The sequence below is a fragment of the Plecotus auritus genome, assembly GCF_963455305.1.
Source record: "Plecotus auritus genome assembly, chromosome: 7".
In the NCBI taxonomy this organism is placed as follows: domain Eukaryota; kingdom Metazoa; phylum Chordata; class Mammalia; order Chiroptera; family Vespertilionidae; genus Plecotus; species Plecotus auritus.
The window spans coordinates 22128204-22649570 of NC_137774.1; the positions used below are offsets into that span (position 1 = coordinate 22128204).

Genomic DNA, 521367 nt, shown 5'->3' on the forward strand with positions numbered 1-521367 from the left:
AAGAGGAAGCATAGGAAAGAAGAGCTCATCTGGGAATTTCCAGCATGCCAACCTGCACACCTGCAGGCCCAGGGGCAGCCCGCAGCTGTAGGGTGGGCTAAGCAAGGTACTGTCCCCAAGGACCTCGATGGTGGCCAGTTATTGGCTCGTTGTTTCCAGGGTTTTGGTTCCACCCTTACGATTCCTTTAGGGTGTCACCTCCCCAAAGCTGCCCTCTCAAGGTTTAGAGTCAACAGGCCTGCCTGCGCAGGGTCCCTGGTTTTGGAGGAGGGGAACGGGGCAAGATTCCTCCCTCCATTCTGATCCTCTAGAGACGGTGACTATGTTTGTGCTTTCTGAAAATGCTTGGAACCAGAGACACTGAGCAGGAAAATAGATATCGAGATGGGGACTTTCCGAACAGACATCGTAGGCGGGGAAATGAGGCAAAAGAAGGGACTCTGGCTTTCCCACCTGACAGGCTCCCGACAGCCCGCCGAGACCTACATCTCCTCCACGCCATGCGAAAATATCATGACGAGGCCCGGCTCCTGCACCATGTCATCGCCCATGTGCTGGTTCTCACAGGCCATCACGACAACAGCCTGCTTGCCAGGGATGCGCTTGGCCACGTAGTTCTTATAGCACCGCCGGTTCATCTGTCTCGTCTCCAGCGTGGCCAGACCCTGGGGCCAGCTGCGCTCGTGGGCGTTTTCTATCAGCTCGCTGACAAGGGAGGCAGGGCAGCCACTGGCCAGCAGGGAGCGCTCGATGACAGCCTGGAGGCCAGCATCCGGGGTGGAGATCATCCCTCCCCAGCGGGTCACTCTCGCTGGCTGCAGAGAGGTCACCCACTGTAGGACCTCATTGTCCTCACGGGGCTCCTCCAGGCGCTGCAGGTCGGGGTTGGCACTGTGCGCTGCAGCCAGGTGCGCCTTCAGCTGCTGGATGGCCCGCTTCTGCTCCGCCAGCTGGTGTGCGTGGTGGGCCGAGGTCTTCTCCAGCTCCGCGAGGCGCGCCTGCTGCTGCTGTACCACTGCGCGCAGGTGCGTGATGCAGTGGTGGTTTGGCAGCTCCTCCTTGGGCATCTCCAGGCCGTCGCCCTGCTCGCAGGTCACAGGCCGCCTTGGGTTGTGCTCACAGTCGCTGAGGTGAGACATGAGGTTGTCAAGCCGGACAACAGCACTGCAGCCGAAGACAGCGTTGTCGCAGGTGATCTGCAGCTTGGACAGCATGTTCTGCACGATCCGAGGCACTGGGCTCAGCTGGGCAACCGTCACTGCGCTGCGGTCCACCGGGCACGTCTGCTGCTGGGAGAACCACTGGGTGATGCAGGCACTGCAGAAGGCATGCTCACAGTGAGGGGCCTGCACTGGTTCCTCCAAGACGCCGCTGCAAATCGGACAGATCAGATCTTCGTCAACATCCCCCTGGAAGCGGGTTACATCGTAGCCCATGTCTCCTCACGGACACGCAGGCCCTTCCAAGCGTTGGGGGGGCAGGTTCCCTGTTCACAAGGCTCCAGCCCCCTAATGCCTCCACTCAGTGCCACTCAGGAGACGCTTCCAGGAACCGATCTTGTTACCTATTCTCCATCTGAAGTCTTCCTTCTCAGTCTTTAGCTCCATCGCCAAGGGGACGCATGTGATGTCACAATCAGGAGCGCTCCCCTAGAAGCAGTCTGGGCTCTCTGTACCCCAGCCCCGCTGGAGCAGAGGCCGTAGCACTGATGCTCGTTGTAGTTATTTACTTATTTTTTCATTACTCCTTCTCATTTCACTTGGGATTGCCCCAGAATGCAAACTTCTCAACATGATTTGTGTGTGTGTATGTGTTAGTCCTCACCCGAGGATATTTTTTCCATTGATCTTTTTAGAGAGAGTGGAAGGGAGAGAGGGAGGTGAGGAGGGGGAGAGAGAGAGAAACATCGGTATGAGAGAGACACATCAATTGGTTCCCTCCTGCATGTGCCCCAACCAGGGCTGGGGATGTGCCCTTGACTGGGAATCAAACCCTCAACCCTAAGCACACTGGTAGGTTGTGAGATTAGCTTTGAACTCAGAATAAATAAGTAGAGTGAGGGGAGGAGAAAAGTGTTTTTCTTTAGTGATCTCAAAACCATCTAGCCAGACCCTCTCCAAACTCCTCTTGGTGGCTGATTGTATCTTTTAAGTTAATCAACTCGGTGCAAGTTGAAGCTACTTCCTCCTCCTTCGATGCAAGATTGTCTCTGATCGTATTCCAGCCCCACACTTTGCTTGTCTCATTGCTATTTATTTATGCACCCCATGCAATATGGTATAGACTTTGACAGCAAAGTCTATATAGTTCAGCATTACATTCCCCAAAATACCTAGCACAGTGCCTGTCACTGAGTAAGCACATACAATTATTTGCTGAACTAAATATTTTATTTTGTATTGCCACAGGTACTTTTTGGACCAACTTATCTGACCCCTTGAAGTTCCTAAATCACAAATGTGTATTTAGTTTAGCCTGGTTTAAACTATATTCATGCATGCACTGATATTTTTTTTAAAGTAATCTGGTTTTGGACAAGTTTGCCTAATCTTTCTGAGCCTCAGTGTATAGCATGTAGGAATCAAAATTCTTGTTTGACAGTACTTAATGGTGCAGGAATTTTAAAAAGAACATACATCAACTAGTATAGGACCAGACATACGGTAGTATTTAATAAATTGATGGTCATCCATCAAGAAATTAGGAATTTTCAAGGTTAATTGAAAACCACGTTATTTCATTAAGTAAAAAAAAAAATGTGCTAGTTATTTGTTAACAGCATTTGTTATTAGTTATTTCCTGTAGGGAAACCATGATATTATAAGATACTTTCTTTAATCAGCTTTCTTGAGGTAATCCTATATAATAAAAGGCCAGGGACCATAAGCGTAATGACCGGAATGACTGCTCGACCAGTCACCATGAGGTGCATTGACCACCTCTCGGTCCCTCCCCTCCCTCACCCCCCTACCCACAGGTGAACGGAGAACCACAGGGAAGCAGGTGGGTGGCAGCGGGGCGGGACTGGGGACCAGTGAGCGGGTGGACTGGCTGACCTCTTGGTCCCTCCCCCTGGCCCGCAGGCTTCGATGGAGCAGCGATGGTGAATGGGGGAACCGGGGTGGGTGACGGGAGGACCGGGCTGGCTGTCAGGCCATTGGGATCACCAGCTCATCCCCGGCTGCTTAGATGCTCAGGCCCGCGGGAAAGCAGGCGCTGGTGACTTCACCTCCATGTGCGTGAGTTGGGCCAGCTGCTGATGGATCGCGCTGCCCACTCAGGGCAACTCACACGGGCACTGCTGCCGCCACTGTTGCTGCTGCTGCTGCTGCTACTGGAGCTTGCAGCACTGACAGAAGCTATGGGGCGTGCCCGAGACCTACCTGCCCTGGCAGCAGAGACAGCGTTCAGCCTTGGGGCTGGTGAACAGGCAGAAGATGGCCCTGATCGCAGGCTAGGCCTAGGGACCCTACCTGCACGATTTCGTGCATTGGGCCTCTAGTTTACATATAATAAAGTGGATCAATTTTCAGTGATAAATACATACAGCTGTGTGTGTAATCACCACCACAAACTGTAGAATATTAACAGCACTGTAAAAAGTTCTCTGACACCACTTCTGCAGGCAATTCCATCCTTCCACCCCAAGACCTGGCAACTACCAATTTGTTTTCTTCAAAAGATACTTTTTATTTATTAAGCAAATATTTATGAGGGTCTTCTATTTGGAAGTCCTTGAAATAGATACTTCATAGAATACAAAGATAAGTAAGGCAGCTTGTGTCCTTAAATACTTAAAATCTAGCCGAAACCGGTTTGGCTCAGTGGATAGAGCGTCGGCCTGCGAACTGAGGGGTCCTGGGTTCGATTCCGGTCAGGGGCATGTACCTTGGTTGCGGGCACATCCCCAGTGGGAGGTGTGCAGGAGGCAGCTGATCGATGTTTCTCTCTCATCAATGTTTCTAGCTTTCTATCCCTCTCCTTTCCTCTCTGTGAAATATCAATAAAATATATTTTAAAAAAATACCTAAAATCTAGCCTGATTTTATGTAATAATATGGGACTGAATTTCAATACGATTATGTCTTCCAAAGAGGAATAGGAAGAAGATATATTGCAAATGCTTCCCTAACTTTTAGAACACAGAACAAAATCATGTACCTTCACGAATGCAACTAATTATGATTTCTTTTAAAAGGCACAAATTTATGATTGCTTGAAGTTCCAGGTAATTATTACAAAGTAAACATTAACATTAAGTAACATAACTATAGGAAACAGTGCAGAAATCATAAGTGCCCAGCTTGATCTTTCTAGGTTATTTAATGTGGACCTAGACCAGCTCTTTTGAGCAATACAGTAAAAAAAAAAAAAAAAAAAAAAAAAAGGCAACATCCTAAAGCCTTTTGGTTTAGATTGAATAATTACATCCTTGAAAGAAAGAAAGAGATAAGAGAATAATGTTCTGCAAAGGCGGCTCACACAGAATTGTGGGGATAAGTTGTGAGAAAATGGATGGGACATTAAAATTCATGAGGAAATGTGAATAACATAGCGATTATTATGCAGGATCAGGTTTTGGTGGTTCCCCCCCCCCCCCCCCCGCATCATTACAGAAAGACAAAATCATTATCATGATCTGCCATGAGTTTTTCTTTTGTTATTAGGTACTGGGACTGGCCTATGAAATGTTTTGTGTTACCCAGGGGAATGGTCACAGTGGTGAGGAATGATGGTCGGGGTGCACGTGGCTACCTGTGGTCCTAATTCTTTAGACCAGAGAAAAGGAACAAATTAAAAAGCAAGACAGAACGGCTGGGGTGCATTTTCTTGTGACTACAAAGAACTCGGTCTATTCTTCCCCTAACTGGCCCATGCTTCATGTTTTACACCTGCCAATTCCGGAATAAACAAAAGTGGTATTTGCATTTGGAGCCTCCCTGTTCATTACAATGGGGACTACAGTTAATTTCAAAAGGGGTAAAACATAGGACTTTAGGAAGGTATTAACACCAGCAGAAAAAGCAACCTGAAAATAATAATCCTTTACAAATTTGTAAAGTGGGGTCAAAAATGTACCACACTACATAATTCTAATATACAAAGAAAATATTGGAATGATTTTCTCTTGATTTGTTTAAACTGTTCAAAGTTTTTAATTTCAGTGGATATATGTTTTTATTTTAAAATGTTTAATTTTATTATTTAAGAAAATCTGCTTTCATAATGTTTTCTTGTGATTTCTATTATCTTTTTAATTTAAAATGCACTGATAGCCCCTTTTAGAGTTCCCTGATATTTCTAGTTCTTGGGGTCCAGTTTTCCTGTTTGTTGGGGTTCCTGATCTTTCTCATGATGGCTTATTTCCTCATGGAATATGTAATTATTTTGTTGTTGTGAGCTCATCTTCAGTAGAGGATGTCTATTCTATGGAAACTAGGGGCCCAGTGCACGAATTCGTGCACCTTGAAAAAAACTATGGTGGGCACAGGGCGGGTGTTGGCCCATCCTCCGCACCCCTGCCTGGCCCCTCCCGCCACAGCCCCCGGTCCCCTGTCTGCCAGCAGCCCCACTCCCACCACCTCTGCTCCCATGCACTGGTGGTGCCGAACCCACCTGCACCCGCTGATGGCATGGAGCGATTGGGGCCTGTGCTAACAGCAGGTGCGAGAGGTGGCTGCTGCCCTGATGCCCCTCAGGAGCAGGGGGAGGTGGAGAAGCCCTCAGGGGCAATTGGGGCCAGCAGCTGCCACTCACACCTGCTGACGGCGCCAAGCAATCAGGGCCAGCGCTGGGCGCCAGCAGCAGATGCGAGCAGCAGCTCCAGCACCGGCAGTAGGAGCGAGCGCTGGGTGGAATCACGGTGCATGGGAGCAAAGAATTTTCAGTAACTACCAGAGGCTCACACTGATGACAGCAACTGGTGCCCTGCCTTGGTCTGGCGGGCCCACTCACCTGCCCCACCATCCCACCACAGTCAATGCCCACCATGTTCCATGCTCTGTTGCCTGCTGCCGACGCCCACAATGTTCTGCATGTGCCCTCTGATGGTTCCGCATGTGCCCCCTGATTGTTCGGTTGTTCTGCTGTTCGGTCTATTTGCATATTAGGGTTTTATATATATAGCTTTCTTGCACCCTGACAGTGTCCTCACAGGAGTCTGTCCCCACAGAACAGTTCTTTATTTTCCTGTAGATTTGCATTGCCTATTTGTTTCTGGCATCTAGATATTTCTATTTCTTATATTTTATCAAGAGTATGTTTTTTTTGTGTGTAAGGCAAAACTCGATTTAATTCATTCAGGTTGCTAAAAGTTCCATGAGGTAAAAAGAGCAATTTGTTTGCCTAATTTACAATTAAATGAAAAGAGATGTAGCTCATTTAAAGTAAAAATGATAGCACATGTGAAAAGTCTTAGAATTATCAACTACAATCTCAGTATTTTAGTAATCACTAGATTACTGAGACCAATAACGCCTAGACTTGTTTTCTCTGTCTACATAATATTTCCTTTCTGTGTGTGTATTTACTTTTTGATGAGAATTGTCAACGCAGTGGCGTTAGGTAAAACTTAGAGGTATTTTGTAAAAATTGGGTTTAATTTTGCTCAGTCAAATTTCATGTACCAGATGGAAAAGCACTGAAAATGAAATTTTAGATAAAAGCCTACTGATGCAACAAATATCCATATTTAAAACATAGAAATAAAGTTAGTGACACATTCAATAAGGAGGCCACAAACAGCTGGTGGAAAGAGCAGTGGCCTCGACATTTGGAAAGCTGTACCTTTTCTCTGCCTTTGTCTAGATGCATGGCCTGGGCAAGTCACTGAAGATCTTGAAGTCTCAATCTCCTCATCTCTCAGATGAGACTGGCATGCTCTACAGTTTAACATTCCATCATTCTAGTTACAGTAGTGCAGAGAGAGTGCCATTAGAAAATGCCTCGAAATCCCGACACGGTTGAGTGAAATAAAATGAGAGAGAGAAGAACCAAGATACAAATTGCTTTTTTTTTTAAATACTTGGGTGTAATATTTGAAAAATAAATATTTGGATTTTTTAAAAAATCTAGAAAGTTGAAAAAACTCTCAAACACTCAAAAGATGTATCACAGATTTTAACTGTATAATTAAAGTGTATGTCACTTCCTTTGCTAAATTTTTCCCCTGTGAAGAAATGCTGCTGGAATAATTGCATATATATAACTTTAACCCATACCAAAAAAAAAAAAAAAAGTCAGTTCAAAATGGGTTAAAATCTAAATGTAAACCTAACACTGAAAACTCTAAAAGGACTTCTTTGTGACCTTGGATGAGGCAAAAGCACAATCAAAGGGAAAATACTGATAACTTGGACGTCATCAAAACTAAGGGTTTCTTCTCTTGGAAAGACACAATTAAGAAAATTAAAAGACAACAGATGTAAGGGGCTGGCAGCACCAGCTGCTTCGGTCTCAGGGCGTGGGCAATGGAGGCACGCGCTCTCCCCGCACATCGCCATGAGTTTCCTAATAGACTCCAGCATCATGATTACCTCCCAGATACTTTTCTTTGGATTTGGGTGGCTTTTCTTCATGCGCCAACTGTTTAAGGACTACGAGGTACATCAGTATGTCGTGCAGGTGATCTTCTCCGTGACTTTTGCATTTTCTTGCACCATGTTTGAGCTCATCATCTTTGAAATCTTAGGAGTGCTGAATAGCAGAAATCTACTTAAAACTCTAAAAAAAATAAAAGAATGACTGGAAACAAGATTGAAAATAAAGGTGGAATGTTTCTTGCTGCAAAGAAAATTAAAAGACAAGCTATAGACTAGGCCAAAATATTAGCAAAGCATGTATCTGATAAAGGACTTGAATCCAGAATGTATAAGGAACTCTCACAACTCAATAATACTGGTAAGAAAATAAACAAACCTTTTCTCCCACGCACAAGTCGTCAAAAGATTTGAAAGGATACTTCACCAAAGATATATGGGCGGCAAATAATTACCTAAAAAGATGTTTAATGTCAGCGTCACAGGTAATGCAAATTAAAATCATAATGACATATCACCACTACCTAATAAAAAGGGTTAGAGTGACAGACAAACAAATGGACAACACCAAGTTTTAGGAAGGATGTGGAGCCACTGGGATTCTCATACATGGCTGGTAGAAGTGCACAGAGAAGTCCAGTCTCTTTGGAAAGACGGTTTGGCAGTTTCTTATAAATATACATTTATCACTCAAACCACCAATTCTACTTCTAGAGAAATGAAAATGTATGATCACCTAAAATGTATGATTCACCTGTGTGTGAATATTTATAGTGACTTTATGCATAATCACCAAAAACTCGAAACAATATGAATGTCCTTCAGCTAAGGAATTGATAAATTGTGGTACATTCATATAATGGAATATTATTCAGTAATAAAAAGGGTTAAATAATTGATACTACAACTATGTTCAAATATAGATGAATCTCGAAGAAACTATGCTGAATGAAGGAAACCAGACCAAAAAAGAGTACATATATGATTCCACTCATATGACATTTTGGAAGAGGTCAAACTATACAGACAGAAACAGCTCAGTGATTGTCAGGGTCTAGAAGTGAAGGAAGGGCTTGTCCACAAGGCAGCATAAAGGAATTTGTTAGAGTGATAAAATTGTTTTATATCTTTATAACAGTGGTGATTATAAAGCATATATACTTGTCAAAATTTATAAAACTCACAACTATCTACTAAAATTACTATTTGGAAGTTACTCCTCAGTAAACCTAAACACACCCCAATAGACTTATAAACAATGCTTAGCACAGATTTTAATAATAACTTAAAAGTATAAGCTCCTTTTTCTCTAAAGAAAACATTGTATCATAACTGAGAAATCAATAAGGACAATAAAATAACTATTAAAATGAAAAATATTTTAATATAAAATCTACGTGCCTTAAAATAAGTAGTACTAAATAGGCACATTATTTAAATGATTGTGATAGTAATTTTTAATCTTTTCCACTTTTTGATTTTATGAGATAAATGTCAATGAAAGTGTGTGTGTGTGTGTGTGTGTGTGTGTGTGTGTGTGTATTTTTTTTCCAGAGAAGCAGTAGTTTTATTTTTCAGATAATGTTGGTGCTGAAGTTTCACAAATAAACCCAGCTTGCCACCTTCAGGTAACTGAGAGATTTACAGAGATAGAACATTAATTTTGAGATTTCTCCATAATCCATACTTAACAGTATTTTCATCACATGCTTTTGTGAGATTTCCTCGGTCCAGAATTTTTCCCTGACGTTTTTTGGAATTTTCCCAACTTTCAAAGCTCAGGTCAAATGCCACTAACTCCAAGAAGACTTCCCTGATCACTCTAGTTTTTCCTCCTCTAAATATTTTATCTTCTTGAATATATGTAATGCCATGGAAAGTAGTGATCATTTCTTACTCATATTTTCATGCTTCTGTATGGCTATTAAAAAGGGTACATATAAGAATTGTGCATTCTAATACTGAAAGAATACATGAATGAATAAATGAATCATTAAGTGAATGAATGAATGAATAGGAAGTTAGAGTAATTGTTGAACCTTAATTGAAAGAGGCCTTATTTTACTAATAGAATGATGGGAATCCCACACATTTATTCAAGATCATATGCATATCTGTAAAGCATGAATTTTCATTAACAATGGCTAGAATTGTCTCAATCTTTACTAAACTCTCAAATTATGTCATTGATGAATGAAATGATTGCTTGGTGACTGACTGGTCCTGTGATACTAACTCAAATCTTAATATCTGGACCCCTGAAATATAATATTAAAAAGAAGGAAAAGAGCCTGGTCGGCGTAGGTCAGTGGTTGAACGTCAACCTATGAACCAGGAGGTCACGGTTCCATTCCCAGTCAGGGCACATGCCCAAGTTGCAGGTTAGATCCCCAGTGTGGGTCGTGCAAGAGGCAGCCAATCAATGATTCTCTCTCATCATTGATGTTTCTATCTCTCTCTTCCTTTCCATTCCTCTCTGAAATCAATAAAAATATATATATTTTTTAAAAGAGAGAAAGTATGGAGACGATGATGTGTTGCTTTTGGATTGAAAGGAGGATACTTCTCTAAGTTCTACTATGTGACCATCTATTCATTTTCCTCCAGATTTCCAAGTTGCTAACATCCCATAGGCATGTTAACAGAATATATAACAGTGGCACGTGGTCCACTACCACTTCATTCAGGAAAAATTCCCAGTTGTTTTTGTCTAGTTCTACCTGGTTAGGTACTGAGGTTCTTCGGCATGCTCCTGTTCCCTCCAGAATGTTCAAGCTCTCCTTCCTCTCTTTCCAGGCCTACAGGTATTCAGGAGTGTTAAATGACAAATGGGTCGTAGGTTTGTTTGTTTTTAAAATTTTTTTAAAGGGTGAGTGTCCACACTTGAGGTTGGCTCATCTTCTTGAAATTTTCCCAAGAACTTTCTAACGAAAAATTCTCTTTCTCCTGGCCACATTGAGGGCTCTTTGTTCCTTCTATCCGTTCTTCCTTTATCACTATATTAGAGGGTGGTGCACAACATTCGTGAACTGGGCAGGGGGGGTGGGGAGAGGGAGAGGAAAGGGCCCTCAGCCCAGCCTGCACCCTTTTGCAGTCCTGGAGCTCTCAGGGGATGTCCAGCTGATGGCTTAGGCCCGCTCCCCGCAGTTGGACATCCTTAGCGCTGCTGCGGAGGTGGGAGAGGCTCCCACCACTGCCGCTGTGCTCACCAGCTGTGAGTTCAGCTTCTGGCTGAGCAGCACTTCCCCTGTGGGAACACACTGACCACCAGGGGGCAGCTCCTGCATTGAGAGTCTGCCCCCTGGTGGTCACTGCATATCATAGCGACCGGTTGTTCTGCTGTTTGGTCGATTTGCATATTACCCTTTTCTCTAATCTCTCTCTAGGCACACTTTTTTTAAAAAATATATGTTTTTATTGATTTTTTTTACAGAGAGGAAGGGAGAGGTATAGAGTTAGAAACATTGATCAGCTGCCTCCTGCACACCCCCTACTGGGGATATGTCCACAACCAAGGTACATGCCCTTGACCGGAATCGAACCTGGGACCCTTCAGTCCACAGGCTGACGCTCTATCCACTGAGCCAAACCGGTTAGGGCTCTAGGCACACTCTTATCCACCTTAGTGAATAACCAGTTCTTCAAGCACGCACAGAAGGATCTGGGCTTAGCCCATAGGTCAGCAGTGTCCCCGGATCTTTGTATCTGTTCTGGTGAAGGCTGGAGGGGGAGAGAGGCCCTTGGTTTACTAGTAAGATAAAAATAGGGGAGGGAAATATAAAGAAACATTCAGATTCTATTTTGAAACACAAATCTGCCACAAATGTGTACTTAAAATACCTATAGGGACTAAAAGTGTTTTCTCTCCTCTAGTCCTGCAACCTTTCTGAAAATGAAAACTTGCTTTTCCCTCTCATCAGTACCTCCGTGTTTCTACTCTCCTAAACACACCTTCGAACTGTACCCTAATAACCTCATTGACCAAGTCTTTTTAAATCATCATACATATACTATAGCAGTGGTATCTTTTTCTGGCTATTCTTTTCTCTCCCTTTCATTTACCTGGTTCTAACCAGGCATCTCCAAATGCATTAGGTACATTTTCTGTTTGCTTTCTGATTTTCTTCTCATCCATATACAATCAGCTTCTCTTTACAAAACAACTATAATTTTGGACAAATTCATTAATTAAAAAAATCCATGTACTTCGATACCATTAGTTACTCTCCTTCTGTGACTTCCTGTTGTAATTAACTTTCTAAATATCACCATTTTTCCTATCCATTTTTACCAGAGGACAATTACCTTTCTAGTTTTTTCTTTATTTTTTTTTTTAAGGATAATCTTTTTTTTAAAAAAACAAACAAACATTTTATTGATTTTTTTTTTTTTTACAGAGAGGGAGGAGAGGGATAGAGAGTTAGAAACTCAATGAGAGAGGGACATGGATCAGCTGCCTCCTGCACACCACCTACTGGGGCTTTGTCCATAACCAAGGTACATGCCCTTGACTGGAATTAATCTGGGACCCTTCAGTCCGCAGGCCGACGCTCTATCCTCTGAGCCAAACCGGTCAGGGCTAGTTTTTTCTTTATCAGCTTCTAAATTCTCACCTGTACCAAATGCACCCAAATATACCTAAAGTATGCTTTTTATTCGAAGAAAATGACAAAGATGTAAGATATTTGTAGAGTACTTCATGTAGACAGGATGAGATCCCTCTGATCAATACCCTCATCAGCTTTAGACTTCATACAATTTCAATCAAGTGCATCAGTTAATGGCTATCAAACAGTTTCAATAAAAAATGTCAGCCAAGGGGTATTGAGCCTTAAAAAATACAATCTAGTGCATTGTTTTGCAATTTATTTTCTATGTACTATGGGATCTAGTCATCTGATATTAAACTCAGAGAAGTCAAAGAAAAAAAAATATCACCATTTTTAACTTTCTGGATTTTATTGTCTTAAAAAATCTTTGATAATTTTCCTTTCACTCCAGTGATTTTTCTTAAATTATAACAGTGGCTCTATACACTCCTTTCTTTCCTGAAGATGATTTAAAAATTTGTTTCCATTTTTGTAAATCTTTAATATTGAGTCTCCTTGCTGTCTATTAGGTGCTCAGAAACAGATTACTTCGGCTCAAGATCATTTTGAAAGACTGATTATGAAGCAGTAGCAGCAGGGTGGAATTCATATTTCTCACACTTCTTTAAATATAATTTCTTTCAGGTTTTTGTTATTACCCAAAGAAAACAGGAAATAAATTCAATGTTGGTTGTTGGGAACACTGACCTTTCTTCTCATATTAAACCCCCATATATTTTCTATTTTCACTCTATATTTGTTTCTTGTTTGCCTTTGTAATTTGTAAGCTCGCTGGGCAGGAAATAATTGTTGATCTTTCAGTTTGAAATAGCCTGGAGCACATGGTTATTAATGGTAACATGTCTTAAATGCCCTTGCTTTTAAAATCAACAATGTTAAATAACGTTTACGGTTTTAATGTTTACTTTTCTTCATTCTTGGTTTGCAGGTTTTATTCTGGATACTCTCATTAGGTGGTTCTCAAACAAGAATAGTTATTCTATAATAGTTTATTAACAAACATTGGAATAAAATACTACGTTAGGCATCAAGCTTTAGATAATCCCATTACATTGAAGTGGTTATTAGTGTGGTTTGAATCCTGGTCCTGTTACCTCTTTGTTTTGTTGTCTTGGACATGTATGTGAGCCTTGATTTTCACATGTGAAAATTAGGAATAACAACAACCTACCTTTCTGGTTCTTTGTAAAGAATAAATGAAAAATGTACATTCAATGTTTGACTACTAAGTGCTCAATAAATGGTAACTATCATTGGTCTGATATGATTCTGCTCATTTTCTTAAAAAGTAACTTTATGCCCTGACCGGTTTGGCTCAGTGGATAGAGCATCGGCCTGCAGACTCAGGGGTCCCAGGTTTGATTCTGGTCAAGGGCATGTGCCTTGGTTGCGGGCACATCCCCAGTGGGGGGTGTGCAGGAGGCAGCTGATTGATGTTTCTCTCTCATTGATGTTTCTGACTCTCTCTCCCTCTCCCTCCTCTCTGTAAAAAATCAATAAAATATATTTTAAAAAAAGTAACTTTACTATGTCACTGATATAGCTGCCCTGTACTGAAATACTTTGCCCTGTACTCACCAATACCTTGCTTGTACTACAAATGTATTTTTGTTTTTTCTGAATTGTAATATTTTGAATTTCTAACATACTCCAGAAGGTTGGGAGATTCCCTTAATGGATGAGAGAAATCTGGGGTGTTCTCTTATTACCAGATTTATTCCTGTAGCACGTAAGTTTTGAATATATATAGTTGTGAGAAAGCTGTACTTCATTTGGTATCATTCAAAATTTGATGAACTTGCATTTTAGATGTTAATTAGTCCCTTTAAAAATGCTCACCTGACAATATGTTTTATTGATTTGAGAGAGAGAGAGAGAGAGAGAGAGAGAGAAAGAAACATCAATGTAAGAAACATTCATCGGTTGCCTCCCATATGCCCCTGAGGGGGGATCAAACCCACACCTATGTTTGTGCCCTGACTGGGAATCAAACCCACAAACTTCTGATGCAGGGGACAATGCTCCAACCGAGTCACCCAGCGGGGGCAATTAGTCCCTTTTTAAAACCTCTGTAAATATAGTTTATTGAAACATACATCATTCATTTATGTACTGTTTTTGCAAAGACTTTAACATGATTTTATTTTTTCCATCACCATTTATACCCTCTATGCCCTCTTCCACCTCCACTCCCCCACCCTACCCCCACCTCCACCCCCGCAATCCTCACACTGTTGTCCATGTCCATGAGTTCTCGCTTTCTTTTTTCTTTTTTGTTCAATCCCTAGATGCCCCCTCCCCCCCGCAGAGGCTTTTTTATTAAAAATTTTTCAATTACGATTGACATTCAATAGTATATTGTTTTGGGTGCATTTTCCCTTTTGGGCGTATGCCCAAGCCTTTCCCGTCTTCTTCTTCCTACCAAGGCGCACCTAAGCACTAACCACTGAAAACACCACCCAGGGTTCCAAGGACAGCTTTTGAAACCTGGTCAGAGAGGAGAATAGTGGCCTGTAGTTAATGAAGTGACAACTTTTGAGTTGTGTTGGTTAATCCTTTATATATATATACATATATACATATATATACATATATATACATATATATATGTATATATATATGTATATATATATAAATTGATTTTAGAGAGGAAAGGAGATAGGGAGAGATATAAACATGAATGATGAGAGGGAATCCTTGATTGGCTGCCTCCTGCATGCCCCGAACTGGATCCAGCCCACAACCCGGGCATATTCCCTGACCAGTTATAACCATGACCTCCTGGTTCATAGGTCGATGCTCAATCTTTGAGCCACCCAGCTGGTCTGTGTTGGTTAATTCTAACAGCAGAAACAGTTGACAAGCCCAAGAAACAATCTTCTTGTGTTGATTTTATGACATTGACACTATTTACAAAATTGTAAAGTTCTGTAACAGAAAAGATCTCCCCCAAGTACCTTTTCTGAAAAGTAGTCCTGTCTCTGTTTAACTTTTCAGATTTTGTGGTTCCCAAGGAATCCACACCGAATTGAAAGTGAGCTTAATTCCTCTGGAAACCAATCATTCATTCACCCATCCAGCATATCCAACAAATATGGACGACCCACTTTGAATGGCTTTGCTGGGCTCGGCGTGTATTATGGTTATCTAAAGTTCCTCGTGTCTACTTGGAGGAAAGGGAAGAGAATAAACGTGTAAATACATTCAAATGCATTTTATGAACAGCGTAGGGGACCTAAGTTTTGGACACAACAAAACTAGAAGCTCTGCAACTCGGAGCCTTGAACAGCTTATTTCGGGACGAGCTAGGCGCGAATGGATCGCGGAGCGCGGCACTCTAGGAAGGTCCCAGCTCCCGGCAAAGGGTCACATTGCATCAGGTGCGTGAAGGCAGAGGGCGCGCAGTGACCGCCGTGCCTGGGAAAAGGGTGTCGCCTGGCTCCTCTGCGCACACGAGGACAGGAGGAGGCCTTGCAGACCTTGGGGATGGATGGCTTCGCACCCAAGGAGCAGCGCACACCGGCAGGCGGCGGAGGCCACGCGGCCGCGGGGGGGAGGAGCTTTCCCGCCTCTCGAGACACGTCATCGAGCAGCTCCCCTGCCGGTGCTCCCAGTCGCACGCGCGGAAGTAAACACCGCTACGTCATCAGGGTGCGCCTGCGCCTTCCCCTCCGGTCTCCCGGCTTCGGTGGACGTGCTCAGCTCCGCTCGGGGCCAGGTCTATGTCCCGGTTTCCCACCGTCGCGGGCAGGGCGCCAAGGCGGCAAGAGGAGGGAGAGCGGTCCAGAGATCCCCAGGAAGAGCGGCCTTCGGCTGTTTCCTTCGCGGATAGAGGTGCGATTCTCGGGACGTTGCCCTGGCCAGCGAGAGTTACGGCTGGGGTTTTCGGGGGGCATAAAAGTCTGCCTGGGGCAGGTAGAGAAGAGTGGGTGGGAGGCCGCAGCCTGCTGCTCGCCCTCCAAGCCAGAAGCGAACTTTGCGTCCAGTGGGAGCACTTTGGTCTAGAGGGGGGCGGTCCCAGACCCAAGTTGAGTGAAAACCCTCTGGGGGCCAAAAAAGTGAACCCCGAAGCCCAGACGCGCTCTCCTGTTAACCAGACGCATAAAGCCTTTGTTCTCTACCCATCTACCCCCCCTCTGCCTTCGTCGGGTCGCCAGCCTGCCTTTGGGTACTGTATAGAGAGGGAGCCAGTTTCCATGGTTACCCACCACTTGGCCTTCTGGGATATGTCACTCTGAACAGGGACCTAACTTGAACCATGAATCAGAAGCAGACACAGGTGGCTCTTAATTCAGCTGACAGTTTTCTACTGGGTTCCAGTTTTTGTTCTATTGTTTAATAAAATTGGGTTTTGTATAGGTATGCTTGCATATACGTTGCCTTGTACTAGGCTAACTTTGAGTCATGCATTAGCAAATGCTCAACTTGTTAGATTTCGCTAAAAAGTTGTTCTGGGCTTATAAACCTTCTCTTACAAATTAGACTTAGGTGATTTAATTGATGAGTCATTGGTTAATGTTTTCCAACCCACAAATTTTATTGTTTTTTTCTTTTCAGTTCTGGAAAATTGAGTCAAAGATATCTTTACAGACTTTTTAATTGCACAGTTGTTTTTCTCTCATTACAGAAGACAAAGGATGCACATCACAGGAGGGAGGAACTACTCCAACTTTTCCTATTCAAAAACAAAGAAAAAAGCTTATTCAAGCTGTGAGGGACAATTCGTTCCTTATTGTTACTGGAAATACAGGAAGTGGTAAAACAACTCAACTTCCAAAATACCTATATGAAGCAGGTAATGATATTCTGGGATAATTTGGGGAGGTTTAAAAAAATACCCTCTTGCCCTAGCCGATTTGGCTCAGTGGATAGAGCATCGGCTTGCAGACTGAAGGGTCCGGGGTTCGATTTCGGTCAAGGGCATATGCCCAGGTTGTGGGCTCCATCCCCAGTGGGGGGCATACAGGAAGCAGCCGATCAGTGATTCTCTTTCATCATCGATGCTTCTATCTTCTCTCCCTTCCTCTCTGAAATCAATAAAAATATATTTGTAAAAATCCTCTATACCACAAATGCCCACTATTGGTTTTACAGACCCAATTCTTCTCTTGGTCTGTCCCTACATCTTCCATGCTTCTCTGTGGTTTTATTTCAGATTCAGAGATTAGTTGAGATGGCAATTTTTCCATTTTTAATTACCATAATAATCCTAAGTAAAATTATAGGTATATGCTGATTCTCTGCCATAGAATAAGGTTGTCTTGCAGTAGACTATTAACCATTGGGTACTGAAATCATTTTCAGGGAGAGGGATATATTAATATCTGTTGCTGACATTAGTATTTCTTGGTTCTTTCTCCAGAGCATTATCAGGTATTTATTTCCTGACTGTGCTAACACCAGCTAACAAATTACCCTTAAAGTGTGTTTCACTTTATTATGCTAAAACTTCCTAGCATAAGGTTAATAGAGAATAAAATTATATTGGATATTATTCATATAAACAAATAAAAACTTCTTAGCTTATATATTAACTTACTCTTATGCATCAAACTTAAGATGCCTTTGATTAAGACATACCACTATTTTTTACTATTAACTATTAATGGAGGAAAACTCATCAATTGTCAGATGCATCTCCTTTTCAAAGATATTTTAAATGGTAAAAAAAAAAGTGCCTATAGAATCTATATAAAGTGATATATTTAAACTTCTGTGACAAAGATAAATCTACTTTAGGAAGTGTGTGGAATTTTATGGATTCCTAGAGATTAAAAATGTTTGGCTTATTTTTTAAAAGATGTTTTTATTGATTTCAGAGTGGAAGGTAGAGGGAGAGAGAGATCAGCTGCCTCCTGCACATCCTTCACTGGGATCAAGCCTGCAGTGCCCTGACCGGGAATTGAACCGTGACCTCCTGGTTCATAGGTAGATGCTCAACCACTGAGCCACACACTGGGCTTTGCTTACTCTTTAGAGTAAATCTTTATATTGGATTTTTAAAAAAAATTGATTTCAGTGAGGAAGGGGGAGATAGAAACATCAATGATGAGAGAAAATCATTGATTGGCTGCCTCCTGCCTCCCCCTACTGGGGATTGAGCCTGCAACATAGGCATGTGCCCTTGACCAGAATCAACCCGGGACACTTCAGTCCACAGGCCGATGCTCTATCCACTGAGCCACATCAGCTAGGGCTTTATATTGGATTTTAAAAAATCAGGCCTAATTAATATATGTACATTTTGAATGATTATTAATATGTATTCTTATTTTTAATAAATTTCCATGATGCAAATGTAATACTATAGTATTATTAATTTGCAGAGTTTGGGAAATACTTGAATAGTTTGTATTGATTGACCAGAAACAATTTAGCTCTAATAAGAAGCAACTGTTGACATTATTGTGTTTTTTACTCTGGTTTTGATAGGGTTTTCACAACATGGTATGATCGGTGTGACTCAACCACGAAAAGTAGCTGCCATATCAGTTGCTCAGAGGGTTGCTGAAGAAATGAAATGCACTTTGGGATCCAAAGTAGGATACCAAGTTCGTTTTGATGATTGCAGCTCTAAGGTACAAAAGTTTTGTTGGTATTTGTTTAACCTGTAAACTTATAGAAAGAGTGAAGAAACTTATAGAAAGAGTAAAGGAAATTATGAAAAATTTTAACTTGAAATTCTATTTATATTTTTAATGAAACAAAATCTCAGATTAGAATTAATTTTTGTTGCCCATTGTTTTTTTTTTTTTTGTTTTTTTAAATATATTTTATTGATATTTCACAGAGAGGAAGGGAGAGGGATAGAGAGCTAGAAACAATGAGAGAGAAACATCGATCAGCTGCCTCCTGCACATCTCCCACTGGGGATGTGCCCGCAACCAAGGTACATGCCCTTGACCGGAATCGAACCCGGGACCTTTCAGTCCGCAGGCCGACGCTCTATCCACTGAGCCAAACCAGTTTCGGCTCTTGCCCATTGTTAATGCTTTGGAATGTCTGTTTAATCCATTTTCTCCGTTCTCAATTGGTTTCTAAGTGACAGTTATGTTTCTTTTTTCTAAATATATTTTTATTGATTTCAGAGAGGAAGGGAGAGGGAGAGAGAGATAGAAACATCAGTGATGAGAGAGATCATTGATTGTCTGCCTCCTGCATGTCCCCTATTGGGGATCGAACCCACAAAACCGGCATGTGCCCTTGACCAGAATCGAACCTGGGACTCTTCAGTCCGCAGGCTGACGCTCTATCCACTGAGCCAAACCTACTAGGGCATGTTTCTTTTTCTTATAATTCTCTTACTTTATTTTATTTTTTAGCTGCAAGGATCCTACATGTAACTTAAATTTGTATTCTTTAAAAATGTTTTATTGTAAAATATACATAACATAAGAATTTACCATTTTAAACATTTTTAGTGTGCCATTCACTGGCATTAAGTACTTTTACAATGTGTCACCATCACCATTCTTCAAAACTTTGTCATTATCCCAGTAGAAATTCTGTTTCTGTTAAATAGTAACCCCCATCCCCTCTTCTCCCTAGCCCCTGGTAACTACTATTTTACTTTCTGTTCCTATGCATTTGCTTATCTCATAAATGGAATCATACAATATTTTGTCCCTTGTGTTTGGCTTATTTCATTTGGCCTAATGTTTTTAAGGTTCATCCATGTTGTATGCTTGTATTCTTGAAGTCAATGAAAAACTGACAACTAAATTTACAAAGTCAGGAAGTATTTTGTACTGAGCATCTTCTATATTCATGGCACTAACAAGTTTAAAATTGTTTTCTTTTTAATAGTTAATAGTTACAATTTACATTCACTTGGGATTTCTTAATTTTATACCAGATACAAAATTATCCCTGATTTACATATGGTTCCTAATAGGAATGGTCATCAATTATGGCACAGAGTGACTCTCTAAAATACTGTCTTTGCCTTCCTAGTAGCCACTGCTACTGTCTTTCTTTTCCCTTCCATTGTTTTATGTATATCACTACTGTTAATTCCTAGCTGTGTTTAAAACTTTGTGTTTTAAACATTAGGAAACAGCAATCAAATATATGACTGATGGATGTTTATTGAAACATATTCTGGGAGATCCAAATCTTACCAAATTCAGTGTCATTATTTTGGATGAAGCCCATGAGAGAACTCTAACTACAGTGAGTATTTTAATATATTGGTTATCTGTTAGTTTACTTTGGGGTAGCTTTTTACTGTATAGAGGATTACCTCTTATATTTTAATCGATTGAAATAGAGATTCTTTTGTTAGGAAAACAAAATATTTAAAAAGAGGTTGTTATGTATACTTGTGACTTATTAGAAATTTACTTTTCTTTCAGGACATCTTGTTTGGTTTATTGAAGAAGCTATTTCAGGAGAAATCTCCTAGCAGGAAGGAGCATTTAAAGGTCGTGGTGATGTCAGCAACTATGGAATTAGCCAAGCTCTCTGCATTCTTTGGAAATTGTCCAATATTTGATATACCTGGAAGGCTTTATCCAGTCAGAGAAAAATTCTGCAATTTGATCGGCCCACGAGACAGAGAAAATACTGCATATATTCAAGCGGTATTACTTTGCATCTTTTTTATATCTGTGATTCTAGTTGATTGTATAGTTTGATAATTTATTTGTTCCCCATTATTATCATTTTAAAATATATATATTTTTTTATTGACTTCAGAGAGGAAGGGAGAGAGATAGAAACGTCAGTGATGAGAGAGAATCATTAATCAGCTGCCTTCTGCACACCCCACACTGGGGATCGAGCCTGCAACCTGGGCATGTGCCCTGACCAGGAATCGAACCATGATTTCCTGGTTCATAGGTCAGTGCTCAACCACTGAGCCATGCTGGCCGGGCTGTTATTATTTTTTATTGATTTTTAGAGAGAGGGAAATCAAGAGAGAGCAACGTGGATGTGAGAGGGAAACACCTGCCTCCTGACTGGGAATTGGACCCCCAGTCTTTTGGTGTGTGGGACAGTGCTCCAACCAACCGAGCCGCCTGGCCAGGCAGTTCCCTGTTATTCTAATGGCCTCTCCTAAGACTTTGGAGAACCAAATTTAATTTTTCTGTGGAACAAGGGGACGTGGGGATAGAGAGCTGTATTTCCACTAGTATGTTATGCTTGTGTTTCTTGCTTTAGATTGTGAAAGTGACCATGGATATCCATTTGAATGAAATGGCTGGCGACATCTTGGTGTTTCTGACTGGTGAGCATTCAGTATCAGGTTTAAGATTACTGTTTATGAGAGGGCACATGGCTCCACGATAAAGTGCTGTCTTTGCTGGGAAATCTGGGTACTGCTCATGTTGCTGCAGCTTTTTATGACAATTAAATAGTTATAGTTTTTATATCTTATGTAAGATAATTCTACACTGCCGTTAAAAATGCCAGTCTCATTAGTGAACATGTAAAACACACTGACCTTTTAGTAGAAAGATATTAAATGGTAAAGTATTAATATTTTTATTAGTCTATCTCATATAGAAGTATTACCACACTAAACAGTCCTGAATCTGAATGATTAATTTCATTATTTCAAAAGATATCCTACCAGCTCCTTTCTCCTTTGAGTGGCTGGGTGATACTGTATGATAGCAGTATATAAGGTGTGGAATCCATGTCTCATAGATAAGCCTCTTTTGTAGGACAAAAATCCCAGATTAACGTGATTCTTCAAGTAATAGCATCCTGTTAATGGAAATGAGTCATTTCATCACTCGCCTCCCACTTTGCCTTGTACTGATGTCAGAAGTGAGACATTGCAACAATCACTTTGCCATTTTAAGATTACTTAAGTATTTTGAAACACACCTAAATGCAGTATCTCCTGGACTAGAATCCCTTATGTTAATGATTAACCTTACTGAATCTTCCTCAAAAACCATGTTAAAACAATATGAAAGGCTAGAAGATTATAAACATTTTTATTTCTTTAGAGAGTTAAATTCCTTGGAAACTGGTGTTTCTTCTATTTTTTATTTTACTGTTGAGATTTGGTACAACTTATGTGTTCATCTCCTTTAGATCAAATGAGAAATTTAAAATAACTATTATGCAAAACTGATTTTAATTTAGAAGACTTTTTTTTCACTCTTAAATTAATTTTGCTATTCAGTTGCTGATCGTGTTTTCTCCCCTCATTTCAGGTCAACTTGAAATAGAAAAAAGTTGTGAATTACTTTTTCAGATGGCAGAGTCTGTTGATTATGATTATGATGTTCAAGATACCACTCTAGATGGCTTATTAATATTGCCATGTTATGGATCTATGACAACAGGTAATTCTTCATTAGCATAGAACATTTGACTGATTTTTAAAAAACATTTTATTGAAAAATCACATATGTGCAGAAAAGTGCACACACAAGCCCTAAGTGTTTATTTTCAGGTCAATGAATTTCACAAACTGCACTCACCTTTGTAACTAACACCCAGAACATGAAACAGAACATTAAGAGAACCAGCATCCCTTGAGAGAAGTGATTTTTTTCTTGAAGTCTTTTCCAAGGGTCTTCCACATGCCCCTTAGCATTATTAAGAGTGACCTACGTCTTCTCCCACTTGAACAAAAATACTGTTGGTAATTTTTTGAAATAAGGACTATAATTTCTTGATAGTAGCACCATAAGTCAAGCCTGATTTGCCACGGCCACAGAGCTTCTACAAATCTTATGTATCCAGATATATCTGAGACTAAACACAGTGTGGGTTTTTATTTTTTATTTTTACTTTTTTTAGAGAGAAACATTGATTTGTTGTTCCACTTATTCATCCCTTCATTGGTTGATACTTGTATGTGCCATGACCAGGGATTGAACCAGCAACCTTGGTGATGATGCTCTAACTAACTGAGCTACCTGGCCAGGGCAACACTGGATTTTTTAAGTATTCACATATTAACTTACTTTTCAAGAATGATGTAAATTCAAAGGGCATATGCAAACTCTTATTCTGATATTTGTTCATGATAAATGTTGTTAAATGAGGGTTAGAGTTTTTGTGTTAAACTATTTTATCAGAGATTTGATTTGTAAAACTGAAGGGAAATTAACTGTAGCGGCCTAGGGTTTGATTGGGATTAGCATTTACTAGTAACGTAATGTAAAAAACATTCATATTTTTTTTTATGTGTATTTTTGTTTTTATTGAGTAGGTGATTTTTCTCATATTAATAAAAAAAGTTCAGGAATATATGTGTTGGTAAGTATCCATAGACCACATGCTATTATGGAAATTTCTTTTGTGATGATATTAGGCCCTTGCTCTCGATATTGAAATCTACTTTTAGATTTTTACATCTTAAAAGGGAATTCTTAAGGTCATTATTATATATTTAAGGTTCTTATTGTGTTCTGGGGATTTGATCTAATGACTCTTAAAATTTGCTTTGAAACTGATAAGGTAATTAAAAACAATTATGGTTGCTTTATTAACCATTAACTATTTTTTCATATAAAGTAAATATATTCTTTTTAAAAAATATATTTTTGTTGATTTCAGGGAGAGTAAGGGAGAGGGAGAGAGATCAAAACATCAATGATGAAAGAGAATCATTGATTGGCTGCCTCCTGCACACCCCCTTCCTGGGAACGAGCCCCCAACCTGGGCATGTGCCCTTGATTGGAATCGAACCTGGGACCCTTCAGTCCGCAGGCCAACACTCTATCCACTGAGCCAAACCAGCTAAGGCTATTCTTTCCTTCTTATTACCACATTGAAAATTACGTTCTATATCTGCTCTTGCTTCTTGTTTAGCATCCTGAAATCCAGTTTTTATACTGTTAAAGGTTGCCAGTGACTTATTTCTCAAATCTCATGGCCATGATGTATTTTGACTTTGTGAGGACAATAATAGGTCTTTGAAATGCTATCTTTTGGGATACTATTTAATTATCTAGTTCTCCTGACCAATCTTTCTCTAAGGCTTCTGCTTTCCCACTTTCTCCAGCCTTTGTTCCCTTCTAAATGTGACTACTTTCTAGTTTCATTCTTAGCTTGCTGTTTTCTTAAAAATGTGTTTTGGTGAAATTGGATCCTAGGATTCACCTGTGACTTCTCTGTGGACGATTCCTGAAAGCTCTCTAGCTCACATCCACTCCTGCGACCTAGACCTCCTGGGCTTCTTTACTTGGCTTTCTGGTCTTGTGCATCGTTATTATCTAGATCGTTCAGTCCAAACAGGTGGCCGCTCCTGCAGGTTTCTTTACCCTTGTCTTATCCAGGTCTTTCATTCTTCTTCATTATCACTGTTAGCATTGGGATCCTTAGTTTGCCTTTCTGAGTCGTTACCATAGCCTGCTAACCGGTTTTCCCTGATTTTATTGGCCATCCTACGTGCAGTCAGCGCAGCTCTGATTGTGTCAGTCTCCTGTTGAGTACCTTCAGGTCTTATTCCCGACTGAATTAAAGTGCCAACTTATTAACTTGCCATTCAGTAACCTTCCAGCATGACTGCAACCTGCTTTCAGCCTTAATTCCCAGTGCATGTGCACATGTGGGGCTGGGTGTGAGTAGAACCTTTACTGAAGGATTGTATTTATTTTAGTTTCCTTTCTGGTTCCAAGGGCACTATAAGGGCAAGCTATTGGTGATCCATTATGAGCATAATAGGTTTTTTTAAAAAATATATTTTTATTGATTTCAGAGAAGAAGGGAGAGGGAGAGATAGAAACATCAATGATGAAAGAGAATCATTGATTGCGTCCTGCACGCCCCTCACTGGGGATTGAGCCACGCCCAGGCATGTGCCCTTGACTGGAATTGAACCTAGGACCCTTGAGTCTGCAGGCCAATGCTCTATCCACTGAACCAAACCAGGTAGGGCGAGCATAATAGTTTTAATTACAGTAGTTAGTAACAGTGCAAAGTAGCATTCGTTGGAGCTGATGAGGCACTAAGTAATGGGCGAGGTGGAGTTAGACAAGGTAGGGAGAGTTCAGGTTCCTGGGACCTTCAGCTTTCTCTTTAAACTTGCTTAATACATACAGCACTTTTTTTCCCTTTATTATTGCTATTTCGGATGGTGGGGAAAGACATTTATCATGTTATTTCCTTTATTTCAGGAACAGAAAATTTGAACTTGGGAGTGAGGAGAGGGAAGAAGGGTTTCCTGCTTGTAGCCTGTAGGAAGGGGGTTCAAAAATGACCCATATCTAAGTTTAGTGAATCAGTAAAAATTATAATGTGGGTATTTTATACTTGCTTATTTCTGGACTAGTCATGAGGGTGGCTGAGTGTTTAAAGAGACATCTTAAAGTATGTTGTTAACTGGCATAAAAAACTCATCTGTCAAGTATGAAGAAGTGCTGTGGTGTCCTTTCTACTGCCGAGTTTACACGATCCTGCTCCCTGGGCTGAACTCCCCAACCCCACCCTTTGTGACATTCTCTGAAGCTAGAAGTGCTGGTTGTCCTTTTGAATCCTTTTCCTCCCACATCTTTTTTGGTGACTTGTTTGCTGTTCTCTTAACTTGAACGTCTCCTTTCTCTCTTATTCTCTCCTCTAACTGGCTGAAATCCTGCTATTTTGTTTCACCAACTCCATAAAATTTTTTCCCAATTTCCCTCCTCACAACTGGCTGTGATCTCTTCTTCATTTTGAACCTCATGCTTTGCTGTACCTCTTGTGGCACTTAACACATTCTACCTCATGTTGTGGTTGTCTTATCCTCTCGAAGAGGTTGTGAACCTCTTGAAGGCAAGCACAATATTTTGAAAAAGTCCTGATTAAATACTTGTTGGACTGAGTTCCAGATTGTTTACTTTCTGTGGGACTTTCAACAAATGCTATGACTAGAATCTTTTTCTTGTTTCTCTCAGACCTCTTTGCTCTTCTGACTTCCTTCTTTGGTTCAAGGTATCGCAGTTTCTCAGGTTTGTCATGCATCTAGGGAAAGCTGAACCCCACAAGAAGGTATGAACTGAAATATACCTATTTCTACCTAAGTGACACATATTTGCATGGAATTAGACAATTTTAGCACTCAAAGTAATGATCGAATTCAGTGCTTAGTCTCTTTTAGAGGGTAGGGTCTCCGATTCTTTTAAAAATGTAATGAAAGTCATGGCTTGTTTCTCTAGAAAAATACACACACACACACACACACACACACACACACACACACACACACTCTCACAGACATATATGTGGTCTTGCATAATCAGATTTCTTTATTTTACAGTAGAGGCTAAGTGATGTCCCTGACGTCACATGGTACATCTGTATTTGATTACTGGTTATTTATTCAGTAGTGGGTGATAAAACGGAATATGTTTCCAGAATACACGAAGAAAAGGAAAGGAGTTTTACCTTGAATTATTGTACAACATTTTAAAAGAGGAAAACTGCTTGCTTAGATTATTACATAAATCCCCAAATAGTTTTCTTCCTGCAAAACAAAGACATTACCTCAATATGGTAGGTAACTAGAATTTGCTTTGTTTATAATAGTTTCTTTAAATGTTAAGATTAAAGGTATGGGGGAATAAGATTAGTGAGCTTCACATAAAAACTTCTATTCTGTGTGGAACTTCCCCAAATGATTACTTAAACTTAGATCTCACCAACATGGTTAAGTACTAATCACTATTAACATTTTGAGATATATTGTTCTGGACTTTTTCTTTATACATTTAAATATATTTTTATTGTTTTTTATTTTTATTTATCCTCACCCAAGGATATTTTTCCATTGATTTTTAGGGAGAGTGGGAGAGGGAAAGATGAGAGAAACATTGATGTGAGAGAAACACATCGATTGGTTGCCTCCAACCAGGGCTAGGGCCCGAGGAACCTGCAACCAAGGTACGTGCCCTTGACTGGGATCGAACCCGGGACCCTTTGGTCTGCAGTCCGACGCTCTATCCATTGAGCCAAACCGGCTAAGGCTATTTTTATTGTTTTTTTAAACAAAAAATGGGATTATGTTACATGTGCTCTTTTATGTTTTTCTTTTTTGTCCTTTGTAGAAATTTTAAAACTATAGAAAAGTACAAAAAAATTTAATTTCCCCTTATCTAGAATTAGTACATTGTTAGTGTCTTAGCATATTTGCATCAGTTTTCTTTAAAGAAAAATGACTCAATTGAGGAAAAATTATACAGTTTCATTATAATGAATTTAAGCAGTGTACAGAATTACAAAGGTAAAGGTAAAGAAATAGCTTCAAATATCTTCATCCAGAAATAATTATCTTTAATGTTAGGAAAACCATTTTTCAGGTGTGTGTGTGTATATGTGTGTGTATGTGTGTTGTGTACACATATAGAAGGATAACTAAATAGGTAGGTAGGTTAATGGAAATGGTTTTTAAAAGTGAGATTGTACTATTTTTAATTTTTTATTGATTTAAAAAATATTTTTTTATTGATTTCATAGAGGAATGGAGAGGGAGAGAAGATAGAAATATCAATGATGAGAGAGAATCATTGATCAGCTGCCTCCTGCATGGCCCCCCTACTGGGGATGGAGCCCAAAACCCGGGAATGTGTTCTTGACTGGAATCGAACCCAGGACCCTTCAGTCCGCAGGCTGACGCTCTATCCACTGAGCCAAACCAGCTAGGGCTATTTATTGATTTTTTTATAGAGAGAGGAAGGGAGAGAGAGAGAAAAAACCATCCATTTGTTGTTCCACTTATTTATGCATTCATTGGTTGATTCTTGTATGTGCCCTGACTAGGGATCAAACCTGTAGCTGTGGCATATTGGGAGGATGTTCTTACCAACTAAGCTACTCTGCCAGAGCACTATTTTTTAAAAATATATTTAATTTTACTTGAATTTACTTGAAGAAATTATTAAACTTCAAGTTAATCTTTACCACATGAGATATTTTATAAAAGTTTGCTTTAAAGTTTAGCAAGATGAAAAATACTAAGCTGAAGTTAATATTTTCTTTCAGAACATATTTGATTGGAGATCTTATCTGTTTACTTATCTGACGAGGACTTAAATACTTTTACTCTTCTATATCCTCTTCTAATTTTTGTTATTATATTATTTAGATGTATGTAGTGTTTACCATCAATTTTTTTTTTATATTTTATTGATATTTTACAGAGAGGAAGGGAGAGGGATAGAGAGTTAGAAACATCGATGAGAGAGAAACATCGATCAGCTGCCTCCTGCACACCCCCCACTGGGGATGTGCCTGCAACCAGGGTACATGCCCTTGACCGGAATCGAACCTGGGACCTTTCAGTCCGCAGGCCGACGCTCTATCCACTGAGCCAAACCGGTTTCGGCACCATCAATTTTTTTAAACTGTTTTTTTTTTTTTTTTTTTTTTTATTCCTACGTTACTTTTGGTTAACTTTAGATTGGCTTACTTTTGTTAATTTTTTTAAAATAGAAGGGCTCTTGAGTGTTATTATTTTTTTAAATAATTATTTTTCTTTCAGGGAGGAAGGGAGAAGGAGAGGTATAGAAACATCAGTGATGAGAGAAAAATCATTAATTGGCTGCCTCCTGCACACCCCACACTGGGGATCGAGCCCACAACCTGGGCATGTGCTCTGACTGGAAATTGAACTGTGACCTCCTGGTTCATAGTTCAGTGCTCAACCACTGAGCCATGCCAGCTGGGCTTGAGTACTATTTTTTGTTGCTCTTTTATGTTTGAGAATGTCCAGCTTTTGCCTTTATACTTGAAATACATCTTGGCTGGGTTTTATGTTCTTGGGTCACACTTTCTTTTCCTTAGAAATTGGTAGACGTTGTCCAGTTGTCTACTGGCATTGAACGTTGCTGTGGAGGCGTCTAAGGCCAGCCTGATTTTTTCCCCCTTCCTTGTAAGTGATTTGCTTTTTCTGTTTGATTGCCTGAAAATTTTAATTTTTATCCTTAAAGGCCAAATTCATCTTTCTATTTAATTTACACCCAGGCCTCTTAAAGCCTGGGAAGTGCCAGAAACTCAGAAATACTCTCTTGTCAACTCTCAAGTCTGATTAATTTTCCCTCTCTTTAGACTAGATTTCTCTCCTTCACTTTCATTAGTGATTTTCCTATGGCAATTTTATTTTTCCTCTTTGCAAGAGACTAGCCCAGGAGTGGGCAAACTTTTTGACTTGAGGGCCACAATGGGTTCTTAAACTGGACCGGAGGGCCGGAACAAAAGCATGGATGGAGTGTTTGTGTGAACTAATATAAATTCAAAGTAAACATCATTACATAAAAGGGTAGGGTCTTTTTTTTTTTTATTTCAATAGTTTTATTCATTTCAAACATTTTAACACCAGCGTTGATGCTAATGTGCAGTGGTGCATGTTAACACAAATCCCTGTAGCACGCATTTTTACAGGCGCAAGGGGGAGAAGCAAACACAGCGCAAAATGCATTTGTTTTGCCACTAACACATGCGGTTAGTGGCCATGGTAGCGTTACTGATACCGCATCCGTATCAGCAAAAAAATGCAGCCGCAGCATGGCTAGTGTGACATGTCCTCTGTGTGTCTTTTTCCCTGCTGCGTGCGTCCGCAGTGGGAAAAAAAACTGCAGTGGATACAAGCCCTAAAAGCTGAAAGTCTTTGTTGTTTTATTAACAAGTCATTGTGATGTACAGAATGTGGGAACAGGAAAAAATTGTGTTTGAGTAGAGCTCTTAATCTTACCTCAGAAAGGCTCTGATACTGTGCTCTCCAGGGGCGTGTCTCCCTACATCACCATGATAACGTGTCTACGCATTCCCAGGGTGATGTCGGGAGACGTGTCCGCGGGCATTACAAGGAGCCTCTGGAAGATTGAGAGGTTGTTCCTTCTACTGAATTGGCGGATATAAATCCGCCCACTCAGAAGAAGGAGCTGCGGCCGTGTTTCCCGACATTGCCATGTTAACACTGCTGCTGGTGAAGGAGCGGAGGGGAGAGCAAGAGAACCCTCCGCTCTTTCGGCTCCGCGGGCTGGATAGAACCCGGCCCGCGGGCCGTAGTTTGCCCACGGCTGGACTAGCCTAATCAAATTGAGCGTCTCTTGGACCTTCTTCCAAATTCATAGGAGAATCAGATTGGCCCAACTCGGGGGAGATGTTTATCCTTGGTGCCATAAATCAGAGCAAGTACCATTCTATAAGCATTGCTGCTGGGGCTCACCCTTCAGAATGTGTGGGTAGTGGAAATGAGTGTGGTGTTACTTGTTTAGAGAGGTAGTCATAAGTTGGGTAGACACTGAAAAAGTAAGAACTACTTAGCTAATCAATCTTTAAGGCAGAGAGAGGTCCTTAATCTGTAGCCCTTGGATGGGAATTGTTTGAATTTTTTTTGTGTGTGTACGTATGTGTCTTTTAATGGAGAAGAGGTACACTGTTTTAAAATATTCTCAAAGGGAGCTATGACCTACATAAAGATGTCTGCTGTAGGGTTTATTTTAGCAATAATAAACTGTGAGTTCATGGATCTAGAAACCTTACCAGTGAAAGGTGAGGAAAAATAGTTTTGCTATTATATTTTGAATTCAAGATAATTAAAGAGGTGAAGAGAATATAACTTTTAATGCAAAGAAGTTACTTTTTCAAAGCTTGAGTTTGACAAATGCATGTTATAAATTAGTATTTTCCTTTTACATATGTTTTAGATCAACAGAGGAGAATATTTTTGCCACCTCCACCTGGAATTAGAAAATGTGTCATATCCACTAATATTTCTGCAACATCTTTGACAATAGATGGAATCAGGTACAACTTTAAAAAATCCTTTTAAAGCCAAGAAAGCCACTTAGCTAATCATAAAACACTGAGTTTGCTTCTCCGTGCCCTCCACTAATTCCCTTCTCACCTGCTTAACTTGTAGTCACCTATCATTTTTGTAATTACTGATTGCAATAAATAGGGAAATGGAGGAGGAAGTGCATATAATATTCTGTTCACTCTTTTTTTTCTTAAGTATATTTTTTATTGATTTCAGAAAGGAAGGGAGAGGGAGAGAGAAATAGAAGCATCAATAATGAGAGAGAATCATTGATCAGCTGCCTCATGCACATCCCTTTCTAGGGATCAAGCCCACATGTGCCCCAGGCATGTGCCCCAACTGGGAATCGAACCATGACCTCCTGGTTCATGGGTTGATGCTAACCACTAAACCACAGCAGCTGGGCTCAAATTTGTATAACATAAAATTAACATTTAACACTGAACAATTAAATAGTATTTAGTACATTTACAACACTATGCAACCACCAACTATATAGTTTTTAAAAAAATACATTTTATTATATATTTTTGAAAATCATTATATTATTGATTTCAGAGAGGAAGGGAGAGGGAGAGATAGAAACATCATTGACAAGAGAGAATCATTGATCAGCTGATTAATGATGAGAGAGAATCATTGATTGGCTGCCTCCTGCATGCCACCCACTGGGATCGAGCCCAAACCCGGGCATGTGCCCTTGACTGGAATCGAACCCAGGACCCTTCAGTCTGCAGGCCGACGCTCTATCCACTGAGGCAAACCAGCTAGGGCAACTCTGTCTAGTTTTAAAACATTTTTATCACCCCAAATAAAACCCTGTACCCTTTAAGCAGTAGCTCAGAATATGGTATATATGCCATTATATGTATACTAGAGGCCCGGTGCACGGATTCATGCACTGGTGTGTTCCCTCAGCCTGGCCTGTGCCACTCACAATCTGGGACCCCTTGGGAGATGTTGGACTGCCAGTTTCGGCCCAATCCCCGCAGGCCAGGCTGAGGGATCCCAGTGGTGCACGGGTCCGTGCACCAGGCCTCTAGTATGCATATAAGATCTTTGGTTAATTTCTTCCCATCCTCCCCCCTTCCCTCTGAGATTCATCAGTCTGTTCCATGTTTCCATTCCTGTGCGTTGAGTTTCTGCCCCCTGGTGGTAAGTGCACATCATAACTACCAGTCGAATGGTAGCTTAGGCTTTTATATATATAGATATCATAATTTATGCATCTGTTCATCTCTTAATGGGCCATGGACAATTAGGTTGTTTCTACCTTTTGGTTCTTACAAATAGTGCTGCTGTGAGCATACATCTACAAGTATGTTTTGAGTCCTGTTTTCAGTTCTTTGGGGTGCTTACTTAGGAATGGATTTCTGGGTCATATGGTAATTCTGTGTTTAACATTTTGAGGAACCTTCAAATCTTTTTCCACATTACATTGGCTGAACCATTTTACATTTCCAGCAGGAATGTATGAAGCTCCAATTTCTTGACTTCCAAGTTTTACAGTTAACATTAAAGTAATCATGTAGTTGTTAGTTTGGTGGAAAAGGAGAATCCATAGTGATTGAAAATTAACAACTCTTTCCTTATTTTCTAGAAACTTAACTTGTTTTCATTTTTCTTAGATATGTGGTAGATGGTGGCTTTGTGAAGCAGTTAAATCACAATCCCAGATTAGGGTTGGACATCCTGGAGGTGGTTCCAATTTCAAAGTAAGTCGCTATGTCACCCCTTTTTGTTCAAAGAACAGTGGGTTAGATAATTTCTAGTTGGTTCAGGGTGGGAGGTGAATTGCTTAGGAAACACAGAACATTTTTTTTAAATCTTTATTGTTGAAAGTATTACATGTGTCCCCCATCTTTCCCCCATTGTCTCCTTCTAGCCCAGGGGTGGGCAAACTTTTTGACTCGAGGGCCACAATGGGTTCTTAAACTGGACCGGAGGGCCGGAACAAAAGCATGGATGGAGTGTTTGTGTGAACTAATATAAATTCAAAGTAAAGGAGCGGAGGGGAGAGCAAGAGAACCCTCCGCTCTTTTGGCTCCGCGGGCCAGATAGAACAGCCGAACGGGCCGGATCCAGCCCGAGGGCCGTAGTTTGCCCACGGCTGTTCTAGCCTGCCCCTACCCTCCACACCTGGCCTTCACCACCCTATTGTCTGTGTCCATATGCATACAAGTTCTTTGGTTGATCTCTTCCCACCCACCTACCTCCGCCTTCCCTCTGAGATTTGACAGTCTGTTCCATACTTCCATATCTCTGGATCTATTTTGTTCATCAGTTTATTTTGTTCATTAGATTCCACATGAGTAAGATCATGTGATAGTTGTCTTTCTCTAACTGGCTTATTTTGCTTAGCATAATACTCTCCAGGTTCCTCCATGCTGAACATTTTGGGGACTTTTGTTTTTCTTTCTTCTAAAGGAGTGAGGCATTACAGCGAAGTGGTCGAGCTGGTAGGACTTCCTCAGGAAAATGCTTTCGGATCTATAGTAAAGATTTTTGGAACCAGTGTATGCCTGACCATGTGATCCCTGAGATTAAGAGAACTAGTTTGACATCTGTAGTTCTGACCTTAAAGTGCCTTGCCATACATGATGTTATAAGGTATGTAGACAGCTTTTTAAAAAAGGAAAATGTGTTGGAGTGGAGCCTGGTTATTTCTCAAGTTCTTTTGAAGTATTTGGCTCAGATACCCTATATCTCAAGGTTCAAGTAAACCCATACAAAAGGCTTCTTTATGATGCTTTACTAGAATTTGACCCCTTACTCATATTTGTTTTAAAATATGTTTTAATTGATTTCAGACAGGACGGGAGAGGGAGTGAGAGATAGAAACATCAATGATGAGAGAGAATTATTGATCGGCTGCCTTCTGCACACCACCTACTGGGGATCAAACATGCAACCCAGGCATGTGCTCTAACTGGAATCAAACCATGACCTCCTTGTTTATAGCTCCACATTCAACCACTGAGCCATGCCAGGCAGGTCCTTGCTCATATTTTAACCTTGGTTTAATGGTGTGCCTCATGCTGATATTATTTGGGTCATTTAGTGACCACTGTTTATCTGTTATGAAAGGTATATAATGATCATAATCCCAGATAAAATGGTGGGGTTTTTTGTAGCATCTTTGGTAGAGCCAGCTTTGTGTACTATGCATTGTGAGAAATGGTAATACTCGAGTAGTTTTTTGCTTTCACTAAGCTTAAGTTACTTTGGAGAAACAAAGATTGGTATAATCAAGTAACTATTGCTCCTGTTTAAAAGTATGTACACACGCACATATATATATATTCATGCTTGGTTATATGCCACTGTTATCCTTTGTAAATATTATTAATTCTCCTATGTTTATTAATGGTATTGTGGTTATGTAAGAGAATGTCCTTATTTTCAGGGGATGCATGCTGAGTATTTTGGGGATGAATAAGCATTGTATTTGCAACTTGCCTTAAGAGTTCAGGAGAAATTAAGTAATTGGTACATACAGATACATAAAGCAAATATGGTAAAATTAATTGAATATACTTGCCTTTTTTATCAAAAGCCATTTTGAAGTACTATTAAACATTTTGTAATTTTTGGCTACTTTCAATGAATTTTTCTCCATTGTTTTATAAGCTTGTAATAAAATTATGGACTACAGAACAGAATAGTGTTGACATTGGGCTGTGAAGAATGGGGCAGGATTCAGATAAGTAAAGAGCAATGGCAAGAGTGTTCCAGCTAAGGAGAACAAAAAGAGGTGCTTATTGACTTAATAAAAGACTATGATTCAGAAAAACTTATTTCCTCTTTTGCTGAATCATGATCATAGAATGCCTTAGAAGAAGAGAGAGAGTATTTGAAAAATAGGAGCGCTAAGACCTTTTAAAGGAAGTTTGAAGTCTGTATGAAATCTTACTGTGTTCAAGAAATAGGATCTCATTTTATATCTCATGTAAACACACAGGTTTCCTTATTTGGATCCACCTAATGAGAGACTTATTTTGGAAGCCCTTAAACAACTTTATCAGTGTGATGCTATTGACAGGTAAAAAGACAACCAAACAAAACCCCTCCCCCAAAACCCGACCACAACAGATGTTAATTTCTTTTTAAGATAGGGTTCTTAATACTTTCCTTATAGGTATAAAATAATTTGTTTGAATTGAGTGGATCGTTTTACCTGAAATTAGAAATTGTCCTCAGCCTTTTTTCACCACAATTCTGTCGTTACAAATTATACCGTAAAACGAATTTTGTTCAACATTGGTACTATTTAACAAGTAATTTCTGAATACTCTTTCAGTGCCAGGCATTATGCTGGGTATATCAAAATGATAGGAGAACCTAAGTCATTGTTCTCATGATTGTGTGGTGGGGAAGGATTTGGTAATTATCACTCTTTCATTACTTCCATTACTTCAAGGACATCCTCTGTGTTTCCACAGCATTTTGTGTCTTTTATTACACTACTTTATTCTGCATCATTGTTTAGGATTTTGAATGTACTGGCCCTTGACAACAAGGAATTTATTATCTTGATGTTTTTCTTACCTATGACTACAGTGTATCATGTTTCTTAAATTGAATTGAATTTATGGGGGTGATTGAAAGTAATCTAAATTATATCTGATTTATTCTGAATGATGAGCATTTCATTTGTACTCTCCCAAGGTAGAAAGACATAAGAACTTTTTTTTTCTATTAAGGAATGGCCATGTGACCAGGTTGGGTTTGTCTATGGTAGAATTTCCTCTCCCTCCACATCTGACATGTGCAGTAATAAAGGCTGCTTCTCTGGACTGTGAAGATCTACTACTTCCAATAGCAGCAATGTTGTCTGTGGAAAATGTCTTCATTAGACCTGGTAAGAAGTTTATTGAAGAGGTTTACTTTTAATTAATAGACTTTAACCCTGGCCGAGTACTCAGTTGGTTAGAGTGTTGTCCCAATACACCAAGGTTTGATCCCCAGTCAAGGCACATATAAGAATTGACCAATTAATGCATAAATAAGTGAAACAACAAATCTATGTTTCTCTCTCTCCCCCTCTCCCTCTTCTTCCCTCCCTCCCTCCCTCTCTCCCTTCCTCTCCTTCCTTCTCTTCTTTCTCTCTAAAAATAAAAGAAAAATTAATAGACTTTATTTTTTAGAACAGTTTTAGGTTTATAGAAAAATTGAAGGAAAGTACAGATACACACACAGTTTCTCCTATTATTATCATCTTTCATTATTCTGGTGCATTTGTTACAATTGATGAGCCAATATTGATACATTATTATTAATTAAAGGGATCACTGTGCTGTATGGTCTGTGTGTTTTGACAAATCTGTAATGACACCTACCCACCATTACAGTATTATACAGAATAGTTTCATTGCCCTAGACATTTCCTGTGCTCCACCTATTCATCCCTACATCCCTTCCCCAAACCCCTTACAACCATGAATGTTTTTACTGTCTCTTTAACTTGGCTTCTTTAACTTAGCAATGTACATTTAAGGTTTCTCCATGTCTTTTTGTGGCATGAGAACTCATTTCTTTTTATTGTTGAATAATATTCCATTGTATGGAATTTGTTTATCCATTCACCTATTGCAGGGCATCTTGGTTGCTTTCAATTATGAGTAAAACTGCTATAAACATCTATGTGCAGGTTTTTGTGTAGACATAGGTTTTCAATTCATTGCTGAATAGTATAAGAATATGTTTACATTTGTAAGAAACTGCCAAACTGTTTTCCAGACCTTCTAAAGGTCTGCACTATTTTGCATTCCTACCAGCAATGAGTCTGAGAATTCCTGTTGCTCCACCACTTCACCAGTATTTGATGTTACCGGTGTTTTGGATTTTGACCATCTTAATGATCTTAATAGGTGTGTAGTGGTATCTCACTGTTGTTTTAATTTGTTGCCCCCTGGTGACATGATGTTAACCATCTTTTTATATGCTTACTAGAGGCCCGGTGCACGAATTCGTGCATGGGTGGAGTCCCTCTGAGTGGCCTGCAGGGATCGGGCCAAAACTCGTAGTCCAGTGTGGCCTGTAGCTCCTACTTGCCGCTCCCGCCGTGGGCTCGTGCCCAATCAGTCCTGATCAGGAGAGGCTTGCATTGCCGCAGCAGCACTCACCAGCCATGAGCCCTGCGTCTGGTGCCCTCCCAAGGCCGGGATAGGGCTGAAACCGGCTCTCCAACATCCCCCAAGGGGTCCTGGATTGAGAGAGGGTGCAGGCCAGGCTGAGGGACCCCACCGGTGCACTATCGGGCTGGGGAGGGACTGTGGGAGGGCTCCAGGGTGTGTCCGGCCCATCTTGCTCAGTCCCAATCGGCCGGACCCCAGCAGCAAGCTAACCTACCGGTCAGAGCATCTGCCCCCTGGTGGTCAGTGCACATCATAGTGATTGGTCAACCAGTAGACTGCCCCCTGGTGGTCAGTGCATGTCATAGCGAGCAGTTGAGCAGCCTTAGCATATCATTAGCATATTATGCCTTGATTGGTTGTTGTGCCGTTCGGTCTATTTGTATATTACCCTTTTATTATGTAGGATTTGCCATGTATAGTCTTCTTTGGTGTCTGTTCTGGTCTTTTTAAATTGGGTTGTTTGTTCTCTTATTGTTGAGGCTTTAAAAAATGTTTATTTATTGATTTTAGAGAGAGAAAGAAGAGGGAGAGAGAGAAAGAAAACATTGATTTGTTGTCCCACTTATTTGTGTATTCATTGGTTGATTCATGTATGTGCCCTGACCAGGGATCAAACCCACAACGTTGGTGTATCAGGCTGACGCTCTAACCAACTGAGCTACCTGGCCAGGGTGCCTATTATTGTTGAGTTTTATATTTGTATATTTTGGAGAACCGTACTTTATCAGATATGTTTTTTGCAAATATTTCTCCCAGTCTGTGGCTTGTCATCTTGTTTTCTTGACATTATCTTTTGCAGAGCAGAATTTTTTAATATTAATGATATTCAGCTGACAAATTATTTCTTGCATGGGTCATGCCTTTGGTGTTTTATCTAAAAAGTCATCACCATACCTAAGGTCATCTAGAGTTTCTCCTATGTTATCTTCTGGGAGTTGGAAGGCCATTTGTTCCAGCTTCATTTGTTCAAAAGACTGTCTTTTTTCCCTTGAAATGCTTCTGCTCCTTTGTTAAAGATCATTTGATTGTATTTGTGTGGGTCAGTTTCTGACTTTACTATTTCCCTGTTTTGGCTATTCTGAGTCTTTTTCCTTTGTATATAAACTTTAAAATCAGGTTGTTGATATTCACAAAATAACTTGCTAGGACTTTAATTGGGATGTATTGAATCTATAGATCAAGTTGGAAAAAACTGACATCTTGACAGTATTGTCTCCCTATTCATGTACATGGAATATTTCTCCATTTATTTAGATCTCCAGTATTTCAGAGCATTTATTTATTTTTATTATTATTTAAAAATTTATATTGCATTTATAGAGGTGACTTTGGTTAATAAAATTATATGAGTTTCAAGTGTACAGTTCTATAATACATCATCTCTTTATTGTATTGTGTGTTTACTGTCACTGAAAAAAGGCTTTTATTGATTTTAGAGAGAAAGGAAGGGAGAGGGAGAGATAGAGATAGAAACATCAATGACAGAGGAACATTGATTGGCTACCTCCTGTACTCCCCCCTACTGGGGATTGTGTCTGCAACCCAGGCACGAGCTCTGACCAGAATCGAACCAAAGACTTCTTGGTGTATGAGTCAACGCTCAACCACTGAGCCACATCGGCTGGGCTCACTGACCATTTTTTGATTGCCATATACCTAGCCCTGTCAGACGTGAAACTGAAGACAAACGGTTTTTTCATTTTGTTATCCTTTTAACTTAGTTGTTTAAAATAGGGAGTATGTGATGTTCCTGGTGGGGAGAGTTAATTTCCTTTCACTGGTAAGGGAAGATAGTATGGTTAACCTTTGCCCTGTTGTATAATACATTAGTAATATATTAACCTTTTTTCCCCCAAGCATCAAAAGAAAAGGTAGTTTAGCCCTTGTACCCTCAGAGGATTGTTTTGAGGTTTTCATGTCTTTAAACTTCTGCTTGTTTCTTTTCTTGTTGTGTCATCATGGGATACAGCTTAGTATGTCACATGTCAGCTTTACTTTCTTCTGGTGGGGTCACAGTATTTCATTTGTAAAACCAGGGGCTGGATTAAGGTGATCCAATTCTAATAGTCTTGTAAGGCCAGAAAAAGGAAATGTTCTTCCTTGTTGGAATATCCTATATAATAAAAGCCTAATATGCAATTTGTCCCCTCCACCTTGAGTTTGACGTGCTCACTATGACGTGTGCTGACCACCAGGGGGCAGCGAGGAACATGGCGGATGTCAGCGACATGCTGCAACCACTCGCCTGCTACCTGGAGGCAGGGGTGACAGAGACAGAGGTGCGGTGAGAATGCGGTGTGTCCACCAAGCTCACTCTCACTCCCCCTGCTAACCTCCTCCAGGATAACAGGGCTCACACACTGGGTAAGCCCCATGCTCAGGTGCTGGGTGCCTGTGAGGAGCCTGCCCTGCACCCGTGCAGCGCAGCATCTTCTGGGTGAGCCGGGCCACAGCCGCTGGGACCACAGGGGCAGGTTGGGCTTCCTGTGGGTTCGCACAGTAGCTGATCTGCGAGGCCGGCCGGGAGAGAGAGTGCTGCCCGCCTGGCTTCATGCGGTGCCGCTGGGCGGCCCAGAGGCCCACACTGTGCCCTGGCCCGTGGCGTCTGGCCATGCTCTCCACATCTCCATGTGGGGACTCTGGTGCCGTGACTCAGGTGGAGGGGGGTGCGCAGGGGCCCAGGGACCCAGGTGCTGCCCAGGTCCCAGAGGTCAGCTGGGACCTGCCCTTCCACACCAGACACTCGCACTTCGATCACTGGCCAGGCCTAGGGACCACACCCGTGCATGAATTTCGTGCATCAGGCCTCGAGTTTAAATAGATGAAACCAGTCTGGTATTAGCCTTCTTTTTGGGGGGTAACATTTTGTAATACAATTTTGAACTTACAGAACTGTTGAAGGAATATGACAGGCCTTGGCCTGATAACTCAGTTGGTTAGAGCATTAGCCTGATACACCAAGGTTGTGGGTTTGATCTGTGGTCAGGGCACATACAAGAATCAATCAATGAATGCATAAGTAAGTGGAACAACAAATTGATGTATCTCTCTCTCACTCTTCCTCTTTCTCTAAAAAAAAATCAATTAAAAAAAAAGAATATGAAATAAACTCCTTTATACCTTTTATCTAATTTCAGCAGTTTTTAATACTTTGCTGCATTTGCTAATTATTCTATGTATATGCATATATCCTATCTAATAAAAGAGTAATATGCAAATTGACATCACTCCAACACACAAGATGGCTGCCCCCATGTGGTCAAAGATGGCTGCCACAAGATGGCCAGCAGGGGAGGGTAGTTGGGGGGGACCAAGCCTGCAAGGGAGGGAAGTTGGGGGCGACTGGGCCTGCAGGGAAGGGCAGTTGGGGGGGACCCAGACCTGCAGGGGAGGGCAGTTAGGGTCAAAGAGGCTGGCAGGGGAACAGGTAGGCATCAATCAGGCTGGCAGGGGAGTGGTTAGGGAGTGATCCGGCTGGCAGGCAGGCGAGCAGTTGGGAGCCAGCAGTCCTGGATTGTGAGAGGGATGTCCGACTGCCCGTTTAGGCCTGATCCTACTGGGATCGGGCCTAAACGGGCAGTCGGACATCCCTTGAGGGGTCCCAGATTGGAGAGGGTACAGGCTGGGCTGAGGGACACACATCCCCATGCACGAATTTTGTGCACTGGGCTTCTAGTACATATATATTTATAAATATACATTTTCTTATTCTGAATCATTTGAAAGTAAATTGGAAAGATTGTGCTCTCTTACCACAAAATATTTACTTGTATATTTACTAAGAACAAAGGTAATACCTTATTTAACCAAAGTCAAATTATCAAAGTTAGGAAATTTAACATCGATACAGTGCTGTTATCTAGTCCAGAGTCCATAATTAATTTTTCCATTGTCCTTAGAATATACAAAAGTAGTTTCAGAACTAAGCTATACCATTGTGAAAGGCCACCCTATATAACTAGAGTTTAGTATTTACTTACAGGTTTTTGGGGGGTGGGGGGAACCTGCTCTTCACCATCTACCCTGCCTGGATCCTCCTCATAGAGCAGAAGCTTGGGGTGGGAGGTGGTGGGAAATTCTGTTACCACTCAGTACAAAGGCTAGCAAGATGGGATCTGTGGACACACTGGTTGCCAAAAAAACTTTTTAATTCTAAAATACCTGAACAGCTTTAGGAAACTGGGAGTTGTGGGAGCTACCACTCAGCCACTGAACTCACTGGAACAGATCTTCTACACTACAGAGCTGTAAGGAAATGGGGGGGCTGCACTGGTTTTAGCTGTTACCCTGTTCATTAGCTGTTCAGCCTGATCCTCTGTATAGAGGAGGAACGGGGGTGAGAGAAATGATACCACTTTAAGGCTGCCAAGCCCTCAGAATTCGTTCTTCACACAAAGTTGTGGGGGGCTGACTATATTAGGTATTCGAATGCGATACTTCCTACTGTTCTTGCTGAATTCCACAGATTCAGTCAGTCTCCAGAGACTTGGATAATTTGACTAGTTTAATTGATGTTTCTCTGGGAGGGAGGTTCTGCCTAACTCTTCACACCACCATTTCCAATATATTGTATAGTTAAAAGTTCAAACACTACAAAAGAAATTAAGTGAAAAGTAAATCTTCCCCTCCTAAACATGTTCCCAGGTCTGATTCTTAGAGGCAACGACTACTACCAGTTTTTTATTCAAACTTATAGAAATGTACACATATATGACCTAGACTTAATTTTTAAACCTGAAATTTCAAGATCTTCAGCTGCTGCAGAAAGCATCTTCAGTTTTTGAGTATGTGACTGGCTGACTCTTGTTATATCCAAAGTGTGTATTGCCTTTCCAGCTGCTTCTAAGAGCATTTATAGTCTTAAAAGGTTAAGCAACCGTTTCTGGCTTGGTTCTTAGTCATCATAGATTACCTAATTTATTACATACTTATTGGTAAAATTGGCTAGTATTCTTAGATCTAACATTGAATAAAGATTTTAAATATCAAAATGATGATATTGTCAACATTTTTTAGTGACGTTTCTTTTTGCTGTATTACAGTGTCTGCTGTTATATATATTGCTTTAGAAATCAGACAATGGAGAGAGGGGCTTTTAGGTGGTGAATAGCTGTTAGGTGGTTAACAACTTAGCCTTAAAATAGAACAAATTTAAAATAACATTGGGTTGGTTTTGAAGTTTTTATTTTAATTGTGATATTTTTAGAAATAAAGGGTTCTTTATTTGGATGTGATACTTACAGCCTTATTTCCCCACTTCATCTCTGAGGATTGTTGTTGAAACCCTTTCTGTGTAATGGTTTTGTTTTCTGATTTATAGCTATATACAAAAATATTGCATTATCTTCCCAAAGGGAGTTTTGCTGATACAGCCTTATTTTGCTGCTTTAGCTTTTTATTTATAATTTCTGCCTCAATAGCATCTACCTATTTGCACGAGATAAAACTGATCATAGAATTCTATCTGGGGAAAGAAAATAAAGAAAATGACAAGTCTACTGGTTAATTAAAGATGGATAGTCAAACTTTTGTGTAGTAGGAGGATAAACTTACTGAGACTCTACAAACTGTGTGTGATACGGACTCTAACTTCACTATATCTTCTCTCCTGTTGTTTCTAGCTGCTTTCTTCAGTTGCTACCTAGGTAACAGGTAGAAGCTACATAAAGCCTGGGATGGAAGACTTTATTTACATATATATGTATATTTTGTTGTTGTTGTTAATCCTCACCTGAGGATATTTTTTCCATTGATTTTTAGAGAGAGTGGAAGGGAGGAGGGATGTGGGAGATAGAGATAGAGATAGGGAGAGAGAGGATGAGAGAGAGAGTGGCGGAGAGAGAAAACATCTGTGTGAGAGAGACACATCAATTGGTTGCCTCCTGCACGTGCCCTGACTGGTGATCCAACTTGAGGCCCTTTGGTATGTAGGCCAGTATGCTAACCACTGAGAACACTGGCCAGGGCAGAATGGAAGACTTTATATCTTCCTGAGCATTTTCTTTAGTCAGATCGCTTTCCTCCTAATTCCAGGAACTGCTATGGAGATTCATAGTGTAGTCTATACAAGTGCTGCTTCCCAGAACCAGGCAGCATGGTGCCTCTGGTAAATGCAGTTGTGATGGGTGTACTGAAGGAATAGGAATTGTGGTATGATGCGGCACAATGAAGGAAGAATCCTTGGGAAATTTGAAAAATTGAACTCTGAAGGAAAATTAGCCTGGGTGAAGTGTTATGTGGGGAACTTGGGCAGTGAGAGAGCACATCAGTCCCTAGTGCGATCCAGTCAGTCAATAACAGATAAGTCTCAAAAACGAAATGTTGAGCAAAAGAAACAAGACACATAAATAAAGTATATTTATACAAAGTTTAAAAACAGGCCAAACCCTTTTTTGGGGTTAGAAGTCAGGACTTTTGTGGAGGAGTACAGGTTGTTATTAGAAAAAGGGCAAAAAGTGGGCTTATGGGGTGTTGGTGATTCTGTATGTTGATAGAGGTATTGAGTACATAAGTATGGTATGTTTGTGAACATTCATTGAGCTGTACACTTATGACCTATGTAGTTTTCTGAATGCATGTCATACCTCAATATGAAGTTAAAAAGAAAAAAAGTTTGTAGTAGTTTAGTGCTGCATATTTGGCCTGTCTAATTGTCCATAATTGTGAATTGAATAAATAAGGACTGGTTAAATTTTGTTATGTTTCTTATATTCCTGGAGAATACAAGGTGGCTATTTTTGAGAATGAATAATTCCATCTGTACTGACATGAAGCCATTATTAAATAAATAAAGTTTCCAAACATATATCCTATTTATGTTAAAATAAATCACTAAATGCATATCCTTGTATATGCATAGAAAATATCTTGAAGGACACACATTAAATAATTAACAGTGGTTAGCCTTGAGGATTGATTTGTGGGTAATGTGACAAAATGGAGAACATTGAACTTTTATATAATTTTTTTTTACTGTGAGCATGGGTTACTCATGATAAAAGTGAATTAAAAAATAAATACATGTATTAAATACTATTTTAAAGGCAAATGGATTGGGAGAAGTAATGTTGCTATATCTGATAACATCTCCAAAGTGTGGTTAAAAGAGAAAAAGAAGTTGTAGGAGTAATTAGAGCCCCCTTGAAAAGGTAATATAGTTCTACCTTACTCCACCCCAGAGGGTGAGACAGATTTTAATGAGCTTGAATAAACAAAGTGAATGTGGACACTTGATATAAAGTAGAACTAAATTGCGTCTGCAACTGTCTTTTAGTTGATCCAGAGTACCAGAAGGAAGCAGAACAGAGACATCGAGAATTGGCAGCTAAAGCTGGAGGATTTAATGACTTTGCAACTTTAGCTGTCATTTTTGAGCAGTGCAAATCAAGGTATGTGAGTTGTCTGTACTGGAAATTGTCAGTTTGAAATATAGCTCCAATATGTATTACTATGTGACTTTAGACAGTTGTTTGGTCAGGATGATATTAACCTTCAGGTATTTTTGTGAACATTAGTGAGATTCTTCTATGTCAGGTGACTGTTACTTAGTAAGCATTTATTATATAACTAGAGGCCCAGTGCACTCAGGGGGATCCCTCAGCCCGGCCTATGCCCTCCCGCTGTCTGGGACCCCTCAGGGGATGTCCACCTGCTGGCTTAGGCCTGCTCCCCGGGGGATCGGGCCTAAGCTGGCAGTCAGACATCCTTCTGGCAGCCCGGGAACCCTCCGGGGAGCGGGCCTCAGCCGTTAGGTCGGACATCCTTAGCGCTGTTGCAGAGGCAGGAGAGGCTCCCACCACCGCCACTGCACTGGCCAGCCATGAGCCGGCTTCTGGCTGAGCAGCGCTCCCCCTGTGGAAGCGCACTGACCACCAGGAGGCAGCTCCTGTGTTGAGTGTCTTCCCCCTGGTAGTCAGTGCATGTCATAGCAACCGGTCGTTCCAGGTCATTCTGCCGTTAGGGTCAATTTGCATATTTCCCTTTTATTATATAGGATATTAGTGTTTTTCTTTCTCTCCCTGAACCTTTCCTGAAAATGACCTTATAGAATTTTGATTCTATATAAGTACCTTAGATGAGAAAATGATTGCCCTAACTGGTTTGGCTCAGTGGATAGAGCGTCAGCCTGCAGACTAAAGGGTCCCAGGTTCGATTCCGGTCAAGGGCATGTACCTTGGTTGCAGGCACATACCCAGTAGGGAGTGTGCAGGAGGCAGCTGATCAATGTTTCTCTCTCATCGATGTTTCTAACTCTCTATCCCTCTCCCTTCCTCTCTGTAAAAAATCAATAAAATATATTTAAAAAAAAAAAGAAAATGATTGGCTGTTTGTTAAAGCATATGTGTATAAAATATCCATTTACAAATAATTTTTAATTCACTCAGAGGTATCCACATTTAATTGTTTTTTCAAATTCCTTAAAATGCTTTTTCTTTCCTTTTTTTTATTTTAGAAAAAGAGGGAGGGAGAGAGGGGGAGAGAGATAGAAACATCAATGAGAGAGGAACATCATCGATTGGCTGCCTCCTACACAGCCCACACTGGGGATTGAGCCTACAACCAAGGTACATGCCCTTGACCAGAATTGAAGCCAGGACCCTTCAGTCCACAGGCTGACGCTCTATCCACTGAGCAAAACTGGCTAGGGCTAAAATGCTTTTTCAGTAATTGGATAGACCTCATAAAAGAGCTGAGAGTTGCTTTTGAGTTTCTAGTTTTGTAATACAAATGAGGATGTTAGACTGTCTTTCACTTATAGAAGATACTTTCAAGATACCGTTATTTCTGTTTTTCAGTGGAGCTCCAGCTTCCTGGTGCCAAAAACACTGGATTCATTGGAGGTGCTTATTTTCTGCATTTCGTGTTGAAGCTCAACTTCGAGACCTAATCAGGAAGCTTAAACAGGTGATTGCTTTTGTCCTGAGTAGCATTTGGACAAGACCCTCGGAGTTAACCAAAACCATATAAATTATGAGATGTTCTAGTCTGGCTTGTTAATAACCCGCCATTCCTAACCCTGTGTGAGCACCAAGCATTGTAACCGCTTATCCTTCTAGGAGGTCCTTTACCTGGCCTTGGTCAGTTTTCTTACATTCATGTGTTAATCAATACTCAGCTGAACACAGATCTCTGGAGTTCTCTATAAAGGTCTCTTCTCTCCTGAACTCTGCCTGTGAACTCCAGTCATTTTGGTCTTCCTGTATTCTCAGCTCTGTCTCTTTAACTAAGGGAGTTTTCAGGATTCCACTTGGGTTTTTCCTTCTCTGCACCTTGATCCAGAATCTCTTTCAAGGTGGACTATGCTGGGGTGGTTGTTGGGTTTACTTCATTTATTTCCCTTTATTTTATTTTTAATGATTTATTGGGGTGACATTGGTTAGTAAAATTATATCTTGTTGTATTGCTCCCTTTATCATTATGAACTATCCTTTTTTGTCTCTTACTATAACCTTCGTTTTAAAGTCTATTTTGTCACATATTAAGTATTGCTATCCCAGTGTTGTTTTTTTCATTTTCATTTGCAAGGAATATCTTTTACCATCCTTTTACTTTTACTCTGTGTATATTTTGTTCTGAGGTGGGTCTCTTGTAGACAGCATATATAGGTCTTGTTTTCTTATACATTCAGCTACCCTATGTCCTGTGTGTGTGTGTGTGTGTGTGTGTGTGTGTTTTGATTTTAGAGAGAGGAAGGGAGAGAGAGAGAAACCTTAATGTGAGAGAGAAACATCAATCAGTTGCCTCCTGTATATACCCCAACCTGGGATCAAATTCAAAACCTAAGTATGTGCCCTGACTGGGAATCAATTTGCAACCTTGTGGCATATGGGACAATGCTCCAACCAACCGAGCCACCCAGCCAGAGCCTTTTAACATTTCTTCTAATACTGGTTTGGTGGTAACGAATTCTTTTAGCTTTGGTTTGTTTGTTTCTTTTTTGGTCTGGGAAGCTCTTTATCCTTCAATTTTAAATGATAACCTTGTTGGGAAAAATAGTCTTAGTTGTAGGCCCTTGCTTTTCATCACTTTGAATATTTCATGCCAGTCCTTTCTGGCCTGAAATGTTTCTGTTGAGAAATTAACTGACAGTCTTATGGGAGCTCCCTTGTAGGTAACTGACTTGCTCTTGCTGCTTTTAAGATTCTCTCTTTGTCTTTAACCTTTGCTATTTTAATTATGATGTGTCTTGGTGTGGGCCTATTTGGGTTCATCTTTTTGGGGACTCTTCCTTTATTTCTTGGAGACCATTATTCCTCATCACTTGGTATATGTACAGTATTTTGAAAGTCCATATTTAGGTTGTTTCAAGCAGAAGGGTAAATCTGGTCCCTCTTACTCTGTATTGGCCAGAAACAGAATTTTTAGAAATGTGGATTTTTCAAAATAAAAGAATATTTTAAATTATTCTGTGAGATTTACCATTGTGTGTGTGTGTATATGTATACATACATACATATATTATATATATATATATATATATTCTATATTCTTTCTATAGCAAAGTGATTTTCCAAGAGAGACCTTTGAAGGCCCTAAACATGAAGTACTACGAAGATGTCTTTGCGCAGGCTATTTCAAAAATGTAGCTCGAAGGTAAGCAATATGAGCTTGGGAGATGGGTAAAGAAGTGCTAGTATATTTTACTACAATATTGAACTATTTAATATTAAAGATTGATGATTTGATTTAAGCTCTGTGATTATGATCAGCTGTTACAGTGACCCTTTTCATAATGGTGACTTGTGCAGGGAAAGCTGCAGTGGTTCAGAGTGGGATATTGGAACTCAAGTGGGCAGTAGGGGAGTCTGAAGGACAGCTGTCCAGCATGGGTATCAGTGCCTTAGCAGAGTGACAAGGCTTTTTTTTACAGAGGGGTTGCTCTGTGTGCAGTGTGAAAGCCAAAAGTTTGAGGATGACATCCCTAAAGGAATGGGTTGGTGTGGAGTGCCAGGGCTTGAGCAGGATGGAGAAAGCACTCACATGGGAATTTTTCAGTATTGAGTATTAGAGTGAGGAGGGCATTTTTGTAAGGAAAGGGATAACAGTGTTGGTGATGGGAGATTCATTTTATACAGAGGAATCGAGCACATAAATATATTAATAATGGTGAAAGGAGTTGGAAGTACTGAAAGGGAGAAAATGAGAACGAGCTCTGTGGTGTTGGGTTGGAACTTCAGGGTATCATTGTGAACTTATGTTTTTTAAAACAGATGGATAGATAGGGAAATAAAAATGGATGTTACTGTAAATATATATAAAACATGTATTTGTATGTGTGTAAATATTTATATACATATGTGCCCTATCTCTGAGATGGACTGGGAGCAATGACACCATAATGCCCAGATCTTGACTTGGAAAAATCATCTGCTACATGAAGGAATCACGCCTCTATGGAGAAATAGGGCTGGGAAAGTACAAGATGAGCCTAAAACATCTTATTTTGCCAGTGAGCAAAGAAGTGATGAGCGAAGGCTGAGGCCATGTCAGAAGTACACAGGCGCCAGCTTGAATTGGCTCCAACTGGTCACATGTGGGACATTTTGAGCATCAAAATAAATGAAAGTAATGGGTGATATAACCCACTGAATAAAATGTGAAGTCATGGGTCTATAGTCATATAAATTAGTAAATTAATAAATTAAAAGTTTAATGACAAATAGAATTATTTGCAGCATCTCTCTATAAAATTCTTATTAATTACAAAGGAAAAAGTAACTTTTCACTGGAAAGGCCTGGCAGATACTACCTAAGTCAAACAATCAAAGTGAACATTATTTATGAAACAAATCAAAATCATGTTTTTCCTGATAGAATATAATGAAAACATAGCGTCACTTTTGTGATATTCCTGCCAAAGATGCATAACCTGAATCTAATCATCCTGAAACAGACAAACTCACATTGATTATAACTAACCTGTAATCTTTAAAGATGTCAGGATTATGAAGGTCAGAGAAAGACTGGGGAAGTATTCCAGAATGAAGGAGACTAAGGGGACATTAAAAGTAAAAGCAATACATGATTTCTGAACTAGATCCTTTTGCTATAAATGATATTATTACAACATTTGATAAAACTTCAATGGGGGCTGAGGATTAAATGTTAGGAATATATTAGTGTTAATTCCCTGATTTTGTTGGATGTATTATGATTATGTAAAAGAATGTCCTTGGTTATAGGGAATGTAAACTCAGGTATTTGGGAATGATGGGGCATAAAGTTGGCAACTAATTCTCAAAATGGTTCAAGTAAAAAATGTATAAATATACACTGTATTATACAGATATATAAACAATTATAATGCTGTCTGATCTGGGTTATAATAGGAATACATATAACGTAGTATAGGAAATCAGTTGTAATGACAATTGACCTAGTGCTGTTAATTGAAAAGTTTTGGGAATAACATTTATGTAAGAAAGTGTAGAAGAGGATAAGAATTTGAAATTAAGAACATGAATTAGAAAAATTCATGAGATGTTCTAATTATCAGATTTTAGAATACTGAAAATAATTTATATCTTTAAAAAGTGATATAAATAACACTGTGTTTAAGTCAGAAAACCTATGATTGGGACTTGCTTTTACCATACATTAGCTCTGTGACCTCTAATTTAGAAGGCTAACATTTTTTGAAATCTCACTTTTGACCTTAAAGTGATTGGCTCTCAAAACTCAGGTTGTTTTGAGCCTTTATTATGAAAGTATTTTGGAAAATCTAAAGCACAAATACAATATTATTGCCCAGCCTGTTTGGCTCAGTGATTGAGCGTCGAGCTATGAACCAGGGGGTCCCAGTTTGATGCCCTGTTGGCACATGCTTGGGTTTCAGGCTAGATCCCCAGTGGGGGGCGTGGAGGAGGCAGCCAATCAAAGATTCTCATCACTGATGTCTCTGTCTCTCTCTCCCTCTCCCATCCTCTCTGAAATAAATAAAAAATGTATTTAAAAAATACACAAGTAAAATTTTATTGTTAATATTACTACTTGTTAACCAAAAGTGTTTATACTTAAATGACTCAGTTATATCATTCATAGTTTAAGATGAATTGGTAGAGAAGTAATAGTGACAGTTGAATAAACTTAAACCTCTGTTTATGATACTCTTTGTAGCAGAACATATAACTATTCATTTAGTGCTCTACTGATGTCTTTGTTGTAGTATCAGTGTCTTTATCCTTTCTTTTTGTTTTTAGATCTGTTGGGAGAACATTTTGCACAATGGATGGGCGTGGAAGCCCAGTTCACATTCATCCTTCCTCAGCAGTAAGTACCTTATCCTATATAATAAAAAGCTAATATGCAAATCAACCAAATGGCGGAATGACTGGTTGCTATGACGCACACTGACCACCAGGGGGCAGACACTCAACGCAGGAGCTGCCCCCTGGTGGTCAGTTCCCTCCCACAGGGAGAGCGCCACTCAGCCAGAAGCCAGGCTCACAGCTGGCGAGCACAGCAGCGGTGGCAGGAGCCACTCCCACTTCCGAGGCAGTGCTAAGGATGTCCGACTGTGCAGGCCAGGCTGAGGGACCCCCCTCCCTCGAGTGCACGAATTTCATGCACTGGGCCTCTAGTTTTTAATAAAGAGAAGAAATTTGTAAAGTTGTAGGATTAAGTGATATATAGATGTCTTCTACTTTTTGCTTTGAGGTTAAGTTTTTTTGTTTGTTTGTTTGTAAATATATTTTTATTGATTTTTTACAGAGAGGAAGGGAGAGGGATAGAGTGTTAGAAACATCAATGAGAGAGAAACATCGATAAGCTGCCTCCTGCACACCCCCTATTGGGGATGTGCCCACAACCAAGGTACATGCCCTTGACCGGAATCGAACCTGGGACCTTTCATTCCGCAGGCCAATGCTCTATCCACTGAGCCAAACAGGATAGGGCTGAGGTTAAGTTTATAACTATCCTAATATATAAAAAGCCAGGGGCCATCATGACCAAAACAACCGAACATACAACTGAACAATAGGCTGCGTGGGGTGCCAAGGCTGGCAGAGTGGTTAGTGAGGGATGACCAAACCACTGAACAGTAGGCTGCGTGGGGTGACCAGGCCGGCAGGGGTGTTAGTGAGGAACTACCAAACCACTGAACAGCAGGCTGTGTGGGGTGACCAGGCCGGCAGGGGTGGGGCAGTTGGGAGCAACCAGGCCGGTGGGGGGGGGCGGGCAGTTGGGGGCGACCAGGCTGGCAGTGGGGGGCAGTTAGGGGCGACCAGGCTGGCATGGGGGGCAGTTAGGGGCAACTAGGCTGGCAGGGGGGGCAGATGAGGGAGACCAGGCCGGCAGGGGGGGGCAGTTGGGGGAGACCAGGCCGGCAGAGGGAACACTAAGGGGCGACCAGGCCGGTGGGGGTGGGGGCAGTTAGGGGTGATCAGGCTGGCAGGCAGAGGCGGTTAGGGGTGATCAGGCTGGCAGGGGGGGCAGTTAGGGGTGATCAGACAGGCAGGCATGTGAGCAGTTAGGAGCCAGCGGTCCCGGATTGTGAGAGGGATGTCCGACTGCTGGTTTTGGCCTGATCCCTGGGATCGGGCTGAAACTGGCAGTTGGACATCCCCCCGAGGGGTCCCGGATCAGAGAGGGTCCAGGCTGCGCTGAGGGGACCCCCTCCCCCTGTGCACAAATTTTGTGTACCGGGCCTCTAGTATTACATAAAGCTGTAAAGGTATTGAGTTGGTCTCTGTATCCTGATTGAAGCATATAGGAATTCAGAAGAGTTTGGGCTAATAGTATTTGGTTAGTCTAACGTGGAATAAGGCAGTTTATTGAGTTATCATCCCTAAGTGAGTTCTTTTGTACAGCTTCACGAACAGGAAACCAAACTTGAATGGATTATTTTTCATGAGGTATTAGTTACCACCAAAGTCTACGCAAGAATTGTGTGTCCAATTCGCTATGAATGGGTGAGAGACTTGTTACCCAAGTTGCATGAATTTAATGCACATGACTTGAGCAGTGTGGCCCGACGTGAAGCAAGAGAAGATGCAAGAAGGAGATGGACAAATAAGGAAAATGTAAAACATCTAAAGGGTGAGTATATCACTTCTTTTGGTAATATAGTCCAGGAAACATAAATGTCCAAATTCTTATGTAATCACAGAAATATTGTTACAGGACTTAGATTCTGGCTCTATCTACTCAGAAAGCAAAGAATTATCATGAGTCTCATACTTCGTTATTTTGACTTCCTTCTTTCCTTACAGTTAATCTTGTTTTTTTAACCCCTCTGTCCAATAGCATTGTTAATAAGTATATTGAGTTTTTATCATATACTGAAAGCTTGCATTACCCCACTGGGGAATTTTCATAATAAACTATAAGGTAAGTACATATTCCCACTTTATATATGAAGAAGTACTTAGCAGTGTACAATACTTTGCTAAAAATCGCATAGCTCATAATTGGTGAATCTGGATTCTGAATCAAGTAACCTGATTCTATGGTCCTTACTCTTAGCTATTATGTCATACTGCTTCCCAGTAGTACTTTACTATTTTTATTTGGTTTATAAAATTTTGTGATTTATTTCCTCAGAACATCTCTTTTTTATTTTTCTGTGAAATGTTAGGTTCCTAATTGGGAGGCATAAACAGTGTGGTACTGAACTAGGACAGAAAGCTTAATTCTTAGTTCACACATACAAAAAGCTTTTCATTTCAGTAAAGCTTTCTGAGGCTGATTGATGGAACAAGTTATATTATCCTTATTTAACATGACTGAGAAATGAAATGGTGAGGAATTTGCCCAAGATGATAGAATAGTCTTTTTAGTAACATTAGACACTAGACATTTTGTTGCAGTGTATAACTGTAGTGTATAAATGCTTGAATAGCGTCAGTTTTTCTGACTGCTTCGGCCTCCATGCTCTTGTTTTTTAGCCATAGACTATATCATTTTTTTTTTTGAAAGGGCAGAATTTAATTTTACCTAAACATTGAAAAATCAGGACATCTCTTTCTCTTAACCTTTCTAGCACTGAATTTCAAAATTTAAGTTTTACTGGATTTATCTGTAACATTTTCAGATGGAATATCAAAAGAAGTCCTAAAGAAAATGCAAAGGAGAAATGACGATAAATCCATATCAGATGCCCGTGCTCGTTTCCTTGAGAGAAAGCAGCAGAGGTCCCAGGATCACAGTGACACACTGAAGGGAACAGCCTAATCAGTGATCCCTCCAATTCAGGAAGTAGGAAAAGCAGCCATGAAATGTGCTTCTACTTTACCATTTATGTAAGACGGCACTACCAAGAGGAAGTGGTCAGCAGTTGTTTTTAGCATATGGGCTAAAAGCACATCAAACTCATTAATACCAATGGATGGAATTTTCAGAGAAGATTGGGTTGCCATAGTCATAGGCAATGATATATGAAACCAATGAAAGACAATACATGTGATATTTTTCTCACTTCAATTTTGCTGGCCTTAACTGGTATCAAATGCTGTTGTTGGGATATTTTCAAAGAACATTGAATTTTATGTAATCAGTGTGTATTCCATTTGCATTGAAGCATTAAAAATTATTTTCCTTAAATATCTTTAAGGCCTTCTTTTGCTATTAGAATAGTATTATATCAGGCTATCAGGTATGTGACCATTTCCTTCAGAAGGCTGAACATTAGAGGTTTTTATTCAGCAATATTTAGATGTCTGTTTAATTGCTAAAGAGCTTTATAGATATTTAGAGAAAAGAGTTAACTAGTAAATAAGAAAATTGCCTATGGCAGTATTCTTTGTTGAATTAATATTAATCCTTAAATTGATTTTTCTGGGATTATATAAATTCCTTTTTATATAAAAGTATATTATTTAAAACAGTAGCTATAGCCATTAACCAAAGGACAGATGATATATATATATATATATATATATATATATATATATATATGTTCTTTTTGTAGCTGTCTCTACATACTTGTATCAGCATCATGTATGTAGTTGTGACAGTGTTTTCAAACAGCTCTTCTACCTGGCCTACTCTCTTGCCTCCAGCTGCTTGGGTAGGACCATTTAAACATCTGTTATGCTGTCTTGAAATGGGATTTTCAAAGCAGCCAACAATACATCACCAGTGTTTCAAATTGGAACCTTGAGGCTAATTAATATCACACTCAGGCCATATTCAACACTTGCCCACTCTATTGTTTACTGTCTTGTATTCTAGTTGTTTGCGTATTTGTCTTTCTCCCACTAGATTATATGCTCTTTGTGGGCAGCAACTATGTCTCTTTCATCTTTGTATCTTTCACGGCACTTAGCACAGTGCGTTGCACATAGTAGTTGCTCAATGTTCGTTAAATAAAGCTATTAGTGTATTTAAAATTCAAAAGGCAGTATAATGTGTGTTTTTAGGATTTTTGGTAAAAACTAAGAATCTAAATTGTTTATTGGTAACTAACACTTCTGCAGTTAAATAGTTTTCTGTCAATATTAGAGACTTGGAAATCTTTATTGAAAAATCACATGAGGACCCAAATCCATGTGTTTGTTCTTGAAGTAAGGTGAGTGGTGACAGTTTCTATGAACATTCCCTGCATTGTTAATTTATTTTCATCTTAAGTGCTCTCTAGTGTTTCAGCATGTTAGTCCTATCAGTTCCCCTTGTCAGGTACATGTATTGGTGCATTCCTTTGATGTGATAGGGGTGTATGTGGATTCTTAGAATAAAAGCTCTTTTATTTCTGTAAATTAAGCACACATTCAATAAGTTAAGCACACGTTCTAAATCTATAGTCCATTCTCAAATTTCATTAGTTCTCCTAATAATGTCCTTTATGTTTTCCCAAATTCAGGATTTAGTCAAGAATCAAGTATTATATTTAATCTCTTTTAACCTGGAAAAGGTCTGGAAAAGGTCCTTAGTCTTTGTCTTTTACATATATCAATTTTTTTTCTTTCGTTGCATTGTACCTTTTCAAATAACATTTTGACATTTTAAAATAATACAGACTAGTTATTTTATAGAATGTTCTCAATTTGCGTTTCTCTGAAGGCATCAAATTTGGAGGCACATGGTATTTGCCCCTTATTGATATTAATTTTGATTACTTGGTTAGGGTTTTTATTTCTTCAATAAGTAATTTGGAGGAGGGATACTTTGAAATAGCCTATTCCTCATAAATTATCACCCTTTGGATTTATCATAAACTGATGATTCTTGCCTGAATCAGTTTTATTATTTTTATGGTTACAAAATGGTGATTCCCCCCTAATTCTTTGCTATATTTGTTATATTGTAAGGAAGAGCTTTCCTTGAAGAAGAATGTCTGATAAACAGATGGGTGCTAGAGAGGATAGCTCAGGACAGAGAATTAGAAAGCTAAGGGGATATTTGAGAGAGATGGCAAATAGTCCAGTTTGGTGCAGAGTATATATAGGAGGTATAGGCTGAAAATGTTGGTCAAGGACAGATTATGGAAGGCTTTGAAAGCCACACTAAGGAATTTAGACATTTTTGTGCTATATATGAATTTATTGGAGGGGAGTGACATCATTACAGCTTTAAGGTGTATTTGTGGCAGTGGTGTCCATAAGAGGAATTTACAGTATTTCTTTGAGAGGAATAATACTGGATCTAGTTGAGAAGGTGGAAGGAGCCTTGGAGGAAACGTAGTGGTTATGAAGAAGTTTGTTTTTAAAAGAATATAGAGGATTCACCTTTAAATTACTAAATGAAACAAAACAAAAAGAAACAAATGAAGACAAATGTTATCACAGAAAATTGGGCAAAGGATCTGGCCTGTCATTTCATAAAAGAAGAAACATGAATGGTCAATAAATAAGATCTTGAATCTTCCTAGTAATTAGGGAAATATAGTTGAAAATAACAGATGCCACTCGTTTTCATCAGATTGGCAACAACAATAGGCTTGAAAAGTGTTGACATAGAATAAATTGTTATTTTTTTAGAGAACAATTTTGGTAATACGTAGTAAAATTGAAGATGTGCTTAACACGTTAAGCGCCCAGTCAGTCACCAGTGACTGACACTATACTTTCTGTCCGGAAGACAAAACAGGCTGGGCGCTTAATGTGTTAACCTGTGACCCAGCAAACCCACCTTTAGATTTATATCCTAGGAACTCAGAGATTATATAAAATACTCTGTTCCTCATAAAATGTAACTCCCATAGATTTAACATCAGTTGATTTATAAAAATGTTATGTGTACCATTGTTCCTAATAATAAAATATTGAACAGTGCATATAGCTATAAATAGGAAAATGGTTGAATAAATTGTTATGTTCTTATGGTTGAATTCTTTACAGCGTGCATGAAAGTGATCTTTGAGACTCCTGATGCCTGTTCCTAAACTGCTTTGCAGAATAGAATAACCAGTTTACATTCCTAACAGCAATGTAATGAAGTGCCTGTCTTATTGTAGCCTTGTAGTTCCTGATATTCTTTTATTGATAGACCAAAACTGGTGCCTCATTATTATGTTATCTTACATATTTAAATATTCTAAGTCTTTCCTTATATTCAAATTGTGTACAGGAAATAAAATAGACTCATTTGAATTTGATAAGGCCAGATAGTAAATATTTTAAGCTTTCGGGCCATACAGTCTTTGTTGCAACTACTCTGTTGTTGTAGTATAAAAGAAGTCATGGATAATACATAAACAAATGGCTATCTCTGTTGTGTTCTAATAAAACTTTATTTATGGACAATGAAATTTTAATTTCATATAATTTTCACATCAGGAAATAGTCTATTTTTATTTTTTTAACCACTTGCACTCTGATCCCGGGGAGCAACTTTTCACATACCTATTCTAATTAAAATGATTTCTTTGAAAGAAAATATTTCAATTACAATTTGCAAGAAAAGATCTTAATTTCGTGAAATATCTGAGATGCTTCTGGTTTTTACTTTTTCTTCAAAGCAGAGCTGATGGGATTGAGCATAATGTAAATCAGTAGGTTAAAATGTATTCTCCCAAAGATTTTCAAAATAATCTGTATTACTTGTTAGTTGTTTCTTTAACCTTAAAATATGAATAATACAAAAATCTCTTGTGAAGCTTTTGAAAAATTTTCAAAGAAAATCTTATTACTTGTTCAGATAAAATCTTTGTATGTTTCTTAACCTGATTTTACGTGGTTCTCAGCTAAAATGTAGGAAATGTGATGGGTTAACCCCATGGTCGGCAAACTGCGGCTCGCAAGCCACATGCGGCTCTTTGGCCCCTTGAGTGTAGCTCTTCCATAAAATACCATAGCCTGGGCGAGTCTATTTTGAAGAAGTGGTGTTAGAAGAAGTTTAAAAAAATTGGCTCTCAAAAGAAATTTCAATCGTTTTACTGTTGATATTTGGCTCTGTTGACTAATGAGTTTGCCGACCACTGGGTTAAACCAAAGTATAACCTGGCACCCAGTTTGGTGCTTTTTGTATATACTGGTATTTATAAATGATTGTTGTGCTCATTCCAGGTGTGATTGTTAACAACATAAGTTAGTCTAGGCTTCAAAATAAATAGGTGGTACAGTCATTAAATGTTACTAGCTTAAGAAGTAGGGTTAATAGATTTTAAACTGAGTTTTTAAGGAAAAGTAGGACTTGGACTACAACAAAAAGGAGACAATTTTTGTGGCTGGGAAAAGAAATCAAATGGAAAGATTGTCACCTGGAGAAGGGCTTTTTTTTTTTTTTTTTGAAGGATTTTGCAGTTTCTAGTCAGTAACCTGGGATAACACTAAGTAGGTCAAATGAAGAATAATTTGAGTGCCACTCATTCTTGCAGATAGAAAAATATGAAAGTCAGCTTGGACTGGGATTATCCTTTTATAGTGTGCAGCACTTAGAATCTGCCATTGTGTGCCCATTCTGCTACTCTATTTAGTCCCTCTGTTCCTCAAGAAATCGGAGTTTTTAAGCCCTCAATGAGGAGTGTAACCTCACCTATACATTAACTAGACTACAGGCCCGGTGCACGAAATTCACGGGGGCCGGGGGGTCCCTCAGCCTGGCCTGCACCCTCTCCAATCCAGGACCCCTTGGGGGATGTCCAACTGCCTCTCGAATCTGGGACCACTGGCTCCTAACTGCTCACCTGCCTGCCTTCCTTATCACCCCTAACCACCTCTGCCTGCCTGCCTGATTGCCCCTAACTGCTCCCCTACTGACCTGATCTCCCCTAACTGCTCCCCTCCTGGCCTGATTGCCCCTAACCGCCTCTGCCTTGCCCTGTACCTGAGACCCAGGAGTCCCTCCTCCGGGTGGTCACAGGCACCCAGGACCTAGGCTTCCCTCCCTCTGGCTGGCCGCAGGCACCCAGGACCCGGGCCAGCTTTGCCCTGGCCACAGCCGCAGGCGCGTGGGACCACGGGGCGGGCCGCTTGTCCTTCTCCCAGGCCGCAGCCTGGCTGGTCCCCATTCCTCTCTCCCAAGCTCATTTGTGCCTGGCTGGTGCCCATTCCTCCCTCCCGAGCTCATTTGTGCCTGGCTGGTGCCCATTCCTCCCTCCCGAGCTCATTTGTGCCTGGCTGGTGCCCATTCCTCCCTCCCGAGCTCATTTGTGCCTGGCTGGTGCCCATTCCTCCCTCCCGAGCTCATTTGTGCCTGGCTGGTGCCCATTCCTCCCTCCCGAGCTCATTTGTGCCTGGCTGGTGTCCATTCCTCCCTCCCGAGCTCATTTGTGCCTGGCTGGTGCCCATTCCTCTCTCCCAAGCTAATTTGTGCCTGGCTGGTGCCCATTTCTCCCTCCCGAGCTCATTTGTGCCTGGCTGGTGCCCATTCCTCTCTCCCCAGTGTTGAGTGAGCCCTTAAGGCATGATGACCATTTGCATATTATCTCTTTATTATATAGGATAGCCTGAAAATACAGAGATGGTTAAGGGCTGCCTTTATCAGGTTTTTATTGTCACCCTATGAAAGCTTTGAGTGGCTGGCATATCTAACTTGAAGAGATTAGGTGCTAACAATATTGGCTCAGGAAAGAAAAATAAAATTTAAAACAATAAATATGAGGTAGGCTCATGAATGCTATATATTTTTCATTACTGTAGTGTTATGGACGGAATAGTAGCTGTACGGTTGTATATTGTACAACATTAAAGTCACAATTATTTGGAATAAGAGCAACCAGGAAAAAGAAATAACCAGGTTTTTGGTTCATTTTACATAATCCACTTTTATCACATGACACATTGAGGTAAGGCATTAAAAAAAAAAAGCAATTTCTAGTGTGTCCTAAATTTGGCTACATTTGCAGAACTATACAAAAACTACACAGTGATGAACCTGAGCCCCCCACCCCCTTTTAAAAATGCTCACCCAAAGGTATGTTTTCATTGATTTGAGAAACATCGATATGAGAAAAACATTGATTGGTTGCCTCCCATAGGTGCTTGAAACGCTGTTATTATTGAATTAACCAAAATTTTGTTTACCAAATCAGTCCTTAACCATTCTGTTCTGAGGAAGAGTTTACTATGGTAACAAGTCTGTATGTACATTGCTACTGGTAGAACTATCCCTGTATTTTAAGATTGCTGAGAGAACATGTTTATGGGTCATGCCTTGCTTTGGATTGGAGACAGTAAAAACTCTAGGAAGTGACAAGAGACAGTTCTACATATTTAGAAAGGAGAAAAAATTAGCCCATAGCAATCATTCTCACACCTTTGACCCTCTCTTTGCCCCTCAGTTTCAAGCTTCTTTCAATTTTTTTTTGGATATGAAAAGGATGTTGTGATGTGGCATGACTATTTATTGTTCAGCAGGGTTATAAGAGGAATTTTTCTGAATGCCCTGTGTATCACTATATTTGAACCAACTTTCTTGAGATGACTTTAAGGTACTGTTTTGGGCCACTTCATTCCTTTGCGGGGATCTGATTTAACCTTTAGAAAACATGGGAGGGGAATATATAATATGACTGGAAACCAGATATTCCCACAGGGCTGTTCACTTGGAACATGCTCAATCCTGACACAGAATAAAGATTCACTGGATCTTATTGCCATCCAAGATACATTATAAAATTTGTATAAATTTGGTTTAGGACAAGCCTGAATGATTATTAAGTAAAAGTTCAGATCCATTTCATCCTAAAAAACACCATGAAAAAAATTTTTTTTCTTGCCTTGTTTCTTTTTGGGTGAGTTTTGCCTATAATCAGTGCTTTGTACAGGCCCAGAATAAAATGGGCACTGTCTGTTGAGTAATACCTGAGCCACTTACTGGGCGTTTGATGTGTGCTGCTCTTTATTTAATCCTGCTGGGATTCTTAGCAGCAGCCCTAGGGGGGTCGAGATGTTTCAAAGCTGCTGTTTAAAGGTCAAAACCAGTTATCTTACTTGGGTAAAGCTAAAGTATATCCTGTTTGGTTTCATTAAAATCTGAATTTTAAATATTTGTTAGGTATAGTGGGTTAGGTTTAAAGTCTGCTTTAAACTCTCAATGTTTGAGAACTGCCTTTGTGGCTGGCTTTTGCAATGCAACTAGCTCACGCTGTTTTTAAAAGGTCAAGTTAATTCTTGGGGCTGCTTGAAAATGAACAACAGAGGAATTTTCTATAGTAAGTTTTTCTGAGGTGTCATTCCTTTTCTTTTTAAATATATTTTTATTGATTTCAGAGAGGAAGGGAGAGGAGAGAGAGAGAGAAACATTAATGATGAGAATCATTGATCACCTGCATCCTGCATGAACCCTTACTTTGGATCAAGCCCGCAATTCTGGCATGTGCCCTTGACCAGAATCGAACCTGGGACTTTTCAGTCCGTAGGCTGAAGCTCTATCCACTGAGCCAAACCGTCTTGGGCTGAGGTGTCATTCTTGATGGTGATATTCATGTATATATCATAGTTACTGGCATAAAATATATAATAGGGGCACAGTAAAGGTTTCTTGTATAGGTGTTGAGAAACTAGCACTCCTCAAAATAGCATATGACCAATGCAGTTTTTGCTAATGGTACTTGCTGTCACCCTACTATTGAATATTCTGCTAAAAAATAGCTTCAAATGGAAAGAACTTGACCACTTATTTTATAAACACAGCTACCTTACTAAAATATTTTCTGAAACCAAAAGCCAGGATGATACACATTTATAGCACTAGTCTTATTAAGACTTTATCAGAGTGAAAAAATAAACCCAGCATTTGTTTCCTGATTTATTAGGTTATCTTCTCTAACTTAAGGTAGTGCCTTAAAACAGTAATTCAGTTACTGCTCAGGTAACTGTTAACAGTGACTCAGCCTTAGGGGGCTTCAATCTAAACCAAGGATTGACAGTCTCCGCCCCCTCCCCCTGCTTCTTTGCCCTTAGCAAAAGCATACTGCCATAAAAAGCTCTCATCATCTCAGCCAAAATTACTGATCTTCAAAAGCCAGAGGTTTGGTTTAATTTTTATCATCTGGACCAATTTTCAAAAATGTTTTTTATTCGTTTTTAGAGTAACATCAATGAGAGAAACATTGATTGGCTGCCTCCTGCACACTCCCTACAGGGGATCGACTTATCGAACGGGCGACCTACTGGTACATGAGTTGATGCTCAACCACTGAGCAACATCAGCGGGCTGGACCAAATTTATCTGCCACAGTATTTTGAATTTAAGTTAAAAAAGTTCACCGCTTGCATCTATAGATGCTTATGGCATACAAATAAATGGTTAAAAATTTTGAATTTATTGATTTGAAGGATATACTGTTCAAAATGAGCTGGTATATTGTAATCTATTTTTCTTCTCTCCAAATGATTTCTGAGAAAAATGTATTCATTAGGTTTCTGTGTACGATGACACAGCAAGTCCCTTTTAACAGAACCTCAGCACACTTTTAGTTAGATATTCCACACCAAATATCCAAGCCAAAATCAGCTGCTTTAGGGATTCTGAATGTACTTAAAATTATAGGTCTGTATGAAAATGCAAGACAGTTATTAATAAAATTTCCGTGGCTTGTTCATGATAGAACTCTTGTATCCCAGATTCTGAGATTGGAAAATGTTATTTAATTAAGCTAGTGCTTTTACTGTAACAAGACATTAACATTCCTTTTGATTTTAAATTTAGATTTTGTCTACTTCCAGAAAGGCGTGAAAGCAGCTACTATTAAACATGGTATTAGAAAGGTCATTTCAAATGTTGCAGAATACAGAACATCTTCAAGTATTTGGTTTAACAAAACGAGATTTTGCCAAACATAAATATTCACTTTTATGACATGGTGGCAAGTCTTTTCTTTGCAGAACATTCTCTCTACTTTCTTACGTGCCAAAGAGTCTTCTCTCATCCTTAGTGTGTACTATATATTTTGGAAAAAACGTTAAAAGCAATTAAATGATTAAGCAAACTTTCCAGGCGAAACTGCTTAACAAACAAAATTACTGTATACCCAAAAGGGCTTTATGTTTAACTGGAAAGGACACTAAAAATAATCAATGTATAGTTGAGTTTTTCCTCAAGACCTTTTTTTGTTGGGGGGAGGAATAATCACCTCTTATAAGTGAAAAGCACAGAACTAAAATCTTTTGTCTTCTATTGTATTTGTGCTATTATGACATATTACAGCTCACATTTTAGCAAGAAAGTACTGGGGAGGTTATTAACCGATCATGAATACCTGAGATACATTAATGCTGTTAAAAGGCACGACAGACACCCCAGCTTTTAAACGCTTAGGTTCCCAAACATTGCTAATTGACAAGCAAAGTGGAGGTGGTCCCACCAGTAGTTAATCCCTTTCTCCAAGAGTGTACATTAGTCACACCCAGAACCTTAAGATTTTACAAACCACCCTTAACCTAATTATCTCAATCTGACTCATTAATGACTTGCTGGGGCAAAAAAAAAAAAAAAAAAAAAATCCTCCGGCTGCAATTTTGGTCCAATTCTTTCGCGTACTTATGGTATTCAAATCCTTTACCATCAGACACATTTATTACTAAGCTAGACCGACATACATGTCCGCCAAAATGTCTGCAGAAACGTTTAGAAAAGCTACCACAAGGCCAGCTCGAGATACCTCAGAAATGGCCTTCGCTGTCCGGCGAGCCAATTATTTAGGTAACCCCCGGAGAGACTGCTGGTTCTAGTCAGAATCCAAGCGTCAGCTTTCCGACCGTCAGAAGGGCGCTCCTAAGGGCAGGGAGGACTTTAAAGGCCCATTGGTTCGCCCCTCCCTGGGATGTAAGAAAACACCCACTATATGAAACTAGGCGGGGGAGGAGTGCCGCAGCTGCCAGCGGAGCGCGCTGCAGGGAGGCCGTTTCCCTGAGTCACCGAGAGGGCGGGAGGCTGGGCCCATCCGCCCACGCTACGTCCTCTTCCTGAGGGAGTCGGTTTAAATAAGTAGGGCCCACAGGGGAAGGGAGCGGTACCCCCAATCCTCAAGGCGGCCCAACAGACACCGCACTCCCAGGAGACCCCACATTCCCCTAGAACCCGTCCCGTATTCTGAGCAACCAGCCGACCTTCCCGACCAGCATCACGTGCACCCGGAAGTACGTGGGTGGGACCTACAGTGCCAACGGAAGTGGCGTCGTCCGCCCCTAGTCGCATGATGTGGCAAAATGCAAAAAAAAAATGGTGGGGGGGGGAGGAGGAGGGAGGAAAAAGCAGCAGGAGACTGGGGAAAGTGATGAGACCAAAAAAGTAGTCCCTCCGCTTTCCCTAGTTACTCTCCTGTCGCAGCGATAAGCGAGGCCTGGAACGCACTGCGTCCCGAATTCCTGCGCCCGTTGCACCGCGGCGCTCCGTGGAGGGGTACATAAGACGGAGGGGGTGAGGTGACTTGGGCGGAGTTCTGTCGCCGGGATCCATCCGCAGGGCTCAGCCGTTTCCGGAGTCTGCGCTGCGCCCGGTTCCGCCATTGCGGCTCTCCCGGACCCTGGAGCCTCCGCCCCCGACCCGAGCTCTCGTCTGTCTGCCAGTTTCCTTCGTCCCCGGAGAGTATCTTGCTGAGCCCAGCCTACCCCCTCCCCTTTCTCCTCCTCTCCCTTGGAGAGTCCGGGCAGCCACTGCCCCGCAGCCCCAGTGACAGGAGGAGACCATACCCCCGACAGCGCCATGGCCCAGATTCTGCCAATTCGTTTTCAGGAGCATCTCCAGGTGCGGCTCGGCCGGGGCTGGTGAGGGCTGTGGAGAGGGTGGTCAGAAGGGAAAAGCTAGGTTCTGGGCCCAAGCAGAAAGCACTATCGGAGGTGTGGTGGTGGTTGGGGGGGGGGGTATTGGTGTCTGAGGTAGATGGAGGATGGGGGCGCTATCTTGGGAAGAAAGGGTTAAATGGTGAGAGGTTTGGATGGGAATGGTGAGAGTCGGGGTGCGAAGGGCAGCGAAGCCAGTCCTGGGTTCGAGGGCCTTTCTATTTTCTCTTCCTGGGTGGCAAGAACTGCGCATACTAACTGCACCCCCTTCCCAGTTTTGTTCAGTTCATTCATTTGGGTAGGGTGGAGGTGGAAGAATTCTCCCGCGTTTCTTCCGGAGCTAAGATCTCTTCGCCTAGGCCAGTGTAGGGCTGTCACCTCCCATTGCTTTTCTCTTCCCTTTCCCCCATCGTGTCTGCACCCAGGAGTTGTGGGGCGGGTGGGTTGGGGAGGAGCAGCCTTTTTTCTTCCTCCCTTTGCGGCTCTCAACTGAGAAAGACACCTTCTCCGGGGGGGTGGGGAGGAATGGCGGTGGCTGGCCTCTTGCTTTCCCCGAGGCAGGAGGAACAGAAGGTCACTCTGAAGGAACTGAAGGAGGATAGAATGGGGGAACGTGGTTCTTACTTAGGGCGGTGTCAATCTCAGCGTGCGTGGGGTCAAGGTCCCTAGGGGAACTCGCATTTTCCCCCCTTTTCTTCATTTCTTTGGGATGGTGTGGCTCTGATCCCCTTTGGTTCTAGTTATTCAGAGGTTATCTTGGAGTCTGCTGGAGTTTAGCAGGTGCTTGTGGGCGTGAGTACCTCCCTCCCTCAGGATTGCGTGGAATTGAACACAGCCCTGGGGGATAGAACTCACCTACTCTTGAGATATGCAAAGTTATTTGGTCTGTAATTGGTTTCCTTTTAGTAGGTTCTAGAATTCTCCCCCATGGTGCATTATCCTGTAGGCAACATACTGTCTTATCTGGCAGCATGCCCATCGAGGGCCCAGGCAGGTGATCATTGGAGGGCTTGACTGAATTAAGCCTTTTCTGAGCTTCTTCCTGGTTCACCAATCCTGGTTTCACTTTGGCTGAAATAATACATTCATATTAATTTTCTTCCCAAATATCCCTTAAAGAGGCCTGCCTCAGCTCAGCCTTCTGAAGAGCTAATTTCATAATGAATGATGCCATGGTTTGACATAACACTAATATTAGTGACCTTTTGGACACTTTTACCATTGAAGGCTAATTTTATTTACTTTCTCCCATTGTTATTATGTACATAAAGGATTATCGTTAATAAAAAGGTTTAATATCCAGGCTATCAGTAACATAATTTTATACTTCTTTACAGGTATTATCACCTTTGCTTACACCAGCAATAAATTATTTTCCTTTAAGTCTTCAAATGTAATGAATAATCTTTTAAAGATATTTTTTATTAATTGATTTGAGAGAGAGAGAGGCAGAGAGAGAGAAACATCGATTGTTTCACTTGTTTATTCATTCATTGGTTGATTTTTGTGTGTACCCTGTCTGGGGATCGAACCTGCAACCTTGGCATATCGGGATGCTGCGCTAACCAACTGAGCAGCCCAGCCAGGGCAATAATCTTTACTCAAAAAAATGAGTTAAGTAAAGCACTTTCTTCAGTCATCTGTGGTTTTCAGATCACTCATTTGAAGTAATGGAACATTATTTTATAATAGGTTAAAATGTTAAGTGACAAAATAGATACAAAGAAGTTATGCTCAATCTAAGTTTTAATTACTATGGTTATTTCTGTTACAGTGACATGTAAGTGAATGTGAAGGATTAGGAAAACAATGTTCTTGGGTGTGCAGGAAAACACAGGCTCCTTACACTATAGTGCATCTGATGCATACATAATTATTTTGCAGACAAATATTTGTAAAATCATACACGGAGAAGCAGGTACAATTGCTGTTTATAAGGCAGAGGGTATAGCCCACTATTAAATCTCATTTCTTAAAAATAAAGTTTTATTGATTTATAGAGGAGGGGAAAGAAACATCGATATGAGAATGCAACATTGATTGGTCCCCCCAGCACGCCCCCCCCCCCTTTCCCCAGGGATCAAGCATACTCCCCAACCAGGAATTGAACCAGCAACCCTTCTTTATGCAGGACTATGTCCAACCAACTGAGCCAAAACAAATCTCATTTCTTGACTAGTGGTGGTTTGGGCAATTGTTTTTCATTTCTATTAATGAGGAAATAAAAATTGTTAAATAAACCCAAAGATTGGAATCCAACCTTGTCACTAATTGAAAACAGATTTAATATGGGCCTGATTTCTAAGGGAATCAGAATTTATGCAAATACTTGAGTGAAGCCATTTCCTTTTCAAATAATTTGAAGTTTTGAATGTAAAGCAGCTTTTCAGTTACACTTGAAGATTTCACTCATTCATTTTTTTTTTTTTTTGGAGTAACATGCCATGTCTAAACTTAAGCTTGCTATTGTGACTGTATTCTTCAGCTGATAATGATTAATTGCGCAGAGCCCCCCAGTCATTAGCCAACCTCTTCCAGGATATATATCTCCTGACTTCTCATTTTTATCTCTTCCCTTTTAAAAAATTAATGAAGATTATTTTAATTGGCATTTTAGGTCTGACATCTGAGTCCCTGCCAGTTTGCCAAGTAGCAGAAAACACTCTGAAATACTTAGGATAAGAATTAGGAACAAGAATTGAGGAACTTGAATGTAGAGTTAGCTTGTGAAAGCTTTAAAATGTGAACTGTAAATGAATTTATTTTTGTAACATGTAAATACTTTGGCCAGCTGAAGGATCTGTCATTAGAGCTTGGAGCTATACAGCAAATAAATGTTAATATTGTAAGTTATGAAGAGTTTTTTTTTTTTCCTTTTTCTTTTTTAGGATATTTAGTCAATAGATGAATGCCCAATTGAGCAAGACATTGTTAGAGTTGCAGATTCTGGGGGAAAAAAGCCTAAGTTATACATATAAAATGGTGCTTGCAGTTCTCAATTCTTGGCACATTAAGTATGTTTATTGCAACTGACACATCCCACTGTGTCCCAGGTTCCTTGAGTCTGCAATTAAAAAATCTCCCAACCCTGTACTTTTCCCTTTAATCCATACATGCAGAACTGGAAGGTGGTGTGCGTTGAATGGTAGAAGTTCTTGCTGTGGTTATTTTGGTTTGCTAAGAAAAAACAAATACTTATTGCTGGGATGTGCCATATGCTTTACTGTACTCCCTGAAAGAGGCAACTGCCTGGAATTATGCTGCAGTCCACCCTGGGAATAGCTTCCAGGTTTAAGATGTATCATGTTTTTCAGAATTTTTCTAATGGTCAATTTACTCAGCTTAAAGGGGGAGTGGCTAATTCTTGTAATTGTGCTTTCACTCACTAGGAAATAATTTAAGACATGGGACTGTGTGTGTAACCTCAATCATTTTCATTTTAGTGTGCAGTAAAATACATGATTTCAGAAACCTCAACCTATATTACCTGAGTTACATTTCACAAGATGGTTTTTTTCTGTCACTGTTACTGATACAATTTTTGCTTTTTGAGAGTTACTGTCCAGTAGAACTTTCTTCCATGATGAAAAATTTGTACTATCTACATAGGGATATGAGCACTTGAGTTAAGTTTTACTTTTATTTAATTAAATGTAAATAGCCACAAGAGGCTATTGACTATGACATTTGATGCACAATTATAGGCCATACTGATGTGCTTTGTGAGAGTGAAGATTTATCTGACCACCCATATTTATTTGTAGAACATTTTGTTAACTAAAATTAAAACATTATTTGAAAGTGTTAGTTGAATACTGTCTCTTGGGTAAGTGGTGTTGATGAACAATGACTAATGAATGGAGGGAAAAGCAGACTTGTGAGAGCCTCTTGTATCTTATGAATGTGGCTGGGTCCTTTCAGGTCTTCACTTAATCTCCCACATCTTTCTTAAACAGTTGAAGAAAGTGAGATTCAAACACAATGTCAACCTAGGTCTTCTCACAAACTATTCCAAAGAAGTAGGATGGTTGGCCTTAAGAGAAGTTATACAGCCCTGGCCGTAATTAGAGGTGATTAGACTGTTCTTCCGATATGCCAAGGTTTTGGGTATGATTTTCAGTCAAGGCACATACAAGAATCAACCAATGGCCCTGGCTGGTTTGTCTTTGTGGATGGAGCATCGGCCTGTGGACTGAAGGGTCCCAGGTTCAGTTCCAGTCAAGGGCACATGCCCGGATTGCAGCTTGATCCCCAGTGGGGGGCATGCAGAGGGCAGTCCATCGAGGATTCTCATTATCGATCGAGGATTCTCATTATCGACGTTTCTATCTCCCTCTCCCTTCCTCTCTGAAATCTATAAAAATATATTTTAAAAAAAGAATCAACCAATGAATGCATGACTAAGTGGAACAACAAATCTTTCCCTTCCTCTCTCTAAAAATCAGTTTTTTGTTTTTAAAGAGAAGTTATGCAGTATCCTGGTATGCTTTTTTTGTTGTTGGACTTTGCCCCAAAAATGATTTCTCTACTGGTTTAAAATGTATTTAATGATGTGGTATAGTAGACAGATTAGGGATTTGGAGGTTGTCAAGACCACTACTATCCAATAGAAAAATAGTAAGAGCAATATATGTAATTTTACATTTTCCAGTGACTATATTAAAAAAAAAGGTAAAATTAATTTTAGTATGTTTATGTAACTCAGTATATCCCAAATGTTACAATTTCAACCTGCAATCAGTATAAAATTTTCAAATGAGATACTTTACATTCCTTTTTATGGGGGTACTGAATTTTCAAAATCTGATTGTATTTTACACTTAGAGCATATCTCAGTCATACCCTATTTTCATTGGAAATGTTTGATCTTATTTAGCTTGCATAAAATTTGCAATTGGAAAAGTAGATTTGCATACCTAGATTATTACAAGCATACTTAAGTTTCCGTAAATAATCTATCATTGGTAACTATTTAATTTTAAAATAAATTCAGTCACAATAATGACATTTCAAGTGATCAGTACCACTTATGGCTTGTGAAATGTGGTTGCAGTATTGGAGAACACAGGTTAAGACTAACGTCTTGCTTCATCTTTGTAAAACAGGCATAACTGCCTTACAAAGTTACTGTGAAGGTCTGAGATCATGGTGTGAAAAGTACTTGGTGTAGCACTTTCAGAGCATTAATTGGTAGATATATAATTTGTGTCCAGTACCTTTTTTCAGATATCTTTGAACGTTTAATTTGCATACCTAGATTTTTATGGTTAGTAAATATTTGATATCCACCTAAGATTTGAGCACTTACCCCATTATCAGCAACTATGTTAGCCTAAGGACAAAATGGTGAACAAGACTGACTGCAGCTTGCATTCATGCTTTCATTGATTAGTTTACAAAGATGGTCCACACATAATTGCAACCATGGATGTTATCTAATGTTTGATATTGTGCAGAATTTAATACATACATTAATTATACAAAATTGATCACTAATACTGCTCTAAAACTGCCCAAAAGAAGGAATTTTAAAATATTTCATTAATATACCATGAGCACTCATTGTGTACCATTGGTACACTTTTAATTACTGTTCCTTGGTCAGAAATATTTGAAAGACCTAAATCATGTCTGAAATATCCACGTTGAATATGTTGTTTTATATGTCCTGTAAGATGGAAGAATTGAAGTAAATGTTCTCATTTAGATGGGAAGTGAGTTCATTGCTGATAGATATTTTAGTCCTATATTATTAGAATGAGACTATTTCTCTAATTGATTTACATACACAACACACTATAGCTACTTCATAATACCAATTTGTAAATCATAACAAAGTTTACAGCTCTATGTATTGCCCGCCACCCCCCACCCCCCACCCCCTTTGGCCAAGTGCCTGTGGCTAATGCTCTTAACTCAATGGGATGGCAGGAGGTTTGGATCTGGATGTATTATGCAAAACCCATCTGTCAGACTTGGATTTTGTGTCTCTTTTGTATTGTGAAAGACATAATTTAAGATGTTTTGTCCTAGTCTAGAGGACATAACTATCCATCAAATCTTAATTGCTCTGAAATCTACATGATCAAAATAAATAGCTATTTGAGTACCTACTGTGTGCTAAGAACTCTATTAAATAGTTTATGTTCATGATCTCATTTTATTAGCAAGACAGTCCCTTCAGATAGGGTTAGACTTATTTTGTAGATGGAGAAACAAATTTATAGCTGTTAACTTGTAGAGTCACACAGCTAATGATGGGTGGTCAGACCAATACTTGCTCTTCTTTTAGTGTGATACATTGCCTCATCTGTACAATTTAAACTGCAAAATATACCAGTTTGTATGTATACTGTGGTGTTCTTCAATGTACTTACACATCCTACTGGTTTTATATTTGAAAGTAGAGGCCAGTGAACCAACATTTGATTTTTTTTTTTTTTATGCCTTAAACAGATGTTTTTAAAGGGCTTTATCCAAGTTTCCACTAGAAAATTGTGCAGAATGATTGGGGATCAGATTGACTTCTAACCACGATTATCAAAGCCCTCTCATAAGCCTGAACTTCTTAAACTTTTCTAGAGACATTTCCTTGATGACAAGAGGATGAATGTGTCCCAGTCTGAAGCCATTAGTGAAAGCAGGAAGCTTCTGCTTTCTGTCTTACTATATTATGCATTCTTTTGTGCTTAGACTAGTGTAAAAGTTGAATAGAACTGTAGGAAGATGATTGTGCTTGGGGAAGAGCAAAGTAGGAGTAGAACATGCTTGCTCAGTTTAACTAGTATAACCATAGAGGGGTAAGTGATTACAAACTGGTAGGATTGTGCTTGGAAAGCAGAACTTCCAAGTAATATTAGTACTTCCTGTTCTGAATGATTGGGTGAATAAAGACATTTCTTTAAATAAAGATGATTTTAAAGCTTCTTCCGAATGAATAAAAAATGAGTCCATTAAAACTATTTCATCACATTAAAAAATTAAAATTCTGCAGTGTCCAATTGTGGAAAATATCTCAAGATATTTAACCCAAGCTTTGTCTTTTTAGCTTTTCTTAACTACCTCATTTATTAAATTAAAACAATACTTTCTGTGCTGGAGGGGAGTCTCCCTTTATCCAGCTGAGGTGAACATATGTGCCATGCTAAAGGAAAAAACCATCATCTACCTAGTTACAGAAGTCAAGATCTTAAAGTTACATACCACTCTTTTCCTGCTTATTATTTTCTGTATTTAGTCCATTTCTGGAGTAGGGTAGGGAAGAACTCATAGTGATGCATACTGGGGGTCCTGGGCATTGCAGTTTTTGATGACCTCCATCAATTGAATCTGTGGGAATCTTAGTAGATGAAAAATGGGACTTGCTTTCATCTATTTCTGACCAGCTGCTCATCTAAGAGAGAGGGCTTTAAAACCACCAAAGGGGCCCTGGCCCGGGAGCTCAGTTGGTTAGAGCATCATCCCCATATGCCAAGGGTGAGAGTTTGATCCCTGGTCAGGACACATACAAGAATCAACCAATGGATGCATAAAGAAGCGGAGCAAGAAATCAGTGTTTCTCTCCCCCTTCCTCTCTCTCTAAAATCAATAAAAAATTTTAATTAAAAAGAAAAGAGAACCAACCAGTGAATGTGTGATTGGAACAGCAAATCAGTGTTTCTCTATCTTCCTCTCTCTCTCTCACTCCCTCTCTCTCTCTCTCCTCAAAATCAATTAAAAAAACAACCACCAAAGTGGGCAGAGTAAAGCCAGAGACTGTTCATATACACTCATCTTGGCAAAGAGCTGACTTTGAATATTCTTCAAAAAGCAATCCCTTAGGGGTATATTCCTGGAGATCATAATCCAAGCAAGTGAAAATGACTCTCATAATATGCAAATAGAAATTCAAGGCATGTTATAAAATTCAATGATTGCACCATAATGGATTAAAAAAAAAGCTTTGATGGAATGGGGATGACTTTCCAGCGCTAATGAAGACACCGATGTAAAAAATGCCTGTGAAGAGTTTAAATAAAATGGTTTCTGAAATGTGAAGAGTAGAAAACTATTTCCAAGTTAATTATTTTATAATTTTTTAAAAATACTTTTATTGATTTCAGAGAGTGAAGGGGAGAGAGAGAGAGAAACATCAATGATGAGAGAATCATTGATCAATGGCCTCCTGTATATTCCGTACTAGGGGTTGAGCCCACAACTCAGGCACCCTTGACCAGAATCCAACCAGGACCGCTCAGTCCACAGGCCAACACTCTACCCACTGAGCCAAACCAACTAGGGCTGATGTTTCTTTCTCTTCCTCTCTGAAATAGAAAAAAAGAGGGGGCGGAATCTGTAAGCGTCCAGGGCACACCCTTTTCCTGATAAAAAAATCACACCAGTCTTGTTTTTTTTTCTTCTTTAAAAATTTTTATTTATTTATGGATTTTAGAGAGAGAGAGGAAGGGAGAGACAGACAGACAGACATTGATTTGTTGTCTCACTTATTTATGCATTCATTGGTTGATTCTTGTATGTGCCCTGATGGTGAATCAATCCCACAAGTTTGGTATATCAGGCCAATGCTCTAAACAACTGAGCTACCTGGCCAGAGCCAGTCTTAAAGTTTTTAAATTTTCTAGTAAGTAGTTGGCTACAAGTAAGAAAAATTCTCGGTGATTCTCTTAATAGTTTACCAAAGCTAATAGTCTTCAGTTCCTGACTCCAACTGTGACAATTTGGCCCTGGCCAGGTAGCTTAGTTGGTTAGAGGGCTGCCCTATATACCAAGATTGCAGGTTCAATCCCCAGTCAGGACACATACAAGAATCAACCAATGAATGCATAAATAAGTGGAACAATAATCAGTGTTTCTTTCTCCCGTCTTCCCTCTCTCAAATTAGTAATAACAATAGTAATAATAAAAAGAATAAAACAATTTGGAGTGAGTGACCAACGTTAAGATTTCTCCTGAGAGACAGTAATTGTCTCAGAGGTTAACAGAGTATAAACAAATCTATAGAATTAAAGGCATTTTTATTTGTTGCTTGAAATGTGGAGCACACAAAAAACAATGGCTGGTATCCTGTTGATAGAAGAACTAAAGGAATGCTGCATTTTCAGCATTTTTCTTTATTTCCTGTAGAAGACAGCAACTGCAATTTTTATGTGACATTCTGCTAGCTTCCTGGAAGGGCTTACTGAAATAGCTTCTGTCAGCATATTTTTTCACTGTGGTGGATACTAGTGAAGGTAGAGGGTGTTTGGAACTTTTAAAGGAAATTATGCTGAGTGAAATACTTGGAATAGGAAGTTAACCAAATCTTTAAGTGCTTAACTTAAAAATACCTGTATTGAGTTACATCTAGGTATCAGCAGGTCTCTAAAATTGTTGACTTCTTAACTCTAGTGATAACACCTATCAAATCTTTATCAAGATACAAAATTCATTTACATAAGTAACTGAAATAGGACTATATGTAGAGCACTTACAGAATAGTTTCATCTGAAATACAGTAGCTCATACATACTTCCTTTTCATCCTAACTATTCAGATGAAATAAGGAGGAAGGATCTGTAAAGTGTAAAGCCAAGCACTAATTGTGAAACATAAGTTCTTAGTAATGCTGGCATAAACACAAGTTTTAATGTATTTTGATTTTCAGCTGATACAGCTGGTAAATGAGTTCTGTGCTGCATTTACTAGTCATTCATTAGGAGGCAAACTGCCCAGATATGCTTATAAAAAAAGCCTGTTTCCAATGAGTATTCCTATCTGATCAAATGTAAGAACTGCTGGATGAAATTAGGCTCAAAGCAAACCTAATACTCCTTTAATTATGTGATGTTTGTAGGCATAAACACAATTGTCATTGATTGTTGAGATAGAGACTGTGTTAACGGAGAGTCTTTAATCAAAATATATTATTATTTGGGTTAAATATATTCTAATAGTTCAGCCTGGCCAGTGTGACTCAGTGGTTGAGCGTGAACTTATGAACCAGGTCATCACAGTTCAATTCCTGGTCAGGGCATATTGCCCAGGTTGTGGGCTCAGTCCCCATTATGGGGTGTGCAGGAGGTAGCTGATCAATGATTCTTTTTTTTTTTTTGATCAGTGATTCTTGCTCATCATTGATGTTTCTCTCTTGCCCTCTCATTTCCTCTCTGAAATTAATAAAAAATAAATAAAAAATTTATAAAGTTATATTTAAAAAATACATATATCCTATGTAATAAAAGGCTAATATGCAAATCTACCAAACGGTGGAATGACTGGTCGCTATGGCGCGCACTGACCACCAGGGGGCAGACGCTCAACGCAGGAGCAGTCCTGGAGGTCAGTGCGCTCCCACAGGGGCAGCTCTGCTCAGCCAGAAGCCAGGCTCAGCAGCAGCAGCGCTAAGGACCCCTCAGGGGATGTCTGACTTCTTAACTCTGTAGTGATAGCACCTATCAAGTCTTTACCAAGATACAAGATTCATTTACATAAGTAACTGAAATAGGACTATATGTAGAGCACTTACAGAACAGTTTCATTTGAAATACCTAAGCCAGCAGTTGGACATCCCCTGAGGGGTCCCAGGCTGCAAGAGGGTGCAGGCCGGGACCTCCCCCACCACTCAGTGCACAAATGTCATGCACCGGGCCTCTAGCCTCTTTTAGAATAGGATATGTCAAAATACCATAGTCTCAGAGCTAGATAACTATAAAAGGACAGAAGTCCCTAAAATACAGAGTACTTATGTGACCCACACTGTTCTAAGTGCTTGCTGTGTGTTGAATCACTTTCATGCAGCACCTAGGCGTTCCTTGCTCCTCCTCAAGCATGGATGGATGCTTTATCTTTTGTGTTTGCCATTTTGACAAATCAAGTATAGTTCCAAAACCAAGACAGGAAAGATAAAGCTTAAACCATTAAAAACTGATGAGTGTTTAACGCAGATTTCTGATTCTAATATTGCTGAAGGTAACAATTTTTACCATATTTCTTTGATCTTAATACAGTCTCTTTCATACTAACCATTTTTTGAAATAGGGGATTCATCTTACAGTTGTATACCCTTTTCCCCAAAACTTTATGATATTGATGAACATCTTAGAAGAAATTGAGGCAGTTGTAGTGCACCAAGCACAGTCAAGCCTCTCTTTTTCTCATGTTCTTTGAAGAAATTGCATTTTAATATATCTGCACATTCTCAGTCTGGCTCAGTCCTTGGACCTCTGATATTTGAATATTTAGTGATTTCTTGAGAGGAAAGAGACACTCATACTGAGTTTTTCCTTGGGCACTTTTGCTAGCATTGAACTTTGCAGATTTACGCCCTCCCTCCACTCTGTAGTCTTCTGCAAATAACTGGACTCTGAAATCTGAAAGTTCAATATTTTTTTGTTTCTTCCTGTCTTGTCTGAAATTGTGTATAACATGACTGTGTCTCTCTACCAATTATTCTTCATATTTCGCCAGAGTTTAATGTTAAAGTTTTTCTTTTCTTCTTGTTGGACTCCCAGGAAAAACTTCTGAAAACAGTGCTCTCTAATAAAACTGTACATTGAGGAAATGTTCTGTATTCTGGGCCCTCCAGTATGGTAGTCTCATGTGGCTGTTGAGTACTTGAAATGTGACCAGTGTGACTGAGGGACTAAATTTAAATTTTATTAACAAAATTAAATACCTGCGTGTAACCACTGGTTCCATATTGGACAGAGTAGCAAACCTCCCAGTGTACAGCTCCCTTACAGAGCTTGAGTTATTTCATGCTTTGACTAATTTTCTTGTTTACCTTTTGAAGTTGTAGTCTTCCTTCCTGCCCTACAGGTAAATTGCCTAATAAAAGTCATTCTTACAATTGAATCTCAAGTTCTGCACCTATAGAAGAATAAAGATTACTCTTTTTTAAAAAAATGTAAAAATATAAATTTCCAAGCTTTCATAAAACTGAGGAGAGTCATGTATCATATAACAAATTATCTAGACTTTTAAAGAAATTCAGGCCATGGTGACATTTCACCTCTAAATACCCCACCATGCATCATTAGAAAATAAGGAAATTTTTTTCCATAATCATGGTATCATTAAAGCCTCCTTATATAATAATCCCTCAATATCTAAAAATCAGTCCAAATTCAGATTTGTCTGATTGTCTTCAAATGTTAACTGCTATGTCTAAATCAGGATCCAAGCAAGATCTGCATATTGCTTTCAGTTATGTCTCTTAAGATTCTTTTAAAAAGAATTTTTTACAGAGTTTCAGATTTACAGAAAAGTTAGAATGGTATAAAGAATTCCCATATACATCCTTTACCCAGATTCTTTAATTCTTAACATTTTTTTACTACATGTGATTTATCCTCTTTTGTCTCTATACATAATAACTATTGAACTAAATTGCTTGAAAGTACTTTGTAGATGTGATACCTCTTTACCATTACATACTCTATTGTATATTTAGTAAGAATAACAAAATGGTCTTATAGAGACACTAAAATGATCGAACAGAGGCAATTGACTTTGACAGAATACTGTTATCTAATCTCAGGCTTAATTCAGATTTCATCATTTGTTCTGATAATATTCTCTCTCTTTTTTTATGAGAGAGAGAGAGAGAAACAGAAACATTGATTTGTTTTCCACTTATTTATGTATTCATTAGTTGATTCTTGTATGTGCCCTGACTGGGGATCCAGCCCCCAACCTTGGTGTATCTGAGCTATCTGGCCAGGGCTGGAAATGTTGTTCTTGTGTGTAAGAAGATTCTGACTTCAATAACCTTAGTTAGGCAATATTAAATAGCATAGATGGAAGCAGTTTTCATGCTTTGATGGTTACATTTTTTAAAAATATTTTTTTATTGATTTCAGAGAGGGAGGAAGAGGAATAGAGAGATGAAACATCAATGATGAGAATCATTGATCAGCTGCCTTCTGCATGCCCCCACGGGTTCAAGCCGGCAACCCGGACATGTGCCCTTGACTGGAATCGAACCTGGGACCCTTCAGTCCACAGGCCAATGCTCTATCCACTGAGCCAAACCAGCTAGGGTGGTTTTCATTCTTTAGGCAAGTTCTTTTACTTGAGCTTAAAGTTTAGTTGCATAAATTGACCTGGAATTTTGGTCCATGGGCAGATTAGGAAATACTGGGAAAGTTTGGTTTTGGAAAGGTATGGTATAGGAATGTTTGAGAGAGAGAGAGAGACTGTGTCTTTGAACCAGGTGGTTTCAACTCTTCTGCACATTGAGAGAAATGTGTGCCTACTTTCCATTGTACTTTCTGTTTCTCTTTAGGGTAAAGAGAATTTTTGATGATACTGACCATATAACATCTGTTTGTCTTAGCTATCCCAGCTTGCTCACTCAGCGAACTGTTAACATGTTTGTCAGGTTTGTTAGAAAGCTTTAGCAATATTGTTGTGTCCATAATGCCCCTAAAAATAGGAATGAAAATAGGGTTACTTAGGATCACATGGTATTGAAGATTCTGGTCTCTACCTACTTTAGTTAGGCAAATTAAAGAGCAGAATTGGAAGTTTTTAAGTGTAATTCCTTTGTCAAAAAAGGGCATTTCAATATCGGAGTAAGTCAAGCACTCAGAGACCACTTATCTATTATCAGTAGTAAAAAGAAATTCACACCCAGAGTTTCAGCCAACGTTTAGGACAGCTGAATTAAGCAGATAATAACATGAAAATACAAAAAAAAATCTAACCTTGAGATGTGTTGCTTGTACTAATGGTATCTATTGAGCCTTTACTATGTGTCAGGCATTGTTCTAAGTACTTCATATTAAATCCTACAGCTCTGGGATAGCTGCTATCACTTCAGATGTTTCAGATGAGGAAATATATACAGAGATAACCGATTTGCCTGTGCCATATTAAGTGGCAAAACTGGGACCTAACCTAGATATTTTAGCTCTGATGCAACCCACAGAACCAGTTAATTCTGTATGGCACTTGTATTTTATAATCAAAGTTACACATTTAAACAGTAATTGTTTTCCTGAATGAAGAACCTTCTTTGTTGTCTAGATTACGGGGAATCTGAAATGATATTTCTAACTAAAAACTAAGACTGCAGTTAATGTCTTACTTTTATCCCCAGGCATGTTAATCTAAATGGGGGGAGGGGAAGAGGGAAAAGGAAATACTTTTATCATTTATAACCTGTAACTCTTAAGGCACTTTAGAGTTTTGGGTTGATTGATTAATAATAAATCTGTACTTGCTTTTTGGAATCTAAACTCAGCATAAGTGTTCAGTCCTAAAGTTGTGCCACTTGTAGGCCCCTGTCAAAATCTAGTCTGGAAACCAAATGAGTTACAATGTTTGGGTGGTTTTCTTGAACAAGGGAGGAATTGATAATTTGTATACTTTCGTGCATGTGCCTTTAGTGTTTTTGTTTGTTTGTTTTTAAGGGAGGATGGAAATATGCATAGGTTATCTCTTAGATGGAAAAGTATCTAATTGCTGGGAGAGGGAGGTACAACTAGAAACATGGAATGGGTGACTTTTCATAGTATACCAGTATTCCCTTTTGAACAGTTTGAATAATTTGCTGTATCCAGGTAATAACTATTAAAAATAAGTAATCACTTTTTTAAAAATATATTTTATTGATTTTTTACAGAGAGGAAGGGAGAGGGATAGAGAGTTAGAAACATCGGATGAGAGAGAAACATCGATCAGCTGCCTCCTGCACACCCCCCACCGGGGATGTGCCCGCAACCAAGGTACATGCCCTTGACCTGAATTGAACCCGGGACCCTTCAGTCTACAGGCTGACGCTCTATCCACTGAGCCAAACTGGTTAGGGCAGTAATCACTTTTTTTAACCTAAATTTATTGACTCCATATTCTTCTTATTTTGTACCAGCAAAATAAAAGTTCTTTGAAGTTAAAAACAGTTTTATCATAGAAACTTCCAAGCACATCTCAAAATAGAGTACCTCCAGGATCAGCAAGAGCAACATTTTGCCAATTGAGAGGATAAAATGTGGCCGTGTTTGGATATTATTATTGTATTCTCTGAAAATAGCTGCAGGTTCAGAAACTCTTATATGTCCTCTGAATTTATTTGTGGTTCGACCCAGAGTCTGTAATTCAGGGAACTATTTTACTTGTTCTCAAACACTAGGGCTTCAGCTGTGACAGTTGAAGCTCAAAATTGCCTTAGGTAGTGACAGAAACACAGAATTCTTATTTTACAGAGTAGTTTAGAATATAACATGTTGCTTTGACAAATGTATTTATAGGAGGTTTATGAAGTACTGGAATGTTTTCTCCAGTTATTGGGAAGGAAACTATCGATTAAACTTGGAAAAGTTTGAGGGCGCTCTACTTAGAAAATTATATGTATACACCTCTCCTAAAACAAGACAGACACCCACACAGTCCCTTTGTATGTATCGGGATATCACTTATTGGTTTATCTTCCTCCGTTAGTTTTTTAAACTAAAGGTCACTAAAACTAGACTCAAGAAAAAATGAAAATTAATAACTCATAAAGTCTTATTGTAACCAAATTCATTTTAAGTTACATATCTCACAGCTTGTATACTTGCCATGCATGGCAGCATATACTTGAGCTTGTAAAGCTAGTTAATGTTCTACTTTGTTACCATGCTTGTATTAATAGTTAGACAAATGCTTGACTCCTTGCCCTGGTGTTCAGTAACTGAGTTGTGCCTGCAGTCTCTGAGGTATAGGAGGGTAGTGAAAGTAAAATGCAGTCTCTTAATCTTAGGTTGTATCTTATTCAGATCCCAGTCTGGTTATAATTAAGCATTATAGCAGAAGAATTTGACAAAAGAATTTAGATGGAATACAGTTAACTTGTCTTAGCCAATCCAGAGAGAGTAGGGACCGCAGTGGTCTCTGGGGAGGGAAATTGGTATCTGGGGGCAATGGAAGAAGAAAGACTTGATTTTTTTCCCCCTGTGATTTTTTTTGTTTTGTTTGTATTTTGTTCCATGTGAATTTATTATCTATTGGGCGGAGGTCGGGGGAGAGACTAGTCTGGCTAAGGCTAATAAAGTCTTTAGGCAGCCTTTTAGTGGGACTTAATCTGTTACACTACATTTAGACACCCAGAGTGTTAATGACCTACTCTGGTAGAGCTCTCCTTCTAACAGGTGCCCTTTGTTTTTATACTCTTAATTGGGTTTTAAAGACCTACCATCCTTAGATCCTCTATATTTGTTTAGCAAATACTTGAATATCTTCTGAGTACACACAGCAGATCTCATTCCATTATTTTCCTTGTTAAAACCTTTAAGTAGCTACCTTTCCCTAAAAAATAAATTCAGAATTCTTTGTGGGGTACGGTTAGTTTATCAATCTGGCCCTTGCTTATCTTTATAGCCTTAATTTATTACCGCGTTCATAGTCTATACTTCCAGTGTTACAAAAGTACTTTGTCGTACCCTTAGCAGACCATACTTTCACATCGCTGGGTTTTAGCATTTGTTCTTCTGTCCAGCATTCTCTAGTCTCCCTTGAACACATTCCCTTAGCTGTGGGTCTTTGACAAGGTCCCTCTTACACTTGTTTTGGCACTTTGTAAAATATTGTAACTTTGTTTACTTGTCTGTCTGCTTTTGCTAATCTAAGTTCCCTTAGATCAAAAACTGTGAAATTTTAAATTTCTTTCTTTTTATTCTGTGACTTAATGATTTTGAAGTTTAATGTAAGTGAACAAGTAATTACTAAATGTTAAAGGGAGAAAGAGAGGACAGTTGAAAGATCTTAAACTAAGAAACATTAATGACCGCAAATCTCTTAAGCCATAGAGGCTAGCTAGGTATAATTCTTTCCTTTACTGTTTATTCTGCCTCTTAGTTTTAACCACAAGGTTATACATCTCTAGTTATAACTAAAAGGTTATAGCAAAATAATCGAATACCACATTTGTTGAAAGAACAGATGGTCCATTATTTGGCTATCAATTGCCTCACTTGAATCAATGTAATGGATTTTCACTGTTGACCTTAAAGCATTACTGGTTAAATGAGGATTTGTAGTGATGATAATACAAGTCTGTCTAATTCACTTTGTATCATGGTTTATTAATGTTTGTTTTTTTCTCCTCTAGCTCCAGAACCTGGGTATAAACCCAGCAAACATTGGCTTTAGTACCCTGACTATGGAGTCAGACAAATTCATCTGCATTAGAGAGAAAGTAGGAGAGCAAGCTCAAGTGGTAATCATTGATATGAATGACCCAAGTAATCCAATTCGAAGACCAATTTCAGCAGACAGCGCCATCATGAATCCAGCTAGCAAAGTAATTGCCTTGAAAGGTATAAAAGATTGTGGGTTTCTTTTTCTTAAAACTCTTCCTATGTATAATTTACTCAAATACAATAATTAGGATCTCTTTTAGTATTTTGATTTGGTTAAATAAAGCTACAAAGTTAAAGCTATTACTGAATTTGATTTTAACTATTTTCATGGCTTTTACTTGGCATGTTTCTATAAAATGTCTTACTTTCTGTTCAGCATAGATCTTGGAAAAAAGTAAATGAATTTACAATTTATGCCTACAGTGTGATAAGACTGTGCTTTGAAAAGAATAACACCGCATATTTTGCTAATATTAGCACTTAAACATTATAGAACTTTGTTACAATTATAAATTTGCAGTTTGTGCTGTGCCCTTTATATTTGTCTTGTACTTAAGTTATCGAGTTTTAAAAATGGCTTGAATTTACAAGTGTGTCTATATATAGGTGGGTATTAAAGCTTTGAAATCACGGTGTTAGAGTTTATTTATACTAATTTTTGAGTTGTCATCACAGGGAACTGTACAATCTATTAGTTTAAACAGAGTTCAGAGAACCTCATATGGGCTGGTAGCCTATATTTTTTTCCTTTGAGCTATAGAGTGAGAATGTAATTGACTCTTAAAACAGAAGTTTCTGAGAGGGCTTGGTGACAAACTGGATGACTGAAAAAGGCATTTAACTGCCTATTCTTTGCCTTTTTTTTTTTTTTTTTTTTTTTTGGTGTAGTAGAAAGAGTTCAGTTTCTAGTAATATTATACCAGATATTTTAAGTCTTTGGAGCATATATGTAACTTTTATGAAGATTACTTTAATCTTATGGCATAAATACAATTATCTTTATATAAGGAAACAGACCTTGCTTAAAGTTACATAGCTGTCACCACAATAAGATTAATTAAACAATTTAAAAATCACATAGCTAATGATTGGGGACCTAAGTCTATAGATAGAGCCATTCAGTGCTAAATAGTGTGTTACCTAAGTGGTGTACAAGCACTGCTTCCAACCCCATCTCCAGCAGTCTGACTTTGGATAAGACATAGAAATATGCGGGAAGTCTACTTTTTATTCATTTGTAAAGTGAGAGGATTAGGTTGGGTAGTTTTCCAGTTCTTTTTGGCTCAGAATCCTAGTAATTTCTGGATGAGTTGTTAAAAGTGCTGAAGTTTTGAAACGGACTTCTTTTTACATGATTAGTAGTAATACTTGTTGGAGATTAAATGGGGGGAGGGAGAGGGCCAGGCATATTCAAACAGATGTCACCATTCCATGTCTAAGATTAGAGTTGATCTCACCCCAAGGAAAGATTACCCATCCAGCTTTCAACTAGGCCCACATGTTTTTCGGTAGTGAGCTTTTTGCTTCTATTAAACAATACATATTATACTTTAGTATATTAATTTCCCTTCAGCCTCTTTGAAGAATTTAAATTCAACTGCTTAATAGCTCTCACACTTTTATTAAAAGGCCATCATTTAAATTTTCTCAAAATTCTTTTCTATTTTTAATGTTGTTGTTATCTTATCACATTTCTTAATGCTTTCTTATGTGTGCAGATGGTGAGTTATCTTAAATTAGATTGTATTAGTTATTGTCCTGTTTTATAAAAAGAATAAATTAAAAAGATTTCCAGAGCATTGTACAATAATAGCATTATAGATTTGTGCCCATATGTGTACACTGTAGAGTTAAACTAGTCATCCCTTGCCCTTTTCCCCAAATCTCTTAAATAACATATACTCCAACTGCTTTTATGTAAAAAAAAAAAAAGAATAAAAGTCTAACTAGGGGTTGGGGAAGGCAGCAAAGGAAAGTAATTTCCAAATACAGCAGGTCCTCGAATAACGTCATTTGGTTGTAAGGTTGATGAGATGCCATAGGAATTTAACTTAAATCAGTTACCCTGTGGTAAAATTGGTTTCCTTATTTGCTGTTTTCCTTAAAGTCACAGAACCTATCAAGGCTTTACTGTACTTACTTCCTTTTGAAGGCAGTTTTAAACCTTGGTTTCTTTTTATAAACAGGACTATAACTTTCACAATTGTTCAAGTCTGGTTGTGTTTTATATATTGTGTTTTATGGAAGAAGTTCTTACACATGTGGTAAGAAGGATCATGGTACAAAGCCGTATGTTTTGTGTCCTGTCCCATCTCCTCTCCCTCCCCACCCCCATACTCTCATAATTTTTGTTCTTTAGGATCCACATTCTCTGTGGCTCAGGAATGGAGTTTTCCTTATTCTCTAAGGACTAATCCGATTAGATAGCCTAGTGATATCTGTGGGCTTTGACCTCTATTAATTTAAACCAAATCACTTTTTGGACCGTGTTGGAATTCAAATTATAAATACCAGTCTTTGCATTTGATTCAGTGAACTCTTAACACTCAAATTTCATTCTTCTTTTCCTAAATGTTTGCTGTCTTCATTGGATGGAGCTTGAACTTTGTTCCTATCTGTAGTATATTAACAGCATTTGAAACTGTCCTCCTTTGTCTCCCTCTCCTTTCCTCTAGCACCTCTACTACCTTTTCCTTTGTATCTTAAACCAATTAAATGTAGCATGCACTTCTCTTACGCTCTCGTGGTGAAGGCAGAGTTGAAGTAGGTCCTCTTTCAAAAAGCAGTTGCCACAAGATTTAGTTGAATGGGGGATGACTGCCTTTTAAAAAGCAGTCATTTTTTCCATGTGTTTGTATCAGATTTGCTTTGTTCTATGTACCTACAACTAACTTAATGTGTAAACATCCTTAATTATAAATAATATTTCAACCTTGTTTTCCACCATTGTTAAGCAAGCTGTTCTTTAGACTCGTTTTTAGTTGGAGTTTAGAATTCTATAGAATTTTATGCTATCTGTTTAAAATGTCTTTAATAGAGGTAATATAGTTTTCGCTTCAGACGTAGATGTAGATTGTTTGCCCAGCCTCAGCTATCTTTTCAATGCTTGCTGCTCTATCAACTTGACTTCTGTAGTTGGTTACTGAATAGTCTCCTGATAGAACCATTTGTTTGGAAGTTACGGATCTTGTTACAGAGCTAGTCTAGCTAGATATTTATCCTGAGCGTGGCTTTCTTTAGTGATTCATAATTCTTAATTTTTGTTTCAGCTGGGAAAACTCTTCAGATATTTAACATTGAAATGAAAAGTAAAATGAAGGCCCATACCATGACAGATGATGTAACCTTCTGGAAATGGATCTCTTTGAATACGGTTGCTCTTGTTACGGATAATGCAGTTTACCATTGGAGTATGGAAGGAGAGTCTCAGCCAGTAAAAATGTTTGATCGCCATTCTAGCCTTGCAGGTTGCCAGATTATCAATTATCGTACAGATGCAAAGCAAAAGTGGTTACTTCTGACTGGCATATCTGCACAGGTAACATTTTTTCCTAGTGTTTAATAAAGAAAGGTCTAGAGAACTAATATGCCCAGAATGCAGTTTATTTTAAAATTAGGTCTTCTATGCTCAGTTATGTAATATCTGACTTATTTGGAAGACCTTTTTTCTTTTTTAAGAAATAAAGAGAGCTGGCTTAATGCCTTTATACTGACATAGTTTCAGAGTGTGCCCCTCTCAAATGTTTTTAGGTCTTACTTGCAGGTTAAGTGGATATATTGAGTTTCTGTATGAATGATTTGGAATTTATTATGGACATTTACTGCAGAATGAGTACTCCTACACATATATTTTTTTAAGATAGCATAAATAGATGGTTGTATATGGGCCACATTTTAAACATTCATGTTAAGCTTTAATAAGATAATCTTTGGAGCTAAATCATAAGTGAAAAGGTATCAAATCTACATTGAGAGACTAAAAAAGAATTGTAAGTCCTTTTAAAGGTGATAAAGCAATTCTAATTATTTTCACTAGTTGATGAATCTGGGTTATTGGTTCATTGGGTCCCCAAACTTTATTCTCTTTGATCTGTTGTAGCAAAATCGTGTGGTGGGAGCTATGCAGTTGTATTCTGTAGATAGGAAAGTGTCTCAGCCCATTGAAGGACATGCAGCTAGCTTCGCACAATTTAAGATGGAAGGAAATGCAGAAGAATCAACGTTATTTTGTTTTGCAGTACGGGGTCAAGCTGGAGGGAAGGTAAGTTTTGGCTTTGGAAATTATTTTAGAATTTCTTTGTCTTTATGCTACTAATTAGTCATCTAATTTCAAAATAGTCTTCTTCCTTATTAATTTGCTTCTAACATTCAGATTTGTGATGACTATTTCAATTCTGCTTCTAGTGATACTTGTCTAAAATAAATAAATGTTCTTTAACAGCTTTTTTGTATCAGCTGTAAGACTATTTTGATTGCCTTTATAAGGACTTAATTCTAAGTTTTCAGCCTACTGTGCATAAGATTCATTAGGGTTGCTAATGTATACATTAGAGCAACTTATCTCTAGGGAGTCTGATTCAGTAGAGGGAGCTCATACTCTGCATTTAAATACTTACTCTACATGACTAGGTAGAATGTGGCCCATTTGAGTAACATTGCTCTAAGTCAGAGCTTGTTACCTCAGCTCTACATTGGAATCACCTGGACAAATTGAAGTACTTTGTTATGATTCTTAGTTGCAAACAGTAGAAACAGATCTGGTTGATTTGAGCATAGAAAATTTACTGAAAGGATAATGGATAGTTTATAATAGCTTGGAATGTTTAGGACCAAGCTTGGAAGATGAGGAATCAGGGAAAATGGGCAGTCGCCAGAACCGCAGCCGAAAGCCCTGCCACAGAACCCTGAGAACTTGGCTGCTACTCTAACTGCAGTGTTGGATGACACAGCACTGCAGCCCTCACTGCCAGACTAGACTCCTCCAGTCTTCATATTTTGCATGGTAACTACTTAAAAACATTAAGATAGCGATTGCTTAAATTATGATAATCAGACATCTTAAACCAAAATGTTTTCATCCAGTTTATGAGGTCTATGTGATTAGAGTGACCGCTCACTCAGCTTATGTGCATACTTTCCTTCTGTGTTAGAGTAGATATACAGGCTGAAAAGAATTTAACAATTAGTTCTCTATTTGGGAACCCAAATGCTAAGTTATAATAGAAAACCATGAGAAAGCACCTTTTGTGGGTTATATATTACCATTTTATGCCATTAATTTAAGCTAGATTGTGGTGTGATTGTTTCAGCTATTCAGCTGACTTTAAAGTTTTTATCTTGAAATAATACACATTCATAGGAAACTGTAAAGACAGTACAAGTGTTCTTTACCTAGTTTCCCTCAACGGTTATGTCTTAAATGCTATATGTCTTATGGTATATAAGGAAACAATAAATTAACATTAGTATAATTGTATAATTCTGTGTCACAAGATACATACTATTCTGTTACCTCAAGGATTTCCCTCATGCTTTTTCTTTATAGGTACTCCCACTCCCTTACCATCTCTAACCCTTGACAACCACTAAATTACTTTCCATTTCTATAATTTTGTCACTCAAGATGCTGTATAAATAGAATCATATAGTATGTGACCTTTTGAGATTGGCTTTCCACCCCATGCAGCATAATGTCCATGAGAGTTCTTTTTATTACTATTAACCTTCCATGGAAATATTAATGGTGAATATTAAACCTATTGGAGGACATTTTGATTGTTTCCAGTTTGGGGCAACAAATAAAGCTACTATGATAACTACTAAAAGATCCAAGTTTCTATAAATTTTATTTTCTTTTGAACAGTTGCATATCATTGAAGTTGGCACCCCACCTACAGGGAACCAGCCCTTTCCAAAGAAGGCTGTGGATGTTTTCTTTCCTCCAGAAGCACAAAATGACTTTCCTGTTGCAATGCAGGTATTTTAAACAAAGCAAAGGGACTTTTGAAATCTCTCCTCTTAACAAAATTAATTCAAAAACTATTATTCAGTCAATATGATTTAAGTGGAGCTTAAAAGAATAACTTATTTTAAAATAAAATTTATTAGAGAAACCTGATAAAGTAATACTCTAATATGTAAACTGGGTTATCCTAAATCATTCAAAATTGTTTTCTTTTTTTACACATTTTATTCATATTCTTATGTTTTATGTAAGACCCTTATTTGTGCCATATTTAAATGTTCTGTAAGAATGAGGAAACCATTAATAATAGCTTTTAATTTGTAATGTAAATCTCTTGTCAAAGTTCTAGAATTTCACAATCTCTAAAATGGAATTGGTCTAAATTTTCTTTTTGTGGATTCATTATTTTACTTAACTGTTGATTTTCTTTATATAGATCAGTGAAAAGCATGATGTAGTATTCTTGATTACTAAGTATGGTTATATCCACCTATATGACCTTGAGACTGGTACCTGCATCTACATGAATAGAATCAGTGGAGAAACAATCTTTGTTACTGCACCTCATGAAGCCACAGCTGGAATAATTGGAGTAAACAGAAAGGGACAAGTAAGGAAACCTTGAGACTTAAATTAAGCTACAAAATAATACTTATTGCCATTAACATTTTTTTTAAAGTAAATGATAACTTTAGATGTCTGAAAACAATATATACCTAAAAATACGAAGCATAGGATACAAAGGCTTTCTCTTTAATCCTGTCTCAAAGAGAGAAACTGGCATATAGCCACCTAGGATTGTGTCTTTATTGTCAAAGAAGTGACTCTTTTTCAAAGAAACTATTAGGGCCACATTTGACAGACTATATACTTTTCATAGGAGTTTTCTTTCTATGACTTCTAAGATAAATCATTAACTACAAGGAAAAGAATTTTTCCTACATCACTATTCCTAACTGTTAGTAAATATTTAATGTGGGAAGGTGATATGTTACAGTAGCTATTGTGGGGTACCTGGCAAACTATCCAGTTAGATGGGGAAAATATTAGCTGATCTGAGTCTGTCATGATTGGCAAACCTTTTCATACCGTTAACAAGTGATCCCTTTTCTGTATTTTTTAAGTATTTTAACGTAATTAAAATATTCTACTCCAGGAGTATCTTATTTTCTAAAAAATTATTAGAATTTCGAAAACAATACTATTATTGGTTTTGACTTAGTTTTCCTCCAAATTAGTATTTTTCCCAGGTAGTAAGCAGAGGAAGTTAATTAGTAGGTTTTTTCTCCTTTATTCTGTTAATTTCCAAGAAATGGGGTGTATATGAAGAGGCAAATACTCTGTCCCTACTTGTCCATCCCCTACCTCAACTCTACAACTGCTTTATGTCCCTACAACTTATGTAGCCGCCCTCTTCATAGCACTTATCACAATGAATTATAATTGCTTGCTTAACTGCGTTAGTCACTGTTCTTCTTTAGGAAAGGGGCTTTTCTTTGTTTAATCGTATTTCTACACCAGTCCTTGTCTGGCACAAAGGTGACTTTAAAAATTCAGTAGCTTTCATTTATTCAGTTGCATGTGTCTCTCCTGGAAAATATCAAGAATGAATTGCCTTTTGGTGAACTAGGTTAATGACAATTTAATAATCATGAAGTTGATAAGCCAGAGATCTTTTTCTTTCCACTGCTGTGCTGATGTTTTTAAGATAATGCTTAAACTAAATTTCTTGAATAATTTTACTAATATATTTGATATTTATAACTTTGATTCTGGGAACTTAATTGTTTTCCTCCCCTTCCCCTACAATTTTCTGTGCCAATCTAACAACAACAACAAAAATGTATAATTTTGATTCATCCACACCAGATGGCTAGTGTTGTGTTAGCTGTTGTCTTTTTTTTTATTTGACAATCTAAGGGAAAAAGGTTAGTCAGGCATTACATGTTTAAAAAATTCTTGTGGCACACTAGTTGAAAATCACTGCCCTAAAGGAATGAGTGTGTGATTTCTGTTGGTTGAAAATCAAAAGCCATCAAAATGACATTATTACCTTTATTAAGCACTTGTTGTATACCTTGCATTATACAGTAGGATTCAGGGATTCTTTCCCCTCACTGAATATATAATCTGGCTTGTGGGGATGTAATTAAAGAAAATTACTGTAAAAATCCTTATTTAAAAAATTTAAATTTTTAAAATAAGGATTTTTTTGATTCAAAGTATAATTTTGATTCATCTGGTGTGGATGAATCAAAATTACACTTTTTTGTTGTTGTTGTTAGATTGGCACAGAAAATTGTAGGGGAAGGGGAGGAAAACAATTAAGTTCCCAGAATCAAAGTTATAAATATCAAATATAATTAATTTAAATGTAAATGTAATTAAAGAAAATTACTGAAAAATCCTTATTTAAAAAATCCTAGAGTTAAAAGGAATAAACCTTAAACTACTTCCAGGCAAGCCTTAGATTTTGTAGCTTCTTTAGTCACGTTCTGTAGGTTTTCAAGATTGCTTTCCTCAAGAATCTATAAATCATAGTGAATTGTCTTACAGAGCTTATTTAAATGGATGGTAGCAAAGCAATTAGAGTTCGGACAGTATGAAATAGGGAGCTATTTATATTACAGAATGGCCATATTTTAGGCACTCCAAATGGGGGTTAGCACCCTCAGTTTTCTCGTTTATGGCCTCTTTTTTTTCTTTTTAATTTTTTATGACAAAAAAAAAGGAGCTGTCACAATTTTAATACCTTTGTGACTCAGTAGTAATCATCTCTAAGAAGATTTAGTATCATTGATATCCAAATGAACACATTTCAACTATTCATTAATCTTTAAATTGCAGGTTCTATCAGTATGTGTGGAAGAAGAAAACATAATTCCTTATATCACCAATGTCCTACAAAATCCTGATTTGGCTCTGAGAATGGCTGTACGTAACAACTTAGCTGGTGCTGAAGAACTCTTTGCCCGGAAATTTAATGCTCTTTTTGCCCAGGGAAATTACTCAGAGGCAGCAAAGGTGGCTGCTAATGCACCCAAGGTAAATAGCCATGAAAATGAAGTTGCCATGATTGGATTAATGTTCATATGCTTTATTTCTACTGTTAGAAATGGAGCCAGCTCTCCATGGAGAAACTAGTCTTCTTTAGGTTGCATTCTTTCTGTGGTAGATTGAGTTCCTTGTTGGTGCCTTTAGATTTGGTTAATTATTCTTCTGTACTCTAGTTTTGGTTAGCTTTTTAAAACTAAGAATGTTAGAAAGATAGGTAGATCTAGCAAGCTATGGTTTATGTAGATGTAATGATGTTTAGTTACTTAGTTGTAATACTGTTTGACCTTGACAGTGATAGTTACCAATTTTTTTCCCTTGTGTAAAGCTTTGTTTCCATTTGGTCCACAGCTTGGGAGAGGGCTTTCAGGGTGGTTAAAAAGCTGCCTAGAGCTTCAGGGGGAGGCTCAGGCAGAAGCCCTGATACCACGGGGATGCCAGGGGGTCCCTCAGAGGCCACTGGGCTGCAGAGGCTCCTAGTCATGCTTAGCTCAGTTTAGGGGCCGGCCAGCTTTCAGAGGTTAGTCAGGTGGTCATCCATCTTGATGAATTTCACCTCCTCATCTAGGAAGTGGCTCTATAAGAAGTCACCAAGATATGGGTGTCTGTGTGGGCCGAATCCAGGGCATGCAGATCCAATAGGGCCTGGTTCAGGTCCTTCTCCAGGACCATGGTTTTACCACACTCATCCTGTGACATCTCTTACGTGTCCTGGAAGGAGGCATGGGCACTGTGCTGGCTTTGCATCTTCAAGAGACACTTGGTGCCCTCCACTTCTCAGCCAACTCATGGAAAAAGTGGCCCATGCCTTCCAGAGCCACATCTTCACATTTGAAATAGAAGCCCAGAAGAGAGGTAGGTGTGGGAGGCTCGCAGATGAAGGTTAACCAGGCGATTGACAGTGGCTTCCATCTCTGTGGAACAATTTTGACAAATCTTGGAGCTCATGGTTTATCAACAATAAGGAGCTAAGCTCAAAAAAAGGTGTTGGCTGGTCCTGGAGGCAGAGGATGGCTGAGAAGATGGTTCCAAAGGTTGCAGCTGGAAAAGAGGTTAGAGCGTGGTTGGGGCTGGAAGAAGGGGTGTCCATGGGTCTGTTCTGTTCAAACATTGTTGAAACAAGAGATGGGTCCACAGGGCACACGGTCTGGTAGTACTGATTTTATTTCCTGAAGTTGAAGGATTGAACAGATCCTATTACATTTATGGTAAAAAGAGTTGTCTGAAATTGAGCTGAGTTTCTTCTCATCACCTTTGTATTATGTTGAATTAATACTTTATATCCTGATCACTATTAGGAAATTTGCACTTAACATGAACCTGGAATAATAGCTGGCTGTAACTACTTTATACTTACTCTGTTAGACATTGGCATTGTAATTAGGTTGGTATGTTTCTGATTCTGAATAACCTTATCACACCTGGCCAGGGGTGTGAACAGATGTTGACTGAATCATTATTACTCAACATATTGAAGATTTGGAATTTGGTCTTAGTAGGTGGAATCATGCTTTTATGATTGACTTAAGAGACCCATGGAGTTATTAGTGTGATGTTGGATCTCCTTTAAACGGAGTCTACCATTTCTGTTTCTTAAAGGGAATCCTCCGTACCCCAGACACTATTCGTCGATTCCAGAGTGTCCCAGCCCAGCCGGGTCAAACTTCTCCTCTACTTCAATATTTTGGCATACTTTTGGACCAAGGCCAGCTAAACAAATATGAATCCTTAGAACTGTGTAGGCCTGTACTTCAACAAGGACGGAAACAGCTTTTGGAAAAATGGTTAAAAGAAGATAAGGTATATTAACTTCTGTTAACATACTTTTGCTTTGATTGTCTTAAATATATTTCTTTATTGATTTCAGAGAGGAAGGGAGAGGGATAGAGAGATAGAAACATCAATGATGAGAGAGAATCATTGATCGGCTGCCTCCTGCACGCCCCCTACTGGGGATCGAGCTCACACCCGGGCATGTGCCTTTGGCCCGAATTGAACCTGGGACCCCTGAGTCCGCAGGCAGATGCTCTATCCACTGAGCCAAACCGGCCAGGGCTGCTTTGATTGTCTTAAAATACCAGGTTAGCAAGTTATAAACATCTAGGCTGCCCAAAAATATCTGTATCTATTGTTAATGCTTGTAGGAATAGAATAAGAGCAGACATTGTTTAGAGATGCATAAACTTACTTTTATAACATGTGGAGGTAGGATATCTTTGTTTAGTATTTTAAATGGAATCCAGAATTTGTGCTGGATGGTTAGAACCACTAACCTGGAAGCAAATTGCTATCCTTTTGCTTCAGGAAAAGCTTAGTGTGAGACACTTGAGTATGTGTTCATATTTGTCAACATATGTAACATTCATTTGGATATAAGAATATATTCTTGTCTCTCACATCCCACATTTAATATGCACAGTAGTTTCAATCATACAAATATATCTTTTCTTTGAGAAATTCCTAAGTATCATCACAATGGTGGTATTTGCTACTAATAACTATGTTTGGGTGTGAGAAGGAAACATGTTATATAAAATGTTGGACCATAGATATGTTAATAAGACAGCAAGGGCTAATTAGCAGTGATAAAAATTCCCAGAGAGATTTCACAGTATGTAAATTAGCATTACATGGGAAAATATTTAACTCAGTTTCTTGAAATTTATTTAAATATGAACCTTTAAAAAATGTTAACCAGCTTTCTTTACTCTGCAGGATTTCTCTGTGCTTTTTATATTCATTCATACTTAACTGATTTCTTTTCACATATTGTATCTAATAGCATTTTGTTTTCTAGAGCACATTATGGAAAATGTTGCTTATTTGCAAGGCAATTAACAAGTTTGAACAATCCATCAGTGTTTTTATTCCTTTCATAAAAACATAAAAAAGCCTTTCTCGATAAAGTGGCAATATTGAATTGCCATTTCTTATGCTATTGTCAAGAATGAGGTGGTACTATTTAAAGCACTCTGAGTAGTGAATAACTTAATGTTGTTATACCTTTCAGTGTTAGTGTATGTTGGTAGTATTTTTACATGACTAATTCTAAGTCCTTGTTTCTTAACTCAGCATCTGGCAGTCTTATAGGATACTGGAGAATAGTACTTCAGAGTTGGGATGCTTGGATAGGAGCTTCTGCTGAAGAATAGTTAATAGCCACAATAGCGAGTATTTGAGGTCCATCTGAATTGTTTAAGATAAGGGAGGATGGTGATAGCCAAGGTAACTGAGTTGACCTATATAACAGTGTGAAAGCTTTCTGGATATTATTACCTTTTTTTGTGAATGGTCATATGGGATCTATTTGTAGTAAAAGGGATACTGGTCAACTCTTCATTAATTAGCATGTTTAGTTAAGAGATATACTTCAATACAACTTCTTCTCCATACTGAAGATCAATGATAAAGGCTATTCTCTGACATAACTACATAGCCATTAAAAGTAGAAAATCAACTCTAATATGTAAAGCAAAACTCTTTTAGGGAAACTGCTTTCCAGACTGGGCTGCTGACTAAGGCAGGTTGAATGTATAGAGAAGGGAATCTACTTGTCTACCACCTAAAAACTCAAAGTTTTTTATCTGTTTGACCTTGTGAAATTAGAGTGTCCTGCTTTATAACCTTAAATCCAAAAGTCAAGAAGATAATGGAGCTTAGGTTCTTCAGACATACAAATCATACCCTAATTTTAATAATGGTCTTTATGGTAAGCCTCAACTGCTAACTTAGTATCAACTTTTCATTTGATAACATTACATTTAAAGTTACATTATTTTTAAAAAATTGGGCCATGTGGGTCAGATATCTGAATATTCTTAATAGTACAAGATTCTGCTTTTTAAGTATTTACATTTCTAACAAGGCATTTGGTAATATCTATATGTATGAAATCTTATTGGGCTTTTTTTCTTTAAGTAGGATGTGTGAAAATTCTACTGAGACATTGCTGTGAATACATAATCAAGAGTCTTTACTAACCACAACCCCTGAATACTTGTAATATATTCTGGGACAATTGAGTAACTAAGTGTTATCATATTATTTATAGTGAAAATAGTGTCAACTGCTCATTTATAAAACAACTTATGGATTACTAACCAATCTCCTTTTCCTTTGGACAGCTGGAATGTTCTGAAGAACTAGGTGACCTTGTGAAATCTGTGGACCCTACATTGGCACTTAGTGTGTACCTAAGGGCTAATGTCCCAAATAAAGTCATTCAGTGCTTTGCAGAAACTGGTCAAGTTCAGAAGATTGTTTTGTATGCTAAAAAAGTGAGTTCAATGAAACAAATTCTCAACAAAAAATTCATTAAAACATTAAAGAGAAATTAGCCTGTAGAAACTCTAAGTGACTTTAATAGTGAATTTCCTTAAATTTTTAGTTACTGGAAAAAGTATAAAAGCTCTATTTTAGTCCCACATATGGAATTACACTTATTAAAAAATGGAGAGTTACTCTTATACAGCTTACTAGAATTTAAAATGTCGGGCATGCTTAATCTGTTAGAACAAACTTTTTGAAATAGTCATTCATCAAAAATGAAGAAGCCAATTATAAAAATTTACAGCTATTTAATCAGATGTTACCACTAAGGCATCTATTTGCCTAATATAAACCAAGGTCAAACTGAACATCTTAAATTAAAACTGAATTTGTACTTTCATCAATAGTTCTATATTAGTAAGATTCTGTTGTAGAAAAAAAATCTTAAATTATATAAAAAGGAAACTTTGTGGTAGGGTTTAAATTTTTATCTATTTGTAGGTTGGATACACTCCAGATTGGATCTTTCTGCTGAGAAATGTCATGCGTATCAGTCCAGATCAGGGACAGCAGTTTGCTCAAATGTTAGTTCAGGATGAAGAACCTCTTGCTGATATCACACAGGTAAAGAAATGAAAACGTATTAGTAGAAGTTGATTTAAATAGAGAATGGGGGGATTTGAGTTTAAACAATTTGGAGAAGAATGGGTTAACCATTTAATTTCTAGAAATTAGAGCTTTGTCTTATCTACATAGACAAAAAAAGCAAGTTGCAGAAGAATGGACAGTATGGTACCATCTATATACAGTTGGTTTTTTTAATCCTCACCAGAGGATATGCTTTCATTGATTTGAGAGAGAGAGAGAAACATCAATGTGAGAAACACTGATTGGTTGCCTCCCATATGCACCCTGACTGGGGATCGAACCCACAACCCAGGCATGTTCCCTGACTGGGAATCAAACCTGTAACCCTTTTGGTGCTCGGGATGACGTTCCAACCAACTGAGCCACCTGGCCAGGGCTATATAGACAGTTTAAAAACAAACAAAATGGACTTCTTGTTTAGAGATGTTTCTGTAAATATATAAAAAATGTACGGGAATAATAGTTGTTTTTACTAGAACTAAAAGTAACTCCACAAGACAAAAATAGTTCTTATCTTTTTTAACCCTCACCCAAGGATATTTTTTCCATTGCTTTTCAGAGAAAATGGAAGGCAGGGGGTGGGGAGGGGGGAGAGAAACATTGATGTCACAGAGACACATATACTGATTGCCTCCCACACTCGCCCCAACAGGGTGGGGAGCAAACCCGCAACCCAGGTACATGCTCTTGACCGGGAATCAAACCTGTGACCGACATTCTAACCACTGAACACACAGGCCACAGCTTTCTTTTTAAAAAAATTGATTTGAGAGAGAGACAGAAACAGAGAGACATCGATTTGTTCGACTTACTATGCGTTCATTGGCTGATTCATATATGTGCCCCGACCAGGGATCAAACCCACAACCTTGGCATATCAGGATGATGCTCTAACCCAGGGGTGGGCAAACTTTTTGACTCGAGGGCTACAATGGGTTCTTAAACTGGACCGGAGGGCCGGAACAAAAGCATGGATGGAGTGTTTGTGTGAACTAATATAAATTCAAAGTAAAGGAGCGGAGGGGAGAGGAAGAGAACCGGATAGAACAGCCGGATCCGGCCCGCGGGCCGTAGTTTGCCCATGGCTGCTGAGCTATCTGGCCAGGGCCAAAAATTTATTTTTTAAAAGGGAGAGAGAGAGAGAGAGAGAGAGAGAGAGAGAGACATCAATGATAAGAATCATTGATTGGCCACCTCCTGCACACGCCCCACTGGGGATCAAGCACACAACCCAGGCATGTGCCCCTGACCAGAAATTGAACCAGGGACCCTTCAGTCTGCAGGCTGATGTTCTATCCACTGAGCCAAACTGGCTAGGGCCCAGAAATTTGTTTTTAAATTACGAAGTTATGCTGTCCAAATAACATTTTTTAAGTCCGGGGTTGGTTTGGTCTGGCAATTTTTTATATGTAAAACAAATGAGATAATGTTTAATTTCCTTTCATTTACCTATTATCAACAGTATCATAAAGCCATTTTTAAACATCTCAAACAATATTCTTTAAATCTTTTTGCAGATTGTGGATGTCTTTATGGAATACAATCTAATTCAGCAGTGTACTGCATTCTTGCTTGATGCCCTGAAGAATAATCGCCCATCTGAAGGTCCTTTACAGACTAGGTTGCTTGAGATGAACCTTATGCACGCACCTCAGGTATATGCGTTCATACTTTTAAGGTGTTTTCAACACTGTTTTAGTAGTTACTCAGAGCTTCGTAGATTGTTATTCGAAGCAACTGAGATGACTATTCTTGTAAGAAAATTTAGTTAACATTCCTTTGTATTTTCTCCTCTTTATCAATTAGATATTGGATCTTTATATGTAATCTGGATATAGAATTAATGATATAAATGGGCTGGTAAAAGAAACTATCCTGTTTGTGGTTTTATAGGTTGCAGATGCTATTCTAGGGAATCAGATGTTCACGCATTATGACCGGGCTCATATTGCTCAGCTGTGTGAAAAGGCTGGCCTACTGCAACGTGCATTAGAACACTTCACTGATTTATATGATATTAAGCGTGCAGTTGTTCACACCCATCTTCTTAACCCTGAGGTATTTCATTTTCTTACCTAACAGGTGGTCTTAGATATGATTAAATGGTGTACTGAAAATATGTTTGTGGTACTGAATGATGATAATTTCATATCACCATTAGGTTCAGTTTTATTTCATTTATGTACTTGCTTATTCATTTATTTTGTCCTCTAGTGGTTAGTGAATTACTTTGGATCCTTATCAGTAGAAGACTCCCTAGAATGCCTCAGGGCCATGCTGTCTGCCAATATTCGCCAAAATCTGCAGATCTGTGTTCAAGTGGCTTCTAAGTATCATGAACAACTGTCAACTCAGTCTCTGATTGAACTGTTTGAATCTTTCAAAAGTTTTGAAGGTAATTAGGAATTTCTGAGTTGTTTTTTAATTAAGATAACTAAGAGGGGTATTATTATGTTCACAGGCTATTAGAGATTCTGTCTCCACCAGCTTAATTTTATGGGACAATTTTAAGTTTTATCTTGCAATAAATGTTGTCGAGCATCTTTTATGTTAGATTATAGTGATATGCAGTGAACAAGATTGCTTGGATATTTTATAGGTGAAATAAAAGCAGATTTTTAAGATACAAATATATATATTGTGGCTTTGTAATAATTGTGTAAGACGAAAATACTAGTGACTAGTGATCAGGTATAATAAATTTTCATGCTATGTTGTCTGACTCTTATAATGGCAAATGTTTCTAACCGAGGATATTTTGTGACTTGTCATTATATACAGCTGGTTTGCGTAACTTCAGCACCTCAGACCTTTTGGGCTGGATAACTTGTTGGTGGGCGGGGTGTATGCAGGATTCTTAGCAACATCTCTGGCTTCTACTCACTAGGTGCCAGTGTGGTTCAGCGCCACCAGTTGTGACACAAAAATGTCTCCAGACATTGCCAAATGTCTCCTGGGAAGAAAATCACCCCCAGTTGAAAACCACTGCTGTACTGAGTACTAATGTAATCACTGTTGGGTGGCTCTTGGGTTCATTAGCTAAACTTCTGGTCCCAGTTACCTTTTCTTCCTCTTTTTGTAGTATTGCTCTAGACAGAAGGAATAAGATTTCTACTAGTTTTCTGTTTCTGTATGTTAGCTATGCACTAAATTTATACTATTTCATTCAGTACAGTAACCACTAGCCACATACAGCTATTTAAATTTGAAGTAATTAAAACTGAATATAATTAAAAATGTAGTTCTTCAGTCACACTAGCCACATTTCAAGTGCTTGGTAGCCACATGTGGTTAGTGGCTACTGTATTGACAGCACTGCATTAAATTCTCTTCAAACTACTTTTGTATGTTTCCTATTAACTGCATATGGAAAAACACCTGCTATAAGGGTCTTTGTTTAAAACTTGGCATATGGAATATGATGTGATAATTAGTTTGGTATTAAATAGCTGCCTCCTATTTCTCTATTATTAGAAAACATTGGGTTGAATTTTCTGTGGTTTTTTCATTTATTTTTATTGATTTCAGAAAGGAAAGGAAAGGAAAAGAAAAGGAGAAAGAGATAGAAACATCAATGATGAGAGAGATCAAGCCCATAGCCTGGGCATGTACCCTAACCAGAAATCAAACCATTACCTCCTGGTTCATAGGTTGACGCTAAACCACTGAGCCATGCTGGCCAAGCTGAATTTTCTGTTTTTTTTGTGTGTTTTTTTGTTTTTTTGTTTTAAGATTAAAGTGCAAATCCCTTTATTGAACCTAATTACTAGATTAATTCGTATTCTTATGGAGTTTTTTGAACAACCAGTTATTATTTGGGAGTATTGAGTATGTGTTTTTTATTTTTTGTAAAATTGAAGTATAATTGAAATAACATGTTTTTTAATTGCTTAAATATTATACAGTTCTGTTATTCTCAAAAGTGCACCTGTACTTAATTTCAATTATCTGTTTTTTAAGGTCTCTTTTATTTTCTGGGATCCATTGTTAACTTTAGTCAGGACCCAGATGTGCACTTTAAATATATTCAGGCAGCTTGCAAGACGGGACAGATCAAAGAAGTAGAAAGAATCTGCCGAGAAAGCAACTGCTATGATCCTGAACGAGTCAAGAATTTTCTCAAGGTAAGTGATTTTGAGTAATGCAGTTTCTGGTTGGGTTGAAGATCAGCAGTTCTGCAAGGGTTTGGTTAGTTAAAAAAAAAAGTTCCCCTAAATGTAAAATTCTTAACATTCTGAAATTGTGTGCTGAATTATTTCTTCCAAATTTAATACTTTGTGGTTTCCTTTGAAATAGGGAAGGAAATTGGTAAGTAATACTTAAGAATGATCCCATCTATTTAAAAGAAGAAAAAAATTGCACTATCTTAAAGAAATGTTCTTTCTTTCACTTTGAAAATGGTTTTAGATGTTCAGTGTCATTTTAGAATATCATTTAGTCTTCTTTTGAATATTAAAATCATTTTGCCTTCAGTGTCATTTTAAGGAGTCTCTACTGCATGCATAACAGGTTTATTTCTGTCATCAAATTAGCCTGACTCTGGAAACTAAATATTAATCATGTGTAATTCATAAATTGAGAGTAAGAGTAAACAAAAAATCCTCAGATTTGTGACACAGGAATTTAGTTCTAGAGAAGTAAGAACTGCCTATGTTGAAGTGAAGAGTAATGGTTTAAAGATTGTTAGCTCTTTAAAATATACCTAAGGGCAGTTAATTTTGTTCAAAGTTTAACTTAACTTTACCTTTATTCTCATTCCTACTAGTTACTTTTACAGGAAAATAAAACTTAAAAATTGTTAGTTGCCTCTAAAATTCAGGAAAACTGTAGAACATTCAGTTTATCCCCCTAAACATTTATTTATATATATGAAATGACTCCAGAACTGAATATAAAGTTCTTAAACATTTTTTTGGTCTTTTGGAAGAATTTTAGATTGAAACTAAAACCAAAATGTTTAATGTATAATTCAGTAGAAAAAATAGGCTTTTCCTACGCCTATACTGTCATCATTTTTAATCTACAGCTGTATTAGCTGATTGGGCTCTAGATTAAATAACCACAAACCTTAGGGGTTTCAGTGTACTGAGATAGTCAAAGTGCTGAAGTAACCCTGTATTATAGATTAAAAAATAAACTTTCCCAAAAATATATAGCTTTATAATTTAATATCTTGACCATTATAAATAGTCTGAGTGGCCTGGCTAGTATGATGTGTTTGAACTCAAGACTTTCTGGTGTCAAAAAAACTCCAAATAAAGATTGATGCTTTATGCTTGGCTAGTGTACCCCTAACACTGGTTCAGTTCCTCATTTGATTGTCAGTACTGTTTCCTTTTTTAAAAATACTACCAGGTTCTTAAACTGATTTCTCTTTGTTTTTATTAAGCTCACAGCTTTTATGTTGCAGTCGTAATTTCTTTAGCATTGGGTATTAATATTTGACTTATGAAATATATATATATATATATATATATATATATATATATATATATATATATATATATATATATAAAGCAGGACTGAATTATTTTGTTCTTAAACTTCAAAAAACTTATCTGGATATTAGGATGGTGCAGCCTTAAGTTGCTTAGCCCATGAGATCTAATTAGACGAGGATTCCCATTCCACATTTGTAAATTGGGTGCAAGCCTGATAGAGTAGGGGCATGGATATGGATATTACAGGCTTTTGAAGCAGTCAAATCTGGTTCAAATTCCATTTCTTTCTGTTATTAACTATATTATTTGTTCATTCAGTATATGTCGACCTGTTACCTCAAGCAAATTAACTCAGCCTTGGTTTCTTCAACCACAAGTTGTTTTTCTCAACTACCTTCGTAGGCCATAAGTGTTCAGGTTATAATAGTTGTAAATAAGCTGTGTTGGTGGGCCTTGGAAACAAGGTAGTGTCAGCCTACATGTGAAATACAATAATTCAAGTTTTGTTTCTTTTTGGTTTTGAGTTATTCCTGACTCCCTGAAGGAATTTTAATTCCAGTCTGAGTTAGAGGTAAACCTGGTGTCTTATCTTTAAATAATCTGAGATAGGAACTCAATACTAAGATGCTACTATTATATCCAGCCTTTCATTCCAGTAGTGAGAATGAACATACTAAAGCATTTTACTCCCTTTCCTTATTGACCAGAAGTATGGTAGCTGCAATGCTACATCTCACCATCACTGTTATTAAGCTTTGGAGGTACTAGCTATATGATAATTGACTGGTGTTGTATGTAAACTCTGTGGTAATAAGAAAAATACTTCCCTGAATCTGATCTTGAACATTCCAATGCCAATTATATGCTAGACACCAGAAATACAAAGATTGATAGAATATGGCTTCCCATGTACAGTAACCTGTTAGCAGGAAGAAATGATGATATTAGCATCATTTGGCTCATGCCCTAAGTTTTTGTGGAATTAGAGATCTCCATAAAGAGCATGGAACTCTTCTCCAAATCCATGATCTGCTTCTTGCTACCTTTAATCTTCTATCAATTTTCCTTTCCTGGTTTTGCTTGACCTACACTGACCTGCTTGCTATTTCTGGAACTCCCTAAGCCCTCTCCTGCCCCAGGGTCTTTGCTTGTACCCCTTTCCACTTTTCTCTGACCTTCATGACCTAAGTCCTCACGTTCTTTAAGATTTCTCATCAGATGTCATGAGAAAGGATGTCTCAGATGACCCTAACCCTGTGGTTGGCAAACTGCGGCCCGCGAGCCACATGCGGCTCTTTGGCCCCTTGAGTGTGGCTCTTCCACAAAATACCATGGCCTGGGCGAGTCTATTTTGAAGAAGTGGCATTAGAAGAAGTTTAAGTTTAAAAAATTTGGCTCTCAAAAGAAATTTCAATCGTTGTACTGTTGATGTTTGGCTCTGTTGACTAATGAGTTTGCCGACCACTGCCCTAGCCTATCCTTACCTCCCCCATATTCTGCTTTTTTTAAAATAACACTTAACAGTATTGTCTCTTCCCACTACAATGTAAGTCCTTTGAGGGAATGCTTACTTTGTTCCCTGCTATATCTCCAGTGCATAAGTACAGTGTCTGGTACCTGGGTACTCAGTAAATATTAGTTAAATGAATAACTTCATGTTTATGACAACCTCTGAATGTTTATATAATTTTAATTTTTATCTTAAAATCTTTGACCATAATAGCTAGAGGGTAAACTTTTAAATAATTTAAAATATTAATAGCATTACTTACATGTATAAAATCATGTGCAAATTTAGGCAATCAAGAAAGTATCCATTCTAGATTTTTGCCTATTTTTTCCAATCTTAAGTTTTTTGGGGGGTGGGGGGGTGCGTAGATAAAGTATGTTTGTCTTTGCCAGCAGAAAATTTAAACACGCATGAGAATAGAATACCTAAGTAATCTTAGATTACTTGCAAGTGTGTTTTCTCCCTAAATGATAAAATAAAAGTACATAATATTTTATATTTATATTAAACAGGATAAAGAAGATTAGTATGACCCACTAACTTTTTGATGTTTATTTAATAGGAAAAACTTGGCTTATTGAAATCTTTACATAAGTAGATCAAACACTCTTTCTAGAGATGCTTATAGCAGCTGTTTAGTAGTTTCCATGCTGCTAAATACTTGCTTTAGACCAGGGGTGAGGAACCTTTTTTCTGCCAAGGGCCATTTGGATATTTATAACATCATTCAAGGGCCATACAAAATTATCAACTTAAAATTAGCCTGCTATACTATATTTGGTCGAACATTTAATTAATTCACCCCTATTGCCTTGGCAGGGCCAGACCAAATGATTTCTCAGGCCTTATATGGCCCAAGACCCGGATGTTCCCCACCCCTGCTTTAGACTTTCCTTAATGTGTGAAAAATCTGCAGCTGACTTCCACTTCAGATTTATAGCCTTTCCTTCCTGCCCCCCTCCCCCGGCCCCCCACCCTTCACTGTGTAAACTGCTTCAGTGCCTGCAGCCTACGGGCAGAAGCCAGGCAATGATTCAAGGCCACAGTTTGCTCTGGCATGGGGCACTATGAAAGACCCAGGGGTACAGGCCTATCATAAATCCAAACCCATGCATGCCTTTTTGATCTTTTATTCAGGATTTCTCATGACTCCCAGATTTAGTTTTGTGTTCTTTGAACACTTCGTAGACTAATCTTCAAATTATTTATAACTAGTAGCCCTGCACACAAATCCGCGCGCCAGTAGGTCGCTGCCGCCCTCCTGTAGCTCCCCCCGCCCCCCCATAGTTTGCTGCCCTGCCACCTCCTGTAGCTCTTTGCAGCCCCCTTGTAGTTCGCTGCCCCACCCTCCTGCAGATCCGTGATCTGGTCCTTACACTGGCGGAATAATTAGCATATTCCTCTCTTATTATATAGGATTGGATGACTGATACGTTCTAGACTTAGGTACTATTTTGTTCTAACCTTGCAAATAATGTTCTTAGTGGCTGTCATTGGGGAAAGTCCTGTCCTACTTAGTTCTACTTCCTTAGCAGGTTTTCATAGATCATATATTGAGCAATGTTTCACTGTGTGTAAATGAATTCCTGATGGAAACTGTTGTTTTTTGTGCTTTACCTTATGTCTGTGGAATGTAACAGGACATGTTTCAGGTAAATGCCCAATACAGGTTTTACCTCCTGTCTGTAACATCTATGTCAATCTATAAAGTAGGATTATAGCTTGGTTTTTGTAATGGTAAAAGCAGTAGGCAATTTAAAGATGTCTTTCTTTACATGCTTTCTTTTTCTTAACTTTTTTCTTATAGCAACATGTGGTGTGTTTAATTCATGGCTGTCACCATCATGCTGCTCCTTGTAGGCTTTATTGTAACAGAATGTTAGAGGCTGGCCATATAGAATGGAATTAGGGAGGGGTAGAAAAAAATCATTAGTTTGAAACAAGTACAAGCCATTTATGTCATCATTTTGACAATGTGACTATTGGTCTTAAATAACTCAATTCTATTTTATTAATTAATGAAAGTCCTACTGTGATGATTTTATATCCTGAATGCCAGTGGTGGCTCATTAATCTTAATTTGTTACTTTTTTTGGTCAAGGGTGTTTGTGGGAAGGACCTGGTATTTTGCTATGGATCTGAGTATTGATTAATAAAAAATTACTGAAAATGGTACGCTCTCTCCAGCAATTGGGTATTTCTTTAGGAGAACAGCCAAGTTTATATGATCCTCTCCCACCAGTATAAAACAGAGATTCTCATATTTTACATAGATTTGATATCTCACAGAAGGAGAAAATTAAGGTTTCTTTTCGTTCTTTTTCCCCCCCAGGAAGCGAAGCTAACAGATCAATTACCACTCATCATTGTGTGTGATCGATTTGACTTTGTCCATGATTTGGTGCTGTACTTATATAGAAATAATCTTCAAAAGTATATAGAGATATATGTACAAAAGGTAAGTAATACTTAGATAACTTAAAAATTAAATCTTATTGTAGATTTTATATTTCACTCTGGAAATCTTCATCCTTTTGAAACTGTGGTCTGCTACAGTGGCTCTCAGAATGTTTTCCTGCCCAGATCCTTCTTTGATTAAAATTTTACTTGCATGCCAAGTATATAAAACAGATCAGAATTGCTGTAGTTTGAAAAAGTTGGATGGCCAATGCCCTACTTACTTGGTAGCACCTGAAGTATCTGTGTAGAGGCCATAGACTCCAAAGCACAGTTTTAAAAGCATCTTAAATATAGATATAAAAAACTGTACCTTCTAACTCTAAAAACAGAAAGACAGTTTTGCTATAGTGGACTTAATGTATGAAAAATTCTGTGACTTATAGCATTTTTGGACTTATTTATCCTTTGGAATAATGCTGAGATAATTAACCAAGCCAGACTTCCTGCTAAATTCCTCGGTCTAGTTGCAAAGTTAGACTGTTTATTATTGAATTTTAAAACTGAACTTAAAAGAGGGGGAAATGTTTTATTTTTTAAAGCTCATTTTCGTTTATCATATTAATAGACATTCTTCAAATTTTTTTAACCCTTAGGTGAATCCAAGTCGACTTCCTGTGGTTATTGGAGGATTACTTGATGTTGATTGCTCTGAAGATGTCATTAAAAACTTGATTCTTGTTGTAAGAGGTCAATTTTCTACTGATGAGCTTGTTGCTGAGGTTGAAAAAAGAAACAGGTGTAGTACCATTTAACCTTCATAACTGGGATAAATAAGTCTCTCTCAGCCTGGTAATGGATAAAAATATAACCTGTCAGCTGTTGAAAAGCTACTCAGAAATAAATGGACCGTTATTCCCTGGAAACAACCAATTTAGAAGTGATAGGCTAACTGTAGCGTTGATTTAAAGAAAAACTGTTTTCTGAAACATTGCAGCTATCATACAAAAAATCTTTTAACCTGGCTAATCACTTGTTTTGCATATTTATAATTAGAGCTACATGGGTTAACTTGGTATATGCTTTTAATGTAAACTATGTGAAAAGCCTCTTTTTAGTTAGGTGTGACACTCTATTTGCTAACGAGTTCTTAAATAAATTATTCTCAAGAGTAATGAGAAAAGAGTTCCCTATTAACTCTGGGTTAAATTGTTTGTTTTTTTATTTGAATCTTAATATTAGTTATGAGGAGGACATGGTAATGTAAGTATTTACATGAATTTGATAGCCAAAATAATGGCCTACTGGGTGCTTTTGATATTTAATCCATTGAAACATAAACTATAGCTTAGTGAAACCATGACCTCTGGTGGAGTGATCATACAACTGCTTGAATTATTAAGTCCATAGCTTCTAAAGATACTATATTTTGTTCCTAGTGTGCATTTAGGATGCTGCCTCCTCTGGCTGTAGGTAATGTATGTTAATTGTGTTAAAATTGAAAGAAACCTCAGATAATCTGGCCTATTTTCTCATACCACATCACAGCCCACTCCTAAACAAAATTTATCCAATGTCTAGATATTTTGTCCAGTATAAAAAAGAACAGTTTAGCCCTAGCCGATTTGGCTCGGTGGATAGAGCATTGGCCTGCAGACTAAAGGGTCCCAGGTTCAATTCCAGTCAAGGGCACATGCCTGGGTTGCGGGCTCGATCTCCAGTGGGGGGGCGTGCAAGAGGTAGCCAATCAATGATTCTCTCTCATCATAGATGTTTCTATCTTTCCCTCTTCCTTCCTCTCTGAAATCAATAAAAATATATTTTAAAAAAACAGTTTACGAATCTATAATCTCTTCTTTCTATATCCTATCTAGATATATCTTTCTATATCCTATCTAGATATATAACAGGTAAGTTTGGGAGAGTATAAAGATAGTCTTATATACCTTCTGTGTAATCTTGGGCAAATCATTTAACCACCTCTAAGTCTTATTTCCCAATTTATAATAGGGTTGTTGAGAATACAAAATAATGTATGAGAAAGCACATTATTTAAATAGTTAGCCTGTCAAGAGTTTGTTATTTATAATACAATGTGTGCATGTGTCATTTTTTGGTTTGTTTGTTTTTATTAGGTTGAAACTGCTTCTGCCTTGGCTAGAGGCCAGGATTCATGAGGGCTGTGAGGAGCCTGCTACTCACAATGCGTTAGCCAAAATCTACATAGACAGTAATAACAACCCAGAGAGATTTCTTCGTGAAAATCCTTATTATGACAGTCGTGTTGTTGGAAAATATTGTGAGAAGAGAGATCCACATCTGGCCTGTGTTGCTTATGAGCGTGGCCAGTGTGACCTGGAACTTATTAATGTGAGTACTGCTAGCTGAATGTGTAGAAGGAAGGCTGCATTTTATTTATTTATTTTTTATTTATTTACTTTAACAAGGTAGGTTTTATTAAGAAGGCTGGATTAAAAAATCCTATATAATAAAACCTTAATATGCAAATTGACTGAATGGCTGGTCGCCATGGCACTCACTGACCATCAGGGGGCAGACTGTCAACACAGGAGCTTCCCCCTGGTTGTCCGTGCACTCCCACAGGGGGAGTGCTGCTCAGCCAGAAGCCAGGCTCATGGCTGGTGAGTGCAGTGGTGGTGGCCGGAGCCTCTCCTGCCTGGAGGCGGGCGGTAAGGAGTGAGGGGTCCCGGACTGCAAGAGGTATGTCTTGAGTGCCGGCTGGTGGACATCCCCTGAGGGGTCCCAGACTGCGAGAAGGTGCAGGCCAGGCTGAGGGATACCCCTGTCCCCTCAGTGCACGAATGTTGTGCACCAGGCCTCTAGTGTGTTATATAATGTTAGGTTAGTGAATTTTGAGAGTTTCAGAGTAGTTTTAAGTAGTTAAGACAGCATTTTTGGAAGACGTGATTTTAAAAATTTTTGTTTGCCAATAATTGTGAATTTAAAGTGGCCAAAATGGTAGATCAAATCTGTTTTCACTTATTAACATGTTAACTGCACTAGTTTTATCACTTGTGTTCTTATATAGTCTCATACACATACACAGAATGCATACATCGCACCCCCCCCCCCCCCGCCCCTTGGTAAAAATTTTTTAAATTTATCTCTGTTATTGAGAGTGTTACAGATGTCCCCCATTTTCCCCCCATTATTCCCTCTCCATCTGGTTTCCATACCACTGCAGGCATTCACCACACCATTGTTTGTGTCTGTGGTTTATGCACATGCATACATCCTTTAAACAAATGATAAAGTTGCATGCATCGTGGCCTTGTATCTCTGCAGAGTGTATTTCCTAAGAATAAGGATGTTCTCTTTCATAAACACATTATAGAAACCAACTTCAGTCAATTTGATTGACAGAATATTTCTTAAAATTTATGCCAGTTTTGTCAATTGACCAAGTAATGTTTCTTACAACAGTTTTTTCTTCCAGTCTAGGATTACATAGTGCATATAGTTGTCATATCTTTAGTCTCTTTTAATATGAGATTATTCTTCAGCCTTTCTTTGTCTTTTTTAATACATCATTATAAACGTAGTCTTTTTTCTACTTGTAAGTTTTTACTGCAGTGAAATTTACATAATGTTAATCATTTGAAAGTGAAAAATTCAGTGGCAATTTGTATATTCACAGTGTAAGAGAATCTTACTCATTTTGAGTTTCTCTGATGGCTCCTCATAATTAGCTTTAGATTGTATATTTTCCATCCAGAATATTGCTTAAGTGATGTTTTGTCTTTGTCATGCTATTATATGCAGAAGCACTTGGCATTCTTTTGTCCTTCATTGTTGGAGGCACTTTTTATTGTTATCAATTTCTTTACTGTATAATTATTATATTTCCTCTTGCACATCTTAAGTCAGCAAGGAAACACTTAAAACCATGCAAATGTTGTGTGCCCCTCTTCTATGCCCATTTAGAATCTATTGATTCTTCTTAAACCATTCTTAATTTGTTGGTTGCAAAAGGACAATTTTCCAAGTCTAGCACATTCTCCGCATTTATTAGCACTCATATTTCCATGTACTCATGACTCCCTGTTTGATTCAATAGATTATAATCCACCACTGTTGTTTTGATGCTCAAAATGTCCCAGTTTTGGCTGATAAAAGCCTCTGCAGCCTGCCTCCTGGGGCTTTGTCTTATGGTCTCACCATTCTTCGAGCACGTCCTTATTTTTTAGCACAACAAGTTACATCACACTCATTTTGTACCCTCACAGCCCTGGAATCTGCCATTTTCCCAGGGAACTCAACATCCTTTTTAGTGTGGAATGCTATTCAGAACTCAGATCTGGCCTTGGCTGGTGTGGCTCAGTTGTTTGAGTGTTGACCTATGCACCAAAAGGTTGCCGCTTGGATTCCTGGTCAGGGCACATACCTGGGTTGTGGTTGATCCCTGGTCGGGCACATACAGAAGGCAACCAATTTATGTTTCTCCCTCTTTCAACTCTCACCCCCCCAGTCTCTCTCCTCTGCCTCTCTCTAAGTATGTCCTTGGGTGAGGATTAAAAAACTCAGATCTGGGCTGTTAGGTGTATTTGTATTTGCTTCTATGATCTTTCAGTGGTCAGAGCTAGGAAAATGCATCTATGTACATACATCCATTCATATACACGTGAACATATATGTATGCATGTACACATGGAAAAATAAACACAAGAATAGCTAGTAAAACACTGAAAAGAAAGCTATAAAGGTGAACTAGGCCTACCAGATATTAAAGCACATTACAAAGCCTCTATAATTAAAACATGCAGTACTGGTGCATAAATAGACCAGTAGAGTAGAATACTTGCTTGTAACCTCTTCAAGATTATATGTAAAAATAGTGGATTTTTTTATCCTAGAAAACAATAATCAGGGTATAAATGATAGGAAATAACTTTTAAAAGTAAAGTCAGTTATAAAAAGCCTTTACTTCTTACCTTGAAATTAATCTTTAATATCTTATTTAGGTTTGCAATGAGAATTCCCTCTTCAAAAGTCTTTCCCGCTATCTGGTACGCCGGAAGGATCCAGAACTGTGGGGCAGTGTGCTGCTGGAAAGCAATCCTTATAGGAGACCTCTAATTGACCAGGTAAAGTTGACAAATGAGATTAAGGCTCATCTTTTAACTATAAGTAAAACCTTTTCTTTTCCCACATCATACACATGGACCATATTTAACTATGAGAGAAGGCAGTAAAAAGAAACATTTAAAACATTTAATTATTTTAAAATATACATATCATAAATGTTAACAAAAAGAGAATACATCCCAAAAGTGATTATTTAATTATATAAAACTCTCAATTTATTATAGTTAAAAGGAAAATAGCAAATTAAACATTTAATAAAATAAGAATTGCTGTTATTAATAACTGAGAAGTGACTAAGTTGATTTAAGACAATGTAAGAATGAGAATTGATAGTAGAGAAAATACAAAAGACCAATTGGGGTAAATGTTAAATCTCTCCCTAGTAAGCATAAAACTGAAAGAGAGATGTGGGGTTATAACCATATAATATTGAAAAAATTTTAAAACGCTAAAAATTAAAGATTGTTATAATGGTTCTTAAATTCTCCTTGTGGAAGTATAAATATGGAAGAGAATGCAAGCTATTATTTTTTTCATTCCTCTTTTAGGAAGCATTTCTAAGGAAAATTTTTAAGTACAAATCTTCCCAGAAAAAAAATACTGCAGCATCTGGGAACCGTGCAAATAGCCAAAAACAGAGGAATTATTGAGTGTATAATGCTGCTATATCTATGTAGTTGAATTATATGTAGCCATTAAAGTGATAATGGGGAGTGGTTATTATGAGTAATGTTTTTAATGGGGGAAAAGATTGAAATTATACAATTAGGGTAATTTTTCAGGAGAATGGAAGTACATATGATATAGTTATACATGAATTTGTGTATGAAGACCTTTGGGTGGTAAAGTTAAAGGTATTTTTCCTCCATTTTTTTTTTTACTGACTATTTCAAGTTTTCTACTGAAAAGCCAACTTAGTTTTATTAGATCATATCTTCAAAAATCACTTTGATTCTCAGAACTTATTATCTGTATATCCTCTGAAGGTTGTGCAGACAGCCTTGTCTGAGACTCAGGACCCTGAAGAAGTGTCAGTAACTGTCAAGGCTTTTATGACTGCAGACCTTCCTAATGAACTTATTGAACTGCTGGAGAAAATTGTTCTTGATAACTCCGTATTCAGTGAACACAGGTATGCTCTGAGAGGGTTCCATTGGCTATTTATATTTAGTCTTTCATTATGGCCTGTCAGTTTTGGGAAGGAATAGAGAGACAAAGATTTGAGTATATTGTCTAAATTCTCACTCTTTAATATCCTCCTCTTCTCACCCTACCTCCTGAGACAAAAGACTCTACTAGTATAGCCACAGTGCTTATTCTTTAGAACTAATGAGCTATTAAAATATTGTGTTTAAGTCTTTCTTTATCTTAAAGGAATCTGCAAAACCTCCTAATCCTCACTGCAATCAAGGCTGATCGGACCCGTGTTATGGAGTATATTAACCGCCTGGATAATTATGATGCTCCAGATATTGCCAATATCGCCATCAGCAATGAGCTTTTTGAAGAAGCATTTGCCATTTTCCGGAAATTTGATGTCAATACTTCAGCAGTGCAGGTAAATAAACTTTCAGGTTACCTAAGTTTATATACTAAATGTAATGATTTCTCATGATTCAATATATGTATTATCCTTTGAGGATGAGCATAACCAAGTGCTATGGCATAGGAGAGCAATAAAATCCTAGCCATTTCAGTGTAATTGCTGTGTGGTAAGATTTATTTTACTGTAACACTAATTCAAAAATTGGTTGCTTAGGTTTTAATTGAACATATTGGAAACTTGGATCGGGCATATGAATTTGCTGAACGCTGCAATGAACCTGCGGTCTGGAGTCAGCTTGCAAAAGCCCAGTTGCAGAAAGGAATGGTGAAAGAAGCCATTGACTCTTACATCAAAGCAGATGATCCTTCATCTTACATGGAAGTTGTTCAGGCTGCCAATACTAGTGGTGTGACTTCTTAACTATTCTGTATTTGTGACCTCAGAAAATGTATCTAAGCTCTGATTAAGCTAAGCATTAAGATAAATTGTGTACTCTGAATTAAGTAGGAATTAGATACTTCAGGGTTACTTTTGAAAACATGTAGCCCTCCCATTTTAGTCCAGATAAAGAGAAGCTGCATTTTGTGAACTTGCAAGGTTCATGGGAAAGATTAATTTTCTGTTTTAAATTTTCATAAAATTCTGATTGAGCTCTAACCTTACAGCTCTAAGGGAAAGGGGATGTCCACTATTCATTTCATTAATGATAATACAGAAGTATAATAGAAGTTTTATTAAAATCCTAGCCATTTCAGTGTAATTGCTGTGTGGTAAGATTCATTTTACTGTAACACTAATTCAGAAATTGGTTGCTTAGGTTTTAATTGAACATATTGGAATAATTGGCTATTATAGATGTATTTCACTGTTTATATTTGTTATTGTCTATAATGTTTTCCTTAAAGGGAAATTAATAGTAGTTCTCATTTACTTGGGTGAAAAGATAAACAGTGTTTGTATTACTTGTCATACAAAAACACCAATTCTGCCCAAAGATGAGCTTGTTCTGCAGCTCTTAGCACCTATGTAAGAAAGATTTAATAGATATTAAAAGATGTCAGTGCTTGTATTACTTTTGTCTTTTCCTATACCTAGGAAACTGGGAAGAACTGGTAAAGTACTTGCAGATGGCCCGTAAGAAGGCTCGTGAGTCCTATGTGGAGACAGAATTGATATTCGCACTGGCTAAAACAAACCGCCTTGCAGAGTTAGAAGAGTTCATCAATGGGCCAAATAATGCTCATATCCAACAAGTAGGTTTCTTATTCATATTTTTTTTAAGAATGTTAAAATAAGTAGTTGAGCAACGTCATTAGCTTAGTAGGATCAACACATCACAGCTGAAGATTTCCAAGGAAGCCCTAACCGGTTTGGCTCAGTGGACAGAGCGCCGGCCTGTGGACTGAAAGGTCCCAGGTTCGATTCCGGTCAAGGGCATGTACCTTGGTTGCGGGCACATCCCCAGTAGGGGGTGTGCAGAAGGCAGCTGATTAATGTTTCTCATCGATGTTTCTAACTCTCTATCCCTTTCCCTTCCTCTCTGTAAAAAATCAATAAAATATATCAAAAAAAAAAAAAAAAGATTTCCAAGGAAAAAATATCTTACAGGAAAAATATTGTTTTTCACTATTACATTGAGTTGCAACTTTGGAGAAAGGATTGAGTTTAGGCTCGCTGAAAATGGATTGTCCTTATTTTTTTCAGGTTGGTGACCGTTGTTATGATGAAAAAATGTATGATGCTGCTAAGTTGTTGTACAATAATGTTTCCAATTTTGGACGCTTGGCATCGACCCTGGTTCACCTGGGTGAATATCAGGCAGCTGTTGATGGAGCTAGGAAAGCAAACAGTACCCGAACATGGAAAGAGGTAATCTCAACACCTGTTTGAGTGAAGAATTAAGATGCTATTTAGAAATGCTCTTTAAACTGTGAATTGAATTAACCAGCCATGTTTACATTTGAGTTCACATATTTGAAATTTTTATTGTAGGTCTGCTTTGCCTGTGTAGATGGGAAAGAATTCCGTCTTGCTCAGATGTGTGGGCTCCATATTGTAGTACATGCAGATGAATTAGAGGAACTTATTAACTACTATCAGGTAATGAACAGGAGTCTTTCATATTAATTGAGATCTTTTGCCACAGATAGTCCTATCTTTAATTTACTATCTTCCTTATTCAGGATCGTGGATATTTTGAAGAATTGATAACGATGTTGGAAGCAGCTCTGGGACTTGAGCGAGCTCATATGGGGATGTTCACCGAATTAGCCATTCTATATTCTAAATTTAAGCCACAGAAAATGAGGGAGCACTTGGAGCTGTTCTGGTCCAGAGTGAATATACCTAAGGTAACCAGCCTTTGACATTGGGAGGCAATTCTATCGCTAAAACTAATATTTTAAAATATCCCTTTTTGGAGTACTAGGTAGAATTAAAGACTCATATCTAAAGCAATTAAATCTTTCTTACATAGGTGCTAAGAGCTGCAGAACAAGCTCATCTTTGGGCAGAATTGGTGTTTTTGTATGACAAGTATGAAGAATATGATAATGCCATAATTACCATGATGAATCATCCCACTGATGCATGGAAAGAAGGGCAGTTCAAAGATATCATTACCAAGGTATGTACCTTCTTCAGAAGACAAAACAAAGGCTTCAGAATGAGTAAGCTCATTAGGAAGTAACTCTGACTTAGGTATGGATTTTTCTTGTTTTAGGTTGCCAATGTGGAATTATACTACAGAGCAATACAGTTCTACTTAGAATTCAAGCCTCTGTTGTTAAATGATTTGCTGATGGTGCTGTCTCCACGGTTGGATCATACTCGTGCAGTCAATTATTTCAGCAAGGTATTTTTAAAACTTCAAAATATTATAACAAAGATCTAAGACACACTTGAATAACTTTTGTCCATGGAACTTTAACCATGTGCTACATTTGTAACGAACTCTATATTTTAAAGGTTAAACAGCTACCACTGGTGAAACCATATTTGCGTTCAGTTCAGAACCACAACAATAAATCTGTGAATGAATCACTGAACAACCTCTTTATTACAGAAGAAGATTATCAGGTAAAACGTTTTGATTCTTGCATATATTCTCAAAACTTGGGTTATAATTAGGTTGTAAAATTGGTATGTTTTGCAGTTAAAAAACAAAAAGAGGCCATTATCCTTAAAATTTTAAACAGTAGGTATTTGTATGCCTACGATTTAAATTTAATGAGGTGTTCAGGATTGATAAATTTGACTTCCTCCTAATGAAGTGCCAAGTTTGCAGAATTTTGCTTATATCTTATCTTTAGAAAAAATTATAGTTACTTTATCCCTAAACATCTAGATTATAGATAGGGTTGAAAAGTCTTTGATCTCTTAACTAATCCTTAAAACTTACTTGGTATTAAATATATTCACTGCTTTTCTTGCCCAATACTATATTAGATTTTGTTTAATAAACTTACCTCTGTGAAGGGCTTCACAAGAACAAAATTAACTAAGAGTTAAGATTCAGCCGAAACCGGTTTGGCTCAGTGGATAGAGCGTCGGCCTGCGGACTGAAGGGTCCCGGGTTCGATTCGGGTCAAGGGCATGTACCTTGGTTGCGGGCACATCCTCAGTGGAAGGTGTGCAGGAGGCAGCTGATCGATGTTTCTCTCTCATCGATGTTTCTAGCTCTCTATACCTCTCCCTTCCTCTCTGTGAAATATCAATAAAATATATTTAAAAAAAAAAAAGAGAGTTAAGATTCAGTGGGCTCTTTTTTCTTTTAGGCTCAGATCCCATGCCCCTCTATATGACTGACTATCATGTTGAGTTGTATCAGGAGTTTCCTCAGAGCATGAAATCTTACCCTTCAAATTACAAATTTTCCAAATTTCATAACCATTAATGTTAGTCCTTGATATAAAAAACCTTGGAGAAAATTGCACCTTTAGAAATTTTACAGTATCTTCGAGATCTTTGTTACATAATTATATTGAAAAACCTTGATGCTTGTTTATTAGATTACAACTTCGTGGTTTGATGCTTGAGTCTAGGCTGTCATATTTTAATAATGATGCACTGGTCATCATCATACATACATGTCATACATTGATCATGTTATATACAATCAGTTATGTACATAATGGCTCATTGATGAAGAATGATGGAACATAAACTTAAAACTAGAATGGAACACTGATTTGAAATTTGGATGGCTTTTCTTTTTTTAAGGCTCTGCGAACATCAATAGACGCTTACGACAACTTTGACAATATCTCACTTGCTCAGCGTTTGGAAAAACATGAACTCATTGAGTTCAGAAGAATTGCTGCTTATCTCTTCAAAGGCAACAATCGCTGGAAACAGAGTGTAGAGCTGTGCAAGAAAGATAGCCTGTACAAGGTGGATGAAGTTGGTGGGGACAGGGCCATTAAACCAACTACTGGATGATCTGTGTTAACCCTAACGTGGTATACTACAAATGATTATGGTCTTTAAAAGTATTAGCTTATGAATATGAAAATTACCTTTAAGCCCCCATTTGAGAATATCATAGTTAAGTGAATTTCTTTATTCTAGGACTATCTTATTTTTATTTCAAAGCTCTCAAAAAGAAACACAAAAATAAGAATGCTTTATCTGTCTATTTTCTTTCAACAAGTTTTTAATTTAAATTATATAACTGGTACTCTCCCCCCCCCCCATTGTATTGCTTGATTTACCAGTTTCAGTATATTTGAATTTAATGTTTGACTTTCATCCGTTTGAATAGGATGCAATGCAGTATGCCTCTGAATCTAAAGATACTGAGTTGGCTGAAGAACTCCTACAGTGGTTTTTGCAGGAAGAAAAAAGAGAGTGCTTTGGAGCTTGTCTCTTTACCTGCTATGATCTTTTAAGGCCAGATGTTGTCCTGGAAACTGCCTGGAGGCACAATATCATGGATTTTGCCATGCCCTATTTCATCCAGGTCATGAAGGAATATTTGACAAAGGTAATGGCACCTCTGGGTATATTCAGAACTAATTATCTTGAATATATAAAACTCCATGTGCAGACTTATTTTTTTCCCAATGTTTTTTCTCTAGTAAAATAAGTTATGTAGTTGATTCAAAAATATTCCTGTTCTCCATAAATTTTTAATTTTTGACAAATGACATTGCATGGAAAAGGAAACTCAAATCATAACTTGCCAGAATGTTTATCCTCAATGTATTTCTGAGGATGAATAGTATTACTTCTACATTGTATGTTAGTTTTTTTTAAACATTTGATTAAAAAATTTTTTTCAAACTATCTTCCTTAGATCAGTTCTTACAATTCAGATATCTAGAAATAGTAGTATAGATTCCCTTTATTTGGTTGGTTCTTGACTTTAATATGTATGCCCGTTTCCCCTGGGGAAGCTACACCTATATTCTTAACATCCTGTTAATCTTCTCAATATTTTGATAGTTTAACCCCTAATTTTAAAATATCATAAGGAGGTTAACAAGTAATGATACGTTTCCTAAAAGCGCATTAAACAAGCTGGGGATATAATCTTATAAAAGTCACTTATTCGTCTTAGTGTCCCGTTTTGATGTTAGATATTTTTGTTCACCCTATCTTCAACAGTTACTAGCTTTTTTGCTGTCGAACATTTAAAAATGATCCTAAAGGATCCATTTCATTAGAGAAAACATGCTTATTAAAATCCATTTCCACCTGATCTCTTCAGCATGCCTTTTTAATGGGGGAAAAATAGTACTACTAACAGCCCCCAGTATTCTGAGTATGGTCTTAGGCTACCATCTAAGTAGATACCATTGTGTTCAGTAATAATATTTTAAGAATTAACACTTTCTGTATTTAAGTCCAGGGTATCTTAGCCATAGATGAGAATTCTTTTCTTATGCATAATGCCAACTTGTGAGACCTGGCTCTAAGCTGCTGTTAACCGAAGTGCTATAAATTTTACTAGCGATTAAGCTGCTTTCTTTCACACTGACTCTAGCATAAATTCTTCTGCAGTAAGCTCTGAAGTTAAAAATATATATAAATTCTAAATTTTGCTTACAGTATGCCCTTTATTTTCACTTTTCTCATACCTTTTTTAGTGGTTAGATGTTTCTCCCCTAAACCTTTGTTGCTGATTCTACCTTTTTATGCTCAATATGGAATTTGATTTTTTTCTAAGCTGCACCTTCTGAATTCCTTTGCAGGTTGATGCAATAAAGGAAAAGGTGAAAGTTGATTCTTTTCCATCTTTAAGTCTGGAGGACTAAGTCTAAGGAATTTGCATGATTTTTTCCTTCCTTTTCTACACTGCTGCTGCTGCTTTTTCCCCCCAATAAATTTTCACTAAAGCCTCTGCAAGTCCCTTGAAACATAACTATAATAGAGTTGTAGGACGTTAGTAGATGTTTGGTACTAATCAGCTAATAGGCTTTAGGAAGGGCAGGAGGCTAATCAGTAGTTGGTTCACAGTCTCTCTTAAATATATTATTAAAAACTGAGCATGGTGAGTTTCCATATTAATTTCAAAGTTTCAGGAAATTTCTCTTCCCTGTCAGGGTATCTGGACCATAATAGGATTTTCTTAATACTCTAAATAAATTTAAACAGCCTCTGGTTTTATTTTGTGAGCTTGCCTGACAGTCGCTGAATTTATATCTGTATATACATGCCCTAAAAGGCTTTTTGGGATTTTTTTTGGTATTGAAGGACTGTGATCCAGTTTCTGATCTCTTGATTCTTACTAATTTTTTGCTGAAAGTAGATACAAGAGATACTAGCTGCTTCCGAAGAGACTTTCCTCATGTTTCTCCAGGTGTCCAGTTCTTATGGTGCTAGTCTATTTTCAAGAGGACTCAAAACTTTTTTAATTATGAGAGTAGCTTGCTCTAATTGCTGCTAAGCAACATGGATTATTTCTATATATAACAAAGCAATATTAACTTCTACGTTTTGTAATAAGACACACCTCTGAAGCCACCTCAAGTTTGCTCATTTATTCATCTGTTGGCTTATCCATGGTAAATTTAGGCACCTTTTGGTTGCTGCTTCCTTAATTGGCTTGTCACCATCCCAGTATAAATGAAACCAATTAACAAACTTATGTCTCATATCAAATTGTGGTAAGAAAAGGGTGGGAAGATAAAAGAGAGTTGAAACAAATTTGAACGAATTTGGGTGGGGGACAATGCCTTGGAATTTTGTTGAACCAAACTGGAGTCACCATTGGAACTTAGGGCAAACCTGAGTAAAATGCATTGTGTGAGGCCCTTCAGCAGCTAGTAAGCAAGGCAGTTAGAAAGCGTGTGTGTGAAAAACAGGTAATTGAACTGCAGTGTTATGCATTGTTTTAAATCAAGCATGTACAACAGTCATTGCAATTACATCATACTACTTTTGAAACTCTTAAAGCATTGCTGTGGGCTGTGTGTGTTTCTTGAGAGCCTGTATAGCAACAGTCATCTTCAGATCTCACTTCTTGCTTCAGTACTTTTGCCTTTTTTTCATGCACACATACACCAAAATAACTGACTGCATGTTAACTTTCCTCTGCAGCATATTGCAGTCTCTGTGGAAAAGCCTTTTACATTACAGTGAATTTTCAATAGTACAGGTGGAACTCAGTGACATGCTTACCTGAAATTTTTCTTTTTAAATCCAAGGATCAGAAACTTTTGTTACAGCTCTTAACAAAAGCTTGTGTTCGTAACAGCCTTCTCTGCTTTTTCTTTTTTGAGCAATCTAAATTGGGTCTATGGAATAAAAAATTGGATGTTGCTGTGCCAGAGGCTGTCCTATTATATAGAAAAATCAAAATTTTTTTGCTTAGCTTGGTGCTATTCTTTCAGAGTTCTTATTTTTTTGTGTTTTTCCCCCCTATGCCCAGCCTGCCTATGTCTGTGCCTGGGCATTGTGATATTGCTAGTTCTTCTAAGTCTTACATGTACTTCTGTAATAGGTCTCTGTTTCCAACATCTGACTCAGACATTAACTTTTAAACATGTGTTCACTTTAGATTCTTTTCCTTGAAAGTCTGGAAATGTATTATTCAGTGGTGGGTTTTTTGTTGTTTAATTTTTCTTCTTTTTAGTAGTTATTAATGTACACTCATCCATGTATTTTTTTGTACAACCTCTTTAGCTTGGATACTGTTTAGGTTAGCAGAACCCCATCTGACCCTTGGTGGCACATACCATACTTTAAAGTATACAGCTGTAATAATTTTTGTTGTAAGTTTGAATACCAAACTGTGGGTATTTTTCATGGTACTTACACTCGATAGTGGTCTTTAATTTGACATTGGGTAATTTATAACAGATGAACACTTAGGGTATAAAAAGGAAAATGTATGCAAAAGCAAATTAACCCAACTTCCTAGGGTGGGGAAACCACATTTTATCTAAAGGTGTCTAGAGTCTGCCTCAGCTTACTTTTCTCATATTTTGTTCCTTGATGTAGGATGGATTAGACCCACATTTATGATATTTAATATTAAAAAATTAGTACACATATGAAATACTATCCTAATCTTAGTGGCCTATCTGAAGACTCCAAGACACCATTTTAAATAATTTCAAAAAGAAATCAGGGGCTGCTCTAACCTTTTTAGCAGTCTTTATAGCTTTTTCACTGATGTTCGCATGTCTTTTTTTGTGAGTGATTTTTTTTTCACTATTTGCCTTTTTGAGGAACATTTAATAAAAAGTTTCTTCCTGAACTCTGCCCCCATCTCACTGCACATTTATGACTTTGAAAACTACTGGTAGCAATAACTTTGAGATTTGAAGTGTAGTTTTACTTTAAGTATAATGTAGTTATATGCTTTGGTTGAGATACTGACTTTTAAATATAGTTTAAAAGACAAATATAGTATATAGTACAAAAGGCAAGTGAAAGTTGTGCAGTGGAGATTCCCTAATCCTAGTGTCCTGATGACTTCTTCCTAATTCTTCACAGAATTACAGAATCAAATCATGTTAGTCCTAGAAGGCACTTTACAGATTATCTCGTTCAACTGTCTCATATAGACAAGGACATTTTTTGAGGGTCAGTGCAGTGGTTTGCCAAGGTCACACAGCTAGTTAGTGGAAGGACCTATGTATTCTACCTCCTTTCATTAATACATATGGACTCCTCTACAGTCTTATTTCTGTCAGATAGTATCTACATTTATTTAGAGTAGCTAACATATAATAGTCATTTACTGTGGCTTAATTAAAAGCAAAAAAACTCTTAAAGGGCTACTTCTTAGAAAATAGAGCATAAAAACATGCAGCCTGTCTTTATATTAAAATAATCAAATATGGAGCCACTTGAGTCTTAAACTTCGGTTTGTACCTATAACCAGTATCAGCAGAAACTGTGCACACTGGGCAAAAGGTAGCTTATTCTGCATAAGTATTTGTCCAGTCATTAGACTCATTTTACTTTTTTTGAGTACCATTTCCTTTGGGGAGGAAGTCTTGCCAAGTCTTGAGTTCATTATTATCTTTGGTAGGCTTTAATCTTCATTTGTAAAAGTGGTTCCTTCTCATTATCTCCCTCCCTCAGGCTGGCTGCAACCTAGCATGCCCAGTTTTAGCCTGGCGTGCGCTTTAATGGCATTTATAAATCCCTCCTTCCGGAGGGTTTATAATGACAGTGCTGAAAATCACCTTGACTGAAGTATGAACATTGCCATTGAATTTGAGGGGGCCTGAGAATGTTCTTTCTAGTCTTTTTATTTTGACAAAATTTAATAAACTAAGGCTTTTCCACTTTCTGCCATAAACCTAGGTTTATAATACTTTTGAGGTGCTAATTAACATTACCTGTTTTTCTCCAGGTGGACAAATTAGATGCTTCAGAATCACTGAGAAAAGAAGAAGAACAAGCTACAGAGACGCAACCTATTGTTTATGGTAATCTCTATCTCTTTTTAACTTTACAGAAATAATAGTAGATATAAATGTTTCATTCTTTAGGGATTCTACCTCAAAATAGAAATATAAGCTTCTAAAGTGCAAAAGGCTCACTGAGTAAAGAAATAATTCTCTCTACTGTTATTCCACCCCACCCCCCAAACAGTCTCAAAGCAGGCATTAATTTTATCCCCTCAGGTAATCTTAAATGCAAAGACAATCTCCAAAATCTTAAGATCATAACCTCAGTTTTTCTATTGCCTGGTCACTGGTTGATTGCTTATTCATAAATTACTGAAGAAGAATTATTGGTGAATTCAGTTTTCAGAAGTGCCAAGGCTGTCTTTAGAATGCTTTATAATCAGGCATAGGGAACCATTTTTCTGCCAGGGTCATTTGGGTATTTGTAACATCATTTGTTTAATATAATTCACTTAATATAAATTTGTGTTGCTATGAAAAAAGCTCCTAGATTTATTGAATTTCTAGTCTTGCCTGTAATTGCCTTGGTAGGGCCAGACTAAATTATTTCAAGGGCCTATATGGCCCAGGAGCCAGACATTCCCTACCCCTTCTTTACATAAAGAATACAACCTCTATTTAAATTCTAACTGGGGCAGAGAACCTGAATAGAGATTCCATTTGAGAACTTTCTAGAGAGAGAGGATCTTCAAACTCTCAGTTAATATTTAAGGGAATTTAGTTTCTTCTTACACCTTTACGTCTCAACTACCTTTTCCATTTCACTCTTGGTGAACAGATTCATTTGAACAATGAATTTGAAGAGTATAGGTTACAGTGTCCTTTAGATAAAAAATTATAACCATTGTATCTCATCCTGCTAAAGGAAATGATAATATTCAAATCTATTATGACATTGCCTCATTTATATTATAAATAAAAAGGACTTTGGGGATTTAGAGGATCAGGGTAACTTTGACAAAGTTGGAAAAGATAAACTTTAAATAGATTATTAGAGATGGGAGCAAGATATTTCACATATTTGAGATAGGAAACACAGTAGGAACCAAAACAAAATGAGTGTAATAATTTGGGGGGCACCTACTCAATTTGGTTTGCCTTTAGGGTATTTAAATGGATAGGCCTTATAGGCAGTTGACAGTTGGGGTTGAAATTTCAAGACAAATGTCAATATCAAGGTTAGAAGTGATTTTTAGACACTGCTAGTTTCCAAAAAGAATTTGCTCACTAAAGACAATTTTGTTGGTTATTCACAAAAAGGGGAGATACGAGGTCGCTTGTGCTGGGAGAAATCTTGCTCTAGGATTTCGTTCTAGTGGGAGTTTGAGTCCTTTTGTGGCAGTTGGGAAGAGGTGTTACATGTCTTTTCCCTCTAAATAAGCCAGCTTCTCTATGGATCATTTTCTGTATGTGGTCAACAACTATTTAAACTTCCTAAAAGGGGCAACAGAATATATAAACGAGGTTGTATGCGCTAATGTATTTCATACCTAATATATATTTAAATATGCCTTGCTATTTTTAATTGCTTTCTCTAAATTAGTACTAGATTCTTTGCTCAAAATGCATTAGGTTTCATTATCATGTAGATGTGCTTAAATCAGAAATTTCAATAACTTTAAAATTTCAGTTATGTTAAAACCATGTCTGTTAAACAATTGTTTTCCCGTGCTAATTATATTGTCATCAAATATAATGTGCAAACACCATGTTGTAAAAAGGCTTATTAAGTAGATGTCTTGCCTGATGTCAAGCATGCATGTGCATATTGCTTTAGGTGATATGAAGTAACATAATTACTGTCACAGTTCTGACCCTTTGCTCTGCACTGTTTGTTGGCTTTATAGGCAGGACCCTTCTTAGGGTGACTGTCAGTGCCAAAATTGTGCAGTCATAAGTGCTCCCCAAAACTCAAAGTTGTGATTATGCTACTAGAGGAGGGGAGATTGGAGTGTGATAGTCCTACAATGCTAACAATTTTTACTGCCTCCTTGCCCCGCCCCTGCTCCTTTTTGTTTTCCATCTTTAGGTCAGCCCCAGTTGATGCTGACAGCAGGACCCAGTGTTGCAGTCCCTCCCCAGGCACCTTTTGGCTATGGTTATACTGCACCACCCTATGGGCAGCCACAGCCTGGCTTTGGGTACAGCATGTGAAACGGAAAGCTGATCCTGTAGTCGCCTATTTTCGTACTGAAACATCGTCTCTACCCACTTCTCAGTTTATAACAGAGGAAAACAGGCACATGTTCTTGTAACCTTTATTTCATGAAGGACTGCGTTTTATTTCTAACTATAAACTTGGATCACCTATGTTAAAAGCTTATTTCACATTCCGCATCATTTTAGAATTTATTTTCAAAGGGGAATAGTTTCAATGTTTTATTCATCTGGGCTTTTTTTCTTCCCTTTTGTTCTTTGAAGAACTGCCTAATATTCAATCTGTTGTGAAGAACCTGATTTGCACTCTGTAGTGTTTAAAGAAAAACTCTAATATTGAAGCTCTTAAATTTAGTGTATGTAAACAGCTTACAATATGTATTGTCTAAATGCATTTAAATCTCTTTTATTCAAAGAAAAGCTAAAGCAAAAATATTGGTATGTGACCATACGAGACTGTCAATGCAACAAAGACAACACTAATCATAATCAGCACATCCTACACTGGACTACAGTGCTCTCCAAAGTATTGGGAAAATGCATTACAGACAACTTGCCTGACTTTTCAATGAGCATAAGAGGCCCTCTAACCTATGCAGGTTTCCTGATTACGCATATAGAAAATGCTAGTGTGTTTTTGCTCACTCCATATGTAACAGGTGCCCTTATGTTGTGCTGTATCCTGTGCTTTTTCTGTGGGACCATTCCATTCAAGAACAAAGAGCACCATGATTCCAATCTGTGTGTATTTACTAACCCTTCCCTGAGGTTTGTGTATGTTGGATATTGTGGTGTTTTAGATCACTGAGTGTACAGAAGAGAGAATTCAAACAAAATATTGCTGTTCTTCAGTTTTGTTTGTGGAATTTGAAAATACTCAAATTTAAAATAAATTACTGGACTGTGGAAATAACATGTAGAATGGCAGTTTTAATTAAATACCTCTCAAACTTAAACCAAAGGAACCATGGTTTTGGTAGTTCCATATTGAATTCCAAGGGTAGGGAAGTATGAGAGCAGAAATGGAATAAGGATCGGGACATGTGAAAACACATATCACATTATAACATAAGGCACACTATAGTGGGCTACATTTCAGCTATCTCCATCATATTAACCAAGTGGCACTTTTAAGTTTTATCTAAGCATTTTACTTCAATGAACAAGGTCATGGATGTGAAATTATATTAACTTGATATAAATATATAGAAACATGTAGTTCATGCTGTTCCTCACCATGAAATTGTAAGGGTCCCCAAATTATGGGTAGTTTAAGGCGATTTTTTTTTAAACCAGTGTTTGAATCCAACTCTTGGCTGATGGCTAAGAATGTTACTTTAAGTTCATTTCACTATTAATCATCAGTAGAGTTAGAGAGACCTCTGCCTAGCCTTGTATTGCCACAGAAGGGTCTTTTTTTTTTTTTTTTTAAGTTAGAACCTCTTTTCGTTCCCTATCTTTAATTCCCACCTAATTTTCCTATAGAAAATTACATATTAGCTGGAAAATCACCCTTTTTTGTTTGTCCTAGTGAAGACATCTTGCTGTTCAGGATCTGGCTGAACTTGTGTTTCTGCTGGATCTCGGCTCCCTTTTTTCATCATTATGAAAATTAAGAGGGAGAATAGTCATGGTCCTAGTGAGCCTATTCTTTTCAGACTCATCATGTGTTCTAGACCTCTATTCTCTCTTTTCCTTCCCTTCTCTAATAGAAACAAAATACTTCAGTTAAGGTTTCCTTATAGCATACTTTAAACTTTTTTTAAGAACAGCAAAAAAGTCTTATGCTATAATACTGAGTTGCCACTTAAGCCATCTATAATGGGTTATAGTAGAAAGAGAAACTGCTTTGACTTGGGTTCAAATCCTGAACAAGATGAACTTCTGAGCTTGTTCCCTGAGTAATTTTCAGAATTCTTTGCAGGACTGTGTTTAAATCACAAAATGCCTAGCTCAAGACTAGACAATAGTAAGTGTTGTACAATAAGTAGTAGAATGAATTGGTAATGAACTGTATTTTAAGGGATTTCCTAACATGACTCTGAATGATGGTCTTGGAGAAGGGATTAAAAACAATTAACCATGGGTATTAAGAGTCCTTAGCACTTTCGATGTAACTGAAACAGGATAGAGGAAGGGGAGACATTACTGGGAAACTTTTCAGAAGGTAAGCATGCTTTCAGTGATCTTCCCTAATATCCAAATACAGCCTTTGTACAAAACCTGTGATATTTGTTGACAACTATTTCAACATAGGCAGTATAATAGCAGGAGACGAACTGGTGATCTCTGAGTAGGGCTGCTTAACTTTGCTGTAAATTGATTTAGTCATGCAGACATTCTCACTCTAGTGGTTCTCAAACTTTTTTTTAGGATCCTTTTATATTCTTAAATCATTGAAGGTCCCAAAGTTTATATGGGGTTGCATTTATTGATATTTACTGTATTAGTAGTTAAAACAAATTTTAAAAATTATTAATCCATTTAAATGTAATAGTGATAAACTCATTCCATGTTAACATAAAGAATTATAAATTAACTGTATTTCCCAAAACAAAGATCAGGTGATAAGAGTGGCTGCCATTGTACTATTTTTTATAACTTTCTTCAGAGTTTGTCTTAAAAGAAGACTGCTGGATTCTCATCTGCTTCTATATTCAATCTGTTATATGTTGTTTTTGTTGAAGTACATGAAGAAAGTCTGGTCTCACAGATTTGTAACTGGGAAAGTATTTTAATAGCCTTTTTAAGTTACTTGGGGTTAGTTGAAATGTGGAATCTAAAATTATAAAAGTGAACTTTTTATACTGTTATATTAAAATCCATTGGTCTGTCTTTACTTTGAATGGATCTTTTACCCATGCATGATTTGTACCCTCATGCATTGGTTATGTGGAAGACAGATTTACTACGTTATATAGTTCTTCTAAATGTTGACACATTATACATTGTAAGATATTTGTGAGAAACACTGATCTTACCAGAAAATTCTTAAGTTTGGAGAAGCTTGGATGAGAGGCAAATATAAGTTTTCCTACATCCTGTCAATTGTTATTTATGAGGAGATTCCTACCAAACATTCAGATCTGGATAACCAGTTTGTCGGTGGTTCTTGCCAATAAAAATTTTCCATGATAAAAGCAGCTAGTTCGGCTCACCACTCAGCCTCACAAGTATTTTTGTCATATTTCGATGTGCACCAGAAGTGTTTAATGCTACACAGAATATTAAGATAAGTAGTTAAGGGTCAAATTTAATAATACTGTTAATGCTTCATCAAGGGCATTAAGTGAAACTTTTTTTTTTTTTTTTATTGTGGGGAGGGCAGTGAAAATTACTTGTACAGATAGGTGCCACTGCCTTAATTTGTGAAAGGTGCCAGCAGTTTTGCCCACGGTGTAAAAGAAAAATAATGTGTTAATATTATAAAAATAGTTTTAACCCCCTGAAAGTGTGTTAGAGAACCCATGGGCTCTGCCCATACTTTAAGACCTGTAAGATTATGAATCCTATTAAATAAATACTAAGTACAGGTGAACTAGAGAACAAAATGTATCACCAGAATTTGCATACAATTCATCCTAGTAGATATGCCATGACTTATTACAATTACTTGAATCAGCCACAGCAGGCCATTCTGTGGGGAATGCAGTTCTTTGAACGTGGAACCAACAGTCTGAGGCAAGCCTCAGAAATTACCTGAGCCAGAACCATGCATTTAGGATTGAGTTCTCTTCAAATCAATTACACTTTGTTGCATCACTTTTGAATCTAGTAGTATAAACATTCTCTTTAGAAACAGTTGCTACTGTGGCATCATTCACAGTTGCAATTTCTCCTGTGCTGTAATATGCCAGTGTAAATGGTATAAAACTGACCAAATGTTGTAACTTTTAAGGCTGCCTGCAAACTCCTTTGAACTTACACCTTAGTTGTGCTATCATGCTGCTTATGTTGAAGTTAACTGCTAATTAATACTAATTTTTCAAGTTAACATGGAGAGTTGGAGCCACTTAACATGCGCCTGTTATCAAAATTCTCCCTGGCATCGTAATTCTTAGGGATATACTAAATTTAGAAATACTGCCAGGATCCTCCTAAAAGGCTCTCATAAAAAGGGCTTTTTGCAAGAATACATTGCAAAAAGGTTAGAAGCTATATAGCTTTGGGAGCTGAGAAGCTGGTATAGTGATACTGGAATTATGTCATGTTAATTGTATAAAGATCAAAAGGGAAATAAAGATGCCCATAAATAATTGAATTATCTAATTCCTTAAGTTCTAGGTAAACAATGAGATGTTGTGATGATGCACTACTTTCACTTCACAGTGACCATAAATTCCTACATGTGCCCATTACCACCTTTAAGGTCCATACAAATCACTTCACAAGTTTCAATGCCTTCACTGTTAGGAAAGGGGAAGTAAAGCAGTTTTTATAGGCTATGATGTAGAGCCACTGCTGAGAACCTCTGGCCACAGGGGGTCTGAGAAATGATCATGAAACACTGCACAGGTGGGTTATATCAATGCTATTAAACCTCAACTTTGAGACATAAATTTTAAAAATCCAGCAGGTTACAGTCTAAAGCTTTTTGTGGGTGGCTATACATCTATTAATAAAGGAGGTGCTCAGTCATCCAGAAAGTTACAGTAGGAAAGAACTTGCATCCAATGGGACTACCCTTGAACCCCTGATCCTCTCTAATGGTGACAGCAACAGTCTTGGGGAAGAAGAGCTATTAACATGCAGAGGGACCTAACCATGCATAGGAAATGCTGTTACCCCACTTGTAATCCAATTTTGTTGTGACCTGTTTCTCTTAAATATTTTTTGTTTCAGGACTTAAACAACTAGGACAATTTAACCAACTTCTTTTTTCTTTTTAGCCCAAGATAACTGTGTAACTGTGCCAAGTACATGACAGAAGAACATGGGAACAGATTTTCACCTCAAGAACACTTAAATTGGGGGAAGAAACTCAGCTTTTATTGTTAGAATTTGACAGTTTCAAACACTTGTGGTGAGACAATCATGATACAAAATTCTGTCTAGTAAAGTTTTAGGTGACCAGTGACTTTGTCAATTAGGTCTGCTGGTCCTGGCCCAATTCCCAGGACAGTTTGAGAACCTGGTGCAATCTGAGTACGTCCAGCATCTTGGATTAAACTTACAGTCAGTCCCAGCATCTTCGCATGGGTCAGTAATGCAATCAGAGTTTCTTCATCAGGGGCTTTGACCACCACTTTGGGCTGGCCACAGTATTCCCATTGTTTGAGCAATTCGGGGTTTTTCCTTTGAATTTGCTTGTAGGCAGAAACAGCAGCATGAGAACACTGGGCAGCCACTTTCCCTTTTCCCATCTTTAAGTCATTTCGAACCACAAGAATCATTTTGTACTCCCCACTCTCTCCTAAGATGCTTGCTTCAGTTCTGGTTTCTGTGTTTGTCTCATTCACTGAGCTTTTGGGGATCATCCCAAAACGTACACGAAGGCCCCAGCCCAGGCACATGCCACAAGCTACTCCAGCAGCCACACTGAGTGCACCAGGATGAGCCAAATATTCCATTACCAAGGATTTGGAGAGCATCTTAAAGGAAAGGAAAAAGGTTATCACTACACAGCAGTGAAAAGTTATAGGCTTATCAAATACCTTGATAGTATATAAGCAACAATATTTTTAAAACTATGAGGTCACCCAGAAAAAAGGCACAATATATTTTGGATCTTATGTGTGTACCACTTTTTCAACAAAATTTCAACAATACAGATGAAGCAATTTAAGTCATTTTGAATCTCCATATAAGAAGTCTCTCTCTTGTTCTTGGCTACAACAAAGCTCTGTTCCTCAGTCTGTTTACCAAGATGCCCAAAGGGTCTAAAGAAACCAAGAATAACTCCCCCACCCCCTTTTCTGGAATATAGTGCTTATTAAATAGTGTCTTCATAATGCAGTGTGGGATCATACCAGCCCCTCAGACAAGTTCCTGGTTGTCTATGTAATGGGTCTGGAGTGAAGTGCCTTGCTAACGTTTAATAGACCTGAGCATAGAATGCTGTAAGTCTTACAAGTGAAGATTTGTACCATTGGACATTATAAGTGCAAAACTGAATACACAAAACGAACCCAATTTCATTTTACATACAAACAAAATATTTTTTGCATTTAATATACAGTGAATTTACCAGAGTGCATTATATAAAAACAAAGGGAGATTATCCTTTATCCTTTTTTATCTTAAAAGTTAATTCTTGTTACCCTAGCAAAGCTGTTCATGGTATTTGAGTCACCAATAAAACATACCAGTCTACATTTGAGGTTATTGGATTCATATGATTCTGTGGCACAAATCCTGGAAATACATATTTTATCATAAATTTTCTTTTTATTCTCATGTTAAAATTTGGACATTGATGCTTCAAAATTTATATGGTAAATTATATACAGTTTTACCAAATATTTTAATAAAAGGATAGTGCAGGGGGAGGGGATGTTAAACCTTATGAGATATAATTCATGTACTACAAAATTAACTTTTAACATGTACAATTCATGTTTGAAAGTAAAGATACTGAAATCAGTTTTAAATTGTATATTACATTTCGTTTGACCAAAAGACATCCTGGTCAGAGATGTCTAGCAAATAAAAAAGATAGAGGTATCTCCCACATTTTGAAAATTCATGTTACATCACTCGCTTTTGTGAAAAACGTACATTAGTACCTGTTTTCAGTAACAAAAAGAAATCCGAAGGAGATTTTCCAGTTTACAAAAAAAAAGGCAGAAAGCAAAAATTGTTCACTGTTTTTCAGCAATTCAATATAGAGGCAGCATGCACCCAGAGAAGTAAGAGTGGCACTGCTTTTACTATGCAAGTATTATTTTAGGTTTCTTGTATTATTTAGTATGATTTGGTAGGTTATTTTCTGGGGCCTGGGAACACTCAAATTTTTCCATATAAATTAACAGGAATTGCTTCTTCACTTTATACCATCCATTTCTACTTACAAAAGATTTCATAGGAGTTCTCTTCCTTTCAGATAGCCTATATGTACATTTTAGTGGTCAGAAGATAAGCCCAGGCTAGAAATACAGATTTAAGAGAACTTAACATACAACTGAGGTAATCAAAGTGATGAAAGTGGATGAGGCCACTGGGAAAAGTAGAATGAAGAAAGGGCTAAAACAAAATCCTGAGGAAACAAACATTTAGGGTTCAAAAGAGAGTTAGTGATGGAGTGGCTAGAGGTCAAAGGATCACACATGGTTTCAGTCCTCTTTAACTGGTGTGCCTAATAAAGTAACAGGGCTGTGCAGACATAGGACTGTATGACGCTAGATGTCTTTGCAGCCAGAAAAAAATTATTAGAACCCACATTGGGACTTCTCCCTGATAATCTAACAACCAGACTCTAAACTGAACAATTAGATTCCCTGCTCTAATTTATAGGTTGCAAAGTAACCAACTATCTTATATATCAAAATCAGGTACTATCCGGAGAAAGTAGGTTTACAGTTGTGAATACACAAAACAGTTTATTCTTGTATTATTTATTAATTATTGTATTCTTTTCCATATGACCAACTGTAAACCTACTTTTGTCCCACCCTGTACAGAAAAAAGACCTATTATATGTTGAATAACATGCTAAACCTTTTACTTCCATTACTGTTGCTATGAAAATAAAAGGAAAATATTAGCCTCATTTTAAAGATAAGAATCAGAGAAGCTGCTTATCCACAGTAACATAACTAATAAGAGCAGTATTACAATGTACTCAATATCAAGGTCATGATACAAAGCTCATCTTCAAAGCTTTATTCCCAAATCATCCTATGCTGAAGACCCCTAAAGCCTTTCTTGAGCTCCAAACTTGAATTTCCAGCTTCTGCTAGATTTCACCACTTAGATGTCTATGAAGTACTCTAAACTGAACTCAGTATCTTCCCTTCCCTCTCAAACTTCCTTTTTCTGTATTCTTCATTTCTAAGTAACTCTGGACTTTTTCTCTTCTGTCCTACCAACCAGTCACCAAAACTTGTTGAATTGATCTGTCTTAAACCATCTCCTTATTAAGTAGTGCCCCAATTATCTCTTGGCCAAAAGCCTCTAAAATTAACTTCACTACCTCTAATCTTTCCACATTTGCTTCACTCGTGCCCTAGTTCATCCTAGTCCATCTGCCAGTATAATTATGCTCCTAAAACACAAACCTGAGTCTAACTTCCCTGCTCAAAAATCATTGGATAAACGCTTAAAGAATAAAACATAAATCCATTTGCACGAATTTACAGCGCTACCCAATTTGGTTACAACCTACCTTATCCTTCTAACCTACGATCCTGCTTACTGTACTATCCAGCCACACTAAATTACTAGGTCCCTTCAAGCAGCAATCTTTCCCTGCAATTATTTTTCTTCACTTAATAAACACACAAACAAAAACATCTTTTTACTCCTTAAGGCGCAGTTCAAATGCCTGTCTCTAAAATATTTATCAACCCCAGTCTTAACTATTTATTCTTCCCAGCTGTTGTAGCACTTATACATAACTCCGCCTGTGGATAATAGTCTCTGGCGTCTACTTTAATATTTTAAAGAAATATTTCTCTAGCCATTATGTCTAGGAACCAAATTTTCGATCATATTCTTAGAAACCTTTTTTTTTTTCCTTCGTAGGGCTCAACAACTCGATACGATGGGGGTATTCAATAAAAACTCAGCAGAGTGCGAGGCCTGCTCGGTATTTTCTCACATTCGGAGCGAGCACATCGATGCTGCCTGAATGGAGGCTTTGTCTGGGAAGTGAAAATTCTGGGCCCTCCCCCTCCCTAGCATCTTGGTCCCTTCTTTCAAAGAATGGCTAGCAGAACAGGAACAGTAGTGGCTGCAGCAGCTATTGGGCGGAAGGCAATTTACGAAGATGGAAAGGTGGGGGTGCGGTTACGGAAAGAGATGGGAAGAAACATCCCAACTGGAGAGTGGGACATCCTCTCCTTCGCCGAGTGAGGGGCCGACCTACCTAGAGAGCTTCTCCTCGCCTCGCTCGCGTCTTTAGGCTCTTCACTTTTGAGGAGCGAGCACGCTTCGATCGGACGAGGTACCTCTTCCGCGGTTCCTTGACAACAAGTTCCGGATCAGGAGCCGCGAAGAGAACAGTCATTCTTCCTCGCTCCGCCCACAGGTCCCGAACCGAAATCCTGCGACCGTCAGCCCAGGTTGCGGAAAGGAGGTGGGAACGTTTCTCTTCAGGAGACGGTCTCCCGGGGGAACACGGACCGGATGTGACGTAACCGAGTTCCGGTTTTGCCGGAGCCCAGCGGCGGGTGTGAGAGTCGGTCAGGTGCCGCTTTTAGGATCCTGAGATCCGGAGAAGCCGGGGTCAGAGCGGGTAGGTAAACGAGTCCGGGGAATTGGGGACGGAAGCCCGAGACTTTCCTCAGAGCTCAGCTTCTTCCGGAGCTCTCCCACTTACACCGTGCAGACCTGGGGCACCGTGATTTCGACTTCAAGCAGTGTTTTCGGGTGCTCCTGACTCTGGATGTCTGTCTGGCGGTAGCCAGGTTATCTGGGACACCTCTCCATGGTTGGCCACCGGTACACTGAATCCACACACTGGACTCCCGACCATTTGCCTTGAGAGCCACTGATTTGCAAGCCGTTCTAAGCTTCTGTAGAGTACCCATCTCTTCTTCCTTCCCCGGTTTCTAGGACTTTAGAGTAAATGGAGATCTTCCCTGCTGATGACCAAGCTGTTTAGAAGCATACGCTTTTAAACAAAATTCAGACGTGTTGTTTAATGTATAGCTTGTTCTTATTTTTTATTTAGAAAATTTTTTCACACCTGTCTGAAACGAGGTGACAAGGTTGTTGAGATGTGGAATTACATAAATTAGAGGTTATCATTAGTTTTAATAGCTAGTACATTTGCGTATTGACTTTATAACTACCAAACACTGATCTTATATTTTTTCTTTTTTTTAAAATTGATTTTAGAGAGAGAAAGTGAGAGAGAGAGAAAGAAACATCGGATGTGATAGAGAAACTTCAAATGCCTCCCATACATACCCCCACGGGACATGGAGCCCAAAACCTGTGTATGGGTGTTCAGGAGGACGCTCCAACCAAACCGGCCAGGGCTGGTCTCATATTCTTTTTGTTCAGTTCAGTTATCGAGGAACTGATTACCCAAATTTTCTCACTTTCCATCTTCTTCCTGCCTTTGGCTTGAATAACCACTTTTTAGAATTGTAAAATATCATCAAACTTTTAAGTCAAAGACCTGGATTGAAGTCTGGGCTCCAACATTTATTGAGTGAAAGTTGACAGATTACCTAACTTTCTGAGCTGGTTGGTAAAAGTGCTGCTCATTTTATTTCATAGGAATGTCACAATGATTGAGATAGTAAATGTGAAATCACTATGTAAGTGAAAATATGGTGATATTGACCTTTTACTCTGAAATCTGGACATATCTAGTGCAGAATTCTGTTCCTTTGCATCTTTTCAAAATTTGGTGTGTTACGTTGTGTAGTATTTATCAGAAACTATTATCATACATTTCTCTGAGATGATCTTTGCCCTACTTTTGAACACAATAAAAGCTAGCCAGGAATAATTAGATACTGTAATCCATTGAGTTAGTCACCTTAATTAATAAGTAGGTGACCGGAAAATGAGTATAGCTTTGTATTTGAGAGTCTAAGTCTGATCTTTTTTGGTCATTATGTATTATTACTTAAGAATTTACAAGTGCAGAGGAAGCTGAGGTTTTTGGTGCTTATATATATAATTAAATACCTATTGAATGCAGTATTTAGAAGTAGAAGCAATCTCTGTGAACATATAGTTAGATTTTTCTCATTTAATAGGAGAAAATTGAGGCCCAGAAACAGTCAGTATTGGCTCGCGTAAGGTCCTATGGCTTAGGTAGTGCCAGAACCTGAACTGGAAATGAGATCCCAAGTGTTCTTTCTGTTCTGCTCAGGTTGTCTCTAGACATCTTTATATGGTTTAGTAGTATTTCCTGGTTTGCATGAAAATGATTTATGTAGTAAAGAGATATATATGTGTGTATACATCCCTCCTTCCCCCTTTAATCTTGTAAATTCCATGAAAACAAAAACACTGCGGTTGGCAAGATTTGCAGTGGAATGTTATAAAGAAAGAAAATTAGTTCTATTCTTCAGAACAGTTATTCTGAGTTCATGCTTTGTTAGTATCAGGTATCAAGGTGTCTTCTTTCTGGCAAGTGGAAAAGACAGGATCTTTGTAACACATGTCTCACTCACTGAATGTTGCTAATACATATGAGAAGCTGTATTAATTACTTTGCTCCTGCTAAAAAAATTTCTCCAAGCTGTTTGTAATTTCATTATTCTGTTATACTACAGGCCTGGTGCATGAAACCTGTGCACGGGTAGGGTCCCTAGACCTGGCCAGAGCCAATTGGGGCCTTCCAGCTGCCGGCCGGGGCCTTCCTTCCCAGGCTGCCAAGTGCCAGCTGGGGCCTCCCTTCCCTGGCTGCCGGCTGCTGGCCAGGGCCTCCCTTCCCTGGCTACTTGGCTGCTGGCTGGGGCCTCTCTTCCCTGGCTGCCGGCTGGGGTCTTCCTTCATTCCGCGCCGCCCACTGGTGGTCAGAGCACGTCATAGCAAGGGATCAAACTCCAGGTCTCCCAGTCGAACTCCCAAGGGGACACTTTGCATATTAGCCTTATATATATATAGACTAGTGGCCTGGTGCACAAAATTGTGCATGGGGGGAGGTGTCCCTCAGCCAGACCTGCCCCCCCATTCTGGCCTGATCACCCCTAAACTGCCTGCCCCTGCTGGACTGATTGCCCCCAACTGCCCTCCCCCCCCCATCGGCCTGATTGCCCCCAACTGCCCCCGCCGGCCTGCTCCTCCCCAATGCCCCCCCTCCCGCCGACCTCACCCCCAACTGCCCCCCCCCCACCGGCCTGCTCATCCCCAACTTCCCCTCCCCCCCCCCCCGCTGGTCTGCTCGCCCCCCAACTGCTCCTCTCCCCACCACCACCCCCGCCGCCGGCCTGATGGTCCCTAACCGCCTCTGCCTCAGCCCCGCCACCATGGCTTTGTCTGGAAGGACATCCAGAAGGTCTCCTGATCTAATTAGCATATTACTCTTTTATTAGTATAGATTATTTCTTAATCTGTGGAGTCATTTCTGTAATTATTTCATTCTGGATAAATAGCCACTGAAGAAGAGTTAATTCTTTGTCTTGTTGGAAACTCTTTTTGCTTCCATTGATTGCACAAAACCTGTTTAGTCTCTCCCCTTTCTTGGAGATTGTAGGGCCAGGAACGTATTATCACTGCTGTTTTTTGCCCACATGCTCTTTGTTGGTCTCGCTTAAACTCCAGATTAGAGACGCAAACAAACTGAATGAATTGAATTGATAACTTGTTTGTTGTGTTAGTTAAAAATCTGTTTCCACAGAGACTTGCAAATATTTTGGAAGTAAACTTTTAAGGAGTTTATTGCTTGAAGAAACTCCTTATTTTGTCTGTGATAGCAACTTTTTGTAGAGTGTGCTGAATTGATATTATGTGTTATGTAAACCTTTATTTAAACTCATTTAAAAATATGCTTCTTGAAGGTTTTGGAACTTTGAATGGGTGATACTGTTCTGTGTTAGATAAAAGATGATACTTAAAGCTTAAGGTATTTTTAAGTTAAGCAAGAGCAACCTATTGAGTAATCCTGTATCAGCTGGTGTAACTATAATTGCTATGGAGTTTGTCAGTAGTATTCCAGAAATACATATCTTTGTGGTATTTTCTCTTGTTCTTCAGGTTCATTAATAATAATAACCTTGGTCTTTACAAATTTTTCTAAAAAGACCGGGTGGATAGTGATAAGAGTCAAGGCTATGAAGCTAAATTGCTTTGGTTCAAATTCCAGCTCTACTACTGTGCAACCCTTGGGCTAGTTACTTAGCCTCTTGCAATCTCAATTTCCTCCTTGACAGTGTAGTCAGTACCTTTCTTGTTAGGGTTAAATAAATAGATTTAAGTAAAGCATTAGAATAGTGCCTGGCATTTAGTTACCCATGATTATTATCATCAGCGTCATCATCATGTAGCCTACTGGGCAGTTGCTAAGAACCCTTTCCCAACCCTCTTCTGAAAGCAGGTCCTTATGTTGCTGCTTACTTGATTATTGTTTGCTTATTATTAATGAAGTGTCAGTAAATAAATGTATTTACGTAATTTCATTTTGTGAATGTTTTACAACATGTGGGATTCTTAACAAAATGAGGCATTCTTGTAGGTCATTTTCTGAACCTTTTTGTATTATTGTTAACAGTTTACATTGTAGGGATTCATAATGAGTCACTGCAAGGTGTGCCTTTGTGGTATGCAGATTATTTTCAGCTAAAGGTAACTGAGACCCTGCAGGATCGAGAAACTTCTGCCACCTTGTCCCACTTAACTCCCCAGAAGAATTTTAATTAGAGGCCTTGCCCATAATAGGAGATTATCAGAAATGTACATGGCAGGGCAAACTACCAATTACTGAATATCTGCTGTAACCGCCTTGCAGGTGACACTCAAGCCCCAAGATGCCTTACTTACCTCATCTTAAGCTCAGAATTTCATATATACCTCATTTTCCCTTTCTGTCTCTGAACCTGTTATGTATGTGGGGACTCTGACTCTCTGATGTATATGGGCTTTCTGTGCCCATGAAATTAAATTTGATTTTTCTCTTGTAAGTCTGTCTAGTGTTAATTTGATTATTCAGTCAGCCAAAAAGAACCAAAGGAAGGAAGGGAGAATTTTTCCCTTTCGCCACATTATCTGTGTAAGCCATAACATGGAATTTGAGAATTGAAATTTGGGGATTTGATGTTTAAGAATGTCTTCCAGCACTTACTTTCTTTGCATGGAAAGATCATGTTACAGTGACATCTGTTGCCATATCTGTTCATTCATCCAATCTGTGAACAAAATACTTTGTGTCCCAGGTTCTGGGGAAAACAGTGGGAAACAAAGACAAACAGATACTTTATTCGGGTGCCTGATAGAGAAAAACATAAATACAGAAGTGAAAGAATAAACAGTGTAATAAAACATTTTTAAATTTTATTTTAGAGAGAGAGAAACATTGACTTGTTGTTCTACCCATTCATGCACTCCTTGGCTGATTTCTGTATGTGCCCTGACTGGGGATGGAACCTGCAACCTTTTGGTAGGACAACCCTCCAACCAACTGAGTCCACCGGGCCAGGGCTATTCAGAATTCTTTTAAGAAATGTTCAGCTCTGTCAAATGCTGCTTGCTCTGTGGTCTAGAAGAAGACAGAATAAAGACAAATAAAGTTGAATTGGTTGATCTGACTAGCCACTTCTTCACTTATTGTTGAGTCTGTTTTCTTCCAGAACCTTTCAAGTCTCCACATTGCAAAAGCCATGTAATCAAGAGAGTATACAAGGTTCTCCTGCCCCTTTTAAGTTTTGGAGATCTACTGAGTAGATTTTAGCACTGCTTCTGTGTGCACAGGAATATTATTTAATTTATACTAAACTAGTGTCCTGGTGCATGGATTCGTGCACATTGAAAGGAAAATAATTAGAAGAAATATTTTAATTATTCGCCCTTTCTCTATAATAGAAGTGTCAACCAAATTCACGAGTGACAATGACAGATGGAAACATATGCGTGCGATTGGCGCCAGCGAGAGCTTTATATGTATTGCGCATGCGAGAGTCAATTTAGCCTTTTATACATGTAGATAAACTTGCTTAATTAGACCTGTTTTCTGATTTTCCAGCCCAGTGAAGCACCTCAACTTCTCTTTCAGGTAATTGTCAGCAACACAGCAGTAAATATCAACACAAAGCAGATTATTATTGTAGATCACACAGGGAGAACAAAAGGTAAAATATTTTAACTGTAGCAGTGTTTGACTATATTCTGCACAGTGAGAAAACCTGAAGTCATTTTCTTTCTTTCTTTTTTTCAGTGTTTTCTTTATTTTAAGAAAAAATTTTTAAATATAATAATGTTACATACAATAAACATTAATGTCTCAAAAAATACTTTTAAATAAGATGTTGCAATAAACACCAATTATTCAAGAAAAATGATCTTACATATAATAATATTACATGCAATAAATATTAATATTATAAGAATAAAAGGATTTTGCCAAAACTGGTTTGGCTCAGTGGATAGAGCGTCGGCCTGCGGACTGAAAGGTCCCGGGTTCGATTCCGGTCAAGGGCATGTACCTTGGTTGCGGGCACATCCCCAGTGGGAGGTGTGCAGGAGGCAGCTGATCGATGTTTCTCTCTCATCGATGTTTCTAGCTTTCTATCCCTCTCCCTTCCTCTCTGCGAAATATCAATAAAATATATTTTAAAAAAAAAAGAATCAAAGGATTTTAAGTATAATAATATTACCAAAACTGTACTAACATAGTAGGCTATCACAAAAGTTGTAGGAAATATTAAAAATCTGTAAATAACAGGATTACTTCTATTATATTCTAGTATATATTTTTTTCCCTCTGGCTCTATTTTTGTTCGTCAGTTTATGTTGTTCATTATATAACACAAATGAGTGAGATCATATGATATTTATCTTTCTCCGACTGGGTTATTTCGCTTAGCATGATGCTTTTAAAGTCTATTTTGGTGGATATGAGTATATTGCTACTCCAGCTTTTTTTTCCCCATTTGCATGGAAAATTTTTTTCCATTCCTTCACTTTCATCCTGTGTGTGTCTTTTGTTTTGAGGTGGGTCTCTTGTAGACAGCATATAGTTGGGTCATGTTTTTGTATCCATTCAACTACCCTACACCTTTTGATTGGAACATTTAATCCATTTACATTTAGGGTCATTATTGAACTATTTTAATTCTGTATGGCTAGGTTTCTCTTTCTGTTTCTTCTTAGCAATCCCTTTAGGATTTCTTGTAATGCTGGCTTGGTGGTGATAAACTCCATTAGCCTTTTTTTTTTTTTTTTTTTGCTGGGAAGCTCTTTATTTGACCGTCTATTTTGAATGATAGTCTTGCTGGATATAGTAATCTTGGTCTCAGATCCTTGCTCGCCATTACCTTGAGACTTCATGCCATTCCCTTCTGGCTTGTAGAGTTTCTGATGAAAAGCAGGTGTCAGCCTTATGGGAACTCCTTTGTAGGTAACAGTTTTCTCTTGCTGCCTATAAGATTCTCTCTTTCTCTTTAATTTTTAGCATTTTAATTATGATGTGTCTGGGCATGGGTCTGTTTGGGTTCTTCTTGTTTGGGGTTCTCTGTGCCTCCTGAACTTGTGTGACTTTTTCCTTTACCAGGTTAGGGAAGTTTTCTACCATTATTTCTTCAAACACCTTCCCTATTACTTTCTCCCTCTTTTGGCACACCTACTATTCTAATATTGTTACGTTTCACCTTGTCCCACAGCTCCCTTAAGCTGTCCTCCTGTTTTTTAATTGTTTTTTTCTTTTTGGTTCTCTGAGTGATATTTTCAACTCTGTCTTCTAATTCACTGATTGGATCCTCAGCTTCCCCTAATCTGCTGTGTATTCCTTCCAATGTGTTCTTTATTTGTGCTATGTCATTCTTTATCTCAGACTGTTCTTTTTTCATAGTTACTATATTTTTTTCATACTGTTGAGCATTTTTAACAGCATTACTCTGAACTCTGTTTCAGGTAAATTTCTTATCTCTGCTTCATTTATCTCTTCTTCTGGGGAATTCTCTCGTTCTTTCATATGGGGGTTGTTTCTTTGTCTCCTCATTTTGATTGTCTGTTTGGGTTTGTGACTATGTATTAGGTAGATCCTCTACACCTGTCTGATCTTTAGTGCAGGACAGTGTTAAAGGCTGTTTCTGACTAATTGGGTCAGGCAAAGACTCGAAGCCTCCAGAGAGTGCCTCTGTCTACAGACTAATAGGATTCTGGGTAATTGCCCCCAGGCAATCATCCTCAGGTGTGGTGAGAGTTTTTCAACAGGGTGGGGCAGTTGCTTCTGCCTGGAGCTAATTGTTACTTTTAATCTCTTAAATGGCCTCAGGGCAAGGTGTTTTCCAATAGGGTATGTCGACTGTCTTCCCCCCCAGGCAAGGCAGATGTCTGTGTGGGAAAGATGTCCTCAGCTGTGTGAGGGAATGACTCAGCCCAGGAAACTTAGGGTGTCTGCCTTCTGAGTTCTATCCCCTGAGACCCCAGTCCTGGGTTCTGCTCTCACAGCTCCAGTCCACTTCACCCTCCCTCTGCCAGTGCCCAAGGTATATAGGGCTCCACAGGGAATTTTTGTGTGTTGGCCCTTCAAGAGGGTGCTCAAACTTTCAACTGTAACTCCCTGGAAGGCAGCACTCCACTGTTTTTCACAGCTAGATGTTATGTGGGTACCCTCCTCAGTTTGGTGCTCTCCGCTGGAGAACCCAGCTTCAGGATTAGATCCCAGAGTTCTCTGTGGCACCGCCCGCCCCCCCCCCCCCCCCCCCCCGACATACACACACAGCTGAGATATCTCTCTGGGACTTCAGTTACCATCTGTGGGTGCCTGGCCAGCCCTTTCGTGCTTCTGCCCCTCCTACCAGTCTCTGTGGCCTCCACCTTCAATCCTTGGGTATCGGGTTCTCTCCTGTGAGTTTTCCGTTGATTATTCAGGAAGCCTTTCCGTATTTCAGTTGTAATTCCAGCTTGTTCCTGGGAGCATGTCCGTGCAGCATCCTCCTACTCTGCCGCCATTTTTAATCTCCTCTGAAGTCATTTTCCAAGTTCCACCATTTCTTACTTCTTTTCAGTTGGGTCAAGTTTCTAAACTTCCTAAATCTCCGTTTTCTGGCTAATGAAAAGAAAATAGGATTCTACCAAGTCTCCTATTTACCTACTCCAGGACTTCTGTGAGGATCAAATGAAATGAGGCACGTGAAAAGGCTTCACAAACATTTGGTTAAATTGTAAAATGTTTGCACCTGGCTATAAAGCAATTCGGGTTCCTGGGCTGACGAAACTCCAAGGAGGCTAGTCACTAGAGAGAGGAAGCCGGGCGTTGCTACATGACATCATTACCCAGTGCCCACAGCGACCGTTTCCAGGCTGGGCTGGGCTGTGGGGCGCATTTGCACCATGGGGTCTTGGCAGCATTGGCTGCGATTTGGTGGGGTGTCGCTCCATGGTGGTCGTGGGGCCTGTGTCCCACTTGGGGGAAGCTGAGTATTGGTCAGCGCCAGGTCTGTGGTGCCATTTATTTTTAAATGGCCAGTGTGTGTCATGCCCATATTTTTTTATGGCTCTTCTCTAATGTCAAATTCTCAGAGAAAGCTTCTTTATCCACCTTGTTAAAAATTGTACACACACACAGATACATTTGAACACATATCAAACTTCTTTATTATTCACTATAGCACTTATCTCTATCTGATATGTTTGACTTTTTTCTGTTCACTGATGTTTCTGGTATCTTAAACTATGCCTGGCACACAGTATATATTTGATAAATGAGTAAATGAAAAATTTATTTTCACTGCTGTATACTATTTCATTATGTAACACTAGCCCAATTTATCTGTTTTCCTTGCAATGGACATTTGAATTATTTATAACTTTTGCTTTTAAGACAGTGTTGCTAAAAATATCATTGTACATGTGATATTTCACATTTGCAAGAGGTTCTATTGGCTATATACCTAGGTATAAAATTGCTAGCAAGAGTATGCCAATATTCAACTCTACAAGTTGTTTTTCATACATTGCTATTGTTACTCTTCCTAACTTTTGCCAAGGAATGCATGTAAAGAATACAGTGATGGATTGTAAAATTGAGTGTTAGAATACAAAATCATCACAAATTCTTCTCACTGTATGCTTACCCCTTTGCAAGATGATTTTACTTCTAGTCTGTTATTCAACCCCTCGACTCTGTATTTGGCTATGAGGCTTGCTTTGGCCAAGGGGATATTAGCAAGTGTGGCACAAACAGAGGCTTTGCTACATAAAATTTCTCCACCAGAAAGACCAGAGAAAAAGGCTGACAACTCCATCATTACATTAAGAATTTATTAAGAAAACTTACATACCAGTGGTGTCTTGGGTGGCAGCAAGATGACATGGATATCCTCCGTGCCTTCCACCTCCCAGACTCTATTTTCTAGCTAAAAGTAGTGAGTCTCTAGCAGCAGGAAAAGGAATGTGTTTAAGCTAAAGGAAGGGGAACTACCAGGTGCCAAGAGGCGCTGGCGCCAGAGTTGGTTAAGAGACAGATAACCAAGGGCTTCTGGTTCCAGAGACATAGCCCAGAGTTCTTGTGTAGATAGATGGCAGATTAGCTTCAGTTAAAGTCAGCTATGTAGCACAGACTTGAAAAACACTTGCACGTTGGGACCTGTCTTCTCTTACTGCTCTTTGGAACTTTCAGCCCTTGTGAAAAAAGCCCAGGTTAATCTAATGAAGCAGAGGGGACCATGTGGAGCAAAGACAAGGCGTCCCAGCTGAAACCTGTCTAGCTGCAAAGCCAAGCTAGCCCAGACCAAACTGCTCATCCTAATTCACAGAATCATGAGAAATATTACATGATTCTTTTAAACCACAAAATTTTGGAGCAAAATATAATGGATAAAATAAATAAATAAATAAATACGTATATCCCCAGGTGAGGATTAAAAAATACAACTTGCCATCTTTTTATTTATTTACTTTTAAATAGGTAAATAAAAATCAATAAAACATATCCTCTGGTGAGGATTAAAAAATACAACTTGCAATCTTTTATTTATTTATTTTTAAATATGTTTTTATTTATTTCAGAGAGGGTGGGAGAGGAAGAGAGAGGTAGAAACATCAATGATGAGAGAGCATCATTGATCAGCTGCCTCCTGCACATCACCTGGTTTGTGGGGATAGAGCCCACAACCCAGGCATGTGCCCTGACCAGGAATTGAACCGTGACGTCCTGGTTCTTAGGTAGACACTCAACCTTTGAGCAACACTGGCCGGGCTGGGATATTTTTAAAGTGACAAATTTAATCTGTTTATGTTTGTTTTGATTATTGGTGTATATAGTCTATTTGGACTTATTTTTGTCATGTATTCTTTTGATGCTCCCCAACTTTAGAAAACTTTAATCTTTCTCTTCCTGATTTGTATACTATTGTCCAAATATCACTTTTTAAAAAAATATTGTCACAAATTAGATACTCTTCTTATTTTATACATTATTTGTTTTTATTTTCCTTTATATTTACCATTTTATTTTTTTACATTTCTTTATCTCAGCCAATTTGGGGGATCATTGCTTTCTTCTTAAAGAATATTCTTTAGAATTTTTTTTCTCTAGCATTTAGATTTGGTAGTAAACTCATTTATTGCTTACTATTAATTCTACTAGGTGTACTGGTTAATAATGCGGATTTTGTAATCAAGGAAAACACGATAATTTCAAGAGAAACATCGAAAGTGCTTTATTCAAAGTAATGTCCATCGCTAGCTACACATTTCCCCCATCTTTCAGGTAATTTGTGGATACCGTCCCAATAGAACTTTTCTTGTTTTGAGTCAAACCATTCAGAGACCCAATTTTCCACTTCTTACGTTTTGAAGTGCTGCTCAGAAAGTACTTGTGCTATTGGTCGCAACAAGTAGTAATCTGAAGGAGCAAGGTCTGCTGAATACAGTGGATGGGTTAATACTTCCCAGGCAAGATCTTTTAATGTGTCTTTAACTGGTTTTGAAGTGTGTGATGGTGCATTATCATGAAGCAAAATTACTTTGCCGTGTCTTCTGGCCCATTCTGGTTGTTTTACGATCAAAGCGTGGTTCAAATTGATTATTTGTTGTCAGTAGTGATCAGTATTAACGGTTTCACCTGGTTTTATTTATTTATTTGTTTATTTATTTATTTATTTTTAAATATATGTATTGATTTCAGAGAGGAAGGGAGAGGGAGAGAGAGATAGAAACATCAATGATGAGAGAGAATCACCGATTGGCTGCCTCCTGCATGCCCCCCGCTGGGAATAGAGCCTGCAACCAAGGCATGTGCCCTGACTGGGAACCAAACCATGACCTCTTGGCCCATAGGTCGATGCCCAACCACTGAGCCATGCTATCCGGGCTCACCTGGTTTTAGAAGTTCATAATACACCACACCTTCCTGATCCCACCAAACGAAGAGCATTGTCTTCTTTCCGAAGCAGTTTGACCTGGATCAACCCATGATTTTGTGCGTTTGGGATTCTCAAAACAAATCCACTTTTCATCGCCAGTCACAATTCGATGCAAAAAAGACTTTCTTTCGTGCCGTTGAAGCAACATTTTACTGATGACTTTTCGGTTTTCCATTTGTCTTTCGTTCAGTTGATGTGGCACCCATTTTCTGCCTTTAAAATCTTTCCCATTGCTTGTAAACGATCAGAAATTGTTTGCTGAGCAACATTTAATCTTCCTGCATGTTGTTTTTGAGTTTGACATGCATCTTCATCCAATAATGCTTGTAATTGTTGGTCTTCAAACTTTTTCGGTTGACATAGACGTTCTTTGTCTTTCATATCGAAATCATCACTTTTAAAGCATTTAAACCAGCGTTCACAAGTATCTTGAGATAGAGCATGTTCACTATAAGCTTCACAAAGTATACAGTAACTTTCAGCAGCACTTTTCTTCAAAGTAAAGTAATGAATTAAAACTTCCCGCAAATGCTCTTTTTTTGGCACGAAATTCGACATTTTTAAGCATAAAAATATCTGTGATGTTAACACCTTCAGAAAATTTGACATATGAAGTTTTGAAGCTTGCTGTCAATACAACAAAATACCATACGTATCAAATCGCATATATATCAACAAATGTGTAACTCCATCTATTGAAAAAATCCTCATTATTAACCAGTACACCTGGTAAATTGGCTATTTATCTCAAATTCTAATTCTTGACCTTACTCTTACTCCTCCCCCATTTCTTTAGTGACAGTGTTTTTGCTTAGCTTGCATTGGTTATGAATAACTGAATGAACATTTAGAAGTATACTGAGAGAAAATGAGAAGTGGAATTTTTCAAGCGGTACTTTTACAAGTTATTCTTTTCCCCCATGAAAACAAAATATATTTTTACACAAAGGAACACAAAATGATATTTTACATATTGAAGGTGAGAGATGAAGAAACCTTCCCCTAAATCTATCAGACTCTCAAAAATGGAGTCTCTAAAATGTCTTCCAGGTTGTATCTTTTAAAAATTTGGGTGTTTACTTAAAATGTTACCTAGTTAAAAATTAGATCTGGAGCAGTGGCCATTTTCAACGAGTAGAAGACTGTGATGAGTTTAATGTACTTTACACTTCACAATTAAGTTGAGGAACAGTCTAGGCCAGAAATGTATACCATTATAAGCTGCTAAGCCATTATTAGGAGATTTACTTAGACTTTGAATGCTTTTAAATTATATCCTAACTTGGAGTTTTAATTTGTCGAATTCCCCAAGACTTTGAAAGTTCAAAAAGATTCAAAGAATTTTTTCATATATTCTCCTTCAAATAATGAATTTTCCCAAGAACACATTCTTAAAACTGTAACAACCATGTGCTAGATCTATCTGGCTCTCAGAGTCAGATGATCTGATAATCACTCTGATGTTGTGCAGGGTGATTGAATTATCTTTGGCTTTATATCCCTGCACAGGTGGCATGCTCTATCAAAGCCTCACTAGTCAAGATTTATTACTCTTCACCTACATTATTTGTTAAGTTTCCAAGAATAAATTGAAATTTCTTAATCTTAATAGTTTTAGGAAATCTACAGCTTATTTTGGAGTTGTCTGTGACTGAATGTACTAAGTAAGCCAGTTAAGGATACACACTTCCGAAAGCAAGAGAGGTATAATATTCAAGTTGGCTGCCTTTTATGAAAAACAGTGTTTTTTATTGAGAAAGCTACCTTAATATGCTTGTGAGAAAATAGAGTCATTTGGATAGATTATTTTCTTAAGAGGAAGTATGTTCATTTTATTTTAGAACACTGGCGAAGAAAATTAGAATCTGGAGTTTCACTCATCTTACTTGCTTTTCCTTTTCGTCTTATTAAATTCTCCAGTAATTCTTATATTACTGGGGGAATTGCTGTTTTCATTTTACTTTTAAATAGTTTTTGTGTTGCTTTGCGGAACTCAGTAATTTAGTTTCACATTGTTTTTGCATTACAAATGTAGCTAATGTTTAAAATGAATGGAGTATTATAGTCTTAGCACTGGACATACAGCCTACAAAGAACCTTTGTTAGCTGATTTTAGCACTATTTTCTAAGGATTTCTTCCAGAAACAAACAACCCCCCATGCATATTTTAATATCAACCTTTTCTTTTGAATGCTTCAGCTGTGTTTAAAATCTGCAAGTTACAGCCTTTTAAAGCATTTCTTTTATCTAGATATATCTTCACAATGAAAATGATATTTAATGTTTGAGTTATGCTTCTTTCCTATTTCTGTCTTCTGATCCCATCTACAGACCTATAGAGTTTATTTCAACAACTTAATCTCAGTACATGCCATTAAAATTAATATTATAACACTGTCAGTGCAAAGTAAACTCCACTGATATCAGGAAGATATGCTAGATTCCTGTTTGAAGATATTTCATTCCTTTAAACAGGCTAGGAATACTTTGGATTTATTCCCACATACAGGAGTCTGACTGATAATTGTTTTTTTTCAGATTTCCAAAATGGATGCTACTGCATTCAGCTGGGAAAAGTGGCTCTCCTTGAAAATGATGCTTCATCTTACCCTAGCTACATAGATAGGCTAGAGCCCTTTTACCCCATAATAATTTTTTAACAAATTGTCCTTTTAGTACTTTTCAAAATGTTTGGATTGATGCTAAATAATTCATTTTTGTTATCTAACATAACAAACTAAGGTTTTTCTGATTCTGTGGAAACCAGTTATGTGGCTCATGTACTGTGTGGAAATATGGAAAATTGTGACATTCATTAAAAGAACGTGGATAAACTCACATTAAGTGCCTGTTATGTGCCATTCACTGTGCAGGACAATTATATATAATTTCTCTAGAAGTAGATAACTAAATTACTGAGAGTCCTCCAAATCAAAACACACACACACACACACACACACACACACACACACACACACACCATTTAAGAATGACATGAACATTTTACAAATGAAGTCAAATGCAAAGGCTTAAACTACTTCCCCAAGTCATGCAGGTAGTATGTACATGATGGTGATAGGATTCTTTTTAGCTCCAAGAAATAAAACTACTTTCAGTTGAGAAGGAGAACGGAATTAGAATAGGGTAGAAGGCATTCGGTCCTAGTATGTGGAATACAGATGAAGTACCTAGTCCAAAGATTGCTTGCCCTGCTATGGCCTCAAATCAACCAAGACATATTTGCAGCTTTGTGGAACCAAGTTTTTCTGTTTCCCTATAACAGTGGTCGGCAAATTCATTAGTCAACAAAGCCAAATATCAACAGTACAACGATTGAAATTTCTTTTGAGAGCCAAATTTTTTAAACTTAAACTTCTTCTAACGCCACTTCAAAATAGACTCGCCCAGGCCGTGGTATTTTGTGGAAGAGCCACACTCAAGGGGCCAAAGAGCCGCATGTGGCTCGCGAGCCGTGGTTTGCCAACCACTGGCCTATAAAATTGGTCCTTTTATGATGATGAAAATGATAATGGGTAAGATGAACATAACCTGTAGTCACTGTTGCCGTTTGAAGACACATGTAGTAAAGTACTTTAGGGTGTTTCCTGGATAAAAGATAGTCTGGCTTACACAGTCAAGTGTAGTCCAGCAGATCTGGGTATAGATCCCACATTTCAGTGTCTGATTCTCAGCTTTTTAGCTTATAAATATGAAGCAATAAGCATATATCTCAGTGGATTCCAGAGGATGGAATTATTCTAACCAAATTCACAAACCAGAATACCAATTTATTAATATTACCAAGAAAAATATTACTCTCCTGTGATCTGGTTCCCCTTGTTTGTACTAATCAGCATTGTATTAATCTGCTAGGGCTATCATTAGAGAATACCATCGACTAGTTGAATTAAACAACAGAAATTTATTTTCCCAGAGTTCTGAAGTCTGGAGGTCCAAAATTGAGGTACTGACAGGGTTGGTTTCTGATGAGGCCTTTCTTTCTGGCTTGTAGACAGCTGTTTTCTGTGTACTCACATGGCCTTTCCTCTGTGTGCATGCAGAGAGGTATCTGGTGTCTTTTCACCTCTTTATATTTATTGATTGATTTTTTTTTGAGAGAGAGAAATATTGATCTGTGTTCTACTTATTTATGCATTCATTGATCGATTCCTGTATGTGCTCTGAGTGGGGATGGAACCCACAACCTTGGTGTATCAGGATGATGCTCTTATAAATTAACCAGTACTATTTGATTAGGGCCCCAACCGTGTGATCTCATTTAACTTTACCCCAAGTACAAAGCCAGTAAGCACGTTCAGATAGCATGTGTGGTGTTACTCCCATGTTTCTGTATTCAGTTTTATTTAGTCATAGGAGCAAAGCAGAATTATGTCATGTATCACTGGATTTTATTTTGCTTTATTAGCTCCTCAAGAGTTATTGATCTATGAAATGGCAGAGAATGGAAAAAATTGTGACCAGAGACGTGTAGCAATGAACAAGGAACAATATAATGGAAACTTCACAGGTAAAGTATGGTGGTTTGGAGGAAGATGATCTACAGGTTTAAGTAATATTCTTTTCATTAGAATAAAATAGAAATAAATCTATTACCTTGTTAATAAAATTATATTCTATATAATAATGCAAGGTTCTTATATACCTTATATAAGATTAATTATATGTTTTTTACTCTTCATAGTAATTATGGGTCAAGGCCTATGAAGTGATGCTAAATTGCCCTTCATAGAAGTGGGATAATTTCGTATTCCAGTACAAAAGAGAAACTTGTATCCTGATAATAATTGCATAGAGCAGAAACACCTAGCCCATTGTCACAGTGTGAACCACATTGGTTTTTTTAGGTTTATATGCAGTCCTTCAAATGTGGGATGAATTTTGAAAGTGATTGGAAAAAGCAAGCATTTTGTTTAATTTCTGCACTCATGTTTTTCAGACCCCTCCTCAGTGAATGAAAAGAAGAAGAGGGAGCGGGAAGAAAGGCAGAATATTGTCCTGTGGAGACAGCCACTCATTACCTTGCAGTATTTTTCTCTGGAAATCCTAGTAATCTTGAAGGACTGGACCTCAAAGTAAAGAGTCTTCCATTACCTTTTACATAAACCTTACTTAGTAATTTTAGAAATCTTCAGCAATCTCCTACTCCTTGCCACCTGCTGTAACAAGGGAATTAATTAAATTTAGAATGTTATGGGAACGTGTTTATTTTCCTTTCTATAGTTTGAAGAAAAATAGGTTAAGAGAACATACTGCTATTTGCTCACTGGATTATTTACAGTTAACCACTGTCTCATGTTGAATCTTTTATGCAAAGCAGAATCCTGAAAAGGAGATTTTTTTTCTTCTTCTGGCTTTACCTTCAGAAGAAAGGCCTATGTACATTGGATACACTTACTCTGTAGTAGGACAAGGTTCAGGATACGTGGCACTGTTACTGATAGTTTGAGCCAATGAGAAAGGAAATGTATTCTATCTATAAATTTAGTGCGTCTAAGCCCTATTTCAGATATCATAAAGAGCAAGTTGAACTTTTACATGCCTTATCACTTTTTGGCTTGCCTTTTCAAGTTATTATCTGTAATATTATCCTACATTTTTATTGTACTTAGAGTTTATAAAACATTTTATAACATTTTTTAGTTCATTTGAACCTTAAAGCAACTCCATAAAGAAGGTAAAACAAGTATATGATTATTATTATTTTTAAAATGAGAAACAGAATTAGATTGGTTAAGTGTCTTACTCAAAGTGCAATATTTAAGGGAATTGAGACTCTGATCCAAGTCTTCTGACTTGAAGGCCAATACTCTTCCCATTATATTATAACTAGGGGCCCAGTACACAAATTTGTGCACCTTGAAAGGAACTGTGGGCCACAAGGTTGTGGTGGGCACAGGGGCAGGTCTCGGCCCATCCTCCACACCCCCGCCCGGCCCCTCCTGCCAAGGGCCCCAGTCCCCGGTCTGCCGGCAGACCTGCTCCCACCACCGCCGCTCCCACACGCTGACAACACCAGCCCTGCTCGCACCTGCTGCTGGCACTGGCCCCAATCACTCTGCACTGTAAGCAGGTGCGAGCGGAGCAGGGGGAGGTGGAGAAGCCCTGAGAGGCGATCATGGCTGGCAGCCGCCGCTCACACCCGCTGATGTTGCCGAGCGATTGGGGCCGGTGCTGGGCACCAGCAGCGGGTTCGAGCTGTGGCTCTAGTGCTGGCAGCGGGTGTAAGCGCCGGGCAGGACCATGGCACATGGGAACAAAGAATTTTCAGTAACCACCAGAGGCTCGCCCCAATGACAGCGACTGACGCCCTGCCTTGGTCTGGCACCCTCGCTTACCTGCTCCACCATCCTGCTGTGGCCGACGCCCACCATGTTCCGTGCTCTAAAGACTACTGCCAACGTCCACCATGTTCCGCATGCGCCCCTGGTGGTCAGCGCACGTCATAGGGACCAGTTGTTTGGTTGTTCTGCCTTTCGGTCTATTTGCATGTTAGCCTTTTATTATAGAGGATGCTTCTCCCAATTAGAAGGCTTCTGTAAACAAGATCAGTATTTGGATAAAGGAAAGAAATTGAGTTCTGTATCCATGAATCTTCCCTTGACCTCCTTCTGTACCCCAAGAGACCATAGTGTTTAACAAAAGAGCTTATCACAGAAAGAATTGATTCTGTAGGTGAGCTAAATAACCTGAGTGCTTCAACAAGAAATTATCTTGAGAATGCTGAAACTTGAAAATGAAACTGAGATATTTTATTTTTTTAAATATGTTTTTAAGATTATGGCATCGTCAAAACATTGTGGTGTCTTGTTTACTGCTGCTTGCTGTGCTTATAGCTACGTATTATGTGGAAGGAGCACATCAACAGGTAAGAGATTCAGCAACTCTGCTTCTCTTCTTGAACCTTTGCTAATCCCAAACAGTTTCAGAGTGGGATTGTTGTGGATTTCATAGAATTTCTACCCTTAACATTAGATTTGTTTGTTTTTATCTCATAATTGGTTTCTTAATATACTTTTAAGACCACATATTTAAAATACTCTTGTGGCAGTTCATGGCCGCTCAGCATTTACATTTGGCATATATCATCTCTTTTTAGCTTCAAGGTTTTAAAAGTAATTTTCCTGACGGTATTTATTCAAAGCAGCATGAATCCTTTACTCACTATCAAAGTCTTATATTTTCTTTAACACATTCCTGTGATCCACCCAAACAGATATATTCATCCTAGGTTGAGGTTTAGGGGAGATATATATATATATATATATGGAAGTTCATTTGCCTGTAGTAAAGTACAATAATGACTGAAGAAAAAGTAGGACATTTTGTTAATAACTTTTGTTAAAAAGCAAAACATTAATGTATTGGAATAGGATATGGTTCTAAAATGATATTTCATATTTTAAAGCAGTTTACCTTTAATCTCAGAAAAGTTTTTATAATTTTAAATACATTAAAAAATATTTTACAGAAATCTGTGTGCTATTAGAATTTGCAGGGAACTAGCTTGATGAATTTATTTGCCAGTGTGAGAATCTAGACTATATTTTGGCATTCTTCCAACAAATCCATCCATATCCCAGGGGACTTCATTTTGCTCCTGTTTGAAAAGCATCTTGATCTTAAATATACAAAATATATTTTATTCTCATTTTTTTACTTGGGTAAATAAGAATATAGTATTCTATTCATTAATATTATGTAAATAACTGCCCCTCTCTTACCACTGTATATTATCATGCTTTCTTAAAGTTTTTGTAACTTCTAAATATCTTGAAAATTTTTATTCTTATAGTTATCTTATTCATAACTAGCATTTTTCCTATATTACTGCAATAGTAGGATTTGAAGGGTCTAGAAACGAGTTTTATTCCAATAAGATGGATTTTTTTTGTCATCTCTGCTATCATATATTAAAGGAATTAGTTCCCTTCAAAGGGTTTTTTTAATATTAATAGTTTCTTTCAGTTGGAAACCTATTTAGTTGGTTTATCTTATTTTGATTGTAGTTAATAAATACCACATTTCTGTTCACAAATTCTGGTTTTGGTTTTTCACCTTGACCCTTTTGTTTTTCAGTATGTGCAGCGTATAGAGAAGCAGTTTCTTTTGTATGCCTACTGGATAGGCTTAGGAATTTTGTCTTCTGTTGGGCTTGGAACAGGACTGCATACCTTTCTGCTTTATCTGGTAAGAATAACTTTTAATAAGCAAGATTAGAAGAGATTATATTTTTATTGGTATTTTTACTTCAGACATTAAAATTCCAAGATTTTAACTTAATTATCTTTGTGTCTTATAAATATTCTAATCCTCAAATCAGGGCTTTGAGTTTTATTTAGAATTCTGTTTTGTATTTCCTTTTGGGTTGAGGGTTTAAAAATAGAAGGGGGAATAAAAAAGAGAAGGGGGGAAACCTCTCTTTGGTGTTCTTATGCAAATGCTACTGTTTCCTTAAATTTATTTAGCCAGGAAATGTTTTTTGCTTTCCAGATTTTGGAATAATGGTTCTTTTAGTTATGCAATTATCGTTTTAAGAATTGAAGTTATTTAAATCCACAAAATTCCATGTAAGGCTTAGGATTAATTTGCACAGTTTACTTTCTCTGTTAATCAGCCAGTGAGAAACAGTGTCTTCTCTCACACCCTCAAACACTATGTATACACCTGAATCGATATTTTGACATTCTTATTGAATGTAGTTGATGAAGCATTACATATGTATTACTAAATGCTTTCTTAAATCCTTTTAAACCTGAGTATAAAATGAGCCCCTCCTAAAAAATATTTTTTTTTACTTAGTTGAAATTAGAGAGATAAAAAATGGGTTTTTCTTTGAACATTGACAGATAAACTGGAATAATAGCAGAGCCAGGACCAGAGGGTGACGAGCAAGACATCTAGGGCGCAGAATTTAATAGGCACTTTCCGGGCATGTCTAAGTGTGGGTTGATGAGTGAGTGCCTCATTAAATTTTGTGCCCTGGATGCCTCTCTTGTTTCACTCTATTCTTGGCCTTGGATACATTCACAGCAATTCCACATTTGAAAACAGCTTGATCTTGATTGGGGGGAAACAGGTGGAAGTTGTCACAGCGGTACTGACTGCTGAAAAGTGTTAAATGCTCAAACGCTTCCAGTCTCTATGCTTCATGGATTCATTTCTGAAGCAGGCATGAAAAGTATTAAGGGATTATTGTTCTGAAGGCTGCTGAGTTAATGGTCTGAAGAATTATTTGAGAATTAATCTGTAATTCATAACTTCTTCAAGTTATGGGAGTTTAAAACCTGGAATTTTAGATTTCTGTTCATGATTGCTTGCTGATTTTATTCCAAATAGAGCTATAAATCCTAGGGAAGTAACCCATATGAGTGTTTCATTAATACTACATTTTTAGAAGTATAATGCTACTCTAGAGGTCAAGACAGAGGAAAAAAAGGAAGGAATTACAGGATACAAGTTACCTTTCTATTCTTTTCTAGACCTGCCCTCTGAGTTTCCTGGGGTAACCCAGATTAAGGAACTCATTTATAGCATTTGGTAATTTGAAAGTATCTAAAAAGTAACCCAGATAGCAGATTCTGCTATACCTTAAAGGATTTTAATGAAGCTTATAAAGTGTACAATAAGTTGGAATAAATATCCATGAGAAACAAAACCTTTATAAAATAACATATTCTTGTTCAGTAAGTATGAAGATACAGTCAAGGAACACCTGAAACTGTGTTGTATTCTAATAAAGCTATATAAAAGCTTTGTACATTATCTCTGCTGATAATTAACTGGGGTCCAGGGTCGATCAGTCCACTTTTTTCACTTTAGGTAAATTTGATTTTTGTTTTGAGTAAATAGAGTTATTTAGAATTACTTTAAATGTCCTAAAATTAAATATAAGTAAAATAACCAGACCTGCATTTTATGAATATATAATTCTGGCATTATATTGGTAGGAGAGAAGATGAATAGTTACAGTAATCCTTCTGAGAGACACAGGCTTCCATGGATGTGGCAAAAAGTATGGCGAGGAAGGGGTATTTCCAAAAAAGAATTTTCAGAGAGAACTCAAGCTGAATGAAAATAAAAGAGGGCATAAAACTTTTACTGTTTCAAGAGTAGTTGGAATGACAGTGGCATTGTAATGAAATAGGTCAAATCTTAGAGAAATTTTATTGGTATAGAGATGTCATGCTTTAGTATGGGGGAAGAAGGAGTCAAAGATAAGTTGTTGTTTTTTTACCTAACTAAGTAGATATTGTTATTATTAATTAAGTAGAAAGAGTTATGTGTTCAGTTGTTTATTAAGTGCCTATTATAAGTATCTGAAAAGTGAAATTTAAAGGGATATTGTAATTATATTTCGAGGTAAATTAAATCTTCACCTGATCCAGGTGGGTTGCTGGTGCCAGTGGTTGGATAGAGCAAAAAGGAAAGTTTGTAAAGGACTAAGAACACTTTTTTTTTTTTTTTTTTAATGAATAGACTTTATTCTATTGGAGCAGTTTTAGGTTTAGAGAAAAATTGAGCAGAAAGGACAGAGAGTTCCCATATACTTTTATACACACACACATACACACACACACACACACACACACACACACAAAGTTTTCCCTATTTTTCAAATTTCTATTTTTTTTTAATATTTTAATTGATTTCAGAGAGGAAAGGAAGAGTGAGAGATAGAAACATTAATGATGAGAGTGAGTCCCTGATTGGCTGCCTCCTGCATGGCCCCCACTGGGGATCAAGCCCACAACCTGGGCATGTGCCCTGACCAGGAATTGAACCATGACCTCCTGATTCATAGGTCGAGGTTCAAGTCACTGAGCCACACCAGCTTGGCCCAAATTTCTTTTTAAAAAATTGCAGTACAATTAACATAATATTAGTTTCAGGTGTACAACCTAATGGTAGTTTCCCCTGTTATTCACATCTTGCTTTAGTGTGGTACCTTTATTACAATTGAGGAATGAATATTGACACATTATTAACTAAAGCCCATTGTTTACATTAGCATTCACTCTGTATTTTAAAGTTCTATGGGTTTTGACAAATGCATAATGTTACATGTATAACAGCCATTTCAGTACCATACAGAATAGTTTCACTGCCCTAAAAATACCCTGTGCTCCACATATTTATTCCTACTCTATTCCTGCCCCCTCACCCATGAACCCTTAGCAACTATTCTTCCTTTTACTGGTAAATTTTGGCTTTTCCAGAATGTCATAGTTGGAATTATTCAGTATGTATCTTTTTCTGCCTTATTTCTCTCACTTAACAATTTACATTTAAAGCTCCACTATTTCTTTTCATGGCTTGATACCTGACCTTTTTTTAATGTTTTTATTGATTTCAGAGAAGAAGGAAGAGGGAGAGAGATAGAAACATCGCTGATGAGAGAGAATCATTGATTGGCTGCCTCCTGCATGCCCCCCACTGGGGATCGAGCCCACAACCCAAGCATGTGCCCTGACGAAGAATTGAACTGTGACCTCCTGGTTCATAGGTCGATGCCCAACCACTGAGTCACACCGGCTGGGCCCTGATTTATTTATTTTTTAATCGCTGAATAATATTCCATTTTCTGGGTTTGCCACCACCGTTTATTTATCCACTAGAGGCCCGGTGCACGAAATTCGTGCACGCGGTGGGGGGGGTGGTGTCCCTCAGCCCAGCCTGCACCCTCTCCAATCTGGGACCCCGGTGGGATCGGGCCTAAACGGGCAGTCGGACATCCCTCTCACAATCCAGGACTGCTGGCTCCCAACTGCTCGCCTGCCTGCCTTCCTGATTGCCCCTAACCGCTTCTGCCTGCCAGCCTGATCACCCCCTAACCACTCCCCTGCCAGCCTGATTGATCCCTAACTGCTCCCCTGCCAGCCTGTTTGCCCCTAACTGCCCTCCCCTGCAGGCCTGGTCACCCCTAACTGCCCTCCCCTGCAGCCCTGGTCCCCCCCAACTGCTCTCCCCTGAAGGCCTGGGTCCCTCCCAACTGCCTTTCCCTGCAGGCCTGGTTGCCCCCAACTTCCCTCCTCTGCCAGCCGGGTCACCCCTAACTGCCCTTCCCTGCATGCCTGGTCGCCCCAACTTCCCTCCTCTGCCGGCTTGGTCACCCCTAACTGTCCTCTCTTGGAGACCTGGTCCCTCCCAACTACCCTCCCCTGCTGGCCATCTTGTGGTGGCCATCTTGTGTCCACCTGGGGGCAGGATCTTTGACCACATGGGGGCAGCCATCTTGTGTGTTGGAGTGATGGTCAATCTGCATATTACTCTTTTATTATATAGGATAGAGGCCTGGTGCACGGGTGGGGGCCAGCTGGTTTGCCCTGAAGGGTGTCCCGGATCAGGGTGGGGGTTCCCTTGGGGCGTGGGGCAGCCTGGGCCAGGGGCCTGTGGTGGTTTGCAGGCTGGCCACGCCCCCTGGCGACCCAAGTGGAGGCCCTGGGATCTGGGGTTTATTTATCTTCTACAATTGAAACTTTGTAGCCTGGAGCGGAGCCAAGCCTTCTGCTTGCTCCGTGGCGGCAGCCATTTCTATTGGGGTTTATGTATCTTCTATAATTGAAACTTTGTAGCCTTAAGCGGAGGCCTTGGCCAGCCAGAGCTGCAGAAGCTTGGCTTCCTCCATCGCCGCGGGCAACCCTAGCCACCTGCTCTTTCCAGCTCTGTGGCTGCCGCCATTTCTGTTCGGTTTTATGTATCTTCTATCATTGAAACTTCGTAGCCTTGAGTGGAGGCCTAGGCCGGCAAGGGCAGGCAGAAAGCTTGGCTTCCTCCATTGCCGGGGAAACCCATGCCTCCCTCCTGCTCTCTGTGGCGGTAGCCATCTTGGTTGGGTTTATTTGCATATTCGCTCCTGATTGGCTGGTGGGTGTGGCTTGATGGTGTAGCAGAGTGATGGTTAATTTGCATATTACTCTTTTATTAGATAGGATAATAATAATAATAAAAAAACACTTTCTTGATGATAGAAGGTCAACATTTTGTCAAATATACACTGAGTGGCCAGATTATTATGACCACCCCATCAGTACTTCATTGGGCCACCTTTTGCCTTCAATACTGCGGTGATCTTTCTTGGCATTGACTCCACGAGATGTTGAAAGGTGATGCGAGGAATCTGACACCATGCCTGATGATACCATGCACTGTCCAGTTCTTTGAGATTTGATGGTTGTGGAACCAGCTGCCTGATGGCTCTTTTAACTTTGTCCCACAAATGCTCAATTGGATTGAGATCTGGTGATTGTGGGGGCCACCTAAGCAAGGTAAAGTCTCCCTCATGTTCTTGAAACCACTCCTGCACATTACGAGCACCGTGGCATGGCTCATTGTCTTGTTGGAAGAAGCCATCTCCATTGGGATACACCATGGTCAGCAAACTCATTAGTCAACAGAGCGGCAAACCGCGGCCCATGAGCCGCAGTTTGCCAGCCACTGGGATACACCATCAACATGATAGGATGAACTTGATCAGCAATGATTCTTAGGTATGTTGTGCTATTCAGACGTTGTTCCACACGAATTGAAGGGCCCAAATCTTGCCAGGAAAACATGCCCTAAACCATAACACTGCCCCCACCAGCTTGAAGGGTTGTACTCATGCATGTGGGGTGCATGCTTTCATGCTGTTTCCGTGAAATTCTCACTCTGCCACCTGCATGATGCAACTGGAAACGTGATTCATCGGACCACATGACTTTTTTCCAATGCTCGACTGTCCAATCCTCGTGTTCCTGTGCGAATTGGAGATGTTTTATCTTGGTAACTGCAGACAGCAAAGGTGTTCGAATAGGCCTTCGGCTTCCTTATCCCATACGATGCAGTATACTGCTAATGTACCTACAAACGTCAGGTGGTCATAATAATATGGCCACTCAGTGTATATTTATTGATTTCAGAGAGGAAAGGGGAAAGAGAGAGGGAGAGAGAAACATCAATAATGAGAGAGAACCATTGATTAGCTGCCTCCTGCACGTCCCCCACTGGGATCTGAGCCCGCAACCCAGGCCTATGCCCTGACCGGGAATCAAACTGTGACCTCCAGGTTCATAGGTCAACACTCAACCACTGAGCCGCACCAGCTGGGCAACCACTCCTTTTGTTTTATATTTGTGAAATGTGATTGTGTTTGGAAAGTTCTAATTACAGACAGTCCTCGGGTTACATCGGACTCGACATAGTAGTTTCATGGTTGCGTCACCATCTCCCATTTATTTATAAAAAAAAAAGTTCCGTCATTTCAACATATGTACCTATGTGCTTTATGTTTTTTATTATTTATTTACCACAAGTAAAGGTCAGGAATTGTTATCTTTTAAATTTTTTTACTGTTTCACTTCATTACTGCTGTGTATGTGCTCCATGTGCGTGACGTAGGTGCTTATGTAGGTGGGTTCCGACTTACAGTGAAAATCGCATTACGTCACGTGCCGTAGGAATGAATCTCCATTGTAACCTGATGACCTACTGTGTACCTTCTTTCATTTATGAGGCATTACATAATCCTCACTTAGGGAGATGTGATGTTAACATTCTCATGTTATACATTTTTGAGTTTAAGTTCCAGTCAAAAAAAAACAAGTGACCATGCCGAAACCGGTTTGGCTCAGTGGATAGAGCGTCGGCCTGCGGACTGAAAGGTCCCAGGTTCAATTCCGGTCAAGGGCATGTACCTTGGTTGCGGGCACGTCCCCAGTAGGGGGTGTGCAAGAGGCAGCTGATCGATGTTTCTCTCTCATCGATGTTTCTAACTCTCTATTCCTCTCCCTTCCTCTCTGTAAAAAAAAATCAATAAAATATATTAAAAAAAAAAAAAGTGACCATGTTAGGAGAATACAACTAAATGCTGATCTGAAAGTGTTACTTTATTTCCTAAAATATTAGATACCTATATATCTGCCTTTCAAATGGGAAGTTTGTCTTGATTTTTAAGTTTATCAATAAACAATTTTATTTATTCTGTATTAGTTTCAGGTGTGCAGTATAGTGGTTAGACAGTCATATACTTTACAAAGTGGTACCCCCAGTATTTTAAGTACCCACCTGTCCCCATACATAGTTATGATAATATTGACTGTATTCCCTATGCTGTAATTTATATCCCTCTGATTATTCTATAACTACAATTTGTACTTCTTTATCCCTTCACCTTTTTCATCCAGACCTCCAAACTCTTTCCTCTGGCAACCATCAGTCTGTTCTCTGTTATCTATGAGTCTATTTCTATTTTATTTTGTTCTTTAGATTCCACATACAAGTGAAATCATATGGTATTTGTCTTTCTCTGTTTGATTTAACTTCACTTAGCATAATACCCTCTAGGTCCTTTTATGCTGTTACCATAGGTAAGATTTCATTATTTTTTATGGCCAAATACTATATACCACAACTTTTTTCCCCCATTTGTTTGCTGATGGATACTCGGATTGCTTCCATATTTTGGCTATCCTATCTAATAAAATGGTAATACGCAAATTAACCATCACTCCATCACAAAGATGGTGGCACCCAGTCCTCTGAGCCCCGCCGGAGTCCCCCAGTCCCGGGCAGCGGGGGGGCGGCCGCTGAGAGCGGGCAGCTTGAGCGGCCTGGCGGAATGCTTGCTTCATTGCCGCGGCAACGAGGCAAGCGTTCCACCCCGGCTGCGGAGGGCCTCTGGGCAGCGGGCATGGAGTGGCTGGGGTAGGGGGAACACTTGCATTGTCACCCCAACGACGAGGCAAGCGTTCCGCGCCTGGCCATGGATGGGCCTCTGGGCCGTGGAGAGCCTCTGGGCAGCAGGCACGGAGCGGCCAGGCCCTGCAGAGAGCTACTGGTGCACGGATTTGTGCACAGGGCTACTAGTTGGAAATAAGCTGCAATGAACATGGGGGTGCATATATTCTTTTAAATTAGTTTTAATGGTCAGCAAATGGACTTCAGGAGGTCTTTTAACTCCCTAAAATACTGTAAATACTGCTATGTGTCTTTGCAAACATGCATCTTTCTGGCAAAAAGGACATATAGTCTCTCTAACCCATAAAAGGTTAAGAACCTTTTAGAACATTTTTTCTAAGTTGTCTATATTTGGCTACCACTAGGTGGCATTGCTCATACAACCAACACACTACTATATTTGCAGGTTCTATTCTGGATGAAGATGAAACCCTTCAAAAACTCATACTAGAGGGATATTCTATTTATCTCTATTTATGCCTATGTAATACCAGTTAATGCATGTGAGTGAAAGTAATTTTCTTAATAGTTTTCCATATGCATAAATTACTTTAACAGCAGTCAGCCTTTCTTTTCATTTTGACATGTTTACTTGTAGGACATACTCTCAAGGCATGCCCAGTTTCAAATATAATGCCATAATTCCATCTTTTTCTTTAATATTTAAGAATGTGCAGGATATTGAAGGTGATCTTGTTATGGGACTAAAATCTTTCATTCCTGTCATGGGAGGTAAATAGGGTATATTCAGAGTTAAACAACTGTGTTTGAATGCCTAGCCAAATTATTTCTAACTAGAGGCCCAGTGCATAAATTCGTGCACGGGGTGGGGGGTGACCACGGGAAGTTGGCGAGCCAGGGAAGGGACTGTGGGAGATTGGCCGCCGGCCCCGAGGAGGGCTCTGGCCCTCGGCCCCCATGGGAAAGGGGCCGCATCCGCCACCACTCATCTCCGGTTCCCCATCCCAGCCTGGGCCCACCACCATGTAGTTCCCTGCCTCCGCCCCCCCTTCCCTTGCCACCACCGCAGCAGGCGGGCGGCCCCCAGGGAAGGGATAAGATGGGAGCAAGACAAACCCTTGTGTTGAGGGCTGACTTTCAATAGATCGCAGCAAGGGAGCTGCTATACTATGTACAAAACCCCAACCCAGAAGCAAGGGCTGATGGGGGCCAGCTGGCCGGGGGGAGGGGCCATGGGAGGTTGGCTGTGAAAGCGCACTGACCACCAGGGGGCAGCTCCTGCATTGAGTGTCTGCCCCCTGGTGGTCAGTGTGCGTCATAGCGACTGGTCGACTGGTCATTCCAGTCGTTTAGTGCTAACGGTCGCATAGACATTTATATATATAAATGGTGATATTTGGCGAATTTATTAATTTTTAAACCTCATTTTATTCAATTTTAAATGGAATAATAATACCTATTAAAAGATGTTTTGAGGATTAAATGAAATAACAGATGTATGCACTTTTCAGCTCAGTGGCTAGTGTATGTAAGATACTCAATAAATTGTAGTTGCTATTATTATATTATCATTATTTTTACTCTGATTTTGTTTTTAAAAAGCAACCATTTTTAATTTACATGCTTTAGCTGTTATTCTTAAGAAATTATAAGTGCCCTGACCAGTGTGGCTCAGCTGGTTGAGCGTTATCCTGTGCACCAAGAGGTCGCTGGTGCGATTCCCCATCAAGGCAAATGCCTGGGTTTTTGGCTCAATCCCTGGTATGGATCCTGCAGGAGGCAGCCTCTCAATTTTTCTCTCTTTCTCATTGATTTTTCACTCTCTCCTTGCTTCCTCTATAAAAAAATCAATAAAAACATTTTAAAAATAAAGAAATTATAAGCAACATTTCCCACAGTTCATTTTAATGTAGCAGTATGCCATAGCATAGTTGAAAATCACTGATCATTTTCATTTCCAGTGATGATAGACTAGGCAATTTGGATCAACTCTCTTGTGAAAGTATCGTAAAAAGGTTGGTAAAATTTAAAAATATCTGTTTAAAGACATTATAGAGATGAGAAAAGAGCAAATAATGACAAGGTTAATATCTTGTTAAAGAGAAAACCCAGAAAAGTGAGACTGGCCAAAGATATATCCTGGTAAACCCGCAGGCTTTGGATGAGAACCCTAAGGCACCACACATTAAATATAAGGGTGCACTATATATAAATCAGTCCTATGAGGACAGGAGCTGGGGCTTAAGTCTTAAATCTGGAGGAAAATAAAAACATCCTACCTTTGTCCCACCCTGTATATTGTATAGAGTATCCTCTTTTAAAAATCTGTATTTTTTTTATTGATTTCAGAGAGAAAGGAAGAGAGAGAGACATAGAAACATCTATGATGAGAGAGAATCATTGATCAACTGCCTCCTGCATGCCCCTCACTGGGGATCAAGCCCGCAGCCTAGACATGTGTCCTGACTAGCAGTTGGACCCTGACTTCCTGGTTCATAGGTTGGTGCTCAACCATCAAGTCAGCCAGGAGGGCTAACATCCTCTTTTGAATTTTCCCAGCAAATAAAACTATATCTACTCCTGGTGTAATAAACAGTATTTTAATATGCCCTTTGCTTTCAATTTACGTTAATTTGGATAAACAAGTACAAGGAATGGTTTAAAATGTGATTTGTATTTTTTATTTAATGTATAGCAACATGCTTATGATTTCCAGTGTATCTGTAAAGTGTGTTATATTTTGATATAAGGAAGGACTCCTTATTAAATAACAAATTAGAATACTTGGCATAGGAGACAGGTTGAAAGGGCAGCTGACTCTCAAGGGAGAGGTGCCTGTGTAAATCACTGACACACTGAGGCTGTCTTCTTTGGGCCTGCTGGAAGAATAGGTATTGCTTAGGAGCTAGGCTGGACGGAGGAGCCGGGGGAGCAGTGCAGGAGGGAGGTTCTCTGCTCTGTTCGGGTCTCTGCTCTGCTCTTAGGGGCTAGGGAGGCCCTGCCCTTCCGGACTGGTTTTGGATGTTCGGGTCTGGGCTAGGCTCTTCAGGGCCAAGCTCCCAGCTTCATGACTGGGTTCGGCTGTTCATTCCGGGCTGGGCTCTTTGCGCCAGGCTTCTCCCTCCGGGACTGGGTTCTTCTGTTCGGACTGGGATTGGTTCTTCGGGGGCTAGACTCCATCCTTCGGGACTGGGTTTGCTGCTGGGGTGGGGGTGGTTTGGGGAGATGTAAAATTAAATAACAAATTAGAAATGAAGTAGCATTTGTAAACTGCTTTTCATCTTTTGAATTTATTTTTTATGCAGTCATCTTTTTGTTTCTTTGATGTCTATTTCATGAGCAAATCTTATCTAGCCAGTAGACCAAGTTACTGATTTCATTCATTTACTTATATGTTTTATAAGTTGATCAGATGCAAAAGAAGGCTTCTGTGGTTGACAGATTTTTTAAGATTGTACCTTCTAAGCACTCTTCTTGGATATAATTTCTAGAAATCTATTAAGAATTTTATTTTAGTCTTAGCAACTATGGTAGTAGGTTTTCTCTCAGAAGATTCAGAACACAAGTGATCTAGGAATGCTTATTTACTAGAGGAACTTATGCTCAGAGTAAAAACAATAAGTTAATGAAGGAAAATGGCTACTGTTTTCCTCAATGCATCTCTCTGTTTGAATGAGTCAAAATTTCCACCTTAATAATGGTCTGACCCAGAGCTAGAAAGCCCAGGGGCAGCACATTTTCTGTTAAGGACCAGATAATAAATATCTTAGGCTTTGCAGGCCATGCAGTCTCTCTCACAACTCCTCAGATCTGTCAATGTAATGAGAAAGCATCCAAAAACCGTGTGTAATGGAATGTGACCATTTTCAGGTCAACCTATAGTCACAAAAACGGAGGCAGACTGGGCTTGATCTGCAAGCTGTAGTTTGCGAATCCTCTTTCCTTTGTGGGACCACAGTAGTACACCAGAAGAAGCATGTTGAGCTTGGGAGTCAGTGAACTAGCCACTTTCCGAGGACTTACTAGTATACATGGCACGTGCATTAGATCTGCTCATTACTCTTCTCTGAGTAATAATGTTAGACTTAACATGATGTTTTAGAAGAGACTATAGTTTTAGAAAAGACTACTGCAGGTACTTGCATGGTATAGAAAACCATCAAGGGAAAGAAACACTTTACATGAAAAGTAAATTGGAAGAATTTTTCCAAATGAGCTGCCTGATAGCAAGATTTAGTTATAATTTTATGGGGTTTTTTTCTTTATTTTTATTGTTGACACTTTTACAGTTGTCCCCATTTTGCCCATCTCTACTCAGACACCCCCCCCCCCCCAGATATGTGTTTTAACCATTATTATGTGCATTTATTACATACTGGTTTTTATAACATTGCAATCCTTTTGAGAAATAATTTATGAATTAAGTTTAGATTGTTATAAATAGTTGGGAGAAGTAATGGGATTATTTCAGCATTCACCTTAGAATTATTTTTAGTACTAGAAAAACATGACTCATAATTCTGTAAACAACCAGGTTAACAAAAAAGACAGGAACTTTAGTACTTGATAATGGGAAATGTATCTCAGACATTCTCCCTATAGGCGTGTATATTATTCATCAAATTACAAGACAAGCGGACAATTAAAGAGCCATTTGTAAGCTCTATGTGTGATTGATGATTTATAAAGTTTCTTCCATCCTATCTAATAAAGAGGGAATATGCCAATTGACCATCACTCCATCACAAAGATGGCTGCACCCACAGCTAAAGCCAAGTTCCCATAAGGAGCCTTAACGAGCAATCAGCAGGAACCTGAGGCTACGCCCTCCCCTGCCCCCATAGGGCTTGACAGGGGACCTCAGGCCGCATTCCCCACCTGGCAGGGCTTGACAGGGGACCTCAGGATGCACACCCCGCCCTGGTGTCAGGCTGGGGGACCTCAGGCCATGCCCCCTGCCTGGCGGGGCTTGACAGCAGACCTCAAGGTGCGCTTCCCATCCTGGTGCTGGGCTAGGTGACCTCAGGCTGCTCCCCCCGCCCCAGCGCCAGGCTGGGGGACCTCAGGCTGCGCCCCCCCCACCAGGTGGGGCTTGACAGGGCACTTCAGGCCACACCCCCACCCTGGCACCAGTCCGGGGGACCTCAGACTGCACCCCCTGCTCAGTGGGTCTTAACGGGGGACCTCAGGCCGCGCCCTCCACCCCAGCATCAGGCCAGGGGATTTGAGGCTGCACCCCCCTTCCTGGCTGGGCTTGACAGGGGACCTCAGGCCGTGACCCCCACCCAGTGGGGCTTGACAGAGGACCTCAAGGTGCACCCCCAGTGCTGGGTTGGGGGAACTCAAGCCGAGCCCTTCACCCCAGCACCAGGCTGGGGAACCTCAGACCGCACCCCCCACCCGGCGGGGCTTGACGGGGAACCTCAGGCTGTGCCCCCCGCCCCAGCACCGGGCCAGGGGACCTGAGGCTGCACCCCCCACCTGGCAGGGCTTGACAGGGGACCTCAGGCCATGCCCCTTGCCCATTGGGGCTTGATGGGGCACCTCAAGGTGCGCTTCCCATCCTGGTGCTGGGCTAGGGGACCTCAGGCTGCTCCCCCGCCCCAGCAACAGGCTGGGGGACTTCAGGCCGCGCCCCCCTCACCCCGGAACCAGGCCGGGGGACCTCAGGCCACACACCCCCACCCCAGCACCGGGCCAGGGGACCTGAGGCTGCGCCCTCTGCCTGACGGGGCTTGACAGGGGACCTCAGGCCGTGCTCCCCACCCAGCGGGGCTTGACAGGGGACCTCAAGGTGCACCCCCAGTGCTGGGTCAGGGGAACTCAGGCCGCACCCCCTGCCCAGCGGGGCTTGATGAGGGACCTGAGGCTGCACCCCCTTGCCAGTGGGGCTTGACAGGGGACCTGAGGCTGTGCCCCCCTCCCAGTGCTGGGCCAGGGTACCTGAGCCTGCATCCCGCTGCCTGGTGGGGCTTGACGGGGGACCTCAGGCCATGCCCCCCACCCAGCAGGGCTTGATAGGGGATCTCAGGCCATGTCCCCCACCTGGCGGGGCTTGACGGGGGACCTCAAGGCACGCCCCACGCCTTGGTCTGGGCTGGGGGACCTCAGGCCACGCCCCCCTGTCCTGACATTGGGCCAGGGGACCTGAGGCTACATCCCCTGCCCGGTGGGGCTTGACAAGGGTGGGACTGGCCAGATCTGGATCTAGCCCAATGGGGGCGGGGGCCAGTCAGGTCTGGGTCTCACGCGATTTTGAGGCGCATGTGGGTGGGCAGGGACTTGATTCTGGGTCCTGTGGTGCACCCCAGACTCTAACAGGAGGAAGGTTTTCATATACATTTTACTAATTTTCTTTCATCTCTGACACTTCTATTATAGAGAAAGGGCAAATAGCAATATTAAATTATTTCCTCTAACTAATCCCCTTTTAATGTGCACGAATTCCGTGCACCAGGCCACTAGTTTAATAATAACAAAGAGAATGAATTCCACAAGCATTGACAAGTCCCAAATAATGTGATGTATGAACAGTTTTTGACACCAGGTGGAGCAGTTTCCTGAAGAAAGGCTTAACAAAGCCTATATTTCTTTCAAAAAGGCCAGCTCCCAGACAAAGAACTCTAAGAACAAAAAGTGTCAACAATCATTTTATAATTTTAAAAGGCACCCAAATATTAAGCTATAGATAGAAGGTTGAATATATTTTACAGGTAACTTTTGTCTTTGACTTCTACTTGAACCATTTGGGAATCGAAAGGGAGATATTTCAAAGTATAGAGTTGTCCTATCTTCATGCATTTGGGGTATAGCAGAGTATTAGGACTATTTAATTACATTGTAGAATAGATCCATTTTTCTTAGCAGCTGTAACATGAAGGCATTATTTGAATGATACAGGTCATTTGTTCAATATGACCCTTTTATTTATTTATTTATTTTTAAATATATTTTATTGGTTTATTACAGAGAGGAAGGGAGAGGGATAGAGAGTTAGAAACATCGATGAGAGAGAAACATCCATCAGCTGCCTCCTGCACACCCACTACTGGGGATGTGCCCGCAACCAAGGTACATGCCCTTGACTGGAATCGAACCTGGGACCCTTCAGTCCGCAGGCCGATGCTCTATCCACTGAGCCAAACCGGTCAGGGCTCAATATGACCCTTTTAATAGAAAACATTTTTGGCTCTTTGTTATAAAATAAATACAAAGAAAGTTGTGAGATATTTTCCCTTGTGTAAGACTCAGAGGCAGTTTCTGCTTAAGTTTAGGATTATTTCATTACTAAACTATGTGGTAAAAATTGTACATTTAAAAAATCTGACATCTTGATTGCTATCGAATATTTATAGAGCACCCTGTTTCTTTACTCTATAGTATGGATATAATACTTTATACACTACTAGAGGCCCAGTGCATGAAATTCGTGCTCTTGCGGGGGTGGGGTGGGAGGGTGTCTCTCAGCCCAGCCTGCACCCTCTCACAGTCCGGGATCCGTCAGTCAGACATCCTTTGCGCTGCTGCGGAGGCAGGAGAGGCTCCTGCCACCACCACTGCGCTTGCCAGCCATGAGCCCAGCTTCTGGCTGAGTGTTGCTTTCCCTATGGGAGTGCACTGACCACCAGGGGGCAGCTCCTGTGTTAAGCGTCTGCCCCATGGTGGTCAGTGCACATCATGAGAACCAGTCATTTTGCTGTTCGGTCAATTTGCATATTAGCCTTTATTATATTATCCTATATAATAAAAGGCTAATATGCTAAGTGTCTGACCATTTGTTCAACCATTCGACCAGTCACTATGATTCACACTGACCACAGGGGGCAGACACTCAGACCGGTAGGTTAGCTTACTGCTGGGGTCCAGCTGATCAGGACTGGGTGAGATGGGCTGGACACACCCTGGGGCCCTCCCTCGGCCCCTCCTCGACCTCGATTATGCACCGGTGGGGTCCCTCGGCCTGGTCTGTGCCCTCTTGCAATCCAGGACCCCTCAGGGGATGTCGGAGAGCCAGTTTCGGCCGATCCCCGCAGGCCAGGCCGAGGGACCCCACCGGTGCATGAATCCGTGCACCAGGCCTCTAGTAGAGGATTATAAAGCTGTTTTTTTCTTATGTATAGACATTTACTATACTTTTCGACTCATGGCTATTGACTGCCTAAATTGTTATTTGGAAAATACATATCTATAAATTGAAATGAAAGTGTAGTAGTTTAAGTAAGAAATATTGTAGTTGTTTAATGCCACTAGGTGATGTAAACTTTTTTTTTTTTTAATTGTTAGCCAACCTCTTTACCTCTTTTTCTGCTTGACTTCTGATTGTTGCTTTATTGTTCAACTGTCTGTGCCTCTGTAGGACACAAAAGGGAAGAGATTGCCAAAAGTAAGGTTCTGGTATGACTTGATATTGCTCTGTAGAGGTATAATGACTCTGTCTGTAAGCAGGCAGTGACTCAGGGCTCTTCCTGGAAGGCCAACAGGCCCTTCTTAGAAAAGGTTTGTTTGCCCTTTTTTGATGAGTGCATGATCTGCTCTTCACCCTGTCTTTTCCCAAGGAATGACTCATGTATTAACTCTTATGAGCATCACCACATCAAAGAAGAAACCAAGGTCTCCAGGACGTGGGGCTGGGTTTTCACCAAACAAAGGGGGTATGCACAGACTGGATAACTTCCTGCCCTTAAGTCACTATTTATTAATGTGTGCTTAAATCAAAGCTAAAAAGATACAGTTTAGCTAAAACCTGTTTTGTTGGGTATATATTTTAAACAACATATAGCCTTTTTAAAAACTCTGATGTAAGTATGTAGTCCATTTCTCCTGAACACTTAAATCAACTTTATGATCAAAAGTTGCTTAGGTTGCCCTGGCTGGTTTGGCTCAGTGGATAGAGCGTCAGTCTGTGGACTGAATGGTACTAGGTTCGATTCCTGTCAAGGGCACATGCCTGGGTTGCGGGCTTGATCCCCAGTAGAGGGTGTGCAGGAGGCAGCTGATCAGTGATTCTCTCTTATCATTGATGTTTCTATCTCTCCCTCTTCCTTCCTCTCTGAATTGCCGCCCCCCTCCAAAAAAATGGCTTATGTTTAGAAAAGAAAAGTGAAACATCTTTATTTATGGATTGATTCATATAATAAAAATGACTTCAAAGACAGGTCCTTATAACTTAGAGCATGAATGATTTTTGTTTTGATTAGCAATTTGATATTTATCATAATACTTTTACTATGTAATATCATGGATTCTTGCCCTGTTATCTGGGTTGTGCAGGCATTATAATCACAATTATTATTATTAGACTTCTGATCAAATGAGGAATGTGAGAAGAAGTCAGATTACATATAGTAAGTTACTAACAGCTTCAGAAAACGAAAACCCACATTAGCTAATGCCCAGATTACTGCTTTGACATACTGTACTGCATTTTATAGAGAGGGACTACAGGCTTAATTTGTAAATTTGAAACTTTTTTTCACAACAAGAATATAAACACTAGTTGAACTTCTTAGAGCCCATTTGGAGTCAATAGTTTATTCTCTAGCCTTCTAGAATTTGCTGTACATCATAACTTTAGGTAAGTTTTCTGACTATAATGAGAAAAGCAAAAATTAAGAGAATTCGAGTAGAATTCCTGTTTGTAAAAGCATTTCTAAAGTAGGACTTAAAGAAAACAAAGGTTTTGCAAGTCATGCACATAACCATTTGTCATCTTTCATTTATCACCAAGATATTCCTAATGAATCACATTCCAGACTAACCACTGACTCCTTTTGTTCCTTCAGTGAAGGAGTGTGGCAAACAAATGTTTTCCCAGTGAATCAGCACAGGATTCTTGATGTTATTACCTCTGCCCTAAACTTTCCAGACAAAACTAATTGGAAATTTTGCCTTTGGGATCTCACTTGACTTCTCTGTATGGATGATGGATTAGGTTATAAATTGACATTACAGATGTTATGCAAACAACTTCAGTTTTTAGGAATGTTTTATCAGTTCTGAGAGCTGCCTAGGGTAGAAGAATGTCTGTCTGTCTGTCTGTCTGCCTACCTGCTCATCTTCCTTACAAAAACTCACACATACACATGCTATACTCTTAATGTGATATTATATTCTTCATCTTGATTGATAATGAGGTTTGAGTAAATTAGGCTCCTAATGAACTGATATGACCATTTTAAGTTTTTAATGTTAAGAAATGTCTCTGGAAGAAAGGGCCCTACAGTAAAGTTCAAAAGACAGAAAACACTTATTTTTTTGTGAAGCAGCAATGCACATACTAATTTGTCATTTTACTGAATATAATTCTTTTCAAGTTAAAATACTTTTTTTCACCAATACCTATATCTGCTCTTATTAGAAATCTTATCCCTGGTCTAACTATGGATTTGCTCTCACCCAGACATAGTCTTGCCTGGCCAAGCACTACATCTTTTATCCTGGACAGGCAGAATTATTCCATTATGAAAACTTTGGAAAATATAATGTAATACAGCTCATGAGACTGGATACATAAGGCTTTGAACTGAAATAAAACCAGATGTTCGATATGTCACAAATAACTGAAACAATCTTGTTGAGTTGACTTCATTTAGAATGACTATACTGAATTACTCCCCACTCCCAATATGGGCCCTAAAACCTGTCACTCTGATGAGAGTATAATATCTCATCACAATCATAAAGTTCAACCTCCTTATCACTACTAGTAAAGGAAACCTCCATTGACAGTAATTAGGAACTCTCAGGAGCTCTGTGCAATCAGTGAATGTTACTTGTGACCTTGTTGCTAGCTAGGGAATTTATAGAGTTTCCTGTGCTGGGGAATAACAGTCTGGGCTGTATATAGCTGTTTGACTTCCTTTTATTACCACCACAAAGATGAAAGGACATAGTCCTTAAATGAAAAAATTAATCTTTGAGGACCTCTATTTTCATTTTTCCTTAAGTACTCCTTGTATTGATGTTTACCTTGCCACATGACACATTCTTTTAAATGAGCTGAGACTCATTTTACACCCCAGCATATGGTCTATTCTTGCTGAAAAGAATATGTATTTGGCTATTGCTGAGTGGAGTGTTTTATATTGTTCAAGTCTTTCATATTCATACTGGTTGTCAGTTTACTTGTTCTATCAACTAAAAAGAGAAGGATGTTGAAATTCCCAATTATAATTGTAGGATTGTTTATTTCTCCTTTCAGTTTTGTCAGTTTTTGCTTAATATATTTTGATAGTCTGTTAAAGGGTACCTCCACATTTGGAATTGTTTTGTTTTCCTGAGAATTAGCCTTTTATCATTATGAAATGTCTTTATTCATCTCTAGGAATTCCCTATCCTGAAGTCTACTTTAACTGATATTAATGTAGTCACTCTGTCTTTTTTGTGATTATTTTAAAGAAGTTTATCTTTTTCATTTATTTAGTGTACTTTTGGGTCTAGGTGTTTAACATTACTTATATACAGCTTGTACTGGGGTCTTGATTTTTAATCCAGTCTAACACACTGCTTTTTATTTGTGCGTTTGGTACATTTATAGTTAATGTAGTTATCAGTATGGATGGGTTTAAGTCTACCCTCAGAATGTTTCTCCCACCTATTTTTTATTCTTCTTTTCCTACCTTCTTTGGATTGAGCATTTTTAAAGTATATATAATGTAACCACCTTGCAATAGTATACTTTTATCTGTCCCATACTTTATGCTCTTGTCATATATTTTACTTTTACACATGTCATCTTTTTTGCTCTAAACAACTAGTTATTTTTAAAGAGATTTTAAAATGAGGAAGGGTCTTCTATATTTTCAGTGCTCTTCACTCCTTTTTGTACATTAAAGTTTCCATCTGGTATCACTTTTCTTCTGAGAATTTCTTTTAACATATATTATACTACAGATCTACTGGAACAAATTCTTTTGCTTTTTTTTTTGTCTGAAAATGTTTTTATTTCATCTTTGTTTTTGAAATATATTTTCCATGGATTCTAAATTGACAGGTGTTTTTTTCCTTTAAATATTTTAGAGAAATTTTCCCATTGTATTTTGGTTTGAATTATGTCTGTAAGTCTTATCTATATTTTCCTATAGTGTGTTATTTTTATCCCCTCTGATTGCTTTAAGATTTTCTTGTTATTACTGAGTTCTAGCAATTTAATATGATATGATCATGATTTTCAGCAATTTGATATGTTTTATTTTCTTTCTCTTGATCCTGACTAATTGGTTGAGTTATTTTAGATCAGTGAGCTGATGAATTGAAGTTTTTCATCAAATCTTGAAAACAGTTGACTATTTCTTCAAGTTGTTTTTTTGTGTGCATATAACTCTCCCACACAAACACACACCTTTTCCTCTCTAGGATTTCAGTCACATGTATGTTAGACTGTTTGGTGTTATTTAATAGTTTATAGAGGTTAATTTCTTTCATAGCCTTCATTCTCTGTTTGAATACTTTCTATTTCACTGTCTTCAAGTTCTTTATATTTTCTTCTGCAGTTGATGCTCTGTCTAATGAATTTTTCTATTCGGATATTATACTTTTAGCTCTAGAAGTTCCATTTTGTTCTTTTTTGTATACTAGAAGCCCGATGCACAAAATTTGTGCAAGGGGCTCAGCACTCACAGCCGGGGCCCTCGCAGCCCCAGCTGCCTCCACCCTCGCAGCCCCTGCTTCATCCGGAAGGTCGTCTGATGGGCGTTCTGCTGTTCGGTCTAATTAGTATATTACCTCTTTATTATATAGGATTCAATTGCCTTCCTCATCTTAGCAAGACCACCATGCTGTGCATGGGCTCCTTCTCTTTGGACTGTAGATTTTACTGTCAAGGTGTGTCTACAAATCAAGAGCCAGAGTCATCATAGCTTATCCTCATTTGTATCCCTTCTCTCAGCAGTCAGAAGTCCTGTGGTGCAGTGTCTAAAAAGAAGTGTTCCATATATTTTTGTCCAGTTTTCTAGTTGTTTGCTGTAGGAATGAAAGTCTGTACCAGTTACTTCATAATCTGAGGTGGAAAACCCTCAGCCACAGCCCAGGATCTATAGCCAATACATACGAATACCTGCATGCTCCCATAAAAACTGTAACATTGTGTTATTTTTATGATGGTTCTGTCCAGGTAGTCTTTTCTTCTTACACTATAGCTGTTTGTTTGTTCCAATGTTTCTCCTAGTATGGTTAAAATGTGATTCTTTCATATTTGATACATAGTAATAGGACTTGTAGGTTTTAGAAAATACACTTAAAAGGTAGTTTGAATATGTATTACTTTTTAAATGCTTCTAATAAAAAAGATTTTTTCTTTTTTAGTTTTCGTTTTTTTCATGTAACTAATATTTCAGTCAAGTCAGTTATATTTAGGAACTAAAATGTCAGGTATAGGCTAAATGGACTCTTGAGAATGAACAAAAGACAAGAAGCTAATTTATTTGTGTTCATTTTGTCTGGGAACCACCACATCTGCCTCTAAGGCTGAGTAATCATGACTTACTAGTGTGGTTATGGAAAGTATATATCAGTTTAGTTGTGTGAATGAACTGTCCTTTCTTTAGGGAAAAAAATTCTCATCAGATTGCTGAAAATTTCCCTTTTTAGACGCAGAAATCTCATTATTTTATCTCCTAGAAAAGTTTAATTTTTGTTCATTTCTAGCACTCAGAGGTAGACTGTTCCTGCAATCTACAGGGGACAGTTGTATAGAGATATCATGAACAAACTTGAATTTTTTCTGTTTTACTTATATAACATTTCTCTTTTGTGTTTTCAAACAATAAAGGTGAAAGTTACAATTTTTCCTTAAATTATATCTAATGCTTAGCTATAAGTGTACAGTGAGAATTTTTTTTTACTGATTATTCAGTGATTCTGAATTCCCCAAACTTTAAACTTGGTATGTTATTTTTTAGGCTTATAAAATAGTCTTTTTCTTCCCCATTTGTGAAATCTCTTATGCACATAGTATTCATAGGAGCAGTTGTAGATTTCATGGCTAATAACATGTGTTAAGACCTGAATACTCAAAAGCATTCTTTTAAAAAACATACTATAACTACTTTTAAAACTTAAATATTACTATTTATGGATTTCTAGGAATTAAAACTCAAGAAAAAGAGGAACCAACTAAAGAATTCTTCACATAGGTTCAGAAAAACATAATAACTAATTGATTCAGTGCTAAGAGTAGAACTTCATTTCTTAGATTTTATTTGAACAAAAATACCCATTTCGTTTAGGGAGAAATGTAGCTTAGATTTATGAATATCTTTTTTCACATTAACATGCAACAAAAATTTTTGTTTTATATAACCTTTTATCTTGATAGCAGTAGTTCTTTAGTATCTTATTTTTTCACTGGATCTTATGCAGTCTTTGAACCACAAATTCTTTCGTTATGAGATTTTAAAAGACACTTATATACAGAGACCCCTTATTGTATGTATACTTATATATACATACACGTGTATATGTATATATAATTCTGCAAATACAGTATTGTTCTTCATAACACCTAATGGCTGGTACTTTTTGAGGGTTTACTATATGCCCATCCCTGTTCTAGGATGAACACTTTATATGAATTGACTAATTTAAATTCTACATCCCCAGAATGTAGATCCTGAGGTATTTTATTATTCCCATTTTATAGATGAGGAAAGCAAGACTCAGAAGGTACATGGCAGAGGCCAGAGCCTAAACCAGAACATCTGGCTCTAAAGTTATTCTTATGCTTTAAAGTGAATACTTTTACCATGGGTGTTAGAGCAACATGTTAAGAATGTGCAACTATTAGGTTTTAATACTTCATGAGAACTTTGGAAATTAGCATTGGATTTTATTAACATATTTGATTATATTTGAAGTTTTTGGAGCTGAATAAAACCATAAAATGAGTCTAATTCTCTTGCCTTGCAGAAGAGTAAACTGAAGCCTAGGAAGTTAAGTGACTAGTCCGACATTGCTTATTTTCTAAGCCTTAATTTACTATTTTCCCAATGATTCCTAAACCTAGCCTATTAGAACATAACCTGTTTAAAACTCTAAAGGAACTTCATTATTAGCATACAGGTTCCCACTCCTACCTATTGTTTCGTTTTTGTTTGTTTGTGTGTTTTTTTAATTGATTTCAGAGAGGAAGGGAGAGGGAGAGAGAAATAGAATCATCAATGATGAGAGAAAATCATTGATTGGTTGCCTCCTGCACACCCTCTACTGGGGATCAAGCATACTAGCATGCCCTGACCAGGAATCGAGTCATGACCTCCTGGTCCATAGGTTGACATTCAACCACTGAACTATGCCAGCCAAACAGGAAGTTATATTTTTAACAAACTCCCTAGTTGATTCTTATGCAGAAACCTCACCTCGGCATACGTGTGTATTTGGGAACCCTTGTTTAAGGCTTTATTGCATTATTAACCCATTTCACTCTATATGATTAAAATGTAAGTGAGGTAGTTACTTCACCAACTGTTTATAAGGACATAAAGTGATATTCTCAAATTATGCCTGAAAGAATAACAGCACAGGAAGTTTTTATCAAAGGGAATGTAACCTACAAATGAAAATACGGATAAACAAAATCAGAACCAAGCCAGGAATGATATGGTTTCCAGGGGCTAGTGTTGGGGGAGGGAGATTGACTACAAAAGGGCACAAAGGAACTTTTTGCAATGATGGAAATGTTTTATATCTTGATTCGTTATTGTACAGCTGAATATATTTGTCAAAACTCATGTAATATAGACCCAGAAAAGTGACTTACTATATGTACATTATCAATAAATCTGATTTTTTTTTAAAGCAAGCCAGGAGGAACTTTTGGGAAGGAGTTTTTCAAATTACCATCTTGTATCATTAAATATTTAGTTAAATAGATTCTTGATCTTTTAAAGCTAAGGTTTTTCTATTAATATATAGCAATTAAAGTACTGTTAAAAGAGCATGTTTATTGATGATTCCCTTTTCATTAATATTTCTAACTAGTTTTCTCGTATTTGTTTTACAGGGTCCACATATAGCTTCAGTTACATTAGCTGCTTACGAATGCAATTCAGTTAATTTCCCTGAACCACCCTATCCTGATCAGATTATTTGTCCAGATGAAGAGGGTATTGAAGGATCCGTTTCTTTGTGGAGCATCATCTCAAAAGTTAGGATTGAGGCCTGCATGTGGGTAAGATACCTGTTCTTATATTTGTCTAAAGTTAACCTGCCTGTATAGTTTGTTGCACCTCTTTGAAATTAAATCCAAACATATACCAAGTCAGTAGATAACTAATTCATGAAGTCATCAGCTGCCTACTTCCAAGTAAAACAAATCCTTTAGAGCCTTTTCTATTCATTAATGACATTCAGAAAGAAGGCATGAAGCCATAGGTACCATGAAGCAATTGACGCCAAGTAGACGTAGACAATAGCAGGGTCAAGGAGTATGGATAATGCAACTATACTACTTTGTAAAATTTCACCCATGTTTATATATTTGATAAACACACATCAGGTGCTTATATATTAGTCTCAGATTGGTAAATGTTATGTCTGTCTCCTAAATTTAAATACTTGGTGTTTATTCTTAGAGGACTCATTTTATTCTCTGAATTGTTATAATACTGAAGTAGGGTGAAACATTTCTTCGTAAACCAAACGTTACTGTAGTGGAGGCATCAGACTCTATGGTTGTATATTGTGATCTTACTTTCAGCTGTACTGATGTTTTCTTTTTTATTATTTGCTTCAGTATATTTTGGGAAGTTTTTGGACTACATGTTCAGTGGCAAAATGTATTTTAACCCATACAAAACACTCTTTTTATGTGCTTAAATTCAAGTGTCTATCATTGAGGAATAGTTCATTTGCTCAAAACTTCCTATTAGTGCCCAAACCGATTTGGCTCAGTGGATAGAGCGTCGGCCTGTGGACTGAGGGGTCCCAGGTTCAATTCTGGTCAAGGGTGTGTACTCTGGTTGCGGGCACATCCCCAGTAGGGGGTGTGCAGGAGGCAGCTGATCGATGTGTCTCTCTCATCGATGATTCTAACTCTCTATCCCTCTCCCTCCCTCTCTGTAAAAAGTCAATAAAGAATATTTAAAAACAACAAACTTCTTGTTACTATTTCAATTATTTTTAATTCATCATTTGCATTTATTAAGTTATATATTACCTATAACTTTTCCCTAACAGTTTCTTATCAAATAAAAATTGTGGAACAGATCACTTAAAAATCTTAACTAAAGAGTAATATGAATACTATGCCCACAGAAGAGGCAGAGTTTTCAAAGACATTTATGTGGTAGGAATTATGTTGTATTTTTAAAGAATTATAAGGGAAATGCCATACATTGAACTTGCTGAATATGAAAGACAGGAAAAATTGTCATGTTTCCTGTTACTTTTTCATAAACACTGGAAACAGATTCATTGTACTAGTTGCCTGTGTTTTTTAAATTTGACCACAGTAGTCTTTTGATGAAACATTTTTATTAAAATAACAGGAGATACTTGGAACATGCTAGAAAGGGGCTATATATATAGACTTTAGTTTTCTACTTTTCTTTTGTTCTTTCAAAAATGATTTATGTAGCTGGATTGACACCAATGCCAATAAAGAAAAGCTTCCATCCCAACTGACGGTGGTAACTGTCTCCTACAAACTCCCACAGTGCACATTGTCTGAAGTGCTCATTTGGCCTGGCTTTTCATTCATGCCTTAAATTAGTCAATTTGGTTCGTACAGTGGCTTATTTCCCCAAATAAAATTTTTAAGCTCCTAAAAAATACAGACTGTACATTACATTTATTACCCCTACAGCACTCAGCATTAGACTTTGCACATATACAAGAATGTGAATAGAGAGGAAAAGATGGCTGCCGACGGGAAGGCAGACTGCAAGATAGTGTGTGACTGAGAAAACAAAGGGAGAGTGTGTGGTCGCATGGGGAGTGTTTGTTGGTGAGTTGAGGGAAAGCTATACTCCAGGAGAGTGTGGGGGACTGCTAGATGGGGCTCCCCTGACCAGGCAGCCCCCACTGCAGCTGGGTTCCCTCCCGGAGCAACCAGCTTGGACGCGGAGACCACACCATCTTGAAGGGGAAAGTGGATGTTATCGGATGCCTGAAAAGCCCGGGGAATCTACAAATACGGCACCCACCGCACAGCTGCAAACCCGAGAACACCGGTCCCCAATTGGCACAAGCACGCAGATTCAGAGGAGCTCTACACTCCACCAAGGAAAGGTCAGATTTCGCCTGGGATAAGGAGAGAGAGCACTACATAACCAGACACCCAGAGAAGAGAGACCATGGGGAGACAAAGTAACAGCCCACATATGAAAGAAAAGCAGGCATCACCAGAAAAGGAAGTAAACGAAATGGAAGCAAGCAACCTGTCAGAGAAAGAATTCAGAGAAATGGTCATAAGGTGGCTGAAAAGAATGGAAGACAAATTTGACAATATGTGTAAGAACCAAGAGGAAATGAAGAAGAACCATGAAGAAATGAAAAATGACATCGCTGCTGTAAAGAACTCAATAGAAAGCATCAAGAATAGACTAGAAGAAGCAGAGGACCGCATCAGTGAGCTAGAAGACAAGGTAGGAAAAAAGACCCAAGTAGAGCAGCTTCTAGAAAAAAAATTAAAAAGCAGGAGGAGAGCCTAAGGGAACTTTGGGACAACACGAAACAAAACAACATCTGCATAATAGGGGTTCCAGAAGGAAAGGAAACTGAGCAAGGAATAGAAAACCTGTTTGAAGAAATAATGACACAAAACTTCCCTGATATAGGGAAGAAAAAACCCACAAAAATCCAAAAAGCTCACAGAGTCCCAAGCAAAATGAACCCCAAAAGACCGGCACCAAGGCACATTATAATTAAGTTGGCAAACAACAACGACAAAGTAAGAATCTTAAAAGGGGCCAGAGAGAGACAAAAAGTTACCTACAAAGGAACCCCCATCAGACTAGTGACTGATTTCTCAACAGAAACTCATCAGGCCAGAAGGGAATGGAATGAAATATACAAAGTCATGCAAAGGAAGGGTCTGAATCCAAGAATACTGTACCCAGAAAGGCTATCAATCAAGATTAAAGGTGAAATCAGGAGCTTCACAGACAAAAAAGGACTAAGGGAATTTATTACCACCAAACCAGCAATGCAAGAAATGCAAAAGGGTCTGCTATAAAAAAAAGAAATAGAAAGTGAAAAAGGAACACAGGGGTAAAGAATAAAAATGGCGACAAATAAGCACCTATCAATAATAACTTTAAATGTAAATGGATTAAATGCCCCAATCAAAAGACATAGGGTAACAGATTGGATAAGAAAACATGACCCATATATCTGCTGTCTATAAGAAACCCACCTCAGACAAAAATACGCACACAGACTGAGGGTGAAGGGATGGAAAAAGATTTTTCAGGTGAATGGAAATGAAAAAATACCTGGGATAGCAATACTTATATCTGACACATTAGATCTCAAAGTGAAGGACATAACAAGAGATAAGGAAGGCCACTTCATAATACTAAAGGGAGCAATCCAACAAGAAGAAATAACTCTGATAAACATATACGCACCCAATACAGGAGCACCCAAATACATAAAAAAACTCCTGGAGGATATCAAGGGAGAGATTGACAGCAATACAAACATAGTAGGAGACTTCAATACCCCACTATCACCATTGGACAAATCCTCTAAACAAAAAATCAGCAAAGAAACATCAATCCTAAATGACTCACTAGACCAGATGGAATTAATTGACATCTTCAGAACATTTCACCCCAAAGCCACAGAATATACATTCTTCTCAAGTGCACATGTGTCATTTTCAAAGATAGACCATATATTGGGTCACAGACAAAGTCTCTTCAAATTCAAGAAGATAGAAATCATATCAAGCATCTTCTCAGATCACAGTGGCATAAAACTGGAAATCAACTACAATAAAAACAATCCAAAAAAATCAAACACATGGAGACTCAGCAGCATGCTATTAAACAATGACTGGGTTACCAGAGAGATCAAAGAAGAAATAAAAAACATCATGGCAACAAATGACAATGAAAACACAACAACCCAAAATCTATGGGACACAGCGAAACCAGTCTTGAGAGGGAAGTTCATAGCTCTACAAGCCTACTGCCAAAAATAAGAAACAATGGTAATAAATTACCTAACCCTACAACTCCAAGAGTTAGAAAGAGAGCAACAAGAAAAGCCCAGTGTAAGCAGAAGGAAGGAAATAATAAAGATCAGAGCGGAGATAAACGACATAGAGACCAAATAATAGAGATCAACAAAACCAAGAGCTGGTTCTTTGAAAGGATAAACAAGATTGATGAACCTCTAGCCAGGCTTACCAAGAAGCAAAGAGAGAGGACCCAAATAAACAAAATGAGAAAAGAAAGAGGGGAAATAACAAGAGACCCCACAGAAATACAAAGGATTGTTAAAAAATACTATGAGCAACTCTATTCCAACAAACTGGACAACCTGGAGGAAATGGACATATTGCTAGAAAAATAAAACCTTCCAAAACTCATTCAGGAAGAATCTAAACATCTCAATAGGCCTATAACTATGGAAGAAATCGAAGCAGTCATAATAAAGCTTCCAGCAACGAAAAGCCCGGGGCCACATAGCTTCACAGGGGAGTTTTACCAAATATTCAAGGAAGAACTAAAACCTGTCCTCCTCATGCCGAAACCGGTTTGGCTCAGTGGATAGAGCGTCGGCCTGCGGACTGAAGGGTTCCGGGTTCGATTCCGGTCAAGGGCATGTACCTTGGTTGCGGGCACATGGAGGTGTGCAGGAGGCAACTGATCGATGTTTCTCTCTCATCGATGTTTCTAGCTCTCTATCCCTCTCCCTTCCTCTCTGTAAAATATCAATAAAATATATTAAAAATAAATAAATAAATAAAAAATAAATAAAACCTGTCCTCCTCAGACTATTCCAAAAAATTCAAGAGGAAGGAACGCTTCCAAGCTCATTCTATGAAGCCAGCATCACCCTCATACCAAAACCAGATAAAGACAACACAATAAAAGAGAATTACAAGCCAACATCCCTCATGAACATAGATGACAAAATCCTCAACAAAATTCTAGCAAATCAGATCCAGCAGTACATCAGAAAGATCATACACTAAGACCAAGTAGGATTTAACCCGGGGATGCAAGGATGGTACAATATCCAGAAATCAATAAACATGATACATCACATAAACAAATTGAGAGATTAAAATCACATAGTCATATCAATTGATGCAGAAAAAGCATTTGACAAAATCCAACACCCTTTCATGATAAAAACTCTCAACAAGGTGGGAATAGAAGGATCATACCTCAACATAATTAAAGCCATATATGATAAACCTACAGCTAACATCATACTCAATGGGCAGAAACTAAAACCATTTCCCCTAAGAACAGGAACAAGACAGGGATGCCCACTCTCACCACTCCTGTTCGACATAGTACTGGAAGTATTAGCCATTGCTATCAGACAAGAAGAAGAAATAAAAGGCATCCAAATTGGAAAAGAAGAAGTAAAGCTGTCCTTATTTGCAGATGACATGATATTGTACATAAAAAACCCGAAAGACTCCATCAAAAAACTATTATACTTAATAAATGAATTCGGCAATATCGCAGGATACAAAATTAACGCCAAGAAATCTATGGCATTTCTATACAAATAGTGAACTTACAGAAAGAGAGACTAAAAAAGCAATCCCATTTACCATTGCACAAAAAAAATTAAGATACCTAGGAATAAACTTAACTAAGGAGATAAAAGACCTATATGCGGAAAAGTACAGGACACTGAAAGAAAAGATAGCGGAAGACGGAAACAGATGGAAGAACATACCATGTTCATGGATTGGAAGAATCAACATCATTAAAATGTCCATACTACCCAAAGCAATCTATAGATTCAATGCACTCCCTATTAAAATACCAACAGCATATTTCACAGACCTAGAAAGAACTCTCCAAAAATTCATCTAGAATTAAAAAAGACCCCGAATAGCCACAGCCATCCTGAGAAAGAAGAACAAAGTAGGTGGGATCTCAATACCAGATTTCAAGCTGTATTACAAAGCCACTGTTCTCAAAACAACCTGATACTGGCACAAGAACAGACATATAGACCAATGGAATAGAATAGAGAATCCAGATATCGAGCCAAACCACTATGTGCAATTAATATTTGACAAAGGAGGCATGAACATACAATGGAGTCAAGACAGTCTCTTCAATAAATGGTGTTGGGAAAATTGGACAGATACATGCAAAAAAAATGAAACTAGACCACCAACTTACACCATACACAAATATTAACTCAAAATGGATACAGGACTTAAACATAAGACAGGAAACCATAAAAATACTAGAGGAATCCACAGGCAGAGAAATCTCAGACTTATGCCGAAGCAATTTCTTCACCGATACTGCTCCTAGAGCAATGGAAACTAAAGAGAAAATAAACAAATGGGAATACATCAAAATAAAAAGCTTTTGTACAGCAAAGGAAACCATCAACAAAACAACAAGCCCACTGTGTGGGAGAACATATTTGCAAATGTTATCACTGATAAAGTTTTAATCTCCAACATCTACAGGGAATTTAACTTAATAAAAGGAAGATAAATGATCCAATAAAAAAAAGGAGCAACGGAACTAAATAGAATCTTTTTGAAAGAAGACAGAAGGAAGACCAAGAGACATATGAAAACATGCTCAAAGTCACTAATTATTTAAGAGATGCAAATCAAAATGACAATGCAGTACCATCTCACACCTGTCAGAATGACAGTCATCAACAAATGACAAGTGCTGGTGAGGATGCAGAGAAAAAGGAATCCTTGTGCACTGCTGGTGGGAATGCAGACTGGTGCAGCCACTGTGGAGAACATTATGGAGTTTCCTCAAAAAACTAAAAATGGAGCTCCCATTTGACCCAGTAATCCCACTTCTAGGAATATATCCCAAGAAACTAGAAACACTAATCAGAAAGGATATATGCACCCCTATGTTCATAGCAGCACAATTCACCATAGCTAAGATTTGGAAACAGCCCAAATGCCCATGAGCAGATGAGTGGATTAGAAAACTATGGTACATCTAAACAATGGAATACTATGCTGCTATAAAAAAGAAGGAATTCTTACCATTTGCAGCAGCATGGATGGACCTGGAGAGCATTATGTTAAGTGAAATAAGCCAGGCAATGAAAGAAAAATACCACATGATCTCACTCATTTATGGAAAATAAAGAACATTATAACCTGATGAACAAAAAGATAGATACAGAGGCAGTAAAGCACCGAACAGACTGTCAATTTACAGCGGGAAGGCTAGGGAGTGTTGGGGAGGGGAGGGGAAAGAGATCAACCAAAGTACTTGTATGCATGCATATAAGCACACCAATGGACACAAGACACTGGGGGGTGGGATGAGGGCATGCGACGGGGTAGGAGAGGCTGGGGAAAGTCAATGGCGGGGGGGAAAAGGAGCTATATGTACTACTACATGTAATACTTTAAACAATAAAAAAAAATGCCCGCAAAAAAAAAAAAAAAAGAATGTGAATAAATACTGACTGCCCTGGACAGTGTGGCTCAGTTACTGGCTGTCATCCTGTGCACCAAAAAGTTGCTGGTTCAATTCCTGGTCAGGACACTTGCCCTGGTTGAGGGCTCAATCCCCAGTGTGGGTCTCCAAGAGGCAGCTGATCGATGCTCCACTCTCACATCGATGTTTCTCTCTCTCCCTTTCCCTTCCTCTCTCTCTAAAAATTAATGAAAAAAGTATTTTAAAAAATAATAAATACTGACTAATTGGCTGAATGTTTGTTTGCTTTTCATATTTCCTTTTTGGACAACTGTCTTGGGTCATGTAAAAAATGTAGCACATATCAAGTTGTCTAAATTTGTTCCCTTTGTTCTCAATGTTTATAAGGACAGTCCTTTCAACAAAGGGTGCTGGGAAAATTGAATATCCACGTGCAAAAGAATGAAGTTGGACCATTACCTTACACCATATACAAAAATTAACTCAAAATGCATCATATACATAAACTTAAGAGCTAAAATTATAAAACGCTTTGAAGAAAATATAGAGAAAAATCTGGATGGTTTTGAATTTGGCAATCATTTCTTTTTTTAAAATATGTTTTTTATTGATTTCAGAGAGAAACGGAGAAGGAGAGAGAGAAACATCAATCAATGATGAGAATCACTGATTGGCTGCCTCCTGCACCCCCCACACTGGGGATCGAGCTTACAACCGTGACCTCTGGGTTCCTAGGTCGACACTCAACCACTGAGACATGCCGACCAGGATGGCAATCATTTCATAAATGTAACACCAAAAGGTTAGGTAACAACAGGAAAATTGATTAATTGAACTTTACTAACATTTAAACTTTGTGCATCGAGGTCACTATCAAGAGAGTGAGTCTAGCTGAGGTGGCTTAGTGGTTGAGTGTTGACCCATGAACCAAGATGTCACCAGTTGATTCCCATTCTGGGCACATGCCCAGGTTACAGGCTCAATCCCCAGGAGGGGGCGTGCAGGAGGCCGCGGATCAATGATTCTCTCTCATCATTGATGTTTCTATCTCTCTCTCCCTCTCACTTCCCCTCTCCGAAATCAATAAAAACACATTTTTTTAAATGTGTATGTGTGTGTGTGTAATGTGTGGTCAATTAAGTATAAGACATGTAGCTCTTTATTTCATTTCAATTGATTATTACTTTTTAACTTTAAGGAAACTTGTCATGAGTTTGAGTCATCTGATTGCTTTCAGAACAATTTAACATTTGACTTAAATTTTAGGAGTTCATGTTTTAAATAAAATATGACAGTTAACTTTTCTTTCTACGTTTCGTTATGGAAAAAAATTTAAGTGCATAGAATTACATTATTAAATACACATACTGTTCCCCAACTTCAGCTAATACTAACTCCTGGCTAATACTGTTTTATATATACCCTTCCTCATTCTGTTCTCGGTTAGCTTGAAGCATATCCTAGATAACATGTCACATTTTATCTGTAAATATATCAACTATAGAACTTTAAAAAAACACCTAAGAGAAATTAGGAATAGTCTCTTCAAATTAGTTGAACAGTTAGTATTCAGATTTTTTTTGGTTGTGTTTATTTCTTTTATTTTATTTTCAAATTTATTTGTTATTGAAACTGGATTGTTTGTCAAGTGTAGTTTCCCACAGCCCTGATTTTACTGATTGTATTCCAGTTGGTATAATTTAAGTATGTTTCTGTTTCCTATATTTCCTATGAGTTGGTAGGTATATTGAGAGGCTTGAAAAAATTTTCTTTCTGGCAAGAATATACTTCAGAACCTTGTGTATTTCTGTCACGAGGTACAGTAGTGTCTGGTTGTCTTTTTTGTGTGTGATATTAGCACTATTACTATATGTTCATTATTTTATTAGGGGTTATAAAATAGAGGTACCCCAATTATATCATTTTTTCTTTAGTTATTACTGAAATACTTTATAAAGAGAAACTTCTCCTTATCAGCAATTTAATTTCCCTGAGGTATCTTTCATATAGGTAAGACAGGATAAATAGTTGATCTTTCTCTTTGTTACCAGTTTTTTAAATAGTAAGTTGGTCTACTAACACATTCCAAAGTTGACTAACTTTTCCTGTTTGATAAAGTATGGTTTGTTTTGTTCCTTTATCCTTCTCTATATATGTCTCTTCTCCCTTCTCTCTGTTTTTTAACTAACTATAGCCTTATTCTTCCTTCAGAACTCTTTATTCACATGTGGGTAATGCAGTTTCACTTGGATCATTGATTCTGCACATTGAAATGTAGCACTGTGAACACAAAATTTTTGAATCTGATTATGTACCTTGGGGATTCTTTTCAAGGCATATATAGGCAGAGCCATAGGACAGAGCAAACAGAAAGGCCTAAAGTTGCTTCTTAGAACTAGCACATGCATTTTTCATTCACTCTGACTCAGGACAGAGAAGGATGGCTCAAAGTTGAGAATCTTCCTGGAAGCTATATGCATCTTGCAGTATATGCTGTATTTAAGCCATGTAAGTTCAAACCAAGTTCCTGATTCTTTTACCTTTTTTTTTTATCCTTATATGTTGAGTTGGTTGGGAAAAAAAATTATCTTCAAAAACAAGAATCTACAAAGAGACTAAAACATGAGTCACTCAATGTCCTAAGGAAATATAAACATTTTTCCTGTGGTTAAAATTTATCCATCCTAATGTTGTTTTCAAGGGGCTTTCTGACCACAGTTTGTTAAAAATTTTAACTCTGAACTAAAAAGTTCTGTTGGGATTAAAGCAACATTCTAAATATCAGATTTCCTAGAAAATATTTGTCTAATAGCTGTATCAGTGAATGCTCATTACCAAATCATTTGAACATTTTAAAAGGGGGAGAAATGACAAAAAGAATAGAGTATAAGTAGAGCTCAGGCTGGGTGGCTCAGTTGGTTGGAGCCTTATCCCATACACCAAAAAGTTGTTACGGATGTCATCCCTGTTTGAGGAACTTAATGGGAGGCAACTGATGATGTTTCTCTCTCTCTCTCTTTCTCTCTCTCTCTTTCCCCCACTTCCTTTCTCTGTCTAAAAATCAATTAAAAAACATATCCTTCTGTGAGGATTATAAAAAATAGAATATAAGTAGATATGCAAGAGAACTAACATTAATTTTGTGTCTGTAATACACCAGGATTGTCTGACGGTTTTATGTATAGCATCTTGCCTAGCATTGCTTTGGTCAGTATGGGGGCCAGGATTCCTCCTAGTTATGTACTAGTATATGCTTTTCTCACTTATGCCTACATCTTAATATGCTTTTGGTGATATCAAAAAATATAGATTTGATGTGTTTAGTGTCACTGTGTTGAAAACAGAATCTTATGTGATTGTTTTGGTTTTTGACATAGGGTGTCGGTACAGCAATTGGAGAGTTGCCTCCGTATTTCATGGCCAGAGCAGCTCGACTCTCAGGTGCTGAACCAGATGATGAAGAGTATCAGGAATTCGAAGAGATGCTGGAGCATGCAGAGGCTGCGCAAGTAAGAACAGTGAGCAGTGGGGAGGGGGAATAAATAGAATACTTTAATTATCCCTAAAGAGTTTATGATTAAGGTGAAATTGTTAATAGTTTCTTTGAAGAAGACTGCCAGAGTGAAAACAAAATTATACATGGTTTGGGATAGAACATTCAGAAAAGATGAAATATACAAGTGTTTATCATCTTGATTTTAGAAAAGGGAAATATAGAAAGCGTCAACAAGACAACTCAGACTCAGCTGAAACACCTTGCCAGAAAATCAGGGTAATTTCATGTTCAGTGAGGTTAAGGAGTTGAAATATTCTTTGTTATGTGTTTATAAGTATAGTAAGTTCTCATTTAACATGGTCATTAGGTCTGCAACTTTAACAAAATGACAAATAATGAAACAATTTTGAGGGAAACAATATTATTCAAGGACCTGCTGTTTTACTAAGCAGACCATTAAATAAATAAGGGGGTCAAAGAGGCTGAGTCCAAAATAGTAGAACTTCCGAATTAATATTTTGAAAGTAAGATCAATATAGTTTACCATGTTTACATGAAATTATTTGGAATCTCCCAATAAGAAAGAACAATTCAGCCCTAGCCGGTTTGGCTCAGTGAATAGAGCGAAGGCCTGCGGACTGAAGGGTCCCGGGTTCGATTCTGGTCAAGGGCATGTACCTTGGTTGCGGGCACATCCCCAGTGGGAGGTGTGCAGGAGGCAGCTGATCGATGTTTCTCTCTCATCGATGTTTCTAGCTCTCTATCCCTCTCCCTTCCTCTCTGTAAAATATCAATAAAAAATATATTTATAAAAAAAAAAAGAATATTATTAACTGAGTCTCCATCTTAGGGATGACAGCAGAAATCAAAATAGATGTAAATAAAAGGACATAAAAGAAAGATATTTGAAAGACTGTATATAAAATACATCGCTCTCTTCAGATTTGTTCATTAATCTCTGAAGTTGTTTGAAAAATTGTTTTGTTGTCATGTGTTTTTAAGTATGTATGTCCACGTAAGTGCACAGGTAGTTTTTTGAGGAGGAATGAGTTCATATTTTCTTCTCAGTGAAATCTGAGATCCAAGAAACCATTGCCATGAGGGGTGGAAACCTATTTTAATGACAGGTGGACTTTTTTTAAAAAGTTTTAAGTGGAAAATCAACCAAGAAGAGTTACAGTTTTTAAGTGAAAACAAATTTTCAAATATGACTATAGAATCTATATATATAAAAGCCTAAGCAACCAGTTAACTGGTCGCTATGACGTGCACTGACCACCAGGGGGAAGATGCTCAACGCAGGAGCGCCAGACACAGGGCTCACAGCTGTTGTGCACCACAGTGACACGAGCCTCTCCTGATCAGGACTGACTGGGCGCGAGCCCGGGGCAGATGCATTAGGGCCGGGATGAGTGGGAGCAGCAGGCAGGTGCAGCAGGTGGCGTTGGACTGCCAGTTTCAGCTCAATCCCCACAAGCCACGCCGAGAGACCCCACCTAGTATCTAAATATAAAGCAAATTAATCAGAGCTATGAACATCTGCTCTGTGTGGTAAAGTGTCCTGGTATCTGCTTTACCTTATCTGTCAAAACGTATTCTGCTTCTCTCACATCATGATGCTTCTATTAAGGCTAAAAATTATTTCTAATCCAGACAACTTTTAAGTATTTTTAATGCTTTTTGAATTCTAGATTTGACCCTGTGTTTACTCTGAAGTAGTATGGAAAATGTACCCTTTTAATTTTATAGAAAACTGCAAATCTGGAAGATGTTACCTCCCTATTTTTACGTGCTTAGAAGTAGAGTTAGAACCAGAACTCAGAAGCTTTCCTCAAAGCCTGGTGATTCTTGTTCTTTGGCTTCTATGTAAGGATAAGGCACATAAAAGCTGAATGGAAGCTGTGTGGAGGCAAGGAGTAGGAGGGTCAGGCTTCCTTATTTATTAAAACCTCCATGTATTAGTGCCTGTAGATCTTTCCTTTGGGTATTCTTGCAGCTGACATTCTGAAGTGAGGCTGTGGAATGGGAGTTAGAGTCCTCCATTTACGGGACTATGGCAGTTTTCACTTACCCTGCTTTGTGATCATTCTGTGGATGCCTGCACACACATGTCCTGAGCCCAGAACCTTTGGTTCACTTTGTCTAGAGACTATACCTTATCTCTAGATATTACTTGATGTCTTCCATGGGGCTAGGGGAGGAAGTTGTCTGTGCTAAGTAGGAATGGAAAATGTACTCCTAGGAGTCTGGTTTTTATACAGTCTCCTTGTTTCCAGCCTTATCCCCAGTCTCTTCTGCAGTTCTGCTGAAGATCTTTTTGGAGTTCAGTATTACAAATCACTTTGCTTCTCTTCCATATCTTCCACTGCAGGTTCTCAGATATAATTAATGCTAGTTTCATCAAAGAGACATTTCATGTTTCTATTTTCTATATTTTGAGGAAAAATAGTAGAGGAGGGGACTGTTGCCAGTTTTCCATATTAAAAATGATCTCAGAGAATACTAATGTTTTAATTCTCTATTCAAAGTAGAGTTCCTTGCTATGGCTTGACAAAATAAGCTTTTTGGTTTTATTTGCTCTTGCTAACATTGTGGACTATTACTATATCCAAACAAGATCTATTATACTTCAGCTGCTTTTGTTTTTTTAAATATATTTTATTGATTTTTACAGACAGGAAGGGAGAGGGATAGAAAGCTAGAAACATCGATGAGAGAGAAACATCGATCAGCTGCCCCCTGCACACCCCCCACTGGGGATGTGCCCGCAACCAAGGTACATGCCCTTGACTGGAATCGAACCTGGGACCCCTGAGTCCGCAGGCCGACGCTCTATCCACTGAGCCAAACCAGCTAGAGCTACTTCAGCTGTTTTGATACACTGCAGTGATAAATTTTTTGTTTTGTTTTTAAGGTTTTCACAATGTAAATCTATATATATAAAAGGCTAATATGCAAAGTGTCCCCGCAGGAGTTTGACCAGGAGACAGGAGTTCTATTGCTTGCTGTGACATATGCTGACCACCAGGGGGTTGCATGGAACGAAGGAAGGCCCCTATTGGCCCTGATCGCTGGCCAGGTCTAGGGACTCTACCCATGCATGAATGTCCTGCACCAGGCCTCTTGTAAATGTATAACAGTTTAAGAGAATTTTTTGTAATTTTCTTCTTAAATCAGGTATCGTTAAAAAAAATTTTAATCTTAGGCTCTTTGCTTCTGTTATATTTTCCAGATTTTCATCTTTTAAATTACTTAAGTGTTTGTATTAATAAGATTGAAGCATTCTAGAAGTATTAAAAGTGAAAACCCACATACCTAATCCCCAAAGTAGGATAATGATTCTCTAATTCTAAGCTGTTTTCTTTGCATTTATAACTTTTAAAAATAAAAACTAGGATCATACCATACATATTAGGCTCAAGTTTGTCCCCCACATATAATAGACATTTGATACTGATTTTTAAGATTGTGCTCTTATTATGAAGTGACACAGCTCATTGTAGACAACTGTAAATATATCTACTTAAAATTAATCCCTTCATTCTTCAGTCTTTTTCTCTATAAATATTTATAACAGTGAGTCATATTCTATTTATTGTTCTGTGACTTGTTTTAAATATAAAGTCATACTGTAAACATTTTTCAGTGCCATCAAATATTTTCTATATCTTTGCTTTTTATTACAAAGTATGTTTCTTGTATAAAATGTTGAAAATACAGATAAACAAAAAAAGAAAAAACTTTAACTGGTTCATTTATCAATTTTTTATATTTAGTATATTTTTCATTTTCTTATTAATTGACATTTTTAAGGAGATATCTTTTGTCATATGCTGTCAACATTTTCCTCATGTTATTTATTGTGCTTTGTTTTATTTTTAGAATAGAGAAATTTACATTTTTTAATATCAATATCTTAGACTTTTTCTTTTAGAATAATCCCTAAAATTATCTTCCTGAACCCTTACAATTATGTAGTAAATATTTAGCTCTACTTTCTTTTAGTATTTTTATGACTTAATTATTTTACTAGAGGCTCGGTGCATGAATTTGTGCATGGGTGGGGTCCGGTGGCCCCTATCGGAGCCGGGCTGGAAGGGTTGAGGGGACGCGTGAGGTTGGCCGGCCAGCTCCACTCCCTATCGGGGTGGGGGTACCAATCGGGGGCAGTTGGCTGCCACAGTACACATCATAACGAGCAGTCATTCCGTCATTCCAATTTCTTGGCTTTTATATATATAGATTGTTAAATCTTTAATCTATTACAATATTTTACCTACCATATAATGTAGGGACCTAACTTTCTCTTTTTCAATTAATTAGCTATTTGTATATTCCATCATTGTTTTCCCAGTGATTTAATTTAGTTTTGACTTTTATTGTTATAAATTGCATATTATACCTTTATAAATAGTTATTGATCGTATTTTTAAAGCTATTAGGTATTTATTTATTTATTTATTTATTTATTTATTTATTTATTTATTTTTAACTTAAACAAAAGGGTATTTATTGGTTCACAAAACTGAAAAATCCAGAGGATATACTAGCTTCAGGCACGGATGGATCTGGGAGCACAAACATTGTCATCAGGAGTCAAGTCTCTCCATCATTTGGCTCCACTTCCCTCTGCACTGGCTTCATTCTCTGACTGGCTCATTTTATATGGTGGACCCTGCGGTTTTTATTTATTTATAAGCTATAATTTTATTGACATCTTTTTAAAAAATATTTTTTTATTCATTTCAGAGAAGAAGGGAGAGGGAGAGAGAGAAACATCAACGAGGAGAGAGAATCACTGATTGGCTGCCTCCTGCACGCCCCACACTGGGGATCGAGCCCACAACCCAGCATGTGCCCTGACCCCGGGAATTGAACCATGACCTCCTGGCTCATAGATTGGTGCTCAACCACTGAGCCATGCTGGCCAGGCTTACTGACATCTTTTTAGTTATATATTATTGATTGTGATTTAAAAGTTCTTACAGTCAATAAAAAATAAAAATTAAATAAATAAATAAATAAATAAAAGTTCTTACAGTAATCAGTTTTCACAAAGACCCAAAAGTTAATCTAACTTTGGTGTTGGAATTTCCTCATAGATACATGTATTCTGTAAACCCCCAATTTGATGGGAGCAATAAAATATAGAGAAGGTGGCTGAAACCGGTTTGGCTCAGTGGATAGAGCATCGGCCTGTGGACTGAAAGGTCCCAGGTTCAATTCCGGTCAAGGGCATGTACCATGGTTGCGGGCACATCCCCAGTGGGAGGTGTGCAGGAGGCTGCTGATCGATGTTTCTCTCTCATCGATGTTTCTAACTCTCTATCCCTCTCCCTTCCTCTCTGTAAAAAATCAACAAAATATATTTAAAAAAATATATAGAGAGAGAAGGTAGCAGTAACTAAAACAGCAAAGTAAGTAAAATGATGAATTATGAATGGGTATTTGAATTTTAAGATCGCCTGAGACTTAGGTAGAAAATGTGTTATTTATTCCTTTGGTAGAATAAGTTTTTCAGCAGGAAGAGTGAAAAAAATACTTGGTTCTCATTGCTTTACCATGTGCTCTTCAACTAGAATAAAGGGTGTATGCTTTTACTAGGAAGTTTTTCAAAGCTAAGTATTTGCTTAAATTCTAGTGTTGACTGATAGTTGGATTTTGTACTATAGATATTTTGAGGCAGGGGGAGATTAATACATTTATTTGAATTCTGATTCCTTTTGCTACCTAATTTATTATCATGAGTTCAGTATTGAGATTAGGCAGTATTTTTCCACCAAGCTGACGTCCTTTTGCTCTTGGCTTTCTGTCGTGTTTTCACTAGATGTCTGTGGGAGGTAGACATGAATGAATGTAGTTTCCTATGACCTTCAGCAATTCTAACATCATTTGTAAAAGTTAGATCATCTGACTCCCTCCTTACCTCCCTTATCTAGTCATTCTTTTTATTTTTTAATCCTCATCCAAGGATATGTTTTTATTGATTTTAGAAAGAGAGGAAGTGGGGGAGAGAGAGAGAGAAAGAAACATGGATGTGAAATGTCTTCTTTCTCTTCCCACTCCTGGTTCAGACCTTAATTACTAGGTCCCTAAACATTTCCAGTGACTTCCTTATAAGTCTCCTCTTAACTAGTCTTTTTCTTTTTTCTTTCTTTTTTTTCTGAAAACTACCTCTGGTCATAGAACTTGGCTGCTCAAAAGTCTTCCCAACCCCTGGAAATTGTCTCTTGCTTTATCTTTCTTGTGTACTTATCACTTGCTACCTTATTTTAAAACTATGAACTTTTCTTATCTCTCTCAGGAGTCTGTAAGCTCTTTAAGGGGAGGCCGAAAAAATGTGTGCATTTTCAACAATGCCTGCCTGGTCTTGCACACACTACCCATGAGGTAGATACTTGGAATAAATTAAGAAATATCAAGTAAGAGGGAAAATGTAGCATTACATGAAATATGCTCACCTCATATATTACTCTACTGCAAAATAAAATGTAAAAGTGTAGTGAACATAGAAATTATTGAGATTTCAAATCATTAAGAAGAAAGATTGGGTGGAAGGGGTCAGTGGGGGGAAAAAAACAAAGGGGACATCGCTAAGACTTTCAACAATAAAGATTAATTTAAAAACCAAGAAGCCCTGGCTGGTTTGGGTCAGTGGATAGAGTGTCCGCCTGTGGAATGAAGGGTCCTGGGTTCGATTCCAGTCAAGGTCATATGCCTGGGTTGCTGGCTTGATCTCCAGTGGGGGCATGCAGGAGGCAGCCAATCAATGATTCTCTCTCATCATTGATGTTTCTCTTTCCCTTTCCCTTCCTTTCTAAAATCAATTTAAAAAAATTTTTTTAAAGAAGAAAGATTGAGCTGTTTGCATCTTTTAGTTTAATAGTCATCTTAGAGCAAGCATTAAAGATAAATTAGAAGACATTATACACAAATGAAATAATTTTTAATTCACATCCAGTAAAACAACATTGGTAAAATTCTATACTTTAGAAACAAATGAAGGTTCCTATGATAACTTGTTTATTCTTTAAGCTGCATAACCAAAGGAAAGGAAAAATTAAAGGCATTAGGAACAAAAGAGTTTGAAAAATAAAGTAATTTATTTGCTTGATGTATCCTAAAAGATTAGGGCAGCCAGTATTGAAGTAATAGGGAATGGGATCATGGAGGTGACTGTGGTTTTTTGTGTTTAAAGCTTACACAATAGAGTAAGAATGTCGTACATATTTACTTGGAAGAATATGGTTTGAATAAGTGTGCTTTCCTAAATGCTCTCTGTCCAAGTGACCTCGCTACTTGGATTCTTTTTTTACAAAATGGTAGGTTGCTGACTGTGTGAAACTGTTTCTTACTATTCCTATCAATATAGGAAATTAAGAATTAAGTCAAATAAGAAATTGAGCCCTGCCCAGATGGCTCAGTTGGTTGGAGTGTCGTCCTGTACCTCCAACTTGGTACACAGGTTTTGGGTTCCATTCTGGTCAGGGCACATACCTAGGTTTCGGTTTGATTCCCTGTTGGGGTCACATATGGGAGTCAACTGACCGATGTCTCAGGTGAGGATAAAATATTTTTTTTTGAAAAGTTTAGAAAATCCAAGTTGTTCCTCTATATTTGTATTGACTAATTTGTCTTTCTTTTGAGTATAATTCATGAGGCTGTTAAGTATTTCCTCAAAGGCTGTTTTATAGTTTCTGGATTTTTTTATTGAATTTATTGAGTTGACATTGGTTAATAAAATTATATAGGTTTCAGGTGTATAATTCTATGATATATCATCTGTATATTCTATTGTGTGTTCACCACCCCAAGTCAGATCTCCTTCCATCATCATTTATTCCTCCTTTACCCTCTTCTAACTCCTCCACTTATCTTTCCCTCTGGTAATCACCATATTGTTGTCTGTGCCTATGAGTTTGTTTTTTGTTAATCCCTTCACCCTTTTCAACCAGCCCCCCCCAACCCTCCTCCCCTCTGACAGCTCTCAGTCTGTTTCTATTTTGTTTGTTAGTTTGTTTTGTTCATTAGATTCCATATATACCAGTAAGTGAAGTCACATGATATTTGTCTTTCTCTGACTGACTTATTTCACATAGCATAATACTCTCCAGGTCATCCATGCTGTCATAAAAAGTAAGATTTCAGAGAAACCAAGATGGCGGCATAGGTAAACACCTAAACTGCTGCCTCGCACAACAATTTCAAAACTACAACTAAAAGACAAAACAGACATCATCCAGAACCACAGGAAAGCTGGCTGAGTGGAAATTCTACAACTAGAAGGAAAGAGAAAGGCACGCGGACACTCAGAGGAGCTGCAGAAGGCTGAGGTACAGAGACACGCGTGTGGAGAGGACGGGCGGCTGAGTGCCTGGCTGGCTTTCTCTAGTGGGAGGGAGATGAAAGCTCCCGACTGCACTGAACCCCAGTTCCGACTGCACTGAACCCCAATTCTGGGCGAGAACCTGGGGACCCAGGCTCATACGGGGGGAATCTGGACTGTCAGGAAAAGAGAAAAGCACAAGGAAACTCAGGGGAGCCGCGAAAGGCAGAAGTCTAGAGGCGCACGTGTGAGTGCGCGCAGGGAGGACTGACAGCTGAGTGTGCCGCTGGCTTTCTCTAGCGGGAGGGAGACAGAAGCTCCCAACTGCGCTGAACTCCAGTTCCAGGCGAGAATCTGGGAATCCAGATTCATTGGGGGACAAACTGGACTGTCTGGCAGCAGGCGAAACTCGAGGGCAGCTTTCTCTCAGAGGTGCTTGCAGCGATTACCGAGGGACACTGAGACCCAGGGGCCTCATAGGGCAGGGCTGACGGGAAGCCAAGGCTGTCTGCTCAGCCCTGAGACTCCGCCCGATCCAAGCTGAGCACAGAGGCTTTTGCAATTTTGCAAGTCTTCTCTCATAAGGCTGTCTCCAGCACAGAAGTTCTTCTGGCGTAGACACAGCTGATTCTCACAGCCAATTGGCCTGGAGGTCAGTTCCTCCCAGTGATACCAACAACAATCAAGACTTAACTACAACAAGGCTGTACACACAGTCCACAAAGGGGTGCACCAAGAATGTCCACCTCAGGTAACTGAGGAAGCTGAGCCACTGGGCCATATAGGACACCTAGCACACAAAGCTACTCTACCAACTCAGGGAAGCAACGAAAATGTGGAGACAAAGAAACAGAAAGAAATGGAGGAAAGCAAACGACTAGATATAGAGTTCAAAACCACGGTTATAAGGTTTTTCAAGAATTTTCTAGAAAAGGCCGATAAATTTAGCGAGACCCTCAAGGATATGAAAAAGGACCAACTAGAAATTAAACATACACTGACTGAAATTAAAGACATTATACAGAGATTTAACAGCAGACTAGAGGAACGCAAGAATCAAGTCAAAGATTTGAAATACAAAGAAGCAAAAAACACTCAACTGGAAAAGCAAAAAGAAAAAAGAATCCAAAAATTTGAAGATAGTGTAAGGAGCCTCTGGAACAACTTCAAGCATACCAACATCAGAATTATGGGGGTGCCAGAAGAAGAGAGAGAGCAAGATACTGAAAAGCTATTCAAAGACATAATGACCGAAAACTTCCCCCACCTGGTGAAAGAAATAGACTTACAAGTCCAGGAAGCGCACAAAACCCCAAACAAAAGGAATCCAAATAGGACCACACCAAGACACATCATAATTAAAATGCCAAGAGCAAAAGACAAAGAGAGAATATTAAAAGCAGCAAGAGAAAAACAGTTAGTTACCTACAAGGGAGCACCCATACTATTGTCAGCTGATTTCTCAGCTGAAACTATGCAGGCCAGACGGGAGTGGCAAGAAATATTCAAAGTGATGAATAGCAAGAACCTATAACCAAGATTACTCTACCCAGCAAAGCTATCATTCAGAATTGAAGGGCAGATAAAGAGCTTCACAGATAAGAAAAAGCTAAAGGAGTTCATCAACACCAAACCAGTATTATATGAAATGCTGAAAGGTATTCTTTAAGAAGAGGAAGAAGAAGAAAAAGGTAAAGATAAAAATTATGAACTACAAATACATATCTATCAACAAGTGAATATAAAAATCAAGTGAATAAAAAAATCTGATGAACAGAATAAACTGGTGAATATAATAGAATCAGGGGCATAGAAAGGGAGTGGACTGACAATTCTCAGGGGGAAAGTGGTGTGGGGGGTGCTGGAAGAGACTGGACAATAATCGTACACCTATGGATGAGGATAGTGGGGGGGAGGTAAGGGCAGAGGGTGGGGTGGGAACCGGGTGGAGGGGAGCTATGGGGGGGGGGGAAAGAGGAACAATTGTAATAATCTGAACAATAAAGATTTATTAAATTTTTTTTTAAAAAATTTTTAAGTAAGATTTCCTTCTTTTTTACAGCCAGGTAGTATACCATTGTATAAATATACCACAGCTTTTTTATCCACTCATCTACTGATGGGCACTTGGGCTGCTTCCAAATCTTGGCTATTGTAAATAATGCTGCAGTTAACATAGGCATGCATGTATTCTTTCAAATTAGTGTTTCTGGTTTCTCTGGATATTCCCAGAAGTGGAATCACTGGGCCCAAGGCAGTTCCATTTTAATTTTTTTGAGGTAACTCCATACTGCTTTCCTCATTGGCTCCACCTCTTTTCATTACCACCAACAGTGCAGGAGGGTCCCCTTTTCTCCACATCCTTGCCAGCACTTGTTTGCTGATTTATTGATGATGGCCATTCTGAGGAGTGTGAAGTGATCTCATTGTGGTTTTAATTTGCATCTCTCTGATGATTAGAGATGTTGAGCATTTTTTTTTCCCATATGTCTCTTGGCCTCTTTGGAGAAGTGTCTATTTAGGTCCTTGCCCATTTTTTAAATTGGATTGTTTGTTTCAGTCTTGAGTTTTATAAGTTCCTTGTACTAGTAAATTTTGGATATTAACCCCTTATCATATGTATCATTGGTGAATATGTTCTCCCGGGAGCACGCCTGCCCTTTTCTTTTTCCTCTTCCCCTCTTCTTCCCCCACAGGCATATATCTCCTAAACTCTAAGGGACCCTGCAAGGCTTACAACCAGGGCAGCAATGGGCAGTGTCAGGTTGTCCTGGGCAAAACCCCTGATCCTATCCCCAACACCCCCTTTTCTCTTACTTTTAGTGAGCCAAAGCAGACCAGCCTAGGCTGATTTCACCAGCCCTTTGTTGTTCCACTGTCCCCAGCTTTAATAAGCATCCTCTAAAATTCATCTGGGCTCGTGATGTGAAGTTTTTGTTGCATGAACTCAAGAACCCACACACTACCAGCTGGCCCTAGGCAGACCCGCTAAGGGCCAGATCCCCTTTCTGGTGACAGTACCATGCCGTTTTTAATATTTTTAAAAATTATTTTTAGAACGAGAAGAAGGGAGAAGGAGAGAAATAATCGGCTGCCTCCTGCACCCCCTCTACCAGGATAGAACCAGGCAACCTGGGCATGTGAATAAAACCTAAATGGGAATCAAACCATTGACCTTTTGTGCATGGGAGGATGCTCAACCAACTGAGCCACACTGGCCAGGGCCAATGCCATTTTGATTAATATTATTCCTATCAATATAGAAAATTGAGAATTAAGTCAGAAATTAAAATTTCTTAAAACTTTATTTTTTAAAAGAATGCAATTTTTTCCCTCCACATTTGTATTTTGACTTGCTAGTCTTTCTCTTGAGTATATATAATTCATGAGTCTGTTAAGTATTTCCTCAAAGGCTATTTTATAGTTTCTGAATTTAATCTTATTTTAAGGGAACATTTTTTAGCTTTTGTTTAGGGCTGCGGTATTTAAATTAATTAAAACTTGTTCCCTGCAGTTGATTGGAGCATCGTTCCATACACAAAAGGTTGCAGGTTCGATTTCCCATCAGGGCACATATCGAGGTTACAGGTTTGATTCCCACTGGGGGCACGTACAGGAAGTAACCAATGTATGTTTCTCACATTGACATTTCTCTCTCTCTCTAAAAATTAATAAAAACATACCCTCAGCCCTAGCCAGTTTGGCTCATTGGGTAGATTGTTGGCCTGCGGACTGAAGGGTACCTACCCTGTTCGATTCCGGTCAGGGGCACATGCCTGTGTTGTGGGCTCGATCCTCAGTAGGGGGCATGCAGGAGACAGCTGATCAATGATCCTCTCTCATCATTGATGTTTCTGTCTCTCTCCCTCTCCCTTTCTCTCTGAAATCAATAAAAATATATTTTTAAAAAAACAACCTCAGGTGAGCGTTAAAAAATAATAATTAAAACTTGCCACTTGTCTGATTTATTGAAGCTAAATCCCAATTAAGTTTAAATACTAATAACTTTGCGCTTACTAATTTGTGTTAAACATATTTAAGGCCACAAAACTTTTATTAGCTTAGTAGAATTTTTATCCTGTTCAGAAATTTCAAGTTATTTACATTCTTTTATTAATGAAAACACATAACACCAAAATAAAGTTTGTTCATTGCAATGGTAGTTCTCATTCTTATGGCCAGTGCATTTTCTTTTTATGCGTTACCCAGTGAATATCCCCCTCATACATGGGGATAATTAAAGGTTCTTTTGACATTCTTTTGATGATAGAATATCTGTTTGATCATTTGAGTTTAGAGACTATGGGAAAGCATTTTAATAATGATTATTTATACACTCACTTAAGTGCTTTAACGTTCCTTTGATGCTATTCTCTGTTAAGCACATTTTCCTATGAAGTGTTTGTAGCTGCCCACACCATGTCAGTGCCTGCTGGTTTTTCCCCTTGTGAAGTTTCTGTTCCTTTACATACAGAGATTTATGAAAGAGTCCCTGGTGTGGATGATCTGAAACCTACCAGGACTCATTCTCATATAATTTAGGGCCATTTGAACACTCTGGGTGTCAGTTGTTGCTGGGACCTGTTTTTGACTCTGTTGAACCTTTGCTGGCTGTGGTTTGTGTGGCCATCACATGACTTCTCTGAAAATTCCCCCTCCCCTTCATTTCCAGTAAACTATTTGAGTAGGAGTGAGTCAGAGTGAAACCAGCTTCCCTGTAACCACAGGGCTTGTTAAAGAATTTGTCAACGTGGACTCTAGAGGGTTTGCATTAAGCTTTGCTATGGTTTGTGTTGTGTCAGGAGTTCCACAGAAAAGCTTCCTGCTCTCATGATCTCTTGCTTGTTTGCAAAGGGTTAACTGATAAACGTTGCCTTAATGAGCATCAGAGACACCTTAAACACATTTTTTTTTATCATTTAAAGGCCAAGGCTTATTGTAGTTTCTCTTTTCAAAATCATCCAACCACACCCAACAACATTTAGTTTTTGAAAAGGCAGGCCTTTTCTTCTTTTGAGCTGGCTCATGATTTTACCACAAAGTACCATCAAGATTAAGCAATTTTCAGTGGTCTCTCTTGAAGGATTCTGTTGCAGGATATTGCGACTGACTAGCCGAGTTGCTTTGGTACATGAAAGTCACTTACTTGCATTTGGTTTCACAAGAAAAGGTAGCATTTAAAGTAATTCTGTAGTTGTAGTCCATAAAAGAAGCCATAGGCATGCGTCTGCAGGAGCTGAACAGGGCTGTCTGCTAAGGACAGGACATTGTGGATGTCACTCATTCATAGGGTCGCCAGGAGTCGGAGTGCTCTCTGTCACACATAACACACACTTGTAATCTCTAAACACACTTAGCATGATTTATGGTGGAATTCTTAATGCCTCATTTTATTTGCTTTCTCAGGAAACTTTTACTTTATTTAAACTCTTTTCCCTGGCCGGGTGGCTCAACTGGTTACAGCATCATTCCCATACACCAAGGTTGCGGATTCAATCTCCGGTCTGGGCACATACAAGAATCAACCAATGAATGCATAAATAAGTGGAACAACAAATTTCCCTCTCTCCCTCTCCTTCTCCCTCTCCCACTTGTTCTCCTTTCCTCTCCCTCTCTCTCTCTCTCAAATCAGTAATTTTTTAAAAAAATAAAATAAACTCTTTTCGCCACCCCTCTCCCAGACTTTTTATCTTTCTTTGTTTTCTGGCTCTTCTCTATTTCTTTAACCCATTCTTATAATAGTAACTAACTGAACAGGACAGAGAGCTATAACTTGATGCAAGCTATTGAATGGTTTCTAGGAAATTATCTGTTCATTGTACATTTCTGAATCCATTTGTTTTTAGTTGTGCATTTCTGTATTCATCTCGGCAGACTTTTATTTAAATAATTAATTTAATGGCTCGGCTGGCCTGGCTCAGCATTGACCTATGAACCAGGAGGTCACTGTTCGATTCCTGGTCAGGGCATATGCCTGGGTGGCAGGCTCAATCCCCAGTAGGGGGCGTGCAGGAGGCAGCCGATCAGTGATTCTATCTCATCATTGATGTTTCTAGCTCTCTCTCCCTCTCCCTTCCTTTCTGAAGTCAATAAAAATATTTTTTAAAAAATAAATTTAATGAATACTTTTAAATCCAACCTCCTAAAAATAATTTTTTTCTAAAAATAATTTTTATTTGCCTAATTTTTTTGTAACAAAATAAATTTAGATGAAAGAACATGGGGAAATTTTTGATTTAATTATTTCTCACAGGAAAGAATACAAAGTAATGGAAGCTTAACGTTGTTTATATTCTAGCAATGCTCACTAACTCTCAATGCTCAAATTAAAATAGAAAAAATTATTTCGATGAAGTTATTCTAATTGAAATTAGATGATTTTAAGATAAAGGGAAAAAAAGAGGTTAATATAGCTTGGCCTTTAACAAAGCTCAGTAAATAATAAATGTTTGTTTTTCTTATTAGTTTGCTTTGGTATTGGGTAGAATATAGTTTTTCGTTTATGTCTGTTTTTTCTTTTCATTTGCACACCTGCTTACAGATATGGGAAAAAATAAGCAGGGGGGTAAGGATTAGGTTACCTTTGTTAAACTAATTTAAAGATTTTTTTTTCAGGTTTATGTTTCAAACACCTTTTGTAAAATGCCTTTAGAAAGGGCTCTTCCATTGAAACTTGGACCAACAGACATGTATGCTGTGATTTTGCTCATGAGTTTGCAAATCAGTTAACACACTAAATATAAACCCACATTCTCTTATAACTGCTGAGTGCTCCCGGGGTCCTGGCCCCAAGACCAGAATTTCTCATAAGACATGGATGTCAGGATTACCATTATGCTCATTTCATATTACAGAAGTTTTTGTTTCTAATTAGATAGAAATTAGTGTGTGGTTTGTAATAATAGATCTGTAGTTCTCTTGCTGAATATTTAAGGAAATTTCTCTTGGTAGAGTGTTCTTCCCATTTTTCTGTCTTGGTCCTCACAAGGTGAAAACATAACCTGTCATGTTTTTGTTTGTTTTCTTTTGTTGTTGTTTGTCTTTACTGGAGGATATTTTTCCCATTGATTTGGGGTAGGGGGTTGGAGAGAGAAAGAAACAGCAATATGAAAGAGACACATTGATTAGTTGCCTCCCATCAGGGCGGGGATCAAACCTGCAACCCAGGTACCTGTCCTTGACTAGGAATCGAACTTGAGATCCTTCAGTGCTCTGGCCCATGCTCTAACCACTGAATTACGCCAGGGCGAGCTGTCATGCTTTTAAACTAAAGCACTATGTAGTGGATCAGGAAGTGGGCATGATAATTAATCCAGTGCTCCCCTCAAAAGCAGACATATATTCTAGATTCCTTGTCCCTTTCCCCCGATATAAATCTGCATCAATTTATCTAAACTTGTAAACATTTGTATTTTTACTACTTCTTGAGATAACAACTTCATAAAATTCATAGCCTATTATTTAAAGTAGTGTTTCCATTTGCTTAAATTTGTCTCTCATTCTTGTAAGATTTTTTAACAGTTCCCCTCTCCTCTTTTTATAACTCTACAGATTTCAGTTAATTGCCTTTTACCCACTCTAGAGAATGTGACCATTTACTTTTTATATCTAACAGCCCCCAAACACTTAGAGTACTTTAATATTTTTTTCAGAAATGTTTATCTAATTCTTCTATATCTTTCCTACCATGAAGTTATCAAAACTGCACATCATTTTCAAGGGCAGCTACTATATTCATGTTTTTCACATTTCTACAACTACAGTTCTGATTTGCTAATGTTTTTAATAAGTTGTTTACTTCAATAAGCTGTTTACTTAGGAGACTGCTTCCATTTCCCTTTGCTTTGTTCATATCTCAAAACTTTTATAACTCATTTTATATTTAAATACATTTTCCCTAAATGTGTTATCTTACTCTTGTCCACATTGAAATTTACCTGCCAATTTATTGTCATAAATTTGGCACTTCTCATTTCAACTGTAGATTTGGAACTTAAACTCTCTGCTCCTTTTTCCAGGGCTATTTATAAATCTATTAAGTAGAACTGGTTCTGTCCTGGGAAAGAAGTCCACTACTCACATTTCTCATAATAGAGAAGATCCCATTTATCTTTAGCCTTTGTTTTCAGTCTCTTAAGTTTCCTGTCCCTGACAGTTTTATAAATTCCATACTGACTTAGTTTACAAAGCTTTGGACTATTTTTGTTGTGTTACATACACAGCAGCTTATCATATGCTTTTTGTTTTTTAGATTCCAGTCTGAATCTGGAAATAAATGTTATTTATTACTTACTTGTAACCAAAATACAATCTGTTATAAAGTGCTAAAAATTGGAGTTGATTTCCCTTCCTCTCCCCACCCCCAGCATCAACTGAGATTTTGGTAAAAGCCCTTTCTGGTGAGACATGAGCAGATCACATGAGGAGATAACTGACTTCAGACAGGAAAAAGAGAAGAAAAGAAAATTTTATTACTTGTATGTGTCATTTCTAATAAATCTTGCATACTCAGACATTTTCCCTGAGTGTCTAGAGCACTGTTGTTCTTGGGCTACAGAGTCATCTCATTTTCAAGTAGCGGCTAGGCAGGCACTGATAGGAGTAGATGCCTGCCTGCCCAAGAATTACTGTTAGGTTTCTTTCCAATGGGGAGAGAGATGGACAGAGGAAAAGGAAGCAGCAGATACTGGCCAATTTTAATGCTGGTTACTTGGCCTTTAATTTTAATTTGGTTGGACTATGAAAAGGAGGAAGAAAGTACTGTATGCTTATCTGAACTTCCAAATATACTTCTCTATTTTTTTTTTAATCTGAAAATGTTAACAAATACTGATGGTCAGCCCCGAAAAGGCCTCTGAAAACCTTACTTCTTCCATATCTTCTTTCTTTCTAGACTACCCAAGAGATATTTTATGTTTAATAGGTTATTCGTGAGTTTTAAGATTAGTAGTGAGATAACCATTACAGGTCTAAATAACTAAAAAATTTCCTCTTTCTGGAGACAGGAATATGTTAAGAACTAGAATTCGGGAACACTTTGTAAAGTATGATTATCTGACCATGATGCTGTATACCTGAATCTAATACAAAATAGTATTGAATGTAAACTGTGATTGAAATATAAAATTAGAAAGAACTAGCATTCAAGTGTAGTAATCTCAGCTATTTCTCTCTACCTTCTTGTGATGGAGGGTTTAATAAACCAGTTGGTACTACAAGGCAGATTTGATAAATTTTTCATTCTTTTTTTTAAAATATATTTTATTGATTTTTTACAGAGAGGAAGGGAGAGAGATAGCTAGAAACATCGATGAGAGAGAAACATCGATCAGCTGCCTCCTGCACACCTCCTACTGGAGATGTGCCCGCAACCAAGGTACATGCCCTTGACCAGAATCGAACCCAGGACCCCTCAATCGGCAGGCCGATGCTCCATCCACTGAGCCAAACCAGTTTCGGCTAAATTTTTCATTCTTAATGCATTTCCTTTCTTCCCTTCTTCCTGCTTCCTTCTCAATATTAAAATGTTGCTATTTTTATATTAAAAACAAACAAAAACCTATCATCCCCCGAGTTGTGAGATTGCATTAAAACTGAGCTCATCATGTCTGATCAGGAATTCTGACAAGACACTTTATTCCATTGGCTCTCAGGCTTTTTCATCATTGACAGTTAGTAATATAACTTCACTCTAAACAAATTTGTCCCATAATCAGTTTTGTCTCTTACTGGTCATGGTGATAGGTATTATTATCACCATCTTTTTTTTTTTTTAATATATTTTATTGCTTTTTTACAGAGAGGAAGGGAGAGGGATAGAGAGCTAGAAACATCGATGAGAGAGAAACATTGATCAGCTGCCTCCTGCACACCTCCTACTGGGGATGTGCCCGCAACCAAGGTACATGCTCTTGACCGGAATCGAACCTGGGACCTTTCAGTCCGCAAGCCGACGCTCTATCCACTGAGCCAAACCGGTTAGGGCTTATCACCATCTTATAAAAAAGATAAGAAACTGGCTCAGAGAAGTTTGAAGACAGTGCAGTCGGTACTCTATCATTTTGATATCCAAGAACTCTGTAGATTGGTGTTTGTATTTTATCTGTAAGAACGTTTCGTCTTTTTTGTTTTTCATTTTCTCCCTTGCATTGTAGGTTTCATGAGTTGTTCATCATCTCTTTCCGCTTCTCTTTAACAGTTGCAACCCACCACCCATATACACACCATGGATTATTTATTTCTCAATGAAATAAACTTGCTGGAACTCGCTTTCACTAAATTCTTAGCCTGGCTTATTCCCTCACCTCCTTTGGGATTTTGATCAAATGTCACCTTTTCTGTCAGGCCTTATGTGACCATCTTATTTAAAATTACACCATCTCTGCCCCTCCATTCTATAGATTTTTCTCACCTTCCACTAAAATGTGAGCTGTGTGAGGGTCCAGGTTGTTATCAGTTTGACTCAGTGTTGTACTCCCTGCTCCTATGGTAGTGTTTGGCATGTATAAACTCTTGATAAACATTTGTTGAATGAACGATTGGACTACTGTGTCCTTATCTTTGTATTTTTATTACCTTGCATGTAGTGGTTTACCAGCTTTATTTGGTTGAATTTAATAGCTTTTAAATAAGAATTCTGGTTTGGGGAAAAGATTCTAATTTTGTCTTCTATGATTCTGTGAACAAAATATATATATATATAGTTTTGTCATAACTCAGCATTTAAAATACTTAAAGCTTTGCTTTTCCTCTTCTTTTTTTTTTCTTTTTTTTTTTTTAAATATATTTTATTGATATTTTACAGAGAGGAAGGGAGAGGGATAGAGAGTCAGAAACATCGATGAGAGAGAAACATCGATCAGCTGCCTCCTGCACACCTCCCAGTGGGGATGTGCCTGCAACCAAGGTACGTGCCCTTGACCGGAATCGAACCTGTGACCCCTCAGTCCGCAGGCCGACGCTCTATCCACTGAGCCAAACCGGTTTCGGCACCTCTTCTTTATATGTTTGGATTTATTTAATCTTCATTTGAATTATCAGAACTGCTGTTTACCACAAACACAATCATTAGAACCATCTGTAGCAAAGGAAAATCCTTTAGATTTTTTTTTTCAATTGAGATTATTAATTGTCAACATGGAAGCACTATTAAGAGTAATCTATGTTACAACCACTTTTGATAAATGTTTGGAACTATCTACTAAAGTTAAACATACACATACCCTATGATACAGCAATTCCATTTGAAAATTTATGTGCAACAGGAAGATGTGCCAAAAGACTTGTACAAGAATTTCATAGCAGCATTATTCATAATAGCCCCAAAGTCGAAACAGCCCTAATGTTCACCAAAAGTAAATAAAGTGTGGTATATTCATACAATGGAATACTATACAGCAACAGCGAGAAATTCATAATTGCTACATGTAATCACATGGACATAATGTAGAGCTACAGAAGCCAGACATAAAAGAAGACGTACTGTTTAATTCCATTTATGTAAAGTTCAAAAATAGGCAAGCTACATCTGTGTAATACAAGTCAATGATAGTGTTTATTTTGGGGTAAGGAGTAATTACTAGGAGTGCCACCAGTGGGGTTTCTGGAGTTCTGGTAATGTTCTATATCTGGATCTTGGTGGTAGTTACATGGGTGTGTTCATTGAAAGTTTCATCAAGATGTATATTTTAGATATGTGTACCTTACTGTATATCCGTCATGCCTCAGTTAAAAGAATACTTTCACTCCCTTATCCCTCCAGAGTAAATTTGATAACTAATAGTACATCAGTACATGCAGACATCCATTTAATCCTGATTTTGACCCAGATATAGCTGATAGCTTCATATTTTGAGCACAACTCTCTGAAATGTGTGTTGTTCCCAGATTATATATTCCTTATGTATAGTTTTATGTGAAAAATCTTACTGATCATTATTACATGGTTTTTGAAAGGGTTAATGTGGAGGAGGTGCCATAGAACCTGCTACAGGCACAATCGCCTTTAGGTTAATGACTTTGAGGCCTTTATTTTTTCTGTACCCCACAGAAAAGAAAATCATAGTCTTTTAGAGAAAGAGAAACATCAGTTTGTTGTTCCACTTATTTATGCATTCATTGGTTGTTTCTTGTATGTGCCCTGACTGGGGATCAAACCCACAACCAAGGTGTATCAAGATGAGACTCTTAACTAACTGAACTGCACAGCCAGGGCCTACAATCATTATCTTGAACTCTAAAAAGTTAGTGTACTGGCTGGGGTCTGAAAAAGACAGATCAACTTTTGCTTATTACACATTGGAGTATACAGATTTCTCATATTTGATTTTTGCCACATCTGTGAACCAGTTGTACCTTTAGTTTCTTGTGTTTTTTTAACTGCTAAATTTTAAAAATTTAGATATAACTGACATAGAACATTGTATCAGTTTTAGATGTGCAACATAATGATTTGACATACATATGAATTGCAAAATAATTACCATGATAAGTTTTGTTAACGTCCATAACCACACAGTTATAATTTTTCTTGTGATGAGAACTTTTAAGATCTACTCTCTTAGCAACTTGCAAATATACAATATAGTATTGTTAACTGTAGTCAACATATTATACATTACATCTCCAAAACTTATTTGTCTTATAACTGGAAGTGTGTACATTTTTACCAACTTTGCCTGTTTTGCCCATCCCTCACCCCCTGCCACTGGCAACCAACGATCTGTTCTCTGTGTCTATTACTTGGGGTTTGGATGTTTTTAAGGTTCCATATACTAGTTTAAGTGAGATTATGTATTTGTCTTTCTCTTTCTGGCTTATTTCACTTATCATAATACCCTCAAGGTTCATCCATGTTATTGCAAATGTCAGGATTCTCTTTTTTTATAGTTGAATATTATTACTCTGTGTGTGTGTTATATCACTGTATCCCACATTTTCTTTATCCATTTCTCCATTGAGGACACTTAGGTTGTTTCTATGTCTTGGCTATTGTAAATAATGCTGCAGTAAACTTGGGACATGTGTAATTTTTTTTTTTTTTTAGATTGTTTTGTTTCCTTTGGATCAATACCCAGAAATGGAATGGCTGGATCATATGGTGGTTGTATTTTATATTTTTGCCAACAGTGCACAGAGGTTCTCCTTTCTTCACATACTCACCAACACTTATTATCTCTTGTCTTTTTAATGATAGCTTTTCTAACAATTGTGAGGTGATATCTCATTGTATTTTAACTGTTCATTACTGATGGTGAGTACTTTCTGTGTACCTGTTGGCCACATGTATGTCTCTTCTTTGCAAAAATACCTACTTAGATCCTCTGCCCATTTTAAAAATTATATTTACTGGGGTGACATTGGTTAATAGGGTCAGATAGGATTCAGGTACGGATTTCTATGTTATAAGATCCATATATTGCACTGTGTGCCCACAACCCAAAGTCTTGTATGTGCCCTGACCAGGGATGGAACCTTGACATAAGGGGATGACGCTCTAACCAACTGAGACAACCATCCAAGGCCAAATGCATTATAAATCTCTACATTTTAAATATATATTTTTTTATTGATTTTAGAGAGGAAGGGATAGGGAGAGAGAAAGAAATTAATCAATGATGAGAGAGAATCATTGATCAGCTGCCTCCTGCATGCACCACACTGGGGATCCTGGGGATCAAGCCTATAATCTGGGCATCTGCCCTGACTGGGAATTGAACCGTGACCTCCTGGTTCATAGGTCAACGCTCAACCACTGAGCCATACTGGACTCTACTTTTTTTCTTTTTAATCTCTACATTTTTATGTTTTGGGTCATAATTTACATCTTTTTATCTTGTGTATTCATTAACAAATTATTGTGGTTATAACTATTTTTACTTCTTTTGTCTTTTACACTTCATACTTGCTTTATAAGTGATTAACTTGCCACCTTCACAACATTAGATTGTCCTGACTTTAACTATATATTTACCTTTACCATTGAGGTTTTTTCTTTAATGTTTTCTTTATTTTTTTAATAAATCGTTATTGTTCAGATTATTACAGTTGTTCCTCTTCCCCCCCCCCCCCCGCATAGCTCCCCTCCACCCGGTTTCTACTCCACCCTCTGCCCGAACCCCCCACACCCCTTTCCCCCTGAGAATTGTCAATCCACTCCCTTTCTATGCCCCTGATTCTATTATATTCACCAGTTTATTCTGTTCCTCAGATTTTTTATTCACTTGATTTTTAGATTCACTTGTTGATAGATATGTATTTGTTGTTCATAATTTTTATCTTTACCTTTTTCTTCTTCTTCCTCTTCTTAAAGAATACCTTTCAGCATTTTATATAATACTGGTTTGGCAGTGATGAACTCCTTTAGCTTTTTCTAATCTGTGAAGCTCTTTATCTGCCCTTCAATTCTGAATGATTGCTTTGCTGGTTGTAGGTTCTTGCTATTCATCTCCTTGAATATTTCTTGCCACTCCCATCTGGCCTGCATAGTTTCTGTTGAGAAATCAGCTGACAATCGTATGGGTGCTCCCTTGAAGGTAACTAACTGTTTTTCTCTTGCTGCTTTTAATATTCTCTCTTTGTCTTTTGCTTTTGGCATTTTAATTATGATGTGTCTTGGTGTGGTCCTCTTTGGATTCCTTTTGTTTGGGGTTCTGTGCGCTTCCTGGACTTGTAAGTCTATTTCTTTCACCGGGTGGGGGAAGTTTTCGGTCATTATTTCTTTGAATAGGTTTTCAGTATCTTGCTCTCTCTCTTCTTCTGGCACCCCCATAATTTGGATGTTGGTACGCTTGAAGTTGTCCCAGAGGCTCCTTACACTATCTTCATATTTTAGAATTCTTTTTTCTTTTTGCTTTTCCAGTTGGGTGTTTTTTGCTTCTTTGTATTTCAAATCTTTGACTTGATTCTTGGGATCCTCTAGTCTGCTGTTGGATCTCTATATATTATTCTTTATTTCAGTCAGTGTATGTTTAATTTCTAGTTGGTCCTTTTTCATATCCTCGAGGGTCTCGCTAAATTTATCGGCCTTTTCTAGAAAATTCTTGAAAAACCTTATAACCGTGGTTTTGAACTCTATATCCAGTCATTTGCTTTCCTCCATTTCTTTCATTTGTGACCTGTTTCTTTGTCTCCACATTTTGGCTGCTTCCCTGAGTTGATGGAGTGGCTTTGTGCGAGGTGTCCTATAGGGCCCAGTGGCTCAGCCTCCCCAGTTACCTGAGGTGGACACTCTTGGTGCACCCCTTTGTGGGCTGTGTGCACAGTCTTGTTGTAGTTAAGCCTTGATTGTTGGTATCACTGGGAGGAATTGACCTCCAGGCCAATTGGCTGTGATGATCAGCTGTGTCTACAATGGGAGAACTTCTGTGCTGGAGACACCCTTATGAGACAAGACTTGCTTCAGTGGGGCTTTGGTGCTCACTGAGTCTGACCCCTGAGTGTGTCACTTATGGATCTGAGGAGTTGTAATCTGATGGTCCCACTCTGACGCCTGGGTACACTGGCTCTTGGATCTCTAAGGAGGTGCTAATTTAGCCTCTGCCTGAGGCCACCCAGCAGGAGCTACGGAGAGATCTGCAGATTCCTCTTCTTTGTTTGAGTTTTGGAGGTGCCCAGATGAGGCCCAGCTGTGAAGCAATGCAAGCTGCTGCAGGGCCTTGGGCCTTCTTTCGGATGTTCTGGGTCTCGCGAACTCAGCTGCAGTTTGTTAGGTAAGTTTAGAATTCAAAGGACCAGGCCATTCCTATGCAAAAGCCTCTGGCTCAGCTTGGATGGGGTGGAGTCTCAGGGCGGAGCAAACAGCAATGGCTTCCATCAGCCCTGCCCTAAGAGGCCCCTGGGTCTCAGTGTCCCATGGTAATTGCTGCAAGCACCTCTGAAAGAAAGCCGCCCTTGAGTTTCACCCACTGCCAGACAGTCCAGTTTCTCCCTGTATGAGTCTGGGTCCCCAGAGTCTTGCCCAGAACTGGAGTTCAGAGCAGTCGGGAGCTTTTGTCTCCCTCCTGATTGAGAAAGCCAGCTGCGTACTCAGTTGCCAGCCCTCTCCACGCGCGCATGCCTCCTTACTTCTGCCTTCCGCAGCTCCTGTGAGTCTCAGTGTGCTTTTCTCTTTCCTTCTAGTTGTAGAATTTCCACTCAGCCAGCCTTCCTGTGGTTCTGGATGATGTCGGTTTTGTCTTTTAGTTGTAGTTTTGAAATTGTGCGAGGCAGCAGTTTAGGTGTTTACCTATACCGCCATCTTGGTTTCTCCTTTAATATGTTTTCATATTACTAATTACTGCCCTTTTGTTTCAGCTTTAACATTTCTTGTAAGGCTGGTCTAGTGGTACTAAACTCCTTCAGATTTTGCTTATCTGGAAAACTATTTCTCCTTTGATTCTGAAAGACAACTTTGCTGGATAGAGTATTTTTGGTTGGAAGTTATTTTCTGTCAGTACTTTGAATATATTTGTGCCACTCCCTCCTGGCTCTCAAAATTTCTGTTGAAAAATGTGCTTATCGTCTTATGGGGTTCCCTTATATGTAGCATCGTAACATGCTGTTTTTCTTGCTGCCTTTGAGATTCTCTCTTTGTCTTTAACTTTTGCAATTTAATAATAATGTGTCTTGCTGTGGGTCTCTTTAGATTCAACTTTTTTGGAATTTCAAGCTTCCCAAATCTGGATGTCTATTTTCTTCATCAGGATATGGGAGTTTTTAGCCATTATTTCTTCAAATAACTTTTATTTCCCATACTCTCTCTTTTTTTCTGGGATTCCTATAATGTAAATATATATTCCTTTGATGTCCCATAAGTCTCTTAAGCTATCTTCACTCATTTTCATTCTTTCTTGTTTTTGCTCCTCTGATGGGGGGATTTATACTTCCCTGTCTTCATGTTTGCTGATTCTTTCTTCTGCTTTAGGTAGTCTGTTGTTGAACTCCTCTTTTGAGTTTTTTAGTTCAATTATTGTAGTCTTCACCTCAGTGACTTCTGTATGGGACTTTATTATATTTTCTACTAGAAGCCCGATGCACGAAGATTCGTGTCAGAATGGGCCTTCCTTTCCCTGGCTGCCTGCACTGCCTTCGCTCTGGCCAGAGCTGCCTTTCCGCCTTCCTACACTGCTCAGAGGCCTGGCTGCTCAGCACCCACATATGCAAATTAACCTGTCGTCTTTGTTGGGTTGATTTGCATACTCCTTATTGGCTGGTGGGTATCACGAAGGGAAGGTCAATTAGCATGTTACTCTTTTATTGGGTAGATCTTTGTTGAAATTCTCACTCTTTATGCTTTGTTCTCCTGACCTCAGTGAGCATGTTTGTGACCATTATTTTGAACTCTAAGATAAATCACTTATCTTCATTTCATTAAGGTCTTTATCTGTGGCTCGATCTTGTTTTTCCTTTGGAACTTATTCCTTTGTTTCTTCATTTTCCATTTGCCATGACTCACTCTCTGTGTTGGTTTCTATGCATTAGATAAAACAGCCACCTCTCCCACTCTTAAGGAGTGACCTCCTGTAGGAGATGAGCCTTATCCTTCAACTCTGCCCTAGCTCTTTAGTTGTCTCTCAGTCCTTTGCCATTGTCTTTTGTCTATTGTCTTTGTTTTTAGTGTCTCCCAGTTGTTGAGGGTGTGCTGAGACCTTTCAGTGTCCCAAAGGGGAGTAGATTACTCCGCATCTAGATACAGTCTTCAGGCAGCACATTTTAAAGTATGCAAATATACTCCTGTGAGGGGAAGATTGGAATATGGGCATTTCTGTTTGCTCGCTCTGCACTGAACCCTGTATGAATAGCTAGCTAAGAACTGTTTCTGTGTTTGCTACCATCCCTTGAACCTATGAACACAAGCCCCACAGGCTATCAGGGATATGTCCTCAGGGGCAGCCACAAAAAGCCAGGGAATAAGACTAGAAATCACTCGGCTAGTTTCTGGATTTCTTTCAGAGGTTGCAGCTGTATATTCTGTTTGTGGGAGGAAGTGAGTTCATAATCCTCCTATGTCACCATCTTGATTCAGAACTCTAGAATCTCTTCTTAAAATTTCTAAATCTCTTAGTTTCAGAATAAAATTTCTTTGCTTTGCTTTATGGAAATGTGTTTATGTGATGTATTCTATTTATACTATTTTAGAATTTTACCCTAATTTTTACTTTATTTAAATTCCAGTGATCATCTCTGATTTAATAATGTAAATTCCATAAATTGGACATCAAAACATTTCATTTTCAGAAAAAGTTACACAATACTGTCCTGATTACTATTTTCTGGTAAATGTGTGTGCATTTTGTAATCCAGCATCTTAAATTTATTAACTACTTCCTACTGTCATAATAATTTATCTTATCAAGTTAATATCCCTATTTTTTCTTGTTATCCTAGAGTTTATTTCCTTCACTTCATGAGTATGTTTGAGTCCATTATAATTCAAAGAACAGAATGGATGGTGTGTAACTCTTTTCAAAATATACTTCAAAAGTATTTTTTTTTACTGAATTGAACAATTGAATTGAGTGAATTAATGCTCTACATTTTTATATGAAAATCACTCATAAAGAGCTCCAGTTGCAATTAAGACACCTTTTAGTCTGTTTTTAAGAGGAGAAAGACTTAAAGATGATGAATTATGATTCATTGTACTTTCCATGAAGATTAGAATTATTATACCCTTTCATTTGTTATTTACTATGTGGACTATGATAACATTGTAGAAAATAATTACATGGTTATTGGGATCTTAATAACAAGTTAATATTTCAGAGAGAGTGTCAACGATGCTGAAACAGCTTACAACATTGTCATTATTACTATGTAGCCCCATTTCTGGTTAATAGAGTTTAACTTGCTTGCCACAACACAATTGACTAGGACATATTAACATGTTTTAGATGGCAAAAGAACTTCACAAATACAATATGTTTTAATATAAATTTCCCTTTTACACAAGGAATTATTATTGCAACATTTGCTCTGTGGTTTTTAATATTGGCTGTGGAACTGCTTTTAATACCAACCCCGAGAAGAGCATTTCAGCACTTTTAAAAATCATGGGGTAAGCCCTAACCAGTTTGGCTCAGTGGATAGAGCGTCAGCCTGCGGACTCAAGGGTCCCAGGTTTGATTCCCATCAAGGGCATGTGCCTTGTTGTGGGCACATCCCCAGTAGAGGGTGTGCAGGAGGCAGCTGATTGATGTTTCTCTCTCATGTTTCTAACTCTCTATGCCTCTCCCTTCCTCTCTGTAAAAAATCAATAAAATACACATTTTTTTAAAAATCATGGGTTAAGAAGACAGTTAATTCATAAAATTTACCATTACATTAATGATAACAGGTCAACTCTAACATCAACTATTAACCAAATCATATTTATCTATGATAATATTACAGTCATTTAACATGTATAGGAATTTACTGTCACTTTTTAAAGAGATCTTGAAATTTCATGTGACCACTTATGAAAATGAAATAGATGACTGTTGCCATTTGAAGTATTTAGCTCTAATCTGACATCTTTAGATTCAAAGACTAATATTTTATAAGCTTATTATGCTTAGCAATATAGTTTCTCTTCTCCCTTAATCATAAATGTATTTCTTAGGGAAAAGAAATGTGAAGCAAAAGTAATGCAGAATATTTATATTTGAAGTTTTTGTGTGGTGTATTATTAATATTATTAATCCATTAAATCTCAGTGATAAGGATTTAACTTTTCTTCATCTGTCTTCTTGTAGTCAATGGTAAATATTCATAGTGTCTCTCATTCTTCCTTTCAGAAGCATAAATATCAGTGGGAGTAGGGAAGATAATTTTATTTATTTGTATTTTGTTTATTTTTTAAAAATGGAAAGTGATATGTGATAACTAATTATAAATGCATGCTATTTATTTAAGTAGAGCGAGAGAATGAAACTTGCTTCTCAGGCACTTAAATTGTGAAATAGGTAAATATTGTGAAATGTGAATCCAGAGAAATGAAACTATTTAAAGGAATTTGGTTTTAGTTGTACAGATTTTTTAAAATGAAGAATAACAATTGAGGAAGTAATCAAATTAAACTTACTACATTGTTCCCATAAATACTCTAAAACCATTAAAATGAAATACTAATTTTCTTTTACATTTTATTTGAATATTGAGTACCTAACATACTAATTTGTTAAACTTTTTATTTAAGATATTATTGTTTATTATTGGTGCATATTTTTCCTTGCCTTATATATCTTATTTGATGGCCTAAAAAGAATAGCAAATTTGGTTTGAAATGGTTCTTTTAAACTTTAGTAAAAGAGGAAATTTTTGATGGTTTGTGATGTGTGTGTGTTTACTAGTATTTGGGTTTATTGTCAAATCATATACCCACAGCACAGTTCTTTCTATTTTAAAGCAGGGGGAAATATAAATATTTTAATGCCTAGATAATATTACTTTAAAATCAACATGTTAAGAAAGAGCTGTCAAATTATGCAAATAATGAAAAAGTACCAAGTTATTTTTTAAAAATAAAGAAGTTTTAAACTACAGTGCAACAAACAGGAAAGTAGAACTACATGTAGAATATTTTAGACAGTAAAAGAATGATATTTTCCATAAAAATATATTAATAAACCTCTAGAGCCATATCAGTAACTTTTGAATATATGGCTTTAAAGTAAAATAAATTTAAAATAAAAACAAAATATGCTGTGTCTATGAAATCTATACATGAGTTCTTTTACTATTGTAAAATATTTTAGATTTGTTGTAAATACTAATACAATGATCCCCTGAGTTTACTTGAATTATACAGGCAAGGAAAAACATTAATTTAAATAAATATGTATGGGTGGTTGAAAGTATAATTTTAATTCTGAGAATATTGTGAAAGACCTGGAAAATAAATTATAGGAACTGAAAGTAGCATGGTCACTGTGTGTGTGTTTTAAGCACATAATGAGATTTATGAAATCCATTTTCAGTACATGACTTTCAGACTTTTTAAAAAGTAAAAACTCCCCATTAAAAAGGCACTTAATTTGTTTTCCTTGTAAAATGTGCCAGCTAAAAATTAATTTTAAAAAAGAAAATGGTTAAGGGAGGTTTCTACTTCATTTATTTGGATAGAGTAACTCTTCCCTCAAACAAAAATTCTTGAAACACTGTTAAGAATAATTGATGATGGGCACCCAGGCATCTGAAAGAACAAGGAGTCTATTTTCCTTTGTTCTTGTCTGATTTCTGTTGAGTACAGAGATTCTGCCTCAAAGGGATAAAATGTCTCCTTACTTTCAGGATGTTTTTAAAAACATGATTCCTTGAACTTCTATAGGCTTAAATATTTTTATTATTTTGTATATCAAGTGATCTGTATAATGTTTAATCATTTTTATATAAACCAATTGGTATAATTATACTATTTTTAAATTTAAATGTGTATGTGTGTGTATTTCTAGTAGAAAAACACCATCAGTTTAACATAGTCACCTGGTTTAAATAAATAATAAGATTCTAAAGCCTTGAAATTAAGATAAAAAGAAAAGAGACACCTAAAATATTGTATGTCAACTGTAATCGGGAAAAAAAAAAAAAACTTTTTTAAAGAAAACAGGGCACCAAACCTTCTAAATACTGTTGACCTTGTTTATACCATTTTATGCAAAAATCTAATTTTCTGTAATTTTACATATTGAAGAGTATATAAATTCTTTGATAGAAAAATGTTCCCACATATGTCTGACTTGGAAAATATATTTATACATATGTTGTCTTTAAAATAAAAATTGTATATATTATTTCTTTTTTTTTTTCCCCACTGACCTCCCCCCAGCCTCCCCTTCTTTTTTTTTTTTTTTTTACTTTTGCTTAGCAATTGAATACCATCTTGACTCATGTTCGAGTGGATTTGTTGTGAAGATATTAAGGGCTATAAAAGAAGGCATTTTCCTGAATTTATATTTTAACTCGCAGGCTATATTAATGACAGTTTTATAACTCATTCGTAATCTAATAGGATTGTTTGATATTTTAAAAACCCAAAACATTTATTTTCATTATGCCTTACTAGTTTTTGTTTAGTACTTCTTATAAATGACATATTTAGTAATTTGGATTGTACAAATTATTTGAAAGAAAAAGAAGTATAATTTGTTTTAAAATATGTTATTTTGGAAAGCTGATTTTATTATATTTTTAAGAGTTTTTAAATTAATATTTCACTCATAATGCAATAGTTGTTTATTTAAGGGGGAAAAATAAATCTGAATGAAAATGGAAAGTGCCCTTTACTGCAGTCATTCAGTTGTTTAAAAATATTAAATCTGATAAAATGACTTACTGAAAAAATAAGGCTAATTCCCAAAAGAAAAATTCTCTCTTTGGAAATAAATTGTAAAATTATAAAAGTTGCATTGTAGAATTTAGTTAATGATTAACTTTGAGAGCCAATATACTTGAAAGTGGTTATATTAATCTTTTAAAATACGTATACATTATTGATTTAATTCCTTTGACTTTCTCACCATCCTCAATAAGTAAGTAGGAGGAAGGTAGTATTATTTTTAAATTTTTAATATTTAATGTTGTAATTTGCTAGGGTTATTCTACATATTTGTTAAAGGCTTTTTGTTGTGTGTGTGTGTGTGTGTGTGTGTGTGTGTGTGTGTGTGTGTTTAAGTAGAAATACACAACTTATGTTGTGAATTAGAGAAGTGCTTTAAATCCTGTTTCTATTCTATGAAGGAACCTTCTATTTTTTTATGTTCTGACCTTTCTATAAGATTGTTGCGTATTAGAGCATTGAACCAAAGAGAGAGGAAGATATTCTATGATGTGAACACTGTTTAAGAAGACATTTACACATTAATATTTTTATCGTATCATTTATTTTCCATTGAAATTTTGATTGGAGTATATGCCATTTCAAAATCAGAAAAGAATTATAATCAAATATCAGAATGGTATTTTTAAGAAAAATATATCCTGGCCAAAACCGGTTTGGCTCAGTGGATAGAGCGTCAGCCTGCGGACTGAAGGGTCCCGGGTTCGATTCCGGTCAAGGGCATGTAACTTGGTTGCGGGCACATCCCCAGTGGGAGGTGTGCAGGAGGCAGCTGATCGATGTTTCTCTCTCATCGATGTTTCTGACTATCTATCCCTCTTCCTTCCTCTCTGTAAAAAACCAATAAAATATATTTAAAAAAAAAAAAAGAAAAATATATCCTATATAATAAAAGCATAGTCTACAAATTGTCCCCTCGACTGGGAGTTGTCTGGGAGTTTGACCAGGGTGTGGGGCTGGCCGGGGGAAGGGAGGGAGGCCCCCGCCAGCAGCTGTTGGGACCCTACCAGTGCATGCACTGGGCCTCTAGTACATGTATATAATTGTAGCATCAATATGCTGGAAGAAGAAAATTGTGGAAATAAATTAGCCAGCCAAATGTATGTTTCAGCATCACAAATGGCAATAGAGGGGGGAAAAAACTCACTGATTTCAGAGTCTGAAGAATCTGCCCTATTTATATCCTGGGATTATTGAAAGACTCAAGTAAAATGTTTGCAAAAACATTTTATAAAAACTAGCACAGCCGAAACCGGTTTGGCTCAGTGGATGGAGCGTCAGCCTGCGGACTCAAGGGTCCCGGGTTCGATTCCGGTCAAGGGCATGTACCTTGGTTGCGGGCACATCCCCGGTAGGAGGTGTGCAGGAGGCAGCTGATCGATGTTTCTCTCTCATCGATGTTTCTAGCTCTCTATCCCTCTCCCTTCCTCTCTGTAAAATATCAATAAAATATATTTTAAAAAAAATGTACTCACCTGAGTACTTTTTAAAAAAAAAAAAAAAAAAAAAAACTAGCACAGGCTGTGCAAATGTAGAATGTTTGCTTTTGGGTGTAATGAATGCTTAGTTATTGCCACATAACTGTTTTTCCATCTTCTGGCTAGTGATCAGCCCCAGTGCCTTCACACTGGCTATCTTGAAAAATCCTATGATTTCTTACCTTGGTATTAATCTAGGAGTAAGTCTGGTGAGTTACAGATGGAAAGAGAAATAGATGTGGTAGGCCAGTATTCCCAAAAAAAATGAGTTGGTTCATGGTTAGTTTATAGCATTTTGTTCACCTCTAGGTAATCCATAGGGGATCCAACAACTAAAGTCACAATGTTTTAGCTTAGTCTTGAAATCTGGTACAAGTTTATCATTAAGGATGTAATTAATGTTCTATCAAGATTCTATTTGCACCCTAACCAGTTTGGTTCAGTGGATGGAGCATCGGCCTGCAGACTGAGGGGGTCCCGGGTTCAATTCCGGTCAGGGGCATGTGCTTTGGTTGCGGGCACATTCCCACTAGGAGGTGTGCAGGAGGCAGCTGATCGATGTTTCTCTCTCATCGGTGTTTCTAGCTCTCTATCTCTCTCCCTTCCTCTCTGTAAAAAAATCAATAAAATTTATTTTTTTTAAAAAGATTCTAGCCAAAACCGGTTTGGCTCAGTGGATAGAGCGTCGGCCTGCGGACTGAAGGGTCCCAGGTTCAATTCCGGTCAGGGGCATGTACCTTGGTTGCGGGCACGTCCCCAGTAGGGGGTGTGCAGGAGGCAGCTGCTCGATGTTTCTCTCTCATCGATGTTTCTAGCTCTCTATCCCTCTCCCTTCCTCTCTGTGAAAAATCAATAAAATATTTTTTTTTAAAAAAAAGATTCTATTTGCATGTTTTCCTGTGCAGCCTGTAATTTTTAAAATAATTCATCTTATTAAATGAATCAATGCTTTCAGATCATGAGGCATTTAATATTATAAACTCTATAAACAGTATTTTTCCTTATTCCTTGTACTTTTCATTAATGTTTTGATATCCTTCTTTTATATAGGACTTTGCCTCCCGGGCTAAGCTGGCAGTACAAAACCTAGTACAGAAGGTTGGATTTTTTGGAATTTTGGCCTGTGCTTCAGTAAGTAAATTGTATTAAAAGTGAGAAATTCCAATAAATGCTAGATTTATATTTTGATCCAGTTTGTTTTTAAAAGATACATGCCTGAATGAACAATAATGCTATCACTCTTAACGGGTATGTAATTTTATTAATCATTCATCTTACTCATCAAATGAGCTGTTTTCTGGTGAATATGTTCATATTTTGTTTATTGACTTTTAAGCATTTCATCACGCCATGATGACTTCAGACCTAAATGGCTTGATTCAGTAAGAACAAAAGAGAGAAAATCCATCCTTCCCATGGATGGATTGGTTCAGTGGATGAATTTATAATGAAGTGCATTTAACCAAATAACAATGATTTCATTCTTTCCAGAGTTATAGATAAGTCATCTTTTCCCAAAGTTTCAAGCATTAACTATAAAGAAAATGTGTATAAAACCTGCCTTAAGTGACGCTAACACCTAGTAAGGTAATTGGAACGTCTGTGGCAAAGTTAAGGGCTACAGTGAACTAAGACGCTCTTAATGTCAAACATTTAATGTCTCCACTATGTTGTACCTGATTAATACAAAATAATATTGATTGTAAACTGTAAATTTAAAAATTTTTGTTTTACTTAATGTCTCAAATTACAGATATGTGAAACTGATGTTCTTTGATGGGTGTTTTATCCTGGTCCTTTTCTGTATAATAGAAATAACTACATTTGAAATGGAGCATTTTGATCCAAGTTTTCTTTGGTCACCTGTACACAATTGGTAGTTCAGTGGTGGATTTGACCAGAATAACTAGGTGCACCTGGCTGATAATGATAAAAGCTGCCATTAAAAGTAAAATTCACAAAATTATTTTCTGGTGACACCAACTATTTTATCCATTAAGTACAAGAACAATAATACATCTTTGAGAACCCCCTTTCCAGCCTTAGCAAAGCAAATGGACAAAAAGGGGATCATTTGGTGCCAAAATTTCTAATCCGTTATCAACATTTTAGGGCTATTCTAAAGCATATCTGTGCCTGAATTACTATCTTTTGAACTTGGCAATACTAGAAATTTTCATAATCGAACTTTTTTCTTTTTAATGTAGAAGCTTTTTATCACAATATTGACCTTAACTATTTGAGCAGTTTATAGGTATTTTGTAGTGTGATATTGTAGAAAGAATTGGCTTTAGAGTCAGGCTTACTTAGGTTCCTAAACCAGTTTTGACTTTTACTAGCTCTGTAGCCTCAATCAAGTTACTCTCTTTGAAACCCTAGGTTTTAATTTTCAAAATGGGGCAATACGACATTCATTGCAAAGGCTCATGTGAGGATTTAAGATTATATATGTGGATCCTCAGGCTCATGTGTGAGGTGGAGCCTGATAAAAAAGGAAAACTATTCAAATTGTAATTCACAGAGTTGTGAGGGTCACATGAGAAATTTTAAGAAATGACAGATGTGAGACTGTGAAATGATGCTGTTATTACATGGTTGTAAGTCAGATGAAATTGCATAAAGGCTTTGAATTTAAAAACAAAACTGAGTCATTGAATCCAAGTGTTACTAACAAAAAAATACTTGAATTCTAATTTAGTCATGGCACTGTTTTTAAAAGGACATATGTGACAAATATAACTAGACTTTTCTTTGAAAGTTAAAAAATGAAATGATATAAATTAATTGATTTATAAATGGTTTGACCAACAGCCACAAGGACAGAGTACTTCTATGGGAGAAAAATGGATGAAGCACTCAAAATAGCTTGTGGTCTCTTTGCATTTTTATATGAAATTGTCTTTCAGCATTCTTGAAATGTGGGAATGTTTAGAAAAGGTATTAGTTGTGAATCACTTCTTTGTCTGGGACTGAATATTCAAAATATCTGAATCACTGCTCTTGTATTTCCACTTGACTTTCTTTCTAAAATAGATCACACAATCCATGGCCTTGGGCTCTCATAAAATAAAATATAAATAATGAATGTTTTATGTTGAGAAATAAGAGCACATCCACCTAAAAATATATTTGTGAATTTACAACAATGTTTGGTATATATAGGTGTGAGCACTTTCTAGATAATATTCTTATTTCAGGCTAAAGATTTTCAAACCTAGCAACTACTAAAATAATCTAAGGCTTTTTCTCATTTATATCTCACCTTAGAAAACAGCTACCAAATAGCCAACCAATCTACTGAATGGTGTTAAATTCCTGGGGAATTTATCTAATTCTAATGTGATAGAAAAAAAGTATATTTATGAGACATTAGCCATAAGTAATACAAGCAAAAGAATAGCTGATTTGCTTTGAACAGATTGAACAACAGCCTAAGATGAATGTGAGACCCAGTTTATGGACACATTAGAATACTTGCCTCACCTGAACAGTCTAGTGCTGATCAAGGGACTTGCCTCTTTGCAGTGTGAGTAAGGATTTACTTACAGGTGGTAAAATGAAACTGTTCTTTGGATTATATGTTGGAAGTTCCATTTTATTTATTTATTTATTTATTTATTTATTTATTTATTTATTTATTTATTTATTTATTTATTTACAGATTCCAAATCCTCTATTTGATCTGGCTGGAATAACATGTGGACACTTTCTTGTACCTTTTTGGACTTTCTTTGGTGCAACCTTGATTGGAAAAGCAATAATTAAGATGCATATTCAGGTAATTGTATCTTCTTATTCCCTACCTAATGATGAAGAGACCATTAAAAGGCATATTTCTCTTGCTCATTCCAAGGTGAATTGTTAAGATTTTGGTTGTTTCTTTTGGTTGATAGCTTGTTTCCGTGTTCAGCCATGTCATTTAGAGGTTAGTGAATTTTGTGCAGGTTTTCCCTGTCCTTGTAGGAAAGTTGTGTCCCTTTATTATCTTTCTCCTTGTTTCTTTTCCTTCTTTCCTTCTACCTTTCTTTCTTCATCTCTTTGTTTATTTTACTTTTTGCCTTGTGAAACTATTTATGCAAGACTTACCAAACAAAAACAGTGTTCCCATGTAGGAAAATGCATATCATTTTCACATACATGGTCCAAAAAATGTTTCTTTACTGACCATGAGCTGAGATAATATTGCCTTTCACTAATTCTACTTTTCTTTCACACACTGTATGTAACACTTCCTCTCAAGATACCAGTGTTCTTTACAGAAAAGCAGATACATGTTAGTGTTGGGGAGAATGGGGAAGAAAGGGGTCTCCGAAGAGGCAGAAAGATGTGGGTTGTGGTTAGAGAAGTGAAAATCAGCAAGCCTTCAAAGACACATTTAACAAAATGTTTAGTGTATACTATATGAATAAAGGACTGAAAAGAGACTAAAAAAACTTAAATGAGAGGAAATGAATATGTGCTTCTAGGACTGTGATATGAACTGTTTCCTTCTAAGGGCAAATCTCACCAGAATAAACTAAAATTAACCTGGAAAGAATTCCTTAATCAATGAGGTTTGCAACAAAGAAGCATTCACCAAAGGAAAGGCAAGAACAGTGAGTAATGTCTGTGCCCTGGCATGATTCCTTAATAATTAAAAACACGTCCATCCCCCATGCTTCTTCTTAACACCTCTCCACCTCTAGTTCTTAGAAGAAGAGAATGAAACAGAAAAATTTCAACTGCTTCTACTGCCCAGTCTCTGATACTAGATTTTGGCATTGGAGATGAGTTATTGAACTTGTCCTGCCATGATAATTGCTCAGAATTTCAAGGATATGTTTTTCCTCCTTCAAGGAGTATTTCCCCCCACTTATATTAAGTACATTGTTCAATGAGTATGGGTTCTGTAATATTGGAATGCTAGTTTCTTTAGTAAAGATTTAAAATACCATAACAGGATTTTTCAAGTAATAAAATATTGTGGTAATAAATGATTTTGCAGTGTACGTGAAGATAATGTTTTTTTGTAATCTTTTCAGTTCTTTCTGGGGAAAGAAAGAAGCTAGCATTTAGCTGTAAGGAGTCCTTTGAAAGTAACAACAGATTTAATTCCCTTTATAACAGCAGTTCCTCTAGGGATCTATAAACTTACACATCCTACTTCATGTAATAATCTAAAAATTATAGTAAAGTGTATTATGCTGACAGTACCCTATAGTGGTAGGATATGCATCTAATCAGAGCTGTCATTACAGAATAGTCCAAAATAGTTTATTTTTAGAACATTTTTTTTCAAGTTATGATAATGCTTATTTTTTATGTAGTGTTTCACACTTTAAAGCACTTAGTATATGTCATCTGATTTAATTATTCTAATCCTGGGAGGAAGAAATTATTGCCCCCGTTTTATAATTATCAAACTTACAGAGGTTAATAAGTAATAGGTACCTAAGAGAGTGAGTAACAGCTGGAATTTGAACTCCTAGTCTTTTGGCTTCAGGTTCAGTGTTTTTTTCCAGTCTTTTGCATTGTCTTCTTAACTATAAATTACTTATGTGATTAAGGAAACTGAATTGTTTGATGCCTGGGATTTATTAGGACCTATACCAGGCAGTTGGCATTGATTATCTCAGAACAATCCTGTGAGGTAGTTATTATCCATATTTCATTGATGGGGGAACTGGCTTTAGAGAAGATAAAATACTTGCCTAAGGCCCAGGAATTCAAACCAAATTCTATAAAGTTAAAGCTCATTCACTGTTTCTGAGTGGAAGGAAAAAAAAGAAGCTAAAATCCTTTCATGTTTCTGAAAGGAAAGAATCTGAGTTCCTTCACTAAACTGAGAACATGGGGTATGTTTGCTATGTTTCATTGTATCAAAGAGATGTACTTTCTAAAGGCATGTCACTTAATGTACATCCAGATATAGCTCAGGGCAACAGACATTTCTCATTTTTTGGGTAAGAATACTAACAAGTAATATAAACATTATAACTATTTCTGAAACACAGATTTTTCTGTAATCTAATAATAAACCTATCTCCTCTTCTGATTCTCTTCTGTCTCTCGGCTTAAACTAGACAACTTTCCTTGATAAATATTGTTATTTTTATTGATATTTTGTCATCTGTTAAACCTCCCCTAAAAATTTCAAATCAGCCCACCTAATAGTGTTAAATCAGGATTTCCCCTTCCACTACATAAGTTGAAGTCCTCTGGCTGTAGAAGGATCCTTAGAAACAAATAATGAAGAAGCTGAGAAGTGAGCATGCTCACATATAATACTTCATGTACCATACAATTTATTTAGCATGTGTATTGTTTATTCCCTCGCTACCTTCCCACCCACCACTGCACACACTTATACTGGAATATAGGCTCCATGAAGGCAGAGATTTCTGTCTCTTGGCTCACTGAGGTATTCTGCCTAAATAGCATCTGGCATGTAGTAGGTACTTAATAAATATTTAATAAATGAATCTATCTACAATTCTTCTTACCATTGAAGGACCCTTCTTTTACAGATAGGTTCTTTTTTGTACATTCTGACACCAGTAGTTCCTATACCCATATCTTTTTTTCTTCCTAATCTCCCCTTCCCCTTGTTTCTTCTTTGCACATGGTCGAGAGGATTGGTTAGTGATCTGTGCCTTTTGTTTACTTGGTAGAATCCCCCACTCAGACACATTTTTTTCTTGGCCAGAACAGTGAATTTTCAAGCTGTTACATATTTTTTTAAAAGTTATGATTTGTTCTTAAGCAATTAAATTGTGCAATTATCTGGGCATTGGCTTATTCTGAATGTTAGAAAATGATAGTAGGGAAAGCTTATTATGTTGGTGAGATCACTGAGAGAGAAGACCATTAGCTCTGTTTCTTAATAAAACATTTATAGTTCCAAGTAACTGGCTTTTAGTATGGATACTAGAAGGACCCCCATATATTAAGGCTTTTCTCCTAAATGATCTATCATAGTCTTATTAGTTTTATAATCTTCATACGCCATTTGTATAACATTGTTTATAAAATCATTATCCCCCAGTAGGGGGTGTGCAGGAGGCTGCTGATCAATGTTTCTCTCTCATCGATGTTTCTAACTCTCTATCCCTCTCCCTTCCTCTCTGTGAAAAATCAATAAAATATATTTAAAAAAAAAGAAAAGAAAAGAAAAATAAATAAATAAAATAAAATCATCATCCATCTTGTACCTGATTGACCTCTCTGTGTGCTTGCTTTTTCCATAAGATAGGTATCTTTTTTCCATTTAACAGATGCATAAACAAACACTAAAAAGGACTATGAACTTTTTTTATTCTCATTTCCTTACACATATCCTTACACTGTGCAGCTGCCAATACTAGGACATTAAGTAAAATATCATTGCTTTATTGTCTAAAATAATAAGCTTTCATCTAAAATAGGCACTTTCCTGAGATTTATAATGAATAGATTTTTTAAATACATTTTTATTTATTTCAGAGAGGAATTAGGAGTGGGGGGGAGAGAGGAGAGAGAGAGAAACATCAATGATGAGAGAGAATCACTGATCAGCTGCCTCCTGCATGCCCCACACTGGGGATCCAGCCTGCAACCCGGGCATTTGCCCTGACCAGGAATCGAATCGTGACCTCCTGGTTCACTGGTTGATGCTCAACCTCTGAGCCATGCTGGCTGGGCTAGATTTTTTTTAATGATTGTTTTTATTTGCCTTCTCTCCCTTTTGGTTACATAAGCTATATTATTTAACAAAAAACAACAAAGCACTAAAGGGTTTTTTTAAATCAGGAATTTGGAGAGAGAATCTAGAATTACTCACATTTAATCAGTTATCACTCCATTAAAGCTAAACTTTAATATCACCTTCTTGAAGTTAATTAACTGTACTTATGTGACCTTTCCTTTCTCTAAATTTTTTTTTTTAATCCTTACCCAGGGATATTTTTCCATTAATTTTTAGAAAGTGGAAGAGAGAGGGAAAGTGAGAGAAATATCAATGTGAAACAAACACATTAATTGCTTGCCTCCTGCACACATCCCACCAGGGCCCAGGACAGAGAGGAGTCTGCAACCAAGGTACATGCCCTTTACCGGAATTGAACCCGGAACCCTTTGGTCCACAGTCCGATGTTCTATCCACTGAGCCAGACCTCCTAGGGCCCTTTCTCTGAACTTTGATATCGCATTGCTTTTACCACCAATGGCATTTATAGTTTTATCTTTAGATATACATATACCTATACATAGAACTTACCATCTTTCTACTGTGTATAGAAAAATTTATAAGTATCTTTAGGGCTTGAAGTATTCTTATCTTTCTGTTCCCTAAAATCTCTTAATAATGCCTTATATTATCCATAGTAAGTACATTTTGTAACATTTATTGAATTGAAAATATTTATTACACATTAGCCCTAAAGGCATCTTTACTTGTGAAGTAAGTTATCAACATTTTTAATTAATGGAGACTACCTCAATAACACCAAATTGAAAATGACCCAGGTCTGGTACAAATCCTCAATAATCTGTTGATGCCTTTGTTTGTACCCTAATCCTGAACAGCCAAGCTCCTTCAGGATCTGAGAATGGAACTTGCATGATAAAAACTTTCCGTGAAGGATGGGCAGTCTTTTCAAGAAGCTGTGGATTAGATTTAGCCTACAACCCTATCGTCAGACTGGTCAGCCTTCATTTCAGTGGGGGGGCCATGTGGGAACCCATGACTTCAGTTGTATACACCATTCTAAGATACATAAACATGTGGAATGTCTACCCAGCCTTCGGTTTCATGACTCACATTTTTCCCTCAGACATGGTCACATATCCTAATAAGACTAGAACTGTGTTTAGGAAAAAACATCTTTAAAATACAAAGTAGGTAGCAAATGGTATTTTTTATAAAGAATTTAAAAAATTGCATTTAGGGGCAGCACCTCACCTTTTTTAGACTGTTAGTCAGAATTGTGAATTTATATTGGTGTTTTTTGATGAAATATTTAATATTTTATTAATACTAAATAACTATTTTAATATTAAAATTGGTGTTTTCTTTACAGAAAATCTTTGTTATAATAACGTTCAGCAAACACATTGTGGAACAGATGGTGGCTTTCATTGGGTGAGTAATTTTTTAAGGACTAATATTAGTATCACTGTTGGAATTAGAGGAAATGTATAAAAAGACTTTATTGGGATAGAATTGTTGTGATAGCTCTTCAGTTTTTGAGGAAATATCTTTTGCCCTATTATTAGTTAAATTGAAGAAGACTTTCTTGAACTGCAGCATGGAAGGATGAGGCTCAGATTAAACCAAACATGTAGTAAGTCATGCACTTCTTGATTTAAAAGAAGTTTTGGAGATTGAGACTGTAGCCCCTCTAAAGAAATAACAAATTCTCTTTACATAAAGACATGTGTTTCGTTACAGTTTAATAATGCTTTAATACAATGCCATGTCTTTTAGCCAGATACACAGGTGCATTTAATTTAAATACAGACCTTATATAAAATAATATTTCATAGTGTAAGACATGATAAGATGGCATAATATTACCAAAATATGTCAGTTATGAACCTATTGCTTCACTAGAGAAAAATTGGGCCATTTTTAAAGGCTTCTATCCAAAGCTTGTTACTTTCATGTGTACAGAAGTAAGACTAGTTTTAACATATGATTTAAATGGTAATGTTACAAATTTGGGTAGTTCACGTTGATAAAACAGTAAAGAAAAACTCATTTTGTTTGGTTAATCAAATTAGCTGTTAACTGGAATGTGAGTACTGTCAGATATTAAATGAAACTTTTTAAATATGTGAATTTTTATTCAGTGTTTACGGGAGAGAGGTTTTCTTTCATTTAATAGCATTACTGACCCATGGTGGGAAAGGGTTACCTTGAAGTGTCCCTTATGTAGTTTTAGCATAAAGTTTTATCTTAAAAGCCATTTATGAAACAAAACATTTAGGAAAACTTCTGCTATTTAAAAAAATGGCCACTTTGAGGTGAATTCATGAGTGTTAGTTTTATTACTATTTAAACTATACATGGTATATTATATTTTCTCTTTTCTGTATATGGTATATCTTATCAAAATAGTTTTTAGTATTTTCTATTTAGTTTTTAATATAAAATTGAGGAAAAACATATTCTTGAGAACATACTCAGTGGAGCCAGTCATTGGTTCTGATTTTAAATGTGGATTGTAGTTTGTACATTAAAATTTAATTACTCCAGTTTTTTGTTGCTTGAATCCTTAAAAATAAAGTGGTTTAAAAGTAACCATTTGTCACATTCAAAAAGAAAGAAGGAATACCCTTCTTTCTTAGTTTTAAATACTATGAAGGCATTTCCTCTGTTCATAGCGAGCAGTGTTCCACCTTGAGAAAATTCTGAAGGACACATACCTAGCTAACTACTACATAAACCCACATTGTAGGAGTGACTGTGCTCACAGCACCCTCCATTCTTCCTGTCTTCTTTTCCCATACTGAATATGTATAGAAGGAAGTTTCTTGGCTACTTTTACATCCTCACCACTACCACATTTTGTTTCTCCAGCCTTTGGAGTTTCTAAAGAATTAGATTAGTTAGCTCCCTATCTCATCTACCCACATTCGGTTTCATTCCCTTCTAATCTGATCATCATACTGCAGTTAGTAACTTTAAAAAAAATCTTGCCCAGCCATTCGTGACTCAGTGGTTGTGTCAGCCTATGAACCAGGAGGTCACGGTTCAATTCCCGATCAGGGCACATGCCTGGGTTGTGGGCTCAGTCCCCAGTGGAAAAATATCCTCTGGTGAGGATTAACAAAAAAAAATAAAATTAGCCCTAACTGGTTTGGCTCAGTGGATAGAGCGTCGGCCTGCAGACTGAAAGGTCCCGGGTTCGATTCCAGTCAAGGGCATGTACCTTGGTTGCGGGCACATCCCCTGTGGAAGGTGTGCAGGAGGCAGCTGATCGATGTTTCTAACTCTCTATCCCTCTCCCTTTCTCTCTGTAAAAAATCAATAAAATATATTTAAAAAATAAAATTAAAAATCAATGAATAAACATATCCTTGGGTGAGGTTAAGAAAATAATAAGTAGCCCTAGCTGGTTTGGCTCAGTGGATAGAGCGTCGGCCTGCGGACACAAGGGTCCCAGGTTCGATTCCGGTCAAGGGCATGTACCTTGGTTGCGGGCACGTCCCCAGCGGGGGGCGTGCAGGAGGCAGCTGATCGATGTTTCTCTCTCATCGATGTTTCTGACTCTCTCTTCCTCTCCCTTCCTCTCTGTGAAAAATCAATAAAATATATATATATATAAAAAATAATAATAATAATAATATATATATTTTTTAAAAAAAGAAAATAATAAGTAGCTTAGTTGTATATTTTAGAAAAGGGAAGGAAGACGGTCAAAGTGATTCCCTAGACCCATTGTTGAGTTGAACTCAAAATACTGCCTTTAGCTTGCTGTAGAACCATTCTCCTTTGATTATTAGTTATCCGTCTTCACACTGTTAAAACTAAATGGTATAACAAATAATCAAACTAAACTAGGAAAGTTTGGAATACAGCCTTTTTAAGGATATTTTAAAACTGTGTACCCATAATTAAGAAAGTGATGAATTGCCGTGGTAGAGAAAAAAATCAAAAGACAAAAAGTCAGTAACAGTTCAAATTTACAATAAAATTATGAGATACCAAGCAAGGAAGAATGAAAAATGAATCTCAAGAGTAAGGACAGCTATGGAGTGGAAGATGAAAAGAACACACGGGCTTTGGACAAAACAAATCCATATTTGAATGTGAACTCTGCCACAGTTATTTAATTCCGTGTCCACTGTTCTTTCAAGCAACATGAGTTGAGTAGCATTTTTTTGAGTAGAATTTCTTTTTCCAGTTTAGGAGGCTACTGATACCCTTTCCAACTTCCAGTCAAAATGTTAAATGTCCTATATCAAAATATTATATAGTTTAGTTGAAACAAACTCATGTCAGTGATTTGACATTTCAAGGCATGTTTTTTAATTTTTTGATTTATCTTTATTGTTGAAAGTATTACAGATACCCCCCTTTTTTTCTCCATTGACCCCCTCCACCCTGTACTTGCACCCACCCCCAGGCCTTCACCACACTATTGTCTGTGTCCATGGGTTATGCATATAAGTTCTTTGGTTGGGCATGTGGATTTTTTTTTTTTTTTTAATGATTAAGGTATTACACGTGTCCTTATCGCCCCATTGTTCCCCCCACCCTCCCACTCATGCCCTCGCCCCCCTGGTGTCTGTGCCCATTGGTTAGGCTTGTATGCGTGATGGTTGATCTCTCCCCCTTACCCCCACCCTCCCCTACCTTCCCTCTGAGGTTTGATGGTCTGATGGATGCTTCTCTGTCTCTGGATCTGTTTTTGTTCATCAGTTTATGTTGTTCATTATATTCCATAAATGAGTGAGATCATGTGATATTTATCTTTCTCTGACTGGCTTATTTCACTTAGCATAATGCTCTCCAGTTCCATCCATGCTGTTGCAAATGGTAAGAATTCCTTCTTTTTTACCGCAGCGTAGTATTCCATTGTGTAGATGTACCACAGTTTTTTAATCCACTCATCTGCTGATAGGCACTTAGGCTGTTGCCAAATCTTAGCTATGGTAAATTGTGCCACTATAAACATAGAGGTGCATATATCCTTTCTGATTGGTGTTTCTAGTTTCTTGGGATATAGTCCTAGAAGTGAGATCACTGGGTCAAATGGGAGCTCCATTTTTAGTTTTTTGAGGAAACTCCATACTGTTCTCCACAGTGGCTGCACTAGTCTGCATTCCCACCAGCAGTGCACGAGGGTTCCTTTTTCTCTGCATCCTCGCCAGCACTTGTCTTTTGTTGACTTGTTGATGATTGCCATTCTGACAGGTGTGAGATGGTACTGCATTGTCGTTTTGATTTGCATCTCTCAGATGATTAGTGACTTTGAGCATGTTTTCATATGCCTCTTGGCCTTCCTTCTGTCTTCTTTCGAAAAGATTCTATTTAGGTCCATTTTTTGATTGACTTGTTTATCTTCCTTTTGTTAAGTTGTATGAGTTTCCTGTAAATGTTGGGACACATTGGATTTTTAAAATGCCTTTCCTCTTGCCCTAGCCGGTTTGGCTCAGTGGATAGAGCATCGGCCTGCAGATTGAAGGGTCCTGGGTTCGATCCCCAGTGTGGGGTGTTCAGGAGGCAGCCAATCAATGATTCTCTTTCATCATTGATGTTTCTATCTATCTCTCCCTCTCCCTTCCTCTCTGAAATCAATAAAAATATATATAATAAAAATTAAAATAAAATAAAATGTCTTTCCTCTTAAGTTTTATGTTACCTGTGTTCTCAATGACTCATTTTCAAAAATTTCTACTGACTGGATAGAAAGGTAGACTACTAAGTGACTATTTTGTGTGCTCTGAGGAAAGATTGAGGAAGGCCTACTTCTCCTTAAAGAAAGTACCCATTTCTTTTCTTTCTTCTCTGATTCATAAAATGCCTTTAACCAGGACAAAGTTTTTATCAAAGATTACATAAATAATTCTTGAAGGTACTATTTTTTAACATACTCTGAGCATTCTACATACAATTATTATTATTATTGTTTACTTCTAATTGCAGCCATGTATGATGCGTATTTATCTCCCTTTTATTAAGGAAATGAGCTGTGAGTGGTTAAAAAAAATTCACTTATATAATTGTTTATTTTAGTGGTTTTTTTAATTCATAAAAAGAGGCTCATACCATATGTAATCTTTTGGAACTTTTCACTTATTATATTGCTAATATCATTGTGTGATGCTGAAAATTATTTATTTTGACTGTTATATGTTCCATTGGGTAATTATTCATCCACTCTCTCTTGATAGATACTTCAAGTGTTTTCATGTTTTTTTCTGTTTTGAACAAATATGAGCACTTCTTAGCATAAGATAGGTGGGCACATAGTAAGGAGCCTAAGGGTCTGATGAAAACACAGAAGGATAAGGTAAGTCAAAGAGAGATTGGACATAAAAGCAAGGTAACCCTTAGTTTCGATAAGTTAAAATAACTTAGTTTTGTCTAGGACCAAATTTGGGCAAAATCTCACTACTGGTGTGCCTGTGGCCTGCCAGGCCAAGGCTACTCACCTCCCCCTGGGTGGCAGGGAAAGTGTTAGTGCTGACCAGTTACATCTGTAGCAGTGAGTTTTAGTATTAATTTTATACAGGTTTGAATGCTACACTGATGACGAAAGGAAATATTCCTTCCCCAAAGGGCTCCTGGTCTCACTGTAACTATGGCGTGCCAGCTGAATATGTTACCCTAAGTATGCTTTTGGCTTCTGGTATTTTTAGTACAGTGTGTCTTTGTGCAGTAGTCCTAAGGTCCCAGAGAGAATGTAAGTCCTACTTTCAAAATTTACTGTAATTTTATTTTATTTCATTTCAATTTTTATAAGAATGTATTTAAGCCAAACTGATGACATATGCCTAGGGACAAGATCTCAAATGCTCTGGAGAATAACAGTTTTGCAGCTTCTTTTATGCATTTGAAGTTCCAAACATTACTGTAATTTTAAATGTAAATTATTCTCCTCAGAAATAATAATTAGCCGATTTATTTCTTGGACAGTTCTGGAAAATAATTGCCAGTGTCATTAGGTTTAGGGAAAGGTATTATCCATTCCTAAATCAGAGGGTTTGTCTAGTTATGTATGAGAATCTGAACAGATGTAACGAACCAGTTAGATATTCTGAGAGAGGCTAGAATACAAATAACAGCCTTGAGAAAAAGCTTTTTGGTTTATGGTATGTTTGGCAGGAGGACAGAAAGAAGGCTCTGAAAAAAAGATGAGACATGTAGTGGAGTTTTTCACTCTTTGGTATCCTGGGTTGAAATAAGTCAAGGGACAGAACCAAGAACCAGGGAACTTTAGAGCTTCAAAGGCATTATATTTTTTGCTGTCTTCTTTTTTTTCATTAAGATTTAAACTGATTTTTATTTAGACTTTCTCTTATGAGAAAGACCTAGATATGTTTCTTAAAGAGAACCAAGTGTAACTTTAAAATCATGATTAAGATGACATGTCCAGTATTCTCACTAAAGAGAGATGAGAATTTCCAGAAAATAACATTAAGCGTATGACCCGTAACAAACCATATGCAGAACATTGGCTCATTGTCAGGTTGCCAGTGTCTTATTAGAAGACAAAGTCCCCAGTTTTACCACACAAGAAAGTTTCCATAACTCAATCATTGAACTTGCAGGGGGGCGGGGTGGGGTCGCTGAAGCAGGGACTTTTTACCAGATACAGAATGTTCCATGCTCTTCTTTGCTGTCTCCTATTTCTGAGTTAACTTAATGTTTGACCTCGGAGTCGGACTTGCCTGTGGCAAGAGAGATCATTTTAACCGAGGAGTAATTAATGTTTGAATCTTAATGCTGTTTCTTGCTCCTCACTCTATAACAAGTGGTCAGAATGACCTATTTTGGCCTGGACATTTTTCTCTACAGAAAGAAAATCTGTCCTTTCATTTTAAAATATAAAATGGTTCATGTACTTGATTCTCTTTTACTTTGATCATTGTAGAATAATCAGGAAAAGTTTTGGGAGTGTGGAACACAAATATTTGTATTAACTGAAAAAGGATACATGGACCCCATTTAAGACCCAGCTGCTGAGATTGTTATACACACTGATTTCATGATAATCCTCTGTGATTTAGATCATGTTCAACAAAACAGACAACAGGCCTAAAATGGAGTCACTTGTGTTAACTCCACGATACAAACTGAGACTTAATACCTAACTTAATTACAGTTTCAACCTCTCCAAAGAGTGGAATCTTAAACCAGTCGATCTGTAATTACCTGGTCAGCCTGATGGACCCCTGCTGTCCCCCAAAGGAGGGTGACCTTACGCTCTTTGCTGGTAGCATCCTTTCCTCTTCCTTCTGCCTATAAGAGACTTCTTTCATTTTATACAGCTCTTCAGAGCTCCATTCTATCTGCTGATGGGATGCTGTCTGACCCATGCCTTGTAGAATAAAGCCAGTAAGATCTTTAAAATTTACTCAATTGAATTTTGTTTCATAACAGTAGAAAACTCTTTCCTTTTCATGTCCTCTTCATATAGTTTATCTTCTCTTTTGACTCTAACTCTTCTATATTTGTGTTGCTGATATTGGGAGGCAGCATAGTTAAAGGTTAAAGAGGAATTCTGGAGTTAAACTGTTTAAATGAGAAATTGGCATTGTATTAGGAGGTTACTATTAACCATAATTAGAGCATTTCTGTAGAATGTTGAAAACTCAAACTCAGTTAAGTGTTCTGTAAATATTTGTTGGCTTCATTAATTCATTCTTTCATTATTATGAGAGACCTCTTTGTATTATAGGCTGAGGGAAAGACTAGTGAAAAGCTAGAGATGGAAAATACAAATGAAAAAAAGGAAGGGTTGCCCTGGCCAGTGTGGCTCAATGGTAGAGCATCGACCCATGAACCAGGAGATTGTGGTTCGATTCCTGGTCAGGGCACATGCCCAGGTTACGGACTCGATCACCCTAGAGGGCGTGCAGGAGGCAGCTGATTGATCTTTCTCTCTTATCGTTGATGTTCCCTTCTCCCTTCCTCTCTCTGAAATCAATAAAAAAATTTTTAAACAATAAAACATTTTTTTAAAAGGGAGGGTGTGGGTAGGAAATTTGCATTTAGTGAGCACCCACTGTTCCAGAGGTAGAGAAAGAGGTAATCTGCTTGAAGTTGAAAATTTGGACACGAGTGTCAGTTTCAAATAGCTGCTTTGTAAATTTAATAGGGAGTCAGCATGAATTCTTTCTGTCCACGCTCCTCTCATTCATTCGTGTGTGTTCCTGACACAACTGAAACTGGTTACTACTCATGTTACTTTCAGTGAGAAACCTACTGGTTTTGTATTGTGGGTATAAATATTTCTTTTTCTCTCATCATCCTACTAGATTAAGTTCTTTGAGGGCAGAACTCATTACTTTTTTTTCTTAGTTATCTACTACATATAGTGATTTTTAGCCTAAGTAATAATAATTGAAATAATTGGATTGTTCTTAAATGACATTGAGTTCCAATCAATACTATCACTTTTTTATCCACTCATCATCACACCGCTTTGAATTCTCTAAAAGACATGTCACCTTAAATTTAAAATTCTGCAAACTATTCTTGACCTTTAGCAGTCCCTAGTGCTGATTTTATTCTTAAAATTCAGTGGGTCTTCAAGCCAGCCACAGAGTGATTTGTCACCATATAAAGCTTCCTCTAACCTGTCATTTTCTATAACTAAAATCAGTTGATTTTTTTTCTGGAATATAAAGCTCTTTTTATTAAAGTATAGTTGACATATACAGTATTATTCATTTCAGGTGTATAACACAGTAAGATTTCATTTATACACCTTACAAAGTAATCACCACAGAAAATCCACTACCCATCTGTCACTGTACAAAGTTATTGTAATATTATTGACTGTATTCCCTATGTTGTACTTTAGGGACTTAGTTATGTTATAAGTATGTACCTCTTCACCTTTTTGCCCATAAGCCCACCGCCCAACCCTCTATTTGTTTTTCTGTGTATGAGTCTGTTTGTTTTGTTTGTTCATTTGTTTAGTATTTTAGATTCCACACATAAATGAAATGATAAAAGTATTTGTCTCTCTGACTATTTCACTTAGCATAATACCCTCTAGGTCTCTCCATGTTGTCACAAATAGCAAGACTTCATTCTTTTTTTTTTTTTCAAATATATATTTTATTGATATTTTACAGAGAGGAAGGGAGAGGGATAGAGAGTTACAAACATCAATAAAGAGAGGAACATCAATCAGCTGCCTCCTGCACACCCCCTACTGGGGATGTGCCCGCAACCCAGGTACATGCCCTTGACCGGAATCGAACCTGGGACCCTTCAGTCCGCAGGCCGACGCTCTATCCACTGAGCCAAACCGGGTTTTGGCAAGACTTCATTCTTGTTCATGACTGAGTAATATTCCTCTGTGTGTGTATGTGTGATATATATATGTATATATGTGTGTGTGTGTATGTATGTATTCACTTCTCCTTTATCCATTCACCTATTGAATAACACCTAAGTTGCTTCCATGTCTTGGCTATTGTAAATAATACTTCAGTGAACATAGAGGTGCATATATCTTTTTTAATTCGTGTTTCATTTTCTTCAAAAAAGTACCCAGAAGTAGAATTGCTGGATCTTTCTTTGTCTCTTGTTATAGCCTTTGTTTTATTGATTTATTTATTTTATGAATTTTTTTTTAATCTTTATTCAGATTATTACAATTGTTTCTCCTTTTTCCCCCCATAGCTCCCCTCCACCCGGTTCCCACCCCACCTTCTGCCCTTACCTCCCCCCCACTGTCCTCGTCCATAGGTGTATGATTTTTGTCCAGTCTCTTCCTGAACTCCCCCATACCCCTTTCCCCCTGAGAATTATCAGTCCACTCCCTTTCTATGCCCCTGATTCTATTATATTCACCAGATTATTCTGTTCCTCAGGTTTTTAATTCACTTGATTTTTAGGTTCACTTGTTGATAGATATGTATTTGTTATTCATAATTTTTATCTTTACTTTTTTCTTCTTCCTCTTCTTTAAGAATACCTTTCAGCATTTCATATAATACTGGTTTGGTGGTGATGAACTCCTTTAGCTTTTTCTTATATGTGAAGCTCTTTATCTGCCGTTCAATTCTGAATGATAGCTTTGCTGGGTAGAGTAATCTTGGTTGTAGGTTTTTGCTTTTCATCACTTTGAATATTTCTTGCCACTCCCGTCTGGCCTGCATAGTTTCTGTTGAGAAATCAGCTGACAGTCGTATGGGTGCTGCCTTGTAGGTAATTAACTGTTTTTCTCTTGCTGCTTTTATTTATTTATTTTTAATATATTTTATTGATTTTTTACAGAGAGGAAGGGAAAAGGATAGAGAGTTAGAAACATCGATGAGAGAGAAACATCGATCAGCTGCCTCCTGCACACTCCCCACAGGGGATGTGCCCGCAACCAAGGTACATGCCCTTGACCGGAATCGAACCTGGGACCCTTAAGTCAGCAGGCTGACGCTCTATCCACTGAGCCAAACCAGCTAGGGCTCTCTTGCTGCTTTTAATATTCTCTCTTTGTCTTTTGCCCTTGGCATTTTAATTATGATGTGTCTTGGTGTGGTCCTCTTTGGATTCCTCTTGTTTGGGGTTCTGTGCGCTTCCTGGACTTGTAAGTCTATTTCTTTCACCAGGTGGGGGAAGTTTTCAGTCATTATTTCTTCACATAGGTTTTCAGTATCTTGCTCTCTCTCTTCTTCTGGCACCCCCATAATTCTGATGTTGGTACGCTTGAAGTTGTCCCAGAGGCTTCTTACACTATCTTCAACTTTTTGGATTTTTTTTTGCTTTTTGCTTTTTCGGTTGAGTGTTTTTTTGCTTCTTTGTATTTCAGTTCTTTGACTTGATTCTTGTGTTCCTCTAGTCTGTTGTTGGGTCTCTGTATAATATTTTTTATTGCAAGTCAGTGTATGTTTAATTTCTAGTTGGTCCTTTTTCATATCTTCGAGGGTCTCGTTATATTTATCGGCCTTTTCTAGGATATTCTTGAAAAGCCTTATAACCGTGGTTTTGAATTCTGTATCCAGTCGTTTGTTTTCCTCCATTTCTTTTGTTTGTGATCTGTTTCTTCGCCTCCCCATTTTTCACTGCTTCCCTGAGTTGGTAGAGTAGCTTTGTGTGCTAGGTTTCCTATATGGCCCAGTGGGTCGGCCTCCCCAGTTAACCTGAGGTGGATACTCTTGGTGCACCCCTTTGTGGACTGTGTGTACAGCCTTGTTGTAGTTAAGTCTTGATTGTTTTTGGTATCACTGGGAGGAATTGACCTACACGCCAGTTGGCTGTGAGGATCAGCTGTGTCTACGCTGGGAGAAGTTCGGTGCTGGAGACAGCCTTATAGGATTAGACTTGCCAAATTGCAAAAGCCTCTGTGCTCAGCTTGGATGGGGTGGAATCTCAGGGCAGAGCAGACAGTCTTGGCTTCCCGTCAACCTTGCTTTTGCGCACGCGCGCGCCTCTAAACCTCTTCCTGCCCCAGCTCCTGAGTCTCCGCCCGAGAGTCCAGATTCCCCCCACAAGAGCGTGGGTCCCCAGGGGCTCACCTGGAACTGGGGTTCAGTGGAGTCAGAACTGGGCTCAGTGCAGTCAGGAGCTTCTGACTCCCTTCCACTAGGGAAAGCCTGTGGCAACCTCCACAGTCTTTGTGCACACTGGCACATGCGCCTCCAGACCTCTGCCTTCCCCGGCTCCCGAGCCTCCGCCCGAGAGTCCAGATTCCCCCCCTGTAAGAGCGTGGGTCCCCAGGGGCTCGCCTGGAACTGGGGTTCAGTGCAGTCAGGAGCTTCCGACTCCCTTCTGCTAGGGAAAGCCTGTGGCAACCTCCGCAGTCTTTGTGCACACTGGCACGCGCACCTCCAGACCCCTGCCCGCCGGGGCTCCCCCGGGTCTCCAAGTCTCCGGGTGCCTTTCTCTCTACCTGACAGTCCAGATTCTCCCTGTATGAGCGTGGGTCCACAGGGTTCGCCTGGAACTGGGGTTCAGTGCAGTCGGAACTGGGGTTCAGTGCAGTCGGGGGCTTCCTTCCCCCTCCCGCCAGAGAAAGTCAGCCAGGCTCTCAGCCGCCCTTCCTCTCTGCGCGCACAAGGACCCTTTGCCGTACCTCCAATTCTCTGTGAGCTTTTCTCTTTCCTTCTAGTTGTAGAATTTCCACTCAGCCAGCTTTCCTGTGGTTCTGGATGGTGTCCGTTCTGTCTCTTAGTTGTAGTTTTGAAATTGTTGTGCGAGGCAGCAGTTTAGGTGCTTACCTATGCCGCCATCTTGGTTTCTCCCCTATAGCCTTTGTTTTAAAGTTTATTTTGTCTGATATTTTAACACATTTTGTTTTGACAGCCAATCACTTTTACTTGATTCTTCTAGACCACTCCTTTAGCTCTGACCTCATTCATTAACATAAATGCCTGCTTGTCTCCTGCTCAAGTGTAAATTCTGAAATGAGGTTTTGTTTCCAAAAGCTTCCCTTTAATGATAGCATATTTCACAGAGTAGCTGCTAATTATAAGGAAGTCTTCCTTTCATTCTGACTCTTACAGAAAACAATTCCAAATGTTCAAAAGCAAGGACAATTACAAATCCTTTTTTTGAAAGATGCCTATAATAGGAACATGTTGTAAGGCAGTAGCAACAATACACCTGATGTTTCTATGTAAAGCAGTGGTCTTCCTTCTGCACAGGCACTAAGAAAGGGAAGGTGTCATGTGTTTATAATACTACTTTAGCACACAATGGACTTTAGCACACAATGGACTAACTTGAGTACAAAAGAGGTTCAGTCATTTGAAAGGGACACAGATGTGAATGAAATTCAAGACGTTTTAATTTCAAATCCTGAAGTTGAATCACAACGTATTTTAAATGGTGCTGGAGGCTATCAACCCAAACTTATATAGATGAGAAAGCCGTAGGTTGTTTATTTATTGCATAGGTTTTATTCTGAATTTATTTTATTGAGGCAAGATCCTGAGATACAAAGGAACTTGGTTTGGGCAGGCTACTGCATTTCAGATCCAAATGCAAGTAGAATACACCAGTTACCAATTTTTGTTATCAGCCTCAAAAATTTAAATTCCCCATTCAATTAAATGCGAAAATTAATAACTCTTTCATTCAAGTCACAAAGGAGTATTGGATCCCATTTTTACTAGGTTAAATATAAGTTGATTTTTAGGTAGCACCAGTTCATTTACTTGTCATAATCCTGGGTTTATTAGATATCAGTTTGTTTCTCTTTTTTTCCTGTTTTCTTTCTCTAATCTCTGAGGACTAAAAGGCTATAATCATTCATGGAAATCAGCCTGATGGCCTTTGGCTTCTTCAGATTGCATCATAAATTCCCCCTCCCCTCTCTCCAGAGCCTTCTACCTTAGGAGGAAAGTTTCATTTTCAGGGCAATCTATCATTGTTGAACCAGGCCAGGAGTCTGAGATCCATTCTGAGTCACCATGAATAGAACTCTAGTATTGGTTGGGCCCCAGGGAAACTGGTGGTTAAATACTCTGAGAATCTTTATCAGACAGGAAATGACAACTCATTAAAATACTAACCGTTAAGCCTGTTTAGATCACTGCCTAAGGGGGTAGGGAGAAAAATTTAACTCTGTAGAGTTTGTCTAAAATGTGTACATTTCTGAAAACAGAATTATTTATAAGACTGTTATCAAGAAAGAAAATTTCTAGTCCATCATGTTGCTGAAGTTCTGCCAAACTATCATTGCCTCTTTTATACAAAAGATGTAGTGGGGGTGGGAAGAGAAGGGGCTTTTTATTTCATCCCTGAAAGTATATCCTAGAGGCACCATAATTGTACAATTTAGTCTCTTTAGGAGAAGAGTCATCTGTTGGCTTTTCTATTTAGGGCTCTCCTTCTGTGTTCCTGAGCCAAATCTCAATTGATAGAAGATTTCTCTGGAGTCAGAGCGTAAATTTAATGTTTTGATAGACTGTAATAATCCTTAATCAATCAAGAAAATTCTAAAGATCCTGATATTCCTTTGAAAAATAGGTTTTAACTATGGGCACAGTCCCTTGAGGTTTGGCTTTCCATATTCTTTTTTTTTTTTTTTTCCTTTTTTTCAGAGAGGGAGAGAGATAGAAACATCAATGATGAGAGAGAATCATCGACTGGGGAGTGAGCCTGCAATCCAGGCAGATGCCCTTGTACAGAATCGAACCCGGGACCCTTCAGTCCGAAGGCTGACGCTCTACCTGCCAAACCAGTTAGGGCACGTTCCAGATTCTTAAAGGCCCTCTTCATAGTGGCCTATTAGAAGAATGAGTGAAAAAGAGACAGTTCACATCTTTGTAGAAATACATCTTTTATTTCCTCTAATATGTTACCTAACAATCCTGCATTGAGTTGGTCTTCTAATTAAGCCTTAAAATATTTTTTACCTGCCCTAACCGGTTTGGCTCAGTGGATAGAGCGTCGGCCTGCGGACTAAGAGGTCCCAGGTTCGATTCCAGTCAAGGGCATGTGCCTGGGTTGTGGGCACATTCCCAGTGGGAGGTGTGCAGGAGGCAGCTAATCCATGTTTCTCTCTCATCAATGTTTCTAACTCCCTATCTCTCTCCCTTCCTCTCTGTAAAAAACCAATAAAATATAATATATATATATTTTTTTTATTTATTTATTTATTTTTTTTTTTTTACCTTTTGGGAGCAAAGTGTAATATTTGTACCCATTACAGTTTAGCTTCATGGTAATTATAGTACTTCTATTTATATTTATTTTGATCTTTGTTATTTTCTTTGTGCGTATTTTTGTAACATATATAACATTGTTATGGTAGCACATATATATAAAATTTATATATATATGGAAGAGTAGAAAGTCCACAATACAAAGGGGGCTTACAATAAGCATGTTACAATTTATTATGTTTTTTCTATCTCCATTAATCAGATTCATAGCTTGTAATTCCTAGTCTTAACTAAACTAACCCTCACAAATAGGCAATGGATTAAAGAGTTTCCTATAAATAAACAGTAGAAGGAAGATAATACTAATAATGAACTCACAAGAGACAGCAAAAAAAGTTGCAGCATTGATATTTCACCTACTTCTAGTATATGTCTATAGAAATCAGCCAAAACAATCTTAATAAAGGACAAGTGTATAATATGCCTTGAATAGTCACTAATGATAGCATGAAAGCCATCATAATTAGCAATACATTTAAAGTAATGTTTAGCTTTGGCTGGTGTGGCTCACTGTCCCAATTATGCCCCAATTAATTGATTACCTGTCTAGACTTAGTGGGACAAGCGCAGGTGACCAGGAGTCAGCAATAACGGCCTATCCCCTGGTACTTCAATGTCTAGACAGCTGAGCCGAACCGGAACACATGACACACAAGACAGAGTTAGTATGCAATCACACAGGGTTTATGTACCTATTCCTAGTGGGTCCTAGGCTCCAGCAAAGGCCACCCGGCGATTCACACTGAAGGACAGACGACAAAAACAGAGACAGGCAGGTGGCTGCAGTTGGTTCAGGCTCACACAGCAGAGCAATCAGGGGCTTGTCTCTTGGAGCGACGTGGAGTCCTCCTCTTATCGGGCAGGAGACCTCAACTGAAGACGGTCTCAGGGTTATATAGACCGTGGTAAACAACTTGTGTCCTTATCAGTGTGGGCCAGACAGTGTGCCTTATGCTGGGAGCAGGGTGTTTACACTTTAAGGGCTCAGAGCTTTTACATCAAGATAGTGGGGTGTTCATTAATTTTGGAAGTTACAGAGTATTGGGGGTTTCCATACAGCAAACATTTCATACAATAATTATTTCATACATTAGAGGGGTTACATTATTATAACACTCAGTTAGTTGGAGCATCTTCCAAATGTACCAAAAGATCCCCGGTTCGATTCTCAGTCAGGGCACGTACTTAGGTTGTGGATTCGATCCCCAGTCAGGGCAAGTACAACCAGTGTTTCTCTTTCACATCCATGTTTCTCTCTCTCCCCTTCTCCCTTCCTTTATTACTTAAAAATAATAAAGTAATAATTTATAGAAGCGGGGAGAGGGGAGGAAAATGGTGATGGAAGGAGATTTGACTGGGGGTGGTGAACACAAAGCAACATATAGCCCGGCCGGTATGGTTCAATGGTTGAGTGTCAATCTATGAACCAAGAGGTCACAGTTCTATTCCCAGTTAAGGCATATGCCCAGGTTGAGGGCTCATTCCCCAATAGAGGGCATGCAGGAGGTAGCTGATCATTGATTCTCTCTCATCATTGATGTTTCTATCTCTCCCTTCCTCTCTGAAATCAATAAAAAAATATATTTTTAAAAACAAAACAAAAAATATATATAGATAATGCATTATAGAATTGTACATCTGAAACCTATATAATTTTATTAACCAATGTCACCCCAATAAATTCAATAAATTTTTTAAAATAAAGTAATAATTTAAAATTTTTTCAACTTTATTGTATATTTTAAATTTGTTTTTGTGCACTTTACTGTTTACGTAAGTATTATATACATACATCAAAAATGTTTTTAGACCATTGATCTAGGCTCCTTTGCTATTTAAAGCCACTATCAAAAAGTACCAATCATCATTGGTAGTCTACTTCAAAAGATCTCTGTTATGCTTTCTGAATTATAGCAGCAGGAGAATTGATTAAATCCTCTCCTTTTTTTTATACTATTCCTGCCTTGAATCTTATTTTAAAAGCATTTTCTTATATATTTAAGTTTTCAAAGGTTTAATCACACCCGAGACCAGCGATTTTCAACCTTTTTTCATCTCATGGCACACATAAACTAATTACTAAAATTCTGCAGCACACCAAAAAATATTTTTTTTTCAGTGGTGGGAGCATTGACAGTTGGACTGAAGGGTCCCAGGTTCAATTCCCATCAAGGGCACATACTTCAGTTGCAGGCTCAATTCCCAGCCCGGTGGGTCGGGGCACAGGTGGGAGGCAACCAATCCATGTGCCTCTCTCACATCAGTGTCTGTCTCTCTCTCTCTCTGTCTCTGTCTCTCGCTCTCTCTCTCTCTCTCTCTCTCTCCCTCTCCCTCTCTCCCTCTCTCCCTCTCTCCCTCTCTCCCTCTCTCCCTCTCTCTCCCTCTCTCTCCCTCCCTCCCTCCCTTCCTCCCTCCCTCTCGTCTGTTTCTAAATATCAATGGGAAAATGTCCTCCAATGAGGATTAATGACAACCAAAAAATAGATATAATTTTGACTCATTCACACTGGACAGCTATTGATGTGTTGATTGTTGTCATTTTTTTATTTGACAATCTAAGGGTTTAAAAGAGGTCAGTGCCCCTGACTGACTAGTCATGTACTGCATGTTTTAAAAATTCTTGCAGCACACCGGTTGAAAATCACTGCCCTAGCCTAGACAATATGATTCATCATCAGAGGTATGTTACATAAATTAGCCTCAAAGTATTCCTCAGTGAACCAAAGGTAAATAACCATTGTGCTCATACTTTCTTCTAAGAGAGAGAAAGGCTCATTACCCTACAACCTTACTAGGAACCCATGTCAGACAGTATGTTTTCTGGAAAGCCAGTGAAACGTACATGATCACATTAATGCTAAAATCTTCAAAAAATGGTTAAGAAAGGAACAAAGCCTTAGGCATTTCAACTGCTTAACTTTTATATGGGCCCTGTGTAAATAGAGCTAAACCGTAAGACAAATCAATTTTTTGGAGATCATGTTATTTCAATGTTTTAAGCACTGTGCCCAGTTTTATGATGACACATAATAACAAAATACACACCTGGCTGGAAAAATCCAAACAGAATCAGAATCAGGGACAGGAAAATTTCAGGTCTTCCAATAGCAAGTTCCAATTTGATGGCTATCTCTACGATGAAAAAGAGATTCAAAGTAAATCACATGGTGTGTTGCTTACTAGTATATCTGGTGAACCAGTTTGAGAGTTACACAATTTAAAAGGAGTCTCTTGAAAACAGGAGGAATAATGAATTTTTGGAATGGGTGTGTGCTTAGGACTAACCAACAAATGAAAATTTAAGCTTTGTGGAAAAACTAGAGTAATCACACCACCCACTCTCTGTGCAGCCTCTGCCGATTGTGATATTCCTCTGGAAGTTTTTCTGAGTTTTGTGAGTACAGAGAATAATGCAGACCTTCCTAATGGACCAATATGGGGAGAATTAAAAATACAGGTTTCTGCCCAGCTGGTGTGGCTCAGTGGTTGAGCACCAACCTATGCACTAGGAGTTTGTGGTTCAATTCCCAGTCAGGGCACATGCCAGATTTTGGGCTTGATCCCCAGTGTGGGGCGTGCAGGAGGCAGCTGATCAATGATTCTCTCTCATTATTGATGTTTCTATCTCTCTCCCTCTCCTTTCCTTTCTGAAATCAATAAAAATATATATTTCAAAAAATACAGATTTCTTATCGGATAAGTGATTTCCAGAAGCAGAGTCACATATGTATTAAAAACTGCAAAAATAATAGCTTTTGTTTGCATGTTCAGTCAGGGCCCTTGACAGAATTTTGTGAAGAAGTTTGTCTTATTTCTGTTTTAACACATCCTTAGGTATGTAAAGCACAGCAAAATACTGTTCCCACTAAGCCAATTCTGAGCTCTGGGTGGGTTTGGACTTCTGTGGTTTTTTCCTTTACTTTTTTCCTGGGCTTTTGTTTGCATTTTATTCGTTTTTTTGTTTTTTGGGGTTTTTTTTACTTTTCCTTTATTAAAATCCATTTCAAAAGTTCAAAAACTGCCATCAGATTAATTTGTTGGAAATTTGGTTTTTAATGAGTTATATTATCTGAAAAATGTGTATGCCAGGAATACAAATTTCCAAGATATTACTATCACAAAGCTTTTCTACCCACCATGTTGAAGGTCTACAACAAGAATAAGCAGATGAGATCAATTTCTGTGTTTCTTTTCTTTTTATGTTATTTACAGCTTCCTCACAGAGAGAAATTGGCTATTTACAAGGCTAAGTGAAGCATATTTTAGTCCAACAGTTGACTATAAAATAGGTCTGTGTGTTGGTTCTCCTTCTATTATATATTCTTCTGAATCACAAAACTGTAAGAACTTTGAATTTACTCAGCACACAAAGGACTTCCCCACTCACTGTGGGCTGAGATGAGAGTTTCCAGCCAGGTGCACAGGGTCTCTGAGTTTAACAGCTTTCAGAGAGTGGTATCTAAGCTATTTCCTAAGCCAACTACAAAAACCACCCAACTGTGGTGCAAGTTACTCCTCAGCTGCCGCCCCACTCCCATATATGCCTTAAATCAACCTTTAACCTTAAATGTCAGAATGGACTCTCACTTTTGTCTGCTGCTTGACTATAACTGGAAAGATGAAGCTGTAGGCTGACATTAATATTTGTCTTAAATGCATGTTAATAGTGACAGCTGTGGTTTCAATTTTTATCTAGTCCATTACTAAAATAGTTGTAGTGTTAAGAAGAGTCTAGTATAAGAGTGCTTTGTATAAGCTGAGGCATCTGCTCTATGCCATGGTTTGTAGAGATAGAGAAATGAAAATAAAACTAAAATTTTGATTAATATATAAAATGAATTAAGAGGAATCTGATAATTGTTTATATAACACTTAAAACCAAAATATGTTAACTTTTTTTAGGTTTATTCAGATCATGTGGTATCTGTTCATGATAATATTGATTAATATGTTGCCATGAAAACTTCTAATTTCTCTATTTTCAACTATTTTCCTAGTCTCTTATGAGAAACTGCAGCCCCCATCCCACCACCAAAAACTCTCCAAAGCATTGTAATACCATAGCAACTTGAAAAATTAATTTCAGCATTAGCCCAAGATAATTCTTTGAAAGTTGCCTATCATGTAAATATATAAAGACTTAATATTCTCTATCAGCTAAAGTGGATTTCCAATGGCAAATCATTTATCTTTTCAAGTTCTTTTGAAGGGGGTCTAGAATGATTGCCAGGCCCTCCCTCATTTTCCTCAGCAACAAAAACAAATAGCATTTGGGTCTTGGTTCTTAATTTTCTCTGTAAATAATTACTTGACCCTGGAGCCCAAGTATGATTTGAGGCAAATTGTAAACCATATTTGTGCTCACTTCCATTCTGAAGGTAGAGGTCTGAAAAAAGACCAAGGCACATGTAATGGCCCAGCCGGTGTGGGTCAGTGGTTGAGTGTCATAGGTTCGATTCTTGGTCAGGGCACATGCCCAGTGGGGGTGTGGTGGGGGGGAGGCAACTGATGTTTCTATTTCTCTGTCCCTCTCCCCTCTCCCTCTCTCTCTAAGATCAATAAGATTATACTAAAAATAATTTTGTAAAAAAGACACATGTAATGGAATCCAGCACCTGGAGGACATAAAGGGAATTTTCAAGCCATTTCTTATACACTCTAGCTGTTTAATAAATTAGCATACAATCATTTCAGCCTTTCTAAATGAAAGAGTTGTTTTTCACATTTTAAAAAATTAATGGCTTGACTATGCTATCCTTGGGAATTTAAAATAATGACATACGCCCTGGCTGGTTTGGCTCAGTGGATAGAGCATCAGCCTGCGGGCTGGGGGGTCCCAGGTTCGATTCCAGTCAAGGGCACATGCCCGGGTTGCGGGCTCAATCCCCAGTGGGGGGTGTGCAGGAAGCAGCCGATCAATGATTCTCTCTCATCATTGATGTTTCTCTCTCCCTCTCCCTTCCTCTCTGAAATCAATAAAAATATATTTTAAAATAAAATAAAATAAAATAATGACATAGGTATTAAGTGTGAATGATTCGATTTCTGAAGGAAATGTCTTGTAAACCTGCAGTCCTCAAAGCCAGTCTTTGTGTATTTCACTAGAATTGTTCTCTTTTATATTCATGTGGTTTGTTTCAAGTGTAAATGGTGAGGTATTTGCATTCCCTTATGCATTATATAAAGAATTACCCAAGGAAAATCTCTCTTTTAAAGAGAAAGTTTGTAGTACTATTGTTGCCCCGTTCTAGTCAGAATCAGCAGTAATAAGCATGAACATAGCTCAGACTCAGCTCTTCTGGTTTATCCCACTAGTGCAAGGCCACTTGAAAGTCAATGAGAGTGGACACATGATACAATATACAGACGCTGTAGTATAGAATCATATCCCTTAAACCTATGTAATTTTAATAACCAGTGTCACCCCAATAAATTCAGCTTTTAAAACGTCAGTGAGAGAGAGACTGGGACTGTGGGTTGGGAGACTTCGCCCTTCTCCATCTCAGTGTAGGTTTCCTGGTCTAATCAGTGCAGCCGGAGCTTCTACTGCATATGTCCTTTCAGGGTTTATTTGCCCATCCTTCAGTATTCGCAAAGGACAGCTTCACCCCCACACCAATCGCTCTCCTTCCAGTTCCTTTGGAATATGTCTCTGCACCCCAAAAAATTAAGTATTGATTTGTGAATTCTTTTGTTCCCAAATCAGTGTGTGTGTGTGTGTGTGTGTGTGTGTGTGTGTGTGTGTGTGTGTGTTGAATCCCCATAATGATTTTAAGTCTCTTGTGGGCATGGACTACTTCTCCCCCCCAACCCCCCCACCCCATAGCACCGATTACAGTGTTGGACACAAATAAGGACTTCATTAAGTGTTTGGTGGTTTATAATTAAAAGGATTAAAGAAAAGTGTCAGCCAGAAGTTATATTATTTGTTACCTTCCGGTAAATATAATAGCAAAAAATTTCTCTTCCTTTATTCCTCTGCTTTTTATTACAGAAAGCAGCAACTGAATTGTTCTAGAAATTAGGTGAAGTTAATCTAATAGTTGCTGAAAAGGGAGAGCATTAGGCACATGTTGAAATACCTTTTGCTGGCCTGGGAAAGAGATTGGGTGCGTTTACCTTTTAGCCTATTAGACTGATGGGAAAATAAAGGGGACAGAAAACAGAGATGTTTGGTTTTCTAAGTTGCCCCAAGTTACCATTTTAAAACCCGCCTGCAAGCATTTCTAAAACGGGAGTCCGGTAGTTACAGTCACCAAACCGGTTTAACTACACTGCCTCCCCTTATTCTGGGTGAGAGGGAGCTCCGAGTACATAAACTTATCAGAGATCACTACCCCAATCATCTGAGAACAAGCTGTTTAGTAATGTGCCGCCGTTTCTGTGCAAACCATCTCCCATAAACCATGAAGTGATTCAAGGTTCATAGTCCTTCTTTGTTCCTTTGTTAATCACTGACTTCTGACTAGTGGGAGGTGCCTCCCAAATTTGCTAATGCATTCTTTTTGGGAAGGGATGACGCACAGATTGTCCTAATAAGGACTTAGATTGAGAAAGTACCGCCCCCTCTGAGAAGATGGGACAAGTCAGAGAGAGGGCGGGCAGTTTCTTTTTCAACTAGGGATGACACAAGCATAAGTCATTTCCTTATTAATCGGTTCAAACCAGTTCTTACAGGAACTGGTGGTGATAAATGTGGGACTTCTCAGAAGTCATTCATTTTACTCTTTGTGCCACACCAGTGAGCAGCCTAGCTGAGCTGGCCTCACTCTGAGGATGAACTCTTCTGCTAGAAGCAAGGAGCTGAGCTCCTACTCTCCCAGACATGTTGGTGGGAGAGATTTTTCTCCTTTATGGGGTTGTTAAAGAGTTCTCAAGACTTCACCAGCTCTGCTGATAGTTTCACTTTTTTTTTTCTTTCTACCAATCCCTGCTTTTTGAATCCAGGCGGTAAGTGGATTTTTCCTTAACATTTTTCCTTCTTTTCTTCCCAAATGTATCTTTTTCCTTGGGGTATTGTCCCTGCCTCCAGTGCTGTCCCCGGCATAGGTCCATCTCTGCAGAAGCCATTCCAGGAATACCTGGAGGCCCAGCGGCAGAAGCTTCACCACAGAAGTGAAATGGGCACACCACAGGTGAGACCCCCCCTCTCTTCCCCACCGTGTTGGGCTGGAATCACACTCACGGGGCTCACTGCATAGGCACAAACAGAGTGAGGTTTGTTTGCAAGTCTTCCCTCACAGATGTTGAGACTCCGTGGACTCTACTGGGAAATTTGTCTAAATCGGAACATATAACTTCTGTTTTGTACATATCCCAAAGTCAAGGGTAGGGCTAGTGGAAAATAATAGATCTGTTATGTAGAATGAGTTATTGCCTTGATCTCAAATTATTTATTAGCAAGTATATTTTCTGAATGGATTTAAAAGTTGACATTTATAGCTTAACAAAACTGAGGTCACTGGAACATCTCCCTTCATTTTTGCACTATTTTTCTTTTCAGAGGTGGGAAAATAATCATTTTTTAATAAACCAAGGCTCTTACTATTGCAGAACATAAAAACTTTAATTTAAACTAGGCCTTTTCTGTGAGTAGTTCTGTGACAAAGGGAAACGACTAGAAGAAGATGAGTAAGCGCAGCCTGCGGTGGGAAACTTGAAGGAAGCATAGCTGGGTTGTTTTGGTTGGTTGGTTTTTGGGTGGCTTATACTTTTTATGCGATCCTGTGCTGCCCTCAGTTGATCAAACATGATTTCAGAAACAGATAACATTTATGTTTTAAAAGCTGCTCCCAATCCTGGAACAAGAATATATAACTCTTTTGACACTGCCCTGTACAAGTGTCTGCAGACTTTATTCTTATGTAGTAAGAGATAAGGGATGGCCTCACAGCCGCCCCATTCTGAACCATATGCATCAACATGGACTTTATAGCCAACAGAGTGAAATCTTAATAACTGGATGTAAAAGGGCCCAAATGTCTATTTCAGGGTAGCTAGAGACATGAGATTTTTTTCATCTTTAATTGTTTAGAATTTCTAGGTTATAGGCTCCCACGGTCTCATTATTTTTCCTAAAACATTGTAGATGACCCCTGTTTTACTACTGAAATGATGAAGTGTTTCTTGTGGCTTATTCTGCATTTCTTCCTACAGGGAGAAAACTGGTTGTCCTGGATGTTCGAGAAGTTGGTGATTGCAATGGTGTGTTACTTCATCCTGTCCATCATTAACTCCATGGCACAAAGTTATGCCAAAAGAATCCAGCAGCGGATAAAATCAGAGGAGAAAACTAAATAAGCAGGAAAAGTTTTTAACAGCAGGAACTAGAATGGATGGGTTCTGCCTTAATTGGGAGGACTCCAAACCAGGAAAAAAACTTCCCTTTTCCATCCTGTTTCGATTTAACTTTTTTCCCCCCGAGAACAGTTTAGTCCATATTTTGCACTGACATACTTTTCCTTTGTGTGTTAAGGTAAGGTGTCCACCCTCAATTCAAGTCAAGTTGTATTTTATGAGGGTGGAATGGGATGTTCAGCAGCAAACTTAACAGAAACTGGCCTTCTATTTGTTACTTTCAAAAGGCCCACATAGTACAATTAAAGAATTCCAGACACCACCAAAAAAGTTCCTAAGTATGTTAAGTATGTCAAGCTTTTTAAGCTTCTCACAAATGACTGCTTTGTTTTTCTAAATCATCAAAATGTATATAAATATTAGATGGGATAACAGTCTTGCATGTCTATCATGGTACAATTTAATATGCCATCCTGCCCAGCCCTTCCTCTCCCACCTACCAAAAAAAAGGCCATTTTATGATGCGTTGCACACCCTGTTGGGAAATTGATCTTTAAAATTTTGAAACAGTATAAGGAAAATCTGGTTGGTGTCTCATGAATGAGCTGACACCATTTTTTATTCTGTATATTTAGAATGAAGTCATGAAAAATCTTTATAAAGACCTCTTTGATCATTCCAAAATTGTGTTCGTTTTCTTGAGCGTTTTGATTTTTTACTTCCTAGTAGCTTCTACCAACTGAATGGCAGCCTTGCCAAATCCACCTACAACCGTAATTTCTTAAGCCTTTGTTTATTTGCATGAAAAGAGACAGCACCAATTTTTGTTGCTGGAATTGGACAGCTAGCTGTACCCCGGTGAGATGGTGCCGTGAGGACGGGTGTCATGAGGGGATTTCTTGGATTGTGAAAGCAGTAGAGATGGTAGTATGCAAATCAAAGAACACGGGAGAGAGAAATAACTCATTAAAAAAAAACTACACTTTTCTCGTGTGTTAATTTTAGCTCGGCATGTACTGTTTTAACAGAAATTTTCTTTTATATGTAACTTAATTTTATTGTCCTTTTCAGTTTTATTCTTATGTGTTTTTCCTTTGGGATGTTTCAAGTTGAACTTGATCTTTTTGTTTTGCTTGAGAGGGAAATAAACAATTTCACTTTCTTCCTTTAGGAAAATTGGTACTGACATTATGTTGAGAATAGAATTGGGTTTAAATCTCAACAGGCCAGAAATGCCTGATTTGTTTGATCAAATCCTGCCTGAATGTCTGCTTGTTTTGCCTCCCGTCGTGACATCTCCATGGCCGTACCACCTTGTCGGGTAGCTTATCAGACTGATGTTGACTGTTGAATCTCATGGCAACAGCAGTCGATGGGCTGTCTGACATTTTGGTATCTTTCATCTGACCATCCATATCAAATGTTCCCATTCAAACATTACCCAAAATCATGGTTACTGATAAAAAACAAAAACCTCTGTCCTTATGTTTAGTGGCACTTTGAGTCTTTTATGCCATGGTATTGCATAGTCAGAAGGATTTTATGGGAAAATTGGGATAGTGACCACAGCTAAGTAAATAAAGCATAAGCAACCTGCCTTGTGGGTTTTGAAAAGGTTATTGATCATTTTTTTCCATCCAGGGACTTCTAGCAGTGTGACTGTTACCTTACTTAAAGAGCAAAGAGCAGTGCCCAAAGGCTTTATTTTAAACAGATTCACATTAAAATCATAATTTTTAGATTCTTTAGGGTTAGTGTAAGTTTCTAAGTCAGCTTCTGGTTGTTTCATCTGTTTCACCTGCATTTTACTTGGTGTTTGTCTAAAGAGAGAAAAGAGGAAAGCAAATATGAATGGTGCCACTTGTACTAAATCTTTGGGCTTTATTGGTCGATTTATTTCAGGGTAGGGTATAAGAAAAAGGTGGTGTCTTAGGCTGAAGGTCTGACTTAAGGGTGACAGTTTGTTCACTCTCGAATAAAGAGCAACACTCCTTTCCTCACTGTGCTCAGGTGTGGCGCCCCCGAGGGTCCTGCTGGCCTTGTGTTCCATGTGTGTGTGTTCCTTTCTTAGATCAAAAGTGGATGCAAACAACTACATGATCCCAGAGACATACTAGTTAATTCCAGCTGGTGGGAGACCAGAAACGTTGTAAATGGATGTTTGATATTACTGCAAATAAAGAAAAAGGGCCTGGGCATTCTGATTCCATCTCTATTTTGTTTAAGCCTCGTTTTATGCCTTAAATATCTACAATGTTAAATCACTTCTCAACTCAGTGACTGTCAAGGAGTACAATACAACCCGATGCCAAGCATCAGCAGTTCACACTGAGGAGCACCTCCCTGCAGACCTCACGCGGTGCTTTCTGTATCCTCTCTGAGAACATCCTCTGGAGTGTGGGGCTTGAAAGCAGGGGAGAGTTTTACTTTCATTTGTATAATGGCCACTCTTCCCATTCTCTAGAAATCCAGGAAAAGACGGTGCTGGGGGAAGTTTCTGGAATGCACTGGTTAATTCAGTGTCTGTAGCAGCAAGTGCTCCTGTACAAACAAGCTCAACCCATGTGCTGTCCCTGTAGCTTCGATGGGACAGCGTGAGCCTCATCTACTTTAAGAAAGTTTTTAGCCCTAGCCGGTTTGGCTCAGTGGATAGAGCGTCGGCCCGCGGACTGAAGGGTCCCAGGTTCGATTCCGGCCAAGGGCACATGCCCGGGTTGTGGGCTCGATCCCCAGTGGGGGGCATGCAGGAGGCAGCCGATCAATGATTCTCTCTCATCATTGATGTTTCCATCTCTCTATCCCTCTCCCTTCCTCTCTGAAATCAATAAATATATTTTTTAAAAAAAAGTTTTTAACTCAGCCTAGATTTCATCTATTAAAAAATATATAGGTAGTCAGGTTGTCTGAAGGATTAAATTGTATAAAATGTAAAATACTGCATAAATGTATGTCCCCAATTTTCAATTTATCAAAGATAGTATTTGATACACATGCAAGAATTTTACAACATTCCACTTACTCCAAAAACTTTTTTAAATGTTTTCAGTATATGCACCCTTGTTTTGGAGTAGATATACTCTGTCTAAAGAAGTTAAATCCAAGGTACAGATTAAAGAGAAAAACACAAATTAGTGAAATAATGACTTGATTAACAAGACAAAAACCTTTTAAAATCTGAAAATAGGCCCCCAGCTAGCCTAGATAAGGTACAAAGCACCAATACACAAATATACTGTGAAATCATTGAAAATAACTTTCCTAACCCTCCTGCCTTATAAGTAAATGTTGAAAGCTTATTTATTTTTATTATAAAGATAGTTAATCCTAATAAATCTGGAAGTTAGGGGGGGAGGAGTACCAGCTTTTAGTTTCTTGTTAGAAACTCCACCTAAATTAACGAGATTTGATGGGTATAAATAGGTTTTAAACAGGGTTTTTTAAAATTTGGCTCTGTGGCAGGCGAGATCTTCCTCGATAGGCCTCAAAGTCTCATTTCTGGTAGAAAACACAAAAATTTTATTCATTAATAATTAGTTACTAATGTGCTCACAAAAGGAGCACATTAATCAGGAGTTGAATAGCCATCTTTTAAAACCAAGTAACTTTCCATCTCTAACTCGCATTGATCAGAGCTTTTCCGCCTTTCACAAAACGCAGTAAATGAAATGCTGCACCAAACTGGCATCCGAAGTGTTTTGTTCCTTTATTGTCGAAGGCAACAAGAAAGCACATAATGTACTTTAAAATTCTAGAAGCAGCTGACTCATTAGTGTCTGGTCGTCAGGGGCTTGGGTTCCTGTCCCTCCCTTCCCAACAAGGCCAAGAGTTCACCTGAGGTAACGTGTTTGCCTTGGGGGTGAGGCCTTGGATTGCAGCAAATAAGCTACATGTATTTGCATATTCGCCCTGTGCTCACGAGAGGGATTGTAACAAAAACCTGTTCTGGGCAGATGCTTACTCATGGCCTTTAGAATTGCTTGGTGCTGGGATAGGCAGGTGCCAACTGTTTGCTCATTCCCTTTGACCGACTGGCCTTGCAGTTTGCTGTGTGGGTGTTGATACTACTAAATTAAACACACACGCAGAATGGTTTTAGATGGCCCCCGCTCTCCACCCAAACACCCTGGATTCATTTGAGATCTGAGATTCTAATTCTGTAGTTGGGAGACCGGCCCAAACTGTGGCCCAGAGGGAGTGAGTCAGTTGTGAGTGGCTCGCTGACTGTGTGGGAACAGAAACGAATGCAGGGTAGAGGGTTCTCAGCCAAATCCACAAATGTGTGGCTTTGTGAAACATTGGACATCTGCTCCTCCTCATTCAAAACAAACCTGAAAAAGCACAAGGTTGCTTGGCTCCTGTTTCTTGGTGTCCGCAGCAGTTACCGCTCTCACTTGGAAAGCCTGGAACCGAGGTTAGAAAACTTGGAATCTTCAGGGCACACTTCAGAGAGGGTGGGACTGAGCGGCCTCGGAAAGGGAAGAGATGGTTTTACAATACACGGTGTGGAAATCCCCTTCGGGGGTAATCAGCCCAGGTGTTCAACCCGTTTGTTAACCATTTCCAAATGACTCAAAGAACACGAGGGAGGGTTTGGACACACGCCAGCACTATTTCTACAATGCGGTCTTTATTGGCCTTGGAGACCTCATTCCTGACATCTCCACAGCAAGGCTCTAGTCTATCCTGGGCATCTAAGAGGGACCCCTCAGCCACCTACCTAAGCTGACAGCCTTCTCTTGAGGGTTTCCCGGGAGGAGCATCGACAGCTTGCTTTGATGGCCTTCCACCCAAAGCTCTTTGAGGAAAAGCCTTGTTCCTTCAGAGAGGCCTCTGTAGGCCGCTTTTCCCTCCCCCCATCTAATGCCAAATACGGCATTTCCCTGTGTTGCCATCTGTCCCCTCTGGGCAACAGCGTGAGCAGCGTTTACCTTCAGGCCACTTTCAACTGACCCAGCCGCACTGTATTGTTAATTGTGTCCCAGGTGGCTTCCTATGGGAAATGCCTTTGTGGAGGGAGGCGGTTTGGGGAAGGGATGGTTCTGTCTTTCCCTGGAGGTGGGAAATGACTGGTCCAGTCACTGTTGTCTCGCTTGACTTCTCACCAGGTTGTGTTGGAAACGGAGTACCTTGGGTTCACTCCTCCTGTCACCGAGAACATGCGCTCAACCTGTTTTCATTAGTTACAAAGATGAAAGCCCGAAATAATGAGAGGAGGCCTTTCTCTGTTTCATTTTTCAGTGCGGCTCAGCCTCCTAGTCACTCTCACCTGAATGAGGTCCTAAGTAAACCTCTGAAAACAGCCAACCTCTCTCTACCTAACCTCACATTGTTCGGCCGGCCATACTCAGGCTCTTCAGACACCTCTGCCTCATCCTGCCCATTGCACCAGCCCCTACCCATTTCCATGTCCCCTGTATGGTATTTTCTTTGTGCACAACCAGCAATCAAGATTAGCTCCCCAGGCCCTGGCTGGGTAGCTCAGTTGGTTAGGGCATTGTCCTGATACACTAAGGTTGAGGCGTCAATCCTCCTCGGGGCACATATAAGGAGCAACCAATGAATGCATAAATAAGTGGGACAACAGAGCAATCTCTCTCTCTTCCTCTCTCTCTCTCTCTCTCTCTTTCTCTCTCTCTCATCAACAAAGAAAAAAAGCTTAGCTCCCAGAGGAACCTCCTTCGACGCCCTGTACCAGGAAGTGGAGTGGACACTATAACTTGATGATTGTTTGCTTACGTTGTACCGGGCATTGTTTCAGTGCTGTCTTACGTGTATTGTATTTAATCACTAAATCCTTATAAACAACCCCATGAGGAAATAAATTAAAACAGAGAGATTCAGTAATTTGCTGGAGGAAGCAAGGAAGTAGCAGAGTTAGAACTCACACCGAGGTGTGCTGGCTCCTGGCCACTCAGTTCTGCAAAAAAGTCCTGGCTTCTGCGTTACTTGTTTTATCTTGTGACCACAAATAGGCAACGTAGAAAGGGAGACAACACAAAGTCGGGGCCACAGCCTACAAAGTTGCTGTTTAAATGATGAGCGGCCTTTGTCTTTCCCTGGGCCGAGGGTTGGCAACGCCAGCTCCTGTGTGGGCAGGTTCCCAGTGTGGTGCTCACTGTAATTATGATTACAAAGCCATTTCTATTTGTATAGACCTTCTTTCCTTTTTTTCAAAGCACTTTCACATCTTCAGTGTTATTTGATCTTCATAATAACCCTATGAAATGGTTAGGGCCAGTAGTGGCATTAGCCCCACTCGGGGAGAGGGGATTAATTCACTTTTTAAATCTCTTCTGTGTTAAGGCACTGTGGGGAAGAGACAAAGGTGTTAAAAAATGATATTCCTCCACGAGCTTCCAGTCTTCCTGGGGGTATTAGGCATATATGCAGATTACTGTGTAGAGCGAGGTCAATGCCAGAAGAAAAGAATTACTGAGTAGGAAGGATCCATCCCAAAAGGTTTCCTGAGGATGTGGCATTTGAGTTGCCAGGTAGGAGTGGAGAGAGGGAAGGTATTCTTATTAGAGAAAGCCCTGTGAGAGGCACTGGGAAGGAGCAGGTGGGGGCCATGTGAGGGGAGGGGGTAGGTAGAATAGAAGAGATAAGACCAGTGAGTCATCTACCTCCTGTTATTCTTGGCCTTAGCCCCGTTTTGTTTCCTTTAAAGTAACTGCATAACTCATAACTGTTGTCTATTTTCTTGTGTTTGCTCTGTTTCCTCCACTGGAACATAAAAGCCCCATAAAGGCGGACACTATTGTGTTGTCCTTTGCCCAGAGCCAGGCGCAGGGCCTGGCACTCGGGATGCTCCCAGCGAGTTTTTGCCGAACGAATGTTGCAATAGTTCAGATGGAGCAACTGTGGAGATTCAGAGGCAGGCAGGAGGTGCTACCTGAGTAGGACCCAGGGTAGTCGGCAAAGACGGAGTAAAAGAGGTGGAGTACGGGTGGAGGAGGAACCAGAGCCCCGGCTGGCGGCTCAGTGGTTGGAGCATCATCCCGTACACCAACAAGGTTGCAGGTTCCATTCCCCGTCAGGTCAGAGCACATACCTAGGTTGCAGGTTCAATCCCCAGTTGAGGTGGGTCCAGGAGGCAGCCAGTCGATGTTTCTCTCTCCCTTGCTCTCTCTCTAAAAATCAATGAAAACACATCCGTGGGTGAGGATTCAAAAAAGAAGAAGAAGAGCCGAAACCGGTTTGGCTCAGTGGATAGAGCGTTGGCCTGCGGACTGAAGGGTACCAGGTTCGATTCCGGTCAAGGGCATGTACCTTGGTTGCGGGCACATCCCCAGTAGGGGGCGTGCAGGAGGCAGCTGATCGATGTTTCTCTCTCATCGATGTTTCTAGCTCTTTATCCCTCTCCCTTCCTCTCTGTGAAATATCAATAAAATATATTTTTTAAAAAAAAGAAGAAGAAGGAACCAGAGAGCCCTGAGAATGCCGGTGGATCATATTAGCCAGGAACATAGGAGGAGGAGCAAGTTTGAGCGAGAGAGACAGTTGTGTTTTGAACATTCTGAGGGGAGATACTGAGCAACAGAACAAACGGGGGAAGAGGGGGCTTCCTATGGGTCTGTATCTCGGGTTTCCTCATTTCTAAACTCCTAGTGAATGTGCTGTCCACTAGACCGCTGTCACGTCTCCCTGTCAGACAAGAAACTGGACTTCTCTGGAGAATCCTCTAGAGCAGTGGTCGGCAAACTCATTAGTCCACAGAGCCAAATATCAACAGTACAACGATTGAAATTTCTTTTGAGAGCCAATTTTTTTAAACTTAAACTTCTTCTAACGCCACTTCTTCAAAATAGACTCACCCAGGCCGTGGTATTTTGTGGAAGAGCCATACTCAAAGGGCCAAAGAGCCACATGTGGCTCACGAGCCGCAGTTTGCCGACCACGGCTTTAGAGTAATAGGTCCTCTGTACTTTCTCAGCGTTAGGGGTGGGGCACATGCAGCTCATGGGCCATATGAGGCCCACAAATCGTTTGGGCTGCCTTGCCAAGGCATTAGGATTAAGTTAATAAAATGCGCAAACAGAGCAGGCTAATTTTTAAGTTGATCATTGTGTATGGCCCACGAATGATGTTATAAGTATCCAAATGGCCTTTACAGAAAAAAGGTTCATAAGTGATCATCTAAGCCTTAACGGGTTCTTATGCCCCACTGTTCATGAAGAGATGGCCCCGGGGCTGGACCTTGGGCCGGAGGAAACTGCTCTAAATTTCCTCTCCTCCGCTGTATCCTGCTTACTCAACTGGACAGATTGTCTGTCTTTATAAGGAGAAAAGTTTGTCAGAGTGATTTCCTGTATATTTCTGCTCGAGTCCAAGATTCCGGTAGTGCCAGCCTAGACAGTAGGGGCTGTCACCTAGGACCCAGATGTCATAGGTATTTCCAAGTACATACGAGGGCCTGCTCCCAGCCGCCTCTGCCAAGCCAAAAGGCAAAATTGCAGTTTTATTGCACCTTCTAGAGCATGTGGTCAAGGCGGCTTTCCAGCTGGCTGCTTTCGTGCTGGGGTTGTTTACATGTTTCAGTAACTGAGTTATCCTTATTGAAGTTGGCTGGATAGGAGTTCAGAATAGATGACAGATGAACAGAATTATACCACTCACCAGGAGCACCAGAGGTCAGGAAAAAAGAGATTTACTTGTGCAATAATCCTCTGGTGGAAAGGAGGTACAAAACTTGAGTATTCCACTCTGGGGTAGGTGCAGTTTTCGAAGCCTGGGGTGTCACTATTCCTGGTTTTCTTTTTTTTTTTTTTTTAATATATTTTATTGATGTTTTACAGAGAGGAAGGGAGAGGGATAGAGAGAAACATCGATGAGAGAGAAACATCGATCAGCTGCCTCCTGCACACCTCCCACTGGGGATGTGCCCGCAACCAAGGTACATGACCTTGACCGGAATCGAACCCGGGACCCTTCAGTCCGCAGGCCGACGCTCTATCCACTGAGCCAAACCGGTTTCGGCTATTCCTGGTTTTCTGATACAATCATGCCTGTCTGATAAAAGCATGTGTAGGGGAGTGCTTTGCACAAGTTAGGGGAATAAAATGAGGCTGAAAAATAGTGCTTTTAGGAAAATACAGATTTCAAAGAAATTTCCAGAATTTCAGCATTTTCTTCAAACATAAAGAAGCTGAGCATAAAACACATCCCCGGTCTCTGCAAGGAGGAAGTACAAAGTTCTTTCATACACAGAAGCTTTCCTACTGCACACACTTCTTTTCAGGCTGCTCCCAGACTCGTGTGTGTGATACTGACTAGTCTTGTCTGTAGTGGGCAATGTTCATCATTAGAAGAACATGTTGAGATAATAGGGACCACAGAGTTATTCTTTAATGTCTCCCTCCTTTGCCCCCCAATGAACCTGGAGCATCCGGTAGTTCCTACAACCTTCTTATGTGACAGTTTATAGAACAGTGATGCTCTTTACTACTCCAACCCTTGTTCCTGCCTTTTGATTCATTTGAATTCTTCTTCCATGCCTCAGTCTGCCTCCCGGTGTTAATATTCCTTTAAAAATCAGTTATTCTATCTCTGTATTGTTTTTAATGCTTTGTTTGTTTTTTTAACTGCAAGCAAAAGAAATGCATAATACAAAAAAGAAGTAAATCCCCTGAGAAAGACACTCCCCAAAGAAAAGACTGAAATCTGGTATGTACCCTGTCAGCCCTGCTCAAAAATGCCCAGAGCCTCCTCTTCTTGGTCTTAGGGGCCTGGCAGGGGGGGTTGAAGGGGGCACCCAGGGACAGACAGGACCACTGAGGCTTGTCTCCCATCTATATCTTCAGGTTAGTGATAGATGGCCCATCCCTGTCCTTACTGAACAACATAAAACATTATCATATAGACCAATCCATGTGTTTTTTCGTAATAGCAGTTAATGGCCATTTCTGTCTGCCTCAGCTACTATAGTACATGTAACAGGAACGGAGGAGACAGGGAGTGGCCAAACTTTAGAAAGCTTGGAATTCCAGAACAAGGAATTTAGGTTTTAGGTAGGGATTTCAAAACAAAGGCACTTCTTCTCTCTCTCTCCTCTTTCTCTCTTTTAAAAAATGTTTTTATTGATTTCAGAGAGGAAAGGAGAAGGAGAGAGAGATAGAAACATCAATGATGAGAGAGAATCGTTGGTCAGCTGCCCCTGCACGCTGAGCCCGCAACCAGGGCATGTGCCCTTGACTGGAATTGAACCTAGTGCCCTTGACTGGAGTAGAACCTGGGACCCTTCAGCCTGCAGGCCCACACTCTTATCCACTGGGCCAAACCGGCTAGGGCTCTTCTTTCTCTTAATACAGTGTTTGGATTTATGTTGTCTTAAGATGCTTTTAATTATATAAGAGGGCTTCAGAGACAAAATATTTTTAATTATATTTCTACGTCCAGGCCCTTAGTTTCATCTAATAGTTGTGAGATCTGTTGTTAATATGGGAGCTTTCAAGGGCTTCCCTGTGCCTTTAGTTTTGCAGCTTTCCGTCTCCTCCACTGTTTCTTAGACAGTGAATATGGATGGAGTCTCTACCACGAGCCAGGTATCTGCTTTGCAGCAAAGAATATATGAAATGGTGAACCCATGGACAGGGGCCAGGTTTAACTCATTTGTAAAATCTGCCTATGTGGTTTTCCTTGTAGGTGTTCAATGGACGTTTGTTGAATTAAGCTCTCACATCCTGACTCATACTGTTCATGTGAGCCCAGCTTAAGCAAAAGCCTCTTTTTTTCAAAAAGGAAACACCCATCTTTTGCATTATGTCATGATTCTTACTATCATGTGCCTATGAACCTCTGTCATCTAGTAAGGACAAGCTTTGTTTAAGTCGTTTCTGTAATTCCTAGGACTTTGCTCCTGAAATGTTGGATAGAAATACAATAGAAATACAATGCAAGCCATATATCTCATTTTAAAATTTTTAGTAGCTACATTTTAAAATCTAAAAAGAAACAGGTATACCAATTTGTATAATTTATTTAACCTTAATTTGTCATTATTTCAACAACAACATTTCAACAATTAATTTAAAATATTGTTATTTTACATTTTTTTATTCGTATTATCTTCAAAACCCATGTGTATTTAAACAGCACTAACCACACGTGGCTAGTGGCTACCTTATTGGACAGCATGGGTATAGAATCTGAGTTTTTGTGTACTCACCATGTAAATAATTAAATTCCAGTAGGACAAGAGAGCCACCTCATTGGCTGCATCATTGGCAAAGGAGATAAATTTAGATAAGATAGAATTACTTGCTAAGGGACACATAATTTAGCTTACTGTTTCTTTTTATTTATATATTATTTTTATTTTTTTTAAATATATTTTATTGATATTTTACAGAGAGGAAGGGAGAAGGATAGAGAGTTAGAAACATCGATGGGAGAGAAACATCGATTAGCTGCCTCCTGCACACCTCCCACTGGGGATGTGCCCACAACCAAGGTACATGCCCTTGACTGGAATCGAACCTGGGACCCTTCAGTCCACAGGCTGACGCTCTATCCACTGAGCAAAACTGGTTAGGGCTATATATTATTTTTTTAATACTTATTAATTTCAGAGAGGAAGGGAGAAGGCGAGATAGAAACATCAATGAGAGAGAATCATTGATCAGCTGCCTCCTGCACACTCCCCACTGAGGCATGTGCCCTTAACTGGAATTGAACCAGGACCCTTCAGTCTGCATGCAGGCTGACGCTCTATCCACTGAGCCAAACTGGCCAGGGCTTACTGTTTCTTTTAAACTGTTATTATAAGTTATTAGATTTTTCATCATTAGGTGAAGTCCATAATTCAAAAACCATCAAGTCTTTTTTTTTTTTTTTTTTTTTTGGAAATGCTTCTAAGCTATTATGAGATATTTGGGGGCATCATCAGCTCTCCCACCCTCCTTTTCATCTCCTGCTACACTGGCTCCCTAGCACCTAAATGATCGTCTGTCTTTTTCCACCTCTCCCTGAATAGCATATCTTCTCCCACACTGGGCTCCCCCAAAACTTGAACTATTTACATTGTTTATCTTAACTTCATGTGGAAGCATTCCTGCTAGTGGAAATGGAATTCTATTTATTCATAAGGCTGACAGTGCATCGTCTGAGACAGGGATAGGAAATCACTTAGTTAAAGATGTAAAGCCAGATTTTTTAGTTCACATTCCTAAAACTTATAGGAAACAATGTGATTGAACAGATAAGCAAATATCGCTTAAATAACTGGTTAGTTGCCAAAAATGACCAGGTAGTGGGTAAAGCCGTAATGGGTAGGTAGAAGAACAAGAAGGGGTTGACTGCCGAACCTTGGGCTCATGGAGAGAGAATAGTGGGATAGGAACATATGGAGCATGTTTTTGAATTTTTTGGACAGAATTTCAAGTGTGATAAACATGGTGGTCAGCAGAAGAATCACTGGTATGTACACTGGGGAGGAGATTCTGCAGAGCCAGTGAGGAGGCATTTCAGACAAACTGAAAGCCTAGACTAGAGCTCCGGCTTCATTGTCCTTGCCCATGTACCACATCCTTCCTGTAAAAAAGTTGACGTGGGCATGGGCAAGACACAAAGCAGTAATAAGGAAGCTAGAATTGTAGCACCAGACATCCGAAGGAAAGTAACTACATTGTAAGCATCTTCATCTGGTCTATGTGGAATTGGTCTCTGTTTCTTAACATCCTGTTCAATGCCTGACACTGAACTGGTTGAATGACTGACAGAACAGTGAATGGTGAGCACACATACTGAGTTCTAAGAGATGGTTTTGTGCTTTGTTTTTTAATATTTTTATTGATTTCAGAGAGGGAGGGAGAGAGAGAGAGAGAAACATCAATGATGAGAGAGATTCATTGATTGGCTGCTGGGGATCGAGCCTGCAACCCAGGCATGTCCCCTTGACTGGAATTGAACCCGGGACCCTTTAGTCCACAAGCCAACGCTCTATCCACTGAGCCAAACCAGCCAGAGCTAAGTGATGGTTTACATAAAGGAGAAAGATGTTGCAGATTGACTGGATAGTATTGGGTGGGGAGCACCCAAAGATCCCCAGAAGCAAGAGGAAATGGATGGGAAGAAACAGGTTTTACAATCTGAAGAGCTCTCGGAGAAAAGCATAAATGGGGGAGAGTGAAAAGGGTTGAGAACAAAGAGCAGTTGGAAACACACTGTGCTCGCTGCCTATAGGGGTGCATCCTGGCCCTATGGGATGCTGAGTGAAAACAGTACTCCAGGGGCCACCAAAGAAGCTACGTGTCCAAAGCTGCTGTATCTGTATGCCCAGGAAGTTACTAGTCTGTGGTCCTAGCTGATTGGCCATTTTGTGCACACAAAGTATATTTGCAATGCCACCCCTTATCTTGAAGTTTGGGATCAGCTTCTTTGTGTTAATTTTTGAGTCAAAATCCTAACCCTAATAGTAAATAGACAAAAAAAATTTCTGTGTAAATGTTTAAAACAAGTTTGCAAATAGTTAGGTCCACATGAGTGAGTGGACTCAGAGGTCTGTCTAATTGGGGTTTACTTTTTTTAAAAAATGTTTTTAAAATTGATATTAGAGAGAGAGGAAGGGAGAGGGAGAGACAGAAACATCCATCGGCTGCCTCTTGCACACCCCACACTGGGGATTGAGCCAGCAACCTGGGCATGTGCCCTGATCGGGAATCAAACCGGTGACCTCTCGGTGCATGGCAAGATGCCCAACTTACTAAGCCACAACTAACTGAGCCACCCTGGCCAGGCAGGGTTTACTTTTAATATTCGCCTGCCATTGATTCCATGAGTTGCCAAATTAGTAATATACTTGTCCCTATGGTACCTTTCTTAAATATAAAATGATTTCAACTTAAGACTTTCTTTAAGCTAAACTTTAAGCAAGTTTCTTCAGAATCAGCTTACCCCTGGTGAGATCATTCAGTTACAGATATTTACTAATGCTGGTTTAGTTTGGAAAATTGATTTAGTCTTAGGATCTCTTCAGTCCAAACAATTACTTTTAATATTATTTTGTAAAAATTATGATGTAATTATTTTTCAAGTATACTTGGGTTAACAAAATGCAGCGGTGGGGCGTGCCCTTTAGCAACTGAACAGACAGATAGACCACTTTATACATTCCTTAGAAATAAGATATGGTTCAGTATTTTAAATCATAGCAACAGTTGATAAGAAAAACAGCAAAAAGGTAATCATTTCCATATGGAAAGAAAAGGAAGAGCCAGTGAAGCTGTGAACTGTCATTTTCCAAATAAAAATAAATCGCCACTGATAGATTTGGCAGAAAGGGCAAATGTTCCTATTTCCCATTTTACATTTGTTAATACATCACATGTGATGGGTTTTATTGAAGTACACCTCTCCCCCCCCGCCCCCTCAAACTCAGTTGCCAACTTTCAATTGTGTTTTGTCCTGAGTGAAACCAACACCTCTGGATGTGCCAATTTTATCAAGCACAGTATTTCCTTGGTGATAGTTTTCTCAACTTAGTGAAATTTTGGTGCAAGTTCTTACCCCTTTTACTGAAAAGCATATGACCATCTTCTAAATACCTATAATAATTTAAAAGCACTAGTTGGAATAAAATCAGTTTCTGCCCTGGCATTCCAAAATCTAAAAGAAAAACCAACCCAATTTTCTGACAACCAAAAAGGTTAAGAAAAGAACACAAAATAACCATTTACTTATTTACCTTCGTATTTAAGCATGATGTATATTTATTAACAAAATCCTGGCTTTATTTTATTTTATTTATTTATATTTTATTGCTTTTTTACAGAGAGGAAGGGAGAGGGATAGAGAGAGAAACATCGATCAGCTGCCTCCTGCACACCTCCCACTGGGGATGTGCCCGCAACCAAGGTACATGCCCTTGACGGGAATCGAACCCGGGACCCCTCAGTCCACAGGCTGATGCTCCATCCACTGAGCCAAACCAGCCAGGGCCTGGCTTTATTTTAAATAGCTGCTTAAGGTAGAAAATCTTACCTGTTCTAGAATAAAATATACAAGATGTTCACCCTGTAATATTTAACAACAGCTCCCTCTTGTGGTTCAGAACATTCATTTCAAAGATAAATACATTTAAATACAGAATTACAATTTAACTTAAAATTGTGCTGCGAATGTTTAGCACATATTTAATGAATCCTTTTTGAAATGAAGAGGGAAGAGTTAGGCATATAGGGACAAAACAGAATATTCCCCTTTTTGGATAGTTCCAGAGTTCCAACATCTCAGGAAAGTGTTTCCAAAATTCTTGCACCATTTTTTTTGTGTCTTACAAATGAAAATACCAAGTAGATGTTTTCATTGAAAAGATGATATTCTCTATTTAAAAGGTTCTTCTCCTAGTCTGTGGGCATAGTATGCAGAAGAAATAAGCATTTGACTTGGCTGGCTTTAAAAGATCAGAATTTGAAAACATACAGTGAAAATGGTATTGAAAATATTTTAGTCCAAAAATGATGTAAGGCATTTTTCCCCTTGAACCCTTTGTTCAGGATCAGAGATTGCGGTAACTGGCAACAACCTGTTCTAACAATGTGAAACTGTCCAAAAAATCCTCTTCTTCAATTCCAAACTTTGTGTACTGATGAATGTAGGCTCTGGCAAAAAAAACAGAAAATGTAAAATGAAAAATACCAGAGAGATAAATAACTCTTTTTTTTTTAAATATTTTTTATTGATTTCAGAAAGGAAGGGAGAGAGAGAGAGAGAGATAGAAACATCAATGATGAGAGAGAATCATTGATTGGCTGCCTCCTGCACGTCCCCCACTTGGGGGGGAATCGAGCCCGCAACCCGGGCATGTGCCCCTGTCCGGAATCGAACCCGGGGCCCTTCAGTCCGCAGGCCGATGCTCTATCCACTGAGCCAGACCGGGCAGGGCAAAATAACTCTTAAAATCAAGCAATAAATAGACCTTTCCCAACTCATGAACATTTAAAGATGGTAGGCTATCTTAAAAGTCTTCCTTTTGCTTCAATGTTGGCTCCAAAGTTTAGCAAACTTTCAAAGTTTATGCAGGCTCCCTGCCTTTTTAGTGTCCAAGAGAGTGACAATAAACTTGAGAATCCTAGTTAATCAAAGTGGAGGCCTTGTCCAATCATTTGAGGAATTTTTCTTTGACAGCTGGTCACTGTGGCAGAGGTCAGGAAACCTGATAACACATTTCTTAATATGAAGTAGACATTCCTAAGTATCAAGTGGAGTTGCACTTGCAATATTTCTGAGCAAGGTAAGGATCTCTTCTATTACTTCAAGGGTCTTATTTATTTTTTAATATATTTTTATTGATTTTAGAGAGGAAGGGAGAGGGAGAGAGATACATCAATGATGAAAAAGAATTATTGATTGGTTGCCTCCAACATGCCCCCTACTGGGGATTAAGCCCGAAACCCAGGCATGTGCCCTTGACAGGAATCGAACCCAGGACCCTTCAGTCTGCAGGCCCATGCTCTATCCACTGAGCAAAACTGGCTAGGGCTCAAGGATCTTATTTTAGAAAACTATCTTATTGTCCCTGTCTTATAATGAAATTTCTGCTTTAATTTCATTTCAGGTAGGAACTAATTTAGTTAACAGCAATAATAATAATAAACAATGACTGAGCATTTACTAGTCAGGCACTGCACTAGATGTTTTTACATGATATCTCACTTAATCCTCACCACACGTCTTCTCAGTTTGGACCCATTATACAGATAAGGAAATGAAGCCTAGAGTAACATGCCTAAAGTTTCACACCTACAAAGTGGTAGCCATGCTTACTCGACGCTGTGGATTGAACGTTTGTGTCCGCCAAGGTGATGGTATTAGGAAGTGAGGCCTTTGGGAGGTGATTAGGTCATGAGGGTGGAGCCCTCAAGACTAGGATTAGTGCCCTCACAAAAGAGGCCCGTGAAAGTGCCTTTACGTGTCCTGACACAGAGAAAAGATACCACCTGTGAACCAGAAAGTGCATTTTCACCAGACATCCAATCTGCCATCACCTTAAACCTGGACTTCCCAGCCTCCAGAACTGTGAGAAACAAATACTGATTCTTTATAGGCTACCCATCCCATGCTATTTTTGTCAAAGCAGCCCAAAAAGGCTAAGATGTTATAGATCCTGCCTTGAGTTTTAACATTATATTATCTGCCTAAGTTTAGGAAGGTTTGTAGACTTATCTTTTACTTACTTTGAAGCAAACATATTCCATGCTTTGCCCACAATCATATCAAGTGGTTTTACTAAGAACTGGCTGTTGCTGACCAATGCTGCAGACTTCTCATATTTGTTAAAGGCTCTCTGGGTTTTCCACATATTGAAAGCATTATCAGGTTCTAACCAGGAAGTATAGAGGGCTGGATCTTTAAATCCCCCTAGAGTAAAACAACATAAACCATTGTTCACATTGTAAATCATTAATTTTGAAAACAAATAATAAAGGAATATTTTCTTATCCACTTCACCAAATACCTTTTGTTTTGCCTTTTAAAACTAGCCTTACATTTAAAAGTAAATTTTTAAAAATTAAAAACTAGCTTTACATTGCTTTTGATAAATGTTTATACTCATCATAACAGAGAAAGAGAGAAATATCAATGTGAGAGAGACACATTGATCAGTTGCCTCCTGCACATGCCCCGACCAGGGCTGGGGACCAAGCCTGCAACCGAGGTACACGCCCTTGACCGGAATTGAACCAAGGATCCTTCAGTCCACTGGCCAACGCTCTATCCACTGAGTCAAACGGGTTGGGGTGAAATGTTCTCTTTTTAATTGTTACTATTTATCTAAGGGGTAGTACAAGAACTAGATTGTTTAGTGTTCTTTATATCACAGCTAGAAGCAGCCAGTTGGACACTGCTGAAACCATCAAATAAGGATAATATAAATCTAGAGACATGCCATAGAAACACAAAACTAACAAGAGAACTGCTCTTTCAACTTCTTGAAATTTTTGTAACAAAATGCTTGGCACAGAGACCACTAGCTGTCCCACAAGACCTGTTTTCTCTCTTTAGTAACAAAACCCCCAAATTTTAACTGTGCTCATGGTGACCTTGCAGCTAAGTGTGGCATGTGATTCAGTCCCAGTCAAATGGATATAGACACAAGTGTGGTGTGTAACTCTAGGAGGAGGAGGGGTGCCCCTCTTTGCTCCTTTCTATGTGAGCTGGTGGCTGAACTCTAACAGATGTCTTAGAAGGAAGAAGCCATAAGGTAAAGACAATAGAACAACCAGATTCAGGAAGAAAGAATTAAATTTGTATCTTGTTTAAACCACCCCTATTTTGGTGTTCAGTCACATACTAACTGATAAAATGGTTTCATTTTGCTATAAAAACACATAATTATCATTTTCCTCTCTCTAAGAATAAATTCAGGGTCTTTATTTTTAAACCATGTGTACCATATGCATGTGCAAAAAGCACATCTTAATTTTCACCTTAACCCCTGCTTACCCAGATCCGCACTGTGCACCTCTTTTCCACGAAGGATGACCAAGTTAGCCAGGGACGTGTTAAAGTCAAGGTTCTTGTTGACAGACATTTTACCAAGAGTAGGAGCTCCTGATAAAGGAGGCCGTACCTGCCAATCAATACCTACCAAAAGAAAAAAGCAAAAGCAGGAGATTTTATGAATGGCTTTGAACAGGAAGAGAAAAATGTATTCCAGAATTTATGTATGTTACATACATTTTTATTTGATAACTAAAAGTTTTTTGCTGCTAAGAGAGGGTGGTAGCCAGCCTCCAAGATGAACCCCAGTGACTCTTGCCTCCTGGAATTCAGGTCCTTGTGTGGTCCCTTCCCACATGGGATGGGGCTGACCTTACGCACCAAAAGGGTGGTGCAGAAACGATGGTGTGTGACTCCCAAGGCCAGGTCATAAAAGACACTGTAACTGCCGCCTGGCTCCATCTTGGATCACTCATTCCTCCTGTTGCTGGGACATGTGGAAACAGATACACTGCCGATGGCAATATCAGCGGGGTCAGCCTTTATATAGAGCAGTCTGATAACAAATGAAGAGTTTTAAAACTGTATTCTTCAACCTTGTTAGTGTTGTATATATATTTATCCATATATTTATATACACGAATATTTATATGTTCAAAGCTCTATTATAGAATTGTACACCTGAAACTTAGATAATTTTATTAACCAATGTCACCCCAATAAATTCAATTTTTTAAAAAAGTTCTATCTGTAACTGTGAAAAAAATAAAGTTAACACCCTAAAGTCCCTCATAGGAAAATGACTAAGCAAATTGTAGTTTATTGACCTAAGCTCAGCACAGCACATCTTACACTACCCTTAGGAACACAGTGTTCCTTCCTTGAGATGTTAACAGGTTTTGCTAGAAAAACAGGTATATACTGTGGCCCAAAAAATTCGGGAAGCATTATTTTAAGATGTGAACTATCCACTTATCTCCAAACCTCAAGCACTATAATCTAAAATCCCTAAGGAATTACAATTAAATGTAGAAGAAATCCACTTTCATAGTATTGAAACCTAAATTATTGTGATTTGTGGTAAAATATACACTACAAAGATAATACTTAGTAGTGATTTCCAGTTAAACATGACAGATTGAATAAACAAGTTTACTGCCACTCTCTCCCCAAATCTCACTAACAAGATAATACAAGGATTTTTTTTTTTTTTAAGGCATAAGCAAGAAAAAAGGCAGAGGAGATAATGGCAGCAAAATGTTGGAAGCTGGAAAGCAAATGAGGGAGTGGTTACTATTTAGCAACCAGGGAAAGCTGAAACTCCTGCGCCCAATGGAGGTCCTGGAGGCATGCCTGGCACGTCTAAGAGAGAAAGAAACTGGAGGATTAGCTAAAAAACTGGCTGAGAAGACCTGAGAGCCCCAGACCCGTCCCACTCTCTGCAGCAGGGGGAGTACAGCCCTCCATTAGGAAGAGCGAAGCCACTGAGGCTCTGGCCTGAGGGACACTATTGTTGGGCCACTGTTTCAGGCTCTGAAGATATAGCAGAGAACAAAATAGATTTTTTTAAAAAAACCTTTATGTTCTACTAAGATAAACCAAAAGGTCCACATTAAGGAATTTCAAAATGCTGAAGACAGAGAAAATCCTAAAAGATTCAAGAGAGAACAAAACAGGATTAGGAATCAGATCCACTTCTCAACAGTAGCACTGGAAGCTGGAAGATGATAGAGCAATGCATTCGAAATACTGAATAAAAATGATTCCCAACCTCGAATCCTGTACCTGGCCAAACTATCAATGTCCTGAAAGGGCAGAATAATGATAGTACATGGCTCAACTATGAGTATTTACATAGCAAAAGTAATTCAGACATTGAAAACTGATCTAGTCAAAAAGTGTGTGTGTGTGTGTGTGTGTGTGTGTGTGTAGAGGCGTGTAAGAAGGTTTTATCCATTTTTACATTAGGGAGGCAACTGAAAATATCTAAATGTGGAAAACAACGTAAGTAACAGTATAAGCAAGATATTTAGAAATATGGAGGCAAATTCCAGAAGCAGTAGCTAAAAACATGGAAAGTAAGGCATCAGCTGGGCAGTGGGGGAAGTGTAGGACAGGGCACTGCTCTTTTTCTCATTATAAATTCATGCAGGACAATTACTTGGCTTTTTAAAAAAGATTGAGATATAATATACATACACTGCAATGTATGTAAACAAAATCCATAAATATTTTATGTTTATAATACAAATCTGTAAGTATTAAAATGGAGTTAAGTATACACTTGAGTTTTAACTACTTGCTTTTTTTAAATTTTGTTAATATATTTTTTTGTTGATTTCAGAGAGGAAGAGAGAGGGAGAGAGAGAGAAACATCAATGATGAGAGAGAATCATCGATTGGCTGCCTCCTGCACACCCCCACTGGGCATCGAGCCCGCAACCCGGGCATGTGCCCTTGACCAGAATTGAACTGACCCTTCAGTCCACACGCTGATGTTCTATCCACTGAGTCAAACTGGCTAGGGCTTAATTACTTGTTTTTAAAAACTCTGTTCATATATTACTTTGATAAAAATAAAATGTAAATAAAAATAAATGTCACACTTATCTGAAATTATTTTGGGAAATGACACTGTGAGGTGATTAGGAGGAAGCCCTCCCGGGATGTCCTGGTGAGTCAGGCTCCTCCCTGGCCAGAAGAAGCGGCCATTATTTTTCAACTGGCCCAAGCCAGTTTATATTGAGAACCCCAGGCATTCTTCCCAGCTTTTGGGCGACATATTTTTAAAATATCCTTTACCTTCTTCCATTTTCGCATTAGAAATGAGCATCTGTCTCAAATGCTTGAGGAGGCCAGCCCAAGTAAACGTGCTGTATGCCAGGGAGTGCTCAGACATCTGGGGAATGCTACGAACACCCAGCATCTTGAATTCAGGATGGGGAACTAAATTCTCCATTAAGTCTCCTGTAAGGAAAAAAAAAAAAAAATCTTAACTAAAATTTTAATTCCGCATTGTTCCTGTTGGTCTATACACAACCACAATTTGATGGTCTTTGAGTATTTTCTCCTCCAAGCCACAATTGCTTAAATTTTAAAGTGTAAATAAAATTTCAGAGACAGTCTATTAAAGACTATGTATTTGCTTCATTTTGGCACCAATTTTAGCATGAGTGAGAAATAACACTTTGCCAAAAAAGAAACAAAGTGTTTAGAAGCCAAGTAACTGTTTACATGAATGAAATATTTAGCTAACAGAGTAAGCATAAGAGTTAATATGCTTTTATTGTCTTTCTGTATTCACTAAATATTCCTTTAGAAATTTTCCTAGTTCTCTAATTTATTTTATCTAGTTAAATGATAATCAGAACTGTGAGAAACAAATTTATGTTGTTTACATGCCACCCAGCCTATGAGTTATAGCAGCCTGAGTGGACTAAGATAGACTAATCTATGGATGTCCTGCCTTCTCAATCCATCAGTCTTCCCCTTTCTTTCTTTCTTTCTTTCTTTCTTTCTTTCTTTCTTTCTTTCTTTCTTTCTTTCTTTTTCTTTCTTTCTCTCTGTTTTTTTGTTTTGTTAAAAAAATCCTCACCTGATTCACCTGATGATATTTTTCCATTGATTTTTAGAGAGAGTGGAAGGGAGAGGGAGAGACAGAGAGAGAAAATTGATGTGAGAGAGACATATCAATTGGTTGCCTTTGCCCATACCCCGACCAGGCAAGGGATTGAGCCTGCAACTGAGATACATGCCCTTGACCAGAATCAAACCTGGGACCCTTCAGTCCGAGGGCCGAGGCTCTATCCATTGAGCCAAACCAATTAGGGTAGTCTTCCCTTTTCTTCACCTCCCTCCTTATGCAGCTCCTTGCCCTTCTGTCTCATCAAATTTTTCTGGTGAAAAAATCCAATCTTGGATCAGCCCCGTGCTTCTCATTTTCTGTGCCCGTCAAGAGTATAGCTATAGAAAGTCACCCCAGATGGCAGACGGGGACCCCCTCGGAATTCACAATCCCCAATTGCTTTGTTGAGAAGGTGATGTCTCTTCAAACACTTGAGCAGAACTATGTTGGTACCTGAGGTCTTTAGTGGACTTACGTTTTAAAAATTGAGCAATTGAGGCCCTAACCAGTTTGGCTCAGTGGATGGAGCGTCGGCCTGTGGACTCAAGGGTCCCGGTTCGATTCCGGTCAAGGGCATGTACTTTGGTTGCGGGCACATCCCCAGTAGGAGGTGTGCAGGAGGCAGCTGATCAATGTTTCTCTCTCATCTCTGTTTCTAACTCTCTATCCTTCTCCCTTCCTTTCTGTAAAAAAATCAATAAAATATATTTTTAAAAAAATTGAGCAATTGAGGAAGAAACAAAATTGGGGGAAAGCTAAGGGACCTGTTTTAGACGCAGTGTGTTTGGAATGTCCATGAAATGTGTACATAGAGATGTCAGGAAGGCTGCTCAATATAGAAATCTGGAGCTTAGGGAATTGGTCAGAGTTGAAGATAAACTGGCAGGTTGGAGAAGACAAGTGGTATTTAAAGCTGTGGAACTGAGGAGAGGATCCAAGCATTCAGAGCCTGAAAAACGGAGGAAAAAAGGGAATAAAAGGAGTAGTCATGGAGGTAGGAAAAAAATCAGTAGAGGGGCTGTCACAAAAGGCAAAGAGGAAGAATGCAGACAGATGACAGAGATGGCACCTACAGGTCTGAGCACACTGATGAGATATGAGGACAGTGGGAGAAATCAGTGATATTAACTGAGGAAGAGGTGGCAGGAGAGGAAGACAGGGGAAAAATGATAAATCCATTCAGAACATGCTAAATTTGAAGAAGCACAAGGTAACTAAGAAAACTGGGATAGGGAAAGAGAAAACTATTTGGGAAAGAGATTAGGGCGGGGCTAAGGAGGGAGGATATAGATTATAGAGTCATTTGCATCTAGATGATTTGAATTGATAAGGCACTATTTGCCAAATAAGCTGAAAAAAGAATGGTGGGTTTATTTTTATTTTTTATTGATTTCAGAGAGGAAGAGAGAGACAGAAACATCAATGATGAGAGAGAATCATTGATTGGCTGCCTCCTACACCCCCCACACTGAGGATTGAGCTCGCAACCCAGGCATGTGCCCTGACCGAGAACCGAACCGTGACCTTCTGGTTTATAGGTCGATACTCAACCACTGGGCCACTCCGGCCGGGTGATGGGTCTTTATGGAGTGATAAAAATGATGGTTGTACAACTTTGTGGATATGCTAAAAAACACTGACTTGTACACTTGAAATGAGTGCATTGTATGTTATGTGAATTATACCTCAAAGTTTTTCTGAGAAACAGAGAGAGAGAGAATACTGAAGAATAGTCTATGGGCATCCACCACTTTAGAGAATTTAGTAACTTCCCAAAACATTTCAGTAAGACAGTTCAGAGAGCTAAGCAGCTCCTTAGGAAGGCTTCTGAGATGAGGGAGACCGAGTGAATCTTCAGGCAGAGGAGAGGAGCCAAGGAAGAATAACTTCGTGCCGAAACCGGTTCGGCTCAGTGGATAGAGCGTCGGCCTGTGGACTGAAGGGTCCCAGGTTCGATTCCGGACAAGGGCACGTACCTTGGTTGCGGGCACATCCCCAGTGGGAGGTGTGCAGGAGGCAGCTGATCGATGTTTCTCTCTCATCGATGTTTCTAACTCTCTATCCCTGTCCCTTACTCTCTGTAAAAAATGAATAAAATATATTAAAAAAAAAAAGAAAGAATAACTTCGAGGCTTTCAGAATATAAGACTTTCCTATCAATAACATACAGGAGGACAAATACCTAGTGGATTTCTTCTGTAGTGAGATGAGCCTTCCTCAGAATAAGTAGGCTGGAACACACTTCCCAGCTGATGGGCGAGGACTTGATTTATATCTCTGAAGGAGATCTGCTTGATATTCATCAGTTTTGCACAGATCTTATGAAGAGCATCATTCTCGTGAACAAGGAGGGCGTCTGAAGATCGGTACAAGTGAGAAAGAGTCAAAATGGAGTTGTAATTCTGGACAATAACCTGGAGAGGAGAAGGTCAGAAATAAGAAAGGCAGGAGAGAATAGTGGTTAAAAGGTGGATTCTCAGGGCATCCTGCCTGGGATCAAGTCCTGGCTCAATCACTTTCTGGCTATATGACCTTGTACAAGTTATTCAATCTCTCTGTGCCTCCGTTTCCTCTCTATAAAATGGGAATAATAATTATACCAGCCTCCTAGAGTTTTAAAGGTTGATGACAGAATGCATGTAAATCACTAGAACAGTGCCCTGTATATAGTAAAGATTCAAAGGATGGCCAGCGTTACTATCACACTTTCTTCCTACATCATTACCTATAGTGACTTATCTCACCTCCATGTTATGATTTCTCAAGGTCTCTGCTTCTTATACTGTAGATAATGGGACTAACTCAGGAATGTGTCCCTGAGAGAAAATGCACAATTGTCTTCTTTGGAATTTTTAGAGACCAGGACACCTCATCTGTTTGCAAAAGTTTGAGCAAAGTTAAATGAATTGTTCACGCAAGTACCATATTGTATAGTCACTCCTGAAGCAGTAACTTAACATTTCCCAAGAAAGGGTCAGATCAATCTTTTGCCTACATGTATTGCAACTGCAGCAGGATTGAAATATAAAAATACAAAAATTTCAATGAATGTGTTCTTACCTCACCAGTTCCATAAGGCCATATAATGTGATTCATTTTCAAAGCGTTGGAATACTGATCTTGTAAATTCCGTGTAATGAAGGCTCCTAGCCCAGATCCTGTGCCTCCAGCCATACTCATTATGATGAAAAAACCACTCAAGGAGTCACATTTCTCTACTTCCTTCTGGATTAGGTTCATTATAGATTCTGCATGTCTGGGTCCATGAACAGAGTAACTAAGCAATGCAAAAGGAACAAATACAAACACCTTACAGTTTAACCAGAGATATGCAATGCAGAGAGAAAGATATAGGACAGAGAAGGCTTTTTAAACCCATGAAAGTGAACTAACTCTCATGAGAGGCACAAAATTTAAAATACACAAGTTAAAACATACTTAACAGGAGAGTAGGAATGCTAAGACAGTGAATTGACTAGGTACAGAAAATCCTGTTACAGGCCATTCCTTTAGCTGGAGACTCCAATTACCAGGTAGTTCAGTAAGGTTATGGTACAACATAATATTCAATACTCATAACAATACTCGGAAAGCAGTGGTTCTCAAACTTTTTTGCACATTACAATCACCCAGGGAAGCTTTGAAAAATCTCAATATCCAGGCTTCTTCCCATACCAATTACATCAGAATTTTTGAATTGAGCCTAGGTACTGGAATTTCCCAAAGAACCCCAGGAAATACTACTGCCTCACTGTATTCCCTATTAGCTGGAATACCTGCACGAGAAAGATATTGTATTGACCTATTTGGCCATTTCGACTAACGTCATCCCAATGAATTTAATTATATGCATATTAGATAGATTTATCCTATTTATATGTATTAATTTGGACTTACTGATTACATGTCAAAATATACTTTGGATATATGAGGTAAATAAAATTATTATTAAAATGAAAAAAAAAAGATATTATATTGATAATAAGTTTGTTGGCAGAGTGACAGTGAAGAAGTGGAAAACCCTGCTGCAAGAGGTCCACGGTTTCATCACCACCTGGACTGGGAGCACAGACATCCATGAGATAGAATGAGAGTTTCTTCTGGGTGAAGTCACACCCTACATTTTAAAAGAGTAATTTTAAGATTATGTGCACAGTATATCATCTGTGCAGTTGTAACTACACTCTCTACTAATCGACTATGTAGCTGTATCTAAACTGAAAAATCACGGTGAATTATTCTTACCCATATGCCCAGTTGTTTCCAGAACCTTGTTTTTGACAGAAGCATGAACGCTGGCCATATTTCCATCGGCCAGACTGGGAAGCCTTTGATAGTGTTTGATTGATAACTTTAGGTTCCATGTCAACAAGTACAGCCCGGGCAATTGGAACTAGAGATGGGGGGGGGGTGTGGAATAAAAGAATAATATTTCATATGTCATATTTAGGCTAACACAGAGTATAAACTTCTAAGTCCCACCCCCTCCCCCGCCACACACACAAAATCTGAAGTATGAGGATAGAAAGATTGGTCATACTGCTCAGAAATCAAGGTGGGCAGCAGCAGGTATATGCAGATGGTTCATAATGTCTAGCATTCTGCTAAGCAGATGAATCAGTGTGAGTTACAATGATCACTGGGTCAGGTCTACAAACATCTGTTGAGTGCTTACAATGTGCCATGTACTGGGAACACAGAGATGAAGACTACACCAATCCAGCCCTAGAAGGGCTAGTTGGAGAGATGAAACACTTAATCACTATATCATGTGATGACCCATGACAAATCCACACTGAGTAGTATATTCGGAGGTACAAAATATCATGAACACAACAAGCAGTTTAGGATTGTTGAAGTAGATGATAGGGGAGGGAGTAGAAGTGATGGATGGAGATGGAAAGCAGGCAGGGCTCAGATCTTGGAAGTCCTTGTGTACAATGTTAAAAGCTTGAAATGAACCACTGAAAATGTTCAAGCAGGAGAGGAATAATTAGATGTCTTTTTTTAAAAGATATTTTTATTAATTTCAGAGAGGAAGGGAGAGGGAGCGAGAGAGAAACATCAATGATGATAGAGAATCATTGATTGGCTGCCTCCTGCACACCCCCTAGTGGGGATCGAGCCCACAACCCGGGCATGTGCCCTTGACTGGAATTGAACCTGGGACCCTTCAGTCCACAGGCCCGCTCTATCCACTGAGCCAAACCAGCTAAGGCCAGATGTCTTTTTAATACAGCAGTGTAGAGGACAGATGTGATAGACACAGGAGTTTAGGCAGGGAAACGCAGAGTGTCTTAAAACAGTCCATGTGAGAGAGGACAAGAGTCAAAACTAAGGCAATGACAGTGAACATGGAAAAGGCAGAAGAGTTTCAAGAGATATGTAGGAGGTAAATCAAGCAGATCTTTTTTGAATATGTTTTGATTTATTTCAGAGAGAGGAAGGGAGAGGGAGAGATAGAAACATTGATGAGAAAGAAACATCTACCAGCTGCTTCCTGCACTCCCCGGCCCCTACTGGGGATTGAGCCTAAAACCCAAGCATGCGCCCTGACCTGGAATTGAACCGTGACTTCGACACTCAACCACTGAGCCACACTGGTTGGGCTAAATTAAGCAGATCTTGATGTCTGATGGTATGTGGGCAGTAAGAGCCCAAGTTTTATTTATTTATTTATTTAAAATATATTTTATTGATTTTTTGCAGAGAGGAAGGGAGAGGGATAGAGAGTTAGAAACATCGATGAGAGAGAAACATCTATCAGCTGCCTCCTGCACACCCTCTACTGGGGATGTGCCCACAACCAAGGTACATGCCCTTGACAGGAATCAAACCTGGGACGCTTCAGTCCATAGGCTGACGTTCTACCCACTGAGCCAAACCGGTTAGGGCAAGAGCCCAAGTTTTAAAGGAAAGATAATGAATGATGCTGGATACGGAGATGCTGACTTTGAAGTACACATGGGAGATGCTTGTGGAGACGTCCACTAATTGTTGCCTGAAAGTGAGGCGAGGCTAGAGATTTGAGAGTCATTCGTGTAAAAGATGTCACAAATTACAAGAGAAACTGAAATTGCCCAGAAAGAACTATACACGTGAGGACAGAGGAGCACCTGAGATACAACCATTGGAGAAGAAAGGTTCAGATTCTAAGAAGAAGGAGTTTTAAGGAGGGAGTTTTAGAGTTAGTTACCAAATCCAGTAGAGAATTAAGTAAATTAAGAAAATAAAACAGTCACTGGATTGGGTAATTAGGCTAACACTGGGAACTCTTCTTAGAGCAGCGTCAGTGGTGTAGGGCAGAAGCAAGATGATAGCTGGTTAGTGGGTAATCCTTTGAGACTCTTAGCTGAGAAGGTAAAGAGGTAATAAAGAAGACAAAAGTTATAGTCAAGAGATAAGTTTTGTTTGTTGTTTTTAAATTGGCAAGATCTGAGCATGCTCTTGTGCGGAGGGGGAAGATGCTACCGTAATGGCAAAGGTTGTTAATACAGAAACAAAGGATCAAGTGCAAAGTCATTCCCTAAAAAGATGGGAAGGGATGAAATTCAGACATGATGTGGATGGCCTGGCCTTGAAGTGGTTGGTTATGTCAGAGTAAAGGAGAGGACTGTGAACCACACATACCTCCATTTTCCTCCTCACTGAAGAATCTTTCTTTGCAAGATGCTTGATATGCCTCATTCTCTCTTTTAGAGCAGAGTCCCTGGGGACAGTGTGAATCACTAAATAGAGCATCAAATACTTCAAAACCAATCTGATTGCCACACTGACCAAGTTGCACGGTTACTATTGACATGCTGAGACACAAACTAGGCCTGTTTCCTCAAAAAAGTGAGCAACCTGTAAGAGAAAAATATAGGTTTTGAGAACTACTACATTATCAATAAATAAACAAATAAAATGCCATGTGTGTTAATATACATCAATAAAATTCATAATTTAAAAATGCCATATGCATATATTGTGTTATAGATGAAATAGCTATGTCGTCTAAGGAACCAATCATTTAAGGAAGTTGTTTTTTTTCTCTACATGGTTTTGGGATTTGGAATTTATTGTACTCAAATCTATTCATACACAGCTCACCAGTTTCCAAAATTTGATTTGTATTCGCTATTTTCCCATGCATGTATTTAAAACAAAACAAAAGAAAATGCATGCTGGTTGAAGGAATTAATACTATACACTTCCCACCACAGGGACACATAGAACGCAGAAGTTAACTCAACAATTGTACATTTATTAGTTAACATTACTTTTCTCTCTTCTAAATAATGACTTTCTCTCTCTCTCTCCACCAATCACCTTTCTGGCCTGGTAACTACAGTAACACTTATAAGAAAAACTGTGTTTAGCTCAGGTAGGACAGCAAGGAAGACCAAGCTTGGAAAAATTGGACCAGATGAAATATTACAGCAAGTCTTCACTATTTTTTAACAGAGACAATTTTTATTTTTTGTAAATATCTCACACCAGGTCTATGCAGCACTGGAAAGTGCAGTGACTTGTGAGCCATACTCTGTACTCATAATTTTTTTTCTTTTTTTAATATATTTTTATTAGTTTCAGAGAGGGAGGGATAGAAACATCAGTGATGAGAATCACTTATCAGCTGCCTCCTGCACGCCCCCTACTGGGGATCGAGCCCGCAACCCCGGCATGTGCCCCTGACTGGAATCGAACCTGGGACCCTTCAGTCTGCAGGCGGAGGCTCTATCCACTGAGCCAAACCAGCTAGGGCTGTACTCATAATTTTCAAACTACCTTGCAAACTAGGTATAATTACTCTCATTTTATAGATAAGGAAACTGAGGCTCTGAAAGGTTATGGGACTTTCCGATGCCCACTTAAGTAATAAAGAGCAAAGCCAAGACTCTCCCTTTCCCCACTAATCCTAGGAGTTCCCCCATTAACCCCACTCACTGACAGCCCCAGGACCAGCCGTTTCTGTCCTGTTCAAACTTCAGAGGGCCATTATGCGCATGCTCACTTTCAACACCCAAAAAAACTAGGGAGAACGAATGCGCATGTTCCACAAACGAAGAGTTTTGTTGTATTTTTTTTCTTTTCCTATTCAGAAAGGTTAATTACGCATGTTCAATTTCAATTTATCAACTTCAGACACGGTACGCATGCTCCCTGTTGATCAAAAGCTTGAGCTGACAATGCGCATGATCTAGCTTCCACAAGCGGCTTCGGCTGGGCTTCTGCGCATGTGTCTGCCAGTACCTCACTCCTGGGGATAGTTGTACGCATGTGCATTGCCCACAGTCGGCTTCACAGAACCTTGTACGCATGCTCTCAAGCTGAACTTGAGGAGCCAGTCTAAGGCCTAAGCGCAGACGCACTGAGCTCAAGCAGCCAGTGATGGCGGCAGCGGCGGTGGTGTCTGCGGTGAGTCCGGGCCCATGAGGCGACGACGGAGGCGGGACGGCTTCTACCCAGCGCCGGACTTCCGAGACAGGGAAGCTGAGGACATGGCAGGAGTGTTTGACATAGACCTGGACCAGCCAGAGGACGCGGGCTCTGAGGATGAGCTGGAGGAGGGGGTGAGGCCCGTGGTCCCGGGGGGCCGGCGGTGACAGGGCCGGGGCGGCGGGGCGGGCCCGGGAAGGCTGGCGCGTCCAAGAGCGCGGAGACCCAGGGGGTGCGTAGTCTCCCGGACAAGCTGAAGCGCCGCGCAGCCCGAGACAGGGGAGCGGGCGGGGCGGACCTGGCCCGAAGTGAGAGGCCGCTGCGGGGCTCGCAGGTGCAGGTCGCGTCCCTCGCCCCAGAGCAGCGCAGCCAGGAGCAGTCAATGCAGGGACCGAGAACGGGCGCGTGGTGGATTCCTCCAGCTGACTTGAGTGTGGCTGGGAGCGAGTGGTGTAGCGCGTGTTGGGGGGAGGGGGACTGCGCTTGCTGGGTGTCCCTTAAGTGCAGGTGAAGTGCGGAAGGGTTTCCCTTCGAGAGTAAGATTTCAAGTATTAAATCTTCAGACCTCCCACAACCACCTCTCTTCTCGGCCTGTCGCTTCTCTCCTAGGAAGCGCTCAGCTGTTAGAAGTGACAGCTGAAAACTTCTGTCGGAAGTAGCGCTGCCGCTGCTGTTACAGCCACCAGGAGTTTTATTTCGGGAGCAAGGGGGCTCTGCTGCATCTTCCAGGGTTTGTTTGTTTGCTCTTTTTTTAAAAAAAACAAAACAAAACTCCTTCCGTGTGACTTTTTTTTTTAAAAAAAGCATTTATAACAACACACGGTATTTATAACTTACTTTTCCCCCAGTTGAAGATGTCTATATTTTTTCAGAATACTTTATATAAGTTTGGGGTGGAAAAAAACCCAGCGTTGACAGCTGTGATTTGGCTTGCCAAAAATAAATTGCATGAACTGAGACTTGTGAATGGTGGTGTGAGGGCTTTCCTTGCTGTAATCTAGGGTGTTAAATGTAGAATTGTCTTTCCTATGCATAGCTTGGTTTTACCTTTGCTGTCTTAATAGTTTGTTATTGTTTCTGGAATATCATTCTTTTTCCAAGATAAATTTATTGAAAAATCACAAGTTACACCTTAAGTTTAAAAATGGTGTTGTAAATCACTGATTCTGGGCAAATCCTTATGGTAATTTAGATTCTAAATTCCATTGTCTAGATGAGTACATGTCAGAAGTTTGCTCTAACTACATAAGGAGGTTTCCCTTTCTTTCCTTCATCCAATTTTTTCCTTCTGGCAAGTTGTGCTCTGCTTATTGACAAAAGATTGAGATGCTTATGTATAGAAAGAAATTTGAAAACTTTAAGAAACTAAAATAATACTGTGTTTTTTTCATAATCAAATGAGTCTAAATCAAAATTAGTTTGGAAGGTGGATATTGAGATGTGTACTTTTTTAATATGTTTGCATATGTAATCCCAGTTAGCCTTTTAATGGAACATTAGATACACTAATACAACTTGAAAACAAAATGGGATTACTTTCATTACATGTATTATACTTTTGTCACATATGACAGTGGCTTTGGGGTAGGGGTGAAAACTTGATAGGAAGGATGCTTTATAAAATCTGATAGAATTTGTAGACCATTGGTTTATCCCCGAAGTTAAAGGAGGTAGCAGTAAAATACTGTATTAAGATACCTATTATGACCTGAAACCTCATTGGGTTTTGGCCTACTCCTGGACATTTGTTCTGTTGGGTACAGGCAAATAGGATTTTGAGAGTGTGTGGAAGGGGAGGCCGGAGAAATTGGTAGAAATAGGAAAGAAAGAAATGTGGCCACTGCCCTGGGGTGAACTTCGGGGAAAAAAGCAAAGGTAATTAGAGAGGATTTTGAGAAAGAGCTTTCAGCAAAATAGTATATCATACTTAGCAATGCTTTTGGAATTGAAAATTTTTCTTTTGAGTGTATTATTTTTTAAAAATATATTTTTATTTATTCAGAGAGGAATGGAGAGGGATAGAGAAATAGAAACATCAATGATGAGAGAGAATCATTGCTAGGCTGCCTCCTGCACACCCCCTACTGGGGATCAAGCCCACAACCCAGGCATGTGCCCTTGACCGGAATTGAACCCGGGACCTTTCAGTCCACAGGCCTACGCTCTATCCACTGAGCCAAACTGGCTAGGGCTTGAGTGTATTGTTTTAAGAGGTGCCTCAAGGTGGAAAACCAAAAACAGTTGCAGTGGGATTGGTTTAGCCACCCAAGGAGATTCAGTGATATCCAGGTTCTTCCAAAATAAAATTTAAATGTTCTGAAAAATAAGAGTTTATATTTTTTAGAAAATAAAGCTATTGTGAGTTTATAATAATACCAGAGGCCCAGTGCACGAAATTCGTGCATGGGGGGCGGTTCCCTCAGCCCAGCCTGTACCCTCTCCAATCCGGGACCCCTTGGGGGATGTCCAACTGCCAGTTTAGGCCTGATCCTGGGTATCAGGCCTAAACTGGCAGTCAGACATCTCTCTCACAATCCTGGACTGCTGGCTCCTAATCGCTCACCTGCCTGCCTGCCTGGTTGCCCCTAACTGCCCCCTCCCCTGCCGGCCTGATTGCCCCTCACTGCCTCTGCATGCTGGCCTGATTGCCCCTAACTGTCCCCCGCTGCCGGCCAGGTCGCCCCCAACTGCCCTCTCCCTGCCAGCTTGGTTGCTCCTAATGTGTGTCCCCCACCCCCCTGCCGGCCTGGTCACCCCTTACTGCCCCCTGCCGGCCTGGTTGCCCCCAACTGCCCCCCTCTGCTGGCCTGGTCACCCCTAACTGCACCGCCCCCACCGGCCTGGTCGCCCCTAACTGCCCCCCCCCCCCCGCCGGCCTGGTCACCTCTTACTGCCCTCCCTGCTGGCCTGGTCGCCCCCAAATGCCCCCCCCCCCCGCCGGCCTGGTCGCCCCTCACGCCCTCCCCTGCCAGCCTTGTTGCCCCATGCAGCCTGCTGTTCAGTCATTTGGTTGTCCCTCACTAACCCTCCTGCCGGCCTGGTCGCCCCATGCAGCCTGCTTGTTCAGTTGTTTAATCGTCCCTCACTAACACCCCTACTGGCCTGGTCGCCCTACACAGCCTGCTCTTTAGTCGTTTGGTCATCCCTCACTAACCCCCCTGCTGGCCTGGTTGCCCCACACAGCCTGCTTGTTCAGTCATTTGGTCGTCCCTCATTAACCCCCCTGGCGGCCTGGTTGCCCCACGCAGCCTGCTTGTTCAGTGGTTTGGTCATCCCTCACTAACCCCCCTGCTGGCCTGGTTGTAGGCAGCCATCTTGTGAGGGTGTGATGGTCAATTTGCATATTACATCTTTATTATATTAGTTAATATTCTGGCTATTTGTCAATTTATAACCTTTAGTTTAGCACACAAACTTTTTAAACATTGGTACATATCAGAGTAGCCTCAGTAAGGAAACTGAGGCATAGGCCAAAGAGATGATTGGCCAAGACCGTGTAGATAACTAGTGGTAGTGTTTTTTGACTCAATTCAGCAAGCTTCACTACACCGGTTCTTCATTGCATTTACTAGTCTTGTTCATAATGTACCTCTTTGTGGTGTGTCAAAAGTGAATTCAAATCCTTCCAGTCATGCTCACTGACTATGTGACCTACAATAAATTGTTTAAGGTCTGTGGTACTTTTTTTTCACTGTAAATGAGGATTGTGTGAGATAAAGTCTTTAAAGTACTCTTACAACATACTGGCATGTTAAGCAATTAGCTAATTCATGGAAATATAGTAGCTTGTCAGTCTTACCCATTGCCAAGGAACCCTATCATTCAAGTTTACTCTCATCCGTGCCTAGAGACTTAATAATAATTGCAGTTATACTAGTACAAGAGGCTGCATTTTGGGGGCTGTAATATCTTTTTCTAAATTAGATATATTACACTGAATGAATCTGTATTAGTAAATATATATATTCTTCAATAACTAAAAGATGAGGAGAGTCATTTAATACATTTATAGATAAAGTTGGATGTCTGCTACCTAACTAAAAAAAGACCCTGATTGATTACCTCAGAGGACTATTATAAAACCAATGGATAAGAGGTTTTTTTTTGGGGGGGGGGGGGTATTTTATTTTTATTTTTTATTTTTTTTGGCTGATAATAGTATAATTTGGGAACAGTGAGTTGAAACTAAGGGAAAGTTTTCCTCTAGAGATATTTTTCCCTCCTCCTCTAGAGATTTTCAATAGATTATGAAAATGTTGGAAACCTTTGCTTTCTGTGGAGACACAAAGTTGAAATAGTAATAGAAAATTATAATGCAATATTTAAAGTCTGCAATTTTTACTCTAATTCAGAATTTGAATTAGTCACAGAGCTTACTACATGAGTTTCAGATTGAGATATCAGATTTTTTTAAAAAAAATTTTTTTTAAATATATTTTATTGATTTTTTACAGAGAGGAAGGGAGAGGGATAGAGAGCCAGAAACATCAATGAGAGAGAAACATCGATCAGCTGTCTCCTGCACACCCCCTACTGGGGATGTGCCCACAACCAAGGTACATGCCCCTGACTGGAATCGAACCTGGGACCCTTCAGTCCGCAGGCTGACGCTCTATCCACTGAGCCAAACCGGTTTCGGCGAGATATCAGATTTTTATTGAGCAAAAAGTTTAAAATTTTTTAGTGCTTTGAAAAACAAAAGTGCTAAATAGATAGTATGCATTCAAATATTCATGATTATGAAAAGTTATAGAAAAACAGCTCATTATCAATGTTTATTCTTGCATTATAGTAGATATTTACACTAAAGTATTTATATATATGTTTTTAAATCAATTTATTGGGGTGACATTGGTCAATAAAGCCATACAGGTTTCAAGTGTACAACCCTATAACACATCATCTGCATACTGCAGCGTGCACTCACCACCCCAAGTCAAATCTCTTTCCTCTACTATTTATCAGCCCTTTGCCCTCTTCCACCTTCCCCCACCCGCCTTTCCCTGTGGCAATCACCATACTGTTATCCTGTCTGTTGGTTTTTTTGTTGTTTTTATTGTTGTTTTGCTTAATCCCTCACCTTTTTCACTCAGCCCGGAAACCACTTTCCCCACTGACAGCTGTCAGTCTGTTCTCTGTATCTATGAGTCTGTTTCTATTTTGTTTGTTAGTTTATTTTGTTCATTAGATTCCACATATAAGTGAAACCAGATGGTGTTTGTCTTTCTCTGGCTTATTTCACTTAGCATAATACTCTCCAGGTCTATCCATGCTGTCACAAGAAGTAAGATTTTCCTTTTTATAGCTCAGTAGTATTCCATTGTATACATGTACCACAGCTTTTTTTAATCTACTCATCTACTGATAGGCACTTGTGCTGCTTCCAAATCTTGGCTGTTGTAAATAACGCTGCAGTGAACATAGGGATGCATATATTTTTTTTAAATTGGTGTTTTGATATATTACCAGAAGTGGAATCACTGGGTCATTTTTAATTTTTTGAGGGAACTCCATACTGCTTTTCATAATGGTTGCATTGATCTGCATACCCACCAACTGTGCACAAGGGTTCCCTTTTCTCCACCTCCTCACCAACACTTGTTTGTTGATTTATCGATAAAGCCATTCTGACAGATTTGAGCTGTGGTTTTAATTTGCATTTCTCTGATGATTAGAGACATCGTTTTATATGTCTGTTGACCATCTGTATGTCCTTTTTGGAGAAGTATCTATTTAGGTCCTTTGCCCATTTTTTAATTGAATTGTTTGTTTTCTTGGTGTTGAATTTTGTAAGTTCTTTATAAAATTTGAAAATTAACCCCTAACCAGATGTATCATTGGTGAATATGTTCTTCCATTCAGTGGGTTGTCTTTTCATTTGTTGATGGTTTCCTTTGCTGTGCAAAAGCTTTTTAGTTTGATGTAGTCCCATTTCTTTTGTTTCCTTTGCCTGAGGGGAAAAATCAGAAAATGTCATACTACAAGAAATGCCTGAGATTTTACTGCCTAAAGTTTTCTTCTAGGATTTTCCCAAAAGCATTTTAAAATTTATTTATTGATTGAAGAGAGAGAGAAAAAGAGAGAGAGAGACATTTGTTGTTTCACTTATTTATGCATCCATTGGTTGACTCTTATACGTGCCCTGACGGGAAATTGAACCTGCAACTTTGGCATACTGGGACGACGTTCTAACCAATTGAGCTACCTGGCCAGGACCCATTTTTAAATAACCCAAGATTCTGGGTAAAGTTTACCCCTTTTTCCTAATTCATCTGAATTACTGAATCTTATTTTGTAAGGAAATGTCTGTGAACAGCCAAGCAAGTGGATAAATGATTTAATGAATATTTGGATTAAGAATATTTTACTGATTTTGTAACAATTTACTTAAATTTTTGTAAACTGTGCTCTTTTTCATTGGGACTTGAGGCATATTGAATTTATATGCAAATTTAATTTAAAACTACAAAGTTTTAGTAATTTTGGTGGGCTAGTTTGAAATAGCGTATCTTGTATATAGTACCTTAGATGCTCATGATTCTATTTTGTCAGTCATAGTTGTACACACAAAAAGCATTGATTGAATCAGAAAACTTTAAGGCAATAGAAAAAAAATATTAGAATAAAGAGATTCCTGTGAAAGAGAGTTGTCAGTATGTGTTACATAATGTTAGTTTGATGCTTCTGTTCCAGAAGGTAACGGTAGGAAGTTACAAGCACAGATGCAAGTGGTAATACAGGTCTGGCCAGCTCCGGAAATGAAACATAGCCACGGGGCATATATTTCTAAGTGGCTTCTAAGTCATGGTTCAGTGTTAACTACTTTGTGGTCTTTAATTTAGAATTCAGTAAAACTAACATTAAAGGAAACATTATATAATCAGTTTTACTGTAGCTGAGAGAAATTAGTCTTTTGTCTTTAAAGTGATGCCATTATAGGTGATTATATGAAACACCAAAAACAAAAAAAACTTTTAGCCATAGCTAGCGCCGCCCCTCCCCCGAAACTGTATTAAGTTGAAACTGCAAGAATATTTTTTTCTTGGTACTGCCCCATCCATATGCTTCAGTCTAATCATGAAACATACATCTTAGGTGTTAGATATCATCTTGACTTGTTCACACCATGAGCGAATTATGACTAAAAACTTGGGTTGTTTTCGGCATTTCAGCATTCATTGTGTAAGAATACTATCAGTTTTCTTTGTGTATCTTGACTGTGTATAGCAAGCATATCAAACTCAAAGGCTAACATGGGCCAAATAAGGTTTAAGTTTATGTGGGCAGCAAAAAAACAAAAGTTTCAATTTTCATAGAAACGTACGTTTATTTTGATAACGACATACTGAATACAAAGGGCTGAAATAAATGAGTAATCGTTAACAAAATAATAGAACATTTTAGTAAAAATATTTTTTCTTGAATATTAACTTACTAGACACTGAATAACTGTACAAATTAATAAGTGTAACGCAAATAAACCTATTTTTCTTGTACTCCGAAAGCAAAATATTTCCTATTGCACTCACCAAACAAGTCAGTCCAAGACTAATGATGTGGCATCGGCTGCTAAAATATTTGCTACTAGTATTAGTGGAGAGAAATGGTGCACCTGTGCATAAGGTGCGTAAGGGAAATGAATGCAACACGATTATAGTAATTAGTCATTAGCGAACATTGTAGTTCATTATTAATAATTATGTATAACAGGATATTGAAAAATAAAGTTATGAAATTTTTATTAAAAAGTTTCTTACATACCGTTAAATTGGCTGGGCCGCAATAATATTCATTGTGGGCCACAAGTTTAACATGCTTGGTGTACGGGTACCTTTGAAGAGAGATGTGTTCACTTAAATAATTTTTGAATTATCCTAAAATTTTCAATTAAAACTTCTAATTATTTTAAAATATTTTTATTTTATTTTATTTATTTTATTTTTATTTTTTAAAAAATATATTTTATTGATTTTTTACAGAGAGGAAGAGATAGGGATAGAGAGTTAGAAACATCGAAGAGAGAGAGAGAAACATCGATCAGCCACCTCCTGCACACCTTCTATTGGGGATGTGCCTGCAACCAAGGTACATGCCCTTGACTGGAATCGAACCTGGGACCTTTCAGTCCGCAGACCGACGCTCTATCCACTGAGCCAAACTGGTTAGGGCATTAAAATATTTTTAAAAATGATTTTCAGAGAGAAGAAGGGAGACAGAGAAACATCAATGAGAGAGAATCATTGATTGGCTGCCTCCAGAACGCCGTCTACTGGAGATCAAGCCAGCAACCCAGGCATGTGCCCTGACTGGGAATTGAACCGTGACCTCCTGGTTCATGGGGCAACGCCTAACCACTGTGCAACACAGGCTGGGCTAAAAACTTCTAATTTTATAGAGCTTATTTTTAGTTAAACAATATCCTTTAGTCACTAAAGTTTAGTGTAAGTTGAAAGAATTGATAATCAGACTATATTCAAGAATACTCATTTTAAAGCTATATTTTTGACATTAATATAACTGAATTTCTGCTGCCAAGTTTTTATTCTTACAATTCAGTTACTTTTAGTGTATTTATAGAGTTGTACAACCATCACCACAATTTAGTTTTAGAACATTTCTGTCACCCTAAACAGAAACTTTGGGCGTATTTACAGTCACTCCTCATTGCCAGCCTTAGTGTTAGGCAACCACTAGTCTACTTTCCATTTCTATAAATTTGCCTTTTCTATATATTCCACATAAATGGAATCATGCAATATTGGCCTTTTGTGTCTGGCTTTTTTTTTTCATTTAACATGTTTTGAGGATCATCTATGAGGTAGCATGTATCAGTACTTCACTCCTTTTTAGGCCAAATAGTATTCTGTTATATGGGTCAACCACATTTTATTTTTTAGGTTTACCAATTGATGTTCATTTGAGTTGTTTCTGATTTTTGGCTATTGTGAATAATACTCCTATGAACATTTGTGCCCAAGTCTTCGTGGAATATATATTTTCATTTCTCTTGAGTAGATAATCGGGGTAGTTTTGCTGGATCATATGGTAGCTCTATGTTTAATTTTTGAAGAAACTGCTTAACTGTTTTCCAAAGTGGTTGTATGATTTTACATACTTGCCAGCAGTGTATGAGGGTTCCAGTTTATCTACATTTTTGCCATACTTGTTATTTTTTAAAAATTTATATTTCAGCCGAAACCAGTTTGGCTCAGTGGATAGAGCGTCGGCCTGCGGACTGAAGGGTCCCAGGTTCAATTCCGGTCAAGGGCACGTACCTTGGTTGTGGGCACATCCCCAGTAGGAGGTGTGCAGGAGGCAGCTGATCGATGTTTCTCTCTCATCGATGTTTCTAACTCTCCCTCTCCCTTCCTCTCTGTAAAAAATCAATAAAATATATTTAAAACAATTTATATTTCAAAATATTACATATTTCCTCCTCTTTCCCCGCATTGACCTCCTCCACCCTCCCAAGGCCTACGGCATATTGTCTATGTCCATGGATTGTACATATATGCATAGAAGTTCTTTGGTTAATCTCTTCTTATCCTCCCTCTCCCCGCCTTCCCTCTCAGATTTGTCAGTCTATTCCATGCTTCCATGTCTCTGGATCTATTTTGTTCATCAGTTTATTTTGTTCATTAGATTCCACATATGAGTGAGATCATGTGATACTTGTCTTTCTCTGACTGGCTTATTTTGCTTAGCATAATATTTTTCTGTCTTTTTAATTAGTGGCTGTGAATTAGTACCTCAGTGTGGTTTTGGTTGGCATTTTTATAATGGCTAATGATGTTGAACATCTTTTTATGTGCTTACTGGCCATTTTTGTATCTTCTTTGGAGAAATACCTATTCAGATCCTAACTCAATTTAAAAAATTGGGTTATCTGGTTTTTTAGTATTGAGTTGTGGAAGGTCTTTGTATATTCTTATTCAGTAGGGTTTCTTTTTCACTCTTTTTCCCCCCCTTAAAATGTGTTTTTATTGATTTGAGAGAGAGAGAGAGAGAGAGAAACATGGATGTGAAAAACACCCATTGGTTGCCTCCTGCACGCCCCTTACTGAAGATTAGGACTGCAACCTGGGCCTGTGCCCTGACCAGGAATCTGGTGACTCCTGAACAGGTTGACGCTCAGCCAACTGAGCCACACCAGCCAGGGCTTCACTTTCTTGATAGTGTCTTTTTGAAGTACAAGAGTTTTAAATTTTGAATAAGTATTTTATTTATTTTTTCTTTAGTTATTCATCCTTTTGGAGATGTGTCTTTAAGAAATCATTATCTACCCAAAGATCGTGAAAATTTACTTCTTCCTAGGTTTCTTCTAAGAATTTTATAGTTTTAGCTCTTACATTTAGGTCTGTGATCTATTTTGAGTTAGTTTTTTTGTATCGTGTGGAGTAGGGGTCAAAAGTAATTTTTGCTTGTGGTTATCCAATTGTCCCAGCATCATTTATTGAAAGACTTCTTTTTTCCCCATTGAATTTTCTTGGCATCTCTGTAAAAAATCAGTTGACCATAAATGTCAGGATTTAATTCTGGGCTCTCAGTTCTATTTAATTGACCTGTATGTCTGTGATATGCCAGTACCATACTATCTTGATTGCTGCTGCTTTGTAGTACATTTTGAAATCAGGAAGTGTCAGTCCTCCAACTTTGTTCTCCTTTTTCAAAATTGTTTTGCCTGTTTTGGTTACCTTGCTTTTTTTGTGTGCATTTTAGGATCAGCTTGTCAACATCTGCAAGAAAGGAACCTAGGATTTGGATAAGATTGAGTTGAATCTATAGGCCAATTTGGGTATTATTTTCATCTTAACAATATTAAGCCATCTGATCCATGAACATGGAATGTCTTTTGATTTAAGTCTTTTTAAATTTTTTTTCAGTAATATTTTATAGTTATCCAGTGTACAAGTCTTATACTTATTTTGTTAAATTTTAAATATTTTATTCTTTTGATGCTATTGTGAATGGGGGTACCTTAATTTTATTTTTGAATCATTCATTGCTAGTGTATAGAAGGTTAATTAAATTTTGCATTTATTTATACCATGATCAGAATTAAATGTTTGGCCAGCATGACTCCTAACAATTTGAGAGTGTTGTTTAATTATTTTGATTTGATCAGCCACATTGTACACTGCATTATCTTCAACTGGCTGTGGTTACCTTAGGCTTAGTTAGGTTGTAATTACAGAGGTGTTGTCTCATAGAATTATCTTAGTCTTGAGTATGAGAATAGCACTTTGTATAAAACATTGGATTTAGTAACACAGACTTAGAATGTAGTATCTTCAATTTCATTATACACAAAATATATGTAATTTTTTAAAAATATATTTTTATTGATTTCAGAGAGGAAGGAAGAGGGAGAGAGAGATAGAAACATCAATCATGTGAGAGAATCATTGATCAGCTGCCTCTTGCATGCCCCCCACTGGGGATCGAGCCTGCAACCCTGGCATGTGCCCTTGATTGCAATCAAACCCAGGACCTTTCAGTCCCTAACCCTACACTCTATCCACTGAGCCAAACTAGCTAGGGCTCCACAAAATATATATAATTTTTGAAGGAAAAATCACCTGGTTTTATTTGTAGATCATTGATGAGTAGCATCTGTATCTTAGTTGTCATTTAAATTACAAGTATTTTTTGTGTACTTTATTTTGTCTATCATTTGCCATTAAAGTTTAGAGAATTTAATGTAAATAAGTAGATAAGTAAGCAATTTATCAAGCCACCCCTACTCCACATTTGCCATTAAAGTATAGACTTTAATTTTTAGTCAGGTTTATTTCATTTATTCTCTTTCAGTAATGGGGTGAAGCAATAAATATTTTTATTTTATGTGTATGAGATGAATTATCTTTAAAACTTTAACATATTTTTCAGGGTCAGTTAAATGAAAGCATGGACCATGGGGGAGTTGGACCATATGAACTGTAAGTTTATATCAAAATATTTCATTATTCTGTCTTTCTTACAAGTAGGTTTATCAGCTCTAGTTCGTAGCCATCATGTGATTCCAGCGAACTGTTCTTAAGTAGCTAGTCATATATATAGACTTAGTTTATTCAGTTTGGCATTAGTATTGTAACATATCCAGGATTTTGAGATTATATGGATTTTGAGAAAAAGATAATCATTCAGATTCAGTGTATATTGAATATGAGTCTGAGTTTAATATAGAGAAACACCTTTTCTTACTGAAAAATAAAATTATGAGAAATGCCACCAAAAGTCAAATGGTTCTTGTTTTGCTTGTAATACACCATTCAAACTAGATTTGTGCAATCTAAAGTCATTTTTGGGCACGCTCCATTAGGGGAGTGGCATGGTGATTAATCTGCTCTATACCCTAACCTGGTGGTTGGCAAACCGCGGCTCTTTGGCCCCTTGAGTGTGGCTCTTCCACAAAATACCAAGGCCTGGGCGAGTCTATTTTGAAGAAGTGGCGTTAGAAGAAGTTTAAGTTTAAAAAATTTGGCTCTCAAAAGAAATTTCAATCATTGTACTGTTGATATTTGGCTCTGTTGACTAATGAGTTTGCCGACCATTGCCCTAACCCTTGGCTTGAGGGGAAACTGAGGAGTCTTTAAATCATGTTCATAGCAGATATGGAAAGATGTGTAGTTATAGTGCATTAGCAAGAATTTTATGTAGCATAAAGAAGTGAACTGATTGGTATTTTTAGAAAGTTCCCAGGTTTTCTGCTGAAGCTGTCAAATGAAGTTGGATAATGCCTGACCTTAATAGACATTTTGAATGAACTAAATTTGAATAACTGGAAGACTTTTTTCTTTTGTCAGCTTGATAAACTTGTTCTAATTTATCTTAGTTTGGGGGTGCTTGATGCTTATGAAAATACTCTCCAGCACATTTTGTAAACTAGCAGATAAGTAAGCAATTTATCAAGCCACCCTAATCTTGACCTACCATGTCATTGAATCATGTTTATTTAGAACACAGATACTAAATTTACTATCATGTATTTTTCCCTTTTACTAAATTGGATTACATTTCTCTTTCTCCTCTTTCTAACAATATGCTGAAAGTAATTTAACTTTTTGCAAATTTACTTTTGGTTTTGCTTTTCTCCCCAGTGGCATGGAACATTGTGAGAAATTTGAAATCTCAGAAACTAGTGTGAACAGAGGGCCAGAAAAAATCAGACCAGAATGTTTTGAGCTACTTCGGGTACTTGGTAAAGGGGGCTATGGAAAGGTAGGAAGTGTTTTTGAAATGAGAGGTGTTGTCTGTCTTGGGTTGATTTTTTATACCCTCTTTTCAGCAGTCCTCTTCAATCTTTGTTTCAGCAGTCCTCTTCAATCTTCGTTTGCTAGCTATCAGCAAAGGATATAATCACTTAATCATGTATTATTTGAGGGATGTACAGTAGTTTTCCTACCAACACACATGTAAAAGCATGGCACATAATTTAAGTGGACAACTATGCCAGGCAAAAATCTATTAAAGGATTCATTTCTTCCTTTGGTTTTATTTTTTATTTTTTATTTTTTTTTTTAATATATATTTTATTGATTTTCCACAGAGAAGAATGGAGAGGGATAGAGAGTTAGAAACATCGATCAGCTGCCTCTTGCACACCTCCTACTGGGGATGTGCCCGCAACCAAGGTACATGCCCTTGACTGGAATCGAACCTGGGACCTTTCAGTCCCCAGGCCGACGCTCTATCCAATGAGCCAAACCGGTCTCGGCTCTTCCTTTGGTTTTAAATGGTACTCTCTGTAGGTATTCTCTTAAAAAATAAACAAATCACTCCTTACTTTCAAGAGGCCTTGGTACAATATCTGTTACTGTTGCCTGTTAATCTGAATTGGTTTTCTTTGACTTGTAGTATCTGCCAAGGGCCATGTGGATATTTATAACATCCTTAGTGCACCATACAAAATTATCAACTTAAAATTATCCTGCTATATTTGGTCAAACATTTAATTAACTCATCCCTAATGCCTTGGCAGGGCCAGATCATATATGGTCTGCAGGCTGGATGTTCCCCACCCCTGATCTAGAGCAAGAGTTAGAGAAGTTGAAGTATATAAGAAGGAAGAAGAAAAATGAACAGAACTTCTTAGGTTTTGCTCAAGGCTTTCTAATTTAAGACCTCATTTTTGTGTGTTCTGTCCAAGGCAGTTTATACCTAGCCATTCTCTATCAAAGCTTGAGAACTGATTATGCTATTGTGTAGAGTTAATTTTTATAAAGCATGACTTTGTATTATATTCTTAGGTTTAAGGATACATCCTAATATGTTCTAACCATCTTGAATATGTAACGCATGCACTTTGAATTTCACATATTTTAGCTGTTGCATGAAAATGTTTTACAGCTAGCTATTTTAAGGGATAGGTAAACAGTAATTCCTGTCAACTATTATTAAGTAGTTTTATGGGAAGCAAGAGCAGTGGCATTCTTGGAAGAACTTTATGAAATATTTTATAATTTTTGAAGTTTGGATTATGCTTCTGAGAACCCTGATTATAGCTTTTTAAGCAAACTTGTATTTTATGTATAAACATGGAGGGCTCATCATTAGATGATCATTGCCCAACTTTGCCACCAGATGTCAGCAGACCAAATAGGAAGGTCCCATGTTGTGGAACAGATTTCACTAAGCACAGACCTTCTTGGTACTAGTTTTTATAAGGATATAAACTACTGTATCATTATTTTTTTTATAAATGGGAATTAAGGGAATGTGGCTAGCATAGTTTAGCTTTTAATAACACCCAGACACTTTCATTTTTTTTTATACAGGTTTTTCAAGTACGAAAAGTAACAGGAGCAAATACTGGAAAAATATTTGCCATGAAGGTGCTTAAAAAGGTGATACCTTCCCTCCTCTTTCCCCCAAACTATATTCTTAATTACTATAAAATCCACATTTTGGTCTAAAATTCTCAGTCAATAAATATTTCTTACACAATTGTAAGTCCTCTTAGAATGTGAGATATGTTTGATTATTATTATAACTATTTTCTTTCTATTTGGTGAGGGTAGAAAGGAGAACTCTTTCAATTCTCCTCTGATGTAACTCTTTTATCTCTTTGTTCTGGTCTCTGTATTTCTAAGTAATTTAGCATATCCTGCTATCACTTAATGCATCCATTTTAGAATTATGTACAGACTTCCTATTTTACTCCTTTTTTTTTACCCCATCCTCCCTTTACCCTGCCCTCTCATTTTGCTTCACTTTCATTGAATCTACTATTGTTTTCCCATACCTTCCAACAACTCTGTAAAACATCTTTGAGGCCAATATTCTGTGGTCACGTTTATTAGATAATCTATCAGATCTAGGCATAATTGTCATTATTGGACTTTCCCTTTACCATAATTCTTGTAATTCTCTTGACTCCTTTGGTGTTGGATTCTTTGTTTCCTGGGTCCTATATCTTCCAGTATCAGTGTCTGTAGATCCATTGGTATGGACCAATTGGTGCTGAGAAAAATCCTTTATTCTTTTGCCTACAAAAAGCATTCTGGAGCTAGATGAGAGAGAGGAGATGGAGATCTCACTTTTCCACACTAAGACTTGCACCGAAGTAATTTTTACTTTAGCACTCAGTCTTACTGATCCTTCACTCTATTTTTTCTGGAAAGTACACCACTGAGTGAGTAGTTCCCTGGCTGGTTAGTGTGGGGATGGGAACCTTGTTGGTGTATCTGTTCCTTACACAGAGTTTCAGATAATCTCCCTGTTTTTAGTCCTCCACCTTCTGCCTGCCGCAGTCCCTGATGACTGATTTTTCCCCACTTTCTTTTTATTTTTGCCTCTAATTTTTGAACCCTGCTAGGTTTTTGTCGATGGAATGAACTTAATGATTTGAGTTATTCCTCTTGGACAGGCATTTAGGTTTGATCATACTCTACTAAATCATGTACTATTGCGTTATCCCCTTTCCACCTTTTTTTGAGGTGTCGAGTTACTTATGTTTCCTAGTTTTATTGAAGATGGGTTATGTGTGTTTGGTTTCTTGTTCTTTTTGTTTGGGATTAATTTCTGAAAAGATCACATTGTCTTAAAACAAGGGTTAGTAGAAAACTATTAAAAGATAATTAAAATTATTTTTTAAAAAAAGTATATTTTGTTGTTGTTTTTTAATTGATTTCAGAGAAGAAGGGAGAGGGAGAGAGAGATAGAAACATCAATGATAAGAGATACACATCAATTGGTTGTCTCCTGCAAGGGCCGGGGATCAAGCCTGCAACCAAGATACGTGCCCTTGACTGGAATCGAACCCAGGACCTTTCAGTCTGCGGGCCAGTGCTCTATCTACTGAGCCAAACTGGCCAGGGCAATTATAGTTTTTAATGCTTTGGTTTTTACCTTTTTGATTTTCACTTAAGATATAAATAACTTCTTAAATTAAAAGCTGAGGAACATACTATGGCCACATAGTATTGGTGATTGTTGATGATTTTTTTAAAGAAGCAATTTAAACATCAGTTTCTATATTAGCAAGTCAGGATTAATCTGCTGTCTGGCTTTCCCATTGAAATAATTTGAGATTAATGATTTTTTAAAAATCTGTAAACCATATTAGGTATAGAATTGAAGACAGTATAAATAATACTTGTTCTAGGAATGCTAAAAGAAATCCTGGTCAAAATTCTTAGAGTAATTCATTCCTTTTGACATGTTGCTTATTCATGCCTAGTAATCAGGACTGACCATAATTAGTCATAATTATATCTTGAGTGAGGTATGTTTGTGGCACTGGTATCTGTAATGAAAAGAAGAGGTTGTTTTTTCCCCCACTCTTGGTGGGTGGGTGTGGTGTATTGGGAAATCCATAGACTTAATTACTGCTAAATGTCAGGCTTCCTTTTTGGGCCCAGGCATCTAAGACCTAACTTGCTTGCCTCTCCCTTCACTTAACTACCACTCCTTCCCACTTTCAGGGTTTTCCTTTCCCCAGCCCTAGCTAGAGAACCAGATACTGTCACAATCTTTTCTTGATGTGCATGAAAGCTCACAGGAAAAATAATGTAAGAGAAGAGGTTGCTAGGGTTAAGCCCAGGGTTTTAATTCCTAAATCCCTAGGTAAGATGACTATGTATGCTCACTTTGAGTTTCTTCCTTCTGATTTTTGTTTGTTTGTTTATATTAATCCTTACCCGAGGATATTGAATTTATTGGGATGACATTGGTTAATTGTTTTAAATCATGGCTTCATAATGATATCCCTAGTTCCAGTCCAGTTTCATTGGGTTCTTCTGCCCTAATTCCATATTTACATTTCCATTTTTCCATAGTGAGAGGCCTAATGGTATCAATAAATTTACTCATTTGCTCAGTTGCATGCTATATGCATAATAGTTTGATATGCCAATACTACTAACAAATACAAACCCACTAAATGTGGTTTAAGATTTCTTAAGTACAGCATAAGAACTATATAATAAATAATATTGTAATAACTATGTTACTCAGCTTAACAATAACCCACAACCTTTGGACCAACTGTAATAACTTATGTATGATGCCAGGTGGGTACTGGAAATATCAAGAGGAACACTTCGTAAAGTATATGATTGTCTAACCACCATGCTATACACCTGAAACTAATACAAAATAATATTGAATGTAAACTGTAATTGAAAAAGAAAAAAATATTTCTTTGCAATTTTTATTACGATATATATATATATATATCTCACTTAAATATCTTTTTATCTACTGTGGTAAGCTTTTTTTTCCATGTCAAAACAAGGCCACCAAAAATTAGGTTGCCTCCCTAAAAAAATGGGAGAGAGAGAGGATGTGATAAGCTTTTTTTTTTTTTTTTCAATATATTTTATTGATATTTCACAGAGAGGAAGGGAGAGGGATAGAGAGCTAGAAACATCGATGAGAGAGAGACATCGATCAGCTGCCTCCTGCACACCCCCCACTGAGGATGTGCCCGCAACCAAGGTACATGCCCTTGACCGGAATCGAACCTGGGACCCTTCAGTCCACAGGCCGACGCTCTATCCACTGAGCCAAATCGGTTTTGGCAGTGTGATAAGCTTTTTAATGTAACATTTAATTAAGTATATGTATTTCTGTTGTATTCACTTTTATTTCCCTCCCGATCCTTGTTGATTTAATTTTGTTTTTGGAATATATAAAACATTAACATAGTTCAGAATTCATAATCTCCATCTTATAATCATAGTAATATTTGATTTAGGCCAGAAAAAAAATGAATGAGAAAACCATTAAGGCATTACTCAGAAAGCATATCTCATTTCCTTTCCTACCTTTCTACTATCATTAGATTTGGTTTATCTTAGTTGTGTTTTATAATTGCAAGTATAAGCAGATACATACATATATATATATATTTCTTATTTCCCCTTTCTTACACAGAATGGTAGCATACAATGTAAACTGTCATGCCATATAGGCTCTTTTGCACCTTGCTTTCATAGAGATGTTTCCATTTTTTGTATAGCTTTTTCACTCAGTGTATAACTAGTCCATAGGTTTTCAGCCAGTATTTTATGCATGGGCTTTTAGTTTGTTTCTAATGTTTCACTTTTACAAATAATATTGCAACTAATAACCTTCTGTACATGCTTTTTCATGTTGCTGGAGGTGCACCAGAACTTAGTCCTAGAACTTAGACCTAACTTATCCAAACAATGCATTATTTTTCCCCAAAACTTTTTTCTTCCCTTCCATTTCCCATTACTAAATGACACCATTATCTATCCTATTACTTAAATAGAAACCACAGTATCATGATTTCTTCTCACAGCTAGATAGTCAGCAAATGCTAATTATGTATCTTTACCCTTTCTTTTTTTTATTTTTAACTTTCGTTTTCTTAGTTACAGGTCTGAGTTCTTGCTTAGTTTACTGTACTGGCCTCCTAACAGCTCTCATTTCATTTCTCCTGTAGAACTCAACATTGTTACTAGAACTGTCTTTCTGAAAGGCAAGTGCTTTTCATTTCCCTTACCTCAACATTTCTCCTCTGCCTCTAAGATAAGATTCAAGCGTCTTTGCTTAGATGCCCAGGCCTTCCATTTCCTGGCCTCCACCTCCACCTTCTACCTAATCTCTAACCACGTCTAACCATACTGAACTACTTATAGAGTTGCTAGACACATCTTGTCTTGTCAAGCCTCTTTTGCACTGGGAATGCTTTTTTATGTCCTCCACATTTTGTCTTAGTAACTTTTCATGATACAGCTTAGGTACCACCACCTCAAGGAAGACTTCTTGCCAGGTCAGGTGCAGTTTCCCTGTTGACCCATAGCACCTTATGCTTACCTCCATTGACTTATCTCTCTTCCCTGAGACTTTGGGCTCCTGTGAGCTAGAGACTCCTTCTGTTAGTTCTGCTTTCTTGTTACAGAGCCTGGAGCAAAGTAGACATTCAACAGTTAATGAATATGTGAATAAACTTAATCTTTTTACATTTTTAAAAAAGTATCTTTAGGTTTGCATTTACATGTTCACTTCAAAAAATCCAAACAGTGCAGATATATATATATATATATATATATATATATATATATATATGAAGTACATGTCTTCCATTTACACCTATCACAATTTCTAGTGGTAACTACAATTAATAGTTTAATATTGGCAAGAAAAGCACAAATTAGATTTTCCAGTTACTATAGAATCAAGTGTCTACTGTTTTGTTCTTATAGATCATCTCTTTTCCTTTAGGCAATGATAGTAAGAAATGCTAAAGATACAGCTCATACAAAAGCAGAACGGAATATTCTGGAGGAAGTAAAGCATCCCTTCATTGTGGATTTAATTTATGCCTTTCAGACCGGTGGAAAACTCTACCTCATCCTTGAGTATCTCAGCGGTCAGTACACACAGTTTGGTGTAATTAATTGCATTTGCTCCAGAAACTGGGTCAAAACATCATTTTTCAATGGAAAAAATGCTTTTTCCCATTGTGATAAAATAGCTCTTAAAATTGATGAATACATTGACATAAAGAATTCAGATGTGACCAGGTGTTTCTTTTTGCAGACAAATATGAAGGAAACTTTAAAGAATAAGTGTTTTTCCTCCCATCTGTAAAATTTTATCTTAATTCCTTTGTCACCAGTTACTTAACAAAATAACAAATACCTAGTTGATAGTGCCCATCAGATTGACTGGGTAAGATACTATAATTGGATAAGATGCTATAACTCAAATAAATCATTAAAATATTTCTTTCTAAACTGAAGTGGAAAACTCACAGTATTGATTAAGATATTGAGTATTTTTGGAAATTCGTCTTAAAACAGAAGTATTTTGGGTTAATGTAGCCTTATTGATAAATTAATGCATTTAGATTAGAAATTATCCCCATTTTCCAGGGTTTACCACCTCCTAGAAACTACTTGCTCCACATATCATTTCTAGCTCACAGCAAACAAACACACTTGAGTTTTCTAAAAAATAGAGATTTCCCAATAGCATGTAACATGGAACCTGAAAGCTGCAGAATTTAGTAACTTTTGCCAGTTTTCTCCTGTAACTTAATTTTGACATAATTTCAAATTTACACAAAAATTTGCAAGAATAGTACAATTCCCACATACCCTTCATCTAGATTCCCCAAGTGTTATCATTTTACCACAATGTTTTGTTTCATCTGTGTCTTTCTCTTTCTCTCCATGTATATGTATATATGTGTGTGTATATACACACATGAATACATATATACATAGTTCTTTTCTGAACTATTTAAGAGAGTGTTATAGACATGATTTCCCTTTGCCCCTAAATACTTTAGTGTATATTTTCTAAAATCAATGATAGTATCTTACATAACTATACTAAAATTATTAAAAATAGGAGATTAACATTGATACAGTAATATCTCAGTTTTCTTTAATCTGGAACAGTTCCTCAGTCTTTCTTTGTCTCTCATGACCTTGACATTTTTGACAAGTATAGGCCAGTTATTTTATAGACTCCATCAATTTGTGCTTATCTGATGTTTCCTCAGGATTAGTTTCAGGTTATGCATTTTTGGGAGGACCATCCAAGTGACATTGTTTTCTTCTTCATGTATCAGATCAGGAGGTACATGAGAGATAGATAGATATATATATATATATATATATATATATATATATATATATATATATATCTTTGTCCCATTACTGTTGATGTTAACTTTGATCACATGTGTAAGGTGGTGTCTGCCAGTTTTTATCCTGTTGAGGTTTTCCCTTTGTATTTAATAAGTATCATGAGAAGATATTTTGAGGTTACTTAAATATCTGGTCTCTCATCAAACTTTTCAGATATAGTTTTAGCATCCATTGATTCTTGCCTAAAACAATTAACTCTGATGGTTGTCAAGTGACTTTTCTTATTCCATCATGTCTACTTCATTTGTTATTTGGCATTCAGCTGTAATGAAGAGCTTTCCCGTGCCCTCCATTGAAAAAATTAATTTAAGACTTATTTATCTGTTTGTTGATTTATATCAGTGTGGACTCATGGATTCTAAGGTTATTCAGTGGGATATAACCCTTTATTAGCACTTATTTTGATACTCAAATTGTGCCATGCTTTTTAGAAGGCTGCTGCCAGGTTCTTCTAGTTTAAGAGTTATGAGGCTATGGGCATTCGCTAACTTGCAAAGATGGTTTTAATTATATACTAACATTTATCCACTTACAGGTAAAATGTTAGAGAAGCTTTAATCAAGATTTTTTTTTTAACTCGGGTCTGGAATCTATAAAAAATTTTAAGTTCATAGATATAAAACCTAGAATTCCAAAACTTACATATTTCACATAAGAGTGGAAACACTGTTAAAAATAGGATCCTGAGGTCTTAGTTTTAAAACTATAATTTTTAGAATCTGTTTTTTATTTTTAAGGTGCTGATGTCTTTTAATTATGGTTAAAAGGAAAGCACAGACCCTCTCATTAGAAGTGGGTTGGAAATAAAGATTGTTTTATTTCTAATGTGTTTTTTTTGTTTGTTTCTTTACAGGAGGAGAATTATTTATGCAGTTAGAAAGAGAGGGAATATTTATGGAAGACACAGCCTGGTAAGTGAAATTTTTATGGTTGCATGGATTCAGGTAATGTTAAAGCAAAGCCTTATTCCCACTGTGGGCAGCCAAATGACTCAATAAATTGTTGGGAGCCATTCAGTCACGCAGGACTTAAAGGGGGAGAAGCAGCTTTGGGAGTGGGCAGCTTTTGGAGGTCACATCATTCCTTTGCCTCCAGGCCTTGGGTGCAACGCTCTTCACACCAGTTCCTAACAGAACCATTCTCACTGGGGCTTTCTTTCCTTGAATTGGTAAGCTGTCTGCCTTGGTTGTGGGTGAGTTTGATTTTCCAGTGAAATTTTATGTGTGGAAGAATGGAAAGTATCAGCAATCACCACCTTTTTTTTAGACTTTCCAGTTCCCAAGGGGCAGTCTTAGGCAGGTGTTAAGCCTGCACGTATCATCCGTGGATTGATTTTATGGCCCGGATGGGATCTACCTTCCTATTTCTTCTGTACACATTCTTTTGTGAAATGATAGTACTGGGTAACAATAAATCAGTTGATCCTACACAATAATTGAATAGAAAACACTTAAATGTTTTTTCTACCTTAATTACCAAACTGCATTCCATTGTTTAATTTCAGGCCTTTTCTAACACAGAAGCTGCATTTAAGAGCCTTAGGGATGAAGTGCCCCTTTTTGGAGGAGGCTCTCTGAGCCATGTTGGAGGCTGTTTGGGGTCGTGCTGGCTGTGAAACTGCCTCAGTCCTCTAGGACACACCCTCTCCATCCTGGAGTAATCTGCAGGATTGCAACATTGTTATGCAGCCAGTATTGCAGTGCCTTGTGCTTTTCGAATCCAGACAGGGTTGACTCAGCCCTTTATTCTTTTGAGGTAGATAAATTTGAGTGTCACACAGTTTATAGTTGTGGGCTGTCTGGCAAGAGGGAGGGCAGATACTGTGGGCATATACTGTGTATAAATATGCAGCTTTATTAAGTAAGGGATGAATGGGCTTCTAAGGATCAGGTTACATGTAAGGTATCTTCTCAAACTAAGATTTGCTCTTTGAGAATAACAAAATTCTTATTTCCTATGGGATTTTAAAATTGGGGGTGGATGGGAGAAATTTGCTTTGATCTGAATGACTATTGGCCTAGTTCCTGCACAGATAGAACAAAACATGACTAGTAACAGTTTGGCATATTCTGGACTTCTTTGCAATTTTAGCAATATGTTCTAATGATGAAATAAAATATTTTATAGTTTCACGAAAAAGTGAAACATGTCTTCATGCCTTTTGGCAGCATCTTATGCCATCTCTTTCCTTAATATTCCTCCTGCCACTAATTTGGTCTTTGGTGTATGTCTATTTCTTCCAAGGTATTTTGCTCCATACATAAAACTGCTTTGAGTAGATTACTCTTTTTAATTTTTATTAAATCACTTTTGTTTCCAGCTTTTACTTGGCAGAAATTTCCATGGCTTTGGGGCATTTACATCAAAAGGGGATCATCTACAGAGACCTGAAGCCGGAGAATATCATGCTTAATCACCAAGGTGGAGATATACTGTAAACAATTCTATAGTAAATAACCATCCTAAAATCCTCCCACACAGGTCATGGTCATTTTCAAAGCCCCATATTCACATGTCTATTATTATATACATTCTTCCCTCAGAACTTAAATGACATCATGATACTTGCTGAGATTTAAATATTTAGGTATTTATGGTTGATGAGATTAAAGGGAGTTGAGGATAACTGGTCACTATACTACATTTTTTAAATTCTTACTCTTTATAGCTTATCATTTTTTAGAAATCCTTACATAAAATGTGGTGCGCCAAAGCCAGTCCAAACACAGATTTTAGTTTATTCCTTAAATTGGAAAGTGAATCTAACTTTACATATATTGGGTTTTCTTTAATGATGAAAATACATAATTATTAGAAGCAGTACTTTTATATGATAATTTTTATTAATGTTATAAAAAAAGGACAGGCTTAGAATTGAACCAAAATAATTGATGTAGCTTTGGAAATAAAATACTTAGTAGGCATCAGGTTATTCTTGCTGTTCAGTTGTAACAACAAACATAAAAATTATATATTAATATTCTGTACAGCTATAGGGCCTTGATTATAATCACATGCTGCTGCAGACAGTTTAGCTTATGTGAGAGTAATCTGGGCTGGGTAGACTTGGCAATTCAGTTCACTCACACTCCAAAGGAGCAACCAGCTAACCAGGATATCTGGGGGGCTGCTGATCCTTAAATGTGTACAAAGTGATGCTCAAGGTAGTTAACAGTTTTAAATCCTTAGGCAGAAAATGGTGTATGGACAACTGATGCCTGTATAAATGTTTCAAATTGTGCTTCCCCCCTACCTTTCTCCTTCGCCCCCCAATTTTCAGAGAGAGAAGAAGAGATAGAAAAAGAAATATCGGCCAGTTGCCTCCCATACACACCCTAACTGGGGATTAGACCTGAAACCTGGGCATGTGCCCTGACTGGAATCGAACCCATGACCTTTTGGTTATGAGACGATGCTCCAACCAACTGAGCCACACCGGTACCTTTCTTTTTTTCTTTTTTCTTTATTATTATTTTTTTTAATGGAGATCTACTATATTTAACCAAGTACAACATGGGAATATATGTGTATTTCCCTCCCTCCCAGTTCTGCACACATGGATATTGATTCTGAATTATAAAGCAAAGGATAGAATAGGGAAGTGACTAGTTAACTTATTTGATTCATAAGCTTGAGTGTGTCAGGTGGTTCTGTGAAAAGAAAGAGTAAAATACACATTTACATTTGAATCAACAGGCCATTGCCTTTTATTTTTTCTGAAATAAACCTGGAATAGTAGGGTCCCTGGGGTTGTTGAACCACTGGATATCTAGTGACAGTCCAGTAAAGCTGAACTTGAAATGAAATATCTTTGTAAGGTGGTGAGTTTATCACTTGCCTGAATCTGAGATGATGGTCCCATGTCATGTAGCAATTTCATTTCTTTTTCTGAACTGGTAGTATATTGGCAGAATGATTTAATTTGTTATAGTGACTTTTTGAGACCATTTTAAAAGTTTTCAAGTCACAGTAATAAAAGCTACATATATTTGAAGTATGGTGTCATACCTTTGTTTAAAAGGTGCAGAATGTCTTTATTAAGTTGGTGTGTTTAAACCAGACTTCACCAAGTTTTCCCAGAAATTACTTTCTCAGGATGGTAGATTCTAAATATAGGTGAAGCTAGTACCTTAGACAAGCCGTTTCACTCTTTTATTCTCCCCCCTCCCCCTTTCTAGATAGATATTATCATTGGCAAAAGATGAATCTGCCCTAACCTTAGAGTTAACATCCTATTTTATGGATGGCACCTCAGTAGTTCTTGATAACTTCAAAAAATTAAAGCAGAAAAAGTTAAATGGAAGGATAGATTATTATCTTGTATAATGTTTAAACACCATCTAAACCTTAGATTTCTCAGAATAACCATGCTGTAACCTTTCATTTGCAGGTCATGTGAAACTAACAGACTTTGGACTATGCAAAGAATCTATTCATGATGGAACAGTCACACACACATTTTGTGGAACAATAGAATACATGTGAGCTGCATGTTGAAAAAAATATAACTGGTTTGGGGGTAATAGCTATCTTTTACCTGGTTTAAGTAATAGTGTGCTAAATTTTCTGTAGCATCATTTGGCTTCATATTTTGTTTTAGGAACTCCTATTCAGATGATATGCAAATGGATGAATTTTGTGGGTATATTGTTTTTCTTTTTGTAGGGCCCCTGAAATCTTGATGAGAAGTGGCCACAATCGTGCTGTGGATTGGTGGAGTCTGGGAGCATTAATGTATGACATGCTGACTGGAGCAGTAGGTGCACAGTTAAAAGCTGCATGTGTTATGTATTGTCTGTGCTGAGTAATTATTAAATCACTATAGCAAGGTACCTTTTCTGTACTCCTTGAAAATATTACCAATGGAGTTATTTTTTAAAATTTAGCACAAAAAATGCTTTATTAGCAGTAAGTAACATGGGCCCCTGTACTTTTAAATCATTTTCATTGAAATGATCTGTATCATGGCAGTCCTCTGAAATAGATGTAAAATAGATATGGCGCTTATTTTATAAATGGAGAAAGTGAAGCATAAAATTACATAGATAATTACATTATCGCACAGTTAATGGTGGAATCTCAGTTCCTTTCAGGACATTGCTATTTCTTCTGTCCTGGTATTTAAAAACTACAGTCTTTAGCAGTCCTCATACATTTCTGACCTCTATGAATAACCAAGTAATTCAGGAAATGGATAATTCTGATATTTAAATTTTTATTTTTATATGCTAATTTTTCTCTCTTCTACTCTTAGCCACCATTCACTGGGGAGAATAGAAAGAAAACAATTGACAAAATCCTCAAATGTAAACTCAATTTGCCTCCCTACCTCACACAAGAAGCCAGAGATCTGCTTAAAAAGGTAGGGTTTTTAAATAGGCACTGAAATCATAAGCCTTAACTACTAGGATTTAAATAGAATTAAATATACATTTTGAATAAGAATCATGCACAGATATCGAATGAAAAAGTCTATAGATTTTGTAGGGAAAGTATAAATTTGTTTAAAGGTTTTGTTTTCTTTTTATCCCAAACAATATTGATTTTCCCAAGGCAAAATAGATAAGCAAATTCTATAAAGAAAAAATAATCAGTTTGACTAAGTAAGTTCATCAGTGTTTTTTACTTCTCTCTAAAGCTGCTGAAAAGAAATGCTGCTTCTCGTCTGGGAGCTGGTCCTGGGGATGCTGGAGAAGTTCAAGTAGGGACTGGCATGCTTGGGGTTGGAGGGGAAGATAATGCTAATGTTATGTATGTAGGTTGTATGTAGTTACTTACAAGTATTGCTTATTTTGTGATCAGTATGTTCAAGTAGCAGTGTCAATCCAGTGAAGTCTGTTTCCCTTGACTGTTGTTTCTGCTCTTTTTTTTCCAGGCTCATCCATTCTTCAGACATACTAACTGGGAAGAATTGCTGGCTCGCAAGGTGGAGCCCCCCTTTAAACCTCTGTTGGTATGTATACATGGAATCATATGATTTGAGGGACCTGGCACATTTTTAAAATAAAATCTCAGAGCAGTCAGAAACAATTTTTTTGTTGTTATTGTTAATCCTCACTCAAGGATATTTTTCCATTGATTTTTTAGAGAGAGTGGGAGGGAGAGAGAGAGAGAGAAACATCGATGTGAGAGAGCACATCAGTTGGTTGCCTCCCCATGCACCCCAACCAATGCCAGGGCTGGGGATTGAGCCTGCAACTGAGGTATGTCCCCTTGATTGGAATCGAACTCCAGACCCTTCAGTCTATCAGCCAATGCTTTATCCACTTAGTTAAACCGGCTAGGTCTCATTTTTTTGTTTTGTTTTGCTTAATTCAGCCCTATTTAAAATTAGATTTTCTGGGAATTTTTTTCTTCAGAATGTAAAATATGTTTTCTAGGATTGCAGCAACCAACTACCACAAACGTGGTGGCTTAAACCATAGAAATTTATTGTGTTACAGTTCTGGAGGCTAGAAATCTGAGATTGAGGTATTGGCAGAGTTGGTTCCTTCTGAAGGCTATGAGAGAGGCTCTGTTCCATGCCTTTCTCCTAACTTCTGGTGGTTTGCTGGCTGTCTTTGGCTTCCTTGGCTTGTAGACACATCACCTCAATCTCTGTCTTCATGTTCACATGGGATTCTCTTTGTGAGAATGTGCAAGTCTGTGCCCAAATTTTCCCGTTTTATAAGGACACCAGTCATACTGAATTAGGATACTCCCTGCTCCAGTATGACTTCTTCATAACTAATTACATCTGCAATGGTTTTCATTCCTAATAAGGTCATATTCTGAGTTACTGAGAGTTAGAGCTTCAACATATGAATGTTGGGGCGGGGGAGAGGGGAGTCAATTCAAACCATAATAATATGTTTATGAGTAAATGAGTTAGTGTGTTAGTTCTTGTTTTTCTACCACATCAGAATTAAAGAAAATGGTTTCTTTTTCTTTTCTTGGGATGAAGGTGGAGGAGGATAATGATGATAATTATTTGGTCCTTGGAGCACAAGGTGACTTGCTTTAAAATTTCAATATATATAATTGTAAGGAGGATAATTAGCCCTCATGTACCAACTGCTCAACTTCAAAAGTTGTCAGGTCATCTTGTTTAAACATAAACATGCTGTCATCACCATTAAAAAGCTGACAATTTCCTTTTATTTTATTTTATTTTATTTTTTCCTGTTGGTTTGCTTCAATAAGGATTCAATCAAGGCCTGTATAGTTTTGTTACTGTGGCTCTTAGGTTTCTTTCCATCTATAGATTCCCCCCTCTTAATTCCTCTCTTGAGGACTACTGGAAAAAACAACACTGGACCATTTGTTCTGTAGGGTCTCTCACATTTTGAATTTTAACTCAATAGTGTCATTGACCTTGTTCATCTGTTCCCGGTATTTCTGAAAACTGGTGGTTAGATTTAGATGCAGATCAGATTAAACTTTTGAGGTTGTATGTCTTGATCAGGAGACATATGTATATTTGTATTTCTTTTGTGATGTTAGTGGTCATTTGTCATTGTCTACATCACTGGTTCTCAGCCAGCGTCAGTATGGCAGTATCTGGAACAGGTTGTCACAACTTGGGAAGGGGGTGCTACTAGTACCTAGGAATAGAAGCCAGAGATGCTCCAAATATTATTTTTTTAAAATTTAATCTTTATTGTTCAGTTTATTACAGTTGTTCCTCTTTTTTTCCCCCATAGCTCTCCTTCACCCGGTTTCCACCCCACCTCATGCCCTTACCCCTCCCCCCACTGTCCTTGTCCATTGGTGTAAGATTTTTGTTCAGTCTCTTTCCACATCCCCCACACCCCCTTACCGCCAAGAATTGTCAGCCCACTCCCTTTTTATGCCTCTGATTCTATTATATTCACCAGTTTATTCTGTTCATCAGATTTTTTAAAAAATATTTTATTGATTTTTTACAGAGAGGAAGGGAGAGGGATAGAGAGTTATAAACATCGATGAGAGAGAAACATCGATCAGCTGCATCCTGCACACCCCCTACTGGGGACGTGCCCGCAACCAAGGTACATGCCCTTGACCGGAATCGAACCTGGGACCTTTCAGTCCGCAGGCTGACGCTCTATCCACTGAGCCAAACCAGTTTTGGCCATCAGATTTTTTATTCACTTGATTTTTAGATTCAATTGTTGATAGATATGTATTTGTTGTCACTTTGTTGTTCATAATTTTTATCTTTACCTTTTTCTTCTTCCTCTTCTTAAAGAATACCCTTCAGCATTTCATATAATACTGGTTTGGTGGTGATGAACTCCTTTAGCTTTTTCTTATCTGTGAAGCTCTTTATCTGCCCTTCAATTCTAAATGATAACTTTACTGGGTAGAGTAATCTTGGTTGTAGGTTCTTGCTATTCATCACTGTTAATATTTCTTGCCACTCTCTTCTGGCCTGCATAGTTTCTGTTGAGAAATCAACTGATAGTTGTATGGGTACTCCCTTGTAGGTAACTAACTGTTTTTCTTTTGCTGCTTTTAAAATTCCCTCTTTGTCTTTTGCCCTTGGCATTTTAATTATGATGTGTCTTGGTGTGGTCCTCTTTGGATTCCTCTTCTTTGGGGTTCTCTGCACTTCCTGGACTTGTAAGTCTATTTCATTCACCAGGTAGGGGAAGTTTTCTGTCATTATTTCTTCAAATAGGTATCTTGCTCTCTCTCTTCTTCTGGCACCCCCATAATTCGGATGTTGGTACGCTTGAGGTTGTCCCAGAGGCTCCTTACACTATCTTCATATTTTTTGATTCTCTTTTTGCTTTTCCAGTTGAGTGTGTTTTGCTGCTTTGTATTTCAAATCCTTGACTTGATTCTTGGGATCCTCTAGTCTGCTGTTGGATCTCTGTATATTATTCTTTATTTCAGTCAGTGTATGCTTAATTTCTGATTGGTCCTTTTTCATATCCTTGAGGGTCTCATTAAATTTCTCAGAGGTTTCTAGAAGATTCTTGAGTAACCTTATAACCGTGGTTTTGAATTCTATACCCAGTAGTTTGCTTTCCTCCATTTCTTTCATTTGTGACATGTTTCTTTGTCTCTGAATTTTGGCTGCTTCCCTGTGTTGATAGAGTGGCTTTGTGTGCTAGGTGTCCCATAGGGCCCAGTGGCTCAGCCTCCCCAATTCCTGAGGTGGACACTCTTGGTGCACCCCTTTGTGGGCTCTGTGCACAGTCTTGTAGTTCAGCCTTGATTACTTTTGGTATCACTGGGAGGAAATGACCTCCAAGTCAATTGGCTGTGAGGATTAGCTGTGTCTACAATGGGAGAATTGCTGTGCTGGAGACACCCTTATGGGGCAGGACTTGCTTCAGTGGGGCTTTGGTGCTCACTGAGTCTGCCCCTTGAGTGTGTCGCTTATGGATATGAAGAGTTTAAATCTGGTGTCATCTCACACTGACCACTGGGTACACTGGCTCTTGGACCTCCAAGGAGGTGCAAAGTCAGCCACTGCCTGAGGCCACCCAGCAGGAGATACAGAGAGATCTGCAGATTCCTATTCTTTGTTTGGGGTTTGGAGGTGCCCAGATGAGGCCCAGCTGTGAAGCAATGCAGGCTGCCGCTGCAGGGCCTTAGGCCTTCTTTTGGATGCTTTGGAGCTCTCTGACCCAGCTGCAGTTTGTGAGGTTTTAGTTTGCAAGAGGGACAGGCCATTCATATGCAAAAGCCGCTATGCACAGCTTGGGTGGGGTTATAAATTGGGTGGGGCGGGGTCTCAGGGAATCACCAGGGTGGAGCAAACAGCAATGGCTACCAGTCCGCCCTGCCCTGGAGAGGTCCCCAGGTCTCTGTGTCCTGCGGCCCCGTGCAGGAACAATGACCACTGCGAGCACCTCTGAGAGAAAGCCACCCTCACATTCCTGCCCGGTGCCAGACAGTCCAATTTCTCTCCGTATGAGTCTGGGTCCCCAGAGTCTCACCCGGAACTGGAGTTCAGAGCAATTGGGAGCTTGTATCCCCCTCCTGATTGGAAAAAAAAACACGGCGCATCCAGTTGCCAGCCTGCCTCCGTGCCGCTGCACTTCTGCACCTCTGCACCCCCTGCCAATCTCAATGTGCTTTTTTCTTTTCTTCTAGTTGTAGAACTTCCACTCAACCAGGTTTCTTGTGGTTCTGGATGATATTTGTTTTGTCTTTTAGTTGGAGTTTTGATGTGGTTGTGAGAGGCAGCAAGTACAGGTGTTTACCTATGCTGCCATCTTGGTTGTTCCTCCCAAATATTCTATAATGCACAGGACAGCCCTCTATAAGAATTCAGGCCCAAAGTGTCAATAGTGCTAAGGTTGGGAAACTCCTGCCTAGTTCCAGGATTTCATTAGGGGTTTGTAAAATGGTTTTATTATAATATTGTTATTCATTCTTTACTGGAATTCTTCCATAAGAAGAAACTCTTTACATCAGTTGCTTGGTTACCTGAAGTACAGTTCATACAGGAAAAGCTGGATATGTGGCCTTTTTCAAAATAATGAATTAGTTTCCTAACATCTTCCAAATTGACCAATGAATTATGTGATTTTTAAATGTAGTGCAATAATCAACTCATGTCTTTGAATATGTTTGTGTTTCACCCGGCCTCTGCAGCTCAGTGGTTGAGTGTCGACCTATGAACCAAGAGGTCATGGTTCAATTCCTAGAAGGGCACATGCCTGGGTTGTGGGCTCAGTCTCCAGTGTGGGGTATACAGGAGGCAGCCAATCAATGATTCTCTCTCATCATTGATGTTTCTATCTTTCTCTCCCTCTTCCTTCCTCTCTGAAATCAATAAAAATGTATTTAAAAAAACATATTTGTGTTTCAGTCCATTGCAGTTTTTTGAAATTGGTGTTCAGCTTTTGAGAATTATTTAAGACTTTTTGCTTTTATAAAAGACACAACCACGTACTCTGATGTATCAGAAAGAAGGCTGTAATGCATTTGATATGTATAATTATAATATAGACTACTTACCATTTTCTAATCATTTTTTTTATAAAGCAATCTGAAGAGGATGTGAGTCAGTTTGATTCAAAGTTTACACGTCAGACACCTGTTGACAGCCCAGATGACTCGACTCTCAGTGAAAGTGCCAACCAGGTCTTTCTGGTAAGTTACAGAATTTCCATGTAGACATAGGAAATTTAAGTATGAGGATGGGCCCTTTTCAATAAGAAAATTCAATTTTTTTTAGATGTCAGTTCTCTTTTTATTTTTACAAATTTTTTAAAAATAAATCTTTATTGTTCAGATTATTACAGATGTTCCTCTTTTGCCCCCCATAGCTCCACTCCAACTGATTCCCCCCCCCATGCCCTTACCCCCGCCACTGTCCTCATCCATAGGTGTAAGATTTTTGTCCAATCTCTTACTGCACCCCTCACGCTCCCTTCACCCTGAGAATTGTCAGTCCACTCCCTTTCTATGCCCCTGATTCTATTATATTCACCAGTTTATTCTGTTCATTAGATTTTTTATTGACTTGATTTTTAGATTCACTTGTTGATAGATAGTATTTCCTGTCACTTTGTTCATAATTTTTATCTTTACCTTTTTCTTCTTCCTCTTCTTAAAGAATACCCTTCAGCATTTCATATAATACTGGTTTGGTGGTGATGAATTCCTTTAGCTCATTCTTGTCTGTGAAACTCTTTATCTGACCTTCAATTCTAAATGATAGCTTTGCTGGGTAGAGTAATCTTGGTTGTAGGTTCTTGCTATTCATCACTGTTAATATTTCTTGCCACTCCCATCTGGCCTGCATAGTTTCTGTTGAGAAATCAGCTGACAGTCGTATGGGTACTCCTTTGTAGGTAACTAACTGTTTTTCTCTTGCTGCTTTCAAGATTCTCTCTTTGTCTTTTGCTCTTGGCATTTTAATTATGATGTGTCTTGGTGTGGTCCTCTTTGGATTCCTTTTGTTTGGGGTTCTGTGCGCTTTCTGGACTTGTAAGTCTACTTCTTTCACCACGTAGGGGAAGTTTTCAGTCATTATTTCTTCAAATAGTTTTTCAGTATCTTGCTCTCTCTCTTCTTCTGGCACCCCCATAATTCGGATGTTGGTACGCTTGAAGTTGTCCCAGAGGCTCTTTACACTATCTTCATATTTTTTGATTCTTTTTTTTTGTTTTTCTGGTTAGGTGCTTTTTGCTTCCTCATATTTCAAATCTTTGGTTTGATTCTTGGGGTCCTCTAGTCTACTGTTGGATTTCTGTATATTATTCTTTATTTCAGACAACGTATGCTTAATTTCTGACTGGTCCTTTTCCATTTTTTTGGCATTCTCTTTAAGATCCTTGAAGGTCTCACTAAGTTCCTCGGAGGTCTCACTAAGTTTCTTGGCGGTTTCTAGAAGATTCTTGAGTAACCTTATAACTGTGGTTTTGAACTCTATATCCAGTAGTTTGCTTTCCTCTATTTCTTTCATTTGTGACATGTTTCTTTGTCTCCGCATTTTGGCTGCTTCCCTGTGTTGATGGAGTGGCTTTGTGTTGTAGGTGACCTATAGGGCCCAGTGGCTCAGCCTCCCCAATCACCTGAGGCGGACACTGTTGGTGCACCCCTTTGTGGGCTGGGTGCACAGTCTTGTTGTAGTTAAGCCTTGATTGCTGTTGGTATCAGTGGGAGGAATTGACCTCCAAGCCAATTGGCTGTGAGGATCAGTTGTGTCTACAATGGGAGAACTGCTGTGCTGGAGATACCCTTATGGGGCAGGACTTGCTTCAGTGGGGCTTTAGTGCTCACTGAGTCTGCCCCTTGAGTGTGTCCCTTATGGAAGTGAAGAGTTTAAATCTGGTGTCATCTCACACTGACCACTAGGTACACTGGCTCCTGGATCTTCACGGAGGTGCAAGTCAGTACTGTCTGAGGCCACCCAGCAGGAACTCAGCGAGATCTGCAGATTTCTCCTCTTTGTTTGGGGTTTGGAAGTTTTGGGGATGTCTGACCCAGCTGCAGATTGTTAGGTTAAGCTGAGGAAGGGCATGCCATTCATATGCAAAAGCCACTGCGCACAGCTCGTGTGGGTTTGTAAATTGGGTGGGATGGGGTCTCAGGGAATCCCTAGGGCGTGGCAACCAGCGATGGCTGCCAGTCAACTGTCTCCGTGTCTCCGGGTCCCTGCATCCTGCGCCCCAGCGCAGTAAACAGTGATTCCTGCGCGCACCTCCGTGAAAAAGCCACCCTCACTTTCTGACCCGATGCCAGACAGTCCAGTTTCTCTCCGTAGGAGTCTGGGTCCCCAGAGTCTCGCCGGAAACGAGTTCAGAGCAGTTGGGAGCTTGTATCACCCTTCCCAATTAAAAAAAACAGCGCACGCATTCGCCAGCCTGATTCCTGCGTGTCCGTACCTCTGCTTTTCCACGGCTCTGCACCTCCTACACAGTCTCAATGAGCTTTTTTCTTTCCTTCTAGTTGTAGAACTTCTACTCAGCCAGCTTTCCCGTGATTCTGGGTGATAGTCGTTTTGTCTTTTAGTTGTCGTTTTGGTGTGGTTGTGAGAGGTAGCACATACAGGTGTATACCTTATGCCTCCATCTTGGTTTTTCTCAAGAAAATTCAGTTTGCTTGCTTTGCAGTTTCATGTAGATAACCTGAGGTGCTATTTTTTAAAGTTATTCCCTTAATTTAATAACTTACTGATGTTAGAAAATTGATTCTCATAATCCAACATTCTATTTTAGCAATTACAGTAGGAGCATATGGTTGGTTTTCAGAGTGTCTGATTCCTTTTTTGGATAGGCCACTGACTTAAGATGATATTTGGCTCAGCAAATCATCTGAAAGCGACACAGCCATAGAAGTAGGCAAAGAGCTCATTGTAACTATTTTATTCCTGAAACAGACTTTTGGTACTCTTCACATAAGTCTAAAGGGGATTTTTAACCTGTTAATTGTGACTACTTGACATCAAAATATATAGGTTCATATATGATAGTTAATAGATTAATCTTTATTGATTAAGTATCTGTATTGATTTATACCTTATCTCAGATAGAAAAGCAAAGCTTTTAGATTTTGATAAAAATGATAATTTAGCCCTAACCGGTTTGGTTCAGTGGTTAGAGCGTCGGCCTGTGGACTCAAGGGTCCCAGGCTCGATTCCGGTCAAGGGCATGTACCTTGGTTTCGAGCACATACCCAGTAGGGAGTGTGCAGGAGGCAGCTGATCGATGTTTCTCTCTCATCGATGTTTCTAGCTCTCTATCCCTCTCCGTTCCTCTCTGTAAAAAATCAATAAAATATATTTAAAAAATGATAATTTAATCTGATACACATCATTGCATATTATTTTGCCTAAGTATCATATATGCTTATGTTTATTTTATTACTAAAGTGTAACATGAACATTTACCTCTTTCCTTTTTTGTTATACTTTGTCATTTGATTTTGGACCATTGTTAGAGGGAGTGGAATATGGGAAAAGCAATCATTTGGAAGTTGGTTTTTTCCCTGTTTGTTTCCAACTTCACTGAATTTGTCACTCAATTATCCAACTTTTTTTTGTACTGCTCATGCTCACAGTATTAACACAAAGTATGTACATTTTGGGGTGGAGGTTAAGTTTTAAAAGTAGCATGGAGTACAAAAATTGTGTATGTTCAAAATTACTCTTTTTTTGTTGTTGTTAATCTTCACCAGAGAATATTTTTTCCATTGATCATTTATTTATTTATATTTAGAGAGAGTGGAAGGGAGAGAGGGTGGAGACTGAGAGATAGAAACAGATGAGAGAGAAACATCATTGATCGACTGCCTCTTGCACACCCCCTGGGTATGTGCCCTGACAGGGAATTGAACCATGACTTCTGGTTCCTAGGTCTACGCTCAACCACTGTGCTACACTGGCCAGGCTAAAGTAGCGCTCCTTAAAAAGTTAATAAGAAATAGTTACATTCACTTACCTGGAGATTGGAGTTATTGCAACTTCAGTTCAATAAGTATTTAAGTTCCTATCTCAGAATTAAAGGAAATTCAAAGATGATCAAGGCACAGCCTAGTCCTCTTGGTAGTTACAGCTTTAGCCACTAGAACATGTCAGGAAATGTCCTCTGAATTCCATACGTGGCTATCACAAAGTATATGCTCTACAGAATTGCTCCTCACACTTTAGGACCTCACCCAGACTTTATTAAAATTTTTTATTTGTAACCAATGGACACAAGACACTGGGGGGGTGGGATGAGGGTATGCGACAGGGGGTAGGGGAGGCTGGGGGAAAGTCAATGGGGGAAAAAAGATATATGTACTACTATATGTAATACTTTAAACAATTTTAAAAAAATAAAATAAATTAAAAAAACTTTTTATTTGTAACTCATAAGGCTGTTTCATAGGTGACTGGAATAATAAATAGAAGAGGACTGGTTGTTAAAGAGATGAACACTGACAGCAAGAGAAATGACAGTTGATAGCTTAATAGCAAGATCCAAGAAAGAACTAAAGCTAATAAAACTGCATATTGCCAATTACAATTGAAAGTTTTCACAATGCTGACACTTATTCATCAAGAAACTACCAAATCTATCTGACACTGGGGTAAAACCAGAAAAATCACATGTGCTAAGTTAGAGAATTCTATTTTTATGTTGGCCTAATAATGAGAAACTGTTTTTGGGGTTAATAATCTTAGGTGCTTATATGCATGTGGCTAGAAACACTAGAATTTTCTTTGCATTTTTCTTGGTATTTACATCTTAATATGGAGCTTACATTTACCTGTTTTGTTCTACTTTCAATAGAGTGGAATTTGTTTGCTGGCATATGGGGCTCAATAGAATTCTTTCTTGAAGTCTGTGCCTCAAGAAATGGCTGGAAAGAAGTTAACAGATGTGAAATAAGATTGAGGCGATTGGAGAGTATATAGATTAATGATTTTAGGGATGCATAATTGTGTTGGTGTGTTAGAGACTGAACAATCACATTTTCTTTTCTTTTTTTTTAAAATATATTTTTATTGATCTCAGAGAGGGAGGGAGAGGTAGAGAGAGATAGAAACATCAATGATGAGAGAGAATCACTGATTGGCTGCCTCATGTTTGCCCCCCTACTGGGGATCGAGCCCACAACCCGGGCATGTGTCCTTGACCGGAACCGAACCCGGGACCCCTCAGTTCGCAGGCCATTGCTCCGAGCCAAACCAGCTAGGGCTCACATTTTCTTGATGTGTATGACAAATGACCTTCTGTAGTCCACTATTACTATCTTTCAGGGTTTTACATATGTGGCTCCATCTGTACTTGAAAGCGTGAAAGAAAAGTTTTCCTTTGAACCAAAAATCCGATCACCACGAAGATTTATTGGCAGCCCACGAACACCTGTCAGGTATTCAGACTTTGTTACTTTCACCTTCCTTCCTTCCTTCTTTCCTTCCTTCCTTCCTTCCTTCCTTCCTTCCTTCCTTCCTTCCTTCCTTCCTTCCTTCCTTCCTCCCTCTCTCTCTTTCTTTCTTTCCCTTCCTTCCTTCCTTCCTTCCTTCCTTCCTTCCTTCCTTCCTTCCTTCCTTCCTTCCTACCTACCTACCTACCTACCTACCTACCTACCTACCTACCTAGAAGAGCACTGCTTACGAAATTTATGCCAAGTTACATTAACGAAAGACCTGGCCTCATATTCTCTTTGATTGACATATGCACAGCATCTGTACCTTCTTATATTGTAAGTGACTACTCTGTACTAATCTGATAATAAGCTATATACCTTCCTTCCTAAAAGTAAACAGCTGTCCTCTTTACCCATTCATTCAACATCTCTGTGTGCCAAGAGCTCTGCTGCATGCTGGAGCACATGATTAACACAGGAATTGTCCTTGATGAAGTTTATAATTTAGTGAGAGGGAGTCACAGTAAGCAAAGAAGGAAATACAAGAAATATATAATTGTGAGTAGTACCAAGTGCCATACGGGGATGGGCGGAAGAATGTGTTGGTAGAGAGCAAAGAATAACGAGGGGTCACGTATTCATGGTGGTGAGAGAAAGGCCTCCCTGGTGAAGTAGGTCTAGGAATGAAGAGAAAGTGCTAGCCATACAAAAATTAAAAGTACAAGGTGTAACAGGTAGAAGAACAGCTTGTGCAAAAGCCTTAAGGGAGGAAAAAACATGGCCTTTTTTCAGAAATGAAAGGGAGGTCAGTGTTCCTGAAGTGTGGTGAGTGAGGAATAGAAATGGCAAAGTTTTAGAGAAGTATTTTATTTTATTTTATTAAATATTTTTTTAATATATTTTATTGATTTTTTACTGAGAGGATGGGAGAGGGATAGAGAGCTAGAAACATCGATGAGAGAGAAACATCGATCAGCTGCCTCCTGCACACCTCCTACTGGGGATGTGCCCGCAACCAAGGTACATGCCCTTGACCGGAATCGAACCTGGGACCTTTCAGTCCGCAGGCTGACGCTCTATCCACTGAGCCAAACCGGTTAGGGCAGTATTTTATTTTAAATGCAATGGGAAGCTGTTTTAAGTGGGGAAGTAAAATGTGTTGTTTTGGAAAAACAAAAACACTAAGTATCATTGAGTGTTTTACTGGGACAATTAGAAAGATGAAGAGACTAGTTGGGAAACTGGCAGTTAGTCTAGGGGAGATAATTCAACTTTCGCCTTTGTGCTAATCCACACAAAAATAAAATTAAATGAAAATAAATGTCTTATTACCCCACTCCCTTTAAATGCAAAGAAAATTTTTTGTTGTTGAGATAATCCGTAAGACAAATGAATGATAGCTCTTCCTTGTCTTAAAGCCCAGTCAAATTTTCTCCTGGGGATTTCTGGGGAAGAGGTGCTTCAGCCAGCACAGCAAATCCTCAGACACCGGTGGAATACCCAATGGAAACAAGTGGAATAGAGCAGATGGATGTGACGATGAGTGGGGAAGCTTCAGCCCCACTTCCAATACGACAGCCGAACTCCGGGCCATACAAAAAACAAGCTTTTCCCATGATCTCCAAACGACCAGAGCACCTGCGTATGAATCTATGACAGAGCAATGCTTTTAATGAATTTAAGGCAAAAAAAGGTGGGGAGAGGATTTATGATTATCCTTCAGGGTGAAACAAGAAGACTGAAAAGGACAGTCTCGAAGAGTCAATGTCGTTACATAGAACACTTTGGACAGGAAAAATAAACCTGGATTTTTAAAAATCAATCAATGGTGCAAAAAAAAAAAAACTTAAGCAAAATAGTATTGCAGAACTCCGAGGCACATCAATTAATTGATTCCTAGCAACATCTTCTCAACATTATCAAGGATTTTCATGTTGATGGCTCAAAACTGACAGTATTAAGGATAGGATGTTGCTTTTGAATCACTGTTGAGTTCTGATTTGTGTCAAGGAAGGGTTATCCTTTCACTAGGCAAAGTATGAAATTGCCTGTCATACTTGCAACCAAGGACAAATTAGCATGCAAGCTTGGTCAAACTTTCCAGCAACATGGAATCAAAGACAAACTTATCAATTGATGTTTTACGTGCAAACAACCCGAATCTTTTTTTTATATAAATATATATTTTTCAAATAGACTTTTGATTCAGCTCATCATGGAAAACATCCCAAACTTCAAATCTGAAATTTTTGGTTGGTGTGAAGAAAGCTAGACAAGTTCTGTTTCTTCTCTTGGTGAAATAATAAACATGCAAATGAATCATTGTTAACCACAGCTGTGGCTCGTTTGAGGGATTGGGGTGGACCTGAGGTTTATTTTCAGTAACCCAGCTGCAACATCTGTAATACTAGAAAAAATATATATTTAATCATTTCTATTGGCAGTACTGTTACGTGCTAAGCTTAACTGGAAGCCTTGGAACGGGCATACGTTGTATGTCCTACATTTCATCCTTGTCCTGGGCCTGCGTTGCACTTGGAAAGATATCGCCACCTGTTCTTATACCAGTATTTGGTTCAAGACACCAAATGTTTTCAGCCTGTGGCTGAAGGAGGTCAGAACAGAGTCAGGATAAATGCGTATTGAGGGCGGCAAAATGAGGGAAATGGGGAGATTCAGGGAAGATGGTGTTGCCATATGTCTAATCTCTTCACAGCAAATTGGTAAGGTTTTAAGTTTTACTTTTTACTGTTTTTGCTGTCTACCTTCCTTACGTTTTTTCCCTCAACAGTTTTCAAAGGAAAAAGGTTATTTTCTCCTATACTGGGGCTACATTTTTTTATTGTAAAAATATTTGATGGCCTTTTGATGAATGTCTTCCACGGTGAATAAGAAAACTTAGTGGCTTAATTTAGGAAATATGCTAACAAGACACTATGTTTTTGAAATTGTAACAAAATCTACATAAGTGATTTACTGGTACAAAGAATAAAAATAAAGGTAACTTTACCTTTCTTAAATACTTCCTGCCTTAAAGAGAGCATTTCCATGACTTTAGCTGGTGAAAGGGTTTAATATCTGCAGAGCTTTATAAAAATATATTTCAGTGCATACTGGTATTATAGATGATCATGCAGTTGCAGTTGAGTCTTACCACCCTTTTTTGTCTTTTATAATGTCTTAGTCTGAGTGTGCAAAGTCAATTTGTAATATTTTGCAACCCTATGATTCTTTTTTAAATAGATGCTGCTTGCTATGTTCTCCAAACCTTTTTGAGCCATAGGATCCAAGCCATAAAATTCTTTATGCATGTTGAATTCAGTTAGAAAAAAGCAAAGCTTTGCGTATTTAAATGACAATTCAAGTGAGAGGAGATGATTTTGCTTAATGGCATTAAGCAAAAACAGATCCATGAAAAAATGATTGGAAATATACCTTTTCAGTTGTGGCAATAAATGAAAGAATTGATATAGTTCATCTTTGAACAGAAAGCTGTTTGTTTTTAAATCACCCCCTCTAATCCCCCCTTTCCCATTATTGCAGTAGCCTACTGAGTACTTTGTAACTGTAGCTAATAAATTAGAAGATACAAATAATGATAAGGCAGAAATTGTATTTAAAGTGCAGATATTTGTTCTCTGACAGTTTATGATATCTGGAAAAACTGACCCCAAAAAGCTGTGGTGATATGTAGAGACTCTATTTCAGACAGTATATGGCTTGTAATACTTTGGATATTTGTTTCCAAATATATTTACTAACTGTAGTGTTGACTGCCTGACCAAATTCCAACAAAATTTTTACACCAAAATATTCCTCCTCAGTTCTACTTGCTACTAACATATGCACTGTGATAGGCTGGCTATAAACACCCCATAGTTAAACCATTTTCATAATTAGTACTGCCAGCAATAGTGGCAACCTGCAACTTTTCTGCATAAAAAGCATTAATTGCACATCTACCATCTATACAAATACAATTTTCCAAGTTAACATTAAGGGAAATTAATTTCCTATGCTGTGGCAGGTTTATTGAGAAAATTGTTTCATTAAAAGGATATCCCTGCTAAGACTGTGAAAACATGTCAAGTGCCACATTAGTGTCACAGACAGAAAGCACACACCTATGCAATATGGCTTACCCTATATTTATTTGTAAAAATCCAAGCATAGTTTAAAATATATGATGTCAATATTACTAGTCTGGAATTTCTAAGAGGGTTCTTTATGATTCTTCCAGGTAAGTGTATAAAAGAGATTAAGTGCTGTTTTTGTTTCATCACCTGATTATTTTCTTTAAAGTCAGCTATTACAGGATATTTTTTAATTTTATATACATGCTGTTTTTTAATTCAAATATAGTCACTGAGAACTGAAGTTTACTAATTCTGATTTTATAAGGTTTGTAGCATTACAGAATAAACTGGGATTTATAAACCAGCTGTGATTAACAATGTAAAGTATTAATTATTGAACTTGAACCAGATTTTTTAGAAAATTAAATTCTTTTCCCCTTTATGGTCTTAACTACCTTGAATCCTTCAAGAAGGATTTTTCCATGCTATTATGTGTTTTTTTTTGAGATAGAAGATAATGAGGGTGGGGTGGGGGAAGAATGCATGTATGATGCTCCATAAATTCAACATTCTTTAAGTAATAAATGATTATAAAGAAGATGCATCTTCAATAGTGTTAATATACTGAGCCTTGGATTTTTATTATTTAATATAGGACCTAACTATTTTGGTAACTTAGTCATATGGTTCCTAGCTTACAAGGGCTAGATCTAAGATTATTCCCATGAGAAATGTTGAATTTATGAAAAATGGATTTTGAGACTTTGAAAATGGTTCATTTCTCAAATAAGTAACATCAGTGTCCAAACATTTACCTTTTTTCATAAGTGTAGACACTAGGCAAGCTGGACAAACCAATCCTAAAAGTATTTGTCACACCGTGTCCTGTAGTCTGTTGCTGGTTAATATAAAACTTTTATTGTGTGATTCTTAATTTACCACTACAGCACAAGTATTATCTCAGTGGATTATCTGAAGTAATACCTGCAAGATGGGTTCATATGTGTTTGCTCTTTAAACTATTATGTTTTTTCCTATCCCAAGTTGGCTTTGCATCTATCAGAGTAAATAAATTCTTCAGCTGCCTTATTAGGAGTGCTATGAGGATAACACCTTTTCTGCTTTTCATCTTGTATTTAGTTTACTGTATTAAGTATTTGATTTCAGAATGAATGAATGTAAATAGAAATTAAATGCAAATTTGAATGAACAGAATATAGAAGTGATTTTTTTTTATTATCCTAAGATAGGAAGAAATAACTATCAGGTGCATAAATGGTTTCAATAATTTTTTCATTAACATGCCAGATATGTTCAGGTTATCATATTTAATAAATTACAGTTGACCCTTGAACACCATGGGTTTGAACTGCACGTGTCCACTTACTTACATGCAGAATTTTTTTCAATAAATACATTTGGCCCTCTGTATCCATGATGCGAAGGGCCAGCTGTAGAGTCAAAAGTTGTATGTGGATTTTGAATGGAAGGATTGTTGGTACCCCCAAACCTCACATTGTTCAAGGATTAACTCTATATGTGAGGAATGACAGTTATAAAACTGTTTCTGCTGAGAAGTTGAAGCTACTTAAATACATAACAAATTTTAGTACTAGTGTTATATATTAGTTACACATCTGTGATTTTCCAAGTTGAATTGGTTGCTTATTTTTTAAAAAGTTCATGTGAAGGTATGTAAAAGCTATTTTTACATAAAAACACTAGGAAGACTTTATGCTAACAGTCAACAATTTGTTCAGCTACACTTGTCAACTACATTTGATTATTTGATGCATCTACACAAAATAATGTGCACAAATCTGTTTTTAACTGCCGTAATATATCTAGTATACATGGATAGTTTTGTATGCCACTTTTTTTTAAATACAATTTTTTATTTCAGAGAGGAAGAGAGAGAGAAAAACATCAATGATGAGAGAGAATTAATGATCGGCTGCCTCCTGCACTACGCACACTGGGGATTGAGCCCCAACCCGGGCATGTGCCCTTGACGAATTGAACCCAGGACCTTTTAGTCCGCAGGCTGACGCACCATCCACTGAGCAAACCAGCTAGAGCTAAATCACTTTTTATTTATGATGCAATTCTGTCACACTTGCCAAGATGATTTCTCTATAGAAGTTCTCAAACTGACATGACTTTTTAATAAAATATAAGTAGTGACTCTTTTTTAAAATGTTTTTATTCATTTCATAGAGAGGAAGAGAGAGAGAGAGAAACATCAGTGGGAGAGAATCATTGATTGGCTGCCTCCTTCACATCCCCTACTGGGGATTGAGACTGAAACTTGGCTGGGAATTAAACGGTGACCTCCTGGTTTACAGGTTGACACTCAACCACTAAGCCACACCAGCTGGGCTGTAGTGACTCTTAATGCTAATGAAACAATTTTTCAGAAGGGGTGATCTGAATTCACAAAATGTGTGGGTTTTTGAATCTCTATTCCCCTGTTTTTGAGGTGAAGGAATAGAAGTAGAGAAATGTTTCCAGTTCATCAGTAAGTGGATGTGATAAGGTCTCCTGTGACATATTCCCCCTTTTAAATTCAGATGTGAAATGCTTTCTTGTTTGTTAAAAACAAACAAAATCCCCACTGTCCACTGGGGACCTCCTTTGTTATCAAATCATATTAAAAAACAAAGTTATCCATATAGCCATAGGGTAAACAGGTAACGTAATAGGGTTGAAGTAACCCATGTAGTAAGATATACTATTCTTGTGTTTTTAACAAGAAGTCAGCTTTTCTCTCTTCACACTCAAATTCTAATTCCAAATTGCCTTTCTCACACATCCCTTGCTGTATACCTAAATATTAGCTTCACCACAAAGTGAGCTTGTTTCAATATTTGCAGTGTTCTCAAAGGAGATAATAGTTAAATATATAATCGCTGAATGAATAGAAATAGGTGTACTTATAACATGGCAATGTTTACCTGAGGAAAAAAGTTACAGGCTTTCTGAAGTTCTTTTGCAAATTAGGGTAGCCATATAGGCATAAAGTGACTTAACCTGTACCTGGTTGGTCACTATTCTTGTTAATTTATATGTTGATTTAGCCTTTGTCTTAATAACACTGCAAATTTGTTTTCTACCTCTACCTCCTAATTCTATTTCTTGTGTTCAAACTGATAGATGGTAATAGAGAAAATGGGCAGAGGCCTTGTACTCTTAAATTTAGATATAACTACCATTTCAGACTTCTGGTACTAGGTCTTGGTTCCTCCTTGGAGGTTTTAAGGGAGATAGTGCCCCATTCCTTTTTCCACCATACTACACAAACATTTAAGAGGCAAACAAATCACACAATCCAAAGCATCTGGTTGCCTCTGAGTGCAGGCTTTAATCTCCTAAGTAATGGTGATTCAAGCATTAGATTCCAAAACACTTCTGGAGAAAACTAGTTATAAAGGGAATTGTTTTCTAAGATTTGAGTTGGTCTTGTCTGTTACACTATTCAAATCATCAGTGAAGCCAGCTATTTGTAATCCATGTGAATTATTTTAATAGGTACTTCAAGATAGTCCATGGCACTATACAAAAAGCAAGATCACGAACATTAAAACCGATGGCAGGATTGTATGTATGAGGTCAACAAACAATACATTTAAATCATGTATTCTCATTGATTGCTAATCATACTATAGAGAATACCACAATATTAAAATATATCTTCCTCAGTAAATCTTCACTTACAAAATCTGTTATAGGTAAAATATAGCATTTAGAATGTTCATTTAAAAATACAACTTTTATGAAAATTTTAAGAATTTTTAGAATTGGAAATATAAAAGTCAATGCAAAAGAAAATTCTACTTTCAGATAAAGTGTATCTTAAAAATATTAAAAATATTATTTATTCTGAAAACGTCAGGAAAGAATACCTGAGTTTCTCTAAGAACTAGTTCTAGTTATCCAATTGCTTTTTTGGTAACATTAACAAGAAAACATAATTTAACACTGCAATCATCTGTCAAATGATTAGGATAGAATAAATGTCGCATATGCATTAGGTTGAACAATCTTTTGATAAACTGGACTACAACAATTAAGTGTTTTGTGGCTTTAACAGTTTATACAACTTAATATATTTGGAAGTCTGATGAAGTGGCTCCATCTTTCCATTTGTTTATTTGGTCTAAAATCACAGTTCTGCACAGCGGACATGTTTTCTCTCTGTTAAACCATAAGGTAATGCACTCTTCACAAAATATATGCTGTAAGGAAATTAAGAACTACATTTTAAACTTGATAACATTTTTATTTTAAATTCATCTCATTATAGACAATCATACTCTTTAGAGCTGAAAGGGATTTTGGAGAGCACTAATCCCTTCATTTTACAAATGAGAAAACAAAGTATGACATTCCAGAATAAAAGAATGGTGTTACTGGTAAGAGCCACTAGTGTTCTGTTCTTTTGACTATACTATCCTTTAATCACTTTTAATCAAATACAAGCTATCTCTAGGTGATAACTTTAAGATCAAGTATAATGACTTAATGGCTTAATAAGTCTTTGAGAGTAATTGCCATAAAGTATAGGAAAGGGCCTTCCACAATCCAATAACAAATGCTGGTATTATTCTAAAAGACTAATATCCATTATTACAAACAGCCTGTTTTGTTTTGATCACATTGGTAGACAATTTGCCATTTGAATTATTTTTCCCCTTCATACACTCCTCTGCATAAAAATCATTAGAACATAAGAGACAAGATTTAGCTAACCTACCAAATCCGTAATCACAAATAAGAAATTACCAATATGTGCCCTGAATGCTACTTTCTGCTAAACGTTGTAGTTTTTTTTTTTCCTTATAACTAATATAAATGTGCCTTGCAAGTCAAAGTGAAGTGTTGTATTTAGGTTGCTTAAAAATATAATTACCTGACAGATGAGAAGAATTGGCTTTTGAAATTCAGCTTGACATATTGAACAAATATCATCCACATCTGAACACTGTCTCTTGCTGGCAGCCACTCCATAACTCTATAAAGATAAGAAGTTCTTTTCATTTACCAGTTTCTTTCCTGTACTTCCAATATGCAGGTGGTGCTATATTTCTCAAATATCCCTGGAACTAGGCACTTGAAAACTCTCCCAAAGGATACAAACGTTTTAAAGCTTAACTACATATGCAGAACCACATCTTGATGGACTGCATCAGGGTGAACTCATTAAATACATAATAGGATCTTGAAAAATTTTTAGAATCACTGGATTCCTAATTATAGGCTTCAAATTCAACACAATTCAACTGGCGTAAGAAACTAAGCAATCTGAAATAAGAGCTATTGTAAAACGTATATGTTAATGTATTTAGGTGACCTCATATTGCCAAATTGGGCCCATTTATTATCTATGGCAGTGGTTCTAAAAAGTCAATCCAGAGCTTGGCTGACTGAATGCAACTCATGTGGAAAGACTGCTTTAAAAAACAGATTTCTGGCCCTGACCGGTTTGGCTCAGTGGATAGAGCGTCAGCCTGTGGACTGAAGGGTCCCGGGTTCGATTCCGGTCGAGGGCATGTACCTTGGTTGCGGGCACATCCCCAGTGGGAGGTGTGCAGGAGGCAGCTGATCGATGTTTCTCTCTCATCGATGTTTCTGACTCTCTATCCCTCTCCCTTCCTCTCTGTAAAAAGTCAATAAAATATATTTTAAAAAAAAAACAGATTTCTGTGCTCCATACTGGAGACTGTCTCAGTAGGTCCAGACATATTGGGATGTGACAACAGGACTCTGAAATTTTTGTAAGCTCTCCATGTGAGTTCAATGTGAAGAAGGTTTGGGGACGACTAAACAGTGTCTTGCCACTAAATCTAAAAATAATTTTAATTATTATCCTTAATTATCACATAAGTCAAAGCATTTAGTACTAGGAAAAAAATAACACTTTATAAAAGAACTATAATTACAAAATATCACTTGGATAGAGTTAAATGTTCAAAATTAACTGTCTGAATAAAAATGCAATTCTTTGAATTTCCTTTTCTTCTAATGAACTAAAAAACTTTCTGATCTAAGTTCTTAATAATTCCTCAACAAATTCAGGAGAATTTAGTTATTAACTAGATGTGACAAAATGTTACAAATAAGATCAGCTTTCTGTAGAAATGATGGGGAAAAGGTGGCTAACGGGAAGTAAGAACACCCAAGTTCAGTCAATCATGATAATGAGAGCAAAGCATGGTCTGAAGTTATGATCTACACTTGTACTGAACATCGAGGGTTAACAAAGTCAAATTAAGACAAAAAATAAAATATTAAAAATTAAGATTTTTTTGCTCTAGCCGGTTTGGCTCAGTGGATAGAGCGTCAGCCTGTGGACTCAAGGGGTCCGAGGTTCGATTCCAGTCAAGGGCATGTACCTTGGTTGTGGGCACATACCCAGTGGGGAGTGTGCAAGAGGCAGCTGATCGATGTTTCTCTCATCGATGTTTCTAACTCTCTATCCCTCTCCCTTCTTCTCTGTAAAAAATCAATAAAATATATTTTTTAAAAATTAAGATTTTTCAGGTTACTGATAGATGACGTTGGTGCCAATTTCCCTTCAGTGTCATTTAGCAGAGTACACTACAGATAACAGGCTGACAAGCTTTAAATTAGCATTTTTGTCTGGCATATTGCAGACTCCTTTTAAGTGAAGGTTTATCTTGATGGTGATGGCAAGGTTAAGGAACTCCTAAGAGTCTCAAGAATAAATCAAAGAATGTTGATGACTGTGATATTCTCTCTGCTTCACAGAGAATATCAAACTATTTCAGTATAAGCCTTACTAGAGTAAAAGCTGATACTCACATAATGAATTGAATAAATCTGACCAAAGTTGAATGAACTCTCCATTATATTGTATCTTGTCTAAAGAATGAAGTTTGAATAGTATGCAGCAAAACTTATTACTATGTCTCAGAGAAAGAATATATCTTAGTGGACCAGTTAGTATGGTCCACTTTGGAGATTCAGTCCTCTTTCTTGTTTTTCAGCATTCATCATTACGTTGGCATTCTTTTAGTAAGGTCCCGAGTCCTGACAAAGTAAGTACTTAATGCACTGCAAAACTGAGGATCAAACTCTGAAACCTACTGACCACAAAGGCTACTAAGTAGCAAATGAACCTATGACAACCTTTGTCTGAAATCTGTAACATCAGTAGAATCACATAATAAATCAAGTTTATAATTGACACTGGAGTGTCAATTTGTTTTTAAAATTTTTTTTATTGATTTCAGAGAGGAAGGGAGAGAGAGAAAAAAGCATCAATGATGAGAGAAAATCATTGACTGGCTGCCTCCTGCACACCTCTGTAACGCAGGTATGTGCACTGCTGAGAATGGAACCGTGACCTCCTGGTTCATATGTCGATGCTCAACCACTGAGCCACACTGGTCAGGCTGGAGTGTCAACTTATTGTTAAATTCCATGCCTTGAACTTACCCTATATAATAAAAACTTAATATGCAAATCGACCAAACAGTGGGACGACCAGTTGCTATGGTGCGCGCTGATCACCAGGGGGCGGACGCTCAATGCAGGAGCTGCCCCCTGGTGGTCAGTATGCTCCCACAGGGGGAGCACTACTCGGCCAGAAGCTGGGCTCATGGCTGACGAGCACAGCAGCGGTGGCGGGAGCCTCTCCCGCCTCCCCAGCAGTGCTAAGGAGCAGCGAGCAGGCAGGTGGTAAGGAGCGAGGGGTCCTGGACTATGAGAGGGATGTGGACATCCCCCAAGGGCTCCCGGACTGGGCAGGGTGCAGGCCAGGCTGAGGGACCTCTCCCCATTCCCCAGTGCATGAATGTCGTGCACCGGGCCTCTAGTTTGTGCATGTAGAGTTGAGTATTGATGGGGAAATTTTTCCAGTAAGAAAATTTCAAGGGACCTGATTTTTGGTAATGAGCTTTTTTCATATACACAATAAATTACAGTGCTTTCAAAGAAATTGAATAAGGAGTTAATGGAAATACACAAAGCCATCATTTGTAGATTTAAAAAAGGAAAAGGAACAAAAGTTCGTGACAAGATTTTTAAAGGAATGTTTATAAACCCGTAAGAATGTCAAATGATTAGAAAGGGCAAGCACATTAAAAAATATAAGCACTTGGTAACGTTAATATGCAAGTAAAGAAACTGATCATAGATAAAACTCCTAAGTCATTCTCATAACCCTAAGTGCCAAAGTACTAAAAAAGTTTTTAAAACAGTAATGAAATCCATATTTGTAAAATAGCTGAATTAACTTGTTTTTGTAATGAAAAAAGATTAAAAGTGTTTTTTCTTGAACAATTAAAATGTACTTACTGGTCGTGTAAAAAATTTTCTCAAAACCTGTCTGAAATTTCTTACATGTTCAAAAAAGTCCAAAAGCTGAAAAAGGAAATAAGAGATTATTCATTAATTCCAAGAGCCCTATCTGCTAAACCCAGAGATCAAAGCTAAAGTGCCACAATATCAAATATTGATAATAATAGCATGTTCGTTGTATATCACACATAATCATTTCAATCTAAATATATTTAAAGTCCAATTATAAAATATTTTACTCAATTTATAGATCTCAACCAACTCTTAACCAAAAAAAAAAAAAAAGGAAACCTGAATACCTAGAGGTACAATTTGGTCAAGACAGATATAAGTTAGCCCTGGCTGGTTTTGCTCAGAGGATAGATTGTTGGCCTGCAGACTGAAGGGTCCCAGGTTCGATTCCAGTCAAGGGCACATGCCCGGGTTGTGGGCTCAATCCCCAGTTGGGGGCTTGCAGGAGGTAATCAATCAATGATTCTCTCTCATCATTAATGTTTCTACCTCTCTCTCCCTCTCTAAAATCAATAAAAATATATTTAAAAAAATATATATATACTAGTGGCCCAATGCACGGATTCGTGCACATTGAAAGGAAATCTGGAGCCCACGCCCAAGCGCCTAGGGAATTCCCACGTCCCCTTGAGCCGCTGGTAAGTCATGTGGGGAGTTTGTTCTCCCCGCAGCTTCCTGAAAAAATATTTGCAAGTGTCCCTTCTGCGGCCAGGGTCGCGCCTTGCTGGCCTGAGGTCCCCAGTGGATGCCTTGGGCTGTGCTGGAGGCTTTCCACTGCTCAGAGCCTGATAAGAGACACTCCGAGGTGAACAATACAAAGTTGAGGATCTTGGGGGGTGGGGGTGCTCTGTTGCCCATGCCCCTACCCTTCAGAGCCATCTCTTTGACTTTTACCCGGATTGTCAGTTGCCGCTTGTGGCCACTGTTATATTGCTGCCTTCCTCTGTAGCTCCAGGGCAATCGGTAAGGGATGAGATTTGATCTCAATGCCCGAGGCAGAGTTCCAGGAGCCTGGTGGTGATATCAGGCTCATCCTGATTACTCTGAGTGTCTGCACTTGAACCGTTCTCTGGAGACTGTAACTGCAGGCTTATGGTGTACCAGGGATGTAGCAGTGCACTAGGCAGCAGGCGGCTGGGGAGGAGCCTGAGCCGGGGCGGGCGCCACGCAGCTCCCACTCACCCCAGCTCCATGAGCCTGGCTCTGGCTAAGCGGCACTCCCCCTGTGGGAGCACACTGACCACCCTGCGTTGAGCGTCTGCCCTTTGGTGGTCAGTGTGCGTCATAGCGACTGGTCGACCTGTCGTTCCAGTCATAAAGGTCGCTTCAGTCATAAAGGTCGCTTAGGCATTTATATAGATAAAGTTAACTATGTCAAAGACAAGGCAATTTTACCTGGTTCACATGTTTTTAACATATTTAGATTTTAAAGTTTCATAAAGTGATTTAAGCTGAGGGGAACAGACACAGAAGAAACGGTAATTAAACAATTAAAATGTACTAGATTCTCTAGTTTCAGAATGTGTAGGATAGATGCTGCTGTTGGAAATGGGTATGTTCTATTCTACTTACTTTCCTTTCCCATGTCTATAATCCATGCTATGTGGAAGTCTACTCCCCCAATAAAATCTGAACCACTGGATTAAGATAAAGACTGTATTTCCATTACTCCATTTCTAACTAGATACAGAATCTATTAGGTCAAACTAAAATAAAGATAAACTGTAAAATCATGAGAAAAGCAATGGTAAGTAAATCTGTAATCATTATATGAATCATACGACAAGATTAAGAATGTTACCTACTTTTAGTATGAGGTAGAGTAAAGCCAGCAATATTCCAAGACTCCTTCTAGTTATATTACCAAATTCCCCATAGCTTATAAGGTAACGAAACCAAACTGGTACGGGAACAAATGTTCGGTAATACTGACATAATTCTTCTAAAAGCATGTACCAATAACCCTAAAAAGGAAGGAGAACAAATAGTTACCTTTGCTCCTTATACACATTGCACAAATACTTTATTAAAGTTTTTATTGAATATGGGAAAAACTGAGTAACAGCATACAGTTAATTATCAATTGATAATGCCCTGGAGGAGAATGAAAGTACAAATCTAATATTTTTCCATATATGATATGGGAAGTAATTTTTAGATGATGCTGAAGCAAATATAATTCTGATTTTTTTTCCTAGATCAATATTTTGGTTTAAGTCTTTGAGCAAATGATGGCCAGTCTGAGATAACAGAATTAAAATTAGGTTGAGACTAAATAGCATTAGAGTGGTTTGTTAACATTGTATCAACAAAACATGTTAGTTTCTTACCTTGGATTTAAAAGGTATGATGAAAGAAGGCACCAATAAAATAAGGCATTTTAAGCTCATGCAGAGGAATTTCAGGATGAAGTCTGTAATTCCAACAACCCAAAGTACTTCCCAGAAGCTCGAATAGTCCAAAGTAGGATTTAAAAAAATTAAACTACCAAAAGAAAAACATCCAAACTTATCAGAGCAACATACAAAGGTAAAGTATTCATGGGCGTTTTTAATTTGCTACTGAATATTTATTTTGATGTGTAAAAAATATAAAATTGGCAAGTGTTACGAGTTCACGTAAACAGAGTAACATTTTGCTTATTTTAGAGACTTTTAAAATGTATTAATTTTGCATCTTTCCTCTATGGTATAAAAGAACAGTCTTCCTAACTTGTCATGGTTGATACCTTTCTAGCCTGTAATCTAAAAAAAAATTCACTAATATTAAATATCTGTCATTTTCTCAACCAACTCCAATCTGGATTCCATTCCCTCCTTTCCATTTAATTGCTTTTGTACAGATCACCAACTACCTCCACCTTGCCATATTCAAAGGTCATGTCCCTTTTTCCATTTACCTCCCTGAATTATTTTCTTCCTACACTTCTAACACTACACTCCTGAGTTCTCATTTGTGACTGATGGTTGGTTTCTTCCTGGTTTCCTTTGCTGCTCCTCCTCTAATTGTGGGCATGTCCAGTCCTGAGCCCTCTTCTCTGACTATACTTTCCCTGGTTAGTTTTGTTTTTTAAATATCAATCATATGCTGATAACACCAAAATATGTAGCCCTAACCTCTACTCTGAGCTCCTGACATATATATTTAAAATCACTTAATAGTTCTATGTGACTTCTCAATATGTTCAAAACAAATGATTGATTTTCCCCTCAAAACCAGTTACTTTCCCAGTTTTTCCAAGCCCAGTAAATGGTACTATCATCCAGCCAGTTGCTTCGATGAAAATCCTAGGTGTCATCCTTGATTTCCCCCCTCTACCTACCCATCCAATCCAATCAGTGATATTGGATCCACTGACAAACTATATCTGAAATTGCCCACACCTCTCCACCTAGACTGAAAACCAGGACTTCTAATTATCTGATTAGTGCCAAAACTTCAGAACACTTCCATCTAACATGGGAACTTAACAACTACTGTCCTTCAACAAGTCTTCTCTTTACTTTTACAAAGATCATGTTCTTATTACACAATGTACACATAAAACATCACGTACAACTTAAATGTATACGTTTTTATTTGTAAGAAATATATAAAAAAAAAACAAAAACAGACCACCACCAATATTGACTAAATGGTACTAATAACTATTGATGATATAAGTAAAAATTTAAGTATCAAAAATTAAATATTTCTCAAGCGCTTGCTAGGAATCAAGACCCTGGGTACACAAATCTGAAAAAGTCACTTGAAGCTTTCAATCTTGGAAGGAGAAGGGTAAAAATTGAACTCTAACAGTAAGTATATGCAAGTAAAATATATGCAGAGTGCTAAGGAATATGTTACATAAAAATATGATTGTATACTTGGATCACTAATTACCTGAGATAAAGTGACTGAGAATGAAAGGTGTAATATAAAAGAACAGAAGATCCTGCTAAGAATACCAGTAACCAAGCACACTGAATCTTTGAGCACCTTTCCTGAAAAATAAACAATTTTAGAATTTATTACTTTGGATTATGCCAAAGATTTAAATATCATTAAACTATTTTATTTTAATGACTAATTTATTAAATTAAAATGTTTTAACAGATTAAACTTATTAAAAATATAGAATATTTGTTAAACTGTACATCATACCATATATCTTTAGTGAACAAAACAGAACTCATTTAAATACATTTTTAAAATAAAAGTTTCTTCACTGTATAAAAACATTACCTATGTTTGAAAGAAGCCAAATCTACAAGCAACATAAAGGACCCAGCAAAATATAAAATTTATCTCTGCAGCTCCCTATTTTTGCCTCCCAGATAAAACCTCCTGTGGCTGACCAACCTTCCGTGGCCCCTCCCCCTGGACTGGGCGAGATGGCCCCGATCGGACCAATCGCCAGGAAGGCCGAGGGACCCCACCTGTGTATGAATTCGTGCACCAGGCCTCTAGTTTAGATAATAAAACTTAGTATATCATAGATGTTATAATGTATGTATCTCAATTTTTAAAAAAACTATCTTAATTCCTATTTCTCTCAAAAATGAGTATATGATCTACAGAAACATTTAGTAATTTTTTTAGTTTATTATACTTACTCTTAGAAAAACCTGATTTACAATGCTTTTGTCTGCATACATAAAAGTTGTAAGCAGTCCAATTCCAAGAGAAATTCCTGTTAGATAATAAGTTCCAGTTAATTGCAAGAAAAAAAAAATCAAAGAGCTAACACAATGATATGAATTTAAAAGAAACATTTACAATTTTAAAAGCTAGCAGAAAATCAGTAACAAAAATACATAGGTTAAAGTAGATTACCAATAAAGAAATAAATTTACTGAATTTAGCAATGAAACAATTCAATATTTTATTACATCCTACCTGTTATATGCTGCACAACAAGTTTGACACCCAGAATCAAAATATATGGAAGACTCTTTTGCAGCCACTTGAAGAGATATCGGAATTCAGAGTAGGAGCTACCACCATGATCTCCAGACTCCATGGAAGTATCACCAGGCTGCCTTGCTTGGTTACGGGACTGATTCCGTAAGTGACTCTGTACACATCCATGGGTGCAGCTATGGACACCTGACCTTGTATTTCTGGAGCTTAGATTTTCAGCACATTCTTTAGGTACGGAGTTAATCTGGATATGCACATCTCCAGAATGAAGACCAGAACCTTCTGTCAATCTTGTGTGGACACTTTGGGAGGCTGAGGCAGCCTCACTGCCTGCAGCTCTTTGCAATTGGCTACAGTTGGCTTGCATGACCCTTGAATACTTTTTTCTTTGCTTCAGGTCTCCGTCTTCTAAAAATAAAAAAGCAGAATATATTCTAAGTGAACAAAGAGGCTGATAATCGCAGTAGATGAATTATTCTCAGGTTATCTAATACTTGTTTTTAAATTTATTTTTATTTTTTTATTGATTTCAGAGAGGAAGGGAGAGGGAGAAACAACAATGATGAGAAAGAATCATTGACTGGCTGTCTCCTGCACACCCCACGCTGGGGATCAAGCCTACAACACAAGCATGTGCCTGACCTGGAATCCAACCTTGACCTCCTAGTTCATAGGTTGACGCTCAAGGACTAAGCCACGCGGGTTGGGTTATTACTTGTTACTAGACTCCTCCGTTAACAAGGCTCTGCTGCTCTACACAAAATACCTTTTAGGGAACATCTGCTACCAAAGAAGTTGAGCTTCAGATGCCTCCAGTTCTCTAATAAGAAAGAACCAGCAAAATAAAGTATGGGTGCCCAGTAGATGTGACTAATGTGAACACTAGTATTCATATTTTAATACTTCAGTACATTTACTCTGCCCACCTGGAACAGTTTCATCTCCAATGTAGACACTACATTTCATAAGAATCATGTTTGCTAATGCGTGGAAAGGCTAGGAAGAAAAAAATTAAATCTTAATGCCTTATTAAACACCTTGGAGAACTAATAAACATTTCACTCAGGTGACCTATAAATTTGTCTTATGTTGAAACAGCTTTGCCAAAGCTAATAAAAAAGCTTCCAATAAATACCCAAATATGACCCAAATACCTTTAAAATAGGAAGACTTGGAGAGTCGCCATGTTTTACTAGCTAACTCTAGTCTGAATAAGGTTACACAGTCTGCCCATTAAAAACGCCACCATCGGTGTGTGTGTGTGTTGGGGGAGGGAGGCGGTTCACGCAAGAGGACACTGTCAGAAAAAGATCCCTAAGTGACCAGAGTGGGCAGCGGTCGAGGACGGCAGCGTGGGAATCCCAGCCTGCCTTTTCTGTAGGAAGCAGCTAGGGTATGGCAGGTCATTCTATTTCATTAGTAGGTTTGAATATATATATATATATATATATATATATATATATATATATATATATATATATATATATATATTTATTTATTTATTTTTCAGTTACTGTACGGAGGTTGGGCTTTTTAGTTCCTTTCACTAAAAGCTTTCACCGATGGCCCTGGCTGGTTTGGCTCAGTGGATGGAGCGTAGGCCTGCGGACTGGGGGGTCCCAGGTTCGATTCCGGTCAGGGGCATGTGCCTTGGTTGCGGGCACATCCCCAGTGGGGAGTGTGCAGGAGGCAGCTGATCGATGTTTCTAACTCTCTATCCCTTTCCCTTCCTCTCTGTAAAAAATCAATAAACATTTAAAAAAAATAAAAAATAAAAAAATAAAAGCTTTCACCGATGCTCCGACGCCACGCGTGCTATTTATTTCCTCAAACCTCTGAAGACCAACACTGGGCGCGACAGTTTTAGTGCCTTTTCCATAAAGAAAAACATAGAACCCTCCCACTTTCCTCGATGAAAGAGCAAGAAAGGGAAGGAAAAAAGGAGGAAAAGTCAGCGCAAACAACTCTTCCGGAATCCCCAGGACAGAATCTTCCACCCACGTTCGAGCTTCGAGTGTCTCAGTTACTCTCCCCAGAGCCCATCCGCCGCCGCCGCCCGCTTCCCCGAGGCCTGACCTCATGACGATGAGCAGACAGAGGCGTCGGCGGCGACGGCAGAAAGAGCGAGAACCGTGGCCTCACGGCCCTCGGTCAGAACCATCACCTTCATGCCCTACTACCCACGACTCCGGCCCAGCTCTGCGGCAGCGGCGGCGGCGCGCGCGTCCCCGGACGTCCTCACGCGCACGCGCCCGCCGCTGCGCGCCGCTCCGGGGGAAGGGCTGCGGCCAGCGTGCCTGGGGGGGCGTGGGGCCGCTGGGGTGCTGGCTGTGGAGAGGAGGGGGCTGCGCCTGAGAAGACGCCCAGGCACGTGCATTAGACACAACCGGCGACACGTATGTGCATATATTATATATGTGTGTGTAACCCGCCACGCGCCTCTGAGATCTGGACGTTTTAAGACTCAAAATGTTTCGGCTTTGAGAACCTGCCCTCGGAGGAGGGGCCTGAAGTCGGGGACTGTCCCAGTCCCTCGCCCGGCTCGTCCCTAGGCACCTCCCCTCCGAAGGCTGCCCTCCCCCTGATCCCGCCTCGCGCGCGCTCCGGGAGCTGGAGGAGCCACGTTGGCGAGGAATCTGCGCTTCTCGGGGCGGAGCGAGCGCGGTCGGGGGTTTCGGTCGCTTAACTCCTGACCTAGTTGTGGCTGGGCGGTGGTGTACTTTTCACGGAGCTGCGTTTTTGTTACAACCCCGAAGTTGCACTGTGGGAACTCGGCCCTGCCAAACCCCGAGGGGGGCAGAAGCAAAGAGAAGTGGGGGAGAGTGTAGGTGGGGGTGGAAATAAAAGAGATTTTGAAACTTTGTACGGGGTATAGGGCACTCTGTTCTATCTTCACTATAATTCTGTTAACGTAAATCTGTTCTAAAACAAAAAGGTTATGCAGAAAAAAACGTAAGCAAAAGAAACAAAAAACCCTGCCTCTTATTCCCCGGCCAGAATATATTTTAAAGGATAATAATTCTATGCCATGCATTTCCCCCACCCTCCACAACCACCAATAGCCTTTCCATTCTGAACCCCGAACTTTTTATATCTTTAATTTATAGATATTCACGTCAAGTGAATAACTCTTGAAAGTCTTCCCACGGTTCTTGAAATTAAATATTCTTTTTTTTTAATGGTTTTCATTGATTTTATTTTATTTTAAATATATTTTATTGATTTTTTACAGAGAGGAAGGGAGAGGGATAGAAAGTCAGAAACATCGATGAGAGAGAAACATTGATCAGCTGCCTCCTGCACACCTCCCACTGGGGATGTGCCCGCAACCAAGGTACATGCCTTCGACTGGAATCGAACCCGGGACCCCCCAGTCCGCAGGCCGACGCTCCATCCACTGAGCCAAACCAGTCAGGGCTTGAAATTAAATATTCTATGCCATGTGGACTAAGTTAACTTCGGCAAGGGGTTTAGTCTTTCCTCACTGGAAAGGATAAATTTACATTCCTATACACACTTTATGAATTGAGTATCGAGTGGAAATAGTGATACTTGGTCTTTTTATTGGTCACTACCCGATCTAAAACCATTTACAACAATTTTGCCCAAGTTTGTTTGCTGGTGTGTGATTTTTGAGGCTCCTGAACCATGAAATTGTTTGCACCTTATTTTCTCCTGTGTCAGTCAGAGTAAAACTGAATCCATTGTTTAACCTCAATTATTCACTTTGAGACTGTACTTAAATCAGGTTAGTTCTATTACCAAACCATTTCCCTTGGTTAGAAAGGCACATTTCCCCCCTCAACCAGTATTAGATCTGCTTCTCACTATGGATTAAGATATTGGCTTTTTTTTTTTTTTTTGGTATTCTTAAGTCTCCAAGAATGTAAGCCTTGACTAATGTTTGTCTTCCCAACAAATTTGGTTTTGGGTCAGTAAGGCAGCCTTAGTCCTTTTGGGCTTCAGTATTATAGACTGGATGGCTCATAAAGAACAAATTTATTTCTGACAGTTCGGGACCCTGGGAAGTCCAAGATCAAGGTGCCAGCAGATTTGGTGTCTGGTGAGTACCTGCTTCCTGGTTCACAGACAAGCTTGGCCTTCTAGCTCTGTCTTCACACATGCTGGAAGGATGGTGAGAGCTCTTTGTAATATTTTTATAAAGACACTATTTTTATAAAATCTCACTCATGGAGGCTCCGCCCTCATGACCTAATCACCTAATACCATCACATTGTGGGTTAGGATTTCAACATATTGATTGTGTGGAGGTATATAAACATTTGGTCTATAGCAAAGGCTGAGGGCCAAGCTCTGGACTGTAGTGAATTTTCAAGGAGACCTATTTGTATATATTCTACCATGTTAACTACTACAAGGATATTTTTATTTTAAACTTTAAAATGTGTGAGAATTTAGGGAATAGAAAAAAGACTCAATCTCACATAATCCAGCTACAGTCACATCAAGGCATCAGTATGTTTTAGTACATTGACGATTTTAGTATATTTTTTATATTTGTAAATTTAGTACATTTATACACCTTAATGTAATGTTTAAATTGTCATTTGAACATATTCATAACACATTGAAGGTATACTAGTATTAGTGCATATTGAAAGTTCATTAGTACACTTGGAACTGCATTCCATTCAGATAACTTGACAAAGTAACATTTGAAGAAGTAAAAAAGACGATGACAAGATTTGACAGTGATAGACTTATCTGGTAAATTTTCTTCCTACTGGCATCTAAAATGTTTGAAATGGATATTTTAATTGATTAAATTAAGAAAGCATTTACTGAGTACTTACTAAATGTCCAGGATTGTACTAGATGTTAAAGATAGACATTTAAAAAGACATAATCTCCATCCCACAGTGAAATAGTGGTTAAACAGGTCTCCAAATAAGTTATATATATAAAAGGCTAATATGGAAAGTGTCCCCTCTGGAGTTGAACCGGGAGACCAGGCGTTTGATTGCTCGCTATGACATGCGCTGACCACCAGGGGGCGGTGCAGAACATGGTGGGCAACTAGTGGTGGCAGTGGGGTGCTGAGGGAGTAAGGGAAGTAGGAGGCGGGGAGGTGGGGGAACCGCATGGTGGTGGCACGTGGGTGGCGAGGGAAGGAGGAGGCGGGGAGGCAGGGAGGCAGGAAACCTGATCGGCCCTGATTGCCGGCCAGGCCTAGGGACCCTACCTGTGTATGAATTTCATGCACTGGGCCTCTAGTTATAGTATATCAAATAAACACTATAATTGAAGGTTGTGTGAGATGCAAGAGAAACAAGCAGTGGGAGCATATAGCTTGGTCAGGCAAGAAATGCTTCATTAAATTTGTGGCATTTAGAAAGAGTCTTGAAGAATAAGTTGAAATTTTCAGGGCACAAGCAGTATCCAATCTCCCATGGTATGGAACTGCAGCTGCACTGCATTCAGTTACTAACGGTAAAAGTTAGAATGGAATTTAGAAATAGTAGTAGATCTGACTCCTGAGGTACTAGGAAATGGAACCCTACTGCTGCAAAATCAAACAAAAGACTGAGAAGTTGTTTGCTGTCTCAGCTTCCCAGTATGGCTCTTACTCAAACCATGATCACTAAAATAATTGATAAGAAAATTGAGGGGAGACAGAGGGAAGAGTAAAGGAAGGAACTTATCTCAGCAGAGTTGAAGTCTTCAGATGGTTATTGAGAAATGGAACGAATGTGGCAGATATTGTTGTTGAAACAAAGATGTTGATACAGTGCAATCAAAGTTGGTTGGAACAAAGGGACTCCCTGATAGTCCCCCAATGTTAAAAGGCCCTAAACAGATCTGCTTTATGTACCCCAGTTTGGGGGAATTTAAGAAGCCAAAAGCATAGATTATGATGAGAAACCCTACCCCGAATTGCCTGTAGATGATGGTTAGGTAAATTAATCATGGTAAAGATTTACCAAATGGCCAGGTTCTTTTGGCCCAACCCCTGAGGCCATAGGCACTCTGTGTGCTGGGCATTGATTGGTTGGTAATGACACCAGTTAAGAGGTCACACTGGCTATACTAGACTAACCAGAATGGAGCAATGATGCTACCCTGGCAGAAGCCAGAGTTTTCACTTTCCAAAAATCCCTGAAATCAAACACAATTCTAGGTCCCGTGGAAAAGTGAATATATGGTTTTGGTGTCCTCCCACCAAGGGTTAGGATCCTTTTCCTACTTCCAATTTCCCTTTCTTTTCTCTCATATATCAAGAGCCTCCCTTCCTGCTATCTTCTACTCTCCAGAATCCCCTGCTGCATACCCTATAGTTCTGTCTTCTTGCCCCAGTTTAAATTTCCATGTTTCCATATAGCCTATTGTTCAATTGTTTCCAACCTTTTAAAGTTTGATGACGGCCTCCCTCCTATTTTTAAACGTATTATGCAAATTATTTAACATATCAAAAGCAGATGAAAGTGAATAATGAATCCCCTATGTACCTATCCATACAGCTTTTTTTTTTTTTTACCAAGTGTAAGAGGCTTATTTCATGATAAAGGGGTCATTGTCAAAAGGAAATTGCAATCCTAAACATTTATGCACTTAACTAGAGGCCCGGTGCACAAAATTTGTGCACGGGTAGGGTCCCTAGGCCTGGCCAGTGATCAGGGCCGATTGGGGCCTTCCTTCCCCAGCTGCCAGCTGTTGGCCGGGGCCTTCCTTCATTCCGTACCACCCCTTGGTGGTCAGTGCACATCATAGCGAGCAATTGAACTCCCGGTCTCCCAGTTGAACTCCCGAGGGGATACTTTGCATATTAGCTTTATATATATATATATATATATATATATATTAGAAACCCGATGCACGAAGATGCATGCAAGAATAGGTCTTCCTTCCCCTGGCTGCCGGCACATGGCGGGCTCGCTCCGGCAGCCTGTGCAGCAGCGGTGGCGGTGGCAAGCCCTGTGCGCTCCGGCGCCACTTCCTCCTCGCCCTCCTTCTCTGGAGAGTTCCTCTGTGCAACTCTGGCACTCCCGGGGACGTGCGGAGGGGAAGAGGTGGGGGGAGTGAGGCAGGCCGGGAGGACTAGAGAGGTTGGGTGCACTAACGTTTTTCACTTTACCGTTGTGAAAGTGGGATGCACCTGGCCCCCTTCCTCATCCTCTTTCTCCTCTGCCCTCCGCCTCCTGCCCGCCCGCCCTCCCTCCATGCCCATTGCCCCTCCCCTCTTGATTTGGTGAGATAGGGAGGAGGGAGATCTGATAATTTGGGTTACTGTGTAGGTTGCCTCTTTCATCTATTCAAAACAAAGCTGAGCCGCCTGCCGCTGCCGCCACGGCTGCCACCATTGCCCCTTGGCTGGCCCAGGGCTCCCGGGGCACACTAACTGTGCACTGAGTGATCTCACGCACGCGTCCGCACCCACGGGGCTGCTCCAATGCTAGGGTTTTGTTTACCAGAGCAGTGGGGCAGGGGTCGAGTAGAGGGAGACGCCAGACACCGGGAGCTACGACTTCAGGCACCAGAGGGTTGCCTCTGAGGCCGGGGGCTGGGCCACAGGGAGGCTGCAAGGATGGTTGACAGGTATGGAGTGTGGCAGGGAGGCCCTGAGGCGCGCTGCCCAGAGGCCTGGAGCGGCCGGGGGGGCGGGGCCACTTCCATCTTTGTCGGGTTAATTTGCATACTCCTGATTGGTTTTGGGTGTTGCAAAGTGATGGTCAATTTACATATTGCTCTTTTATTAGTATAGATATGTAAGAAATCTTAGAAATAAACGATGTAAATATTAATAGAACCCCCCAAAATAGACAAATCCACAATTATAATCAGAAATTTCAATACCACTCTCTTAGTAATCAATAAAACGAGTAGACAGAAAGTCAGGGACTGTAAATACATAGCACTTATGCTAGTTTGTACTCAGAGTTTAAAGCAAAACTTAGAATATACATATGCCAAACCAATAAAGATCATTTAACAAAAATAATACCATCGCACTATCCCCCTAAATAAAAAATTAACCCCTCACGTTACTCTTCAAATGTTTAGCGAATGAACTGAGGATCAGCCACATCACATAAGAGTGAAAGAAGGAAAAATCAAAAATGTGTTCAAAGTAAACAAGCTGGGGCCCAGATTTAAAGAAAGAACGAGATATAACTGGTCACAAACAGAGGAAAAAGCATTCTATGAAGGAAGGAGGACTGGTACAAAGAAAAACAGAAAGTAAAGTTTTCTAGTCTAGGGTAAAGAGTATTACGAAAAAAATATCCAAAAATTGAAAATAAGCAAAAGAGATTACTGGTGTCCTTTCAATAGAATGCAGGATGTAACTTAGCAGACCCTCTGGGAATTATCTGATTATGTAGGGGTGAGCATCTTCATTTGACTTTCTCATGACTAGACTACTTTACAACTTTATAGAGGTAGTGGTTAACCTATAGACAATTGATAAAGCAATTGCTCTTTCTGTCATAGAGCAATGAAAATGATTCCTGTCCTTAGCAATACAAATACAAATCTTGTGGCAGAGATTTAATTTGCATCTGATAAAAAACAAAACAAAAACAACCCCAAGCCCTCACCGGTTTGGCGCGGTGGATAGAGCATCGGCCTGTGGACTGAAGGGTCCCAGGTTTGATTCCAGTCAAGGGCATGTACCTTGGTTGCCGGCACATCCCCACTAGGAGGTGTGCAGGAGGCAGCTGATCGATGTTTAAAAAAAAAACCACAAAGAAAACAAAACAAAAAAACACAAAAAACAACCCCAAATATTAAATCTCTTCCCTTGCAGAAATTTGCACTCACAAATTTATTTCAGCATTCCTTTGACTATACAAATTTTCTGTTCTTTGATTTTTTTTCTGTATGAACCAGTCTTAATATTTATTTTTGCTCTTTTATTATTTAATGAGTTAAATAAAAATTTTTGAAATATTTTCTTTGTATATTTGAAGAAGAGTCATGTTTTTAACTTTTGAAAATTATATTCCAGCAAGCATTGTGTAGGAAAGTAAAAATAAGCTAGATAAGCGGGGGGGGGGGGGGGGGGGGGGGGGAAGAGAGTTGTGGAGGACCTAATAACAGGTAACAAGAGGACAGCGAAGAATGCCACCATACAGTTAAAATGTATCTACTCTGTTCTAGGATAATGAAATGGTGACTGAGGTTTTTACTAAGGTAATTACTAAGGCTGTACTTGTGCCTCTGTGGGCTGACTATGTAGGTGTCCCCTTTTTACAAGCAATTTCTGTAAGATTCATCAAGAGGCAGTGAAGAAAACAATAGTTCGGACTTCTTAGGAGACATAATTCTTCTCACTTTTTCTTCTGTCATGAAAATTTGAAGAAAATTTTTATTAAAAAAAATTAGACTCTCACATTCAGGTATTTTCCACATACAAAGCAACCCATAAAATATGTCCTTGGAATCACCAAGGTTTCTCTGGCACACATTTCAATAACACTTCTCTCTTTAGAAAATGTGATTACATATGTCATATTATTAGATGTTTGTAGCAACTCTCTTGAATGAGGCAGTTATTACTAAGTCATATTATAGAAGGGAAAAAAACTCCAGTGCTTTTTTGCTTTACTTCAGTGACTTTGGTTTCCTTCAGTTTGACATCTCATTTTGGGCACATAGTGTGGGCCCTCTGAAAATATTGGTTGGATAAATGCCATTTAAAATATGATTGGATTTGAGATTTTTTAATTTTATGTAGTTTTCAAAAAAATGAGGTTTTCTTTTGGATCCTTCCAATATTGTCTTTTTAAATAGGAAGAAATCTTTTTGCAATGATTTAGACAGATTTTTATTTGAAAAAATTTAGATACAATTGGCCCTTTGATCTGTTATCCACCCCTTAAAAGGTACTGCCAAGTTATCACATACAATTAACAACTTAATTGGCTACATATTTTCTTTCAGGAATGATAATAAAATAATATTATAATGAAAAACTTATCTTAGGAGCTTTAAAGGAAAACCCCTTTAATTCATTAAAATTTAAACCACAACCATAATAACTTCATTACTTTAGAATAAAATTTGGCATATGAAAAGTTAGTGGGATGTACTAGGATTATCACACTTTAGAATTTACTGAGTGATACTTGAAACTATTATATGTGGGAAAATAAAGACATAATTGTAGTGCTGCTGAGATTAATACTTTTTTAGATGTCTAAAATAGTACAACAAAGACACACATGAGGGCGCTCTAATCAGTCAGAAATTGCAAGTGTGTATATATAATATTTGTTGCTGGGAATTAGACTTTTAAGAAGTCAACTCTAGTACTATACATTTACAGATGGAAAAAATAAGGCCTAAAGTGATTTTGACTCTATATGCCCTATTCTTTAGAGTAAATAAATTGGGTATTAAGATTTTTTTTAAAAGATTGTATAGCAGTCCCTTGTCAGTGAATATATGCTGGAGAATTTTGACTCTCATTTGGCAATTGTTTATTTAAGATCTTTACCTATGGCATGATATAATTTATTTATAATATGTAGGAAGAAACAATTAGTATATATATTTTTATGAATTTTTGCTCCACAAAACGTTGTGATTTATTTATACTTAAAGCTGATTCTCAACTGATTTCTTTGGATATGATCCTTATTCTCTCCCAGATCTCTGATCTATTCCTAGTTCTTTGGCTTTTATACAAATATAGAGTTACCAGACTGCCTGCAGATTTTCCAGGGAGAAGGTCTATAAACATCCAAAGATTTTATTAGATAGATGCTATGATGAGAATATAGAATATAGATATCCCCCCAAATTAGTATGTATATGGCAATATAAAGACAGCAAATATCAATTAAATATGCCCAAAGGAAGGACTTATGCTTTTTCTCAAGCAATGATAATGGTATCTTCATTAACATAGTGACTTCCTTGTTTGGTCTCTCTTGTGCCCAGTTGACACCACTGAGCTTGGGTTGCAAAGGGTAAATATGGTCTTAGAAAAAAGGTTTTCTCTGACCAAAATTAAGACTAAACTGGCATTGCCACAATCTCTAAGTAACCAGTCAAAACTGAAGAGACGATAATGTATCAGAAGTCCTAAGTTCCCATTACTGCAGGTTATCAAACCAGGCTCAACGATGGCTTATGAAGTAAGCAGAGGGGACCAAATACCCACTGGGAATGTAGATTGTTATGTGACCAAGGTGATGTCTTCAGTGTGGTCTTTTCAATAGTAAAGATATTCAAACATATGCACACGAACAGAAACATGATATTCTAAAAATTAAATAGATTGTGCTACCGATCTGCTCCAAAATTTTTTGGAAGCACAGGAATGTGAAGATGCTTTACTTTGCAGGGTATCATTCAAAGTAATTGGGATGCCAGTATGTCAAGATTGGGATGCCAGTATGTCAAGATTATGAACCAGATTCTTGGGTGGTATTCTTCACAATTTGGTTGCGAGTGCCTACTTCTTTGTGCATTGTTATTTTTATATGTTGCTAATTTTACATTTTATGAAGCCTCCTCCCATTTATATTTTCCTCCTCCCATATATTTAGCTGTCTAAAAAGCACATACACAACAGAGTGACTAATTTTTCTTGTCATTCACGTCTTTTGTTTCACCAATTTATTTACGGATTTATGGCTCATTGATTTTCACAGTTTGAAAATTAATGTTAAATCAATACTTTGTATAAGTTTATTATGATTTTACTGTAAATTATTTTGCAGTAGATGGTTTGGCCTATGTGGTATAAAACTATATTGTATATAAATGAAAACATTAAGCAAGTTGAGGGCATAAAACCAGCTAACACCCTAACATAGCAGCTTATGAGTGAGAAACTATATAGCATTTTTATGCAGCATATGGGAAAACTGTGCAGCATGGGAGATTTGAGTATCAATTCTACAGTTGTACTAAATCTAACATGTCAGTCTCTATCTGCAAGCCAGCCAGATTTAAAGTGCCAAGTTTTTGCTGCTGTACTGAATACTGAATTACCTAAGATGGTGGTGTTTCAGGAAGCCCATCTTTTTTTTTTAATTTCTTTATTGATTGTGGTATTACATATGTGTCCTTATTCCCCATTACCCCCCCCCATTCATGCCCTTACCCCCCTGTTGTCTGTGTCCATTGGTTAGGCTTATATGCATGCATGTAAGTCCTTTGGTTGATCTCTCTCCCTTACCCCCACCCTCCTCTACCTTCCCCCAGGTTTGAGGTTCTGATCAATGTTTCTCTGCCTCTGGATCTGTTTTTGTTCATCAGTTTATGTTGTTCATTATATTTCAGGAAGCCCATCTTCATAAAGCAAATCTAGACCACTTAGCATCTATATATGAAACATGTATATTTCCCATGTACCAACAATATTTATTAAAATACCTGTGTGTAAAATTAACTCAAAATGGACTTAAATGTAAGAGTTAAAACGATAACATTCACTGAAGAAAACTGATAAATACTGAATGTTTGTGTCCCCTCAAAATTCATATGTTAAATCCCAACACCCAAAGTGATGGTATTTGGAGGTGGAAACTTTGAGAGGTGATTAGGTCATGAGGGTGGAGTCAGAGATGTTTTCCTTTTCCACCCTTCCTTGCCACCACCAACATCAGAGGAGCAAGAGGAGAAAGGTGAGGCGGGAGGAATACCAATGTAGACCATGCCTCTTCTCCACTCCACATCCTTCCATCTTTGGGGCACGCCTGCTCTGGGAAGTGAAGTAGGTGATGAAGAAATGGAGTAAAATTTAGGGTTGCCAGATTTAGCAAATAAAAATACAGAACACCCAATTAAATTTGAATTTCAGATAAACAATGAATAATTTTTTAGTATAAGTATATCCATAATATTGCATGTTTTAAGTGCACCATTTAAGTTTGAAGGGTATAATAGTAATTTTTTAAGGGCTTGACTTTTAGCATTTGAAAGGGATCAGCAAGTTACAGAATTTGCCCAAGATGTTAAAGGGACAGGAGGGATTAAACATAGTGCAGTTGGGCCCATGAGAGAAAAAAGTTTCACGTTTATACCCCCTGAGTTGAAACTCTTCAGTAAACTGGTTAAGCATATATAAGTAAGTCTTTCATGTACTTCCATAGTTCGTGATTAGTAACAATTACTAGAGTGCAACAACAGCTTGATATCTTCTAGTGAACCCTGCTCTCAAAGACACTCCAGTGGAACATCACTTATGTAAGTCTAAGGCTGTCAAAAACTCTCTTATATGACCAAAACTCTTAGAGTTATCCAAAAGAAGATAAAAGAGCTTTGTCCTTGATAAAAGAACTTCATTCTTTTGCCCTGCACTTGCTTGAAACTGCTGAACTTTTAACCTCAGGTAGCAAATTCATCCTATCAGCTTCTCGCCATCGTTGCTTGCCACAGCTACCAAGTCCTCGTCTCTCACCCCTCTGCCAAGGTCAGCAGCTAGACAGAGCCCAGAGTGGAGAGGGTGGAACTTGAAATTGCTGATAAAATATAGTTGTTCTGAGAAGGAGCTGAAGGGGCAGTTTTCGAATGGCAAGTTCTAAACAAATAAATAAGAGACAATTTCCAGAGGGCAAGAGAACATAGCATCATAAAGAAATATAGCTTGGCCCTAGCCAATTTGGCTCAGTGGATAGAGCATCAGCCTGAGGACTGAAGGGTCCTGGGTTCGATTCCAGTTAAGGACACATACTTCTGTTGCCGAGGCAACCAATCAATATGTCTCTCTCACGTTGACATTTCTCTCTCTCTGTTTCTCCCTCTCCTCTCCACTTTCTCTGAAAATTAATGGAAGAATGTCGTTGGGTAAGGATTTAAAAAAAAAGAGAGCCCAGCTGATGTGGCTCAGTGGTTGAGCATCAACCTATGGAGATTCCTGGTAAGGGCACATACCTGAGTTACAGGGCACACCCAATAGAGGGTGTGCAGGAGGCAGCCGATCAATGATTCTCTCATCATGGATGTTTCTCTCTCTCTCTCCCTTCCTCTCTGAAATCAATAAAATATATATATATATATATATATATATAGTTTGGACACACGTATTGTACTATGTATGTATCATGGTAGAGGGCAGGAAATTACAGGAATATGGTCATGAATGAATGAGTAATGAACAAGCAGATATTTCTTGGTTGTTAAATTTTAATTACTCCTATGAAAAGTATTTCTCTAACAATTTGAAAAACATTTCAAATTAACAGCCAATAAAATATTTAATGGCAAAACACAAAATATTTCTATTAAAATGAGGCATCTATAACTTCGTTGTTATATAACTCTAGTTCTTACCAATGTAGTGACACATGAAACAGAAATATGATCAATTAACAAATTATGACATGTACATAAATGAAATACTGCATAGACACTGAAATGATGTTCCATGAATTTTGAAAGACATGAGAAATTTTGTATTGTGAATGAAAACATAGGATGCAGAACTGTTCATGGTCAACATCAATAATCAGACAAATTGACATTATGTGCCTCCTAGCAGGATATACTAAGAACATAATATCATTTCTATGGTGTTTTTGCCAAGAAAGCATAACTTGAATCTAATCATGAGAAAATATCAGGCAACTGTAAGTTAAGGGACATTCTACAAAATAACTGGTCTTTATTATAAAAAAAATGTCAATGTCATGAAATGCTAAGAATGAAAATTAAAAAGACATAACCAAAAGCAAAGCCTGACCCAGAATTTTCTTTTGTTATAAAGGACATTGTTGGGAAAATTGGAAAAACATGAACAAGATTAGCTATAGTATTGTATCAATATTAATTTCCTGATTTGGTCATTGTACTGTGGCTGTTGCAGAAGAATTCCTTGTTTTTAGGAAATACACAATGAACTATTGATGAGTAAAGGGGCTTCATAAGATACTCTCAAAAGTTTCAGAGAGAAAGGAAAAGGGAAATATAAAACAAGCGTAGTCAAATAGTCAAATGTTAATGTTTAGGGAATCTGGGCAAAGGCTAGAAGGGAGTTCTTGGTACTATTTTTGCAACTTTCCTGTAAGTCTGAAATTATATAAAAATAAACACAAGAGAAGAAAATGTTCAGTGTGATATTTGTTTAAGAACACATATTTTGGCCCTTGCCAGGTGACTCGGTTGGAGTGTCATCTGTACACCAGAAATATCGTGGGTTTGATTCCCTGTCAGGGCACATACCTGTGTTACGGGTTTGATCCCCAGGAGGCAACCAATCAATGTTTCTCTCTCTCTCTCTCCCTTCCTCTAAAATCAATAAAAACATATCCTCGGATGAGGGTTAAAAAACACCTTTATTATTCCTATTAGGAAATTCCAAGGGTTTTAGAAGCCCTGTGCCAGGAACAGGAACAAAGACAAAATATATATATATATATATTTTTTTTTTTAAACATATTTTATTGATATTTTACAGAGAGGAAGGGAGAGGGATAGAGAGCCAGAAACATCGATGAGAGAGAAACATTGATCAGCTGCCTCCTGCACACCCCCCACTGGGGATGTGCCCGCAACCCAGGTACATGCCCTTGACCGGAATCGAACCCGGGACCCCTCAGTCCGCAGGCCGACGCTCTATCCACTGAGCCAAACCGGTTTTGGCCAAAATATATATATTTTTATTATAAATCACATATCACACAATCTATAATAATAAAAGCATAATATGCAAATTGAACGAATGGCTGAACAGCCGAATGACCATCCGGACGACCTTCCGGACGAAGCCGGGGCTGCGAGGGCCAAGGCAGCCGCCGGGGCTGCGAAGGCCTACTCTTGCACGAATTTCATGCATCGGGCCTCTAGTAGTAGTATAAAGTTTTATTCCTGGATAACTGGACAAATTATAGGCTTAGGTTTGCACATTTTTACTATCACTTTTTTAAAAATATGGAATGCTTCACTAATTTGCGTGTCATCCTTGTGCAGGGGCCATGATAATCTTCTCTGTATCGGCCCAATTTTAGTATATGTGCTGCCGAAGCAAGCATTTTACTATCATTTTTTGATAAATTTTTTTCAATTACAGTTTACATTCAGTATTATTTTGTATTAGTTTCAGGTATACAACATAGTAGTTAGACAATCACATACTTTACAAAGTGTGCTCCCTGATATTTCTAGTATCCACCTGGCACCATACATAATTATTAAAATACTTGAGGCCCAGTGCACGAATTCATGCATGGATGGGGTCCGGCTGCCCGCCCCCGATCAGGGGGTAGTTATTAGTGTCAAAGATCTTTGCAGGGTGTATACACGTTTGCTGTTGGCTTTCGGATGAGTTGAAGCTTCAAAGGTGCTTTAGTGTCAGGGACACTTATAGCTTCCATTTCTAAGCCTCGCCCTACACAGGTAATGCGGTTTAGTTCCCTGCTGACAAACCCTCTAAAGCAGTGGTTCTCATCATTTCTAATGCCGCGACCCTTTAATACAGTTCCTCATGTTGTGGTGACCCCCAACCATAAAATTATTTTCGTTGCTACTTCATAACTAATTTTGCTATGGTTATGAATCGTAATGTAAATATCTGTGTTTTCCCATGGTCTTAGGCGACCCTGCTAGCGGTTCTCAACCTGTGGGTCGTGACCCACAGGTTGAGAACCACTGCTGTAGAGCCTAAGACCATCGGAAAACACAGATATTTACATTATGATTCATTAACAGTAGCAAAATTACAGTTATGAAGTAGCAACGAAAATAATTTTATGGTTGGGGGTCACTACAACATGAGGCATTAGAAACATTGCGAACCACTGCTGAAGAGAGGTCGTGGTGTGATGTGGCTGCCCTCTTTGGTAGTAAACAGTGGAGAGAGAACACAGAAAGATGGTGGTTGTGCTGGGCACCTCTCCTGGACACGTGAGTGATGGCCCAGACCATGAGCAGTTTTCCTCCTGATCACTCGTCATTCACATTCCTGGTCTACCAAGGCTGGAGAGCATTTACTTAGAATCTCTGAAGGTCACACTTAAGGGATCGGGAGGGGTAGGGTGGAGGGCGGGGAGAGGTAGGGTGGAGGGCGGGGAGGGGTGGGGGGGGACACCGATCGGGGTGGGGCTGGCATGGGGGAGGGGCCACAGGCGGTTGGCTGGCTGGCCCCGCCCCCAATCAGGCTGGTTGGCTGCCGCAGTGCACGTCATAGCCACTGGTCTGACGTTCTGGTAGTTCCACCGTTAGGTTGCTTGGCTTTTATGTTTATAGATTATTGACTATATTTCCTGTGCTGTATTTTGCATCCTGTGATTATTTTGTAACTACCAGTCTGTACTTCTCAATCCCTTCACCTTTTTCACCCAGTCCCCCAACCCTCCTCCCCTCTAGCAACCATCAATCTGTTTTCTATATCTATGATTTACTATCATTTTTAAGTGTTTCTAACTCAGTTCTGAATTTAATATCAATATTACACTATCAGGAAGATAATGGAAAGTAATGACAATAAACAAAGTCATTTATGTCAATATATTTTCTTTTTTAAATATATTTTATTGATATTTTACAGAGAGGAAGGGAGAGGGATAGAGAGCTAGGAACATCAATGAGAGAGAGAGAAACATCGATTAGCTGCCTCCTGCACACCTCCCACTGGGGATGTGCCCGCAACCCAGGTACATGCCCTTGACCGGAATCGAACCTGGGACCCTTCAGTCCGCAGGCCGATGCTCTATCCACTGAGCCAAACCGGTTTCGGCAGTTTATGTCAATATATTTTCTTAAATTCTGGTGATCTGGTTGTATATTTGCCACTTACTATAAACTTCATTAATAATTTATAATGGGTCAGCAGATGGTAAAATAGTTTAAAACTTACAAATTTGAACTGGGAAAAGAAAATCATTTAAGATATCTGTGCTAGAGAGTCATCATTTAAGGTGGTGGTCAATAAATTAATTAGAAATTTGGTCTGGAAAAAACATTTCATTATTTAAAACAATATATGCAAACAATGGGAAAAATCCAATACATTGTTGGATTGTATATGGCAAGGTGCTGGTTTGCATAGTTTCTAAAACTCTAGGATTTGGACTGGAACATTGAAAACTTGGGTCAGGCAGATGCTTTATATATCCCGGGATAGTTCTGTCGCCAAGCGTTTCTCTCACATCTGTCTCTTCATTTCCATTCTCAATGCTACCAACTTATTTTAGCTCCTTATGTCTTCTCCCACAGTCTATGGTAATAATCACATAATTGTCTCTCTTTCTTGGAGCTTCCCCTTCTCTGACTTCTTTGTATAGATCTCTGGATTAATCTTAATATAGTGCTTTCAGTTGTTCTTCATAACCTCTTAAATCAGTGGTCGGCAAACTCATTAGTCAACAGAGCTGCAAACCGCAGCTCGCGAGCTGCATGTGGCTCGCGAGCTGCATGTGGCTCGCGAGCTGCATGTGGCTCGCGAGCTGCAGTTTGCCGACCACTGTCTTAAATGAAATCAAGCTTCTCAGCTAAACATTCAAAATCCACTGTGAATTCCAGCCTCACTCACTGTCTGGCCTGAATAGCTTATGTCTCCTGAGGATTCAGAGGCCTGGGAATAAAAACAACAGACTCACCTTCACAAAAATAAACAGCATTCTCCTAGCTCAGCCCCTGCCCCTACTGCAAAGACCCCTGTTATTTCCAAGGCTCCTTCCCCTTTTCTTTGGCTCTTTTGTTTCCCCCCTGGGTTGTCTGCTGAGATATCCACATCCTGATGAGCACCTTGATAAGAATAATAACATGAAAGAGTGATCATTTCTCAATGTATACAAATATCAAATCATTGTTCTACACTTGAAACTAATATTATGTGTCAATTATACCTCAAGTTTTTTTTAAAAGAAAAGTAACACTAAAGATTACTATGAACTGGACACTGGGTCACACTGTTCACGTATGTTACCTGAGCAAATCCTTACAATCCCCTGTGCAGAAGGTACCAGCAGGAACTAGTAAGTGGCAATACCAACTCCAAAAGTCTAACTCTCATCCACCAACCACACTACAAGGACACCTCTGATGTCACCTTGCATCATTGAGGATGAGCAATTCCACAGACTCTGTGCCCTTGAGCTGCCTTCTGTTTTTCTACCTTATAGTGCTTCTCTCCCTGCTTAGAAGTCGGTGGTGCCGTTGTCACTAGAGCCTTGGGCCTGGACCTGCACCATTCGCGTCACTGGTGAGTTGAAAGATTTGATGTGTCAACGCTTTACTCTATCTCTGGAGCCCTTCTATTGTCATAGCCCTGTGGGGTCCCTACACAGGTAGGCAGGATTTATTCTCGCCCTTTAGAGCTATACTCTGATGCCAAGGTACCCAAACTGTTCCTGTGACCATTTTGTCTGCCCATATTCTTTTAGAGATTTCAGTGAACATAAATCTTCTATTTTTAACTTTGAACCCCTTCTTTCTACATGACAACTAAGTGTGGGTTCATAGGCTGGGCTGGAAGATCTAATGTGAACAGTGGCCACTGGGATGAACTCAAAATCCATCCCTTCCCCTCTAGGGGACTGGGATGGGAGGAAGAAGCATTTAAAAAATATTTACATATTTTTTATTGATTTCAGAGAGGAAGGGAGAAAGAGAGAGAAACATCAATGATGAGAGAATCATTGACTGGCTGCCTCCTGCACCCCCCACGCTGGGGATCAAGCCCGCAACCCGGGCATATGCCTTGACCGGGAATCGAACCTTGACCTCCTGGTTCATAGGTTGATGCTCAACCACTGAGCCACACTGGCTGGGCGGGAGAAGCATTTTTTATTGAATACCTCCCTTTATCAGTTGACAAAATCTAGTTAAAAATAAGCAAATAAAAATTTCAAATCCCCCCTCTCTTAATTCTCCATACTGTGGTTATTAGGCAGAGTCTGTGTAATTTTTTCCTGGGAGGCTGTTTAGTCTCTCATATAAACAGATAACTGGCAGGTCCCCACCCAATAGACTCCTGACTCGAACTCTGTTTAGACAGAGTTGAACCCAACTATATTTATTCCCTACAATTCCCATATGAACCCTGGAATCCACCAAATGGAAACATACCCCAAACCAGCCCTGTGTTTTCTTGCAATGTCTTTTTCATGACTCTTACTTTACCTAAATTTCCCTACCACTTCTATCTCCTCAAATCCTATCTTTTAATGCGAATGTCCAAGGTTCCTCTTCTAGGAATCCTTTATTGAGCACCATAGAAGGATCGCTCTCTTCCTGCCCTAAACTCCTAAGTGCTTTAAGTCACTTTCCTGGCACTTACAATGGCCAATTTTAGTTCTTACTGCACTCTCAGGCAGGTGTATATTTCTACATCTGTTAAGATCTACTTCATTTGGGTCTCGAAGACTCTATCCAGGGAAAAGGAGAGTATATTTCTCTGCTACTTTAGGGTTTGAGTTAAAGCCTAAACCTCCTAAATCTTGATGTGTGTATGTGTGTGTGGGGTGGGGGAAGGAGGGAGGGAATCTCTTAGTGGTTTCATGATGCCTACCCACATTCCCTTAGATTGGAAAACTGGGAAAGAAAAGTAGAAATAAATGAATCTCCTCTACCTTGGAAATTAGTTCTTTCAACAGATTGCGTTAGCACTTGAAATCACTGCCTTAACTACTAAAATTGATTAAATTAGCAGCTCTGTATTTTGCCAAGATTTTTATAGGATCCCCACCCCCATGCTCAACAAATTAAAACTTGGCTTGGAGGGGAGTGTAGTAGACTGGAGACATTTCTCCTCCTGTCACTGGATGCTGGTGTAGCAAGCTTTTGACAGTTTTTAAAAAGAAAAAGTTAATTCTTGATTACAACTCCTTATGGTGTCTTATATCAGGACTGCAGTATGGGTGAATGGGAGGAAAACTGATGTAACATTGGAAGTTTAATAAATATTTGTAATTTGGGTTTTTTAAGTCATTGATTCACAGAAGGCTATTATAAGAAGTAGAATTATTTTATTTCAAAGGTAATGCTAGGTCTTTGATAATATGTTAATGAATTGAATAAAATATTCCATGACTAGAGGCCCAGTGCATGAAACTCGTGCACTGTGGGGGGGTGTCTCTCAGCCCAGCCTGTGCCCTCTCACAGTCCAGGACCCCTCGCTCCTTACCACCTGCCTGCTCGCTGCTTTTTAGTGCTGCTGCGGAGGCGGGAGAAGCTCCCACCACTGCGCTTGCCAGCAGTGAGCCCAGCTTCTGGCTGAGCGGCACACTGACCACCAAGGGGCAGCTCCTGCGTTGAGCATCTTCCCCCTGGTGGTCAGTGCACATCATAGCGACTGGTCATTCTGCCATTCCGTCGATTTGCATATTAGGGTTTTATTATATAGGATATAAATGTCAGACCTACTGCAAACTTACAGGTTTAAAACAACATTTAAAAAATGTATTTTTACTGATTTCAGAGAAGGAGGGAGAGAGAGAAAGTGAGAGAGAGTGAGAGAGAGAGAGACATCAATGGTGAGAGAGAATCATTGATCAGCTGCCCCATACTGGGGATCAAGCCCGCAATCCAGGCATATGCCGTGATCGGGAATTGAACCGTGACCTGGTTTAGGTCGACACTCAACCACTGAGCCAAGCCAGTTGGGCTAAAACAACATTATTAATTTGTCATGAAATATAATAACTGCTAGCAATCATATTTACTGTCCAAAAAAGATAAAACTCCAAAGTCTAGAAAAAAAATGTAATATTCACCTTAAATAATGCAAGAGGGAGTGATAAAATGATGAAGAAATATGTTTTATTATTTCAAAGTAATATAATTTCGACTTCCAGTTCAAATGAAACACATATTTTTACTAAACCCTGTACTCACATCAGCTTTCAAAGTGTGCATTTTTGCTTGTGTTATAATTGGAAGTGAAAATAGGACACAAAAGTATATATATATTCTATATATAGGATGATCACAGGAATGTTTTTTTTTAAACTGTGCATGACTAAAAGCCCCAAAGGAAAAGCACTGATGTATTATTAACGGTTATCTTTTGGATTGGGGCTACAAACATGATTTTTTAATTTCTTTCTTGTTTTTGACATTTTCAAAATCTCCTATAATGAGGACATATTTATTTTATATTGACCAAATGAATTAAAAGCTGTTTTTTAAAATAAACGTTTATTTCCCACACTGTCATTGTGTTTATTAAGTAGAATATTTCCTTTCTTTATGCTCCTCATGATTGTTTGGGAAAGTAGTATGAGCAAAAATTAAATGCTGAGATGAGCTCCATTCAGTGTTACCAGGAAGCAGGTATCAGAACACAGATGAACACACTTTGGCCTTCAAAATAATCAAGACACTGGATAGTCATAATTTCAGTTTATCTTTCCTCCCTTTGTGACTAGATTGTTTTGCCTTGGAACAGTCCACTGGAGAGTTCAGGTGTGTAAATGCTCAGATCTTGCTCCGTTTGACAACTGCTTTCCTTCACCACATTTAGTATATGCAATGATTTCAATGTAGGGATATCGTGGTGTAAAGTGGTAGGGAAATAAAAGGTTCTAAAATAAGGTAAAGCAATATAGTTAAAAGGCTGTGGACTTGCCTGTTGATTGCTGAGTTTCTGCAGATTTTATCTACAGACTCAGCGAATTGTGCTGATGAGGAAGGCAGTAGAATCTGAACAACCAGGATCAAAAGGAGAAAAGATGTCTTTGATCATCTGTTTGAAAGTAATAGTCACAATTTAGTTTAGTATTTTATAGGTGCCAGACTCATCTGAAAGAACTCTTTTTCATCTACATTTAATGTAGCCATTGGCATTGATTTGTACAAAAGTGTGTTCAAAAGTCTTTAGAAAAACAGGTATGCATTTATCTGGTTTACCTCCATATTAGAGTGCCAAAGAAAAATGTCGGGTGCGAAATCATGAATCCTATAGATGTTGCCAAGGTAGAAAGATTCATGAATGAGTTACTTTCAAGTAGAATCAGGGATGGGGAATGTCCTGCCCATAGGTCGTATAAGGCCCACGAAATCACTTGGTGGTCTGGCCCTGCCAAGCATTAGGGGTGAGTTCATTAAATGTGCTAACAACATTCAGTAGCTTGCAGTACCAGCTCTCCATAAGTTATATATTCAGGTTGAAAATAATATTTGAAGGGATAGGATTGGCATTAACAATTTGGAAAATTGGTAATTCTTTTCCAATAATGATTAGCACTTTAAGTTTGAATAAAGAAAAAGATTTTATTTCTGTGTGTAACTGCTTTTCCTTGTTGACTTGCTTAATTAGGTCTGTTCCATTTACATAAGAACATAAATATTTTAGAGTAAACCCAATTTAATAAATGAACAAACTTACTAAGACATAATTACTTTTCTGAGTTCTGTGTTTTAAAAGTCATAATTAGACTAAGGATTACAAACTATTCTACATGGAGCCTTTAGGGAGGTTTGGCTTATATTTCTGTAATTTTATTTGGTTTAAAGCTAAACATGCATTACTATGGAATGAAAGGCTTATAATTGGAGTAATTTCATATTGATAAAGCAAAGTTTCATTAAAAACATATGTAGAATTACTATTTAAGATGGAGAAATGGAGAATAAAAGCATCCCAAGAAGGAATTTCTGGTTTGGCTTCATGTTTCCCTACACATAAACACTTGTATATATTATCCTATATAATAAAAGAGTAATATGCAAATTAACCATCACTCCGCCACGCCCACAAACCACGCCCACCAGCCAATCAGGAGTGAATATGCAAATAAACCCAAACCAAGATGGCTACGGCCACAGAGAGCAGGAGGGAGGCTTGGGTTTCCCCGGCAATGGAGGAAGCCAAGCTTTCCGCCTGCCCTTGCCGGCCTAGGCCTCCACTCAAGGCTACAAAGTTTCAATGATAGAAGATACATAAATCCAAACAGAAATGGCGGCAGCCATGGAGCTGGAAAGAGCAGGAGGCTAGGGTTTCCCCCGGTGATGGAGGAAGCCAAGCTTTCCGCACACCCTGGCCGGCCCAGGCCTCCGCTTAAGGCTACAAAGTTTCAATTGTAGAAGATAAATAAACCCCAGATACCAGGGCCTCCGCTTGGGTCGCCAGGGGGCGTGGCTGGCCTATAAACCACCACAGGCCCCTCACCCAGGCCGCCCCATGCCCCAAGGGAACCCCCACCCTGATCCCGGACACCCTTCAGGACAAACCAGCTGGCCCCCACCCATGCACCAGGCCTCTATCCTATCTAATAAAAGAGTAATATGCAGATTGACCATCACTCCAACACACAAGATGGCTGCCCCCATGTGGTCAAAGATCCTGCCCCCATGTGGACACAAGATGGCCACCACAAGATGGCCAGCAAGGGAGAGTAGTTGGGAGGGACCAGGCCTGCAAGGGAGGGCAGTTGTGGGCGATCAGGCCAGCAGGGGAGGGCAGTTGGGAGGGACCAGGCCTGCAAGGGAGGGCAGTTGGGGGCGATCAAGCCTGCAGGGGAGGGCAGTTAGGGGTGACCAAGCCGGCAGAGGAGGGAAGTTGGGGGCGACCAGGCCTGCAGGGAAAGGCAGTTGGGAGGGACCCAGGCCTGCAGGGGAGAGCAGTTGGGGGGGACCAGGGCTGCAGGGAGGGCAGTTCGGGGTGATCAGGCCTGCAGGGGAGGGCAGTTAGGGGCAAACAGGCTGGCAGGGGAGCAGTTAGGCATCAATCAGGCTGGCAGGGGAGTGGTCAGGGGGTGTTCAGGCTGGCAGGCAGAAGCGGTTAGGGGCAATCAGGAAGGCAGGCAGGCGAGCAGTTGGGAGCCAGCAGTCCTGGATTGTGAGAGGGATGTCCGACTGCCCGTTTAGGCCCGATCCCAACGGGCAGTCGGACATCCCTTGAGGGGTCCCAGATTTGAGAGGGTGCAGGCTGGGCTGAGGGACACCCCCCTCCCCTGTGCACGAATTTCGTGCACCGGGCCTCTAGTTGTTAAATAAGGCTTAAAGGGTGCCTAGGGAGTTTATTTCTGCAATCTTAGCATATACTGATAATAACAACAGCTCTAGTTTATTAAGCACATACACTGTGCCAGGCCCTATGTGAGGTGCTTTAAACATGCTCTTTACTGCTCTGACAATAATTGTGTGAAGAAGGTATTTCCTTCCTTCATTTCCATTTAACAGATGGCAAGGTGAGCTGCAGTTCCAATCCATTAGTGGTGATAAAATGTGCTAAGTGAAAACGCAGACTTCCAAATGTCAAGTTTAATATCCCAAAGATCATTTCTCATCTAGTAGCTTTCTTTTCCCCCAGAGTTATTTTTACATTTTAATATGTTTACTTGAGAAAAATCAGAAAGTATGGGCAGGGAAAAAGAAGGTAAAAAATTGTCTATAATTTCACTATCACCCAGAGAAAATTACTGCTGGTATATTGATAGGTGCTCTTTCATATGTTTTTCATTCATAAATTTGTATGAACTTTCAAATGCTTTAAGAAGAAACTATCAGCCGAAACCGGTTTGGCTCAGTGGATAGAGCGTCAGCCTGTGGACTGAAAGGTCCCGGGTTCGATTCCGGTCAAGGGCATGTACCTTGGTTGCAGGCACATCCCCGGTGGGCGGTGTGCAGGAGGCAGCTGATCGATGTTTCTCTCTCATCGATGTTTCTAGCTCTCTATCCCTCTCCCTTCCTCTCTGTGAAATATCAATAAAATATATTTAAAAAAAAAAAAAAAGAAGAAACTATCAAAATTTCTCTATTAGCCTTAACCAGTTTGGCTCAGTAGGTAGAGCGTTGGCCTGCGGACTCAAGGGTCCCAGGTTCGATTCCGGTCAAGGGCATGTAACTTGGTTGCAGGCACATCCCCAGTAGCGGGTGTGCAGGAGGTAGCTGATTGATGTTTCTCTCTCATCGATGTTTCTAACTCTCTCTCCCTCTCACTTCCTCTCTGTAAAAAATCAATAAAATATATTTTTTAAAAATTCTCTATTAGTATTGCTTATGGCAAGGTGCTTATGGTAAGAATAAATTATAAATTTGGCTTTTAATCCATACATGTCTGTGTATTTTTAAAAGCAGAGTCTTAAACCAAAAAAAAAACACAAAAAAACAAAAACAAAAAAAAAAAACACAAAATTTCATTAAAGAATCTGTACAGCATATATGAAAAAGAAGTTATATAAGCTACTTTTTAAAAAATCCTGGTGTTTATTACATTGATTTATCTAATACAAAGACCAACTGAACAGTAAATTGTAGAATCAATAAGGAGTATATTACCTGCTGTGGATAATTTATTTCAAAGGACAGGTGTATCTTCATTTTAAGAAAAATAAAAAATGACTATATAAAACATGAAAACCAGTATTTTGAAATTTTACATTTTTATCATGTAGTTATAATCCAAAATGCTCAAAAAAGGAAAGTAAGCCCTGGCTGGTGTGGCTCGTGTGGGCGTTGTCTGTGCACTGAAAGATGGCTCGTTCGATTCCCAATCAGGACGCACATGCCCAGGATGGGGCCTGGATTCTTGCTAGGGGTTGGGGGTGAGGACGCAGCCAATCAATGTTTTGCTCTCACATTGATGTTTCTCTCTCTCTCTCTCTCCCTTTCTTTCTAAAAATCAATAAAAAGTATTTTTAAAAAGGAAAGTAAATGTTAAATTGAGTAAAGGTACAATGCACATATTATCGTCAAAAATCCATGTAGATATTTTATATTTTTCCAAATACCTTTGCTCGATTCAAGAAATGTGACATGCGCCCTAACCGGTTTGGCTTAGTGGATAGAGTGTCGGCCTGCGGACTGAAGGGTTCGATTCCAGTCAGGGCATGTACCTTGGTTGCGGGCACATCCCCAGTAGGAGGTGTGCAGGAGGCAGCTGATCGATGTTTCTAACTCTCTATCCCTCTCCCTTCCTCTCTGTAAAAAATCAATAAAATATATTTAAAAAGCCGAAACCGGTTTGGCTCAGTGGATAGAGCATCGGCCTGAGGACTGAAGGGTCCCGGGTTCGATTCCGGTCAAGGGCATGTACCTTGGTTGCGGGCACATCCCCAGTGGGAGGTGTGCAGGAGGCAGCTGATCGATGTTTCTCTCTCATCAATGTTTCTAGCTCTCTATCCCTCTCCCTTCCTCTCTGTAAAATATCAATAAAATATATTTAAAAATATATATATATATATATTAAAAAAACAAACAAAAAAACACACAAAGGAAAAAAAAACTGGCTGTTGCTTTAAAAAAAAAAAAAAGAAATGTGACATGCAGATTATCATGACATCTTTCTGCTCTTCATTCCTGGAGAATAACACTATGAGAAATTAAACATTCATTAACAAATATTAATTACCCTCATGCACAAGATACTAATCCTCATTGATTACATAAATTCAAAGTAACAGTGCAATTTTAGATCACCTGGATATTACTTGTGTTTATAACATGTCATGAACAGGAAACATTGATTTCTTTTTTTTTTTTTAATATATTTTATTGATTTTTTTACAGAGAGGAAGGGAGAGGGATAGAGAGTTAGAAACATCGATGAGAGAGAAACATCAATCAGCTGCCTCCTGCACACCCCCCACTTTGGATGTGCCCGCAACCAAGGTATATGCCCTTGACCGGAATCGAACCCGGGACCTTTCAGTCCACAGGCCGACGCTCTATCCACTGAGCCAAACCGGTCAGGGCAGGAAACATTGATTTCTACTATTTTTCCCATTTTCTTATAATGGTAAAATCATAGACCTTGGTAGGTTGAATCGGGGGAAGAGGAGGCATTTCTTTTTCTCCTTTTTATCCTCCCAGACAAACTTCATCCCTGGAGGTAGCTACATGTCTCCTCCTCTCTGGTGCCTTTCCCATCCCGTTCTGCTTCCAGGGAAAGATTGAGACATGAAAGTATCTCAGACAGACTAATAATTTGATGCTTCCTCAAAAGAGTACACTTAAAATATTCGACATTTTAAGTGGGGTTAGGGAGAAACCAATATTTTTATTATTATATTAAAAAGAGGGTTCAAACCACTCCCACTGGCTGAAGTAGAGTCAAGGTTCTGGAAAGAAGAAATCTCATTTTTTTTTTGTAATTCTTGTTCTCATTTCTATTTTCTTTTGCAATTTACTCTATCAGACTACTTGGGAGACATACCAAAGAGTTTAAGATTTAGGCTTTGTTCAACAGTTTGAAATTCATTCCAGAAAAAACAGCTTAGTTCTATGCATGATTTGATTTCAGAATTTTAGTTGACTTCATCTGCAGCTGCTCATGGCAAAACTAATCAACTGACATAGGTCAACTCTTGAGAGGAGGTTTTTCTTTTGTTTTTTAAAACTTCCATGGGAAAGCATTGTCTTCTTTGGTAGAAGCAAAAGCAAATTATATTCACCAGGAAGGTAAGAAGTTTTGTACAGCCCTAGCTGGTTTGGCTCAATGGATAGAGCATCGGCCTGCAGACTGAAGGGTCCCGAGTTCAATTCCAGTCAAGGGCACATGCCGGGATTGAGGGCTCCATTCCCAGTAGGGGGCATTCAGGAGGCAGCTGATCAATGATTCTCTTTCATTATTAATGTTTCTATCTCTTTCTCCCTCTCCCTTACTCTCTGAAATCAAGTGAAAAAAAGAGAGCCTCTGTTCTTTTTTTTTTTTTAAGTTTTGTACAGAAATCTTAGTTAACTAGCACATTTCTGGTTTTGGGGGAATTCCATATGTATTGGTGTCTGGGACAGGTACCTGGATTTCTCATTCCTTAATACAGCTGTGTCCCTCAGATGAACAGAACTGTGCTCTTGCTGGCCTTCCATAGCTCTCTATTAGAGAAAATATTGTAATTGTTTTTGCGTGTGTGTCCTCTACTAAACTATGCGGTTGGTAGTAGGTAAGAGACCATATTGTCTTCATGATCCCTAGTGGGCCCTTGAAAAAGGAATGAATAGCCCTGACCAGTATGGTTCAGTTTGTTGGGCATCGTCCCCTGCACCAAAAGGTTGTTGGTTCCATTCTCAGTCAGGGCACATGCTGGCTTGTGGGCTCAATCTCTGGTATGGGGACATATAGGAGGTAGCGGGAGGCAGCCGGTCGATATTACCCTCTTACATCTCTCTCTCTCTCTCTCTCTCTCTCTCTCTCTCTCTCTCTCTCTCTCTCTCTCTGTCTCTCTCTCTCTCTCTCTCTCTCTCTCCAAAAATCAATAAAAATACTAAAACAACAACAACAAAAACACCCAAAAGACGAATGAGCCTTAGCTGGTTTGGCTCAATGGATAGAACATTGGCCTGTGGACTGAAGGGTTCCGGGTTCGATTCCAGTAAAGGGCAAATGCCCTTGTGGGTTCAATCCCCAGTAGGGGATGTGCAGGAGGCAGCCAATTAGTGATTCTCTCTCATCATTGATGTTTCTATCTTTCTCTCCTTCTCCCTTCCTCATAAAAAAATAAGAAATGAATGAATAAATGTTGTGTGCAGCTAGAAAAGATCAACCGGCACTAGGCTGGTATGTGGGATATTAATGAAGAATATGAAATCTCCCTGGGAAAAGCTTTCTATATGAAGGTTAGAACCCCTGAACAATCTTAAGTTGCCAAAAATTCAAAGAGTTTTGTCACACATTAGCTGCTTTTTGTGCATAGTCCACATCAAGCACTCACCATCTCTAATTTGATACAAAGCAGAAATAACTGTAATCCAGGTACTGACTCAGAATCTTTACACATATTTCTTATTGAATAAGAGCCCTATCTGGTAGGTATTATTAGCCTCTATTTTATAGGTTAGATAACTAAATTCATAAAGGCTAAGTAAGTCCATGGTCACTGAGCCAGGAAGAGGTGGAACTGACCTTTAAATTCACCTCTGTTGTCTTCTTCCACCATATCTCCTGTTATAGTTACGCATTATATATTTCACTATGGAGCTGTAAGGATCAAGGGATACTCAAGCATTATATTAATTTGAATTTTCATCTGATATTCAAGGAATCAGAAACCAGTGCTCCCCAGCCTCAGCCCTGAAATTGAAATACAGTAATATAAAAATGTATCTTGATTTCTCCCCAAGGAATTTCCCTCTCTTATCCACATAGTGAGCATTAACAATTAATGGGAAATACTTTCCGACCCATATAACATCTTTCTTAATATTTATGATGCCCACGAAACACACAAACATCTGTTCTTAGAGTTATAGCTATTAAAGCATACTTAAGTGCCACGCTCTCTCTCATATACTAGTAGACAAGTCAAATCTTTAAGCAGTTGCCTCTCTGGAGATATCTAAATAGCAAGGATTCCAAGAAGATAGGAGGAAGACAATTTTAGAATCAACTCATCTTGAGGAATATTTGTTCATTTTATTGTGACCAATAGCACCTGGTAATTTAGAATAGGATAAAGTTATGCTTAAGTGGTTGACATGATCTTTCATATTAGGGATGACTGCAACACACCCATTAAGCTAAAGTTAATAAAGAAATAAAATTAGAAAAGTCTCAAAAGTTCTTTTTTTAAAAAAAATATATTTTATTGATTTTTTACAGAGAGGAAGGGAGAGGGATAGAGAGTTAGAAACATCGATGAGAGAGAAACATCGATCAGCTGCCTCCTGCACACCTCCTACTGGGGATGTGCCTGCAACCAAGGTACATGCCTTTGACTGGAATTGAACCTGGGACCTTTCAGTCTGCAGGCCGAAGCTCTATCCACTGAGCCAAACTGGTCAGGGCTCAAAAGTTCTTTTGATGAATGAGATCATCCATCAGCAGCAAAGACAGATCTAAGACATCTGCTGTTAAAGTAAGACTGAAGAAGATTTGGGCACACCCCAAACCTAATCAAGGTGGCCTGTGCGTACACTCAGGGAGCAGACATACTTGAGGTAATTACTAAGAAAAAAGTCTTTTACTCTGTTTCTAAAGAGAATATGTTCATGGAAGAGAGTGGTTAGCTTGGTTCTCTGATAGTAGAGTTGAGTCAGTAGAGCCAGTACCTTCACCAGAACTTCCTGACTGTATGAGCTAATCTCTGCGTGTACTAACACATTTTAGTTTAGCAAAGCTGAGTATTAGACCTTAACCGTCAATCATATACAAACAAGTACTGCCACTCAGTCTTTCCCAGCTGATGCTTCTTCAGATTACAACAAATACAAGATTAAATAACAGCCACAGCAACAACAATAATGGCAACTAACAATTGTTGAGCACGTATCAAATATCAGGCAGACTTCTAAAGCTTTTCGTATGAATTACCCATTGAGTCTTCACAGCAACCCTATGAGGTAAAAGAAAAGGCTGATGCACATAGAGGTTCTGTAATATGTGCTAGGCTGTATGCTAATGAGTGGTGGAACCTACATTCAAACCTTGGTAGGGTGTTAGCATTTTTTTTAACATATTTTATTGATTTTTCACAGAGAGGAAGGGAGAGGAATAGAGAGAAACATCGATCAGCTGCCACCTGCACACCCCCTACTAGGGATGTGCCTGCAACCAAGGTACATGCCCTTGACCAGAATCGAACTGGGGACCCTTGAGTCTGCAGGCTGACGCTCTATCCACTGAGCCAAACCAGTCAGGGCAGGTGTTAGCATTCTTAACCACTCCTGGAAGGTGGGAGACAAGGGGAAACAATCCTCCTATCTAATAAAGAGGGAATATGCTAATGACCCTCACACTGTCACAAAGAGGCAGCACCCACAGCCAATAAGGAGGGAATATGCTGATTGACTGCCCTGTCCTCAAAGATGGTGGCGCCCACAGCCAATAAGGAGGGAGTATGCTAATTGACTGTCACGCCCTCAAAGATGGCGGCGCCTAGTCCCCTCAGCCCCACCAGGGTGGCATGAGCGTGGCACAGCCGGGCCCACTCCCAGGCGGGACCGGCCACTCCGCATGCCCGCCTCCAGAGTCCCCCAGTCCCCTCAGCCCCCCAGCCACCCAGGGCTGGCCCAGGTGCGGGCAAGCCTCGGAAGGTGGCTGCCGAGCCGCCCAGGGCCACCTGAGGCTCAGGTAACCAGGGCCAGCTGAGGCTTGCACTGCCAGCAGTGGTAGCAGCAGAGGTGTGATGGGGCGTCGCCTTCCCCTCCAGTGCATGGATTTTCATGCACCGGGCCTCTGGTATAATTATACTTAAATCAGATGTTCAAGCAGGGGTTCTTTTGGTTGCAAGATACAAAACTGCACTAAAACTATTTCAAATAAAATGTTGGGTGATGTTCACCCTAAGTCACGGAAGGTATTGCATTTACCACCCCGTGTTATAATGATCTGTTCATATGTTCATTATAATTACATCAGTTAACACCAATAACTTCATGATTTTGTTTTCTTTTATTTACTACTATATTCTTGGTGCAAAGAGAAGTGTCTGACAAATGATAGGTGCTGAAGAAATATTTGTTCAAGTAAAAAGTAGGATTGGGGACACCGGACAGGGACAGGGGTGTTAGTAGATTACTTTAATTATTAACAAACAAACAAACAAACATAAAACAAGGGCAGCTGAAACCTGACTCTTGGCCTCTCGCCTTCCTCTCTGAACAATATGAGCTTTAGCACCCACACCAGCTTTTTCATCAACTACCAGACCCTGGGCTCCTGCAGTCTTGCAGCAACCGGGCTGGCCTGCCAGCAGAGCAGCCAGCAACAAATACAAGTGTTGGGGGTTTGGGCTCCCGGATTTCCATGTCCCACTCCACCAGCGTGCAGAGCGAGTGGGAGTTCGGGGGCCTGGCCACAGGAATGTACAGGGGTCTGGTGGGCATAACAGGCATCCAGAGCAAGAAGGAAACTATTCAATGCCTGAGTGACTGCCTGGCCTCCTGCCTGGCGAGGGTGAGGAGCCTGGAGGCTGACAATTGGAGATTGGAGAGCAATATCTGGGAACACCTGGAGAAGAAGGGACCCTAGGTCAGAGACTAGGGGCATTACTTCAAGATCACAGAGGACCTGAGGACTCAGGTCCGTGGCAGTTTCGTGGACAATGCCCACATCGTTCTGCAGATTGACAATGCCTGTCTTGCTGCTGATGACTTTAGAGAAAAGTATGAGAGGGAGCTGGCCATGAGCCAGTTTATGGAGAGTGACAATAGGCTCTGAAAAGTTGTTGATGACACCAATATCACTCAACTGCAGCTGGAGACAGAGATCGAGGCTCTCAAGGAGCAGCTGCTCTTCATGAAGAAGAACCAGGAGGAGGAAGTAAATGGTCTACAAAGCCAGATTGCTAACTCTGGGTTGACCACAGAGTTGGATGCCCCAAATCTCAGCACCTCAGGGTATCCAGGCCCGTATGATGAGCTGGCTCAGAAGAACTGAAAGGAGCTGGACAAGTACTGGTCCCAGCAAACTGAAGAGAGCACCACAGTGGTCACCTCACAGACCACTGAGATAGGAGCTGCTGCAATGACACTCGGAACTGAGACATAGGGTTCAATCCTAAGGGATTGACCTTGACTTGATGAGAAATCTAAAGGCCAGTTTGGAGAGCAGCCTGTGCGAGGTGAAGATGTGCTGTGCCATGAAGATGGAACAGCTCCATGGGATCCTGCAGCATCTAGAGTCAGAGCTGGCCCAGACCCGGGCAGAGGGGCAATACCCAACAATAGTATGAGGCCCTGCTGGAAGAAGGGGAGGACTTTGATCTTGGTTACACCCTGGACAACAGCGACTCCATGCAATCCACCCAAAAGGATTGTGGACAGCAAAGTGGTGTCTGAAGTCAATGACATCAAAGTTCTGAGATGTTAAGGCAGCAAAACCAGGGGCAGAGGCCAATAAAAAATTCAGAGATCACCCTGGCTGGTTTGGTTCAGTGGATAGAGCATTGACCTGGGGACCAAAGGGCCCCAGGTTCGATTTTGGTTAAGGGCATATGCTTGGGTTGCAGGATTGATCCTCAGTGGGGACATTCAAGAGGCAGCCAATCAATGATTCTCTCTCATCATTGATGCTTCTATTTCTCTCTTTCCCTCTCCCTTCCTCTCTGAAATCAATAAAAAAAAAAATCAGAGATCATTGAGCAAGGGGGAAAACAGCAAGAAATAGTCGGATTTCATGGGAACTGAAAATCCAGGAACAGAGCTCATTCTCCTATTCTGCATTCTATCCATGCTATCTTGCTTCTGCACTTTTTTGCATAAATATTCCATCTTTTTTTTCCCCAGTCTTCTTTGCTTACAGCGTCTGCTTCTCATAATTTTGGCTTTTGTGAAACTTTAGATAGCCTTGGTGCTGACTCTAATTCACCTTCTAGTTCTGGAGCTCGTCATACCTACAGACTCAGTGCCTACTAACTCAGGTTTTCAGGAGAAAGATTCTGACTAGTTCATCTTAGGTCAAGGGTTCTCCAGTTGTCCAATAAGCTGTGGCTGGAGGGTTACTTGACAAAAAAAAAAAAAAATGATTGTGTAGGCTTGCTCTTTTGTCAAGGAGGCAGCTTTCACAGAAACGATTGTGGAGTGGGTATGCACCCCCAAAATAGGTCTCCTCCAGATGTCAAACTGATGTTTCTCTCCTTTTGAAATCTAGACAATTTTTTAAAGCCACAATGTATATTCTAAATTACATAGAAAATTTTCTGTATTTTAACAGGGACTTTCTATGGACTGCCATTTTCCAGTTGCTTGCATTTTCAATTTGTTCTTTGATTGCTTAAAACACAGACATCTTTCCTTTCTTGCCATGCAATGAAATGTTCTATTTTGATATGGTATGTGGTTAGTCATAGTTGTTTGCATTTTCATTATGATATCAAGAAGTCAATCTGTTCCACTCTTTTTAACTAGTGTAGTTAAAGGCTTTTGATGGATTCTTATGATAATTTCATTATGATTTTCACCCTTTTATGTGTTGGACTACATAACTTCTGGGGCGTTAGAAGTGCCTGGAATTTTACTTGTGATTATTGATTTAATATTGATGCTGAAGAGCCTTCAATTGCCTTAATTTACAAATGAATTCCAAAAGATCACTTGTAAGTCAGTTGTTTGAAACTGAAATGCATTCGCCTAGTGATCCACAAGAGGTTATTTAACCTATAATATATTCACTCAGTATTCCATTAAGAGCCACTATTTGACTGGCACCATGTTAAACAACTGTGTTTACAACATGAACAAAACAGATTTAGTCCCTGTCTATGGGAGGAACACAAATAGGCAAACAATTACCCTAGGGCTAATAGTGATAGCTGATTCTGCTGTGTACATAGTAGGTTCTCCAAAAATTTTCATAGGATGCATGACTCAGTAGGTTTAAAAGTGAATAATTTACATTTATTATTTCATTTCATCTTCACACTTCTCTGAGGACTTAACCGTTTAAAATATCAAATCCTAACTAAACTGGTTAATAATTCCACAAAGAAAGACAAATTTACAGTGGAGATATTTTAAAACTTTGTATTGATGTATAAAATTTATACAGAGATGTATGCATATATCAAGTCCAACTCACAAGCAACACACCTGATCAAGAAACAAACTTTACCAGCATCCCAGAGCTTTCCTCATGCTTTTCACTGTCACTACACCCTCAAGGTAAAGGATATTATATATAAATTAAAATAAGTTGGCTAGCAGTCATTTAATAATGTATTAGAGAAGAAGAAAGATATTTAACTCCTAAGTTGTCCATTTAGGATACAATAAAAATGTGTTACCAGGCTTGTTTATTTTATCAGTTATGATTAGATCCAGCTGCACATAAATGAAAATTCAAAATAACAACTTAAGTAAGGCATTTTATTTCTCTTTGACATGAAAGAAGTTTAGAAAGAGATACTTAGGGCTGATTTAGCAGCTCCACAGTTATCATATACCCAGTTTCCTTCTACTCTATAGGTCAACCATTCTAGGGCATAGCTAGAAATGGTCCTAGATGGCTATTGGAAATATCCGTCACCTGCACATTCCAGACAGGAAAAAGAAGGAAAGGCAAAAGGATTTTTAAGACCTGCAGGCTGATTAAGTTCACTTCTAAGGAGTCTGTCTCCAAGTTCCTCACGACATTTCTGCTTTAATCTATTTGTCCAGAATTTAGTCATGAGGCCATATGGTTTTAAAGAAAAGTTGATCTTTTAGCTCAATAGAATAATGCTCCCAATAATATAGGAGTTCTGTTAGTAAGGGAGAAGGAGAGAACATATTTGGGGTAAGCAACTAGTAGTGTCTGCTATAGTTATGTTGATTTTCATTATAATTGCTTACTGTATATCACATTGTCTAATGAAAATTTTCATCCTGGGAAGAGAGGAAAATGGAAATTTAGCTGTCATGTATAAGAAACTGAGAGATGAGAGGTTCAAAGAAAGGTGTCATGTATAAGAAAGTGGAAGATGAGAGTTCAAGAAAAGTTCATTTACTATCCAAAGTGATCAAGCCCAATTCAATTTCTTGCTGTAGGCCAAGGAACCAATCAGCAAACCTCTCTTAAGCCCAGGAATCTCACTGCTATATTGTAGCAGCTACACTTGCCCTCTAATTGCAGCAAATCATGCTGGAAAATTTCTCTAAAAAGTTGTGTGTTGCCCAGTCGGAGTGGCTCAGTGGTTGAGCGTTGACCTATGAACCAGGAGATCATGGTTCAATTCCTGGTCAGGGCACATGCCCAGATGGTGGGCTCCATCCTCAGTAGGCGGCGTGCAGGCAGCTGATCAATGATTCTCTTTCATCATTGATGTTTCTATCCCTCTCCCTCCCTCTCTGAAAGAAAAACAACAACAACAAAAAAAACAAACTGTGTGTGTGTTAGGAATTGGCTAAGAAAATTCAGACTGATAGTATTAAGTCCTCATAGGTATGTTTTCTTCTTTCAAGGTTAGTATTTTGAAATCAGCAAATGGATAAATGTTATACTAGAACCTGGCTTATTATATAGATTTATATCTAGAACAAGTTAGCTCTTGCTTCCCACAAGAAAAACTACTTACATAAAAAGGCTAGTGCACCATGATTATAAAGCAGATGCTACGGTTGTCTCCCCTTTTCACTATGTTATTAATGTTGGGCTCAGTTCCAAGAAGAACCCTCCCTAAGGCTGGTGAAACTGGGAGCAAGTTGTTCTTTAAGACCTTGCCTGTCATTTTTGAATAGGTGGAAATCTGGTTAGAGTGAGCATCCAGGGTAATCTATGTCAGTAGAGCTAAGAATGTAAACATCCAATTCTGAACTCGAAAACCAAAATAGTTATTGTATGAAAGAAACTTGATAGAAGTTTTTTTGGATTTGACAGTTTTAAAGATTTACATGACATTACCAGTATTGAATTGAAGCTGTAACAACACCTTGGATAGTTAATTAATAAAGATACCAAGTGATTTTTTTCTGGAATTTGTTATATTTGTGTACTTGTAAACTTATTAAGATGAATAATTAGTTGTGATGTCCCATTCTAAATAAAAATTCAAGGTTGCACCTAATTTATTTATTTTGTATTCTTTTTGTAATGAACTTTCCCTCCCAATTGTATAAACTTTAGATCTCATAAAAGCTGCTTCTATCCACTAACCCAAATCCTGGAGAAAGAGTAGGGGACCTTTGAGTTAGCTGAGTTTAAATTGCCACCATGTGCCAGATATTGTCTGTTGGTATTCAAAACCTTCCCTATTCTTGTAAGCTCTTCCCGATATTGCAGGAGCAGGAAGCCTAGCAACTACTCTTGGCAAACTCCCCTGTTAATAGCTTTAGTTAGATTCAGTCAATGAGAGGCATTCAAGTGAGATTTGGAAGATAGAAAAGAAGCAGAAGCCATTATTGTTTCTCCAACATCGAGAGAACATGGGACTCAGCAGACAGCAAGATGAAGTATTGCAGTGGCTTCTGGGTGTCCCCTTGAATTCCCTCTGCCTTGGCCATGCAGGCAGCTGAGATAGCTTTTAAATTTTCTGCAATTTCTTTTTTTTTTATTGTCTAAAGTTTTACATATGTCTTCTTTTTCCTCAATTGACTCCCCCCCCTACCCCCAGCCATTCCCATCCCAGGCAAGCCCCCACCACCCCAGTGTCTGTGTCCATTGGTTATGCTAATATGCATGCATACAAGTCCTTTGGTTGCTCTCTAACTGCCCCCCCCCCTGCCACCATTTGTCTCTGGATTTGTTCTTGTTCATCAAATTATGTTGATCATTATATCCCACATACTGTATGAGTGAGATCATGTGATATTTATCTTTCTCCGACTGGCTTATTTCGCTTAGCATAATGCTCTCCAGTTCCATCCATGCTGTTGCAAATGGTAAGAATTCCTTCTTTTTTATAGTGGTATAATATTCCATTGTGTAGATGTGCCACAGTTTTTTAATCCACTCATCTGCTGATGGGCATTTAGGCTGTTTCCAAATCTTAACTATTGTAAATTGTGCTGCTATGAAGATAGGGGTGCATATATCCTTTCTGATTGGTGTTTTTGGTTTCTTTGGATATAGTCCTAGAAGTGGGATTACTGAGTCAAGTGGGAGTTTCATTTTTAACTTTTTGAGGAAATTCCATACTGTCTTCCACAGTGGCTGCACCAGTCTGCATTCCCACCAGCAGTCCACGAGAGTTCCTTTTTCTCCACATTCTCACCAGCACTTGTTGTTTGTTGTTTTGTTAATGATAGCCATTCTGACAGGTGTAAGATGGTATCTCGTTGTTTTGATTTGCATCTCTCGATGATTAGTGACTTTGAGCATGTTTTCATATGTCTCTGGGCCTTCTGTATGTCCTCTTTCAGAAAGTGTCTATTTAGATACTTTGCGCATTTTTTAAAAATATATTTTATTGATTTTTTTACAGAGAGGAAGGAAGAGGGATAGATAGTCAGAAACATCGATGAGAGAGAAACATCGATCAGCTGCCTTCTGCACACCTCCTACTGGGGATGTGCCCGCAACCAAGGTACATGCCCTTGACCGGAATCGAACCTGGGACCTTTCAGTCCACAGGCCGACGCTCTATCCACTGAGCCAAACCGGTTTTGGCAGCCTTTGCGCATTTTTTGATTGGATCATTTATCTTCCTTTTGTTAAGTTGTATGAGTTCTCTGTAAATGTTGGAGATTAAACCCTTATCGAAAATATCATTGGCAAATATGTTCTCCCATGCAGTGGGCTTTCTTGTTGTTTTGTTGATGGCTTCTTTTGCTGTGCAGAAGCTTTTTATTTTGATGTAGTCCCATTTGTTTATTTTCTCCTTAGTCTCCATTGCCCTAGGAGCTGTGTCTGTAAAGATATTGCTACGACATGTGTCTGCTGTTTTGCTGCCTATGGAGTCTTGTAGGATTTTTATGGTTTCCTGTCTTACATTTAAGTCCTTTAGCCATTTTGAGTTTGTTTTTTGTGTATGGTGTAAATTGGTGATCTAGTTTCATTTTTTTTGCATGTATCTGACCAAATTTCCCAGCACCATTTATTGAAGAGACTGTCTTGACTCCATTGTATGCTCTTGCCTCCTTTGTCAAATATTAATTGAGCATAATGGCTTGGGTGGATTTCTGGGTTCTCTGTTCTGTTCCATTGGTCTATATGTCTGTTCTTGTGCCAGTACCAGGCAGTTTTGAGAACCGTGGCTTGGTAATATAGTTTGATATCTGGTATTGTGATTCCCAACTTCGTTCTTCTTTCTCAGGATTGCTGCAGCTATTCGGGATCTTGTTTTATTCCAGATGAATTTTTGGAGAGTTTGTTCTAGATTTTTGAAGTATGTCGTTGGTATTTTAATGGGGATTACATTGAATCTGTAGATTTCTTTGGGTAGTATGGACATTTTAATGATGTTGATTCTACCAATCCATGAACATGGTATGTTCTTCTATTTGTTTATGTCTTCCTCTGTCTCTTTTTTCAATGTCCTGTAGTTTTCCGAGTACAGGTCTTTTATGTCCTTAGTTAAGTTTATTCCTAGGTATCTTAATTTTTTTGGTGCAGTGGTAAATGGGATTGTTTTTTTTCGCTTCTCTTTCTGTGAGTTCATTATTGGTGTATAAAAAGGCCATAGATTTCTGGGTGTTAATTTTGTATCCTGCTACATTGCCAAATTCATTTATTAGGTCCAGTAGTTTTTTGATGGAGACTTCGGGGTTTTCTATGTATAGTATCATGTCATCTACGAATAAGGACAGTTTTACTTCTTCTTTTCCAATTTGGATGCCTTTTATTTCTTCTTCTTGTCTGATCACTATGGCTAGCACTTCCAGTACTATATCGAATAGGAGTGGTGAAAGTGGGCATCCCTGTCTTGTTCCTGTTCTTAGGGGAAATGAGTTTAGTTTTGCTCATTGAGTATGATGTTGGCTGTAGGTTTGTCATATAAGAGTTTTATTTTGTTGAGGTATGATCCCTCTATTCCCACTTTGCTAAGAGTTTTTATCAAGAAAGGGTGTTGGGTTTTGTTAAATGCTTTTTTCTGCTTCAATTGATATGATTATGTGATTTTTGTCTCTCAGTTTGTTTAAGTGATGTATCACATTTATTGATTTATGGATATTGTACCATTCTTGCACCCCCGGAATAAATACCACTTGGTCACGGTGTATGATATTTCTAATGTAATGCTGAATCCGATTTGCTAGAATTTTGTTGAGGATTTTAGCACCTATGTTCAGTAAGGATATTGGCCTGTAGTTCTCTTTTTTTTGTGGTGTCTTTATCTGGTTTTGGGATTAGGGTAATGCTGGCTTCATAGAAAGAGCTTGGAAGTGTGCCTTTCTTTTGAATTTTTTGGAATAGTCTGAGGAGGATAGGTTTTAGTTCTTCCTTGAATGCTTGGTAGAACTCCCCTGTAAAGCTGTCCGGACCAGGACTTCCGTTTGCTGGAAGATTTTTGATCGCTGCTTCAATTTCTTCGGTAGTTATCGGCCTATTCAGGTTTTTTTTTTCTTCTTGATTGAGTTTTGGGAGCTTATATTTTTCTAAGAATATGTCCATTTCATCTAGGTTGTCCATTTTATTGGAATAGAGTTGTTCATAGTATTTTTTCATAATCGTTTGTATTTCTGTGGGATCCGTTGTTACTTCACCTCTTTTATTTCTGATTTTATTTATTTGGGTCCTCTCTCTTTGCTTCTTGGTGAGCCTGGCTAGAGGTTCATCAATTTTGTTTATCCTTTCAAAGAACCAGCTCTTGGTTTTGTTGATCTTTTGTATTGGTTTTGTTTTTGTTTTTGTTTTTTGGTCTCTATGTCTTTTATCTCCATTCTGATCTTTATTATTTCCTTCCTTCTGCTTACGCTGGGCTTTTCTTGTTGCTCTCTTTCTAACTCTTTGAGTTGTAGGGTTAGATAATTTATTACCATTGTTTCTTGTTTTTTGAGATAGGCCTCTAGAGCTATGAACTTCCCTCTCAAGACTGCTTTTGCTGTGTCCCATTGATTTTTGGATTGTTGGGTTTTCATTGTCATTTGTTGCTATGATGCTTTTTATTTCTTCTTTGATCTCTTTGGTAACCCAATCATTGTTTAATAGCATGCTATTTAGCCTCCAGGGTGCAACTTCTTATTTCCTCAGATTATTGGTTGTTTTCCCTGGCCTTTGCTTCCCTAAGCCTTTTCCAATGAGTTATATAAGCAACTAATTCCCCATATTAAATCCCCTCCTGCCTGAAATACCTACAGTGGTTTCTGTTTTCTTACTCCATCCTGATTGATCCACCCAATGGAATGGGAGCTTATAATAGAAACTAAGTATTATAGGAAAATAAACTTACATTCATCCCCTGCACACGTGAATTTGGTTGAGATGCATACGTACTCACTTTGCCACAATGTTCTGAATCAGTTCTGTTTAATTAATAGCAATGCCTCCTTCTCTGTCTCCCCTCACTGTCATTCTGATTCATGGAGTTGATCTAATTTAATCCTGAAGTCCACGTAACCCCCAACACAGTGGGGCTCAGGCAATTTGCCAGTTTCCATATCCTAGGTATAACTGTATTTCAGAATGAACAAAATTTTGGTTCATACTTGCTCTCATGTCCTTTCTGTGTTATTCCTTACCCTTGGCCTTTGCCCATTGCCAAGTCTGGTGCCACAATGTTTCCATATTGTTTCATTTCTTCTCTTCTGGCCCAACTCTCCCATTGCTGTTATTAATCCAATTCCACATTCTACTAAACAACTCCTAGGAGCTTACAGAGTATTTTTTAAAAATATATTTTTATTGATTCAGAGAGGGAGAGTTAGATAGAAACATCAGTGATGAGAGAGAATCCCTGATTGGCTACCTCTTGCATGCTCCACACCAGGGGCTGAGCCTACAACCCAGGCATGTGCCCTGACGGGGAACTGAACCCGGGACCCTTCAGTCCGCAGTCCGCTGCTCTATCCACTGAGCCAAACCACCTAGGGCTTACAGAGTATTTTGAGACACTATATGTAATTTCAATCCTGATGTTGCTAAAATGTTAATTACAAAGTGTACACCCTTTAAGGGACTCTTACAAAACATATAATTAGATGGTGAGACTATAATACAAAGATTTACAACCTGACTGGATTCTTGTATATCAGGTTAATTTAAAGCATGCCCACTTGGCTATTAGTGAGCTGTTCTTAATGGAAAAAAGTTGTATGAATTGATTTATTATATATAGGGCAAGATCTAAGCTGTCACTGCTTTGTACCTAAATTTGATTTCTAAAAGATATCCTGGTGAAAGAATCACTTCTCAGATGAAAGAAAAATTCCAAAAAAGAATGCATATGATAGGGTCATAAATACTTGTTAGCCTGAGGCAGGCAAAGTTTGTGTAGTACTCTTTTTGAATATTTATTCATTCTAGGAATGGTTTAAATTAGGACTTTCATTCAAAGCTCCAAAGACATTATGTTTTCAGCAAAGCTAATAATCCTTATGTTTTTCTTCTTATCTTGTTTGAGAGAAGGAAATCATAAAGCTAAGCATCTGGTTTTAGTATTAGTCTTCAAAGAAAGAGATACTACCTATATTGCAGAGAACTGGTATATTGAAATCCTTTTACTCTTTTCATTTATCACTTAAATTTAGTTGTACATTGTAATCTGTGGATCACCCAAATAAGAATGGGCAGCCTTCTGTAAAGGATGCTTCTATTTGGTATGCTCATTGAGCCCTGAAATCTTGTTTGCAAGTCAGATTGAACCCAACTGGTTCAGGTTCCTTTCTTTAACAAAAGGATTCTTAACTCCATGACATCAGTAAGATATCAAAAAGATTAGCTGAAAGTCAATGGGTCCATGCAATGGAATGAATTATATATATAGTACCAGATAGTTCAGCATAAATATATTTATTAGGACTCTTGATGAAGGTAACAGAAACCAACTTGAAGTAGCTTGAAGCTTGAAGCTAAAGAGGGAATTTACTGTATAGGTAAAGGGTTATCTCAGGCTGGGTGGCAGCCGGGTTTCAGGAAGAAAATAGCATTGAGTACAGGGGAATTGTCATGATCTGGCTCTCTTGAATTCTGCTTCTCTCTTTGCAACTTGATTGTTCTCTCTATAGACCAAGTTTTATGCTCTAAAGTTTTATTTTTGTTGTTATTGTTGTTTTGTTTGTTTTAAATTAGGAGAATCACAAAGGCTTCTGGACAAATGCCTTATAAATGCCAAAGTCTACTCTACTTTCACAAACATTTAAACTAATGAATATAACTTTTAAAAACTAAAAAAACTGCCTGGTCAGAGTGGCTCAGTGGTTGAGTGTCAACCTATGAACTAGGAAGTCACGTTTCGATTCCCAGTCAGGGCATATGCCCGGGTTGTGGGCTCGATCCCCAGTGTGAGATGTGCAGGGGGCAGCCGATCAATGATTCTTTCTCATCATTGATGTTTCTGTCTCTCTCTCCCTCTCCCTTCCTCTTTAAAATCAATAAAAATATATTTTTAAAAAAACCTAAAGAAACTGTAGGAGAATATGAGACCTGGCATATCAGTAAATACAGACTCAGTAAGGATGCATTTTTGAGAGCTTACCTTAATTACCTATGGGAAAATCCTTTTTTCTTTTCCAGGAAATTATAGTATTAATTTCAGATTATATAACTAATCAAAAGAATGAAAAATTATACAGAAATCTTTTAAATCATGTCTTCCAATTCATAATGCATCAAACCTAATTAATCACTAAGCTGGTTTACCCCTATGAAAATAAATTAATCATTATTTTTCATGAAGGGAAAATTGCATGCATTATGTCTAGTAAACACTCTACCATACTAAAAGAGCATGCAATGGTGAGATTTTTTTTTTGGTGAAATTCTTGAGGGAAGATCAAGTTTATGGACTTTGATTAGTGGAAGATAGTATATTATCACATTAAATACACACCGCCACACAAAACACGGTAAAACTCAAAACATCCAATTCAAAGATGTTTTAATGATAATTACAAACTATTAAGGTATACAAGAAATACAGAGAACAGGAGAAATCATTTTAAATTGGTCTAGTGATTTTGAATTTATTATAAGGATTGAAAAATAAGACAATATCTTTTCGAAGTGTTCTGGCTCTTAAGCTATAGCAAGAAAATATCAAACAATATTAATTTTGCTTTCTAATAGTTAGTGATTTTTTGTTTGGTTTTTGTTTTTTTTTCTAATTGTTAGTGATTTGGATTGGGCACTTTACAAATATTTTGAAAAATATTTAAATACAACTAAATATATTTGCATAAAATTGACTACAAAAAAGAATTAGAACTTGACTAATATGTAAATTTAGTGCGGTACAAATATATCTGTAGTTTATTGAATAAATCTCCCTTGCTATAATAGAAACTCAGATGTACTTATTTACTTTAAAACTGAGCTAATTGGTTTATAACATTTTTCATATGAGAGAGCAAATTTACTTTATATTCCTACTACCCCTAAAAAAAGAAACCCATTTTTTTTCACTTGTTACCAACTTAATTATCTGATATCAAACACAAAATAAAATTAGCTGTTTTCTAATATGGTTATTCTATAAACATATTTTTTCTATGTAGAAATGTTTCTTTACTGTCTGGAATAGAATGTTTAAGATACCCATATAAATGATGCGAATAGCACACCTCTTATTAGAGCTGTATGAATAGACTGTTTCATTTGGAAGAACGTACAGGACCAGGAATTTAAAATCCCAAGACACGAATGACTTCCATCATTATCTTTTACTAATTATGTAGGAAGCCTTTTTGAGATTCACTACAAAAAATTGGCAGTTAAACTCTAGAGGCTGATTATCTCACTCACCCATCAGTCAGACAGATTAACCAGTGGTTTTTAAATATATACTCGGGGCCCAGTGCATGAATTCACGCACCTTGAAAGGAACTGTGGGCGTGAGGCTGTGTTGGGCACAGGGGCGAGTCTCGGCCCATCCTCCATGCCCCAACCCGGTCCCTCCTGCCGTGACTCCCAGTCCCCTGTCTGCTGGCAGCCCCACTCCCGCCAACGCCACTCCCACATGCTGATGGTGCCAGCCCTGCTCACACCCGCTGACACACACCCACTGACACACACCGCTGACAGTGTGGAGCCATTGGGGCTGGCGCCAGCAGTGGGTAGGAGCAGGGCCAGTGCCATCAGCTGGTGTGAGCGGTGGCTGCTGCTCCCATCGCCCCTCAGGAGCAGGGGGAGGTGGAGAAGCCCTGAGGAGCGATCAGGGCCGGCAGCTGCCTCTTGCACCTGCTGATGGCAGCAGGGGTGAGCACCCGGCAGGATCATGGCATGCAGGAGCAAAGAATTTTCAGTAACCACCAGAGGCTCATCCCAATGACAGCAACCGGCACCCTGCCTTGGTCTGGCACCCCCGCTCACCTGCTCCACCATCCCGCCGCGGCCAATGTCTGGCATGTTCCATGCACGCCCCCTGATGGTCAGCGCATGTCATAGCAACCGGTTGTTCGGTTGTTCCGCCGTTCGGTCTATTTGCATATTAGGGTTTTTTATATATAGATAGTAAAAATCCAGTTAAAGATGAGCCCTTTGGCAATTGATTTTATTTTTAAAATATATTTTTATTGATTTCAGAGAGGAATGGAGAGGGAGAGAGAGATAGAAACATCAATGATGAGAGAGAATCATTGATCGGCTGCCTCCTGCACTCCCACTACTGGGGATTGAGCCCACAACCTGGGCATGTGCCCTTGACTGGAATCGAACCCAGGACCTGTTAGTCCATAGGCTGCCTCTCTATCCACTGAGCCAAACCAGCTAGGGTGCTTTTTTTTTTTACTGTGTTATGTTTCTAAGCTTTATCCTAAGGTTATGTTCTAAGATTCATATGTTGTTTTGCATATGGCTGAAGCAGAATTTTATGACTTTCTCCACTCATTCTTGTGTTTTTGTGCTATATCCTTACTGCTGTATATCTGTAGGACCTTGGGCTTTGCCTCTCAGCCAAAGTTTTCTTACCTTAAACAGAAATAATAACAGTAACTACTACATTGGGTTGTTGTGAGCATTAATAAATTATTGTTATACTTCCTTTAAAAAAAATCTCTAGTAGCTTATTATTTGTTCTTTTAGGTGCCCTCCCCCCAGCCCCCACGCCCCCGGGATTTTTAAGGCCTTCACTTTTAGTGTTATGCTGTTTCATCACAATATGTCCAGGTGTGGATTTCTCTGTTTATCACGGTTGACATATGCTATGCTTTCCCTACTGGTGGACTTACCTTTAATCAGTTCAAGAAAATTCTTGGTCACTATCTTTTTCAATGTTGCCTTTCTCCTTTTCTCTTATTCTGATTAGGCATATGTTAATCCTTGTTCTACCCTCTGTGTCTTTTTACCCCTCTTTCATATTTCCACCTCCTGCACACTCTGTACTGCATGCATTCTGGGTAATTTCTCCAGATATTACTTCCAGGACACTAGTCCTGTCTTAGGCTGTGTTTATTTTGTTTTAACACATTCATTGAGTTGTTAATTTCAAAATCTAGAATACCTATTGGTCCAAAAAGTTTTCTTTGCTTCATTTACTAATATTTCTGGTTATTTTAATAGTCTCATGTTTTGTTTTGTTTTGTTTTTAAATATATTTTATTGATTATTGATTTTTTACAGAGAGGAAGGGAGAGGGATAGAGAGTTAGAAACACCGATGAGAGAGAAACATCGATCAGCTGCCTCCTGCACACCCCCTACTGGGGATGTGCCGGCAACCAAGGTACATGCCCTTGACCAGAATCGAACCTGGGACCCTTCAGTCTGCAGGCCGATGCTCTATCCACTGAGCAAAACCGGTTAGGGCTAGTCTCATGTTTTTTAAATTTATTTTTTCCATATTTTATTCTTTATAGGGTTCGTAATATGTTATTTAATAACCCAATTCCAGTTATTTAGTCCTTATAAATGTATTATTTGCTGTTTATGTTGGTCCTAATGGTGGCTTATGTGTTGGTGACTTTTTAAAAATTGTGAGCTGATATTTTGTTGAACTTAATTTATGGAAATCCCAAGAATGCAAACTGGGAGTTGCTTTCCTCCAGGGAGTATTTGCATTTGATTCTGAGGGGAGCTCTGAGTTGCAACTAACTCATCAGGGGTCTCTGAAGCTTTTTTTTTTTTTTTTTCAACCGTGCTCAAAGCAGAAATCTCAGGTGTAATTCCCACACCTTGTAATGTGCCTCCAGGATTGTCCGGGACTGGTGCTGGCATATGCCCATGCCAGCTCTGGCTTTTGTGTTTGCTCCCTGCTCTTATTTGAGCTCACTTATTTTTTTTCTTTTTGATTTCTTTCATGAAACGGCAGCAAAACTTTAAAATGCATGTTAGTTTTCATCAGGATTTAATTATCTCATAGCTAATAGGCCCTACAGGTTATCTAGCTTTCCATGCTGCCAAAAAATGGATATACACACAGCATCTCTAGCTGAGTAACAATTCTTGGATGGAAGTTGTGGAGGATTTTTCCTTTAGTATAATATTAAGTTTCTCCTTTCATTAAAATCCCAGTCACAGGACTTAAGTTCTGTGCAGAAAGAACACTCAGTGGAAGTCAGAGATGTGAATTATTGTCTATGTTACCTTAGAAAAGTCACTTAACCCAGATAGGTTATTTAACCTCTCCGTTTCTGTTTGTTGTACTATAAAATCAGGATATATTTATCATCATATCTACCTATAAGTTGGAAGGATAAAATGAGAAACTGTGCTAAAACACACCTTGCCAAATAGTAAGGTGACAAACAAAATGTAATGAAATTATAGCAACTAACATTTATTGAACACTTCCTATGATTAGCATTTTGATAAGCTTTTCTTAAAGCTCTCATTGGCTCCTTACAACACTGTAAGATGGATACTAATATTCAGTTTAACAGTTGAAGAAACTGAGGCTCACAGAGACTAAAAGTTTAAGATGATGGTGCCATTATTTAGAGCTCCTTCTTTTCATCATATTACTTAGTTCAGTTATTATGATAAAGGGCAGAGGTTTCCTCAAGGTAAGTTAAGTACTACAATATCTCAATTTCCTGGAATATTTTTTCTCAAGTAATGAGAAATATTGTACAAGTATTAATGCCCCTCATGGTGCCTGCTATGTTTAAACCTCTATCTGCCCCAAGGAAGTGATGTGTTTTTGATAAAAGCAATTTTAGCTATGAAGACTCCATTGCAATTTGTACAGCTGTGTAATCGAAACTACTAAAAGGCATGTTCATATATTATTCTGCTCACAGAACAGCAGTTTGATTCCTATGACTTCTTGGCACATCTGCTTGGGATATAAATCCTAAGCAGACTGAGCAGTCACTTTCTAAATCTTCAAAATGCTTTACTAAGCAAAGTCTTTAGTGTGGTTAAGGAGAGAAAAAATTAATAGACTCCCAAGTGAGTGGAGTGGTCTGGCTCACTGCAGTGTTTAGGGCAGGTGCAGGCAGGACTGGAAGCTTGAAGAAGGTGCACTTTGAGGTAGAGGTAGCATGCAAGCCTACAAGCACCAGAAGGTGAACTCTTTTGCCAACTTGAGATAATTAGAGAGGGTGTTTGGGGAATGGGTTGTCCATGTCTACAATGTGTTTAATTTTTGTTATTGGCAAGAGTTCAAATTACATTTAAATGGGCTTGATTAGAGATACCAATTATTACTGGCCCGCTCACATCCCTATCCACTGACCTTACTGACTTGTCAGTAGGCCATATGACCATGACCATAACTAATTGGACACCTGGTCCAAGGGAGTGGCCATAAATTATACCCAGTGACCTATGTCTTGTGTGTTTTGGTTTAAAAAGAAAAGCAGAAGTCAAGTCTTCTCTCTTGGGAACCTGCAATGAGGAACACAAAGGGAAACCACAATTTCGGGATGTGCTGGAACTAGAAGGCCATCAAGGTGCAGGGGCTAGAGTGACCACTTCTGCAGCCAGGTGCAAGATGAGTAAGCTGAGAAGGCTGGTCCAAAGAGAGAGGTACTGGTTCACTGAGAGGTCAAAAGGCCCTGGGGGAGATGCTACTGCTGCACCTCCAGCTCTTCCTGAGGCCCATGGCTCAGTGTACTCAGGGTTTAGTGCACATATATATATATTTAGAAACCCTCCTTTTGACTTGTCTCTGAGTAATGAGTGACTTGTCTCTAGTAACTTGACTCAGTCTCTTCTTTTTTTAACTGAAATAACCCAGTATGGTTCCCACAATTCATGACTATTCTGTCTAATGCTGCTCTGGGTGTTAATACTTAGACTGTCTTCAAAAGTGCCCCACTTGTGTCCTGTTTTAGCAGGACTCTTGCGTTGCAAGTGTCAGGAAGCCACATCAAACGACTGAAAGGGGTGGTTATTAGGAGGACTTAAGTATCTGATGAAACAGCCAAATCTGGAATAGGACAAGGATGCTCCTGGGCCTCAGGAACAACTAGAACCAAGGACTGAAGCCTTGTTAGAACTCTAGTTCTATATCTTGTTGCTGCTTCTCTCTATATTTTTACTCTTTCTTCTTGCTAAAGACTAACTTACACATGGTAGAAAACATGGCTTCTGGGTATCCCAGTTTTCTGCAGAGACTGTATGGCTTAGTGATTAGGAAGCATGGGCCTCAAGGCAGGTGGGCTGGTTTTGAAGCTTAAGTTAGCCATCAACTAGCAGGGAGATCTTGACCTTTAAGCATAACCTTGAGTTTAAGTCTGTTTCCTCCTCTGTAAAATGAAGATTTGAAATAGGTGCCTACCTCCCAGTGTTGTGAGGATTATATGTGATAATGTATGTAAAGTATTTAGCTCAGCATCTGGCACTCAATTAAGTCAGTACTTATTATTACTTGCCTGCCAAATGCAAAACCAGAAAAGGGTTTTACTTTCAGAATGTAGATCTTAGCATGTATTGATACAAATACGTTCACCAAATAAAAAGGGAGACAGGGCCTTTGTTGAATTTCTCCATCAGCAAGTTGAAGGAGCCAGGCTGAAGTAATGCTTGCCAAAATCTGATAGTAGATTCTGATAGCAACTCCTATTAACTGTCACTGGAGGGCGCTAACAGGCCTGGGATGCTCAGTAGGATGTAGCTCTGAAACTCATTGCTAGCCAAGGCACACCCATTTATGGCCACTGGAGGGTGCCAGATGGTCAGGACGGAGATTTGGCCCATGCAACTTAACTGGCTGAGAAAACTGTTCATCATGGAGAACTAACTGAGAGAGGGAAAGGAAAGAAGGCCAGTAAAGTAATGTGTGCTTTACTGGCTTATTGGAGGTGCCATGCCAGGTGGGGACCCTGGAAACCTAGAGCAAGAAAATCCAAAGATCCTCAGGAAATCTCTCTGTGTACTTGGTCTGAAGTCTCAATCATGTCTCAAAGAGATCTGGCTAGAGAAGCAGGGAACTGTTAAAACATCAAGACAAGAGGATTAGGAGAGATTAAGAGTCAGACTTGAGTTGAAGAACCTACAGAATTCTGGCAAGGCCAAGGGAGCAAGATAAAGATGAAGCCTGGAGATATGACCCAAGGTGAAGTTAGCAGAGGGCAGGAGCCTTTGACAGAGCATCTAGGCTGCTGAAAGTATCAAACGAGTTCAGGTAAACTGTCAAATGATTATTTTGGTCTTAAAGTACACTCTACTGCTTAATTCAATCATGCTCCAAGATAATAAATAGTAAAGCTCAAAAGTTATTTAATATGTGATTATCTAATATGTAAAATGATTTTGACAGTTATTATCTGAACTGCAATTCTTTGTACACCACCAGAAAATTCATTATGGCGTCAAGTTGTAGGGAAAAAATGAGCCCGCAACCCAGGCATTGGACTCAACCAGGAATCAAACCTTGACCTCCTGGTTCATAAGTCGATGCTCAACCACTGAGCCACGCCAGCTGGGCCACAAAATTATTTTAAATAATTGCATATGGGAGCCATGAATTTCATGTGGATGTATCATAAATTACTTTAACACTTTCACTATTACTGAATATTTAGTTTGTTTTCAGTTATAAATTATACTATGGTAAATATCTTTTGTGTATAAAACTGTGTTCACATTTCTTATTATTTCCTTAGAAGCTATTTCTCACCACTTCTCCATATCATTAGGCCCACCACACGTCATTGTTCCCCCACCACTGTGGCAGGGACTCTGGATGTAATGAGGTTTCCTACAATTACAACGTTTATTTTACAAAGAGCAAGACATTTTGTAAATGATAGTTTTGCTTTCAGGTCCCAAAATGCCACGTGGATCTTCCAGTTTTCAGTTCTACAAGTGAGCTCTGCAAGCAAGTGAGAGTACTTGAGTGCAGTCCTCTGTATCACACTCAGGAATACTTCTTGCTAAGGCCACCAGTGTCCTAACCTGAGGCACAGTTTCCATCATATTCTTATCAAAATCAGGGTGAGTTCTCTTCCTTTTTAAAAAATATGTTTTTATTGATTTCAGAGAGGAAGGGAAAGGGAGAGATAGAAACATCAATGATGAGAGAGAATCATTGATCAGTTGCCTCCTGCGAGCTCCCTACTAAGGATTGGCCTGCAACCCAGGCATGTGCTGTTGACTGGAATCAAAGCCAGGACCCTTCAGTCTGCAGGCCGACACTCTATCCTCTGAGCCAAACCAGGTAGGGCCTGACTCCTCTTCTTGACCATGCTATCTCCTAGTCAAAGACTGTCCTGGGCTTATCTCCCTTCCCAGTGTTTCAGGGATTGTATTAGTCCCAAAGTCTCCCACACCATTTCTCTTATGAAATGAGGTCTCCTGTGATGTCCCAGAAACATGCAAATGAGGTCCCTAATATGACAGAGTTTAAGTGTTGGCTTCTGATAGGTATGCAAAACACGTACAAATAAGAAACTCCATATTGTGCTTGGGAGGCTACACTTAGATCACAGGCCAGCATACAGGTGGGGTTGGGATCATCTCAGTGGAGATGAAGTGCTTGGAACTCCAGCTTGAATCCTGTAGCAACAGAAAACAACTACCCTGCCCTCCCCCACATATGGAGCCATTATGATAAGAATCAGCCGCTGTGGAAATAAGGTCAGGAGTCCAGAGGATTCACAGGGATGAAGAATATGTATTACTGGCATTAAAACTCTAAATGCACTTTCTCACACAAATACTGTTATAAATAGTGGTCAGGGTCTTTAGTATTATTAGCACAATATTTTAGATACATTAGGGTTCTATAAGCTTTTGTAGGCTGGCCTTTGGGCAGAGCCACCATTTATAATATTGTTTCTATAGGAAAACTTGTTCCCAGTTCCAGACAGCAGGCCAGCAAATAAATTTATAAGCTGGGAATCGCCTATTTTGAGGCTTTTCACCAGTAAACACAATAGATTCATAGGCTTTCACAGTCCGTCAAATGAACCTACAGCCTTGTGGTCTAAGATCTTGGCGCTGAGCCCAGAAACCCTCCTCCCTCCTCTGCCCTTCTGTCTTCCTGTGCTGAACATTTTGATTGAATTCCCCCTAGCCTCCAGAGTCCATCAGTGCTGTCTCTAGCCCCAGATCCACCTGCAGGCATTCCACTAAGGTAAAAGCTGAGGACCTCTAATTCTAAAATTTTAAATAGAAACATTTCAGAATCCCAAAAAAAGGTATAAAGAATAATAAATGCTTGTGTACTCATCTTCAGAAATAAAATATTGCCCAAACATTGAAGCACCCATAGCCTTTCCTGGTCTCCTCCCATCTCCCTCTTATACCAGAAATAATCACTTCCCTGAATTCAGTGCTATTATGGCCCTGTAAATGCTCTGCCATTCTCTATACTTACCCTGGGCTTCCCCTCTGCTAGAATGTTAGCGATGTAGAGGGTAGGAAAAGAATCCGTCTGGGGAATATGAACCAGGTGATCCTGGCCCTAAACCAAGTGTTGGGGAGAGGGACTCAACTCATGTAGAAGAAATGTCATTTTAGGAAATGGAGAAAACACTCAGTATGTGTCAGGCCCATATTCTAGAAGGATGTGAGGAAGGCAGACCAGGAAAAATCAGGACAGGGTGTTTCGGGAGCTGGATTTGTCTAGCTTAGCAGATGGTCTGTGCCTGACAAGCGTGGAATAAAGGCCAGGAAATTGATAATCATAGAAAAGGGTTCGATTCCAGTCAAGGCACATGCCCGGGTTCCGAGATCGATCCCCAGTAGGGGGCGTGCAGGAGGCAGCCGATCAATGATTCTCTCTCTCATCATTGATGTTTCTATTTCTCTTTCCCTCTTCCTTCCTCTCTAAAATCAATAATAATAATAAAAAATAATGGAGGATGCAGCTTCTAAGGGAGGTAGCAGAGGGTTTGTTGGCACAGTGAGGATCTAAGAGATGTTCTGGGGCAAAGGAAGGGGATGAGGTAGAGGAGGTTAGAAATTCAATTCAGTGGATGAAGATGAGTCTGGGAGCAGACATATCTGGAATGGACCAGGAGTTCAGACATTGGATGGATGGGGCAGCTGTCACTATGTGCTTTTACGTCTCCTATCAATACCATTCTAGATACCACTTTCCTGACATCACCATTTAGAACCCACAAGCCACTCTAATCTCCATACTTCTTTGTACTTCTGCTTCTCTTTATCCCACCAGACATTTCTCTTTGTGTCCTATGGAATGAATCCCTATCTGTTGGTGAACAAATTCCCCTACTTCCTCAACTTCTTATAGAAGTACTATAGTAGACACCTTTTAGAGTACCTTCCCAGCTCACCAAGACCTTCATAGCACCTCTCCTCACTCATAATGGTGGGCTTATGGCTACTATCCTGTTTATTTTTTAAAAATATGTTTTTATTGATTTCAGAGAGGAAGGGAGAGGAGGAGAGATAGAAACATCAATGATGAGAGAGAATCATTGATTGGCTGGAGATGTTCCCTGAGCGGGAATCGAACCAGTGACCTCTTTGGTTCATGGGTCGGTGCTCAACCACTGAGCCACACCACTACTATCTTGTTTAATGTGTCTGAGATTAAACCTTGGATACTTCCTCCAATCCTCCATTCCCTACTGACCACAGATAGCTAGAGTTGATTTCTGTTACATGCAAGCAGAGATCTAGCTAATCTCCCACCACCTTGCACTGAACTGAAACCTGGCTTTCCCCTGAGGTTACCACTTCCCCTGCAGTCCTTTCAAGTACAAGCTATTTATTCCTCCATGCCCCACATACAGAGAGGCACTAACAACATTCCGTAGCTCCCTTCTAAGCAATCTCTCCTTTATTCTAGTATGAAATACCTCTGCCCATTGAGGTCTATGCCATTAACTAGTCACCTTTTGTCCCGTCATCTACTAACCTAGTTATATCCTCACATTTACTAAATGCCTGTCTCATTTCTTCATCCTGGAGGGATTTTGCTGGCTCTGTGGACCATCCACTTCCAGCCCACTTCATTGTCCTCCTATGGCCATACCCTATACTTTGTCCTCACAAGAACAATTCCACCCTAGAAAACATAAATTCTCAATCACTATATCTACCCATCCAGGTCTCTCCATTGACACAATCTGATGGTCTGAGGCCTCTACAACTCTTTAGTGGTATTCTCAGCCCTTTGGGTAAATCTTTTAATTGTTTCCTGTCAGCTTTCCCTTGCATCCTCTGAAGTCATTGCAAACTTTCTCTACTCTTCCCAAGCTCCACACAATCAGGTGAAACTCTCTGTTCAGTTATTAAGTTATTCATTATTATTAATCAACAAATACTTATCATGAACCTACTATGTGCCAGGTACTGTGGATACAGTGGCACAGCTTTGCTAGTGAGGAGCTCACAGTCAAGAAGGAGGTCAATTCAGTAATCACACACATAAACACAATTACAAACCATGATAAGGTCTGGGGGTGGAGCCGGGAGGTAGAAAGGGACATTTCAGGAGAAGAAACAGTATGAGCAAAACACTGAGACAGAATGAAGTGTGGTTTGAAGAAATGAAACAAAAAGATCTATATGGGTGAAGACGGAAAATTAGAGAGTGGAGCAAGGTGAGGCTGAGTGAGGGGAGTGACGGGTAAGATCCGCGTTAGGAAAAGACTTCAGGCAAGGGCAGAACAGGTGGAGCTCAGGGCTTTTTCAAGGCAGAAAACCATTCTGCATGACACTGTAATGGCGGATACATGACAATGTGCATTTGTTAAAACCCATAGAACTTTATAACAACTACAAGAGTAAACCCCAATATCAACTATGTGCCTTAGTTAATAATAATGTTATAAAATTGGTTCAACAGTTGTAACAAATGCACCACACTCAAGGATGATATTAATAACAGGGCAAATTGGGAGTGAAATAGAGAGGGGGCATAAGGGAACTCTGTACTGTGTGCTCAACTTTTTGTAAACTTAAAACTGCTCTAAAAAATAGTCTACCACCCTAGCTGGTTTGGCTCAGTGGATAGAGCGTTGGCCTGCGGGCTGAAGGGTCCCAGGTTTGATTCTGATCAAGGTCATATGCCTAGGTTGTGTGCTTAATCCCCAGTAGGGGGTATGCAGGAGGTAGCCCACCAATGATTCTCTCTCATTATTGATGTTTCTATCTCTCTCTCCCTCTCACTTCCTCTCTAAAATAACAATAAAAATATGTTTTTAAAAGTCTACTGATTAATAAAAAGGGGGGAGGGGTAAGACCACTAGCTGCTGTGAGTAAAATAGATTGGAAGCAGAGGAATTATGGGTAAACCATTAGAGAGCTGTCTCAGAAGTCCAGGCAAGAGAAGATGGTAGCTCAGACCAGCGTGGTTATGGAGAAAAAGGAGAAGCGGATAGAAGGTGGTATTGACAAGACTTGGTGGTGGACTAGATGTGGGTTGGGGAATCAAGGGCCAGTGAGGTTTTTGGCGTGCCCTACTTGATGATTCAGTGATGTCACTCAACAGTCGGTGCAGAGAATCTAGGACAATTTTATCAATACCATCACTACATGCTAAGACACCATTGAACACATGTATTCTCAGCATACATGTAAATATCATGCTTACACAAGAGACATCTTATTGCCTGCTTTTTGGTGCTAACCATGATCATTCCCTGCCAGACCTTGCTTGAAAGGGAGGTCATCCCACGAGTCCTATTCTTGCTCCAACCACTAATTGCAGTAGACAGGGTTACTTGGCTTTTCTGGGTCTTAGTATTTGCACCAGTAACATGAGAAAGCTGAACCAGGTGGCTTCTAAAGGATAGTACAAAGGATAGTGGGGAGTCTTCCAGATACTGAAGCACTTTCACGCCTGTCCCTCCCCATTCACGCCTGTCCCTCCCCCATCCTTGGGCTTTCACAGTAAATGCTAACACATCCAATTTGTTGGTCAGTGCTCTCCTGCTCCGGGCAGAGCTGCAGTTTGGGATTCCTGCTCCTGTGTTCCAGGGCCGTGACTAGGGCCTGCACGAATCACCATAACCCCAAGTAACTCTGGACCAACACTAGATACTTCTCTCCAAATCAGGTTTCGGACACACTACCAGATGGCCCCAGAGGAAACTTAGTTCTCTGTGTGTTTTCATTTCAAAATAAAGCCTGCCATCAGAAAAACAGAACAAATGTGCCAACATCCTGTTCCAAAAACCAAAATACACAAACTTCCAGGAACTACCAGCCCTTTAGTCAATGTGCCTCGTAAAGAATGCTGTTACTATTCAACATCTCTGAGGCCTTGCCTCCTTTCCAGCCACACCAGTAACACAACACAACACATGTAGCCAGTTGAGCCATGCCAGCTTCATTCCCAACCCAGAATCAACATCGTAGGGGACTGTCTCTCCACATAAACTCCTATCTGTGGGTTGCAGCAGGAAAACTCAAGGTCATGTGCTATAGTTGTACCATGACACCTTTGTTTACCATGGTTTGTCTAAAATGCTTCATTGAAAATTTCCTAAGGTAAACGCAATGACCCTGAGCCTGGCATATGTTGAAGCCTATGGCACTTGAACCCAGACCAAGGACTGTACCAGGGAATTCTCTGGCTCCTGCCTCTTTCTCCCAGCCAGCCCTGGGAAGCAAACATTGTGGAAACTATAACTGATTTACCCCTATCTAAGGCTGTAACCTCTCCCTGTAAGGAACTTGGCAGCGTTTCACTAAGCCTCACTCTGGCCAGTATCTGCGTGATGAATACGGCCCTATGCTATTTTCACACCACCCCTGCTCTAGGTCCTGCTCCCTACCAGAGTCCTTGAATCAGACAAGTGCCCTCTAGCTTTCCATCTCATGAATGAGAAAGCTCCCTATGAATGAAGTCCTTCCACATTTATTATTTTTGTTATTATGCAAGTTTCAGATGTACAACATAATTTGAAATCTGTATACACTACAAAGTGATTGCTCCCAAAAGTTTAGTTACTGTCCATCACCATACAGTTGAACCTGTGCCCCACTTTCGCCCACCCCCAACCCTCCCTTCCACATTTAGATTACTGCTCTGGAGTGTCAGGTTTATCCCCTTATGGTAAACGTCAATTCTATATAATGTCTGCTATGCTATAATGTCTTCCTTCTAAGGGAAGCATATTGATTTGAGTTAAACTGCAGGTTGCTGGCCAGCCAGTGTATTAATTGTCCTTGGTCAAATGCCAACCATTAGTCCAATCAGCTGTGTCTGGACATTGGGGAAGAGGGAGGGTAATTTAGTAATAAACAGGACAGCCTATTGCTGCTGCTTCTGAAGGCAGCCAGTTCATGGAGTGTCCAGAAACAGATCCCAAGGCCTGATTTGAACAAATAAGCTGAGGCAATCAGAATGCACCAGAAGCACTTTGGTGGTTATCTGATAAATGTTTCTCTCTCTGACTAGACAATAAACTGCATAGAGATACATAGTAGGTGCTCAATAGGTATTTTTTAAAAATTGATAATTAGATTTACTAAATAGAAGGAGAGTAACTTGACCTCTAAAAAAAAATTTGATAATTAAATGCATGAATAAAATTGGGGAAGTCAGGAGAGGACTTGAGTGAGTCAAAGATTTGACTAAGTCACGTTAGGTGTAAGCCAAGTTATGAGTAAGCAGAACCTGTGATGCAGAAAAGACTCAGCAAGTAAGACGGTAAGCAAGCCAGGCAGTAGTGCGTGGAGAGCATGGCAGACACACAGGGAGGAGCTGAGTCACCAGTAAAGATTCATAGAATCTGTGGCTGACGTCTCAGCTGCCTTGACTCCGTAGCTACCCTCCTATTCCTGTTTTTCCTGACCCTGATTGCTCATCCTTGTCTGCGTTTCCATGAATAACTATCTTTACAATAAACCATTTCTTACTAACTTGAGTGAATTACCACTTCATGGGAGTCTCAGCTTTAGGGAACCTGAGGACAGCACATGAGCTCCAAGGGACTCAGTTATTACTCTTCCCAAGAAGCACATTGTTCCTTTCTGTGAATAGAGTGGTGGCCAGATCATAGGCAGATGTCCCCACATGCTTGAATTCAGAGTGGTCGGAGACACAGCTAGGGTTCAATCATATGGAGATGTCCCCACATGCTTGAATTCAGAGTGGTCGGAGACACAGCTAGGGTTCAATCTAGAACTGCCATACATGTATCTCCCCCACCCTCTTTTTAAGACATTTTTCTTAGCACTCTTGAGCAAGGGCAACCAAATTTGCTTGGCTACAGCTGCATATTAAATTTGAAGATTTGAAAGAAAAAATAAGCCCAGCTGACATGGCTCAGTGGTTGAGCATCGACCTATGAACCAGGAGGTCACAGTTCCATTCAGGGCATATGCCCAGGTTGCAGGCTCAATCCCCAGTAGGGTGCCTGCAGGAGGCAGCCGACAAATGATTCTCTCTCATCATTGATGTTTCTCTCTCTCTCCCTCTCCCTTCCTCTCTGAAATCAATTAAAAATAAAAAAGGAAGAAAAAATAAGTATTATTTTCTAATATTTATGAATAATATGAAGATCAATTTTATCATAGCATCAGTAATTACTGTTTGATTATTATGAATTATCAATTGGTTAATTGATGCCTGTATATATTGGTTTTCTATTGCTACTATAACCAATCACCACATCTTTAGTGGTTTAAATGACACAAGTTTATTACCTTAAAGCACTGTAGGTTAGAAGTTCTACAAGGGCTTCCCAGGTATTTCCTATGCTGTACTTTACATCCCCGTGACTATTTTGTAACTACCAATCTGTACTTTTGTTGTTAATCCTCACCCGAGGATATTTTTTCCATTGAATTTCTTTTTTAGAGAGAGTGGAAGGGAGGAGGAGAGACACAGAGAGAGAAATATCCATGTGAGAGAGACACATCGATTGCCTCCCGCGTATGCCCCAACCAGGGCCTGGGATTGAGCCTACAACTGAGGTACGTGCCACTGACCAGAATCGAGCCTGGGACCCTTCAGTCCACAGGCCAGTGCTCTATCCACTGACCCAAACCGGCTAGGGTCATTCTGTATTTCTTAATCCTTTTACTTTTTTTACCCAGTCTCCCAGCTCCTCTCCCACCTGGCAACCATGAGTTTGTTGTCTGTATCTATGAGTTTGTTTCTGTTTTACAATTCTTTCCAATAGATATCATCTCCATTTTATAGGTAGAGAAACAGACTCACAGTGGTTAAATAATTTGTGTAAGGTCACATAGCTGGTAAGTGATAAAGCTGGAATTCAGACTAAATTAGTCAGGCACTAACCCCATGCATTTCCCACTATGTCCCATGGCCTTCCAAATTTTCTGTGGAACTTAGTTAATCTATATAAAAATTGATACACCACCACACATATATTCCTTCAGAGGCTTTCTTGAGCCCTTTAAAGACGTACTTGGCATTACACATGTAAAAGGAAACCATATTCCAAGGATAGAGTGCTTTCTGTATGTCCCCACCACAGTGTATAACCAGGAAGACTGCCATACACACTAAATATCTTTCTCAGAAAGAGACCATGGATAATCCTGCCATTTTATTAACTGGGAATGCTATGGACCTGAGGACTTCCCATGGGGATTACTGGTCAGATTCATGCTCCAATCAAGACCTCTCTTTCCATCAATGACACTCGAATAAACCTGCATCCAAGAAGCCAGCAAGGACAGCCCTGAAATACTTGTCCAGAGAACCTTGTTAAGCTTCACCCCTACTCCTAACCATTCTGTTACGGTGACCAGCAAGATTGTACACCAGACTCACTAAAGATGCATCCTTACCAGGGTGAGAGAACTATAATGGCTGCTGAGGCCAGGAGAGCCTGTTCCTTTGGTATGGAGAGTCCTTCGATATTGGGTCTGGATACTGTGTGTTCTCCCTGCAACTCAGCCTCTCCCACATTTTCTGTGATACTCTCTGAGGCCAGCTGTTCGATCAACAGCTCCCCTCCCAGCAGACTGTTTGCCTGTACTTTGGTCATCCTATCTTGTTCTGCCCTCTGATATTTATTTACTCACCCTTGATTTCTGTTGATTAATTGGCCTTTGTCTTATTGCTGCCCAGATCCTTGCAATTTTCATTGTGGCCTTATTCTCTCATACCTTCAGCCTGCTGCCACACTCGACATGAAGACCATTACTTTCTAGAATTCTGTATGGGTACACCGAACACTAGCTACTTTGGAGCCAGCTTCCCTTAGGCCCTTCCACTGTCTGCAGCCATTTATTGAGATCAGCAACATCTTAGGACTGTGACTTTCCATATTTGTGTGTCTTTATGCATAATGTAATTTTGGTACTTAATTTGTATTCTTTTTAAAAAATATGTTTTATTGATTTTGAGAGAGAGAAAGGGAGAGGGAAAGAAACATTGATGTGAAAGAGAAACATTGATTGGTTGCCTCCAGCACCCCAACTGGGGATTGAACCCATAACCCGGGCATGGGAATTGAACCAGTGCCCTGACTGGGGATTGAACCAGAGACCGTTTTGTGCACAAGGTGACACTCAATCAATTGAGCTACACTGGCCAGGGCCAATTCATATTCTTGAATTGTATTCTTCTGCACCTCCGAATGTGCTGCTTTATAGAGCTTGTTGTTTGTGTTTGTTTGTTTTTAATATTTTTATCGATTACAGAGAGGAAGGAAGAGGAAGAGAGAAAGAGAAACATCAATGATGAGAGAGAATCATCTATCAGCTGCCTTCTGCAGGCCCCACACCGGGGATAAAGCCACAACCCGGGCATGTGCCCTGACCGGGAATCCAACTGTGACCCCCTGGTTCATAGGTCAACGCTCAACCACTGAGCCCCACCAGCTGGGCAGCTTGTTGCTTATGCTTCTTTTGGTGGAGACTCATTGAGAGGGATTTGTGTGTGTGCTTCTCAGAAATCAGCTGGACTCCTTAACATTATTCAGTAACTAGGAACCTGGATAATGACTTTTTTTTTTTAATATCAAATCTTCTCACCATAGCAACCAACATCTATTAAGTAGCTCATATAAGCCAGTTGTTATCCTCACATAATATAATTTATCTTTCCAAGAACTTTCCCAGATTACTATTTTACAGATGATATAACTGAGGTTTAGAAAAGTCAAGTAACTTGTCCAAAGGTTCCTAGCCTAGTAGGTGATAGAAAGATCCAGGAATTCGACCCCATTTTATCAGTTTCCAAAATGTAGACTTCCACTATCCTTTATTACTGCTGTTGGCTCAGATCTTAGTTTGCAACATTTTAGGAAAGAGAATATCATAGCTAAGTAAATAGCAAGAAAGACTTTAGGACAAAGGGAGTTTTTATTACTTTCTCCTGATAGGATAAAATAGGACAAAGGTGGCCAAGTTGAGTAGCATCCTAGAGGGACCAGGATAGAGTACCTATTACCCTCACTGTCCTAGGGTGGTGCCAGTGTGGGTGGGAAAACAAGGGGAGCCAATGAATAAGCAGAAGTAAAGGGAACATAAGGACATACAGCCTGGTGGAATTCCCAACAGGGAAGACAGACTATAATCTTATAACTAGTGGACCTCATTATAACATCCTCATGCCAACTTGCCTGTTTTTTTTTTTGTGTGTGTGTGTGTGTGTGTGTGTGTGTGTGTGTGTGTGTGTGTTTAATTTGTCTTTATTGTTGAAAGTGTTACAGGTATCCATTTTGTGGTGTTTTGTTGTTGTTGTTTTTCCCACATTGACCCCCGCTCCTCCTCATATTTACCCCTCCCAAGCCTTTGCCACACTATTCTCTGTGTCCATTGGGCTATGTATATCTATAATAATAAAAGCATAATATGCAGAGAAACCAAGATGGAGGCATAGGTAAACAACTAAACTGCGGCCTCGCACAACAATTTCAAAACTACAACTAAAAGACAAAATGGACATCATCACAGGAACCACAGGAAGGCTGGCTGAGTGGAAATTCTACAACTAGAAGGAAAGAGAAAAGCACACTGAGACTCAGAGGAGCTGCAGGAGGCAGAGGTACTGAGAAGCGTGCGCGAAGAGGACTGGCAACTGAGTGCGCGGCTGGCTTTCTCAAGCCGGGGGGAGACCAAAGCTCCCGACTGCACTGAACTCAGTTCCAGGTGAGACTCTGGGGACCCAGACTCATATGGGGTGAAACTGGACTGTCTGGCAGCGGGCGAAACTCAAGGGCGGCTTTCTTTCAGAGGTGTTTGCAGCGATTACCACGGGACACTGAGACACAGGGGCCTATTAGGGCAGGGCTGACGGGAAACCAATGCTGTCTGCTCCGCCCTGAGACTCGGCCCCATCCAAGCTGAGCACAGAGGCTTTTGCAAGTCTTCTCCCATAAGGGTGTCTCCAGCACAGAAGTTCTCCTAGTGTAGACACAGCTGATCCTCACAGCCAGTTGGCCTGGAGGTCAGTTCCTCCCAGTGATACCAACAACAATCAAGGCTTAACTACAACAAGACTGTGCACACAGCCCACAAAGGGGTGCACCAAGAGTGTCCACCTCAGGTAACTGGGGAGGCTGAGCCAATGGGACCTATAGGACACCTAGCACACAAAGCCACTCTATCAACACAGGGAAGCAGCCAAAATGCGGAGACAAAGAAACAGATCACAAATGAAAGAAATGGAGGAAAGCAAACAACTGGATATAGAGTTCAAAACCACGGTTATAAGGTTTTTCAAGAATTTTCTAGAAAAGGCCGATAAATTTAGCGAGACCCTCGAGGATATGAAAAAGGACCAACTAGAATTTAAGGATACACTGACTGAAATAAAAAATAATATATAGAGATCCAACAGCAGACTAGAGGATCACAAGAATCAAGTCAAAGATTTGAAATACAAAGAAGCAAAAAACACCCAACCAGAAAAGCAAAAAGAAAAAAGAATCCAAAAATATGAAGATAGTGTAAGGAGCCTCTGGGACAACTTCAAGCGTACCAACATCCGAATTATGGGGGTCCCAGAAGAAGAGAGAGAGCAAGATACTGAAAACCTATTTGAAGAAATAATGACTGAAAATTTCCCCCACCTGGTGAAAGAAATAGACTTACAAGTCCAGGAAGGGCACAGAACCCCAAACAAAAGGAATCCAAAGAGGACCACACCAAGACACATCATAATTAAAATGCCAAGAGCAAAAGACAAAGAGAGAATATTAAAAGCAGCAAGAGAAAAACAGTTAATTACCTACAAGGGAGCACCCATACGACTGTCAGCGGATTTCTCAACAGAAACTATGCAGGCCAGACGGGAGTGGCAAGAAATATTGAGAGTGATGAATAGCAAGAACCTACAACCAAGATTACTCTACCCAGCAAAGCTATCATTCAGAATTGAAGGGCAGATAAAGAGCTTCACAGATAAGAAAAATCTAAAGGAGTTCATCACCACCAAACCAGTATTATATGAAATGCTGAAAGGTACTCTTTAAGAAGAGGAAGAAGCCGAAACCGGTTTGGCTCAGTGGATAGAGCGTCGGCCTGCGGACTGAAGGGTCCCGGGTTCGATTCCGGTCAAGGGCATGTGCCTTGGTTGCGGGCACATCCCCAGTGGGAGGTGTGCAGGAGGCAGCTGATGGATGTTTCTCTCTCATCGATGTTTCTGGCTCTCTATCCCTCTCCCTTCCTCTCTGTGAAATATCAATAAAATATATATTTAAAAAAAAAAAAAAAGAAGAGGAAGAAGAAGAAAAAGGTAAAGATAAAAATTATGAACAACAAATACATATCTATCAACAAGTGAATCTAAAAATCAAGTGAAAAAAAAATCTGATGAACAGAATGAACTGGTGAATATAATAGAATCAGGGGCATAGAAAGGGAGTGGACTGACAATTCTCAGGGGGAAAGTGGTGTGGGGGGTGCGGGAAGAGACTGGACAAAAATCATACACCTATGGATGAGGACACTGGGGGTGGGTAAGAGCAGAGGGTGGGGTGGGAACCGGGTGGAGGGGAGCTATGGGGGAAAAAAAGAGGAACAATTGTAATAATCTGAACAATAAAGGTTTATTAAATTTAAAAAAATTATTTAAAAAAGCATAATATGCTAATTAGACCAGAAGTCCTTCCATACATCATTCCGGATGACCTTCCGGACGAAGCCGAGCCTGCGAGGGAAGCCCTGATCCCAGGTGCCGGAGGGAACCTGGTGCCGGCAGCCAGGGGAAGGAAGGCCTACTCTTGCACGAATTTCGTGCATCAGACCTCTAGTATGCATGTAAGTTCCCCGGTTAATCTTTCCCCCACACACCCCTATCCCCACCTTCCCTCTGAAATTATTCAGTCTGTTCATGGTTCTATGTCTCTGGATATATTTTCTTCATCTGTTTATTTTTTCATTAGATTCACATCTGAGTGAGATAATGTAATACTTATCTTTTTCAGAACAATAACACAGTCTGAGAAACAGACTGGAGCAGGGAGAGAGTATCAGAGAAGGTGTAGTGGCTCCAGCAGCAAAGGAATGGTCTTGAGTTCTAAGGTGATAGTCTTAGATAGTCTTATAACTAGTGGTTCCAGCTGCTCTTGTCCTTTCTATGTGGGATCTCCACCCAAGTGGGTGATGGTAACTGAAAGAGCGGGGTGTGGATGACCTGTGAGGGGTTGAGAGAGTCAGATGTTGGAGGCAGGAGGTTGTTGGCTAAAGTGTGGAATTTCTCACACAAGACAGTGGGAGATACCCAAATCATCAAAACTGAAATCCTAGAATTTAGAAGAAGAGTCTGGAGTAGGGGATGTCTCCAAAACAAAGATCCCAGAGAGGGAGGCTGGGTAGAGTAGTGGAAAGAGTATGGAATTTTTTTTCTTAAATAGCTCAGCCCAACCCATTGAGCTGTAAAGATCCTATAGAAAGCCTGTGGCTACTCATTTCCATGTTCCATTTTCTACCAAAACTACTTGTTCTGTTCTGATGGCCTCTGTGTACATCCCATGGTCCTCTACCTAGCCTCTGCTGCTCTGCCTAGCATTTTTGGCTAGGCAATTCATTGAGATATCTCCTTGACCCCCTATTCAGCTGTAACCCTTGACAGTGTCCAGGTTAGCTGTGGCCCCATGCTCTGCAGCCTGCAAGCCATCTCATCCAGCCAATCTGATTAACTTGTCCCAGAACACCCCCTGAATCCTTCTCAGAGCTAGGCCCACAGCAATGTGCCTTCTGTTCCACCTGGAAACCAAGAGATGGAGACCTATATTTTGTGTTGACTGTGCCGTAACACTGATCATGTCCTGCCAAATACCGTGATGGAGGTGGGGAGTAGGAAAATATCTCTATTATAGCAGAGGAAGCTCTAGGTTTTATAGTTTCATAGGAATTGCTAGATTTTCCAAAATGACAAGGAGAAACACAAGAAAACCTATTTACCCAGCCCTGACCATGAGTGTCCTTTATAACGACATTTTCAGGAGTCAGCAAGGAAATTTTTCTTTCTGTCATTCACTTCATTCACATGTACCATATATAGGAAAATATATGAATCACAAGTGTACAGCTGGATGCATTTTTGAACACACTAGTTTAATCAGTATCCCGATTAAGAAACAAAACATTATCAGTATCCAATCCTCTCATGTCCCCACCTGGTCACCACTCCCCATATGGTAACCACTATTCTGACTTTTAACAATGTTGATTAGTTTTGCCTGTTTTAGAATTTCATATAAATGGAATATATATTATGTATTCTTTTGTGAGTGACTTTTTTTCTGGTCAACATTGTATTTGTAGGATTTATTCACGCTGTTGTGCATAGCAGTAGTCTGCTTTTCATTGTTATATAGTGTATCATATGAATATATTAATTTTTATATGTTCTACTGCTGTTGGACATTTGGATTACTTCAAGTTTCTAGTGATTATGAATAGTCCTGCCATGAACATTCTTGTACATGTCTTTTGGTGAACATATGTGTACATTTCTGGTGGGTATGTATCTAGGAGTTGAATTGTTCAGTAAAAGTATATGCACATGTTCAGCATTAGTAGATACTGCCAAACAGTTTCCTGAAGTTGTTGTAACCAAGGATTTTTTATCTTTCCTAAATCTCTTGGAGCCAGAAGGAAGGGGGTGCAGAGGCAGGCAGGTAGTGTAGGTTAAAAGCAACTCTTCCCTCTCCTGTGCCATTGTTTTTGTCAGGTATTTTTTTTTCTCAAGGCACCAAGATGGACAATACATGCCACCCAGGTGCAGTTGGCTGGTAGAATTCTGCAAAACTGGGGCTTAGTATGAAGATTCTTGGCTAAGTCAGTAAAAGATATCAAGATCTGACTGGATAGCTCAGTTGGTTGAAGCATCATCCTGAACACCAAAAAGTTGCAGGTTTGATCCCTAGTAGGGGAGCATGCGGGACACAACTAATCAATGTTTCTCTTTCACATTGATATTTCTCTCTCTCTCTCTCTCTCTCTCTCTCTCTCTCTCTCTCTCTCTCTCCCCCCCTTCCTCCCTCTCTAAAATCAATAAAAACATATCCTTGAGTGAGGATTAAAAAAAAAATGTATACAAGATACCAAACCAGAGGAGTTAGTACAGCTGAAAACTGGGCGAGGGGTCCAAGTCCAAGCAACCCGGAGGAGAAAGTGGTGGCTGTGGAGAAGTGGGGCTGACATAAAGAAGGGGTTGCAGATATCAAATTAGCATAGAAGGCCGAGAATCCAGGATGAGGAGAGAAAGAAGCAGCAGGTGAAGAGTGTATGGAAACGGGTGGATCGTTTATGACTGGCCTTTATACACTAGCCTGGGATGGAATGAAAATTGTCATCCAAGTTTAAAGAATTGGAAAACAGCCTGGCTGGCATGGCTCAGTGGTTGAGGTCAACCTATGAATCAGAAGATTATGGTTTGATTCTTAATTAGGGCACATGCCTGGGTTGTGGGCTTGATCCCCAGTGTGGGGCATGCAAGGAGGTAGCCGATCAATGATTCTCTCTCATCATTGATGTTTCTATCTCCCCCTCTCCCTTCCTCTCTGAAATCAATCATAAAAATATATATTTTTTAAAAAGAAATAAAAAACAAAACAAAATTAATCTCATCCTACTGAAAACCAGTTGAGTAAGCCTTGCCTGGAAAGGTCTTTCTTGGAGAATTGCAGACTTCTGGGAACTTGAATGGAGAATGTGGGGGTTGGAACAAATAGAGTTTTCTGTCAGAGATGCCATGTTTGTGTAACACCCATTTCTGCAGGCTGCTCTCGTGTGAGAGTATAGTGTGGACAGTAGCAGCCTGCACCAGGAGATCATTGGAACCTCTGGTCCGTTCTGTATCTCTGAAGGATGTATGGGGCGGGGGGGAGGGGGTCTTGCATGCATTTCTGCATGGCTATTCACTGACTCATTTCACCAACCACAGCTGGCGTGCAGCCTCTTCGCTGCTGAAGCGAGAGAGATGGCTTCCTCCCACCTGTTCCATAATCAAGCCACAAAAAAGGCTGACACTGGGCCCTGTGTCTTTGGGGGCCCCTAACGGTACAACACTTTCATTTGACTTTGTTTTCCACCAGAACAAAAAACAACTGACATGACGATGTGAGTGGCTTCCCACTTTGCTGCCCTCAAAAACCAGCTCTCCTTATTGACCTCCCCCACCCCCGTCTGTATAGTTCCTAATACTGCGTGCCTGCAAACAAGTTACTCAACCTCTCTCATATTTAATTTCCTCATGGGTAATATGGGAAGGAGAAGATCTACCTTTCAGAGATTCTGTGAGGATTAAATGAGATGATGTGGAAAGAGTCTAGGGAAGGGGACACTTCCACAGTTTCTTCCTATCACCCTCCGTGTTTTCCCTCCCACGCAGGAGAGGAATAGCTAATCTGGTTGGTTAGATTCAAAGACATTGACCGGGCCATTTTCCCTAGCAGTCAGGATCACGCATGCTGTGCTTGGATCATGCACGTGGGGATGGATCCCTCCGGGTTCTTCATTCTTTGTCCCCGTGGGACTGAGTGACACTCCCACTTGGGTGGGCTCTCAGGCTCAGAGAGAGGAAACAGCCAGGTTGTAGTTACGCTGTGAAGGGACAGCCTGGCTTAGTCAGTATGTATTTTGATTGGGCGGAGTCTTGGCTGTCGTGGTGGTTAAATATTTTTAATTTTACCCCTGGAAAAGGCCCTGTAAGCCTCCAGCTCTAGGCATGTGACCTCAGACCACCTTATCAGAGAGTGCAAGCCTAGCCAAAGTTCAAGTGTTATTTGTTTTCCTTGCCACTGTCTCCTGTGTATATTTCTCCCTCTAGACCTTGAAGCGGGGGTTATAGGTGGTTTAAGGTTGGATTCTGGTATTCTTAAGCTTCTTGACCTAATATTACCTAGTGGACTCCAAACCAACCATAACCTTTAGCATTATTTTAATATATATATATATATTATTGATTTTTTTACAGAGAGGAAGGGAGAGGGAGAGAGAGTTGGAAACATCGTTGAGAAACATCAATCAGCTGCCTCCTGCACACCCCCTACTCGGGATGTGCCCACAACCAAGGTACATGCCCTTGACCAGAATTGAACCTGGGACCCTTGAGTCCACAGGCCTACACTCTATCCACTGAGCCAAACCGGTTAGGGCCCTTTAGCATTATTAATATTAGTCGTGTTTTGGTATCTATTACTGCTTAATAAACCACTCCAAAATTGAGTGGCTTTTAAAACAATCTTTTTTTTTCTTTCTTTCTCATGATTGTGTGGGTTGACAGGTTGGTGCTCGGCTGGTCAGTTTTGCTGGACTCATTTGGGTTTTTCACATGGCTGCAGCCAGTTGGCAGCTGTGGCTGGAATCTCCAGGATGGCTTCCCTCGAGTCTGATACTGTGCCAGGGATGTCTGGAAGGCCAGCCTCAGCTGGGATACTGACAAGGCAAGCTCCCTCTTTCTCACTGGGCAGTCCCAGGGCTTTCCTCCTCCATGAGGAGTTATCAAATGGTGGGCGAGGCTTCCTGAAAGCATAGATGTGAAAGCTGCCAAACATTCTTAAGGCTTAGGTCTAGAGCAGGCACAGTGTTGCTTCTGCCATATTCTCTTCCTTAAAACAAGTCACAGCCCGGCCAGCGTAGCTCAGTGGTTGAGCGTCAACCTGTGAACCAGGAGGTCACGGTTTGATTCCTGGTCAGAGCACAAGCCTGGGTTGTGGACTTGATCCCCATTGTGGGGTGTGTAGGAGGCAGCCAATCAATGATTTTCTCTCATCATTGATATTTCTCTCTCCCTCTCCCTTCCTCTTGAAATCAATAAAAGTATATATTTTTTAAAAAAATCACAGGCCTAACCATGATTCAATGGGAGGGACTGCATATGGGTGTAAATGCTGGGAGGATGGTTAATTGGAGGCCACCAATATAACCAATCTTTATAAGAAATGCTATGAGTTTTATTTTTGATCTCTAGATTTAGTAAATGTATGCCAGGACTCACCTCTCTCCCCACTCAGGGTTAGTTTTTTCTACGTGTGGTATAATCTCTATAAAGTCTTTCCTGAGAGCTTGGGTTTCTTAGTGTATAGGGCTAGTCATATACCTCACCATATCTGGTAACTATCTTTATTTCCAGTCATGCAAATAAAGCCTCTGATTCCACCTCCTCCAATTTGACCTCACTGGGTTGTGTAGGGGATTCAATAAAATCTCTTCTGTAAATTGCCTGGCACTACATGTTAGTAAATGCTCAATAATGGCAATTGTTATTATTTTATTATTACCAGGGTCCCTAAGGTATTGAGCTGGCCTTGGTAAAAAATGTAATGAGATGACTTTGGGAAGTCACAGTTCCCCAGGGCACCTGAGTGATTAATATCCAAGAAAGTGGTTGGAATTGTTAACCTGAGATAATGGGAACAGAACAGATTATCAGCCGCCCACACACAAGATAAAAAGAGAATCAACAAGTGCAATTGCAGGAAGTATCAGAAAAACAACAATAACAAGAAGAAAAAGTAGAAATAATCTGAGGTCAGGTAAATAGGGAAAGGAATTTGGAAGAGTGATGCTACAACAAAAGGAAAAATAATTTATTTCTTAGTCAGCAAAAGGCCCCTCACAGGCGATAAGGCGGCCAAGCTAACAGAGAGATTAAGGGGGGCGGAGGGAGCGGGGGCGGGGTAGGTGATGAGGAGCTGCCAGTGTCCAGCTTGCAAGGAAGAGAGTCAGCTACTAACTGAGAGACAAGTGGGACCTACATTCGCTTTGGAGTAGAATAAACCTTGCAGCACAACTAATTATAGATGATCCAGACAGCAGAGGACAAAGGACAAAGACAGCTCTTGGGAGGTAATAAATCAACTCTTTCCAGAGTGAAGAAACCAAGCCAATCAAACAGCTTTGGTCTCATCATGATTATGGTGTTAGCATTTAGTCAGTTTATAATTCACTGTCTACAAACCTTCTTTTCCCACATCTGTTACTCTAGATTTCCCCTTAGTTCTCCTGGAGGGGGTGGGGAGGGGAGCAATAATCTGTTTGAGAATAAAGAGATTAAGTAAAATGTAAGTAAGATCATGGGGGTAAAAGCATTTTGTAAACTTTTAAGTGCTCAACAAATGTAAAATGCTGATAAAGGCGCTAAAGAAAACAAGTGAAATGCTATGGTTTTTAAGGAAAGCAGATTCAAGCATCACCCAGAGAGAGAGGGGTGTTGGAGCCCATGGCTGAGTTGAGCAGTTTTAAAGCTAATTGTTGTCCTTGTGAACTCTCACCCATGGCTCTGACCCTCACCTCTGTCCCATCCCCCAACCTTTAAACCAAGTTTGTGAACTGAAGCTGTAAGGAATGAGTATTTAGCCATTGTATTAAGTTAATGAACAAATATCTAGGTATAGATAATTCAGAAAGGATAATCATCTTTCTTCTAGCTTCATCTGTATCAGAGACAGAAGGATTTCTGAACAGAAGGGGAGTACAATTTATGGGCAAATACTTTGGTAGTAGGCTGAAAGGAAGGAGGGCAGTCATAGGAATAATTTCTTAAGTTAATTTTATCGTGAACACAGCATGAGGAGCTGTAAAGGCTTTTGGTGTTAAAATAGCCTGAAGGTACAAAGCCATAAAAATGTATCAGAAAAGATGTTTGATTCTCTCTATAAGGTTCAATATAATTTTCATTTATTCTTTCATTCAGCAAGTATTGATTGAGTTCTTGTATACATGGTATTGTCTGCCCTCATGAAATGGATTATGGAAGGTGAGACAGACAATAAAATAATAAATAAACAAAATATAAATAAATTTCAGGGAATTGTAAATTCTATGAAGAAAATTAAGTTGGGGAAGGGGTTGGAGAATGGTTGCGTATTCAGAGTATCTCCCCTGCCCCTGCACTTAGCTCAGTGAGGGGCCATAAATAACAAATAAATAAATGAAGAAATGACTGCCCCCTCCCAAGTTCAAGCCTCCACTTCCACATGCCTAGTTTATTGTCAGCCACCTTCTAATGGGTCATTCTGAGTTCATTCTCTCTTGTTCTCAGGTTTAAAATGGTGCTTTTATCGTGTCACTTTTCTACTCCAAAACCTTCAGTGACTTCCGATTGCCTTTTTCTTTTTTAAGTAAGGCTTAAGGAAAATAGTAGGCTTATCCGTCACTAAATCTTACTGACTAATGTAATTTCTCCCCTGTGTCTTACTGAAGACATGCAGTGTCCTTTTAACATCTTTATGAACATGAACAACTTTACAGGAAAGAAGGTAATCAACAGTATTTGCATTTATGTCACTCAAAATCTTTGAACTACGGAATCAGTAAACTTGAGCACTGAGAATGCCCTGGGAATCGTTCTCAACTAACTCCTTCATTTCATAAACGAGAAATCTGAGAGCAAGCAGGTAAATTGCTCAGGTACTGATACCTAGCCAAATGAAACCTTTGCCATAACTAGAATTCAGCTCTTCTGATTTCCACTGTTCCTCCCACTGCACTACATTAATACATACGTACATTTTTACATAGTTTAATCGGAGTATATATGCTACTCTGTGTTTCTTCTTTTCTGCTTACATTACTCTTGTGGACAGAGGCTTAGAAAAGTTAGGTCATACAGCTAGCAAATTCAGGATATGAATCTTTAATGCCAAAGTTTATGCACCACACTGCCTCTGTTTGCAACTCACTGAGGGAAAGGGCAGTACTTTCCCTTTGGAATAGTCTTATAGAGGAGAGCGATATAAAGGTTGAGATTGTCCTTGTGAAAAGAATATAAGTCCTTTTAGTAACTGAAATGTGTATTACAATGATTAAACAGTTTAGCTCAACAATTCTAACTTTTCACCCAGCAGGAGACAACCTTCAATGACTCCCTAATGCCTACAGGATCAAGTTCAAATACCTTGCCCTATATGATTCATCCTCTACCCTCTTATATACCAGATTTTCTACTGCTCTCCTTCACATACTCATAATTTCGAATGCATGGCTTATGCATCCTAGCTATTAGGTGCATGTAAAAACAAACCAAAAACAGGTCAAAAAAGTTTTGGAAATGCTGCATACTGTAGATTCCTCAGAGATTTACAGAGCATATTAGTATACTAAAAGCTCTGAGAAGTCCTACAGTAAAGAATTTTTTTTTTTTTTTTTTTTTTTTACAGACAAAAACTTTTTCCACACAAGACTTACATGAGTCAGGATCCAGAACAGAAAATAGCACCTATGCCAGAGAATCTAATATGAGAAACTAGTTTTAATTTTTTTGGAGGAATTAAAAAGGTAGGATGGTGGGATAACCCAGAAGTGAGAAATATGAAGGAGATGCTACCCTAGGGCTCTAGGACTAGAGGAGGCAGTGTTGTCTAGATGTGGTAACATATTTTTGGCAGTAGGTTCTCCAGCTACTGTTAAGCCTTGAGATTACTCCAGCCCTGGCTGACATCTTGACTGCAACCTTATGAGAAATCTTGTACCAGAGTCCCCTTGCTAAGCCAGGTCTTAGATTCCTGATCCTTAGAAACTGTGTGAGATAACAAATATTTGTTGTTGTAAACTGGTAAGTTTCAGAATAATGTGACCCACAGCAATAGATAACTAATATAGGTGTTGGTACCTGGAAGTGGGATTCTGCTGTAACAAAAATCCTAAAATGGGCAGTGGGCTTTGGGGAGAGTGTTAGTGAAAGTCTAAAGTACTCCGAATAAACTGTTAATAGAAGTATCTTGACCTTTAATATGGCTGCAAGTGAAGGTTTGCAAGAAAATGAGGTAATGTTGTTGGAAACTGGAGGAAAGGGGATCCTTATTATACAGTAGCAGAAAGTTTAGCAACACTGTTGCCTGCAGTAATTGAAAGGTAGAAAATGTATCTAATGAACTGGGTGATCTAGCTATGGAGATTTTCAAGCAAAGGTTTCTTCTTACTGTTTATAGTAAAACGTGAGAGGAGAGAAGTAAACTAAAGGGAGAACTGTAAAACAAAACAGATATAATTTTCTGGGTTTGAAAATTCTCAGCCTCTCCAAATGGCAAACAATGCTAAAATTAAGATACAGATTCTGAGCAAAGATCAAATCCAGGGCACTGACAATAAACCATTGTCCAGCCCGCCCGGCCAGCGTGATGCAGTGGTTGAGTGTCGACCTATGAACAGAGGTCGTGGTTTGATTCCTGGTCAGCGCTCATGCCCAGGTTTCGGGCTTGATTCCCAGTCGGGGCGTGCAGGAGGCAGCTGATCAATGGTTCTCTCTCATCATTGATGTTTCTGTCTCTCTCTTCCTCTCTGAAATCAATGTTTAAAAAAATGTCCAGCCCTAGCTGGTTGGCTCAGTGGATAGAACATTGGCTTATGGACTGAAGGGTGCCTGGTTCAATTCCAGTTAAGGGCACATGCCCGGGTTGCAGGCTCGATCCCTAAAACATGGGTATGAGAACCAGGAAAATTATTTCCAGGCCTTGCAACTTAATCAAGAAACTTTCAACGTTTGCTCAGCTGGATTTCAGAAATAATTGGCCATACCTCAAAAAACAAGAAAAAATGGTAGTAAATCATCTAACTCTACAACTTAAAGAATTAGAAAGAGAGCAACAAGAAAAGCCCAGAGTGAGCAGAAGGAAGGAGATTAATAAAGATCAGAGCAGAAATAAATGACAAAGACAAAAAAAAAGACCAATGAAACCAAGAGCTGGTTCTTTGAAAGGATAAACAAGATTGATGAACCTCTAGCCAGGCTCACCAAGAAGCAAAGAGAGAGGACCCAAAAAAACAAAATCAGAAATGAAAGAGGCGAAATAACAAGAGACCCCACAGAAATACAAAGAATTGTTAAAAAATACTGTGAACAACTCTATTCCAACAAACTAGACAACATGGAGGAAATGGACATATTCCTAGATATATACAACCTTCCAAAACTCAATCAGGAAGAATCTAAAAATCTCAATAGGCTGATAATTATGGAAGAAATTGAAGCAGTCATCAAAAAGCTTCCAGCAAACAAAAGCCCAGGGCCATATGGCTTCACAGGGGAGTTTTACCAAATATTCAAGGAAGAACTAAAACCTATCCTCCTCAGACTATTCCAAAAAATTCAAGAGGAAGGAACGCTTCCAAGCTCATTCTATGAAGCCAGCATCACCCTCATACCAAAACCAGATAAAGACAACACAATAAAAGAGAATTACAAGCCAATATCCCTCATGAACATAGATGCCAAAATCCTCAACAAAATTTTAGCAAATCGGATCCAGCAGTACATCAGAAAGATCATACACCATGTCCAAGTGGGATTTATCCCAGGGATGCAAGGATGGTACAATATCCGCAAATCCATAAACGTGATACATCACATGAACAAATTGAGAGATAAAAATCACATAGTCATATCAGTTGATGCAGAAAAAGCATTTGACAAAATCCAACACCCTTTCTTGATAAAAACTCTTAGCAAGGTGGGAATAGAAGGATCATACCTCAACATAATAAAAGCCATATATGATAAACCCACAGCCAACATCATACTCAATAGGCAAAAACTAAACTCATTTCCCCTAAGAACAGGAACAAGACAGGGATGCCCACTCTCACCACTCCTGTTCGACATAGTACTGGAAGTACTAGCCATGGCAGTTAGACAAGAATAAGAAATAAAAGGCATCCAACTTGGAAAAGAAGAAGTAAAACTGTCCTTATTTGCAGATACCATGATACTGTACATAGAAAACCCTAAAGGCTCCATCAAAAAATTATTAGACTTAAATGAATTCGGCAATGTAGCAGGATACAAAATTAACGCCAAGAAATCTATGGCATTTCTATACACCAATAGTGAACTTACAGAAAGAGAGACTAAAAAAGCAATCCCATTTACCATTGCACAAAAAAAATTAAGATACCTAGGAATAAACTTAACTAAGGAGGTAAAAGACCTATACACGGAAAACTACAGGACACTGAAAAAAGAGATAGAGGAAGACATAAACAGATGGAAGAACATACCATGTTCATGGATTGGAAGAATCAACATCATTAAAATGTCCATACTACCCAAAGCAATCTACAGATTCAATGCACTCATCAATAAAATACCAATAGAATATTTCACAGACCTAGAACAAACTTTCCAAAAATTCATCTGGAATAAAAAAGACCCGAATAGCTGCAGCAATTCTGAGAAAGAAGAACAAAGTAGGTGGGATCTCAATACCAGATATAAAGCTGTATTACAAAGCCACTGTTCTCAAAACAGCCTGGTACTGGCACAAGAACAGACATATAGATCAATGGAATAGAATAGAGAACCCAGAAATTGACCCAGACCACTGTGCTCAACTAATATTTGACAAAGGAGGCATGAACATACAATGGAGTCAAGACAGTCTCTTCAATAAATGGTGTTGGGAAAATTGGACAGATACATGCAAAAAAATGAAACTAGACCACCAACCTACACTATACACAAAAATAAACTCAAAATGGATAAAGGATTTAAACATAAGACAGGAAACCATAAAAATACTAGAGGAATCCACAGGCAGCAAAATCTCAGACATATGCCAAAGCAATTTCTTCACTGATACCACTCCTAGGGCAATGGAAACTAAAGATAAAATAAACAAATGGGACTGCATCAAAATAAAAAGCTTTTGCACAGCAAAGGAAACCATCAACAAAACAACAAGAAAGCCCACTGCATGGGAGAACATATTTGCCAATGTTATCACCGATAAGGGTTTAATCTCCAACATTTACAGAGAACTCACACAACTTAACAAAAGGAAGATAAACAACCCAATCAAAAAATGGGCAATGGACCTAAATAGATACTTTTCGAAAGAAGACAGAAGGAAGGCCAAGAGACATGAAAACATGCTCAAAGTCACTAATTATCCAAGAGATGCAAATCAAAATGACAATGCGGTACCATCTCACACCTGTCAGAATGGCTATCATTAACAAATCAACAAAAGACAAGTGTTGGCGATGATGCGGAAAAAAGGAACCTTAGTGCACTGCTGGTGGGAATGCAGACTGGTGCAGCCACTGTGGAGAACAGTATGGAGTTTCCTCAAAAAAACTAAAAATGGAACTCCCATTTGATCCAGTGATCCCACTTCTAGGAATATATCCCAAGAAACTAAAAACACCAATCAGAAAGGATGTATACACCCGTAGGTTCATAGCGGTACAATTCATCATAGCTAAGATTTGGAAACAGCCTAAGTGCCTATCAGTAGATGAGTGGATTTAAAAACTGGTACATCTACACAATGGAATACTACGCTGGGGTAAAAAATAAGGAATTCTTACCATTTGCAACAGCATGGATGGAACTGGAGAGCATTATGCTAAGTGAAATAAGCCAGTCAGAGAGAGATAAATATCACATGATCTCACTCATTTATGGAATATAATGAACAACATAAACTGATGAACAAAAACAGATCCAGAGACAGAGAAGCATTGATCAGACCATCAAACCTCAGAGCGAAGGTAGGGGAGGGTGGGGGTAAGGGGAAGAGATCAACAAAGGACCTGTATGCATGCATATAAGCCTAACCAATGGACACAGACAACAGGGGAGTGAGGGCATGAGTGGGGGATGGGGGGTCAAGGGTCGATAAGGACACATATGTAATACCTTAATCAATAAAGAAATTAAAAGTAAATAAATAAATAAGAAATAAATGGGCCAGTGACTCCTTTGTGCCTGCTATTTCCCCTCTTTTTGAATGGGAATGTCTATAGCAGTTACCCTGTTACTATCTCACCATTGTATGTTGGGTACATGGAGGGACAAATAGTTTTTTTTTTCACCAGGGGAGAGAAACTGTACTCAAAGAGCTATACTTAAGGAAGTCAATTGCACCTGCACCTGATTTCAATAATGAAATGCTGGACTTCATGCAGATACTGTGATGAGATGAGACTTCTGGTGACTCTGGGAGGAAGTGAGTGTATTTTGCATATAGGAGAGACGTGAATCACCGGGGATCAGAGGAAGGACTGTGGTAGCCAGCCTCCAAGAGAGCCCTCAGTTATCCTTGCCTCTTGGTGTTCACACCCTTGTGTAGGCTCCTCCACATGTAGCACAGTTGGTCTGAATGACCAACAGCATGTGGCAGAAGTGACAGTATGTTATTTGTGAAGATTAGGTTATTAAAAAGGCTGCAGCTTCCGTTCTGGTTTCTCTATCTCTTCTTCTCTATCTCTGTTTCCATCCCTATCTCTATCTCTTGAATAACCCCTTGTTGGAGAAGCAAGCTGCTATGTTGAATGCACCTCTAAGGAGAAGACCACCTGGCAGAATACTTACATCTCAGGTCAGCTAGGAACTGTGTTCTGCCAACAACCATGTGAGTGAACGTGCAAGTGAATTCTTCAGCTCCACTCTGGCCTTGAGATAGTCGCAGCTCCAGCCAGTATCCTGACTGCAACCTCATGAGACGCTCTGAGCCAGAACCACCTGGCTAAGCCACTCTCAGATTACTAAACCTCAGGAACTGTGTGAGATAATAAAATTTTTGTTGTTTTAAGCTGTGAAGTTTCAAGGTAATTTATTATGCAGCAATAGATAACAAAGACACCAGCCCAAGAGCTAGGATCGCCCAGCAGAGAGGGGTTTGTCTGGCTTGCAGTTGGAGCCACAAAGAAGATGCAGCCATTACTGGAGATACAGCCTGAAGCAAGGGAGAAGGAAAGACCTCCATGGCCCCTCGTTTGCTTCCCTTGCCTCCATGGGCCAAACCAAACCATAGGAGAGCCTGAGAAATGTCATTTGCAAGGAGCAACCTCTTGCAGTACAGAACAGGGCAGAGGGGGAGAAGGAAATTTATCTAAGAACCAATAGGCAAATTACCAGTACAACCAAGAACCCTTTTACATGTGGAACTCCAGTAACATTCTTCAGAACCTATCCTCAACTCCACTTCAGGAAACAGTGGCCTAAAACTGCTCTTCTCCAAATCTCTGCAAGTCCAAATCTTATATATCAAGTATTATACACGTTCAATGCAAAAGTTTTTCTCCACTAACTTTTTGTTCTTTGTTACCTGGGATCGCACCATCGTCTTCAGTTCACAACATTTGACTTATATCCATTTTAGGCATTTTCTTTTTTTTTTTTTTTTTAAATATATTTTATTGATATTTTTACAGAGAGGAAGGGAGAGGGATAGAAAGCTAGAAACATCGATGAGAGAGAAACATTGATCAGCTGCCTCCTGCACACCCCCCACTGGGGATGTGCCCGCAGCCAAGGTACATGCCCTTGACCGGAATCGAACCCGGGACCCTTCAGTCTGCAGGCCGACGCTCTATCCACTGAGCCAAACCGGTTTCAGCCATTTTAGGCATTTTCAACATAACATCGTAATCTAGTGCATGTCTTATTGTCTGAGAACGAATAGCTTCTTGAGGGTCAGATCTGTTTCTGAATCACTGTTGTGTATTGCCTCATCATCATAGCACCTAGCACAGGATCTCGTTCATATTAAACACCAGTAGGTATGAAGTGAGTGAATAGATGTCAAAGCCAGTCGTACAAATGGTATAAAACTCGGTTACCTTCCTCTGTATTACGATTGACTCCTTTCTATACTCATGGTAGAACCAAGAGATTCTAGAGTAATCTTCCTATTTTCTTGGCTGGTCACATGTTTTGAACTCCTTTGAACCTTTTCTTGGGGGAAGAGAACAATAAAATTGCAAACTGGTTTGTGTGCAGGGATAATTGTCCTGTGAGACCAAAGTCCTCTGGGAACTTTTTAGCAGGAGGAGCAGGTTCAGAGAGCTGCACTGGTCTCCTCTGTCAACTTTGGCTACTCTGAAAAAAATCGTCTGCTCAGTAAGAAAGGAATGCTCAGCATTTTGCAAAAGTGATTTCCTCTACTTCCCTATCTTCCTTGCTAATGCCTTGATAGAGGGAATAAATTCAAAACAGAAAGGAGGTTTTTAGATCAGCTCCTCCTAATTAGTTCAGGCCTCTTCACTTCCTGCCGTGATTGCCACAGGGCCCCCAAAAAGTCTCCTGGCATCTTGTTTCTAAAAACAAATCTTACCTGGGCTCTCTCATGTTTAAAGTTTTTCTCAGTGGTTGCTCACTCTCTTCTGGATAAAATCCAAATCTTCATGATTTGACCTCAAGGTTACTTTTTCAGCCAAATCTTTTCTTACTGACACCAAGCTTTTCAGCTCTACCCTTCCTTCTGGCCCTCTCCCTTCCCTCTCAACTGAATCTTCTAAGTCAACCCACTTCATTCTTCAAGATTGTTTCAACTCTCTCTCCAGGAAGTTCCTCTGGAACACCTCACCATAGGTTAGGCTCCCTCAGCATGCTTTACAGACCTCTTTGGCCTTGAGCAAGTTGCTCTCTAAACCTCAGCATCCCAATCTGGGAAAATGGGATAATATAGTATTTACCTCTGAAGCTTATGGCAACGATGATAATTGATGCAAAGTGCCTGACATATATTAAATGTTACATATTAGGTATTAAATCCTATCGGTTAACTCAATATCTTCATTATGTTTGATCTAGAGTGGTCAAATGACCAGCTCAAGTAGAATAAAATTATGGGGAGGGAGACATCTGATTTGCTTAAGGTTTACAAACCAAATTTCAAAGTGAGGAAGTTAGGGGAAATTGACTTTAAATTTAATTTTTAAATAAAATATTTATCAAGAAATAAACGATGTTGAGAGTAGATGCTACACGACTAAGAAAAATGCAAGTCAGGGCAACTTTCAAGTCAATTCAGGATATTTGATGCTTAGAGCTGAAATGTTTTCTTATTTGTCCCAATTTGCTAATTTGTTTATTTTTATATTCAACGAAGTAGTGTCTGTACATTCACTAAACAAAATGGCTTGCAACTCCTCAGCCTTTTTTCTCTATTGAATTAAGTACAGCATCAAACCATTAAGGTGACCTTAAAGAAAATCAATATCGTCCCCAGGCTCACGACCACTCACTCCACAGCTTAATTGGTCCTTAGCCTTCAGCTTTTGACTCTAGACTTGTATTATCTAACACAGTTGCCACTAGCCACACTGGGTACTTGAAATACGATTGACCCAAATTGGAAATGTTCTGTAAGTAAAAATACAGATTTTAAAGGTTTAGTAAAAAAAAAAAGCAAACTATCTCAATAATGTTTTATATTGTCCTCATGTGAAATGATGTTTCTGTTATATTGGAATAAATATAATTTAAAATTAATTTAATCTATTTTAAAAATATTTTTAATGTGGCTACCAAAAACCTTTAAATTATTTCTTTAGCTCTCATTATATTTCTACTGGACAGTGCTGCTGTAGACCCCGGGACTTTTCGGAACCAGGTGGGGAGCGTTAGTCTTAAGGTCAAACGTTGCCCTTTTCTGGACGTTCTGTCTCAGGTGATGTAGCTGTGTCACCCTTCTTGGAAGGTAGGTGCCCCCCTAGCCCATTCAGAATGGAGTCCTAAAGAGGCTGAAGGAGTTAAAGGACAGTTTGAGATCACTGAGCAAATCCATATTTCAAAGAGTTGAGGACAATAGGTAATTATCGACCCAAGGCAACATCTAAGATTCACCTTAACTTGGCTGTTGTATGTTACCTGGATTATCTCTTTTAACTGTTACGACAACTCTAACATTTAGGTGCTATTATTACATACACATTGTACAAATGCGTTAATGGAAGTTAGGGAGCTGGCAGGCGTGGTGTAGTGTTTTGACTCCAGTTGGTCCAACCATCCAATGGTATATCTAGCAAGATTATGAGCTTCCTGTGTATCCTATGCCTTGTCCACACATGACCTGACACATATTAGACGGCCAGTAAATATGTGCAGTAACATGTATATATAGTACGACTTCAACCATGTAGGGATATATATGGAAAAGTCTGGAAAGAAATACATCAAAATGTTAAAAGGTGGTGATGTTTATGGGTGTGTTTCTTTGTAATGTACATTTAAAAAAATTTATCTGTACATTTTTCTGTATCTTCCAAACTTTTGACAGTGTGCATATACTGTTTTGATTTATTTCCATTACTCTTTAAAGTCATTCAAAATGTCATTGAAAGAGAATGTAAGTGGTTACTGACTACTGACGCATTCTCTGTGCTGACATTGCTCTCTCCTCTGCTCCCCCCCCCCCTCCGCCAGCAGGTTCCATCCCCCTCACAGTTGGTGTCCCTCTCCTCCACTTGGCTTCTCCATTCTCTGTCTCAGTCTCTCCTGCTTTTCCACCTCTTTCTGTCTTTTCCCTCTGCCTCTGACCTGTTCCTTTCTGTGACCCTCTCATATTTTTCCTCTGGATCTTCCTCCCTTCTTGTCTCCTATCTCCCTCTTCTTTTTTGAGAAGATTGACATTCACATGAAAGGTCAATCAAATGCTACTTTGCACCTGGCAGGTTTTAGGCAGATTCTACCTGCCTCTGGAGTCCTGAAAAAGTGCTCAAGTTGCGGGAGGGGGCAATGGAGAGCAGACTTCTAAAGAGGATGCTACGTTTTGGACAAAATAAGAGGTGGGAGAGGACATTTCAGAGTGACAAAAGCAGTGAGAACAAAGGTGTGCGGGTTCTCTGGGGGAAAGGTGAGCAGAGGCTCTTACTTTGTTGGGTCTGGGGATTGCTGTCTCCGGGTGCTGGCACTCACTTAGAAGGATGCAGACCTTAGTTGATTTGAGCTCCTGGATTGAATTAGTCCTGGTTGTATAATTGACTTTGATATGTGGCCTTTAGATCTGAATTGGGTTTAATAAGATTTAACTGCTTCAAAGGGCTTTATAAGAATTCATTTTAGCCTTTAAATCTGATTTCAAATGCTACCTATTTTGAGACGGCTTCTCTGACTTTGATGCTCCTCCTCCAGCACTCTTATTGTGCCATAGTTGATACATACCTTATTCAGGCAATCATTTCTATTGTATTTTATCTTACGCTGTGGGAAATGGTTCCTTTATTGCCTCTCTTTAGGAATCTTGAGGGACAGGCAAGTATCTTATTCATATTTGCATCTTAGGCCTAGCACAGACCAGCAACACAATCGGTTGAGCGCACAGTGCTGAATAATGATTTTAAAAGTATATTAATAGCTAACATTTATTAAGCACTGTGGCAAGCCCTATACTTACACTGTTTCAGACAGTGGACACTTTAGGAGAAAAGTACTTTTATTATCCCCATTTTACAATGAGAAAACTGAGAGTAAGAGAAATTTATTTGAGAAAAAAATTTGATCTAAAGTCAAATTTGATCCAAGATCAACTAGTAAGTAGAACTTTTTCTACAGGCTTTTGCCTTCAAGATCTGGGCTCTTAACCACCATAGATGAATGAATGGATGGATGAGAAATGCTTTTCATTCTGTGGCTCAAGAAGTGACATTTATTTTACAGAGGCAGTTATAATTTAAAGTTATGGTAAATCCTACCTCACTGATGTTTCTAACTTTTTGAATCACCTTTCTTCTCCCCCCCCCCCCCCGCTTTTTTTTTTTTCTTTCTCTTTCTTTCCTCTCTAACACTCTCAGGAAAAATCTTGGAACTCCTCTATTGAAATGTAACCCAGGCAATAACTGAATGTTTCCTGGGGAAGGAAACCAACATTTTATTAGGTTCCTGTTTCCTGCCATTCATTTGCAAATTTACAAATATCGGGGCACCTACTGTGTGCTAGGAACCTTTTGTTGGCACTAGAGATAGAGTGGTAAACAAAACAAAGTCCCAGTTCTCACGGAGATTACACTCTAGTGGGCACTTTAATAACCACATGAGGTAAAGATGACAATAATAATGGATTATGCCAGGCACTGGGCTATCATGCTTTATTTGTATTAACTCAGTTATCACAATAAAACCCTGTGAAGTAAGGCGTATGTTTTCCCCATTTTACAGATGAGGAAATTGAGACAGAAAGAGGTGAAGTGACTCGGTCAAAGTTCAAACCCAGGCAATGTGGCCCTAACGCCCAGGTTCTCAACCACGAGGCTATATTGTTTCTTATATGTTTCTTTCTCAATATGACAACTTTTAAGTGGCTGAGTCTGACTCCCAAGCCCAGGGCTTTGCGCTGCACCCCAGCGGCCTCCTGAAATGAATGAGAATGCCTTGTAATTTTTGCAGCACTTTCTCTTCCAAAGAATCCAAACTGCTTTCCACGTAATTCTCAGATTTGCGATGCGAACCCTCCCTCTTGTACTGTCAACTCCCCAGCAAGGAAGGAGAAAGATAGGACCAGGGCTCGGGTCATCTTACACTGGCCGGGGCACCCAGCAGGTGGCGCTCTCTCAGTGGCCAGCGGACGGCTGCCCAATCTCCCCGGCTCTCCGCCTCCGCCGCCAGCTTCCCGGTCCTGCCTCACTCCCTTCTCTCCCCCCTCCCCACGGAGCCAGGGCCCACGTGACCCCAGGCCGGCCAATGGGCGAGCAGAGAGGGCGAGCTGGTCCCTGTGGCCGCCATTAAAGCGAAGGGAAAACCCGTGAATTCGGATTAAAGGGGGAAAAACACCGCCCGCTGGGCCCACAAAATGGGGGAGACTACGGCGTCCGGGCGGTGAGGCCGCAGGAGTGCAGGCGCGAGGCCGGCTTGGCCCAGGGACCACAGGAAGACACGGCCAGAGGATGGTGTGAGCCGCAGACGCCGCCAGCGCCGCCGCCACCGAGGAGACCGGGCTAAGGACATCGCCGCTGCCGGGCCGGCGGCCTGGGCTCCTCTCTGGGCTCGCCCTTCCCGCCCCTCTGCGGGCGCCTCCCGCCCGGGGAAGCCTCCGGCGCTCGGGCCCTTCCCCTCTCGGACTCGATTTTAATTATTTATTGTATAATTTATTATTTTTCTTGTGGAAGGGGCACATATCCTCTCTGTCCCCCAAAGAGGGACGAGCGTCCGCGGGCTCCGCGGCGGCCACAGTCCGGCCAGCGGGGCGAGCGCGGCACGGCCCTCCCGCCTCCGGCGCGGGCCCCGGGCGGCTGGGTGCCGGCGGGCGGGCGGCGGGGGCTGCTCGCGGCGGCGGGGGGGTGGGTGGGGAGGGCAGGCGGCCCGGCGGCCTCCTCTTCCACTGTCCCCCCAGCCAGCACCCCCCCGCCCTCCCCGGTGTCTGCGTTTCTCTCTCCGGTCGGAGGCGGAGGTAATGGCGGATGGTGGGTCGTGGCGCCGGCGGCGGCTGCTGTGAGGGACGATGAGTTCCTCCTTCGTGCCGAACGGGGCCAGCCTGGAAGATTGTCACTGTAACCTCTTCTGCCTGGTGAGTGCCGGGCGCGGGCGGGGGGGGAGGGGGCGAGGTGCGCCCTTGGGCCGTGGGGGAGGGGGTCCGGTCCGGTCCGTCCGTCCGGGTCCCGGCTAGGCCCCGCCGCGGCCGGCCCCGCACCGCTGGAGACGGGTCGCTCCCGCAGCGCCCTGGGCTCTGTTTTAGGAGAGTTGGGTTTTCTCTTGTCTTGTTTCCGACTCTTTCCCCCCCTCAGTCTTGTCTTCAACTTGGGCTCCTTATCTGGCAGGACATTAACATTTCCTCGGAGTTTCTCGCTTCACTGTTGCTTTTCTCCTTATTGACCATGTATCCCTGCTTCACACTTCCCACTGTTGCGGGTTCTTCCACTTGTCTTTATGCCTCAACTCCGGTCATTTGTTTCCCCCAATAAACGGGACCCCGGAACTTACAAAAAAAAAAATCTCTTTTCGTTTTGCAATTTTTTACACGAGTCAAATTAACAGAAGGTTAGTGTCTTCCTAAGGTGATTTCAGACCTCTGTAATGAACAGTAGAAGCCATTTCATATGTTTCTCTTTAAACTTTGAAAACAGTTTGCCGTTTTGACAATTTCTGGCCATCTTGCTTTTATTAGAACATTATGTCTGTGTGAGTGGAACAGACTTAAGGGAGGAGGTACTGTGGTTTTTTGCACTAAATATTTGTGTATTTGTTTTGCTTGCGTGTTTAGAATTTTGAGCAGCCTGCTCCACATTTTATTGAAAAGTCTGGGGAAGATGGATGGAGGGATGACAATTGTGTAGGTTGGCCCAGGTCTGGGAGCATCCCACCGTTTAAGACTTTAAAAAGTACCAACTGTTGCAAATACTTAGTCCTCGATTGGACAATACTTTAGTTTCAATGCTTTAAAGTTTCGGTGGCTTTTCTTTTTTCATTTTCACTGTGCTTTGAAAAATATTGAGAGAGTATGTGATAGGTGAGTTGAGTGGGCGGAGCACGACTGGTTGGCAAGTGTAAACTGCCAGTCATGTATCAGCCGTTTCATTTTGGCACCTGCACCTTGCACCTTTAAGTAGAGTAAAGAATTACTGAATTCCTTCTGTTGAATTTCTTTCAAGATGCTAAATTAAGACCTTTAATGCCCTTCCCCCTATGAAATTTTTTTTGTACAATGTCCATTAATCAGCATCTCTTAAGATGTAACAAGACAAACGAAGGTTTTACATTTCTATCTTCTCTGACTCAGTCTATTTTTGGTACTTTTAGGATCAGGTTCTTTGCAGATAGACTAGCACAAATCTGACAGTTCTTTGTGAGCAGCTATTTGACTTCCTAAAAGGGATATGTGAAGAAGTACCAAGAATTTTTTGTTATAGTTCAAACTTCTGTAAACATGAGTCTTTAAAAATTAATTTTCTGTTACATGTTTGACACCAAGGAACAAATGTGACCAGTTAGAATAGAACAGTTTAGGGAGGAAATGTTAGTGTGCAGTATTAAATGCATATTTACATTTATTACTATTACATTTCTTTTATTTCTCCTTGGGATGCACATTTATTGACTTGTTATTGTGACATTCCAATGTTAATTATTAAACTTTTTTTGTTCTTAAAATTTTGATTGTTGAATTTTCATAATTAAGCATCTTTTTGTCAATCTGCTTTCAAGATCTTAAGCATATACTAAAAAATTGTAATGTACTGATGAAATAAGGGACTTTAATAGTGAATGTTTTTGAGTTGGAATGTGCAGTAATAAAAAAAAATCTCGCTTTCTTTTCTTTAGGCTGACTTGACAGGAATTAAATGGAAAAGATATGTATGGCAAGGCCCAACTTCTGCCCCTATTCTGTTTCCGGTGACAGAGGAAGACCCCATTTTGAGCAGCTTTAGTCGCTGCCTTAAGGCAGATGTACTTGGTGTTTGGCGTCGAGATCAAAGACCTGGAAGAAGAGAATTGTGGATATTTTGGTGGGGTGAAGACCCTAATTTTGCTGACCTTATTCACCATGACTTATCAGGTGAAAGCAACTTATTTCTAGCTAATGATATAGCAATGCAATGTTGTATATTTTCCCCCAAAATCTTTTGTATTAAGCGTTTTTTGGTAGAACAATATTAGGTATGAAGCCAGATAAACATTCAGCTTTATGTTTATTTCACTGTGGTTATTTTATTTTGCTTAAATTATCCATATTATGGCAGGCTTTTTAAACTTGAAATAACTTTATTCTCCCATCACCCAGCTTCTTCATGAATTTCTCAGATAGAGCTTAAGAAAGGAATGTTACATTAACCTAAGAAAAATGAAATCAGAGAGCATAAAGTTCCTAACAAAGTCATATAATACTTTTAAAGCTAAGTGTAATTTAACTTTGAATCAATTCTGCCACTGCTCTCCTCTATATGAATATGCAGACAATTGTAAGAGTATCTAGAAATGTTGTAACTTTCTCATATTTTTTCAAGGCATACAGTTAATTTGTTTTTTTTTAATAACATATGAAGCCTTATATTAATTTGATTATTCTTGGAAAGTGATTATTTTATTTTAGATACTGTTGCATCAAAGACTCATTAACATGAGATGAGTACCAACTTATTTAGCTTTATTAGGATATTGGTACATAATCTAAAAAGTTACATAGAAGTAAATTTATTGTGAGCAAATTATTAAGAAATCTTTCATTTTTTTTATTTAGGACCAGATGTTACTTTAAAAAGATACTGAAGGTTGTGTACTTTATATTGTAAGAGTCAATGTAAGCTGAATCTCTGATGATAGGAATGTAAATGATTAGTTGTTTGCTGCAAGGTACCAGAGACTCAGCAAAATGTTTAATAGTGATTATTGACAGGTAAATTTAGGAATTTTAGATTACTAAAAAAAAAGCATTGTTATTTGAAAGTGAGTACTCTGAAGTTTCTATTGTCTATAACCTAGAGGACCTATTATATTTTTTATCTAATGTAATCCAGAGGACTATCTCAAATAAGCACTTAGTAAGACCAACTTTTGTGCAGGAATGTAAGTGTTACATTTGTTTTGATGGTTGCTTTTCATCTTCTAATGAACAGAACCTTTATGTTCTTATTTTTGAGAGTGGTTGCTATTCTTTTATGATAAATGCTTTCTAGCTTTCTAGCTTTCCAGCTTTCCTAATAACATCTCTGCTGGAGAGTTTAGCCCTTAGTTTTAAGTGTGTAATATTTCCTAATTATGTAAAATGATGTGTTTGTATATATGTACATATATATATATATATACATATATATGCATATATCTCATGACATAAAATTCCTTTATGGCATCAGCAAGATGATGCTTTTTAATTGTCAAAAGCCAATCCTGCCCACTTCCTTTTTCTTTCATTAATTTGGGTATACTTCGGCTATTTATTTTAGGTGGTATAAAAACCGCATTACTAAAACGTTCAAAGACTCTTTTAATGTTGATAAACTATAAATTATAGACAAACTATAATTGTTGATAAACTACAGTGACTTCTTGCAGGTTTCAGTCTTCTTCGTAAAGTTGGCAGAGCATCTGAACAGACCATTTTTCTCCCAGATACCATGAAATAACATTTTGTGGAATCAAGGATAATTTTAACAGATACATAGTATTTCATTTTACCATAGTGGGACTAATGTTTTGAAAGTTAAAAGCCTATTAAAGTTAAATGTCAGCTGTTTTGATGCATATTAAAAAACTATGTTGATATTTTTCTAAGTTTCATGTTATGAGTTAAATGTTTTCTTCTGAAACTGCATTTCAGTTTAAAACATTACTTCTCTAGTTTAATTTTTTAGCATAATTTTAAAAAATGGTAATACCTGTACTTTAAGATACTGATTTTGAATGTGAATAAAAGTAATTTTGGAAGATTAGGTTTTAATTGTTGTCAGATTTAACTGAATGCCCTTCAATGGTAAATAACTTTTAAAATTTTATGAGTGGAAGCAATTGAAAGAGTAAACCAAAAATATATTAGTAGTATATAATCATATGTGCTGTTCCAAAGACTGTCCTATACTGTTTTAAACAGTTGTATAGTCAGTGTTGTTTATATAATGTTCTAACTTTTTTTTAACCTGTCATATACTTTAGAATGTTGTCACTTAAATCAGACATATCTTAAAGAATAGTAAGGTTTTTTCAGATGGAGTTTATTTGTCTCACTCTTTTCTTTGCCCCCGGGACACACCGTCTGCCTCCCTTTTGGGGTAATTAGTCTTCGCCTCTGTCTCTCTAGCTAACCCATTTTCATTTCTTTCCATCTGTGGCACTCTATTTCCTCCTTTTAAGCTCCCCTGAGAAGAGAGCATCTGGACAGTAGGGGTGGCATCAGCTGCAGGAGGCAATCCTGAGTTCCAAGTGGAGGTGTAGTTGAGGAAAGGGGAACCGGAAGGACCCAGGTGGTAACTAAAAAGCTGGTTAATTTAGTTTGAGGCTGCTTTTCAAGGCAGGGTCCTTCTGTTTGGTTTAGCACCTACCACATCTTATTACTTAAATGTTTGTAATTATGGTGATAATAATAGCCCTTCTTGTTGGGGAAGGAGGAAAGGCATTTCTTTCTGCAAAGATTAGAAGTCTCAGTTTTTCTTATTAACTAAAGTATTCAGTAATAAAAGTACAGAATTGCCTTTGCTTAATCCCCTTACCACCTTTGTGTCATCCATAGTGTATTTTTTTTATCCTTTATCTGAGGATATGTTTATTGATGTTAGAGAGCAAGGAAGAGGGGAGAGAGACAGACAGACATCGATTTGAGAGAGAAGCATCCATTGGTTGCCTCCCATACCTGCCCCAACTGGGAATGTGCCCTGACTGGGAATCTAATCTGCAACTTTTTGGTGTACTCCAACCAGCTGAGCCACCTGGCCAAGGCCATAGTGTATGTTTTTTTTTAAAGTTTTTATTTTAAAACAGTTTTAGACTTACATAAAAGTTGCAAAAATAGTATAGAGAGTTCCTGTATATCCCTCACCCAGTTTCTCTTATTAACATTTTACATTAAATGGTACATCTTCCAACTAATAAATCAATATTGGTACATTAATATAAACTAAGTCTAGGTCTGTACTTTATTTGAAATTTCTTTATCTTTACCTAATATCCTATGATCTCATCCAGGATATACCACATTCCATTTGTCATATGTCCTTAGGCTATTCTAGACAGACATTTTCTCAGGCTTCCCTTGTTTTTTTATGGTCTTGATAGTTCTGAATAGCCTGGTCACATTCCATAGTGTATTTTAAATTTCTGCCTGGCTGTCTTATATCAATAGGTAGCATATGTTTGGGTCACCTTCCTTTCAAGTTTAGCTGATGTATAGAAATAGAACATAAACTTGTTTTATTGCTAATTGTTAAAAATCTGTTGCAGCAAACCAAATCTGATTTGATAAATATTTTAAATCCTCAGTCACTTATTTTGTAGCAGAGGTCAGTACTTTTTAGTAAGACCTGTTTTAGTATTTTGCAATACTAGTTAGCATTTGTTCAAAATACCCCTTGAATCGAAAAGCCAAACACTTTATTTTATGTGTGTGTGTGTGTGAAAAATATATATATATATATATTCACACACACATATATATGTGTATATATATATTGATTTGAGAGAGGGAGAGTGAGACAGAAGCATCAATGATTAGAGAGAATCATTGATCTGCTGCCTCCTGCAGGCCCCACACTGGGGATCAAGCCCACAACTCAGGCATGTGCCCTGACTGGGAATTGAACCGTGACCTCCTGGTTCACCGGTTGATGCTCAACCACTAAGCCACACTAGCTGAGCAAAGCCAAACACTTTAAAGAAGAAAAACAAAATTTTTTGCTCTACTCCCTCTAAGAGAATGGATAGTTGAATCAATATCAATGTTTTGATTAAAAAAAAAGATTAGGGAACAAAACTCCTCTCTGATTGCAGCCTTTTAAATTTTATTTATTTTTAAAATTTAAACTTTGTAGCAGACCTTGTTTAGTGTTTATCTGATAGAAGTGTAAAGTTGATGGTGGGAAAAGTTTAGCTTTAAACCCTCTGGTCAAAAATCTCTATAGTGGCCCTAGCTGGTTTGGTTCAGTGGATAGAGCATCCGCCTGCAGACTGAAGGGTCCCGGGCAAGGGCACATGCCCAGGCTGCAGGCTCAGTCCCCAGTAGGAGGTGTGCAGGAGGCAGCTGATCAATGATTCTCTCTCATCATTGTTTTTATTTTTCTCTCTCCCTTCCTCTTTGAAATCAATAAAAATATATTTTTAAAAAAATCTCTATAGTGGATAGAACTGGTTATTTTACATGTACTGTTAATTTGCTTCAAAACAAGATTGTTTCACTATCCTTAGTGTGCCCTTAAAGGAGAAAAGTTTTTTGGATTTTTTAGTCTGTGTCTTAACCTTTTTGGTATTTTATTGCTTTCACCATTGGCTTTTAGTCTTTACTTTAAAACAAAATAAAAACAAAAACTACTCCCTCTCCCAACCTTTGCATCTTTAAAAAAAAAATAATCATAGTAAGCTAGAATGTGATGAGACTGAAAAAAATGGATACATTGAAAACTAAAAAACAGGCTCAGAGCCAAAAATATTTATTTTTCCTGAACCCTGTGGTCTATAAATGGGATTTTAGCAACATGTTCAAATACTTTAATTATGCTGGAATTTCATCATAGTACTATCAAACTAAATGGGCCGTTGGTTAGTCTTAGAATTTAATTTTGAATGCTTTTTTATTGAAGGGTATTAATTATAGTGGAATTTAACCTTAAGTGGCAGCTTTCACAGTATTGACAGATAAACAACTGCCAAGCATAGGGACCTACAAACTAAACAATTGTTTTGTGCCCCAGGTAGCCTGAAGAGAGCTAATTTATTTCTATCTTCTGTACCACGATACTTGTGACCCAACTTTTTTAATTGGCTAATCTTCTATGAACAACTTTATTAGCCATATTTCTTCTGTGTACTGTCCATTTTGAACAAGATAGTGTTTCTTTAAGTCTTAAAAAATAATCAATATATTAGACTATTTTAAAATCAAAGTTGGTTTTGCCATCTTATCAACGATGCTGCCAGTTTAAGGCTCTCAGCAATAATGTTGAATGAATGAATTAGGAGTAGGCAATTATCGTTCAAGACAAACACTGGACTAGATAATTTAATTTTTCTTTATTCTTTCAGGAAATACATGATATTTTCTACCATGATAATTTTGACCCATTTATTAATCATTAGTGTATGTTTCATTCTAATAGCTTGTCAGAATTATTTAGGAAAAGATTCCTTCTCTCCCAGTTTATCACTGTGGAGATATTTAAAGATGTCAGTTTTGAGAAAAATGTTGCATGAGTACTAAGTGTGTTAGCTTTTTTGTTTTTTATTTTTTTGCCCCATTCACAGAGCATTATTTTGATGACCTACCACATACTTTGGTATCACTATAATCTGTGTCCTCAGAAAAAAATACAGTAATCACATTTAGCATTTGAATTTTTGCATTATTCAAATAAATACTTTGTAAAATAAGTAGCAATGATTAAAAGTTTTAATGCTAATAGTAATGGAAAAATACTGAAAGCCCAGAATTGAAACTTTTCTCTAAGGATACAGATACTAGAGGAAGAAGACATTTATTTAAATGCATGAAGCACACCTTTTCCATTAGGCTATGGTTGATTAAGTTGAAAAAAGGGAGGTAAAGATTTGCCATGTGTTCCTCTTTCCTTCCCTTTCCTAATATAATGCTGTCATTGAGATTTGAGGAGTTGTTCTAATTAGTGTAAGAGGTGCATATCACTATGTCTTAGTTGTACCATTTCACTTTTCATATCTTTGAATACAACATGTAGAGAAGTACATTTATTAGTATTATTATAACATTAGGGTGTTAGAAGCTTGGCTTAGTAAGCTTCTTGTTTCTAAATGACACCCCCTTCCTTTCAGGCTTTTTGTTGAGTGTTATTAGAACTTAATTCTCATTATTTCCTCAGCAATGAAAAATAAAATTATATTAGTGTAATATAATTTGTCACAGGTGAAGATGTACTTCAGAGATTTGTTCGCTTTAGAAAACCCTAAAAGGTGGTCTGTTTTTCTTTGTTTTATGCATTATTCTCATTTAATGTTAATGAGAATTATGGGCATTTGAGGATATAATGTAAAATGAGAATTGAGTTCACCCGAGTTTCTCTAGATAAAATTTAGAGCAATGAGGGAGAAATGCTTGGAAATGAATACTGATTAATTTTCTAAACTATATTTAGTATTCTTAAAGTCATTTAACTACACGTTAACTGAAATCAATTTTTTTAATGAACAAAACCAAAAATTTCAGAGTTTTATATGAAAATATATAAATTATTGTATTATAGCCTCTACTGTGCCAAAGATTTTTTTTAATTTACTCTTTTGGGGAAAAAGGCAAATTCAATCTCAAGTTTTAAAAGCATAATTTTCTGATACTTGAAGTTTATAGTGACTACAACTTCAATGTGTAATGGTAACTGTGCCTTGGATTTTTGATGCTTTAAAACTTAGAAGTAGAAAAGTGATTTTGGTAAAGGCTACTTTTGTAGGACAAATGTTACAACCATTGTGCTTCTTAGAAGGTAAGGATTTTTGAGGTAAAAGGCAACAAAAATAAAGTATACTAAATAGGTTATAAAGAAGGGAAGAGTTGGAGGTATTTTCAGCATAATTCTCTTGGAATTAAGGACGTGTATTTTTAATAATCATGTCACATAATTTGAGGCAAAACTCAATATAGCTATTTAATTTTGAAGTGATAGAAACTGATTAAGCTGAAAGTAGATTGATTGAGAAAGATTTCTTTTCTCTTAGCAACTCACAAATATGCTTGTGATCCAGACCTTTAAAAATTAAAGCAATGTCACTATGTGCCACTTCCCTTTTCTCCTAGCCTACTGTTCAATCAGGTGAAACTTGTAAAGCTAAGGCTTTAAATAGAAGTAGATAAGAATGTCTATAACATAATAGAATATGAAAAACTTTTTAAATTTAATATTAGTGCCAGATATTAATGATTTAAAAATTGTAACTTTCAACTTGTCATTTTCAAAAAGTTATCTTTTCTTAAAGCTTACCTTTTAAGAGGAAACAGTTAATTTGAAAGATGACTGTAATTTAGGAGACTCTATAAAGAACAACTAATTCAATCTTAAAGTTTAAAGTTCAGTCATTATGCTTTTTAGTTAATGTTTATTCTACCAATTTGTCATGCAAGTTATGAATATAAACCATGTGTCATTTAAAAAAAAATATTTTTTTATTGATTTCAAAGAGGAAGGGAGAGGGAGAGAGAGAGAGAGACATCCGTGATGAGAGAGAATCATTGATCAGTTGCCTCCTGCATGCCCCACACTGTGGATTGAGCCCTCAACTCAGGCATATGCCCTGAGTGGGGATCGAACTGTGACCCCCCTGGCTCAATCACTGAGCCATGCTGGTTGGGCCCATGTGTCACTCTTAATGTCTCTGCTTTTATTCAAAAGCATCATAGTTTGTTATTTTTCTATGGGTGTAGTGCAAGCATGTCAAACTCAAAGACTAACACAGGCCAAATAAACAAGATTTAAGTTTATGTGGGCCACACAAAAAAAGCTTCAATTTTCATAGAAACGTAGGTTTATTTCTATGATAGAGACATGCTGAATACAAAGGGTTGAAATAAATGAGTAATTGTTAACATAAAATAATAGAACATTTTAATAAAAATTAATATTTTTTCTTGAACATTAACTTACCAGACACTGCACAAAGTAATAAGGGTAACGCAAATCTATTTTCTTGTTCTCCGAAAGCGAAATATTTCCTGTTGTGCACACCAAATAAGTCAGTCCAAGATTAATGACGTGGCAATTGGCTGCTAATATATTCGCTGCTAGTATTAGTGGAGAGAAATGGTGTGCCTGTGCTTAAGAAAAATGAATACAACATGATTATAGTAATCAGTCATTAGTGATCGTTGTAGTTCGTTATTAATACTTATGTATAACAGGATATTGTAAAAATTAAGTTACAAAATTTTTATTAAAACATTTTTTACGTATTGTCATATTGGCTGGACTGATAAAATATTCGTTGTGTGCCGCGAGTTTGACATGCTTGGTGTAGTGTATACATCTTTATTGAATTAAGAAAGGTTTTGTTATTCATTAAATTGAAAGGTGATGACCAACATTTGTGAAATGTTTATAAAGATATGTAGGCTATAGAAGGATATTAAATTGTATTTGAAGTAACAATTTAAAACATGATAAAAGTTAAAATGCTGAAGTAGTATCTAGTTAATTGGAATGGTTAATAGATTTGCTGGCAAAATTGAGGCTGTATAGTTAGTAAAGATAGCTATAACTTTATATCAGAAATACCATTTAAAATTTAAGTCTTTAAATTTCTCCCTCAAGTAGAGGATTCTGTACTGAGTCATGAGACTCATTTGGTTGAGATGAGACCTAAGGTGGCTGATACTGCACTGCTTGTTAGGCTTGAGCCAAAGCTTCTTTTTATTCATAGTTATTTTATAGTTGAGTCATGGATTAGAATGCTGATGGACATAAACTGTTTTGATTTTAATTATTAACTGGTTAGTTTTTTTGGCAGGCTGAATGGAAGAATTAGGACAAAGTAATAAGTGAACTAGCTTAGAAATTAGCATCTTAGGTATAGAGTGTGTTTAATATTTCCCAGGTTACACAAATGTCCTTTACATTGATACAGAGACCAAATCATTATATTTGCAATATGGTGTACATTTTTATGTGGTGAGAAAATAATTTTCAGGTAATTTAATAGCATACATGGCACTTGGGCCTTTTATTCCTTATGGAGTAATTTTGAAACCTGATATTTTAATGTCTAGAGATATATGGAAGTGATTGTAGCTCAATATACTGAGGTGAAGTAGGGCTTATGTATTTAGTTTAAACTGTAACATTTTTTGGCTCGGAGTAGGTATGGTGCCACTACTTTACTTTTTGTTTATTTCATTTTTCTCTTGTAGAAGAGGAAGATGGAGTTTGGGAGAATGGACTTTCTTATGAATGCCGTACTCTGCTTTTCAAAGCAGTTCACAATCTTTTGGAACGGTGTTTAATGAACCGGAACTTTGTACGTATTGGCAAGTGGTTTGTAAAGCCTTATGAAAAAGATGAAAAGCCTATAAATAAAAGGTAAGCTATTGTATTTAAACTCTTTACTTGATATTTTTTTATTTGTCAGTACTTATGGTTTTACAGAAAATGTGGACTAAAATAAGCTAATGTATTACAGACATATTTTAGGGAGCTAACTTTGGCAAAGTACTATAAGTATTCAATTTTCTTTGTCTACTTAACCCTTTCATTTACACATTGTAAGAATTTTCTTGCCGTGGGAATACGTTGTGTGTCAATATAGTGGCCTAAGTTTTATTTTGGGATGATAGAAAAAAATGTGTGATGAAAGCAGAAGTTCATGCATTGAAGTTACTTTTTCAGTGCTAGTGGAAATGTTTATTCTCAGTGCTCTATTAAAAATTAAGTAATTTGCCCTGACCACTTTGGCTCAGTGGATAGTGTCGGCCTGCGGACTGAAGGGTCCCAGGTTCAATTCGGTCAAGGGCATGTATCTTGATTGCAGTCACGACCCCAGTAGGGGTGTGCAGGAGGCAGCTGATCGATGTTTTTCTCTCTATCCCTCTCCCTTCCTCTCTGTAAAAAATCAATAAAAAACTATATTAAAAAATTAATTTAATACTTGTTAAAGATAGTGACTTATAGTTTTGGGTTAAGTTAACCTTTTACATTTCCAGACCTCTCGTTTTGCTTTAAAGTAATTTAAGTTTGTGTTTTCCTCTCCAAGACATGTTTACTCTTGGAGTGTTTATAATTTTTTTGAACTTTGAATTAAGAAAATTTATGACAACTTGCAGAGTAGTTTTAGATAGAGGCGGTTAATAGCTTTAGGCTACTGTAAATCTCCGTAATTCAAATACTATAAAGCACAATCTGTTAGAAGATTCAGTGCCAAGTAGTTGTTGAATTAGTGAAGCTTCAAGAGAGATGAAATAGTCCCAGCCAGTTAGAGCGTGAAGGGTGGTGGGTGCAGTTCCAGTCAAGGGCACTTACCTTGGTTGCAGGCTCAATCCCCAGCCCCAGTCAGCAGGCAACCAATTGATGTGTCTCTCTCTCATCGATGTTTCTGTCTCTATCTCGCCTTCCACTCTCTCTAAAAATCAATGCAAAAAATATCCTCCTGGTGAGGATTAACGAAACAAACAAAAAATAGAGAGAGAGAGGTGAAGTAGTAGTGAGTAAGATGGGATGTGGAAGAAGATAAAATGAAGGACATGTATTAGCTTTCCCTAAAAGTTGTGCAGATGTGAAATAAACATTTGGTTGTTATTGTAATCATTATTGAGATGCCATCTTTTATGTCATATGTGCACATCTTTTTCTTGTGCTTGTGAAGTTTTTTCATACTTCCTTTTTAAAAAAAATATATTTTTATTGATTTCAGAGAGGAAGGGAGAGGGAGAGATAGAAACATCAATGATGAGAGTATCATTGATTGGCTGCTTCCTGTACACCCGCTACTGGGGACTGAGCCTGCAACCTGGGCATGTGCCCATGACTGGAATCAAACCGGGGACCCTTCAGTCTGCAGGCTAACGCTCTATCCACTGAGCGAAACCGGCTACGGCCATACTTCTTTTTTTAGTTTTAGTAAAATGGATGAGCAGATAAGCCTGGACAAATCAAGGCTCTTTCATTTTTTTCTTCTTTGAAAATTAAATAAACCTTTATTGTGAACAAAATAACTGTACAAGTTAGGAATGCATTCAGTTGCAAATGATTGCAAACCTAACTACCTGGCAAGGAGTCCAGAGGTAGATAGTTCAGTACTGGTGTATCTGTTCAGTAATGTCATCAAGGACTCGGATTCCCTGGAGTTTCCTACTCAGTCCTCTTGAGCCTTTGACTTTCATTCTGATGGTCCCTGTAGGTATTGTATCTCCAGACTTCAATCACAGTGGATTCTAGGCAGGAAGAGGAAGGAAGGGAAGAAGCAATAAGAGGCATTGACCCTTAGGTCAGAAAATAGATTCTTTTCTGGAAACTTCAGCTGACATATTGGCTTTTCTGAGAGAAACATACATTTTTTTGTTTGGGAACATTACCCCTCTTAACAAAATAAGGCTTTTGGTTAGTAAGAAAAAATGGAGAGTAGATATTAAGTAGGCAATTAGAAGGGGAAGTAGATTATCAGGTAGGCAATTAGCAGTACTTACTCTTTAGTTTTAAAAAGTCGGGCAGATTATCATACTTTAAAATGAAAAGCTGCAGTCCTGAATCCCAACTATTAGATGTAATCTAATCTCAGAGGCAATCTCTTTTAATTCTTTTAACTTTATTTTAATTTACCTATTTAAAGTTTTAGAAGCAAATAGCATACTTATTCTTGAGTTTTCAGTTATTTCAGTTATTCAGGCTTAATCTATTGATTTTCTGTTGATGGTTTAGGTATTTTATTCCTGATACCCCCCAATGCCCAACACTTTGACATTAGCATACTTGTATACACTCTTCTCCCTTCTCTCTTTCCTTATCTTTTTATTTCTTATTTTGTTTATTGTCAATATTATAGACTAGTGACCCGGTGCACAAAATTTGTGCACATTAAAAGGGAATTAATTAGAGGAAATAATTTAATATTGCTATTTGCCCTTTCTCTATAATAGAAGTGTCAGAGATGAAAGAAAATTAGTAAATTGTATATGAAAACCTTCCTCCTGTCAGAGTCTGGGGCGCACCACGGGACCCAGAGTCAAGTCCCCGCCCACCTACATGTGCCTCAAAATCGCATGAGACCCAGACCCAGCTGGCCCCCGCCCCCATTGGGCTAGATCCAGACCTGGCCAGTCCCACCCTTGTCAAGCCTCGCCGGGCAGGGGACATAGCCTCAGGTACCCTGGCCCGGTGCCAGGACATGGCCTGAGGTCTCCCAGCCCAGACTGGGGTAGGGGGGGGGTGCCTTGAGGTCCCCCATCAAGCCCCACTGGGCGGGGGCATGGCCTGAGGTCCCCCGTCAAGCCCTGCCAGGCGGAGGGTGCAGTCTGAGGTTCCCCAGCCTGGTGCTGGGGTGGGGGGCACGGCCTGAGTTCCCCCAATCCAGCACTGGGGGTGCACCTTGAGGTCCTCTGTCAAGCCCTGCTGGGTAGGGAGCATGGCCTGAGGTCCTCTGTCAAGCCCAGCCAGGCAGGGGGGCACAGCCTCAGGTCCCCTGGCCTGATGCTGGGGCGGGGGGCGCGGCCTGAGTTCCCCTGTCAAGCCCCACTGGGCAGGGGGTGCGGTCTGAGATCCCCCGGCCTGGTGCCAGGGTGGGGGGAGCTGCCTGAAGTCCCCTGTCAAGCCCCACTTGGTGGGGGGCGTGGCCTGAGGTCCCCCAGCCTGGCATTGGGGCTGGGGGAGCAGCCTGAGGTCCCCTAGCCCAGCACCAGGGCAAGAAGTGCACCTTGAGGTCCCCCGTGAAACCCCACCAGGCGGGGAGCATGGCCTCAGGTCCCCTGGCCTGGTGCCAGGGTGGGGGGGTGTGGCCTGAGGTCCCCCAGCCTGATGCCAGGGCGAGGGCCGCAGTCTGAGGTCCCCTGTCAAGCCCTACGGGGGCGGGGGAGGGCATAGCCTCAGGTTCCTGCTGATTGCCTGTTAAGGCTCCTTATGGGAACTTGGCTTCAGCTGTGGATGCAGCCATCTTTGTGACAGAGTGATGGTCAATTAGCATATTCCCTCTTTATTAGATAGGATGTCCCCCATTTTCCCCTTCTTTGCACCCCCCTTCACCCAGCCCCAGCCCCACCACAGGCCTTCACCACACTATTGTCTGTGTCCATGGGCTATCAGTATATAAGTATATGTTCTTTGGTTAATCTCTTTCCTTGTCTTGCCAGTATAGTTATTATAAGATTTTGGTAAAAACAATACCTGTTGTTTATATTACTATGGTTATATAAATGTTATTTATAGCTGAGCCATATAGTGTATTAGGATTATATTCCATTTCTTCCACATCTTTTTGTTTTCCCTAGTGTTAATGATTATTTCTTTTTTCATTTAATTTTCTATGTTAGGGGTTGGTAAACTACCACTCCACAGAGCAAATGTAGCCTGCCACCTATTTTGTAAATAAAATTAGAATGTAGCACAGCCATGCTAACTCATTAATGGTTTATTTTATGCCTGCTTTCACACTGAAGCAAAATTGTATAGTGATGACCCACAAAACCTACAATATTTATTCTCTGGCTCTTTACAGGTAAAGTTTGCTGATCCTTGATCTATGTACTACTTGATAATTCACCCCTAGACCATCTACCAAAAGTGTAAATCTCCCTCCTTACCTTTAAGGAGTTTGTGTAATCTGTTTTATTTTTTTCCTCTCTCCCTCTCCTGTTAACATCCCTTTTGGATCCCTTCATTCTTCAGTTCCAACTGGTTGTTATTCTATAGGTCTGTTTCACAGCAGTCATCTTGGGAATTCCCTTTGCCTGTCTGTATTGGATCTCTTATTTCCTAGATCTTATATTTCCTTTTTTTCTGTCTTAATTGTTTTGGTAGTGGCCATCCACCAGTAGTTTCCTGAGAAGGGAGTATGTGAGAAGTAATATGTTTGGATGCCGAATATCTGACTTACCTCCTTTCCTACTCTTAAAACTTGGGGGCATTAAAATGCTGACTGGAAAGTCTATGTATTGAGTAGCATGAAGTTGCAGGCTTTAATAGGGTGATTTGTTAGAGACCTGGCCATTTTTATTGGGTGCCTGTTGCTCAATAGTCTGTGTGTGCCCCTCATTCCCACCCATTTAAGTTAGTTTTCCCAGAGCAGTTCTTCAGTATCCTGACTAGAGTATAAACTTCGTTGTCAATGTTTAGAGAGCCTATTAGGAAAGGGTACTATACTTGTATACTTACATCGGGGATTACTTGTATAGTATTGAGATTTTCACTTAATTCTTCTTTTAAATACATCAGCTCAGCTATATCTAGTATCTCTGGGTGCTTGGGTCCCCTTGTTTCATCCATTTCAGAGAGTGAGCGCCTCTAAGTTTTCCTCTGACCTGGAATAATGTAAAGAGCCCGTCTACAGTAAGCTTTTCTTATTATCATTTCTTATTATGATTCTTACTTTATTTTTTTTAAATATATTTTTATTGATTTCAGAGAGGAAGGGAGATGGAGAGATAGATAGAAACATCAATGATGAGAGAGAATCATTGATCGGCTGCCTCCTGCATGCCTCACACTGGGGATCGAGCCTGCAACCCGGGCATATGTCCTGACCGGGAATCAAACTGGTGACCTCTTGGTTCCTTGGTTGAGGAACTGCTGAGCCATACTCGGCTGGGCCTTATTATGATTCTTAAAGGTCTATCTTTTTGAACTATTGGTTTTAGATATGAATGAAAATAGAGAATTTTTTCTGAAGGGGAGAAGGGAGTGATCAGTTTTTGCCTAAGCAGAATTGTCTACCCAGTGTTTGAAATTAGGACTTAATATGTATTAGCTCAATTCTCACAGCATCCCCATTTTACTCCAGTTGTTAAACCTGAAGCACAAAGAAATTAAGTAACTTGTCCAAGGTCATAAAGCTTGTAAGTGTTGGAGCTGGATTATAGGTCATGAAAATTATGGAAGGCAACTGATCAATGTTTCTCTCAAACATTGATTCCCTCCCTCCCACCCTCCTTCAATTCCCCTCTCTCTAAAATCAGTACAACATATCTTTGGGTGAGGATTAAAAAGAAAAAAAAAAAAAAAAAGCCCAGTCGGCATGGCTCAGTGGTTGAGTTTGGACCTGTGAACCAGGAGGTTCATGGTTCGATTCCCAGTTGGGGCATATGCCCGGGTTGTGCGCTCGGTCCACAGTGGGGCATGCAGGAGGCAACAGATCAATGAGTCTCTCTCATCATTGATGGTTCTATCTCTCTCTTTCTCTCCCTTCCCCTTTCTCTCTGAAATCAATAAAAATATATTTAAAAAAGAAAAAAACAAAAGTACTTACAGAGCACTTGAATTAGTAAACCAGAATAATATGTTGTTGCTTTCTAAGAATTCTTTACTGTATAGGTCAGTAATGTGTTCACTAAGTGAGTAGAAGTATATACAAAATTCACTGATAAGGTGTTTATCTTCTGAATTTCAATCTAGATCTCTTTTTCAAGGGATACCAGACATTGAAATTATACCTGTAAATTTAAGAAATTTAAAAAATTACTATTAGGACTACAGAAATACAGAGTCATGCATTAGTTCCTAAACTTGTCTGGATGTAGAATCACCTTGAGAGATTAATGAGAGCCTGGACTTTAGAATTTTTAAAAGTCTCCGGGTGAAAGACAGGTTTGGAAGCAATTGAATTAATAGAATAATCTAGGAATTAGAATGATTAGGGGTGGTGTTTTTTTTTTGTTTGTTTTTGAGTGGTGGTAAAATATACACAACTAAATTTACCATTTTAACCACTTTTCATTTTATAGCTCAGTGGCATTAAGTACATTCACATTGTGCAGCCATCACCACTGTCTATCTGCAGAACTTACTCATCATCCAAAGCTGACAATCGCCCATTAAATAGTAACTCCCTATTTTCCTCTACTCCTAGTCCCTGGTAACCACCATTCTACTTTTTGTCTCTAATGAATTTGACTGTTCTAGGTACCTTATATAAGTGGAATCATACAGTATTTTTGGCTGACTCATTTCATTTAGCATAATATGCTCAAGGTTTGCATTCATGTTGTAACATGCATCACAATTTCATTCCTTTTTTAAGGCTGAATAATGTTCTGTTGTATTCTTATACCACATTTTGTTTATTGATTCATCTGTTCATGGACATTTGGGTTATTTCCACTTTCTGTCTATACTAAATAATGCTGCTATAAATATTGGAATACAAATATCTATTCAGTCCTTGCTTTCAGTTCTTTTGAGAATATATCCAAAAGTGGAATTGTTGGATTATATAGTAATTCTATGTTAGTTTTTTTCTTTTTAAGGAACCGCCATACTCTCTCCTTTCATAGTGGTTTCACCATTTTACATTTCCATCAGCAGTGCAAAAGGGTTCCAATTTCTCCACATCCTCTTTTTCTTTTCTTTTCTTTTTCCTTTCTCCTCCCTTTTTTTTTAAAAAAAAAAATCTATGGGTATGAAGTGGTATCTTATTGTAGTTTTGGTTTACATTTCCTTAGTGATTAATGATGTTGAGCATCTTTCTGTGTGTTTGGTGGCCATTAGTATAACTTATTTGGATAAATGTATGTCGTCAAGTCCTTTGCCCATTTTTAATTGGTTGTTAGGATGACTAGGGCTTTAAACTATCATTCCCTTTTTTTAAAAAATATATTTTTATTTATTTCAGAGAGGAAGGGAGAGGAAGAGAGATAGAAACATCAATGATGAGAGAGGGTCATTGATTGGCTGCCTCCCACACGCCCCCCCACTGAGGATTGAGCCCACAACCCAGGCATGTGCCCCTGACCGGAATCAAACCCGGGACTCTTCAGTCCGCAGGCTGACGCTCTATTCGCTGAGCCAAACCAGCCAGGGCGAAACTATCATTCCCTTTAGTCTTATAATCGTAGGCCATCTAATTTCTTTGTGCCTTGACTTCCCTACCAGCAGAATAAGATCATTTGTCTGTACCTACCCAATAGAAATGCTAAAAATAGTTTAGATATGGAGCCTTCTGCAGCAATGCACACATTAAACTGTTATAGAATAGCTAGCTTTAATCTATAAGCATATTTTCATTTTCTGTCTTAGGAATAAAGAATCTTTTAATTTTAGTACTTAAACGAGGAACATTTTTCTACAACAGATTACTGTTAAGTTTCACCTGTAAATTTTGCCTCATACCTTTTGGTTATGGTTATTACAGTGTAAGCCCCTGGAGAGCAATGGCATCCTCTGCAATACTTTTTTTCTTTTTAAATATATTTTTATTGATTTCAGAGAGGAAGGGAGAGGGAGAGAGAGATAGAAACATCAATGATGAGAGAGAATCATTGATTGGCTGCCTCCTGCATGCCCCACACTGGGGATCCAGCCCAAAACCCAGGCATGTGACCTGACCAGGAATCAAACTGTGACCTCCTGGTTCATAAGTTGACGCTCAACTACTGAGCCATGCCGGTCGGGCCTCTGTAATTACTTTATGGTAGTTAATAGTACCTTGGATTCTCATTGTAGTTACATGTATTTATTTTAACTTCACTTTTTAAAAAAATGTTTTATTTTTTAATTTTTAAAAATATTTTTGTTGATTTCAGAGAGGAAGAGAGAGGGGGGGAGATAGAAACATCAATGATGAGAGAATCATTGATCAGCTGCCTCCTCCACGCCCCCTACTGGGAATCGAGCCCGCAAACCGTTTCAGTCACGTGCCCTTGACCAGAATCAAACCCGGGACCCTTCAGTCCGCAGGCCAACGCTCTATCCACTAAGCCAAACCATTTAGGGCTTAACTTCACCTTTTGAAAAAAAAAATATATTTTTATTGATCTCAGAGAGGAAGGGAGAGGGAGAGGTAGATAGAAAACATCAATGATGAGAGAGAATCATTGATCGACTGTCTCCTGCATGCCCCTTACTGATGATCGAGCCAGCAACCTGGGCATGTGCCCTGACCAGGAATCGAACCGTGACCTCCTGGTTCAGCCCTGAGCCACACTGGCTGGGATTAACTTCACGTTTTTAAAGTGCTAAGTACCAAAAATATTATCAATGATACCTCTCCTTGAAAGAAGAACTATTCTGAATTTAGTATGGCAGTATTACTTACCATTTTTTTGGCCCTATATTTTCTGACTAGAATATTGCCTTTAATATAAGAATTCTAGAAATTTTATTTCATATTTAGAATGTAGTTTTTTCTCCTAGGTCATGCACAAACTTGATTTATTTTAAACCATTTTATAATTAGATAAGACTATACAGGGGTGGGCAAAAATGGGTTTACAGTTGTTCGTATGGAAAACAATACAGTAATTAATATGTAATACAAGAATAAACTGTTTCTTGTACTTACAGCTGTAAACCTATGTTTTGAGAACATGCTAGCACTATATAGGAGGGGATGTTCTACTTAATCATAGACAACAATTGAGAACTGCTGGTGAGTATAGGGCAGTGCAGATAAATAGAGCTGAGAAATTGATCATATGTTTTGCATATTGGAATATTAGGTTTTAACCAAGACCCCTTGGAGACAAATGGATCACTTTACATCAAAGAGCCAAATTTTCTTTTCTGATTTGAAAGTTGTTAAGATTGTTATGTGCTCATTGGACATATGGAAAGGCTATATTTTTATGGGCCATGATTTTTGTATATATCAGATTACATTTAATTTCCTAAGTAATATTTATTAGAACTTAAGTAATGCATTTCTTTTTAACATTTACTAGATTATAGTAATCTGTTTAGGAAAATTTTTAGTCAGATTATTTGTTTTTTTGTTTTTTTTTGGTTTTTTTTATTGATTTTTTACAGAGAGGAAGGGAGAGAGACAGAGAGTTAGAAACATCGATGAGAGAGAAACATCGATCAGCTGCCTCCTGCACACCTCCCACTGGGGATGTGCCCGCAACCAACGCACATGCCCCCGACCGGAATCGAACCCGGGACCCCCCAGTCCACAGGCCGACGCTCCATCCACTGAGCCAAACTGGCCTCAGCAGATTATTTGTTTTTTATGTCATGGCGAAAATCCATTTTGAATATCTATTTTTATTCTCATTTAATATTTTATGTATGAAATGAAACATAGTTGAAAGCTATATTTTTAAGAACTATACTTCACTAATTAACAGAACAGTAAATATGAAGATATAAAATTCAGGTCTTCTATCCTCTTTGTCTTTTAAAGATAAAGAATATCAGACTGTTTTAGGTTGTTGCTTATACTTGCAAATGTTGTTGGAAGTATTTGCAATTCAGATTTTAAAATCTGCTACTCAGTTACTGAGAAAGCACACAGCATTCATAATCACTTGTATAGCATACTTGATTCCTAAAACTAATCAAATTATAATTTCTCTACCTACTATATTATTCTTGCTTGAGTCACTTACTTAATAAATGTTTTTCTTGACATAGTAGTTTCAGTTAGCAATTCCCCCTTTGAACACTTAAAATTTTACTTCCTCTACTAAGAAATGTTTGCCTTGTAAGGTTTTCTGAAAAAATCTTAAAAAAATGTATTCTAGTTATTCTAACCAGTGGAATATGAACTTTTCTTATTTTTAAAAGCATCTTTGTCTTGCTTTTAAATTCTCATGTCCTGCCGAAACCGGTTTGGCTCAGTGGATAGAGCGTCGGCCTGTGGACTGAAGGGTCCCGGGTTCGATTCCAGTCAGGGGCACGTACATTGGTTGCGGGCAGTGTGCTGGAGGCAGCTGATCGATGTTTCTCTCTCATCGATGTTTCTAGCTCTCTATCCCTCTCCCTTCCTCTCTGTAAGATATCAATAAAATATATTAAAAAATAAAAATAAAAAAATAAAATATCAATAAAATATATTAATAAATAAATAAATAAATTCTCATGTCCTTTTTTATTGTTTAGAGAGAAAAATGCCTTGAAAATTGATTTCTGCCTCTTTTGTGTCAATACATATAATGGACATATCACTCTCAGAAATGAAACATTAATGGTTTACTAAGATGATAATGCTACTTAGAAATTATATTGTATATTTATATGCTCTATAACTCAACCTAATTATAGAAAAATTGTGTCAGAAAAGAGGACACTCAAAACCACAAATAAGGCTACATTTGCATTACAACATATAGAAACAAAACTAGTATCTATGTTTACATTAGATGCATTTTTTTGAGAAAAATAAATGTATGGAGACTTGGGGATAATTAAAAAGAAATCCTGATGTTTCAATTGGTATCAAGACTCGTGTATTTTGTATTCTTTTTTAAAATTTTAAATACATTTTCATTGATTTCCAAGAGGAAGAGAGAGAGAGATAGAAACATCAGTGATAAGAGAGAATCATTGATTGGTTGCCTCCTGCATGCCCCCACACTGTGGATTGAGCCCACAACCTGGGCATGTGCCCCAACCAGGAATCGAATCATGATCTGATTCATAGGTCAATGCTCAACCACTGAGCCATGCCAGCTGGGCTCATGTTTGTATTAACACATTCTTGTTTTGGTCTTTTCCTCGAGGCTGTGTTATAATATAGGGCACACACCATTACTTTGTTCAGAAACAGTTTATTTTCTAGCCCTATAGTTTCTGGGCTGTCTCTATTCTTTCTAAATTATGTTTGCAAACCAGCAAGTTCTTTTTCTGAGTTCATCTCTTTTCTTTTAGTACTTTATCAAGTACTAGAGGCCCCTCAGCCTGGCCTGTGCCCTCTCGCAATCTGGGACCCCTCGAGGGATGTAGCAGTGCACAAAGCAGCAGGCGGCCAGGAAGGAGCCCAAGCCCGGGCTGGGTGCCGCGCTGGGAGCGCACTGACCACCAGGGGGCAGCTCCTGCATAGAGCGTCTGCCCCCTGGTGGTCAGTGTGCATTATAATGACCGGTCATTCAGTCGCAACGGTCGCTTAGGCTTTTATATATACAGAAGGCATTCCTTGGGTTACATCAGACTTGACTCGACATACATGGTTTCAATGGTTACATCGCCATCTCCCATTTATTTATTAAAAAAAAAAATGTTCCGTTATTTTGACATATATACATATATGCTTTATGTTTTTTATTATTTATTTACCACAAGTAAAGGTCAGGAATTATCTTTCTTTTAATTTTTTTTTACTATTTCACTTCATTACTGCTGTGTATGTGCTTCATGTGAGTGACGTAGGTGCTTAGGTAGGTGGGTTCCAACTTTTGGCAAAAATCGCTTTACTTCGTGCCATAGGAATGGATCTCCGACATAACCTGGGACCTACTGTATAGCTAGATAGCTGCTGACAACCAAATTACATTTTTACTTTATCTGTTCCCCCAACTCTGTAAGTTCATTAGGCACGTCTTTTTCTGTCCAGATTATTTTAAGCAACAGTGCTATGAAGTATTTTTTGATTGTATAAAATGTGTCCACCATTTCCCCAACCCCCTACATAATAATTTTCTCACCATTTTTCAGTGTCTTATATTTCTTGTTACCAATCATCTGGTCCTGAGCCAATGCCACATATATTTAGGTTTTTGTCATGTTAGCATCTCACCTTTGGTGCCAATTTGTGTACCAGCTATTGCTGTGTAACAAACCACTCCCAAAACATAGGGCTTAAAACATCAGTTATGCCCTGGCCGATTTTGCTCAGTGGTTAGAGCGTCAGCCCATAGACCAAAGGGTGGTGGGTTTGATTCCCGGTCAAGCGCCCCTTTCCTCTATTGCGGGCTCGATCCCTGACCCTGGTAGGGATGAGTGCAAAAACACTCCCTACCTTTTCTCCTTCTCTCCCTCCTCCCCTCTCTAAAAAAATCAATGGAAAAAATATTCTCAGGTGGGGATAAGAACAAACAAACGTCAGTTATGTATTATTATTAATGTATCTGCTGGCCAAATGGAGATTAGCCAGTCTAGTCCACACAGTAAACTATAGGCTGGGTAGAGTTGTTTCCATCTTAGAACAGCAAGTCAGCCAGGACATTTTCTTATGGTGATGAAAAAGGCACTGGAGTACAAGCCAGATTGCATAAGCACATTTCAAGCTTCTGCTTGGCCAAAGCAAGTCACAAAGCAAGCCTAAGTCAAGGGTTGGGGAAGTATATTTCACCTCTAATGGGAGGAACTACAAAATCACACCAAAGAGCCTGGATAAAGCGAGGGGTGAACAAAACATAATACAAAGCTACAGTAATAAAAAAAAAGCATGGTATTGGCATGAAGACAGATACGTAAACCCGTGGAAAAGAATCAAGTCCAGAAATAAACACTTCATATATGTGTTCAAATGATCTTCAACAAGTGTGCCAGGACCCTTCAATGGGGAAAGGGATTAATCATTTAATCCCTTTTATGAATTCTAAATTTTTTTAAATATATTTTATTGATTTTTACAGAGAGTAATGGAGAGGGATAGAGAGTTAGAAACATCGATGAGAGAGAAACATCAGTCAGCTGCCTCCTGCACACCCCCTACTGGGGACGTGCCCGCAACCAAGGTACATGCCCTTGACCGGAATCGAACCTGGGACCTTTCAGTCCGCAGGCTGATGCTCTATCCACTGAGCCAAACCGGTTTCAGCGAATTCTAAAAATTTTTTAAAATTGATTTTAGAGAGAGGAAGGAAGAGAGAGAAAAACATGAATGTGAGAGATTGAACCCACAACCTGGGTATGTGCCTTGACTAGGAATCAAACCCACTACCTTTTGGAGTACAGGATGACACTTCAACCAACTGAGCCACAATGGCCAGGGTGAATTCATAAATTTTTTTAAAATTTCAAGTTATGTCGATGCAAGCAACACAAAATGAATGGTATAAATTTAGAAAAAATTAAGATTGCTGTTTAATTGCTCTAGTCCCATTCCCTGAAAGTAACCAGGTCTTGTTTGTTTTTTTATTTTTGTTTTTAAAATGTTTTTATTTCTTTTGGTGGTTACTGCCATAATTTCAGAAACGCTTTACCTATAGGCCTTAATTAATCAACTTTAGACACAACTCTACTGATTCTTTGCCATGAAAGATAAGTTTTTTTTAGTTACATTGTTTTCAGCTATATTATTTTCAGTTTTTCTTTTGACCTTAAATGATAAGCTTAAATTTCAGTTTCTTGTTCTATCAACTTTAGACATTACCTGTTGGCTCCCTAATTCAGGATGGGGCAAAAGTAGGTTTACAGTTAATATGCAATGGAGATTATTCTTGTATTATTATTTATTCTATTTTCCATATGAACAACTGTAAACTTACTTTTGCCCCACCTTGAATGTATTCCATGATGATATTCTCAGCTCTCCATTAACTCTTTACCTCTTTCCTACCTTCTGTTTTCCCACTTCTGTTAGCTATAGTATTACTTTTACTATAACTTAATTTTAATTTATTGTGCCCTTGCCTTGTCCAGAAATAAATTAAGAGGGCTTATAGATACATACAACAGGTTATGAGCTTACGGTTATATTTTAAAGAACAGATTAAGTCGTATTAAGATAAATGTGTAGAGAAGAAATAAGAAAAGTAGATTCTTCTTAGTGTACAATATTCTCTCTGGGCCACTTAACCTTTCTAATTTTTATCTTAAGGACACATCTGCTTTCTTTTTCTTGGGCAAGTTTTATTTTCCGACCTGTATACCAGGCCATATCTAAATTTCATAAGGTGTTCTGTTTTGCATGTAGCTTTGATTCTAGGATGCCTTCAATTGTAAGACCCATCATTGCTTTAAAATAACTTCATTGGGGCTGGGGGAAGGACAGTACATTTAATGCTTGATTGGTCACATGCAGCGTAATTTCAGAAATAATAAAATGAAGAAATATATCTATTTTTTATATAGAGGGGAAATGAACAAAAATAAAAATTAGGTCATCCTTAATTCTGTTGCACATCTAGACTTTTTTTCACCAAAGATACTCTCCCCCCCCCCTTTTTTTGTTTGTTTATAAATACGTTTTTATTGATTTCAGAGAGGAAGGGAGAGGGCGAGAGAGAGAGAAACACCAGTGATGAGAGAGAATCATGGATCAGCTGCCTCCTGCTCACCCCCTACTGGGGATCAAGCCCACAAGCCCACAACCCCAGGCATGTGCCCTGACAGGGAATTGAACCGGTGATCTCCTGGTTTCATAGGTCAACACTCAACCCTTGAGCCATGCCCGCCAGGCTCTTTTTCCCTTTTTAAAAAATTGAGACTATACTGTTTTGGCAGCTTACCCTTTCCATTAAACCTAGTCCCCGCCTTTACTTACTTTTGTGGCTATTGTAATTGTGTGTGTGTGTGTGTGTGTGTGTGTGTGTGTGTTTACACCTAACTTATTTAATTGATTCCTCTATTTGCAGGTTTTTTACTATAAACAGTGAAGAACATTTCTTGTAGCTAAATCTTTGTTCAGATTTGTTATTTTTTCCCCCTTCAGATGATGCAGTAGAATTTCTGGGATAAAGATAATATGTATTGTTGTGGTATAACTACATAATAAAGAAAAGCAAGTTATTTTTTTTTTTTTGGCATGTTATCACTAAAATATAACTTTTTCTTCTTTATTAGTGAACACTTGTCCTGCTCTTTCACCTTTTTCTTGCATGGAGATAGCAATGTTTGTACCAGTGTGGAAATTAACCAACATCAGCCTGTGTACCTTCTTAGTGAAGAGCATATCACTCTTGCTCAGCAGTCTAATAGCCCATTTCAAGGTAGATTATTTTGATTTGATGGCTTACGTATTTGATTTTTTTTTGTTGTTTCAAGAAAATTCTTATTGAAGTTGGTAATTTTGGGATTAATGAGATTTGGCCTAATGATGATTCTGTGTAGTTTACTTTTTTCTTACCTATTAGAGTATTAAGCCAATGAAATAATTTTTTTAATATCAATATTATTTTTAAAATTCTTGTACTTGATTGGCAGCATATTTTAAAGTGTTGGTTTTTTTTAATAGAAAGTAGCAGATGTATGGGTTTATGTTTTCTTGGCCATCTTGCATGTCAGTTCATGTAAGTCATTTTAGACATTTAACATGGATTTTGGTATAATTTATTTAGAAGAATACTTTATAAGATTGCTGAATTGTTCTTAAGGACTGGCAGTGTGTTCTTCTTTTAAATCTAAGCCTAGTATTTGCTTTTTAAAAATGTACATGGCATTACATAATAAGTACTTAGATTTATATATATACACACTATTTTTCCTCGAATTACTTTTCCTTAGTAGAAATCAGGATAAATTGAATTCAAATATTCCCAGTTCATTGTGAAAAATTGTACATCTGAAATTTTTGGGTAGACAAAAGTTTAAGTTTTTATAATAAGCTCAGTGTTGTACTTCTCTTCACAATAATGAAGTACAATACATTGATTTTTCTCAGGAATGACATTATGGCTTTTCTCTAACTTTTTAAGAGTTGCATAATTACTAACAATATTGTTTAGTGTGATCATATTTGGTGTAATAGTTTTTAGTTACTTACTGTATTCCATTTTGGATTTCTAGTTATCTTAAGCCCATTTGGACTAAATGGCACTCTCACAGGACAGGCATTCAAGATGTCTGATTCAGCTACAAAAAAGTTAATTGGTGAATGGAAACAATTCTATCCTATCTCATCTTGCTTGAAGGAGATGTCTGAAGATAAACAGGAAGATATGGATTGGGAAGATGATTCTTTAGCTGCAGTAGAAGTTCTTGTTGGTACGGATCCTGAGCATTAATCCTAAGGGGAAAATATGTGACTGTATGTGTTAGTTAAACAACTCCAATACCTTAGTGGCTTTCAACACCAAACATTTTATTTTTTTCTTTCTCCTGCTCATGTTATGTAAAGGCTCCAGCTTTGTCATGGTTTGGCTCCTTGTATCTTATTCTGCAATCTAGGTTCAAGGAGTACCCAGTATTTAGGACATGCTGTTCTTACAAGAACAAAAGAATAATAAGGTCCGAGTCTAGCTATGTACTAGTAAGTGTATTTAAAGCTTCTACTAGGCTACATCTGCTTACATTCCAGTAGACAAAATTAGTCATTTGGCCAAGCCAAAGTCATTGGGACAGGGAAATACATTCCACCTAAAGGATAGCATGCTAAAGGTGGAAAGAAAATAATTGTGAATGAGTAATATTTGGAGGCTGAAAAGTTGACAACCTGTGTTACTCAATATTTTAAAATTTGGTAAAACTGTCACCTCTGATCATTTAAAAGGCAGAATATAATATGTACCTAAAGAACTTGGGTCTTTCATCTGTTCTAGCCAGGTCATCTCTATTCTGATTGGCTGTATTCTATATGTCCTCTCATTAAGGACCTACGTTAACAGGGTAAACTGTATTTTGGAAAAGTTAATCTCAAGGTAGAGGATAGAAGTAAGAGAGGCTGCACTGATCCTACAAGCACATTTAAATTAAAGCACCTGTTGGGATGTGACATATATCACTCACATTTACATTCCAGAGCAAATTACAAAACCAAGCCTAACAATGAGATGAAGATGTATACTCCACCTTAGACATACATAGGAGGTGTGGGGAATGTATAATTGAGCAGGTAATTGGGATTAGAATCTGCAGTACTGTGTGTAATGGAATCATATGGTAATGTTATGTATAAAAATTGCCTTATTTTTAAAATTTATTTTATCTATTTGAGAGAGATTGATTTGCTGTTCTACTTTATGCATTCATTGGTTGCTTCTTGTATGTATCCTGACCAGGAATCGAACCCACAACCTTGGCATATGAAGATGATGCTCTAAACAACTGAGCTACCTGGCCAGGGCATTGGTTTTTTGTTGTTTTCTTTTTTAAATAAAAAACTATCAACATCCAACTTCAATAAATACATTACTATCAGAGTAGTTGTGCCCAAAACAGAAGCAAAACACAAACATATATTAGGCTTTTTAAATAGAGACATAAAAACAAGAAAACCAAAAATGTTCCATAATTCTAGTGCCCAGATTACCTTAGTTAAACTTACTATTATTATTTTTGTTGTTGTTGTTAATCCTCACCTGAGGATATTTTCCCATTGATTTTTAGGGAGAGTGGAAGAGGGAGGGAAAGACAGAAACATTGATGTGAGAGAAACACATCGATTGGTTGCCTCCTGCACGAGCCCCAACCAGGGCCTGGGCCAGGGAGGAGCCTGCAACCAAGGTACCTTTGTTTAAACTTTTAAAATAAATTTTAATCCACCTTATAGTTGGTCAAATTTGAAAATAAGGATTTAAAGTAAGAAAGTAATACACCAATGTAATATACAGATGATGTATTATAGAATTGTATACCTGAAACCTGAATTACTTTGTTAACCAGTGTCACCCCAATAAATTCAATAAAAGTGCTATATGTAAATGGAAAAAAAAAGAGAAAGTAATACACATTTATGGTTAGGAAATTCAAAAATGAAAAGAAAGCCCTGGTTGCTGTTCTAAAGCACTGGCCTGTGTACTAAAGGGCCGTGGGTTCAATTCCCGGTCAAGGGCATGTATGTGGGTTTCGGGTCTGCTCCTGGACCCTGTCAGGGCGTGTGCTGGAGGCAGTCGCTCTAACATTGATATTTCTCTCTCTCCCCTCCTCCGTTTTCCCCTCCCTCCTTCCCTTTCTTTGACTTTGAAAAGCAATGGAAAAATAACCTCAGGTGAGGATTAACAACAACAACAAAATAAAAATGAAAAGAGAAAGCTGCTTTCTTCTCGGTCTTTGAAGATAACCACTACTAATAGCTTCTTGTGGTTTCTTCCAGAAAAACCTTATGCCAGAAAGCATATATTTATAAAAATACGTTAAATATATTATTACTTAAATATGATTATGTTATACCTACTGTTCCATTACAGTGTTTTTGAGTGAAACTAATTTCATTATAATCACAATAGTAATTGATTTTTCTGTCTTTTTTCCCTTTCAGCGGGTGTCCGAATGATCTACCCAGCATGCTTTGTTCTAGTTCCTCAGTCAGACATTCCTGCTCCAAGCTCTGTGGGATCCTCTCACTGTTCAACTTCTTGCTTGGGTGTCCACCAAGTGCCTGCTTCCACAAGAGATCCTGCAATGTCTTCGGTTACTCTTACACCACCTACATCTCCTGAGGAAGTCCAGACAGGTATTGTCCTAATTTGTTTTGTTAACTCTAGTGATTTTCTTATTTTGAAGACAGTAAACATTTAATTAAATGATTATTTTAATACTAGAGGCCCGCTGCACGAAATTTGTGCACGGGTAGGGTCTCTAGGCCTGGCCGGTGATCAGGGCTGATCAGGATCTTCCGGCTGCTGGCCGGGGCCTTCCGTCATTCCGTGCTGCTCCCTGGTGGTCAGCGCACATCATAGCGAGCAATCCAACTCTCGGTCGAACTCCTGAGGGGACAATTTGCATATTAGTCGTGTGTGTGTGTGTGTGTGTGTGTGTGTGTGTGTGTGTGTGTATGTATGTATATGATAATTTAAAACTTATTGAAGAGTTTGCATCCAAATTTCCAAACTGTTAACATTTGCTTCAGCACTTCTCTGTATGTATACATTCATTATCATTGGTCTTCTGAACTATTTGAGAGCAAGCTGCAGGCATGATGCTCCATCTCCCCTTATGTACTCAGTATATTTTCCAAAATTAAAGCACCTTTCTATATATCTACAATTTAATCCTCCAAGTCAGGAAATCATTATATAGCACTACCATCCAATTCACATCCCCTGTCCAGATTTTTTGCTTTTTGTATGTTAAGTGAAGTAACACACTTTTTTGCCTCAAAATGTAAGTAAGCTAGTCAAGTAGCCTGGAGCAATTTATTATCACTAATTAATTTTAAAAAACCCAAATAGTATTACTGTAAACCTACCTTTATTCTCCTACATCTTATTCTTTTTTGTTTTCAGTTGATCCTCAGTCTGCCCAGAAGTGGGTCAAATTTTCTTCAGTATCTGATGGCTTCAACTCGGATAGTACTAGCCATCATGGTGGGAAAATACCCATAAAATTAGCCAATCATGTGGTGGATAGAGTTTGGCAAGAATGCAATATGAACAGAGCTCAGAACAAGTACGTATTTTCATTTTCAAGTTTAAAAATTACATGTTGGTAGTTACTTGTAGATAGTATAAACAGTCATTTGTGTGACTGTTCCTTAATTTAAAAAATAGATATTTAAAAAAATATATATTTTTTATTGATTTCAGAGAGGAAGTGAGAGGGAGAGAGAAATACAAACATCAATGATGAGAGTGAATCATTGACCAGCTGCCTCCTGCGTGCCCCACACTAGGGATCCAGCCTGAAACCCGGGCATGTGCCCTGACTGGGAATTGAACTGGTGACCTCTTGGCTTGTGGGTTGTCACTCAACCGCTGAGCCACACTGGCTGGGCAAAAAAATTGATTTTAAAAAGATTTCAATTTTAATGCTTAATTCAGAGTTACAGAAAAATTGATGAATTCTAAACAATTCTATAATTTCAAATCTTAGGAGGAAGTATTCAGCTTCATCAGCTGGTCTGTGTGAAGAAGAGACAGCTGATAAAGTAACATCCTGGGATTTTGTTGAAGCCACACAAAGAACAAATTGCTGCTGTTCGAGGTAGATTTTTTTGTTTTAGTCGATTGATATCTATACGTACCTACGTGTGTGTGTGTGTGTGTGTATGTAGTAGTTTAGTATGCTGTTAAATATGTATGTCCCACTTTGTTTGAGGAAACTTATATAAACACAGTGTATTAGGATATTTTTCAAAAGAAAACATTTGAGGAAAAACGTTCAGTATTTTGGAGCCGATTATGAAAGTACATATAAATGTATGCCTTAAGTTCTTAACACAGTTACCTGGGCTGGGCTGTGAAAGCTTGGTTTCATAGACAATAAAGGAGAATTTTATACTTTATTATAGTATATATAACATCTATAAGGTAAAAGGCACACACATCTCTTGAGAAGTGTTCATAGGTGGCATTGTGCCTGAGAAATATCTCCCAAGGGTTCTCTTAAAAATGATGATACAGCCGAAACCGGTTTGGCTCAGTGGATAGAGCGTCGGCCTGTGGACTGAAGGGTCCCGGGTTCGATTCCGGTCAAGGGCATGTAACTTGGTTGCGGGCACATCCCCAGTAGGAGGTGTGCAAGAGGCAGCTGATCGATGTTTCTGAGTCTCTATCCCTCTCCCTTCCTCTCTGTAAAAAATCAATAAAATATATTTAAAAAAAAAAAATGATGATACATACTAGGTACAAATTTCCACACCCTGTTTTATAGTAAATACAGTATAGGGTTTATGCATTTTCTTATAACATCCCTTTGGGCAGCTGTAGGTGAAATGCTGAAATAAGATTCACAAAGTATGTTTCAGCATGGGACCAAAACTGTACTGTAAAAATACAAACTTAGTAATAGACTGTATTGGTTGGAAGATTGGTAGAAGAATGTATGAACTTGAAATTCTTCCAGGGGTCCTCAAACTTTTTAAACAGGGGGCCAGTTCACTGTCCCTCAGACCGTTGGAGGGCCGGACTATAGTTTAAAAAAAAAACTATGAACAAATTCCTATGCGCACTGCGGGCCCGGGACAAATCGGCTGCTAAGCAGGACAGGCAGCGGCACCTGGTGGGCCGGATTAATGTCCTCGGTGGGCCGCATGTGGCCCGTGGGCCGTAGTTTGAGGACCCCTGCACCCAGTTGTATTTATTTTACATATGGGGGCCTTTGATGAAATTAGGTTATTAGAGGCATTAACATTATATTACCTAGCCCTGGCCAGTGTGGCTCAGTTGGTTGAGTGTTGCCTCATGCACCGACAGGTCACTGGTTCGATTTCTGGTCGGCACATAACCAGGTTGCAGGTTCAATCCCTGTTTGGGGTGCCTACGGAAGGCAAACGATAGATATTTCCTTCTCCCTCGTCTTTCCTCTTTCTCTCAAATCTATTTTTAGAAAAAGATTATTTTGCCTGAAGTTTATTTTATTCTACAATTAAAGGTAGATCATATGCTTTTGCAAGCAAGTAAACAAATAATGGCATTAACACCCCTAATCAGGACTTGTGAGCAAATAGTTGGCCACCCTTTTTGTCATGGATATGAGCCAAAGGAATTGGAATGCCTTGCCTGCAGGTTAGGGCCAAGTTTTTTCTTACATTAGTTCTGTTTGATTGAATACAGTGAACAGACAAGTATTCTGGTATGTTGTTCCATAGATTAAATATTCTTACATAGATTCTTGGGATTAGAAGCTGTATAATTTTTTAAAGTCTGGCAACTTTTTTGAAAACTTGCCTGTTGTTGATAGAAAGATTGGAATAAAAATATGAATACATTAGCTCCTGTTTAACAGTTTAAGAGAGTTAAAAACCACACCCATCTAAGGGAAAACAAACCTAGTCTTGAAATGCAAGGTTCCATGGCATTATTTGTCTGAGATCAGGAGTCAGCAAACAGTGATCAATTAGCTAAATTTGGCTCACTGCCTGTTTTGGTATGGCCTGTGAGCTGAAAATTACTTTTACATTTTTAAATAGTTGAATAAAATTTAAAAGAGAATATTTTATAACGTGAAAATTACGCAAAATTTAAATTTTAGTGTTCATAAATAAGGATTTATTGGAACAGAGCCACATCCGTTCATTTACATATTAACTGACTGCTTTCACAGAGTTGAGTAATGCAACACAGACTGTGTGGCCCCTCCGAGCCCAAAATATTTACCATCTGGTCCTTTATAGAATAAGTTTGCCATCTCCTGGTCTAAGACTAATATAATGCTTAAATGAAATTAGGCTTTTCTTTCCTTGTATTTATTGGCATTTTTATTAAGCAGCTCTTTTTTAGTTTCTCACCTAGACTGTGCTTTATTCTTTTTTAATGATGTGGGTTTTAAGTATATTTGTCTAAAATGGTCTTGGAGGAAGACATTCAAAATGCATGTTCGTAAACATAAGTTTAAGTTTAAATTTTTGGTCTCTAAGCTGAACCTTTTATATTTAAAAAACTTGCTATCTCTCATATTTTCAGAAATTTTTCCAAGACATATAGAAATTGGATATAATGAAATTTGTATAACTTTTATAGGTGACTTGCTTTGGTAAATTTATCCCTCTAGTAAATACAGTGTTTATTATCATTTACCTTTTTCCACTATTGCATTTTGTACTATAGGTTTCCCCTTTTCTCCCTTCAAATATGGTTTTCTTATTTATTTCTTAAATAAGTCTTAAAAAGACTTGAGCCACCCTGTGTTGTATCCTCTCCTGCCATGGAATATAGGAAGTAGGGCACACATTGATAACTGACTATGCTAATCAAACCTTTGGCTTTCAAATCTTTCCTAAGTCTCTTCTAGCTATATTGAAGATAATTACATTTCCTAGCTCCCTTGCCTTTTACATGTATTTTTTTCCAGCTTTATTGAGATGTAATTGATAACATTGTATATATTTAAGGTATACAACATGATTTGATTAGGCTCATTTGCTTTCTGAATTTGGCTTAATGGGAGGCACTAACAGAAGATTGGCTGATCAAAGTGGGGAAAAACTAAGGTGTTTCCCCAGCCAGTTTTGAGCCGACTCCATTAGCAGCTTTGTGTCCCTCTAACAACAGTCCCTTCTTCCAAGGTCCCAGTTACTACTGAGCAGGTCCTGCTGTGGTTCTAGTACCATATTAAACTTCTGTGATATAATGAGGCTACTTTATCTTCAGTCCTAGAAGTCACAGAAGCTCCTGGTTGTTACTAGTCTATAGGTTGCCTCACTTTTCTCTCTTTTTTTTTCTAACTAATTCTCTATAGTAAATTTCCTCTGTATGAAAGATAGGACTGGACCCTGATTAATACGTTGGCTTTTCTTAGAAATCTATTTGAAAAAATTGCATAGTTACATAGCAACTTGCAGAAGTATATGTAATTTTCAGGAATTTAAATTATACAAATAAAGCTGAAGTTCCCCTGATTCCACTCTCTCTTTCCAAATTTTACTGCCTTTTTCTAGAAGTGACTGTTTGCCAATTAGGCATTATTCTTCCATACTTTTCTATAATTGTGTGTATATGTGTTTTTTCACCCAAAACAAATATAAAACTGATGTATTGGCATCTTTTTTTTTTTTTTTTTTTCACTTAAAGTGTCTTAGCTCTTTCCATTCTAGTTACTTGTAGATCTGCCTTATTAATTTAAAAAACTTTTTGGTATTCTACTGAATCGAAGTACCATAGTGTATTTAATCATTTGTGTTTGATGGATACATAAGTTGTTTCCAAAGGCTTTTGTTTATGTTTACTTTAAAAATATATATACTTTGGTGACCATCAGTTATTTATTAGACTTTCTTTGAACACTTATTCTGTGATAGGAGATGTCCAAGGCTCAGGATATACTAGTAAACAAGGCTTTCACTATTATGAAGCCTACACCGTAATGGGAATGGGGCAGATAATTTGTTTTAAAAGAATTCTTAATTCTTTAAAATTTTAAGAATGATGAGTGCTAGGAAGGAAATAAAACTAGGTGGATGATGTTATAGTTGTGGGCAAGGGTGTTATTTAAACACTTCCTGTGACTTCCAAAATTTTACCAATTTTATTGCATATAAGAGTGCTGTTTTTTCTTATGCTTTCACTGTTCTGAGAGCTGTCCTTAAATTTATTTTTTTGCCACTGCAGTAAGTGGAAAGCATAAAATTGTTTTAATTGGTATTTTTCAGTTATTAGTGGGATTTAGTAGTGCACATTTATTGATATTAGGCTTTAGTCCAGTGGAATGTTCATAAGAAAATTAGCACTTAGAAGGCTATATTAATAGAAAGCAAGACAATACATTTCAAGTGTTAACAGTAAATAAAATACAAGGACTTAATCAACAGGAAAAAAGAATATAAAGGGATTGGTATATAGTCTGAATTAATAGTTTCTTACCCTTATAGAAGGGCAAGTAAATGAATGACCGCTTTCTTTTTTTAAAAAATATGTATTTTTATTTATTTCAGAGAGGAAGGGAGAGGGAAAGAAAGATAGAAACATCAATGATGAGAGAGAATAATTGATTGGCCGCCTCCTGCATGCCCCACACTGGGGATCGAGCTTGCAACCTGGGCATGTGCCCTGGCCCGGAATTGAACCCTGATCTCCTGGTTCATAGGTTGATGCTCAGCCACTGAACCATGCCAGCCGGGATTTAAAGCAAATCTTAAATGTCGTCATTTCATTCCTACTTCAGTATGCAAATCTGAAAATGTTAAAATTTTCTAGTTCCATTATCACACCTAATAAAAGGAGGAACTCTTATTCTCTTGGCATGATCTGCTACTCTACAAATTTGTCTCAGAAATGTCTTATTGGTTTATTTGACTAGGATCCAAATGAGAAGTATGTATTTGGTTGTATACATCTTCTAGGTCTCTCTTGTCATTTCCTACCTTCTTTTTATGGGATTGACTTGGTTGGAGAAACTACGTCAGTTGTCCTATATGTAGTCTGTCCCACATTCTGAATTTCTCAACTTGCCATGTGTTTTTACTTGTTCTTTTAGTGTCATTTAACTTTATTTATCCCTTGTATTTCTGTAAATGGAAGATAGCTCTAGAGCTATGCTGTTCAATGCTAGTAGCTATATTAGTAACCACTTGTGGCTATTTAAATTTAAAATAATTAGATTTAAAAATTAAAATTCAATCCCTCAATTGCACTAGCCACATTTCAAGTTCTCAATAGCCACATACAAAGCATTTCCATCATCACAGAAAGTTCTGTTGGACCATGCTTGATCTAGAGCAGGGGTGGGCAAACTTTTTGACTCGAGGGCCACAATGGGTTCTTAAACTGGACCGGAGGGCCGGAACAAAAGCATGGATGGAGTGTTTGTGTGAACTAATATAAATTCAAAGTAAAGGAGGGGAGGGGAGAGCAAGAGAACCGGATAGAACAGCCGGATCCGGCCCGCAGGCCGTAGTTTGCCCAAGGCTGATCTAGAGGCTTGATTAGAGATTTAGGTTTGTTATTTTTGGAGAGAATACTTAATAGATGGTGCTGTGTTGTTTTGTATTGTGTCACATCAGAAGAGACACATGTCTGGTTGTCCCACTTTTAATGTTAAGATTGAGAAGGTGGTCCTGGCTGGTGTGGCTCAGAGGTTAGAGCCTCAGTCCACACACCAAAGGGTCATGGGTTTGATTCCTGGTCAAGGGCACATACTTGGATTTTGGGTTAGATCCCAGCCCTGGTTGGGGTGCTTACCGGAGGCAGCTGGTCTATGTGAGAGAGATACATAGATGTTTCTCTTTTGCTCTCTCTCCCTGAGAAGGTGGTGATCAGCCTGACCCTTCATTGTAAAGTTTCTAATCATGTTTACTATGAATAAGGACAGTTTTTCTTCCTTTGAAATCTCTAATCTTTTTCTTGACTTATTGTATTGGCTGAAACTTTCAATAAAATTGTTGAATAGAAATGTTAAGAGTTAATATTCTTGTCCTGGCTCAATTAGTTGGAGCATTTTCCCAAACACCAAAAGGTTGGGGGTTCAATTACAGGTCAGAGCACATACCTAGGTTGCAGGTTCGAATCCCAGTCAGGGCAAGTATGGGAGGCAACCGATTGATGTTTCTCTCTGTTCCTTTCTTTCTCCCCCTCCTTCCTCTTTTTTTTTTTTTTAAATATATTTCATTGATATTTTACAGAGAGGAAGGAAGAGGGACAGAGAGTTAGAAACATCGATGAGAGAGAAACATCGATCAGCTGCCTCCTGCACACCCCCTACTGGGGATGTGCCCGCAACCAAGGTACATGCCCTTGACCGGAATCGAACCTGGGACCTTTCAGTCTGCAGGCCGACGCTCTATCCACTGAGCCAAACCGATTTTGGCTCCCCCTCCTTCCTCTTTGTCTCAAATCAATAAACATATGATGCGTGAGGATTAAAAAAAGAGTTAATATTCTTGTTTTGTTCCCAGTCTTAGGGAGAAATAAAAGAATGATATTAGATGTAGCTTTTCATAGATGTCCTTGATTAGATTAAGTTCTGTTCCTTGCTTGCTCATTCTTTTTTTTAAATGAATATGTTTTGAATTTTGTCCTGTTTTCCTATGTGTATTGAAATAATTATATGGTTTTCTCTTTTATTCTGCTAATGTGATAATATTGACTTTTATCTTTTGAATGTTATACCTTACAGTTGGGGCCCAGTGCACAAATTAGTGCACCTTGAAAGGAACTGTGGGCCGTGAGGCTGAGGGGTGGGTCTCAGCCCATTCTTCATGCCCCCATTCGGCCTCTCCCACCAGGGCCCCCGATCCCCTGTTTGCCAGCAGCCCAGCTGCCACCACCACTGCCTCCATGTGCTGACAGCACCGGCCCTCTCACATCTGCAGACGACATAGAGCGGCACCAGCAGCGATGCGAGTGGGGCCGGCACCAGCAGCGGGTGGGAGCGGTGGCTGCAGCCCCGTTCGCCCCTCAGGAGCAGGGGGAGGTGGAGAAGCCTGCAAGAGTGATCGGGACCGGCAGCCATTGCTCGCACCCGCTGATGGCGCCAAGTGATCAGGACTTGCTCCAGGCATGGGTAGTGGGTGCGAGCGGCAGCTCCAGCACCGGCTGCGGGTGCAAGCAGGGCCGGTGCGGGCAGTGGGTGCGAACAGCGGCTCCAAGTGCTGGCAGTGTGGGTGGGACTGCGGTGTGCGGGAGCAAAGAATTTTCAGTAACCACCAGAGGCTTGCCCCGATGACAGTGACCAGCGCCCCCCCGCCTTGGTCTGGCGCCCCAACTCACCTGCTCCACCATCCGGCCGCAGCCAATGCCCACCATGTTTCGCCCATGCTTTCTGGTGGTCAGCATGTCATAGCAACCGGTTGTTTCACCATTTGGTCTATTTGTATATTAGTCTTTTATTATTTAGGAACTAGAAGCCCAATGCACGAAGATTCGTGCCAGAATGGGCTTTCCTTTCCCTGGCTGCCGGTACCGCCTTCGTTCTGGCCGGAGCCGCCTTTCTGCCTTCCTATGCTGCTCAGAGGCCCAGAGTGGCTGGGGGCCCACGTATGCAAACCAACCCACCATCTTTGTTGGGTTAATTTGCATACTCACTCCTGATTGGCTGGTGGGCGTCGCGAAGGTACAGTCAATTAGCATGTTACTCTTTTATTAGGTAGTTAGGATTATAGGACAGATCCCATTTGGTCATGATATGTTATCCTTTTCTATATTAACTAGAGGCCCGGTGCCCGAATTCGTGCACCAGTGGGGTCCCTTGGCCTGGCCTGCAGGATCGGGCTGAAACTGGTTTTCTGACATCCCCTGAGGGGTCCCAGATTGCGAGAGCGTGCAGGCCAGGCCGAAGGACCCCACCAGTGCATGATCGGGGCCGGGGAGGGGACGGGAGGTTGGCCAGCCAGGGAGGGATTGTGGGAGGGCTCCAGGGTGTGTCTGGCCCATCTCACTCAGTCCCGATTGGTCAGACCCCAGCAGCAAGCTAACCCCCTGGTGGTCAGGGCACATCATAGCAACTGGTCAGCTGGTTGACTGCCCCCTGGTGCTCAGTGCGCATCATTGCAAGTAGTTGAGCGGCCTTAGCATATCATTAGCATATTACGTTTTGATTGGTTGACTGGCCAACCAGTCAACTAGACACTTAGCATACTAGGCTTTTATTATATAGGATGATTGCCAATATTTTGTTAATGATTCATATCTGTGTTCTTGAGAGATACTGTTTTGTGATTTCTTTTTTTTTTTTTTTTTAATAAATATCTTTTATTGACTTTTTACAGAGAGGAAGGGAGAGGGAGAGAGAGTTAGAAATGTCGATGAGAGAGAAACACCAATCAGCTGCCTCCTGCACATGCCCACTGGGGATGTGCCTGCAACCAAGGTATATGCCCTTTTTTTAAAAAATAAATCTTTATTCAGATTATTACAATTATTTCTCCTTTTTCCCCCCATAGCTCCCCTCCACCCATTTCCCTCCCCACCTTCTGCCCTTACCTCCCCCCCACTGTCCTCATCCATAGGTGTATGATTTTTGTCCATTCTCTTCATGAACCCCCCATACCCCTTTCCCCCTGAGAATTATCAGTCCACTCCCTTTCTATGCCCCTGATTCTATTATATTCACCAGATTATTCTGTTCCTCAGGTTTTTAATTCACTTGATTTTTAGGTTCGCTTGTTGATAGATATGTATTTGTTGTTCATAATTTTTATCTTTACTTTTTTCTTCTTCCTCTTCTTTAAGAATACCTTTCAGCATTTCATATAATACTGGTTTGGTGGTGATGAACTCCTTCAGCTTTTTCTTATCTGTGAAGCTCTTTATCTTTCCTTCAATTCTGAATGATAGCTTTGCTGGGTAGAGTAATCTTGGTTGTAGGTTCTTGCTATTCATCACATTGAAAATTTCTTGCCACTCCCGTCTAGCCTGCATAGTTTCTGTTGAGAAGTCAGCTGACAGTCGTATGGGTGCTCCCTTGTAGGTAATTAACTGTTTTTCTCTTGCTGCTTTTAATATTCTCTCTTTGTCTTTTGCTCTTGGCATTTTAATTATGATGTGTCTTGGTGTGGTCCTCTTTGGATTCCTTTTGTTTGGGGTTCTGTGCGCTTCCTGGACTTGTAAGTCTATTTCTTTCACCAGGTGGGGGAAGTTTTCGGTCATTATTTCTTCAAATAGGTTTTCAGTATCTTGCTCTCTCTCTTCTTCTGGCACCCCCATAATTCTGATGTTGGTACGCTTGAAGTTGTCCCAGAGTCTTCTTACATTATCTTCAACTTTTTGGATTTTTTTTTTTTTGCTTTTTGCTTTTTCGGTTGAGTGTTTTTTGCTTCTTTGTATTTCAATTCTTTGACTTGATTCTTGTGTTCTTCTATTCTGTTTCTGGGTCTCTGTATAATATTTTTTATTTCAGTCAGTGTATGTTTAATTTCTAGTTGGTCCTTTTTCATATCTTCGAGGGTCTCGTTATATTTATCGGCCTTTTCTAGGATATTCTTAAAAAGTCTTATAACCGTGGTTTTGAATTCTATATCCAGTCGTTTGTTTTCCTCCATTTCTTTCTTTTGTGATCTGATTCTTTGACCCCGCATTTTCACTGATTCCCTGAGTTGGTAAGGTAGATATTTGTGCTAGGTTTCCAATATGGCCCAGTGGGTCTGCTTCCCCAGTTAACCTGAGGTGGACACTCTTGGTGCACCCCTTTGTGGACTGTGTGTACAGCCTTGTTGTAATTAAGTCTTTATTGTTGTTGGTATCACTGGGAAGAATTGACCTCCGGGCCAGTTGGCTGTAAGGATCAGCTGTGTCTATGCTGGGAGAAGTTCGGTGCTGGAGACAGCCTTATAGGATTAGACTTGCCAAATTGCAATAGCCTCTGTGCTCAGCTTGGATGGGGTGGAGTCTCAGTCTTGGCTTCCTGTCAGCCTTGCCCTTGCGCGCATGTGCGCTTTCAGTCCTCCGCCTTCCCCAGCTCGAGTCTCCGCCTGAGAGTCCAGACTCCCCCCACAAGAGCGTGGGTCCCCAGGGGCTCGCCTGGAACTGGGGTTCACTGCAGTCAGAACTGGGGCTCAGTGCCATCAGGAGCCTCTGACTCCCTTTCACTAGGGAAAGCCTGTGGCAACCTCCGCAGCCTTTGTGCGCACTGGCCCGCGTGAGCCTTCAGACTTCTGCCTTTCCCAGCTCGAGTCTCTGCCCGAGAGTCCAGACTCCCCCCGTTAGAGCGTGGGTCCCCAGGCGTTCGCCCGGAACTGGGGTTCAGTGCAGTCAGAATTGGGGTTCAGTGCGGTCGGAGGCTTCCTTCCCCCTTCCGCCAGAGAAAGTCAGCCAGGCTCTCAGCCGCCCTTCCTCTCTGCGCGCACAAAGCCCCTTTGCCGTACCTCCAATTCTCTGTGAGCTTTTCTCTTTCCTTCTAGTTGTAGAATTTTCACTCAGCCAGCTTTCCTGTGGTTCTGGATGGTGTCCGTTCTGTCTTTTAGTTGTAGTTTTGAAATTGTTGTGCGAGGCAGCAGTTTAGGTGTTTACCTATGCCGCCATCTTGGTTTCTCCTCCAAGGTACATGCCCTTGACCGGAATCGAACCCGGGACCCTTCAGTCCGCAGGCTGACGCTCCATCCACTGAGCCACACCGGTTTCGGCTAAAAGTGCACAGTATTTTTACTACACTGAAAGAAATATTAAACTGTGAACAAAATTAGTAGATTTTTAGATGTATAGTTTTAAGTCCTTCAGTTTAGAAATGTTTCACAGTATGAAGAAAAATTTCTTTTAGGAATTTTCTTTTCTTTTTCCAGTCAGCTGATTCTTTCTGTAGTGGTAAGCTTTGGGAGAAGGAAAGTTGGTATAATGTGGGGCCCATTAATCAGTCAATTTTAGCACTATCCAGACTGTTCTAACTTAAATTCAGTAGAATATGTTTTCTAGTCAGTTGCTGTAGAATTGTAGAGGATGACTGAGCTCAGCTAAGCCATTAATTTGTAAGTACTAACTGTGAAATATCAGGTAGATTCATAAATGAATAAATTTCAGAACCTGTTTCATTTTATATCTTAAAATAAGTAGAATCTTTGTTTATTCAGATACTAAGATATTTAGATTATATAAGGCAAACCATCTTTGACTATCTGGTCACATAGCTATTAAATGAGCACGAGAGAATTGACTTTTATGACTGCATGCTCTTTGTTTTAGGTCACTGGACAAAGTATTTTTCCCGTGTAAATTTCATACAATTTTACTTTAGGATTATATGTGAAAAACAAATATCTGAAGTGTTTAGTGTTAACTTGTATATTTGATATAATGTGATACTATAAATATTAAACCTTTCTTTTCAGGCACAAAAATCTTAAACCAAGAAATTCTGGACAACAAGGACAGGCATTATCTTTAAGTCAACAACAACAAGTACTTGCCAAGCACAAGACCAATGAAAAGCAAGAAAAGAGTGAAAAACCACAGAAACGCCCCCTGACGCCTTTTCACCATCGTGTATCTATTAGTGATGATGTTGTCATGGATACAGATTCAGCCAGCCAAAGACTTGTGATATCTGCTCCAGACAGTCAAGTGAGATTTTCAAACATCCGAACTAATGATGTAGCAAAGACTTCTCAGATGCATGGCACTGAAATGGCAAATTCACCTCAACCACCCCCACTTAGTCCCCACCCATGTGATGTGGCCGATGAAGGAGTGACTAAAACACCTTCAACTCCTCAAAGTCAACATTTTTATCAAATGCCAACACCGGATCCCTTGGTTCCTTCTAAACTAATGGAAGATAGGATAGACAGTTTATCCCAGGCTTTCCCAGCTCAATTCCAGGAAGCTGTAGAACCTACAATATATGTTGGTGCAGCAGTAAATTTGGAAGAAGATGAAGCTAATATAGTCTGGAAGTATTACAAGGTCCCAAAGAAAAAAGATGTAGAGTTTTTACCACCTCAACTTCCAAATGATAAATTCAAGGATGATCCAGTTGGACCTTTTGGACAGGAAAGTGTAACATCAGTTACAGAGTATGTATTTTTTTTAATAGTCACTATTATAATCTAAGGGTGGAAAAATGATGTAAGTTCTTAATATTAGGACTCCAGAATTGGTTTCAGGGTAGGATTTTCAATAATAAATCCTTTGAGTATTATTTTTACTATGTTCTGTCCAAAGGGAACCTCTTTATTATAAAATCCTTTAATCACAAAAAAGTGGAGAAAATATTAACATTTATCCATCAACCAACTTAAAGATTTATGTTGTTAGATCAACCAGCTTAAGGATTTTTTTATATAATTAGAACTCTTATGTACTGTCTTTCTTCCTCCATTCTTCCTTCCATTTCCTGAGTTTGGTAGTTATTATTTCTATATGTGTTTTTATACATGTAGCTCTATTTAATTCATTTTAATTGCTCTATAGTATTTCTTTGTTTTGAATTTGCCATCTACTCTCTTCAAGATGGATATGTTGGTTATTTTCAGAACTACAAAGGATGTAGCAGTGAACTTTATGTATACATTTCCTTGTACACTTGTATAAAAATTTCTCTAGGAATACATTTTAAAGTGAAATTGCTGGGCCTTGGGATATTTCCATATTTAAGAATTGTTGCCAGATTGCTTTTTCAAATTATACCAGTTTACACTCTCATCAACCAGCAGAATATGAGAATGGCTATTTTTTACATTTCCCTCAGTATTTGGTATTATGAAACTTAAAATTTGGCTGATCTGTATTCAGAATGACATCTTATTGTTTTAATATGTGTTTTCCAGATTTCTAGTGAAGTTAAGCATTATTTAAAATGTTTTTTGGATATTTAGGTTTCCTCTTCTGTGAATTACCTGTACCTCATATTTCTTAGTCCATTCCACTAATGTATTCTTCGCATATTCTGGCTACTAATCTTATATTAATTAGATGTGCTACAGCTGTCTTCCTCCATTCTATGGTTAGCCTTCTTTGTCCACTTTGTATCTGACATATCTTGGGCAGAAGTAGACTTTTTTTTCAGGTCTCCCTTTATTTTTATAGTTGTTCTAATTACACTTGTCTGTCCCATAAGTCTTTTGGATTTTTATCTGTAGATTTTTTGAAATTGCTCGAGAATATGTGTAGGTATAGTGATCTTTTGTTTAGTTCTTACACTGAGCATTTGAGTATGGTTGGTTCAATTTGAAGTCTTTCTTCTTCTTTTTTAGTCTTGCCACTGGAAAGGTCTCTTTTTCTTGGATGTTCTCTCAGTTTCCCTCCCCCTCCCCAGTTTCTGTGGAACCTTTATAATTCAGATATTGAATAATTTCTATATTTTCTCTCATTTTCTAGCTTTTTTCCCCTCTATATTTTGAGGGGATTTCTTGGATTTCTCCTAGCCCTTTCTTGAAGTTGTAATATTTATTTTTCATGTGTGTCCCCCCCTCCCCACTCCACTCCCATAAACTTTTTTGTTAATAGCATCCTCTTTTTGTTTAATGCCCTGTAATTTTTTCCCCGTTAGAATTACCTGCCTTATTTTGGTCTTCTTTATTATTGCTGCCATATTTCGTATGTTTATTGTTTCTTCACATTTTAGAATGAGTGCATACAGATGCTGATTGGAAATTTTGTGTATATATGCATGGCCTTGTTAATTGGCAGGCCTTGCTTATTCATTCAATAAATATTTTAGTGTATACTATGTATCAGTTCCAGACACTTTGCTTTATGATAATGGAGTAAGGGATGTTTTGGAAGGGAGGCCTTGTACCTAAAATACCAGAATGAAGAGGATGCCAGATCTTAGATCTTCACCACATGGTTTATTCATTTTTCTTCTCCTTTTTTAATATATTTTTATTAGGAATTTCAGGGAGGAAGGGAGAGGGAGATAGAAACATCAATGATAACAGAGAATCATTGATCAACTGCCTCCTGCATGGCTCATACTGGGGATTGAGACTACAACCCAACCTGGGCATGTGCCTGATGGGGAATTGAACTGCAACCTCATGGTTCATAGATCGATGCTCAGCCACTGAGCCATGCCAGCTGGGCTCATTTTTCTCATAAGATGAACCTTTCTTATTCTTCCATTTTCAGCTCTTAGTTTTCATTTCTGTCTAGAGATATGAATCCAGATTTTCTCTGGTTGTCTGAGCAGTTTGGCTCTCCTGTTTATATAGTTTGCCGATAGCCTGTTACACATTCTAGGGCGTGAACTTTCTCTGCTGTGTTATATTAATTTTTGAGCTTCACTGAAACTAAGTAAAATGTCTGGTCTACTTATAGTCCCTCTCATTTATCCCTACTGCTAGAAAAAATACCTTGATTATTATTTCAGTAGACAAACTTGTGTGCTTTGTCTGTCACTTTGTAGTTTTTTTCTTTTTTGTTATTTTTGTTTGTTTTTCATCTAGCACTTTGAATCTTAAAAGTTTTCTAGTATAATTTTTTAAAAGTTAAAGTTAATCTGTATTTGAAATTGAGGGACTTCAGGATACCCTTATGATCATGGAAGACAGCTAGCTTATTTAATTTTAGTAGTTAGTCAACAGGTCTCATGAAAGCAAATGATGGCTTGGAAACAAGCCTGAAAAGTTCTTAAATTATCTGTGCTGGATGAATATAAAAGTCTAAGATAGCCTCAACTCTTGTCTGAAACTACTGTTAGTCTTCTTATTTCTGTACTTCTCTACATTTATTTTGTACACAGCAGAGTGATCATTGTAAGTTAAATATTACATTACTCATTTGCTTAAAACCTTTCAGTAGTTTCCCTTTATATGTGGAATAAAATACAAACTCTTTTTCCTTATTTGTAAGATTCTACACAGTGTCCTGCCTAGCTAGTTCTTCATTTTTATTTACTACTCTCCTCTTTGCTTTCCGATTTAGCCACACCAGCTTTCTTGCCATGCCTTTCAAAAGCCAAGCTCATTTCTTTATGGCCCTCAGAATTGCATTATAGACTGGGGCTGGGGGGGTGAACAGCTTTCTTATTAAGTCCTGCTCAAAAGTTACCTTTTCAGGAGGTATTTCCCTAACATTCTATCTAAACTATGAGCTCTGCTCACTCCCCAGATCACTGCCTATCCTGTACACTGTTTTCATTTTCTCCCTATATATAGCATTATCTGAAATTATATTACGCATTTTCTAATGGTCTTTTCCCTATTAGAATGTAAGCTCTATGAGGGCAAGGATTGTGTCTGGTTTAGTGTGTGTTTCTCCAGCCTAAATAAATACACACACTCTAGAGCAATCTTAGGTACCTGCTAGACAATCAACAAAAGTTTGGATGAGTGAAATGACAGTATGGCCATCGATTACTTTAAGATTTTAAAATTTCTTTTTCTTCTAGGTTATATTATTTAGTATATGTTAAAATGTAGTGGCATGAATATTTTCAGCTTTAAAAACTTTAAAGAGTGAGGGCACATTATATTTATAAATTCCAAGAATTCTATCCATACTGTATTAGCCAAATAAGTGTATTGGCTGCTTGTGTGCATGGGTATTTATAAGTGAAATGAAGGTCTCTGAGAAGTTAATACATCTTAACCTTAGAATGTGTTTTGAAATTCCTTTGCATTTTTCTCACTGAATAAGAATGAGAAGCATAATGTAGAACAGTAGCTCACAGAATAGAATGGTATAAATTAAGGGAAAAACATGCTTCTACTTGTTCTTAGTCACCATTTTTTCTGCCTCATAAAAAGAAAGAAAAGATTGAATAAAAGGTTTTTTTAAATTCTATGTCTCATGTGAGTATTGTTTTGGTTATACTACTAAAATATGTTTTATGCCACGATTCACTTTTAGATAGAATCCTTGTTTTAGTATTGTTGTAGCAGATTAGAATATGGTAAATACCACAAGAAATCAACCATCAGAAGCTTAGCTGCTATATGAACTTAGAAACATTTATGGAATATAATATTCTATACTTGGTGGGTTAGAAGTTTTTTTATTTTTTTTAAAAAACGTTTTTTACTTACTGATTTTTAGAAAGAGAGGGGGTGGGAGAGGGAGAGAGGGAAACATCGATTTGTTATTCCACTTATTTATGCATTGATTAGTTGACTCATGTATGTGCCCTGAACCGGGATTGAACCCGCAACCTAGGCGTATCGGCGTGTGCAGCTCTAACCAACTGAGCTACTCGGCCAGGGCAGAAGTTTTTTATTTTATGTCTTAATTATCTGAATGAATCTGCCATTTTCCTAAAGTTATTCAATGCAAGTAGTTCTCAGTTGGGACAATTTCTTATCCCCACCCACTCATACCCCCAGGTGACATTTGGCAATGTCTGGGAACATTTTTGGTTGTCACTCTGGGGGTGTATTACTGGCATCTGGTAGTAGGGGCCAATGCTGTTGCTAAGTATTCTACAGTGTATAGGAGAGTCCCCCACAACAAAGAATTATCTAGCCTAAATGTTAATAGTATTGAGGTGCTTCAATGTCATGAATAACTTATTAGAGAACTTTGAACTCTAGAATAAGTTATTAAATTAGGTAGGCCAAAAATGTTTATTGATTAGTTTCACTACAGAGATTCCCCATACTATTTTGGTCTGTCTTCCCCTTCCCACAAACCACAGTAAAATTCCGATATGGTCTTCAGTGCTTGTATTATGTTAAAACAAAAGTTCTTTCCCCATAGTTAAAAGTATCTTTTTGGGCCCTGGCTGGTGTGGTTCAGTTGGTTGACTGTTGTCCCATGCACCAGAAGGTCGCCCGGTTCAATTCCTGGTCAGGGTACATGCCAGGTTGTGAGCTCAATCCCCAGTAGGGGGTGTGCAGGAGGCAGCCAATCGATGTTTCTCTCTCCCTTCCTCTATCTCTAAAATCAATAAAAATATATTTAAAAATAAATAAAATGTAAAAGTGTCATGTTGGAATAACTATTTCAGGTGCCTGCTAATATATTACTTGAGATAGGATTTTATGAGAATCAGCATCTCCTTATAGATATGGCAAAGCCAGTTGATAAAATTGGATGTTTGTCATTAAAAATCTATGAATTATGCTTTCTTGATGGCATTTAAATAACCTTAAATTCTTTATAGAAGCATTCCATTGATGTAATATCACTTTTCTAGTCATAGAGTTATCTATTCAGAAGCCCAATTTATTTTATATAAATAAACTTTGAATATTCATATTATCCATTATAAATTTCTATTACCTTTCTATATTTTGAGTTTTGAAAGTGTATTTAAATGTATAGCAGTTAATTTTAATGAAGTTAGAGGGTTGCTGCAACTCTTACACTCTTTTCTTTTTAGGAAGATTATCTTCCCTTTTAAATTTATATTCCTCAAAGATATACTTTATCAGTTTTGAAAAACTGAAGTTTCTCTAATATGCAAGATGCTATAAAGCACAGTTGGGGTATAAAATAAATTTAGTCCTGGCTGTAAATGAAATTGTAGTATAATGGACAGTAACATTAAGTTATTTGATAGAGGTATATCTAAAATACAGTAGCAATACAGAGCCAGAGTGGGAATAATTTAATTCCATTTATGGAGATTCAGAAGTATTATGCAGTTTGGTATGGATAGCCCATAGGGTGCTGCTTAGTAGTTTGGTGTGTCATGAAAAATGAAACTTGGAGTTTCTCTATTAGTTAATGATAGCATCTATTCCAGAATAGTGGCTTAAAACCTTATAAGTTTTAAAGGTAACATAATTTCTGCCAAAAAAAAAACAATTACAGTTGTTTTTTAATATCTTTATTCAAGGGTTTAGTACTAGTTTTAGTAGAATTTGTGCTGACTTAAAGTAGTCTACTAATCTAATTCAGAGGAAAACCTTTCTAAACCCTGAACAAAGAAAGAACTGTACTTGGGATAGTTCTTACCATGTCTTGTTTGGTAGTAAGGCTGCATCAGGATATCTTAACCATAATGTTCATCAGTAGAACTAGCTCCTATGTTGTATTAGTGATACACTAGATTTATATTGGATGTGTATAATTATAGAATGCATTATTTGATTGCTAAAAGATAGTTTCTAATTACTTTGTTTCATAGAAGTCAATGATGAAATAAACTTGTTTTGATTTACTGTAGTCTAAATCTTTTCTTTTAATTAAGTCTTCCTAATTTGATATCTTAATGCATTAAAGCTATATTTTTGACAGGTAGCTTGACTCAGATAAAGAATTGATACTGAATATTGGAGATGGTACTGGAAAAGGTACCACTAAAAAAAAAAAAGACTTTTGAGATTTATTATAAATTAATTTATGCCTAAACATTTCCTTCTGTGGCTTATTTCCTTCTATAATTGTTAATCCTAAAATATTGTCATACCAACTTGTCCAGAAGAATTTTTATTGAATAAGACATAAAAACATGTGCTGCTATAAGCCATGCTAAATTCTCTACATTTCAGGATAGTGTGTTACTGTTGTCTTAGTAAAAGGAAGGAGATAAAATTAATGAACAATATAAAAGTAATTTCAATTTGCTTTGGACTTTGCAAAGGTTCCTGTTCATGGCTGTACTTAATCCTCTTTCAGTTTGGCTGTATTTAGCTATATATCTGATTGAAGTTATATCTGTAGTTTTTTATATTTGGCTATATGTGAAAATTTCTTTTAGAAAAGGAGAGGTGTTCTTGTTCACAGAAGTATTTGTATACTATATAATTGGACAGTGAGTGACTAAATGATAACTTGATTTTTTAATCGGGCATCTCATAAAAGTCACAATTTTTATATCTATTATTAAATATAGAAGGATATGTAATGTAAATAATTTATATTTTAAATCTATTGTGATTTGATACTCTTGATATTACTGATTACATTTAAATTCTTTGCATATCCCACTGTCTGTGAGAACCAATTCAATAAAATAAGAAAAAGTTGTCTTTAGGTATTGCATTTGGTTTACTCATTTTTATTTTTAGTAGAGCCCTGTGCAGTAGGATTGGTCCTTTTAATATCGCTGCACACTAGTTTAACAACTACCTATGTAAACAGTGTGGCAGTTTTTAATGCTTCTGCCAGAGGGCACTTATTATGAAAAACTGTTTTACCTCTAGACAGAATAGTAGTGTCTTTCAGGGTGGTGGTGGTGGTGGTGGAGGGGTGTTTTTATACTTTTTCCCTATGAATAGTTATTTGAATATGCATACTTAAAATCTTTCCAGTCCTAACTCTGTGACCTTAGCAAACCATTTCTTTCTTTTTTTTTTTAGCAAACCATTTCCATAATTTCTATATCAAAGTCAGAGAGCATATCCTGCATTTCCTATCATATGAGGTCTTTTAAGTATTAAATAAGAAAATACATGTCAATTAGATAGAAATACTGTCTTGAAAAGATTTATGTTAGTATCTGATAGATAATTCAGCAATTTTTTAGGATCTAATACAGTGAAGTACAAAGTGACTCTTAAGAAATAAATATTCATTTATAGGACAGAACTATTCTAATGATTAATTGTAAAGCATATCTGCCATGACAGTTGCGTTAGTACTACGTTGCCATGGAAGAAAGTTTTTATAGACTTGGAATTTGTGGGGGGAAATCAGGGGCATATTGGAAGTAACAATGACATTTTCTAAATGAACTATCAAATATCATATCAGTTATTCTATTGATGGCTCTATTTTAACCTTAGTTTATAGTATATAGAGTGTTTATAGTGCTGAACATTGGTGAATAAGTTAGTAAAATGTGATAACTCATGTCAAAGAATTTGTAAGCTAGAAAATACCTTCATGGCTCCCAAATCTTACCTCTCAACAATTTTTTATCTTAATACTCAGAACAGATAAGCAGTGGCAGCGATATCACTTTCTAAAAAATAAAGATGCTTTACTTCAAAATTTAGAATTATTAATGCAAACACAACTGCTGTGGCTTCTAGAATTCATATATTTATTTAGCAAATATTTATTGAGCACCTATTACATGCCAGGCATTTGGGATAATTAAGTGGACAAAGAAAGCTCCCTGGGATTTAGGGGCTTATATTCTAGTGGGAGTGACAGTCAACTATAAACATAAGTAAATTATAATATGTTAAAAGTAAGTGCCATGGAGGAAAAAAGGAGTAGGCTAAGGGGGATGAGTGTTGAGGCAGTTGGGCATATTGCAGGTTTAAATAAAGTCTCCTAGAAAAAGTGATATTTCAACAAAGGCTTGAAGGAAGGTGTAGTTGACCAGGTGGATGTTTGGAGGAAGAATGTTCCAAACAAAGAGAATACCTAGGACTGTGTCTGGCCTGTTTAAGGAACATCAAGGAAGCCAATGGGAGCAGAATGAGTGAGAGAGGGAGTAGAATAGAAGATGAAGTTAGAGAGAAAAAGAGGACAAAGATCATGTAGGATTTTATAAGGATTTTGGTTTTTACTCAGAGAAAAACAGTCATTGCAGGATTTTGAGCATGATTTGACTTAGAAGCCTGGCTGCCACTGTTCTGGCAGCATGGGAATCTCAGCTTTGCAAGCCATAGAGAACATGAATTTTGGAGTCTAAAAGGGTCTTAACAAACCAAAAATGAATCATTCTGTATTCACACTCACCAAGCACCCTGGTGTTCAGAGATATAAAACTGATGCCTTCCAGGGTTCTGTGGTGCAGGTCAGCTTGTTGTACCTTCCCTCTCTTAGCCTTAGAGTTTAGTTTTCTCAATTCTGTTATTTTCCACTAGTTCTCATCTTTCCAACTTCACTGTTCTTCTGTCATCCTTTGTCATTTTATTGGTTATTTTAGGAGAGTGCAGGGAAGTATGCTTATCTGTCTCCATGTGGAACCAGAAGACTGAGACTAAAAACCGATTTTTCCAATGTGATTAGAAAAACACCTCTGAAGTACTTGCTCTGAAACTTCTTCACCTGCTATTTTAAAACATCTTGCCAGAATTAACAGTCTTATAATGTTATTTTCATGAAACACAAATCAGGCCTTTACATTTTTTTAACTTAAAATATATCTACTATGGCAATAGGAAAAGGATAATCACTTCTTCATTGTGTAAATGTATAAATTGTAAATGTATAAGTGAAGTCTTGTCTCATTATATACCCCATAATTTGAGAGTGCCTGTCCTGGAATAGGTTAGATTTAAAAGTTCCTTTAAGTGAATGGATTTGGTCAGGTTAATGTGCTTGAGAACTTGGGAACTGAGTGGATTGCCAAAAAACATATTTTGGTGAAAACAACGTAAGGATAGGAGACTTGAATTTTAGCTCCATTTCTTTATTGCTAAATATGAGACGTCAGTAGATCATATAACCTTTTTATGCCTCAATTTCTTCATTTGTAAAAGGAAGGCTTGCAGGTTAGATCACCTCTAAATAACTGTAAAAACTTTATAATAGTGAAGTTGTTTTGGAAGTTTTTTGTGCTTTTATGGAGAATAAATATAATTAATTTTCTAATTTTTTTTTTAATGCAGGTTAATGGTGCAATGTAAGAAACCTTTAAAAGTTTCTGATGAATTAGTACAGCGATATCAAATTAAAAATCAGTATCTTTCAGCAATAGTATCTGATGCAGAAAAAGAACCTAAAATTGATCCATATGCATTTGTTGAAGGAGATGAGGAATTTCTTTTTCCTGATAAGAAAGATAGACAAAATAATGAGAGAGAAGCTGGGAAAAAACAAAAGGTAAGAGAAATCAAAGTATATACCAAAGGGTCTCTGATGACTTGTAGCACAGCATATACTACCATACCTCTCATTTTTTTCTTTTAATATAGAATAGATTCATCATTTTAACTTAGAAAAACATTTTTTAAAATAGGTAAATCAGGCACCTATTTTAAATTATAGCTGCCTTCTGTCATGAAAAGATCTTTTTTGTTTGCTATAAAAGTTTTTGCATTGGAGAAAGAGAACATTAACTTACTGAAATCAGGACATTTAGGTAGATGAACTGTTTTAATACCGAGTTAAAATACGCCATCAGTGAATTAATCAGTTTACAAAAATACAATAGAATACATATCACTGAGTTTATAAAATACATATTTTTAAATATGTGAGCCAAGAACTTATAGTGTCCCTAAAAGTAAAATGTTAATAAAGCATAGGACATAGAAACATTTATTTGATTAAAAGGTTAAATATCAAATATTTGAGGATCTCTTAAGCACAAGCTAACCCTGCTATATATGTCTTTTGCCTTAAAAACAAAATACGAAAATTGTAAGTGTGAAATTATGAAAAGAATTCAGTTATATGTTTAATACAATAATATGTTTACTATGTGCTAGGTACTTGAAATTTTGTCTTTTTGTAAATATGAAAACAGTAGTGGCTGGGAAGGCTGTAGATACTGTACACAAAGAATATGGACTTCGTTACTTTATTTCTTTTTTTTGAATTTATTAGGGTGACATTAGTTAATAATATAGGTTTTAGGGGTACACTTCTATAATACATTATATGTTTATTGTATTGTGTGTTCACTCCACCCCAGGTTAAGTTTCCTTTCATCACCAGAACATGGGCTTTGGAGTTTGACAGTTCACACAACTTATCAGCCATATTTACCTGGGTTATCTTTAGAACTGTTTTTTTTGTTTGTAAGATGGGCTTACTTACTTATCATATAGGTTAGTTGTGAGAATTAGTAATAATGTCTGCAGAATACCTAGCAGAATGCTTGAAACAGTGTTTTCTGGATTTTGTTATTGGTAAATGAAATACTTCAGCCTAATATGTAATATTGTTTGCAGGTAGAAGATGGGTCATCTAGTGTAACAGTATTATCACATGAAGAAGATGCTATGTCATTATTTAGTCCCTCTATCAAGCAAGGTAAAACTTCTGTTTCAGAATCAAAATATTGCATTCCAGGATTGTTACTACAAACTACAGTTGACCCTTGAAGAGTGTGGGGATTGGGGTGCTGATACTCAGATTCCACGCAGTCGAAAATCCTCATATAACTTAACTCCTCAAAAATTTAACTAGTAATAGCCAACTATTGACTGGAATCCTTATTGATTGCATACACAGTCTGTTACCATATATTTTGTAATATGTATTTTATACTATACTTGAGGCCCGGTGCATGAATTCGTGCACAGGTGTGGGGTCCCTCAGCCTGGGCAGCAATCGGGGCCAATCGAGGCCCATCTCACCTAGTCCTGATCGGGCTGATCGAGCCGGCTGCCCAGGCAGAGGGACTGCGGAGGTTGGCCGGCAGCAGGAGGTTGGCCGTGGGAGCTTAGGCTTTTATGTATATAGACTATAGGCCCGGTGCACGAAATTTGTGCACGGGGGTGTGTGTCCCTCAGCCCAGCCTGCACCCCCACCAATCTGGGACCTCTTGAGGGATGTCCGACTGCCCATTTAGGCCCAATCCTGGTAGGGCAGTCGGACATCGCTCTCACAATCCAGGACTGCTGGCTCCCAACTGCTCGCCTGCCTGCCTTCCTGATTGCCCTTAACCGCTTCTGCCTGCCAGCCTGATCACCCCCTAACCACTCCCCTGCCAGCCTGATTGATGCCTAACTGCTCCCCTGCCAGCCTGATTGCCCCTAACTGCCCTCCCCTGCAGGCCTGGTCACCCCTAACTGCCCTTCCCTGCAGGCCTGGTCACCCCCAACTGCCCTCCCCTGCAGGCCTTGTCACCCCCAACTTCCCTCCTCTGCCGGCCTGGTCACCCCTAACTGCCCTCCCCTGCAGGCTTGATCACCCCCAACTGCCCTCCCTTGCAGGCCTGGTCCCTCTCATCTGCCCTTCCCTGCTGGCCTGATTGCCCACAACTGCCTTCCCTTGCAGGCCTGATTCCTCCCAACTGCCCTCCCCTGCTGGCAATCTTTTTTTTTTTTTTTTTTTTTTTTATAATATATTTTATTGATTTTTTACAGAGAGGAAAGGAGAGAGATAGAGAGTTAGAAACATCGATTCAGCTGCCTCTTGCACACTCCCTACTGGGGATGTGCCCGCAACCAAGGTACATGCACTTGACCAGAATCGAACCTGGGACCCCTGAGTCCGCAGGCCGACGCTCTATCCACTGAGCCAAACTGGTCAGGGCCCTGCTGGCAATCTTGTGGTGGCCATCTTGTGTCCACATGGGGGTGGCCATCTTTGATCACATAGGGGCAGCCATCTTGTGTGTTGGAGTGACGGTCAATTTGTATATTACTCTTTTATTAGATGGGATAGAGGCCTGGTGCACGGGTGGGGGCCGGCTGGTTTGCCTGAAGGGTGTCCCAGATCAGGGTGGGGGTTCCCTTGGGGCGTGGGGTGGCCTAGGTGAGGGGCCTGTGATGGTTTGCAGGCCAGCCACGCCCCCCGGCGACCCAAGTGGAGGCCCTGGTATCTGGGATTTATTTATCTTCTATAATTGAGACTTTGTAGCCTTGAGCGGAGGCCAGGGCAGGCCAGGAAGCTTGGCTTCCTCCGTTGCTGGGGAAACCCAAGCCTCCTGCTCGCTCTGTGGCCGCAACCATTTTTGTTGGGATTTATTTATCTTCTTACTAGGGGCCCGGTGCACGAAATTCGTGCACTGGGCGGGGGGGTCCCTCAGCCCAGCCTGCCCCCGCTCACAGACTGGGAACCCTCAGGGGATATCTACTGACGGCTGCAGTCTGGTCTCCCTCTGCCGGAGGCGACTGTGCTGATCAGGGAAGACGCCAGCCCCATCACCCTGCTGCTGCAGCCACTGCCAGCCACTGCAGCCGCCAAGATGTTTTCATCAACACGGACTCCACTCCCTTCACCATGAAAAAAATGACAACTTTCTTTAGGCATTTTCAAGATGTGTCTTTCATAGGATATGACATTTCTTTCTTTTTCTTTTTTATCCTCACCTGAGGATATGTTTCCATTGATTTTTACAGAGTGTGGAAGAGAGAGGGAAAGACAGAGAGAAACATCATTGTGAGAGAGACACTTTGATTGGTTGCCTCCTGCATGAGCCCTGACGTGGGCCCTGGCCAGGGAGGAGCCTGCAACCTAGGTACATGCCCTTGATCAGAATCGAACCCAGACCCTGTGGTCAGCAGGCCGAGGCATCATCCACTGAGCCAAACCGGCTAGAGCAGGATATGACATTTCTTAGCCCTCCAACAGTGGACCTTCGTTTTTTCCTCCAGGAGTGTGGTGGAAAAATCTTAGATCACCTTTTTGGATTCTTATTACCCAAGTTACCAAGAGCATTACCAGTGGCGTACAGCGAGTTTAGCCAATGAGCGGTCAGAAAGGTGTTTGCTCTGCAGCTCATGCACAGAGGCAGGACTGCTGGCAAGCCGAGGCTGGCACACACCCGTATCCAGGCCTGCTCTAGCCTCTGCCACGGCTTGGGCAGGGCCCCCCACTCCTCTCAAGCCTCCGCTGTGGCTTGTGCAGGGCCCCCCCTCTCTGTTCAGGCCCTGCTCAAGCCTCTGTCGCTCTTGGGCAGGGCCCCGCCCCCCCAGCTCTGCTCTGGCCCTGCTCAAGCCTTGACTGTGGCTTGGGCAGGGCCCCCCCCCCGCTCCGATCAAGCCTCTGCCGCGGCTTGGGCAGGGCCCCTCCGGCTCCGCTTCAGCCCTGCTCAAGCCTCTGCCGCCCTGCCCCCAGCCACTTGGCGCGAAGGCCCGTAGGCCAGGAGTGGTCAGGGGCGTTCTAGGACCCCAGCTGCTCAGGGCCTATGTGCAGGCCTACAGGCTCTGAGCAGCCTGGGTCCCAAGAATGTTCCCAGGACCCAGGCTGCTGGGCACCTGCATATGCAAATTAACCTTCCATCTTTGTTGGGTTAATTTGCATACTGACTCCTGGTTGGCTGGTGGGCATTGCGGCGGTATGGTCAATTTGCATCTTTCTCTTTTATTAGTGTAGATAATTGAAACTTTGTAGCCTTGAGCGGAGGCCAGGGCCAGCCAGAGCGGGCGGGAAGCTTGGCTTCCTCCATTACCAGGGAAACCCAAGCCTCCTGCTCGCTCTGTGGCGCAGCTATCTTGGTTGGGTTAATTTGTATACTCGCTCCTGATTGGCTGGTGGGCATGGCTTGTGGGCATAGCGGAGGTACAGTCAATTTGCATGTTTCTCTTTTATTAGTGTAGATTCTTACAATATAGTAAACAAAAGAAAAGAAAACGTAATTAAGAAAATCATAAGAGAAAACACATTTACAGTATTGTACTGTATTTATCTATATGGTCTGTCAGTACCAGCATTAATACTGTCTTACACAATATGAAACACTAAATATACATATTACTAGCACTAGACATCAAAAATGAAAAGATAATGTGAAAAAAATTGATATTTATTTATAGGTATAATGATTTATTCATAGATAATGAAAAGGCAGCAATATGATTGCTTTATGGTAAGCCTAGTATAATCAACATATTTAATGAAAAAAATCTGCTTTTAAGTGGACTGGCTCAGTTCATACCCGTGTTGTTCAAGAGACAACTCTAATCTAAAATTGTTGGACTTCTATTATTTTTTGCAAAATTCTTATGTTTCATAGAAAGGGATGGATTTCTATGATATGGGATATCTTAAAATGATGGATCATTGTTTATATTGCACAGGGAGAAGCAAGTTCAGATGATAGAAATTGTGTTTTGAATTGTTAGAACTTCTTTCCTTTTTTACAAATAAAAATAGTTCTTATCTGTAAAATAAGATTGGATGAGATCATTGCCTAAGGTCCCTCTTAGATCTAAAAGCTCAATAAGTCAGGCTTTGTGTGACCAAAAATAGAAATAAGAAAAAACTCTACCGGAATAAGGAAGAGAGGGTCTTTCAGAAAAAAAAAACTTTAGTGGTTGATGGTAGATAGCTGAATGAAATTTGGGTTCTTTGGCCTATTTACCTACTCTGGGATATAAAGAATGTGTTATTTCCTTTTTGTGCCTGTGGTGTGGCTTTCTCAAAATGTGGACCATCTACCACATTTTGGAGCATCTTTTGAGGTGAAGATTGGAAATCTTGGTTTTTAAAAACCTAGATAATTTTTACATACTCTAAAATTTTAGAACTATGCTCTAGTGAGTCTTTATAATTGACATGCAGGGACACATGGAAAATGACTTTAATCTTTCTGAAAATGAGGGCTTTTCAAGTCATTTGACATAAGGATGTTTTGGAAGGTTATACACCAAACTGCAAATTGTGGTGTTTTTTTCTTGTGTGGGAATATAAGAGGAGTTTAACTTGTATTTGTATTTGCACTTCTTTTTAAGTAATATATTTTTCCCCTCTAAAACTGGATAAAAAAGGGGAATAAAATTCTAGAACTGAAATAAAGCTTACCTAAGAGGTAATATTTATTGAGTATTTAAGTGCCTGGCACTCGGCAAAGTGCTTTACCTACAATCTTTCACATTTAATTTTTGCAGTTGCTGAGGCACAGAGAGGTTAAGTCAGTTGCCCAGGGTCATACTCTTATTGTTGGAGTTGGAATTCTGAGTAACAGTCTGTCTGACTCGAGCTGGAGCACTTAATCTTTGTACTCTGCTTCCTTTACATTCAGGAAGATAGAAAATAAAATTGTGTGTGTGTTTAATTCTATTCTAATAGAATTGTTTACATTTTTATGTGACAAAAATTTATAGATTTTAAACAAATCACAACTTCTTATTGTATTATATACCCTTATAAATGTAAAGTAATATATCTAGCTTAAATAAGTAGAATAATACTTATTTGGTCAGTAGTATAATTTATTTATTTTCTTGATTGACAAATGTAGATGCTTTACGTCCTACTAGTCATGCTCGTCCTCCTTCAACCAGTTTAATTTATGACTCAGACCTGGCTGTCTCATATACTGACCTCGATAATCTCTTCAATTCTGATGAAGATGAACTAACAGTGAGTATCTTGTTAATGATTAAGGTTATAAGTTTTTCCCCTTGATTTTATATAAATTTTTTTTCAGAATTGATATGTGATTTGATACTGTTTTAGCCCTGAACAATAGGAAATACTTTATAATAAAATTTCATTAATTGGTTGTATTTTTTTAGCCTCATGTTTGTGCAGTGTTGACATAGTGTCTATCACATACACTCTTTGTTTCTTTGTTTTGTATGTTTGAAGGACTTGTATGATTAAACTTTATTTGAGCTCTGCCATATGTTCTTTTCCCGAAGTTCTTAGGAAATAGTATTATTTTCCTTATCTTTGATCCTCTAGTTTAGAAATGACCCCAGAATTGACTTGTTTAGAGAATAAGTGATTAACATTAAAATTACATGCCTTGTCAATTTATTAAGGAATACTACTTCTTTAGAATTTGTTTGACATAATAGTCATTATTATAAGACAGCTAAATACTATAATAAAGAGGAAGAAAAAGTAACATTTAATCTTTAACACCCATTTGCAGAGAAAGGTGAAGATAAAAGGAATTAAAGCTTAAAATGAGATTCCCTAGAATGTCAAGTCTCTGGCAAATTAATGAATTGGGTGCTGCATTATCATAAAAGGGAATTCCTTTTTCATCTGCATAAAGGTAGCTTGGAAACTTCTATAGTACATTTGGTCTTTCTTGTCCTATATAATATATACTTTTAATCCTCTCTCATCATATACATACACACATACATATATGCACATTTGGTGTATTCAATTAAGTGACATAAGCCAGATATAGCTATATATAAACTTTTATTTTATATCCCATAATATAGTAAACTTTAGGATACCATTTACTGGGTAAATATATCCCTAAACTTGGTACTTTTATACTTTCTGCTACAATTCATGTATCAGCTGTGGCTCTTTTGAGGTAAAAAGGTTGTAATCAGAGATTAGTTTATGTGTTTTTGACAAAGTGGCTAACAGGAACCAAGTTATCAGCTCTAAAAAAAATTGACAGATTGGAGATACTGAAACTTGGTTTGTTCAATGTATTAAAATTTATTTTTAGTTGGGGATCCTTTTGCTTTGTCATATGAGATCTTTCTGAAATCTGTGCTTAGTTTACCTGTTGTAGCTTTTTTACTGGTACAGGGGTAAGGAGATTATTAAACAAGGTAAAGTGTAAACAAGAAATCAGAAGGAATATTGCTTATATAGGAAACTAATGTCTTTAAGTGTACAGATGCTTTCTGAGTATCTTTTACTAAGAAGCAAATCTGATGTTAATTACAACCCTTCTTATTGCAGGTTTTATTTTAATTTTAATAGGTTTTAAGTGAAAGTTATTCTTGCTTCTAAGTGTTTTGAAAGTATGGGTTATTTTCTTTGAAGGAACTTTTTCCTCTGTTAATTTGGAAGTTTATGAAATAAATAGAGAAACTAATCTGAGTTCATTGATTGCCTAAAATGTGTTTTATGTCTTTAAATCATAGCTAGTATGTATTTGGCTCTAGCACAACTTCAAAATTCTACTTTTCATGAATGGACTCTTCTTTCAAGTCACATCTGAATGATTACTATCTTGAGATCACATTGGATATAAAACTTGAAATAAATATAAATATGTAGGTGTTTTGTTTTTGTTTTTAATAGCCTGGATCTAAAAAATTGGCAAATGGATCAGATGATAAATCCAACTGCAAAGAATCAAAGACAGGAAATCTGGACCCGTTATCTTGCATAAGTAAGCTTCCCCATTCTGTGCTCCAGATAAATCTGCAAACTTTTAATGTCAACAAAATTCTCCACACCTTTATTTTAAACAGATTTAACCTCTTTAGAGTGTTATGTTAAAATGTGTGTTTTATTAAATATAGGCACTGCAGATCTTCATAAAATGTATCCTACACCACCATCATTGGAACAACATATAATGGGATTTTCCCCAATGAATATGAATAATAAAGAATATGGTAATATGGATACAACACCTGGAGGAACTGTTTTAGAAGGAAATAGTTGTAGTATAGGAGCACAGTTCAAAATTGAGGTTGACGAAGGATTCTGTAGCCCCAAACCTTCTGAAATTAAAGTAAGTATTTTATTTCTCTAGAAAAATAATTTACTTCTATATTTTCATATAGAATTAGTTTATAGCTATATTCAAAATTCATTTCATACTGCCATTTGCAACAACATGAATTGGTCTTGAGGGTATTATGCTAAGCAAAATAATTCAGATGGAAAAGGACAAATACCATGTACTTCCCACTCATGTGGAATATGAAACAAAAGGGTAAAGGAACTAACAAGATAAATTCATAGATACAACAGATAGGTGGTTACCAGAGCAGAAGGGGTGCTGGGTGGGGAGGGCGAATTGGGTAAAGAGGTCAAATATATGATAAAGGAAGGAAACTAGATTTTGGGCGGTGAACACACAGTGGAGTATACAGATACTGAATTGCAATGTTGTACATGTGAAATGTATCTGATGTTATTAACCAATATTCACTAAACTTAGTTTAACAAATTTGATTCAGTTTTGTAGTTAACAAATTTGAAGACTGAATTGTGACACTATTAAGAATGTATTTAAGAAGGTGGGGGGTGAGGGCATAGGAGATCAACCAAAGGACTTGTATGCATGCATATGAGCATAACCAATGGACACAGTTAGGGGGTGAGGGCATGTGCTGGGGGGTGGGAGCAGCTGGGGAGAGGTCAATGGGGGGAAAAGGAGACTCATGTAATACTTTAAACAATAAAGAATTTAAATTAAAAAAAAAAAAAAGAATGTATTTAAGATGCCCCGCCTTCATGGGCATAGCTCAGTGGTTGAGTGTCAACCCATGAACCAAGAGATCTTGGTTGATTCCCAGTCAGGGCACATGGCCAGGTGCGAGCGTGATCCCCAGTGGGGGGTGTGCAGGAGGCAGCTGATCAATGGTTCTCTCTCATCATTGATGTTTCCATCTCTCCCTCTCATTTCCTCTCTAAAATAAATAAAAATATATTTTTTCAAAAGAAAAGAATGTATTTAAGAAAAGAATAGAATTTCCCTGGCTTGGGTAGTTCAGTTGATTAGAGTGTTGTTTTAATATGCCAATGTTGTGGGTTCAATCCCCAGTCAGGGCACAGACAAGATGAACCATTGAATGCATAAATGCGTGGAACAACAAATCTTCTTCCCTCCACCCTCCCCCTTCCCTCTCTCTCTCTAAAAAAAAAAGGGGGGGATTATATTTACATTTTATTATTTTGTTTCAAGAAAGGAAAAAAATGGCTAGAATCGGTTTGCTTTTTCCCCCATGGAAGATAAGGTACTGAATGTCATGGTCTTTATATTGTAGGATTTTTCTTATGTCTACAAGCCTGAAAATTGTCAAGTTTTAGTGGGATGTTCCATGTTTGCACCTCTAAAAACTCTACCAAGCCAATGCCTGCCTCCTATCAAATTGCCAGAAGAGTGTATTTACCGTCAGAGTTGGACTGTTGGAAAACTGGAATTGCTTCCTTCAGGGCCTGCAATGCCATTCATCAAAGACAGGTATGGTTTAGGTTTATGTTATTGGTATAGTTTATGAATACTTATTTAGCTTTAATGTTTTTTCATTATGCTGGTTCCTAGAAAAAATATACTGGTTTTTGAAAATTCTAAAAGTTATTTTCTGATTAATAGGTTATAATGGTACTAGAGGCCTGGTGCACGAATTTATGCACCAGTGGGGTCCCTCGGCCTGGCCTTTGGGATAGGGCCAAAACTGGCTCTCCGACATCCCCTGAGGGGTCCCGGATTGCAAGTGGGCACAGGCCAGGCCAAGGGACCCCACCAGTGCACGATGGGGGCTGGGGAGGGACCACAGGAGGGCTCCAGGGTATGTCCGGCTCATCTCGCTCAGTTCCAATCAGTCGGACCCCAGCAGCAAGCTAACCTACTGGTCAGAGCATCTGCCCCCTGGTGGTCAGTGCACATCATAGCAAGCAGTTGAGCGGCCTTAGCATATCATTAGCATATTACGCTTTGATTGGTTGAACAGACAACCGAACACTTAGCATATTAGGCTTTTATTATATAGGAAGGATTAGCTGGACATGGATAAACTATTAGAAAACTTAAAACTGTTGTGCTTTGATTCTTTGTCTTCAAAGCTTTTTTTTTTCTATTTTGGTCTAAAATTGTAAATGATTCCCATGTGTACATTTGTCATATTTCACACAGTTTTCTAATTTAAAGTCTGTGAAATTGAGTTATCTTATAATTGGTATCATCTTAAAATTGCTATAGTCCCTTTCCACAGACATCTCTAAAATTAGGATTTTATTTTATGTTTTTACAATCAGTGGCATCTTAGAATTCATGAAATATGGATATTTGTAGTATAAGAAATATATAGGTGTCAATAAGTGCATACAGATTTTATTTATAATTTTGGAATTAGTTGGTTGGTCCTCAGCCCACAGTAAACTCCTAGAGTGAATATATTAACCAGATATGCATTTTAATTGTACTTGAAATTTTAGCACTAATTGTGCTTTCATAATTTTCACTGTTACTGAAAAACATTTGGGATATTTTTACTTACTTTTCACATTACTAATATGTTCCTTTATGTATATATTTGATTTTCATTTACCCTGGTGATGCTAGTGACGGAAGTACAATGGATCAAGAATATGGCCCTGCTTATACACCTCAAACTCATACTTCCTTTGGGATGCCTCCTAGCAGCGCACCTCCTAGCAACAGTGGAGCAGGAATTCTTCCTTCTCCATCTACCCCTAGGTTTCCAACTCCAAGGACTCCCAGGACTCCAAGGACTCCTCGTGGAGCTGGTGGACCTGCTAGTGCCCAAGGTTCAGTCAAATACGAAAATTCAGACTTGTATTCACCAGCTTCCACCCCATCCACATGCAGACCCCTTAATTCTGTTGAACCTGCAACTGTTCCTTCCATCCCAGAGGCACACAGTCTTTATGTAAACCTCATTCTCTCAGAATCAGTTATGAATTTGTTTAAAGACTGTAACTTTGATAGTTGCTGTATCTGTGTCTGCAACATGAATATCAAGGGTGCCGATGTTGGAGTTTACATTCCAGATCCAACGCAGGAAGCACAGTATAGGTGTACCTGTGGCTTCAGTGCTGTTATGAACAGAAAATTTGGAAACAATTCAGGATTATTTCTTGAAGATGAACTAGATATCATAGGACGCAACACAGAATGTGGCAAAGAAGCAGAAAAACGTTTTGAAGCTCTCAGGACTACTGAACATGTTAATGGAGGACTAAAGGAATCTGAAAAATTGCCTGATGAGTTGATATTACTGTTACAAGATCAGTGCACTAATTTATTTTCACCCTTTGGAGCAGCAGACAAAGATCCTTTTCCTAAAATTGGTGTAGTTAGCAATTGGGTACGTGTTGAAGAACGGGACTATTGCAATGATTGCTACCTTGCATTAGAACATGGGCGTCAGTTCATGGATAACATGTCAGGAGGAAAAGTTGATGAAGTGCTTGTGAAAAGTTCATGCTTACACCCCTGGTCCAAAAGAAATGGTAAGTATGCTAATGGAATAATTTTTCTTTGTTTTCCTTTAGATGTATGACTTGGCTTTTCTTTCTTAAGAGAAAGTATTAAAGGCATTTCCTAGGTAGCCAACAGAGACACTTAAATTTGGACTTAAAACGCCTTTAAGAATGACATTTTCAAAGGGAGAATCTCCTAGCAGTTTAGTTTAATTTCAGAATAAAAGTTGGGTTATTGTAAATCTGTAATTATGTATTTATGTAGATGTATAAAAGGTACTTTGCACATGTTAGCAGAAAGTTGCTAGAAGTCTGCATTAACATTACTCATTACTTATTGAGCATCTATGTGCTCAGCCTGTTCTTTTTATAAAGTAGTGTTGAACAAACAAACATATTTTCTAACCTTTTTGAGCCTATAATTTAGTGAAGAATACAAAAATAGAAAAATAAGTAATTATATAATATCATAGTGACAAGTGCTTTGAAGAAAAAGCAGGTAGAGGAGTGGAAAAAGACAAGAATGTGACATTTGTTATTTTTTTATCCTCAGCAGAGGATATGATTTTTTATGTGAGAGAGGAAAGGAGAGAGAGAGAGAGAGAAACATCAAATTGAGAGAGAAACATCAACCCGTTGCCTCCTGTACACACCCCAACTGGGGATGGAACCCACAATCTAGGTATATACCCTGACGGGAAATTCAACCCACACCTTTTGGTGTACAGGACAACACTCCCACCCGGACAGGGAGAGAGTGTGACATTTTAGATGTTTGGATAAGAGAAGATATTAGTGAGGGACAACATTTGAACAAAGACTTACATAAAGTGGTAGGGGTTAACTACGTGGCTAACTGAGGGGAGTGTGTTTCAGGCAGTAAAAAACCCCTGAGTGAGTAGTATGCTTAGTGTGTTTGAGGATCAATAAGGAATCAGTGTTGCTGGTATGAATTGGGTGATGAGATTAGTAGGAGATGAAGTTTAAGAGTTGGCCAATACCCTAGCTGGTGTTTTCAGTGCTTAGAGCAGCGGTCGCCAACCAGTGGTTCACTGACCACTGGTGGTCCGTGAGGTCTGAAAGGTTGGTGACTGCTGGCTTAGAGCATCAGCCTATGCACCCAAGGGTTGTGGGCTTGACCCCCAGTAGGGGACATGCAGGAGGCAGCCGATTGATGATCCTCTCTCATCATAAATGATTCTATCTCTTCCTCTACCTCGCTTTCTCTGAAATGAATAAAAAAATTTTTATTTATTTTTTTAATTAATTTCTTTATTGATTAAGGTATCACATATTTGTCCTCATCCCCCCATTCCCATCCCAAACCCCTCCCCATGCATGCCCCCACCCCCCTGTTGTCCGTGACCACTGGTTAGGCTTATATATATGCATACAAGTCCTTTGGTTAATCTTAAAAAACACATGATGGGAAGTTATAGGACAATTTTGAGTAGAGAAGTAACATGATCTTTTTTCTGTTTGCTATTGTGTTGTGGATGGTGAAGACGAGAGTTGTTAGAGTATAGAAATGCAACAGTTTTTTTGTATATTGATTTTGTACCTTGCACTTTTACTTATTTCTAATGGTTTTTTTTTTTGGTGGAGTCTTTAGCGTTTTCTTTATATAAAATTCAAGCAAAATTCTTACTTACTTTTTTTAATGGTTATAGATGTGAGTATTCAGTGCTCACAGGATATACTTCGAATGCTCCTATCTCTTCAGCCTGTTCTTCAGGATGCTATTCAGAAAAAAAGAACAGTAAGGCCTTGGGGGGTTCAAGGTCCTCTCACTTGGCAACAATTTCATAAAATGGCTGGCCGAGGCTCTTATGGTAAGTAATTTATAGTATGTATATTGACTACTTTTATTTCAGTCCTCAGTTTCTATTCCCAATTTGAATAAGCACAGTTGTTTTTCTTAAATATTTTTGTGGCATATGCTTGACTTAAGGCAGTGTGGGTCAATCTTAGCCTTTCTTACTTTGAACATTTACACCATTCAGTATACTGGTACATCAGAAATAACAGTTTCACTTAGATCTGTTTTTACTTGAGACTTATCAGTACAATTTTATGTGTAGAAAGAATCATACTGCCAAATTTTTGAAAAAGACTGAGCATCACTTTTGTTGTAAATCATTATTTTACAAAATTGAATTTAAAAAATGGGTAAAAAGGAGCAAGTAATATTAGTGATAAAGGTTCTCAAGGTCTCATTTAAAAAAAAAAAAAGACAAATTTCCTAGTTGTGATAAGAGTAGCAAATGAATACTCCCAATATGGTACGTGCACTGTAGATTTCTGGTTAACTATAATAAAAAAGAACATTAAAAATTGTTTGAATTGCCCTAGCTGGTTTGGCTCAGTGGATAGACCATCGGCCTGCGGACTGAAGGGTCTTGGGTTCGATTCCAGTCAAGGGCACATGATCTGGTTGCAGGCTCGATCGCTAGTAGGGGGCATGCAGGATGCAGCTGATCCAATTTCTCTCTCATCATTGATGTTCTATCTATCTCTCCCTCTCCTTTCCTCTCTGAAATCAATAAAAATATATTTAAAAAAAATTTGTTTGAAGTATTGGTTGAAGGTTGGCTCGAAATGGTGGGATATAATTGGAGCTTTTAAAATATGTCTGGAATAATAGTTCTTAACATTGAAATCTCTGACTTTTGTGCATAGTTTTAGAATGCATTATGTATATGCAGAAGTAGTATATGTTCTCATATTTCCTTTTTTCTTTCTTTTGTTAATGGCTAAATAATTTCAATCCCATACATAACTTTACATTCAGTGAAAAGTGCAGGTTAATTATATCTTTTTACATTTTTTTTCCTTATGTATTTTTATTGATTTCAGAAAGGAAGGGATAGGAAGCGAGAGAGAGAAACATCAATGATGAGCCCAGCTGGTGTGTGGCTCAGTGGTTGAGCTTCAACCTATGAAATAGGAAGTCATGGTTCAGTTCCCAGTCAGGGCACATGCCCGGGTTGTGGGCTCCATCCTGAGTGTGAGGTGTGCAGGAGGCAGCCAATCAATGATCTCTCTATTCATTAATGTTTCTGTCTCTCTCTCCCTCTGTGAAATCAATAGAAATATATTTTTAAAAACACCACCAAAATAGTAGACACACACATAACACAATACCCTGAGTTTTTACTGGACAGTACATACAGAGGTTTTTCTTTTTTTAATGGCTGCATGTATTCTGTTGTTCTTTCCACATGATGTTATCTTACCAGTCTACTGTTTCTGGACACACTAGAGGCCTGGTGCACAAAATTCATGCATGGGTAGGGTCCCTAGGACTGGCTGACAATCAGGGCCTATTGGCTACTGCAGGGGTGGCAAACTTTTTGACTTGAGGGCCACAATGGGTTCTTAAACTGGACCAGAGGGCCGGAACAAAAGCATGGATGGAGTATTTGTGTGAACTAATATAAATTCAAAGTAAAGGAGCGAAGGGGAGAGCAAGAGAACCCTCCGCTCTTTCGGATCCGGCGGGCCATAGTTTGCCCACGGCTGGGCTACTGGCTGGGGCCTTCCTTCATTCCACGCCACCCCCTGGTGGTCAGCACACATCATAGCAAGTGATTGATCTCCTGGTCGAACTCCGGAGGGGATACTTTGCATATTAGCTTTTTATATATATATATATAGACTAGAGGCCCCATGCATTTTAATGTGCAAGGGGCTCAGCCCCTGCTGCCACCACGGCTGCCTGGGCCCCCACCGCCACGGATTTGTCCAGAAGGTCATCTGGAAGGGCATCCAGTCTAATTAGCATATTATACTTTTATTATTAAAGATGGATAGATGGTTCCCATCATTATTTTTTAAAAATATTTTTTTTATTGATTTCAGAGAGGAAAGGGGAGGGAGAGAGAGTTAGAAACATCAATGATGAAACAGAATCATTGATCAGCTGCTTCCTGCATGCCCCACACTGGAGATCCAGCCTGCAACCTGGGCATGTGCCCTTTCTGGGAATCAAACCACGACCTCCTGCTTCCTAGGTCGACACTCAACCACTGAGCCACGCTGGCTTGGCAGTTTCCATTATTATTATTACAACTATTTTTCTAGAATTCAAACATGTCTGGCTTTTAAAGCATGTGTGTATATATTTTTTGAATATTGCCAAATTACTCTTTATAATACCAGTTTAAACTTCTACCAGTAAAATGTCTGTCCCCCAAATCTTTACCAGTAGGGTGCTAAGTAGATGGGTGAAAATGGTTGTTTTATTATAGTTGAGAGATAGAATAGTATAGACTGTGAGAAAAGATTTCCTGGTTTCTAATCCCACTTCTGCCACTCTTTGTATGTTAGGCTTTGATTAGAGAATGTTGCTTAACTTTTCTATTCCTGCATTTTCATCTCTAAAATGAGATTAATATTAGTATCAGCCTTGTATAGTTTTTGTGAGGGTTAAATGAGTTCATAAAAAGAAAGATCTTTGAGCATACCAAACACATAGTGTTATAATTGTTTGCTATTAATTATTTTAATTTCTTTGTCATGAGAATGAGCATCTTTTTATGTGCAAGAGGTATTTCTATTGCTGTGAACTTTGTTCATATACTATACCCACTTTTCTATGAGGTTTTTGGTCATTTTCTTACGGATTTATATAGTTCCCTTTTATATGGTAAGGATAATAACTCTTTTTCATATACTTTGCAAATCATTCTTCCAACTTGCTGCTAATCATTTGGCTTTATTTTTTTTTTAATACCAAAATTTAAAATTTAATATAGTCAGATTAATCGGTTTTTAAATGGATAGCTTTTATGTTATGCTTAGAAAGGCTTTCCCAGTCCAGATTTAAAAATAAAACTCTCTTCCCATGTTTTCTTTTATACTTCTAAGTTTTTTTATTCAGATTAATTTTTTTTTGCATTTAAATGAAGGTATAAGTCATATGTTTTTTTCCATATGTTCTTTTTAAAGACCATTTTAGCAAATTCTTAACTGTGGAAAAGCCTCAATCACTGGCTTTAAGTATTTTTGTCTTTAATATAATATTTTTACTACTAATAATGAATTAGTACTTTCGACATTTCAGTAAAAGACATACTGCTTTTAAATGTTTTCTTCAAATATATTTTCCTTATTTAGGAACTGATGAATCTCCAGAACCACTGCCAATCCCCACGTTTTTGTTGAGTTATGATTATGATTTTCTGGTGCTTTCTCCATTTGCTCTCCCTTACTGGGAGAGACTTATGCTGGAACCCTATGGATCTCAAAGAGATATAGCCTATGTTGTACTATGTCCAGAAAATGAAGCTTTGTTAAATGGAGCCAAAAGTTTTTTTAGGGATCTTACTGCAATATATGAGGTAGGTGTTTTAAAAAATATGGCATTTTAAAACTGCCTTATTATTTGTATGTTTAAACATAAATTATACTGGGCAGTTCAGTTGATTGGGACAGAATAGTAATGATGTCAAGTTCTTTGATGTCGTTTACTTCTCATACTAGCCAGTTACATTCTTACAGGATTTGACCTACACCCTTAGTTAGATGTGTGTGCCATGGGTCATGGTGGAAATTGCCTTATTGGGGGAAAAATTGAGAGTATATATGGTCTCATTTAAGAGAATATTTTTTGCCCTAGCCAGTTCAGTGGATAGAGCGTCAGCCCAAGGACTAAAGGGTCCTGGTTTCAATTCTGGTCAAGGGCATGTACCTTGGTTGCAGGCTTTATCCCTAGCCCTGGTCGGGGCATGTACAGGAGGGAACCAGTCGATGTGTCTCTCTCTCTCACATTGATAGTTCCCTCTCTGTGTCTCTCCCCTTCCCTTCTACTCTCTAAAAATCAACAAAAAAAGAGAGAGGGAATATTTTTCTAAAGCAAAGGGCACCATGGTTAAATAGCCAAGGAAAATTACACTTACAAAAATTCTAGTCCTAATTCTCTAGGATCTCAGGTACTAACACTAGGCCTCACTTTCCTCATACATAAAATAAAGGTATGCTAGATCTTTGTAAGATCTGTTTCATTTCTGAAATTCTTGACTAATTTTTTAAGTTATAATTCTCATATTATGTCCTTCACTGAATGCAATGATTGCAAATTTAAAATGCTGTGGAATATAAAGTCTTAAATTCATTACACCTTCCTTTTCCCATAAATGCTTGGAAATCCAGTTTTTAAAATTGCTTTTACAATTTTTAGTTTGTGCTGGCTTAACTCCATATAAATGTTCCACTTAATTACAAGGTATATAGTGTGTTTTGTAGAAATAAGTATTTCCCAAAGAGTGTTGTATAGAACACTAGTCCTGCAAAATCTTCCCAGAGGGAAGTTCCATAGTTATATAGGTTTGAGGAGACATTGTGTATTATATTACCATATAAAGACTCACTATTCATATTAAATTTTTTGAGTCGTTGAAAGTCTTATAGTAAAGAAATCCTATCTAGATTTTCTTTTTTTTTTTTTAATATATTTTTATTGATTTCAGAGAGGAAGGGAGAGGGAAAGAGAAATAGAAACATCAGTGATGAGAGAGAATCATTCATCGGCTGCTTCCTGCACGCTCCCTACTGAGGATCAAGCCCACAACCCGGGCATGTGCCCTTGACCAGTATCAAACCTAGGACCCTTCAGTCTGCAGGCCGATGCTCTATCCACTGAGCCAAACCAGCTAGGGCTAAATTTTCTTAAGTATGGCAAACTTATTTGATAGTAGCCTTCTTACAACAGACATCAGTAGCCCACAGAATTGGAGGGAGAGCTGGCAAATTCATAGTGTAGTTGTATACTAATTTTTATTTTGCTTTTGCTTAAGGATATATGTATTTATATAGATGAATTGGGATAGATTCACAGCTTAAAATGACTACATATTTATGCTCACTTATTTTTGTATTCCTCAAGTTTTCGTTATTCAAGTCATAAAGTTATAGTGCCATTATTATTATCTAGTTGTTTTATGTCACTGGAGATGTTTTAATTTTAAAAGAAGTTTAATGGGTTTCTACTGTACAAAAGAAAAAGATCTATGGCACCATTTTACCCTTGATATTCTTATCCCAAATGTTAAGTATAAGTGATAGTTTATTTTAAATATCTGAAGTGCTTTATTTTACAATATGTACTTAAATAGTATGCTGATTTCACTAATTCTGCTTTCTATATGTATATTTGTAGTCCTGTCGACTAGGTCAACATAGACCTATTTCTCGACTGTTGACAGATGGGATCATGAGAGTTGGATCTACTGCATCAAAGAAACTGTCAGAAAAGTTGGTAGCAGAATGGTTTTCTCAGACAGCTGATGGTAACAATGAAGCATTTTCTAAACTCAAGCTTTATGCACAAGTCTGCAGATATGACCTAGGTATTGAATTTGAATTTATTATATAAGGCCAGTGTTAGAATGTATGGCCCAGTACTCCAGCTGTTTTTGTAAATAAAATTTTATTGAAACACAACCATGCTCATTTATTTACATATTGCCTCTGCCTGCTTTTGTGCTACAAGATCAGACCTGATTAGTTTTGACAGAGACTGTGACCCATAAAGCCTAAAATAATTACCACCTGACCCTTTATAGAAAAAGTGTAATGATCCCTGTACTAGGGATCTCATCAGGTAGAAGGAAATTGTGGGTTATAAGCAATTTTTTGTTGCTTCTGTAGGATCTGATGAATTTGTTTTTACTTAAGTTTATTAACATTAAGACTATTTTTAACATTAAGATTCTTGATTTGTTAATGGCTTAGAGAGCAAATAACTTGTAATTTCCTCTACAACACACAAAAAAACCAGTTCTTTGTTGGAACTAAGAAAATGACAGCTGTTTAAGATGCTTATTTTAACATTAATGAATTAAATATTTAAGACTTGCTTATTTTAACACTCTTGAATTAAATATCAACGGACTTACTTTAGACTTAATCCAAAGATTAAATAGATTTAACCAAAATATTGAATCTCATTAGACATTCCTATAATTTGAACCTCATGATAACATTTCTCCTTTTTATATCTAATTAGCTCCTAGTGTAGTCAGTATTTATTTAACTTGTGATTTAGGAGCCCTTTGAATGGCTTAATAAAAATTTGCTAGATGCTGTTATTTATATTTAACTAATTATGCCTAGGAAATAGAATTTTATTATACTTTCATGGAATCCATTTCTTTATTTTGTATGAAAATGCTGGTTTATCCTTTTCAATTCCATTTAAAATTTGTTTCTTCCGTTTGTAGGAAAATAGAAAGTTTATATGCTACATTCTTAGCAAGCAACTTAGGGAGGGTAATTACCAAAAAAGCATCAATTAGATATTATTATTCACATAGTTGAATAAATAAAGAACCAATCAGTGAAATAAAGAATTAAATACCCTACCTGTTTTTATTATCTTTAGGTCCTTATCTTGCTTCCCAGCCATTGGACAGCTCTCTACTTTCCCAGCCAAATTTAGTTGCCCCTACAAGTCAGTCTTTGATTACTCCACCTCAGATGACAAATACTGGAAATGCTAATACTCCATCTGCCACCCTAGCATCTGCAGCGAGCAGCACTATGACAGTGACTTCAGGTGTTACCATGTCTTCTTCAGTTGCCACAGCTAATTCAACTTTGACCACAACTTCAACTTCATCTTCATCATCCTCCAACTTGAATAGTGGAGTATCAAATAAACTACCTTCGTTTCCACCCTTTGGCAGTTTGAACAGTAGTGCTACAGGATCCATGTCTACGCAAGCGAGTACAGTTCAGAATGGCCAGCTAGGAGGGCAACAGTCATCAGCTCTACAAACTGCTGGGATTTCTGGAGAATCATCTTCTCTTCCCACTCAGCCACATCCTGATGTATCTGAAAGGTACTTTTAAATATACTAATTTTGCAGAAATATAAATATATGATGCTTCTTTTTGTCTGAATAACAGTAATTATGAATGAACATAAAGAGTTTTTTGGTCTTAGTGAAATTGTAGTTTCTATAATGTTCAGTATTTTACTTATAAAATTATAATGAAGACTCTTCATAACATCTTTTCTGTGACCTCCTGGTTCATGGGTCAAAACTCAACCACTGAGCCACACCAGCCAGGATAAAGTCTTTTTAAAAATAATGTTTTGCCCTGACTGGTTTGGCTCAGTGATTAGAGCATCGTCCTACGGACTGAAGGGTCCCAGGTTCGATTCCAGTCAAGGGCATGTACCTTGGTTGCGGGCACATCCCCAGTGGGGGGATGTGCAGGAGGCAGCTGATCGATGTTTCTCTCTCATCGATGTTTCTGACTCACTATTCTTCTCCCTTCCTCTCTGTAAAAAAATCAATAAAATATATTTAAAAATAATAATATGTTTTTACTAGAGGCCTGGTGCACAGATTTGTGCACGGGTGGGGTTTCTCAGCCTGGCCTGCACCCTCTCACAATCCGGGACCCCTCGGGGGCTGAAACCCGGCACTTCAACATCCCCCCAAGGCATGTAGCAGTGTTGAAGCAGCAGGCGGCCGAGGAGGAGCCCTAGTTTGGGCCGGGCGCAGCTCCACTGCCACTCATTTTGGCCCCGCTTCACCTGCCACCACCGCTGCCCGGTAGCATTGCTGCGGAGGCTAAAGAGACTCCTGCTGCAGCAGCTGCACTTGCCAGCCGTGAGCCTAGCTTCTGGCTGAGTGGCGCTTCCGTTGTGGGAGCACACTGACCACCAGGGGGCAGCTCCTGCATTGAGCTTCGGCCCCCGGTGGTCAGTGCCCATCATAGCGACCAGTCGTCACGGTCGCTTAGGCTTTTATATATGTTTTTATTGATTTTTAGCGAGAGAGGAAGGGAGAGGGAGAAGGGAGAGAGAGATAGAAAATTGATTTTAATACAAACATTGATCAGCTGCCTCCTGCACAACCCCTATTGGCGATGGAGCACACAACCCAGGCATGTGTCCTGACCAGGAATCAAACGAGTGACCTCTTTGTTCATAAGTCAACACTCAACCACTGAGCCAGGTATCGTCATAAAGTCTTTATCACAGACTTCTAGAATCTCAGGCTGGGAACTAAGACCTTGAAAGCCATTTAGTCCAACTATCCTTGATGTTTAAATCTGTCCTGTGAGCCCTAACGAGTTTGGCTCAGTGGATAGAGCGTCAGCCTACGGATTGAAGGGTCCCAGGTTTGATTCCAGTCAAGGGCATGTACCTTGGTTGCGGGCACATCCCCAGTAGGGGGTGTGCAGGAGGCAGCTGATTGATGTTTCTCTCTTGTCGATGTTTCTAACTCTCTATCCCTCTCCCTTCCTCTCTGTAAAAAAATCAATAAAATAGCCGAAACCGGTTTGGCTCAGTGGATAGAGCGTCGGCCTGCGGACTGGGGGGTCCCGGGTTCGATTCCGGTCAGGGTCACGTGCCTTGGTTGCGGGCACATCCCCAGTGGGAGGTGTGCGGGAGGCAGCTGATCGATGTTTCTCTCTCATCGATGTTTCTAGCTCTCTGTCCCTCTCCCTTCCTCTCTGTAAAATATCAATAAAATATATTTAAAAAAAAATCAATAAAATAAATTTTTTAAAAAATCTGTTCTGTGACATAACTGTCAAGTAGATTTGCCTATTCCAGTCACTCCAGTGATTTAGAAAGTCACTATTGAACTAGCCTGTTCAGAGGCATAAGAGGCATACCAAGATTTAAATCTCAGCTCTGCCATTTACTGGCTATGTGACTTTGGGAAAGTTATCTAACCTTTCTGAGCCTGTTTGCTTATCTGTAAAATGGGAGCAATCTATATATATAAGAGGTTAATAATGCTAAGTGTCCGTCCGACCGGTCGCTATGATGCGCCATGACCACCAGGGGACAGATGCTCAACACAGGAGCTGCCATGATGTGCACTGGCCATTTACAGAGAAACGGCAGTGCGGACCTGGTGCCCACAAAGCAACACTTGGCTTTCCCCAAGTGGGACACAGGCCCTGCCACCACCCCGGAGCTACACCCCACCAAATTGCAGCCAATGCTGCCAAGCTCCCATGGTGCAAAATGCAGCCCACAGCCCGGCCAGCCTGGAAACAGTGGCCGTGGGCACCAGGTAATGACGTTATGTAGCAACGCTCGGCTTCCCCTCTCTAGTGACTAGCCGCCTTGCAGTTTCTTTAGCCCAGGAACACAGCTTGCTTTATTGCCAGGTGCAAACATTTTACACTTTAACCAAATGTCTGTGAAGCGTTTTTCCATGCCTCATCTCATTTGATCTTCACAGAAGTCCTGGAGTAGGTAGATAGGAGACTCAGTGGAATCCTATTTTCTTTTCATTAGCTGGAAAACAGAGATTTAGAAAGCTTAGAAACTTGACCCGACTGAACAGAAGTAAGAAATGGTGGACCTTGAAAATGACTTCAGGTTTTCTCACTGCGCACAATATAGTCAAACACTGCTGCAGTTAAATATTTTACCCTTTGTTCTCCCTGCGTGATCTACAATAATAATCTGCTTCACTGTGTTGCTGACAATTACCTGAAAGAAAAGTTGGGGTGATTCACTGGTCTGGAAAAAGTTCAGTTAAATCAGAAAGCAGGTCTAATTAAGCAAGTTTATTCTATATCTATAAAAGGTTAAGTTGACTCGTGCATGCATGACACATATAAAGCTCTCTCTGGCGCTAATCATATGCGTGTGTTTTGATCTGTCATTGTCAATCATGAATTTGGTTAACACTTCTATTATAAAGTGCGAATAGCGATATTGAAATATTTCTTCTAATTAATTTCCTTTCAATGTACACAAATTTGTGCACTGGGCCACTAGAGGATATAATGCACAGTAAGTGCTTTACACAATGCTTCCAAATGCTTGAGTTATTTTTGACAACAGCGATAATGACAGCTCTCTTCATTCCTTTTCTGAAGAAGGTATTGAGTGAGCTTCTCTTCTGATTTATCAGTTAGATTAGCCTGAGCTTAATTATATCTTTCAGCTATCCAGGTGCAGTTTTGCCCAAAGCTATACTCATTTATGTGAGGAAAAACAAACTATTAATTATCCAGACTGACCCATTTATCTTGAACATCTCCATATATTTGGAGTTTAAAAAAAATATCACCATCAAAAAATGAACCTTATTCACTTTTGAAGTTATGAAGTAAGAAAGGACTGTCTATAGTTAAAAATGTAGTAGGACATTGACTAAGTTTGGAAACCTGATTTCTTTCTAGTTTAGCTCTGCTTCTAGCCAGCTTTGGGATCTTGGGCCATTCATTTAGCTTATCTGTGTCTCAGTTTTATCACCTAAGCAGTAAGCTCTCTAGTATTTCTGATACTCTGGCACGGGTGGCGAACCTTTTTCCTGCCAAGGGGCATTTGGATATTTACACATCATTTGCGGGCCATACAAAATTATCAACTTAAAAATTAGCCTGCTAACCCGGCCAGTGTGGTTCAGTGGTTGAGTGTTGACCTGTGAACCAGACCAAATGATTTCTCAGGACTTTTATGGCCTGCGGGCTGGCCATTCCCCACCCCTGCTCTATAGATTTAAAGAATTCTTTTCTAATACAAGATCTCAACACAAGGATCTTCGTACACCATGAAATTGTATATAAGGTGTTTATAGTTCTCTTTGAAGAGAAAGAGATGTCCTTCAATTTTAGAGAGGTTCTCTGAAAAGGGGATGAGGTATTAAAAACTGCTTTTAATGCTTCCCCAAGAAAGGAATAGTACAACTTTTTTCCTAACTGTCATTTCTACCTTGAATTTTAGCACGATGGATCGGGATAAAGTGGGTATCCCCACAGATGGTGACTCACATGCAATCACTTATCCACCTGCAATTGTCGTTTATATAATTGATCCTTTTACATATGAAAATAAAGATGAGAGCACTAATTCTTCTAATGTATGGACTTTGGGGCTACTTCGATGCTTTCTGGAAATGGTCCAGACTCTTCCTCCTCATATTAAGAGTACTGTTTCTGTACAGGTAAGAATGATAAATGTTGCAGATAAAATTTATATAAAACCATTGGATGTTGATAGACGTTTCAAAGATACTAGTCTGTGTCTAAATTGATTTTGTAAAAGCCAGGTTCTATTATGTAGATTTTATTTTAAGTGATATTATACTAGAAATCTTAGAGAGTTTATAAAAGACAGACTTTGCAATTGTGTCATAATAATAATGGAAAATAAAAGGAACAACAGTAATAACGGAAAATAAAGACTGCACGAAGTACATTGAATATTTTTCTTGTGTTACTTTTATAAACCAGTTTGTAAGTTCATAAATTTAAGTACAAAAATTAGAGTATGGATCTATATATGCTAGAGTTCTAAATAAAGCAGGTTGCAAGTAAAAGTAGAAAGAACTTAACCATATTAAGTTATTTACAGAAATTTGAATTATTTATAGACTACAACAGCACCAGTCAATGGCAATATCAAAACTGATATGTAGAAATTTTTAAAGATTTTTACATAGCCCATTGGTAAAGTTGACTATTAAAATCCTATAAAATTATTTAGTTTATCATTTTAATTTCTTTGTTTAAATTTTCTAGTAAAAATTTTAGAATTTCTAACTTAGTCCTTTTTATCCTCTTGTGACTTGTTCAAAGTTTAACATTTGTAATATTTGCCTATAATTTCTAGATTGTTCCTTGTCAGTACCTATTGCAACCTGTGAAGCATGAAGATAGACAAATCTATACCCAGCATTTAAAATCCCTGGCTTTTTCGGCCTTTACCCAGTGCCGGAGACCCCTTCCAACATCAACTAATGTGAAAACATTGACTGGGTTTGGACCAGGTTTAGCCATGGAAACTGCTCTTAAAAGTCCTGATGTAAGTATGCTTTCTATGACCAGAGTTATTAAAAACTATACATTTTATGATTTTATGCAAAACCAAGTGCAGTTCTGTTTAGCTCTTATTTTCCAATTATTACTGGGAAAAGATAATATCACATTTTCAATAAAAATCTTTTTAATAAAAGATTTTTCTGTGATTGTATAGTACCATAGTACCTTAATTTTTTGTTTTACAGAGACCAGAGTGTATTCGACTTTATACACCTCCTTTTATTCTGGCTCCAGTGAAGGATAAACAGACAGAGCTAGGAGAAACATTTGGAGAAGCTGGACAGAAATATAATGTTCTTTTCGTGGGGTACTGTTTATCACATGATCAAAGATGGATTCTTGCTTCTTGCACAGATCTATATGGAGAACTTTTAGAAACATGTATCATTAACATCGATGTTCCAAATAGGTACTTAAGTTTCTTTAAATATATCATTATATCATCCTATTTTTAAAAATTCGTACACACACATTTACATTTTATACTTAATGAATAGAAAACTGTTTTGCAGGTCATGTACATTAAAATATTAACTCTTGCCCTGCCGGTGGCTCAGTTGGTTGGGTGTCATCCCATGCACCAAGAGGTAGCCAGTTAGATTCCCGGTCAGGACACATGCCCTGGTTGCAGGCTTGATCCCCAGTAGGAGGCTTGCAGGAGGCAGACAATTGATGTTTCTCTCTCATTGATATCTCTGTCTCCCCTCTTCTCTCTCTCTGAAAATCAATAAAAAAAATTTTTTTAAATATATTTTATTGAGAGGAAGGGAGAGGGATAGAGAGTTAGAAACATGGATGAGAGAGAAACATCATCAGCTGCCTCCTGCACACCTCCTACTGGGGATGTGCCCGCAACCAAGGTACATGCAAATTACGTCTTGGCCTGGCTTGGTAGATCAGTTGGTTAGAGCTTCATCCCAATATGCCAAGGTTGTGATTTGATCCCCAGTCAGGGCACATACAAGAAGCAAGTGGAACAACAACTTGATGTTTCTCTCTAAAAAATAAATAAATAAAAATAAAATAATAAAATATTACGTCTTGGGATTGTGGGTTCTTACCCTTATATAGTGTATATTTACATTGTATAATTAAAAGAATTAAAAATAAATTTAATTAATCTGTTACATAGACAAAAGAGATTAATCTTCCTAGATTCTTTTTTTTTAAATATATTTTTATTGATTTCAGAGAGAAAGGGAAAGACAGAAACATCCATGATGAGAGAGAACTATCATTCGGCTGCCTCCTACTGGGGATTGAGCCCACAACCCACGCATGTGCCCTTGACCAGAATCGAACCTGGGACCCTTCAGTCCGCAGGCCGGTGCTCTATCCACTGAGCCAAACTGGCTAGGGCAAGCTTCCTAAATTCTTCATAATAAAGCTTGAAGTAATGATTTTAACCTGAAAAAATTTTGAGGCATGGAACTAGAAAGCCCTCCACAATTTTAAAAAACAAACAAACAAACAAAAAAAAACCAGTGAAGCATCCTGGAAATTTATTTTTTTCATGTACCATCTAAGATACTAAGATATAATCCCTACATCAATTGAGTTAACTTTTAACTTTCTTTACTAAAATTGTGGACTGAAATTTTTACCACTTAAATGTTAGAGTGTCTTCTGAAAATGGAGGCTTTCTTTTTAGAATTTTTCTTGGTAGTAATTAGATATCATGGCCATTTATTTATGAATCTGTAACTAATAGGTCACACAATAGGTGAGCCTCATGTTGAGTTGTCACTTAATAGATATTTCTAGTAACATGTTTCAAAGCTAGTGAACACTGCCTGGGAGTTCTTGAAAAGCAAATCCTTGCAATTATTTTTATTTTTAAGATTTGGTTCTGTCCTTTATTTTCTCTATTATATAAAGATTCTGTTCCTTTAAGTTCAGAAATTGGTTATGTACAGAAATATTTAATGATTCTTAGTTTATAGGAGTGCTGAAAAAGTCGAATTTTGTATTAGTGTTGCCATTTAACTGAAAATAGAAGTTAGAGAAAGGTTAAGAAAGAGGTGCAACTCTAGCCGAAACCGGTTTGGCTCAGTGGATAGAGCGTCAGCCTGCGGACTGAAAGGTCCCAGGTTCGATTCCGGTCAAGGGCACGTACCTTGGTTGCGGGCACATCCCCAATAGGGGGTGTGCAGGAGGCAGCTGATCGATGTTTCTCTCTCATCGATGTTTCTAGCTCTCTATCCCTCTCCCTTCCTCTCTGTAAAAAATCAATTAAAAATATATTTAAAAAAAAAAAAAGAAAGAGGTGCAACTCTAGAGTCATAGACACCTGGGTTCAAATCCCAACTCTGCTACTTACCGATTATGTGATCTGGAGCTAGCCGCGCTACAGCTTACTTTTCTGGGAGGATAAGTTTATGTGTTACACGGTTGTTAGGATGAAAATGAGGTATTCCATGTAAAGTGGGTGTAATTCTTGGTACATAGTAAGTACTCAATAAATGGTAGCTACTGTTCCTCATGTTATCTGCTTGCTTAATAAAGGACATGCATGCTGAAACTCAATAACATTGTTTGGTTTGAGAAGTGCAGTGTTTTTTTATATCCTTCAACTTAAAGTATAGAGCAAAGATTGACAAACTGTTTAGCCTGTGGGCCATATCTGGCCATGCTCATTTAAGTTTTATCTGTGGCTGCTTTCATGCTGCAGCAGCAGAGTTGAATTGTTATAACACAATCTTGATGGCCTACAAAAATATTGGCTCTTTATAGAAAAGTTTTGCCAATCTCTGGTGTAGAGCAGTGTTTCTGGTGCATTTTGATGCTTATGGATAACTTTTCAGAATTGTATATACTTTAATGTATGGTAAAAAACACAAACGAGCATGCCACCCCTATGATTTCACATATGTTCTTGCTTAGGACTTGTATAAAAGTTTCAAAGCATTAAGGAACCAGTTTTTCACAAATTTGAGCTCTTTTGAAATGTCATATGAGTTTTAGGCACATTTATGACTCTCTTTATTTTACACAATAGGGCTCGTAGGAAAAAAGGATCTGCTAGAAGATTTGGTCTACAGAAACTTTGGGAATGGTGCTTAGGACTTGTACAAATGAGTTCATTACCATGGAGAGTTGTAATTGGCCGTCTAGGAAGGATTGGTCATGGAGAATTAAAAGGTAAAATTGTGCTTTTATTTTTTAGTACTTAGATTTCTGTTTTATGTTAATTCATACACTGTACAGACCACATATAGATATACTATGTACTTGATAAAATGCATAGCTTATAAAAACGTTTTTTGTTACTGATTTTTGTTTTTAAAGAGGAACCACAGATGTCTAAGTCACAAATGGCTTAATTCCAGATATAAAAGTATATTTTACAATATTACAACTTTAATATCAGTGTCATTACTACTATTCTTATTTTTCCCTTTTTTTATTATTCAACTTACCTTCTGTTCAGCAGATACTAATTGATATTGATATACATTAAAGCTAAGGTGATAAAGAGTGTTGAGTAATATCACCAATAAGACAGTTTTGGCTTGATAATGACACTAATTTTAAAACCATTATGTTTGTCCTAGCCAGTTGGGCTCAGTGGATAGAGTGTTGGCCTGCGGACTGAAGGATCCTGGGTTCAATTCCTGCCAGTGGCATATGGCCGGATTGTGGGCTCTATCCCCAGTAAGGGGCGAGCGGGATGCAGCTGATCGATGATTCTCTCTCATCCTTGATGTTTCTATCTCTCCCTCTTCCTTTCTCTCTGAAATCAATTAAAAAATATGTATTTTTTAAAAATAAAACCATCGCCAAAACCAGTTTGGCTCAGTGGATAGAGCATCGGCCTGCGGACTGAAGGGTCCCAGGTTCGATTCCGGTCAAGGGCATGTAACTTGGTTGCGGGCACATCCCCAGTAGGAGGTGTGCAAGAGGCAGCTGATCGATGTTTCTCTCTCATCGATGTTTCTGACTATCTATCCCTCTTCCTTCCTCTCTGTAAAAAATCAATAAAATATATTTTAAAAAATTAAATAAATAAAAATAAAAATAAAAATCAAACCATTATGTTTTAACTTTGGTTCTGTAGGGTGTTAATAATGGTGTTACTTTAGATTATTATTTTTATTGTTGATACCCACAGATTGGAGCTGTTTGCTGAGTCGTCGAAATTTGCAGTCTCTAAGTAAAAGACTCAAAGACATGTGTAGAATGTGTTGTATATCTGCTGCAGACTCTCCCAGCATTCTCAGTGCTTGCTTGGTAGCAATGGAACCCCAAGGCTCTTTTGTTATTATGCCAGGTTAGCAACTTTAGTTTATATCAGAATTAATTCTTTATGCACTTGTTTTTAAACATTATGTAAAATTGATACTTCATTTATTAAACGAAAAAATACCTTTCATTTCCTTTCCAGATTCTGTGTCAACTGGTTCTGTATTTGGAAGAAGCACCACTCTAAATATGCAGACGTCTCAGCTAAATACACCACAGGATACATCATGTACTCATATACTTGTATTCCCTACTTCTGCTTCTGTGCAAGTAGCTTCAGCTACTTATACCACTGAAAATTTGGACTTAGCTTTCAATCCTAACAATGGTAGGAGAATTATTTTTAAAGGTTTTGCAAATATAAAAAGTCTTGATGATTGTTGCTGATTATAGGCTGATTAATGTTCCCAACACATATCTATATCTTACGAATGTCCCTGAAACCTGTAAATGTGTCCTTATATGGCAAAACAATAGCAACAACAACAAAAAGGCGCAGATGTGATTAAATTAAGGGTCTTGAGATGTAGAGATCCTGTGTTATGTGGGTCGGTCCTAAATGCAATCACATGTATCCTTATAAAATGGAAGTTTGACTACCCACAAAAGAGGGGAAGGCCAAGTGATGGAAAGAGAGGGAAGCAAAGTCACAAAAAAACAATGCTACACTGCTGACTTTAAGGAGGAAGAAGCCATGAGCCAATGAATACAGTTCTACAAACAGATCACCCTCTGGATCCTCTAGAAGCAGCAGAGGCCTGCTGCTTCCTTGATTTTGGCCTAATGACAAACAGTTTGATTTCACCCCAATAAAACTAAATTTGAACTTCTGGACCCCAAACTGTTAGAGAATAAATGTGTGATATTTTAAGTTAACAAGTTTGTAATAATTTGTAAAAGCAGCAACAGGAAACTAATATAATCATTCTACCTTATTGATATCAGAACTGGTGCTATGAATTATCTTATAAATATTTACTTATATTAAAAGATAACATTGGTCATAAAATGTTTGTAGTTTGGTGCTATGGATGATCTCATAAGTATTTACTTATTTTAAAAGACAACATTGGTCATAAAATGTTTGTAGTTTTTTGCCTGTGCTGTTGAGTTTTATATATATATATACACTTTGCAGCTCATATTATATTCTTTTCTATCTTGATTTGCCAAAATAATATAGTGATTTATATAAACTGCAAGAGTAGAGATGTAACTTTTCTCAATGAATTTATAGATTGCATTTGAGTAGAAGAAAAAAATAAATGATACTCCATTGTCACTCTGAGTTACCCTAGAAAATGGCACATTTTTAAAGTCACAGTATAGGTATTAATTATTCTGTTTTTTGTGTGTGTGTTATACAATAATTTGAATGTTTTACTTAATAGTAAAGAATAAATGTATCAATCATGAATAGTGTCATTTTAAATACATTTTAATTTTCAGCATACTGTGTTTACTCTGTAAGTTTCCTATTGCTGCTGTAACAAATTACCACATGCTTAGTGGCTTAAAATGACACACTTACCTTACAGTTTTGGAAGTCAGAAGTCCTACTGGACTCATGTCCAAGAAGTCCGCAGGGTTGGTTCTCTCTGGAGTATCTAAGAGACAGTCTGTTTCCTTGCCTTTGCCAGCTTTAGAGACCACTTGCATCTCTTGCTCATGGCCCTTATTTCCATCTTCAACACCAGCAGTATAATATCAGCACATCTCCTTCATTGACTAACCCTAGTGCCTCCCTGTTATTAGGGCCCCTGTGATTACAAGGACCACCTAAATACACAAGATTTATCTCCCCCTTTCAATATCCTTAGCTTGATCGTATCTGTGAAATGTTTTAAAAAATATATTGTTATCAGTTTCAGAGAGAGGGAGAAAGATAGAAACATCAGTGATGAGAAAAAATCATTGATCAGCTGCCTCCTGCTGGGGATCGAACCTGAAACCTGGGCATATACCCTGACCGGGAATCGAACCATGACCTCCTGATTCATGGTTGAAACTCAACCACTGAGCCCCACCAGTGGGGCTGCATAATTATTATTTTTTTTTTAATATATTTTATTGATTTTTTTACAGGGAGCAAGGGTGAGGGACAGAGAGTTAGAAACATTGATGAGAGAGTAACATTGATCAGCTGCCTCCTGCACACCTCCTAATGGGGATGTGCCTGCAACCAAGGTACATGCCCTTGACCGGAATCGAACCTGGGACCTTTCAGTCCGCAGGCCGACGCTCTATCCACTGAGCCAAACCAGTTAGGGCTTCATAATTATTTTTTTTTATGTATAATTATTTATGTGGCTCTCAGCACAATAATTGACACATGGTGGGCACTCAGTAGGTGTTGGTTAAATTAATTTTAACTCTCCTATAAATAACCTTGAGATGAAAAATCGAGTATTTAATATTTTTTCTTTCTCTTATAGCAGATGGAATGGGTCTCTTTGATTTGTTAGACACAGCAGACGATCTTGACCCTGATATCATTAATATTCTTCCTGCTTCTCCAACGGGGTCTCCTGTACATTCTCCAGGATCTCATTACCCCCATGGAGGTGATGCTGGCAAGGTAACCCTATTATAAAAGTTCAGTTTATCTAAATGTCATTTGTTAACTTAGTAATGAATTGATTCATGAAATAGAGCCCTGATTTTTCCTTGTTTAAATTAGCAAATAGTGAAATTAACAGTACATTCATGCATTTCTGCTCGTTGAATTATACATTATTAAGGGGTGAGGGGTCTCAGTGGCTCTGCTTTTCCTGACTTCATATTTTCTAGACTACTTTGCGTTAATCCTTCTTTTGTATTTTTCCTGCCAGTTCACCATAGCTTCTACTCAGGTCTAGGACTGGATTATCTGAGAATCAGTATATTGTTTTAAGAGCTGCTATTCATATCAGGGCTGTGACAAGCAACATAATAGAAATACTAATTTTCTCATAAGAACAGAAAAAACACTGACTACCTTGCCTCCCAAACTCTGTTTATTTTTAGCAGACTATTTTCTCTTTCTGTTTGACCTGAAAACTAATTGGGCCTCATTTGAATTACATCTTTAAGTGAAATTATATGTAGTGGTGGTTTGACTATTTTAGTATGTATATGTTTAGAACCTGCCTCTTAAAAATAAAGACCTTTGTCCAGTCTTCTTACTTTGCTTTCTTTACTTCTTTCTTTAACTGAAAAGAAATGAGATTATTAAAAAATACATATGAGGAAAAGCACCAATAATCTCACCACTTTAATAAGACCATTTTTACTTTTAGCAAATTAGCTCCCACATGTATTTATAGTGTAGCTTTCAAGAAGTATATCAGCTTTTTAACATTGTATTGTTGTTTTAGCATAATTTGTTATATCATTCCTAAAATGTTGGACATTGAAATTATTTTTTTCTGTTATAGGCAATGTTGCAATGAACATCTTTATGCATATAATTTTTCTTTTTATCTATTGCCTTAAAATGAATACCAAGAAATACATTGACTAATCCAAAGGCTATGAGCATCACTTAGTAGCTGTCTCTTCATGTTGTCATAATGCTTTTCAAAACATTATTAATTGTATTTTATAGGTAGTGCTAGTTCAGTGGTTCTCAACCTTCCTAATGCCGCGACCCTTTAATACAGTTCCTCATGTTGTGGTGACCCCCAACCATAAAATTATTTTCGTTGCTACTTCATAACTGTAATTTTGCTACTGTTATGAATCGTAATGTAAATATCTGTGTTTTCCGATGGTCTTAGGTGACCCTGCTAGCAATTCTCAACCTGTGGGTCACGACCCACAGGTTGAGAACCACTGCTGTAGAGCCTAAGACCATCGGAAAACACAGATATTTACATTACGATTCATAACAGTAGCAAAATTACATTTATGAAGTAGCAACGAAAATAATTTTATGGTTGGGGGTCACCACAACATGAGGAACTGTATTAAAGGGTCGCGGCATTAGGAAGGTTGAGAACCACTGTGCTAGATGAACAAAATTTTAATCCAACCTTGCGATGGGGGTGTGGCGGTCAGGAATTAGTTGAGGGAGTTTTAGGAAATAATGCAGAAATTTCATTGATCATTTTGTATTTTTCAGTCAGTTACAAAGATTTATACACATACAAACTCTGAACATATTTCCTTATGCAACTGTTAAAACTTATTCTTTTAATGGTATTACTAATTATGATACTCTTACTAATAAGTACTAGAAATTTTTAAAAATATCCTTCAGCATTTAAAAAAATTGAAGTGATTGTAACACACTTTTAATTTTGTCTTTTTAAGGGTCAGGGTACTGATCGGCTACTTTCAACAGAGTCTCATGATGAAGTAACTAATATTCTTCAGCAACCATTGGCCCTTGGTTACTTTGTATCAACTGCCAAAGCGGGTCCGTTACCTGACTGGTTCTGGTCAGCATGTCCTCAAGCACAATATCAGTGTCCCCTTTTTCTTAAGGTATTGCCATTTCTATGCTAGTTCTCAAATAATGCTAACTGTTGGTTTACATTCTAAGAAATATATAAGTGGCTTTTTGAAACCTTGTAGCTTTTGTCTAAGGTCTTAAATTCATTGCCACATTTGACTTTACACAAGATCACCAAGAGAGTTATCTCATTATGAAATAACTCTAATTTTTAAATTCATATTAAGTTTGAACTTTTTTTTTAAGTTAGAACTTTTAAACTTCTGGGACCTTTGCTCGTATTATTATAATATTATGATTATTCTTAAATAATTCTTTATTGTTGAACTCGTATATTTTTAACAGCATATCTGAAGTTTAGAGCTGGGGAGAAAACTTATATTACCAGAATTTGGTTTTCAAGATGAAATAAATCCGTTGGATTTTTCAAATATCTCCTTGTTCTTGCCTTGACTATTCCAAATCTGTCTTCCTATAGTTTTAAAATAAAGAAGTTATTTTAACTAAGCAAAAAAAAGATTTATAACTTTATAAGTAAAATATTTGCATATGCTTACTCCTGTTAACTTCTTTCAGTGCTACATTTAGGTATATCTGTATAGGCTTAAGTTCTATGTAACCTAGATACAGACTGTACTGAGGTTTATCAGTTTAGTGCTTCCTTAAACATTTACTTTACACATCTAGGCAGGTTACACTTAGAAAATAATTGGAAATCCCTTTTTTTTTTTTAAGATTGTGTCTAAAAACAAAGCTGAAGAAAAGGAAGTAAGGTTTTTTGTTTTTGTTTTTGTTGTTTTTTTTTTTAATATATTTTATTGATTTTTTTTTTTACAGAGAGGAAGGGAGAGGGATAGAAAGCTAGAAACATCGATGAGAGAGAAGCATCGATCAGCTGCCTCCTGCACACTCCCCACTGGGTATGTGCCCGCAACCAAGGTACATGCCCTTGACCAGAATCGAACCTGGGACCCCTGAGTCCGCAGGCCGACGCTCCATCCAATGAGCCAAACTGGTCAGGGCAGGAAGTAAGGTTTGATATAAATTACTACTGTAATGAATTAAACAAAAATAAGCATTCTTATATTCCTTACGTAGGTCTAAAATGTATCTCGTCAAGGCAGATTCCTTGTTTTTTTCCTTTGGCTGATATCCTGTTACTTGTTATTTTCAGGCCTCTTTGCACCTCCATGTGCCTTCAGTGCAATCTGACGAGCTGCTTCACAGTAAAGACTCCCACCCACTGGACTCAAATCAGACTTCAGATGTCCTCAGGTACAGCTCTTTTCACCATTAGGTGTTCTCTCCAGTATTGATCCTTGTATATTTTTCTTGGGTCTCAAGATAAATGATACCATTCAGAATGAGTGTTTTTTCTTGTTAACACATGTGATCTACTTTTGAGAGTAATTTTTATGAATTACTCTAATCTCCCCAAGGACTCACTATTCTATAACTTCCACTTTTTTTTGTTGTTAATGTTTTTATTGATTTCAGAGAGAGGAAAGAAGAGGGAGAGAGGGGTAGAAACATTAATGATGAAAGATAATCATTCATTGGCTGCCTCCTTCACGACCCCCACTGGGGATCAAGCCCAAAACCTGGGCATATGCCATGACCAGGAATCGAACCATGACTTCCGGGTTCATAGATCAACACTCAACCACCAAGCCACACTGGCTGGGCCCTTCCTTTTTTTTTTAAAGTTACTTTGAATTTTACTAGTAGATGCCATAATTGGAAACTGCTCCCAAAATCTACAGTATAAATAAATACATGACTTAAATAGTTTATTTGCTTTTCAGGTTTGTTTTGGAACAGTACAATGCACTCTCCTGGCTAACCTGTGACCCTGCGATCCAGGACAGACGCTCATGTCTCCCAATTCATTTTGTGGTGCTGAATCAGTTATATAACTTTATCATGAATATGCTGTGATCTTCATTTGATGGAACGAACTGTGCGAGAAAATAACAAGGAAAAAAGACATTTGCTGCAAGATTAAGTTACAGTTATCTTCTCACTGAAAGTCATTTGTGATAGGGTCTAATTCTTATTACTTCAACAAATATTGTTTTGACTTGGGGGGAGGGGCTATAACCCTGCTATTTTTCATTGACTATATTGAACTCTTTAGGGTGATGACTGATCATACAAAACGTATTATAACATTTTCGTAGCAAAATTAACCTTTTTTTTCCAGTCACAGTATTTGTGAAAAGTAATGAGCCATAGTACCCAGTCATGTTAAATGAATAATAAAAGCATGGAGAGGAAACAAGGAACAATGAATTTCAACATATGGTTTCAGAACATCAAGATGTTCTTGTATTGGAGTATAGTATCTAGTATTCAAAATGCCTGCATCTCTTATTTATTGTAAGTTTTTAAATGTATAAATTGTCTTATATTTCTTAACCTCTTTTATAAAAATTTTCCTAGAAGGTTTATACTGCCTTCTTGCTTTAAAGCAATTGGTCTAAAATATATGTAATCGTCTTAATTAAAAAGTTGCAGTAGGGTTGCTTTTAGAGTATTATTTTTTTGTAAGGGGTGGGTGGGACAGTAAATTTGTATTGTCTTGATGTACAGTTTAATGGGAATAGAGGGGGAATAATGTCCATACCATTGTGTGTGGAGGATTTACAGCTAAGCTGTAGTTGCAGAGTACATGTACAGTAATGAAGTTCACTGTGTTTATAAATTGAAAAGGTACCAGGTCTTACAGCATTTTATATATCACACCTTTACAGAATAACATGATGGCAATATACAAGTGATATTGTTAAGTGGTTTAACTTAGAATAAAATGAGAAATCTTCAGTTATATTTTGTACTATGGTTTAGGGCTATGACTAATATTTCAGGCCATTTCCAGTGGGAAAAAAACTTAGTTTTACAAGAAAAACATTTGCTACTGAATGCTTAAACTAATTTTGGTGTTTCATGTTACATGCTTAAATTTTTTTCAGTTTTAACAGTGGCACATCTAGGCATGGGAATATTAATTATGAAAATTATCTTCAGGATCTGCTATAAGGTTGAAATTTAGCCCAGCTCTAGGCATTTTACAAATTATTTTAAGAGCAGTCACTCTTGATTGTTTGACTTTTTTTTTTTTTAAATTAAAGATTGGGAATGTGTGTGAGAGTATGCATATGTATGGGTGTGTGTGTGCAATCAAACTGTGGTGTAAATAGATTCTCAGTGAATTCTGGTATTCAGACTCTATTTCACTAGTTAAAAACCATTTTCTAAACTTAACCTGTTTGTTTCCCCTTTGCCTTTTATTTATTTAATTTTCTTGGTTTGGAGATGACAGTCCCAAACACCAGAGTCTGTACTTTTCTATAACACAGTTCAGATTAAGGCAGGACATATGTCAAGGAGGTTCTCACCTCCCTAAAGAAGGGACTTGAATTTTAGGGACTTTAATTCACCCCTTCCTTCGATACAGCTTTCCCCCTTCTTGTTTGCACATGCCAAGATAATTGCTTCTATGCAGGCTTTACCCCTTTGAAAAATCCTTTCTACAGTGCTGCTCACAAGAGAGTCCAAGTTAGCCTCCTACCTGTGCTGCTGACTTGAATTCACAGTCGCCAAGTCTACCTTTCTTTCTTGGAAACAGTCTAGCAAAATTCCGGATTTGTAAGTTCACTAATTCTCTACAAGGACAAAATCAATTGTATTTACAAAGCAGTAATTCGGTATGTTTTATTTTATTTTATTTTTTACTGAAACATGTTTTGTAAATTCTATATGCTTAGCTTAAATATCACTTTCTTATGAACAATGTAACTTCTTCAAATTGTATATATTAAAACATTAAGTCTTTTTCTATAAAAAAACACAATTAGTGACAAAGATTTATCAATCATTTTTTCAAAATTATGCAATCCCAATGGTCAGCATATTTTGAAATTAAAATTTAAAGATCACATCTCTGCATTCATTTTTAAATTATGCTAACACACTAAGGATTATGTTGCATGTTTATTCTATACTTTAAAAAAACTTGTCTGAGATTTGAAGGAAAAGATGCTTATTTGGAATTTCTATAAAAAGAGTATCCTTTTTTATATACTTAGCACAATAGTAACTTTTAAAAATAGAAGCTATATTCTCAGTTGTTTAAAATTACTAGCCTTTAGTAACCACATCTCAGTTTGAAAATAGATTTTAAAAAATTATTCCCTGACAGTTTCTTTTATATGGAGCCATAAGGAATGAACCCAGTATACAATTCCTTTTTATTTGGGAATCAGGGAGTAGTTCCTAAATATACAGGATTTACTGATAAGATGTGTTTTTCTTCCTTTCATATATAAGTTCACACTCAAATAGAAAATTACTAAATAGCCATTAGAAAAGGTCAGGAGACTTATTTCGAAAAAAAAAAAAAAAAAGCCTTTTATGCAGGATGATGGATCTGACTTACTAATGTACTGCCACAGACAAGTGTAGGCTGTTTTATTTTGTTTAAATAGGTAAGCAAAATAATATGCTTCATACCAGTTGATCAGCAACACCTTGACTTCCTTGTTACAGTGCTAATATCTGTTTTTTTGTGCTGTTATCCATTATAAAGCAGGGTGGAATTTCAGTATTTTGGCATTTAAAAAGATTACTTATGTAATGTCTGCTTCCAGCCAGTGAGAAACATCTAGCCATACCTTTCTTATGCAAGCCATTCAGTTATCAGGACTGTGAACTAACACTGTATGAGTAAATTTCTGTACACCTTATTGTTTGGCCAGATGGCCACCAAGTGTACTTATATATAACCCTTAAATTTTAAAGTAGTTGTAATTTTTAATCTTTCTAAACTTTTCTTAAACCACTAAAATTAAGCTCTTACTACTTAGTTAACTATCCTCAGCTGTATTCCTACTCAATTGTCAGTATGGCACAGATTACTGTATTAAAATATTCTCCTTTTGTCTTCATATTTACCTTCTGAGGTAACTTTTTTAACTTAATGTGTTACTACAAAGATTTGCAGATCTTTAATCAAGCACTATGTTAATACTGTAATATCAAAATACTATGTTGCATTATTTAAAATGTTCAAATTGAATACATTAAAAGGAAGTTTTTAAATGCTGTTGCATCATATAATTTGCCTCTCATCCACTATGGCATTGCATATCAGTCTGTTAATACATTTAATGTGCATGAGTGATGTTTTAGTCTGGGTTTCCTCTTAAGATTTTAGTTTGTCTAAATTAAAGAAAAATGTTTTTGACATACATTTTTTGCCCCATCCCCCAAATCAGCTGGAAATCTTAACCTTTTGGGGTTTTCTTGGTGTTTTAATGGGCCCAGAACTGTGGTTTAAATTTATATATATATATGTTTTCTTTTTTGTGGAGTATGAATTAAAAAACTGGATTTGGGACCTAAAATACTCCTCAGGTTGATGTGTTCATAAAGTTTTAAAATAGCTTTAGTTTTCAAAGTAAACTGGATTTGTGGACCTTACAGTTACTGAATTTAAACTACAAATTGTAACATCATTACTGGACATGTGTCAGCATCAACTCAAAATAACTTGGTCACTTTATGAAGGGGCGTTTTAAAGTTGTTTAGCAGTGACACTTAATATGGTCCAATTGCTTTTTTTTTAAAAAACGTGACAAAAAAGAATAAGGAACAAACACTATTGCTGCCAAATGCCATAACACTGAGTTGTATAAATTGTGATTGAGGAAATGAAAAGGTTTATACTTTAAAAAAAAAAACACACAAAAAAACAAAACTTCAAATGGAATAAATTATTCATGAAGCCTTCATTGTGGTGTCTCATTCTGTTGAAAATATCTCCAAGGTTTGTGTGAAAATCAGGAATAGTATTACTTTTTGGTCATTTATAAATGGAAAGGAGCAACCTGAAAACTGATTAATGGACTTTTAACTTCTCCATCCTAAGTATTTCATTTTTTTGTTAATCCTCACCCAAGGATATCTTTTTCCATTACTTTTTAGAGAGAGTGGAAGGGAAGGAGGAATGGGGGAGAGAGAGAGTAACATCGATTGGTGGCCTCCCGTATGCCTCTGGGAGGGAACCCAAAACCCAGGTGTGTGCCCCTTGATGGGGAATTGAACCTGCACTCCTTTGGTGTGAGGGCCAACCTTCTAACCACCGGATCACACTGGCCAGGGCTGAAGTATTTGATTTTTAGAAAATATTTTAATCATATATCAATGTTAAATATATAGGAAAATTATATATATACATGTGCATACTAATTCCATTTAGACTGATTAGTTTAATAATCAGTTTTCTAGTTGAAAGAAGTTACCTTCAAATATTTAAAGCATAGTCCTATTTTTTTAAAAATCACAAATGTTTTAGAAACAATATTATTGTTCAGATAATGAACAATCCATTAAAAATAGCTCCGTCCTTTTTTGTTGTTCTCTGTCCATTTTGTCTAAGCAGCTATCCTATATAATAAAAGGATAATATGCAAATTGACCGAACGGTGGAATGACCATAACACCCGCAGCCCCTTGTCCCAGCCAGCCTGCCCCTGATGGTAACCATCAGGGGCAGGCTGACTGGACCCCACTAGTGCACAAATTCATGCACCGGGCCTCTAGCCATATACAATTAAAGTGTAATATGCAAATCGACTGAACAACGAGTGGAACAACCAGTTGCTATGATGCTCACTGACCACCAGGGGGCAGACGCTCAATGCAGGAGCTGCCTGCAGGCCCCAGGCCAGCCATGGTGGTCCAGCAGGGCCCCCAGTTGCCCTGCAGAGGGAGGCAACCTGCGGTGGCAGCGGGGTGATCGGGGGCTGGGGCTGGCTGGCCAGCTTGCGGTGCTGCCCCCTGATTACCCCGCTGGTCACCTCCAAGACGGGTGCCAGGAGGGGCCCTCTGCCCCGCCAGTCACCCCGCAGAGGGAGGAGACGGGCGGCGGGGGGGGGGGGCAGTGAGCGGGTGGTGCCAGGCCAGCCAAGGCAGGTGCCAGTGGGGGCTCCCTGGTCGCTCCACAGATCGGCCCTGATTGCCGGCCAGGCCTAAGGACCCTACCTGTGCACGAGATTTGTGCATCGGGCCTCTAGTTTTAAATATTTTTTTGTCAAACTTAAGCTAAGGACAAATTCCAAAATTGTCATTTTAAAGTAGTTTCTGCTAGCAGAATTTTAAAAATAATTCTTTAAAAGGATGTGTATATTATGTTGTCACAGCTTTTAATTATTTTCTGTCACAGTTTCTATTACCCCCCCCTTTTTTTTTTACTATAGTGTATTACTAAAAATAACTATGCAGATCAAGCTTTTTTTGGGGGGGGTGGTACTCACTTGTACAACTAGGTGCAATCTTTCTGTACTGTTTGTAGTTTTCAGTATTGAATACCAACTCTGAAAAATCTTGAGTAGTTTAATAAAGGAAGGAAATGAGTTTTTTCTTTCAAAAGCAAAACCAAATGCTTGTTTGTACTATGCATAAGATACCGATACTTGTTAAGAAATCAACCTTAGAGATAGACATGTTTCCTACATTAAGCAAATAAAGTTTTTTTAAAATATATTTTTATTGATTTCAGAGAGCAGAATGGAGAGAAATTAATTAAACGGCTGCCTCCTGCACACCCCACATGGGGATCGAGCCTGCAACCCAGGCATGTACCCTGAATGGGAATGGAATACTGACCTCTTGCTTCATGGGCCGATGCTCAACCACTGAGCCATACTGGCTAGGCACAAATACATTATGACCCATTCTGCTACATCTTGGCAAAACCCAAGACTTAAAGCTCGAAATGCTAGTTAATCCCTTTCCCTGTAATCTTTTTTTTTAAAAACATATTTATTGATTTCAGAGAGGGAGAGAGAGAGAAACATCAATGATGAAAGACAATCATTGATTGCCTGCCTCCTGTACTCGCCACACTGGGGATCAAGCCCACAACCCAGGTATGTGCCCTGACTGGGAATTGAACCATAACCTCCTGGTTCATGGGTCGATGCTCAACCACTGAGCCACGCTGGCCAGGCTCCTGTAATCTTTTCTTACCAAATTTCCTGTCAGATTTCTCCATGTGATTTAAGAACTACAGATTGAGAGGTAAAACTGAGGTATGGCGAACATTTTTAAATGTTTTAGAAGGAATTAGTATATTGGAAATTTTCTTGATCTCTTGATACCAGTAGCATATTATGTACATAGATCTATGTATTTGTTAATTTGTTGGGGTGACTTGAAATAGTATCAGCTTATTACTCAAGGTATACATACATTTACCACACTTCTAGAATCAAAATTACAATATGTTCTGACCATTTTTTTTCTGTTTAATGGTTTTATCAAAATATGCATGAGACAGAATTGTTACAATCAGAATTGTTAAAAATATTTGGAGTATATTGTAGTTTTTTAAGAATATACAAGCAGAACATCGACTTTAGAAGTGCAGTTTGAACTTTACTCAAACCATCTAGGATAAATAACCTTCAAAATATTACAGTTTCTAGAGAAACATTGACATTTAGTAGGAAGCATTATCTCTTAAGCATGTTAAGTAAAATGTCCAGGCTTTGCTTATTAACAAGGTATAAAGGGTTTATTACTCTATTAACAGCTGGATCAGATAAGTCAGTTCCCCATATCCCTGAGTTATTTGGTTTCCATATAAGCAAAAACAAAAAAGAGAATCCAACATGAATTTGATACTATGCTTAAATCAATCAACAAACCAATATTAAGTGACATACTATGCTAAGGGCAAAGAAATAAAATACAGCTCCTGCCCTCAAAAGTACTTACTTTCTGGTGGGAGAGACAGTCATGTATGTTCTAACAATTACAGTGTGATATGTGAAGTACTATGATGGAAGGAAAGTAAAGGTTGGCTTGGGAGCATTGAAGGAGGATACTCGAATCTAATGAAGAGACAGGTAGTTTGCCAGGGAAAGATTTCTTAGCAAGGGAACACTTCAACTTAAAAGATACATAGGAGCCACAGCTGTTTTGGCTCAGTGGCTAGAGAGCATCAGTCTGTGGACTGAAGGATCCTGGGGTTGATTCTGGTCAAGGGCACATTCCCAGGTTGCAGGCTTGATTCCCAGTAAGGGGCATGCAAGGAGGCAGCCAATCAATTATTCTCTCTCATCATTGATGTTTTTATCTCCCTCTCCCTTCCTCTATGAAATCAATAAAAATATTTTTTAAAAAAGAACATGCATAGGAGTTACTACATAAAGAGAATAAAAGGCATTCCAGACAGAAGGAATGGTGAATAATATGAAGGATTTGGGAAACAAGCAGCTAAAAATAACTAAAATGTAGGCACCATGGTGGGATATGGCCATAGTCCAGGCCAGAGAGAAGTCAGACGATTAAAAACTCTGTCTTTTGAGTGCCACCTTAAAAAATCAACACTATCCCCAAGCAGGGAAGTGTTTTAATAGTTGAGGTGATTATTTTACTTTTTATTGAATTTATTGGGGTGACATTGGTTAATAAAGTAGTTGGGTGATTTCTTAATAGTTGAAAATCATAACCAAAGAGGCTTGATTGGTGGAGGCTACATCAACCTGGAGGTCTCTAATGCTATACTATAGAACCTTGGCTGGACCCTATTCAACATCTATCCATAAAATTGATGAAGATATGAACTGTTTGCCAAAGCAAATAGCCAGTGTAGAAGGAGATCAAAACATCTCGACAGGTTGAAACAATGGAAGAAATCTTGCAAGATAAAAGAGGCTTGCCCTATCCCTAACCGGTTTGGCTCAGTGGATAGAGCGTCGGCCTGTGGACTGAAAGGTCCCATGTTCGATTCTGGTCAAGGGCATGTTCCTTGGTTGCAGGCACATCCCCAGTAGGAAGTGTGCAGGAGGCAGCTGATCGATGTTTCTTTCTCATCGATGTTTCTACCTCTCTATCCCTCTCCCTTCCTCTCTGTAAAAAATCAATTAAATGTATTTTTTTTAAAAAAAGAGGATTGGCCTAACCGGTTTGGCTCAGTGGATAGAGCGTCGGCCTGCGGACTCAAGGGTCCCAGGTTTGATTCCGGTCAAGGCATGTACCTTGGTTGCCGGCACATCCCCAGTGGGGGGTGTGCAGGAGGCAACTGATTGATGTTTCTCTCTCATCAATGTTTCTAACTGTCTCCCTTCCTCTCCTTTAAAAAAAAAAAGTCAATAAAATATATATTTTTTTAAAAAAAGAGGCTTGTTGAGGAAATGAGCTAGATGTCTCCTGAGATCCTTTTACTTTTGAAATTCTGTGATTCTATTTCCAAAGAACATTGGTCCTCCTTTAAATACCTTCGTCTTCTAATTTCTTGAAGTTCAATTACTCAGCAATAATCTACATAAAAGCACCCAGTATTCCTGAAACATAGTAATGTCTTTTTGTTTCTTCTTTTCTTTCCCTCCCCCAGTGTGATTAAAAAATAGTTCAAGTAGAAAACAGTAAGTCAAAGCAAGCCAGTCAGAGGTTTCTTTCATCCAGGAAGGAGTCTTCTCTTTCACCTTAAAACTATAGGAACCACACTGCGCGTGTTTAATCAAACCTAAGACACCAGCAATTGTAAGACATGATTATCTTATGTGTCACTAAAAATGCTGCTAGGTACAATTTAACACTTGACTTTAAGACATCCTAATTTCAGAGGTATTAAAATATGAAAAAAGTAATCACAGAATTGAAATACATTTTTGTGTGAACAGAAATGGTAATGAACCTCAGTGCTTCATTGGTCTTAAAAGGGGATTATAATTATAATCACAAAAGGGTGAAGCAAATATAAAAAAAAATCTCCACTGATAATGTAAGGTTTTGTGTTTTATAGGCAACTAAATGTTTGGGCTAATTTGTAGCAGTATTTGCCATACTAGAAGTTTCTGAATCTGCCTAATTGAACATGTGGGCTGCAACACCTTTATAAATTGATTGTAGCATAGTTAGGTAAGCGACCTCAGAGAAAGCAGCTCTAAAACTCGAAAGTTCAGGAGTAAGTCTTTTTCACTAGGGTGTCTGTGTTTCTGTGTGATTGTCAAAATGATTTCATTGGCAAACATTACAATGTAGATTTGGAAGACTTGCTGACTAAGTGGATATTTGGGGGAGAGGCTGGAGTCTAGGATGACTTACAGGTTTCTGGTTTGAGCAACTCTGGGTGGTGGTGATACTGAGATTAGAATTGGAAGAGAAGAAAAAAGGGAACTTAAGTGTCAGCACTTGTCACCATCACACTCTAGCTATCTTGTTCAGGCTAGACATGATTTGCTGTTCTCTGTTGATCAAGATGGATCTGCATGTTGCTTCTCCGTTAATGATTTTAGGATCATAAACAATTAGATTTAAAGAGATCTTAAAAATCAGTTTACAGCCCTAACCGGTTTGGCTCAGTGGATAGAGCGTCGGCCTGTGGACTGAAGGGTCCCAGGTTCGATTCCGGTCAAGGGCATGTACCTTGGTTGCGGGCACATCCCCAGTAGGGAGTGTGCAAGAGGCAGCTGAATCGATGTTTCTCTCTCATCGATGTTTCTAACTCTCTATACCTCTCCTTTCCTCTCTGTAAAAAATCAATAAAATATATTTAAAAAAAAATCAGTTTACATCCACCTGCTCTTCTATTCCCCAAAATCAGTGTTTGAATTACTCTTCCTGTGAAATAACTATCCAGGGAGATTAAATTGCTTAACCTCTCTCAATTTCCACAATTTTAAAATGGAGAATATTATCTACCTCAGAGAATTAAATGTGATAATAGAGATAAAGCACTAGTGCCTAGCAAGTGTTCAAATAACTCCTTAATAAATATCAGCTTAAAAATAACAATATTGTACAGTTGTGAAATCAATTTGTATGTGGTGACCAGCAATTTAAAGTAGAATGGAATACATTACATGTAATATGTGTATTATTTCATAAGATACCTGTTTCCATTTAAATGTGGGTACATATGCATATGTGTGTTTTGAGGCACGATGTGAAATGTATTACTGTGGGACAGGTGGAAAAAAGTCTGAGAAACACTGCAACACATTAGTTCTTTTCTTCCTTTGCTGATTTTTTCATGTTGAAAGCAGATTATTATTATTATTATTAGTGTTGTTGTTAATACCCGAGAATATTTTCCCCCCATTGATTTTCAGAGAGTGGAAGAGAGGGAGGGAGGGAGAGAGAAACATCCATGTGAAAGAGACACATTGACTGGTTGCCGCTCATACTCGCCCTGAGGGTGGAAGCCCCAACCCAGGTATGTGTCCTGGAACTGAATCCAACCTGCGACCCTCTGGTGTGTGGGCACTGTAACCATCGAGCAACC

General features: G+C 38.7%; 9 protein-coding genes and 1 pseudogene across 15 annotated transcripts; 6 read left to right on the forward strand and 4 right to left on the reverse strand.

Annotated features, from left to right (window-relative positions):
* Window positions 1–482: 482 nt before the first annotated feature.
* Window positions 483–1436, reverse strand: LOC308253691 (E3 ubiquitin-protein ligase NRDP1-like; the record flags this gene model as incomplete). Its single annotated transcript, XM_080679353.1, has 1 exon — window positions 483–1436. One exon carries the CDS (start codon window positions 1434–1436, stop codon window positions 483–485), a length of 954 nt encoding a protein of 317 aa, XP_080535479.1.
* Window positions 1437–15794: 14358 nt separating this feature from the next.
* DHX40 (DEAH-box helicase 40) lies at window positions 15795–53532 on the forward strand. Its single transcript, XM_080681525.1, has 18 exons — window positions 15795–15982; window positions 16776–16943; window positions 18581–18726; window positions 20201–20320; window positions 20503–20730; window positions 21311–21377; window positions 22318–22449; window positions 30739–30838; window positions 32480–32566; window positions 33279–33461; window positions 34813–34893; window positions 35555–35712; window positions 44262–44376; window positions 45784–45892; window positions 47487–47581; window positions 50188–50257; window positions 51799–52027; window positions 53022–53532. The coding sequence occupies exons 1-18, from the start codon at window positions 15871–15873 to the stop codon at window positions 53159–53161; spliced, it is 2340 nt and encodes a 779-aa protein (XP_080537651.1). The 5' UTR covers window positions 15795–15870; the 3' UTR covers window positions 53162–53532.
* Window positions 53533–63508: 9976 nt separating this feature from the next.
* On the forward strand, window positions 63509–126296 carry CLTC (clathrin heavy chain). Of its 2 annotated transcripts, XM_080680909.1 has the most exons (33): window positions 63509–64057; window positions 81161–81368; window positions 84461–84729; window positions 85291–85452; window positions 87055–87168; window positions 87593–87766; window positions 90004–90201; window positions 91810–92010; window positions 94335–94487; window positions 94981–95103; window positions 96645–96782; window positions 97021–97185; window positions 97342–97522; window positions 99088–99251; window positions 104411–104536; window positions 105132–105274; window positions 106611–106845; window positions 109458–109580; window positions 110568–110713; window positions 110956–111139; window positions 111341–111533; window positions 112223–112380; window positions 112832–112996; window positions 113120–113227; window positions 113311–113478; window positions 113604–113753; window positions 113850–113981; window positions 114095–114205; window positions 115349–115519; window positions 115890–116111; window positions 117322–117342; window positions 120939–121014; window positions 123026–126296. In XM_080680909.1, exons 1-33 carry the CDS (start codon window positions 64016–64018, stop codon window positions 123148–123150), a joined length of 5049 nt encoding a protein of 1682 aa, XP_080537035.1. In that variant the 5' UTR covers window positions 63509–64015; the 3' UTR covers window positions 123151–126296. The 2 variants fall into 2 exon arrangements, with proteins under 2 accessions (XP_080537035.1, XP_080537036.1); XM_080680910.1 differs by lacking the exon at window positions 117322–117342 and having other exon boundaries at window positions 63775–64057.
* A 1766-nt stretch (window positions 126297–128062) lies between these two features.
* On the reverse strand, window positions 128063–132318 carry PTRH2 (peptidyl-tRNA hydrolase 2). Its single transcript, XM_080680912.1, has 2 exons — window positions 132179–132318; window positions 128063–128744 (listed from the first exon to the last, which is right to left on the reverse strand). Exon 2 carries the CDS (start codon window positions 128742–128744, stop codon window positions 128205–128207), a length of 540 nt encoding a protein of 179 aa, XP_080537038.1. The 5' UTR covers window positions 132179–132318; the 3' UTR covers window positions 128063–128204.
* VMP1 (vacuole membrane protein 1) lies at window positions 132124–253977 on the forward strand. Its single transcript, XM_080680911.1, has 13 exons — window positions 132124–132256; window positions 132341–132547; window positions 148726–148827; window positions 149257–149392; window positions 151095–151185; window positions 152397–152507; window positions 175993–176160; window positions 186943–187074; window positions 220213–220293; window positions 222824–222940; window positions 228198–228259; window positions 250505–250607; window positions 251629–253977. Exons 3-13 carry the CDS (start codon window positions 148752–148754, stop codon window positions 251770–251772), a joined length of 1221 nt encoding a protein of 406 aa, XP_080537037.1. The 5' UTR covers window positions 132124–132256; window positions 132341–132547; window positions 148726–148751; the 3' UTR covers window positions 251773–253977.
* A 12462-nt stretch (window positions 253978–266439) lies between these two features.
* On the reverse strand, window positions 266440–282016 carry TUBD1 (tubulin delta 1). The gene is made up of 9 exons (XM_080678029.1): window positions 281762–282016; window positions 280463–280678; window positions 278078–278225; window positions 276893–277109; window positions 276015–276246; window positions 273010–273174; window positions 270211–270351; window positions 268941–269124; window positions 266440–267365 (listed from the first exon to the last, which is right to left on the reverse strand). Exons 2-9 carry the CDS (start codon window positions 280632–280634, stop codon window positions 267263–267265), a joined length of 1362 nt encoding a protein of 453 aa, XP_080534155.1. The 5' UTR covers window positions 280635–280678; window positions 281762–282016; the 3' UTR covers window positions 266440–267262.
* A 119-nt stretch (window positions 282017–282135) lies between these two features.
* RPS6KB1 (ribosomal protein S6 kinase B1) lies at window positions 282136–324952 on the forward strand. 2 transcript variants are annotated; one of them, XM_080680726.1, is made up of 15 exons: window positions 282136–282387; window positions 294143–294192; window positions 295354–295474; window positions 297031–297099; window positions 301949–302096; window positions 304238–304295; window positions 305705–305805; window positions 307775–307865; window positions 308050–308140; window positions 308639–308746; window positions 309023–309085; window positions 309260–309337; window positions 314350–314457; window positions 319559–319671; window positions 321087–324952. In XM_080680726.1, exons 1-15 carry the CDS (start codon window positions 282247–282249, stop codon window positions 321322–321324), a joined length of 1578 nt encoding a protein of 525 aa, XP_080536852.1. In that variant the 5' UTR covers window positions 282136–282246; the 3' UTR covers window positions 321325–324952. The 2 variants fall into 2 exon arrangements, with proteins under 2 accessions (XP_080536852.1, XP_080536853.1); XM_080680727.1 differs by lacking the exon at window positions 282136–282387 and adding an exon at window positions 282873–282983.
* A 2291-nt stretch (window positions 324953–327243) lies between these two features.
* On the reverse strand, window positions 327244–339189 carry RNFT1 (ring finger protein, transmembrane 1). Of its 3 annotated transcripts, XM_080680730.1 has the most exons (10): window positions 339057–339186; window positions 338774–338883; window positions 336957–337388; window positions 336674–336750; window positions 335961–336061; window positions 334409–334562; window positions 333884–334042; window positions 332064–332129; window positions 328654–328755; window positions 327244–327979 (listed from the first exon to the last, which is right to left on the reverse strand). In XM_080680730.1, the coding sequence occupies exons 3-10, from the start codon at window positions 337345–337347 to the stop codon at window positions 327845–327847; spliced, it is 1185 nt and encodes a 394-aa protein (XP_080536856.1). In that variant the 5' UTR covers window positions 337348–337388; window positions 338774–338883; window positions 339057–339186; the 3' UTR covers window positions 327244–327844. The 3 variants fall into 3 exon arrangements, with proteins under 3 accessions (XP_080536856.1, XP_080536854.1, XP_080536855.1); XM_080680728.1 differs by lacking the exon at window positions 338774–338883 and having other exon boundaries at window positions 339057–339189; XM_080680729.1 differs by having other exon boundaries at window positions 338774–339181.
* A 30184-nt stretch (window positions 339190–369373) lies between these two features.
* Window positions 369374–370578, forward strand: LOC308254945 (keratin, type I cytoskeletal 18-like; annotated as a pseudogene). The gene has a single exon. The product of its transcript is annotated as a keratin, type I cytoskeletal 18-like (transcript).
* Window positions 370579–421979: 51401 nt separating this feature from the next.
* MED13 (mediator complex subunit 13) lies at window positions 421980–513517 on the forward strand. 2 transcript variants are annotated; one of them, XM_080680913.1, is made up of 30 exons: window positions 421980–422185; window positions 423937–424171; window positions 433178–433346; window positions 448407–448552; window positions 449349–449546; window positions 451759–451953; window positions 452726–452888; window positions 453312–453422; window positions 464632–465315; window positions 474694–474907; window positions 475981–476062; window positions 480942–481063; window positions 482708–482798; window positions 482932–483146; window positions 484408–484604; window positions 485706–486616; window positions 488257–488418; window positions 491705–491928; window positions 493746–493935; window positions 494970–495429; window positions 499299–499518; window positions 500187–500378; window positions 500581–500804; window positions 503394–503536; window positions 504507–504665; window positions 504780–504965; window positions 507073–507215; window positions 508931–509104; window positions 510247–510347; window positions 510878–513517. In XM_080680913.1, the coding sequence occupies exons 1-30, from the start codon at window positions 422120–422122 to the stop codon at window positions 511008–511010; spliced, it is 6510 nt and encodes a 2169-aa protein (XP_080537039.1). In that variant the 5' UTR covers window positions 421980–422119; the 3' UTR covers window positions 511011–513517. The 2 variants fall into 2 exon arrangements, with proteins under 2 accessions (XP_080537039.1, XP_080537040.1); XM_080680914.1 differs by having other exon boundaries at window positions 507076–507215.
* The last annotated feature ends 7850 nt before the right edge of the window (window positions 513518–521367 follow it).

What these genes read in the sequence shown, in the direction of transcription:
- PTRH2 (XM_080680912.1), bottom strand. Translation starts at nt 128,744, where the DNA reads ATGCTCTCCAAATCCTTGGTAATGGAATATTTGGCTCATCCTGGTGCA.
- RPS6KB1 (XM_080680726.1), top strand. Translation starts at nt 282,247, where the DNA reads ATGAGGCGACGACGGAGGCGGGACGGCTTCTACCCAGCGCCGGACTTC. An exon ending in GTAAAGGGGGCTATGGAAAG is followed by an intron (nt 295,475 to 297,030) that starts GTAGGAAGTGTT and finishes TTTTTTATACAG; the next exon opens with GTTTTTCAAGTACGAAAAGT. An exon ending in ATGACATGCTGACTGGAGCA is followed by an intron (nt 308,141 to 308,638) that starts GTAGGTGCACAG and finishes TTCTACTCTTAG; the next exon opens with CCACCATTCACTGGGGAGAA.
- RNFT1 (XM_080680728.1), bottom strand. Translation starts at nt 337,347, where the DNA reads ATGCAAGCCAACTGTAGCCAATTGCAAAGAGCTGCAGGCAGTGAGGCT. An exon ending in TGTTGTGCAGCATATAACAG is followed by an intron (nt 336,751 to 336,956) that starts GTAGGATGTAAT and finishes ATTATCTAACAG; the next exon opens with GAATTTCTCTTGGAATTGGA. An exon ending in CAATTCTTCTCATCTGTCAG is followed by an intron (nt 327,980 to 328,653) that starts GTAATTATATTT and finishes ATTTCCTTACAG; the next exon opens with CATATATTTTGTGAAGAGTG.
- VMP1 (XM_080680911.1), top strand. Translation starts at nt 148,752, where the DNA reads ATGGCAGAGAATGGAAAAAATTGTGACCAGAGACGTGTAGCAATGAAC. An exon ending in CAGATGGTGGCTTTCATTGG is followed by an intron (nt 228,260 to 250,504) that starts GTGAGTAATTTT and finishes CCCTGCCTCCAG; the next exon opens with TGCTGTCCCCGGCATAGGTC. An exon ending in GTGAAATGGGCACACCACAG is followed by an intron (nt 250,608 to 251,628) that starts GTGAGACCCCCC and finishes TTCTTCCTACAG; the next exon opens with GGAGAAAACTGGTTGTCCTG.
- MED13 (XM_080680913.1), top strand. Translation starts at nt 422,120, where the DNA reads ATGAGTTCCTCCTTCGTGCCGAACGGGGCCAGCCTGGAAGATTGTCAC. An exon ending in GTCTAATAGCCCATTTCAAG is followed by an intron (nt 448,553 to 449,348) that starts GTAGATTATTTT and finishes TTGGATTTCTAG; the next exon opens with TTATCTTAAGCCCATTTGGA. An exon ending in AGTGTCCCCTTTTTCTTAAG is followed by an intron (nt 509,105 to 510,246) that starts GTATTGCCATTT and finishes TGTTATTTTCAG; the next exon opens with GCCTCTTTGCACCTCCATGT.
- TUBD1 (XM_080678029.1), bottom strand. Translation starts at nt 280,634, where the DNA reads ATGTCAATAGTAACCGTGCAACTTGGTCAGTGTGGCAATCAGATTGGT. An exon ending in GGAAACAACTGGGCATATGG is followed by an intron (nt 277,110 to 278,077) that starts GTAAGAATAATT and finishes TGCATTGCTTAG; the next exon opens with TTACTCTGTTCATGGACCCA. An exon ending in TAATGCGAAAATGGAAGAAG is followed by an intron (nt 270,352 to 273,009) that starts GTAAAGGATATT and finishes TTCTTTTGGTAG; the next exon opens with GTATTGATTGGCAGGTACGG.
- CLTC (XM_080680909.1), top strand. Translation starts at nt 64,016, where the DNA reads ATGGCCCAGATTCTGCCAATTCGTTTTCAGGAGCATCTCCAG. An exon ending in TCAGGCTGCCAATACTAGTG is followed by an intron (nt 111,534 to 112,222) that starts GTGTGACTTCTT and finishes TCCTATACCTAG; the next exon opens with GAAACTGGGAAGAACTGGTA. An exon ending in AACTTATTAACTACTATCAG is followed by an intron (nt 113,228 to 113,310) that starts GTAATGAACAGG and finishes TTCCTTATTCAG; the next exon opens with GATCGTGGATATTTTGAAGA.
- DHX40 (XM_080681525.1), top strand. Translation starts at nt 15,871, where the DNA reads ATGTCCCGGTTTCCCACCGTCGCGGGCAGGGCGCCAAGGCGGCAAGAG. An exon ending in ATACTGCATATATTCAAGCG is followed by an intron (nt 20,731 to 21,310) that starts GTATTACTTTGC and finishes TTCTTGCTTTAG; the next exon opens with ATTGTGAAAGTGACCATGGA. An exon ending in TTTGAGCAGTGCAAATCAAG is followed by an intron (nt 44,377 to 45,783) that starts GTATGTGAGTTG and finishes TCTGTTTTTCAG; the next exon opens with TGGAGCTCCAGCTTCCTGGT.